At 50.2% G+C, this 568,290-nt stretch overlaps 6 protein-coding genes, 1 long non-coding RNA gene and 1 other non-coding gene across 24 annotated transcripts; 4 read left to right on the plus strand and 4 right to left on the minus strand.

Annotated features, from left to right (window-relative positions):
* The first annotated feature begins 86,976 nt into the window (after positions 1 to 86,976).
* On the plus strand, positions 86,977 to 277,138 carry LARS2 (leucyl-tRNA synthetase 2, mitochondrial). Of its 7 annotated transcripts, XM_047851020.1 has the most exons (23): positions 86,977 to 87,053; positions 87,588 to 87,719; positions 94,451 to 94,545; positions 114,643 to 114,897; positions 120,862 to 120,990; positions 135,505 to 135,596; positions 138,044 to 138,104; positions 165,474 to 165,563; positions 180,250 to 180,393; positions 202,551 to 202,658; positions 205,025 to 205,184; positions 214,174 to 214,278; positions 217,341 to 217,456; positions 220,782 to 221,065; positions 224,495 to 224,593; positions 228,334 to 228,471; positions 246,719 to 246,819; positions 250,343 to 250,525; positions 251,952 to 252,121; positions 253,855 to 253,932; positions 257,555 to 257,666; positions 269,535 to 269,662; positions 275,195 to 276,425. In XM_047851020.1, exons 4-23 carry the CDS (start codon positions 114,664 to 114,666, stop codon positions 275,372 to 275,374), a joined length of 2,712 nt encoding a protein of 903 aa, XP_047706976.1. In that variant the 5' UTR covers positions 86,977 to 87,053; positions 87,588 to 87,719; positions 94,451 to 94,545; positions 114,643 to 114,663; the 3' UTR covers positions 275,375 to 276,425. The 7 variants fall into 7 exon arrangements, with proteins under 7 accessions (XP_047706976.1, XP_047706975.1, XP_047706977.1 ...); XM_047851019.1 differs by lacking the exons at positions 86,977 to 87,053; positions 87,588 to 87,719 and adding an exon at positions 89,737 to 89,765; XM_047851016.1 differs by lacking the exons at positions 86,977 to 87,053; positions 87,588 to 87,719 and adding an exon at positions 277,067 to 277,138 and having other exon boundaries at positions 275,195 to 275,393.
* On the minus strand, positions 274,125 to 275,200 carry LOC125161277 (uncharacterized). 2 transcript variants are annotated; one of them, XR_007150522.1, is made up of 3 exons: positions 274,776 to 275,200; positions 274,401 to 274,478; positions 274,125 to 274,286 (listed from the first exon to the last, which is right to left on the minus strand). It is a non-coding gene; the product is annotated as an uncharacterized LOC125161277 (long non-coding RNA). The 2 variants fall into 2 exon arrangements; XR_007150523.1 differs by having other exon boundaries at positions 274,125 to 274,291.
* Positions 276,425 to 370,946, plus strand: LIMD1 (LIM domain containing 1). 4 transcript variants are annotated; one of them, XM_047851024.1, is made up of 9 exons: positions 276,425 to 276,563; positions 278,320 to 278,497; positions 332,348 to 332,451; positions 356,778 to 356,845; positions 358,513 to 358,575; positions 363,910 to 364,040; positions 364,626 to 364,677; positions 365,640 to 365,708; positions 367,112 to 370,946. In XM_047851024.1, exons 2-9 carry the CDS (start codon positions 278,378 to 278,380, stop codon positions 367,318 to 367,320), a joined length of 816 nt encoding a protein of 271 aa, XP_047706980.1. In that variant the 5' UTR covers positions 276,425 to 276,563; positions 278,320 to 278,377; the 3' UTR covers positions 367,321 to 370,946. The 4 variants fall into 4 exon arrangements, 3 of the variants coding, with proteins under 3 accessions (XP_047706980.1, XP_047706982.1, XP_047706981.1); XM_047851026.1 differs by lacking the exon at positions 276,425 to 276,563 and having other exon boundaries at positions 278,415 to 278,497; XM_047851025.1 differs by lacking the exons at positions 276,425 to 276,563; positions 278,320 to 278,497 and adding an exon at positions 302,454 to 302,576.
* A 5,461-nt stretch (positions 370,947 to 376,407) lies between these two features.
* On the plus strand, positions 376,408 to 435,405 carry SACM1L (SAC1 like phosphatidylinositide phosphatase). The gene is made up of 20 exons (XM_047841223.1): positions 376,408 to 376,691; positions 393,478 to 393,575; positions 396,496 to 396,570; positions 397,821 to 397,948; positions 400,597 to 400,746; positions 403,691 to 403,750; positions 404,657 to 404,690; positions 410,105 to 410,206; positions 412,253 to 412,338; positions 413,136 to 413,222; positions 413,718 to 413,786; positions 418,977 to 419,056; positions 423,228 to 423,326; positions 425,795 to 425,933; positions 428,025 to 428,094; positions 428,216 to 428,288; positions 429,296 to 429,389; positions 429,507 to 429,599; positions 430,229 to 430,286; positions 433,560 to 435,405. Exons 1-20 carry the CDS (start codon positions 376,609 to 376,611, stop codon positions 433,694 to 433,696), a joined length of 1,815 nt encoding a protein of 604 aa, XP_047697179.1. The 5' UTR covers positions 376,408 to 376,608; the 3' UTR covers positions 433,697 to 435,405.
* Positions 376,790 to 376,862, minus strand: TRNAR-ACG (transfer RNA arginine (anticodon ACG)). Its single transcript has one exon. It is a non-coding gene; the product is annotated as a tRNA-Arg (tRNA).
* Positions 435,406 to 441,886: 6,481 nt separating the features above from the next.
* On the minus strand, positions 441,887 to 478,353 carry SLC6A20 (solute carrier family 6 member 20). 2 transcript variants are annotated; one of them, XM_047849612.1, is made up of 11 exons: positions 478,218 to 478,353; positions 462,406 to 462,546; positions 460,861 to 460,952; positions 456,824 to 457,051; positions 453,333 to 453,443; positions 452,314 to 452,555; positions 451,049 to 451,211; positions 447,732 to 447,936; positions 446,197 to 446,356; positions 443,657 to 443,822; positions 441,887 to 442,046 (listed from the first exon to the last, which is right to left on the minus strand). In XM_047849612.1, exons 1-11 carry the CDS (start codon positions 478,336 to 478,338, stop codon positions 441,897 to 441,899), a joined length of 1,779 nt encoding a protein of 592 aa, XP_047705568.1. In that variant the 5' UTR covers positions 478,339 to 478,353; the 3' UTR covers positions 441,887 to 441,896. The 2 variants fall into 2 exon arrangements, with proteins under 2 accessions (XP_047705568.1, XP_047705569.1); XM_047849613.1 differs by lacking the exon at positions 453,333 to 453,443 and having other exon boundaries at positions 478,218 to 478,338.
* A 19,377-nt stretch (positions 478,354 to 497,730) lies between these two features.
* LZTFL1 (leucine zipper transcription factor like 1) lies at positions 497,731 to 512,717 on the minus strand. Of its 5 annotated transcripts, none has more exons than XM_047850549.1 (11): positions 512,584 to 512,717; positions 510,067 to 510,191; positions 507,626 to 507,820; positions 506,021 to 506,081; positions 504,649 to 504,717; positions 503,193 to 503,258; positions 503,029 to 503,106; positions 500,319 to 500,495; positions 499,187 to 499,290; positions 498,101 to 498,161; positions 497,731 to 498,001 (listed from the first exon to the last, which is right to left on the minus strand). In XM_047850549.1, the coding sequence occupies exons 1-10, from the start codon at positions 512,584 to 512,586 to the stop codon at positions 498,143 to 498,145; spliced, it is 897 nt and encodes a 298-aa protein (XP_047706505.1). In that variant the 5' UTR covers positions 512,587 to 512,717; the 3' UTR covers positions 497,731 to 498,001; positions 498,101 to 498,142. The 5 variants fall into 5 exon arrangements, with proteins under 5 accessions (XP_047706505.1, XP_047706506.1, XP_047706504.1 ...); XM_047850550.1 differs by having other exon boundaries at positions 497,731 to 498,021; XM_047850548.1 differs by having other exon boundaries at positions 497,731 to 498,161.
* A 34,641-nt stretch (positions 512,718 to 547,358) lies between these two features.
* On the plus strand, positions 547,359 to 563,221 carry CCR9 (C-C motif chemokine receptor 9). 2 transcript variants are annotated; one of them, XM_047826340.1, is made up of 3 exons: positions 547,359 to 547,486; positions 555,251 to 555,295; positions 561,015 to 563,221. In XM_047826340.1, exons 2-3 carry the CDS (start codon positions 555,275 to 555,277, stop codon positions 562,095 to 562,097), a joined length of 1,104 nt encoding a protein of 367 aa, XP_047682296.1. In that variant the 5' UTR covers positions 547,359 to 547,486; positions 555,251 to 555,274; the 3' UTR covers positions 562,098 to 563,221. The 2 variants fall into 2 exon arrangements, with proteins under 2 accessions (XP_047682296.1, XP_047682306.1); XM_047826350.1 differs by lacking the exons at positions 547,359 to 547,486; positions 555,251 to 555,295 and adding an exon at positions 557,940 to 558,001.
* Positions 563,222 to 568,290: the final 5,069 nt, after the last annotated feature.

The following is a 568,290-nucleotide window of genomic DNA, read 5'->3' on the forward strand; positions in this document are numbered from 1 at the left end:
ACTCGGTCACGCAAGGGTCTTGCCTGGCATTCCCTTTGCGTTGAGGTGGCTTCTTCTCCTGCTCTATCCATTCTTTTTATTTAGTTTTTAAAAATGTATTTATTTTGAGAGAGAAAGGGCAAGCGGGGGAGGGGCAGAGAGAGAGAGAGAGAGAGAGAATCTCAAGCAGGCTCCCCACTGCTAGTGTGGAGCCTGACGCAGGGCTCGATCCCACGAACTGTGAGCCGAAACCAAGAGTCCAACACTTAACCGACCGAGCCACCCAGGCGCCCCTATCTGTTCTTTTTCTACTGAGGTGTCTAGATTTTCTATTTGAGAACCTCGTGGCTGTGAACGTGGCTTTTGGAGACGGGCAGACCTGGCTTGGACACACTCCTCGACATTGCTGTGTCTCAGTTTTCTTGCCTGTGAAATGGGCCTAATATTTGTTCTCTGGTGCGGGTTAAATGTGGTCATCGTTGTAGAATGATCAGATCAGGGCCTGCGCAGGGTGAGTGTGCAGTGAGTGTGGTCAGCACTTTTGCTTTGGCTCCTCCTCTGTTCTTACGCTACTGTGAGAATTGTACGCCTGCACCTGTAGGGTCACACTGTGTGTGACGGGGGAGGGTCAGGTCCAGACTGAGAAGAAGCTAAGCTTCTGGCTACGTGGACCGTCCCCGGCAATGAAGCACAGCTGTAATCCAGTGACCACGAGGACAGGAAGGCATCCTGGAGGCCACCTAGTCCAAAATCTTCATAGATGGGGAAACCGAGGCCCAGAGTGGGGTGCTGGCCTGGCCAAAGATCACACACCAATTGGCCGCAAAACCAGGGCTGGAAGCCAAGCCTTGTGGCCTACTGGGCATCAGGCATGACACCTTTTTCTGGAAGGACAGCCCTCAGCAATGCTTTTAGAGCCGCACTTTACAAATGAGGGCCCGTTGCAAAGTGAGAGCAGAGAGCCTTTCTAATTTACTTAGAGAAGAAGAGGAAAATGATGGGCTTGATAATTGCTAGAGTCGCACTTCTAACTCTGTTTACAGGGTGGAAGATTGATTGGGGGGGCTAAGAACGTCGGCAGGCTCGGCAGGCTTCTGTTCTGATGCAATTAAGCTTTGCTCCTTCCAGCTCTGCCTAGGACCTGGGTCAGTCCCCTCGAGACCTGGGTGTGAGCTGGAAGCCCAGTCTGGACCTGCTCCAGCCTTGAGTCCTGAAGAAGTCCGTGGGAATAGGCAAGAACTTGGCGCCCATGGTCCAAGTAAGGCCGTCGGGGCCGTTGGGTCATGCTTCCTGGTACCTGGGCTGCTGGCCAGACCCTCACACGGTATCAGAATCCCCCTGCCACTACCTGCTTGAAGTTGGGCGGCTCCAGGACCGCCCCGAGCTGGCCGTGCTCCGTCCTCACCACCCAGGCTGGCCCCCTGAGTAGCAGCCGCCATCTTGATTGCGCCTGGGTTTCCTCTGCGCTTTGCACTTCGGCGATGTGGGCTGTGAACCTCTCCACGGAAGACCCCAGTGCTACTCTGGAGCTGGGCCTCTTTTCCCAACCCTGTCCACCCTAGCCAATCATGGCTCAGCCCATTTGTTTGCTTTTGTTGTTAATGAGAGTGGAAAATTGGAAACCAACCAAATGCCCCCAAATAAGGGATGGGTATGGAAATGCAGAAATGTTGACCACTATGGAAGGGTATGCAGCCATGGCAATTCTTTTTACGAAGAGTCTTCTGCTTAGCATGGCATTGAGACCGCCATGTTGAACTGAGCACCTCTCATGGCGTCCAAGGTGTGTGGAACTCCTGAGCCCTTATGGTTGTTCATAAGGCCTTTACCAACACTGTGTAGCTTGTGGGGGAGATCACAGTGCATAGGTCTTGTGAGTCCATGGACAGTCCCTTGATATCCTCCCTGGTATGGGGGTCTCACTCTTGGCTTTTCCCATGAGGCACCAAGCCTCACTGTCTTCACTCTCCTCCCCTCTAGATGTCCTCAGGGAACCTCAAAAGCCCTTCCCTTCTGTCCTGAAGAGCAATCCAGTTCTTTCCCAGCTCCTCCCTCCCAGTTCATCCTGGGACCCCCCTGACTAGAGCCATACAGGTAACCAGAACCTTCCTCTTTTTTTTTTTTAAAGACTCTTGTTAAAAAGTGTTTATTATTCATTTTTGAGAGACAGAGCGTGAGTGGGGGAGGGGCAGAGAGAGAGAGGGAGACACAGAATGCGAAGCAGGCTCCAGGCTCTGAGCTGTCAGCACAGAACCCGCAAATGGTGAGATCATGACCTGAGCTGAAGTCAGATGCTTAACTGACTGAGCCACCCCGGGCACTCCCAGACCCTTCCTCTTAATAAGGTGGTTGAGCCCTGGTTTTTGCCACTGGATCACGTCCCTCAGCTTCCATACCACAACCACAAATGGCTTCCCAGATCTTGACTGTGCCTGAATCTCCTGGAAGGCCCCATCCTAGCTTTTCTTGTTCAGCGGGGTGGGGGAGGAAGGAGGGAACCTGACAATCCACATCTCTAACAAGGTCTCAGGTGATTTCCAGATGATGGTGACGTCACTGGTCTGGGACCACACTCAGAAACACTAGACCGTTTCTTCTGAACATGCAGAAGATCCTCCCCGAGAGGAATTGTGGTGAACAGTGTTTCCTCCATCTTGTCATATATTATTATATCATTATTGGAGGTAGAAAGCATTACATAAAACGGTTTATGCCTGGGGCGTCTGCTTCCTGGTTTCTCCAGCGAAGCAGAGAAGGGGATCCCAGCCCACCCATCAGCTGGGCTTGCTTAACCAAAGATGGGGGCCTGTGGCTTGCAAAGATGATTCCCAGTAGCTGATCAGGGCAACTCCCATGGTTTCTGGACCAGAGAGGGTGGCAGCATTGGGAGCAACACTGGGGGCAGGGTTGAGTCAGCAGGGGCTGGAGACCCAGGGCCCCAGAAGCCAGGTCAAGGATCAGTCAATACCCTGGCGGCTGTAATTGGGTACCACTGTGCCAAGGGCATGTCAGAGATGGCCAAGGGCACAGTTGACCTAGCTGTTCCCGCTGCCAGGGCCCTTGCTCTCTGTTGGGTGAGGAGAGGGGACGCATGCAAATATGAAGACCTTAGGCTACGGTAGTGACTGGGGGAGAAGCTTCAGAGGACCTGGTTCGAGTCCCAGCTCTAGTATCCACTGATGAGGCTTTGACCTTGAGCACATGAAGGCACCTTCCTGAGTGCTATGGTGTCTCCTTGGTAGAACAAGTGGCCTGTACCAGATGTCCTCTGCTCCGTGAGATTCCCTGGGCAAACGGGTCCTTAGGGCTGGCATTTCACTTCCCCATTAGACTCGTTTTCTTTTTTGAAGTAGGGACAGAGGGCCAGCTCAGATGTTGCGAGTACTTGGACCAGCCAGGACACCTTGGTTTTTTGCAGCCCCCTTGGTCATGAAGGGTGATCAGACTGTGAGAGACCCAACACCCTGTCTTGGCCCCTGGGGTGCTCCTTTTACTCTGACAGGTGGAAGCAGGATGTTGGGGAGCACAGGCGTGGAGAGGGGTGGCACACCCAGAAGTTGGGGGCGCCCTGCCCAGCTGGGCCTCATTCGGCCCCAGCGGCTGCACGTCGTGGATCTGAAGGCGCAGGGATCAAAGCGCCAACAGTTCTGGCTCGGCCTCTCCGGACGCAGCCCTGACTGCTCACCACGGCTGTGGGGGCGCCTGGGGGGGCTCAGTCGGTTGAGCGTCTGACTTGGACTCAGGCCATGGTCTCACAGTTCGTGAGTTCGAGCCCCGCTTCGGGCTCTCTGCTCTCAGCGTAGAGGCTGCTTTGGATCCTCTGCCCCGCTCATGCTATCTCTCTCAAAAATAAATACACACTGAAAAATAAAACCAAACGGGTGTGGATTGTGAAAGGAAGGGAGGCTCTTGACTGGGAGGGCATGGAGGGCAGTGTGGGAGTACGTCTCCTTGGAATCAGCCCGGGGACTTGGCTTTGCCTGCTGTGGTATAAGGGGGTTGGGGGCCATTCCTGTGGTTGCCCCACATTCCATAATCAGACTGGTCCCAGGACTTGGGTCTCATCTGCCAACAGGCTGGTTGTGCCAACCTCAGGCTGGTCCCCTTCTCTGGCCATATAGGGCCACCCCTGTGACGTTGGGGCAGCCCCAGACTCAGGATTTGTTTCCCTCTCTCCCTTGCTCTGTCTTCCTTCCCGGGGGCCTTGGGATTCTCCGGGCCACAGCTAACTGAGCACTCCACACCCCATTGAAAAGTCACCACGATAATTACCAGATCATTAACAGGGGATTTTGAAAAGGCACTTCAAAGCATCTTTCCCGGAATTGCTAAGACAGGTGTAAAAGTCTATCTGGGCAGAGAACAGTCAGTTTAAAAGGATGTTGGGGACCAAAGGGCAGGTGTTAATTAAACTGGGCTGAGCAGCCGCAAGGCTAGGTAACTTCGGATCTGAGCATGGTGACAACCAGGCTGTGGGGGCAGGGGGGAGGGGCCTGAAAGTTTTAGACAAAACACAAAACGTACAGACTTTTTCCTCCATCCCTACTTTATTAAGGAATTTGGCCTTAAATCTGAGGTCTTCTTTCGAATGCCTGGTGCCTGCTTTGGCAAGGTTCGTATACAATAAATATAAATAAACCTGCCTGTGATGCAGCCTTCGTTGTTAATTTTCCTAATTAAAATTAATGAAAATCAAATGCCTAAATGGCTGGGAATACGGTGCACAGATCAGCTCTCCTTACGGTAAAACCCTATAGGCACACCTGGGTGGCTCAGTCGGCTGAGCATCTGACTTGGGCTCAGGTCTTGATCTCTCGGGTTCGTGAGTTCAAGCCCCACATTGGGCTCTGTGCTGTCAGCATGGAGCCCACTGCAGATCCTCTGTCCCTTCCCTCCTTCTTAAAAAAATGTTTTTTTTTTTTAAATGTTTATTTATTTTTGAGAAAGAGAGACAGACTGCAGGCAGGGGAGGAACAGAGAGAGAGGGAGACACAGAATCCGAAGCAGGCTCCGAGAGGTCTCGAACTCACAAACCGTGAGATCTTGACCTGAGCCCAAGTCAGACCCTAACCAACGGAACCACTCAGGCGCCCCTGTCCCCCTCTCTCTTTATCCCTCTCCCTCTCTCACTTGCATGCTCTCTCTCACTCTCTCAAAGAGAAATACACATCAAAAAAAAAAAAAAACAAAACCCTAAAGGAAGGAAGAGAACAAATGTTTGTGTCTCAAACGGGCGGGCTCTTAGGAATACCCACCTTAGCCACCCACTTTCCTGAAAGCTTAACACGAGCTCCTGCCTCATGACAAGCCTGAAGATTGTTCGGGTGGATATAGGACCCTTCCTTCCCCGGGAACTTTGTTATCAGAGACCCTTGCCCACTTCCCACCGATCTGTAATCTGTACCGCAGTGGCCTCAAGGGCAGGACTTCATGGTCTGAGTCAGCGAGCTTCGTTTCTGGCTGCCCATCTGAATCCTACTCACGCTGACGTTGGAACTCGCCCAACACATATGGAACCAGAATCTCTGGGGCTCCATATTTTCAAACGGCTCTCAAGGTAATTGTGGCACAACCTTTAAAGTCCCGGTGTTTGGGAACTTCAGGAGTCAAAAGTACTTTCCGTGGATTTTTTTTTTCTTTTTTGTATAGCCAAAGCTACTTCCCAGCGCAGCCGCCTCAAACCGTTGCCTTTGGGTCTTCAGCAACACGAGCTCCTTGAGAGGGCTGGTTTGCGAGACGCTATTTCCTAGACACCAGACAGAAAAATGTAAGCCAAGCACGGGAACGTCTGGGCTCGTGGTGACCATCTTCGGCGTCACGCGAGAGCGTCTGTCTGGCACCTCGTAGGCTGGGGAAACAGGCGTGAAGCAGCCAGCGCTGCTGGGGGTTTCGTATCTGGAGTGGAGCAAATGCTACCTAGGACATCGTGCTATCCGGGTGCGACTGGCTAAGGGGCAATTGTGTCCGTTTGTCCACAAGACCACTCGTGCTGTGTGGTCCTAAGTGTGCTGGTCGACCACACGCCCACCCCAGATACTCTGCCTGACTCCTGGACCTTTGGCTACAACCACAGTGGGAAAGGGAGGTACTGGGTGGCCCCGGAAGGGATGAATGAATGAAAGGGTAGAGCTAGGGAGGAGAGTGTCACCAGCTACGTGAGAATCAACAGCTTGGAGACCTTCTATAACTCCCAGATCACCCTGGGCCCGCCACCCCCCCCACCCCCAAATCCTTCAATGTGCTGTCATCAGTTTGTCATTTTGGATTTTATTCAAGTCACCTGGAAAACCTGGTCTTTTATCTGAGGCCAGCTGACGTCTCTGACGTGTCTCTGGGCGTTCTGGGGGCACTCGATTTTCTTGCCTGCCTGTGGCCCCGATTCCTGTTGGATACCCAGGTCTCTGTTCTGTGCTATTGTTCTTCCTGTAAGATGTCACCCCACCTCGTTTAGTCACCCGATCTCTTCTCACTCCAAAGTCCCGTCTTGGGCTCAAGGCTTGGGTGGCGCTGACTCCCAGACCCAGTTCAGCAGAGGCCAGAGACATCGAAAGCACGCCACTGCCTTCAGCCTGGTTGGGATCCTTTATACGCACGCTGCTCCCCGTGCTATAAAAGCAAAGCGTGCATCCTTTTCCTGGCCCTTTGCCTCTCATCTAGCATCTTCTCACCCCCCCAGCGGCCTCTGATGCCCCACTTGCCAGGGGCACCGCTGCCGGCCTGGGAGGGAGAGTGGAGAGATCATCTGAGAGAGAGGGGACAATTCTCCTGCGAGAATCAACACGATCTGGCTCCAGCATCAAATTCAAACGGCCAGAGATTAGATTCTGCAGGCATAAGCCAATTACATGCAAATTTTGGCAAATCATATGCAAACAACACACGTTGACTCTGCCCGGATTGCATCTGCTTAGAGCCGGCAAGTAGGGCTTGTTGGTGAAGTGCCTTCAAGATGCGGGGCCACAGGAGCCGGAGAGGAGAATGGCGGATTCTTCCACCCCACCTGCCTGCCGGGAAATCTTATGTGTGTCATCTGCTCAACTAACACTTCTGGAGTGGCTGCTGTGTGCCTGGCATGGTGATGGAGACCGTGAGATCAACGAGGAGCAGTGCACCCCTACCCCCAGAACTTCTAGATAAGCCAGGACACAAATAAGGGCGCTGAGGGGTTTTGCAATGGAAAGGCAAAGCTTTGGAAAGGCAATGATGGTGACGTGGACAGGATGCTTGGGGGGGGGGACGACACAGAACTGTCTGGCTTATCAGCCCGGGGGCATCAGAAAGCCTCCCGGAAGCAGTGATGCCCGAGGGGAGCTTTGATGGATGAATAGGAGATACTGAGGGAACCAGGGGATTGCACCGGGCCACCCACAGCAGTGGGCGGATGATGTGGCACCGGACGGGGTGGGGGTGGGGGGTGTCGCGCATGAGGTGGGGTTGGGGAGCGAAGGGAGGAGGCTGGTGAGATTCGGGAGCTGGATCATCAAGGGTGTCAGCACCGAGAAGGTGGAGGTCTAGCCCGAAAAGTGAGGGTTGAAGCAGGAGAAAAATGAGAAAAAGAGATGTTTCAAGAAGCTGTCAGACTGCAGTGTGGGGTGTGGACTGCAGCCAGACCAGATGGGGCACAGAGGCCGGGTGCGAGAGCTCAGACTGAGCCGTGGTTGGGAGACACAAGGAGATGGAAATAATCAGGTACATTATATAGGGGTCCAAAGTGGTAGGATTGTGTGACCAGTCCGTTGTGGAGGGTGGGGGTAGGGGAGCGAGCCTGTATGATTAGCAGGTCCGGGGCTTGGGTGATGGACCCAGACCGTGGGGGAAGACAATTCTGTCTCGGATATGCCCTGTGTGAGGAGCTGTAGGGGCCTCCAGAGACCACATCCAAGATGCAGGATGCCTCTCGCCATCTTGGGTCAGGCTTTCCAGAAGCAAGTGTTTCATCTGGGTGCAAGTCATTGCATCACAGAAGAGCTCCCAGGAGCAACTGTAGAGGCGCGGGGAAGGGTATGGGAGGGGACAAGGACTAACGGGACACCAGCCACACCCACGCGACAACTGCTTTGCCTCCACCCATCCCACGACCTATTTCCATTCCGAGTTTGCGGGTGAGAACGCACAGATGCCGAGAGAGACACCTGGCCAGGGCCACAGTGCTCATTTATTAGCCAAGGAACTCGGATTACCAGGCCCTTCTGACCCCCAACCCCCCTCCCTGGACATCCACAACCACCGCCCCAGGCCTTCTAAAGGAGGCGCCACCCCAGCAAATGCCACCACTGTCTTGGAAAATTTGCCGGGGCGAAGTCAGGGGGAGTATTTTAGGCTTGTTAGGGGGCCACTTAATTTCCTTTGGCAAGAAGGTGAAAACAGCCTGAACCCAGACTGTGCAGGACAGACTGTCCTGGCCTCCAAGCTACCCCAGTCAGCGGGAGAGAGGGCTGGGTTCTGGCAGTTCCCGTTGCTAGTGGTTCCTGAAAGGGTAATTTTGCAAACAATGCTGAGAAGCTGATTGTGGCAATAAATTACCATGCTAAAAGGAATTATTTTTATCGCAGTGTTCTGGGGCCCTGAAGAATGCAGCAAACAAAGATAGGTTGAGTAGAATATTCTGTTGGTGTGGGCCTAGAGTGGAGGCACAGATGTGGGAGTGTGTGCGTGTCTGCGCGTGTGTGCGTACGTGTGCGTGTTCACATTCCTGCCTGCTTCCTAGCTTGAAATGCGTTAGGCACATACCTGTTCAACTTGTAAACTTTTGACGAAAGCGAACGTACCCAGGGGCTCAGTCGGTGAAGCGTCCAACTTCGGCTCAGGTCATGATCTCACGGCTTATGAGTTCGAGCCCCGCGTCGGGCTCTGCGCTGACAGCTCGGAGCCTGCTTGGGATTCTCTTGCTCCCTCTCTCTCTCTGCCCCTCCCCCCTCCAAAATAAGTAAATAAAAATAAATTCAAAGCGAACATACTCAGAGCTGAGCAGGCCCATGCAAGGTGAAGACACGCAGGTGAAGACAAGAGAATGTGACCAGGTCCCCCGAGAGGGCCCTTCTGCCTCCTTCCCATCACTGCTCAGCTGGAGTAGCCTTCTCCAGACCTGTAACAGCATAGGTCTGCTTTGCCTTGTTTTTGTGCCTGGTAGAAAGGAATCCCACAGGTACATTCTGAAAGGAAGATGATAATCTTGAGTCCCGTAAAGCAAATGATAGGCTTACTGTCGGGGATGCTTGTAATTTAGGGAAATCTTCCAGTGAAGTCTTTTGTAATTGGATTAATTGTCCTTGGCCCTTAGCCTTGTGCGTGCTAAGGTTTCTTAATGCTGTAGGGTCCTGGAAAATGGCCCATGTTACAGACAGAGCATTAGGAAGGAATCACTAACTAGGTTTTGATGAAACAGGACCATCTTGCCTTTCCTTTTGTCTTAGATTACAGGTTCTCAACCCTGGCTGCACATTGGGACCACCTGGAGAGCTTTAAAAAATATTGACGCTGGAGTCCCACCCCAGAGGTTCTGATGGTTCCGTTTAGATCATTTTGGCCTTTTCTGCCCTCAGAGTTGACCTGGAGGGTGCGACAGAAAAAATTATTCTGACACTTGTTGAAGATGGTAAGGCAGACTTTATTCAGAGGGAGCAGTGCCAGGGGCTCTGGCAGTCGGGAAGAGAGAGACTGGGCTCCACTCTGAATACAACCAGGAGGAGCGGGGACTTACAGCCGAGGAGCAAGCTGGAGGGGGTCGGTGGGTGGAAAAATACTAAAAGTTTAGGGTAATTCCTTGCTACACTGGCCTAATGTGATCCTTGCTGAAGGCAGGTCAGGACGATCAGCTAACCCCTTATCAGACCAGGAATTTGCTCAAGGATCAAGGGCGGTCAGGAGTTGAGGATGGGGGGAGTCTGGCTAAAAGGACTTGATTGCATTCTTGCTCAAATTGGGTCATGCAATGATGGACACAAGAAGTCCAAAGTCAAGGTCTTGTTAGGAAGCGGATTCACAGGAGCCTGACTAAAATTTGGTCAAGGGTTATGATCTTAGTCGTGGGTTATGGATCTGGGTAGAGAAGGTCCTGGCTGACTCCACGTAGGAAACACATGATGCATTTGCTACAAGATGTTGAGTTAAGCCCAGACCCAGGGCAGAGGTCACTTCTCTAATCTCCTCCGGAGACATCCCAGGCCCCTCTTGACCAATATTGCTGTGATGGCAGGGGGTGGGGGTGAGGAGGGGAAGGAGGGCAAACAGGTGGCCTGGGGAAAGTGGCTTAGTATCTCTGACCCTCTTTTTGGATCTATAAAATGGGAGATGATATTAATAATACCAAACCCACCAGTTTCCTGGGAGCCGTAAACAACATAAGGCAGTTAAGCCATTTAGCATCGCAATGGGCACATGGCGATGGGTCAATGAAATGTCATCATTGTTAAAAATGAAAAACAAAAAGCGATCCAACCAAGTACATTTGATGAGCCAACTGGCTTTATTAAATGAGTCATGAACGGGGCAGCAGCCTATCTAGCAAGTAGAGGGGAGCTCCAGGAGAGGAAAAACTTTCGAAGGCAGAGAGAAACCATTAAAAACACAACAACAACACAGGATGCATTGTTTTGGCAAGGTTGACCTCCTAAGGGAGTAGGGGTCTCTCAGACGATTGCCTGCAAGAAATTCCAGTGTGTCTGGTAAAGGGTTGCATTCCTGAGGGCACAGAAACTGCAGTTAGGCTAGGTGGTAATTCTTGGTTTAGTGACACTGGGCTTTAACTTAAGTGGGTCCATCATGGCCCCATGGTTTTCTCTTTAACATCATCTTCAACACCATGATTGAAAGCTGCCACGGAAAGAGTATATGTGACTTTCACAAGCGTCAGTCAAAATGCGCCCATCTGAGCTTGGCCAGAGAAAAACAGTGACATCATCTAATATTCTATGGGCCAGCTGGGCCTCTCTTTTCTGGAAACTAGTCCGGGACCTTCAGAGGCCACAACCATGAAGATGAACCGCTGGGACCGATTGTCTAGGAGGTGCGACCACCCCCTGCAAGCGAGGGCTAGGCCGGCTTTAAAACATGGAGTGAGACAAGAGACGCGTCTGATGGCTCATTCTGGCCTGCGTGAGGCTTGCAAACTGGAGGCAGAGAAATGTTTCTCAAGAAAAATTAGTAATTCCCTTCTGAGAACACTGGGAAAGGTAATGGATTCAAGCCAGAACCCAGAATTTTGTGAAATCTCAAGAAGAAAAACTTTCCAACGGCTGAAAATTGAAATAGCCACAGCCTCCAAGGCTCTATATTCTTGGATTTCAATGAAATCAGGGCAAGGTGGACCCAAGGTGGAGACAGTTTAATAGGGAGCTCGAGGTCACCTACTCACATTCCATTCCAGTGACACAAAGGGGACATTTAAATCCAACCAAAAGGCAGGCTTCGGGCCAATGTCCAATCTTAGCGGGGTGACGTCCCCAGAGGGTCTCCTCTGGGCCTGTCATTGTTCATTCTCTAGCTTTTACTTCTACAGAGCTTTAAAAGAATAGTTAATCCTTTCGTTTGCTATTTACAAGTACCCTGTTTGTGATATCCTGGGCAATATTATTTCCATTTATTAGATGTGTTGTAGAAGATACATTCATTTTTACCTTCTTTTTTATTTTTTTTATTTTTAGAGAGAGAGAGAAGGTGAGCAGGGGAGAGGGGCAGAAGGAGAGAGAGAAAAAGAGAGAGAGGGAGAGAATTTTTTTTTTATATTTTAAAAAAATCTTTATTTTTGACAGAGACAGAGCATGAATGGGGGAGGGTCAGAGAGAGAGAGGGAGACACAGAATCTGAAACAGGCTCCAGGCTCCGAGCTGTCAGCACAGAGCCTGACGCGGGGCTCGAACTCACGGACCGTGAGATCATGACCTGAGATGAAGCTGCATGCTTAACCAACTGAGCCACCCAGGCGCCCCCTACCTTCTTCCTTCTTCTTCTTTTTTTTTTTAATGAAATTTATTGTCAAATTGGTTTCCATACAACACCCCGTGCTCATCCCGACAGGTGCCCTCCTCGATGCCCATCGCCCACTTTCCCCTCCCTCCCACCCCCCATCAACCCTCAGTTTATTCTCAGTTTTTAAGAGTCTCTTATGGCTTGGCTCCCTCCCTCTCTAACTTTGTTTTCCCCTCCCCCATGGTCTTCTGTTAAGTTTCTCAGGATCCACATAAAAGTGAAAACATATGGTATCTGTCTTTCTCTGTATGGCTTATTTCACTTAGCATAACACTCTCCAGTTCCATCCACGTTGCTACATGAAGATACCGTCTTCCCTTTCAACAAAACTTTATTTTTTTCTTAGTATCTACCTCTGCCTCACGTGACTCTGAAGAAGACGATCCTGTCTCCAGCTTCCAGGATAGATCCTCATTTGATAACTTGCATCCTTCCCAATGAGTGCTTAGTTAAAGACACATGACCCCCTTTTGGGCATTGGGAAGCGAGAGGAAGTTTGCTGGGTGTCTCCAGGAAAGTTGTCTTTGCTCTTAAGAAAGTGTCAGGCAATGGCGAGTTACGGTCCCTGCCCTGTAGCAGACAGAGCCATCCTGTCCTCACCGAAACCAAGCATGAGCTCACCTGGACAGATGCTGAGGTCCTGCCTCTCTGGTTTCCGTCCCTCTGTCATCTTTGCTGAGAGATGCCATACCATCCTCCAGCCCCACTGAAATATTCTGGTTTCCAGCTGCTCTAACCCAGCTGGAATTGACCCGCCTTTGCTTTGGACATCACGGTGGCATCTACATGCTCTTATCTTAGCCCCAAGGTACCTCATTGCACAGTGATTTTACACATCTGTTGTAGCACGTGCTTTCGTCTGCAAGAATTGTGACTTAAATAACGAAGGACTCTGTTGCCCTGCTTAATGAGACGCTTCATGGTTGGCAACTCCAGGGCCAGTTCAACCATTCCGTCCTGCATCAAGGACCCTGACCCTTTCTTCCCTTGTGTGTTCCTTACCATGCTTTGCATATTGGGCACGTTTCTTCCCATTGTCAAAAATGGCTGTCATCGCCCCAGACGCTGTGTCCTCGCACAGTGAGGTACAGAAACAGGAGAAGAAAGGGGACAGAAATCCTCACACCTTTCTCTCTCAGTGTTCAGAGAGGACAATCTCTTCTCACTCAAAGCTACCCAAGAATTTGCCCAAGGCCACAGAGCTGGTGATATAGTGGGGCAGGGATTTAAATGCGATCCTAGACTGCCCAGTAGAAGTATAATACAAGCCACACATGCAGTTTTAATGTTTTAGTCGCTGCAGTTAAAAAGTAAAAAGCAGGTGAAGTTAGTATATTTTATTTAACCCAATGTATCCAAAGGTTATCTCAACATGCCATCAATCTACGAATTACTTTTTTTTTCTTTTTTTCTTTTTTTTTTTTTTTTAAGATTTTGTATTTTAGGGGCGCCTGGGTGGCGCAGTCGGTTAAGCGTCCGACTTCAGCCAGGTCACGATCTCGCGGTCCGTGAGTTCGAGCCCCGCGTCGGGCTCTGGGCTGACGGCTCAGAGCCTGGAGCCTGTTTCCGATTCTGTGTCTCCCTCTCTCTCTGCCCCTCCCCCGTTCATGCTCTGTCTCTCTCTGTCCCAAAAATAAATAAACGTTGAAAAAAAAATTAAAAAAAAAAAAAGACTTTGTATTTTTAAGCAGTCTCTGCATCGAATGTGGGGCTTGAACCTACAACCCCGAGATCAAGAACCAGGCGCCCCTCAGTCTATGAATTACTAATGAGGTCTTTGACATTCTTTAATACTAAGTCTTTGAAAGCCAAGGTGACCTTTATACTTACAGCACGTCTCAATTCAATCACTATGATTTCCTTGGAAATACTTCATCTGCATTTATATTTCGTAAAATTTACATTGAAAAACTTAGATATAGATACCCAGGTTGTTCCAAATAGACCGAAAGTTTCCCAGCAGCAGAATCAAACAGCAGTTTTGACATTTATGATTAAATGGATCAAGTTCAGTAAAATTCAAAACCCAGTTCCTTAATCACACTAGCCACGATTCAAGCACATACGTATGGGCAGCACATTTCTAGAGCCTGTATACTTAAGCTCATGTTTATCAAATTCCCTGTGCCCTCGCACATGGCAATGTGTTAGTGGGTGTCCACTTACATTTAGGGGTGCGCAAGTTCTGTCACTAGAAGACTGGAGACCTGCCTTGTAGTTGTTGCTCTGTTTCTAATTAGCTGTGTGACCTCAGGTGAGTCCCTGTACTTCTCTGGTCTTCTATTAGCTCCCTTGTTAATGAGGGACTGTGATCTTAAGCATCTCTTCAGCTCTCAAATGATGCGTTGTTTCTCTCTTCTAGCAGGGAAGGAATGGGGACGTTCTGAAAGCCGTGGGCACCGAGGCTTACACGCATTCTCTGCAACGAAATATATGGAAATTGGTGTGGCCGGTCTCTGGCATCTGCTGAAATGCTGTGGGCAGGCGGGACTCACAGAGCAGCTCCTCGTCTCATCCAGGACCGAGAGTCCGCTAATTGTGTCTTTCTCCAGAATGCCCGGGATAAAAAACACTGACGCATTGTCTGGGCTCCAAATTCCAGGAAATATTGCTAGTTTGTTCCTTTTTATCCACCACCTTTTAAGGAAGAAAAATCCTATACGTGGACAGAACCCCCTGCATCGGTTTGTGCCATGGCTCTGAGTCACTGGGGTTCCTGGACCAGGCTCTGTCCTCTTATATATGAAAGAAGGCGCTTCCAGACTCACCTCCTGTTAGCCTGTTTATACTGTGTGCTCCTGGCTTGTTATCAGCAAGGGGCTTGAAGTGTATCAGATGGCACGAAACCCCGATTATCTTTTAACCCCAGAGCTACAAAAGGATGGTCAGGGGATTCAGGTCAAACCAAAGAGCAGCTATTGAAGCCTGAGGCTCCGCGCTCCACATCATGATTGGATTTAACCCGGCCCTTGCCTTTCCAATGGGGGATGTAGAGCTGTCAGTGGGATAAAACTTTAGGGCTCCGTGGGAAGCGTCCCAGCTCTCAAAAACAGTTCCCTTGGACTGGTGACTTTTTACTACTATTGGCTCATTTCTGGGGGGCCCGTAATGTGGACGTGTTGGAAATAGCCTCCTCGCCCACAAATGAGGGAGCCTAGCCTCAAGTTTGGGTAATAAACTGAGTGGGAGAAGAGGGCAGGAGGGGCCGGCAGGAACCCAGAGGGCCCTAGAGGGAGATGCTGCAGGGGGTCAGCCGTTTTACGTTAAGCTAATGCCACACGGGAGTTTATACGGACCGGGAAATACGTAAAGATCCTGTCTCAGGTTATGCTCTGCTTACGGGAGACAGGAGTGCGGGGTTCAGTTCCCTCCTTGCCTTAATGGGATGGATATGGGAAGGGACGGCTCATTTTCTCGTTCATCTTTCATCCATGTTAATTGTGGCAGATCACTTTCAAAGATGGACAGCACCAGTTGCCGCTGAGGGGTTCTGAAACCTCAACGTGTGGGAAAGGGGGCGATCCCCACACCCACAAGCAATTCCCCCGCACCCGCGAGGAGTCCCACAGTTCAAGTCTGGTCTGACACTATGTAGGCAGAGATTCCACAGGTGAGGGTTTGGTCCTCCCAGGCTGCCTCCACTGCAGGTGCCGACAGAAAGTCCAGGTTGGAGTTTCCCACGGCCCCTTCCTGGCTCGACTTGGGTTAATTTGCTAGGGCAGCTCCCAGAACTCAGGAGACCCGTCTGCTCACTAAATTACTGCCTTATTATAAAGGGCATTAAAGGATACGAATCGACAGGCAGATGAAGAGATAATCAGAGTGAGGTCCCAGACTAAGCAGTTTCTGCCCTTGTGGAGTCTGGGGCCCGGCAGGATGGCAAGTGCAATCTTTCTGGTTCGCCGGCCCGGAAGCTCCCTGAACCCTGTCCTTTGGGGGGTTTTATGGAGGCTTCACTGCATAGGCATGATTGATTACATCACTGGCCATTGATTCAGCCTCCAGCGTCTCTCCCCTCCCTGGAGGTGGGGGGTGGGGGTGGGGGAGGGTGGGGGCTGAAAGTGTCAACCTTCTAATCCTGCCTTTGTTTCTCCTGGCAACCAGCCCCCATTCTTGGGTGCGGTCCTAAGGTCACCTCATTAATATAACAAAAGACACCTTTGTAGCTCTCAGCACTTAGGAAATTCCAAGAGTTTTTGGTCTCTGGGCCAGAAACAAGGACAAAGACCAAATCTATCTTTTTCTTTCTTTTCTTTCTTTCTTTCTTTCTTTCTTTTCTTTCTTTTAATGCTTATTTATTTTGAAAAGGAGAGAGTGAACAGGGGAGGGGCAGAAAGAGAGAGAGGGAGAGAGAGAATCCTAAGCAGACTCCGTGCTGTCATCGCAGAGCTCCAAGCAGGGCTCAATCTCATGAACTGTGAGAACAGGACCTGAGCCGAAATCACGGGTTTGGATGCTTAACGGACTGAGCCGCCCCGGCGCCCCCCGCATGTATATTTCTTATTATAAATCACAATATCGCATCTGCGCGCCCCATACATACGTCCACCCTTTCCACCAAGCGCTAGGTTTATTTTCCCCTCCGCTTGACGCCGTGGAGAGGCTGGGACTTGCTTTGACCAAGGAAATGTGGCAGAAGTGACATTGTGCCGGCTCCGGGCCCCGTATTTAGGAGGCTGCGTCATGCTGTAAAGAGGCTCCAGATAGATGACTGAATGAGAAGCCACATGGGGAAGGACAAGCATGCAGAGGAGCCCGAGGTACCAGACTCCTTCAGAGTGAAGCCTTCTGGGACCTTCCTACCCCACCGAGCTACCATCTGGATGCGGGTGCGTGAGCGACCCCAGCTAGTGCAGAGCAGAAGAACAACAGACCGGCTTTGAACACTGCACATATTCACAGAACCCAGAGAATCATGAAAAGTCTACCCTCTTTGTGGTTGTAAGCCATGATGCTTTGGGGGAGTTTATCATCCAGCGGTATGTAACTGAACGTTTACTGTATGTTTTTGGCAGCTATATGTAAGGGGCTTCCCTTTTACCCCAATTTTCTAAAATGGATTTTTTTAAATAATTTTTTTAAGTTCATTTATTTCTTTTGAGAGAGAGAGAGAGAGAGCGGAGGAGGGGGCAGAGAGAGAGGGAGACACGGAATCCAAAGCAGGGGCCAGGCTCTGAGCTGTCAGCACAGAGCCCGATGTGGGGCTTGAACCCACGAACTGTTAAGATCATGACCTGAGCTGAAGTCAGATGCTTAACTGACTGAGCCACCCAGGCACTCCTAAAATAGATTTTTGATCATAAATAGGAGTTGAAATTTATTTATTAAGTCACTTGTTTCTGCCTTTATTGAAATGAGCATGTGATTCCTTTTCTCCTTTAGTCCAGTCGTCTTTCATTTGCTATGAATTTTTTTTTGTAGTTTTTTGGCAGAGGTCTCACACATCTTTCATTAAATTTATTCCTAAATATTTTATGTGTTTTTGATACTATTATAAATGCTGTCCTAAAATTATTTATTTTCCAGTTATTTGTGACAGCATATATAAGTACAATTTTTTTTAATGTCTATTTTTTTTTTTTAATTTTTTTTCAACGTTTTTTATTTATTTTTGGGACAGAGAGAGACAGAGCACGAACGGGGGAGGGGCAGAGAGAGAGGGAGACACAGAATCGGAAGCAGGCTCCAGACTCCGAGCCATCAGCCCAGAGCCTGACGCGGGGCTCGAACTCACGGACCTCGAGATCGTGACCTGGCTGAAGTCGGACGCTTAACCGACTGCGCCTCCCAGGCGCCCCTTTAATGTCTATTTTTGAGAGAGAGAGAGAGAGAGGTGGGCGCATAAGCACAGGAGAGGCAGACAGAGGACCCGAGGTAGGGTCTGTGCTGACAAGCAGAGAGACTGATGTGGGGCTCAAACTCACATATTGTGAGATGACGATCAGAGCCAAAGTTGGATGTTTTTTTTTTTTTTCAACATTTATTTATTTTGGGGACAGAGAGAGACAGAGCATGAACGGGGGAGGGGTAGAGAGAGAGGGAGACACAGAATCGGAAACAGGCTCCAGGCTCCGAGCCATCAGCCCAGAGCCCGACGCGGGGCTCGAACTCACGGACCTCGAGATCGTGACCTGGCTGAAGTCGGACGCTTAACCGACTGCGCCACCCAGGCGCCCCCAAAGTTGGATGTTTTATCCTACTGAGCCACCCAGCCGCCTCCAAATAAAATTGATTTTTATATATTGACCTTGCATTCTGTGGCTTTGCTAAACTCACTTATACATTTTAGTAATTTTTCAAAGATCCCTCAGGATTTTCTATATACACAATCATATTGTTGACACCTAGAGGTGGATTTACTTCTTCCTGTCCAGTGTTTATGCCTTTTGACTTTTCTTGCTTTATTGAAGTTGCTCTGACTTCTAAAACAGTGGTGAATAGAACTGGTAAAAGTTAATATCCTTGCCTCGTTCTTGCTCCTAGGGGGGAAAGTATTTGTTTTTCATCACTAAATACCATGTAAACTTTAGGTTTTGCATGGATGCCCGTTATCAAGTTGAGCAAGTTGCCTTCTAGTCATCATTTGCTGAAAGTCTTTATTATGAGTGGGTATTGAATTTTGTCAAATAGTTTTTCTTCATTAATGAGCCGATGGCGTATTTCCTCTCTTTTCTTCTGTTACTGGGGTGAATTACAATGTGATTGGTGGCTTCTAAGATGGCCCCCAGAAGCCCCCTCCTCTTGGTACTCATGCCTTTGTGTAATTCCCTCTCCAAGACTGGGGCTTCTATCTTGGGTGACCTCTCTCACGTATCGCTCTGAGGAAAGTCAGCTGCCATATCGTGAGCCAACTGTGGAGATGTCCACACGGCAGGGAACGGAGGGAGGCCTTAGGCCAATAACTGGAGAAGAACTGAGGGCTGGAGTCCAACAGCCCATAAGGAATGGAATCTTGCTAATAACCACATGCCGGTTAAAGAGCACCTGGATTCTGCACCCACAGACATAATGAGAAAATAAAGGTTCATTGCCAAATTTGGGGGGTGATCTCTTTATGCAGCAGTAGATAACTAATGTATGCATTGATTACTTCTTATTTTTTTTTCAACGTTTATTTATTTTTGAGGGACAGAGACAGAGCATGAGCAGGGGAGGGGCAGAGCGAGAGGGAGACACAGAATCCGAAGCAGGCGCCAGGCTCCGAGCTGTCAGCACAGCGCCCGACGCCGGGCTCGAACTCATGAGCCATGAGATCACGACCTGAGCCGAAGTCGGATGCCTAACCAACGGAGCCACCCAGGTGCCCCTGCATTGATTTCTTTTTGAATGTGAAATGAATCTTGCATTCCTGGGCTAAATAAACTCCACATGGCTGTGATATCTTTTCCTTTGATATTTTGTTGGATTTCATTTAGCAATATTTTGTTAAGGATTTTTGTGTCTAGGCTCATGAGGGATATTGGTCTGTATTTCTTTCATAATGTCCTTGGTCAGCTTTTGATATTAGAACCACGTTAGCCTCATGAAATGAAATCTCTCCTCCTCTATTTTTTGAAAGGCTTTATGTAAGGTTAATATTTCTTCCTTAAATGTTTGCTAGAATTCACCAGTAAGCCTGCAGTTTTCTCCTAATAAGGCATTTTTTGCCCCTTTAATTACAAGTTCAATGACCTTATAGATAGAGGACTCTACAGATTCCATTTTTTCTTAGGTTGTTTTTTCTCTTCTCCAGCTTTAAAGATCGAAAGCAAAAATATACGGGCTAGGGGCACCTGGGCGGCTCAGTCGGTTAACATCCGACTTCGGCTCAGGCCACGATCTCACAGCTCGAAGTCTCATGAGTTCGAGCCCCACGTCAGGCTCTGTGCTGACGGCTCGGAGCCTGGCGCCTGCTTCGGATTCTGTGTCTCCCTCTCTCTCTGCTCCTCCCCCACTCGCCCTCTATCTCTCTCTCTCTCTCCCCAAAATAAATAAACATTAAAAAAATTAAAAATACATGGGCCGATTATCAACAGAAAAGGAACCATGGCATCATAAGAATTCCAAAAGCTGCTGTGGCACCACGGGACTACACAATGGAAAAGGAGCATGTTGGGGGGAAATGCATTCGTAGAGAGGAGTTCAGGAGACCAAGATGGCGGGAGAGGGTAGCCTGGAGGAGAGAGTTCTGTTGGAGCAGAAGAGTGAGAAAGTTGCAGGAGTTTTAGGGTACTAGAGAGTGGAGAGCAGACACTTTGATGAGTTGTCAGGGCCTACGTTGGATTCTCTGGTATCTGTGAGAGAAACATCATTGAAATTAGACTTCGTGTCTGTACCAAGCTGAAGTTTGCTGGCCCTTTGGGACACCACCGTGAATGCTTGGGACATAGGGCCGGCGGGATGAATGCTTTGTGAGCATTACAAGTCCTTTGCTCTCTTTAACTTCCTGAACTTCGTTAGAATAACTTGTTCTCCTCTGAACTTCTTTAAATTTTTTTTTTTCAACGTTTATTTATTTTTGGGACAGAGAGAGACAGAGCATGAACGGGGGAGGGGCAGAGAGAGAGGGAGACGCAGAATCGGAAACAGGCTCCAGGCTCCGAGCCATCAGCCCAGAGCCCGACGCGGGGCTCGAACTCACGGACCGCGAGATCGTGACCTGGCTGAAGTCGGCCGCTTAACCGACTGCGCCACCCAGGCGCCCCTCCTCTGAACTTCTTTAAAATAACCTACATACTTTGCTCCCCTTGCTTCATAATATATTGCTCCAAAGCTGGGTGACACGCAAGAAGCACTTATTAGTATGCTCATGGGGTCTCTGGGTCAGGAATTTGAACAGGATGTAGTAAGGGCAATGGCCTCTGCTCCATTGGTCTCAAAGTCTCAGTTCTCTCCAGCACCCCCTTTTCCTCTGCCCTCTGTGCCTTCCAGGCTCAGTCGGTTGAAAGTCTTTTAACTTCTTTAACACACTCTGCACTTCTCTTGCCGAGGTCCTTCCTCCACACACGTGCTTCCCAGCCCCGAATGTTCTTCTCATAGCTCCTTGGCTGATCAGTTCCCACTTTCTTTCGGGGGCTGCTTAGATGGGGTCCTCCCGGACCTTCTGCACCTGTTCTGTGTGCCCATCCTCTGGGCTCCCGTCGTTCTCTGTACTTCTCCATCAGAGAACACATCACGTGTAACTTCCTGAGTCTAATGTCTGACTCCCCAACCAGGGTGCCAGCTCCGTGAAGCCAGAGATGGCCTCTGTCTGTTCAAGTGCTGTCCCCAGCACCTGGCACAGGGCTCAGTTATTTGTTGAATGCTTAATAGACAAGGCGGGCATTGTTACCTCCATTTTATAGAGGTGAACATTGGGTGGAAGAGAGCAAGAGCCAGCCCAAGTCACGGCCAGCTTCTTGACAAAGCTGAGTCTAAGCCACGCCACGTCACACCCAACCTCACGCATCCGAGAAACAGATCAACAAGCAGGTTTGTGGAGACCCGCCCACAGCTTGGGGGCTTGGTACTCTGCCAGCTGTGTCCATCGTCTTTCCAGCCTGGACGTGCCAGGCAGCTGGGGCCAACGTAGGAGAAGCCCTGGTTATTAACTTACCTTTATTCATTTGCCCATGAACCACCCAGCAGGAGATTGTGCCATGAACTTGACCTGGTAAACGCAGCCAGAGAGATGCAAGTTCTATTCCCATGATTAAGGCTCCTTTACAACTAAGATATTGATTGTAATTAGGAAATAATGCATAGGGAGGGTGTTGGGAAAAGTGACAGGATGTAGAGACAATAGGCTTTTGTGAGAAGAGGAGAGGGTGGCAATTCTGTCTACTCACCGTTGCCAGCATTCTTTTTTCCCCACAGAGAGCAGTGACAAATTGTTTTCTTTTTCTTTTTTTTTCAGTTTGGACGAAAGTACCCACAAAGTACTTAAATCAGGGGTGAGACAAGCCTGACAGCCAGACAACTGGGTCACCCTGTCTCTTTAGCAGCTGCCACTCATGGGTGTTGAATCAATACCATTGAACCCCCGGACTTCCCAGACTGGACACGTCCAGATGCCCAGCTCTGAGACAGGGGATGCTGGGAAGGGGGGCAGGGCTGGACCAGCCACGGCTGGACCGGTGAGACGGTAACCAAGCCATAGGGCACCCAGGGCCATGTGGCAGGATGGCAGGCAGAATTCAAAACGGCAGCCCCTCAAGGCAGAGTAAGAGCTAGGTCCTGAGACAGAGAGCTCAGTGGGCAGATAAATAGGAAGAAAAAAAGCACTAGGTTACTAGAGGTGAGAAATCCAGATGGGCATGGGAATTTCTGAATTCCATAGCAACCAAACAACGAACGATCCTCGATACAGAAGCCAGATAGATCCTAGCCCACAGAGGAGCTTTCCATACACTTCCTGTTAAGGATGAAACCGTTTTAATACTTCGTCAATGACACACAGGAGCCCTTAACAAACGAAGCTGTACAAGTGGCCATTAAGCATATGAAACGGGTCTCAAGTTTTTGAGTCATCAGGGAAATGAAACTGAAACCACCCAGAGAAACCATTTCATGCCACCTGAGGCTGGCTCACCTCAGAATGGTACCACCTGCTGGGGGGGAAGGCAAAATGGTAGAACCACTTTGGAAAATGGTTTGACAGGTTCTTATAAAGGTAAACGTATCTGCAAGTAGATCCAACGGTTCCATTCTCAGACATTTACCAATCCCCCCCCCCCACAAAAGAAAACGTCCACAAAACGATCTGCGTATGAATGTTTGTAAACAATTTTATTTATAAAGCCCCAGTCTGAAAACAACTCAAATGTCCATCAACGTGAGACTCTATAGAGAAAGAAATTTTCCGTGTCATGAAATACATTCAGCAAGTTACAAGAAACAACTAATGGTGTATGCAATAGCGAGAATGAACCTCCTAGGCATTACGCTAAGCAGAAGAATCCACGGTCGTCACTATGTAATTCAAGGGCACTCCAAAACTAATCTGTGGGGGTGGAAATCGACATGTGGCTGGGAGAAAGTTACTCGGGGGACATGAGGGAACTTGCCGGGCTGATGAAAATGTTCTGTATCTTGTTTTGGGTGCCGGTTCCAAGAGTATAGACAACTGTCAAAATCTATCGAGCCCAACACCTAAGATCATTGCCCCTTGCTGTGTGCCGATTACATCTCGTTAAAACAAAGTCATCGGCACATTGGAGTCTCCAGGTGGAGGATGACAGATACAGAGCCTACCTACGGCTACTTCTGCTTCTGCTCCCATGGCAGACATTATTAATCGATTTCAGCATTCTGTGCCTGGGGCGTCAGTGGCGCTTCAACATACGTCACGGCGTGGCTGTGCGAGCGCCACCATCAGTCCACCCACCTGGTAGGAGCCAAAGCCAAGGGAACGGTATTGCTGCTCCTGTGACCCTTGACTTGTTTCTCTGGTTTGGGGACGCTTGGGGACATGAAAAAAAATATTTTTTTGAATAAAAATGTAAATCCCATTACAGAGAAGGGTTACAGTAGTTCATATCCCACTTTCCTACTCCCACTGCTACTCCACTTGATCTTAGCCAGAAGGCCGAGAAGCGATTACTCCCACCGCTAGGGCCGTGGGGTGTATTTCCTTCTCTTCTGTTGTCCCAGGTACAAATCTAACATACAAGTGTGGATCCTGTTTCTCACTCTTCCGCGCATTTTTCTCGGTTACTAACGGCTTTCATCGCTTCCTATTTTTTTAAATGGTGGCCTCGTGCTCTGAGGTGCTGCACTGTCATTTGCTGACCCTTTCCTACGGTAGCAACCACCCCTCTTCCCTTTTCATTCGGACGTTTTTGGGGGTAGGTTTTGGGTTATGGGCTATAGTAAAACCTTCACCGAGTGCCTGCTATGTGTATCTTTATAACCACTGTTTGGGACAGGCACTAACTATGCTTTACAGATAGGGAAACTGAGGCACAGGGACATCAGGGTCACACAAGGCTACATCACCAGTATGTGGCAGAGTTTGGACTGAACGAGGTACCTGCTCTTTGAGAGTAGCAAGCAGGAAAGCCAATGCACTCCTCTCTGGAGAGCAGGGGGCCGCGGGGGGTGGGGGGGTGGGTTTGTCTGGAGGAAGCTGCTTCTCTTGGCCTACTGTCACCAGCCAGAGCAGCCCGTGCCCCCCTATCTGCTCCCAGCTGGCCCTCCTCAGCACCCAGAGGATGGCTTGATTTGTTATCGGGACGCATTCTATGCGAATTCACTCCAACGATTCCTATGGGCCACTGGGTGGCTCGAGGTTAACTCAACAATCCAGAAGCTTCCATCAAAGAAGTAGATGCCAGGAACATCCTGCCCTCAACGTCTTCCAGTCCATGGTTCTCCTCTGCTCAAGTCTCAGGGACAGAACTGTGGATGCTGTAAAGAATTATTTAATTATTGGGAGAGATTCAGGCTTGTTTTTTTGTTTGTTTGTTTGTTTTTAATTTTTTTTTCAACGTTTATTTATTTTTGGGACAGAGAGAGACAGAGCATGAACGGGGGAGGGGCAGAGAGAGAGGGAGACACAGAATCGGAAACAGGCTCCAGGCTCTGAGCCATCAGCCCAGAGCCCGACGTGGGGCTCGAACTCACAGACCGCGAGATCGTGACCTGGCTGAAGTCGGACGCTTAACCGACTGCGCCACCCAGGCGCCCCTTGTTTGTTTGTTTTTAACTAAGCCTGGGCATTGGTTGCTCATGGGTCCTCTTGTGGCCTCTTTCTTAGCAAAGAAAGCACTGTGAGTAGCCGGGTGGCTTATTCTGAGCCCTTCTCACCATATATGAAATGGGCTAATAATGCCCATCTCACGTGCCTGGCATGCGGGGAAATGACTTAGCTTATGCTAAGCCCTGAGCTGGTAACTGGCTGTTTCCTTGTTCTGCCCAGAGGAAAGGGCTGCTGCCCGACAAGCAGGCTCTTTTCTTTTCAGCAAAACTTCAACTTTTCCGTCAAAATGCTTGCTGGGGCACCTGGGTGGCTCAGTCGGTTGAGCATCCGACTTTGGCTCAGGTCGTGATCTCACGGTGGTTTGTGGGCTCGAGCCCCGCGTCGGGCTCTGTGCTCAGAGCCTGGAGCCTGCTTCAGATTCTGTGTGTGTGTGTGTCTCTCTCTCTCTGCCCCTCTCCCTGCTTGCATGTGCACGCTCTCTCTCTCTCTCTAAAATAAACAAACGGTAAAGAAAATGCTTGCTGATTACAGCTTCTAGATCACCTTTCCAGTTAGCAGTGGAAGATACTGGCCCACCAGACGCTTACAGTCAAACAATTTTCAGGGTATGGTGGAATTATTTAGGGGTATTTGCCCTACCTCTCCCCCTTCCCTAAAACCTGCTCCCAGCTCTCCTCCCGTGGGCTGGGCACCATGGACTCAGGTGTCCACACTCTGCCCCTGTCCCCTCTGGCCAGGGCTGCTGGGCCCCAAGGGTTACCCATATAGCCAAACGCTGTGACATCCAGTGGCTTAAACGACGATTTCTTATCACTCACTAGTCTGTGGGTTGAATTGGGCTCAGCTGAGCAGTTCCTACTTAGAGTCTCTCAAACCATTGCTGTCAGATGGTGACTGGGGTCTTCAAGATGGCTCATGCTCATGGCTGGTGGTTGGTTCAGGCTGCTGGCTGGGAGCTCGGCTGCGGCTGTCAATCTGCGTGCCCACACACGGCCTCTCCACGTGACTCGGGGGCTTCTGGTGGCAAGGGAGCCAGGTTCTGGGGGCAACTGTCTCCGAGGTAGACTTTCCAAGAGACTCAGTCATGGATGCTTCAAGGCTTCTTCCTCTGATCTAAGGGGATGTACACTGAGAGGCATGGCCATTGGTGGCAGGAGGGACATTTTGGGGAAACCAGCTACCTCATTTAAAGGTTCAATATTCCCCAATGACATTGTCATAAATGGTTCTCTGTGCCTGATAATGTACCACCTACTTACCTGTTTTCTCATTTCATCCTTATAACGATCTTTGGAACTCCCACTTTCGAGATGAAGAAAGCAGTCGCAGACAGGTTAAGTAAACTGGCCAGGGTCCCTTTAACTCCCCGGCCAGTTCTCGCTGCCTCGTGGTTTGTAAGAACCAGAGTGCTACCTATTGAAACCCTGCCCGCGTCCCTAGCATGAGGCCGGGTCCCCGGAGGAGGCTACACGTGAAACCCAGGTCTCTGAGAGCTCACCGAAAGAAAGGATTGCTTTGGGTCCACCTCCCCGGCGTGATTCACAGGACTTGAGAAATGCAAACACCTTCTCACTTACTGACGGTGCGCGAGACGGGCGAAATTCTCTCCTCCAGCAGCCAGCTTCGAGAAGGGAAGCGTGAGACCAGAGCACCCGGGAGCAGCTCCCCGGCGGCCCCCCCACTCCCGCTGCCAAAGGCGGTCGGCGTCCACGCTTTGCTGGCAGGCAGCGTGTTTGAGACTGTGCGGTCACAGAGTGGGATCTCGACGGCGGAGCAGGCCCGGAATTCATCTTTTCCACCATCAGCACGTAGATCGATTCCAGCCCATCTGAGCATGCAGCTGCCCACACCGAAACAGCATCAAACACCCCTAGACATTCCCTTCACGGGGGAGCTCGTGAGAACCAATTGCCATGACAAAAGTCCTTCCTCCCCCGACCCCCCCAGGATCTTCCTCTCCCAGGGCAGCGTGGAGGGAGTTTTCCCTGGCCTGCTGGTCATCCAGCCCTGCCTCGGTGGGGGAGGGAATCCTGGGGCCTGCCAGCTGCCTCTTTTAGTCACTCCCCTCACAGCTGCTGTTCCGCCCAGCACTTTACAGTTTATAAAGCCCCTTTTGCCTACTCCCCCCACTCCCGTGACACTCTCCAGAGACCCTGGGGGGCGGGCATTATTTTTATTTTACGGGAAAGGAAAAGCAAGTGGGAAGAGGAAGGGTATGTGGCTCGAGGAAATGTAATGAGTAAAGGTCAAAGCTAGGACCTGAATGATGGTCTTCAGACCCCCAGATGCCAGCCCTTTCTGTTCTCCTACGCATTTACCCTGGAGATGTTCCCTGCACTTTGAGCGCCCACGGTGACCCCCTTACCTCCCCCGCCCCCCCCCCCCCAGAACTGCATGGAGCCACCTGGTTTTTGTCCTCCACCTGCCCCGGGGTCTGCTGGTCTTCGACAACAGGAGCCACCCCAGCCAGGGCGCTCTGGCCCCCGGGGTTCCTGGCTCTGAGTTGCACAGCACACGCTGTAACCGTGAAACTGAATTTTTTTTTCTGCCCACCTTAATATTAAAAAAAAAAAGTCCCAGCTAAATATAACGATGATGCCCTTTGGCACATCTCGCCGATGCTGCAGGTGACTCATAGACCTCACTCAAGGTACCCAGGGAGACGGTAGGTGCCATGTAGTTAAAAATACTCACTGGAAGGTGCTGGAAGGCGTCGCAGATGGACCTAATGAGCTCACCCGGCTTCTCCAGACTTGCGGGAGAGTGGTCTGAGCGAGGCTGGCAGCGGGCGGGTTTACGCTGGATTTTCTCTGGGCCTTCGGCCTGGTTATCAAACCAGGTTACCAGTCTTCCCAAACACCCACAGAGCCGACCAGGCAGAAACGTGGACAAGAGGTCAGGGAGGCAGCTTATTTCCAGCCACAAGTTCTGTTCTGCAGAGTCCCCTGCATCTGACAGCCACAGAGACATTGCCTTAGACAGGGGTTTACTGGAGGCCATGAGGGGGCAGGGGAATCAGGATGGGGCAGGGAGGAAGCCGGGCAAACGTGAGGGTTCAGCTGAAGTCTTGTTTCAGTAGAACTTGGAGGCATGAATTTCTCCACCTTAAGGCCTTTGGCCTCTACACACGCATATTAGTCCCCACTAGCTGTGGGCTGCCCCTGGGAGGGCAGAGCCTCCCAGGCTTTCCTGGGGGAGGTGGCTCCCCGGGTCGGAGATGACTCTCTGGAGAAGGGAACGGCTGTGAGCCATCAGTCGCCCCCCACTCACAGCGCTGGGGGACAGGTGCACTGGCCTCTAACCGAGGCACCATTTCTCATCTGCCTTGAAAATCAAATTTGATCAAAGCATCTGAAGTCAAGCCCTTGGCTCCCAGCAAAGCTTATTTTCTATCTGCCCCAAGGGCAGGGGGAAGCCAGTTAATGGCGTCAACTCGTTTCTCTTTGTGACTGCCCTACCCCCTTACCTGCTCAGCTGCCACTATCCACACCCCGTCTCTCAGGGCTGGTGCCCGAGATGGCTCACTTGGTCCACACTGCAGGTTGACCTTGGCTGCCCCAGAGGTCTGCCCCACAGCATGAGTCTTCCCCGTGACCAGGCTACACATCCACCCCTGGCCGTCACCACTGGGAAGCCCCTCTTTGCACTGCAGCCCCCGCCGACCCCGTCCATGGCAGAGCTGACAGCAGTGACCACAACCCACCTTATACTAGGGTCCCCGGGGGAAGTTTGGGAGTGGGGAGGGCACACTGCCAAGCACTGTGCTAAGTAGAGCGTTTACAAGAACACGCTCTGTCTCCTTTCGCAGAGCACACGTGTATCAGCCGAAATGGGTTTGGTCTTGAGCAACGTTCTGAGCTTCAAGTAGCTTAAAGAGGAAGGGAGCATCAGGGGCGCCTGGGTGGCTCAGTGGGTTAAGCGTCCCCCTTTGGCTCAGGTCATGATCTCGGGGCTCGTGAGTTCGAGCCCCGGGTAGGGCTCTGGGCCGACAGCTCAGAGCCTGGAGGCTGCTTCAGATTCCGCGTCTCCCTCTTTCTCTGCCCCTCCCCTGCTCACGTGCCTGCTCTTCTCTCTCTCTCTCTCTCTCTCTCTCTCTCTCCCTCAAGCATAAATAAACATTAAAAAAGGAATAAGGAAGAATCATTCTCTATAGAACGAGAAATCTAGAGGTCAGGCAGTCAGTTCAAACCGACGCCAGCCACTGCATCCGGTTCCGGTTCCGCAGCCATATTCCTTCCGGGTAATACCTCTTCCTCCTCTGAGTCCCCTGAGAGTGCCATTCTGATCCTCCGTTACCCACGGAATAAGTGACAGGAACAGTAGCGGAATAGGTAAGGGGAAAAAAAAGAAGTGAGACACACGCACGGAAGGAAACGTGGGTGGCCGCTGCAGCCTTTGTTGTCGCCGACCACGTTCAGGCGCCTTCGTTGGTGTCTTTGCCGTCCTCCCTCTAGCGCCGATTCCACGCCGATGCCCTTTCTCTTTAGCGGCATCTCAACCGGACAGAGTTCTTGACCCCAGCGAGTGAGGTGCCCCAAACCGCGACTTTTGAGGAAGCGGGGTCCTTGTGGTCTTCCTTGGGTGGGGGTGTCGAAGCCTTCCATTACCTTTTTTTCTTTTAAATACTGGGCCTGACTTCACCAGGTGTTCCCCTCCCTGTCATGTAGGCAGTATTGCTCCCAGGCCTGTTATTTATTTATTTATTTTTTTTTTTTTTTTTTTAATTTTTTTTTCAACGTTTATTTATTTTGGGGACAGAGAGAGACAGAGCATGAACAGGGGAGGGGCAGAGAGAGAGGGAGACACAGAATCGGAAACAGGCTCCAGGCTCCGAGCCATCAGCCCAGAGCCTGACGCGGGGCTCGAACTCACGGACTGCAAGATCGTGACCTGGCTGAAGTCGGACGCTTAACCGACTGCGCCACCCAGGCGCCCCCCAGGCCTGTTATTTATATAACAGCACCTGTCACTGCAGCCTACTGCCAACCCTCTTTATGCCTGTTCACCAAGTGGCACGAAGGCATTGACATGGACAGGTGGCAGCCGCGGTCCTCAATACAATGGCACCATTCTCTCGTCTTCCTTCTTGGGCGTAAGCCCTCAAAGCCAACAGAGAGCAGTGGCAGAAATAATATATCCATCAGGACTCCAGCAGGAAACTGAGTTCAACTCCCTTGATTTAGAAAGGGAAGAGACTTTGGTGGGGAACCAGTTACAGAAGGAAGGTAGGGTTAGGGGGCCTGATGCAGGATGTCGAGGCGCACAGAGACTAACACAGAGCAGGAAGCAGGTACCACCCCTGGGCTTGAAGGGGTGAGGGGAGGAAAGGGTGTACCTGAGCCCAGGGAGCGTGGAGCTCAGGTGGGATCACCAGGCAACAGCCATATTGTGGGGAAAAGTAGCCCTGAGCAGATACAACACCAAAGCTTGGAGAGAGTGGGGAAGAAATACACTGCTCCCTCTTTCCTCTGGCTTCCACTGCTTGTGCTGTCCCTTGGCTGATCCAGAGACTATCCAGTGTGGGAGGCCCAGAGAGACAGTCTGAAGGGCTATAGCAGGGCAGGAAGTGGGAGGGTGGTCTGGGAAAATAAATACAGAACAACCAATACGTAGGAAATAAAAGCATTTGCAAGTGGGTGGTTAGGTGTCGTAACAAGAGATGCCATCCGACTACCCACCTGGATGCCTAGAGCCATGTGTTCTGCTTGTGCAACACCCAGCCCCGTATGCTGGTTTCTAGCGCAAAGCATAGACTCAATCAATAGATCAGCAGCCCAACCTTGCAAGGGGATTTCTCCAGCCAACACCGTCACTGAGTCTTTATTAAACGTTTTAACCTGTAAGACCAGCGAATGCCGTATTTTCCATCTTGCATCCTTATTTCTTTCACTCTAAAATAAATTCCTTGCTGGGATGCGGTGTGGTGTGGAACACCTCGCTGTGGGGGCATTCAGTAAGTCTACTGATGATGTCGCTGGGAGAAACATGGAAGGCAAATTCAAATCCAGAGTGGGCTTTTGTTACCTGAGGGCAAATCATTGTCCCCTTCAAGATGGAAGGGGGCCAGCGCAAACAACCTACCACGGGGCACCTGGCTATTCTGGTCGAGTAGGTGCCATATCAGGTGCCCAGCAATGGTTTTTGCTGCTGGCAAGTAGGGAAACAGTAGTGGCAGTAGCCAGGTTAGCTTGGTGAGAAGGAGTCTCTGTTGTCGAGCTCACGTATGATCTGTGTCGGCACCAATACGGTCCCTTTGTCTGAGAGCCCAGTAGGGTGGCAGAGGTGATTGATAGCCATAGTCAGATTAGCCGTCTTGCTTTTGAAAGCCTCCTCCCCAGAAGAGGCTTTTTCAACTATTCACATGAGACACAACATCACCACACACCTCACCCATTCTAAGAGGCCCATTCCAACACCTCCCCCCAACGAATTTGCTTGACACTGATCCTCTACTGTTGTCCCTTCTGAATTTCTGGCCAATTCGCCAAACCATTAGCCATAGACCAGGGATCGAGATGGATGCATTCCCCTGGCCGTCTTTCCTTCCAGGAAAAGTAGATAACTTGAAGTTCTTTCCCCTGGGCGTTTTTCCTTCTTATTGTCCTTCAAAAGCCACCACGTCTACTGTGCCTGCTTTTACAGCTTGGTATAACAGATAATATCCAATTATTCATGGGAAGTTCAGACATAATGATACTTGGTGCCATTCAGTCACGCGTTCGGTCTCTACTAAAGCTCAGAAGCAAGACAAGTATTGTTTCTCAAAAGGCAAATGGTTGTCTGGGAAGACGACTTGGTTCTTCTCTTAAGCTCTTGGGCTTGCACTAGAATGATCCTATTGGTTGATGCTTTACGTGGCATCGCGGTCCACCACACCCAGGGTGAGCAAGGTTGGATCTCCTGGGCCATTAGCTCTAAGAGACACCGAGCTTCTTACACACAGCTGGCATCAGCTGGAGAGCCGATTCTTGCCCTGGGCCTCACTCAAAGCTGGTAGCCTTTTGGGTCACTTGGTTAATAAGTTGGAGAAACGCATCCCATCGTAGCATATTTCCTCCTAAACAAAATGAAGCCCAATGAATATTATGCCTTGTTCTTAGTGTTGGGTACAACTACTTGCCTTTCACCTCAAAGGAGCTGTCGCATCATTTCCCAGATTACCGTATCCCCAGAAACTTCACCCAGGTGTCAGGATCTAGTACTCTCATGAGATTTCTCTCTCACCTTCTGGCATGCCTGTGTCAGCAAAGCCTCTGGAACACTATCTACCTCCTGCTTTTTTAGATTCTAGAAGCATGATCTTATTAGTGGAGCATATGATGTCTTGCGGGATGGCAAAACAAGCAAGATCCCTATAGACTAAATTATGTTCCAGAGCGAGAAAGTTGACACAGCCCTGAGGCAAATGATGAAGGTAGACTGCTGTCCCTGCCAAGTGAAAACAAACCACTTCTGGTTTTTCTCTGTTTATTAGGATAGGGAACATTTTCCCCCCACTAGATGAACAGCTACAGTTCCAGAAACTATGTTTATTGGCTGATTAAAGATCTCTGTTTGAACAGTAGTTACAGTTGGGGTCCTCTCCTAACTAAGCTTATGATAACTTGTCTTTATCCAAGACCCATTTTGAAATCTGTAAATTTGTTGTTAAGTTGGTGAGTTAAATGGGGGATACGATAGAATCAATACCCCTACATCTTCCACATATTTGAATTTTTTAATATTAATTTTTAATTCATATTAACTGATTTTGTTAATCCTCTCATAGACGTAGGCTTGTTTTGGGGTTCATAATTTTGGAAGGCGAGAGAAGCTCTGGGACCTCCCTCATGGCCCTTCTTACTACAATTACCTTGCATCGAAGGTCGGAGAGTCAGTGTGGGGATTCTTCTTCTTGATAAATATGTGTATTCCAACTATATACTCAGGAACTGGGAAATTAACCATTATGTGCCAAGATAGAAGTGTGTAAGATATCAGCAGGCTGACTGGGACGGACTGGTTCTTTCTGGTTCCGAAAAACCATCGTGGAGTCCTGGGTCCCTCAGAGTAGGTGTCCCATTCTCCTCAAATGGTCTGATGATTTCCCTTTTCCCAGAACATAGTCATTCTGGGGAATGACCACAGGTCCCTCTGGGAAGTGGTGATTGCAAAGCACGTGGGGGACTTGAGGTTTGGATTTTGGCATGAAAGTAACCTCTTTAGGTGACATCATCACAGGGCCTCAAGCAAGACAAGAAGAGCCTCTTCAAACTGGGGAAGAAGAGGTACTTTCTGGCAAGAGGGCATTAATGGAGCTTAGTACCTTTCTCACTAAACTGTCCAGTGCAACCGGAAGAAGACAGTAATAAGGTATAAAACATAATGTACATGCCTTTCTTTCTTTTATGTTTTAATGTTTATTTACATTAAATAATGTAAATATTTACAAAGTGTGAGTGTGAGCGGGGTAGAGAGAGACACACACACACAGAAACCGAAGCAGGCTCCAGGCTCTGAGCTGTGAGCAGAGAGCCTGACATGGGGCTCGAACCCACGAATCGTGAGATCATGACCTGAGCTGAAGTTGGTGCGTAACCGACTAAGCCACCAGGCGCCCCATATAATGCACATGCTTTTGATATTATCGCATTATCAAGGGGCCCTGAGTCTTCTAAATAACTCAGACCTGGGAACTTCTCCGGTGGCTCAAGTTAAGCTCCAGTTGGCCAAGCTAAAAGTTTGGGGTTATAATATCAAATAGGATCGTAGCTGCCAGCCTATTTGAATCCATAGACCCCACGATCGCTTGGCTACTCCAAAAATCTCTTTGGTCACACTACCCTGCGTGGTACCCCAGCCTCTCTGCTGACTGCTGTAACCCTGAAGCATCTTCTAGTAGCTGGTGCCAGCTCTGTATCCCTTCAACCCCCCTGACATTAGGGAGCCCATTTTAATGCAGTCTCTCCCACTAGCACATCCAATCTTACTCAGGTAAGAGCGACAGTGGCACCTTCCAAAGTCTCTGATTCTCTCCTTACGAGTGTAATTCTCAATACCTTGGCAAGGAGAGTATCTTCAGGGTGCTTTCAAGGTGCATAATTAGGGAATAAGTAAGCAGATCTTGTAGAATTAATCCAGTCCAACATTTATAGCTCTTTCCTCTACATCAGAGCTTCACAACCTTGGGTATACATTTTAATCAGCTGAGGAGCTCTGAAAAAATACTGATGGCTGGGCTGGATCCACGGGGATTCCGATTTAATTGGTCTGGGCGGCAACCATGGCCTCACTATTTTGAAAAGCACCTTGGGTGCTTCTAATGTGCAGCCAGGCTTAGGAGTTGTTGTCCGACATCATGCCATGGGATTTCTGGAACTCCGGCTTATGTTGGCTGTCAACGAATCCAGGATTAAGTCAACCGATCAATTACAAAGAGTGATTAGAACTGCAACCCATTGCTCAAGATAGCCCGTCAAACACAAAATCTCTGGTCAGAGCACTCCTATTGACAAATGCAGCCTATTCACATGATGGTCCTCCCTCCCTGGTCTTCCGAGTTAATTGCCACACACGCCTCCCTGCTTCTTTCTGGCATAAATTAGCAATTTCTTGCACTTCTTTTAATGTGGATGACTTTTCTTCCCAGGTTTGACTTTGTGGTTGGCCTTCTGTGACTGTTGGGGTCTGATTCTCCTTATAGGTCTTAAGACAATCTTCGGGGGTGGCAGAGGGTGAAGGGGACTTGGAGAGATTTGGAGTTCCCCAACAGAGTAACTTCGGTGGGTGGGGCATTCCAGGGCCTCAAAAGTAGGGCAGGGAGAGCGTCTCCATACGAGGAAGGAAGAGAACACTGTTCTAATAAGGGCAGGGTAGTAGGGTTTGGTGCTCCTCTTGTCAAGCTGTCCAGTGTAGCGAGAAGCAGACGGGTTATCCCCACTGGCCCCGAATTCCTCACACTTTTCCTACCATTTAATGGCAGCACAGTCAGATCCCTGTGAACTTTGTCTTCAGTGTGTTCTTCAGGGCAACCCCAGGAAATGACTGAGGTCACCGTTTTTAAGACTCGTGGCTTGGACCACCAGGTCTCATTCCTTCACGCTGGCTGGCTCTCCAGTGCCATTCCTGGGTCAGATAGTCAAAGTCACTTTCCTCCCCAAGGTTCTGTAGCTGGCAACAACTTCTGGTCCCAATGTCTGGATAAGTCAGGTGTCTGATGGTGAAAAGCTGACCCTGACTAAGTCGAAAAGGTGTTTATTAAAAACACATTACTGTAGCTCCCAACAGTGTCAGGAAGGCTAGAGAATCACGCTCAAGGTTAAACTTCCAGAATCACAATGCAGAATTGACCTGCTAAGGACATCACCGCCTCTGGCATTCAAGGAATCCCCACCCACCACCGAGGCAACTTCTTGGTGTACCCATGTACCCATGGCTCCCATGGTTACTGACCCTGAAAGCCAGATGCCCCCGCCACCATCCTGTGGATGGTTCTGGATGTAGCCTCCTTCTTTCTATGGCTCACTTCTGAAATCAAATCGCAGACAGATGAGTCCAAGAGTTGGCATAGAGGTTGTGTGCCTGTGCCTCAGCAGCAAAGGAGGCTGGGGAACTGAGATTTCTGAGTTTTACCCTCTATGGGCAGAATTCAGAAGCCTGGAATATGAGATTTATTGGAAAGCATTGGCTTATGTGATTGTGGGTGCTGGCAAGTCTGAAATCCTTGGGGCGGTCTAGCAGGCTGGAAACTTCCAGGCACGTGCTGGTACAGCAGTCTTGACGTAGAAGTTTTTCCTCCTCAGGGAAACTTCAGTTTTGCTTTTAAGGACTTTCCGTTGACTAGGTGAGGATCACTCATTCTATCAAAGATAATCTCCTTTACTTAAGGTCAACTGATTCTAGATGTTAAGCACGTCTGTAAAATACCTCCACAGTGATGCCTCGATAAGCGTTCGATTGAATAACTGAGTACCAGAGCCTAGCCAAGGTGACACGTAAAACTAACTGTCACCGTTGGTTATTTCCCCAAATTAGCAGTGGGGTTCAAAAGATACTGGGAAAAAATTAAAAGAAGTAAGATATAATAAAATCATGCCCCCCCACCCCAAATGTGCCGGGTAGCCAAAAGACATAGCAAGTGTTTAAAACATACCCCACACTCAGCACTACAGGGGAGATGGTGATGATGAGGATTTATCACCACGATAAACATTTGTTGGGCTTCTAGCATCTCACTGTCTCCTTTAATGCTTACAATAATTCTGTAAAGTGGTTATGATCATCTCCATGTTATCAATAAGGAGTCCGAGGCTCTGTAAGATCAGCTCACGGTCACAGTCAGACAGATAGAGGGAGAGAGGAGTGAGGTCCTCTCTGCTGGATTCCAGGGTCCATTGCTGTCCGCCCTACAAGCTGCCTCTCTGACTGTCATATGGAGCCACGTGGGCAATTTAACCAATCCTCAGTATTTGTACTCAGGAGGGGGAAGAGGGAAATTGGTGAAAGCAGTGATTTTCCCACTTTAACGCACACGAGAGTCCCCAGGAGTGGCTATGAAAACACAGATTCCTGGACCCCCCCCAACAGAGATTGTGGTCTAGTGGGTCGGAAGTAAGACCTGAGATTCTGCATTTTTAACAAATTCCCAGATGCCGCTGATGCTGCTGGTCTGGGACCAAACTCCCGAGTAGCAGTGGGATAAAGAAATTCACACATAAGGCAAGCATCTCTCTCCTGTGAGAACTTTAACAGCAACATCTATAAATAGCAAACTGGTGTGGCGTCTCTCCTCTCTTGCCTAGAGCTGACAGTGAAATGATCAGAAGTCAATGGGGTACCAAGGAAGAGAAGAGGCAACAAAGGACAGCCTGCTAATCTCTTGTCAAAAAAGAGCGGGCTGTGAGAGAGAGAAAACTGGATTTCAGTTTTGTGAGCCCTTCCATAAGCCTGCAAACACTCTGGGTTCTTGCTCTGACAGACCCCTGGGAAGAGTTGACGTGGCGCCATTTTTCCCATGGAGGAAATTCAAGGCTGAGGTTCAGATCTTGGAGCAGAAGAGAGGAAGGGCTCAGCACAGGTGGGGCCTGCGGCCATCTCACTTGTACCAAATTCTGCCCAAATTCTGGCCACAGGCAAGGAGACCCCCTTGCTCTCTCCCGGCAGCTTTCACTCGGTAGGGGATTTAAGACCTGGTCCCGAGAGGTACCAGAAGTGAATGAGAATTCAGAAAATGAGAAATGAGTTCCAGTTCCATCCCTTAAGTTCTGAAACATCTCTGAGTCTCAGTTTTGTCACCTGCGAAATGGGGTGATAATACTGCCTTACAGAGAAAGGTTTCAGTGAGTAGCTATAAGATTTTACATTGCTTTGCTGCCTCTTTTCCCTTTTTTTTTTTTTTTTTAGTTTTTTTAATTGTTTATCTATTTTTGAGAGAGAGAGAGTGCGAGCAGGCAAGGGGCAGAGAGAGAGAGGGAGACACAGAAGCCAAAGCAAGTTCCAGGCTCTGAGCTGTCAGCACAGAACCCGATGCGGGGCTAGAACTCAGGAACCGCGAGATCACGACCTGAGCTGAAGTCGAACACAACCTACTGAGCCACCCAGGCGCCCCTACCTCGTTTCCTTTTTTAAAAATTTTGTGTGACTGATACGAAAATTGAGTAGACGTTGTGGTCCTCCTTCCTCTGGGAAGAGGAAGAGGGAACACTTCCAGATCCCTTAAGGATTTGGAAAGTCGGGACTTGATCAAACACCTGACTAAATACCAAACGACGTAATGAAGAGGGTTTCCGGGTTCTCTGGAAAGCAAGGCTGGAGCAAAGATGAAATCATGGATGTTATTTGAGAAATGCCAAGGCTGGAGTGGTGAGAGCAAGGAGGAAGGGGGCAGTGGGGAAGAAAAGAGAGAAAACAACATGGCGCAACTCGTTATCACACCGGATACGACCTCTAGAGGTTGAGAAGGGACAGAGCAGGTAACCTAGTAGGCGCGTTTGTTCAGCACATGGGACTTCTCCAAAGAATTGCAGGGAAGAGCTACCATTTACAGTCACCCATGGAAGACAGGAAGGAGTGCAGGTTAGTCTATTTGGCTCTTCCAATTACTTGTTCCCTTGGTCAGAGTTCACCTCACAGGGACTTGTTCCCCCTGCCCCCCACCCCTGCCGTTCTGCAGTTCATCATCTGGCCCCATGGTGGCCACCCCGGGGACTCTGCAGTTCTAAGCCTGAAAGTGGAAGGTGACCCTGAATCAGTTAAGTGGCCGAGGGATGCAGGGCTCTCATGGGCCAGACTTGGGTCACATGGCCAACCCAGGATGAGTCCCGCTTAAGCCAATGATTAATAAGTATACGGGATGAGATTCCATAGGAAATGTGGAATGAGGATTCCAGAAGGAGGGCAATGGGATCAGGGCAACCTAAACAACAGGTTCATGTTTCAGTGGAGCTCAGAGCCATCCCCGGTGCTCTGACAAGGGTGGGTCACAACACACTGCGTGGAACCCAGACGTGCTGCACACAGATCCCGACCTGGAGAGTTCCAGTTCCGTCATGTGACCCCTACCATGTTTTACTCTCCTTGGTGATATATCTACCAAGCTTCTTGGTGATATATCTACCAAGCTATTCCCTCAGGATGCTTTCCATTCTCTCTGTGCCCTGTTCCTGATCTTCTCATGTTAAAGGTGAGGTCCAGGACACCCCTCCTCCCAAAGTTCCTGATCGTCGATTCCTGTCCACTTCTCCAGTTTATCCCAGAACCTTAGTAATAACGTAAAACGGACACCCTAAACCTTAGAACCGGAGTTCCCATCAAGATCAGGTTTGGTGTTGGGATGCCTGGGTGATGCAGTTGGTTAAGTGTCTGACTCTGGATTTCGGCTCAGGTCATGATCTCATGGTTCGTGGGATCGAGTCCTGCATTGGGCTCGCGCTGACAGCCCGGGGCCTGCTTGGGATTCTCTCTCTCCCTCTCTCTCTGCTCCTCCCTTGCTCACACTCCGTCTCTCTCAAAATAAGTAAACATTAAAAAAAGACTACATTTGGTGTCTAACTGGACTCTTTGCTGAGATCATCTAGAGACTACAAAATAATAATAATGCACCTGCCAAACCAGTGGAAGACAAGGAGCTTAACTCATTAACTTCTCAAAATAGACAGTTTCAATGTGGTTAGACTTACTGTTGTTGGTCTGTGAGAACACTCAAGGACTCAGAGAGAAGTCTCTTTAGATCTGAAAATTACAGGTGTTGCAGTATAAATATGGCAGAAAGAACGCAAATCAGCACGTAGCACAATTGCATGCTTTTGCTCTAAATACATATAAGGCCTAAGCTGCCTACTAGATATTTTGCAACAAACTCTGAATAATCCACCCACCTCCCTCATTCAAGAACCTCAGATACGTGCCGCTGCAGCTCTTGAAACTCATGTTTCATTGTCCTGGGGAAGAATCCAGGCAGGTTTTCCTGAGCCACATAATTCAACTCAGCTTACTAAACATACAAGTTCCTATGATGTGAGAAGCCCTGTGTTTGGTGCTTTAGGAGACAAAAAGAAGTGAGTTCCTGCTGTCTCTGCTCTCTGCATGTACACTCTAGCTCATCCATTGTCGCCAGCATTCTCTGGAGCTTAAGATGGGTTTTAGAAGCAGACACACTTGAGTGAAAATCCTTGAGCAGGTTAATCGTTACACACTGGTTTCTTGGTTTGTACGACGGGATAGAAATATCCCATTGAGTTTTGAGATTATTGTGAAAATGGAATATATGGAAGTTATTTAGTAGCACATGGGGCGTTCTTATTAGTCGTTGTGATTGTTACTGCCATAATCACCATCCCAGTCTCTGTGTAGTTCGAAGAACAATGAGGGGATAGGACTGGGGTGTATGAGGGTTTTTTTTTTTTTTTGTGGAGGAGGTGGGAAACTGGTGCAGGAGTGTATCAGAGAGCTGCTGGGTTCACAGCATCTAATAAGCATTAGAGCAAAAAGTCCTTCTGAAGGTGTGGTGAGGAATCCATGAACTTCAATGATTGCCTCCAGTAGATATCCACTGTTTGCATCCCATCTGCAAAGGCAGCAGGTTGTACAGGATAGGTTATGGATTTGAAGCTTAAAAAATGAAACAAACCAAAGAGACGCCTTGCATGGATCCATGACTAAAGCTGGCATATTGAACTTGATCAACTGAACTCTGAGTGCATGAGGTCCTAAAGAAACTAATGAGTAAGAGGTACATTTCGCACGTGGAATCTCTCTCTCCTCTTTTTTTCCTCTAAACCCTTCTTCACTTCACCCCCAAAGGCTTTCTTCCAAGCGTCCAGAGCCCCACCATTCCCCTCAAACAGTTCGCTCCTCTCACGGAGCCCTAGAACGCCGACAGTAGGAGATCAGAATGCAGCCAGGTCCATGGAAGGTAGGGAAACGGGGGCGAGGACGACGTGCTTGTTTCACAAATGTGTGGTTAGGACTGTATTCGGGGTGGTGTGGGCTGGTGTCAGTTACTTCCAGGCATGGCTCTTCTCCCTTGGTGCTGCCCCTGCATGCCAACGGGGAAAGGCTCCCTCCATCTCTTGTGTAAACGTGGGCACCTAGGGTTTGGCCGGGAGCTCACTGATGTTCTCTGGCCCCTTTGCTGAGGATGATGGTGGGGACTCTGATTCCATTCAACTTCCTACCCATGATAGCCACAGCTGATTCTCTCCCTGGGTTATCCAAGGAGCAAGCAACGTCACCAAGGCGAGCGTTGACCTTGTTCCCCCCAGAGGCAAGCCCCATCTCAATATGAGGAAAGTCTGTTCCCACCACAAGCATGATGACCGTACCCTGGCATAATTGTGACAAGGAGAATGTGACGTTTTCCGTCCCTACAAGAGTTGCCAATGTGGCTGCAAATGGCCTCTCTCTCTCTCAGCCACCTGCGTGGGTGGTATTAGCTTGGGTCAGAGTCTCCTTGATTGCAGTTCGCGGTGACCCAGTGGCTGATGCATAGGCCACGCACAACATGCATGCTTGCTCCCTTCAACCCTCCTCTTATTTAGGAGGACATTGGCATTGATCCCATCCCACAGCTATTTTTCCCATAAGCTTTTCCTCCCTCCCCTCTTCTTCTATTTCTGGCCCCATTTTTGTAGTTAGAACTCTTCTTTGTGATATTTGTATATCCCGTATAATTATGAAGTGGATGGGCTCTTTGGTGATAGATTCTTGAGAAATTCCTACCAGAGAAGAACAAGAAATTTCAAGTCTCCTCTCATCTTGACAAAGAGCTGTGGTTCTGTTTACATCAGTAGAGTTGCAATCAGAAAGTACTAAACAGCCCAGATTAATGCTCCAAAGAGCTTCTGTGTGGGTGGGAAAGGCAATTAAAAGCTAGGCATGTTCAAGTTTTTTAGAGGATGTCTAGGTGATAAAAATGCTGTCAACACATCCAAGGAGGATTCTGCCAGCTTTTGTCGGAACAAAATTCTCATGTCCACAAAGGAGACTCTCATCTTTTCATCAAGCCTTGTGTCAAACCGGAGAGGAGCATCAGTGGGGGTGGGGACACGGGGGCGAGAGCAGAGACAGCAGGTGGCTTTGTGTGTAGAGGACAGCCAGAGAGATGCTCAGGAGAATCAGGATTATGCTGCAGAGATTTGAAGACCAATCTCTGAATTTCTAGACGGAAAAAGAGATGAGTCGCTTTAGGATGTCTCTAAAGGCCTCCTTCAAAAAGTTTGAAGGATCCTCCAGCACTGTCTGGGTCTGAAGCTTGGGACTGCTCATTGCCATTGCCCTCAATTTTTGTTGATCCTCTTTTAGGTACCAGGAATGTTGCCACGGGCTTCATGCATACCATCTCACGGTTCCCAAGAGTAAGCATCATTATCCCTAAGTTTTAGGTAAAAAGACTGGGTCTCACATAAGCGAAGAAGCATAACAAAAGTTATTCAGTTTCCAGAGGCAGGGTTTAAATCTTAGGACTGAATACTACCTCTGAAGCCCACTGTGTTCCCACCCTACCACCTGTGGGTGTCTATTCTCCACAAAAGCACTTTAGATTCAAAGATACAAGTAGATGAAAAGTAAAAGAATGGAAAAGGCTATAGCATGCAAATGGCAACTGTAAGAGAGCTGGAGTGGTCCTACAAGTATCAGACTCAAACACACATGTTACTAGGGTTAAATATGGATATTTTACAATGATAAAAGGGTCAATCCATCAGGAAGACATAACAATGATCATTATATATGCACCTAACAACAGAGCCCTAAAATACTTGAAGCAAGAACCAACTAAATTGAAGGGAGAAATACAACATTCGACAGTAATGCTTCCAAATTTCAATACTCCACTTTCTTTCTTTTCTTTTCCTTCTTTCTTTTTCAGGTAGGCTCCACACCCAACATGGGGCTCAAATCCATGATTCTGAGGTCGAGAGTCGCATGTTCTACCAACTGAGCCAGCCAGGCGCCGCTCGATGCTCCACTTTCAATAATGGATGCAACGACTAGGCAGAAGACCAGCAAGGATAAAAAGACTTGAACAGCATCAGAAACCACCAGATCTAACAGGCATCTCCAGAATGCTCCACTCAGGATGTACGTTGTTCTCAAGCACAAATGGAACATCTCCCAGGATAGACCACATGCTGATTTACAAAGCAAGTCTTGATCAATTTAATTTTTTTGATGTTTGTTTATTTTTGAGAGAGAGAGAGAGAGACAGACAGACAAAGCGTGAGCAGGGGAGGGGCAGACAGAGGGGGAGACCCAGAATCCGAAGCAGGCTCCAGGCTCTGAGCTGTCAGCACAGAGCCCGATGCGGGGCTCAAACTCATGAACCATGAGATCATGACCTCAGCTGAAGTCAGATAGATGCTTAACCAACTGAGCCACCCAGGTGCCCCAAGTCTTGATCAATTTAAAAGCATGAAACCATACAAAGTACATTCTCCAGCCACAATGCAATCAAATTCAAAGTCAGTAAGAATGAAATCAACAGAAAGCAAGTTGAGAAGTTCCGAAACACAGGGAAATTAAACTTCCACATCGGTTTCCGAAGTAACCAATGGGGGAAAAAGAAGAACTCACAGGGGAAATGAGAAAATACTTTGAGTTGAATGAAAACAAAAACATGACATCCCCAGACTGATGAGATAAGCTAAAACAGTGCTCACAGGGATATTTACAGCTATAAATGTCCACATTAAAAGGAAGAAGAAGAAGAAGAAATCACAAATCAATAGCTTAACCTTCAATCTTAGGAAATTAGAAAAACTAAAGCAACCTGTATCAGAAGCAAGCCAAAGGAAGAAAACAAGGATTAGAACACAAATCAATACAACGGAAGGTAGAAAAACAAAACTCGCGTTTTATAAGTAATGAAGCATTTTAATGTTTATCAATTCTAGTTTTAGAAAGACAGTATGAGCCAGGGAGAGGGGCAGAGCATGAGAGAGAGAATCTCAAGCAGGCTCCACGCTCAGTGTGGAGCCCGATGCGGGGCTCGATCCCACGACCCTGGGACCATGACCTGAGCCGAAATCAAGAGTCGGATGCTGTAAACCGACTGAGCCACCCAGGCGCCCTGTGATAAAACATTTTGAAAGAAAAAACTTCATATGCCAGTACTTTCAACAACACTTCTCTCCTGCTTTTTGAACAAGGGGCCTCACGTTTTCACTTGTACTGAGACCTGCCCATGAAACAGGAATTGTTCTCAAATGCAAGTCATACCCTGAGCTTCAGCTACTTAAGACCCTTTACTCTTCCCTGCTTCTTCAGTGCCGTAGTGTAGCTTTTTTAAGTCTCCTCGCCACCCTTGCTAATCCTGTTTTCTGCCGTTCCTTGTATGTCCGAACCATAGATCTCCTGGTCATTGCCTGGACACCCCATGCTGCCTTTCCTGCCTCCGTGCCTTTGCACATGCTGCCCTCTCTGGGTGGTATGTCTTTTCCCTCCTCCTGTTCTGCTTTCTGCCCCAACTTTAGCGTTTGTAAACCTCCCCCGCCCCCAGCTCTCACCTCCTCCCTGAAGCTCTTGTCTGAAGCCCTAGTTAATCTAAGGTTCTTTTGTATTATTTCTGTACCTTGTTCGCACTCCCCACTGCATGGATCATGCTTTAACTGTCTGTCTATAGGTCTCCCTGATTGACCGCAGGCTCTTGCAGGGCAAGGACCTTTTCTTACTTGCCGCTACACTCCGTGAATCAGAGATCAGGACTGAACTACAAGGAGAGCCCAGCTCTGCTCCACCTGAACGAGGGAAAGCATAAAAAGGGAGGGAGGTATGTTACAGCCATGAGCAGGGGGCTGGCTTTCAGTAGTAAATCTGACACTAACAACTGACCTTTGGCAATTCATTTAATATCCCTGAACCTCAGCTTCCTAATTTTTAAACTCAGGATGACAAAACCGATCTCCAAAGCGATGTTGTTGTGATAACAAACACAGTGCAACAAATACAGCAACTCATGGATGCCCCGGCTGTGACTATTTATTACCACCAGCTCTTTTTTGGTATATAAGTTTATTTATTTCGAGAGAGACAGAGACAGCGTGAGTGGGCGAAGGGGCAGACAGAGAGGGAGACAGAGAATCCCACGCAGGCTCCGCGCTGCCAGCACAGAGCCCGATATGGGGCTTGAACTCACAAAACCAGGAGATTGTGACCTGAGCCAAAACCGAGAGGCGGACGCTCCACCGACTGAGCCACCCAGGCGCCCCTATCATCAGGCTCTTTGGCTCAGTAGCATTTGAGGAAAGGAAGGAGATGTTCAAGTGAGAGGTGAAGTCTGGAAAGTTTGGATGCCCACGTGGTGTCACTCTAGCAAATGCAATTACTCTTTGCATTTGAGTCATGAAGACCAGGACAGAGAGTGGGCTGGTAGTGCCTCGTGAACCAGGTACTTCGAAGCAATTACGAAGTCATCTAACACCCACAACGAGCCTGTAAGGTGCATGACCTATTGTAATTAGCCTAACCGTGTAAGCTGAGACACAGAGAGGGGAAGTAACTTGACACAGTAATAGTGGGGGAGAAGGGATTTGAACCCAGACTGCGTGGCTACAGAGTTTTGGCCCTTAACTATGCTATCTCTTGTTAAAATGTGTCGAGCGGCCCCAGAGGCTGCATTAATAAATGTTTTCCACGGAGGTATTGGCTCACTCGACACTTTTTCCGACCTCTTTCTCAAGTAACTTCTTATACTATAAAGACTAGAAAGCTAGACGTTTTCCAGACCACCGAACAGCTAGTTTCCAGACGTGATGTAAGTCCCGTGCACCAGATGATCTCGCGTGAGGCTTTGATCTGCAACTGAGTCACTTGAGCAGAGAGAGGGGCAGGGTCCAAGGCGTCTGTTTTCCTGGCACGGGCTGGGCTAGAGGTGGCATGGTTCTTGAGTCAGCTGCGTCTGGATCCTGCAGCTTCCCGATCGGGCAAAGGAACAGCCCTTTTGGTAGACCAGTTCGCTCAGCAGCGTGGTCCTGGTAGTTGTTGAAGGAAGCTTGGCTCAGAGCCAATTTCCTCAGCCCTCGTAATAAATAGTTCTGTAGATTTTCCAGTCTCCTTAATGCATTCCTTAGTTAGAACAGATTCTGTTGCCTGCAGCCAAAAGTCCTCATCGCTGTACTCGGACTGCCTCCCCATACGGTCAGTCGGTTGGTATCTTCACGGGCAAACCGAAGCTCGAAGAACTGAAAAGACTGGTCACAGACACGCAACTTTGCAAGTGGTAAAGTGGGAACTCAGGTTTAGTCCTGTCCCACTCCAAAGCCTGACATGCTACTACGGTGTTTTTCTTTTTCTTTCAATTTCTCTACCAGGCTCTGATGCAATCGTCACCCATTACATCCGAGAGATCGTTATTATCAGAGGCAACTGTGTTTCTCTCTTGCTCTCTGTTATCCCGAAATGTGGTTCTGAATCTCTGACACCTCCACCTTCTTATGTCTGAGCTCCACTGTCACGGAGCTAGCCCCACGCTGGGAGTTTCACACCGTCCTCTGTCCTCTAATGACCCCAGAGGTGGGTAATGTAATCCTCATCTTCAGAAGCAGAAGAGAGACTCTTGAGAGCTGTTGACCGAATACCCTGGTTGGCCAGTTAAGGTCATGGTAGCTGTCGGAACAAACGATCCGAACAACGTAGTGCGGGCTCGAACACGTTAGGAACTAATTTCCATCCATCAGAAGTCTAAAGGAAATGGTCCTGATGGGCAGGTGGTTCTTCTCCAAGTGGTGAAGGAAGACCAGGAGGCTGGCACGCCCAAGGACGGGGACAGGAAAGTCAGCTGGAGGGGTGGGGGCGGGGCGGAAGGGATGTACAGACCCTCACCGTCCCCAGCAGGGCAAAGTCTTTACTCAACAGGCAGTGGGTCACACAGGCAAGTGATGTGTTTAAGCAGAGGAGGGACACAGAGACGGGGGTGGGGTGGGGGGCTCACAGCTGGCCTCTGGCTGCCGAGTGGGGAGCCAGCCGGAGGGGGAGCAGGGGAAGCAGGGCTCGGAGGCCACACTTCACACCCGCACCGCATCCCCCGGTGTCCGTGACCTCTCTCTGCCATTTGTTTTCCCCCAAGTTTTGAGGTCCTTGGGCAAACTCTTCTGACGTTTGCCAATCAAGTTCTAGGGCTTGATCTTGAAACTGCACGTCCTTCTAACCACTGGTGAAAGATCTCATCGCGATGAAAAAAAAAAAGTGACCTCCTTCCTCGCAGCTGTAGAAAAGCAGACGCTCTTTTCCATCTTCCACCGTCTTCGCGGGGCCGCCTGGGTGGCGCCCAACTCTTGATTTTGGCTCAGGTCATGATCTTGGCGTTGATGAGTTCGAGCCCCGCATCCGACTCTGTGTTGACGAAGCCTGCTTGGGGTTCTCTCTCTCTCTCTCTCTCTCTCACTTCGTCTGCATAAATAAGTTAAATAAACTTAAAAAAACAAAAACAAACCTTAAAAAGCTATCTTCGCAAATGCTCTTTCTGACAAGGTCTTCTCTAAGCGGCCTGGGTTTTAGAGATGGAGTTGCAGCTTCAACCGTGACCTCCAACCTCTAACGCATCTCTGGTTCTAACCGGTTGCCCCGGTAATAAGATGTAAAATGGCATCCTTCTCACCGCCAGCGTCGCGTAACGTATGGAATTGCCAGAACGCTATGTTGTACACCCGAAGCGAGTATCTCACCGTAGGTCAGCTCTAAAGAAAGCAGAGACAAAACAAGACAAAAATAAAATGGCATCTTCGTTTTCTAAAAATAAGCACTTGCGGGGTGTCTTTGCGAAGCCCTGAGGCGAACCATTAATCATCCCCTCTCATCTCTTTGCAAGAAAAATATACTCCTGTGTAATTCTTTCTCAGACAGAGTTTGGTAGCTTGGGCTCACTGCCATTAACCCGGGAGCCTCGTAGGGACGTGCTGGCGTTAGGGTGGGGGCGGCGGGGGATGGGAGCGTTGGGATCTGGACAGAACTGAGGAAGATTCTGGAGGTTGCATTGAAAGGACTTGGGGAAGAGTTTGCACCGAGCATGGGCGGCGAGCAGGGAGTCACAAGGATGACTCCCAGCCTCTTTGCATGAGCAGCATGGAAGATGAAAAGGAAGCTGTGAAAAGGAGCCGGAAGGTAGGATGTCCCTTGGAAGTCTGTTTACTCCACAATTAGTGGCGTCAAGAGGGGTCCTTTGTGCAAAATCACCCTCCTCAGAGCCCCCAGAGTGAACATGTAAAGGTCATTGACTGTATCTGATCAGTGTTGGAGGAAATGGGGGTGGCAGGGGTTCCAGGTGACTCAGAGGGTGGATTTTCCTCCAACAGACATCTCGGACGACGGGTGGGGACACGAACGGGAGCAGAGCTCTTTTCTGGGGTCCCCCAAAGAGGCGGCAGTTTTTGCTCGAGCTCCGCTCAGCTGTGTCCTCTGGCTGCCGAGAGACCGGGGGAGGTGGGGGGAAGGCATATGTCACACGCCATGGAGACTGTGACATTGTTCTGCGGGACTGCGACCGTGGATTGTTCTGCGGGAAGTGAGGACAGGGCCGAACGGCAGGGAGAAATATGCTGGGACTTGAATTCTGTGTGTCACTAAATATACAAATGGATATGAGTGGACCATAGGTAAAAATAGAGACCCTGACCCCCAACATGCAGCCGGTACTAATCCAGGAAACGAACCCACAGCTCCTGTGTAATCAGTATCTGCCAGCTTCCCTACGTGGGTCCCCCTTCCAATGGAGGACCAAGGACAGGAGGCCAAATACGCTCCCCTAACCAATCACCTGGGATGTCTCCGCTTCCGGTTAGCCCGCCTCCGGCTCCCCGGGGCCCACGGCCTCCACTCGGGACACACCTGGGTCCTTCTCGTTCTCCCTACAAAGCTTCCCGTTCTGCCGCCTCCCGTGGGTCTGTGCCAAAGGCAGGTGGTGGTGGCCGACCCCCTTGCTACAGAAAACTCTGCATAAATAGCCTCTGCTTGTCCTCAGTTGGGTGGTTGTCCGTTACTTCCACCCCTGGCTCCTGCTGAGACCTCATCCAAGCCATCTCGCCGGGGACACGGGGAAGAGGCAGGCAGACTCGGAACTTGAGCTCTCTGTACGGCTCAGTGTCTGGGCAGGAGGCGATGCTTCACCGGGGCTGAGGCCGGTGACATCTGCGAGTTAGTCCAACATCTTCCCGATGCAGCACAGGAGTGGGGCTGAGTAGGAGGAGGGCCGTCCGCTGGCAGCGATTCCTCGAGCAACAGCTGTTTAATGTTTATTTATTTTGTGTGTGTGAGAGAGAAAGAGAGATGCGAGTGGGGGAGGCGCAGAGAGAGAGGGAGACGCAGACTCCGAAGCAGGCTCCGGGCTCCGAGCTGTCAGTACAGAGCCCGACGCGGGGCTCGAACTCACGGACTGCGAGATCATGACCTGAGCCGAAGTCGGCCGCTCAACCCACTGAGCCACCCAGGCGCCCCATTGAATGTTTATTTATTTTGTGAGAGAGAGAGAGAGAGAGAGAGAGAAAGAGAGAAATGCGAGTGGGGGAGGCACAGAGAGAGAGGGAGACACAGCATCCGAAGCAGGCTCCAGGCTCCGAGCTGTCAGCACAGAGCCCGACGCGGGGCTCGAACCCACGAACCGTGAGATCATGACCTGAGCTGAAGTCTGAGGCTTAACCGACCACCCAGATGTCCCGTGAAACAGCTGTTTAAACGTGCCTGCGTGCATGTGCTTGTGCGTGTTCGCATGTTTCCCCAAAATCATTGATCTTTACGGGAAGAAAGCCCACAGTGGCTAACGTCAGTGTTAGTAACACGTCAGAGTGGGGTTGTACAAGTGACCGGTATGTGGGTTCTCCTTCCCAGAGAATATGTACAGAGTATGTGCACAGTTTTCTGGAACAGGGTCTGAATCCTGGCTTTATCACTCTCCCTCCTCGTGACCTTGGGCAAGTCACTCGGCCCCACTTTCAGGGTCTGAAAGTCCCTCCTGTGTTTAGTGCGTGGACATGTCCAAGCTATCCGATTGGTCTCAGCACCGCCCACACCCTCCCTACATCTGAATACCCTGGGGTATTTGTTAAGCATACAGATTTCCGGGCCCCACCCCAGACCTGATGAATCAGAGTCTCGGGCAGTGGGCGCGGTCTGCAGGTGACCTCTGTGCTGTTGAATTTGGGAACCTCAAGGTCACTGCATCTCCGGTACTGGGGAGGTTACAGTGACCATCAAGGCCCAGTATTCTTCCGCACGGAGGGCTGGTGTGCAGATACATCCAAGGTGATGTAAATTGCAATAACCAGAGAACCGAGGAGCCAAGAGCTGTGGGAACAGAAAATGAATTCCAACCTGAGAAATAGGGGGCGGGGGGGGGGGAGCGGTTTGTAGGAAAGAAGTGCCTTGAGGGACAAGTAGAATTTCTTTCTTTTTTTTTTCTTTTTAATGTTTATTCATTTGTTTTGAGAGACCTAGAGAGCACGAGCAGGGGAGGGGCAGAGAGAGGGAGGAGAGAGAGAATCCCAGGCAGGCTTCGCCCTGTCAGTGGAGAGCCCGATGTGGGGCCTGAGCTCACGCCCCGTGAGATCACGACCAGAGCCGAAATCAAGAGTCGGACGCTCAGTCGACTGAGCCACCCAGGCGCCCCTAGAGAGGCAGAATTTCTTCATGCAGCCATGGCGAAAGGCACGGAGGTGACCAGCACGAGCAAAGACACTGTGTCCGTGGCTGCATAAAAAACCCACCCCAACGCTTAGGAGCTTCAAACACCAACGTTTATTATGGTGTCTGAATCCTCTGATCGGCCGGACGGTCGTAAGCATCTGGACCAGGCGTGGCCGATCTCGGCCCGGCTTGCTCGTGCCAGCGGACTGCAGACCGCTGGCAGGTGCTCTGGGGAGTGGCTGGTCTAGAATGGCCTCACTCCTGGCCCTGGCGTTGGCTGGCGGGGCTGGGGTGATGCGGGTGACAGAACCTTGCACGCGGTCACTAGCCTGGGCCCCGCCCCAGACTAGCCTGGGCTTTGGGTGGCACCGGGGCCCCGCGAGGGAGAGCAGAAGCTTGCCGGGACTCTCGACACCTAGTGGGAGCTTGCACACCATCACTCCCGCTGCGTTCTATTGGCCAAAGCAAGTCCCGCCCCAGCCCAGATTGAAGAAAGAATTAATGACTCTGTGACTTGACGGGCCAGGCTGCAAAAGTTGAAAATCTACCACAGATCCCAAGGCAGGAAAATGCTACGGATTTTCCCAGAACACCAGAGAGCAGGTGTCTGTCGGGGGCAACAAGAGACCCGAGGGGCCGTGATTGTGAGTGTCCAAAGCCTCCCTGTAACCAGGTCCCTCCCTTAACTGTTGAACACCCACAGTGGCCGGCTGCCAGCAGAGGCCTGCCACAGGGGAGGGGCGGTGGGAGCGTTTCCCCCATCTGAGAGGGGAGGAGTCTTTTATCACCGATGTTTCTTGGAATAATTGGCACAGGGTGATTTTTAAAAACAGACCGACTTGCAGTCGGTCTTCGCGTTCTTTTAAAATTCTCTCTTTTTCAAACATGTTCACTTATTTTTGAGAAAGGGAGAGAGTGAGGGGGAGGAGGGGCAAAGAGAGGGGGTGGGGAACAGAGGATCCCAAGCAGGCTCTATGCTGACAGCAGAGAGCCCGATGTGGGGTTTGAACTCACAGACGGTGAGATCATGACGTGAGTTGAAGTCGGACACTTAACCGACTGAGTCACCCAGTTGCCCTGTGGTTTTTTGTTTGTGTGTTTGTTTTTTAATTCTCTACAGATAATGCACTCCCTTATCGCGTGCTCCCAGGGCAGACCTCTCCCCCTGTCCCTCCCTTGATGGACTCCTCCCATAGACCCAGCGTCCACAGGGCAGAGCCCCACCTGAGGAGCTGGTGGTGAGGGAGGGGAAGACCTTTGCCCTCCACTGGAGAGAGGCAGAGAATCCACATGGTCCACGGGTCACTTATTATAGAGGCACAGGCCCATTCTAAAGCCCAGTGAGATGCCACTTGCCTAAGGGATGCATAGTACTGTCCCCGTTTCACGGGTGAGCGACCAGAGGGCCGCAGAAGCCCAGAGATTTGCCCCAAGACACACAGCTGGGAAGGACACCGGAGGCTTTGACTCTGGACGTAGTAGATCTGTAGAAGGAAGGGGGTTTTTGTGGAGCATTTCGGGGCAGGGCAGCCCCACTGATCTGGATTTTTGGAGAAGAGCCGTGGTGCCAGGGAAACCTGGCCTCAAGGCAGAGTGTGTTTAGCCACCAGCTCTGGGGAGAGGAGCCCTGGGTCATAGGGCTTGCCGAATGCTCTGGGATAATCACTCCCATCATGGCCAAGCTATGGACACGCTGTCCTGAGTGGAGTCTCGGGGAAGAGATGGTCTCGGGCGCCAGCAGAAGAGGCTCCCTCACACCGTGGCTGAGGGCGTGAATGAAGGAGAAGTGGGGGCCGGACTTCATCGCGGGAGTCAAGTGACGCTGTGGACTGGTCCGTGGGTCTCCGGCTGATTCCGAATGCCCCGTGCTGTCTTGGACGGGCTGTGGCATCCTTGTGGCTTCTTGGTCATGCCTTGTCCGAAGCATCTGAGCTTCAGAAATCTGCAGTGAAGGACCCCCGGCTGTGGGTGGCGGGGGTGGGGGGGGTTGAACACTACTCTTCCGTTCTCAAGGAGGGAAAGTATTCAAGACCTTCCCGAGAGCGGGGATTGCAAAACCACTCGTCTCAATGGTCGAAGAGGCTCTGTGGGCCCGGTGGATGAGCTAGAGGAGGATGAGGGCTTCCTGACCTCAAGGACACCAGAGGAGAGGAGCTGGGGAGCCGGTGAGAAATGAAGGGACCCCCCCCATCACCCCAACTAAGCCTGGCTTCACGGTGGGGAGGCGAAGCCGAAGGAAGGGGGAAAATTTATTATTGACAAACCTATGCAGAACAATGGCAACCAGATAAATGAGACGTTACTGTAATTTCAACATACGTAGACATTTTGTGCTTTGTGATTTTTTTTTAATATTTATTTATTTTTGAGACAGAGAGAGACAGAGCATGAATGGGGGAGGGTCAGAGAGAGAGGGAGACACAGAATCGGAAGCAGGCTCCAGGCTCTGAGCCATCAGCCCAGAGCCCGACGCAGGGCTCGAACTCACGAACCGTGAGATCGTGACCTGAGCTGAAGTCAGACGCTCAACCGACTGAGCCACCGAGGTGCCCCTGTGCTTTGTGATTTTTATTTGGAGTTACTTATAGGGAGGAGGCATGGGAGGCACGCCCAGGGCATTAAAGGGATTTATCCAGTCCCCCCCCCCCCCCCCCGCCTCCTGCCTCCTGAGCCTCGTCTGCCTCCTCCAGCTACGCAATCATTCACACCCAGCACCCGATTGAATCTCACGTTTGTAGTTGGGGTGGGGGGGGATGGTGTGTGTGCTGTGACTTCCCTCTGGATCGGAAGCCCAGCTGTCCCTCTCTGAGGGCATCTCAGTAACAAGAGGCCAAGTTGAGGCAGAACACACTTCATGAGGGCCCACACATGCCATCTGTGCAGAGAACGCCCACCAGCAAAGGGCGGGAACCAGAGAGAGACCAACCTGATCGTGGAAGACCTTCCGCGTTCCTGATTGTCTTCCCTGCTCCGGGACCCAAGGGCCCGGGGGAAGTTACTTGATATCGTTATTCCTATTCTCCAGTGGCATCTTATGGACCTCAGGACTAGGACGATGCCCGGCATGCGGCATCCACTCAGGCGTCTTATGGTCGGGTGGGCACCGAAGCAGGTGGGTACTTTTTGTGATGTGCTCTGTGGAGGACAGACTGGGCCAGACCTTCAGCGGGAAGGGAGGCCAGGAGAATGTGGCAGCAAAGAGCAAGATGTAATGATGGGGGGGGAGTCGCCTTCCCCCCATGCCCTTCCTCCCGGGAACTTATAGCCCCATCTGCACACGAGGAGACAACGTCCAACAATCCCAAGCCAAGGGACTTTCTTCAAGACTCCTGACTAGGGGCGCTTCGGTGGCTCCGTCGGTTAAGCGTCCGATTTCGGGCTCAAGTCGTGATCTCACGGTTCGCGGGTTTGAGTTCCACATCGGGCTCTCTGCTGTCAACAAGGAGCCTGCTTGGGATTCTGGGTCCCCCTCTCTCTCTGCACCTCCCCCACTCATACTGTCTCTCTCCCTCGCGCTCTCTCTCTCGCTCTCAAAAAAGCCCCAAAACCAAAAGACAATTACTGAATTGACCAAACTGTCGAGATCATCAAAAACAAGGAACTGTTTTTGAGGAACTGTTGTTTTTCAGAGGAGCCTAAGACAAGTGAATGTAATATGGCACCCGGGAGGGGGTCCTGAGACAGAAAAAGGACATTCAAGAAAAACTAATGAAAGCTGAAAGAGGACTGAAGTTTACTGTGCCCATGTTGGCTTCTTAGTGTTGACAAATGTACCATGGCAACATAAGATGTCAACGTAGGGGACCCCGGGTGTGGCATGTTATGGGAGCTCTCATCTACTGTCTTTGAACTTCCCTAGGAATCTAAAATGGTTCTAGAGTGAGAAGGCTATTTAAGGGGCGCCTGGGTGGCTGAGGTGGCGAAGCATCCGATTTCAGCTCGGGTCACGATCTCACGGTTTGAGTTCGAGCCCCGCGTCGGGCTCTGTGCTGACAGCTCGGAGCCTGGAGGCTGCTTCGGATGTTGTGTCTCCCTCTCTCTTGGCTCCTCCCCGCTTGCTCTCTGTCTCTCTCAACAATAAATAAAAGATTAAAAATGTATAAAAAAGAAGGCTATTTGCAAGGGAGTGAGGAGAAGAGACATTGTTTCCCAGTGGGGCGCTCAGGGACAGCTTTGTGGACAAGGTGTCGTCTGTGCTGTTGAACGGCATGCAGGTTTGGGTGGGGACTGGGTTTGCAGTGGGTGGGGGAGCCCCAGCAGGGACTCAAGAGACGGAGGAGGGGACCTCGTTGTCACTGGGGCGCTGTGGACAAATAGCACAATGATCTCAGCCAGTGTTGTTTGCTTTCGACTCAAGGATTCTCTGAATCGGGAGGCGATTCGGCAGCCCCAGGCCTAATGAGAGCACCTTCAGATTTCGTCTGCAGGGAGGGTGGTTCGGGGGGCTGTAATGCCCAGGAGCTCTGGGCCTGGGGCCAGGGCTGGGGGAGAGGGTCTCCGTCTCCCCGCTCTAGGGAAAAAAGAGTATGTTGGTCCCACACAAAAACCTGCGCACAGATGTTTACAGCAGCTCTATTCATAATTGCTAAAAGTTGAAAGCCCCCGAGGTGTCCTTCGGGAGGTGAATGGATGAGTAAACTGTGGTCCATCCAGACCGTGGAAGGTCAGTGCTAAAAGGACGTGGGCTATCAAGCTATGAAAAGACACCGGGGAAACTTACATGCATTTTACTCAGTGAAAGAAGCTGATCTGAAAAGCCGACACACCGTATGAGTCCAACTACATGACATTCAGGAAAAGACAAAGCCGTGGAGACAGTAAGATCCGTGGTCGCCAGGAGCTGGGGGGAGGAGGGACGAGCACGGGGGATTTTTAGGGCAGCGAGACTACTCTGGGCGATGCTGTGATGATGGACACGTGTCATCGTGCATTTGTCCAAACCCGCAGGAAGCAGAACAGCAAGGGCGAGCCCTGATGTGAACCGTGGCCTGCGGGGGACTGCGACGTGTCACTCTTGGGCCATTGGTTACTGCAACAAGTGTCGCCTTCTGGTGGGGGATGTTGATAAGGAGGCTGTGCGTGTACGGGGGGACGGGGGCAAGTGGGGAACCCCTGTACTTGCCTCTTGAGTTTACTGTGAACCCGGAACTGCCCTGGAAACAGAGGGTGGCCTACCAGCCAACCTTCACAGAAAACGAAATCCGAGTCTGTTGAGGGGGGAGCAGGGGTCCGGACGAACCGTCTCCACTGCGGCCTCGGCCGCGGAGCCCCCCTTTGAAGGCACCCAGCCCCGGGCCGTCTGGGAGGCTCTGCCTTTACTGGAGTCGTTCCAGGGCCCGGGGCGGGGGGGGGGGGGGGGGGGGTGGGAGCACAGCAGACGTTGGGCATTTACGGGAGTGCTTCCTGGAGGAGGCTCCGCGTGAGCGGGCATTTCATCGACTTCACCCTGCGGCCTAAGCCCCACCCTGGCCCTCCCCACTTTCTCAAAGGTCCTCCCTAACTGTCACGTCCACACACGCAGTGCTCCCTGTTCGTGGAAGATTCTTATTCTTCTCATTCCGTCCTGATTCCCAGATAATTGACTTGTAGGCAAAGACGAAAGCCCCAGACTACAGGACAGTCTGCCTTTTGAAAGGGGCCAGGCAATCGCTGAAGGACTGTGTGGCTGTTCCCCAGAGCGGATGACCGTGTGTCCTACGAGGAAGCCCGGTCCGGATTGTCCCCGGTGCAGATGGCAGCTGGCAGGACGGGACCCTAATTGGGAGAGGATCCTGCGACCTCCGCACCAATTAAATGTTTTCTCGGCAGCCGGGGACAGCTGCGTGAGGAACGCACTTGTAATCGCTCTGGGCAGCCGGTGAACGTTTTTCCGCCACCAGAAGTGGCCCTAGCGATCGTAGGAGGTATCGACTGTGCCTGCTGTACAGGCCTGGAAAATTGGACTCCGAAGCCAGAAGAGCGACATTAGCAACCTGGCTTTTTCAACAGAAGCTCTAACGAGGCAGAGCCGGGGGCCCTTGGGGAATAATTACTTCCAACCATCGGGAAAGTCGCCTGGGCCAGAAATAGGTGCTTGCAGACTCACAACTTTCAGAGGGGCAGAGAGTTTGGGGGTGAGGGTTTGGAACCTCTATCCCCAATCAGGCCCCTGGAACTGCATTCAAAATTGTCTCTCGAGACTGTTTCCTGGGGATAGAGTTTTTTTTTTTAATTTTTAATATTTTTATTTAATTTTTTAAATGTTTTATGTATTTATTTTTGAGAGAGAGAGAGAGAGAGAGAGCAGGGGAGGGGCAGAGAGAGAGGGAGAGAGAGGCTCCCAAGCCTCTCCATGCAGGCTCCAGTCTGTCAACACACAGCCTGATGTGGAGCTCGATCCCATGACCTTGGGATCATAACCTAGGCTGAAATCAAGAGTCAGATGCTCAACCGACTGAGCCACCAAGGCACCCCAGGGATAGAGCTTTCTATAACTTTCTTTTTTATTAAATTTTTTTAATGTTTATTTACTTTTGAGAGAGAGAGACAGACAGCGTGAGGGAGGGAGGAGCAGAGAGAGAGAGAGAGGGAGACACAGAATCTGAAGCGGGCTCCAGGCTCTGAGCTGTCAGCACAGATCCGGATGCAGAACTCGAACTCACCATCCGTGAGACCATAACTTGAGCTGAAGCTGGATGCTTAACCAACTGAGCCACCCAGGCGCCCTAGAACTTTCTATTTCTTGATTGTGGTTGATGGTCACAGGATTATAGGCATCCGTCAAAACGGTCATAAAGCTGTCAACTTCAAAGGGTCAATTCTACGATATGTAAATTATTCCCAAATTGAAGCACGCACAAAACACATCTGCCCCGTGTCCCTTGAGTCTGCTCCCCTCATCCAGACCTGGGTGGGCCTCTGCAGGGTCCGATGCTAACAGCATGTCCTGCCTACAAACCCCCAGGTTCCTTGTATGGTTCTTCAAAGGAGGGGAGATACCAGTACAGGATTTTTGAAAACTTGGACATCTCTAAAGCAGTGGCCTCCCATAGTGGTCACCCTCAGAACTCCCTGGGAGCTCTGACACCCCAGACCCAGGCCCCACCTGGCCAGCGGTGACAGAATCTCTAGGGTTGGGACCCAGCCTCAGGGCTTTTGAAGCCCTACCCTTGACCCCCCCATAACCCCTCCCCCGACCCCATGATAGTTCTGTGGTAACAGATTAGACCTACAGGTCTCAAGTCATGAGGAATGGGTCGTGTTTTCAATCTGTCTCTATTACATCTTTGGAGATAGTGTCAGAAGACTGCTTTTGAGGTCCTGTGCTCTCCCACCCCACACGCACCCCACAGGTGCTTGGAGCCCTCAGATTTCCATCTTGCTGCTTACGGTGGGGCCTCCACAGTCTCCTCCCTCCACCAGCCAAGGCTCAACTGGGAACGTTGACCCCTGGGTTCCCACTGCCTTCCCCACCACCTGCCGCTCCCACCTCTGCCCCTGGAGACAAACCGTTGCCCCAGAGGAAGGAGCCTGGATCCTGGAACTGAACTCTGGTTCCAAGTCCCTGTCGATGGTGAGATTCCCCCAGAGCCCCTCCCCCGGGTCGGGGCAAACCACCCTCCCCGGATTTCAGGTTTCCCATCAGCAAGATGAGGGAAAGGGGTATTTAAGGATCCATTTGGGAAACTCAAGCGTTCAAAGCCTAGCTATTTTTTTTTTTTTTTTGAGACAGCGTGAGGGGGGGGGAGGGGCAGAGAGAGGGAGACAGGATCTGAACAGGATTCTCCCCTGACAGCAGGGAGCCTGATGTGGGGCCTGAACTCACGAACTGTGAGATCATGACCTGAGCTGAAGTGGGAGGCTCAACCGACCGAGACACCCAGGCGCCCTTCAAAGCCCAGCTATTTCTCACCTACGGTTCCCTGGAGGGCAGGACCCCACGTCCTTTGTCTCTTGGTTCCCAGCAGGTGTCACTGCAGCGGATACCAAATTCATTATTTGCCAGATCCGTGATTGCTAAACCTTGTGTCTCACGGGGAAGAGGACCAAGCTATTTTCAGGCTGGCGGGTGCAGGTCTCTGAAACAGCTGCCGGCTCCTGTGGGGAGGCTTCTGACGTGACCCAGATTTCTAAGTGCGCCTGTGCTCGCAGACAGGCTGTCGCCGTGGCCATGCCCACCCGCCCGACCAGGAGGAGGACCCTGGGCTCTGCCCTTTCACGTGTTCTGTCCCTTTCCTGTGCAGCCCTGACCGGGCATGAGGCTGTCCCCTCCGGAGGGGAGAAGGGCGGGGAGGGGGGCACTGTGGGGAGTGGTGTTGCGTTTTGAATTCTCCAGAATTTTTTTTTTTAATTTTTTTTTTCAACGTTTATTTATTTTTGGGAGAGAGAGAGACAGAGCATGAACGGGGGAGGGGCAGAGAGAGAGGGAGACACAGAATCGGAAACAGGCTCCAGGCTCCGAGCCATCCGCCCAGAGCCCGACGCGGGGCTCGAACTCCCGGACCGCGAGATCGTGACCTGGCTGAAGTCGGATGCTTAACCAACTGCGCCACCCAGGCGCCCCTGTTTGTTTTTTTTTTTTAATTTTTAATGTTTATTTTTGAGAAAGAAAGAGAGACAGTGTGAGTGGGGGAGGGGCAGAGAGAGAGGGAGACACAGAATCAGAAGCAGGCTCCAGGCTCCGAGCCATCCGCCCAGAGCCCGACGCGGGGCTCGAACTCCCGGACCGCGAGATCGTGACCTGGCTGAAGTCGGACGCTTAACCGACTGCGCCACCCAGGCGCCCCTCACGCGTGTTTTTCAAATAATTTTTTTTTCGGATGATAAAACCGACTCAACATCATTGTAGAGAAAAAACGTTTTTAAAGAAGTACAGGGGCACCTGGGTGGCTCAGTCGGTTAAGCGTCTTGACTCTTGGTTTCGGCTCAGGTCATGATCTCGCGGTTCGTGAGCTCGAGCCTCGCGTCGGGCTCCATGCTAACAGCACGGAGCCTGCTTGGGATTCTGCCTCCCTCTCTCTCTGCCCCTCCCCTGCTCGCTCTCTCTCTCTCTCTGAAAAATAAATAAACATGAAAAAAATTAAAACAAATAAAAAGAAATAGAGCTAGCCCATAATGCTACCATCCCCCAAATAAATGTTTTGGTACATATCTTGCCATTCTTCTGTTCTCTGGATATACAGAAAGAGGGAACAGGAGTGAAAAGACGTAAGTATTATATTTAAAAACAAAATTAAGCTCACAGTCACTCTGTGTGGTGATGTGTGTACGTGTGTGTGTACGTGTGTGTGTACGTGTGTGTGTATGTGTGTGTGGGTGTATGTGGGGAGGTGGGGAGGGAGGTGGGTATGTGTGTGTGGGTGAAAGAGAGAGAGAGATTCATTATTTTTTTTTAATTTTTTTTTAAATGTTTTATTTATTTTTGAGACAGAGAGAGACAGAGCATGAACGGGGGAGGGGCAGAGAGAGGGGGAGACACAGAATGGAAGCAGGCTCCAGGCTCTGAGCCATCAGCCCAGAGCCCAACGCGGGGCTCGAACTCACGGACCGCGAGATCGTGACCTGAGCTGAAGTCGGACGCTCAACCGACTGAGCCACCCAGGTGCCCCAAGAGAGAGATTCATTATTTTATCAGTTTTCTTGTTGGGCATTTGGGGACTTTCCAACTTGCATCCTCTACGTATGGGATAAACATCCTCGTTCACAAATCCTCATGTGTCCTCCTCCGAAACGGAATTTACTGGACCAGTATTATCACAAGATTTTTTTTTGACACACATCGACAGGGTGCCGCAGTTAAATCGGTTTTACCTCTGCCAGTCAGGTACGAGCCTGCCCATTTTGCCAAAACAGCACCAAACCAGAATTTTCTTTAAAAGATATCTTGAGAGGGGAAAACACAAGGGTAACTCATTTTAGGTTTCATACCTGATTATTTCAGGAAGCCGAGCGTACATCCTCGTGCTCATTAGCCCGTTGGGTTTCTCTTTAGTAGAATTTTACCCGTCACTTCTTGTCTGAAGGGTTTTAAAAAAAATCTATCTTAAGAAGAATAAGCCTGTGTCATGTCTGGTGTTCTCATCTGGTTGTAAAATGAAAAGCCATCTCAGGGCTCACTCTCGGCCGCTCTCTCCGTGGGGCGGAGCCCACGACCTGCTGGGCAGAGCAGGGTCTGTGGTGCGGAGACAGAGCCTGACACAGCGCCTGGCACCCAGGAGGCCCGCAGCAAAGGCTGGGTGCGTGCTGTCTTGGCAGATGTGCACCCCCCAGGTGATCCCCGTAAGCCCTCAGGAGGCGTCGCCTTCCTGCGACCACAGGGGACCCTGTACGAAGCCACGAGGATGATGCGCAGCGCTCCTCCTGACCTTGCTTCCCCACCTCCCACTTCGTCCCTCTCTCTCCATCTGCTCCTGGTGAGTCCAGACCTGTTTGGATTTGCCTTTCGATTTTTCCCTTGGCCGAACTACAGACGCGCTCCCCAGTTTGCTGCGGCCTGATCTGCAAAAGCCCCACCCCCAGAATCACCGGCAGTCAGTCCCGGATGCCTGGCTTAGAGGGTCGCATCTCTGAAAGCTGCTGAGGGTGGGAGCTGCGATGCGTGCAGAGGCAGAGGCAGGCCTCCGAAGAAGGCTCAGTCCAGGCTGATCTGGGGCATGAGGACACCCCGGGCAGACCAATAACTTGGTGTCCTATCAGGTTGATTTTTTTTTAAGATTTTATTTTATTTTATTTTCTGCTTATTTATTTATTTTGAGAGAGAGAGAGAGAAAGTAAACGGGGGGGGGGGGGGCGGGGCAGAGAGAGAGAGAGAGAAAGAGAGAGAATCCCATGCAGGGCTGGATCTCATGAACTGTGAGATCATGACCTAAGCCAAAACCAAGAGTCGGACACTTACCGGCTGAGCCACCCAGGTGCCCCAAGCTTTTATTTTTAAGCAATCTCTACATGCAACGTGGGGCTCAAACTCGCAGCCCTGAGATCAACAGTCGCACGCTTTACCGACTGACCCAGCCAGGCTCCCCCCGGTGGATATTTTTAAAAAACTTCTTTAATGGGAAAGAAAGAGAAGGTAATTTTCTGTTTTAAAACATAGCGTGCAGAGAGAGCTCTTTTCCTCTATGTTCCCGGAGTGGCTTCTCTACACCTTGGTCCTGAGTTTTCTGTGTTGCGATCACCAGCGACTTGTCTCTCGCCTTCAGCGGGACTGTGAATACCGGGGAGGTGTGGGCTTGCCCCATTTGTCTGAGGTCCCCGGCACCTGCGGCCGTGTCTGCCCCATAGAAGGTACTGGAATGAATTGCTGACTCTTTTTCTGTAAAAGGCTGTGGCAGACACATGGGCTCAAAGGGAGGGGCAAGAAACCCACACATTGCTGGTCTCGGGACCCTTTGGATACCGAGGCCCAGCCCTCGATGGCTCGGAGCCACTATGGCTGGGCTGTGGAGGGAGGCTCAGAGGGGTGTCCCTTGCCCCCCCCACCCCCAGCTGTTCCTGGATTTTCCCGCCTCTGCATCCCAGCTCACATTCAGCTCACCTTGTCCTGGATTAACTTTAAAACGCAGCAGTTCGGCTTGGGAGAAGAGAGGCGGGCAAGCTGGAGGGGATCTGAATGAGGCCTAGGGGCTGGGAGGGTCACCGGCGCGTCGTGAACCCGAACAGCAGAAGCAGGAATTTTGATTAGAAACAGAGCAGCCCGAGGCAGAAGGGGCTCCAGAGGCCACCTTGAACGATTTACTGTTACTGTTCTTTCGCACTCACCTGCATGCTTTAAATCACTTAAGCTCTCTTTAAACATTTTTAAGAGAAAACAGCTCTGTTAGAAACCTGCTGTGGACAAAGCGAAAAAGAGGGAACACGGTTGTTTATTCTCCAGTTTTCTCCCTCCTGGTCCCAAAGTGGCAAGATGCTCTCTCTGAGCCATCCCCAGGACAGATGCAGCTTCTGGGAATAGGATTCGGGGACCAACACACTCACACACACACACACACACACACACACACACACACACCCTTCCTGGTCCCAGGCTAAGAGACCATCCCTCTAGGGCCCCTACACCCTGCCGTCACCTTTGCAAATAGCATCTGTACTGAACTCTCCACCAAGGATCTTATTTGCTTTTGCTGCCTTTTATTGTCGGGAACCCTGACTGATACTGTTTTGTTTGGAACTTTTCCAAGGGCTGGTCACCATCTGGGAAAACCATGTCACCAACAGCAATGTCATCGGTGGCATTTGAGTTGCCCATTCAACTCCCCTTGCTCAGTCTGCATTTCAGAACAGCCGCATTCACTTCTGGGTCAATGGTGTTTTCTAGAATAATCACGCTCAAGCAGTTACGCGTTGAAATGAACGCCCTGTGTTTCTTCTTTTCCTTCTCCTTCCCTTCCTCCTCCTCCTCCTCCTCCTCCTCGTGCTTCTTTTGCAATTGGGGCATTGTGTTTATTAAAAAAAAAAATCATGTGTCTGGGTAGATTACTAAATTCAGGAGAGCCTCCTAAAATACCTGTTACAAATGGAAGTCACTGGGGCTGAAAGGCTGGGGAACCACTGCTGTAATCCTGTTCCCAGCGATTTCTGCTTGTTTCTCCCATGCCAGAAGCCCGGACTCACACCACTATGCTGACCACAACCACAACAGGCACGTACAAATACAGCCAGTGCCGTTTGTCCACGTCTTCTGTGAACTCTCTGCTTCACATACGCTTTCTCCTTTTAGCTTTGTCCTGCTTCTGAGTTGCTACTTGATATATAATACCTGTCCTCACTTCCCTTTGCAGCTGTGATAAAAAAAACCAACAGGACAATAAAAAGCACTAAACTTGTATAATGAAAAAAACACTATGGATATGATATTAACAGCCCCTCCTGGAACAGGGCGCGGCTGTACTCGCTTCCGGGTTGTCACCGATGGGTTGGCCGCGAAGAAGTCACTGGATTCTGGCATCACATGGACGAGCCTTTCCCACTCCCTCGTCCCACCCCTGTTCATCAGAAGCAGTCCTGTCTCTTCAACGGCTCGTCTCCCCACGGCTGTCCCATCAGGACTCAACGCTTACTTTTGCATTCGTGTGTTATTTGCGTAATGTTCCCCCAGTTAAAGATACAGTTTGATGAGTCTGAGTGAGTGTATACGATCGCGTAATCACCATCACGAGCCAGACCAGAACCACCCTTCACCCTAAGAAATCCCTGTGCCCCTGTGCACGCGCTCCCACCCCGCCACCAGCGTCGAGCCACTGCTGGGCTGCTCTCTGTCACAGTTTTGCCGTTTCTAGAATTTCACGTAAATACTCTCACCTACAGTCTTCTGTGTTTGACTTTGGTTTCCCTTTCGCATGGTGGAGGGTGTTTTTGGTTTGTTTTTTAAGTTTATTTACTTATGTTGAGAGAGAGAGAGAGAGAGAAAGCATGAGTGGAGGAGGGCCAGAGAGAGGGGGGGAGAGAGAGAGAATCCCGAGCAGGCTCCCCACACTGTCAATGCAGAGCCGGATGCGGGGCTTGAACTCACAAACCGTGAAATTGTGCCCTGAGCCGAAGTCAGCCGCGTAACCAACTGAGCCACCCAGGTGCCCTCCCCCCGCATAGTGTTTTTGAGATCCACCTGTGTTGTTCCATGTGTTGCTATCTTGTTCCTTTTCATTGCTGACCAGCATCCCATCATACGTACCCTCTACAGTTCATTCCTCCGGTCACCAGCTGATGAACACTTGGCTGCTTCCCGTTTGGGGTGGTGATGAATAAAGCCGTTGTACGCATTCAGGCACACACATCTCTGTGCGGACATGTATTTTTTATTTCCCAGGTAGATATCTAGGAGCGGGATGGCTGGGCCATAAGGTCAATTTATGTTTACCTTAAAAAGACACAGCCATGGGGCGCCTGGGTGGCTCAGTCGGTTAAGCGTCCGACTTCGGCTCAGGTCACCATCTCGCGATCCGTGGGTTCGAGCCCCGCGTCGGGCTCTGTGCTGACAGCTCAGAGCCTGGAGCCTGTTTCGGATTCTATGTCTCCCTCTTCCTCTGATCCTCCCCTGTTCATGCTCTCTCTCTCTCTGTCTCAAAAATAAATAAATGTTAAAAAAAAAAAAAAAAAAAAAAGACGCCGCCATACAGTTTCCCAGAGCGGCCATGCCGGTCTGCGTTCCCGCCAGCAACGTGCAGGGGTTCAAATTGCTCCACATCCTTGTCAGCACTTGGCGCTCTCAGTGTTTGCTGTTGTTGTGTGCTTTACCCATTCTAACAGCCGTGTTGCCGTGTGTGGTTGTGGTTCTGCTTTGCGTTTTCCTGATGACTAATGACGAGTATCTTGTCATGTGCTTATTGGCCATTTGCTTATATATCTTCACTGGTGAAAAGTCTGTCCAAATCTTTTGCCTATTCTTGGATTGTGTGCTTTTTTTTTTTTTTTATCATTGAGTTGTACAATGTTATTTTTAATAGGTCAATTTTCCCTATGGCCCAGTCTGTGGAACGAAAGTCTGATTTCTGTCTCAGTGGCTGTATCTCATTTAGACAGATTGAATAATAGTGGAATTCAGAACCTGTCTCCATCCAAGTCATGCTGACCATCACAAAGTTCCTTTCATCCATTGTGCATTTTATTTTATTTTATTTTTTTAACGTCTATTTATTTTTGAGAGAGAGGGAGAGGGAGACACAGAACTCGAAGCAGGCTCCAGGCTCTGAGCTGTCAGCACAGAGCCTGATGCAGGGCTCGAACCCAGGAACCATGGGATCATTACCCAAGGCAAAGTCGAGCACTTAACTGACTGAGCCGCCCAGGCCCCCCCAATCCTTTGTGCCTTTAAAAAAATTTTTTTTAATGTTTTTATTTTATTTTTGAGACACAGAGAGACAGAGCATGAACAGGGGAGGGTCAGAGAGAGGGAGACACAGAATCTGAAACGGGCTCCAGGCTCTGAGCTGTCAGCACAGAGCCCGACGCGGGGCTCGAACCGACGGACTGTGAGATCATGACCTGAGCCGAAGTCGGATGCTTAACCGACTGAGCCACCCGGGCGCCCCTCCTTTGTGCCTTTTAAAACTAAAAACGTGTTTGGAATCTGAACCCTAAACATGGTTGCCATGACTTTTACTTCTCTTTCTCAGGAATATAAACAGGCAACAGTACTCGTGTAAGTCAACACCCACACATAAGCTGACACTTGCCTTTTCTTTTTCTGTGTCAACTGAAGTTCAGTAATCACAAACAGGACTTGTAGAAATCTGCTCTAGAGATATATTCCTTAGCTTCTTGATTCTCTGATGGGCCATTGCTCTGAGTAAGAAAACCCTTACATCGGGAAATTTATACTTTGGCTCAAATCCCTGGAGTTTCTGATTTTTCATAAAATGCCACACATGTCAGGGACCCTTACACACAGTTCATCCCCGCTTCTGTGTCTCACCCGATTCCCTACCACGACGGACACAGAATGAAACTAATAATTTAGATAATTTAATAATACTTACCATCTGTAGACTGCTCGCTGTGTGCCTGGCCCGAGGGACTTTGAATCCATTGTCTGACTTAATCCTCACATAAACCCTGAGAAATGGTGACTGTCATTATCCCCACTTACAGATGTGGAAGCCAAGGGTTACAGCGGAGGGGTAATTAACCAGCCCAAGGCCTCCGCACCAGCAGGGGCATGGCCAGGTTCAAGCCTGTTCCATTCTGTTCCAGCCAGAACCCCGTGGCGCGTGCACAGAGGCCCATGTTGGCCACTTAGGTGGGCCCCCTTCTGCACCCTTCACTCTATTTGGAGAAGTTGGAGGCTAACTCTGTTTTCTAGACTCCTCGGCTAGAGGTCTGAATGCAAACGAGGTTCTGCTAACGGGCTGCCCCTACGCACGCTTGGGGGGCTTTACAGGTCACATGGTGCTCCTCAAAAGACGCTGAAGGCCTAACCTCCAGCACCCGGCGAACGTGCCATCATTGGGAAATAGGGTCTTTGCAGATGTAATCGGGTGAAGATGACGTCACTAGGGTGGGCCCCGATCCAACGTGACAGGTGTCCTTGCCAGAAGAGGAAAATGCCGTGTGAAGACAAAGACACACGGGGAGACTCCGTGAGACGACAGAGGCAGAGATTGGAGCCATGCAGCTGGGAGCCAAGAAACACCAAGGGTCTGCAGCCACCACGGGGAGCTAGGGAGAGGCGGAGAGCTTCAGAGGGAGCAGGGCCCCACCAACATCCTGATTTCAGGCTTGAAGGCTCCATCACTGGGGGAGAATGAACGTCTGTTTTTAGGCCACTAGCTTGAGGCGCTTTGTCAGGGGAGCACAGGCAAACTGACACAGCGAGGTGGACACAGGGCAGAGGCCGTTGGCGGCTGACCCCGCGCTCACGGTGGCGGCATCTTCGTGGCTGCGGGCAGTCCCAGCAGTGTCCTGACTCCGGGTCTCAGCCGGGAGGCTGGACTCGAAGCCTATGGTTCAGGGGCGGCCCCGGGTCCCCACTTCCCCAGCCCTTCTTCGCTTTGTAGGCGCTCAGTTTCCCGTCTGACATCCTCTTCTGCCCGATTTCCTGTAACTGCCTTAAAAGAGGGGAAGGTTCTCGTGAGGCGATCAGGGCAGGCTCTGCTAGACTGATGGAGGGGCGCAGGGCTTCCAACCCGCCTTGGCCTCCTGATTTTCTCCCCCTGACCTCCAGATCGGGCGTTTTCCGGTCCTCCATCAGCCCGCATCTCTTTTGCAGAGCCCACATCCTACGGGTCACCCCCACAACCTGAGCCGGATTGTGACAACTCGTTGACTCCGAGAACTACATTTCCCTGCCCCCCCACCCCCCTTCCCCGTACGGTTCTGAGTTTGACTGGGGCCAGAACTGAGGCTCTGCCAGACCCGAAGGCAGACGTGAAAGCCACGGCTCAGAAGGAAGGTTGTCTATTAGAGGCGCGGAGCGGGGGCAGGGCCGCGGACGCTCGAGCGTGTCCACACCTTCCTTGCTCGAAATTCTCCCTCCTCCACCGGGATCACTGCCAGATGCTTCACCGTGACCCCGCAGAGCGGTGAGCCACCGCACCCTGGTTCGCACTTAGGATGGCCAATCCCTTCTCTGAACGTGCTGTTTCCCTTGTCCCAGGACCAGGGGCGTCGTGTTTCAGGGCTCTCTGTTCCTGTCCTCTGGGGATTACGGTGCAATCGGGTAGACTTAGTTCCAAGTCTTCCTCTCTCTCCTGTTTGCTTCCCTGATTAACGTAACTTTGACGCTCATTCTATCTGGAGGTCGGGTGCTGGGTCAGGACAAGCAGGGAGTTAAGGATCGTCGCTGGCAGTGGGATCCACTGGGGACTGTTAGGGGCTGACTGATGCCTGCTGTACATTTCAAAAGGCCAAACACCAAGGCGGATTGGAGGCTTGAGAAAACCCCCACCGAGAAATATCAAGCCTCTCATTCTGTCTTGATAGCTTCCCTTTTTCTTAGGGGATGAGGGTTGTTACGGTGATAGACTGAATAGAGAAGGGTTTGATTTTTATGTGATTATTTATAGGCGGGGCCATAGCTCGTGGGAACCCCTGTGAAAGTTTTCTTCCCTTAACTGTGCTGGAGTCATGTTCCCTTAACACCACGGACGCCACCAGCCAGGAGGAGGTGGTTTTCTATGATTCCCAGAGCCGGCTTGGTTTCGTCTTCTCGGCATTGCCCAAAGGCCCGCAGGGAGGCCACAGCTACTCAAGAAGCCAGGAACAGCCAGGGTAGATGACCCAGCGGCTGGGAATGGAAATGTTTTCTTGGTCATTTTTCCATCCGCTTATTTGGGCTTTAGAATGCGTACATCTTTTTTTTTTTTTTTTAAGTTTTTAAATTTATTTAGAGAGAGAGAGTGTGTGTGTGTGTGTTTGGGGGAGGGGAGGGGAGAGAGGGGGAGAGAGAGAGAATCCCAAGCAGACTTGTCACTGTCAGCACGGAACCCGACTCGGGGCTCCAACTCGTGGACCGTGAGATCGTGACCTGACCCAAAGTCGGACGCTCAACCGACGGAGCCACCCAGGCGCCCCGCGAATTTGCACATTTTGGAGTGAAGTGCGTGGCAAAGCTCCAGAACCAGTCACAACTCGTTGATGGGTACAAACTGCTTTTGCTTGCCAAAAGGACGCAGAACCTGGCTGGAAAAACCACTTGTCACACTTGAACGATCTGTCCCTAAGGACATTCCTGGACCCTAGGGATCCTTGTCACGTACCCCAGGTGACACTGCCTTTGCCCACAGACTGGAGAGTCCTAGGGAAACCCTCTCAGGAGCCATCCCAACCCTTCCATCTCCACCTGAGGTCTCCGGGCCACACAGACCCTCCCTCACCTTTGGCTTCCGTGGCGCAGGGACGCAATCACATCTCTACGAGCCCCGGGAAGACTCAGGCTTGCTTCGCACACGCTGCTCTTGACTGCTGGCATTATCCTTGCAGACGGAGGCTGTAATTATAGCAATCACTTTGCCGGATAGACCTGGAGTATCCCCGGTGATTAATGGAAGAGATTCACTCAAAACACAAGATGTCTCATTTTCTAGCTGGGTGTACAAGCACAATGCTGGGGAAATGTAGCCTGAGCTACACCAGATGAAATGTCTCCCCAGGTTCCTTTGAGTCCCGGGCAATTGGAAACAGCAGGGGTCTCTCCTTGTTTGCTTAGAATCCAAAATCATATGCAAGATGGGGGGTGGGGGGAGGTGTTAGAGGTCCCAGGTGATTTTAAAGCAAGTTTTTAGGATATCTAATTTCAAAAGCGATTCTCTGTAAGGTCACTATAAAAAAAAAAGTTGGAAAAGGCGCGCCTGGGTGGCTCAGTCGGTTAAGCACCCACCTTTGGCTCAGGTCATGATCTCAGGGTTTGTGAGCTCAAGCCACGCATTGGGCTCTGTGCTGACAGTACGGGGCCTGCTTGGGATTCTCTCTCTCTCCCTCTCTCTCTGTTCTTCCCCCACTTGTGCTCATGCTCTCTCTCTCTCTCAAAATAAATAAATAGGGGCGCCTGGGTGGCTCAGTCGGTTAAGTGTCCGACTTCAGCTCAGGTCACGATCTCGCGGTTTGTGAGTTTGAGCCCCGCGTCGAGCTCTGTGCTGACAGCTAGGAGCCTGGAGCCCACCTCGGATTCTGTGTCTCCCTGTCTCTGACCCTCCCCCACTCATGCTCTGCCTCCCTCTCTCGCAAGAATAAAAGTAAATACACATTTAAAAGTAAGTAAATAAACTTTTAAAAAGTTTGAACATTATAGGAAAAAAATGTGAAAGAAACCAAAAGGCATCCATAATCCCACCAGCCACAGGGAACCCTTCGTGGCATTTTAAAACATCTACTTCCAGGGGCGCCTGGGTGGCGCAGTCGGTTAAGCGTCCGACTTCAGCCGGGTCACGATCTCGCGGTCCGTGAGTTCGAGCCCCGCGTCGGGCTCTGGGCTGATGGCTCGGAGCCTGGAGCCTGTTTCCGATTCTGTGTCTCCCTCTCTCTCTGCCCCTCCCCCGTTCATGCTCTGTCTCTCTCTGTCCCAAAAATAAATAAACGTTGAAAAATAAATAAATAAATAAATAAAATAAAACATCTACTTCCATCCTTTTTCAGGGCATTCATATGATAATAGCTCTTATGAAATATTCTTTTTTTTTAAACTTTTTTTCTGCAGCATACCCAGATTATTAACTATCCCCAGTCAACACATATGGAGCACCAGCTCTGTACCGGGATGGTTTGGTCACTCTATTGGCATTATCTCATTTAATTCTCTCAAGTACCAGAAAGAAAGATAGTTTGATCTCTCCCATGTTACAGATGAGGAAATCGAGGCACAGAAGCGTGAAAACACTCGCGACCCCCGGGGCGCGCCTGGGTGGCTCGGTTGCTTAAACGTCTGACTTAGACTCAGGTCATGGTCTCATGGTCTCACGGTTGGTGGGGTCGAGCCCCGCATCGGGCTCTGTGCTGACAGCTCGGGGCTTGGAGCCTGCTTCGGATTCTGTGTCTCCCTCTCTCTCTGCCCCTCCCCCACTCATGTTTTCTCTCTCTCTCTCTCTCTCTCTCAAAAATAAATAAATAAAAAACAAAAACAGCAACAACACTTGCTCCGGGTCACGCAGCCGAGGCAGGATGCAAACCCGCTAGCCTGGCCCCGCCCACCTGCTTGGCTGCTCCCACCCCGAGCCCTGGCCTCCCGCGCGAGCGCCCCCCACCAGCGAGCTGTCCCCCTGCGGGAAGTGCCTGGCAAGAGGCGTGCTGGGCAAACCCTTCCTGAGCACCTGTTACGTGTAAGGTGTTGTGGCTACGGCGTTAACAAACGCAGGGTCCTGTCCTCAAGGACCAAAAGCGTGGCAGGGCTGGAGGGGACTCGGGGAAGGGCCTCCGGGGGGCCTCCGGCAGGCCACAGTGAGGGCAAAGACCCGCGGTTGGGGTGGCGCGGGTCCGCAGACCAGCTTGATCACCTGTAAAGGGGACGGGGCTTGCTCTGTGGATCCTGGTGAGGCCGACCCGGCCAGGGCAGTGCTCCCAGTCGGGTGGTGGGAGAGCCCTGGCCGCGGGAGGCGCCTTTGTTGCCACGGTGCTGATCGCAGGAGGGGACCTGTGAGAGAGTAGCCTCGGTGCAGGTGCCTTCTGCCGCTCAGCAGGGAGACGTTCGTGGTGGAAGGATAAACCCAGGCAGGAAGCAGAGCCAGGACCAGCCCCAGGGGGCCGGGAGGACATGCCGCCCACGGCCAGCTCTCACACTGCTGGGCTCTGGGAAGGCTGCGTTCGTCGCGGCGGGGAGGCTCAGGTCCGCCAATGCCACGCCGCCGGCCTTGGCCAGCTCATCCTCGGAGCCTACAACTGCGGGACACCGGGGGCAGGCTGGGCTGCCGCTCCTGCGTCCCTCCCTCCCTCGTCTGTCCTCCGGTGCCAAGGACAGGAAAGCGGAGGTGTGGAAACACTTTGAACAGCCCGAAGCAGCCAGCCGTGAGGTCTAGAGGGGCGCTTTCGCTTGCCAAAAAAGTAGGTTATCGTCATTAAAGCACATCTCTTGAAAATGGAGCCTGTCCCCTCTGGATTGGTGACTGGGCTGTGCCCCTCTGCTGTTAGAGATGGTGTCACCGTCTGGGAAGCATGCCCTGGCGACCTTCCCCGCCCACCCCCCCCTCATAATAGCCACGACCACGGCCCCAGGCATTTCCTCCCGGAGGTGCTGGGCCCAGAGTTCCTGATGGGCTCTTTCAGCAAATGCACAGCATCAGGCAGGTTCGAGGATTTCCCTCTTGCTGAACAGATAAGGACATGACCTTTGGAGAGGCCGAGGCCATGCCCAGACGCAGCCACTGAGAGGCAGAGTCCAATTTTAAGCCCAGAGTCACGTAATCACACATGGCCCGCTCGGCCACGTGGTGACTGCGTCCCTTTGTGACCCTTGAAGTTCCCATCGGCCTGGGAACCATACATTTAAATCCTCTAGGCTCATTGAGAGTAGTTTAAAAAAATCTTTTAAATGTTTATTTAATTTTGAGAGAGAGACAGAGACAGAGCATGAGCAGGGGAGGGGCAGAGAGAGAGGAAGACAGAATCCAAAAGGCTCTGAGCTGTCAGCACAGAGCTCGAGGTGGGGCTTGAACCCATGAGCTGTGGGATCATGACCTGAGCCAAAGTCGAAGGCTCAACCTCAACCGACTGAGCCATCCAGGAGCCCGTAGGGTCATTTGGTTCAGGCAAAGCCTTCCTGGGCGGGGGGAGCAGCCACCAGAGAGGCTCGTGGGCTGTTCTGTCTTTATCGCCACCTACTCCAGGTGCCTGGGTTCTGTCCTCGCTCCATCCCCAATGGGCGCTCCAAGGACAGCTCCAGGAGTGGGGGGGAGGGTTGGGCGGCACCTGCCAGCACCCAACGCTGCACCCTGAGCCTGAGGGAGGCGGGGAGGCTCAGGACACTGAGGCTGGAGGCAGAACTTCTGAGCCAGATGTCCCACTCCTGTTTCTCCAGCCGGCTTCCCCCCTCCCCCCCCCACCACCTGCTATTCTGATGGACATCATCTACACCCCACCCAGTCCTACCTCTTGGTTTTGCTCCTGACACCCTTCTTTCCAGGGACACACTACCCCCAGGTGCAAGGCCCAGCCCGTCTTCCTCCCTCCCGCACAAAACACCCCACTAGCCAATGCTCCCTCCTCTCCACTCCTGGCCCACGTGTCTCACCGGTGAACATGGGGGGGGACCCTCCAGAGAGTACCCCTCCTGCTCTGCTGCCCACCCCTCTCCTGTTCCCGCTTGCCCTTTCGTGGTCACCTTTTCTTTTTGGTAAGGGACTGTTGCATCAAAGCTACCATATTGTCACAGGAGGCAGGAAACGATAAAGATATAACATTTGTGGAAGGACGCTTGTAGAATAATATTAGCATTAGGCCTATTTCAGCTTTTTTTTTTTTTTTTTTTTGCTTATAAGACTATGCATAGCTTTTGAATTTTTTTTTTTTAAATTTTTTTTTTCAACGTTTATTTATTTTGGGGACAGAGAGAGACAGAGCATGAACAGGGGAGGGGCAGAGAGAGAGGGAGACAAGAATCGGAAACAGGCTCCAGGCTCTGAGCCATCAGCCCAGAGCCCGACGTGGGGCTCGAACTCACGGACCGCGAGATCGTGACCTGGCTGAAGTCGGACGCTTAACCGACTGCGCCACCCAGGCGCCCCTTGAATTTTTTTTTAACGTTCATTTTTGAGAGACAGAGAGAGACAGAGCATGAGCGGGGGAGGAGCAGGGAGAGAGAGGGAGACAAAGAATCCGAAGCAGGCTCCAGGCTCTGAGCTCTCAGCACAGAACCCAACATGGGGCTCGAACCCATAAGCCGTGAGAGCATGACCTGAGCCGAAGTCGGACGCCCACCTGACGGAGCCACCCAGGTGCCCCGACTATGCATAGTTTTAAATGCCCACTGAACGCCCGCATTGGCCGGTGGTCCTCACCACCACTGTCCCCACTTTCATTAAGAGCTCCGGCTCCTGCCACAGGGGTTTGTTCAGAGGACACACTGCCTTGTAGGGATCCGAACACAGGAACCCACCCCAGGCCCCCAAGAGTGGAGGTGCAGTGGTCGCGAGGGAAGGCCTCGTTGCAAAGGTGACCTTGGAGCAGCGGGCTGAAGGGGTGGATGGAACCAGTGGTGGGGCTCCAGGTGGAGGCATCAGCGAGAGCAAAGGCCCTGAGGGGGCCTGCCTGGCGCGGCAGAGGTGCTAGAGGGCAGCATGAGTGGCCCGTGCGAGTGGATGGGGGGGAGAGTCAGAGCCGAGGTCAGGGGCGGCACTGATCACCGAGGCCTCGCGGAAGGCCTTAAAGGGCTCTGGGTTTTGCCCGGGTGGGCTGGAGAGCCTTCGGAGGGTATTGACCTGTTTTGGACTCACGATTGGAAGCATTTCTCTGGCTGCTGGGTAGAGAACAGACTTGGGGGACAGGACAAAAGCGGATGCAGGGAAACCAGTGTGGAGGAGGTGGGTGGGTCTAGTGGCCGGATTCTAGGTACCTTCTGAAGGACAGGCTGGCGGGATTTCCTGACGTCTTGGATGTGGGATACCAGTGGGAGAAGAAGAGATCAATGATGCCACAGCTGATTCTATAGAGAAACAATTTCCAAAGCGCTCTTGTGCATAGTGTTCGCGTCTCCGCTGGCCCCTGGGAGGTGGGCAGGACTTCTCTTTATAGATGGGACCTCTTGAGGTCCGGAAGGAGAAGAAGCTGTCACTGATCACAGGACCGTTTCTCAGGCCCATGTCACTGCTGCTCATGAGGCATTTTATCTCATTTCTTGTTTTATGTTATGAGAAAGCCCCAGAAGGGGAGCTGTGAAGGGCAGGAGGGGGGCAGCTGGGCTGAGGTCTGAGGGGGTTGCTGCACCAAGGCCAGCGTGACAGGAGTGAGGGCACCGGAGGCAGGGCAGGGGGGCTGTGGTCAGAGTCTGTCCCTGCGGCCCCCACCCTGCACTGTGAATGTCCTTCACCATCAACAGAACGACCATGTAATTCGGCCAGATGATGCCAGGCTGCATCGCCTACCCTGTCAGCTCCCCTCTGGCACCGGACCGCAGACTAGACTATTCATTCTCCCGCTCCAGCACTTTCTCGTGGTGGGCACGGCATGACTTGTCCTTGACACCAGAAGCCCCACTGGCCTCAGAACAACTGGGAACCCAGATCCTTTGAGGTAATCTCGGGAGGAAATGGTAGAAATGCGATACCCGATCGAGTGCTCACTCCTATGAGCAGCTGTGAGCTCTAAAGAGGCATAAAATACCTTGTCACCCAGTTCATCAGGCAGGGTCCTGGCTGGAACAGAATCCAGCCCTTGTGGTGCCAGAGACTTCAGTGATGGGGCTATTATGGAGTTCGTGCAGGTGAAGGAAACATGGAGAACAGCCACAAAGGGGGGCTGTTGCTCCCTCTGGACCTGAAGGACCTGAGAAGGAAGAAAAGGTGCTCTGGGAGCATGGGGAGAGCTGGAGCTGTAAAGGAAGGGCCACCCCATAGAAGCTGTGGTCATGGGGCCATGGCCATGGCCATGGCCAAGGCAAAAGCGGGGCCCATCAGAGAAGACCTTCTCTGCCTCTCCTCCCCCCAGTGGAGATCTCTACCAGTGCCTTGCATTGGCCAACCCAACCAGAATTTGGAAGGTGAGGGAAACTCTGGTGACGTAGTCCTCAGGACCCGCCTCGTGGTGCACAGGGCAGGGTAGAGAACAGACGAGGGGGGAGGCAAAGAGAATAACCAACACACCCAGAGATGCCTTAACCCCGGGGGAGATGTGCGCTTAAACACCACATCGATTGTTCATTACTGCTCTCCATAGACCGGGCCTTAAGTTGCAGCTGGAGAAAATCAAGTTCTTGGGAAAGAACATCCTGGTAGGAATAGTGATGAGGTACTAAAAACCAGAGACTGAAATCCTGGCTCTTGAGGGTGTTCCAAAACAGACTGAAACAATCACTGACTTCAGATGTCAGAGATCTTCCAGAAGGCAGAGGGATAGACACAAGACCCTGGAAGTCATTCCTAGCTCTAGTATTAATCTATTTTCCAAAATGGCGTAGGTAACTTTGATATAATGGAAACAGAAGTCATTTGCAGGCTAACTATATACTAGCATCTAAACTCAGACTACTATTATGTAACTCTTTTCAGGGCAGACACATCATGGTAATTGGAATGGTGTCGATGGTTCTTAAAGTCCTCATAAATTCTAAACAATTAGAATACTTTGGAACCGAAAGGAATTCGTTGTAAACGATGACTAAACACGTTGCCGTCTTAATGTGAAATATTTTTTTAAGAATGACTGCTTTTTTACCTTTCTCTTTTCCTCCAACAAAAATCTAAGTTTCCACGGGAGAGCAGCTGGCCTTTTTGAATTGAGCAGAACTTGCAACTAATTATAAAGCCAAAGATCAATGCCTATCAAAAATCAAGTCAGCCTGGGAATCTATTTATTTTCCTGAGCTGTGTAGGCGGCTTTTTCTGATAACCTACACGCACTGTGGTGTCTGCATTTTGGAGACATTCTGTGTCTGAAAAGCACCCTACAATCCACCTTGCTTCCCAACACCCAGGTGAAGTCGGTGGCATTTTCCTATCAGTCCTCTCTAGTTGCCCCGCGGGACAAAGGTTGTGCCACAAAGCCCTGGGTTCATTACATCTATCCAGACATGGGAGCCTAGACCTGCAGTGGGGCCTGAAGGCTTTGCTGGGTGGTGCCATCTTCACCCCCGTGTCTTCCCCTGTGACTCTATGGCTGCCTCATGGTGTCTTTTGCCCATTTTGTTTCCCTTTCTTTTCTGGTGGGGATTTTTTTTAAGAGAGGACTTCAACTCAGAAGGGGTTGCGTTCCGCTCCTTCTAAGGGAGGGGGTATTTGGGGCTGCTGGGCCAGCACCCTTCATTTTGTAGAATCCAGGAAACAGGTAAAGAAGAAAGACTAACAATGAGATTTGGATGAATAGATATTAAAAACTAAGGCAGTCGGAGCGGCAGATTGATCTATATACGAGAGTCTGAGAGGAGAGGGAGGGAGGAAAGAAGAGAAGGTTGGGAAGAGAGATGGAGGAAAGACGAAGGAACCAGAACGAGACCAGATCCCAATGGTGTCTGTCTCAAAGAGGTCTGGGAATCTGAGAGGGAGGCATTGAAAGGTCTGGGGAAAGATCTGAAGGAATTTAGCAGGATGTTTTTCAATTATTTTCAACTGTTGGCTTGTTGTTTATTGGAATGCAACCCCACCCATGCCAGGGTCACGTGTGGCTCTTCTGGGTTTATTCGGGTTTGTTTCTTTTCTGTGGGTGGAGGTGGAAGTCGTCCAGCCTTGCAGACTCTTCTCCTCCCCACTTCCTCCAACACTTGGCTCTGTCAGCCTCCCGTGGCTGCCCTTCTCTCTCCCACTCCATTGACCCCTTCCCTTCCGCCCATAAACAAGCTCAGATCTCCGCGCTCGGAGACGGCTTCCTGCCCAGTCTTCTGCCCTACAACCTTCTTCCCTCTTCCTGGTTTCCTCTTCCTCCCACCCTAAATTAGGCTGCAGCGTCGGCTCTCAGGATCCCTTCCCACCACGGCCACGCGCGTCAGGACCTTAAGAACGATGGCAGCGGGCCTCTGGCCTGCTCCTCTCCCCCACACTTCTGCTTCCGGGGCAACGCCTCCCTCTGCCCTGCCTAACCCCTCAGCCTTTCCGGTTCCGGTTGGTACCCGCTCGTGGCCGCTGCTTCTACTAGGTCCTCCCCGCACCCCCCCAAACAGGTTACAGTCAAACCGCTGGGGCCCAGCCCGGCCTTCCTCCTCTGCCCCCCACTTCGGGCACAGCTGCTCCTAAACCTCGTCCAGGTCGCCCAGCCTCCGCCGTCAGCCTGTCCGCCTTTCTCCGTCCTCCTCTGGGTCCTCCTCAACCCTTTCCACCCCACTTGCTGCCATTCCCTTCTCCCCGGCGTCCTCGATTCCGCGTCTCTGCGGTCTCCAGCTGCGTTTCTCTCCCCGGAAGCCCCTCTTATAGTCCTTTCCCCCTGATTATAAATACGTCCCGAGTCTCAGCAACCGTCTCTCCGTTCTCGCTCCACATTGCCACCCAGTAGGGTCCCCTTTCTAGGGCTCCCGTGAAGGTTAAATAAGGGTGTGGGGAACAGCCTTAGCACGCGACTAGTCCTTAAAAACTGGTGTGATTCTTCTGAAGACGAGAAGGCAGTGTCCCCTGATGGTGGATTCGTGCCTCCCGCTGATGGGTGGCGCCTCCTTCGGTCACTCTCAGGCCCCTGGACACTTCAAAGGAAAAAGCCATTGGGTAGTTGCATACAGTCGAGCGGCTGTGATTTCCACCGTGTTCCCTCCTTTCCTTTTATCGTGCCTTTTCTTTTAGTTCTGACGGCAAGAAAAAGGACGCGAAAGGAATTCCAAGCGTATGAAAAGGCTTGTGCTGATGTATGAAACCAAAGCCTGTCATTCATGCGTTCAGTAATGTGAACAAGGTGGGGCGCCTGGGTGGCTCAGTCGCCCGGGTGTCACACTCCTGATTTCAGGTCACCATCTCAGGGTTTGTGGGATGGGGGACAGAGCGCCGTTTCCCAGGGCTCTGTGCTGATGGCTCAGAGCCTCCTCGGGATTCTCTCTCTCCCTCTCTGCCCCTCCCCCACCTGTGCACTCGCACGTGTTGGCCCTCTGTCAAAAATACATAAATCAACTTAAAAAAAGGGGCGCCTGGGTGGCCCAGTCGGTTAAGCGTCCGACTTCAGCCAGGTCACGATCTCGCGGTCTGTGAGTTCGAGCCCCGCGTCGGGCTCTGGGCTGATGGCTCAGAGCCTGGAGCCTGTTTCCGATTCTGTGTCTCCCTCTCTCTCTGCCCCTCGCCCGTTCATGCTCTTTCTCTCTCTGTCCCAAAAATAAATAAACGTTGAAAAAAAAAATTTAAAAAAAAAAAGAACATTAACAAGGGACACTCCTTGACTATTTCCTCTGTGCCAAACTGTGCTAAGAAGTTAAGATGATTATCTCATTCAATTACTATGAAATTCCTATAAAATTACTCCGTGGGATAACCGCTAATACGGTCACTCTTCCGCAAGTAGGACTTTTCTTCAGGAAATATTTGTTGTTCCAGGGCCCACGCTAAATGAGGAGGGACGGGGAAAAATTAATATATTGTCCTGGAATCAATAGGCAGAGGACTGTGGAGGCAGAGACAGATGCATAAACAGAAACATGCAGTAAAATATTAGGCGAACGACCAAAAGCAACTGTTTAGGGTCCAGATGGGCACAAAGGAGGGAATGGCCCCTTCTGGGTGTCATTCAGCTGGACAGAAGTCCTGGGGATTTCCAAAGGTTGGGAGAAAAATGGACCTAGGACCACCATCTCAACCAACACACGTTGTTGTTGTTGTTGTTGTTGCTGTTGTTGTCGCTAAACCAAGGCTCTCAGCTACCCTCCTTTCTCCCAGTCACCTCCCCTTGCAGGTTCCTCCCTGCACCCTCATTACCGCGTTATCCCCCCAGGCTCTTGGGTGTGCTCACTCCCACCTTAGAAAGAAAAGCCCAGGCCAGTTGTAAGTCATAAACCCTTTCTTGGCATCGCCAGCACATGCTCACACACGCTTACTTGAGAGAAGGCTACCACACTAACACCTTGACATCTTTGGGGGGGGACCCAAAAGGCTGACCCCAAAAGGGGGTGAGTGCCCGGTGGCATAGAGCCAGGGACCTAGGTGCAGAGGCAGATCCCAATTTCACGGTACCTGAAATTTCTACAGCTTGCGGGGGGGGGGGGGGGGGTGGAGATCCCCTTAAAGAAAAAGAATATAAAAATATCAAACTGTTGACAATTTTACCCAAGCACATGACCATGTGAACGCTGTGCTAGGGTCTCCCACGGGTGAGTGGCTCTCGAGTTTAAACTTCATCAGCTTCCTTATAAATCTCTCTCTGGGCAGATGTGGCCATGGGAAGACCAGACCCCACTTGAAAATCCGCGAGATCTTGGAGAGGGCGTGGGGTTCCACAGACCATGCAACGGGAGGGTCTGATCCGAATCTCAGGGGCTGGCCAGAGAGACTGACAGCTGGGTTATAATCTGGAGGGAGGAGAGGCCAGGGCGGCGGAGGTGCTAAAGGCAGCTGAGTTGATTCCGGAAAGGCCCGTCTGAGAACTCATGTTTATGGAGGGGTTGGGGAGGAGGGCCCCGGGCCTGCAGGGTGATATGAGCCGGCTCTTTAAAAGCTCTTAAAGCCTTAATTAGAAAATTATGATAGCGAGATCCCCTGCCCTCACCTCCCACCCAGGGCACATGGTAAGATCTTTCTTCCACTCTGATTAGCCTCATTTTGGAGCTTGGAAAGAAGCTAATCAGAGGGCTGACATTGTACGAGCCACTTCAAGTGCGATTCAGAATTCAGCATGATGAAGGGAGTCGTCGGGTGCGTGATTATAAAGAAGTGCTCCAGAGTAATTAAGGCACTGAAGGTACAGGGCTCTCTGTTTAGGGGAGGGTGGACAGGGGCGGTCGGAGGGAATGCGCACAGCTCGGCACCACCCTGGACAGCTCCCACCTCTGCACACGAACCAACTTCCCGCATTCCCTCACGTCAGGCAGCTTCTCTTAAAATCCTTACAACAACCCTTTGAGTTAGGTGGGTTAGTTTCGCTCAGCTGCTGTAACCGATCACCACAAATTTAATAGCTTAAAACAACACCCATTTCCATTTCCTTGAAGTTTTGGATGTCAGAAGTTCGAAAGGGGTCTCACTGGGCTAGAACCGGGGCGTCTGCCAGGCTGTGTTCTTTTCTGAAGGCTTTGCGGGGAATTAGTTTTTCTCGCCGGTTCTGGCTTCCAGGGGCTGCCTTTGTCCCACGGCTGGTGGCCTCTTCCATCTTCAAAGCCACCAATGCCAGGCAAGTCCTTCTCACGGTGACATTGACTTTCCTGCCTCCCTCTTCCACATTTAAGGGCCCTTGTGATTACATTGGGCCCCTCTGGGTAATCCAGAATACTCTCTTTATTTTAAAGGCAGCTGGTTACTTCCCCTTTGTAATATAATGTGACACATTCACAGATTCTAGGAATTAGGGGATTAGGATGTGAACACTTCGGGGGTCACTATTCTACCTACCATGGCCGGTAATATATTTTTTTAAATGTTTATTTATTTATTTTGAGAGAGAGAGAGCAAGAGCGAATGGGGGGAGGGGCAGAGAAGGAGAGAGAGAGAATCCCAGGCAGGCTCCACCCTGTCACTGCAGACCAGATGCGGGACTCGATCCCATGAACCACGAGATCATGACCTAAGCCAAAATCAAGAGTTGGACATGTAACCAACTGAGCCACCCAGCTGTCCCCCATGGTAGGTAATCTTATTATCTCCTATTTTCCAGGTGACGGAAATGAGGCACAGAGAGGTTATATCTGACCTGCCCAAAGCCACACAGCTCATGAGCAGTAGAGTTGGGATTTACCCAGGGCATCTGATGACAGACTCTCTATTCTTTTTTTTTTTTTTAACTTTTTAAAAAAGTGTTTATTCATTTTTAAGGGAGAGAGGGGGAGAGAGAGACAGAGCACGAGTGGGGAGGGGCAGAGAGAGAGGGAGCCGCAGAATCTGAAGCAGCCTCCAGGCTCTGAGCGGTCAGCGCAGAGCCCCACGTGGGGCTTAAACTCTCATGACCCGAGTGGAAGTCGGAGGCTTAACCGACTGAGCCACGCAGGCGCCCCATGGACCCTTTATTCTTCACCTTTAAACTGTACTCCTTTCATTTGTCCCTCGTTCTTTCATTCAGTACTTTAGGAAAGGCTAATGTGTTGACGGAAAGAGAAGGATTTAAGGTAAGATGAAGGGAGCAAAAGGCCTACAGACGAAAAAAAGAATGAGGGGCGGGGCAGGGATGGCTGGTGGCACGCATGCGCAGGGAGAGGCGCGCTGTGTACCCTAGGGCAGAGAGCCTTCTAGGTGCCTGTCTCCCTGCGTTAGGTCACAAGGCACCTGGATTCAAATCCCAGCTCCGCACCGATAGCTGTGTGCCTTCCAGCCAGTGTCTTAGCTTCTGAGTTTCCGCATCTGCAAACTCATAGGAGCGGAACCCACCTTGTGGGTTTGGCGTGTTAACGAAAACCTACGTGAATCTCCCTGCTGTGCCTGGAGCCCCGACGGTGCTCCCTAAGGGCTGCTGTTACTCCCCCTCTCTCCTGGCCCCGTCTTCCCCAGGCGACCCAACTTTCTCACATGGGAGTATTCACAGAGGAGGTGGCCGCTGAGATTTGTGGGTCTGAGGAGGCAGATCTGAGGGCAGGGGTGGCTCCGGGTATCCGTTCACCAGGCTAGATGGGGAATCTATTCAACCCCCTCGGTTGCTTTTCAGGAGGCAGAACCTGGTGGCCAGCGATAGGTTACAGGCTGGAGGAAGCTGAAAGAAACAAGGAGCCCTGTTTCCTCTGTCTCCGGTAAGCCACATTCGATTTAATCAGGGGGAAGTGCCTCTGTGGCCGAAACGAATCTTAAAAACACGAACATCATCCTGTCCTCTCTTTCATTTCCCTCCTCCCTTCCTCGCATTTTTGTTTTTAGAAGAAGTTGCAAAAGAGGGACATGAAGAAGACATGAAGTGCCCATGACAGTTAGAATCCCTTGATTGCAAGCAACAGAATCCAGAATCTGGCTAACTTAAATGGAAGTCGCATTGGGTGGAATGATGTGGGGTGACACAGAATTGAAGACAAAGCTGAACTTCTGGGTCTCAGGAAGACAGGAGCAGGGCAGTTGTGGGGATCTGGACAGGAGAGAGACATGGAGGGTCTCTCCGGGGCAGTGATGCCCTAAGGGGGCCCTTCCCACCGACCCCGGGCTGGCACCGGGCCCACTCTTTGTCTTTCCGGTAAGCAGTGTTGCTGGCCTCTCCCAGGACACTTGCTGGCCCTTTATCCCTCCAGAGCATCTGCAGAGGGGCAAGAGGGAGCTCTGCAAAAGAGAACCGGGCAGTGGAGAAGGAAGGAACGATGCCAGGAGGCGGACAGGTCGACCCACGAGGCACCTCCTACTGCGTCTGTCAGTGTATCTTTCATCCCCAGCCCCTCCCCTCCAGAACATTCTTTCACATCTTCATTCATTCCATTTATCCCGCAAAGTACTCTTTTAGTGGCCCACTGCCACACACACACACACACACACACGCAGAGGAACAAGAAAAGTGTCATGCTTCTTGGTGCATGGGGAGAGAAACATGCTTTCTCTGTGTTTCGTGATGGGGCCAACCGAGTTTGGTCAATACAGGACCCGGAGCCTAGTGATCTCTTGCTGTGTCAGCATCAGTCTGAAGAATATGGACCAGTGTGTCCAGTGTGGCACGGCCTCGTGTGTTACAGTCAGCCACAGGCTCAGCAACCTGCTCAAGGTCACAGGGCAATTTAGGGACAGACTGGCTCACTACTGGCTCCTTCCATGAAACAACCCAGGCTTTTGGGGGTCCGTTAAGAAGAACCCCTCTTATCTGTCAGGCACAGCATTGCCCCATCCTGGGTGAGGATGTCAGTGGTACCCCCTGAAAGGGCTGGAACCCAGCAATGGGGGGGCATATGATGGCTGTTCTTGGGTTGTGCTTCTGGGAGGGGTGGCGCCATGCTGGGAGTTCTGAGCAGACACAACTCTCTCAACAGTCGGTGCCCCTGGGGCTTCAAAAGGGAAAACAAAGAGAAAAAAAGAGAGAGACTCCTTCGATCTCTGATCTTCCAGAACAAGGCAAACTTCTCATTTTGAAAGAATCAAAACCCCAATCTGTCTCACCGAGAGACCAATGGAAGACACAAAGTTCAATAGATTATTTTTTTCTTCAACTGTGGGATCCCACTTGAAAGCAAAAGGGTTTCTTTCTTTAACAGAGAGGGACCAGTGCCATGGGAGTGGCCCCAGCTTGGGGAATCCAGAAACGTGGTGTGTCCAAATGCATCCAGAACCTGAGGGAGGGTAGGCTGTTTCAGGGTGTGCTTGGCAGGTCATTTGAGCAGGGGAGGGGGTGCCATACTGGAAGAGGAGTTCGGTTTCCAGAAGAACTGGGGAGGGGGGGGGGTCTCCTGCTGTCTAGTGACTTCCAAATCACATCCTTTTGTTTCAAGGAAGGCAGAGCTGAGCGAGCAACTCTAAGCAAGGTTGGCCCTGCAGTGGCCCCTGGGCCTAAGCGTTCTACTCTCAAGTCAGAGGAATCTAAACCCACACACCTCATTTTGCCTTTATTATGTGTCATTTCTAGGCTGTCCCCACACCCAGGCTTTTCTTCATGAACAGGCCACTTGAGTCAAAAACACAACATAACAGGGGGCGTCGGGGTGGCTCAGTCTGTTACGTGTCTGACTCTTGATTTTGGCTCAGGTCATGATCTCACAGTTCCTGAGTTTGAGCCCCACGCCGGGCTCTGCACTGAGAGCCTGGAGCCTGCTTGGGAATCTCTCTCTCCCCCTCTCTCTGCCCCTTTCCCGTTCTCTCTCTCTCTCTCTCTCTCCCTCAAAAATGAATAAAACAAAACAAGACACAATAACGTGAGACCAACCAACAACATGAAGCAAAACCAGTAAGGTATTTTGCCAGGATAAAATATCTTAAGCCCAGATGCGCATTGCTTTGGTATCACGTAGAGCCCATTCTATCTTTCTGATACCTTTAGCCATCAGCTGGTGGGAGGTTTTCAGAGTCATGCGCACACATCACCTCCTCGGAGGGGCTGGCCATCCTATTCCGAAGAAAACAGGGCTGAGCACCAGCAGAAGCGCCCCCACCCCGGCATATATTAGGTGTTCCAAAAATATTTGTTGACTAAATAAATGGCAAATGCGTTCGCGGGGGATGCACCCAGAGCCAGTCATTCCACAGCATTTCTCGGGTGTCCCCCCGAGGTGGGTACAGTAGGCACAGTGTGGGAAGAGCTAAAGGAAATAGGTACCTCATGTTGTTTCCCTGGAGGAAACTGCAGTTTCCCGAACTGTAGTTTTTGGGAGGCAAAAAATGTACTTGGAAGTTATAGGAGTTCGTGAACTTGTAGTAGAAACAGAGCAACAAGGGGACGCGTCTGCAAGTGATTGTATTCATCCGCCAGAAATGCTGTGAGTGCTCAGCCTCACCCCTGCCCTCCCAGAGCCCCGAGTCTGGAGGGGTGAGGGAGGGGGGAGGGGAATGCCCAGAGACAGAAGGCAATTTAGGTTTCAGACTTTATTTATTTATTTACTTTTTTAAAGTTTATTATTTTGGGGGGGAGAGAGAGAGCATGAGTGTGAGTGGGGGAGGGGCAGAGAGAGAGAGAGAGAGAGAGAGAGAGAGAGAGGGAGGGAGAGGATCCCAAGCGGCTCTGTGCTGTCAGCACGGAGCCCAGCGTGGGGCTCGAACTCACAAACTGTGAGATCATGACCTGAGCGGAAATCAAGAGTCGGATGCTTAACCAACTGAGCCACCCAGGAGCCCCTAGGTTTCAGACTTTAAAAGAAACCGATTTAATGTGGTTTAATTGCCTTAAAATCAAGATAGAAATTTGACCTCTAAGACTCAAAAAAATAAATTTTAAGTTAACAAAATTTATCTTATGGAATCGACTTTTGAAGCTGAGGCAGAGAGGTTGGAGATCATCCAGCCCCCCCTACATCTACATTATTATCAGACGTAGAAACCGAGGCGCGGATTAGCCAACGAATAACTTTCCAGATAAGAAAGAGGCTCATATCCCTGGGTGGGGAAGTCTCAATCTCTATAAGGTCGTGTATGGTGGGAAAAGCATCCAACACGATAGCTACTTTGTGATGCCAACCTTAAAGCTTCCAGTTATTTTGGGGCGCCTGGGTGGCTCACTCGGTTAAGCCTCCGACTTCGCTTCAGGTCATAATCGCACTGTTTGTGGGTTCCAGCTGCGCATTGGGTTCTGTGCCGACAGCTCAGAGCCCGGAGCCTGCTTCGGATTCTGTGTCTCACTCTCTCTCTCTGCCCCTCCGCCATTCATGCTCTGCCTCCCTCTGTCTCAAAAATCAATAAGCATTAAATAAATAAATAAATAACTAAATTAATTAATTAATAAATTTCATACAGCATTGAAGCACAATGTGAGAGTGGATGTTTATCGAAGTGAGAGTGCACACTTGACCCGGTTTTCTTCACAAGTAACATGACCACGAACGATACGGAAAGACCGAGAGACTGCACGGATCAGAAATTAAGGAGACGCTTGTGACTACATGCGCCGTAATAGACATCTCCCGGTTATGTAAGATGTCAACAACAGAGGGACCCGGACGGCGGGCATACGAAAATTTTTTGTACTACCTTTGCGACTCTTACACAATTCTAAAACTATTTGAAAATAATTTTTTTTTTTTTTTTAAACAGGAGAAAGCATGGCGTGGTGGACTGTGTTCCTAAAAACGGTTCCAACAACCGTTTGGTTCCATGTGCTGTTCTAAAAGTTTGCCGCTTCCTCAATGAGAGGTGGAGTCTGTGTCTTTCCTTTGAATGGGGACAGATTACTTAACTTCCCTGTGCCTTGCTCAGTCGCCTCTGTAAGACAGGAGAAACACTAACGTTGTTTCAGTGTGAGGGAACACGGGCCAGACACTCAGACAGTGCTTGGAAATGTTGGATGCCATTGTCGTTGCAGGGCACAAGTTAGGAACCCTGTCATCACACTGGGACACAAGGTCAGAGCTCAACTGGCAACCAGAGTAACTTGATAACTGGATCTCTGGAATTCCTTCAACTCCTGCTTCTGGGGACAATCCTTCCTGGGGGGTAGAGACGCTAAGTCTGGAGGTGGGTTGTGGTGGGGATGGGGTAGAGAAGACAAGTGCAGATTCCAGGAGTGGACAGTAATGGGTCGTGCATTTGTTCAAGGAAGGAGGAACTCCTTTACGGGGGGCGGTGTCAGGAGGGGGTGAGCTGGAGGGGGTGAGCTTGCACCTTGAAGGCCGGTTGAAGGTGCACTTGTGCAGACAGGCAGGGACGGGTGGCAGAGGTGGAACCAGGGCGTCATCAGGCGTGTTCTCATGATCTGCCTGAAAACAGACGGGGGGATGTGCTGATGAGCTCCAGGAGAGACGGTCAGAAAAGGAAGTTGGGGCCAGACCTTGAATGACATGATCAGGACTTGGGACCAAGACTCTCCTTTGCTTAGAAGGACCAGGCAAAGAATTAGTCACCAGATCGTCTGGCCCCCACTCAGCTTCCTTGTCAATTCCCACCCCCATCTGGTCTCCCTATTTCTGTTCTCTTTTCTCCCAACCAGCCCACCCATGGTCAGACCTAACTTCCCGAAACGTGGCTTCCACTTAAGGTGTTCCACGGAACAGAGTCTGTACTGACGACCGTGTAAGCCTTTAGCTGCCAAAGGTCGTATCTGCTGAGTAGAGAGAGGGAGAGAGCTTGCTTGAGAAAGGAGCTGACACAGAGCTGGCAATGAAAGGGTTGAGAGAAAGATCCAGCCCTCCCCAAAGATACCATTCCATCCCCTTGATGGAGCGGGCTCAAATCTCCCCTTCAACTTTTCAGTTCATAGAAGTCAATACATTCCTTAAAAAAAAAAGTCTTTAAAAAATATTTATTTATTTGGGGGGCGGGGGAGGTAAGAAGCAGAGAGTGAGGTGGGAGAGAGAAAATCCCAGGCAGGCGTGAAGCTGTCAGCACAGAGCCCGGCCCGGGGCTCGAGCCCACAAACCGTGAGGTCATGACCTGAGCCAGAGCCAGAAGCTCAAGCGACCTAGCCACCCAAGCGCCCTGGAGGGTAACTCGTTTTAAATCCAGGCTCGTTCTAAGTCGTCTGGCGCGGTGCCCCTGACCAATGATTGGCTCAGGAGCGGTCATGTGACCACGTTCCTCCAGTGAGATGTGAGAGGGGAGGTCTCTGGGCGGAGCCTTTGGGAATGAGGCTGCAGGAGAGGTAGGCCGTGTCTCTCTTGCCCCTGAGATGGCTTGGGCTGTGACACCTGAAATAGCTGCGTGGTCACAAGGTGCCACTACGCAGTGTGGCCAGCAGAGAAGAAACCTGGGCCTCTGACGACACCGAACGCGGACTGTCTCTTGCTTGAGGGTCACCCTCTTTTGCCTCTTGTTCCCTGAAGGAACAAATGACAAACGGGTTTGCGTTGGGGTTTTCAGCTACTTGCAACCTTGATCTTGCAGAGCCTGCAGGAGGCCAACCCACCACCATCTTATTTTACTGAGGGAAGAAAGAAGGCCCAGAGGGACAGCCACGTGTCCAGGTTTCAAAGCTAAGTCATGGCAGTGTGACTCAGGAGACCGGCCATCACTTCTAACACAGCCCTCCTCCTGTCATACCGCAGCTTCTAGAATCTTCAGCCTTGCCCTGCCCCGGCCAGCCCAGAGCCTTCTCTGTAGTCAGATGTGTCTATGGAAGCTCACCTGGTTGGAATCCAACAGGCAACATTCCATCTAATTAAGCAACTGTAAGCGGGAAGGCTGTATCTCCGGAGCCTATCTGTGTTTTGTGATGAGTCTTTATAAACCCTCGCTGGCTGTTGTGACGGGTGCCGGGGAGGTTGCTGAGACCTCGGTAAACAGGGTCCTGCTGGGCCACAGTGGGGGCTGTGGCAGTGTCTGTTTATAGAATCCAAAGTCTGCATTTGGATAATTACCTCCATGTAATTGTCAGATTAATGTCACCTGGGCCAGAAGGTCTGTGTTTTGATACTTAAGGAAAGAAAAAACAAAACCCTTTGGAGATGCCCAACGGCTGTGAACTTGAAACAGCCTGACTCCTAAAAATTGGGGAACCGGTGGCTCGGTGAGGCCAGAGCACAGCCAGCAGGGTGCTGAACAAGCAGGCTTGTGAATGAGGCAGAGGGGAGGCCGACAGAGAACATGTTGATTTTCCTGCTTTCCCCACCCACCCCCACACCCCCAAACACATGCACAAAAGTGTGCAAGTCCTCTGAGAAGCCGGCAGCAGTGGGCTTCTGATCTGGCCCCCTCTGTCATAGGCAAAGTGCACGCTGGAAAATTCAGGAAGAAGAAAGCTGGGAAAAAGCTGTGTCTGAAAAGAAGCGATTTCCTTCTCGAACACCCGAGCCGTCGCTCTTGTTACCCAAGGACAGTAATTTTGCCGCACTGAGGTAAATATCCTTCCCTCGAAGGGCTCCCCAAAGAAACTAAGGCTGGCGGGAGAGGTGCTGACTGACCCCTACCCACCGCCCAGCCAGACAGAGTGATGCTGATCTGTGCGTGGGGGGCTCCCCCAGCAGGTGCTCCAGGGCGGCATTTCCGTCCAGGTGTCAAGGTCGTTTGGAGGGGGTGAGGTCCTCAGGCAGATGCTCTGCGGACAGGTGTGGGGGGCTGTGTATCTTTATGGCCGCTGAGAGGCTCTGAGGGGTGAGTGGTGAGTGTTTGTGGGGAGGAGACAGTGCGATCAGTCCTGTCCACAAGAGGGATCGTGTGTGTGTGTGTGTGTGTGTGTGTGCATGGGCATGAGCACATGCGTTCTCGAACACAAGACTCTGCAGGGATTTATGGGTCCCTGATTTATGGGTCCCTGGTGCTGCGAGAGGGAGCACTAGACCAGGAGTCTAGAGTCATGCTCCCAGAAATATATTGTGAGCTAAACACCTAACTTATAATTTCCTCGTGGCCACTTTAGAAAAGAATGAAATTAATTTCAAGAATATATTTTATTTAACTCAGCCTGTCCCAAATATTATCATTTCAACATACGGTCAATGTAAAAATATATAAACAAGGGACGCCTGGGTGGCTCAGTCAGTTAAGTGTCCGACTTCGGCTCAGGTCATGATCTCACAGTTTGTGGGTTCAAGCCCTGCCTCGGGCTCCGTGCTGACAGCTCGGAGCCTGGAGCCAGCTTCAGATTCTGTGTTTCCCTCTCTCTTTCTCTGCCCCTCCCCACTCATGGTCTGTCTATCTCTCAAAAATAAATAAACGTTAACAAAAAATTTTTAAAAATGTGTATATATATGTGTGTGTGTATATACATATGTATACATGTGTATATATATATGTGTGTGTATGTATATATATGTATATATATATATATATATATATGCGATCCTTTACATTCTTCTTTCTTTTAACAAAGTCTTCGAAACCTGGTGTGTGTTTTACACTCTCAGCGGCATCTCGGCTTGGGCCAGTCACACATCTAGTGTTCAATAGTCACATGTGGCTCGTGGTTACCATACTGACCGGTGTGGGTTTAGAGACTCGAACTTGATTCCCTGCTCGCTTTCGTTCCAGCTCTGTAGCCCCGAGAAAATTATCTGTGTGGAGCCTCAGTGTTGTCATTGGTATAATGATATTAACAATAGTCCATCTCATGGCAGTTGCTTGGTTAGTGTCTTGTGTGTTGCTGGGGACCCAAGGGGCCAAGTCAGTGCTGCTGGACTGGCTGGTACAGTGGGGTGTTGGAGCCAGCTCATTCTGGTTTCCAAGAGTGCCTTGTTAAATACTCAGGAATTTTATAAATACTCAGGAGTTTCTCGAAATCAGCCAGGCTAAGAAAACATTTACACCATGGAAATGGGTGAATGCTTCCACATCAGTCCCTGCCCCTCCAGGGTGGATTGTTAAATGTGTGCACCCGCTGAACTTGGGTATATTTGCATGTGATTGAAGCGGTGAGTGTGGACCAGAGGCCGCTTCCCTGGCTGTTTTCCCCTTGCCGAGTCCTCATCGATCTCCACTGAGATGCCCCCGGCTGTGTGAGCCCCTTTCCCACTGCGAGAGGCAGCACCGAGCTGCAGCTGAGTCGGCACAGTCTGGAGTGAACCCTGGGTCCACTCTTTGCTCATCTTGTAACTGTGGGCAGGGTATTTAGCCTTTCTGTGTGTGCCTAAGTTTCCTCATCTGTAAAAATAATACAAGCTGAATTTCATAATGCATGTGATTGCCGAATCCCTAGGTAGCACACCTGAAACGAATTTAATAGTATATGTCAACTACAATTAAAAAAGAAAAATAATAGCATCCGAGAAATAGGTTGCTCCTGTTGAGGGGTAAATACCATCCATGGAAAGTGAGAGAAAAGCGCCCGGTACATAGTAAGTGGTCTATGACGGTGCCAATGAGTATCTGCGGATTCTATTGGTCGCTTCCGGCATTCCGGAAGGAGTGGGGCTTATGGCAGGTGGCGGCATCCGGAGGAGGTGCTGGTGAGATGGTGGGGCCGCTTTGGGCCTGGGGTGGTCTTTCCTTCCCTCCCATCCTCTCTCTTTCTCATCCTGCCGCAGGAATTGACCACCTACTGTGTGTGTGTTCAATGGCGAGCGGATGAGCCCACAAAGCTGAGCAAAGGCTGATCCCTGTCCCTGTCCTCTTGGAGTTTACAAAAGCTCTTCGGGGGCTTCAGTGATTTTTTAACAGTGTAAGGGGGTCCCGAGAACAAGAAGTTTGAGAACTGCCGCGCTAGGGTATAATGGACAGGCCATTAACGTGGAGGCCAGAGGGCTTGACCCAGGTTCTAGCTCTGTGACATTTATTGGGTTTCTAATCCGTGGCCTCGCTTCTTTCTCTGTGCAACGGGAGCGATAATGTGGATCACTGTCCCGGCCACCTCCGGGGCTATACAGCCTTTGTGATGCACATGGAATTCCATTCTTGCTCTTCTCACCAAAAGTGACATATTTTCCGTATTGATTAATAGTTCTTATATATATTTTTAATGTTCATTTATTTTTGAGAGAGAGAGAGAGAAAATGAGTGGGGGAGGGGCAGAGAGAGAGGGAGACATAGAATCCGAAGCAGGCTCCAGGCTCTGAGCTGTCAGCACAGAGCCTGATGCAGGGCTCGAACTCACGAACGGCGAGGTCATGACCTGAGCAGAAGTCGGACGCTTAACCGACTGAGCCCCCCCCCCCCGCCCCCGGACGCCCCTATAGTTCTTATCATTTTTAATGGCTGCTTGTTAGTTCTCCAAGTAGATGAAAATAAGCACATTTTGAAGATAGCGAATTTCTATACATTGTGGTACTTGCAAAATAGTGACAAGCCAGCCCACCAAGGTGACCTGTGAAGTGTCACTTTATACCTTCATGGCTTGGAAGAAGGGGCCACTTAACTCAAGTGGGTAGTGGGGAGGGTGTTGCTCTCTTTACCAAACACTTCCACTCCTATTTCAAGTACTTTTGGAAAACATGGGTGATTGGAAGTCAGGTGAAAAAAAAAAAACACCCTACTGACTTCAGGGTTCTTATTCAAAATCTATCCCTTTTCTTCCTCCCTGGTGGTAATATTTTTAGGATTGCTGGGGAACTCTGGATAAAGATGGGTTTAGGACTCCATTTGTCTCTTCACACTGATTCACTCAACAAATATTTATTGAGGAACTGCTACATGTCAGGTATGGCAGAAGGCTATTGGGATCCAGAGAAAAAAGGAACTTTGTTCTCAGGGCATCGAGGTGATGCAGGTGTATGAACAACCAAATATCATCAGTGCTGTGGTGGTAAGCGTGGGACATAGGAAGGAAAGTGGAGGTCTGACATTCACTCATTCACTGATTGTATTAGCTATCTATTGCTGGGTAACAAATTGCCCCAATAGTTGAATCTAAAACAACAATGATTATTATTACAAAGTTTTGGTAGGTCAGGAAATCAGAAGCAGTTTGGCTAGGTGGTTTTGGCTTGAGGTCTCTCAGGATGTTGATGTCAGGATGTCAGCCAGAACTTAGTCACCTGAAGCCTTGACTGGAACTCAAGGATCTGTTTCCAAAATGGCCCTCCTCACATGGCTGTTGGCAAGAGGTGTCCGTTTCTCATTATTGAACCTGGACTGCTCCAGTGTCCATGACTTTGGCAGCTGGCTGCCCCAGAGCAAGTGATCCTAGAAAAGGAGGTTGAGGCCACAATATCTTTTATGATCGAACCCTAGAAATCATAGACCATCTCTTCCACCATATTATATTGGTACCAAAGCATAGGAGGGGACTACCTGAGGGGTAAATAACAGGAAGGGAGATCATTGGGAGCCACCTTGGAGGCTAGCTGCCACATTGGTTCATTGAATCATGCAACTGCCATTTGTTAAACACCTTCCAGGAGTGATACTGTGCTCAGGACTGGGGATACCAACATGGTTTCAATTATATTCAGGGACTGAGTCTGCTCAGTTTTGTATCTCTGGTGCCTGGAACACAGAACGTCTCATTAAAGGCTCATTTGTTCGTCAGAAGGAAGCAAAATGTAGGAGTTGGACCTCCAGAGCCCATCTGTTTAGGTTCAAATCTAGCCTCTTCCTTCCAGCTCTGATTCTTTTCTGATAAATCTTGTTTAGCCGGAGTTGGTTTCTGTTGCCTGCAGCTAAGAATCCTAACTGATACACTTGGTTTTTCTGCTAATCGCCTTTGACTAGCTCAGAATCCAATCCAGAATCCCCATGTTGCATTTAGTTTTTGTTTCCTTAACCTCCTTTAATCTGGGAGAGGTTCTCAGTCTTGCCTTGTCTTTTATGACCTTGGCACTTCTGAAGAGTACTAGTCAAGCATTTTTGTAGAATGTCCCTCAATTTGCGTTTGTCTGAGGTTTTCTTGTGATTAGGTTGAGGTGATGCCTTTTGGACAAGAATACCAGAAGTGACATTGTGAATGCTATCAGGGATGCGTGATATCAACATGTCATTACTGGTAATGTTGACGTTGATCCCTTGGTTAAGGTGATGGGTGTCTGCTTGATTTCTATTTTCCCCTTTGTATTGAATAATTGTCTTGAGTCTATGGAAATATCCATTTCTCATTCATTGGCCCACAGATTTTAGCAGCCATTGATGATACTTTCGGACAACAGTTATTGCTGTGCTGTTTGCCTCTTGGTTTCCTGTTTCTGTCATTCCTTCTACATTTATTAATTGAAATTCTGCTCTGAAGTAGAACTGTCCCTTCCTATTTATTTATTCAGATATTTACTTAATCAGTGTGGACTTGTGGATGTTTTCTTTTTTCCTATGGGTTATAATCCATTACTATGATTATTCGTTGCTCAAATTATCTCAGATTTGGCCATTGGGAACTCTTTGTTTTAAAAAAAATTTTTTAACGTTTATTTATTTTTGAGAGAGAGAGCAAGAGAGACAGAATGCAATTAGGGGAGGGACAGACAGAGAGGGAGACACAGAATCCAAAGCATATTCCAGGCTCTGAGCTGTCAGCACAGAGCCCAACACGGGGCTCGAACTCACAAACCGGGAGATTATGACCTGAGCCGAAATCAGATGCTCAACTGACTGAGCCACCCAGGTGCCCCAGGAATTATTTGTTTTTTAAAAGTTTATTTATTTATTTTGAGAGAGAGAGAGAAAAAGGGAGAGAGAGCATGAGCAGGGGAGGGGCAATGAGAGAGGGAGAGACAGAATCCCAAATTGGCTCCTTGCTGACAGTACAGAGCCCAATGCAGGGCTTGATCTCACAAACCATGAGATCATGATCTGGGCTGAAATCAAGGGTTGGATGTTTAATTGACTGAGCCACCCATGACGCTCTGGCCATTGGGAGCTCTTAAGTTGGTTCTTATATATATGGGATAATTTTTAAAAATCTCTATTTTTTATTATAAAAGTAATACATGCCTGGGTGGAGGGTACGTGGGACCTTTCTGTACTATTTTTGCAACATCCTATAAATCTATAGTTATTTCAAAAAGAAAGTTAAAAATAGTAATATATGCTCATTGTAAAAAAAATGTTCAGGAAGTACAGAAAAATATAAAAATCGTTATCTCATCCCTTAGACATAATCTCTGTCTGTATTCTCTTTTTTTTTTCTCTCCAGACTTTTTCCTTATCGTTTTAAATGGTATCATAACACAATTATGGCAACTCTGAGACCAACATGTTCGTTTTGTAATGGAGAAAATACAGGCCAGGAAGACGGGAATTAATAAGACAGTAACACTACCAGCCTTGACTTCTGTGTCTGCCACCTGCTCCCAGGCCCTCCTGGTGCTCTGCCTCATCTAATTCCTGCCCCTGGGTGGGGTAGGGTGAACAATACTGATCAGACAGGGTATCAGAGGGTCTCGATCTATGAAGTCAGGGAGAAAAAGGTATCAATATTGGTTCATAGAAACAGAAGGAGGTAAAGCCAATAAATTCAGGAGAATGCACACAGGTCAGGCTGACTCTGCAGAGAGAGGAGAGGGGGAGAGAGAGAGAGAGAGAGAGAGAGAGAGAGACAGAGAGAAAGAGAGGTGGGGGAGAGACAGAGATTATTACAGGGAGAGAAAAAAAGGAGAAAAACAGAAAACGTCGAATTTTTACATTCTTGCTACTAGGAGACCAGGCAGCCAAGAACTCAGTGGGTGTTTAACCAAACAGACTTAAGGTTTAGGTCAAGGATGGACTTCCCACCTCCACTCCGGGTTGCCCTGACAACCTCCTCCTTCTGGTATTGACATTATTGCGAGAAAGAAGGAAAAAATAGGCAGATGAAGTCATTAGAGGCGGAACCAACTGTGATCTGGCTTGCTTCATCATGCGGGCAGGTCCAGGGGGAGCCCAGGAGAGGCACAGGGCTCTTGGGCTGGGGCTGCAGACAGCCAGACTTGAGCCTGTGGGCTGGACACTGAGGCTTCTCTGAAATTCTGGTGAAGCTGGTCAGTGTAAATTAAATCCCAGTGGTTGTGTATCCTCATTGTCTCTCCTGCTCTCGGAACTAGTCAAGGATGCTTAGAAGAAAACCTATGACCCCAACTTAGGAAATGGCCACCATTCCCTCTTCCAGATGGCCTCAGTTACCACATCAACCTGGACCTCAGAGCTCTCTCTTTGTTTCCAGCACCCAAGAAGGTTGGGACCATCAGAGGGATGGTCCTAACCAGTAGTTACTACTCTCTTCTCTTTCCAGAGAGGGAAACTGAGGCTGAGACAGTCAGTAACTTGCCGAAAATCACCAAGCTAAGAAGTGTTCAGGAATTCAAACCCAGATCCGATCAAGTCAAGGTACGTGCTTGGTAATTACCTCACCCTGTGGTACAGAGCAGTGGTTCTCAAACTGGAGCTTGTGGAAGGAATCCCCGACAGGGCTTGTTAAAGCACAGGGTGCTGGGCCCCCACCCCCGCTTCTGATTTGGTGGATGTGGGGTATGGCTGGACAATTTGCATTTCTCATAAATTTCCAGATGGTGTTGATGCTCGTGATCTGGGGACCGCATTTTGAGACGTGCTTACATAAAGCAAACCATTTAGCCCTTGAACCTCAAATACAGTCTTTATAGAATAAAGAGGACTAGATTTGCAGTCTTTGATTGTGTTCTCAGGTCTCTATGTGTTTCCAGAGGTGCTTTAGCCAGGGGGCAAGGATAAGAGGATTGAGGGAGTTTATTATTTATTTATTTATTTATTTATTTATTTATTTATTTATTTATTATTTTATGTTTTATTTATTTTTGAAAGAGAGAGAGAGGGAGAGAGAGAGAGAGAGAGAGAGAGAGAGAGAGAGAGAGAGAATGAGTGGGGGAGGGGCAGAGAGAGAGGGAGACACAGAATCAGAAGCAAGCTCCAGGCTCGGAGCTGTCAGCCCAGAGCCTGACCCGGGGCTCGAACTCATGAACAGCGAGATCGTGACCTGAGCTAAAGTCGGATGCTTAACCGACTGAGTTTAAATCATGGAGAGTTCGGGACCCCCATCCTTCCTTCAAGTAGCTCCCTCATACCTCTTCACATATTAGGGTTCTGTGTGAAATTTTATTAGAAAAGGGGTTCCTGTGATGAGACACAAAGGATTTATCAACTTCTGAACTAAAAAAGATGTCAAAATGCCATTTGTTCCTATTATCTATTGCTGTGGCTTAAAACAACAATTTTTTTTAATATATGATTCTGTGGGTCAGGAATCTGGGCAGACCTATTCCTCGGGGTGCCCACAAAGGTTACTCAGTGCCATACATCTGGTGTCCCGGCTGATCTGGAGGGCCCAAGATGGCGTCATTCACATGTCTGGAGCCTCATTGGGGGTGGCTGGAAGGCTGGGCTCAGTAGTCACTACAGACTGGAACACCTATCTACCTGTGGCTGCTCTAGCATTGGGGTCTCAGGGGTGTTGGACTTCACAATGGCTTAGGGCCCAGAGCAGGTGTTCCAAGAGGCAGAAAGCAGAAAGCACCAGTCTCTTTAAGGCCCAGGCCTAGCAGCCACCATGGCATTATTTTGCCATCTTCTGTTTACCAACAAGGTCAACGGAGCTCCCCAGCCCCAGATTCCCAGGGAGGGGACATCCACCCCACTTCCCCATGGGTGGAATGTTTTGTCGCTATCTTTGAACTGGACCTGACAAGCCTCATCCACACTTGAACGTTATTTGGCTGATGAGACCCTGGTCCTTGCGCCAGGTGTGGTAAAGGGATGTGAGTTGCAGGCGTGAAGGTATTTTGCATGGGGAAAAAAGTGATAATTGGAGGGTGGAGTTTAACACATCCTAGAACGCCTGCTTTCGAAGTCAGTCATCTTGCTGGAGGGAGAAGATGGGCTTCCAGCCTCATGGAAAAGCCCGTGGAGAGAGAAACCCGGTCCCCCATCTCCACCCCAACAGCCCAGCCGAGCTCCCAGCCCACAGCCAGCACTGACTCGCCGCTGTGTGAATGAGTCATCTAGGAAGATTTGGTTCCTCCAGCCCCAGGCGAGCTCCTTAGCCGACACCATATGGAGTGACACGACACCAAATCGGGCACTGTGTTGGTTAATGTTATGTGTCAACTTGGTTGGGTCATGGTGCCCAGGTATTTGGTCAGACGTTATTCTGGATGTTTCTGTGAAAGTGCTTTATGGTTGAAATCAACAATTAAATCAATGGACTTTCACTAAAGCAGATTCCCCTCCGTGATGTGGGTGGGTCTCGTCCAATCAGTTGAAGGCCTTTATAGAACAAAGACTGACCTCCCCGAGTGAGAAGGACTTCTGCCAACAGACAGCCTTTGGACTCAAACTGCATCTCAGCTCCATGGAACACCAGTGTTTGATGAATATTAATAAGTCCTCCGCGATTAAAATAATGGTTCCATGGTCAATAAGTTTTGGGGAAACCCTTTGCCAAATGATGCTGTAAGGTCTCTGCATCGTAGAACTTCTCGTAATTTGGCATGGATCTTTCTCTGTATAGCACCTCTGTAGCCTGGGGGGAGGCTGATGTGGGCTTGTTGTGAGATTTCTGACAGCAAATCTTTATTCTGTTTTGAAAGTGGGTCACCCTGGTCAGTTTCCCCTTCTTTCAGAGGGTCTCATTTATGGGAGAAAAAGGGGGTCTTCTTCTCGGGTGAAGGGAAAGTGGTGTGTTGCTTTGTTCTCTTCCATCAGAGTGGCGCTGTGGGCCCATGAGGGAAGACTTCTCAGTGTGAGAGCTGCTGCCCCAGTTCAGCCCTCCCCCAGCCCCTTAGGCCTGCCCCTTCTGCAAAGGAGTTTGGACCACTCCGTTAGATATTCTAGAGCAGAACCAATGAATTATTTACTGTTGTCAAAGGATGCTAATGAGATGCTAATGAATACATTAGTGTAATTTCAAGGCAATTCCTGGAGACTTCTTTCCACTCAGGGCTACTGGCTCTGCCCCCTACTGGCCTTGGGAGGTAGGAGTTGGCAAAAGAGTCAAGGAACTGAAGACTTCCCAGGCAGCTAGCTGTTCCTGACCATGGAGGCCAGAGGACTTCAGAAATTGCTTTTCTTGCCCTGCATCTTCCTAGATGTAGTTTTGAGGATGTGAAGAATGGATATCCAGAAGATTGTTTTACAACCACACAAGCAGGACAGCACTCAAATCACTTCCTCCAGGATGTCTTCCCTGATCTATCTCTATTTCCTGTACTCTCCTTCCTCTCCAGGCTGAAGGATATGTCCATCCTCTATGTGTTCCATACTCCCTATTCTTTTTTTTTTTAAGATTTTATTTTTAAGTAATCTCTATACCCAACATGGGGCTTGAACTCACAACTCCGAGATCAAGAATTGCACGCTCCATCGACTGAGCCAGCCAGGCACCCCCTTAGTCCCCATTCTTACTGCCATCACAGATTAAGGGGAAGGGGGAGGGTTCAATTGTCTGTCTCCACCATTACTCCTGAGCTCTTGAGAATGTGCATTTAGTGTCTTTAAAAAATTTTTTTTAATGTTTATTTTTGAGAGAGAGAGAGAGAGAGAGAGCACGAGCAGGGGAGGGGCAGAGAGAGAGGGAGACACAGAATCTGAAGCAGGCTCCAGGCTCTGAGCTGTCAGCACAGAGCCCAACGTGGGGCTCATACCCACGAACCATGAGCTCATGGCCTGAGCTGAAGTCGGACACTTAACTGACAGAGCCACCCAGGCTCCCAGTGTCTTTTTCTCTCCTTATCTGCAGGACAGAAGATGGTGCTTGGTATGTACAAGCTGTTCAGGCATTGATGGGTTGAATTGAATTGTTCATGTGTGGTTAGTTCGATTCAGAAGGAAACTTGGTTATTTTGAGAGGGATTTGTCTTTGCCTTCGGATCTGCTAAGCAAATTTAACATGTAAGCAAGACTCAGGTGGAGAGCTGTTAACATTCTTTAAAAAATCTTTCCCAAGCACTTTGGCAACCTCCGTTTGATGAACAGCTGGCTGATTTCATGTAATTTAAATGTATTTATAAGTAAGTCCAATAGGACCAATTTCTATTTGGCAAAATCTATTAGCTTGTCTCTTACGGTATGGCCTTAGAAGCCATTTGTTTTCATTTCATTTCACTTCTTTCCTCCCTCCCTCCCCTCTCACTTCTTTCTTGCCTTGTGTCCTTCCTCCCTCCTCCCTCCTCCCTCCCTTCCTTTCTTCTTCTTAAGGTATTATTATGCAAGCTTGCCACTCGTTCAGGTGGACTTTTGCTCCCAAATTTGACAGAATAAGCAAGTATTGGGAAGCGTATCAGTGGCCATGTTTCTTGTCTTTACTTCTGTATCGCTCTGATGTTATAACTGACTGTGTTACACCAGAGATATCAGTTAGCTCTTGGTACTCACAGGGCAGGCCATGGGCTGACAGCATCAGCATCTCCCGGGAGCCTGCTAGAAATGCAACATCCACCCTAAACTTTCTGATCCCTGGGTGATCCATACGCACATACATGTTTGACAAGCAGAGGTTCAACTAACCCTATCTCATACCTTCTGGATGATGTGGGGACTGAGCCAGGGGAAAAGTATTGAAAACATACTTCTTTGCGATTTGTCAGCACTAAGCAGCCTACACCTTTACTGGATCTACACACTGGCCACGTTGCCTTGCCTGCCCCGCCCTGAGCTCCTGGGAGGGGCAGCCTCACATACAGTACTAAGGGCTGCCATTACATTGTGCCAACGGCTTTCCATGCATTCTCTCGTTCAGTCCTTACAACAGACCTGTGAGGAAGGTGCCACACACCTGTCCCCCTTGACAGATGAAAAAGCTGGAGATTAGAGAGGTGAAATGGTTTGCTTTCGGCCACCCAGCTTGGTGCAGTACCAGGCCAGTAACAAGGATCCTGTAATTGAGAGCTCTTAGCATCCTCCTCCTCTTTCTGGGGCCAGGGTGGTCAAGATTTAAACAGCTACAGAACAGTCCAGTTGGCTGATAAACCACATCTTGGTGGTCATCCTGTCTTTTCAACCCTTTGTGCCCAAGAGAACGGCATTTCCCTACGTGAGGCTGAGGGCCAGGGATAATAAATATCTCATTGCCTGCCGCATCCCAAGACCACTCGCTCTTCCTCTTCTACATTCTTCTCCTTCTCATCCTTCTTCTCAGTCTTCTCCTCCTCTTTCTCCTTCTGGTCTTCTTCTGCTTCTCCTCTTCCTTCTGTGCCTCTTGTCAAGCACTTGAACATGGCTGAGCTTCTCTTTCTTTCCCCCTGCCCTCCTTTCACCCTGGGCTCCAGGTAGAGAATTCAGATGCTGCTGCTGCTGGTGATGGTGATGGTGATGCTCATTGATGATGATCATGGTGATGGTGTGGTGATGGGTGGCCGATGGTGATGTCGATGCTGATGGTAATGGTGATGCTGATGGGTGATGGATGATGGTGCTGATGGTGATGCTTATGGTGGTGGTGATTTTGTTGTTGTTGTTTTGCCAAACGGGATTTTCAGTCCCTCATCTCCCTCCAGCATTCTTATCTTCCACCCTGCTAGGAGAGAGGTCGTTCAGTAGAAGAACATGAAACTCTGCCACAAAAGGCAGTCAGTCTTAGGGAGAGAAAGGGTGGTTTGTCGTGTAGATTTAGAAACTCTGTGGGTGGGTGGAGGGTCACGAAGGGTAAAAAAAAGTCTACATGGAATGAGGAGGGAGGAGAGAGGGTGCTAGAAAGGAGGGACTCTAGGTCCTTCTCAGACACATATTCTGCTTGGTCTGAAAGGTGACTAGTAGGAAAAGGATAGATATGTTTGCCACTCTCTCTACTTGGGGTGTGTTTGTCAGCAGCCATTGGGAAGCCACTTCAGATGAAGGACCTGTCAACAAATCCTGCTAGCCACTGCAGGACATTGAGGGGCAACTGCATTATTGTTACCATTAATATCAGCCCACCAGTTCCCGGGCTCCCTGCGTGTGCGCAGCACTTGTTAATTCTTTACGTACAAGATCTGTACACCCCGTAAATTGGGCAGAGTGGGAAACTGAGGCCTATGCTGTCTCTTATTTGTCTGCTGTGTAACTTGGGCTGTAAAACACTAAGCTGGACCTTAGGGAGTAACACACAACTTGTGTTCTCTGTATATAAAACTATACTGCTGATCAACGATCAGAGGAGTATGATTGTTGGCTTAGTTAATTTATTGTCTACTTGGGAGGAAAAGACATAGGCACATAAATTCAAGGGCTAGTTAATTGTACAAGAATGCAAGAGATGCCAAAAGATGGTATGACTAAAGGCCACATTGAAGCCAGAGGTGTAGGTGCTATAAGAGCTTATTAACATTTATTGATTAAAATTGCAGAAACCACCAGAAGATGGGCAAGATACATTTCATGCATTTGCAAATAAATCCATGTCCCCTATAGCCCACTCTTAGACCAGCAATAACGAATTCGAGTATATTCCAGGCAAATTAAATTCAATACAGATCTTCCTGGACTTACTATGGGGTTATGTCTCAAGAAACCCATCACATGTTGAAAATGTTGTAAGTCGAAAAACGCATTTATTTATTTTTTAAAATATTTTTCAATGTTTATTTTTTTTTAATTTTTTTTAATGTTTATTTATTTTTGAGACAGAGAGAGACAGAGCATGAACGGGGGAGGGGAAGAGAAAGAGGGAGACACAGAATCGGAAACAGGCTCCAGGCTCTGAGCCATCAGCCCAGAGCCTGACGTGGGGCTCGAACTCACGAACCGTGAGATTGTGACCTGAGCTGAAGTCGGACGCTCAACCGACTGAGCCACCCAGGCGCCCCGAATGTTTATTTATTTTTGAGAGAGCGCGCAAAAGCACAAGTAGGGGAGGGGCAGGGAGAGAGAGACACACAAAATTTGAAGCAGGCTCCAGGCTCTGCATGGGGCTCCAACCCATGATCTGTGAGATCATGACCTGAGCCGAAGTCGGATGCCTGACCAACTGAGCCACCCGGGAGCCCCAAGTCAGAAATGCACGTAGCACACCTAACCCACTGAACATCACAGCTTAGGCTGGCCGAATTTAAACATGCTCAGAACACTTACATGAGCCTACAGTCCACTTGATAACATAGTGCTAAATAGCTCATGTGATTTATTGAATACTGTCCCAAAAGTGAAAAACAGGAAGGTTGTAGGGGTGCAGGATGCTTGTCAGTGTGGTGGTTGTTCACCCTCATGACCTCGGGGCTGACTGGGAGCTGTGGTCACTGCACCTGCCGGGCATCCTGTGAGAGGACCAGACTGCACAGCACTAGCCCGGGAAAATACCAACATTCAAAATTCAAAGTACACTTTCTACTGAATGCATATCGCTTTCTCACCATTGTCAAGTCAAAAAATCATAAGTAGAACCATCGTATGTCAGGGACCATCTGTACTGTTTTATACATTCAGTATTTCTTCAAATAGGATTATCTTTTTCTAGAAGCAATCACAAGGCCTAAGAAGATTTGCAGCAACAGAAAGGATTCTTTGTCTCCCCTGTAATGAACAGATTAAAAACTTAATCCCAAGGTCCGCTTCTGTGTCCAAGTATAATTGTGGCGTGAGTCACTCCAAATGGGTTTTCTCATGAACACACAAGCACTATTATAAATGGCACTTTTTTGATGGGGGGAAACCCCACATCTAAAAAGTCAACAAAAGAGGTCACTTTCAGCAGACTCTGTACCCTGGAAAGGATGACCAAAATGGGTGCTTTTTAATATCAAGCACCTAGGAAAATGTTGATTTTACTCCAGGCCCCTCAAGGTCAAGACTGCTTTGTGGCAACCTTCGGAAAGACATCGGATCTTAGTTTCCTAGTTTCCTATTTTCTCAGTTTCTTAGTTCCTGACCTCTCTGACGCTGGTTCTGGAAAGGTTATCATGAGTTCTTTGGCCCCTCAATGCTACGTTTGACTTTCATTCAGCTCAGCAAGAACTGTTAAAGAATTATCCATGACACTTGTTAAAATGATGAGGGGGACTTTGGTGAGAGATGTAGGGACCGCTGCAATGGGGTTTTGCAGTACAGATGGGGGACTAGGCTCAGCTGTGACTATAACAAGGAAAAGTGGGAATTTAGAGCCAAGGACAAGGGTGTGAGGGGTCATTGGATGAGCTGAGATATAATCAAGGAAGCCGGCTGGCCTCAGCAGGGCCAGGAAACTAAAACATTTACCCAAAGCCCCATGTGCCAGGCACCAAGGGAGGCATTTTACGTGGGTTGTTGTACTTAATAGTGACACCATCTGGGCAAAGCCAATGCCATTATTGTTGAAGGCGGGGAAAGCAAGGGTAGGGGATCTGTCCAAGGTCGCACAGCCAGCGAGTGACTACACTACGATTCTACCCCGGATCTGCCTCCCTCCTGAGCTTATTCCTTTGGCAAGGTGTCACTGAGGGTGTGCGCAAGCTTCAGTTCCGGTCCTGGGGTGCCTGGGTGCCTCAGTCGGATAAGCTCCTGACGTCGGTTCAGGTCGCGATCTCACAGTTCACGAGTTCGAGCCCCGCCTCGGGCTCTGCGCTGACAGCTCGGAGCCCGGAGCCTGCTTCGGATTCTGTGTCTCCCTCTCTGCTCCTCCTCCACTCCTACTCTGTCTCTCTCTCTCCAATAAATAAAACAAAAACAATTTTTGGTTTTTTTTTTAAAGATTCAGTTCCGGTCCTCAAGGAGCTTGCTCTCTGGTGGCAATATCACCGATGCACACGCATCCCATGCCATTTCCTCCTCGCCTGAAGGGGGCCCGTAATAGACAGGAGATCTATTTCTTTCCTGTACCATCTGGGCACTTAGCAGTGTGCATAGACCAACTCCTTACAGTCAATAAAAGTAACAAATGCCATTTGTTGATTGTATACTCTGTCTGGAACTTGGCAAAGCACTTTACATAATAATCTCATTAAAAGATTTTTCATCCTCCGAGCAACCTAACAGGTAGGCACAATAATGCTCATTTTACAGACTGAGCAGCTGAGGCTCAGGGGGGCTGAGGAGCTCCCCACAATCCTTCATCTTGAAAGCAGCGCAGGGCTGAGCTTCAAAGCCGGGCTGTCTCCGCCCCCCGGCACGTGCTCTTGGCCACTCACTATGACGTCACAAAGGCCGGGCCGCTCCCGTTTGCTCTCCATCTACCGTGGACTCATGTCGTTCACAGCAATTTTGTTCTAAGAAGTCACCCGAGGGGCGCCTGGGTGGCGCAGTCGGTCAAGCGTCCGACTTCAGCCAGGTCACGATCTCGCGGTCCGGGAGTTCGAGCCCCGCGTCGGGCTCTGGGCTGATGGCTCAGAGCCTGGAGCCTGTTTCCGATTCTGTGTCTCCCTCTCTCTCTCTGCCCCTCCCCCGTTCATGCTCTGTCTCTCTCTGTCCCAAAAATAAATAAACGTTGGAAAAAAAAATTAAAAAAAAAAAAAATAAAAAGTCACCCGAGCACCGTATGGGCCAAGACTGAAGTTTTGCTCCTAAGGAAGATACAGGGTTAGGTTCCTGAAAGCCTCTGGTCCTCGAGTTTTTGTCAGCTGATCAATTTCTCGTGTGTGGGTTTCTGCTTAGTGACACCTTGTTTCATATACGTTGTTGATTCATTGGCGCTGAACTCACCGCCCACAGCCCTGTAATTCGGCCGAAGGAAAGCTGCCTCACACACGTACTTTGTCCATGAGACACACATCCCAGATTTATTGTGCTCGGGGCCACTAGCCAGCACCTTAGCACTTACTGTCCAGAGCCATCGGAGACAGTGAACTCACCAGCGAAGAGCACAAAAATGCAAAAATCATGGCACGTAACATCCTGGGAAAAGGGCCCTGTGTATAGGACAAGAGCTGAAGCAGGGAGGTAGATTGTCACCTTGTTCCGCCTCAGCTGGGAACGTGCATGGGATTGGGAGGGGGCACTCAAATTTTTCACACCTCTGAGTATGTCTGTGAATAACACAAAAGTACCGTGAGTACTGATTTTGGGGGTTACACATAGATTTTAGGGAGATTTTGTTATTTTTTTCAAGTTTATTTATTTTTGAGAGAGAGAGAGCTAGAGCAAGGAAGGGCAGAGAGAGAGAGAGAGAGAGAATCCCAAGCAGGCTCCACACTGTCAGCACAGAGCCCCATGTGGGGCTCGAACTCACGAACCATGAGATAATGACCTGAGCTGAAGTTGGACGTTCAACCGACTGAGCCACCCAGGCGCCCCTGTACTTGCCAATTAAAAAAAAGAAATTCTTAATGTTTTTATTTATTTTTGAGACAGAGAGAGACGGAGCATGAGCAGGGGAGGGGCAGAGAGAAGGAGACCCAGAATCTGAAGCGGGCTCCAGGCTCTGAGCTGTCAGCACAGAACCCGACGTGGGGCTGGAACTCACGGGGGTGTGAGATCATGACCTGAGCTGAAGTCGGAGGCTTAACCAACTGAGCCACCCGGGTGCCTCCATGTACTTGCCAATTTTAAAAGATTGCATTTAAGGAGTGCCTGAGTGGCTCAGTCGGTTGAGTGTCTCACTCTTGATTTGGGCTCAGGTCATGATCTCATGATTTGTGTGATTGAGCCCCATGTCAGGCTCTGCACTGACGGTGTGGAGCCTCCTTGGGATTCTCTCTCTCCCTCTCTCTGCCCCTCCTATGCTTGCATGCTCACCCTCTCTCTCTCTCTCTTTCAAAGTAAGTAAATATATATATTTTTAAATTTAAAAAAGATTGCATTGAAAAGACATGTACTGAATACCCGCTGTGTGCTGTCCACAGTGGCAGATAGATAAATAGGACATGGTAAAGAGACTATTGCAACGGTCCAGGTGAAAGGGGAGGGGAGCCTCCGCTGGGGGGTTGTGCCGGGCAAAAGCGGAGAGCTGGGGAAATCTACCTGAGGGCAAAGGTAACAAAACCTGGAGACCGATTCCATGTGGAGGGAAGGAGAATGGGCCATGTCCTTGTCAGCTGGGTAGGTGGGTATCGCAGGATACTTTCTGTTACGATAAATAGAAAACCCCAGTTGAATGGGCATGAACAACGAAGGGCCTCCCAGGCTCCTGTGCATGGGAAGTTGAAAGGTGAGCGAGCCTCGGGCAGGGCTGGATCCGGCAGATCCTTCTGTGGCAACAGGACCCGTTACCTCTCCGCCTCCAGTCTTAGCAGGCTCTCCTTGTGTGCTTCTGGAACGGTTGAGGCAGCTCCTAAGGTTTTTATTCCCACACAGCAAGAAAGAGAATCCAGGTTCTAGTGTTCCCAGCAGAAGGCTTCTGTGCTGCCCTCTGAGAACTCTGGCTTAGGTCAAGTGCGCGCCTGAACTGTCTCCATGGTCAGGGGACGGAATGAACAGATTGGATTAAGCCAGACCTCAGACCTGAGGGATGAGAGGTCAAGCCCACAAGACTAAATGGCTCAGAATTGGGGCAAGGGATGGTTTTCTCGAGGGATGTCCAGGAGCCACGATCAGCAAAGAGGGAGGAACAGATGCCACGGGGAAGTGTAGGTGAGAAGCCTATCTATCTACACCGTAAGTGATTTAATTATCAGGGCTGGAGCATTTTTTTTTTTCTTTACCAAAAAACGATCCCTATAGTAGCAAGAATCTTGGGGTTTGCTTTAATCTCCATAATGGATGACCGAAAGCCATTCCCAGAAGACCTGAATCAATGTCTGCCACGTAACAGCTCAGGGAAGAATTTACACGGCTGTCCCAGCGATTTATTTTTGGAAAGGTCACAAAAGCGTGGAAATAAATGTCAAGCCGGAATTATTTATGACTCCTGCACTTCTAGGTCATTTCTAGTAAATTTGCCTTACCTCGTGAGGTAAGATAGAGGAATAGTCTTGTTTTTACACCAAGGGGAAGAAATGGTCAGAGAAATGGAGACTCCCCTTCCTGGAAATTCCTGACACGCAAGCTTTTGTATTAGACAAAGAGAAGGCAGAACAAGGTGGGGGGGGGGGGGCAAGGAAATGAACAGAGGGTACAGAAGGGAGGCTGCGCTGATGGAGCTCAGATCTCTTTATTTAACAAAAGATCTTGATTTTTTTCTGCGTACGAAGTCACAGAAGCTGAACTACGAAGCTCCCTCTGGCTGCTGTAACTGATCACCACAAACTTGGTGGCTTGAACATCAGTTTCACTGGGTCAAAGTCAAGTTGTCAGCAGGGAAGTACTCCCTCTGGAGGTTCTGGGAGAGGATCTGTTTTCTTTTTCTTTTTCGTTCTGGTAAAATATTCATAAAACATACCATTGGAAGCATTTTTAAGTGTCCGGATCAGTGGCATTCAGTTCATTCATGTTGTTACGTAACTATTTACCACCATCCATCCTTCTGGGACTTTTTCATCTTCCCAAACTGAAACTTTGTACCCATTAAATAGAAACTCTCCACTTCCCTACCCTCAGCAGCTGGCAACCACTACTTTCTGTCTCTGAATTTTACTACTCTAGGTACCTCATACGGTATCATATCATATATGGAATCATGTAACACTTGTCCTTCTGTGATTTATTTCTTATGTGTCCTTAAGTGGCTTGCTTCATTTAGCGTAATGTCTTCAAAGTTCAAACATATTGTAGCAGGTGTCAGAATCTGCTTCCTTTTCCAGGCTGAATAATATTCCACTGTATGTATATATCACATTTTATCTCGTCCATTCGTCACTCAAAAACACTTGGGTTGCTTCCACCTTTTGGCTACTGTGACTAATGCCTCTATGACCATGGATGTACAATGATCTCTTTAAGACCCTGCTTTCAATTCTTTGGGGGTATCTGCCCAGAAACACAGTTGCTGAATCCTATGGGAGAATCTATATTCTATGTTTCAGTGCTCACATCTCCTCTTCTGTCACAAACTTCCCTCTGCCTCTCTCTTATAAGCACACCTGTGATGGCATTTAGGGCTCCCCAGGATAATCCACGATAATCTTTTTCATCTCAAGACTCTTAATTTAATCACATCTGCAAAGTCTCTTTTGCCATATAAGGTGCCATTCCTAGGTTCCGGGGATTAGGACCTAGATATCTTTGGGAGTCATTATTCAGCCTCCCACACAAGCAAATAGAAAATGCAAAAGGAACACAGAAATCTATCATAAGAAGGAAGGCCCATAGAACCGTCCTGTCCCTAGAGATCATCACAGGAAATAGTTTACGACATATTTTTCTAGATTTCTTTCCATGCGTATACTAACAAATGTATTTCTTTTATTTCCTTTCCTCTTTAAAAAATAAAAAGTGGGGTAACTTTCTACACAGCCCAGCAAGTTGTCTCTTTCATTTAATAATGTATCTTTGCAGCAAGCTCTTTAAGAGCAAAAGGGATTTACTTTCATGCTACTGTCTTCTTTGATGTAAAAATAGCAACTTTCCAGTAAAGCAAATGACTTTTAGAAAAATTCTATTTGAAATAATCTCCTAGAAATGTCAATGTTCACTTTAATTCATAAGAGGAAAGAGAGATTTTGAACCAACATAAGGGTGGAGGCTACTTAGAATTTAGCATTTTGGGTAAATTAGAGAAAGGACACTCTGGTTACATATGGATACAACATGACCTACCTGAAGGCTAAATTGCTTTAAGTGTGGCATGTTAATGTGAGAGTCAACGCTTCCATGGTATCAGTTTAAATTAAGCATCTACTATCAGGGGTAGAGAGATCAGGAGATTTGGATTGGAATCCTGGCTCTGTCGTCAACTGGCTGTGTGGCTTTAGGCAGGCAAGCTGTAGCCAATCCCTGGGCCTCAGTGTCCTAATCTTTGGACTGGAAGCTGTCCAAACTCCTAATGACCTTCCATTCTGCAACGTGGGAAGGGCACTATTCTGGCAGGCTAGAGATCCAGGGGTGAATAGCAAACCTTCTACTAACTTGCTTATGACCTTGAGCTAGACTGTCAGTTCTGCAGGGTCTCCGTGGATTCATCTGTAAAGTGAGCAGGCTGGTCTAGAGAGTTCTCCAGATCCTTTCTAACTCTCACATTCTAAGGCAGTGAGTCTCAAACTTCAATGTGCCTAAAAATCCCCTGGGGGATCTTGTTAAAATGCAGCAGATTTGGGTGCCACCTGAGATTTGACATTTCTGGCAAGTTCTAAGGCGAGGCTGATGCTAGTCTGGAGACCACACTTTGAATAGCAAAGCATTTGGATTTTGAACTGTCAGGAAACGTTGCTAAAGACTTGGAAATGGGCAGAAGAGATTCCTGTGAATCCCTTGGCTGGAGTGCTGGTCTGGGGGGTATATATAGAATATGTACCTTTGCTGGTCCTCTGTTGCTCAGCTCTGTTAAGAGTAGAAGTTAAAATGTAGAATTACTATCCATTATGGATAGTAATGGGCTGAATCTTGTTTGAAAGAGGTGCACTTGATTTCAGCCCTGTAGAAAAAGATGGTTCTCAAAACATTACTTTTTTTTTTTGTCCTGTGGGATAACCACCAGTTTTGCGCGATTACCAAACTCATTTCAGTATTCCTGATTGCCCACATCTATACGGTTTTCAAAAATCTCCTTTATGTGGGTTTTACCCTTTTAAAAATCATATGTTAACACCACTGGTCCTTTACAATTCATTCGTGGATTCATCTTTGTAGCAAGAAACACTTGCGGGTGGGGGTGGGGGAGAGGTTGGGTTGGGGGTACAGAAAACTCTTCAAGGAAAGTGGTTGGTCAGGAATCCTGCCTTCCTGACTCCCAGCTCACCTATGCCCTAATCACGGTCAGATAATTCCCTTCCCAGGGCTATAAAGTCACGGAATATGGTGGGGAAAGCTCTTTAACCACCATTTAAGGATCAAGAGGTCAAACGACCTACCCAAGCCCAGCGGGCAATTTTAGCTAAGCTGGGATTCAAACCCTGGCATCAGAACTCTCCCAGTGCTCTTTACACCACCTGCCATCCAGTTTATTCTGGGGCCACTAAGCTGATGTCCCTCACTCCTCTGCAGCAACTGGAGTAATCTGAGCCCCCGGAATCTGGTTTTGGTGACGCCAGAGACGGGGTGCACTACTGAGCCGGAGGGCGGCGCTTGGAGTCAGGAGGCGGTGCCCGGGAGCGGGGGGGGCGGAGCCCGAGGCCGCCGGCGCCGACGCCTCCGCCCCACGGGCTGCCGGGAGTTCGGCCCCGGCCCCGCTCCGCTTCCCCCCGGCTCCGCCCCCGCCTGTCTGTGTCTGCGCCGGCCGCTACCGATAAAGTTGTTGTTCTGCCAACATGGCGGCGCCCGTGGTGACTGGCCGGCCCGTGTTCGCTTAAAGGTGGGAATTGAGGCGTGAGGAGCCGCAGGCCAGAGCCTGTGAGCAGGTAAAGTCCAGCCCCGGGCTCAGCGGGACGAGACACCTCGGGCGAGGAGGTCTCTGCCCTCGGATCTGGAGGTTCCGACTTGCTAGGGGCAGCAAGGGAAGGTGCGGGCTGGGTTAGGTGGTTCTGGAGCCGTGCAATTTCTGATCTGGGTAAGTCTCCGAGATCCCGGCCTTCAGACTCTTTGAGCCATGGGCCCTGATGATAGCTCTGGACCCTATCCCATTCCCAGATGAATACACGTGTACACGTAGATTTGTACTCAAGTTCCCTTGCTACTGCTCCCCTGCCCCGATTCATCTCTGGATCTTTGCTTCCTGGCCTGGGGATTTGGACTCAGCTAAAAGCCATCCGGTACATCTCCGTGGCCCAGAGGTTATTGTCCCTGCATGTTGAGGCTCGGAGGTTCTCAGAGATCTTGTGGGTCTTCCTCCTTATCTTAGAAGATGAGATTCCCGACAGGAGATAATTTGCCCGAGGCCCCACAGGGAATGGGTCCTTGCAGAAGCCACAATCGGTATTTTTGGTCACAAAATTTGTTTTCTTTAAGATGCACTTTCCCTGGTCTAATTTTGCACATTTTGGGAGGGGGGGGTGCACACAGATACCCTCCTGCCCTTCTTCCATGTGTTCTGTTCTTTGCTTGTACTGCTCTTCCCTTAGGTTTCTCTGGCCATATGTGATTGTCGTTTTGGGTCCAGTTCTCAGGCTTTTCCTCTGACCATCTGTTGGTGCCTCCATCATTCTCAGAAAACAGCCGTAAATGCCCCAAGTGAGGATGAGGTCAGGACCCACTCTAAAGAGGAGCAGAGGAGTGGGGATTGTTATTTTGGAAGGGTGTGGAAGAAGAGACAGGATTCCAAGCATCGAGGCAAGGAACTGGATGAAACAGAGCTAAGGAAGAAAAGGCCAAGTTGATTGAACATACAAGGCGTGAGCCACACCTTTCACATTGACGGACTGAACATAGTCCTCTAATGAAACGGCCGCACCTTGTCAGGAAGAGGCAGTGCCCTTTTTAGGACTTTGGTGGTGGAGCGGCGGAGAGCAGGGCCTGCTGAGCTCCGGGAAGTTCTGTAGTATATTGTCAAGGCAAATTGAACCAACGTTTTAGAATTTCTGAAAGAAAGGAAGTGAGTTTTATTCAAGGCCAAGTTAGGACAGCTGCTGGCACACACAAGCTTCACAAAGAGAGTGCTCCTGTGAAGGAACATTTGGTGTAGGGTTATATAAGCTCTAGCAAGGAACATTTGGTATTGGGTTATATACTTTTTTCTTTTTTTTTTACATAAAAAGTTACAAATCCTTAGACAAAGAACATGTTAGAAAGTTGCAGAACTTATCTTACGCCTCTAGCAAATGCAGGGCTGTATAACTTTAATCTTATGGGAACCAGGGAAGTTCTCCTTATGTTTGGAATGCTCCTTTTTGGTTCTTTCTTTTTTTTTTTTTTCAACGTTTATTTATTTTTGGGACAGAGAGAGACAGAGCATGAACGGGGGAGGGGCAGAGAGAGAGGGAGACACAGAATCGGAAACAGGCTCCAGGCTCTGAGCCATCAGCCCGGAGCCTGACGCGGGGCTCGAACTCATGGACCGCGAGATCGTGACCTGGCTGAAGTCGGACGCTTAACCGACTGCGCCACCCAGGCGCCCCTGGTTATTTCTTAAATAAAGCGGATGTGCGATGTGTGCTCAAGCAGAAATAGAGCCCATACTTTGAGGTTTCGCAGAATCACTTTGACCTTGGTATATGTTAGAGTATAGCTTTCCCCGGGAGCCCAGGAGCAGGGCCCACAAACATTAAAAGTAGAAAATTTCCTTTATTTTATCCATATCATAGCCCTGAGTATACTGTATGCTATGTCCCCCTGAGTCTAGGGGATTCCCCTAACTTGGGGCGTGAACTTTTCTGAAAGAGTCTTAGTGCGTTATTACCGCGCGTGCTCCCCAGAGAGGTGGAATCGGTTTATATTTTCAGCAGCAGTGTATAGAAATGCCCATTTTTCATTTAGCAGGGTTTTTGCCAGGCTGTTAAGCAAAAATATTTTCTTGCTGTTTTCATTTGCATTTTATGATTCGTTCTAAAGTTGAACTTTCTCATATGTTTATTAGACATTTACATCTCTTTCTGTTTTTCCTTTGCCCATTTTTTTAAATTAGGTTTTGAATGTTTCTCTTTTCATACGTAAACTCTTCATAGAGTAGGATAACCATTTGTTACTGCCGTTTTGGCAAAGATTTTGCATCAGCTCATTGCTTGATTTCTACTTTTGTTCACAGTGTTTTTGAGATACTGACATTGCACATTTTTAGAGTCAGATTTATTAACGTTTTTGTGAGTTCTTCCATTGCTTTCGTCCTCAGGACAGAACATCCTGCACCTTGTAAAGATGTGTTAGATACTCATCTATATTTTTGTCTTGTTTTATGATACTTAAAAAAGTTCTTTAATCTTTATGGGATTTACACTGGTTTGTGGTTTTGAGATGGGGTTCCAAGTTCTAATCTACTTGTGCTTTTTTCCTTATGAACTTTAAGTTCTTTAAATGCCCAGATCAGTTTCAGGATTCTCTAGTCTATACCACTGATTTATGTATAGAAGAGGTTGTCAGTGAGCCATGTGTTATGTAAACATATTTAAATTTTTTTTATGTTTATTTATTCTTGAGAGAGAGAAAGAGAGTGTGAAGGGGCAGAGAGCGAGCGAGACACAGAAACTGAAGCAGGCTCCAGGCTCTGAGGTGTCAGCACAGAGCCTGACATGGGGCTCGAACTCACGAACCATGAGATCACGACCTGAGCTGAAGTCGAATGCTTAACTGACTGAGCCACCCAGGCGCCCCTGTAAACATATTTAGAAAGCTTATTCTCATTGGGTAGACAGGGAGTGTTGTATGTGTTGTTTATGATTGGTGTATGATGAGTAAGTTACAGAGACAGGATTAGAATTTTCGGTGAAAGAATGACCTCCCTTCATATGGCTCATATGGGTGATCTGTCTTCTCTCTTTGGGATTTCATTTCTCACGATGGCTAACAAGCATTGAAACCAAAAACTTGTGAGACTGCGGTTCCGGTTAATTTGTATTTTTGTAGTGTTTACTTATTTATTTTGGGAGTGGGAGGGGCAGGGAGAGGGAGAGAGAGAATCCTGAGCAGGCTCTGTGCTGTGATCATGGAGCTGGACACGGGGCTCGATCCCATGAAAACCGTGAGATCATGACCTGAGTCAAAATCAAGAGTCAGACCCTTAACTGACTGAGCCACCCAGCCGCTCCAGATTCATTTGTATTTTTATAGTTTTGTTGTTTCCTCTTGTTTCTGTTGGGGAGAATAGTCCAGAACCCTTTCGTTATGAGTTGTTAGGGAATGCAGTCCAGGAGAGAAATGGCAGGCGTCTATCTATGCCTTCTGCTGATTGGGAAGTCTTCGGCTTGTTAAAGATATGGAAATGATACCTTAGCAAGGGAGCCGTAAAATCCATGACTCCTGTGGATACTTCTAATTATGTAGAAACCCAACCCCTAAAAATAAATGCAGTTACCCTAACTGTACAAAGCGTCTCTATATTAGGTCGGTCATATGGAGTTGCTGATACTCAACCACGTTCATACAGTTCACCCTAATATCTCTAGTCACATCTACGTATTTTAGAATAGCCAAGCCCAGGGGATAGGTTTTGTTTTGTTTTTGTTGTCTTTCTGCTTCGACCCCCAAGGAAGCAAGAGGTATTAAATACGGTGAGACTTGGTCTGTCAAGAGCTTTGGCAGACCATCTTGTAAAATGCCAACACTGGGATGCCATTTTATGGGGATGTGAAACCCACTTGTATAAGCCTATGATAGACTCTCTTGGCAACACTCGTGACCCAGTACCTGTGTGAAAACAGGCCAGACGCTCGTAACTGTGGAAAAAATGTTGAGAGAATCAAAGAATTAACACCAGCTTCAAGTGTCAGGTTCTTCCTTTATTTCTCTCCTGGTTTTACATTCGTGTCTTCAGTCTGGCGCTTTTTTTGCATGGTTATGTAAGAAGGCAGGCAGGTGAGGCTGTTGAGTCATAAATCTTCAATATTTGACGAACTGTCACCTCAACCTCTTAGGGATAAAACGTGAAAATGCCTCCATGAAGTCATTTTTGGAATTCACCCCCTTGGAGGAGACCAATGAAGCATTCCGGCTGAATTTTGAATTGCAGCCAGATGTCCTGGTGGACCCCAGCCTGTGGGTTGTATTCCAGAAACACCATAGCACTCACCGCTATTATCCATGTATATTTACTTGTTTTTCTCTTCTCTGCTGTTCTTTACTAGTATGTAAGTGCCATGGAAGAAGAGAGTTGGGTTTTGTTCACTGTTGTATCCCCCGTGCCTAGAACAGTGTGTGGACCTAGTGGCACTCGATAAATATTTAGTAAATGAATGAAGAACTAACTGAATAAGCACTCTTACAAATAATAGTTATTTCTTGGCTCAGCTTACGGGTGTCTATAACTTACAATACATATGAAAAATGTTAATAATAGCTGCGAGTCTCTGGACTCTGGAGCTAGAAGGTGGGTGTTCAGATCCCTTCTGACATTTGAGCCTAAGCCCAAGCCAAGATGTGCTCGGAGCTCTTCTGAAGCCTGGGTGATGGGACGGGAAGCCTGCTGGACAGACCCTGGGCTGGGCCTAAAGGAAAGGAGGGCGGGCACTCCTTGGCCTCCTGTGCACCCTGTGAGGCTGTGGCAGGAGCTGGCCCAGGAGGTAGTCTCCATTCGTTCCTGTGGGAGTTTTGTATGTTTGGTGTTGGGAATGTTGACCATGTTATATTTTCCATTTAAAAGTTTGTGTTTAGCTCAGTCGACGTTCTTTTCTTTTTTTAATATTTAATTTTTTTTGAGGGAGACAGCGTGATGGGAGAGGGACAGAGACAAAGAGGGACAGAGGATCCGAAGCGGGCTCTGTGCTGGTAGCAGCGAGCCCAGTGTGGGGCTCGAACCCACAAACCGTGAGATCATAACCTAAGCCAAAGTCAGACGCTCAACTGACTGAGCCACCCAGGCAGCCCAACTCAGTTGGAGTTCTAATGTGACATTTTCAGGGAAGGAAACCGTCAAGAGCCTAAGTTGAAAGCATGTGAATGTGCAGGGAATGCTGGGCTGTGCTGAACGGGAGAGAGTTCTGGGCAGTTCCTAAAAGAGCTTTCTGCCCCCTTTCTCAGGGCCTTCCCACCTTCTGGAGAATGGCTTCTGCTTGGCGGAGACTGGGTTTCTATGTCTATTTCCTGAAAAGCAAGCTAAATGGTGGGCCAGATATCATCAGCAGAGGAAGGAGAGTAATCCCGGGATGTGCCAGAGGTATTTACAGTGCCACAGGGACGTGGACGAAAGAGTACACGTTGCAGACGAGGAAGGATGTCGAGAATTGGTGGCATAAACGAATAAAAGAAGAAACCTGCAAGATATCAGAAGCTGATGTGAGTATTCTGAGGGATTTTGAGGGGGTAGAGAAGAGGAGCCAAGAACTTGGATTCTGAAGTCAGATCGCCCGAGTTCAAATAAGGTATTAAGTGTGTGACCTTGAACCAGCTGAATCTGTGCTTCAGGTTTCTTCTCAACCAGGGACAGTTTGAATAGTAGTGTCCTCCTGCTTCCTAGGATGGTTGTGAGGGCTGAGTGAGATCAGACGAGGATAGTGCTTAGAAGGCATTCTGTGTGGTGCTTACACACAAGGTGCATGCAGGCAGCACCACACTGGGCATTCTGGAGCAGCATTTGTTGGGGGGGGACTCATCAAGAGTGAGGCCCTAGCAGGTGTTAGGTTCTTCATGGTCCATTGTGGGCCAGCGCACCTGGTGATCCAGCAGGGTCAGATGTGAGGTTCCAGGAGTACCCCTGGACCCCTCACCTGTAGAATTTATTTAAAACATTTATTATTATTGTTATTTTTTTAAATATGAGAAGCATTCTTTAAAAAAAATTTTCTTTTAATGTTTATGTGTTTTGAGAGAGAGAGGGAGAGAGAGAGAAACAGAGAGACAGAACACAAGCAGTGGAGGGGCAGAGAGAGAGGGAGACACAGAATCCGAAGCAGGCTCCAGGCTCCGAGCTGTCGGCACAGAGCCTGATGTGATGCTCGAACTCACCGACCGTGCAGTCATGACCTGAGCCCAAGTTGGATGCTTAACCGACTGAGCCCCCCAGGCACCCCTCACCTGTGGAAGTTTAATCTGCATATTCTGGGAAGTACCTTCCTCTCCCCTGGCATGATGTTGGCCTCCAGCCATCATGGGTTGGGAGGTACCAGCCCTTCTCTGGTGTGATCTGGGGGGCTGGGACCCAGGCTTGCAGTGACAGATGTGCGAGGTAGTGAATCCTTGGCTTCCGCCCAGATGTATCAGCGCAGCACCGTACTTGAGTAATTGGGTCTAGTGTTTGGTTGTAGCCAGTTTCCAGGGGGCGCCATGTTGGAGGCTGGCTCCTTGTCTAGGAGTCCAGCCTCTCGGGGATTCCTCTTGGACGTGGTAACCCTCACCTCTTGCTGCTGTTCAAAATAACAAATGGGAGATGTCATTTGTTACATGAAATGGTGAATCTGATCAGAGCCAAGTGCCGTAAGGTCGTTTACTCTTAAATTGTGACCATCCCTTTGTAATAGTTACCGAACAATACAAACCTTCTACATGTAGTTAAAGAGATGGGGCCAAAGGCAAGCAGGTGAGTAAATATAACTGCGCCAAAGTGCTCTTGACTAGACTTGGCTGTTTCCCATCTCCTGATCCTCACTCTTTTTAGATTCATTCCTTCCGTGAGCGTGATCACTATGAAACATGCCGCGGGTAGTTAAACATGCCGGGGGTTATTTGTGTTAAAGCGAAGGATGGTTTCGGGCGTTGGTTAGAGAGAGGTGTGGTGGATAACAAGTGGAACGATAAAAAAGGTTTGAGTATAACGCGTGATTGTACCGTGAAAGCCCGACTTCCGCCTCGTCGGGACGCGAAGAACCTTCACATCAACACGACCAGACTCACGTGCCTAAATGTATCTTGGAAACGAACTAGGGAGCAGTTCGCTTCTGAACGAGGAGAGTAAAATTCGCTTTTCTTTTTGGTTTAGATTATCCTTTAGTGGCTTCCACACATTTTAAAGTTGGAGCTTACTGATTTTGTGGCGCCTCCTTCTTCTTAAGTACTGTGTGGTTTTGGGGCGCCTGGGTGGCGCAGTCGGTTAAGCGTCCGACTTCAGCCAGGTCACGATCTCGCGGTCCGGGAGTTCGGGCCCCGCGTCGGGCTCTGGGCTGACGGCTCGGAGCCTGGAGCCTGTTTCCGATTCTGTGTCTCCCTCTGTCTCTGCCCCTTCCCCGTTCATGCTCTGTCTCTCTCGGTCCCAAAAATAAATGAAAAAACGTTGAAAAAAAAAAAAAAAAAAAAAAGTACTGTGTGGTTTAAAAAAAAAAAAATTAGGTGGATCACAAGAAACTGTGTATCCCTAATTGCAGGAGTAGCTGAAGGGACATCGTGGGTGATCCCCTGGTGGCACCCTTTCAGGGTTTGGGTGGGGAGTGGGCAGGTGGAGAAGGTGCTGTATGGTCGATCTGGAACCCGGGCTCTGGAACCCGGGCAGTGTTACGGGCTCGGCCTCGAGACCTCCGCGTGCGCGCGGCCTTGTCCCGTAACCTCTCCGATCCTCAGACTCTTCGCATTGTTTATCTCTCAGAATTGTTTTGAAAATCAGATGAGCAGATGTGGCCGAACACATTTTACAAGCGGAAATGTTACATAAATAAAAGGCACAAGAAGGTAAAAACGTGTGGTGTCTCTGTCGGGAACAAAGAATGCAACCGGATATTGGTGGATTTAAGTTTATTTATTTATTTTGAGAGAGACAGAGACAGAGGGAGGGAGGGAGGGGCAGAGAGTGAGGGAGAGAGAGAGAGAGAGAGAGAGAGAGAGAAAGAGAGAGAGAGAGACTCTCAAGCAGGCTCTGCACTGCCAGTGCAGAGCCCGATGTGGGGCTCGAATTCACGAACCTGTGAGATCATGACCTGAGCTGAAAGCAAGAGTCAGGCACCTGACCGACTGAGCCACTAGGCGTCCCTGGATGTCAGTGGACTTTGAAGCTTAATTGTCCTCACTCTGGTCTTAGATATATTTGAGGGACACCTGGGTGGCTCAGTCGGTTAAACGCCCGACTCTTGGTTTCGGTTCAGGTCATGATCTCACAGTTCGTGGGTTTGAGCCCCGTGTCAGGCCCGGGTGCTGACAACTTGGAGCTTGCTTGAGATTCTCTCTCTCCCTCTCTCTCTCTCTGCCCCTCCCCTGCACACGTGAGCACGTGCGCACTCTCTCTCTCTCTGTATCTCTCGAAAATAAATAAACTTTTAAAAAAAGATCAAAAAAGATATGTTTGAAATACCCCCAGGTGAGTGTCTAAGAGACGAATGTCTTGCCATTATCGTCGGGATCTTCAGTATTAAAAGGAGTTCCACTTAATAAGGATTTTACTCCATGTCAGGCACTATCTTTCCATTCATTACCTCATTTAATCCTGAAACAACCCTGGGGATTTTTTGGAGGGTAAGAAAACAGGCTCACCTTTGATGCACAGAGTGCGAACTGAGCCCAGAGAGGCAGAGGAATTTGCCCAAGGTCTCACGGCTAGCAGAGAGGCCAGGGCCAGAACGAGGGCTCCCGGGTCCTTCTGTCCGCCCCCTCTGGGCTCAGCAACAGCTCTGGAACTTAATCTATAAAGAGGCAGAAGTTCTCTTTCTCCTGACGTCAGAAGCTGACAAAAATAATAGGTCCCACTTATAAAAACCATCCTCTTCCCATTGCTTGCGATCTTAATTTCTTTTACAGGCTTACATTCTTACACTTTTATATAATTACGAAAATTTCCCTTTCAGTCATATTCCTGCTTAGTTATACCGTACGCTCCCATAATTCCTTCTTGCCATCCCCAGAGGATAGAGAGCTCGTTTCATTATCACGGAGGAAAATGACTTAATTCACACAGAACAGCGAAAGGCAGGGTCACTGAATAAGCTGGATACCTTTTCTGCAATAAACAAAAATAGTCACAAATATCAAAGACTTTGGCGAGCACTGCTTTTCTATATACCTTCCGTAAGCTCAGTTTTGGGGTTTGGCTTCGTTGGTATGTAATGCATCGCTCAATTCTGCTATAAATTAAGTCTTTGTGGGACAGACCTCCAGAAAGGAGACGCTCAGGGAGAAGCTGTATGTGGAAAATGTTTGGGGCAAGATCGAGGGTTAAATAAACATAATATAAAAATAAATAAATATCACTAAAATGAAGACAAGGTGGTTATAATAGAAGAAAAATAGGCTTAATGTAAAAACTTAAAAGGAAAACTGAGAAATGGCTTATATCAAGGATCTTATTGATTTTTCAGATCCTCAAGAACTCTGTAATAGCTGTTTTCCCACGTCCCTAAATATTCCCAAAGAAAAGGCAATAAACCTAATCCATTGTGAGAAGCAGTGTGATTTGAATGGAGTGGACAGTTTGCTTACTTCTGTTTCTGCAACCAGTGACGGAGTAAGGCCTTGCACCTCCTTTGAGGGACTGGTTTACACTGAGAGGATTACCTGTCGCTTTCCTTCTTCTTCTTTTTTTTTTTTTTTTTAATGTATTTATTTTTGAGAGAGAGAGAGAGGGAGACAGAGCGCAAGCAGGGGAGGAGGAGAGAGAGAGGGAGACACAGAATCGGAAGCAGGCTCCAGGCTCTGAGCTGCCAGCACAGAGCCCAACGCGGGGCTGGAACTCACGAACTACAAGATCATGATCTGAGCTGAAGTCAGACGCCTCACCTCCTGAGCCACCCAGGCACCGCATGTCACTTTCCTTCTTAAAGACGGTCCAAACCGCAGGGCCCGTCTCCTGAGGTTTTCCTGAGGGTTACGGATCTGCGGTTTCCAGTTCAAGTCTGATCAGCGTGCAGCTTTCTGGAAATCAATTTCTGGAAAGCAGATTTATGGAAACCAATTGTGGTTGCCACTTGAGCATTCCATGATTAAAAATGCCCTTTAAAGTATTCTGTGGAGGCCAGATATTAAGCTCCTGCTGGGAGTGGAGGCGGGGGGGTGGAGGGGATAGAATGAGGGGAGGGGGGTTTAGGGAGAGGGAGATGACTGAAACCCAGCCCGTGCCCTTGAAACACGGACCCCTAACTAGGAACCGGTTAAGTGACTGGTGTTCACTCCGTTCAGATGCACGTAGGCTCTTTCTGTTTCTCGCGATGAAGCCGTGTCTTCAGCAGCTAGAAGGTTCTCTCACCCTGGCGTGAGGCTGGCTGTAGCTCGCCCCTGGGAAGACAGAAACTGCCTTGCCTTGTTGTCTGTGGTTTTCTCATCACTTTCTCACTTCAACTTTGTCTGTTGAAAGATGAGTTCACAGTACAGCAGAGAAACCCAGGACCCAAACTGGTGCCTCAGGAGTCCTGCTCTAACTGCTAACTCTGAGTCTGAATGCAACGACAGGGAATTTAGGAAGGGCTCCATTTTTTTTTTTTTTGAGATGTCACATCTGTGTGATTCAACTACCGTGTCCTTGAATTACATGGAAATGTGTCTTAGAGCTTCATTTGGAAAAACATAAGTTCTTTAAGACCTAGATAGAAACTGTCTTAAAAGAGAAGCTTTTAAAAGAGAGGGAAAAAAGGATTGAAAATATATATGGGTAATTAGCACTTTGGGGTTGTTTGGCATTATTTTGGACATTGTTTAGCTTAAACTTGGGCTTTGGGGGTGCCTGGGTGGCTCAGTCGGTTGAGCGTCCGACTTCAGCCCGGGTCACGATCTCGCGGTCCGTGAGTTCGAGCCCCGCGTCGGGCTCTGGGCTGATGGCTCAGAGCCTGGAGCCTGTTTCCGATTCTGTGTCTCCCTCTCTCTCTGCCCCTCCCCCGTTCATGCTCTGTCTCTCTCTGTCTCAAGAATAAATAAACGTTAAAAAAAAAAAAAGAATTATTAAACTTGGGCTTTGGATTTTGTTTTTTGACATGTTTGTCAGTTTATGGGAATATTAAAAAAAATTTTTTTTAATGTTTATTTTTGAGAGAGAGAGAGAGAGAGGGAGAGAGAGAGAGAGTGTGGGCACGTGCACGAGCTGGGGAGGGGCACAGAGAGAGGGAGACACACAACCCGAAGCAGGCTCCAGGTTCTGAGCTGTCAGCACAGAGCCCGATGCGGGGCTGGAACTCACAAACCACCAGATCATGACCCGAGCCGAAGTCGGACACTTAACTGACTGAGCCACCCAGGTGCCCCAGTTTTTGTTTTTGTTTTTGTTTTTTTTTTAAGGAAACTTTAAAAAATGTTAAATTATTTACCTTGAGTACAGTGCCAAAATACTGTGTGCACGCAGGGTCTCAGTAAATGCGTAAGATATACTCACTGTCATTCTTTGTCATTCTTTCCCAGAAATCAAAGCCCAAGTTTTACGTGCTTTCCATGTTCCCTTACCCTTCCGGAAAGTTGCACATGGGCCACGTGCGCGTATACACCATCAGCGACACCATTGCACGGTTCCAGAAGATGAGAGGGATGCAGGTAAGGAGAGATGCCTGCTGCAAGGCAGCCCCCCCCCCACCCCGTCCGCCCCACCGAGGACGGCAAGAACGTTGTCAGTGTGTTCGAGGCAAACGAAGAAAACCGATTTTGGTTAAGAAAACCGATTTTGGTTAAGATTACGACAGCTTCGAAGATAACCACAGAAGCTTAGCGTTTCCTTTTCTGCGTCAGAAGACATGATGAAGCATCTGGGTTAATGGGGCCGGTGGGGGGGGGGTTGGGGGCAGCCACGTGTCTGGTGTTGTGCAGGGATGAGGACGGAGGGGCGTGGGGGTGGGGCTAAATGTAGCTGCAAATGTTGGTAACACGGGACATTGTCTCAGAAGTTCACCGTCCCGTGAGAGTGAAACACATAACAGATAGTCACCGTGTAGGGGGCTGAATCCCCTAGAACAAATATGGATGAAATGCTGTGGGGAGGAAGTGGGGCCACAAGAGATTTTCCGCTTTCTATTTGATATTTGCTGTTCCCTTTGATATTCTTTAATGAGCATGGTTATCTTACAAGGGAAAACTTAAAATTTTTGCAAGGAAAAGCTATCTGGGGAGTCGTGCCTCTGGGACAGTTGGGAAAGGCTCCATTAAAGAGGAAACGTCTGGCATGGGTTTTGAAGGACAAGGTTAAACTTACCGGAAGAGGAAGAGAAAGGCCCTTCCTTGGCTGCTGCGAGTCAGTCCCTTTTACCCCATTGCCCGTTACCCCCAAAGCTTACTCTTTACTCTTTAGCAACGTGTCATCTGTGGAACGAGGTGGGGATGATCGCGATACCTTCTTTTAACCACTTACAGAGCGGCAGGGTTAAAGAGGGGTCGACAACATGGACCACTGAGCCAGATGGCCAGGATTCGAATGCCAGCTCTTAACGCTTGCCAGCTGTGTGCCCTTTGACTAGCTACCCAGCCTCTCTAAGACCTAGTTTTCTCTCATCTGTAAAATGAGAATAAAACGGTACCTGCCCATTGGCCCGTTACAAGGATTCAAAGAGGATAGCTGTGAAGCACTTAGCGCATGCCTGGCACATAGTACGTAACCCGTAAATATTGGCGATCGCGAGCGGCTGGCTGGACCCTGTTCACAACATCTCCTGAGAGCCCACTGTGCCCATCTCTGCCCAACTCTGTGTTTACTGGTCACCTCAGTAGCTTGAAATCCAGCCACGGCGGGAGTATTCATACCCCGGAAATCAGCAAGTGCTCCAAACCTGGGCTTGTTCCTCCAGAGAGGCAGTTGTTAAACATTCACTGGCACTCCCAGTGGCTGCTGCTGTGATTAACCTGCTGGGGCCCATACCTGCCACCTCCCAGTTCTTTGTCACGATTTCAGAGAGGTACGCGCGTCAGTTGTCACAATTGGTTTGAAAATTGATGCTGAACTGACTTTGGCAAGAGGTATTCCTAAAAAGGAAGTCAAGTTATGACGGCTCTTTGTCAATTGAAGAGTTCATAACTTTATGGTGTCAGATGCAGAGATCAGCGTTCCACTTTAATAGTCAAAACTATTCGTCTTCCTGGTTTCTGTCGGGTGTTATTTTCCCCAGATGTTGCTTTCCATCATCGCTGCTGTGTTTATTAGAAAGGGACGGTGCAGAGTGAGCTGGCTGTTTGCCTAAAGTATCATTCTCGCTGAATGATTCTTGCTGTGGTTCTTTAACTAGATTTATCTGACGGGTTTTTTACACGCCAACTTTTTTTGAACAATTAGCGAGTGCATGTAAATTGCCGAAGGTGTAAGCTTTTATGGCAAAATTGTACATTTATGGTAGGGTACAGGTGGTTGGGCGGGTGTAGGTGGGATTCTGATTCCCTTGGATGGGATGAGATGTTCCAGAGGAAGCCCAAGGCAGAGCTCCAGGCCCAGAGCTCCTCAGACCCAAGAGACAAAACAGAGACCCCTATAGTAACTGGAGGCCAAGTCAGGCTGGATCCAGGAGCTGGACAACCTGCATTTGAACCGCATTCCGCCGCCTTCTTGCTGAGTGACCTTGCACAAGTCATTTCATGGCTCTGAATCCTACTTTCCTCATTTTTAAAGTAGGGATAACAGCAATCCTTGCCTCATGGGGTTGTTGTGTGGGTTAGATGAGATGGTATGTGCGTGTGACATGACAATAATCCCTTCATAAGCGTTAGCTGTGATTATTATTTTATTTTATTAAAAAAATTTTTTTGGGGGGCGTCTGGGTGGCTCGGTCGGTTAAGCATCCGACTTCAGTTCAGGTCATGATCTCACAGTCCGTGAGTTCGAGCCCCGCGTCGGGCTCTGTGCTGACAGCTCGGATCCTGGAGCCTGCTTCGGATTCTGTGTCTCCCTCTCTCTCTCTGCCCCTCCCTTGCTCATGCTCTGTCTCTCTCTGTCTCAAAAATAAATAAAAACATTAAAAAAATTTAAAAGAAATTAAAAGAAAATTTCGTTTTTGCTTATTTTTGAGAGTGAGACAGAGTGTGAGCGGGGGAGGAGCAGAGAGAGAGGGAGACACAGAATTGGAAGGAGGCTCCAGGCTGTGAGCTGTCAGCTGAGATGTGAGATCATGACCTGAGCCAAAGTCAGACACTTAACTGACTGAGCCACCCAGGCGTCCCATGTGGTTATTATTTACATTGATTTGATTTACTCTGGGAGGTCAGTCACTGCCGTGTAATAAGTGAACCCTACTCTCTTTGGCCTGGAGCACACTGCACCCAGTTACATCTTCAGAAGCAGCTTAACTGCAAAAATTGCTTGCAGTTTGTATTACCCATCCTATGATTTGATGGCTGCCTAATACCACTTTTTTATTTTAAACTTAAAGTCTTTTCTTTTTATGTTTATTTTTACTTTTGAGAGAGAGAGAGAGAAAGTGGGGACAGAGGATCCCAAGCAGGCTCTGCACCGACAGCAGAGAGCCCGACACAGGGCTCGATCTCATGAACTGTGAGATCAAGACCCGACCCAAAGTGGACACTTAGCCGACAGAACCACCCAGGTCGCCCCTAAAACCACCCTTTGCTTTTTGGTTTACGGTGCATCTAGGGCTCGCTTTGTTTCTGACTTTCAGTTGTTCTGTTTAAGATGATGAGCTTTTTGGGGCATCGTCCAGGTTCTGCTGAAATTAACAAGGAGTTAATTTTCATAAGCCATATTTAAGTCAGATCATCCTGTCTAGCACTCCAAACTTGGTGAAAACGTGTCCAGCCGGTTTTTAAGTGATATGGCAAAAGAGAAACAAATCTCGCTGTAATTGTCAACAACATGAAAACCTGTTGAGCTTCCTGTTGTTTTAAAATCCATTCCCAGTGTCAGGACTAGTTCCAGAGATGGAGCAGGGGAGGATTCAGGTCAAGTTCAATGGTCCTCACTCTAGGGAGGGAAGGAATATCTAATCTGGAATAACAACAGGGTCTGACATATGTATTCATTCATTTATTCACTATATAGTCATTGAGTGCCAGCTTTATTCTTTTTTTTTTTAATTCTTTTTTTTTAATGTTTATTTATTTTTGAGAAAGAGAGAGACACAGAGCGTGAGCAGGGGAGGGGCGGGGAGAGAGGGAGACACAGAACCCGAAGCAGGCTCCGGGCTCCGAGCTGTCAGCACAGAGCCCGACGCGGGGCTCGAACCCATGAACCGTGAGATCATGACCTGAGCCGAAGTCAGATGCTTAACTGACTGAGCCACCCAGGTGCCCTGCCAGTTTTATTCTAAACCCTGGGATTTCTATCGTATTAAATAGACCTATCAGAGTCTTAGGTTCAGCATCAGTCAGTGGGCCTAAGGAAAGCCCAGTAAGCTCTGCCTTTTTCTGGAACTTGTTAACATGTTGATTATTTTGCTTTGTTCTTGAGTGGAAGTATGTGAAATAATTCTAAGGTACACGAAGAACAGCGTGGGAAGTAAAAGGCAGAGGGACCCGGGCGGCAGTTCTGCTCTCCACAAGGCCACCAGTGACCTCCACAGAAATGCCTCTGTCCTCAACTTTCTCCACCTCAGCCACATGCAATGCAGTAGAGCATTTCTCCTTCTGTAACACACTCTACTCCCGGCGCACGACCCCACATTCCAGACTCTCCTCCTGCATTTTGGCCTCCCCCTCCCAGTGTATTCCACAAATTTTCCTGCTCCACTCCGTCTTTTGCATACTCGTTATCAGGTTGAGAAAGTTCCCCTTTACTCCTAGCGTGCTGAGAATTTTTATCGTAACTGGGTGTTGGTTTTTGTGAAATGCCTTTTCTGCGTATATTGAGATGGAATATAGTTTTTCTCTTTTGTTCTGTTAATGTGATATGTCGATTGATTTTTTTTAAATCTTAAACCAGCCTTGTGTTCCTTGTGTTCCTGTGTTCGTTTGGTCATAATATTATTTTTTTAACGCATGTATTGCTGTATACAATTGGTTAATCTCCCTATGTTCATGAGAGTACTGCTCTGTAATTTTCTTCTTCTTAAAAATTTTTTAATGTTTATTTATTTTTGAGAGAGAGAGAGAGTGAGAGAGTGTGAGCACCACACAAGCGGGGGAGGGGCAGAGAGAGAAAGGTAGGGAGGACACAGAATCCGAAGCAGGCTCTAGGCTCTGAGCTATCAGCACAGAGCCCGACGGCTCAAACCCAAGGACCGTGAGATCATGACCTGAACTGACGTCTGGCTGTCAACCAACCGAACCACCCAGACGCCTCTGTAATTTTCTTCTCTAACGTCTTCATCTGGTTTTGCTATCGGGGTTATGCTGGCTCGTAAAACAAACTGGATGTTCCCTTCCTGTTTTCTGAAAGCGTTGTGTATTATTGGTATTCTTTCTTTCTTACTTTCTTACTGTTTAATACTATTTAATAGTTCAACGCGGGGCTTGAACTCATGAACCATGACCTGCGCGGAAGTTGGAAGTCTAACCAACTGAGTCCGCCAGGCGCCCCGCCTCACTCCATCTTTCTACATGACTTTCCCAACTGTTGAGGCCAGCAATGAATGCCGTTTTAGCCTGTGCTAATTTGTCATATGGGAAACGGCATCTAATTTTGTTTTTAATTTACATTTTCCAGAGTACTGTCCTAGTGAGGCGGGGATATTTTCATATGTTTGTTGTATTTAATTTTCTTCTTCTCCGAGTGGCTTGCTCGCGTTATTTGCCAAGTTCCTCTTGGGTTGTTGGTCTTTTTCCTGTTCCTCTGCAGAATGCTTTATACAGCCTGCATTATTGATTCTTTGTTGGTTAAACGCAGTGCAGATGTCTTCTCCCAGTCTGTGGTTTGTCCTTGATTTTGTGAGCCTGGCCAGACCACAAGTTGTAATTTGGGGGTGAGAATGGGTGAGAATGATGATTTGGAAAGTTCAAAATAGCTTTTTCTTTGGTTTCCTCTTATAGTAGCAAGTAAGTCGTGCATAGAGGGAAGAAGTGAGACAGGAGGTGAGACAGGTGGGTCGGTGTGACCCCCCCCATGCTCTCCCTCATTCATGGAGACGGGCCTAAAAGCCATGGCCATCACCTTTCTCTTGGGGAAAGCTAACGCCACAAAGAGCTAACCAGGCACGGACACTCCCAGGTTAGACGCGGACTTTGTAAATGGAGAGACGGGTGGTTTGGAGGTGAGGAATCGATCTAGAATGAGGGCTTTAGTCAATGCGGTGATGACACCCGCCCGTCCCACCTCACAGATTTGTGGCAGGGTTCCCGTGAGGTGATCGTGAGAAAAACAGTCGTGCAGTTTCCTCGTGTAACCCAATTAATGGTAGCGAGAATAAGTTAGTCCTGACGTTTGGATGTTTTAGCAGGGGCTTCTTGAAGCCAGAGATCAGTTCTTCTCTTTCAAAAATCAGAAAAGACTGCACTGCCAATTGGCTTCTTCTTAAACTCATATAACGTCTGATGACACGTTTAAAGCTTAGCACAGACGGCGATTTTGTCGTGTTTTCATATGTTGTATGCACAGAGGATTGGGAAAGAAAACGACCCAGCTCCCACCCCGGCTGGTCTCCTGGCACCCTCTGGGACAGAGGCAGAGTGATGAAGGCATCAGGATGCCCGGTCTCCCCCACAGGCCTGGGCTTGGACTCCTATGTCTCAGGCCAGAGGCCTCCAGGTGCTGCCCGCGTCGGGTTTCCTGCTTGGGCCTCTTTGCTGTTTGCTGTAGAGGAGGAGGAGGAGGAAAATGGAGGCTCTGGGCCTGACAGCTGCCTGATCCTAATGTGATGACCCGCAAATGCGAGGAGGCGAGGGGAGTTGTGAGCAAGGGCACAATTACACGTGTGTCATTGGTTTTCCGTCTGCCGGCCGGGCCGCGGGTGTTCACGAAGCGCCCCGAGGGGCATCGCGTGGCCTTCAGTTTTCAAATTTTCGAATCTCTGTAGCCTCTAAAGAAGTAGAGAGCGGATTTCCAGGGCTCGTCCCCTCCCGGGTAATTTGAAGGGAAGAATGATCGCTGGTCCAGTATCTTGATTAGAAAGTGGCCGATTCATCCGCCTTCCCGGGGCAGGTCTGCCCTGGGCCTCAGTACTGGTACCGTCGTTTGGATTTTTTTTTACTCTGGAGCATTCACTTGGTTTTGCTCCACAGGTGTGTAAAAATGGGGGGTTATTAACACCTGCTGAACAACATTAAATGGTATGTGTCTTCATTTCTTGGAAATAAAGTGTTGAATCTAGTCCAGGGAAACTATGACACTCTGAAAATAGCAATTTTTTGAGCAGCGGTAACCATGGTTGCTCTCAGTTAGAAGCTCGGTTGGTTTCAAATATGAAGTTTTGTTTCATGATGAAAAGGCCAGAAAGCTGGTCCTTCCGAGGGGATTGGCCGGCCCTTTTGTAGTAACAACTGTGCTAATTCTCTTGCTGTCCGGAAGGCAGGCGGCCAGCTGCCCCAGCTTCCTTCTGTTCCACCTTAAAAAGTTTCCTTACCTCGGTTGGATCTTACTTCCTGTGTCGGAGGAAGAACCGTTCCTTTGCCTGTTCTTGTTGTTTTTTTTTTTTCCTTCTTAAAAAATGTATTTTTAACTTGTACATACAATTCCATATTTCCACCCCCTTGAAAAAGAAGAAATACAGGGACGCCTGGGTGGTTCATTCGGTTGAGTGTCCAACTTCAGCTCAGGTCGTGATCTCACAGCTCGTGGGTTTGAGTCCCATGTTGGGCTCTGTGCTGGCAGCTTAGAGCCCAGAGCCTGCTTTGGATTCTGTGTCTCCCTCTCTCTCTCTGTCCCTCCCCGACTCACACTCTGTCTCTATCTCTGTCTCTCTCTCTCAAAAATAAATAAACATTAAAAAGAGAAGAAATCTAGCATAGACGAGGTTGTGGGCCCCTTTGACCACCCGCTCCTGACCAGGCCCTTCTGGGCCGTGATCTCTGGCATGTTCCAGGCTAAGTCCCTTGAGAGCCTTATGTGTCGCATGTAACTGTGCCCTCCCCTGTATGCCTTTCTGCTAGTCCTCTTGCCATCCATCCGGCCTGCCAACCCTGAGACGCCCACGGCTCCGTTCAGAGGGAGGCGGAAGGCCCTGTCACGGTGAGCCATGGGCATGTGGCCCCGTCCACACCAGAGGCTGGCCTAGCCCTGGCTCCCAGGCCCTGCCTTCTGGCCAGCTCTGGTCTGAGTTGCCAGGTCTCTGACCCCTGTGTTTCCTCCTCTTCAGTAGCTGTCCCTGACTCCCCTTTGATACCCCAAGTCATGGTAGGTTTGTGGCCTTGCTGGAGTTCCTGGGCGGCCCGTGGCCAGTTCGCTGTCAGCTCCAGCCCCTGCTTTGCTTTTCGCAGCACGATGACCCCTGCAGGCCACGTCCCCCAAGCCCTGGTGTCAGCTGGCCTCCAGCTGGTTGGGGACGAAAAGAAACTGGCAAGACTGGCACGCAGGAGGAAAGGAGAAGCCGGAGAATTTCTAGTGTCTTCTTCACCGATCTGGTTCCATCTGGGCAGACCCACCTGTTTCGGTTTCTATACCTGATCTCAGCCTTTCGGCTGTCACCCCCCCTTTCCGCCTTTGTTCCTTTGGTCTGGAGGTGGTGGTGGTGTCCTGCCCTTCCAAGTTTTGGGGATGTTGTGCTGTGCCTCTTGGCGTCAATTAAAAGTGAGAAGAGTTTAGAGTGTTTGTTAGGAGAACGGCAGGAAATGATGTTTTTTTTTCACACACTGGAAGTTTATTTTCTAGATTTCCAAGTTAGAGCTGCTAGGGCTTTGTCTCTATTCTTTTTTTTTTTTTTTTGCAGAAAGCACTCCATCCAGGGGCGCCTGGGAGGCTTCAGTCGGTTAAACATCCGACTTCGGCTCAGGTCATGATCTCTCGGCTTGTGGGTTTGAGCCCCGTGCCGGGTTCTGTGCTGACAGCTCAGAGCCTGGAGCCTGCTTCGGATTCTGTGTCTCTCTGTCTCTCTCTCTGACCCTCCCCGGCTCACACTCTGTCTCAAAAATAAATAAACATTAGAAACAAAATTAAGAAAAAAGAAAAGAAAGCACTCCTATCCAAGAAGAATTAACTCCCAGGGAACTGAGAGAGCCCAGGTGACCCTAACACATAAATCCAGATGTTGGCTTTGTTTTTTAGGCCAAATTGCCTAGTTGGCATGGGTGAGCTGTAGGTATAGTTACTTACTGGAACTGTGGGAGGATTAGACCAAGTTATGGGGCACCTGGGTTGCTCAGTCGGTGAAGCATCCGGCTCTTGATTTTGGCTTAGGTCATGATCTCACGGTTTGAGTTGGAGCCCTGCATTGGGCTCTGTGCTGACAGCTCTCATTGGAATTCTCTCTCCCTCTCTCTCTCTCTCTGCCCCTTCTGCTCACACTCTATCTCAAAAATAAATAAACATTTACAAAAATTTTTTAAAAAATAAATAAACCAAGTTACGGTGATAGAAAGGAATAGGAATTTCAGAACCAAAAAGGAGAGTTTAGAGTTCTCCCGGTGAACGTTGTAGATAGTCTCGGCCATAGGAAACCACAGGCGAGAAAGCGGGCATCCCATACCTGGAATGGAGGTATTTGATGTGGTGTCCAAGAGACCAAGAGGTGAACGAGGCTGGCATAGAAATCACCTGACACGTGTCTTTTTTTTTTTAATTAAAAAAAAAAAATTTTTTTTTTAACATTTATTTATTTTTGAGACAGAGAGAGACAGAGCATGAACGGGGGGAGGGCCAGAGAGAGAGGGAGACACAGAATCTGAAGCAGGCTCCAGGCTCTGAGCTGTCAGCACAGAGCCTGATGCGGGGCTCGAACTCACGGACCGTGAGATCGTGACCTGAGCGAAGTCAGACGCTCAACCGACTGAGCCACCCAGGTGCCCCCTGACACGTATCTTTTACATAGATGGGCTGTAACAATTTGACCAGCACGTAGAATCTGCTGCCTGGAAGGAGGGGACAGGCTCTGTTATTTCATGATCTTGTTCGAGGTCTCCCCTCGGTTTCCTCTTGACGGTAGTGAATCCTCTCTAGCACAAGAGTGAGCTCTGCACTTGGCCCCTGGGTCTCTGGAAACCCAGGTACCGGAGCGATGGGACCCTTTCCTCTTCCATAGAGAGTTGGCTCACGGAACCTTTATTCCAGTGATTGGCCCGTGGCGGAAGCAACTGTTCTGACTTCAAGATGCGGAAAGGCCCTCCCGCGGGCTGTATTCTAGGGCAGGCATTTGCTTTTTGTCAGGCTTTGGTAAGAATGAAATATTAAGAAGCTTTAAGATTTTCTAACTTTATTTTCATAGACAGCTTGGGTAACATGTGGGCTAAGACTCTTTTCATGCTAATTTCATCTGAAAACAAAAATAGAAAAATATTACGTAAATCCAGACTGGTTTTTGTGACTGTCTCTGTATTGACTTTATTTAAAAATACGGACAGCATCTAACAGAATGTTAATAGGCAGGAGCGTTGAACCAGTGCCATTTTGGCAGTTCCAACAAAGAAACCAAGTGGTAATTAAGTTTTCCCCTTTCTCGTGGAACAGTTACACAACAGTTCCATTTTTCTGCCAGTGAAGCAGCCTCAGGAGAATTGAAGCACAGCTGGAAGGTGCACTCCTGTCTCGACCGTGGAAGCATTGCAGAACTTTCTAGTAATCCAGCATAAAGCCCCAAAATGGGACTTCTTCCTTCCTTTCCTCCCTCCCTCCCTCCTTCCTTTCTTCTTTCCTTCCTTCCTCCCTCCCTCCCTCCCCCCTTCCTCCCTCCCTCCCTCCCTCCTTTCCTCCCTCCCTCCTTTCTTCTTTCCTTCCTCCCTCCCTCCCTCCCTCCCTTCCTCCCTTCCTTCCTTTTCCTTCCTTCCTTCCTTCCTTCCTTCTTTCCTTCCTTCCTTCCTTCTTTCCTTCCTTCCTTCCTTCCTTCCTCTCTCTCCCTCCCTCTCTCTGTCTCTCTCTTCTTTCTTTTCAAAAATTAAAGGAGAAGAGAGGAAAGGCTGTGATGCTTAACAGTTGTTACAAGGGAATCTTTTTCATCTATGGATTAAGCAGTGCTAAAGAGAAAGCTATATCCTCGCGAGTGTTTGTTTTACTTAGGATTCTTGGCCACCATGGACTGCAACCCGGGTCAGACCGGCTTAGCCAAAAACGGGGGGTGGGAGGGGGTGGGTGTGTTTTTACAGATCCTGATGTGTCTCACAGAATCAAAGGGAAATGTTGCAGGAAGAGGCCCATGGGGATGGGGACCAGGTCCTTGAAGGCTGCCTGTGTCACCAGTCTCAGTGTGCACACCAGCTGTGCTTTCTCAGACATCTCCTCCAGGCGGAAGGTGGGCTCACCAGGAGCCCTGGGCTCGTATCCTTGTTCCTCCTGGCCAAGGAGAAAGGAGTCAAGAGTGTGCTGTTGCCCTCCCCGTCTTTGTTCCCCCTACGCCCTACAGACCACAGACAAGCCCAGAGAAGGGTTCAGACACGGGTAACCGGAGGGACGGATTTTGCGACTGGCAGCCCCCAGCAGGACTGTGTGAAGTTAGAGGAGGAGCAGTTTCCAGAAGGGGAGGCCGCTGTGGGGGAGGATGAGGCATTTTGGGCCTGCCACATTTAGCAAGAGGAAGGGAGACCTCGGGTCTGGAAGATCAACGAGATTGGGTTGTGTCTGGCCGGGTTCCTAAAACTTCAAAGAACAGATACTCCTGGGGGAATGTCAGGATGTTTTCAAAAGCCATACACACGTGCTTACACGCACACACACACATACTTACGTATTTTGTACATGATATGTTAAACAAAAAAAAAAAAACGCAGGTCATAAAATAGTGTATATCAGGTTCTATTTCCGAAAAACATAACCCATCTGGCTCCCATATACGTGTGCACATATTTGTATATCTATGCTTGAGTGAGAATGACGTGGAAAGATTCAGAGGCTGGTGGTGGTCTCAGGTAAGTCAAAGAGTTGAGAATGGGGGTCGGGGCCACAGGGAGAGAGGGTCAGCTTTGCTTTTGATGTATCACGTGTTGTATCGTTGCATTTGTTAAAAAAAATTTTTTTTTTTTTTTACATTTATTTATTTTTGAGACACAGAGAGAGCACAAGTGGGGAGGGGAGGAGAGAGGAGACAGAATCCAAAGCAGGCTCCAGGCTCCGAGCTGTCAGCACAGAGCCTGACGCGGGGCTCGAACTCACAAACCGTGAGATCATGACCCGAGCTGAAGTCGGACGCTTAACCGCCTGAGCCCCCCGGGCGCCCCGATTGTTTCATTTGTCAAAACGAGCTCGTATTACGGTTGTACCTTGGGAAACATCCCGTTAAGGAGGAAGAAAGGACCCGGTTCAGACTTAGCTCAGGACAGGTGTGGACGGAGGCACCGAAGGTGGCGGTGGGGTCACCTCAGGCTGGAAATCCAGGGCTTCCCAGCGGGATGCCGCAAGAGCAGCCTCTCCCAGAATGATAGGAAGCTGAGGTGCCTGCAGGGCTACGTGTTCCCCGAGCCTGAATCTCTTCCAGAAAGCACACACGAGTGGGTCAGACTCACCACCACCCCCAGGGTGGCCAGGTCCACGAGGCAATGTGACCCTGCTGGGAGCAGTCAGAGGCAGGGCCCGGGTGGCCCGGCTACCCGGCGACTCCCCCGGCTTCGGCCCGCGTGGCAGGAACGCTTGGGCTACTTTCAAGCGAAGCACCTGATACGAGCCATTGATTTTGCAGGAATGACTTTTTCTTTTATGGAAAAGCAGGCCAAATAGATGACTGGCCCTCTGAACCTCACGGTCTGTTCGGTTCGGTTAAGAACTTCTAGTGCCCGACACCAGCGTGCTGCAGATGGTTGTCACAAGCAGCCCACGCTCAGGAAGGCACAGGGCTGAGGACGTGGGTGAGGTCAAGGCGTCTCCCCGCCTGCTATCACAGCCATCCAGATAAATGTGGCCAAAGAGACCAGCTGAGGTCTTGACGGGGGAGCCAGTGGTGGGCAGTGTTGTGGGTGCTGAAGACCAGGTGGCAGGTGGCCGATGGCCAGCGCTGCCACGTATGGGGTGCCCGTACTGGGCACCGTGCTGGGTGTGCCGCTGACACGGCACGGCACGTCCACGATGCGAGGTGGCCTCTCTCAGTCACGAGTGGAGTAAGTAAGGTGCCTCGGGTCCCACTGCCAGTGAACGGCAGGCTTGGGTTTGGGGCTGTCCCCCGCCGGCCACACAGCCTCCTGAAGAGCGAGCCTCTCCAGGCATTTCCCACTCACTAGCCAGAGGGGTTTGAGCGGCTCTGATTTGGGTTAGGTGCATGGTCTTTGTCTTTAGATGGGATGATTCCAGCAGACTCCTCAAACCCATTTAAAAAGTAATGTGCCCAGCAGAATGGGGACTCTAGGACAAGTGGCTCTACTCCCTGGAAGGGGCATGCCTGTTTTCTTCCTGCTTCCTGTTAAGTGGGGCTAGGGGGAGAACAGATCTGGCGGCTGGGAGGGGAGACGAGTCCAGTTTGGGACACTTCAAGTCATGGGTGCCTAAGGACCCGAGGCAGAGATGGTCATGGGCGATACTCATGTGCACTTCAGAGAGTTCTCGTGCCAGACAGAAAGATGGAAGAAAGCTCCAGGTGCATGGTGGGAAAGAAATAAGAGCTAAAACAAACAAACAAACAAACAAAAAACCCATACGTAAATAATATGATCCCGATCTCTAAAAATTGGATATAAATTTGCCAAATTTAACTGGTTATGTATGGCCATATGGTAGAGTTACAAGTGAGTTTTGTTTTCTCCTGAATATTTTTCTCTGCGTACCCAGTTATTTATGGTGAAAATGAATTACTCCAAATATCAGAGGGATACTTTTTTTTAACAAAAGAAAACCAGACCTGTTTCTCTCGTGGAAAATGTCCTGTTTTGATGCTCACGCGTGATGAGGTAGTGGCAGTAAATGCCTCTGAGTATTGGTCACTGTCCTGAGGAAATGTGTGTGAATAAAAGCTCAGGTCGTCTGTATGATTACAAGCGAGACTGTCCCTTGGTACCACAGTACGTGTGTCAAGCCATGGTTCCTGTTCACAGCATTTAAGTCAGGTTGACGGAACTTGGTGTGGAAGCTGCGAGCTGAGCTACGTAACAGGTTGTCCATTTGCCGAAATGGATGCTTTACTGGCCCATCCTGGCCTAAGGTAGTTAATCACTCCTGGTGTGATCTAGGGAGGCTGCTCACTCTCGCTGGGCCACAGTTACTTAAACTGTCAAAGTAAAGGGGGGTGGGGGTGGAGGACCTATCTCAGAAACCTTTTTGAGCTCTAAGATTTTAGGCCTCCCTGTTCTTCAGAGAATGGGAGCATCTCACAGGAAGTGATTCAAAGTGGCTGCTGCAGCCTTGAGAGGTGGCTAGTGCGACTGAGGAACTGAATTTTTCATTTTAATTAAGTTTAAATTTATACAATGGCATGTGGCTAGTGGCTACCATATCGGACAGCACAGCTCCTTAAGTGGAAGATACTAATATGAGGGGAGCATTTTAAAGGCCTGTACATTTTTATATGTACATACTTTTGAAATCACAAGAAACTCTAATTTCAGGAAAGCAGCTTGGTTTCATTAGAGACAGTACAGACCAGAAGAAGAAGGAAGTAAAGAGTAATCACAAAAAATAGTCCACTCAGAGAAAATTGCTGTTGGCACCACAGTGTATACCTTCTAATTTCTCTCCTCTGCATACCTCATAGTAGCCAACTGGCTTTCAAAAGCATCGTTTGGAATCATCCAGAAAGGGATATGTTAGTAGGAGAGAACGCCTATTTTTTGCCCAGAAGACACTGCTGATAGAGGTTTTATTTATTTATTTTTATTTATTTATTATTTTAAAAAAAAAAAAATTTTTTTTTCAACGTTTATTTATTTTTGGGACAGAGAGAGACAGAGCATGAACGGGGGAGGGGCAGAGAGAGAGGGAGACACAGAATCGGAAACAGGCTCCAGGCTCTGAGCCATCAGCCCAGAGCCTGACGCGGGGCTCGAACTCACGGACCGCGAGATCGTGACCTGGTTGAAGTTGGATGCTTAACCGACTGCGCCACCCAGGCGCCCCATTTATTTATTTATTTTTTGATAGAGGTTTTAGCAATCTGCCATGACCGATGTTTCTCTTCTGGGTGCTAGGTCATCAACCCCATGGGATGGGATGCGTTTGGACTGCCTGCCGAAAATGCAGCAATCGAGCGGAATCTACATCCAGAAAGTTGGACGCAAAGGTATGTATTTATAGGCGTATTCAAACACACACAGAAACCTTAAACATGTGTACTAATCTGGGTATGAGAAACAGAGAGCCAAGCAAACAAAACATTGCAGTCTGCCAGGCGATAAACAGCGTCATGTATATTGGCGTTTGGCTTTTAGCCTGCTGTATTCTTTGCTGAGAAATGACAAAGAAGGTTTTGGGTATTCATTGATGTGTTTCGTCTGATGCTTTGTTGTTCGCAAAGTTATTCTTCCCCTGAGGATTTGCATTTGGAAGGCAAAAGAAGGAGAGGGCTGCGTTTGTTCAATGTCTACAATGCTTCTCATCTTCTTGACCATAGTGTGAGCTGTATCTGAGTCCCACATTGTAATTTTCTCTGAAAATTCTGTTAATTTTTGCCTTCGCCGTGCTAGAGCAAGAGGAACTTAGGCATTCAATGTAGAAATATATGGCCAATATATTTTGGGTATGGCTTTCTCCAAGCGGGGGGGGGACACACTCCCAATTCCACCTGTGCCTCAGGCTTCCACATATGTGCGTACCGGCAGTGCCCATCCCTCGTACCAGAACGCAGTGGAATGTTCTGGGCTCACTCCATCAGCCTCTTTCACAAAGATCGGCGGCCCTTCCATACCCCATGCCTCTAGAGATGTACAAGGGCAGTCCCAGGGCCTGTGTCCACTGTCTTTCACCTCCCTTCACTTTATCTTGCCAACGCTACATTGTAAAAGCGTCCACTATACCTTTTTTTCCCTCTTTTTTCTCCTAACCCCCAGCTCCCACTTTTTCCGTTATGGTTAATTCCAGATTAAATGGGAATGATGAAAGAAGGAAGAAAAGGTAGTCAAATAAAGTGGATCAGATATGGCACCAAGTTGACGTAAACGAGACCAGTGATCGTTAAGTTATGATCCATGGGCCACATTTGGCCCTGCCTGATTTTATAAATAAAGCTTTATCGGAACACAGCCATACCCATTTGCTTACATATTGCCCGTGGCTGCTTTCATGATACAGGGGCAGAGTTGAGTAGTTGTGACAGACCATATGGCTCACAAAGCTGAACACATTTCCCATCTGCCCCTTTACAGAAGTTTACCAACTCCTCCACTAGAAAATAGCAGTTAAGAAGGTGGGGGTGCCTGGATGGCTCAGTTGGTTAAGCATCCGACTCTTGATCTTGGCTCAGGTCATGATCTCTCAGTTCATGGGATTAAGCCCCACGTTGGGCTCTGTGCTGACAGCACAGGGCCTGCTTGGGATTCTCTCTCCCTCTCTCTCTGCCCCTCCCCCATGCATATTCTCTCTCTCTCTCTCTCCCTCTCCCTCTCCCTCTCCTTCTCTCTCTCAATAAATAAACTTGAAACAAAGAAAAGAAGATGGGCGCTGAATCAGGCCACCTCAGTGCAAATCCTATCTTTCCTTCTTGTTAGCCAATCATCTTGAGGAAATTACTTAGCGTCTTTGTGCCTCAGTTTCTCTCTCTGTAAAAGAGCAATAGCCATAGCCCCTACCTCATCTGAATGGGTGAAGATTAAGTGCTCTCTTAGTCAGTTGGCTGCTTTAACAAAAATCCCATGGTCTGGGTGGCTTATACACAGCAGACGTTTATTTCTTGTAGTTGTGGAGGCTGGGAAGTCCAAGACCAAGGTGCCCGCAGATTTGGTGTCTGTGAGGACCCCCCTCCTGGTTCATAGATGGCTATCTTCTCTCTGTGTCCCCACATGACGGAAGGGGCAAAGAAGCTCTCTGGGGCCTCTTTCGTAAGGCACTGAGCCCACTCAGGGGGGCTCTGCCCACAAGACCCAATCACCGGCCAAAGGCCTCATCTCTAAATACCATCACCTTGGAGGTTAGGTTTCAACATATGAACTTCGGGGGGACACCAACGTTGTCCGTAGCAAGCACTTTCCTGCAAAATGTCTAGAACAAAATAAAATAAGCTATTGCTGGCTAAGCAGAGATCACCTAGAGAAAAGAAAGACATATTACCTTATTTCCTATTATATGAAAGTTGATGAGTTCACTTCTTTCCTTCTATCCGAATTATTGGACAGTTTTTGATTTTAGCTTTTGACTGATAAGCACTAAACCAGGTTTCTTTCGGATTCCCACAATTTGTACATTAGGGGGTTTTCTCTTCAGTCGATTTTAAACTAATTTAAAGATTTTTTTTTAATGTTTATTTACTTGGGGGGGATGCAAAGAGAGAGGGGGACAGAGGATCCAAAGCGAGCTCTGTGCTGAGAGCAGAGAGGCCGACGCGGGGCTCGAACTCACAGACCGTGAAATCGTGACCCGAGTTGAAGTCGGATGCTTGACCGACTGAGCCACCCAGGTGCCCCCTGGAAACCTTTCGAATAACCTAGACTTCTGCTGCTTCCTTTCACATTCCCAAAGTGCAGTTTGTGGCTTTCCCCCTTCTGAAAACCTAACCCTCTTCCCTTTGTTTCACAGCAATATTAAACACATGAGGAAGCAGCTTGATCGGCTGGGCCTGTGCTTCAGCTGGGATAGGGTAAGTCCACCCTTTCTCCTGGAAGTTTTTGTTTTAACGGAGGTCGTGGTTGCACAGGGGACGATGCACACTTACTTCATGTTCCTCCTCTTTGGGTTGGGAGAGGGCAAGGGAGGGAGGGAAGATTAGCACCCCACAAGTAAAAAATAGTATTCCCAGAGGATAATCTGCCTGCAAACAAGTAATTTTCTGTGGGATTAAACTAAGAGAGTTAACTTCTTATTTAAGGCCACAGCCGGCTGGAATTTATGTGTGTCAAAAGCTTTACGCAAGGATTTCTCCTCTTCTCTGCAATAATTGAAAAAGACTATTGGAATCTTTGTAAACATGATGAACTATCAACCCACTCGGGTTTTTTGAGGTGATTAGGTGTTAAGTTGATTAACCATTTATTTACCTTTGTTCCAAGTTTGAAATTGAGTCTCATAAGAAGCCGTAACAATCTGTCACAAACAGCATTTTGGTGTAAAATACTTTCAAACTGTATATGAAACCGATGGAGAATTCTAGATGTGGGAGGAGTTCATGAAGACCACCTGGATGTTAGGAACACCAGCTCTTAGTTAGGAACACCCAGGTCACTGGGAACTGAGGCCTTCAACCCTTTGGCCAAACGCCCACCCCTTAGACACGGATGGTCTATTAGGTAAGAGAGATTCCTGCCTGCCCCTTCCAATGTCACCGTCCCTTCACTAGGGACCCTTCCAATGTCACCGTCCCTTCACTAGGGACCCTTCCAATGTCACCGTCCCTTCACTAGGGACCCTTCCAATGTCACCGTCCCTCTTAGCATCTATTTGCTCCACAAAATGACTGAGGTTTGCATTTGCTGAGCCTGTCAAGTTCAAGTTCACACCCTCCTCTTCATGAGAAGTGCCTGGAACAAACCTGAATGCGATCTTTTCCTTCTCCTTCAACAATTTCTTAAATAATTGAGATTCGGTGAGTACAGTGAAAAAAAGCAAAAGTCAAACACATTTGAACAGTCCTTTTTAAATTTTTTATTTAATTTTTTATTTTTGGTAGCTTTAGATAAGGTGATGAGCCGAATCAAGTTCTAATGAGTCCTGCCCAGAGCTCTCCAGAGGTGAGATTCTAGATTCCTTGAGGGCAGAGATGTTAATCCTCTAGTCCTGCACAGGGACATCAGCCGTAAAGGGTTCAGTATAGTAGTGGATTGTTTTCCTGATTATCGTAGAAGATTAGAAAATACAGAAAAGGAAAAAAAAGGAAAAAAAGAAAATACAGAAAAGTCTAAAGAAGAACATAGAGTCAGTGCGGCTGATTTAACATCCTGGTATGGTTCCTGCATCTTTTATTCTAGAATTATAAACATCTATGTCATTTACTTTTGCAAAGTGGAATTCATGATGCATATTTTTATCTTGCCTTTTTTTTAACCTACTATTCATGAACATCTTCCCATTTTATGAAATATTCTTCGAAAAAGTGACTTTTTATAAGTGGTATGGTTTCCCGTCTTACAGCTATATAACTTATGCAACCTGTCCCTTATTATCATAACATTTAGATAGATTTTAATGTTTTTCTATCAGAAATATGGGTTCTCAATCCCTTTTGTCACATCTGAAGTCCAGAAAGCTCTAAAAACGGAAAAATTTTTAACTCATTTGATTGCAAAACGTGACCCGAACTGGTGTTTATCTCACTTAGAATGGATATCCCTGTGTTTTCCTGTAGAAATAGCAATATAGTTGATTACCAGGTACTCTCCTAGACCTTTTTTTTTTTTTTTTTTGATATCTCAAAAAGCCTTAATTCTGAGACATGTTTGACTGTGAGCATTTCAGATGAGGGATTTTGAACCGATCGTTCAGTGTTACAGATAAATACACCCCACCACTACCACTGTCTGATGGGCACCTTCCATGGGCCAGGCACCCATAATTATCTCTTTGGGTGCCTAAAAAAGCTCTAAAATGCAGATACTTTTATTGACATCATTTTGTTCTGGCCACTCAAGTGGCAGGGCTTGGCCAGTCCACTGACCCAATTTGACTGTTGTGTTCACCCCCTACTCCTGGGGCAGAAATCTTGGTACACACATTTTATTATTTCTTTAATGTGAATTCTCAAAAAAAAAAAAAAAAAAAAAAGAAAAGCATGGATAAGTTTCAAGACATATAGGTATTTAAACGGAAGCTTAAAAGGTATAATTTGGCTTGTGGTATTTGAAGGTTTGAAGACCATACAAATTTATACTCTCAAGTTAGTACATAGATGTTTTCATCTGTATTTCTTTCATTATTAATGATAGGGAGTTATGGTTTTTTGGGTTGTTTTTTTTTTTCCATGTGTTTAATGGATGTTTGAATGTGTATGTGTGTGTGTGTGTGTGAATGATATGATCGTGTCTTTTGCCCACACAGGTAAGGAGTGTTTGTTCTTTTCGTAATGATTTTTATTTTGTTACAGATATTTTTCCTCATTTGCCATTTGCCTTGCATTTTGTTTATAGTGAGATCATTATTAGCATACAGATATGTCCTTGGAAAGAACTTCTTTGAGGTAGATGAATACATTAATATTTTCTTCTTAGTCATTTATGGTTTAAGTTTTACACTGAACTCAGCTAGCTGTAATTGTGTTAGTATAGGATGTAAGATAAGGAATGAATATTTTTTTCTAAATAACCAACAATTGCTTCTATTTTATTTCTAAACAGTCCTTTTCTCATTAATTTAAAAGGCTACCTTTAGGGGCTCCTGGGTGGCTCAGTTAGTGAAGCATCCGACTTCGGCTCAGGTCGGGATCTCACAGTTTGTGGGTTTAAGCCCTGTGTCAGGCTCTGTGCTGACAGCTCCGAGGCCAGAGCCTGCTTCAGAGTCTGTGTCTCCCTCTCTCTGCCCCTCCCCTGCTCATACTCTGTCTCTCTGTCTCTCTCTCAAAAATAAATAAAAAAAAAATTAAAAGACATTAAAAAAAAAAAAGCTACCTTTAGGGGCACCTGGGCAACTCAGTAGGTTGAGCCTCCGACTCTTGATTTCAGCTCAGGTCATGATCCCAGGGTTGTGGGATCGAGCCCTGCCTCAGGCTCTGTCCTGAGCTTAGAGCCTGCTTGAGACTCCCTCTTTCCCTCTCCTCGGCTCGTATTGTCTTTCCCTCTCTCAAACAAAGGCTACCGTTATTATAACTTAGTTCTTTATTTTTTATTATTTTTTTTAACGTTTATTTCTTTTTGAGGGAAAGAGACAACACGAGCAAGAGAGGGCCAGAGAGAGAGGGAGACAGAATCAAACTCAGAGCCTGACGCGGGGCTTGAACTCATGAGTGGTGGGATCATGACCTGAGCTGGAGTCGGATGCCCAACCGACGAAGTCACCCAGAAACCCCTCCTATAACTTAGTTCTTTTATACTGTTATAATACTTAAGTCTGTTTCTGTTCTTTTGACTCATTTATGATATTTATTACTCAACTGTTTTTAAGTACAGTTGCTTTACGATTGGTTTTAATACTTGGTGGCAGAGGTTTCCTCTTATTGTCTGATGTAACAGTGCCATCTATACTGTCTTGTGTTTGTTTCTTTGATATGTTTTTTCCTTTTGTATTTTATTTTTTTTTTACTTTTAGCCCTTATTTGTTGAATTCTTTTGGTACATCCCTTGTAGATGCCGTTCAAACATAGTTTTAAGTGTCTTTTTTTTTTTTTTTTAATGGTGTCCTACAGTCGGGGTTTTGTTTCCTTTTTTTCCTCTAGAGATTTTTTAAAAATACGAATTCTTTTTTTTTTTTTATTCTGCCAGAAGGTAGCTGTAAGTTTTTATTATTTTATTTTTTAGAGAGAGTGAGCACGTGGGCACACTAGCAGAGGAGGGGGAGAGGGAGAGGGAGAGAGAGAATCTTAAGCAGACTCCAAGCTCATTGCAGAGCCCAATGTTGGGCTTGATCCTAGGACCCTGGGATCATAGCCTGAGCCCAAATCAAGGGTCAGACGCCATTTTTTCTTTTTTTTAAGTTTTTAATGTTTACTTTTGAGAGAGAGTTCGAGCAGGGGAGGGGGCAGAGAGCGAGGGAGACAGAGGATCTGAAGCTGGCCCTGTGCTGACAGCAGAGAACCCAACCCAGAGCTTGCTGTCACAAACCGTGAGATTGTGACCTGAGCCGAAATCAAGAGTCAGGTGCTTAACAGACTGAGCTACCCAGAGACCCCTAAGTTGTTTTTTGTTTTTGTTTTTTTTATGTTTAGTATCAACATAAAAAATAAAATGCTAAGGAACTTAGCAGGCAGTGACACTTCCTACTTTCTAAAACCTATTTTTCAGAGGGTTTTTTTTTTTTTGATATGAGATTTTAGGCCTAATTTATTCTTATATATTTTGTGATCGATCATATATTATTATTATTATTATTATTTTTTAGTTTATTTATTTTGAGAGAGAGAGAGTAGGACAAGGGCAGAAATAGAGGGAGAGAGAGAGAATCCCAAGCAGGCTCTGCACTGTCAGCACAGAGCCCGAAGCAGGGGCTCGAACTCACAAACCTCAAGATCATGACCTGAGCCCAAGTCAGACGCTTCATTGACCGAGCCACCCCGGCACCCTGATCGTGGATTATTTCTTAAACTTTATGTTTGATATTTGCTTCTAATTTCAAGATCACATTTATAATCATTATTCAAATTGAATTATTCAAATTTAACGGGTTTTAGTCCCTATCAGTAGCCCTTTCAGAGCATGTCTGCCCATTTGTAAAATTTGGATTTGGAAATTGTGGAAAATTCTGACTGGTGCTTTTTCTGACCTCATACATCGTCTTCATAACTTGAGAATGACTTTCCTTTTCTTTCATCTGGGAACAGCAATGTATTGGGGTATGGAATTTTTTTTTTCTTTCAAATTTCTGTAGTAGACCTTGATGCCGGATGTACTGTCTTTTTTTTTTTTTTTTTTAAATGATTATACACTTACAGGAAGTTCCCATGATAGTACAAAGAGAGCCTACGTACTGTTCACCCAGCTTCCCCCTGTGATAACAGTTGGTAGGACTACGATATAATATCAAAACCAGGGAACTGAAACTGGCATGAAACTTGTAACCAGAGTGCGAATCGTACTCAGATTTCACCAGGTTTCCTTGCAGTCCCTGGGGGGGGGGGGCGTGCAGTAGGAGCCGTTCTGTGCCGCTTGGTCCCGCGTGGAACTGAGGTCACCGCGACCACCTGACCCGCCGGCCTTTGGCGGGGAAGCCCGAGACCAGCCCGCACGGTGTGGTGGTACTTGTCGTCATCGTGGTGCTCTCATTTGATGCCTGTTGGATTCCTCCCGTCTCTGCCCCTGCTGTTTCCAGTTTTCACCAGAGTGTACCCCAGTTTTAGTCTTCTCACTTGAATTTGGTCCGGTGCTTCGTGACCCCTTTCGATCCGCAGCCGGGGGTCTTTCCCTGCGGCGGTCTTGTGGCCTCCGGTTCCCGAGAAGCCCGGCGGTCGCCGAGTGCTCTGCTCAGCGTCCTCTCTCGGTCGCCTCGTTCCCCTCATTTCCCTGGTCTCTTTGTCCTTCTCTGCCTTTTGGAAGAACTTCTCATGTTTGCTTTCCGCATCGCTGGTTTCGGTCTCTATCGAACCGGCGCCGCTTTGTGTGGTTTCTAATGCACATACCGATTTTGCTGTTGTGTTTTCGGATTCAGTCTTATTTTGTCTTATCTCCTTCCGTCCCCCATTCCCTTTCTGACGCCTCTTCTTCCTTGATTTATTTTCTTCTTCTTTTGCCATCTTATCTCCACAGACCACGTATGTTCAGAAATTTTGAGAATATAAGGAAGTGCTCTTAAAAAATTATGATGTGTGCTTCCTGTGCTGAATCTTTTTAACAAGTAGGAACGCTGTGTTTTCCTTGTCTGTTTCAGAGTCTCTTCATAGACACCTCACGGGTTTTCTCCTGTATTTCCTGAGTGACCTGGACTGATACATCAAGTTAGGGATCCATCAGCCTGAGGGGAGGGGGAGCGGAAGCTCTTTCCTAGTCCCTGCATCATCCATTTCTTTCCGGGCCTGGGGAGTCCACCCTTCCTGGTGCATCTTTCCCTTCCGTCTGATCTTTGCCACACTTGGGAGGAGTAAAACACATCCCAGATACCCCTGACCCTGACTTCTTTTAAAAAAAAAAATATTTTTTTTTAATGTTTATTTTTGACAGAGAGAGAGACACACACACAGAGCATGAGCAGGGGAGGGGCAGAGAGAGAGAGAGGGAGACACAGAATCCGAAGCAGGTTCCAGGCTCTGAGCTGTCAGCACAGAGCCTGACATGGGGCTCGAACTCACAGATATCGAGATCATGACCTGAGCCAAAGTCGGACGCTCAACCGACTGAGCCACCCAGGCGCCCCAGGACCTTGCCCTTTCAAGTAAGACGTGGCAGAGCCCTGCTTCTCAAGAACCCGGTCGGTTCTGAAGGATGGAGGGCGCTGTGCTGTTTGGCTTCTGGTACCTTTCTTCAGTTTGGTTCCTTCTGCCAAGAGTCCTTAACATTTTTGGCACAAGTCCGTGGCACCTTCTGTTGTCTCCAGTACTGATGCAGTCATCTTGTCCCCCATTTTTATATTCTGTTGGTCATTTTAATGGGAGTAATGGAAACACATTTAGATGCCTGTGTTCTTGATGCCCTCTTGCCCAGAAGCCCGCCAGTGCTTTTTTTTTTTAAGTGTATTTATTTATTTTGAGAGAGAGAGCACGAGAGAGCACGCGAGCAGGGGAGGGGCAGAGAGAGAGGGAGACAGAGACTCCCAGGGCTTGATCTCAGGAACCCCGACTTGAGTCCAACTCAAGAGTTGGATGCTTAACCGACTGAGCCACCCAGGCGCCCCCATGGCTTTTTGAGTAAATGTTACAATCCGTTTGGTTATATGGAGCAAAGTCAGGAAGGAGAGGAAGCGCGTATTTAATTGACTAGGCAAACCCGTGCCCTTTACGAGTAACATTCCCAAAGTCTCATAAAAACTGGATAATTCAGCAGATTACCAGGACATTTAACGGGACAAGTAAACAGGATATTTTAAAGATAAGATTGCTGGGAAATGTCACCTTCCACCGCCAGGTGGAGAAAGCCAACTTGAACTAGGGGCATGGTCTCCCTGGTGAGATGTCCTGGAGGAATGATCCTGAGTTGAATCCTCAGGATTCTTACATAAGACGCTTAATTCTCAGGATTAAAAAACAAAACAAAACAAAACATACATTTCTGGAATCAAGGCATGTCTGGTGAGCCAGAATGAGAATCAGGCTTTGCTGTTAACGTAGCACTGGGTTTCGCTTTTTCAGACGTTATTCCCGAAACAGCTTGGATCATCTTGAGAAAAAGGAAACTAAGAAACCGAAAGCCGGATTTGAATGGCTGAACAGCTACTTAGGGGAAGACTAGAGAGGAAATAAATTCCAAACTGTGCAATGAAAGGCAGGGATGTGCTTCTTTGTGGGGCGCGCTTTGTGGCCTGACTGGCAGCCATCTTGTGGAGAAGGTGTGGGCTGCATTCTCCTCTCGGGGGTTCAGGGGATGGCCTCGGTGGTCATGAACTGGTCCTAGGGGACGGCCCCGTGAGTTCCTTGTGACAAATAACCCAGTTAGAGGCGAGTGTGTCTCTGACTTCTGTGCCCTCCCTTCTCATGAGTGCCCTGAGGCCCCAGCTGGTTCTAGAGCAGTCCTTGGCCATACATCTTGATCGCAGTACACTCTGGGGCCCGAGTTTGATCTGGAATCACCTGGATAATTGTTTTTTTTTTTTTTTGCAACGTTTATTTATTTTTGGGACAGAGAGAGACAGAGCATGAACGGGGGAGGGGCAGAGAGAGAGGGAGACACAGAATCGGAAACAGGCTCCAGGCTCTGAGCCATCGGCCCAGAGCCCGACGCGGGGCTCGAACTCCCGGACCGCGAGATCATGACCTGGCTGAAGTCGGACGCTTAACCGACGGCGCCACCCAGGCGCCCCAAGCTTTTGCATGTTTTATCTGTCAGCGCTGCACAGCCTCCATAAAGTAGGGGGGCTGCTGGGGTTTCCATGGCATTTCCACCCCGCGCACTGGTCTCTCCATCTTTCTCCACTTTCACTGTCCTTTTTCCACTCCCTTGTTGGCTCTCACCTCTTCCTTTGACTTCCCTGCTTTCCTTTCCAATGCTGTCCTCCTCTCTTCTCTCTCTCCTCTTTTTTTTTTTTTTTTATATATTTTTTATTATGGAAAAATTCCAGCTTGCGCTCAGAGTGGCATAGAGAGCCCCGAGGCGTTCATCACTCAGCTTCAACAGTAGCTGTTTTGTGACCAGTCTTATTTCATCCTTCCCCTCCGCTCTGAATTACTTTGCAGCCAGCAAGAGGTCAGATAACTTTGTCTGTCAAGAATTCAGTATCTAGGGGCGCTTGGGCGGCTCGGTCAGTTGAGTGTCTGACTTCCACTGAGGTCACGATCTCACTTGTTCGGCCGTGTTTCTGCCCCACCCCCACGTGGTTATCGCGGCACCCTCTTTTCTGTGCAAAACACACCAGCCCTTTGGCCCATCCCTGCAGGAGTGTCCTTCCAAAGGCAGCGTGATTTGTATGATCACAAAGTGAAAATTATGTCTCCTTGCGGGCCCTTGACCATGGCATTTTGTTTACGTAGAGGACCCGGACATCTGATAGGGAGGAGTAAACTCCAGGAAATAATGAGCAGAAAGATAGATTTTTAACGTTTTTTTTTTTAAATTTTAGAAGAATTGAAAGAATAGCTTAAAACAAAAAGAACTTGGGGGCAAGTGAGCGTCTTGAAACCCTGGTTGGGAAGATTCCCGTTGCGAGAGCGGGAGCCTGGGAGCCGTGGTTGCCTTGACAACGTGTCGCAGGCGGCGTGCAAAGTGACTCTCCCAGTCTTTCCAGTCCTTCCAGAGGTGAAGCCGCTTGTCTGGCAGAGGGGGAAAATTCACCTTTTTCCAGGGGTTTTCCTCCGGGTGGGAGGGCAAAGGGGCTGGCTGCCTCTGCTTTAGCGGGGACGTTGGTGCTGGGGCCTGAGGGTTAGTGCTCAGGACTGCGGTCACCTCGAGGTTGGGAACCACATCTCTGTGTGACTACGGGGCACACGAGCCTCTGACCTCCTGCAGAGCCACGCTAGTCCGGCACTTACAAGTCTGTCTTCCTTGTGCGTCTTTGGACTCTCCAGCCCTGACTATAGATGGAGGTCTCCTGGGCCCCTCTGTCAATTTAGTTATTCAAGGAAGTCGCTTGTTTTATCGAGTCCCCACGGGTGGCCACGAGCCCAGGCAGGCCATCCCTGTCAGGGACGCACACTCTGGCCAATGGCAGTGGAATTGCCCACTGGTTTCAGAGGCCTGGATCTTGGTGACGGGTCTTGCCGTTCACATGTGGTGGGCATGATCTCTTGCCCCTCTGAGCCCCACCTTCTCTCCAAAGGAATGTTTCTTAAGGTTATTGAAGGGATGCCCCTTCGATCACTCTCTAAATGCCTTAGAAAACAAGAGTGCAAAACCTTTCTCTCCACAGGGGCGCCTGGGTAACTCAGTCGGTTAAGCATCCAGCTCTTGGTTTCAGCCCAGGTCATGATCTCGACAGTTCGTGAGATCCGAGCCGAGCCCCAAGCCCCTCGTTGGGCTATGCCCTCCCAGGACAGAGCCCGCTTGGGGTTCACTCTCTCTCGCTCTCTCTGCCCTTCCTCTGCTCACGCAGGCAAGCTCTCTCTCTCTCTCAAAATAAATAAACAAACAAAAAAACCGCCACAAAAAACCTTTCTCTCCACATCTGAATCAGGCCTCCCGATCAGCCTTGCACACCAGCCAGGTACAGCCTTTGATAGAATGAGTGCCTGTAGTTGCATGGACACACTGGACTTTTAAGCGTGTTGGGAAGCAATATCTAGAAGATCTTAAAGGTGAAATTGTTACTCCATGAAATAACAAGGATTATTTGTATGTGTACTTATCCAGTGGTTGTTCAACTCTGTGAGCCTCAGAATCACCAAGAGAGCTTGTTAAGCCCAGATTTCTGGGCCCCACTGCCAGGGTTTCTTATGTAGTAGATCTGTGATTTTGTTTTTCTGTTCAGAAAAAAAGGATCTTAGGCATGACCGTGCTCCCAAACCTTATTAGTTAGGAATCCAAATACACGCCTACCTTCAATTACTTCTGGCATAAAGTAGAGCGTAAGTGAATAATAAAAACAAACTATGGGAAAGCTGGCAATGTTTTTGCAAATACAGGAAGTATTTTTACAACTTCTTTAATCGTGCGATATTATACACGTATAGACTAGAGCATAAAACATGTTTGTCGAGCGACCACCTAGGTTACAGACTAAAAGTCTGCCAACACCCAGTTCTCTGTGTGCCCTTTTCTTTTTAAAAAAAAATTTTTTAAGTGTTTTATTCATTTTTTGAGAGAGAGAGAGAGAGAGAGCTGGGGGAGGGGCAGCGAGAGAGAGAGAGAGAGAGAGAGAGGAAGACACAGAGTCTGAAGCAGGCTCCACGTTGTCAGCACAGAGCTCCATGTGGTGCTTGAATTCACGAGCTGTGAGATCACGACCTGAGCCGTAGTCAGACGTTTCATTGACTGCGCCACCCAGGCGCCCCTACACAGGTGTTTTAAATAGTTACGTAAATGAACTCATGTAGTAGGGTTTCTTTTTTTTTTTAATTTATTTTTTATTTTTATTTTTTTAAGTTTCTTTAGAGAGAGAGACAGAGACAGAGACAGTGTGTGAGCAAGGGAGGGGCAGAGAGAGAGGGAGAGAGAGAATCCCAAGCAGGCTCCGTGCTGCCAGTGCAGAGCCCGACACGGGGCTCGATCCCGTGAACCACGAGATCGTGACCTGAGGTGAAATCAAGAGCCGGGTGCTCAACTGACTGAGCCACGCAGGTGCCCCCATTGCAATTTTTATCCCAGACAGTTCCCCTGTATTGGTTTTCTAGTGCTACCATGAAAATGACCACAAACTTAGCATCTTAAAACAACACGAATGTATTATCTCACAGTTACAGTGAGGCCAGCAGCGGGGAGTCTGCAGACCTGCGTTCCTTGTCAGGTGTGAGGAGGAATCTGCTTCCTACCTCATTCGGGGTGTTGACTGAATCCACTTCCTTGGTGGTCGTAGGACCAGGTATTCATGCGTGTGCTGGTGCTCAGCCGGGGACCAGGGTTTTCTTCTTTGAGGTTGCCCACACTCCTCCTGTTCCCTCCATGTGGCTCCCCCCGCAACGTGATTGGGTCCCTCTCATGCTTCCAGTCCCTCTGACTTCCCTTTTTGCTGTGTCTCTGACTCCAGCCAAAGAAAGATCTCTGCCTTTACCAGCCCATGTGATTCCATCGGGCTCACCTGCATAATTTAGGATACTCTTCCGATTTCAACTGCACCTGCAAAATTCTTTCAGCTACTAAGCTAACATGTTCACATGTTCAAGGGGTTAGGGAGTGGACATTCTACTGACCACATTACAAGTCTCAGTGGATTTTAAAACGTAGATATCACGCGAGGTGTTTTCTCCGGCCACAAGAGGAAATTAAACGACACATTCTTGAACAAGCAGTGAGTCAAAGAAACCACAGAGACATTAGAAAATACTTCAAGACAAATGCACAAGGGAACACAACCTACCGATACTTCTGGGATGCACCAAAAGCAGCGCCCAGGGGGACACTTATAGCTACACGTGCTTACATTGAAACATGAAAAAGATGGGGTGCCTGGGTGGCGCAGTCGGTTAAGCGTCCGACTTCAGCCAGGTCACGATCTCGCGGTCCGTGAGTTCGAGCCCCGCGTCGGGCTCTGAGCTGATGGCTCAGAGCCTGGAGCCTGTTTCCGATTCTGTGTTTCCCTCTCTCTCTGCCCCTCCCCCGTTCATGCTCTGTCTCTCTCTGTCCCCAAAATAAATAAACGTTGAAAAAAAAAAGAAACAAAAAAAAGAAACATCAAAAAGATGGCAGATCAGCAGTCGAACTTACAACCGAAGGAAGTAGACAAAGGAGAACAAACTAAATCCAAAGCTAGCGCAAGGAGGGAAATAATAAAGTTCAGAGCGGAGATCAATGAAATAGAGGATAGAAAAACAGGAGAGAAAACCAACAAAACCAGAAGTTGGGTCTTCCAAAAGGTTGACACAATTGACAAACCTTTGGTAAGAATTGGTTAAGAAAGAAAAAGAAAGACTCTGATTACTAAAGTTGGGCGATGCAGATGAAATGGATGAAGTCCTAGAAACAAAACCTATCAAAACTGAACACACACAAAAAGTAGGCAATCTCAACAGACCTCTGACTCTGAAGGCGATTGAATCAGTCATCAAAAGTCTCCACACTAAGAAAAGTCTGGATGGCTTCATTGCTGAATTCTGCCAGTGTGAGAGCAGAAGGGTCCAAGCCACAGGAGTTTCTGTCCTGATAGAACTGGAATGGGCATGTTTACCATCGCAGAAGCTCATCGGACCTCCTTGTTCAAGAGTTTTTATGGAGCTTAATCTCCAGCTCCCCCCATCCCTTCTCCTTTCCAGAGGTTGGTGGTGTGGCTGAAAGTCCTAGCCCTCTATCTTCCCCATCCTGAGGCTATCTAGGGTCCCCTCCCCCTCCCAGTCACCTCATTAGCATAAACTCCCTTATGCTACAAATGACAAAACAAAACAACGATCAGGAAATTCTAAGGATTTTTGGAGCTTTGTCCCAACAATGGGGACAGATATTTTACAAATATATTTCTTTTTTTTTTTTTCAAAAAAAATTTTTTTTTAACGTTTATTTATTTTTGAGACAGAGAGACACAGAGCATGAACGGGGGAGGGTCAGAGAGAGAGGAAGACACAGAATCGGAAACAGGCTCCAGGCTCTGAGCAGTCAGCACAGAGCCCGACGCGGGGCTCGAACTCACGGACCGCGAGATCGTGACCTGAGCTGAAGTCGGACGCTTAACCGACTGAGCCACCCAGGCGCCCCACAAATATATTTCTTATTATATCACAGATTTCAGTTCTAGAGGTTTGTTTTAGGGCCCAGAATATGATCTGTCTTAGCATCTGTTTTGATAATAATGTGGATTTGGCTATTGTTGGATAAAGTGTTCTGCAAATATCAATTAGGTTCTGTTGGATGATAATGAGTTCTTCCAGTTCCTGTTGAATTCTATCATTTGTTTTGAGAGGAGCACTGAAGTCTTCACCTATAATTGTGGATTTTTCCATTCTCCTCTCAGTTTTGGCAGTTCTTCACATATTTTACAGTTCTGCTGTTTGGTGCATATACATTTAGGATTGCTATGTCTTCTTGGTGATTTGCCCTTTTATCATTGTGTGACGCCCGTCTCTGTCACTGGTAATGTTCTTTGCTCTGAATTCCACTTTACATTTTACTTTGAAGTTCGTGAAATATACTGAAAATATAGTAACTCTTCTCTCTCTCTCTCTTTTTAGAGAGAAAGAGTGTGTGAGTGGGGGAAGGGCAGAGAGAGAGAATCTTAAGCAGGCTCCATGGTCAGCACAGAGCCCAGTGTGGGGCTTGAGCCCATGACCCTGGGATCATGACCTTGAGCCGAAATCAACAGTCAGACACTCAACTGACTGAGCCACCCATTTGCCCCTCGCCACTCGTCGTAGTCTATTTTATCTTACATTAATAAAGCCTTTCTTCCTTTCTTTTGGTTAATTTTTACATGGTATATCTTTTTCAATCCTTTGATTTTCATTGTACTTTTTAACAGAATACAGTTGTTTCGTTTTTAAAAACCAGTTCTGCCAAACTCTTTTAATTGGTGTGTTTGCGCCATTTATACTTAATGTAATTATTGGTACGTTGTGACTCAATTCTGACAGTTTATTTTCTGGTTTCTTCTATTTTTTTGTTTCTCTGTTTTCTTTTTCTGCCTTTCTATGAATTACTTGAGTGTTTTTTAGATTTCCACTTAGATTTATCTATAGTTTTTTGTTTGTCTTTAGTGTAGCGTGTATAGCTTTTTTTAGTTGTTGCTTTAGGTGTTATATAACATGTATAATGTATCACATTTCACTGGTATGATCATTTTACCAGTTTGAATGAAATGTGGAAACCTTACTTTCCTTTACTCTTCCCCATTTGTAATATATTCAGAAAACTCAAGAGAAAGTCTATTGTATTTGCCCATCTTTTTGCTTTTTTCTTTGTTCTTCATTCCTGATGTTTCAAGATTCCCTTTTTTATCATTTTCTTTCTACACAAAGAACTTCCTTCAACCATTCTTTAAGTGTAGTTTCGCTCATGACAAATTCTCTTAATTTTTCTTAATGTGAGCATGTCTTGATTTCCCGTTCGTTCTTCAAGGATAATTTCACTGGATATCCAATTCTAGGTTGACAGTTCTTTTGGCACTTGAAAAACGTGCCATTTCTTTTTGGCCTCTATGGTTTCAGATGAGAAATCTGCTGTCTTGTGTATTGTTTTCTCCATATAGGTAATGCAGTATTTCTGTCAGGCTGCTTTCAAGGTTTTCTTCCTTATCTTTAGTTCTCAGACATTTGATTATTATCTGTTTTGGAGTGGATTTCTTTTTTTTTTTTTTTTTTTTTTTGGAGTGGATTTCTTTGAATTTGTCTTGTTTGGAGTTTCATTCAGTTTCTTGAATATGGAGGTTTAAGTTGTTTTTCTAAATTTGAGAAGATCTCAACCATTATTTCCTAAAATACTTTTTCAGTTCCGTTTTCTTTCTTCTCTATTTGTGAGATGCCAATGACTTGAATATTAGATCTTTTGTTATCCTCCCACATGTCCCTCAGGCCCTGTTCATTCTGAGGGCTCGGGGAAGGGAGGCTCTGTTTATTTTTCTCCAGTCTGTTATTTCTCTTTTGTTCAGATTAGATAAGTTCTGTCTTCAACTTCACTGATTCTTTCCTATGTCCCCTCCATTCTGATGGTGAACCCATCCTTTGAGCTTTTTATTTCAGTTCTTTTATTTTCTAGTCCTAAAATTTCCATTTGGTAAATTATTTTTTTAATGTAATTTATTTTTTTTAATTTACATTCACGTTAGTTACCATATAGTGCAACAATGATTTCAGGAGTAGATTCCTTAATACCCCTTACCCATTTAGCCCATCCTGCCTCCCATAACCCCTCCAGCAACCCTCTGTTTGTTCTCCATATTTAAGAGTCTCTTATGTTTTGTCCCTCTCCCTGTTTTTATATTATTTTTGCTTCCCTTCCCTTATGTTCATATGTTCTGTGTCTTAAAGTCCTCATATGAGTGAAGTCATTTGATATTTGTCTTTCTCTGACTAATTTTCACTTAGCATAATACCCTCTAGTTCCATCCACGTAGTTGATATTGGCAAGATTTCATTCTTTTTGATTGCTGAGTAATACTCCGCTGTGTGTGTGTGTGTGTGTGTGTGTGTGTGTGTGTGTGTATGTATGTATGACATCTTCTTTACCCATTCATCCATCGATGGATATTTGGGCTCTTTCCATATTTTGGCCATTGTCAATAGCACTGCTATAAACATTGGGGTGCACGTGTCCCTTCGAAACAGCATACCTCTATCCCTTGGGTAAATACCTAGTAGTGCAATTGCTGGGTTGTAGGGTAGTTCTATTTTTAGTTTTTTGAGGAACCTCCATACGGTTTTCCAGAGTGGCTGCACCAGTTTGCATTCCCACGAGCAGTGCAAAAGAGATCCTCTTTCTCCGCATCCTCGCCAACATCTGTTGTTGCCTGAGTTGCTAATGTTAGCCATTCTGACAGGCGTGAGGTGGTATCTCATTGTGGTTTTGATTTGTGTTTCCCTGGTGATGAGTGATGTTGTGCATTTTTCCATGTGTCTGTTTGCCATCTGGATGTCTTCTTTGGAGAAGTGTCTGTTCATGTCTGTGCTGACAGCAGAGACCCTGATGTGGGGCTTGAAACCATGGACTGTGAGATCATGACCTGAGCCAAAGTCAGATGCTTAACCAACTGAGCCACCCAGGTGCCCCTGAAGAATTCCTTTAAGAGCCTGGATCTTATTTACCTTGTATATTAACAAGGATATTCTCTGGTACTGCTGCCGTGGGGAAAGGTGGGGCACTGCCTCTCTACTTCTAGCTAGATGTGGAAGTCTAGGATCTCCAGGTGGCCATCACTGACACTCTGGGGAAGGAGGACCTCCTCGTTCCAGCTAGGCAGGGTTAGGAGTATAGACTCCCCACTAGATCCCTGCTGATACCGCTCTGACTGGGAAAGGAGACATTGTTACTGTCCCATATGGACTCCATTGGCATCATGGAGGGGTGGCCTTGACACCACTGAGCGGGGATGGACTTCCTGACTCTCCAGGAGTCTTCCTGACTCCTCTGACACTCTGCCCTCAGGGAGAGGGAGGGATACTTCATTACTGCTGACTGGGGTAGAAGTCCAGACACCCTCTGTGGTCTCCACTGTCACCGCCAAGGAGGAACGTTCATTAATGTCCAGTAGGGGTAGAAGTCTCGGCTCTCTACTAACTTCCTCTGACACCACCCTGCCACAGAGTTTGGGGTGCCTTGCTGTAGCCCCCCAACATTGTAAGTCCAGGCTCCCCACTAAGCCTCTGCTGGTGCAGGTGGGGCTGCCATTTTTTTCTGTGGTGTTGGCTAGAGTAGGGCAGTTGTTGTCTCCATTTTCTTTCTTGCTGGGTGGTCTCTTCCTGGTATTCCAGCTGGGGAGAGCAGGCTTTTGTTTTTCCTCTGTTTCTTTTTTTAATTTTTAATTTTTTAAACTTTTGCTTGGCACTCCCCGACAGCTCTGGGTTACTGGTTTAGTCAGCTGCAATTCTGGGACTTACGAGGCATGAAGACAATCCACGGAGCTCCCCGCCGCGTCATTCCTCGGGTGCTAAGGTCTTTAACTGCTCTGCCTTCTCTTTTTCGGTTTTCAGAGTCTTATGTTTGTTTTATATATGTAATGAGCAGGGTGTTGTACCTCGTGAAAAGAAGAGGGAAAAGTACATCCGTGCCATCTTCCTACAAGAGGTGGCACATAGAGTGTTAAAAATCTCCCCACCTCCTGTGAGACTCTGATCTGTGCTTCCCTGCCCCTTACCCTTCCCTTAAAAATCATCGGACTAAAAGGTATTCAAGATAATTTGCTACACTGTTTTTTTCTAAGTTTATGGCTTTATTTCTTGGTCTGTGCCACATGTGACAGGTGTCAAGCTGTGACAGGCTTCTGCTCATTGCTTCTGGAGCTGGTGGGCAGCAGAACAGCTCATTTTGCACACTGCCCTCACTGTGCTGCATCCGTGGAATTGATGAATTGATATTTCCTCTTCCTCTGGACCCATGCCCGTGTCTAACAAATAGCCTTCCTACTATTCAGGAAACCTGGAGAAGCCACGTCTCAAAATACCTTTCAGATGAACTCTGTCCTGTGAATCCTGAAATTTTCAAAACCGTTGCAGATAAAATTAATGTTCTTTCGTCCCGGGGAAAATGGAACAGTTGTTGGGAGCCGGTTTGGCTCGGATGGTTGAAATTCTGGCAGCTGACCTAGCAGACGGATAACAAATTGCACTTCAAACCCATTAGTCTCATCTGCAGTTGAATGGAGGGCTTTCTGTCCCCAACTGGCTAGTTAGAAAAGCTGTCTGGTTTGTTAGACCGCCGCCGCGGAACCCTTGTCGGCTGGCAAAGAACAATTACCCAGAAGTTAAGCAAATTGTTGCTTCTTGTCCGCCCGACTGTGGGTAGTTGTCAGGACCTTGTGTGGTTTGTGTCGGGAGGCAGCATTCGGGTTCCCCATGAAAATGATAGCGCTCAGAAAATAATGGTCAAGAAAATAGCTAGAAGAGGAGCTCACTGAGCGAGCTGATTTCGGTTCGGAAAGACAGTGCGAGTTGTCTTTAAAACCGCAAAGACTGGGGCGCCTGGGTGGCGCAGTCGGTTAAGCGTCCGACTTCAGCCAGGTCACGATCTCGCGGTCCGGGAGTTCGAGCCCCGCGTCGGGCTCCGGGCTGATGGCTCGGAGCCTGGAGCCTGCTTCCGATTCTGTGTCTCCCTCTCTCTCTGCCCCTCCCCCGTTCACGCTCTGTCTCTCTCTGTCCCCAAAATAAATAAAAACGTTGGAAAAAAAAAATTTAAAACCGCAAAGACCATGATTTTGCTTCCGTTAATTCTCATTCCCTAAACTGGCCTCAAGAGCACGAAGAACGTGAGCCTTCCAGGTTACGTGAGACTTTAGCCGCAGCCCTCGATTTGAAAAGCACGACCTTTCCAAGTAAAACGCGTGTTCTGGAAAAGCACAGGGCCTGCCTAGCAGTTGCCATCTCCAGTGCTCGTGTGGTGCTCACTTCCAGTGTGAAGCGAGCCCTGCGACGAAGGAGCGTAATTACCCGAGAAATGAGCTCTTAGGCAAATGGTAGGTTCGTGATTAATTAATTACCCTGATATTAACACCTGTTCCCTCAACTCTGCACCAGAGAGGAGAACAGGGAAGGCAAGGGAGGCCAGAGGTGGAGGCTGGGCAAAGGTGGAATTGAACAGACGGTCGAAGGAAGAGGAACCAGAGGGAGTGGCCAGCGGGCGTCTTGGGGAATAACAGTCTGGCAAGGAGGAAGGGGCGGCCCTGCAGCCGAGGAGGGGGAGCCACCGGCCAGGCCTGTACACGACCCCCGGCCTTTCCCTGGTGATGGGAAACGGGCGAAGGAATGGAAATCAAGCAGAACCTGCTGGCAGGGACGGTGCGCCGGGAGTGAGGGTGGGTGGCGGACTGCCTCCCTTTCCCCCCACGCGAATGGGAATGAGCAGGGATGACGTATGAGAGACACTTTGTGTTGAGGGAGGACAGGCCATGAGGAGGCCCGCTGTAGGTGGCCCCCAGTCTTCTGAGCGACGGAGGAGAGGGCTCCGTGCCGCCAACCCAGTGCGGGTGGGTAGCCGGTGCCCGGTAAACGTCTGTGGAATAATTCAGCGAGTGAACGAACAAATGGGACCTCCGTGGGGTGGAAGATCCATCCCTTCTGTTCTCTGTGCCGCCATTTTCTCTCTGTCGCCCTGGCCGATTACCGAGTCCCTTAGGACAAGGGTCGGAGACCCTTAGCGAATGGGTTTTCACGGGTGGATCAAATGAGAAAAAAAACATAGAATTCAGAGCCAGCCTTATATACCAGGGAGCTGAGAAACCAATCTCAAAGGATTTTTTTGTTTTTAAATCGTCATTTGTTTGACATTGTGGATGTTGCTAATGGAAATAAACATGGTGTGTGTGTTTGTTTTGCCTTGGAAGTTGGAAGGTTCTGCATGCAGGTATCTTATTAGAGCACTTCGTGTGGTGGGAATTGGGGCATTTCTCATGTGAACCCATACTTAGCAAAACTTAGTATGAATAAACCAGACTGCTTCTAAGAATAAATATGCTACTCTTTTAGAAAGCCTATTATGTTTAAGAAAATTAGCAAGGGCTCTGTCTCAAGGCTTTCTTTCTTTCTTTTTTTTTTTTTTTTTAATATAGTGACACTTGACCACCTGAATTTTGTTATATTTGTTGCTTTAATGAAGATTTTTTTTTAAGTTTATTTATTTATTTATTTTGAGAGCATGAGAGAGCGCACGCATGTGTGCGTGGGTGGGAGAGGGGCACAGAGAGAGAGAGAGAGAGAGAGAGAGAGAGAGAGAATAGCTCAAGCAGGCCCCGAGCTGTCAGCGCACAGCCCAACACGGGGCTCTAACTCACGAACTGTGAGATCCTGACCTGAGCGGAGATCAAGAGTCAGATGCTTAACCACTTAACTGGTTGAGTCACCCAGGCGCCCTGCTGTAATGAAGGTTTACAGACTACCTGCTGGGCACCCATCCTGAGCCAGACAGTACTGGCAAGGCAAGCTGACCCTTTTCAGATAACCTTGATCCTCACAACAGTTTCCAGATGAGGAAAGTGAGACCCAGGGGGACGAGCCATTTGTCCAGGGTCACCAGCGAGTCCACAGCAGACCCATGGACAGAGCATGAGCAGGAGAGGGACAGAGAGAGAGGGAGACACAGAATCTGAAGCAGGCTCCAGTCTCTGAGCTGTCAGCACAGAGCCGGACGCGGGGCTTGAACTCACGAACCGCGAGATCATGACCTGAGCTGAAGTCAGATGCTTAACCGACTAAGCCACCGAGGCACCCTGAGTCCGACGTGTTTTTAAGCAGCTGACCATTGAGCACAGCTAGTTACCCAATCTGGTTGCCGTGCCTGTTGTCACAAAGGTGGGTTTCAGGTGGTCATTTCTTTTTTTTTTTTTTTTTTTAATTTTTTTTCAACGTTTTTATTTATTTTGGGGACAGAGAGAGACAGAGCATGAACGGGGGAGGGGCAGAGAGAGAGGGAGACACAGAATCGGAAACAGGCTCCAGGCTCTGAGCCATCAGCCCAGAGCCCGACGCGGGGCTCGAGCTCACGGACTGCGAGATCGTGACCTGGCTGAAGTCAGACGCTTAACTGACTGCGCCACCCAGGCACCCCGAGGTGGTCATTTCTTACTGTGTCCCGACTGTGTCTGTCTTGGGAAGGCAGAGAGGGCAAGGACTGACTGAGAACGGAGGGTATCTGCTGTGCGCAGGACGGGTATCCAGGCAGGCGGGTGGAGAGATCCCTCTTAGAAAAGGACACTGGAGACCTTGCTAGAAATCGCCTATCCAGGGGCACCTGGGTGTCTCAGCAGTCAGTTAAGCATCCGACTTCAGCTCAGGTCATGATCTCATAGTTTGTGGGTTCGAGCCCCACGTCGGGCTCTGTGCTGACAGCTTGGGGCCTGCCTGGGATTCCTTGTCTCCCTCTCTCACTCTGCCCCTCCTCTGCTCCCACTCTCTCTCTCTCTCTCAAAAATAAATAATAAACATTAAAAAAAAAAAAAAAAAAAGAAATCTCCTATTGACTCGATTGTGCCCTTGGCTCCCGTCGAAGCTTGATTAAATTCTGTGAAGACAGGAAGGCGGGACTGGATCCTGTCTCTCATGCAGCATTTTGGAGGGAGATGTGTTGGGGGTGGGGGGAACCTCTTTGCGGGGATTCTCAACTCCGGCTGCACGTGAAGTTTCCGGGGCAGGGGTGGGACCCAGGCACCAGGAGCTGCTACTGTTCCTTCCCACGGTGCCGCCAAGTTCAAGAACCAGTGCTAAGTTTGGTGGACTTAATCAGGGGTGGCTGTTAATGTCCCACTCGGGCAGATTTCCCCCCTCTTCCTTTTGCCAGCACGGCAGGTGCACGGAACTGTGGACTGGAGCCTTGAACCAGCACCAGTGAGGAACATCTAATACAGCCTGGATTTTTTTTTTTTTTTTTTTTTTTTCTTAAGCTGCACAATACAAATCCTGAGGCTGGCTTCTCTGGCCTTTGAGCTATGCTATACTTTCAGAACCCCTTCCCTCTAGAACTGGAGAAACAGAGAAGGAATAAAAAAGACGAGGTCATTACCATACATTTCCCTTGGCTCCGTTGCAATAAGGACCAGAGGACAAAAATGCCTGGTAGGAAAGATCAGTCTTTCGAAAGGGCCGTGGGCCCCTCTCTCCTCCATTTCCAGCCTTCATTGTTTTGAAGGCAGGAGGCCCACAGACCGGGGAGAGGTGGCAAATGCCTTGTCACTGGAAAGCGTGACGCGTGGTGGTTGCTTGCCTTTCTTACCAGCGTACGTGGCCTCCAAACGACCGACGAACATGCCGCCTTAGGTTTTTGTTTCATTTGTTGGATCCTGATAGCTACCCTGAATAAGGTGAGGTTGCAAGGCAGACAACGCGTGATGGCTTTGCGTGATGTCAGCTGTTCTGTGATCTGGGACCGATGTCTGTCAGGGACGCCAAGGGACCAAGGAACAGAGACCCAAGTACACCCTGCTGGAGCAGAGGGGCGTTGGGGAGGTGACCTCTCTGGCTCTCCCTGCCTGGGGTGGATGTGCCCTAGAGGTGACAGAACGGCCACGTGCAGAGTACTCCATCTGGTCATGTGTTGGCCCTTCCCCTCTTAAAGGCCACCTCTTTTTAGTCACAAGGCCGATATTTGGGAAGGGATAGCGATGGTGAGTGACAGTGACTTAGGTCCTCCGCTCTCCCTTTCGCCTTGTCCCAGCGGCCCCCGCCTCTGAGCGTGTGATAACGAGGCCAGTCTCACTGCTCCACGACACGCCCTGGGCCAAGCCAAGGGAAGCGGCATCGGCCACCTCACCCACGTGGCCAGCACGCGCTCCGCAAACATTACTGCGTGTGTCCTCTCAGGTGGGATCCGTTACCCCAGTGTTCTCGACGGGGACACCTGGCTAGAGTCACAAAGCTAATGTCGATATGAGGACTCGAACCCGAGTCGGTTGGCTTCCAAGTGGTACGTCTTTCCCGTAGATCAGGCTCTCTCAGACTCTACTTGTGGTGAGCAGCGTGAGCCTGAGGAGACCTTCCGTGAGGTACATGGAAGGTGACTGACTGCCCGGATTCTTCCTTTACAGACCAAAAGCTGGTGTATGTCACGAACAGACAGGAAAGTAGGCCCAGTCTTCTTAGGCTTCGTCATGGCTAAATCACTGTGTAACAGGAGCTCCTGGCAAGGCCAGTTTTGTTATTAACTCGTGCGCCTTGTGCGGTTTGGGACGCAGGCCTCAAAGGATGATGTTTGCTTTTTTTATTTTTTATTTTTTTTAATGTTTACTTACTTATTTATTTTTTTTTTCGAGAGAGAGAGAGAGAGAAAAAAAGAGAGACCGAGTGCGAGCAGGGGAGGGGCAGAGAGAGAGGGAGACACAGAATGGGAAGCAGGCTCCAGGCTCCGAGCTGTCAGCACAGAGCCCGACGCGGGCCTTGAACTCAGGAACCGTGAGATCTTGACCTGAGCTGAAGTCGGACACTTAACCGACTGAGCCACCCAGGCGCCCCAAAGGATGATGTTCGGAGCCTCACCTGTGTTCTGAGGGAGCACACCTCCTGCACTGGGCTCTCTGTTTTGCCGTGAAGGTGCAAAATACTTTAATGCTAAAAACCCGGTATCGTAAAATGGAAAATTGCAGCATGGAGGAATGAGTCCAGCTGAGATCCTAGATTCATAAATTTAGTCTCCTGACAGCTAGATTGTGCTTTCCGGAGTTCAGGGGGATATAAAAGTCAACACCTTTGTGTAGATCTATGTGGAGTACGGTTGAATTGCAGCTGTTTTTGGAGCTATAACTTTGAATTACTTGGTTTTGTTATAAAAACGAGTTTACAGCAACATGGGTGTTGGCTTGTTTGGAAAACAGGGCAGAGGAAAGCAGGGGAACGAAAAGGGGTTTGGAACACGGTGAACATCCTTCGCTTGACCTCTCCGGTGGTCTCACGGTGGGGGGAGTTTTTTACCAGGTTGGCACCGCCCCCCCAGCTTGCGGGCATCTATGGTTGACAGGCCCATGGACACAGGGCTCCCCCTTGGGGTCACTGGCAACGCTGGGCCTGGAGGGGGGCCAGATTCCAACAGACGTTTATTTAAACTCTTATTTATTCAGCAACTGTCTCGTGGGAGGGGGTAAACTGATGTTGTATCAAGAAAAACTGTCTGCCTCTCCGATTTCAAAAGAGGAAATTTATTACGTGAAGTCATTACGTGAGATTTGCCAAGTCAGAAAACTACTTGGAGGCATACCATGTGATTTCAAATTTAGATCGCAGAATCAATCACTCGTTTCCCGGTGAGTAGCACTTTGCATACAGAGCGGGGTTGCAGACTCGATAGGTCTCTCTGCCTGTTGGTCTTGGAGTTGGTAGAAGGGTGGGGAGTTGGGTCCCACCGCATAATTCCCGTGTACCTGCGAGGCGTACTTCACAGAGATGCGCTCCCACCAGCTGGAGAGGGCAAGCCAAGTTAATTTACTTGTGTTTCCACTTTTAGGGCTCTTTCTGGAATGCCCAGTAGAGAGCTGCTTTTGTTCACTGTCTCTTCATCTGCCTGCACAGGGTTTCTCCCCTTGGTACCGGTGACCTTCTGGGCTAAATAAGTTTTTGTTCTGGGGACCGTCTTGTGCATTGTAGGGTCCTGCCACCACACTAGAGTAGTGCCGGAGATGTTCCCAGGCATCATCAGATGTCCCTGGGGAGAGGATGGTCTGTGTTGACAACTCTTTTCTTAGGAAAAGGAAGGAAGCAAGGGCTGTTAACAACTGCAGTTCAGCCGTACTCCACATAGATCCACATAGATCTACATAAAGGTGTCGACTTTTATATCCCCTTGAACTCCAACCCCCCCCCGAAGACCTTTGTCTGCAGGAGTGGGATTTAAGTAAATAGTTCCCCAAACATGAAATTTCTAGCCAGTTGGCCAAAGTCAAAGTTTTTAAGGCGGTTTAATTCCATCAAGATGTCTTTGATAATTTTCACTGAGATGAGGCATCAGATACCCAGAAATAGTTATTGGGATTTGGGGGGGAGGGGGTCTTTTAAATTAGCAAATCAAGAAAGGTTCCAGAAGGGTTCTGTGACTTTTTTAGGAAATGCATTTCTCTTCTTTTTTTTTTTTTTTTCCTTCTTATATTTAGTTTTGAGAGAGAGACAGAGCACGAGTGAGGGAGGGGCAGAGAGAGAGGGAGACACAGAATCCCAAGCAGGCTCCAGGCTCTGAGCTGTGAACACAGAGCCCGACGTGGGCCTCGAACTCATGAACCGGGAGATCTTGACCTGAGCCGAAGTCGGACGCTTCACCGGCTGAGCCACCCCGGCGCCCCTCAGGAAATGTGTTTCTGAGCCGGGTTCAGCATGTTTGTGGTTCTCACGGGCCTGGCTCCTGGGGAAGCCTGGTGAGTGCTTGTTCTGGCGTCTCTTCACGAGCAGAGTGCATGCTATTGAAGGTGCCGGCTGGGCCCTGTGGGCAGCAGATGGGAGTAAACGGGCAGGAGGGCATATCCTGTCCTCAGGATCTCCTCTGGGCAGGCGACGCGGGGGGACAGTGGGAACGAGGTGAACACGCGTTGAAATCCAACTGTCGGGAGTGGATTATGGTCCTTGGAGCAGTGGTTTTCAAGCTGTACTCTTAGCAGCTGACTGTTACTTGTTTTTCAAACAATATGCGCGGAAACCCAATATAAACACAATGGATCAGAGCCAAGTTTGAGGCCATGGGCGCAAGAAGGGGGCCCAGAGTCCCTTATCCCTCGCCTCACCTCGCCTCACCTTCCCTCATTTCTGAGAACACGCCTTGCGTTACTCGTCTGACTGAAAGGCTAGTGCTTGGTTGGATAGTGATCTTTTTTTTTTTTTTTTTCCCCGACTGGATCTATTATCTTTTTTTCTAGTAAAAGTAATTTTCAAAACCATAAACCAAGATGAAGATAATAATGATGTTCCATTGCTGTTTAATTTTTCTCTCAACATGGAGGCAGATTCAGGGGCTGAGGACATAACACACGTACATACACATGTATATGTATATATATTCGTTTGAAGTATTTTGATATTCTATTATGAAAAACTTAAATGTATAGAAAAATAGAGGGGCGTCTGGGTAGTTTAGGCAGTTGAGTGTCCGACTTCGGCTCAGGTCATGATCTCACGGTTCATGAGTTTGGTCCCCACATCCGGCTCACTGCTGTCAGCCCAGAGCTGGGTTCGGATCTTCTGTCCCCCTCTTTCAGCCCCTCCCCTGCTTCCACTCTCCCCTAATTAATTAACTAATTAATTAATAGAGAAAAGAGAACTCTCTTTCCCTCAGTGTAACAGTTGTCATTATCTTGGTCACATTTGCTTTATGTCTTTCCTTAAACTAATGGATAAGAATTTTAAAAGACGTTCACAGTAACAAGGTCTGGGAGTATTTGTACCCAGTTCCCCCACCCCCCCACCCGCCCCCTGCCCCAGTTCATCTTGTGGACCATTGTGATTTGAATTTAATTTGTGAAACCTACATGAGGGATACAAATTTGATTCAGCACGCAAGCGTTCTTGGAGTCTGTGTAGTTTATTTTTCATTCAACAGTGCTTTGGGGATGCCTCAACCTGAGCAAAATGAAACGTACTAGAACATTGCTCCTGCCCTGGGTTTTGTTAGAAAATGGGAGTTCTTAGGTGGCTTGTCTGGAAAACTGAGGAAAATGGGTTGTGTGTGCCACGCTTGCAAGGTCTGGGGTGGGCAGGTGGCGGGGTGGACAAACGATAATAAAATATCAGATGAATTTGGAGGTTTGGGGGAACAAGCCCTCCCATAGTGTGCTGGTCCCATTCTGGAGTTGGCAGAGTGCTTTGTGCATGATGTCCCTGCAGACCTGGTGTCCTAGGGCCTCGGGACTGTATTGTGTGGGTCACAGCCTTGGCATGGCATGGGGCCAGCCCACCAGGGGACAGCTCAAGTGTGAGCAAAGCCGTTACACCAGTGGGTTATTCACTACCTGCCTTGCAACTGGGAGTGGAGGAGTGATCAGAGTTGAATTCCTTGTTTTCTCAGAGTTTACTGTGCTATTTTAGCACATAAAAGGACCCAGGAATCTTAATTAGAAAAAAATAGCCCATTGGGGGTCCCAGGAGATTAGTTGACACCTTGCCGGGCTCCTGTCACACTGGCCCTCCCATCCTGAGTTTTCAACTCTCTCTTCATTCATTCATTCAAAGAAAGATGGAGTTATATGCACTTTTGATAGAAGTATGCCTTGTATCAGTAGTCCATCCCAAATGGAACGATTTGGCCCTACCCTGCATTCATTTCTACGTTAGCTATTTTCTTGAAGTTCAAGAGCACTAGAAAAGAAACAATGTGGTATAGGGTAAGGGTTTTACGCTTACTTGAATTTATCAACGTAGAGCTTGGTTAATCAGTAACTTATTTTTAAAGATTCTACAGCAAATGTGTTCTCAGGGCAGAAAACAGATTTTTGGAACCTTGGATTTAGGCTTGGAAATACAAGCCAGGTGATTTCTCACTAAGTTTAATTTCTAATAATGATTTTAATGGGTCTTCCTAAACCAGGCAACAGCCTGAGTCACGCAATATAAATGAGTCTGAAGGAGCTTCCAGGTCCCAGTTATACGTAGAAACACAAGATTTGTTTTCAAATGAGCGTCCTACTGAAGCAGGCAGATATTCGTCTTGAATTCTGTGATTGCTTTTAAAATGAACTATGTTCACGAATTAGCATCACGATTCCCAAAATAGGTGCTGACAAAAATGGTGATACCCAATTTCATACAATGTAATTCATCTGTTACTTGCATGGATAGGGGGGAGAGGTGTGCAGAAGACTTTCAATTTCTTTTCATTAAACTGACCCTGGGAAAGGTAGGGGTGGCGTTTCAGCAACTCCTTTCTTTCCAGAATGAATTGCTTCTTCCCTCACTTTACCAATTGGTAGAAAATATGTAAGTTGGTAAATATTTTTGCGGTGTGATCGCTTTTCAAAATTGAATCGCGAGGCCAACGCATCTGTTGATACTGATGTGAGGGGGAATGTTTACAATGGCCTGTGACTGATTTTTCCTCCTCTTTGGCAGGAAATAACTACATGTTTGCCAGATTACTACAAGTGGACTCAGTACCTCTTTGTTAAACTCTATGAGGCTGGACTGGCCTATCAAAAGGAGGTAAGTTAAAGATAGCTGCATTTTATTTTATTTTATTTTATTTTATTTTAATTTTATTATTTATTTACTGTGAGAAAGAGAGCATAAGTGAGTAAGGAGGGGCAGAGAGAGAGAATCCCAGGAGGGACAGAGAGAAAGAGAGACAAACAGAGCTTGTGTTTTACCCAAAGTGGGGCTTGTGCTCTACCCGAGGTGGGACTCGAACTCACGAATTATGAGATCGTGACCTGAGCCGAAGTCAGTGCTTAACGACTGAGCCACCCAGGCACCCAAAGTTACCTGCATTAAAGAATTTTTGTATCTCCTCAGTCTTACTAGAGCACATCGTTGTTAATTAACATACAGACTCTGTTTGCATAGGAGCAATGAAAATGAGCACTACCTCAAGTTCATGAAATCATTTTTAGCAGACCCAGAGAGTAACTACTGCCTGGCTTAGCACGGTGCCTCCAGAACGGGGCTGGGGCTTCTTAATTCTACCACAGAGTATCTGGTGCCGATAATAACATCATGGAGGGAGCATCGGAAGAGCGGAAGTTTCTCTACTCTTAGCTCAGCTAGGAGTGCATGCTGGGCGACCTCACTCCAGGAATTGTGGTTTGTCATCTGCTAAAAAGGGGTGATAGCATCTCCCTCGCATGGCCTTGGGAAGATCAGAGGTGCTGTTGATTTTTTTTTATTTTTTTTAAAATTTTTAAACGTTTATTTATTTTTGAGACAGAGAGCATGAACAGGGGAGGGGCAGAGAGAGAGGGAGACACAGAATCGGAAGCAGGCTCCAGGCTCTGAGCCGTCAGCCCAGGGCCCGACGCGGGGCTCGAACTCACGGACCGCGAGATCGTGACCTGAGCCGAAGTCGGATGCCTAACCGACTGAGCCACCCAGGCGCCCCCAGAGATGCTGTTTAAAGAACAGCTATCATAGTGCCTGCACATCGTGGTCTCCCAAGAAACGGAGGGGCTTTTACTGCAGGGGCTCAGTAATGGTGGATAAGCCTCAGATGGTGAGAGAGAGGGAAACACTGCCATAGTGTGGCCGGGTGCTGTACTCTCCAGTATAGTAGTCGCTAGCAGCGTGTGGTTGTTGATATTTAAAGTAATTCAGATGGAATAATATTAATAACGGTCCTCAGTCACCAGCCACGTTCATGCGCTAGTAAGCTAGTATTGGACAGCACAGACACGGAACGTTTCCATCGAAACAGAATGACCTACCAGCTGCACCGGTCTAGCCAATTCAGAAGTAACAAGTAGAAAATCCATTGTCCCTTTACGCTTGAGTCCTTCTCCTCTGACCAGAGGGATTTCATGACATAGAATCACATTTGCTTTTCTGCGGTCACATCACACAGCTGGGTCTTGCGGTGAACAGAACTTACGTAAGTGTTCTGTTTGAAGTTGAACAGTTTTTAGGGTCGGTAGGGAGACCAAGGCAGAAGCCTCGTGGTGAAGTTCAGAATAAAACCAAAATGCCGTAAACCTCGACATCAACATCGTATGGCTGACCAAAATCAGGAGGTGAAACTGGGGAAGAGAAGTAGAAGCCAGCGTGAGGTGGTCCCTTTATGGTTCATAACAAGGAGGCATAGATCAGGAACTAGAGCTGTACGTCCGTTTTCTCATAGTTAGAAAGGTAGCTATGAAAGGTCAAGGTAGCAAAGACCCAAGAATGAGAAGAGGGGTTGGGGGTGGGAAGAGGGCTGAATGACCATGCGGAGTATCTCGTTTCATGGGTCAGTAGAACCGTCTAAAGATAATCTGTCAAAACTCAAGTGTAGTTTTATTAAAGTTACAATGGTAAACACCAGAAGAACTGAGTGGAAGCTGCTCAAAGTGGGGGAATATTTTAATACTCGTTTAAGATCATTACGCATGTTCTTTTTTGATACTCCGCCCAAACTCAACAAGCATTGGTTTCTTAAAGGTGAGTGGCGGTGTTAAATCTGAAACATCAGTGAACTTTTGTACTCTTCCATTATGATGCATCCGTCTGTCCTGCACGCTGGGTGGATTTTATTTTTTTACCCACACATACTCTTGTAACATCACACATTGGTCACTTGGAAAACACCGGTAGGTGTAGTGAGTGACGTAGATCTTCCAAATGTTGACATGTTTCACCCCCAGGAATATCATCAGAAGAGTTTTTAAGTGGTAGGAAGCTGTGAAGTTCATGGTGGCCGGATACAAGTTTTCTAAAATTCTGATTTTCACTTCATAGTTCAGATTTTATCATTGGCAGCAGAAACCATCCGTGGTTTTCCTTGGAGCAACAGGCTTGCTTTGTTTAATTTTGAGAAAACGTTTGCCAGACTCCTCCGTGTCAATAACCATAGTTTATCGTTAGTCATTCTTTCACATGGAAACACAAGTTATTGAAAAAACTGGCTACTCCTTCCTGTTCACCACTCAGACAGTTGTGGCTGTGCTTTTTCCCCGAGACAACTGTCACTCTGTGTGGCCGCGCTTCTTATGCCTGCGTCCCATTGCGTCGCAGAAAATACCAAGAGGACGTGTGTTCAAGTGTTAAAATGTAAGAATGTGAATACAGGGGGGCACCTGGGTGGCTCAGGCGGTTGGGCGTCCGACCTCGGCTCAGGTCATGATCTCACCGTTCATGAGTTTGAGCCCCGCGTCGGGCTCTGTGCTGACAGCTCAGGGCCTGGAGCCTGCTTCGGATTCTGCGTCTCCCTCTCTCTCTGCCGCTCCCCTGCTCATGCTGTGTCTCCATCTCAAAAAGAAACATTTAAAAATTAAAAACAAAAAGAATGTGAATACGTTTTGTGGCTTTGTCAAGCACAGTATTAGTGAAACCGACTTTCCCCCCTTTCTGCTGAGTGCACAGTAGGGAAGGATCCAGTGACTGCTGGCAGAGTCTGGTGCCACCACCTTGATTCATGCTGAGGGCCGAAGGTCTCAGCCACCATCACGCTTGCACCATTGTTGCAGATGTGAACACAAGGAGAAAGGCAAACAGGGTGTTACTCTTGTAATGAAAAGAGTTTTGATCTGCGGATCCCTGGCAAAGGGCCACGGGGACCCCCAGAGGTCACACTTGGAGAACCATTGTACAAAGTAAGCAGCCCCTACCCCGGCTCCCATCTTTAAGTTAAGAATATTAAAATGTTGATTATTTTAAAATACTATGTTGTTGAATCGATTGTACTTTTTCGGAGAAAGTGTTGAGTCCCCATTAACATTTGGGATGAATTGACTGAGAATTTTGTGCGACTGGGCCATCCTGATGTTCAACCACTGTGGACTCTCCTGGGTCCATTTGATTTCTTTTAAAGTAAAGACTTAAGAAAAGTTGTTTAATGTTTATTTATTTTAGAAAGATAGTGTTTTTGTTGCTGGTTGTGGACTGAAAGGCTTTTGGCGTATTGATTTTTTTTGTGTCCACTAAATTGTCATGATCTTAAGAAAAAATCATAAATAGAATACAAAAAACGCACACTTGCTGTATTGTTTGAAGATCAGTGTTAGCCCCAATCCAGGGTATTATTCCATGGGTCTCCTTTTATTGGAAAGCTATTTTCAAATTGGCTTTAACACCTAAAACATCTTGGTGTCCGTTGGCGTTCCATTCCTAGGGTTTATTTCAAAATACAAGCTTTTGAAATTAACATCAGAAAGCTAATTGACTTTAGAAAGCCTGCACATAGCATACTCTGTAAAGCATATTTAGCCAAAAACAACCCGCATATTAATACCTTTCCTCTAATGGCATTGTTGTAACTTTTTTTGAAATAGGAAATAGCCTTAACCCTTAAAGACAGTTCTGCTTAGAAGCTGCACAAATGAACTTAGATTTAGAGAAAGTGTTTCAGCAGAGCATTACTAAACATAACTGGAGTGTTGCAGTCTTTTGTTCTTGACTCACCCCATCCATCAAAATGCTCATTTCCTTTGCAAAAGGAATCTCTTCTTGCTCTTGCCAAACAAAAATATTTCCAGCCAAAAATATGAATATAAAGACCTCCGCTTGGCAGAACGTGAGTTTCACCTCTCTGGTTTAAAAAAAAAAAAAAAATGTGGTGGATGCAGTTAGCGGGGAGGGTGCTGTTTTATGCTTGGGCATTCTGGGGAATTATGGAGGCCACCTAATGTGTGGGTTTGTCATTGGCCTCCTCCGTGATTTCGGAGGCGGCTGGCGACAGTGCTGATGGCACCCACCTGCGCTGGGTTTGCCGTGTGGCCTCGCGTTGGGGGAGCTACTGAAGGAAACACTGTACCAACAGGCAGCCTGTCCCGCTCTGCCCCCTCGTGGCTTTGGAAGGTGGTGACGGTAAATAACCGGTAGCCTTAGAAACCGTCCTCTCCGGACTCTGTCCAAGCCCAGGCCCCTCCTGGACGGAATGGAGCGAGATGGATTTTGAGAGTTCAACCTTTTCATGCGATCTGGGTGGCGTTCCTTAATTACACATCGTTTTGTCAGGAAAAAAGCTAATGGACCTTAGAAAATCAATACCCTAAAACATCCTTCTGGAGCCTGAAGCTGCCTGAGAGCACACTCAGAAAAGGTTTTGGGGTAGTGTAAAAGCAGAGCCCGAGGAGAAAGAAGCAAGGGAAATGGTGGAGAGTAGCCAAGCGCCCGAGGAGTGATGTGTGGGTCAGGAGACGGAAGGGTGCTAATGGAGGATGTGATCTAGAAGGGACTGGCACCCTGTGTGAAGGGTAAGACCCAGGAGGGGCAAAGGGAAGGAGCATCCTAGTAAAGGGAAGGAGGAGATTAGAAAGCAGGAGGTTTGGAACAGGAGGCACATTGGGGCGGCAGGTATCACGCAGCTGCCGTGCCACAGAGAGGAGAAGTGATACGTGAGAATTCGAGGAGAAATTGCCCCAAGAATCTCCAGCGGAGCCCGTAGTTGCCCACACCTCTGAGAACCCACGGGCCAAGAAGGGGAGGTGGGAGGAGGCAAAAATGATGGGACACCCACCGTTATTGCACAGAATCGATCCTTGTGAACATGGCCGATTGATGTTTATGATTGGGTCACGGTATGCATTTTAAAGAAGTTGTCTTTAAGTGTGTTTATTTTGAGAGAGACAGAGACAGCACAGGTTGGGGAGGAGCAGAGAGAGGGAGAGAGAGAGAGAGAGAGAGAGAGAGAGAGAGAGAGAATCCCAAGCAGGCTCCACACTGCCAATGCAGAGCCCGACGCGGGGCTCAAACTCATGAAACCTCCAGATCATGACCTGAGCCACCCAGGTGCCCCACGTTGTGCATTTCTACAAGACATTCTGAAAGCTTCCCACAGATCACTCAAACAAACAAACGAGCAAAAAAATAGGAATTCTGGTATTTAACCCTTGATCAACTGGGGAAATTCTCTGATCTGGAACGGTTCCTTCTGTGACATTGTGAGATAATTTATTTTTTTTCAACGTTTATTTATTTTTTTTGTTTTGGGACAGAGAGAGACAGAGCATGAACGGGGGAGGGGCAGAGAGAGAGGGAGACACAGTATCGGAAACAGGCTCCAGGCTCTGAGCCATCAGCCCAGAGCCCGACGCGGGGCTCGAACTCACGGACCGCGAGATCGTGACCTGGCTGAAGTCGGACGCTTAACCGACTGCGCCACCCAGCAAGATCTGTTAGAGTTCAGCATGTTAGCAGATGTGTTAAGGATTTCATGTATCGATTTAATTACTTATTGATTTAAGGTTGATTTCAAAGTACAAGTACAGGCTGTATTTTACAAATAAAGCCAGTTAACTATAAAGGAACACAGAGTTGACTTTTAGGGGGTGATAGCAAGCAGAAGGGCCAACCGGAAAAGGGAAGGAAATGACGATAGTCAAGGAGGTTGTCCAGAAACAATAGTAATTGTAGCCAGACTGTGCTTGCTTACAAACCCGGATGTCCATCAAGTAAATGTTCAAGATGTGAAAATCAGGAATGCCGGATAAGAGAAGATCCTGGTTTCAAGGGAAGCTGTATGATAGAGACAGTTTATAAGAGTGGAGACCCAAGGGGCATCCGGGTGGCTCAGTCAGCTAAGCGTCTTAACTTCGGCCCAGGTCACGATCTCACGGTTCATGATTCTGAGCCCCGAGTTGGGCTCTGTGCTGACAGCACGGAGCCTGGGGCCCACTTGGAGTTCTGTGTCTCTCCCTCTCTCTCTCTGCCCGTCCCCCGCCCCTGCTCACACTCTATCTCTCTCCTTCTGTCTCTCAAAAATAAATAAACACTAGGGCCCCTGGGTGGCTCAGTGGTTGACACCTCTGACCTCAGCTCAGGCCGTGATCTCGCGGTTTGTGCGTTCGAGCCCCACATCAGGCTCTGTGCTGACAGCTCAGAGTCTGGAGCCTGCTTTGGATTTTGTGTCTCCCTTTTTCTCTGTTCCTCCCCTGCTTGCCCTCTGTCTCTCTCTCAAAAATAAATAAAGATTTTTAAAAATTAAAAAAAAAATAAACAAAAAAAGAACGGAGACCCAATAAAAGGGATTTGGGAAGTAGTTCCTGGGGGCTATGTTCTGTGCATCCAGGACCCCGGGGGCCCTGCATGTGGCCCACCCCTGGGTCGACCACCTGTGGAAAGGCCGAGCCTGAGCCCTGCAGGTCTGTGGGTGGGCTGGCTTGTGGTCCTGGGAAGAAATGCGAATGGGTTCTCCCAGCCGATGCCTCTTCGATTTCAGATCTTACTTCCTTTGGTGCTTCTGCTCTCCCCCCAAGACTTTCACTGGGGGAAAATTGGTTTTGCGTTTTGCCTGTATTTGTCTTTCATTCAACACCGGGGTTTTACGATAACGCGTACGCCTCTTCGGAGCACATCTCCCTTGTTGCATTTTGTAACCTAGACCCTGAGAGATGCCAGGCCATGTGGGAAATGTTGATAAGAAAATAAAAGTCCTGTTTGTTTTTGCAGTCTGTGGTACTGTTTGCTTCTCCCGTCTCCTTGGAGGATTGCTGGGGGCCGGAGGCAGAAGTGCTGCATGAAGGGCTTTTTTTCTTCTTTCTGTTTTTTAAGTAAAAAAAAAAATTAAGTTTATTTATTTTGAGAGAGAGTGAGAGGGAGCAGGGGAGGGGCAGAGAGAGAGGGAGAGAGCGAATCCCCAGCAGGCTCTGCACTGTCAGCACAGAGCCCGGATGCGGGGCTTGAACTCATGAACCGTGAGATCATGACCTGAACAGAAACCTAGAGTCAGATGCTTAACTGACTGAGCCACCCAGGTGCCCCGGGCTTTTTTCCTTTGTTCTCTATACAGTTTTAGCTGTGCCTCTTTTGCGGGTTGCGGGCGGTTCATGAAAGACTTGTCTATGTTCCTAAACAATACTTGGTCTTTTTGTTCGTTTGTTTTTTTGTCTTTTATTTTAAGTGGTACCCTTCTCTCTAGCCCCCAATACAGGAAATAATAGCTATGATACTCATCCTTTATCAGCCTAAAGTTTTTAGGTCTAAGGCACCTTTGTCCTCTGTTTTGTCTTTCTATATTTATGGATTCAAGATTTTTCCGGACCCTGAAATGAGAGGGACAAATCATTCCGTACAGATCTTTCCCATCCCGCCTCCACGCTTTGCAGGCTTATTAAGCTTTTCAACTGGACGCCCTACGTGTCAGTTGTCAAAGCACAGCCCACAGATGGGTCAGTCTGTCCTCCACTCCTAATTCTTAGACATATCTCTGGATCAGTCACGGTCGTGGTGGGAAATAGGGAATACACCGGAAAGCAGTTATTGAAGAAGATGTAATAAAAAGACTGTTTTTGTGTAGAGTTTAGGGAAACCAGCAAGGGGTGATCAAACACCGGACATTGGCACCAGAGGGAAGCCTTTGCCACCCCAGGCTGAGGGGGCCGATATTAGGACTGGAAGAACAGTAGCAGAGGCCTCTGTGATAGAGGGTGTGGCCTTTGGTACCGTGAGAGGAGGCCTGACTGCGAAGTCGCCCCGGGGGCACCTCCCACTGGTTGAGCGAAGCTGGAGGGCAAGGGTCCAAGTTAATGCCGCCGCAGAGGTCAACTTTCTGGGGTGCAGACCACGGCGGAAAGAGGATTTGGAGGGGGAAACGGACAATGCTCAGCATCATCTCGTCTTAGAATTGCTTAGTAAAATTTTATTTCTTTCAGAAATTTTTGAGGGCCCCCCCCCCCCCACCCCGGGTGGCCCAGTCGGTTAAGCGGCCGACTTCGGCTCAGGTCATGATCTCACGGTTCCTGAGTTCGAGCCCTGCGTCCAGCTCTGTGCTGACAGCTCAGAGCCTGGAGCCTGCTTTGGATTCTGTGTCTCCTTCTGTCTCTGCCCCTCCCCCACTCATTCTCTCTCTCTCTCTCTCTCTCTCTCTCTCTCTCTCTCTCTCTCTCTCTCAAAGATAAATAAACATTAAAAAAATTAAAAATAAAAAGTTTTTTGAAAACAATGTGTATCAAGTCAGGGTATTTCAGTGCCCAGACACATCTCCCCGTATTCATTGCCTTCTTGGTATTACGGTTTACCTTAATGTCATAAAGGAGTGAACTTTGATGGCAGAGGGATTTATTGTAAATGACAATAGGAACTAATCAGAAGTCTGGAGAGAAGCCTCATAGTGGCTAAGACTGCAGGTTCAGAGTGAGCCAGACATGTGTATGGGCATAGATCTTGGAATATTGTTACCTTTCAGGGGCAGATACTGACTTGGGAGAAGGCACCACGGAATTTTCTGGGATGCTGGGGATGTTCTTTATCTTGATAATGAGTGGTGGTAACAGCTTGTTGAGTTGTACACTTCAGATTTGTCCACACTGCTCTCTGTATGTTCTACTTGAACGTAAACAGGAGTTTTTAACGTTTATTTGTTTTTGAGACAGAGAGAGACAGAGCATGAACAGGGGAGGGTCAGAAAGAGGGAGACACAGAATCCGAAACAGGCTCCAGGCTCTGAGCTGTCAGCACAGAGCCCGACGCGGGGCTCGAACTCACGGACCTCGAGATCATGACCTGAGCCGAAGTCGGCCGCCCAACCGACTGAGCCACCCAGGCGCCCCAAACAGGAGTTTTTAAAAGTTGCAAAAAAGTTTTACAGTTTTGAGAGACCTGAGTTCCTGCCCTTTCTCTGTCACTGACTGCGTGACCTCAGGCAAGTTATTTAATCTCTCTGTTCCTCAGTTTCCACCTCTGCAATCAGGGGGGGAATAATATTCTTACCTCCACTGGCTGGTCTGTGAACTCACAAGTGTAGATAGTGTGCTGCATGAGGGGCAGGTTTTCTACTAACACCACAAAGGTCTCTCGCCCAGTGAGTGGCATTTGATAGTAATTCTTGCTGCAAGTAAAAATAATAAAGATAATATTCTTACCTCCAAATGTGGTTGTGCAGGATTGGAAGAGCCAACCTTACTTTGGCCCTTAAGCACAGCATCTAGCATACGGCAATCAGTCAGTAAATGTTAGCTATTTCCATTCAAATAAATATATTTGTTTCCCCTAAAACAAACCTGATTCTACGAAGTTCCAGGTACCATGTTTTTTTCTTTTCCTGTGTTTATTAAAATTTCCAATCACATAGGTTCATCTTTTGGCATAAGAAGATACCAAACTTGATTAGACAGATGCTCACAGGCTTCCTCCCAAACCTGTTTGTTTGTTTTTTTTTTTTTAAAGATATATTTTGGGGGGCACCCGGGTGGCTCAGTCGGTTAAGCGTCTGACTTTGGCTCAGGTCATGATCTCACGGTTCGTGGGTTCGAGCCCCACCGTTAGGTCCTGTGCTGACAGCTCCGAGCCTGGAGCCTGCTCCGGATTCTGCGTCTTCCTCTCTCTCTCTGCCCCTCCCCCACTCACAGTCTCTTTCTCTCTCAAGAATAAACATTAAAAAATAATAAAATGATAAAAAGGATACTGGTTTTAAATTTCAATTTTAGTTAACCTACAGTGCAGTATTGGTTTCAGGAGTGGAATTCCGTGATTCATCACTTACATACAACACCCAGTGCCCATCACAAGTATCCTCCTTAATACCCATCACCCATCCAGCCCGTCTCCCACCCACCTTCTTCCATCAACCCTCAGTTTGTTCTCTGTTGTTAAGAGTCTCTTGTGGTTTGTTTCCCTCTTTCCTCTTCCTTTTCCCTTCCCATATATTCATCTGTTTTGTTTCTTAAATTCTGCACGAGTGAAATCATACCGTATTTGTATTTCTGTGACTGACTTATTTCACTTAGCATAGTACATTCTAGCTTCATCTACATCATTGCAGGTGGCAGAATTTCATTCTTTTTTGATAGCTGGATAATATTCCATTATATACCACGTCTTCTTGATCCATTCATCAGTTGATGGACATTTGGGCTCTCTCCATAGTTTGGCTATTGTTGACAATGCTGCTATAAATATTGGGGTGCATGTACCCTTTTGTATCTGTATTTTTGTATCCTTTGGGTAAACACCTAATAGTGCAACTGCTGGGTCATAGGGTAGTTCTATTTTCAGTTTCTTGAGGAACCTCCATACTGTTCCCCAGAGTGGCTGCACCAGTTTGCATTCCCACCAATAGTGCGGGAAGGTTCCCTTTTCTCCTCATCCTCACCAACACCTGTTGTTTCTTGTGTTGTTAATTTTGGCTATTCTGATAAATGTGAGGTGGCATCGCACTGTGGTTTCGATTTGTACTTCCCTGATGGTGAGTGATGTTGAGCATCTTTTCATGTGTCTGCTGGCCATCTGGATGTCTTCTTTGGCAAAGTGTCTATTCATGTCTTCTGCCCATTTCTTAAACTGGGTTATTTGTTTTTTGCGTGTTGAGTCTGATAAGTTCTTCATAGATTTTGGATACTCACCCTGTATCATGTTGTTCGCAAATATCTTCTCCCATCCCGTAGGCTGCCTTTTAGTTTTGTTGATTGTTTCCTTTGCTGTGCAGAAGTTTTTTATCTTGATGAAGTCCCAATAGTTCATGTTTGCTTTTGTTTCCATTGCCTTCAGCAACGTGTCTAGTAAGAAGTTGCTGTGGCTGAGGTCAAAGAGGTTTTTGCCTGCTTTTTCCTCTAGGATTTTGATGGTTTCCTGTCTCACATTTAAGTCTGTCATCCATTTTGAGTTTATTTTTGTGTATGGTATAAGAAAGTGGCCCAGTTTCATTCTTCTGTATGTCGCTGTCCAGTTTTTCCAACACCATTTGTTGAAGAGACTGTCTTTTTTTCCATTGGATAGTCTTTCCTGCTTTGTCAGAGATTAGTTGGCCATATAGTTGTGGGTCCATTTTCGGGTTTTCTCTTCTGTCCCATTGATCTATGTGTCTGTTTTTATGCCAGTACCATACTCTCTGTATGACTGCAACTTTGTAGTATAGCTTGGAATCCGGAATCATGATGCCTCCAGTTTTGTTTTTCTTTTTCAGGATTGCTTTGGCTATTCAGGGTCTTTTGTGCTTCCATACAAATTTTAGGATTGTTTGTTCTAGCTCTGTGAAAAAGTCTGGTGGTATTTTGATAGGGATTGCATAAAATACGTACATTGCTTTGGGTAGTAATAATTTTGACAATGCTTGTTCTTCTAATCCATGAGCATGGAATGCTTTTCCATTTCTTTGTATCCTCTTTAATTTCTTTCATAAGGGTTCTATAGTTTTCAGAGTACATATCTTTTACTTCTTTGGTTAGGTTTATTCCTAGGTATCTTACCGTTTTTGGTGCAATTGCAAATGGGATTGATTCCTTGATTTCTTTTTCTGCTGCTTCGTTATTGGTATATAGAAATGCAACCGATTTCTGCACATTGATTTTATATCCTGCAACTTTGCTGAATTCATGTATTAGTTCTAGCAGTGTTTTGGTGGAGTCCTCTGGGTTTTCTACACAGAGTATCATGTTGTCTGCAAATAGCGAGAGTTTGACTTCTTCTTTTCCGATTTGGATGCCTTTTATTTCTTTTTGTTGTCTGATTGCTGAGGTTAAGATTTTCAGTACTATGTTAAATAGTAATGGTGAGAGGGGACATCCTTGGTCCCGGTCCTAACTGTAGGGGAAAGGCTCTCAGTTTTTCCCCATTGAGGATGATATTAGCTATGGGTCTTTCTTATATGGCCTTTATCATGTTGAGGTGTGTTCCATCTGTCCCTACTTTGTTGAGGTTTTAATCGAGAATGGATGTTGTATGGGGCACCTGGGTGGCTCAGTTGGTTAAGCATCTGACTTTGGCTCAGGTTATGATCTCATAGTTCATGGGTTCAAGCCCCACGTCGGACTCTGTGCTGACAACTCAGAGCCTAGAGCCCGCTTTGGATTCTGTGTCTCCCTCTCTGTGTGCCCCACCCTCCCGCTCATGCTCTATCTCTGTCTTTCAAAAATAAGTAAACATTAAAAACATTAAAAAAAAAAAGAAAGAATGGATGCTGTATTTTGTCAAATGCTCTTTCTATATACGATCTATTGACGGGATCGTATAGTTCTTGTCTTTTGTTTTATTAATGTGGTGTATCATGTTGATTGATTTGTGAATATTGAATAAGCCCTACAGCCCAGGAATAAATCCCACTTGATCATGGTGAATAATTCTTTTAATGTACTGTTGAATTCGATTTGCTAGTATCTTATTGAGAATTTTTACAACCATATTCCTCAGGGATATTGACCTGTAATTCTCCTTTTTTGTGGGGTCTTTGGTTTTGGAATCAAGGCTTTGTAGAATTTGTGACCTTCTAGTAATTTGTGGTAGTTTGTGACCTTCTAGTAATTTGTCGATTTCTTCTAGATTGCCCAGTTTGTTGGCATATAATTTTTCATAGTATTCTCTTATAGTTGTTTGTATTTCTGTGGTGTTGGTTGTGATGTCTCCTCTTTCATTCATGATTTGATCTATTTGGGTCCTTTCTCTTTTTGAGAAGTCTGACTAGAGGTTCATCAATTTGTTAATTGAAAGAACCAGCTCTTAGTTTCATTGATCTGTTCTACTGGTTTTGTTGTTGTTGTTTCTATATCATTTATTTCTGCTCTAATCTTTATTATTTCCCTTCTTCTGGCTTTAGGCTTTATTTGCTTTATTTGTTCCTTTTCTAGCTCCTTTAGGTGTAAGGTTAGGTTATTTGGGACCTTTCTTACTTCTTGAGATGTACCTGAATTGCAATATACTTCCCTCTTAGGACTGCCTTTGCTGCATCCCAAAGGGCTGGGACTGTCGTGTTTTCATTTTCATTTGCTTCCATGTATTTTTTTATTTCTTCTTTAATTTCTTGGTTAACCCATTTATTCTTTAGTAGGATGTTCTTTAACTTCCATGTATTTGAGAACTTTTCAAATTTTTTCTTGTGGTTGACTTCAAGTTTCAGAGCAATATGATCTGAAAACATGCATGGTATAATCTTGATCTTTTTTTGTACCTGTTGAGGGTTAATTTGTGACCCAGTATGTGGTCTGTTCTGGAGAATGTTCCATGTGTGCTCAAAAAGAATGTGTTTTCACGGGGTGCCTGGGTGGCTCAGTCAGTTGAGTGCCCACCTCTTGATTTTGGCTCAGGTCATGATCTTACCATCTATGGGATCGAGCCCTGCATTGAGCTCTGTGGCTAACAGTGCGGAGCCTGCTTGGGATTCTCTTCCTCTCTCTCTTTCTGCCCCTCCCCCCTCAAAATAAATAAATAAGCATTTAGAAAAAAAGAATGTTTATTCTGCTGCTTCAGGATGAAATGTTCTGAATCTATCTAAGTCCATGTGGTTCAGTGTGTCATTCAAAGCCATTGTTTCCTTATTGATTTTCCGCTTAGATGATCTGTCCGGGCTGTAAGTGGGATGTTAAATCCCCCTGCTATTATTATCAATTCTTTATGTTTGTTATTTTTTTTAATGTTTATTTTTGAGAGAGAGAGAGAGAGAGAGAGAGCAGGGGAGGGGCAGAGAGAGAGAGGGAAACAGAGGATGTAAGCAGGCTCTGTGCTGTCAGCGCAGAGCCCAATGTGGGGCTCTGTGCCTCTGAGAGAGGCTCTCACCACGCTTTTGCCAGCTTGTGTGAGGAAAGCGGCCGCAGGACCGCGCAGCAGTTCAGTTTACGTCAAAACAGCAGAAAGCCAGAACCCCTGCTTACTACCCCAAACAGCCTCAGCTCCCCACTCCTGTGCCTAGAAGCAGCATGGCATGTTGGTGCCACCCATCCCTCTTGTGACCAGGGGACCCTCAGACCTTGCTGTCACTCCTAGCATTCCTCCCGCTTTGCCACCCGAGCGCCTCTAAGCCAGGCACTTCCCCCACCGTAACGGACTTCTGCAAGTTAGAATTTTGTGTTCTGTTGCTTAAAATACTTTGCGGTAGCCTCCGTAACCAGGCTTCCTCCCTGCTGCCACACTTGTAGCTTTGTCTCCCCCAGATCAACTCTCCATACGCCGTACCTTCCACAAGGTGGTCGCTTTTTTACCTGCAGACTGGCAGTTTTTGTTCTCTCAGACCTCTGATTGATTCTCGGGTGGTCAGAACGATTCGCTAACCATCTAGCTGCATCCGAGGGACGAGACACGCTTAGGCTCTCCCTGCTCTTCTGCCGTCTCAACTCCCAGGCTCCGGAGCCTGTTCCAAGATGAAAGCATAGAGGTGCTCTTCCTTGTTGCAGGTTGCTAGGGGTTTCCTTGCCGAGCAGTACTCCAAGGAGATGCCCTCAAGCCTCAGAGCAGAGATACAGAGATACCGCACTTACGGATCTTCTCACGTGTAAGAAGCTGAAAATGACCCTCTTCAGGATGCTCACCAGATTTTACCATTTTGTTTTATGGGTTATAACAGGCCTTGGTCAACTGGGACCCAGTGGATCAAACGGTGCTTGCCAACGAGCAGGTGGATGAGCATGGCTGTTCGTGGCGTTCTGGAGCAAAGGTGGAACAGAAGTACCTCAGACAGTGGTTTATTAAGACAACTGCTTATGCAAAGGTGAGTGTCAGCCTGGAGGTGCCCCAGTTAGTGCCGCATGTGTTGGGAGGCAATGCCAAGGTCTTCTGGGTATTACAGAGACTCGCTGTTGAGGATGAACTCTGGCAAGGGCTCTTAGAGCCGCAGGTGTGGCACATGAGACTCAGGACCGCTCATTTAGAGGGTGATGGGTTTGAGTGTTTTAGGGGTACTTCCAGAATGGCCCCTGGAAGTCATCATTGGCTGTTATTTGCTGACCTTCCAACACTCAATCATTGTGTTGCCATACAGGCCAAAAAACATATGACTTTATTTGCAGTTGTAAAGCGAGAAAGGAAAAAAAAAAAGGCATCTTCGTTGGTATAGTACTAGTAAAACCTCCAGATAGAATGACATTTCAGAGGGTCCAGAGAAGACAGTCTAAAAGGCATGAAGAGATGGTCTCCAGGAAGCAAAGCCAGAGTGAAAATTAACTAAGCCGGGAGCCACAGCTCCGATTTTAACTCCTGTGTCCCTGATTAACAGTATAAACTGGTGTGAGTCGGGAGGCTCCGTTTTCTCATCATTAGAAGGATGCACTCTAAAGTGCCTTTTGGCTTTTCATGCGGTCGGGGATTCAAGGCAAAGCCAGCCATTGAAAGAGGGAGACTGCTTATTAAATCACCACTAGCCTGAGCAGAAGAACCCGTTCTGGGTATGCCAGAACCACTCCGTGCAAGATCCCCTCCAAGGTTACCAAGTTTCAGGATATGGGATTGAGGGATCACTCCCGGAAACTCCAGAGACAAGTGACTAGAGCATATCAGGGATGTTTCCCGTGGCAGTTAGATCATCTCCATATTTTTCAGCTTAAGACTGGACGTAAACAGGATTTAAAAAGTTAAAGACATCATGAGACGGATAGTTCTATCCATCCGTAGCAGCCCGTGAGGTGCTCTGTCGGAGACAGGATAGTGGGCTGAAATGGACTTTGGGTCAGATCCAATACTGTACTTCCTTTTTTTTTTTTTTTAAGTTTATTTATTTTGAGGAGGGGAGGGGCAGACAGAGAGAGGGAGAGAGAGAATCCCAAGCGGGCTCCGTGCTGTCAGCACAGAGCCCGACGCGGAGCTCGGTCCCACGAACCGAGATCGCGACCTGAGCTGAAATCAAGCGGCGGATGCTTAACCGACTGAACCATCCAGGCGCTCCCCCCCCCCCCAATACTGTACTTCTTATATGCAGAGAAAGCACAAAGTTAAAAATAACCCCCGATCGCTGCAAAACTTGGCTGAATTAGAACGTCAGCACACCAACTCACAATACCAGTGCCATATGGATATGTGACCTCCAGCTTTCTCACTCAAAAGACATGTCTCAAATGAGGCAGTTTTCCCATTATAATTAATCCGGAAGGTAGCAGAGAATAGCATATGGATTTGGAAAACTACCCATTAGAACTTGTTAACACAGTGCCTTGCTCCTTTTAAGCACACAGGAATATTGAGAGACAGAAAAACAAAGCTGAGGACCTTGCTTTGTATAACATCCCAGCCCGTGGGAGCCCCTGTCTACTCCACTGTGTTACTGGGAGGGAAGCCAGGTCACCCCAAGCTGACTCTGTACTAGGCATTGTGGGAAGGCCATCTAATTAGCTCTTTTTTTTTTTTTTTTTTTTTTGACCATTGCCTCCAGTTGAAAATGTTATAATCTCACTGAGGGACATTATTCTTGAACTCATCAGCTGTGAGTTTTCAACTGTTCAGCAGAAATTGTTAGTTACCATGGTGATTCACCTGGTTCTCGCTGAACTCCTGCACAGGTTTATTGAAAACGCTGTCTTTGGAGGTCAGCACTTCGTTTTCCCCGAAAATCGGGAGACCGGGGTGTGGTGTGAGAGTGGTGCGGGGGAGCAGAAACCTGTGTTCACCGCAGGGCCTCTGCTGAGGGCTGCATGTGCACAAAGCAGGACTCTATAAGGCCTAATAGAAAATGGTTATAACAAGATTGAGAGGAGACCAGAGACACGAGCAGACTGCACGGTGCTCAGAGATCTTGGGGTTATGGCCCAGCCAGCAGTATGGAGTTGAGAGTCCCAAAAGGCCATACCCCCTAGCACCAAAGACAAAATCAGAATAGCCTCAACTTAATAAAAAATAGAAGTAAGCCTGACAGTTTCAAAAGGAACTCTCAGAACAAAACTCAACACCTTTAGAGGAGACCATATGATCTCGACTCCCTACATGGTTGGTTTTTTACTTGTGTGTCCAACATGTAATAATAATTAAAAAAAAAAAAAAAGTACTAGCCCTGCAAAGAATCAGGAAACTGTGGTTCATAATCAAGAAAGAAAAAGGGGAGGGGAGAGGGGGCAGCCCAGTAGAAATAGATTCAGAGATGACCCAGATGTTGGAATTATGAGAGAAAGCCAGAGACATCTGTTACATAAATGGTCTGGGACTTAAAGGAAAAGATGGTCATAATGAGGGAACAGATGGTGAATCTCAGAAGAGAAATGGAAACTATTTAAAAAAAAAAAAAAAAAAGAACTGGAAATCTAGAACAGAAAAGCACAATATCTGAAACAGAAAGTCACTGTTTGGGCTCCAGAGGGATGAGGAAGGGTTAAAGCAAAGCCATAAAGCTGGAGGGGAGCTCTTTCAAAGGGGACATCATGCGTGGTGGCCCCAAAGTAGAAATGTATCTGATGACGTTGAGAAGCTGGGAAGAACGACAGTATTACCGGAACAGAGAGCCAGGAGGAAAGACTAACTAGGGCTGGAGAAGCTGGAGAGGGTTAGGGGCCAGATCAGGCGTGTCCTTTTAGGTCTTAAGGAGTTTGGACTTTATCATGGAGGCCATGGGAAACCGTGGAAGGACTCTAAGAAAGGGAATGACACGGTCAAATGTGTGGTTTTTATAAATTCACTGTGGACAGGGCAGTGTGGATGCAGGGAGGCCTGCTAAGAGGCTATGACAATAGTCCAGGTGTGTATGACTTAGGCTATGGGTGGGAGTAGTGAGGGGAGATGGGTAGGTTAGAAAAATACTCAGATGGTGAAATTTGCAGCACTTCCTCACCTATTGGATGACAGTGTGTAGGAGATAGTGTCATTAGGAAGGACCCTGACCTGGACACAAAGCAGATGACTGAGCTACTGACTGCGGTAGGGAGCCTGGAAGAGATGTAGTCCTGACCCTTTGAATCGGAGTGGCCCTGAGACTGTTGAGTGGAGGTGTACAAGTAATAATAGGTGCTCGGATAAGTGGGTTTGAAACTTCAAAGATGAGGGGCACCTGGATGGCTCAGTCAGTTAAGCATCCGACTCTTGATTTTGGCTCAGGTCATCATCTCACAGTTCGTGGGTTCGAGTCCTGCATCAGTCTCTGCACTAACAGTGTGCTCTGTCTCTCAAAAATAAACTTAAAAAAAAAAAAAAGAGAAAGAAAGAAACTTTAAGGATCAAATGATAAGACATCTACCTTAAAACCTGGTATGATAGAAATAGCGTTGAATCAGTAGGGAGATTATGCTATATAGATTAAGGATGAGGTCTCAGATCAACTGGTAATGCTTTTAGCTGCAAGTAACTGAAAACCTGAGCTATGGGTGTCTTAAACAGATGGGAGTTGATTTTTCCCATATAAAAAGGCCCAAGGTGCTGGGACTGAACCAGGATAGGGCTCTGAGTTGGCATCTTAGGGGTTCTCTCAGCCTTTTCCTTCCTGCCTTATCACCTCTTGGTGGCAAGATGGCTGCTGCAGCTCCAGATATCACATTTCCATGCAAGACAGAGAGAAGCAGAAGGGGGGCAGTGTGACTGTTTCTGTTACCTGGAAAGCAAGAACTTTCCCACAACTCCCCCGACAAAATCCCACTGAGGTTCTTTTCGCCCCAGTTATGTCATGTGGCTGCTCCCCAGCTTCAACGGAAGCTAAGGAAAGCAGGTTCAGTCTTTTTAGCTTCTTTGGTCAAGCTGCCTGAGGGAAGGGGATGGCCAGCGGGTGCTGGGATGGTCAGTGAGCTGTGCCTGACGTTGCCTTCTTTAGAATTTTGTGTGTGTGACTGGTTTTGCTGTGCTGGGGGCTGCCTCTGTGCCGAACAGCTGGCGGTCTGCATGGGAGCGTGGCTGTGAAGGGGCCCTCCTTTCATTCATGTAACTTCCGGATTGGAAAACGATGCCTGATGCGCAAATCACTGGGAACCCCGAGATGCCGAAGTCCTTTATTAAGGCTGTTCTGTGATGTTATTGGATTTTTCTCCCCTCCTCCCCTTGCCCCTACCCGGTCTTGCTAGGATGTTGAGAAATGTTGAGAAAACTGGCAGAAGGAGTATCCGAGGCACATGAATTAGTCTGGGCAGAGCTGTGTGGGCGGCGTCTCGTGGGCAGCGCCACGAGGGGAGAGCAGGGGGAGGAGGGAGGATTGCAGGCCTCCCCGCAGAAAGCAAAAGGGGTTCGGGGTCTGATGGAGCGATCGCCTCAGTTCCTGCCAGCAGGGTGACAATTGGGAGGCGAGACAAATCGAGAGCCGGCTTCCCACTGGAACTTGTCTAATAGATTTGTGGTTTTGATTTCTGCGGCTGCCTCCCGTAGCCCCCAGACGCTGCCTCCCGCAGGCCCGCGGCCGCTGGGGCGCTGTTCATCGGTTCCTCTTTGGACATGATCATGCCCTGATGGTGCTTAGCCAACCACCACATCACATTGGTGGGTATATTTTCCACATTTCCAGGCGATACCTGGCAGCTGCTAGAATATGAAGCAAGTCTGTGTGCCCCCTCCCGTGTCCTACCTGCTTTTGCCCCCGATCTGATCGGTGCTCAGGCTTTGACCTTCCCCATCTTACTTATCCCTCACATTGTTCCTTTAAGCGTCGGTGTGCCTGTTATCCCCATAATGGCCCTGGGATTCAAATTCGGGTGCTTGAGCTCTTAACCGGCAGTCTGTTCCACTTCTCAGGGAGCGTGAATTCATTTGTTCTTTCCCCCGATGTTCCTGAGCGCCTGGCCAGACCTGGGCTAGGTGCTAGCAGGGGGCGTGGAGGCCAGTGTGGGAGACAGTCTGAGACTGAGCCGGCACGGCTCCCTGGGATCACCGTGCCGACGCAGGAGAGCACATCGGGGCCAGGAGGAGGAGCCCCAGGTTGGCCCTGTGTGGTGAGGGAGGGTGGGAAGTGCAAAATGTCTCTTGGGGAACGTTTGATCGCTTTCCCGACGGGCAGGAAACTTGACGTCTCACAAGTATTTCCAAGTAGAATTTCTGCTGGTGAGAAGCGGCTGAGCAAGGACGAGCCGATGAGCCGTCATGAAATCAGGGGAAGTGGGAGGGACTGGCCCCACCTCCCTGTCCCCTTGTGCCCCTCCTCCCCCGATTTCACCTGTGAGCTTGCGGGTAAAGGTGGAGGTGCCTTTGCCAGAACGCACTGTTTGCGTTTAAGCCTGCAGAGAGTAAAAATATGGGGTCGGAGAGGCAAGGGGGTGAAGGAAGGGGGGGTGGGGTTTACAACAGGAACTTTGCGGGGAGCGGGGAGCAGACCCGAGCAGAAAGACCGCCCCAGAGAGGAGCCGAGGTGCAAAGCTCCAGTCTCCAGCACGTGCCCCTGGGTGCTTAAGGGTCCCCTGCCCTCTGGAATGGGGACCCCTGGGCACCCTTGTTCCAGTCCTGAGGCCTTGAGATGCTTGTGAAAGCACTTGGCTGTCCTCCGGAAACCGGGCCTGGTGCCTGGCTTTCTGCCCTCAGATCCGCCGTCAGCCCCAGAACAGAGGCTGGCTCACAGGTGACGCCAGAAGATGCCTCTCCGTGACACCGGCCAAGTCACCCCCGTGCTGCTCTGCCCCGGGAGCTCTGCAAAGGGGCTGGTCGGTGGGGTTTGGCACCTGGGCCGCACCCCGCTCCCTGCCCCCGAGAGGGACCCTCGGCACCAGGGCCGCCTCCTGTATGTGCGGCCTGGGCCTTCACGGCACGGGTGTAGACGCAGATTCGAGGCCGGCTGCAGAGGCGAAGTTTCCGGGAACCAGGAGGAACGAGTGAGAAAGATCTAATGAGCCGTCAGCTTCTCTGCAAGGCCGTTGGGATAAAAAGCTGAGAGGACACCAGCCGGGGCCACACTGAACGATGATGCTGGGGTTTATATACCGCCAGGGTTTTCTCTGAAGAGCCCCGTGGCTTTCAAGCTATTATTGGGTCATCCCACCGTGCTCCTCTGTGGCCAGCCAGGCCTGAGCGTGGCCTTATGCGTCCACCTCAAAAAAATGTTTTATCAGCTGCCAAGTGGTGGGTAGCAGTGTCTGAGCCGTGCAGGCTCTGGGCCCCGGAGCCTGGACAGCAGCACCCAGGACACCCTGAGCGCCAGCTTCCTGCTGGAGTCCTCCCCCAGACCCCGGCTGTCTCTTCTGGAAACCGCAGGCTCGGCTCTCGTCCCCAGGATCTGGCTTTGACACCCTGTCTCACAAAACCAATTCGTTGTTAAATCTGCTCCTCCTTACGTAACGTCTCTTACTTCTCTCTGTTCTCTGTATTCCCCGCCTCTCCAGGATCTTTCCTCTCCTAAGCTGTAAGGTGGACTCAAGTCCCCACCTTGCATGCTGTCCCGTCCGCACTCCGATCGGCGGCCTTCTTACAGGGAAAGCCACCCCCTGCGTCCCTCAGAAGTACTTCTGGGGACGGTGGTGGGCAGGGCTCGGGGCAGGTGGGGGAACAGAGGCAAAAGGAAGGCAGACGACTAGAGGCTGACAGTTCCCCAGCGGTCCCCGGGCAAGCCTCATGCTGTCTGGAGTGGATCAGGAGACTTGTGTCCCCACCACAGCCACAGCCAGGGGTGACAGTGAGACTTCTGGGGGGTGGGGTGGCTGGTTGGTTCTGTGCAGGCCTTGGAGGGAACTTGGGCTTGGAAGGGTTCCCCAGAGTCGGCGCAGCGCAGGGCCCCGGCTCAGATTCGCGAAGCCACAGTGTTTCTGGATCGTGCCGGGATGACACTGGCAGTTAGACTTCCTCCTAAACCCAGGGCCTTCGTATTCACCCCGAGAAGGCCCCCCGCCAGCGGCCGGTCACATCTGTATGTGCTCTCCATTAGCCCAGTACCCTGTGAGCTCCCATTTCCCCTGGCCGTGGGGCCTCGCGCCCACCCTGTGTCCCTCCCGTCCGGGACTTGAGGACACCCCTGCCTGCACAGCGTCTCCAAAGCACTTGTGAAGCAGACACACAGGCTTCCGGTTGGCACGCACGGTCGGCAAGCCAGGAGCTTCTGTGTTTGTGTTGTTTTTTGGGTTTTGTTTCTAAGCTAGAAGGAATGACTGCAAAGGGAGAATGAGAGAAATAATACCGTTGACCCTGGGACAAGGTGGCTCGAGGGTCAGTGCCTCTGACCCCTCCCCCATGCAGTTGAAAATTCACAGGTGACTTTGGAGTCCCTAAAAACTTTACTAATAGTCTACTGTTGACCGGAGGCCTAACAGATAACACAGTCAGTTGATGAACACATATTTTGTGTGTTGTCTGTGTTATATACAGTAGTCTTACAATAAAGTAAGCCAGAGAAGAGAAAATGTTAAGGAAGAAAGGAAAATCACAGGGAAGAGAAAATACGTTTTATGGTGCTGGGCTGTATGGACCAGTGCAGTTCAAACCCGTGTTCAGGGGTCAGCTGTAATATACTTCTTAGTGTATTGACAATGAAAGAAATTGTAAATCTGATTTGGAAACAATGAAGGCAGAATGAACATGATGTATTGCCCTTAAACCCTGAGTGGGCTTTCTGTGCTCCTGGCCAGGTGCTTTTGGGGGGGTAAAGACCTCCTTCCTTCTTGAAGTATTAGCCAGGACCCCGTGGGACTAAAGAGATTTATTAGCGCCTCATTGTGGGGGGGGGTCCCTGGGTGTGCCAGGGCGGGCTGGGGAGTTCACTGATCAACTCAGGGAGACATTTGGATTTTAAAGCTAGAAGAAACTTGAGCAAACAGTACACAGGTCCCCCACATTTAGCCCACGGTCTCCCATGCTTTTTAAATCCTTGCCCTAATGTGAAAAACAAAAATGCCAGCAAAAAACCCTCATGCTTTTGAAATTACAAAATCAATATGATACCTAGAGACAAATGAAAGGGATCAGGCGTTGCTTTCTCTTAAGCATTGTACATCCCGTCCTCCTCCCGCTCCCCCAGGGGACTCGTGGCCAGCTCGAGGTGTCCTGGAAGATTACAGACCCGGCCCATTCCTCATTTTATAACTGAGGCCCCCAAGCCCAAGAAAGCCAGGGCCCAACTTGAGCCTCCCGTGACCCGGGTCTGCCTGCTCTCCACCAGCTCTTAAGCGACGCGTTTCCAAGCACCCCGTACAGAAGGAGGGCACGTGTTGCGGGAAAGCCGGCCATGAGCACAGTAGGAACTGTAATGGGGACAGGGAGAGGGCACAGATGGCCAGGCGACGGAAAGCGCCGTGGTCGGCGGTTTTCTGGTTTGTTCTTGCTGGCATTGGCTTGCTGGCCTCTGAGCTGAAGCTGTGTCTTTTTTGTCACCATCTCTGTCTGCCCCAACGTCCTGTCCGTCCCCTGGACCTTCTGAGCCCAGCTGCTGGGAGAACAGGGACACTGATCCGTGACTGCCGCGGTCTGAAGGAAGCAGGCGTTGGCAGCCACATCTGTGGTCATACGGTATTGTTGTGTTAGTCAAAAGAAGGGTCCCTCTTATAGAAGGAGGCAGTTTTCCACAGTATCCTTCCGTTTCTCTCTGTATCTTGTTTACTATTCCAGCGTGGCTAATTTTGAGTGTCAGCTTGGCTCGAAATGAAGATTTAATCCTGTCGACAGCTGTAAGACGTTGCGAACTCTGATAAATTGCAAACTCTCCTAGTTCAAAAGGAGTTTACTAATGGCACGATCTTAACTGTGTGAAACGTATACAGGAGCACCCACACCCGCACTACGTTTTTTCAGCCGTCACGGCATTGGCACTACGTTTTATGTTCTGCTAACAAAGAAAAATGGTGTCAGAGGCACCTCTGGTTGTAAGATATGTCCCCACTGCAGAGTTTGTGGGGGAAAATGAGCTTCTTTGAATTAGTGGAAGATAGGGTATAAGTGGATGGGAAAGATATGGAATAAAATATTAACAGTGACCCTCCCTGGGTGTTTATATTGATTGTGGGAAACTGATATTTTTCTTCATCCGTCTCCATATTTTCCATAATGACTGTTATCATTTTGGTAGTCAGAAAACAGAACAGCCCGAGAGCAGGGTTATGTCAGCATTTATTTACATATCTTCTGTAGACCTGAGTGCCTTGGAAGGGATGGTCTTATCTTCCTGCAAGTTTTTAATTTATAGGCAGGCTTCCAACTTGAAGGTTATTTAATGGAATATTCCCTGGGACCGCTGTCCCCATTTTTTTCCCCCCTTATTAGACCAGTTAAAAGCTTTCAGGCTTGCTCCCAAGACTCTGCCTTCCCGGAACAAAACCGCCTTTTCAGGCAAGGGTATCCCAGGGCTGCAGATTGGGCCGAGTACGCTGCGATGTCTCCCTGCTTGCTCCCCCTCCCGTGGGGTACAAGGCAGCCTCTCTTTTGGCCCCTCGACCCAGGGGCAGTGAGGTCACCTGAGTGGCTCTGGGAATCAGAAGCAGCCTCGTCCAGACAGGTGACTGTCATTGGCGGAGTTTGTCCTCCGTCGTCTGCATTCTTAGGGGCGTGGTGGTGACATTTCAGAACCCGTAGTTACCAACCCTTGAAATTTCGTGGGATTAGAACTGCTTCGCTGTCAGAAAAGTGCATTGCTTGGGCCTGAAGCCGGGGGGAAAAAGACGGCTAGGTGTGGCCTGAGTTAATGTGAGGATACCTGGATAAGAAGAGACTAGCCAAATTGGTGGCCGCCACACCAGCTGATTTCCTTCCCCACGTCCTTTCCCACGTGGCCGTCTCTGGTGATTGTACCCGGAAGGCGCTTCCTTCTTTCCAGCCACTTGGAGGCTGTTTGATAGCACCTGGGGTGTCCCTCTTTCACTTGGCTCTGAGATGCACACGCGACGTATGCGTGGGCTGCTTGGGGCCTCTTTTCCTTTGACCCCTGTGGTCCCAGGTATGTACACCTTGTTGGCAAGTCACATACCATCAGCAGGATGTCTTGCTCAGAAATGATCGTCTCCCTTCTGGGTTAGCAACACCTTCGCTGGAATTGAGATTCCTGGATAGCAACACTGTTTTACCACGACAAATGGATCTTGCTAGAAATACAGATCACATTTCAGAAGAGAGGTTATAAAGTACAGCTATCAGAGGGAGGTGAACAAGGTAAATATTATGCCAAATGAGCTTTTTATGTATTTATTTTTTAAATGTTGATTTATTTGAGAGAAAGAGTGTGAGCAGGGGACGGGGAGAGGGACGCCCACGTGGCTTGATCCCACAAAAGGTGAGACCATGACCTAAGCTAAAATCAAGAGTCAAACGTAACCAATGGAGCCCCCAAGGCACCCCCAAATGAACTTTCAATGTAGAAATCCTCGTGTGCGACCTCATGCCAGAGTCAAAGCAGGAGAGGGGGGCTAGGCTGTGGGACCGTTTATTCCTCTAGAATATTCTAGAGTGGACATCTAGATTTTTTATGAACACCCTCCTGCCTTCAGAATCTATTTTCCTTTATTACAACTCATATATGCTGTGTCTTTGGAGGGACTACTTTGAAATGATTTCAGAAAAAGAATAAGGAAATCTTGGCAACAAGATTAAGTTTTAGAAAAAAATAAATACAAACTATAATTCAAACATAATTGCTATTCAGGTCACACTGATTTAGAAGTAGGCTGTGTTAAGACTATTAAAAAGTGTCTGTTTTAATTAAATCTCATTATTAAATCTTTCTCTTTCTTTCTCCCTCAAATCTGTGTCCAGCTCTCAGGGGTCTGGTTTCTGAACTCCCTCTTAGTAGCTAGTAAATGCACTTTATTTCTCATTCTGCCTAAACTTTTTTTTTACAAAGGTTTTATAAAATATCATGTTTTTATTTAAAAATTTTTTTTTATTATTACATGTATTTGTTTTGAGAGAGAGAGAGACAGAGCATGAGCAGGGGAGGAGCAGAGAGAGAGGGAGACACAGAATCCGAAGCAGGCTCCAGGCTCCGAGCTGTCAGCACAGATTCTGATGCGGGGCTCGAACTCAGGAACTGAAATCATGACCTGAGCCGAAGTCAGACGCTCAACTGACTGAGCCACCCAGGCGCCCCTAGTGTATCATGTTTTTAAAACAGTTTCTTCTGGAATTCTTATTTCTGGTCCTGTCGCACCTTGTGCTTAATGCTTTGGCTCGTGTACTGTCCTCTCTTGGGAAGTGTGGGTTTATTCCCAGCATTATTTCTGCTGCTTTGCAGAAGGAGTCCGATCAGACATGTCATATTTAATTCTCTTATCATCCCCAGCCCTTTCAGTTTAAGCTTTGTCTTTCTTATTTCCGATGGTGCTTTGTATCCTCGAAGCTTTTTTGATTGGATGTGCAGGTCAGCCCATCTCTTGTTGGTTCACGTTCTTCAACTCTGGATCCTATTCAGATTCACTAATGCACAGTCGTGTTTCAGCTTCTCAAAGCATCTTCATTCCGATGGTGTACCTACGGGGCAACGGTGGCTGTACATTCAGACCACCCTGGTGGAAATGATCATAAGGGCCCTTTGCAAATAACAGTGCTTATATGTATGCTACGTAGTAACCACAGGGAAATGTTACCATTTGACTTCAGGTGAGTATTAGTACAGTCATTGTTGATAAAAACTGAATGAGAAGCTCCTTCGTGTGGTTAATTCCTAGGTTTTGCAGCTGGAAGAAGCTGCCTTTTGTTTAATGAAATAAAGATACCTGAGGTGTGCCTGGGTAGCTCAGTAGGTTAAGCGGCCGACTTCAGCTCAGGTCATGATCTCACGGTGTGTGGGTTCAAGCCCTGCGTCGGGCTCTGTGCTGACAGCTCGGAGCCTGGAGCCTGCTTCGGATTCTGGCTCTGCCCCTGCCTCGTGCGTGCTCTTTCTCTCAAAAATAAAAATAAACATTAAAAAAATAAAAATAAAATAAAGATACCTGAAAAGAGTATAGGGGTCCCAGAACGATATCTGGATAATTCATGATTTTGGGTCTGCCATTGACTTAGTCGAATGAGCCATTTTTGTTTTCATTTATTAATGGGAGTTGAATAAATTAATGGTTGCCAAACTGTGCCAAAGCCTTGGTATTGATGGAGAGGGCTCGGAGGAGAGAGCAGGGCATCTCCTGGAATGGTTCAGCATTCGGCTCTTACATATATATCAGGTTTCCTCTGATTTCATTGGAAAGATGATATGGGGGCACCTGGGTGGCTCAGTCAGTTAAGCGTCTAACTTTTGGTTTGAGCTCAGGTCATGATCTCACAGTTTGTGGGTTCGAGCCCTGTGTCAGGCTCCACACTGGCAGTGCAGAGGCTGCATGGGCTTCTCTCCCTGCCCCTCCCTCACTCACTCCATCTCTCTCTCAAAATAAATAAACTTAAAAGTGATTTCACAGCACTTTTAAGAAGAGTCTCAAAACCTGCTAGTTCCCTAGGTTTGGGATTCTGTGAACCTGTAAGATTTCTACAAGTTGGGGTTGGCCAAGGTGGGGAAGGGAGGCACTGCCAGCTGTTTGCCAGATGTAAGGACAGGACACGAGATAAGATGAAGTCCAGCTACTGCCACCATAATTGCCCCCAAAAGAAGGAAGGGTACATGAACTCAACAAAAGACCCCAGAGAAACAAAAATAACCCTTTGGATTGAACAGCAGCATACTATAAAATCCTCCCCACATTGTCCCTGATCTGGTGGAGATGGGGCGGGGGGCAGGATGAAGGAGAGGTCCTTGGGGGTCGTTGGGCTGCGTTCTCTAAATCCCCGTTCATCAAAAATCAGTGACGTGTAACACACTTGTTTTCCAACGGGAACCAAACGGGGTTTGCTGGGTTGTTCTCAAGATGTTGATTTCATTTGGTTTATTTTTAAAATTTCTTCTGGTTTTTAAAAATATTCATAGATTTGGTAAGGTGTTAAGCAGGCGCCCCCCCCATAATTAGCATATCAAAACATTCATATTTCATTCTATTCAAACCTTTTGTCCTCACTGAGATTTGAATATTTCAAGCAAAGCACCTCTTCCAAAAGTATCTCAGCCTTGACAATTCAATCTAGAAGAAAAACACGATGAAAGGACTTACATCCTAGTGACTCAGTAATGCAGAGGAAGGCTGAGTGTCACGTGCAGTCACCACTGGAACCTGTCAACTCAGAACTTTCCGTGGCAGGAAGGAATAGAATGGGATACGGAGATGATCTTCAAATCATGTAATGTAGGTCTTACCACATGGAAAGACACCAGCTCCCATGAGACCACAGGTGCGTTTGCTTGGAAGTTAAATGGAATTTATTGATTATTGGAGAGCAAATGCCGTGGGTCGTTTTCAGAGTTTATCATGCACTGGCTACGTGCTTGCAGGCATTTAAGAACCCCCTCAATTGTTCCATAAATTAGAAAGCTTTCTAGAACATGCGGTTTCACCAGAAGATTGATTATTAGTTTATTAATATATTGTTTTATGATATGTGATTACTATATTCAAGATTTTATACTTTTGTTACGGTGATGTGTCAAGACAGTACAGTATCAGCTGGTAGAGATAACTATGGAGATATTGAAACTTTTTAAATCCACTGGTATTAGTTAGGAAACACAGTTGCAAACAACCTAAAGTTACTCGGGTTAATTTCAGCCACAAAGGAATTGATCAGAAGAGGATCAGGTTACTCACCTTTGGGTGGCAAGGCTGGAGACCCCGGCTTTGGCAGGAATCAGGGAGAAAAAGGGCAGGGCTGAGATTGTGCCCAGGAAAGGTCTGACCCCTATCAGTCCCAGAATCTCCGGCCTCTCCCTTCTAGTGCTCCTGTGCCTCTGGGTCCCCCCAAAGTGTTCCGAGACTGTGATAGGTTACAATCAATGTTTAGCTTGCACAGAGGGGGAGAGTGGGACTGGAAAAGCTTCCACAGTTGGTGGCACTCACCATCTCAGATTGTCCCCAAGAAAGAAGAGCCTGTGGGTGCTGGGCAGCTAATGCAATAGAAATTCACCGTGCCACTGGGGAGAACAGTTGAGGAAGAGGCTTCGTAGTTAAATGAGGGCCGAGTAATGTACTAAGGACCAGAATTTTTGTCCTGGCTGCAGTTAGCTAAGTGAGGATGGGCAGATTGCTAAGCCTCTGGAGGCCTCTGTGTCCTCATCTGTACAGAGAGGGAATTTTAGTGACATCCTCGGCCCTGTGACCCTATAACCAGAGACTTCTTTCCAGCAGTAAAATTTAAAAAATAAATGAGATAATAAAAGCAGGCAGAGTCGTAATAGGCATCTCTTCAAAGTTAGAGGATGGTAAGTGGACACTATGTGAAACCCGGACATGGGAGAGCTGCATTTAAGTGCGTTGATGGCCGGGTGGTCATTCCACAGCAGGTGTGGGAAGGCACGGACTTGCGGGGTGACCCAGGGAAGATCCTGGGGACTTGTATCCTCATCTGCGAGGTGGAGATACTACCACTGGACCTGCGCTGTTGTGAAGAGGGAATTCGGCATCGATCGTAGAAATGCCCGGCCTGTGGGAGGCTACTTGGAGGTTACTCCCCCCTGCCTGGTGGCCGGGGGCCTGGCCCTGCAGTGCCGCTCGCCCGCCTCTCCCTCCAGTGGAGGGAGTGACGTGGGAATTTAATGAGCACCTGTCCAGCACACGGCACAGTCCTGGGCTCTGGGCCCGGCCGTGTGGGGGTTGTAAAGAAAGCCCAGGGAGTCTGAAGTTGAGTCACGGGGCTTACAGGCCGGCGTTCCCCTGTGCCCTGCCCTCCGGGAGCCTCCTGGGGGTTACAGCTGCCACTTCTGCAGTGCCAGACTTAGTAACTTGTTGTTCTGCTGTTGCGTTTTCATTGCAACACGAAACGCAGATCACCATATAAAACAAGTATATAGCTTATCCATTTATTTTATTTTATTTTATTTTATTTTATTTTATTTTATTTATTTATTTTTTAAATTTTTTTTTCAACGTGTATTTATTTTTTGGGACAGAGAGAGACAGAGCATGAACGGGGGAGGGGCAGAGAGAGAGGGAGACACAGAATCGGAAACATGCTCCAGGCTCTGAGCCATCAGCCCAGAGCCCGACGCGGGGCTCGAACTCCCGGACCGCGAGATCGTGACCTGAGCCGAAGTCGGAGGCTCAACCGACTGTGCCACCCAGGCGCCCCAATTATCCATTTATTTTAAAGCAGCCTCCTTTGGAGGTCAAGATGCTGAATTTTGCCAGCACCCCAAAGACCTCCCCATACACCCCTTCCCAATAATAAATGTCCTTCTCTGCCTCCCAAGTAGCCACTGCCCTGACTTTTAGGATAGGCACTTCCTCGCCGTTTTCCCTAGTTGTGTCATCCACGTGTGCCTCCCTGTACTCTGTGGTTTATTCTTACCCTCCCTTTAAAAAAAATGTGTTCAAATAAAAAACATGGTTTTCAGTTTATTTATTTATTTTGAGAGAGACAGAGACAGCACGAGGGGGAGATGGGCAAAGAGAGAGGGAGAAAGAGAATCCCAAGCAGGCTCTGAGCTGTCAGCACAGAGCCTGATGTGGGGCTCCATCCCATGAGCCATGAGATCATGACTTGAGCCGAAACCAAGAGTCAGATGCTTAATGACTGAGCCACCCAGATGCCCCTCTCCCTTTTCTTTTCTTTTTTTTTTTTTTTTGATGCCTTTTTTTTTTTTTAATTTTTAAGCGTGTATTCATTTTTGAGAGACAGTGGGGGAGGGGCAGAGCGGGAGGGAGACCCAGATTCCAAAGCAGGCTCCAGGCTCCGAGCTGTCAACACAGAGCCCCATGCGGGGCTTGAACTCACAGACCATGAGCCAAAGTCAGACCTGACGTGAGCCAAAGTCAGAAGCTTACTGACTGAGCCACTCGGATGCCCCTGATGATGCCTTTTAAGTGTATTAATCTACAGGTTTGCCTCTTTATCCCTTTCTCTTTCTTATAATTTACCAGTTGAATAGCCAGGCTGTGTGGCCCATAGAGTTTCCTGGGTTTTGCTGATTGGACACTCATGGGGCAGTGTGACATGTTCCTGTGTCCTCTGGAGCCCCTGGCTCCTTTTATTGCACCAAACACAATGTCTTCCATAGAGGAAGGAGCTCGGTGACCATTTTGTAATTGAAGTTGATGGGTACGTGGAATCTTTGGTACATGATTCATTCATAATTGAGATACCGCATTCCATTTCCTAATTTCCAGAGCCGCTGGTTACTTTGAAACAACTGACTTCTGGGGCGCCTGGGTGGCTCAGTCGGTTAAGCGTCCGACTTCGGCTCGGATCACGATCTCGCGGTCCGTGAGTTCGAGCCCCGCGTCGGGCTCTGGGCTGACGGCTCAGAGCCTGGAGCCTGTCTCGGATTCTGTGTCTCCCTTTCTCTCTGCCCCTCCCCCGTTCATGCTCTGTCTCTCTCTGTCTCAAAAATAAGTAAACGTTAAAAAAAAAAAAAAATTAAAAAAAAAAAGAAAAAGAAAAAACTGACTTCTAGGAAAGCCTCATTTTTTTTTTTTCTTTAAAAAAATTTTTTTAAGTTTATTTATTTATCTTTGAGGGAGAGAGAATGAGCATGAGCAGGGGAGGGGCAAGAGAGAGGCAGGGAGAGAGAGAGAATCCCAAGCAGGCTCAGCACGGAGCCCGAGGCAGGGCTCGAACTCACGAGCCATGAGATCATGACCTGAGCTGAAATCAAGAGTCGGACGCTTAACCGACTTGGCCACCCAGGCGCCCCAGAGAACCTTGCTTTTAGATGGAGTATACACTGCAGTTCTAACCCACTTACTCGTTTTTGTCTCTCATGCTTCTTTAGGACCGTAGATCCAAGACCGAATCCTGGAATTCACCTTACTCTCTGGGTTATTCTAAAACTAGTCGTTCCGTGTCTCAAGCCTGTGCTGGCAGTAACAGAAACTCTTACGGGTTTCTAATACTTGCTTTTGAGCTTTCTCAAACCACGTGCACATACCTAGCTGTGCAAATTCGCGTTCCGTTTATGTCAGTCAGGAAAGGGAGAGGTGGGGAAACCGTTGTTTGTCTGAAAGAGTCAGGAAACAGGCCCTTTCCATCGGGTCAGTATTCCAGCCAGTGGAGCGTTCATCTGTGCCCGTGATGTGCATGGTTAATCAGTTCCCGAAGCATCCTTATCCAACTAGATACATGCACACTACACGTGGCCTATAATTGAACTTTGCTTTGATGAGTCAAGATCTTATACTTCCTCAAGCCATCACCATCAGTGATTTTTAGACACCCCAGAAGTCACATATAAAGCTGAATCTGGCATCAGGGGCACCTGGGTGGCTCAGTCAGTTAAGCATCCAACTTTGGCTCGGGTCATGACCTGCCTCATGGTTCGTGAGTTCGAGCCCCGCGTCGGGCTCTGTGCTGACAGCTCGGAGCCTGGAGCCTGCTTCGGATTCTGTGTCTCCCTCTCTCTCTCTCCCCCTCCCCCACTCACACTCTGTCCCTCTCTCACTCTGTCTCTCAAAAATAAACATTAAAAAAATTTTTTTAAAGATACATCTTGTATCAATTTTTTTTTTTTTTTTGTGGTCTTTTGTAACTTTCTCTTCGATTAGAACGCTTGCTGCGTGACAGTCATGGGATTGAGGCCTCTTGAGATCCCTAAGAGAGGAAAAGGGAGGGACACCAATGAAGTTGAAAGGCCGCCAAAGGGCCCCTTGAAGAGCCAGGCTCATGGTGCCAAGCCCCTGGGAGGATACGGCCACGTGTGCACTATCGGCCGCATGGCCACTGGGACGGGTCTCCTGAAAGCAGAGAGCCTTGGCTATTCCAGATTGTTAGAGACGGGCTTCCTCTTTACTCTCGGGGGGAGGGGGAACAGAGGAAAGGGGGCTGGTCTCTATATTACCTTGACAGGAGGCCCATATCTCAGTTATGCATATTTTTCATGGATTCAAAGGGTCCACTACCCGCCAGGAGCTGTGGGTGCTGCGTACCCGGTGGTGAACCCAAACGAGCCCGGTCCTTGCTCTCTGGGAGCTTACAATCCAGAGGACGGGCCCGACCGTCAAGGAATAAGCAAGCAGACCAAAGAAGAGATGGGCGATGAGGGAGGTGGCATAAGGAGAAATGAAGGGGTGCTTTAGACAGGGCGGCTGGGCCAGGCCGGGGCATTGCCCATGCCCAGGCTGTAGGGCAGGCTGGGTGGTTTTTGAGAAAACTGAAAGCATGTCCCCTTTTTTTTTTTTTTTTTAAGTTTATTTATTTATTTTGAGAGAGATAGAGAGAGTGGGGAAGGGGCAGAGACAGAGAGGGAGAGAGAGAGAGAGAGAGAGAGAGAGAATCACAAGCAGGCTCCACGCTGTCCGTGCAGAGCCTGATGCAGGGGTCAGACTCAACGAAACTGTGAGACCACGAACCTGAGCCCGAACCGAGAGTCAGACGCTCACGCGACTGAGCCACCCAGGTGCCCCTGAAAGCACGTCCCTTTAGTTGAAGCATAATGAACAGTCGGAGCCGGAGTTCTGCCACCTTCTCAAATGTTCACTCTTGATGCGGAACCATTAAGTATTTTAGATTTCCCCTGGAAACCTCCCCCCGGCTATGGTCACAAGAAGTTGGAATGTATGTATGCCATTTGAACATGGTTGATTTGCTCCTGATTCTACTTAAAACGAGCAGCTCCAGGTGCCCTTGATCGTGTCCCGGGATATCGGGCACGCGTTCCTAGTACAAGAGAGTGTCGTCAGCATCCTGTAGTGTCCCAGGCACAGATCACCGGGAACTCCCAAGTTCTAAAGCTTACCTTATCACACTTTTTCTGTATCTTCTTTATCAGCTATTTGGTTTTCACGGATCTCCTTTCCACATTACCAGGTGGGCGTTAAAATACGCACAGTTTCTGCTTGATTACATTTCATTATTAAAAGGTATTTTTTTCATCTTTCACGAGGAACAGTCCAGAGACGGGAGAAGCCTAGGAGCGGTCGTTGGAAACGACCTCCAAACACCAGCAGGGTGGTTGGGTCTCGGCGTTGAGGATCGTGCTGAGTGTCCCATCATCACTAGGTTCATTGGTGGCAGAAAGGAAGGGGGCCTGCCTCTATTAAGCCTTTGTGCGCTTGTCGTGTTCGAAGGACAGCTTGAACTCACCGAGGCTTTCCGGTGCTCTCCCCCTTCCGTGTGGCACGCACATGTCTGACTTCGGTTTTCATGTCAGTGTAGCCCTCTATTCCTCTTTCCCCTTCTTGTCACTCGAGACTGATGGCCCTGCCGCAGGAAGGCTCACCATGTCACTGAGCAGCCAGCAAGCCCTGTTCCAGAACAGCACTCGCTGTTCCTTGCGCCCTGCTGTGGGCACACACCCTGTCGCCCCACCCGCGGTAGGATTTGCTCGTCCCCAGCTTTCGTTCCTTCACCTGCTCCATTTTCCATTACCTGTCTGCTTTCAGATTCCCCTTCACTCTCCCTGTCTGTCCTTTTTGGAGCCTTGCTTTCCTCACTCACTCCTGTGACTTTCCTTCTCCTTCTCAGGGGGTTCATCCACCCACCTCTTCTCTTATCTGTCCCTGTTTCTCACTCTGCTCCTTCTCTTCCTTTCCTTCCCGCAATTTTTCTGCTTCCTGGCCTCACCTCCAGGACCCATGTCTCACCTTCCGTGATGCTAATTGCATCTGGCATTGAACTTTGATCAGTTACCCGACTACCAGCAGCAGGCTGTGTGCGTGCATCGTTTAGACTTCACGGTAGACTCTGGCACGTTCTGCCTTGCATGTGCGCAGGCCCCCAGCGCCTAGCTGGGGTCCCGGTGTAGAGGGGTGGGTGGCTAATACATTGTGGTGGAGTAGAGAAACGAACGAAAGCCTGGCTGGCCAGCTCGATGGGGTCCATTACATACAGTTTCTGGCTCAGAAGAAATGTCTGGATCTTGAAGCTTCCAGACTCTATCACATAGATGACACAGGATGGGTAGCCAGATGACGGGTATAGGAAATGCCCTGTGTTGTTTATCGCGTGACTGAGTGCGAATCTCTGTGCCGGAGGGGAAAGAATGTTAGTAAGTGTGGGTTGTAGTTCTGGCTCGTCTGCTCCTACAGCCTCGCGTCAGAAAGTATAAGCTCTCTGAGCGTAAGTTCGTTGATTTGAAAGTGAGCTACCCTACCCCCGAGTATGTGGGAAGAGATGTGTAGAGGCACCGTATGAATTACAAAACACTGGACAAGTAAAGCGTTGTTGTGTTGCCTTTATTAATCGTAATACAATTAAGAATTTAAACTTGGACTCTTTGCGGCACTTGTGTGTTTCAGTCGCTTAAGCGTCTGTTGATTTCAGCTCAGGTCATGTTTTCACAGTTTGTGAGTTCGAGCCCTGTGCCAGGCTCTGCACTGATGGTGTGGAGCCTGCTTGGGATTCTCTCTGCCTCTCTCTCTCTCTCTCTCTCTCTTCCTCTCAAAAATAAATACACATTTAAAAATAAAATAAAGGGGCGCCTGGGTGGCTCAGTCGGTTAAGCGGCCGACTTCGGCTCAGGTCATGATCTCGCCGTCTGTGAGTTCTAGCCCCACATCGGGCTCTGTGCTGGCAGCTAGGAGCCTGGAGCCTGCTTCGGATTCTGTGTCTCCCTCTCTCTGACCCTCCCCGTTCATGCTGTCTCTCCCTATCTCAAAAATAAATAAACGTTAAGAAAAAAACATTTTAAAAAAAGTAAATAAAAATAAAATAAAGTTAGACTCTTCACAGTGTAAGTATGTGATTTGCTTTTAAACCCATCTGTTGAAGGAATGTGTCTCATCATCAAACGCTGAGGGATGGCATGTAGTTGAAGCCATAGAGAGTAACTTATAGAAAAGCCTCCCTTTTATAGGCATTTAGGAGTAAAAGTAGACAAAACAAAAGACAGTGAAAATAGATACGCACTTCTTTAAAAAAATTTTTTTTAATGTTTGTTTATTTTTGAGAGAGAGAGTGAGTGTGAGCTGGGGGGGAGGGGGGCGGCAGAGAGAGAGGGAGACACAGAACCCGAAGCAGGCTCCAGGCTCCGAGCTGGCAGCACAGAGCCTGACGTGGGGCTCGAACCCACAAACCATGAGATCATGACCTGAGCCAAAGTTGGATGATTAACTGACTGAGCCACCCAGGCACCCCTATTTATTTATTTTTAATGTTTAGTTTTGAGAGAGAGAGAGAGAGAGAGAGAAAGAGAGAGAGAGAGACAGAGACAGAGTGCCAGCAGGGGAGAGGCAGAGAGAGAGGGAGATACAGAATCCGAAGCAGGCTCCAGGCTCTGAGCTGTCAGCACAGAACCCACTGCGGGGCTCGAACCCATGAACCATGAGATCATGACCTGAGCCAAAGTTGGATGATTGACTGAGCCACCCAGGCACCCCTGTTTATTTATTTTTAATGTTTAGATTTGAGAGAGAGAGAGAGAGAGAGAGAGAGAGAGAGAGAGAGCCAGCAGGGGAGAGGCAGAGAGAGAGGGAGACACAGAATCTGAAGCAGGCTCCAGGCTCCCAGCTGTCAGCACAGAGCCCAACGCGGGGTTCGAACTCACGGACTGCGAGATCGTGACCTGAGCCGAAGTCGGACGCTCAGCCGACTGAGCCACCCAGACGCCCCTAGATACACACTTCAGATAGCACATATTTACACAAATCAGTATGATGGTTTCCTTTATGCTGATACTTTTAATGCAGAGATGTAATATATAGTGTTCTATTTCTGATACAGGTGAGTTGTAGAATGCCCATCCCCATGAGCTGCTCATCTTAGAGTTTCAAAATTCACAAACTTGAACTTGCTTTGCGTACTTCCCAGACGGTGGGAGAGAAAAACGCACTCACTACATTCATCAAAGATGTTAATTAAGGTCTTTCTTCCTTAATTTCCTTCCTTCCTTGAAACCTTGGTCCCCTCCGAATAGCGAAAGCAGTCAAACCCATCTCACTGAGTTGAGTCGTGCTGAGTGCGTCTGTTTCCGACCCTTGCCGAGCTCCTCGAGCTCCTCGGATTGGCAGGCGGGCAAGAAGGGCCCTGCATCCGGGGCCTCTGTTGGTGTCGTGTTTTTCCTGCCTCAGCCAGACCCCCCCCATCGTGTGCTGTCTCTGAAGTAATCCTTCCTTCCTCCTGTCGCCCCTACAGGCCATGCAGGACGCGCTGGCAGACCTTCCAGAATGGTATGGAATAAAAGGCATGCAGGCCCACTGGATCGGGGACTGTGTGGGATGCCATCTGGACTTCACATTGAAGGTGATCAGGCAATAGCGTCCCCATCCATTGAAGCTCCCAGATGCCCTTCTGCGGTCTCAGAAGCCGCTGAGCCCATCAGCGGCTCGGGACAGCGCCACGGCCCTGTCGCGCGGAGAAACACTGCCGGGCGCACGCGGAATCCCAGGCTTCGTGGTGGCCGCATTTTTAAAGCGCAAAGAAACAGAAACTGACTCTGATCACATGCTTCTACTTAACCCACTGTGTGCCGAAAATTCTCACTTTAGGATGCGACCAGTAACACGTTTCTTGAGGGATTAAGTTTACATTCTGGTTTTGGTGCAAAGTCTTTGAGATCTGTGCTCTCACACTTTCAGTAATACTGGCCACTTCCCAGGTGCCCCGTGGCCTCATACTGCTAGTGGCCACCCTCCTGGACAGCGCAGATATACAGAGCTTTCTGCGGGTCCACGAGCTCCCGGAAATGACGTGTGCCATGTCGTGGGGGCATTTTCCCGAGCAGCGGGCCCAGGGCTCCAAGGGGTTCATGTCACAAAGCAGGTTAAAAGCCGACAGAGCCGAGGTTACCGCCATCTCGGAACTGGGCACCCTCGAAGCTGGTAAGGACTGGGGTTTACCCAGGGTTCCAGAGAGCTGGCCTGTGCGGAAATGCTGCTCAAAGGTCACCACTCAGGGCCCACCTACTCTGGAAGGTGCCCCTCAAACCTCTTCCTCGTGGTCCCTACAGACTAGATAGTTGTCGTGTGGTCGTGTCTCACCTGGTGGGTTCTGTGTTTGTTTTTTAATTCTTCTGATGTCTCTTTCCTGCTCAAGGCTTTTGTGCTTTTTCCTTTAGCTCCAAACTCATCCCTCACCTTAGGCCAGATCTGGAGGAGGGGACAGCAGCCAAGACGCAAAATTGACCTGCCTTTCTAGAGTCTTCCTACCAGCAGCCATAGTGGTGTCCCCGGGGTGGAGCTCACGCTGCCCTGTGCCATCTCCCCCACGGAAGTGGTCCCCCTCACCCCAGTGGCAGACATGAGAAGCCCCCCGTAAGAGAGCCGGGACTTTGAAAAACAAATCCTGAAACGACCAAATCCTCTTAGCACTCTTCAGAGAAGGTGGTCAGATTTCTGAATTTCAGTCCAGCTGCGACTTTTGTTCCAGCTCTCAGGGCCATCTCATTTGAGGGTCCCGTGCATTCGACTGGGTCTGGTCCCCGTGTCGAAGGCCTTTGCTCCTCAGCCAGGGTGAAGGCCGTGGGCCTCTGGCCGTTCGGCCGCCTTACATGGGACGTCTTCCGTATTCTCTCCCTTTCCCGGCATTTTTTTAATGAAAATGTTTCTGTCTCCATTCCTGGGCCCACCTAAAAATGAGATGTCTCAGGGGAGGGGACAGGCCTGGCTCCGTAGGTGACACCTGACTGGCACTCAGGCCATAGTGTCGACTTGCATGTCATTGGCGTGCAGTGAGCGCATTCGAAGGATCGTGTAAAGGGGGGAGCATCTGTCCCCTCTAGGTCATATAATTTGCATTCGGTTGATGCCTAATGTATGCCTCTTCCTTAAAAGGCATTTAAGCAGCCCTGGGAACACTCAGTCATGAGCTCAGCTGTCCTTTCTTTCCTTCTTCAAAATGGTATTAGCCTCAGTGACTGTTTTTTTGAGTAGAAAAGTAGATGCCTCGGGGCGCCTGGCTGGCTCAGTCGGTTAAGCAGGTGACTTCGCCGCACGTCGTGATCTCACGGTTCGTGGGTTCGAGCCCCGCGTCGGGCTCTGTGCTGACAGCTCAGCGCCTGAAGCCGCTTCAGATTCTGTGTGTGTGTCACTCTCTCTGCCCCTCCCCTACTTGTGCTTTCCCTCTCTCTCTCAAAAATAAGCAAACATTAAATAAATAAATAAATAAATAAATAAATAAAATTAAAAAAAAAAACCAACTAATCAGATCATAAAATGGGCATAGGACTTAAATAGATTAGAAAAAAAAAAAAAAGATGCCTTTAATTTTTTTCCTTTACCTTAAGTCCTGGAGGAAAGTATAGCCCCTTTGTCAGGACAGAAACAACATAGTGTTGATAGTTATTTTTGATTCGTGAGCAAAGGAGCCAGGGAACGGGGAGGGCCTCTTTCCCAGCATGCTTTGACCACCTGCGCTTGGGGGCCGCCGAGCATGCCTGGCAGGGGGCACCAGGGAGGGCTTCTCCAAGAGGAACTGGATCCTCCCCTCTCTTGCCGGTCTCTGCCCCTGCCAGGGGCCGTCACAGGGCCCCACGTGCCTGGGACTGCAGCCAAAAATTGGCCCCAGTGCTCGGGAGGGATAGGAGGGGAGGGAGAAGGGGATGTGGCCGGGGAGCACGGCAGCCCGGAAGGAGCGCTGAGGAATGGAATGACTCTGTTTTCACTTGCCAGGTGGACGGGCACGTCACGGGAGAAAAGCTGACGGCCTACACGGCGACCCCCGAGGCCATTTACGGCACCTCCCACGTCGCCATCTCTCCCAGCCACAGACTCCTGCACGGGCACAGCTCTCTGAAGGAAACCTTTCGGAAGGCACTCGTCCCTGGCCAAGGTGAGCTGGCAAGTTCAGGCCACCGCCGGGATTGCACCTTAGGGACAGCGCTTCCCAGGTTCACGGTCCTTTCACATACGTCGTCCTGTGTGATTTGTCCTTCACCTGGGCCTGACTTGGTACTATTTTATTTTATTTTAATGTAAAAAATTTTTAATTTTTTTAGGTTTATTTATTTTGAGAGAGAGAAGGGTAGGGGCAGAGAGACGGAGGAGAGAGAATCCCCCGTGGCAGGCTCCACACCATTAGCAGAGAACCCGATGTGGAGCTTGAACCCGCGAACCACAAAACCATAACTTGAGCTGAAATCAAGTTTGGATGCTTCATTGAGCCACCCAGGTGTCCCTAAAATTTTTTTTTTAATGTTTATTTATTTTTGAGAGAGGGGGGTACACGTGAGCAAGGGAGGGGCAGGAAGGGCGAGGGGAGGGAGATTGGGAGGGTCTCAAACAGGCTCCATCCTCCACGCGTAGCCCGATGCAGGGCTCGATCCCACCACCCTGGGATCATGACCTGAGCTGAAACTAAGAGTCGGACACTCAACCAACTGAGCCACCCGGGCGCCCCTGCTTCTTGAGTTTCTGACCAAAAGCTCAATTCTCTTTAAATATAATCTAGATTTAAAACCCTTTTCTGATAGGAATCGAATCTCCCGCTTAATGTATAATTCCATCCTCAAATACAACTCTCCTGATGACGGCGACAGGGAGGAAGCCAGTGAGAATCAGAGGAACCATTTTCAACAAGTTCATTTTAATATTTTAAAGAATTCCCACCGTAATCTGGGCAGATGAGCAGAGCGGTCCTCAGTACACGCCTTCAGTCCGTGGGTCAGGCTGCCCTGGAATCGGCCCAGAAGGTGCTATCGGTCAGTGGGGATTTGGGGAGTTTCTGTGTGTTAGTCCGGATTCTGTGGTTGCACGCAACAGAATCCATCCCTGGCCAACCCAGAGGACAGAGGGAACATGCTGGAGGCTGTGGGAAGCTTGCTGACCGGCAGGAACGAGTCGGGAAGAAGACTTGGCCCAGGGCAGCCGTGGGGTTTTGGCAGCTGGAGCTGACAGTCTGCCGAGCGTCACTGACTGAGTGAATCTGCTCCCACCTCGCCCTCAGTGCTGGGGCACTTGGTCCAAGATTCCTGTTGTGGGGAAAGGTGTCTGAGTGGTGTTAAGTGAGGCCCTTGGCCTTTTTCTCGGGCAAGGGAAGGGCGGACACATTCCTTGTTAGACCACCAAGACTATAACCAGTGAGGAGGGGTAGCTCCCCCTCAACAAACTCGGAGGCTCTTACCAGAGGAAGGCGGTACGGGCCCCGGGCAGGTGAAAGGAAGTCCCCCATCCGTTAGAAGTAGGTCTCCGGAGAAATGTAAATATTTCTGTAAAGATCTCATCCTTGTTCTCTTTTCATAGACTAAATTTCAACCCAGAGCACACAGTCTGAATTATCAGGGTCTAAATTATTTGACTACAGAAACGATAGTCATGGTGATGTCAAGTTTTTGTTTGTTCGTTTGTGTGTTTGTTTTCATTGCTATTCTTAAAATAAGCAGAATGAAAAATTTCCAGGCTGGAAAGATAGACAATGTCATCCCAACGTCCCTTCGCTTGAGATATAATTGCTGGGGCACCTGGCTAGCTCAGTCAGTAGAGCACACAACTCTTAATCTCAGGGCCATGAGTTTAAGCTCCATGCTGGGCATGGGGCCTACTTAAAAAATAAAAATGAATAGAGACTTAACTGGTTACTTCCAGTATAAAGCCAGGTTCAAATCAGTGAGCACTCAGGAAGAGCCTGCTCCACGCTAAGCACTCAGGGACGCGCAGAGGACCGCAGGTCCGCCTTCTTCCGCGGGGTCACGACAGGAGGGCCAGATGCACGTGCGATTCACTCTGGCACAAGACGGATCTCATCTGCTGTCATCTCTTGTTACATCAAAATGGAAGACATGACTTGTGTTAAGATTTCGGTCCAGTGTAGCTCTCTCTGGTTTACTTTCTACCTACTCAAAAGAAATACTGGGTTTTTTCAACTGTTTGTTTAAAGGGAAAACTCTGAGTTTTTAACTCTCAGGAGCATTTTGAGATTCTTTGTGGGCTGTGATGGTTGAATGATATCTAAAATCAAAAGACAAAAAAAAGGTAAAAATCTAGCTCTTGGGTTTTGTTTTCTTATGGTGAATCTAGTGACACAAATGAAAATGAGGTCATATTAACAGGGGCTTAATGAGATCATATATTCTAAAAGATGGAGACCCCTCCTGGGTGGCTCAGTCCACTAAGTGTCTGACTCTTGGTATCGGCTCAGGTCATGATCTCAGAGTCATGAGATCGAGTCCTGGGTTGGGCACTGAGCATGGACCCCCCCCTTAAGATTCTGTCTCCCTCTCTCTCTCTCTCTCTCTTTCCCTTTGTTCCTATCCCTGCTCATGCGTGCATGCTCTCTAAAATAAAAATTTTTGAAAAAACATATATATAGGAGATGGCGTTCCTGACACGAGAGGCACTGCATCAATTCCAGACATTTTAATGTGTAAGAAATTAAGAACTTATTTTAGCAGGTGCAAAGAGTGATGTTTTCGTGATCATTGTTTCATGATCGTCGTCGTATTTTAACCGCGAATGGTTCACTAGCTTCCTTCTCACCTCTTCTTAATAATCTCTGAAATAATTCCAAATGGAACATTCCGCCCAGCGCTCAATGTTCCAGTTCTAATTTCCAGCGTGGAAATAGCCTCTTTGCAGATATCAACGTATTCAAAGTCTCCAGGTTATTTTGCACGTCAAGTCTCCGGATTTTGACGCGTGGCGTTCACTAGTGATGTCAGGCCAGCGCGGTGCCTTGGGTATGAGGGTTTTTCCAAAACTCACACTTAAAGTCACCACATGAATATGGCTCTGTGCCTTCTTTGGCCTCTGAGGTTACATTCTAAACCCAAACATCACATCGCTGTTGTCATTTGCCATTGCCGGCCGGCTCAAATCAGGCGAGCGGCTTGTTTTTTCCATCCAGCGTCCGTCCGGTTTTGAGGGTGACTAGTGACCACTGAAAGTCAGGGCAGCACTCAGTTGGACGCACTGGATCTCCCTGCAGCCGCTAAGGGGGTCTCTGTCTGTCAGCTCCTACACTGGCACAGGATGGCCAAGGTTCTGGTCCCAGAGCCGTCCTGTGACTCAAGGAAGGACACTCGACCGTTGTGAGTTTGGCTTTCCCAGCGGAGCGGGCAGGGCGGTTGCGGAGGCCCTGCGGGTACAGAAGGAGCCCCGAGGGGCTCGGAGGAGGAGGGCGACACACGTGGATGGGGTGATGCTTGGGTGACAGAGGAGTGGCATGCCATGAGTTTAGGTAAGAGACGGTGAGGACAGGAGAAGAGCGGTGGTCAGAACGGAGGGGCCGGAGCAGCTCCCAGAAGTGTCTGGAGGGCAGCGAGGGCAGAGGCTCGGGGACGCCGCCCTGATTCCTGGCCGGGCCGACTGGGTTGCTGATGTCATTGACGAAAAGTACCGTGTTCCACTCAGCCTCCTATAATTTGGCATAGATTCCTTTAAGAGAGCAAAAAGTCAGGTGCTTCCCTCCAGAGTTCTTGAAATTGAGTTTATTTTCATCATTGACGTTGCCGCCTCCCCTCAGCTGACCGCCTCTGACTTAAGTCGTGTTATGTAAGCTCTGACTTGATGGAAGCCACAAACCATAAAAAGCATCAATAGGGAAACATCACCAGAGTTCTAGAAGCTGTTCTGTCTTTTCCTGGCGTCTTTTCTTACATTTCTAATATTAAAATATTCAAACCCTGAGGCTTTGGAACCAAACATTTCAGTGCTGAGTCACCAGTGGTCTACGTGATGCGTGTTTTTGCCCAAAGGGTAAATGAGGTCTCCCCAAAGGGTTCCTCAGAACGCTGTTGTTGTCAACAGCATCAGAGAGCAAGAGCCCCCCCCTCCCCGGGAGCCCCGGAGCATTCAATAATTGCTGTCGTCGTCCCCTCTTTCTGCTTAGTATCTGTGTGGGGACGGAACCTTTGCTCTACACCGTGACTGCCTAAGAGAGCAGAGCAGATGGCGTGTTTCACACTTACGTGACCACACAGCCCTGTTTTCCGCAGAGTATCCCTGCACGGAGCCCGCTTTGCTGAACACCGAAGGGAATCCATCTGCCTGTTTTTTCCCAGAGGGCACGAAAGACCTGCTGGCTTTAGCGGCGGGCCCCGGGGAGCAGTGGGCACCTTTTCTGCCCGGGACATTTCCTTTGCACTGATGTGTTTGGGAGTTAGGGAGCCACTGCAGGAAATGCTTCGGGGACTTGGGGTTTCTCCGTGGCTTCCTTGTCTTCCTGCTTTGCGTTGCCAGCGCCTGATCAAGGAGAAGGACGGAGAGCTCTAGACCTGGTTGAGAGCTTCAGATTTGATTTGATTTTGTTGTTTCTAAGAAATAGGTTTGGACCAGGGACAGCATGCAAGTTGCTGGTCTGTGATCATTACGGGTCTGCCAGTACGGGTCTGTGAACAAATCAGTTCACAGACTGATTTGTTTTTCCTCGTTGAGATATAATTCACATACCATGAAATTCACCCTGAATTTAATTTTTTTCATGTTTATTTTTGAGACAGAGTGTGAGCGGGGCAGGGGCAGAGAGAGAGAGAGAGAGAGAGAGAGAGGGAGACACAGGACCAAGCAGGCTCCAGGCCCTGAGCTGTCAGCACAGAGCCCGACGTGGGGCTCGAACTCACACACCACGAGATCATGACCTGAGCCGAAGTCGGACGCTTAACCGACAGAGCCACCCAGGCGCCCCTCCCTCCTTTTTTCATTGTTTCACCCTTCAAGTGCACAATCCCGTGGTTGTTGGTCTATCCACAGAATTACACAACTGTCCGTCAGTGTTAGAACATTTTCATCACCCCAGAGAGATCCCACAGCTCGTAGCAGCTGCCCCCAATCCTACAGTTTCCCCCCAGCCCTGGGCAGCCACTAGTCTACTCGCTTCATAGATTTGCCGATTCCGGACATTTCGTATAAATGGAATCGTGCGGTCTTTGTCCTTTTGTGACTGGTTTCTTTTCACTTAGTGTAATGTTTTCAAGCTCATCCATGTTGTAGCCTGTGTCCGTACGCCATTCCTTTTTCATTTCAGGATAATGTTATGCATTGTACTCATCTGTTCGTCGGTTGATGGGCATGTCGGTTCCACTTTCTAGCTGCTGTGAATGATGCCGCTGTGCACATAAGTACAGATTTCTGCGTGGACGTATGTTTTCATTTCCTCATATATGTATCCAGGAGTAGAATTACTGGCTCATATGGTAGTTCTGTGTTTCACTAGTCGAGGAAGTGTCAGACTTTCCCGCAACAGCCGCACTGTTTTACGTTCCGACCAGCAGCGTATGAGGGCTCCGATTGCCCCACGGCTTTGCCAGCACTTGTTACTGTCCTTCTTTTCGAGTATAATCATCCTAGTGGGTAGGAGTGGTGTCTCACTGTGGTTTTGATTTGCATCTACCCAGTGGCTGATGGTGCTGAGCATCTTTGCATGTGTTTATTGGCCATTTGTGTACCCTCTTTTTTAATGTTTTTTTTTTTTTTTTTGAGAGAGAGAGAGAGAGAGAGTGTGTGTGTGCATGCACACACGCACGTGGGCACGCAAGTTGGGGAGGGGCAGAGAGAGAGAGAGAGAGAGAGAGAGAGAGAGAGAGAGAATCCCAAGCAGGCTCCACGCTCAGCATGGAGCCCGATGCGGGGCTGGAACCCATGACCCTGGGATCAAGACCTGAGCCGAAATCAAGAGTCAGATGTTCAACCAGCCGAGCCACCCGGGCGCCCCCATTTGTGTATCTTCTTTGGAGAAATGTCTATTCAGATCCTCTGCCCGTTTTTTAATTGAGTTGTCTTTCTGTCGTTGAATTTTAACAGTTCTTTACATGTTTTAGGTACAAGTCCCTTATCAGATATATGATTTACAAAGATGCTCTCCAGTTCTGGGGGTTGTCTTTTCACTTCCTATCTTCCATGTAGGTCTTTAGTCCGTTTTTGAGCTAATTTGTGTATATGGCAAAAGTAAGGATCCACCTTCATTCTTTTGCATGTGGTCACGTTTTTGTAATATATGTATTTTTAACATTTATTCATTTTTGAGAGACAGAGAGCAAGCAGGGGTGGGGCAGAGAGAGAGGGAGACACAGAATCCAAAGCGGGCTCCAGGCTCTGAGCTGTCCGCACAGAGCCCGACGCGGGGCTCGAACTCACAAACTGTGAGATCATGACCTGAGCCAAAATCAAGAGTCGGATGCTTAACCGGCTAAGCCACCCCGGTGCCCCTCCATCTTTCTTTTTAAAAATTAATTAGTGTTTTGTAAGATCCAATTAATATATGTATATCACGTGAAAGTCAAAGTCAAAGAGTGTTAGCAACAGCAGGAGCTTCCTTCCCCAGCCCCGTGGAATCCTTTTAGGTGTGTTACTTAGGCTAGGAGTTTGGTGGTATGACAGAGTCCTGATGACACAGTGACTTAAAAAGACATAAGTTTGTTTCCTGCCCACATGAATCTCAGAGCGAGTATAACAGGTCTGCTTTATGAGTCAGTCACGGCCAAGGCTCTTTCGGCCGTCCCACTGTGCCCTTCAAGGCTCTTGGCCTTCCCTGTGTGCTCTGAGACGTTCAGCACATCGTCTGCATTGCGTTAAGTAACCAGCGGAGAATGAAGGGCGTGCTCCTTCCCTCTGAGAGCATGACCTAGAAGTCGCTTCTGCAGGTACCCCGTGGCCACACCGGCGGAAGGGAGGCGGAGCAGTGCTGTCGTGAGCTGTGCAGCCGAGCGTCCAGCTAAGTGTTTTGTTGCTGAGTCGGAGGGAGAGGCAGGTCCGGGGTCAGCCTGTGCCCCACGTGTTTCTCTGGTACAGCCCTCCCTGTGTCTGGATAATGGGCCTCCCCTGCTTCCCCTCAGCTCACCAGTTCTCGACATTACCTGGCGACTTTGACTGTCACACCTCGTCTCCCGTCCTTCTCCTCACGTTTTCTCGTGACCGCAGACTTCACGTGTGTGCACGTCTTCTTTGAGGAGGGGCAGTATGGAATCGGAAACCCGGGTCTCCCCTTTGGGAAATGGCAGCACTTAGGCGGCTCGGGCAGCAGGTGCCTCCCAGCTGTGGTACCGTGGGTGCTGAACCTCTGCCCTGGAGACCCGTTTGGGTTGCATGTCACTCTGTCCCCACCCTAGCCCACCCTTTGCTTCCTCACCCCCCCCCCCCACCTCCTGCCGCCAAGGTGAAAGGTGAGAAGAGCCGGTCTAGGTGCCTACAGAGCCTATCTTTCCCTCTTTGAAATGAATAAATCTAGGGGTGCCCGGGCGGCTCAGTCAGTGAAGCGTCCAGCTCTTCATTTCGGCCCAGGTCATGACTTCACGGTTTGTGAGTTCGAGCCCTGCATCGGTCTGTCTGCTATCAGCACAGAGCCCACTTCAGATCCGCTGTCCACGCCCCCCCCCCCCCCGCCCCTCCCCAGCTCGCACACATACACGCACTCTCTCTCCCTAAGATACAATAAACATCAAAAAATAAATAAATAAATCTTACTTCCTGGGCATATTCTAACTTTGGGGTTTGTAAAACATATTTCAGATAAATGATAGAAAGTCTTAAAACAAGGCAAATACAGGTAGTAAGAGTTCACAAATTATAACTGCGGTCAGTTGCTCATGTTGCTGTAAGCACAAGTGAGCTCGCTGATTGTTTACCACTCCTCATCCCTTCTTCCTTTGGGACTGCGTTTGTGTCTTCATGCTTCCATTCCTGCACATCGTCAGTGAAGATTCATCTATTAATGGCTCGTCTCCCTGCTGTGGTAGTTGTAACAAGCTTCATTTAAGATGGCACACTGTTTGGATAATTCCAAATTAAGCGTTTTGTTACGACCACGTAAATACCATTCACAACTGAGCCAAGGACACTATGGTTACTTTTTCCTTTTGGTAGTACTTTCTGTTTTGCCTGAAGTTAATGATGTCTTCTTTTTTTTTTTTTTTTTTTTTCATCTGCTTTGTGTTCTTTGAATTTCTAAGTCTTCCCACACCCTCCTAGAGGCTCTTTGAAACTCCTCTCAATACAAGTTTTCTACACACTCCAACCTGTCAGATCAAATGTATTGATCCCTCTTTTCCCCCCGGAAGATGCTTCTTGGGCCCTCTATCCTGCTCAGACCTGACCTGGTCACTCTCTAGGCCTCTGCTGCCCATCTGCTGCCTAGGGCTTCCCTCTCTCTTTGTTCTGAGAGTCTCCTGACCCTCTTTCCTTTGTTGGAGCCTCTGTTTCCTAGATCCCGTTTCTGTCTCTTTCTTAATTTACCCCTTTGTTTTGCTGGAACACATCCTCTGCTGTCGCCTGAGAAAGAGTAAGTGGGAAGAACTGTTCTGTCTTTATATGTCCGGATCTCTCCTGCTCTCTGCTTAGTTATTCTCTACTCTCTTATCCACTTGTAAGGATTTGGAATTCCAGACATCTCCTAGTCATCGTAGATGTTTGTGTTGCTTGTTCTTCTGTATATTTGAGGTATTTTTTTTTAATGTTTATTTATTTTTGAGAGAGAGAGAGCACATGAGCAGTGGAGGAGCAGAGAGAGAGGGAAAGAGGGGCTCAAACCCACCAACCGCAAGATCATACCTGCGCCAAAAATCAAGAGTTGGCCACTTAACCGACTGAGCCACCCAGGGGCCCCCTGAGGTACTTTTCAAAAGGAAAAAGGAGTGGCGGGAACGTCTTTTACCGCCTGGAAAGTAAACACGCCATTTCACTTCTTTGGTTGTGAGCATAGATGAACATTTTTGTGTATTTGCTTCACCTTTTGACTTTCTACTGCTGTGAATTATCCATTGATAACTTCGGAGAACAGATTTTTTTTGAACCGTTAGCACAAGACACAGAAGTCCCAGTGCTTATTTTTCTCACTTATCTCCTCTGAGACTCAGATGGTGAGTACCCCAGCTGTCACTTGCTCTCGTTTTCAGACTGCCTCACGCCCGTGACGGCCGTGAACATGCTCACCCAGCGGGAGGCCCCTGTCGTTATCTTGGCCAAAGCTGACTTTGAGGGCTCTCTGGATTCCAAAATAGGTGAGTAGCTATTAAAATAATATTTTGATATTAATTTATATTAACTTAATATTAATTTTAATATTTTAATATTAATATTAAAATAATATAGGATAATCAGGATAATATACTTAGCAGGCTTCCGATCAAAACCCCAGGCTGTCGGGGTCAACTGCAATTGCTCCCTGCTGACTCCATGGTCTGTTTTGCCTCTGGAAAAAAATGATATGCCCGTCATTTAAACACCCCTTATTTAATAACTACAGTTTGAAAATATACCCAGGAGTCCACACCTTGCTATTTGCTATTGAGAGTAATAAAAAGTATCCGGCCAGTAGAGCTAGTTGGTGAGACGCATACGTATGGTACGGGGAATAATACAACTCAGATGAAATCTGATTTCGGAGCTCCTAGAACCAACAGCAACTGTGGAGATGGGGGTTCTGAGCACGCATGATGGATTGGGCTGGGTTTTGGCAGAGGTCTGTGGGGGAGGTGAACTTGAGCCCTCCAGGGAAGGGACCGTGACACAGCAGTAGGGTTGGAGGTGCATTTAGAACTGAGCGTTGGATGTCCCCTGCGGCCTCGCTCATCCCTCGCTCATCCTCAGGTGTCGTCACCTAGCGGGGCTCGGGGGTGAACCAAAGGCTGAAAACTAAATGACAGTGCGTGCAAAATCCGCCCTTTGGATGGGCCCGAGCGCCCCTCTTCTCCAGTATTCTGGCTGCAGATCCCAGCCACTCTCAAAGTGCCAAGAATCTGCAGAGAAAGTTCCTTCCACTCTCGGTTTCGTGGCACCCGGAAGAAATAGCATTTCTTATCAACATCACGTTTTCCCTCCCAATTCCCAGATCGGTTTTTGGCAAAGAGATTTGAAGAACCGGCCAAACAGAAAATGGATATTAAGGCATTCAGGCCATTCCCTTCTGACCATTGGAACCTGGAAAATGTGTTGCTTGAGAGAAATAATTCCTTCTATTTACTCTTACGTATTTTATAATTAGTAAGATTCATTAATACAATCAGCCAAGATAAACAATAAAAGGACCTCTTGTTGATGTGGCTTTTTGCTTTTACAGGGGGTGAGGGGAGGGGTGTATTTTGAGTCAAATTACTGGCACAGTATTGAAAATTCTGGAAGAAAAAAAAAAAGTCTGATTTTTTTTTTTTTTTTTTTAGGATGTGCCTGGAAATAATTTTTCCTGTTGTCTTGAATTCCCACAGTTACATTATTAACATTTTCTAAGTTACTGCTTCTTGCCTTCCAAGAAGAGCAATAGAAATAAAAAAGAGATAAAGTGGTGTTTTTGCCATTTCACCTGCACTTTACAGAGTAGTTCATGTCCGGGGCACCTGGGTGGCTCAGTCGGTTAAGCGCCCGGCTTAGGCTCAGGTCATGATCTCACAGCTCATGAGTTCAAACCCCGCGTCAGGCTGTGTGCTGACAGCTCAGAGCCCGGAGCCTGTTTCAGATTCCGTGTCTCCCTCTCTCTCTGCCTCTCCCCTGTTCTCACTCTGTCTCTCTCTCTCTCAAAAATAAAGATTAAAAATAAAATAGTTCACATCCTGCTGAGCCCCACATAACCCACACTGTGGTCCAGGGCATTCTTTATGTGGTCACATGAATTTTTTGGCCACAGTGTCTCCTTTCGGACATTTCTCCTCATCACCCCAAACCATACGCTTTGGGAGGGTAACAAATGGACACTTTCCAGTAATATTTATTGCTTGCCATTTGTCCTCACCCTTCCTTCAAGTCCACTCTGAACATCTGTCTGCCTCGTTAGGTGCTTTTTGTCAGTAATCTCAGCCGGAACACCACAGAACTTTCCATCACACCACGGAGCGTTCCGTCTCGCCAGGGAGCTTTAGGACGTGTCTCCCAAACATTAAATCACCCTCGTAGGGCGGTGTTCCAAGGAGGTCGCCCGTGGAAATGTGACCGAAAGCACTGTATGCGTTGCCCTTAGTTTTCTCTCCCAGTGGCCACGTGACGCGTCGTGTCTGCAGGGACGTTAGCAGGTGTCACGGCTGACCCTCCAGCAGGAGCTCTCCACCAGGGGCGATTTGGCCACCAGGGGACGTTTGGCAGTTCTGCTGTCATTTTTCTGTCACACTCGGGGAATGCTACTGGCAGAGACCAGGGACGCTCCCCAACATCCTACAGTCCTCGGCACAGCCTCACAGCTAAGTCCAGGAGGCCAGCAGTGCCAGGACTGAGAACCCACGGGCAAGCTTGTGTGTATGAATAGCCGAAGCCGACAGTAGGCCTTGGCCCTCTGCACGAGTGATTTACTTATGCTCAACTCCGTCTCCAGGGCATATGTGGGTTGAAGAATAAATTTCTGTTCGGAATGAAGGTACCTTTGCCTTTGGGAACAGAGCCCAGCGTGCAGAAACACAGTTGTCAGCTTTCCACTTCCGGACCAAATGGATTTTTCCAGGGTGCCCGGAAATGCCAGGGTGCCCTGCATCTCAAGAGAATGCCACGGTCCTTGGTCACTGAGGGAACTCAGACAAGAGGCTTCTCCAGATGCTTGTGCTTCCCTGTCTCGGTGACACAAAGCACCCCGAGTCGTGTATTTCAGAATTACAACTCTTTTTGAAGCACAGAATGAAGACTTTAAGAAATAGGGGGGTGGGTTTCTCCAAGACGGTGCTCCTTTTTCCCGAGGAATGCGCCGTGGTTTTGTAACTTCTGTAGCTAAAAGAGGGTCTCCCTCGGGAAGCTAAAGCCGAGGGTGTTGGTGCTGTCGATATCTCTGACTTGAGCATTTGCAAAGAAGGTGTTCTAGGGGCGCCTGGGTGGCGCAGTCGGTTAAGCGTCCGACTTCAGCCAGGTCACGATCTCGCGGTCCGGGAGTTCGAGCCCCGCGTCGGGCTCTGGGCTGATGGCTCAGAGCCTGGAGCCTGCTTCCGATTCTGTGTCTCCCTCTCTCTCTGCCCCTCCCCCGTTCATGCTCTGTCTCTCTCTGTCCCAAAAATAAATAAACGTTGAAAACCACTCTTTAAAAAAAAAAAAAAAGAAAAAAAAAGAAAAGAAAAAAAAAGAAGGTGTTCTATGCTTCTCCCCTTCTGAATAGGAATTCCCAGCACCAGCCCAGAGGACGCCAGCTTAGCCCAAACCCTGGGCCTCCCCTACTCCGAAGTCATCGAGACTTTGCCGGATGGCACAGAGAGACTCCGCAGCTCTGCTGAGGTGGGTTCCCCATGGCGCGGGCCTGACAGCTTCTCAGATCATGACCTTGGCCTGGATCTGATGAGCTGTTTTCCTTCAGGTGCAGATTACAACCTGCCATTTCACTCATCCCTACACCTAATGGTCTTGCAGCCTCGTTTCTTAATCTTTGAAAACAAAACAGCATTCTTTTCTTCAAGATCTAGAAATTTGTCACCTCTAAATCAAGCCTAATCCTAGGTTCGTGGTTATCGTAGTCATTCTATTCTGGGAATCTCCTGCTGGAAAAAAAAAAAAAATCTCCCCTTCTGGGAAGACTGATTCCCTGGGAGAGTGACTGAAATTGGCTGTTCTCCCCAGATTATTGACTTGTTTCTACCTCAAGTTGAACTCGCCTATGGAAATGAACACTGAAGTTGAATCGCGTTTATTCATTTGGTCCAGGTTATGTCTTGGCAGGTGGTAGGTCTGGCAGGATTTGACCTCAGCCTTGCGGTTGCCCCAGGCCAGGGAGTATGATGGAGGAGGTAGGGTGAGGGCTAAGTGGGAAACAGCAGAGCTGGTGCTTCTCGAACTTGAGCGCACCCCAGAGTCGATGGGCGCCTCGTTCGGACCCAGAGTGCCTGGCAGATGCTGATTCAGCGGTCCCAGGTAGAACCCAAGAATTTGTACTTCTAGTAAGTTTCAGGTGCTTCTGTTGCTACTACTGATCCAGGATCCCTATTTTGAGGATCCCTGGCCCAGAACCTTGCTATTCAAAGTGTGGTCCCCGGACCGGCCGCACAGGCATCACTTGCTAGATGTGGAGCCTCTCAGAGCCCCCTGAGTCTAATAAGATCCCCCATGAGATCTGTGTGCTTATTGAGGTTTGACTCTTCTGGTTTAGAGCGCTGTTTCTTAAACTTGGCCGCCCTTCGGAAATACCTGGAAAGTGTTTTAAACTACTGATGCTTGAGTCCCACCCCAGAAATTCTGATTTGACGGTTACAGAGTGGGAGGCATGGATTGAACATCAAGCGTGTTCAGAGCTCCCCACGTGATTCTCTTGTGCAGCTGAGTCTGGGAACTGCCGGTGTCACCTAGTGAGTGCCTCCCTGGCCGTGTCTCTGAATCGCCCAGGAGATGCTTACTGGCCCCAGGCTGGGTGATCCTGATTCAGTTAGACCTGGAATTCTGGGATTTTCAGGTTTGGGAGTCCCTGGCTATGGGCTATTTTGTAGATATGTATACAGATAGACATATACAAAGAATAAGAGTGTGGCCAACTTTTTTTCCTTATGTGAGTGACGTTTTCTGAGTTCGTGTTTGTGCCTTCACTTCGTAAATGGTATCCCCAGATGTGAGTCATGCTCTCAGATACAGAACCTTAAACCTTCTCTTCGACCGTGTTGGGGCAGGCTCCCTGGAGGAGGTGCAGAGCCAAAACCAACGTGCCCGTAGCGGAGCCCTCGATGTCTCAGCAGGGCAAGAGAGGAGGCACTTGTGGCCAAAATTAGGCTCTCCAGGCTCTAGACTGAATATCTAGGACAACAAATGCTTTTTGGCAGGTGGAGGGGGAACAGGTGGTGAGAGGCTCCTGTCATCCGTGAGCCTCTGGGATGTAAAGACAGTGATACGTGGAGGAGGTAGACTTCCAAGAGAGCTTGTGATCGTTTGCCCCGTCATCGTGTGATGGCTGGGGTGTGGAGCATGGAGTGCGGGCCTTGCCGCGGTCGCGAGCACTGCGTGTTCTTCGGGAGACCCTGCAGACCCCAAGGACGGGGCTGCTGTTGATCAACAGCTGCACGTATTTCTGCATGTGCCTCATGCTCGTAAGCTCCTTGCGGGCGGGGGGCAGAGCATAATTATCTTCATGCCCCCAGTGCCCGGCAGGAGCCTGGCACATAGTAGGTATGCGGGCCGTCTTCAGTGAACCAATTCCGGGGTCCCCCGAGCCCCCCGTTGACATTCCATGCCGGTTCCATTCTTACCATTAGTTTGGTTCTGAGAAGGGCATCAGATGAAAAGAGAAATTCTATTTTCAACTTAGAAAAAAATTTTTTTCTTTTTTTTTCTTTTTTTAATTTTTAACGTTTATTTATGAGACAGAGAGAGACAGAGCGTGAACAGGGGAGGGGCAGAGAGAGAGGGAGACACAGAATCTGAAACAGGCTCCAGGCTCTGAGCAGTCAGCACAGAGCCCGATGCGGGGCTCGAACTCACGGACCATGAGATCATGACCTGAGCCGAAGTCGGACGCTTAACCGACCGAGCCACCCAGGTGCCCCAGAAAAATTTTTTTTTAATGTTTAATTTTGAGAGAGGGAGAGATAGAACATGAGGGGGGGGGGGTGCAGAGAGAGAGAGACAGACAGACAGACAGACAGACAGAATCCCAAGCAGGCTCCAGGCTCCGAGCCATCAGCCCAGAGCCCGACGCGGGGCTCGAACCCACGAACTGGGAGATCGTGAGCCGAGCCGAAGTCGGACGCTTAACCGACTGCGACCCCCGGGCGCCCCTCTCTTTTCTACTTGTGTTTCACTCCGCTGTCTCTAAATCGAGAGCATTTAAACAGAGAAGAAGTGGTTCTGGTCCTTCCAGCTGTGGCTCCAATTCGTTCCCCTGCTTTGCCTGAAATTCCTTCGGCTTCAGGATATTGAACCTTTTCTCTTCCAGATTATGTTTCCCCCAACAGGGGACTGGTCATTAGAAATGCATATCATGCAGTTCTTTGTTGGCAGCTCAAAGCCTTTGATGTCTGCAGTATCTCGGGGCTCAGGTGATGAGGAGAGCCGCGGAACTGGAGCCGGTTTCCCCGTTAGACACAGTGGACACAGGGCGTGGGGCTGACGGTGCTTTTAGGGGGTCCTCAACAAGGTTTGCACTTCTTTTAAAACCAGAGGGAAAAAAGTGAACTTGTAGGATTTCAAAATTTCATTCGTTTTCATTCCACACACTCCTAAAATACAATTTTAACAAATGTTTTTCAAGTTTGTTTATTTTGAGAGACCGAGCACAAGCAGGGGAGGGGCCGAGAGAAAGAGAGACAGACTCCCAAGCAGGCTCCACACCATCAGTGCAGAGCCCAGCGCGGGGCTTGAACTCACGAACCGTGAGATCGTGACCTGAGCCGAGGTCAAGAGTCAGACGCCTAACCCGATGTGCCACCCAGGTGCCCCATAAAATACAGTCTTTGGTATTATGCTAAGGAGGAAGGGGCCACAAAGATAGAGGCACCCGGGGCTCGTGAAAACACAACATGGCCCTGCACAGACCACACACGAAAATCGCAGTCTGGTGGCATGGGGGTGGTGACACCTTGTCCCTGGGGAGGGAAGACTAGGATTTCTCTCTTTCCCCTTGCAGTTCACAGGCATGAACCGGCAGGATGCGTTTCTAGCCTTGACCCAGAAAGCCCGGAGGAAGAGAGTCGGTGGAGACGTGACGAGTGACAAACTGAAGGACTGGCTGGTCTCGCGACAGCGGTACTGGGGCACGCCCATCCCCATGGTCCACTGCCCGGCCTGTGGCCCCGTGCCGGTGCCTCTGCAGGATTTGCCCGTGACCTTGCCCCACATCACAGCTTTTACCGGCAAGGGAGGCTCCCCCCTGGCCACGGCTTCGGACTGGGTGAACTGCGCCTGCCCGAGGTAAGGGGTCCCCAGCACCCTGCTGGAGTCTCAGACTCTCTGCTCCCTTGACCTGGCACTTCGACCAGACTGGAAAGAATATGCTAGGTCTTTCGGGACGTTGGAGAGAAGGGGCTGGAATCTGAGGCCTGGCCCCCGGGATGAGCACCCTCTCCTCTCCTCTCTGAGCCAGAAGCAGCAGCGGGTGTCCATGCACATCCTTGCCAGAAACACCTGGTCCCATTGATGGAAAGCCGCACGTGTTCAGCATGGCTTTGTAAAAGGCCACTTCCTCCCATTTCATGTTCCAGAGAGCTTCTTGGAAGCAGAGAAAATGGTGTCTCCTCTCTGCCTTGGTTTTCCCACCTAGAGGCTTGGTAACAATGGAGATTTTCTCATAAGTAGCAGCGTGGTAGCTACGAGGGTGTGTATGCTGAGGGGGTTCGCTCTTTAATATACTGAAACACCTGCTCGTTTTGGAAGTAGGGTTGTTTCACCGTCCGTTCCCCGGCGTATCTCAGATGTGATTCTTGTGATACCAGACCGGCTGATTAAACAACTAAGTAACGAGTACTGGCTGTGTATCTTCTGCTTCCTTCTGTGGAGAAGCCATTTTTTTCTGGGCCTTACAGATCGCGATGAGGGTGTTAAAATGTAGTCCTCTGCCAGTACAGAGCTGAATTACGAGGTTGGTAATCAGGGAACCATAGTGCAGTTGCAGGGCCCAAGCTAGGGAGTCAGACAGTAACAGGTCCAAGGCCTGGCCCTGCCTCCTAACTAGCCATGCGGCCTTGGGAAAGTCACTTAACTTCTCTGAGCTTCGGTTTTCTTATCAGAAACTAAACCCCCTCGAAGGGCCGCTCGGGAGACTAGAATTGAGACATGTAATCCTGCACAGTGACCCTTACCAGTCAGTGAATGGACGTGTTACCACTGTCCTCCTGGGTCCTCACCCAGCTGGTTTTAAGATAAGGCTTGTGGGCAGGAACATAGGGAGCTCTGGGTCTTTTGGGGATAGAAACGTGGGCTCCAGGAGAAGCCAGCACACCCTCCGTATTGATAAGCGGTGACAAAAGGGTCTCTCTGCCGGAGACACTGGTGGCCTTCAGCGCACCAGCTGCAGCAGCCCAGGGCCCTTGCGGTGGGGAGAAGGTTTCCTCCCCTGGTTGTGGCTTCCTGGAGGTCAGAGCTCAGGCCTTTGGTATTGGTCCAGGCTCCCTGGACGATTCTAGTGAGCATCTAGGGCTGACAGTCACGGAACCAGCGTGTCCAGTGGTAAGGACCGCAGGTGCCCGAGCCCAACAGGTGTGGAGTCCTTACTCCTGAGCTCCAAGACCGTGGGCAGATTGCTTAACCTGTCTGGACTTCGGTTACTCAGTTACTGCAGAATGGGGACTTGAGTAGTACCTACCTCGTAATCCCCGGGGTTCCCGGGATTAAATGAGAGAATGCCTGGGAAGCATTGGGCTCATTGCCTGCCACCCACCCCCGCCCTCGTTAGTACCGTTGGCGCTCCTAATGACAATACCATTGTCACCGTCACCAGCACCTGTCTCTCCCACTTACCAAGTAGCCTGGCCACATCACCAGCTTTTCGTGTCGGTCGTAAAATATGTTGGTGTCCTCAAGGCCCAACGTGACCACTAAAAAGAAAATCAACCTGGCAAGCTGTCGGCGGACATTCCGCCTTTGATCAGTTGAGCCCTGAATTTTCTGCCTGACCTGTACACCTGCACTAATAGTGCGGGAGAATAAGGAACTTTTGTGTTATAATTATTTCCCCAAATAGCGTCTACGTTCTGGTTGATTGCTTTCCAACTAAAAAGATCTGGCTTTAATTTAGAGATGTGCTGTTGAGGTCGGCGGCTTCTAGTAGCCCCGGGCGGTAGGAAACAGGATTCCCTCGGGCTCCCTCCCCTAAACATCTGCCCCCAGGGCCCACCGCTGTCCCCAGAAGGAGGCCCCTGTGAGTCCCAGAGCCCCGCCAGATCCGGGGCTTCTGTCTCTCTGCTCAGCTTCTATTTAATCAGCAGGAGCTTGGGGGGTAGGGGGGGGGGGTGGTGATGGCTGTCTCCTTCAGTATTATCTGTAAAGGCAGTATGAACTGCTTCACAGATGCAAGCTCTAAATGCAAGCCTTCTTTTATTTTTAAATTAAAAGCAGACTCATGCCCTTGCATGCAAAATGAGCAGAAGATTCATCAGACCCTCTTGAGGTTCCTCACGTCCCTCCTCAAAATCTCCAAGAACCCCCAAGGACTCCGACTGCCAAAAGGGCAGCTATTTTAGAAGGGTGGTTGGTCCTACATCTGTGTCTCAAAAGGCAGAGCCTGGAGTCAGAACTGTGTTCTCCAGCAGTCCTTCTCCCTGCCACAAAGGGCCCCTGTCCGCAGCTGGTGATAAATGGCGCGACCCATCACTGCTGATCCAAGCCTGGAGGAGTCTTCGGGGATGGGGGCAGGGAGGCTGAGCCCTTCCTAGGCTAGGCCGGACTAAGGGCGCCCTCTCTTGGGTTCCTGCAAGTTGTAGGATTTTTGCACCCGGTTTGTGTGGTTCCGTGGGCCCATCACACTGGGCACGTGCTTTGGAACTGGTTCAGCCGTTGGGCCCTTGTGGAACCTTAGTCCTCCCCAGGCATCCCCATCTCGAGGATTGCTTTTTCTTTTCAGCCCTTCACACTCCAAGGATCTCACTTCATTTGCTTTCTTGAATGGTAGGGCTATCTTTACCCTTCTGTATCCCATCCTTCAGCAGGGGGTGTGTTGGAGGGGAGCTTCTGATTTGTGGAGTTTGCCAATTTCTATAGTGTACGTACTTCTGCAAGGGCTAGGTTCGGGCTGCTGTCTCGACATGACTTGTCACCGAGCTGGGAAGACGTGTGAACTTTTGATTCTCACAAGCCGGTGTGAGAGGTGGCCCCAGCACGCCACTGCCTTTGGACCTCCAAGGTGACCTCTCTTCCCAAGGTTTTGAATTCTGCACCCCTGGCCCTAGTAGAGATAGGGAAAACCCAAGTTTATTCTTTAGCACATCTACATTTGGTTTTCAACTTCTCTTTATAAGTCGATTTCCTTCACAAGTATCATAAACTAGGCATTGGCTGAAGGCAATCTTGACACGCCTAAAATAGAAGTTAACGTGCAAAAGAGACCCCCCGGGCTTATCCTCTTAGGTTGTTAGATTTTCTACCAGGTAAAATTCAGACAAGTGGAGAATAACGCTTTTACTTGGTGAAGGTTTAAATTTTTATTTGTAAATTTCTTCAAAACATCATGTACCGAACAATACAAAAGGAGAGTATCCTCTGAATTACCAATCCGTGATGAAGCATTGTTCTTGGGACATTCTAAATTGATATTCAGTTGTCATCGCTTTCCCAAAAGCTGGTGGAAAAACTGCATTAAAATTTAAAAATTTTAAAAGAAACTGATGAACTTCCTTTACTTTTTAGGTGCAAGGGAGCCGCCAAGAGAGAGACAGACACAATGGATACCTTTGTTGATTCTGCTTGGTACTACTTTAGATATACCGACCCGCAGAATGCTCACAGGTAAAGCCTTGCTGAATCCTTTGAGCATGTGTCAGTTTGGGTCCTCCAAGAAGCAGACACCAAGATATAGAGTCATAGGTACAAGAGATTTACTGAGGGCAGTGCCTGAAAGGTTGGGGGGAAAGGGGAGCAGGAGCCGGTGGGGAGAGCCCTTATAGACCACAGTGCGGGTCCCCTGCCTGAGAGGGGAGTGGGAGGAAGGAAGGAGGGTTGCGTCGGAAGAGTCTCAGACCACAGTGCAGCTCTGAAAAAGTCTTAGCCAGGCTGCCAGGAAGCCCCGAGCAAAGGTTATCCAGTAGAAAGTCCCAAGTCCGTCAGTGAGAAGTAAGCCTACTGACCCAATCAAAGGAGGCACTCGGAGACTTGGAGCACCATGAAGCGAGGCTTTAATCAACATTCAGCATTCTTGCAAGAGCAGGTGTCTGATAGAAAGGCACGCTAGGGGGCAGTCACAGCAGACAATTTATCTCCTAGCCTGCAAGTCCCTCCCCTGGTTCCTCATTGGCTGAGCACTACAGAGGCAAGTCCCTCCCCTGGTTCCTCATTGGCTGAGTACTACAGAAGTTACCCCCTTACTGGGGGTGGGGCGTATGCCCATGTAAGGCAAAAAGTAGTTCTGATTGGAACAAACGTACTTTCTCTGAAGTGACACAGAGACTTTTAGTCCCTTCTTTGTTCTTTGGAGCATGCTTATTGCAAAGCCCGCAAAAATAAGCCTGAGAAACAGAGAGGAGGGGGAAGAAGAACCCGGAAGTGAAGTGTCCAAGAGTTTGGACTCCATTATGGTGTGGGAGTGGGGGGCTGATATATACTTGCAGTAGGTTGTAAACCTACTGTTAGCTAGACAGCACAGCTTTTATTTGGTATTGAATCCTCTCCCTTACTTCTTACATCCCCTCCCTCTGGGAGAGCAGGGGCTGTAGGGATACTGAATGGTCCCAAAGGCACAACGCCTGGAAGCTGCTAGTCAACTGCTCACCTTGACGGCGGCTCTCATAAGTGAGTGTGTCAGATTATTAAATTAGATTCGTCGCAGCCAAGCAAGCCCCAAGTACAAGAAAAATTAAAAAACAGACGAAGGAAGAAAATTCTGTCACAATACCCTTCTTGGCCCTGTGGTGAACTGCGTTGTAGGGTTATCAAGATGTAATGTTTTACTTAACCGGAAATAATGATGGGAGGGAAGGAAGTAGGGAGTGCGAGAGAGCTAGGGAGCATTGCCTCTGGTCACATACACTCGGTAATTTCTAAAATCGATAAATCAGTAAAGGGTGGAATTGCCGGAAGAAACGGCTACAAGAATTCCAAGTGGCTAAGGGCGAGGCGGGGTGGTGCTCACGAAGGCAGGGGGCCGGAGACCAGTGTTGAAATCGCAGACCTCTCGGTACTGCCTGAGTTTTCAGCCCTGTGCGTGTTTCTTAGGCAAAGAGAAATAAATGAATAAGGGAAAGAGCCGTAGGGAGAGAGGGTAAAGAGAATGAGCAAAGAAGGCTGTCGCAGAGCACTTAAGATCGCACCCACCATGCATCAAAGACCTTGGCAGCCTGCTGTCATCCTCAAGAGAACCATTGCTCTCCAGCCCCGTAGTCTGCATATCAGAACGCCCCCCCCCCCCACTCCTTTTCCTTCATCATTGAAAAAGAATACATTTCCAGTGAGGTGGGTGCTCTGGCCCTCCCCATGCCAGAGTCCCGCCCTGCGAGATGGCCAGTCTGTAATTTGAGTTCAGGCCATCCAGGAATGAGCGGACCCTGAGTAAACCATAGCCAGCTAAGCCACGATGCCCGGGGACTGCCGCGGCTGGGAAGAGGGCCCCTTTTCTGGCTCTTCCTTCTAGAAGGAGCTGTTGGCACCATCCGTCCGGTAGCAGCTGCTCAGAATGCCAGGGCCGTCAGGCTCTACCTGTCAGAATGGTTCAAGGAAAACCTTCTTACAGAGGATGAAAGCTCTACATCAGCGCGGACCCTTGACTGGCGAGAGACGCCTCTGGGGCCTTCACAGCCCCCCGATCTGGGAACACCCTTTAGCACATCATAAGAATGCAGCTGCTAGTTTTAGCACGGCTTGAGTGCTTACCGCCTGGCTTCCGGGGTAAATCCCGGGGCAATGGCTACTTTCCATGTCTTAATGCACCCCACACTCGTGTTCCCGAGGAGTCTCACCCTTGACCTCCCTTTCTCTTCTGGCACATGGATCGGCAGCTGGATTTTTCTGAGGAACCGTTACTCACAAAGAACAAAAATTGTTTGAGTTTTACCAGAATTCTGGCATGGTGACTGGAGAAAACCCGGCTGCATGAAGGCGCAAATGCGGGCGGTTGGCCAGGTTTACCTGCTGAGCGGCAGGCTCTGTCTTGTGGCCTGAGCCGAGTCCGTGCTGAGGGAAAATATTGTTTTGAGGTGTAGGGAAGAGAATTCACCCATATTTGAAACCACGGAGTACAGATCCTCCGAAGGCAGAGGCTTACTTCATTGGATGAGCTCAAGGAAGCACATTATCTTGGGGTTAAAGGTCCTCAGCCAGGGGTGCCTGGGTGGCTCCGGTCAGTTTAGCATCCGACCTCAGCTCAGGTCATGATCTCGTGGTTCGTGGGTCCGAGCCCTGTGTCTGGCTCTGTGCTGACAGCTCAGAGCCTGGAGCCTGCTTCGGATTCTGCGTCTCCCTTGCTCTCTGCCCCTTGCGCTCTGTGTGTGTCTCTCTCTCAAAGATAAATAAACATTCAAAAAAGGTAAAGGTCCTCAGCCAGCTCTGCTCCCCTCCCCACGACACAGGCACATGCACACCCGCACACACCTCTGCATACTCACAGACTCCCCCCTTCAGGGTCCCAGCCAGAAAATAGAGGGAAGTAGTACTTTCTTTACTCCCCAGGGAGTGTGAGGAGGCCTTTCTTGTAGGATCTCTGTCACTGATAGCATCCGTTAGGTGAGAGAGAGATGTTGGCCCGATTTTGTGATGGTTACCCTAACTATACTCCTTGCATGCAGGAGACCGTATGCAGGCTCTCGCTGACTATCTGTGTTTTAACGCTGCTTTGAAAAGTAAGATTGAATTCCCGTTTTAAAATGTACATGTAGTGTCTACCTGTTAATCTCCTCGTAAATGCCATATTGCCCCCTGTTGGTAAGAACTCACACATCCCAATTGCCTTATCGGAATAAAACCTACAACATAAATCCACATATTCAAATATGCGTTTTACAGAAATACCTCTTTCCCAGAAATACCTTTTTTTGCTGCTATGTTTTCCTCTTGTCTCCATTGTATATGGAAATCGGCATTTGTTAAATTGTCAGCAGCAACTTCTGAAACAGTTTTTATAAATTTCTGAATTTAACACGGACCTGACTTTCCTTTAGTAGATAAGTTTTTCTCTTACAATGTTTTTGAAAAGAAAACAAGTGTTTCTCTGACATAATCTGTTTCAGGGCGTATGCAGATTACAGTGGGTCTGTCTGATTTATGTAATTGAGGCAAAGTGGGTTTTTTTTTACGTTTATTTATTTTTGGGACAGAGAGAGACAGAGCATGAACGGGGGAGGGGCAGAGAGAGAGGGAGACACAGAATCGGAAACAGGCTCCAGGCTCTGAGCCATCAGCCTAGAGCCTGACGCGGGGCTCGAGCTCCCGGACCGCGAGATCGTGACCTGGCTGAAGTCGGACGCTTAACCGACTGCGCCACCCAGGCGCCCCGAGGCAAAGTGGGTTTTTAAAAAAACGACCGTTTCTCTTTCTTCCAGCCCTTTTAGCGCCGCCTTGGCAGATTACTGGATGCCTGTGGATTTGTACATCGGAGGGAAGGAACACGCTGTCATGCACTTGTTCTACGCGAGATTCTTCAGTCATTTTTGCCATGATCAAAAAATGGTCAAGCACAGGTGAGCATTTGTCCCCCTTTGCAAAAGAACTTGGTTCCGTGAACGACAACCGAAAGCAGGTGCCAGTTCTTCCGGGGACCAAGGTGAGTGGAGGTCGTGGCAGACTTCCGGTTTTCAAGTGTACTTCGGAGGTCACTGTCAGCCTTCGCCGCGTGAAGTGCCATTTCTGTTGCTTCGTTTCACTTCTAGCCTGTGAGATTGCAGGTTCGCACAGAATCTTGCCCTCAGCTCTTGTCTGTTTAGCGGAGTTAAGTAACTGAGCCGTTTACTTGTGAGGCAGAGACAAGCGCTCATAATGTTGCATGGCTTTTTACAGTGTCTCGTTTCAGGTGGTGTTTACCATCTGGCCACACTCGATGTAAGCTCTTTTTCTAAGCCTGACTGAATCGTGCCTGGATAGATGACTCTGGGAAAAGCAGATAATGGATTAAAGCCGGGGAATCCCATTGTAAATCCATTGATAAATTTTCTCCCTATTGGCCTATAACCTATTCCCCATTATGGTCAGCAAGGTATATGTGCGCTTTTTCCCCCCATGAAATACGTCATATATATATATATGTATATGTGTATACATATATATGTATATACATATATACGCATATACATATATATAATATTGCATGTACATATGATAAATATATATGTATATATTGTATATATGTATATGTACATACGTCTATGTGTGTATACATATATATGTATGTGTATACATATATACATATATATGTATTCATATATAATATTGCATGTACATATGATAAATATACATTTATATATTGTATATATGTATATGTACATACGTACATATGTATATACATATGTATATGTATATACATATGTATACTGTATATATGTATATGTGTATTCATATATATGTATATACATATACACATATATATGCATACACATATACATATATATGCATATACATATATATAGCATGTACATATGATAAATATATATTGTATATATGTATATGTACATACGTACATATGTATATACATATGTATATGTATATACATATGTATGTTGTATATATGTATATGTGTATACATATATATGTATGTGTATACATATATACATATATATGTATACATATATATAATATTGCATGTACATATGATAAATATATATGTATATATTGTATATATGTATATGTACATATGTATACACATATGTATATGTATATACATATGTATATTGTATATATGTATATGTGTATACATATATATATGTATGTGTATACATATATATATGTATGTGTATACATATATAATATTGCATGTACATATGATAAATATATATGTATATATTGTATAATGTCTTATACAATTCAAAGAATAAAGTGAACATCGCTGCACCCTCCTTCTCAGTTTGAGAAGGAGTACTCCAGTCCCTTAGAACACCCAGGGTCCCCTACCCGGTCTTACTCTGTCCCTAACTCACCGCCCCTTCCCTGGCCAACCCCTATCCTGCATTATTCACTTTCTTCTCCTTATAAATTTATCACCTCTGTATGTAGTTTTTTTTTTTTTTTTTTAAATTTTTTTTTTTCAACGTTTATTTATTTTTGGGACAGAGAGAGACAGAGCATGAACGGGGGAGGGGCAGAGAGAGAGGGAGACACAGAATCGGAAACAGGCTCCAGGCTCTGAGCCATCAGCCCAGAGCCTGACGCGGGGCTCGAACTCCCGGACCGCGAGATCGTGACCTGGCTGAAGTCGGACGCTTAACCGACTGCGCCACCCAGGCGCCCCTGTATGTAGTTTTGAAACAGTGTGTGTTTTTTGGTTTTCTTGTGTGTGAGCTTTATATGTGTAGAATCATATTTCGTGTATTCCCTCTCGCTGTCCTCGCTCAGCATTTTTGGGGGCGCATCGACACTGGTGCACAGAGTTACGCTGCGTTTCTGTTTCCCCGCTGTGTGGTATTCGCTCACGTGGCGTGGGATTTCCAGCGCAGAACACGGTTTATGTGTCCATCCGCCACTCGTGGCTGGTGGAGTGTTTTGTGCAACAATGCGCCAAGCCTGACGGTGAGTGTTCCGGTACGTATTTGCTGACATGCAGTGTCAGCACGTGTCTGGCGTGTGTCCCTAAGAGCTGAGCTCCTGAACCGCGGGGTATGCACGTGCCCGACCTCACTCAGGAACACCCCGCTTGTTTTCAGACTGCTCACATAAACCTGTGCTCATGCGAGCAGAGGTGAGGTCCCCATTACCGCGCGGCTGTGATGGATCCGTTTGTGGGTCACGGTTGAAATGAGAGACATTGCGCACTCAGTGAAGCTTAGCAGTTATCAACGTGTCTAGGGGACCGGTGTGTTTTCCCTTCCGGTAAATCCCTATCTGTGTCCTTTATGCGTTGCTGGGTTGTCTTCTATTGACTGTAGGAACTTTGAAAATATTCTGGATGCTAATCCTTTTCCAGCTATATGTATTGCAAGTATTTTTTCCCGGGTCTCAATTTCTCTAATTTTTATGGTGTCTTTTGACGAGCAGAAACTCTGAAGTTAATGCAGGAAATTTTAATGATTTTTTTCCTTTAGGGCTGTTTGTTGCTTTTAGTGTCTCAGTGCCCTCAGTGGACCCGTCCACGCATTGCCTTGCTGATCTTTAGTTGCCTCTCCATCAATGTCATGTTTCTGCGTATATATACAAGGGCCTGTTTATAGGATCTTTATTCTGTCTGTTGGTTCGTTTGCTTTTTGCTGTGCTCGTTATTTATTGGCTTTGTTATTTTAATTTTACGAGTCTTACTGTCTGGTAAGGGTAGTCCTACTTTGTTCTTTTTCTTTAGGAATAGCTTGGCTGTGATCAAATCTTTTGCCCTTCCATATGAATTTTAGATTCACCCTGTCACATTCCACAAAAATATCTGTTGGGAGTTTAATGCAATTGCACAGAGTCTGGATACTTACTGATAGCTTTTTTCTCACTCTTCCTTTTTTTCCTTTTAAATTTTTTAAGTGTTTATTTTTGAGCAAGAGAGAGAGAGAGAGACAGAGCATGAGCAGGAGAGGGACAGAGAGAGAGGGAGACACAGAATCTGAGGCAGGCTCCAGGCTCTGAGCTGTCAGCCCAGAGCCTGACGCGGGACTCGAACTCACGAACCGTGAGATCGTGACTTGAGCCGAAGTCAGATGCTCAACCGACTGAGCCACCCAAGTGCCCCCTCACTCTTCCTTTTTATGTCTTTGACCTTAACATCTGAAATTATTTCCCCTTTATCTGAAATATATATTTTAGAATATCTTTCATGCTCTTTAGTGAAGGTCCATCTATTAGCTTTCATTTGATATTTCAACCTCATTTCTTAGTTTACCAGCTCAGTGACACCTTTAAAACAATTCTTTTTTTATAACTTGTCTGGCTTTTTCACTTATTTATCAGCAGGACAATAATTTAGGTTATTTTGTCTGCCATACCATCAGGAGCATAATTCCTGGTTTTTTTTTCAATTATGGTTGTATTTTGTTTTTTGTATCTTTAATTCAGCATCTGTTACACTATTTGTTTTTAATGTTTATTTATTTATTTTGAGAGAGAGAGCACACTCATGCACGGGAGGGGCAGGGACAGAGGGAATCCTATGCGGGCTCCACGCTTACTCAGTGCAGAGGCCGACCTGGGGCTCGAACTCACAACCCGTGAGAGCACAGCCTGAGCTGAAATCAAGAGCCAGACGCTTAACTGACTAAGCCACCCAGGCACCCCCTAGACTATTTTTTAATTGCAGAGAAAAAAAGGGAAAAAAAAAAATCTGATGATCTCTTCGTCCAGATAACCCATGTTAACAACTTAAAAATACAAAATAATAAAGTAACGCATGTCTAAGGTCAAGAGTTTTTTTCTTAACTGCACAGAAACTGAACATCGAAGTCTCACTCCCTGCAGGCCACCCTCCCCCCGTCCCCCCCTCAACCTGTTAATGGCTTCTTTTGGTCTCTTCCAGAAAAACATTTTGCATTACCTCCATGTTTCTGTTGATAGACTTATTTTTAAAACATGGCATATATTACACACATGCCTTTTTGCTTTTTTGATTTAATAATGTATCCTAGTGATCTTTCTACATCAGCATGTGCCGACCCCCCATCCTTTGTAATTTACGCACAGTACCCCATCATAATGGATCTCCCGTGATTTATGTAAGCAATCACCTATTTTTCCAATTGCTGTTACAAAAAAAAAAAGAGTCAGGTGACTCTCACTGTCTGTGTTCTCAGCTGGTATTTGGGTTTATATCTGTAAGTCCAAGTCCCGACATGAAAATGCTGGGTCAAAGGATATGTGTTTTTAAAATTTTGATATATAAAAAATATATTACTTTAAAAATCTCAGGGGCTCCTGGGTGGCTCAGTTAAGCGTCCAACTTCGACTCACGTCATGATCTCGTGGTTCGTGAGTTCAAGCCCCGCGTCCAGCTCTGTCCTGCTTCAGATTTTGTGTCTCCCCCCTCTCCGCCCCTCCCCCGCTCATGCTCTGTCTCTCTCTCAAAAATAAACAAACACGAAAAGAAATTTTTTTAATCAAAAAATAAATAAAGAAAAAAGAGAAAGGAAAGAAATGTCTGAATAGACTCTAAGGGGAAAAAAAGACCAACTTATTTAAAATCTGTTAATAGAACTTTGTGCGTCGCCGCAAACCTTCTGTAGAGCGTGGCAATTGCCTTGTACAAATATCTGACCTACATCATATATCTTCTATCTTGATAGTCAAGAGCATGGCTATGTATAGATGTATGTGTGCGTGTGTATTTGAATGTGTAAAGGATATTTGACTTAAGCATATCTGTTTGTAGCGTGCCTGGGTGGGTCAGTCGGTTGAGTGTCCAACTTCGGTTCAGGTCGTGATCTCATGGTTCGTGGGTTCGAGCCCCGTATTGGGCTCTGGGCTGACAGCTCGGAGCCTGCAGCCTGCTTCATATTCTGGGTGTGTCTCTCTCTGTGCCCCTCCCCTGCTCATGCTCTGTCTCTCTCTCAAAAACAAGTAAACGTGAAAAATAAATAAATATCTCTAGTAACGCAGACTACAGTCTAGTTTCTGCAAAATGAAGCATTATGAAAGCCCCCTCTCTTCACCCCCCCTCAGACCTGCTCCCTCTCTCTGTGCACACACACACAGATTAAGAGTCTATGGTACAGAAAACGCATTTAGTTTATACATCAAATTAAATGCTGAAAATAATTTTCTTCTCATTAGTCCCAGAGCCCTTCATGTGTCAAAATAAACTGATTACATCGGAAGGACAGTGAATACATTAACAGCATTAAGCCTCAGTCGGAATGTTTGTGCCTTGAGACTTTTCCCATTCTGCCTTGAATTTCTTCTCTGTGGAAACCTCTTTACCTCATCAGCTAAAACTTCCCCGTGAGGATGGGAATTGTGTCCTGTTGCTGTGACAGTATCGTGGAGACTGTACATTCTCAGTGGATATTTGTTTAAATTGAGTTTAAGCCCTTGATATAAACAGATAAAAGTTTATGCTTTTCGGGGCTCCTGGCTGGCTCACTCGGTCGAGCGTGAGACTCTTGATCTCTGGGCCGTGAGTTCAAGCCCCATGTTGGGCGTGGAGCCTACTTAAAAGAAAAAAATGAAACGAAAGAAGTTTATGTTTCCACAAGGAAGTGTCCTCCTTGGGCTAGAGAGAAAATACACCATGAGAAACGTTTCCTACTGATGCAGGTCTAGAAACAGAGACCGTAAATGATTTCTGGCCCCAAGGCCCATTTGTGCTTCTGAAGTTATTTGCAGGAGCAGTGAACAAACCAATAAATGAGTCAATGGCTAACTATTTTAAACTATAAGACAAGGCCTGGCTACTTTTATGACTCCTGTACAGTGGTTTGAGAACTATATTCGAGGAGAAAAAATGTTTGCGGCGTTCGGATGTAATTGTCAAGTCCCGTTTGGGGTAGGACTTGGTGTCTGTTGAAATGAATTTCTAACCCACAGAGCCTCCAGACACCCCTGGAACTTGCTTTTCCATCAGCCTTAAGGGACAGCTGTCCGGTGTACTTCGAAATATATCTGTGCAGTATTTTGTGTGCCTTTTTAAAAGTTCTTTACGAGATAGTAAGATTCTATTCCGTGCCCTCCCTCCCCCCCAAAAAAGGAGACATTTATTTTAAGTACTCAAAATCTGACCTTGAAGAAGTTGCAGGAATTCCCCTTATCTCCGTGTCTCAACGCAGTTGTTAGGGTCACTCTCCTGTGAAATCACATCGGGGCCAGGACGGCCTCTGAACATGGCCTTTTCATCAGGGGTGTCTCCACAAACCAGTCAGCCGTAGACGAAATGAGAGTCACCCGCCTTCTGTGGTAAAATTCAGGATTCTCCAGTCAGAATGTTTGAAGACCTTCAAACAACTTTTTCAAGCTGGCCTAGGAGGAAAAACTGAGACCTGTCAACCACGTGTGTATTTATGTCTCTTTATTTATTAGCTGTTTTTGCTGACACGTATCTAAATCAGAACTTTATTTTTTCGTTCTTTCTTTTTTTAAAAATTTACTTATTGTTTATTTACATCCAAGTGAGTTAGCAGATAGTGCAACACTGATTTCAGGAGGAGATTCCTTAGTGCCCCTTCCCCATTTAGCCCATCCCCCCTCCCACACCCCCTCCAGGAACACTCTGTTTGTTCTCCGTATTTAAGAGTCTCTTCTGTTTTGACCCCTCCCTGTTTTTATATTCTTTTTGCTTCCCTTCGCTTATAGTCATCTGTTTAGTATCTTAAATTCCTCATATGAGTGAAGTCATATGATATTTGTCTTTCTCTAATTTCGCTTAGCATAATACCCTCCAGTTCCATCCACGTAGTTGCAAATGGCAAGATTTCATTCTTTTTGATTGCCGAGTAATACTCCATTGTATCTATATACCACATCTTCTTTATCCATTCATCCATTGGACATTCAGGCTCTTTCCATCCTTTGGTTGTTGTTGATAGTGCTGCTATAAACATCGGGGTGCATGTGTCCCTTCGAAACAGCACACCTGTATCCTGTGGATAAATGCCTAGTAGTGCCATTGCTGGGTTGTCGGGTAGTTCTATTTTTAATTTTTTGATGAACCTCCATACTGTTTTCCAGAGTAGGTGCACCAGTTTGCATTCCCACCAGCAAGGCAAGAGATCCTCTCTCTCCACATCCTCGCCAACATCTGTTGTTGCCTGAGTTATTAATATTAGCTATTCTGACACGTGTGAGGTGGTATCTCACTGTGGTTTTGATTTGAATTTCCCTGATGATGGGTGTTGTGGAGCATTTTTTCATGTGTCAGTTGGACATCTGGATGTCTTCTTTGGAGAAGCGTCTATTCATACCTTTTGCCCATTTCTTCACTGGATTATTTGGTTTTTTGCGTGTTGGGTTTGATAAGTTCTTTATAGATTTTGGATACTAACCCTTTATCTGTCATCTGCAAATATCTTCTCCCATTCCATCAGTTGGCTTTTAGTTTTGCTGATTGTTTCCTTTGCTGTGCAGAAGCTTTTTATCTTGATGAGGTCCCAATAGTTCATGTTTGCTTTTGTTTCCCTTGCCTCTGGAGACGTTTTGAGTAAGAAGTTGCTGCGGCCAAGGTCAAAGAGGTTTTTGCCTGCTTTCTCCTCGAGGATTTTAATGGCTTCCTGTCTTACATTGAGGTCTTTCATCCATTTTGAGTTTATTTTTGTGTCTGGTGTAAGAAAGTGGTCCAGGTTCGTTCTTCTGCATGTCGCTGTCCGGTTTTCCCAGCACCACTTGCTGAAGAGACTGTCTTTATTCCATTGGCTATTCTTTCCTGCTTTGTCAGAGATGAGTTGGCCATACGTTTGTGGGTCCATTTCTAGGTTCTCTATTCTGTTCCATTGATCTGAGTGTCTGTTTCTGTGCCGGTACCAAATACTGTCTTGATTACAGCTCTGTAATACGTCTTGAAGTCCAGAATTGTGATGCCTCCAGCTTTGGTTTTCTTTTTGAGGATCGCTTTGGCTATTCGGGGCCTTTTGTGGTTCCAGACACATTGTAGGATTGTTTGTTCTAGCTCTGGGAAGAATGCTGGTGTTTTTTTGACAGTGATTGCTACGTCTATTTCTGTATTACTCTTGGTTAGCGTTTGGTTAGCCCTGTCCTTCTGGGAGGGATTTGAGGCTACTGCCACTCCCTGTTGTTTTCATTTCTCACCCCCCTGGCCACCATCTAAGATAGTTATCTCTAGGAGCACCTGGCTGGCTCCATCGGTGGAGCGTGTGACTCTTGATCTTAGGGTCGCGAGTTTGAGCCCCGTGGTGGGTGTAAAGATTACTTTAAAAATAAACAAACAAGCAAATGAATGTAGTAATGATAGCCTGGGAGCCCGAGGCCTCTGTCCCATGTCCATGTGGGCCACTACCTCGCGTGTGGACGAGTAACCTGTTTGGTTCTCAGGGGCCTCACGTGCGAGGAATTCTGTCGACTCTAAGCACTGGATTCGCTCTGTAATTCTGGCTAAGTTTCACCAACTTACCACAAAGTCTTAGGTAGTTCTAATACTCTTTCCTGCTTTCTAAGTGAGTCCTGGCCCTCTTTCACACTTGCACATTTAGGTCTGTACTCTGAGCTTTTCATGGATCTCTTTACCCTCCACCAGAAGCTGGCCTCCGGGCTGGGTGTGCCCCCACATGGGACAGCACATGTGCTGTTGTGCATCAGAAATACCAGTTACTGGGGCGCCTGGGTGGCTCAGTGGGCTAAATGGCCGACTTCGGCTCAGGTCATGATCTCACAGCTCATGAGTTCGAGCCCCGCGTCGGGCTCTGTGCTGACAGCTTGGAGCCTGGAGCCTGCTTCAGATTCTGTGTCTCCCTCTCTCCCTGCCCCTCCTCTACTCATGCTCTGTCTCTCTCTGTCTCAAAAATAAATAAACATTAAAAAAAGAAAAAAAGAAAGAAAGAAATACCAGGTTACTGACCAAGCCAGAATTAACGTCCCCTGGAGAGTTGCCAAAGAAGATACGCAAATGATGAAGAGGCCTACCCTAAAATGCTTCCCTCGCTGGTAGTCAAAGAAATACAGTGAAACAGAAGTGAGGCACCATTTTCCGTATAGCAGAGAGGCTGGGATGAACAGCGTCCCCTGTGCTGCGGGGAGGCCGTTTGGAACAACCTTTACGAAAAGCAGTTTGATGATATACGGCGAGAGCCTTAGAAACATTCACACTTTTGGACACACTAATTGTACTTCTAGAAACCTAGCCCAAGGGAATAATCAGAAATGCAAACTTATGCACCCAACTGTACACGTGTTATTTCAAGTAGCTACACGTTTAGATATGCCCTATCGCCCCCACATTCTGAGAAAGAGTAAATAAAGTCTAGCCCCTGTACAACTCTTTAAAATTATATTACGTGCAATGTTTAGTAACACGGAGAAATGCATCTGAAGTACCTAGAACTGAAAAAAAAAAAAAAAGCATGATACAGAATCATAGATGCAATTTGGCTATATCTCTGTATTTAAATGTACACACGCATATATACACATACGCAGAGCAAGAGAAAAGACTAGAAAAAACTATGCCAGCATGTTAACACTAGTTTTCTCTGGAAGATGAACTTATTGGTGATTTTCTTACTTTTTAAGGCACTCCTGCTTTTTTTCCAGAGTTTTTACAGTGATCGTATAACCTTATAATAGGAAAAAAGAATGAAAAAAAAAAAAAAAAAGCAGTCATTTACAGCCTAGATTCAGAAGCAGGGAAGTACCCGGGAGGAAGTACCCAGGGGAGGGCTTTGGCTGTGGCTGGACGTCCCCGGGACGGAAGCCGCAGGGGCATGCTGCAGAGAGGGACGTACCCAGCTCATCCCTGAACTGCAGTAAGGAAGCCTGTCTCTCCCTCTGTAAGGGACAGTGGTGAGGGACGGCGGTAGGCCCAGGAATCCTGTCAGGTTTTGTTGCTCTTAACTACAACTCTGGGGAGACACGACATTCCCCGAAGTGACATTCTCCCTGTGGTTTGTTGTCAACCAAGAACAGTGGCCTGCTGATCACTGAGAACGCCACGGGCTCCAGTCCCCCAAGCTTTTATGTGTCTCTCTGATCACACCAGAAATGAGCCTTGGGGGCAAAGGAAGGGAAGAGAAACTTACCTTGGGTCTCACCGTATCCGTAAGGGCTCCTTCCATGCTGCTAGCTGGTTGCTAAGAAATAGAAATGGCAGTATTTTTTTAATGTTTATTTTTGAGAGAGAGAGAAAGAGAGACAGAGAGTACAGGCAGGGGAGGGGCAGAGCGAGCGGGACAGAGGATCTGAAGCGGACTCCATGCTGATAGCAGAGGGGGCCGGATGCGGGGGGAGATCATGTGTGACCTGAGCCCAAATCAGACGCTTCACTGACCAAGCCACCCAGGCGCCCCTAGAAATGGTAGTATTTTAAGAATGAGCTATTGCTGGGGCGCCTGGGTGGCGCAGTCGGTTAAGCGTCCGACTTCAGCCAGGTCACGATCTCGCGGTCCGTGAGTTCGAGCCCCGCGTCCGGCTCTGGGCTGATGGCTCAGAGCCTGGAACCTGTTTCCGATTCTGTGTCTCCCTCTCTCTCTGTCCCTCCCCTGTTCATGCTTTGTCTCTCTCTGTCCCAAAAATAAAATAAACATTGAAAATAAAAAATTTTTAAAAAAAAAAAGAATGAGCTATTGCTTAATGCTCAGACCCGGGCTAATTATGTGATTCTGACGGCCCTCAGCACAGGGCAAGGAAGAGGAAGTTTGCAAAATCAGTCTGAAAAGTTGTTAGAGATTGTTTTCAGAAATCCAGGGCTTTCTGTTTTCTTCTTTCCAGATCTATACAGGGGCCGGCTGACCAGGCCAGGGAGCGGGCAGCGGGCTGTCCAGGGCCTCCTGAGTACGTGAAATGTCATCTGCGGTGGCTAGTTGGGGCTCTGACGAATCCTGGGATTCTGTTAGCCACATCCCAGTTAGTACATTCCTTTGTATACAGTCATTTTTTTTTTTTTTTTTTTTTTATATAGGGGCACTTAAAATAGCCTATCAATCCATGTTCTGGAATTCCTTATTTATCCTAATAATTACTGACCCTCCCCACCCTGCCCTTCCACCTGCCCCCCCCCCCCTTCCCACCTTGGTGGCACAAAGGTGGCTTTCCATGACCAGCCGTCAAGGAAGTACCGAAGAGAACATCACTCCCCAACATTCTGTTCGCACATACCCGTGCTGCAGCAAACGCGGGGTGGTATTTTTTTTTTAATTCTTTTTTTTACTATATTATTTATTTAGAGAGAGAGAGAATGCAAGCAGGGGAGAGCGGGCAGAGGGGGAGACAGAGAATCTTAAGCAGGTTCCACGCTTAGCACGGAGCCTGACATGGGGCTCAATCCACGACCCTGGGGTCATGATCTGAGCCAAAATCAAGAGTCGGATGCTCAACCGACTGAGCCACCCAGGCGCCCCCTCTAGGGGTGGCATTAAGGGTGCAGCAGGAGAGCGGGGCCAGAGCAAAGAGCGCGGCGTTGCCTCCATGACAGTGAAACCAGCCGGGCCCCCGCAGGCAGAGACCCTGCGTGACGCCCACCGTTGATGCTTCTACGCCAAAGGGGTTTCGGGGTGGTTTCAGATCTTCCACTTCCTTATAAAGCCCTCGGCTGTACACGGTCACTGTGATGCGTGAGTAACTCAGTTGCTTCTGCAAGTTTGTCCCCGGTGCCATTTGTCGAGTGAATGAATGAGCACGTAGGGAATACGTTACACTGGCTGTGAATCTGAGTAATGAGCTTGGCGATGGTGTGAACGCTGCTCCCGCGGGACCGGGTTCCGAGCTCAGCGGGGGCCCTTGACGTCCTTGTCCCTCATTCCCATGCACCTCGCGCCTCCCTATCACACTAGAGCGTCCTCCTTATGGCGTTGATGGTTATTTCTGAGCATGTCTTGGCCCACCGTTTTACTGTGAGCCTTCTAACCGCAGAGTGCCCTGTACCCGTTTGTGGCTCAAATACACATTGAATGAATACACAAGTGTGGTTGCTCATTCCGAGCTACACTACTTGTGGGTGGATGTGACCAGCTTCAGCCACGAGAATGAGAACCGGATTCCCAAGGTCCTGTGGATCATTCCCTGGAGCCCTGAAGAGTGGGGGATGGGGGGGACCACTGGGGAATGAGCAGGGAAGTGCCCCTTCCGCCGTGAAATCCAGTGTTAACGCTCTTGGGCTCTTGGGACCCTACCCCCCCCCCCCCCCCCCGACTCGTCCCCTTGCTCCCACCCACCTTCCTGCGAGCTTAAGTGGATGGAGTCTGAAACCGCTCACCGCGCCTCTCCCTGCAGAAAAGTCACGGCCCCACCTGGGAGCCACAATGTCCCGTGCCTGCCCTTTATCGGCCTTTCTCCCTCCACCTCGTGTCCCTCTCCACGTTGTCCCCGCCTCTGCTGCTGGCAGCTTTATTTCTCCTCTCGTGGAAACGGCGTTCATTTAGCTCAAACCAGTGAACGATATCAAGCACCCACCATGAACCCAGCACGGGAAGGAGGCTCGCGGGAGGAGGGCAGAGGAGCAGCCTCCTTGAATACATAATAAAATTTAGTATCTGCCGGGCCCAGCTGCCAGGACCACACCGGACACACCGCCAACGGCCAGCCCTGGGGACAGCCTCCAGTGTGTACAGGCCCCTGGGATCCCTCACCCTCACCTGGAAAGGGTTAGAAGTGGTTTTCAAACAGGCAGAACTAATCGATGGTGTCAGCGGCCAGGCTGGTGGTGACCGCGGTGGGGAGGTGGGGCCTTTGGGAGGTTGGTCACGCTCTGTGGCCATCACAGGTGTGCTTATGTTGTGAAAATTCATCAGGTTTTACTCCCAGGATCCGTGTACTTTTCGATATGTGCGCGGCACTTGATTTCGAAGTTTACTTAAAAAAACAAGAAGAAGAAGAATGGGAACCCATGGGGCCCCGAAGAGCCTCTGGAAGTAGGGCCACGTGCTGGCAGGTGCAGTGCCGTCCGTTCCCAGAAGGTGGCAGCATCGAGCCACCTGATAACCTGCAGAGGCCAGAACAGGATTCCTGGGTTCTCACCAGCCCCCACCCGCCCGGCCCCCTCTGGAGGCTAAAAGCTCTGCGGATTTTCACCATACTGCTCATCTTTGTCTTTGGGATCCAGATTATTCCCTCCCTCCTTCCACCCTGATTTTTAATTTCCCCTAAGAGCTACCAAAGCCGTTGCACTCAGAGTGGGAAAGGAAAGGAAAAATCTCAAAACCTCGTGCAGACAGTAACAGAAATTCATCCCACTGGCACCAGGCACAGAGGAGAGAAAGCAACGGTCTGTTTGTTGTTGTTTCTGTTTCCTGTGAGGCTGCAGCATGAAAAATTAATCCGAGGAAGGTTCCAGCCTAAGAGGTGACCCGGTGCACCCTGAGTGCAGGCGCAGATCGGCCCCGTTGACCCCACCGATGCTCCGCGAAGCTTGGCGGGGGCAGCCCTTCCTTGGGGAATACTGGCTCCGTGTGCCTGGTGCTTTCGAATGTGTTTGTGTCCAGTCTGTTTCTTGACCTGCCCAATAAAAAGTGGCCATATGACTTGATTTTGTTTTAAAACTGTTGCCGCAGAGCAAATGGGATGGGGTTAAAATCCTGGAATCGGATGGAAGGCAAAGATGCCTTCAAGAGCCAGCAACAGCAGCCACCCGCGTCTTCCACCTGTGTCGCACCGTCCTTTTGTCTGAATGTGCATATTTATGCATTCATTCACCCGTCCACGTTTTCACCACATCTCCTTTTGTTGTTGTTGTTGTTGTTGTTGTTTTGAGCTTGCCTGTTGGGCACAGCACTCAGTGCCGGGGACAGAGGGAAGACCAAGGGAGCAAAAGTCCTTACCGTGATGGGCGCAGGGCCGGATGTGGACTGGTCTTTACGTTGTAATCACGGCACAGCCTGGACACGCTTCTCACGTGGTGTGTCCCAGACGCCGCGGGATACAAACGAGAGCCTGGGGACGTGTGCAGGGGACAGAAGCGGCCACCCAGAAAACGGAATGCCTGAGTTCAGAGGTGCAGGGCGAGTCCCGGCTTCCCCGGGAACGCAGGCTGAGACAGCATTCCTGCCAGGGGGCACCTGAACCTGGGGAGCGTGACCCGTTCTGGGGACAGCCAAGTGTGCGCGTGACCTCTGCGAGGAACAAGCAAGTGGGTTTAAAGTGTCAGAGACACCAGGCAGGTAAACAGGACTGATGGCAGAGGAAACCCCGCGCTCAGTCTGTGGGGTGCGGTTCTCTGAGCTTCCTGAGGAGAATGCAGACGTGGGTCCTTGGGCATCAGAACCCTGGCCTGCTCTGGATAAAGCCTGCGTAGCCCGAGGACACAGGTCCCTGTGGCATTTGTGCAGATGTTCCGGGAAGCCGCAGACACAACTGCTCTCCCTTCAAGGTGCTTAGTTATTCAAATGCAGTGTAAGATCCAAGGGCATTTGATTGTTAAGTAATTTGTCCTGTTTTTCTGTACAAAAGACTCCTATTTCCTAGGAGTGTTGATGGGACGTGAACTGTGGCACCAAAGGATGCCATTCTGCCAATGTGACTTTGCCGGTGGAATGTCATGAGCATGGTGGGAGGAAGGCAGCTTTCTGAGTCGAATGGGTCTATTATGAAGATGGGTTTTAGAGGCTGGACAATGATATGATGACTTCTGTGCACATGTGGGGTTTGTTCCAAATTCACATGGGAGCGTGCCGGATGGCCCCTGTGACGCTCAATAATAACACTGAATAATTTGCACAATTGTGTAACATTTGACTTGAATGTTATGCATAGTGGGTCTTTTCCACCGTGGAAAAAAACCTCAGGGAGCCTGGGTGGCTCGGTTGGTTGAGCGTCCGGCTGTTGATTCCGGGTCCGATCTCACCATTGTGCAACCGAGGCCCGCGTTGGGCCAAAAAAAAGGATAAGAAAATCCCTCACCGCCACCCCCACCCTCGCGTATGCCTGCGTGTATACACAATATACACTCCTAAGATTTTATTATTTTATTTTTTTTTTAAACGTTTATTTATTTTTGAGACTGAGAGAGACAGCATGAACGGGGGAGGGGCAGAGAGAGAGGGAGACGCAGAATGGGAAACAGGCTCCAGGCTCCGAGCCATCAGCCCAGAGCCCGACGCGGGGCTCGAACTCACGCGAGATCACTCGAGATCTCGCGAGATCGTGAACTCACGGACCGCGAGATCGTGACCTGGCTGAAGTCGGACGCTTAACCGACTGCGCCACCCAGGCGCCCCCACACTCCTAAGATTTTAAAATACGAAGGCTGAGAATCCCTTTTTCCCAACTCTTCCTCATCTCTTTTCCGGTCGGTCTATCCCATGCTACCCCCTGAGTCCCCGGCACGTTTCCCCTAAACCGCACCTGTCCGCACAGCCGTTGGACAAGGGCCACACAGATACAAACCAGGGGCCCCGCCCAGCAGCCTTACTCAGTATCACGGGTCCCCGAAATCCCACGGCCTTGTGTGAGAAACGAGGGTCCTGTTAACTTGACCGAGCCAGCTCCTGCCTACGACGCCGGAACAACACTTGTGGTCTGCTGGGCCTCTGAGGTCGTGTGGTTTTTTTTTTGAACTTCTAAATAGCGGCCGCCTCGCGTCAGTGACCTTGACGCAGCAACGGGTTTGTCTGTTGAAAGGTGCGTCGTGCTGCCGGCGATGCTTGGGAAGAACGGGGCTCCCGCCAAACGTTCCTACCTCTCAACAGACGCGAAAGGCGCACGCGTTACCAGCACTGGTCTCCGCAAATCATTCTTGGGGTTTGGAATAGCTCTCGCTCTCCTGCTTTACAACGGAATCAGGTGGATTCTTCAGAATAAACCGTTTCAAATCGGAAATCACGTCATTTCCCCGTCATTCCAGTGTAAGGGTCAGCCTCTCCTTGTCCCCTTCCGAGAAAAAGTTTATATTGCAGGATTCATCCAGTAAAAGTGACTGAAACCATTTTTTAGAAAACGGGCACTATAAACAAATTAGAACCCATGGGCACCGCAGACTACTAGAGAGCCGTTTAAAACCGAGATAGGTCTGGGGGCGCCTGCGTGGCTCAGTCGGTTGAGTGCCTGACTTCGGCCCAAGTCATGATCTCACGGTTTGGGAGTTCGAGCCCTGCATTGGGCTTGCTGCTGTTATCACAGAGCCTGCTTCGGATCCTCTGTCCCTCTCTCTCTCTCTCTGCCCCTCCCCTGCTCGCTCACACATGCCTCTTTCTCTCTCTCTCTCTCTCTCTCAAAAATAAACATTAAAAAAACTGAGCCTTGGGGCGCCTGGGTGGCGCAGTCGGTTAAGCGTCCGACTTCAGCCAGGTCACGATCTCGCGGTCCGTGAGTTCGAGCCCCGCGTCGGGCTCTGGGCTGATGGCTCGGAGCCTGGAGCCTGTTTCCGATGCTGTGTCTCCCTCTCTCTCTCTGCCCCTCCCCCGTTCATACTCTGTCTCTCTCTGTCCCAAAAATAAATAAACGTTGAAAAAAAACTGAGCCTCTTTCCATAATTTGACTATTGATGAAAGCTCTGCTATAAACATTGGGGTACATGTGCCCTAATGAATCCGCACTCCTGCATCCTTTGAATAAATTCCTAGTAGCGCTACTGCTGGGTCGTAGCAGTTCTATTTTTAATTTGTTGAGGAACCTCCAGACTGTTTTCCAGGGCGTTGATGGGGGTAGGGGGCGGTGAGATAGGTGATGGGCATCGAGGAGGGCACTTGTTGGGATGAGCGCTGGGTGTTGTATGTAAGCGATGAATCATGGGAATCTACCCCCCAAAACCTAGAGCATGCTGTATATACACTGTATGTTAGCCAACTTGACAATAAATTATATAAATAATAATAATAATAATAATAATAATAAATTTGAAAACAATTACAAAAGGAAAAAAAACTGAGATAGGTCTATATGGACTGTTGTGGAAAATCCATTCATATAGTTAAATGAAATACCAGAGTCATATATGTGAATTATGATCTATTTAAATCTGCCAAAATTATACAAAACTATATATATGTATATACACACATAGGCATTCAGAAAAGTTTCCAGACGTTTCCAGGTGTATTTACCATACTATTAATAACAACCACCTCCTCAGAGGGGGGTAGGCCTAAAAAGAGGAAGTTCATGTTTGAGTTTGAACAGAAAGTCTATATGCGTGGTTAATCTGTAGGAGTCAGTGTTTGTTTTTTTTTAAGAATGCAAGCAGTCACTGTGTACAAGGTTGATGGAAAAACAGCCTGCTTGAGCAGAGCCCCGACTTAAACCTCCCTGTGTCCTCTCGAGCCCCTCCTGACGCTGGACTCGGCCTGTAGCTGACATTAGTGTGGTTCTTTAAAATTTCCAAGTATCGGGGTACCTGGGTGGCTCAGTCAGTTAGGTGTCGGTCTTCGGCTCAGGTCACGATCTCACGGTTCGTGAGTTCGAGCTCCGTATCAGGCCCCTCTGCTCTCAGCACGGAACCTGCTTTGGATCTTCTGTTCTCGTCTCTCTCTGCCCCTCCCCTGCTTGCGTACTCTGCCTGTCTCAGAATAAATAAATAAACTTAAAAAAAAAAAAAAAAGCCGGGGGAGGGGGTGGGGCCCCTGGGTGGCTCCGTCGGTTGAGCGTCTGACTTCAGCTCAGGTCATGATCTCACAGCTCATGGGTTCGAGCCTCGTGTCGGGCTGTGTGCTGACAGCTCAGAGCCTTTTGGATTCTGTCTTCCTCTCTCTCTGCCCCTCCCCTGCTTGTGCTCTCTCTTTCTCTTTCTCTCTCTCAAATACAAATATACGTTAAAAAAAATTTTTAAAAAGAACTGCAGCAAATTTAAAAATAAAATAAAATTTACAAGTATTTTCATGCAATCATTTACTGTAATCTTACCAACAAGCCTTTGACAGATTTTTAGTGTTTCCACTTTTCAGATAAGCAAACTGATGTTAAGAACAAGTAAGGGACTTGCCTTGGCTCATAGAATTCATTGAGGAGGAAAGAGATTCAAATCCAGGCCTTCCGAATCTGAAGCCTAGTGTTCTTTCCACTTCGACAAGTAGAAAGTAGCTAACACCTGCCGATCTGACTTCATGTTCTCAGTCACTTCTTTATAAGGAGCTGTTTGCTCCAGTTGGATTTCCAAGTGGCATTGGCCAGACTACCTGCTTTTATGAAGAGCAGTTGTCTCTATCCATCAGCCGGAAAGGCTTCTATTGCTGTCTTCTGGATGCTTCAAATCCCCACCAATCGATTTCTTTTCCCTTTATCTTTTCTCAGAGAGCCTTTTCATAAGCTGCTGGCCCAAGGCCTTATCAAGGGGCAGACATTCCGCCTGCCGTCTGGACAATACCTACAGAGAGAGGAAGTAGATCTCACAGGTGAGAATGGCCCATCGGTCCCTTCTAGGTACTCGGGGAGAACGAGGCCAGGCCTGAGAGCCATTGACAAAGCAGGTGCTCGCCCGGGCCTCGGTGGAGTGGGAAATCCTGGAGAGGGCCCCGTGGGTCTCAGGTCTCCAGGCCTGCTGTGCCTGGTGGCCAGTGCCCTCTGAAGGCTGGGGCTGGGATGGCCACCTGCTCCTCAACCCCAGCTCCATCCACAGTCCGTTCGCTTCTGGAAGGGTTTTCATTTGTACACAACAGAGTCAGCCCGGGCATCACCTCATGCCCTTGCTTGTGTTTGACAGCCTGTCTCAGGGACAGAGTCCCCAGGTCCAAGAGACACTCTTCCAAGCCTGGGACACTCCCAGCGTTTCTCTCTAGGTGGTCTCTAGGCACGTGTCGGAACCCCGGAGCAGCCCCACCCAGCACTTCCTGTGGAGCACCTCTCCCCCATCGCTGGACCTCCCTCTTCTTCCAGTGCTCCCGAGGCTTTCCGCTGCCATCCGTGTTTTCACTCTTCCTCAGGGGTAGTTCCCCTTGCCAGATCTTTAGGTGGCATGGTGAGGATGTCGTGTGCACCCAGCATACCCTTGAAATCAATGACATGTTAGGAAATGGGGGGGGTGGGGAGACAGAGAGGCAACTGTGAGAAAACCCCAGAACTCTGGCCATTACGTTTAGAAAACCCAGTGCACAATGGATGAGATCATGTAAACCCAACAACCCCCTAATGGTAGGCAGCCTTCCAAACCAAACACTAGAGAGAAGGTTTAGGTGGAAGCCATCAACGGAATTACCTAATTATGCAGTAATTTATCAGGGTTTGGAATGGTCTGTGGGACGGAAAAAAAGCTTGAAAAGAAATTGGCAATATTTCTCCAACAGGGACCAGAGGAGAAAGAAGCCAAATCCAGGGGGCATATAAATTTCAGTTGTTAGTGAAGTGCTCTCTGTCTTATGGGCAGGGCTGCCGTTGTACGGCTGTGCAGTTCGTGCACTGCTCAAAGGCACCCAGCCTAGGGGGGGAGCAGGGCCCGAGATCCAGCCTCTTGCCAAACCATATACCTCAGGGCCACATTTGCCAAGAGAGGGCACCTTTTTCTAACTTCTCAACTGTTCTGCCCGGATAGATGCCTCTTTCGTAAGTTGCACAGTAGTGCTGGAAAGAGTAGCTAAGCCCGGAGGAGGCGTGCAGGGTTAACGGAGCAGTGGTTCCCTGAGCCTCACCGCAGCCTGGATACAGCGACTTCAGTCTCCCTCTGCTCTGATGTCATGGGGCCAGGCAGTGTTGTGAGCTCCCTTTCCCTTCCCACGTGGACTTGCCCCCTCGAAAAAACACTTGGGTCAGCGAGGCCAGCCTTCCCTCTCCTTAATGGACGTGCTTCTGCGGAGTTAGCTTTTGGGTACACACATCGGCCCCTTGGGACTTTGGTTGCGGTCAGAGTCTGGGAGTGCTTGTCTAGAAGGAACAGAAACACGCCCAAAGGCAGGTGGACACAGGACTTGGGATATCACCCGAAGCCAGCTGTAGGGGCTCCAGCCGGGCCTCGCCGCGTGCAGGCAGTCAGTCCCCAGGTGCCACCCAGATGCCGGGCCTAGAACTTTCTCTTCTCTCCTTCCCCGCCCCTGTTTGCTCTTCCTCCTCCTCTCTGTTCTTCTGCCCTGTTCTCCCTCCTCCTCCAGGCTGGGCTTCTGTTCCCCCTGACTTCAGGTTACAAGGTGACCTCGGGGACCCGTGTGATGCCACGTCCTGCCCCATCTCCTTAGGACTTTATGGTTCCAGCGCCCAACAACATTGAAACGGGAGCTTCTGTCTCTTAGTTGCGGTTCCTGGGAGAGCCCTTAGCCTTCCCAGATGTCCTTCCTTGTCCCAGCCCCCGGGGCTCGGCCACACGCTCACCTCATCCAAACGTAGCCATGTAAGGCCTTGTCTGGCCCGGTGGTGTGTGGGTGGGGAGGAGACGCTCCCGGGCCGCAGGCCGTGGCAGACGGGCACCACAGGGCACACCGCATACAACAAGAGCCCGGTGAGGTGAGCCCGCGGTCCTGATGGTGCGAGAGCATGTTTTCGGTGACTGACGTGACCTCTCGGGGCGCTTTGCTGCTCTTGAGACCCTGACCGGTCAGCTGCCGGCTTCCAGGGGAGACCCCGAATCCCTGAAGGAGACAGCAGAAAGTGCGGGCCTCTGTTTCCCTTCCCTTCCCTTCCCTTCCCTTCCCTTCCCTTCCCTTCCCTTCCCTTCCCTCCCCTCCCCCTCCCCCTCCCCTTCCCCCTCCCCCTCCCCTTCCCCTCCCCTCCCCTCCCCTTCCCTTCCCTCCCCTTCCCTCCCCTTCCCCTCCCCTTTTCCTTCCCCTTCCCCTCCCCTCCCCTTCCCTCCCCTTCCCCTCCCCTTCCCCTTCCCCTTCCCTCCCCTTCCCCTTCCCCTTCCCTCCGCTCCCCTCCCCTCCCCTTCCCCTTCCCCCTTCCCCTTCCCCCTTCCCCCTTCCCCCTTCCCTCCCCTCCCCTTCCCCTTCCCCCTTCCCTTCCCCCTTCCCCCTTCCCTCCCCTCCCCTCCCCTCCCCTCCCCTTCCCCTTCCCCCTTCCCTTCCCTCCCCTCCCCTCCCCCCTTCCCTTCCCTCCCCTCCCCTCCCTCCCCTTCCCCCTTCCCTTCCCTCCCCTCCCTCCCCTCCCCTTCCCCTTCCCCCTTCCCCTTCCCCCTTCCCCCTTCCCCCTTCCCTCCCCTCCCCTTCCCCTTCCCCCTTCCCTTCCCCCTTCCCCCTTCCCTCCCCTCCCCTCCCCTCCCCTCCCCTCCCCTTCCCCTTCCCCCTTCCCTCCCCTCCCCTCCCCCCTTCCCTTCCCTCCCCTCCCCTCCCTCCCCTTCCCCCTTCCCTTCCCTCCCCTCCCTCCCCTCCCTTCCCCTTCCCCTTCCCCCTCCCCTTCCCCTCCCCCTTCCCCTTCCCCTTCCCCTTCCCCCTCCCCTTCCCCTTCCCCTTCCCCTCCCTTCCCCTTCCCCTTCCCCTTCCCTTCCCCTTCCCCTTCCCCTTCCCCTTCCCTCCGCTCCCCTCCCCTCCCCTTCCCCCTCCCCTCCCCTTCCCCCTTCCCTCCCCTTCCCCTCCCCTTCCCCTTCCCTCCCCTTCCCCTTCCCCTTCCCTTCCCTTCCCCTTCCCCTTCCCCTTCCCCTTCCCCTCCCCTCCCCTCCCCTTCCCTCCCCTTCCCCTCCCCTTCCCCTCCCCTTCCCCTTCCCCTTCCCCTTCCCCTCCCCTCCCCTCCCCTTCCCTCCCCTTCCCCTCCCCTTCCCCTTCCCCTTCCCCTTCCCCTTCCCCTTCCCTCCCCTTCCCTCCCCTTCCCTTCCCTTCCCTTTTTCTACGATGTGTCACAGAGCGATGTGTCACAGAGCAAGAGAAAGAGGAGAAAGAGGCGTGTCGAGTGAATGAGTGGGATTCTTCAAGGGGACGCTTTTAATGGCTCTTAGTGGACGTGCTGTTGCGGAACCCGTTCCGAGCCGCACGTGCCGTCCCCGTGTGTGATTTTGGTGTCCAGGGTCTGTTCCTGTTCACGCAAACACGAAGGAGACGGTGGAGGTGACGTGGGAGAAGATGAGCAAGTCCAAACACAACGGGGTGGACCCCCAGGAGGTCGTAGGGCGTTACGGCATCGACACCATCCGGCTGTACATCCTCTTCGCCGCCCCTCCCGAGAAGGATATCTTGTGGGATGTGAAGTGTAAGTCCCCTGCCCCTTCCCGGCCCGCCTCCCGTGTCCTCGCCCTCCGTCACCCAAGGAGTTTCGAGGAAGGAAACGTCTTGGCCGAAGACAGCAGCGAGGGTTCTAGGAATCCGCCCCGTGAAGCGAGGAGCGGTCTGTCCGACATCCTGCACCGTCCTCAGGCCAGCGTCCCCGGAGGTGACGGGCCTCACAGTCACTGGAGGAGCTCGCAGCAAGTGCGGCTTCCCAGTCCTCGCCCCAGACCCGCTGACGGCGTCGGTGGGGTGGGGGTGGGGGGCGCCCAGGAACCCGCCTCCGCCAAGTCTGTGGCATTCTGACTCAGGTTCCTCCAGGACCCCTCCTGAGAACGCTGCCTGGGAGCCACGCTGGCTTCCAGGCAACCCCGAGGCCCTCTGTGGCCCACGGAGGTCAGTCCCCTCTCGACCCGCTCTGAAAGGTTTGTTCTGGCGGATGAGTCCAGAAAACCCTGCCCAGGGCCTGCTCCTGGGGTTACCTGGGACTTCCTCCACCGCCCACAGCCGCCGCCCCATCCCCCTCAGGGGAGATTCGTCTCTCCAGAGCTGTTTAGATCTGAAAAGTCATGAGGTAGAATCTTCTAGGGTATCTAGCTATCCCAGAATAAACGGTCCAGTGGTCACTCAGTTTTCTTCCTGTGGTCTGCCCCACGCGCTCTGGAAAGGAGAAATCAGAGGCGCTGGATCACTGTCTTTTTAAAATACATAGATATTTTTTTGGTGGGGAGAGAGAGAGAGAGAGAACGGGAGAACGAGTGGGGGAGGGGCAGAGAGAGAGGGAGACACAGAATCCAAAGCAGGCTCCAGCCTCAGGGCCGTCAGCCCAGAGCCCGATGCGGGGCTCAAACCCATGAACCTCAAGATCATGACCTGAGCTGAAGTCAGATGCTTAACCGACTGAGCCACCCAGGCGCCCCCATCACCGCCTTGCTCGGCGAGCCGTTTCCAGTGATACGTGTGGTCTGGAGCAGTAGTCACAGGTGCCGGTCCCGGAACTGGGTGCGTTGGAATCACCGGGGACCTACGAAGTGCAGGTGCCGAGGCTTAGGTTCTGTGGGGACACCTTTGTGACCGCAGGCCTTCTGAAGCGGGGCAGCTGGGCCCCGAGGCCCAGCCTGGCCCAGGTTTCTGAGCTTGTCGTGGGCCGGGGGCCGTCGGTGGCCACTCTGAGGGGCCCTGCCGTCCGGTGCTCTGAACGCCTGGGGCTCTGGGATGTGGCGGAGTCAGTGCCGGTCTGAGTTCCCGGACTCCGCGAGCCAGGGTGGCCCCTGCAACCTGCCCTCGGGTCACTCCGTCGGGGCGCCGCGAAGTGTGTGTTCAACGCACAAGTGCGACTCTGGGCTGGGGCACGACTAGATCGGTCACTCGTGCGTGTGTCTTTCCCGTTCTCGCTTCCCGGCTCGAAACAGCTGACGCCCTCCCCGGGGTGCTGAGATGGCAACAGCGTCTGTGGGCCTTGGTGACCCGCTTCATCGAGGCCAGGGCTTCTGGGACACTTCCCCGGCCCCGAGTGCTGAGTAAGGAGGAGAGAGCCGAGGGCAGGAAGCTCTGGGAGCACAAGAACTCGGTCATCTCTGAGGTGAGGAACTTTCCGGGGATGCTCGTTCGTTCTGGGCAGGAGCGCTGCTGATGCACTACACGCGAGGCAAACGGAAACAGAGGCTCAAGGTTGAAGGGGCCCGAAGAGACCGTTCTTCGGCCTCCTCACGCCACAGATGGAGGCAGAGCCGAGGCCCAGAGACCGGGCTCCTCCAGGCTAGACGCCCGGCAGAGGGGGGGACTTGGGCGCCCAGGCACTTTGTCACACGGCATCTGTGGGAGCTCTTGTGGCTTCACTTTTGCACACACGCGATTTGTTCGTGTTACCTTCTTAGAGAATAATATTTTATTGTCCAAGCCACCGTTATTTTATTTTTCCGTTTCTAGAGATTTTATTTGTGAGAAATCTCCACACCCAGCGTGGGGCTTGAACTCCCGACCCCGGGATCAAGAGCTGCGTGCTTTACTGACCGAGCCAGCCAGGCGCCCCTGAATTCATTTTAAAAGATGCTTCACTGATAACAAATCCCTTTAAATGTTTTATCTAGGAGTTTGCTACAACACCGTGGCATTTGCCTTTTTAAGAACTTTGTGGAAAGAAATGTCACATGTCTTTGAAAGAAGGCATTTAGGAGATCCAAAGGCATTTTTTAGTGGGTACGAGACACCCCAAATACTCCTTAGGCTGAAGTTTTCCTTTTCTTTTCTTTTCTTTTCTTTTCTTTCTTTCCTTTCCTTTCCTTTCCTTTCCTTTCCTTTCCTTCCTTCCCTCTTTCCCGTCCTCCCTCCCTCTTCTTTCTTTCTTTCTTTCTTTCTTTCTTTCTTTCTTTCTTTCTTTCTCTCTCTCTCTCTCTCCCTTTCTTTTCTCTCTTTATCTCTTTCTTTCTCCCTTTCTAGAATTGCTGATTTGAACTTATAAAGTCAGCCAAGGTCACTGGCTTTCCGGACTCTGGTAACTGATGACATTGAAGGCACAGGGTTTTCATGAGGCTCTGGGCCCAGCAGGGTCTCATCCGGTGACACTTCTTCAACTTTTTTCCCGTCCCCTCTTCTCTAGTGCAGAGAAACAGAGCTCACGGAATTGAATTCCATGATGTGAGTGGTGCCTGAACGATTGTTTTCATTCCAGAGATTTCCTCTCTGGATCTGGCTCATTCTTCGGTTCTGTCAGATCATAGAACTGGGTCACCTAAACAAGTTGGAAACTCTTAACATCCTTAGATGTGTTGTTTTTCTATATTCTTGGCCATGGTCAGAATTGAAAAACGCACCAACAGGAAGAAGCTGACAAGTCCTATTAGTGTTTCTATGTTGAGTCCACATTTGAAAATGCACGACTCACCTTCCCCTGTCCCCTAATAACCTTTATTGTGAATGAAAGTCACGGAGCCACAGAGGAGCGACATCCTTCACCCCATCTCCGGTCTGCTGTTGTTTTGAGGCCTCCTCGTCAGCGGGTCCTGCCTCCTGCTCGGCTCGTTAGCAGCGTTTAAAGTCCCCACTGCGAGGACCAGCACGGCCCAGATGTGGGGGAGCGGGACGTGCTGAGTAGTGGAAACGGCATTGACCCCGATTTAAAAAATCTTTGTGCCGATGAAACATTATCGTGATTATTCGAGACAGTGAATCCGTTTGTAAATACCTTTGCAAGCTTCATGCAGGTCACGTTTTTGGCGTCGTCCGTTTGTTTTGTCGTTGTCGTGTTGTGCTGGTTTTTGGTGGAAAGCTTAAAGAGATGTTGAAAAAAGTGTGTAATTCAACTTTTACCGATAGGTGACCGCCCATTTCACAGAGGACTTCTCACTGAACTCGGCAATCTCTCAGCTGATGGGATTCAGCAATGCCCTCCTGGTAAGTGGCCCTCTTGTCCTCATCTGATAGCACAGGAGGGCAGGTGGCTTCCCGCCACATGCTGAGGTGGCCTGCAGGGTGCCGGGTTGCGGACAGAGAGCAGCACCGTGGTATCACCCCCTCGGTGCGGCTCTCTTATCTTAAAGAAGCATTTTTTTTTTTTCCCATAGTCACAACCTAGTTTTAGAGCTGGAAGGTTCTTTTTTTTTTTAATTTTTTTTTTTTTTAACGTTTATTTTTGAGACGGAGACAGAGCATGAACAGGGGAGGGGCAGAGAGAGAGGGAGACACAGAATCTGAAACAGGCTCCAGACTCTGGGCTGTCAGCACAGAGCCCGACGCGGGGCTCGAACTCACGGACCGTGAGATCATGACCTGAGCCAAAGTCGGACGCTCAACCGACCAAGCCACCCAGGCGCCCCTAGAGCTGGAAGGTTCTTAAAGATGGGCCCAAAATAACTTTAAAAAAAGGGAGGGAGACGCCTGGGTGGCCCAGTCGGTTAAGCGGCTGACTTCGGCTCACGTCATGATCTCACGGTTTGTGGGTTCAAACCCTCCTGCATCAGGTTCAGGGCTGATGGTGCAGAGCCAGTTTGGGATCCTCTCTCTTCCTTTCCCTCTCTGCCCTTTACCCCACTTTCATGCTCTTTCTCTCTCTCTCTCTCTCTCTCTCTCTCTCTCTCTCTCTCAAAATAAATAAACTTAAAAAAAAAAAAATTCTCTCGCCCAACGACTCCCCTCCCTCCTGCCCCCCCTCCCCCTCCACCATGGTTTGCCTACGAGGACCTGACGCCCAGGGAGGTTAGATGACGTGTCTGGTCGTTTAGTGACAAATCCATGACTGCATAAAGCTTACCATTTTTATTGTGTTAAAACATGCCACGTTCAAAGGTAGATAAAAACTGGGGAAAACATTTTATAACAAAAATATCGGACATAAGGCTTAAGATTCTCAATATATAAAGAGCTCTTCACATACGAATATGAAATACCTAACCTAAAAGCGGTCAAAGGCTGTGAAAGGAGGTAATTCACAGAAGGTAAGATAGAAATAACCCGTAAACTTGGCAGAAAAAAGTATTTGCCTCACTAATTATCGTGAAATGCAAATTAAAAACGCGATGCTTTTTTTTTTTTTTTTTGCCTATCAAGTTTGCGGAGACTTTTTTTTTTTTAATTTTTTTTAACGTTTTATTTATTTTTGAGACAGAGAGAGACAGAGCATGAACGGGGGAGGGGCAGAGAGAGGGGGAAACACAGAATGGAAGCAGGCTCCAGGCTCTGAGCCGTCAGCCCAGAGCCCGACGCGGGGCTCGAACTCACGGACCGCGAGATCGTGACCTGAGCTGAAGTCGGACGCTCAACCGACTGAGCCACCCAGGCGCCCCTTGCGGAGACTTTTTAACATAAAGTCTGTGCTATTACAAAGGCAGTGAGACGGTGTCACACATCAGCAGTGGCCATGGTTGATGTAACTTCTCCAGGAAGCACTTTGACTTTGAGGTCAGTAGTCATGCAGTTGTTTATGTCCTTTGATTCAGGGGTGCCCACTGGCCAGTGACTCGCAATCATGGAGACATAGAACCCCAGCTGTCCTCAGAAGGGAAAATCGGGAAATGACTCCGGTCGTATCAATGAGAAGGAAATACACCACCGCCATTCACACTGTGCTTTCCAGGAATACTTAGTTTCAGAAACTGTTCCCGATACAACAGCAAGGAAGAACACACGATACAAAAGTGTCTATGTGATAAAAACTCCAGTCAAGCCAAAGGGTATATGGGCAGATGTGGAAAGTCCCGTATTTTTGCATTTTTGGAGACCGGGATAAAATACATCAGTTTTCTTCTAGGTTAGACAACGCATGAGTGATTTCGCGTTTCCAAAATTTTCTTTGCCGAGTGTGTGTGATTTTTTTAATTGGGAAAAAATGGCAAATATTATAGAAAAAAGAAATTAAAAATGAAATGTCTACTCGCTGACCATTCCATCTACAGCCCTTCTGGTTGACTCTCTCTGTACCCTCACCCGTGGAATTAGATTCCAATCTCTTAGGCTGTTTTGCAAAGATCATAGAGGCATTTTTTTTTTTTTTTAATGTATAGGGGCGCCTGGGTGGTTCATTCGGTTGAGCATCCAACTCTCGGTTTCAGCTCAGGTCATGATCTCGTGGTTTGTGGGATCGAGCACCGCATCGGGCTCTGTGCTGACAGCATGGAGCCTGCTTAGGATTCTCTCTCTCCCTCTCTGCCCCTCCCCGGCAGAAGCCCCCCCTCATATAAATATGTAAATATTTTTTTAAATGTACAGTATTTTGTGAGGGGCTTCTGGGTAGCTCAGTCAGTTAAGCATCCAACTTAGGCTCAGGTCATGATCTCTCGTCTCGTGGGTTCAGGCCCCACATCGGGCTCTGTGCTGACAGCTCAGAGCCTGGAGCCTGCTTCGGATTCTATGTCTCCCTCTCTCTCTCTGTCCCTCCCCCATTCGTGCTCTCTCTCTCTCTCTCTCAAAAATAAACTTAAAATTTTTTTTTAAATGTATAGTATTTTTGGCCTCTCTCTACCTAGCAAGATATATATCATGGGGGCTTCCTACTTTTGATTTTAGCAAACCTCATAAAATTAAACCAAAATTGTTTTTGTCACAATTGTTTTAGTGAACATAGACTGGAGTGCCACCATCTCGCCAGGCTGGTTTTTAGCGGGACTTGCCCAGCATGCCTCGACAACCGCCAGCCTCTGGGAAACTCAGTGATGTCCTTCCCACAGCCACGTTGGGATGGCCCCCCTCCTTCCCCGCCGTCCTTGGACCACACTCGCCAGTTCACACCCTGCTTTGCTCACCACCGTCCCTCCCCTGCACCCTGTGACACCCTTAAGTCCTCTGTCACTTGTCTCCCCAGTTGATAGTAAACCCCTTGAGGGCAGAGACTGTACCTTTCTGGACGTTTTATCCCCAAAGTCCAGCATAGGGTAGGTACCCCGTAAATTAGATGGGCGCATGGCTGGGTCACCTGGCTAGCTGCACCGCAGGAAGCAACTGGGTGTTTACAGTAACTGGCAAAGCTGTTTAATAGAAGGAGGACCCCTGAGACCCCCGAGGGGGCAGAGGGACCCCTGTGCCAGACATTTGCACGTTGCGAAACCCGTGAGCAAGCCCGTGTGCGTGTCTCACGGGCTCCGAAGCACCCGGGAAACCCAGCAGAGCCGCTAGGAGTTGCACTCTGATTTCAGACAAAGCTGGATGCTCGTGGGAGCTGCGTTGCTTGGTTAACCACCTACCTGGGGGCAGGTTACTCTCCCTCCGTGACCCTTAGCTGCTTCATCCACCAGGTGGGGGAAAGAACACTGCCCCCCAGCGGTAGCTGTAGGAATCACATGAGTCAGCCTCAGACTGAGGGCGTAGTACGTGCTCAGTTAAGAGTGGTGTCTTTGCTGTTGCTGCCCTCCTTGTCATACTAGAGTTAGATGGGGGACATTCTTCGTCCAGAGCAAACGGATGGCCAGGAGGGTTGCTGCTTGCCTGCCTGTGTCTCTGGACTTCAGATACATGGATGGCCTTCCTTCCCCAGGCTTATTCTGTGTGCCTCGGTGTTCTCACATTGTTCTTTTCTCTTCCCCAGCAAGCCTCGCAGAGAGTCGTTCTCCACAGCCCCGAGTTCGAGGACGCTGTGTGTGCCCTGACCGTGATGGCTGCCCCGATGGCCCCTCACATCACCTCGGAGCTCTGGGCAGGTAGGTGGGCGTGTCCTCGCCTGACCCGTTACTGCTAACCAGGACATGCTCCAGCCTCTTCTTGAACACGACCCGGGGCTCAGATGTCCTCAGGCGTGGGGTCCGACATTTGGCATCCGTACCTGGGACCCCTCTGTCTTGTAGTGGGAGTGGTGGGACTTCTGCGTGGTCACCCCCGCCAAAGGGGAGGACACTTCTCCGCTTCGGCACTCTGTGCCCAGACGAATGGGAATATTGGCGTCACCACGGAACACTCTCTCACAACTCAGTATCCTGCTCTCCCTATACCATGACCCCATGTCATCTTTTTAAGGTGGAAACTTGGGTTTAGTCCCACTTTATGGATGGAGAGCAGGGCACCTGGAATTATGGTTGCGGATCTAAACCTTAGTCGCTTAGACAGGGACTCAGTCTCTCCAGCGGCCCATTATTGCTGAACTGGGCACCGAACCGTGTCCCCCTGCCCGAGGCTCAGGTGAATCAGCTGCAGAAGCCTCTGCCCCTCCCATCCCCCTTGGAGGTCCTAGTTCTGGAGCCTTGGGGAGTGACTGGAGGGCCTGTTTTTAACCACCTGCTCGGTGATTCTGATGTGCGGGCAAGCGGGGGGACTGTGGCCCTCTGCTGTTAAGACCTGGCCCTCACATGAAGGCCTAAGGCAGGACCTCGTGCACTTTTCCTCTCGTAAGGCAGCCCCATGAGAACGTTTTTCAGGGCCCATTGGTCATTCTCAAAGGCTATCGCTAGAAACACTTATGTCCTCTCCTTTTAAGAAATAATTTAGGGGCACCTGGGTGGCTCAGTCGGTTAAACGGCCGACTTCCACTCAGGTCATGATCTTGCGGTCTGTGAGTTCAAGCCCCGCGTCGGGCTCTGTGCTGACAGCTCAGAGCCCGGAGCCTGTTTCAGATTCTGGGTCTCCCTCTCTCTGACCCCCGTTCATGCTCTGTCTCCCTGTCTCAAAAAAAACAAAAAAACAAAAAAAACGTTAAAAAGGAAATAATTTAAACATTCTTCACACTAAGCTGCCTTCAGTAGTTATTTCTTTCTTTTCCTTGTACTCATCTCTATTTTTTGTTAATTTTGATACGGGATTACCTCTTCAGGTGGTATATGAGGTTCATCGTGGGTTCCCATTTTCGATTTTTGGACACTCAGACCACTTATAATTATACAATATCGCTTTAAAAGTTGAACAGCTATGTTTGTGTCCACATGCAAAATCATTTCCTTACAACACATATCTAGACATAATGCTTGCTCCGAAGGGACGTAAAATACCCCTTGAGAGAGCGCAAGCGGGAGGGAGGCAGGGGATTGGAAGCGGGCCCTGTGCTGACAGCCGCGAGCCCGACGTGGGGCTCGAACCCATAAACCGTGAAATGGTGACCTGAGCCGGAGCCGGAAGCTCCACCGACTGAGCCCCCCGGGCGCCCCTAACTACTAAGGCTTTCGAGACGCATTTTCAGATCAGCTTCCAAAAATTCTCTGGAGCGCTGGCGAAGCTGCTCGGACGAGAGCATCCGTCACGATTCCCGGTGTTTTGCAAGGACTTTGCAGTGCCTCTGTGGTAAACTCATCCCACATGCTGGAACAGCCCCGCCTGGGCCCACTCCGTCCCCCGGAAATCCTGAGTGACACCCTCGCTGAGCCTTGGCTGCCGCGAGGGTGAGCGTCGGGGCCACACGCCTTCCGTGGCCAGTGTGGGTGGTTAAGTCTTAGAGGGGCTCGGGCCCCCGGGCCTCGGCCTCAGTGTCAGAGGCCTAGTGTGGCCTGCGGGGACGGACTCAAGAGGGAGTGTGTGGCACAGGTCGGCCACCCTCTACACGGGCTTCCTCCGATGAGGTTTCCCCGGGTGAGCAAAAAATTCACTTCCGAGTATTTCCAGTTTGAAAACGAGACACATCTGTCAACATTTTGATTTTTTTTTTTTTTTTAACCCGTAAACGGTTTTCATGACTGCATTAATTGTCCACAGGCATGACTTTGGTAACTGTTCCAGTCACGTGTCTAACACTCGTTCCCATCGTCCACTGTGGACAATTCTGTGCGTAAATCTGTGTGCCCGCTTCAGAGGATGTCCTTGAAGCGGGAGGGTTAGGAATGTTCTTAAGACTCTTGATGTATGTCGCCAGATTATTTTCCTGAAAAGTTATCCCCGTTTCCACTCCACGCCTGTTTTTCAAGCGTATGTTCTGTTTCACTGATTTAATTATTGGATTTTTCCATACGGTTTTAACATCTGGTGGGCTAGCCTCCCTTCATTCCTTTTTCATAATTTTTTTTAGCTCCTCTCACCTGTTTTTTCTTCTCAGTAGAACTCTGGTATAATTTTTTTTAACGTTTACTCATTGAACATTTTTAATTCATTAAACTATTTGAGTTTATTCATTAAACTCTTAATGTTTATTCATTAAAGTCTTTATTTGAGAAAGAGAGAGACAGAGCACTAGTGGGGTAGGGGCAGAGAGAGGGAGACACAGAATCCGAGGCGGGCTCCAGGCTCTGACCTGTCAGCACGGAGCCCGACGCAGGGCTCAAACCCACAAACCATGAGATCATGACCTGAGCTGAAGTTGGACGCTTAACTGACTGAGCCACCCAGGTGCCCCTGATTTTATTATTAAAATGCTTGGATCTTGATTGAAATTTGGCTAAACCTAGAATTAATTTGGGAAGGTCTCCCGTTTTTACCCCTTCCAGACTTCCATCTGGTCTGTCCCTCCCCTCCCCCGTTTTCTTTAAATTTTATTTTTAAGTAATGTCTCCACCCAACATGGGGCTCAAACTCACAACCCTGAGATCAAGAGTCTCACACTCTACCGACTGAGCCAGCCAGGCACCCCTGCCCTTGTCTGGCCCTTTATTCTAGATTGCCTTTGTGCTGAGTCAAGTTTTGTAGTTTTTTTCATGTAACTCCTATGCATTTTTTTTTTTAATGTTCATTTTTGAGAGAGCAGGAGAGGGGCAGAGAGAGGGCGGGGGGCGGGGTGGGGGGGAGGACAGAGGATCTGAGGTGAGCTATGCGCTGACAGCAGAGAGCCTGATGTAGGATGTGGGGCTTGAACTCACCAACCATGAGATCATCACCTGAGCTGAAGTCAGATGTTTAACCAACTGAGCCACCCAGGTGCCCAGTCCCATGCATTTCTTAAGATTATTCTCAAGTGGGTTTTTTGTTGTCGTTGTTCTTGTATTTTGTCTACGCTCTTGTGACTGGAATATTTTTTCTTTTACAATTTTTGACTGGTAATGGCTGGCATGTAATTTTTTAAAATTTATTTGCGTACTTATTCTCTGACCCAGATTCCCTTCCAATTTCTCATACGTTGTGTAAGGGCTAAAAATCCTCTTAGATTTTTTAGGATGCTGTGATCAGCAAATAAGGATAAGTATTGTCTTCCTTTCTAATGGTTAGAAAGGTCTCCGTGTGTGTGTACGTACTGCTTAGAAAACCCTACAGGTCATTCAAGAATGCTGGTGCCAGACAGCCCTGTCTCACTTCCGGAAGGAAAGGGAACTAATGCGGGGCGCCTGGGTGGCTCAATCAGCTAAACATCCGACTTCGACTCAGGTCATGATCTCACGGTCTGTGAGTTCGAGCCCCGCATCGGGTTCTGTGCCGACAGCTCAGAGCCTGGAGCCTGCTTGTGATGCTGTGTCTCCCTCTCCCTCTCTGCCCCTAACCCACTCGCATTCTGTCTCTGTCTCTCAAAAATAAATAAACATTAAAAAAAAAAATTTTTTTTTTTTAAGCAAGGAAACTCACGCTTCCCTGTTGGGCTTGATGTTGGCTGTGGGTTGAGGATAGATATTCCCTATAATGTTAAGGAAACAGCTTTCCGTCCTTGTTTTCCAGAACTGATATTAGGAGTGGGAGCTGTATTTTACTTAACATCCATTCTTCCAGTGTTAAGGTGTTTGTATCATTTGCTTTTAACTTCCCCACTCTGCTCCGTTGATATGACTTAGGTCCAGTTAATCGATTGCCTAATATTAAGCTCTCCTGGGATGGATTTCTCTTGACCGTGGTGTTGTGGACTTTTTTTTTTTTTTTTTTTAATTTTTTTTTTTTTCAACGTTTATTTATTTTTGGGACAGAGAGAGACAGAGCATGAACGGGGGAGGGGCAGGGAGAGAGGGAGACACAGAATCGGAAACAGGTTCCAGGCTCTGAGCCATCAGCCCAGAGCCCGACGCGGGGCTCGAACTCACGGAGCGCGAGATCGTGACCTGGCTGAAGTCGGACACCCAACCGACTGCGCCACCCAGGCGCCCCTGTTGTGGACTTTTAATGTACCGTTAAATTCTATCTGCTAGAGTTTTATTTAGAAATTGGCCGTTATTCTCCTGAGGAAGACAAGCCTTTCTCAGTAGGCGTGGTCAGGTTTAGAAATGAGGGTTTCACCGACTTCACCCGATGAAGTGTGTTGGTTTCCTTCTGTGTTTTGCCTTGTCTTAGACTATAAAGGATGAGTCGTTTGCCCGTTCTTTGCGGAATAGACAGAGTGCCCCAAAGGGAGTTTGGTACAGGCCCTGCTATGCTGTTGCCGTATTATGCAGCCTTTTCTTATCTCCTGGGGAAGGAAACCTGGCTCTTTCATTTAGCATTGGCGGCCACATTACGTTTTTTAAATGGCGTGCTGTTCACTCTTTCCTAGTCTTCCTTTGCTCTAAAGCAAACCAGTCTAACTTGCAATAAACTCCCTCTTATCCTGGAATATACATGTCTCTTTTATCTTCTTTGTCCCTCATTCTCTGTTTTCCTCCCTCATTTCATTTCTCCCACAAAAGAGTAAAGTCAGTGGGATTTGCTGAAACCCCCTCCTTGGCTGCCCCTTCAGTTGTATTGCAGGGTGGTGGGGGAGGGGGCAGGCCGGATCTACTCTCCCCAGGGCCCCCTCCCTGTCAGGTCTTAGGATACGAGTTTGCACTGTGGGCGTGGCCCTGCCAGTCTGTCCTTCAGCTATGCGACAGGATCCTCAACAGACCTATGCTAAAGTATTAGGATAGAAAGGCCTGTTCTAGACCTTGCTCCATGATTCTCCCTACACAGCACACGTGGCTTTTGTGAGCTGTGTGGCTTTTGTGAGCTGTGTTACAAGTACGTATAGCTTGAATCTTAGTTTTGCTACAGTGTTTCATTTAGTCGGTTTATAGAGCATGTATTATGTGCCACGCTCCATTCTGGGGCATCTGTGGGAGAGCTGGCGAGGGCCTTCTAGTTAAGGTCTTCCCTCACGCTTTACAAATTCATGGCAACTAATTGTGTTTTTGTTTTTGTTTTTAATGTTTGTTAATTTATTTCGAGAGAGAGAGCATGTGTGTGCACACAAGAGCAGGAGAAAGAGAGAGAGAGAGACTCCCAACTGGGACCCGTGCTGTCAGCACAGAGCTCCACGCGGGGCTCAAACCCACGAACTGTGAGATCATGACCGGAGCCGAAATCAAGAGTCAGACTCAACCGACTAAGCCACCCAGGTGCCCCCTAATTTTGTTTTTTTTTAATTCAAAGAAGTAATGGGAAGCCTTTGTCTCCGGGCTCTCCCCCTGTGTGTGTGTGGCCCCCTCTGAATGAGCAGCTGGGGCCATAACGTGGTCAAGTGAGGAGTCCCCGCACCTGGTGTGGCAGTCTGGTCATTGACTCACAGGCTTGGGTCAGGTGCCCTCAGGAGAGAATGGAGATGTGACCCCTCCCCGGCCCTCCCAGAACTAAAGAGGGCCAGTGTCTCCAGGTGTGGGAAGTCCTTTGCAGACAGAAGCCCTGTGTCGAGAGGAGCTTCATTATTGTCATCTCACACCGCCGGTCATTCTTGAGCCAAGGCTTTGCACAGTTTTCACACGCACGTGTCTGTTCTAGAAAACTCAGCTTTCACGTTGGCTTCAGGTTTCATTCCCGCATCTTTGGAAGGTAACTCAGAATGGCTATAAAAGGGAACGCGGCGAGGGGCGGGACGGTCAGAAATGGCCATTTCCCAGAGTTCCCTAGAGAAGCAGATTTTCACAGGACAGGTTCTCTCCCAGAGAGCAGCAGAATTGAGACCGGTCCCCTAGGGGAGGTCCGGAGCCCTGTGGGCTAAATGGCCGCCATCGCTGTGGATAAAAAGGAAACGTTTCAGAGGAGCTTGAATAGTCCCCTACCAGTCCCTTCAAGAGCCAGTGAAGACCTTCAGTAGGAAACAGAACCAATGTCTTGGCAGTGGGCGAAAGCTGTAACAGGATGAGGAAATCTTTTTTCCTTCCTGAAGTTTTGGATCTAAGAAGCTCAAGACACCACGTCTGAATTTACACAGTTCTCTTTTGTGCACCATAATAGGGTGTTGTCCTAATCCAGACAAGGGGTGGTGGCTGCTCGCTTAGGGCAATTTTGTGTATTTGGAGTACTGATACTGTTTCCAGACGAAGGACACAAGGTTTCCTTTGGTGGTGGACAGTAAAAAGGCAGAAAGTCACCCACCAGGGAGCTTCTTGGTGGTACTGTGGTTGGAGATCTAATTTCATCATCCTGAAAAATGACTTTTCTAACCGCCAACAGCGTGGATGGATCCCAAGGGGATTATGCTGGGTGAAAAAAGTCAGTCTCAAAAGGTTATATACTCTGAGTCCATTTATACATAACGTTCTCAAAATAACTAATTTATAGAGAGAGAAAACACAGTAGTGGTTGCCAGGGGGTTAGGGACTGGGCAGAGGGGGTGGTGGCCATGAAAAGGAGAACACAAGGGGGCACCTGCGTGGCTTAGTCGGTTGAGGTCAGGTCGCGATCTCACGGTTCATGAGTTCAAGCCCCACATGGGCTCTTTGCTGACAGTGCAGAGCCTGCTTGGGATTCTCTCTCTCTCTCTCTCTCTCTCTCTCTCTCTCTCTCTCTCTGTCTCGGCCCCTCCTCCACTCATGCTCTCTCTCAAAATAAATCAATAACCTTCAAAAAAAAAAGAATTTAATCTGACACTAGAACTCCATGCATGTAGTCCGTGAAATGTGTATCTGTTTCTATGCAGATGTTGGCATTCTGTATCGACACTTACGGGCGGGCGTACCCGTTCTTTTGTTTACCAGCCACATTGTGTCCCACCCTACGAAGGCTCTGTAATTGTGAGGTCACAGCAAGGTGACCCTGTGCCCCCCCCCCCTCCCCCGCTTAGGCGTTCCGAAGTAACTCGCAACCCTCAAAGCCCCAGGCTGCCGCCACGGATCCATTTTTCCTCGTAAAAGTGGCTGTAAAAAAGTGTAGTGTAGCATTTTGCCACACGTATGTGTTATGTTCCTCAATTTCAACAAAATTACAAACGTACAAATTGTGTGTGTGTGTGTGTGTGTGTGTGTCCATTGTAAAGGAGAGTAAGTTCTCACTGATGGTCTGAGGACATTTTACGTACGAATACGCATGTGCGTGTCAGTGTCGTTATTTCAAAAGAAAGTCAGCAGGACCCCGTCTGTGGGCAAAAGCCAAAATCTAGCAGCATCACATCCTGTCCATTTCCTTGGAATCGCCAGGGCTGGATGAGGCTCGGGGGGGATCAGAGGCCATGGAGTCCCCAAGCCCACCCTTACGTGTGTGTGAGAGCGCGGGGCCGGGGTGGCAGCCGGCCTGGTGACAGCCAGCAAGAGAGGCCGCCGGCCACAGACACCCTGACCGCCCCAGCACTTGCTCCTGGCTGCCACGGCGGCGTGGCGACCTTGCCAGTGCTCCGCGCACGAGAGGAGGCTCGGTTCAGCTGTTTCGGTCACTTGCCTGGAAGGTCAGTGACAACAGCTCTCCCAGAGGAGGGGTCGGAAGGGGGTGGGCCGTAGGCAACAGCCGGCCCCCGCATGGTAGCCTTGTGCTCCACGGCCTTGACACTTCCCAAAGTGTTCAGACTTTGTCCAGGTGCTAAACCCAGAGGCCAGCTCTCGACCCGGGCTGTGTCATGTAAAGAAACCATTGTTTTTGCTATGCAAATGTTGGGTATTTTTACCTCCCTAAAGAGTAGAGAGGCAAAAACAGGGCCTAGAACCCACCAGGAGTTTCTGTTCCTCCCCGCTGAGCAGGATGGCCCCACCCCTGTCTATAGGGAAACCCTGGCAGGGACCCAGGCTGCTATAAATAAGCATCCTGATCGCTCCAGGAAGGCCGGGCTTCCTCATTTTTTTTTATTGTGGAATTTGTAACAGCTTCTGCCCAGAACATTTGTGTCCGAGGCCCTTTCATCTCCCAGGCATCCTGTACAATTACCATGCGGAGGGTCTGGAATCCGTCCCGCTGCAGCTGGGTCACAGGACAAGGCAGACTGGGCCAGCCTGCTAAAATAAAGACGTGATTATCTCCCTCCTGTGACCTCTGTCTTGTATTTAGATAGGAGTCATAATAGCACCCCTTCTGAGGAACAAGCAGGAAGCTCCTTTCGGCTTCGGCCAAAACGCACATCTGTCAGGAGTGGAGTAGGTCCATTGGCAAGTGCTGGAACCCCGGGGCACAGGGGCCAGCTGGGCCCCAGGAATACATCTTTGATGCCGCTCGATTCTCAGACTCTGGCAGGCGTTCACTTCCCTCAGACCGACTGGCAGCACGGGGTTACAGCGAGAGTGCCAGAGAGTAAAACATACAATAAGCAACACATAAGTGCGCGATACCAGCACAAGAATCACGACAGAGGTGCCCGGAGTCGAATGGGTCAGCGCCGCTCCAGAGTGAGCCGTGGACCTGGGGCCGGTCTGGGAACCGGCTGTGACAACCCACGAGGAGATAAGCAGCCTGAGCTTCCAAGGTGGATCACCTCTGCCTCTACGCACACGTCGGGGGGTAGGCCGACCAGTTTCTTTGAGGAGCACGACCCTCTCGAGGAAGCCGCACGTTGGTCCACGCTCTGGCCGAGCTCTACCGAATCGCAGACGGCCACTTTGAGGAGCTACTTGTAAGAGCTTTGGAGAATCCAGAAACCATCCCGACTACAGGGTATTGTAAAAGAAAAATCACAAACCGACAGGGAAGAGGAGGTTGACTCTGCCAACCAGGTTTGGAAACTTGACCGTGTAATGTTCTTTCACGTCACCCACAAAAGGCACAGCTGATTCAACGGGGAACACAAAGAAACCCTACAAAGAAACCAGAAGAGGGGCACCTGGGTGGTTCAGCCAGTTAAGCGTCTGACTCTTGGTTTCAGCTCGGGTCACAATCTCAAAATTTCGAGAGTTCGAGCCCCGCGTCCGGCTCTGTGCTGGCAGTGCTGTGACTGCTTGGGTTCCTCTCTCTCTCTGCCCCTCCCCCACTTGTGCTGTCTGTGTCTCTCTCAAATAAGTAATAAATTTTAAAAGGTAAAAAAATTAAAAGACAGGGGCACCTGGGTGGCGCAGTCGGTTAAGCGTCCGACTTCAGCCAAGTCACGATCTCACGGTCTGTGAGTTCGAGCCCCGCGTCGGGCTCTGGGCTGATGGCTCGGAGCCTGGAGCCTGTTTCCGATTCTGTGTCTCCCTCTCTCTCTGCCCCTCCCCCGTTCATGCTCTGTCTCTCTCTGTCCCAAAAATAAATAAACGTTGAAAAAAAAAAATTAAAAAAAAAAAATAAAAAGACAAAAAAAATTAGAAAAAAACAGAAGAAAAATCTTGAACTGATCTCACAGTGTGGGAAACCTTGATTTCAAAATACCCTTTCAAATTACTGAAGTATTCAATGTTTTTGGTAGAGAATCTGTTAACACATTAAAAGAAAGAGGGCCCCTGGGGAGCTCAGTCGGTTAAGCATCCGACTTCGGCTCAGGTCATGATCCCGTGGTTCCTGAGTTCGAGCCCCGCATCGGGCTCTGTGCTGACATTTCGGAGCCTGGAGCCTGCTTCGGTTTCTGTGTCTCCCTCTCTCTCTCTGCCCCTCCCCCACTCACGCTCTGTCTCTGTCTCTCAAAAAATAAACAAATGTTAAGGAACAATTTTTCTTTTTTTTTTTTTTAATTTTTTTTTTGCAACGTTTATTTATTTTTGGGACAGAGAGAGACAGAGCATGAACGGGGGAGGGGCAGAGAGAGAGGGAGAACAGAATCGGAAACAGGCTCCAGGCTCCGAGCCCTCAGCCCAGAGCCCGACGCGGGGCTCGAACTCCCGGACCGCGAGATCGTGACCTGGCCGAAGTCGGACGCTTAACCGACTGCGCGCCACCCAGGCGCCCCAAGGAACAATTTTTCAAGAAAGAAAGATCACCTGTGCTCCCACCTCCCAGATACAGTCACTGCTGGTATTGTGTTCCATTCCCTGTGACCTTTTGTCCGTTCATATAAACATTTACTAAAACTGGAGTCGTGTTATGTGTGCTATTGTATATCATCCTTTCCCATGAAATTAATCACTATTTTATTTATTTATTCTTTAAATGTTTATTTACTTTTGAGAGTGAGAGAGAGGGAGCGCACACATGCGCAGGGGACGGGCAGAGACAGAGGGAGGGCAGGAGATCTTAAGGGGGCTCTGAGCTGTCAGCACAGAGCCTGACGCGGGCCTCCAACTCACAAGCCGTGAGACCATGACCTGAGCTGAAGTCGGACGCTTAATGGGCTGAGCCACCCAGGCTCCCTGATTAATTATGATGTTAAAGTAGTGAAACAAAAGGAATACAGAACTCCATATACAGCATGATCCTGACGGTAGTGGGTTGTTTTGGTGGGGTTGGTTTATATATATCCTAGCCATTAAATACATTACTATCTTCCCAAACAAGAAGCTTAAAACATGCTGTCCAGATGAACATGATTTTCTTCTTTATAGTCTGACCTTTTCTGCCAGGAGCGGGCATTACTTTTGCCATTGGGGAAAATAAAACGTCGTCGGTCCCAACACAGCGTCCCCGGCACACTGGTGTTGGTGGGATTCATTCCTTCTGCGTCGGAGCTGGCTTCAGACCATTCGCTGAGGCTTGGGCTCCTCCCTCAAACGCATCTTCTGGGCTCAAGGCTAATGACGAGGAGGAGGTGTGCAAGGGCCACCCCCGGAAAAGCCAATCACCGCGTGAGGAATGCCGCCACGTTCACGGCCATCCCCCGTCCAGGGCCCGCCTCCAGGAGGACGAGGAGGCGGTCAGGGTGCGGCCGCACTGGTAGTGCCCAGGGATCTGCTGTCTGACGCGTGTCTTTCCTGCACGTTTGGGGGCCTCTCTTGTGCTCATGAGATCGGCAGCGACTTTGCAGGCCAAGCCTTTCCTGCTCAGAAGCCCCCGGCTGAAGTCCCCGGGCAGCCCTGCAGGTGTGGAGCCCGCCTGTGCCTGCTTTGGATCCGCAGCATGACGCGCTCTGGGACACAGACTTGTGGGCTTTGATTCCTCGCCGCCTCCTCGGGTTCCACCCACCCGAGCCAAGGCCAGCTCTTTCCAGCTCAGCCCTTGGCAGGAGCCCCTCTCGAGAAGAGGTCGAGTGTGAAGGCTGAGATCCCTCTGAGAAGGTCAAGAAGGAACGCCGTGCTGTTCTCAGCATGTGGGCTCCAGTGATGATGAGTAAAAGGACCCGGCGGGAGGGCCTCGCGGACCACAAGTAAATCACAGGCAGAAAAAGAAGCGAGCACAGCTCGTTATTTTGGGATCCGCTCTCAGGAGCACAAAGGCATTCCTTCATCAACAGAACCGCAGAGACCAGATCAGCGGCCTTGTTGTTCCCAAAATGCACACTTTAGAACCACGTGTCCACCCATCTTTACAGCTCTGGGCGCTGTTGAAAATAGTTGGGGGGGCTACCCATAAACCCAGGCCAGAGTAAGTGGGGGGGCACCTGGCCGGCTGTGAAAAAGCCATAGTGCGGCCTCAGGCAGCTCCACGCCGGGCTGTGCCGGGGCGAAAGCGACTCCCCCTGCCCCCCCCCCCCCCCCCCCACCGTGAGCCCTGCGTGTTCAGTGACCCTCTGTGCCTTGGCATTGCAGGCCTGCAACAGGTCCCCGGGAAGCTGTGTGCCCACTATGCCTGGGACGCTGGCGTGCTGCTTCAGGCGTGGCCGACCGTGGACCCGCAGTTCCTTCAGCAGCCCGACGTCGTGGAGATGGCCGTCCTGGTGAGTCTGTCCCGCAGCCCCAGAGGCTGGGAGTCTCCCAGCCCCGCGCGAGACCCACAGCCACTGCCTGGGCCTTTCCAGCCTACCCCGCCCTCAGCCTGACAGTCCCACCCGTCTTTGCTTTGCACACTTCAGTTTTGAGGTCACCGCATACCAAAAGCTTGTGAGCATAAAATACTCAGGGCCCTCCAGGGATTAGAAAGTGGAAAATAGAACCCTGTCCTGCGTTACAGGTTCTGATCGTCTTGTTCTCCAGCCGTGTTCCAGTCTCCTCTTCCGTCTGTTTCGTTCAGCTGCTCTTGGTTCATTTAGGGAGGAGGGTGAGAGTGAGGAGGTGGGCAGAACAGGAGCACCTCACTGAAAAATCTCTTTCAGAAAGGCTACATCAAATTTCTTTTGCGGGGGGGGGACACCTCGGTGACTCAGTCAGTGGAGCTTCCAACTCTGGATCTCAGGGTCGCGGGTTTGAGCCCCGCATTGGGCTCCGTGCTGGGCATAGAGCCTACTTAAAAAAAAAAAAAAGAATTTTTTTTTGGTAAATTGCATCATTGTAGGTACATAAAAGACATTTTTTATTTCAACCTTTTATAGAGCAGATAACTCTAATAGTTTATCTTTTATATGATTGTTACATATGTAAGCTGATGTGGCTGAACTGGGGGACCTCTTAGCACACACGTCTCTGAACCACATACGGGGCCAGGTCATTCACATCCAAAATCAAAGTAAACTCTTCTCACTCAGTGAAGTAGGCGTTTCCATTCTCAGTGTTTGCAGTGGAGAAATCAGAGAAGTTGGTCGCCTTGTCCGGGTTTATTGATTCATCAGTAGTTCTCAAGTTACCATCAGGCACAGTGCTAGGCTCTGGGGATACAAATCAAACAGGACACACAGGGTCCCTAATACCTACAGAGCTGTAAGCCAAGTGGGAGAGACAGGAAAGAGAAAAAGGAAAGAAAAATATTACTGCAAATTGTGAAAAAGGCCATGAAGACATCACCCAGGGGCTGAGGGAGAGCACAGCCTCCCAGGGCCCCGGTCTGCCAGGCAGGTGCAAACCCTGCCCTTCTGTGTCTGTGCAAACCCTGGGCCCAGCAGGGGGGTGGACGTGTGGAGAAACGGCTTCATGCGGGAGGCTCAGCCCCTCAGAAGCCACTCTGTCTCCACGCCACCTCCCCTGATGCTTGGTTCCACGCTGACCCCGCTTTGCCTCCCCCACGGAGAGGAGGACATGGGCGTGGCCTGGAGGGCTTCTTCCAAAACTCTCAAAGTCAAAAACAGCTCTGTGGCACAGAGAAGCCATTTCTTCTTTACCTTAAGTAATGTCTGTAAGAAAGATCTCAGGGCACCTGGGTGGCTCAGTCAGTTAAGCGTCCAACTTCGGCTCAGGTCATGATCTCGCGGTCCGTGAGCTTGAGCCCTGCGTCGGGCTCTGTGCTGACAGCTCAGGGCCTGGAGCCTGCTTCGGATTCTTTGTCTCCCCCTCTCTCTGCCCCTCCCCCACGTATGCTCTCTCTTTCTCTCTCGAAAATAAATAAACATTAAAAAAAATTTTTTTTTAAATAAGAAAGATCTCGTGGGCCCCTGAGAACACATCCTCTGCACATGGAGAAATGCCAGCTTGAGGAACTGGAGGTTTAGCCTATGCAGTATCATTCCACTTTGATCACTGCAGAAAAGAAATTTCGTTTTGGTAATTGGCGAAATGGTTTCAGATTGTCGTTGAAATGAAAACTCAGAGTTTAAAATGTTTACAAATGGGACTCCCTGCGGGTCTACCCAACTTGAGCACCTCGGGCTCGGGGCACCGGGCCGTGTGACAGACCTCCTGTGGAGGCCTGCGTTCTGTGTCCCTGTGATCTTGACTGGCGCCCCGGCCGGAAATGGGAGCTGAGCACCATGCAGTGTAATTCAGCCTGATTCGGTCCGGCTCGAGTTCTCGGTGCCCACGGCATGCAGGGCCGTGCCCAACACTAGGGATACTGAGCCCAGGGGCACCGGCTTCTCTCCATGCAGCGTGGCGCCCACGAGGGACGGTCTAGGGGGCACACAAATGCCACACACACACACACACACACACACACACACACAGGGAGTTTCTGGAGACTCAAGGTTAACACGTGGAGCTTGGGAGCGAGACTCTCCTGCCCGTAAGTCTCCGTCTTACAAGATACTTCCATAAGCCTCAGTTTCCTCAACGGCGAAATGGGGGCCACACAGTGGCTGCTCTGTCTAGTTGTTCAAAGAATTAGATCGGATGACGCCAGGAGACTCTTAGCTTGCTTCTGGACACACTAGTGACAAAACCCACTAACAAGCAGTGAGCACCGACTACGGGCCGGGCACTGCCCGAAGAACTTTCGAGATCCTGACTCATTTACCCCCACACAGCTGCCCTGGAGCGGGCCCTGTTTTACCCATGTCACATAAATGACTAAATGACAGGCTCCTGCCGGTCCTGCTTGCTAGGTGCTCGTGTCGGGATCACCGCTTTGCACAGTCAGGGCATTGACGGAAGGGGACGTGGGACCTTGGCCGTAAAGAGGAGCAGCATTACCCTAGTGCAGAAGACGATGTCTGCTCGGCAGAAGCAAAGGGGGGAGCGCCCTCGGGGACATTGGGACGGTGAGCCACGGAGGGGGGCTAGAGCACGGGCACAAGCAGGGCATCAGGGCTGGGGGCTGGCAGGGGGCTGACCAGGGGGAGAGAGGATCCATGAGGTCATCCCGACTCCACTTGTGGGGTGGGGCCTCGGGCAGGTGACTTCACCTCTTGTGCCTCGGCTTTCCCATCCGTACGATGGGCACGCAGTGGTCCTGCATGTACCTTATGAGGCTGCAGGAGGATAAGCAGGTTTGCTCGGGTGGATTGCGTAGCCCAGCGCCTGGCACAGAGCGAGAGCTCGGTCGGTGGGGACTTTCCTTGTTCTTCGCTGTTGCGGGGCTGCCTCCGTGTCGGTGAGCGGCCGCGGGTGGGGCGAGGGCAGTGCTCATGGTTTCCAACTTTTCAGTTGGAAAAGTCCAAGAGAACAATGCCGAGGCCCCGGCCCGAGGCTGTGGGTGATGGGGGTGGCGGGGGGGGGGCAGTGGCAAAGATGGAAGGGCAGAAGCTTGTGAAGCCACCAAACAGAGACCAAAAGATTCTTCTAAAGTCAAAGAGAGCTTCTTCCCCTTTGGGCCCCTGAAGGCCAAGTCTGGGGGCATCTGTTGTCCATTTAACTGGTGCCTCATGCCAGGAGGTGGAGCATGATAGAGACCCACCCGCCGCGAAGGGACTGCCCTGGGTAGGGCGACTCAGGGGAGTCCCAGGGCTCCAGAAGCCATGAGAGGTGCCTGGGGCCGTGTGGGAAGGCCTGCTGGGTTCAGAGGAACGATTCAGCTCCCCGGACAGGCCTCACCAGAGGGGCCAGCCCCCAGGTCCCCAGGGAAGCCCTGGGTCTGGAAGTAGGGTCGTTGTGCCGAGCACATCCCACACCGGCCCCTTCCATCGTGGCCGGGAGTAAGGAGGCGTAAGGCTTAGTGAGCTGGTCCCTTCGGACAGGTGATCTTCCTCAACAGTCCGGAAGATTCCATCCTTAAAGAAGAGAAAACTGAAGGTCCCGCGGCTTGTGAGTCCAGGCCTGAGAGTCAAGCCTGAGTCTGTCTGCGCAAAAGCACTCGCTCTCTCGCTTGCCCCGGGCCCCTTTTCCCTGGGTAAGATCCGGAAGCAGAAGCTGGAGCTGTGTGACTCATTACCAAGTTCTGAGAAGGCCATGTCCGGGGCCCCCAGGACTTCACGGGGGGCACGGCTTTGGTGTGACAGGGTGGGAGGTCTCGGTCAAAGCAAGCACAGGGCGCTGGAAGAAGGTAGCTCCCGATGGCTTAGAAACGAGAAGGCGGGTGGTAGGGGGCACAGTCCTTTGAGCAGCAGCCCTAGCTCTGCCGTTTTAGGACACCAAAACCCTGCGTCCAGGAGACTCACACTTTTTCATTTTACTTTTATTTTTTAAGTTTATTTGTTTTGAGAGAAAGAGAGCGAGCGGGGGAGGGGCAGAGAGAGAGAGAGAGAGAGAGAATTCCAAGCAGGTGCCACACTGTCGGCACGGAGCCCGACGTAGAGCTCCAGCTCTTTGAAACACGAGATCACGACCGGAGCTGAAATCCAGAGGTGGACGCTTAACCCGGCTGAGCCACCCCCAACCCCGAGACTCACACTTTTTAGTTGTTCTTTTTTAATGTTTATTTATTTTTGAGATGGTGACAGACAGAGCATGAGTGGGGGAGGGGCAGAGAGAGAGAGAGAGGGAGACACGGAATCCGAAGCAGGTTCCAGGCTCCGAGCTGTCAGCACAGAGCCCGACGTGGGCTCAATCCCACGGACCGTGAGATCATGACCTGAGCTGAAGTCGGACGCTCAACCGACTGAGCCACCCAGGCGCCCCTAGACTCACACTTTTTTAAAAGAGCCACGTTTTTTTAATTAATTATTTGTTCGTTTATTTATTTATTTTTAAGTTTATTTATCTTGAGAGAGACAGAGACACTGCAAGTGGCGGGGGAAGGGCGGCGAGAGACTCCCAAGCAGGCTCCGCGCTGCGTGCAGGGCCCCATGCTGGCCTCGAACTCACAAGCCTCGAGGTTATGACCTGAGCTGAAACCAAGAGTTGGACGCTCAACCGACTGAGCCACTGGATGGAACCAATCCCAGGCACCCCCCCCCCCCAAAAAAGAACCATATTTTAGAACATTTCAGGACGTACTATTTTACCATATTTGGCTCCCGCGCAGTGATACAGGGTGATGCAACCAAGAAAAATGCCACCAAGTTCTACATAAATCTGAAAAAAATGAGGCAGGTGATTAGGGACACCTGATAGGCTTTGGTCGAAACTTCAGAGACTATTCCTGGTAACTTTTCATAATACAGTGACTGCATTTTCCCGGTAAAAAAAAAAAACCAGGAGCATCAGTGAAAGAAGCATTGAGTGTTCTTACGGGAGCAGTGGGCTTGGGGATTTGGAGCATGGCTGTTGAGAAGCCACCAGGGCCGTGAGAGCACTTCCCCCCCGTGCCCACATCAGTTCATACTTGCTGTGACGTTTGTCCGTATTGAAAAATCCTCAGCGAATACCCACCGACGTCTGCAACTGTACTGGCCCCTTCTCGGCAAGGAGAGTTAAAGTGATGTGGGCCCAGGTTCCCGGTCGCCGTGCCCGGGCGCCCCCTTTTCACAGGAGCCAGGCCCGTGACAGGGAGGTGGCCTGCCTTCCGCACGAGCCGGCCCACCCGCGGCCTGGGTAGAATCCTGGGTGACACAGCCCTTCCCCTCCCCCGGGGAGCAGCTGAGGGTGTGTGACCTAACTTCCTGCGCAGCTGGGACGGGGCCACGCTCGGGAAGCACAGGTGCACTGGCCGCAGGTGCCGGGGGCCCCCAGCCTCTCCCTGCCCGTCTGGGTGTGTTGGGAGGCCGGGCACGGACGCCACCCCTCCGCGGGGAAGGCGCCTGCCACTCTCAGGACTTTTCCTCATCGCTTGTCTCGGCTTCTCTCCTCAGATCAACAACAAAGCCTGCGGCACAATCCCCGTGCCCCAGCGGGTCTCGCGGGACCAGGACAAAGTCCACGAACTCGTCCTCCAAAGCGAGCTGGGTGTCAGGCTCTTGCAGGGGCGAAGCATCAAGAAAGCGTTCCTCTCCCCCAGAACGGCCCTCATCAACTTCCTGGTGCAGGACTGACGGCAGGGAGGAGGAAGGGGTAGGGGTAGGGGGGCGCTGGCCCAGGGTGGGGGAACGACGGACGTCTTGAACGCTCACCCTCGTCCTCTGACGGACGGGTATGGGTGGCGAGCCTCTGTGGCGGGGCCTGGTGCAGGGGTGGGGACGGGTGTGGGCAGAGCAGAAGGACTCTCGAAGGCGGAGGGGTGGGGCAGCCCCTGCAGGTGGAGGAAGCCATCTGACCCCGCGCGAAGCCACCAGAGGTACGGCCGGGTGTTTGCAGGAAGGCGAGAAGAGAAGTGAGAATGCACGTGTGCCTCTCGAGCAGCCTGGGAGCTTCTGACCCCCAGAAACCGCACGGCCTTCGACACACCCCGGGAGCGGGAGGGCGAACTGAGGACCCACGCACGGCATCTGGGTCGTGTCCAAATGCCCAGATTGTGGCGTGGACGCTGCGGTCTTCAGAAGCCGCTAGGAACCAGAAGGCAAGCGGGGCGGGTCCCTCTACAGGTGTCCCCGCCTCCTGGGGTGAAGCACCACTTCCTACCCTCTCTCGGGGTGTGACATTTGCTGCGCAGTGAGGCAGGACCACGCCGGGTGGGACCTCAGATGGAAGCAATCGCAGGGCCGACCGCAGCCCCGCGCGGTGTCTGCTCATGTGGGCCCCAGATGCCGCCACCGCCGTCGATGTGGCCCCCGGAGCCCATCGTGAGAAGCGCGAGCTCGCCGGGGAGGAGTGGCCCAGAGCCACCGGGTGTTGCCTTCTTGTTCAGGCCGCCATCGTCTGGAAGCCGGGGAGGCGGCTGGGGACGGACCCCTATCGTTGGTGTCATTAGGATAACCGGGTCCTATGTGATGTCAGCAATTGGGTGCCCTGAGCAGAAGCGGCCAAAGCCACTGATTAACATTTAATGGGGAAGTGGAGGAGAATCTCGCCATTTTGTGATGCTGAAAATCTGTATTTGTTTTCTGATGCCATTTTTCTGAGGTAACCTCAGATGAGGTAGCCTGCAGTTGAACAGCTAACAGATGACTTTTTTTTTTAACGTAATAAAATGTTTGTCATGTGCGACTTTGGGACATATGTGTGATCTTGGAATAGCCACCACATTCCAGTTCTAGGAGTTAATCAGGAACAGACTGAGGTATTCTATCATCGTCGGAAGCCTTGGCCGTATGCCTGACTCCACATGGAAAGTTCTAAAGTGAGGTACGTGTAGGACTTACAGACATGGGAGACAACACTGATTCAGAGATACGAGTAACAGCCGTTAAGTTACTGGTTCTTGAATGTGGCTCAACTGAATACCGTTTCTGGTCCCCGTTAAATCAGAAATTCTGATTTAAGTGGTCTAAGGTGCACTTGGGCATCAGGGAATCTTAAAAGCTGCACGGGTGATTCTTTTTTATTTTATTTTTTTAGTGTTTATTTATTTTTGAGACAGAGAGAGAGAGCAGGGGAGGGACAGAAAGAGAGGGAGACACAGAATCAGGCTCCAGGCTCTGAGATATCAGCAGAGAGCCCGACGCGGGGCTCGAACTCATGAACCACGAGATCATGACCTGGACCGAAGTCGGAGGCTTAACCGACTGAGCCACCCAGGTGCTTCTGCACGGGTGATTCTAATGGACAGCAAAGCCTGGGAACCACTGGATTAAGTCGGTGGATTTGAACCGTAATATTTAACTAGTTCCTCCTCTCCCCATCTTCAGCTTCGCTGGGATGAGTTTGGTGTAGGACCAAAACATCTGGAGGAGGACAGCTGGGAAAGAAGGGGAAGCAGGGGCCAGAACTCTCCAGCAGGTACTTGAGATGTTCCCGGAGCTGACTTGGGTAGACACAGCCCCATTCCACAGACTAGCACCTGTGGGTTAAATATAAGCGAGTCGATGAAGATATTTATTTGATCCAGGGAGGGAGGGAGGAGTGAGTGGTTTTGGTTGGTTGTCCTCTTTGGCCCCAAAGTGAGCTGAGTGGCCTTGAACAACAAGATACGGGTAGTGGGGGAAAGTCCTTTATCTGCATGTAATCTGGCCAGAGCAATGGGCCATTAAAGCCTCAGGGCTGCTGCACTAACCACTGTGGCTTTGGAGAACTTTTTCTCCAAGAGGATAAATCTTTTGAAAACAAGAGCTCCCTTGGTACTCCTTGAGATGGTTGGTATAGAGGAAGAAAGGAACGAAAGGCTAATCCCTGGGGGTAGGGAGGAGGGGTGGGGAAGCCTCTCAGGGCTCTCTTAACTGCCTCGATGCAGGGACAGGTAGTGGCTGACTGTCCGAGAGCACGGTGTGGGGTCCACGGGGCTGGAGGCAGAAGTTGTTGCCAAGCCAGTGGGAGATCCAGGCTCACGGGGCGATGGCAGGGTTTTATCTGTCAGGGGGCCGAGTGAAGAGAGTTTGCCCACAAGGAAAGCGGTGCCGGGAAGCCCCACGGCAGGTGCCACTACGGTAGGCGCCTAGGTTTGCCAAGGAAAACGAAACTGATCTCGGAGACCCTAAAGCAACAGATGAGCCGAGAAACGACTTAGACATGCTTTGTCCCAACCTAAGTACACCCCCCCCACCCGGAGCTGGTTAAGGAAAATTGGGTGCAGCCGGAGACAAAGCATGGTTTATAAAAGGACGTAAGGCCAAGGATGTTTCTAAAAAACATGTACGATGAAATTTTTCTCACGAATAAATCAGTATACTTCCACGGTGTGATCCTGACCGTGATGTTTTTAAATTCCCACCCTTACAAAGACCGAAGGAAATTTGCCCGCAAATCACTGGCTGAAGAGTCCTACACGCAATTTTTTTTCCTTCTGTTTCCTTTTTTTTTGCATTTTCTAACTTGTATTGGCTGTGGGGTTTTTCATTAATGGGGGGGGGGGATATCAAAATGGACAATTTTTGAAGATCCGGATGAGCTAAAGGCCTACCCCCCACCCCTTGATTTTTCTTTCTTTTTTTTCCTCCTCTCACAGTATCTAGTTGCCACTGGGGAGCACCCCAGTTAGGAAGACATTGGCCCTTTGTCGTGTGATGTGGAATCCAAAGCAAAAAGCAGCCCCCGTAAGGTTGCTGTTTGTAGTCAGTCGCTCCGCGTGGGCAGGTGTGGGAAGCTCCTTCTCGTCTCGCAGACTGAGGACAAAAGAACAGAAGGTAACATTCCCTTCACGGAACTCTCCTGTTCTCGGCGGATGAACTGCTGTGGCAGCCGAGGGCGTGGGCTCCGGAGCCAGCCAGACCAAGGTTCTGGGACTGTGTGTCCCAGCGACCAGGTCACCTGCCACCTCAGTGATCTAGGCAAGCCATGGGAATGTCTCTGAGCCTTTGTTTCTTCAACTATAAAACAGGGGTAAAAATAATGCCTTGGGGTATGAGGACAAAGGGAGATTGTGTAAAGCACGCGGCACATAATAAGCTCTCAATAAATGAGAGCGGCTTGTTATGAGTAATCTTGCCCGACTAAGAATAGGCTCATGGTCTAGAATGGGATTATCTTTGGTCAGAAAAAAAGGGAGCATTTAGAAAAAATAGGCAAGCCAGGCCTGTTGAGGAAAAAGGTTGAAGCAGTAAACTTGGAGGAATTTTAATCCTGTTGGCAGAATCAGCCTTTTATATGGTATTTTCACCTCGTGTCCGGAAACCTTAGTGTTACCTGCTTCCCTGATCCCATGCATGCTGGTTAGTTTCTTGGAGCTCCATCTGGGTGACAGTGATACCTCTTTGGGGCTGGACACCCTCTTTTCCTTAAGAGGTAGCTCAGGCCACAGTCTGACGAGGGTCCGGGAAGCTCCCAACCTTCTTCGGGCCCCACTGTGGCCATCCGCTTCTGTCCCAAGGCACACAGGACTGTGACATGGCAAGGAACGGAGCAAGGGACAAAAAGCCAAGAGCTGGAGACCGTACACGTGAGCCTCGCTTCAGCCCTTAGATCAAGTCTGATTTGGGCGGCCTGCCTGTGGTGCCCAGAGCGGCAGGTTACGAGCGGCCTCTGCAACTTTTCCTCAGTAGTAGTTATTGGAAGGGGAGCCTGTGACTTGCTAGGGGCGACCTCTTGACTCACTGGAGCAGCCGTCTTTCTTACTGAGTCAGCTTCCTTGGTTTGGGATTTACTGATCGGTGGCCTGAGGCTGCTGGGAGCAATGGCCCAGCGGTGTCAGATGGAGGAGGTCTGGGGCCACGTGGAGAAGTCCACCAGAGACCCTGGCAGGCCTTCCGTGGCCTAGGGGGCCTCTTGGCAGGCCAGCGCTCAGACGAGATGGCCTCCAGACCAAAAGCTGGGCGTCAGAAGTTTTCATTTACAGGCGGTTTGGCTCCTGAACTGAGTCGCAGAGGAGTTATGAGGCCACCAGGGCCCACAGACAGGCCACAGCGCGCAGCTGGCCTCCAACACTCCTGCTGGGCCAGCGTTGGCCACCACGGACCAAGGCCGAGTTAGGGCATGGCTCCCGCACCGGCGGTCGCCCTCAGCCTATCTCCTCCTGGGAGGGAAGGGAAGGGGCAGCCACGGCTACAGGGCTGTGCCCCAAACACCATTCCGGGGGCTTTGCGGGTGCTCTGGAATTTGGAATTCCCACCTGGGAGCCATGGTGTGGACATAATAACCCACCTCCTATAAATAAGAAGCCTAGAAAGGCACAGTGAACTACCTAAGTCGTACCCACTAGGACTGTTAGAGCCGGAGTCAGCCCCACATCTGCCTTTCTGTTCCCAGCTCACGCTCTCTCTACAGACCAACCTGCCTGCCTGGGAGGCAAGAAGGGGGATGTCTTGGAGGAGGTACAGCTCGTTCTTGCTCTGTCTATCTGGAGAATTCTGAACCGGAGCTCTTGCTCCTGTAGACTCGTCCTTCCTTGCACAAGGGGCTGGGCTTTTGTGCCTGAATCTGTCCGTCACTGGCTGCGGTCACTTCTGGGGGCTGTGTGTTGGTGGGAGGGGGATGCTAAATAACTTCCTGGGCACGTGGCGGGGGGGGGGGCTCCCGTCAGCTCAGGGAAATCTCTGGAGAAGGGCACAGCTGAGCAGCCCGCCAGCCTGGAAGAGGACTCATCAGGGTGTGGAGCACCCAAGGGGACCACCACGAGGAGAGGGGGCAACCGTCCAGGCCTGAGAAGCAGCGAGTCTGTGGGTGAGGACAGGCTCTAGACAGCAGCCGGCCTCACACAAGAGGAGTGGAATGCGGGCTGGAGTCTGAACAAGCCCAGCGGCCTCTGACCCGCCTCGTGCCAGTGTGCCAAGCGGCTCGGGGCAGTGCTGCCGGCCTCAAGGCCGAGGAGAAGACCAACCGGAAGGCGTTATCGTCCCCCTTCCGCTGACAAAACTGTGGCTCCAACAGGCCGGGACTTGTTTGAGGCCATGACCGTGAGCAGTGAAGACTCCGATCTGTGCCCATTCCGCTCAGAGCGCCCGCCCCTCCCTCGTAGGACTAGCCTGACGCTTCTGGCAGCCAGTTCAGCGCAGGACATAAATCGTCCCCATGGACCAGCCCCACCGCACCCTAGAATGTCAAGGGACGGCGCAGGGTAGACAAAATGGGAAGGGTTTGCTCTCCCCTTTCTCCCTGCAAGACAAAGGAGTGGAAAGAAGGAGCAGAAAACATCTGTTTCGTGGGCTGGGTCCCTGTCCGACCCTCCGAGGGTGGGCGGCCAAAGGCTCTCATCCAAGCCAGTGAGTCTGGAGATTGGAATCTGGGATGACCGGCAGTGAGCAAGCGGGGAGCCCCCCGAGGGTGGGTGGGTGGGCAGTGCTGGTGCCGGCGGGAAGGGGAAAGGCCAGTCCTGCGGGGCAGAGGCCCCAGATCCAAGGGTGGGGCCAAAGTCGTCCGGAAGGATCGACCCGGTCTCCCCCCGTCTCTGGACCGGCCCGCAGGAGGGAGGGGCGCAGGGATGGTGAGGCCCTGGGCGGGAGGTGGTGGCCGGGCCTGCTGAAGTCACCCAGCTGGCCTGCGACCCCACACTGATGACTCACCTCCCCCAGCCTCAAGCCCTGAGCTTGAATTTCAGTTCTTGTTCGGCCTCCGGAAGAGCATCGCCTGTCCAGACACCCAGTGCGTGGGACCCACGGCCTGTGATCCCTAGATTTCAGCACCAATAATGTTTACCTTGTACTGGGAACTAATCACGTGCCAGGCGCTGTTCTAAGTGCTTCACCACAGAAGGGGCCTTGCTCAATCTACGCAGAGCACACGGCAGAGCTGTGGTTCTGACCCTCTTCCACCAAATCGCTTCCCAACGCCCACGCACTTCCTGGATTTTCCAAGACGGTCCGGGTTTCTGTTTCCTCTCCAGTTGTCCCCCAAGCACCCTAGAACCTACCAAACCCGCACGTCCTGATCTGTGGCTAGGAAGGTCAGTTCGCTGCGGGTGCACACCTGGGTGAGGTCTGGGCTCTCTCTGAGCCTGGGACTGACCAGTCCCAGGGGGCCATCACCTCTGGGAGGCAGACAGAGCCTCCTTGGGGCGCCATCACTGGGACCTAGAAGTCAGGGAGCCAGCTTGGCTCAACGCCACATACTGCTGGGAAAATCTCACGGACGGGGATGAGGAGACTTGGCCTGGGCAGCCCTCATGGCAGCCGAGGACAGTGCCTTCCCCTGGTCATCCTTTCCACGCACGACAGAAGAGCCTCATCTGGGAGTACTGAGCTTGGCCAGCTGGCCCCATGCAGAGGAGAACTCACCCACCTCACCCCTGCAGCTGTACCCTCACGAGCTGCCTGCAAAGCCCAGAGAGAACGGCGTCCTGTGGAGGGATTCCCCTTCCTCGGACCGGAAGCCGAGGGGAGATCTGGAGAGGGTATAATGGACACTGTGCGGACATCTTCGTGAATATGGTAAATCTCCCAGTTCCCCTCTTGGAGAATGTACTAGACCACTTAGCTACCAGTTACTTCATTATTATCTGCAACACCTTCATGGTGCGCAAGTAAGTACCTTGACCGGCCGTTAGTATCTCAATTGTCTTGCCATTCATCTTTAGCAATGAAACATTTTAGTTGTCAGCTAACTGATAATGTAACTGTGACACCTAACCCCTAAACCCCCGTGGTCTCCCAGCAAACCGCCTTATTCCTCATTCCCATAAATCTAATCCTCTGCAGAAGGAGCAGGGGAGGAAGTTCTGTTCCATTCTGTTCCGTTCCGTTCCGGCTTGACAGAGGGACCCAGGTCGATGCGGGCTCCGTCCTGTTCAACTCCTGGCTTTCAAGGTTGCTCTGGACGTTGGCATCCAGCCTGCAGATGAGGAGAGAGAGGTTTGGCGTTTCACAGGAAGGGTTTTTGTTGTGGTTTACATTTATTTATTTATTTTGAGAGAGAGAGAGAGAGACAGAGTGGGGGGGGGGGGCAGAGGGAGAGGCATAGAGAGAATCCCAAGCAGGCTCTGCACTGTCAGCACAGAGCCCGACTTGGGGCTTGAAGTCACGAACCAGGAGATCAGGACCCAAATCAAGAGTCAGATGAGCCAAAGTCAGGTGCTTAACTGACTGAGCCACCCAGGCGCGCCCCTCCCAAGGAGATTTTTACGTGCCAGGTCTGGAAGGGGCATACATCTCTTCTGGCCTCTCTCTCCTGGCCAGAATGCGGTCACCTGGCCTCAGGGGATCTTGGAAGCATGGTCCCAGCTGCAGCCCCTTCCTGGCCATAACTCTGCACGAGGGAAGGGGAACCTGTGTGTGGAGGCAGCCAGCTGCCTCCGCCACTGTCTTCACGTCCAGACTCTCGGTCAAGTGTACATCTTCGAGATCTTCCCTGTCTGCTACCCCGTGCAGTCACAAGCATCTCCTGAGTGACCACCGTTTACCTTCTAAATCCGTGACAGCTGCTAGCCGTGGCTCCAAAACTGCTTGTAGTCACAGACCCGCTCCTCCCCTGCCCAGCCGATGCCCGCTCTGCCCTCTGTCGGGGCCTCACTCCACGGAAATGCATGAAATTGCAACCTGCCCGTGCCATCTCGTAAATGACTGTAAAGGTTGGTTGATTGGTTCCCAAGTCTCCCCTGTGAGTGTTTGGAGGATGTGGGACATTTTTAGTTTTTGTTTTTTTAATGTTTATTTATATTTGAGAGAGAGAGAGAGAGAGAGAGAGAGAGAGAGAGAGAACAAGTGGGGGAGGGGCAGAGAGAGAGGGAGACACAGAATCCGAAGCAGGCTTCAGGCTCCGAGCTGTCAGCACAGAGCCCGACACGGGGCTCAAACTCATGGACTGTGAGATCATGACCTGAGCCGAAGTCGGGCGCTTAACCGACTGAGCCACCCAGGCACCCCGAAGGATGTGGGACATTTTGAAAGGTAGAGAAAGGCAGGCTTTCCAGATGCCCTGCAGGAAACCAGGGAAATTCTTCAGATTCCTGCTTCTGAAGGGTCACATTTGTTCATTCAGAGTGGAAATGTGACACATCCCTGAATGTGTCGCTGTGTTGTGGTCCTGGAGATTTGCACTTCACCCCCCCGCCTCACCCCACCTACCACACACACACACACACACACACACACACACACACACCCCATACATATAGCACACACACGAAACACATAAGGCCATTTATCTTTGCCTGACAGAGGGCAGACTTCACAGCCACGTGACGAGGGGGCTGTGGGGAGGGCAGTTTAGTCTTGACAATGGATCAGAGTCACAGCTTTCGGTCAAGGAGGTGCCTGAGGCGGCTGCCACAGTGGACCATTACGCGTGAAGGCCCCCCATCCGCACCAGTGTTCAGGTGGGACCCCGTCACCCGAGACATCAAATGGCACAGGCTTCCCTCCTCCGACAGCACCCACCTAGGGTGGGAGGCGTCCGTGTTGGTGATAAGAGCCCAGTAACCGTAATCAGGACACCATTCCTAGTGGCCACTGCAGAATGACCATTGCCTTTGTGCCAGACACGGAGCTCGACAAACGGGCTGGCAGGTGAGACAAGACCCCTTGGTCAGAGTCCCAGCTCTGCCATTTCCTGACCCTGAGAACTGGGCAGGTTACTTAACCTCCCCGAGGCTCCGTTTCCTCGCCTGTGCCAATGCGGTGACAGTTCCAACCTTGGCATCGTCGTGAAGATTCTGGTGTGTATAAAAAGGCTCGGAGCTTAGCCAAGTACCCTTACAGTGATACGCTTGATCCCATTTAATCCTCACCCTGTGGGGGGCTTAACAAGCAGGACCCCACTTCACAGACGAGCAGACTGAGGCTGGGAGGTGTCAGGTAACCCGAGATCACCAGCTAGTAAGTGGCCGTAGGTGGGTGCTGTTGAGTTCTGTTTCATGATCTGGGTGCTGACTGCAGACTTTATGTGAGTTATTTGTGTTGTGCCCTCAGTACGTGTGCCTTTTCTGAATCTGTTTCCTCAGATGTTTCCTTTTTTGAAAACGTATAACACCAGATACAAAACCAAAACAAGCCAGTCGTGACCCACCCAGCGTGGCATCGGGTACCATCTACCTCCTCACAATTTTTCCCTTTCCACAGGGTACCACCAGGCTGAGGCAGGGAATGAATGGGCTCTGGTATACAGTAAGTGCTTAGCACACACTAGCTCCCTTCCTTCCTGCTCCCCACGTTCCTGGCAACATGTCCGTTCCACCGGGGTATGATTGCTAAAGTGGTTCGCAAGAGGGTCTCAGCCTGCACGGCCCATGGTCTGTGGGCAGTTTGGTAATGTCCTAACAATCCGTGCATTTGGGGGGCGGCATGCTCCTATAGACAAGCCACAAAGGTGCCTGCTTCCCTCCCCCCCACCCCAGGAGAGTGGAAAGAGTTTAAAATGCCTAGGCTGCCTCTTCTGTAAGGTTACAGGTATGGTTGTATAGGTTGCACACTGCACAAAGGTACCTCGTCAGGGGGGACAAGCCTTGTGCCCACAGGACTATAACTGCCCAGAGCAGGCAGTTTTTCTCATTCATATAAATATGTCACAGAGGTGATCAGTGGATTTGCCCTTCAGCCCCTAAGCAAATTCTTTCCTACAGTGCCTCTCGGCTTTGGTGTCCTCAGCATCAGGTCAGAATGAGCTCAAACACTGACCTTCAACATTGGTCCAAAGCGCTGATGTGATTCCCAGGGCGGAGAAGTGGTTTACAGACTTCTGGGTGAGGCTTGGGGGTGCAGTACAACTCTGCGTTCTGACTCAGGCCCTCCGCGGGCTCTTTGACCTTGAGCACGCTGGCTACAACACGGCCAAGACGTTTGTGTCCTTAATTACCAAACTGACCCGGCGACGCCAGCTGGTAGGTGAGATGGGCGCCCTGGGAGGGAAAACTGTTCAAAATAGCCTGGGGATGTCTTGTGAACTGAAAACTCATGTGCGGCCCTCGATGACAGCCTGGGGATTTCTTGGCAGCCTAACAAGTGGATCTCTGCAGCGTCTCCGCTGAGGCTTTGGTTCTGGCCCCTTGTGCCTGGGCCGCCACAGGATGGGTTTGGGGGGTCAGTCCCACGGCATTGGTGGGGCACAGCAGCCTATATGTTGCAAATATAGTTGGTGTGTGTTTCAAGTCTTGATAGGCAAGCACCAGGCTGATCCCAAGGGCTGGAAGCCTGCGGGGGAGGCAGCTTCAAGGCAAAAGGCCACGTGGAGAAAGCCGCCAGAGGAAGCACTATGGGTTTATTTTAAGTCTAGAAAGAAGGAAGGCTGAGGGAGCGTCATACGGTACAGAAATCAGGGCCCAGAAGTCCCTGGCCTTTGCTTGGATATCACCCCTGAGGCAGGAATGAAAAGGAACTAAGTGTTCTACTTACCCTAATGCTGGGGCCAGAACCCAAGAGAGTCAGGAAGGGGAGAGGGTTGGGGACAACCGTCTTGGCTCAAATACGACCCATTGGCTATGTCGGCGGTTCCAGACCCTAGCTGTGGATCAGAACGATCCTCTGTGGGCCAGAACTAAAGACCACTGGATGGTGGAATAATGCAGAGATTGCCCAACTGTGGCCCATTGGCCAAATCTGGCCCACCACCTGTTTTTATAGATAAAGTTTTATTGGAATACTGCCATGCTTAATCGTCTATATGTTTATCGGTGGCTGCTTTTGCACAGAGTTGAGAAGCTGTGGGAGAAACTCTGTGGCTCACGGAACCTAAAATATTCATTGTCTGGCACTGTACAGAGAAAGTTTCTTGACTCTTGGAACGATGGAAGAGTCTCAGAGGGTCTAAAAACTTGGGTTGAGTTTTGGGGCACCTTTCTCCTACCTGGCGACCTTGGGCAAAGCGTTAGACTCTCCAAGCCTGAGTATCTTTATCTTCCTTAAGTTGGATGGTAATGGTCTGCCCAGAATGGTTTACCCAGTTATCATGAGCATCCAATAGGTTATATATCTATTATATTTCTTTGTATTTTTTTTTTTACTTTTTTTTTCAATGTTTTTTATTTATCTTTGGGACAGAGAGAGACAGAGCATGAACCAGGGAGGGGCAGAGAGAGAGGGAGACACAGAATCGGAAACAGGCTCCAGGCTCTGAGCCATCAGCCCAGAGCCCGACGTGGGGCTCGAACCCACGGACCGCGAGATCGTGACCTGGCTGAAGTCGGACGCTTAACTGACTGCGCCACCCAGGCGCCCCTGTATTTCTTTGCATTTTTTAATGGTTATTTTAATGTTTATTTACTTTTGAGAGAGAGAGAGAGAGAGAGAGAGGGAGAGTACGAGCGGGGGAGGAACAGAGAGAGAGAGGAAGACACAGAATCCGAAGCAGGCTCCAGGCTCTAAACTGTCAACACAGAGCCTGACGCGGGGCTCAAACCCACAGACCATGAGATCATGACCTGAGCCGAAGTCGGACACTTCACCGACTGAGCCACCCAGGCGCCCCAAAGAATATTTTTTTCTAAGAAGAAATTGTCTTTTATTTTTACCCAAACACATACCAATTCTGGTGTTCTCGATTCTTCCTGCAGATCTGACCTTTCATCGGAGATAATTTCCCTTTAGCCTTAAAGCATTTTCTTTAGTGTTTCTTATTGTGGTTCTACTGGCAGTAAATTCTCAGGTTTTCTCAGCTTTTGTGTGAAGAAAATGTTTTTCCTGTACTTTTCACTAGAGACTTCTGGGTTGACACGTTTTCCCTTCAGCATTTTAGGCGCCATATTCCGTTGACTTCTGGTTCTTTGTTTCTAAGGAAAATCAGTCACCTTTGTTGTCCCACTGAAGATGCCCTTTGGCCTTTGGCTATTTTTTTTAGATTTTCTCTTTAACCCTGGGCCGCCTGGGTGGCTCAGTCTGTTAAGCGTCTGACTCTTGGCTTCAGCTCAGGACATGATCCCAGGGTTCTTGAGTTCGAGCCCCACGTCGAGCTCCACACATTCAGTGCAGAACCTGCTAGGGAGTCTCTCTCTCTCTCCCTCTCTCTCTGCCCCTGCCCCCCCACACACTTGCTCTCTCTCTCTCTCTCTCTCTCTCAGAGTAAATAAATAAACTTAAAAACAAGATTTTCGGGGCGCCTGGGTGGCGCAGTCGGTTGAGCATCCGACTTCAGCCAGGTCACGATCTCGCGGTCCGGGAGTTCGAGCCCCGCGTCAGGCTCTGGGCTGATGGCTCGGAGCCTGGAGCCTGTTTCCGATTCTGTGTCTCCCTCTCTCTCTGCCCCTCCCCCGTTCATGCTCTGTCTCTCTCTGTCCCAAAAATAAATAAAAATGTTGAAAAAAAAAATTTAAAAAAAAAAAAAAAAAACAAGATTTTCTCTTTAACCCTGTATTTCAGTGGTTTGAGCTGGACCTGCTTAGATGTGGTTTTCTTTGTATCTGCCCTGCTTGGGGTTCATGAAGAGTCACGGGTCGTCGCTGGGATGACCTGGGCTTTGCGTCGTCCTGCCCCTCCCCTGCCCTCCCCTCACCACCCCTTCCTGCCCCTTCCACCTTCCTCCCGGGCTCCCGCTGTCCGGACGAGGAAGAGACACCCACAGACACGAGCAACGGGTCTCTGAGACCCAGGGCAGCCCTGAGAGAGAGACGAGCCCCACAGAGGGTTTTTCCCTAAACACCTCCCCGGAGTCAGGCCCTCCGGGGTGTGTGGGCATCCACGCAGAGCCGCCGTGCCCCCCTCAGCGCCGACGTCTTGGGTTCGGATGCCTGCCCCCCCCCCCCCCCCGCTTTCCTTCCTTTTCCTCTCCATTTGGAATCCAGACGCGAGCCTGCTTTTCAGTACAGGCTTAGTGTGAGGTCTGTACGTACACGGGGGCGGGTGGGAGGGCACATTTTCAGCCCAAGTGACCCACTGCTCCCCGGGGGACGACAGTGCCTCACCAGGGCCTTATCCAGGCCCTCCCGCCTCCCCGTTTATTTATTTATTCATTTACTTATGTGTATGTATTTATTTTGAGAGAGAGAGAGGTGAGGGCGAGGGGCACAAAGAGAGGAAGAGAGAGAATCCCAAGCTGACCCCACGCTGGCAGCGCTGACCCCGACGAGGGACTTGATCCCACGAACGGTGAGATCAGGACCTGAGTGGAAATCAGGATTCAGATGGATGCTTAACCAGTGAACCACCCTGGCGCCCTGTGTCTCCGCATTTTGCGATCCATCTGTGAGAGGGGCGCCTGGCTGGCTCTGTCAGTAAAACATGTGGCTCTTTCTTTTTTTTTTTTTAATATGTTAATATTTATTTATTTCTGAGACAGAGAGAGAGAGACACAGAGTGCAAGTGGGGGAGGGGCAGACAGAGAGGGAGACACAGATTCCCAAGCAGGCTCCAGGCTCTGAGCCGTCAGCACAGAGCCCGACGCGGGGCCTGAACTCAGGGACCGCGAGATCATGACCTGAGCTGAAACCAAGAGTCAGACGCTCAGTGGGACTGAGTCACCCGGGCGCCCCCAAAACATGCCACTCTTGGTCTCAGGGATGTACGTCGGGGTCCTGTGTTGGGTGCAGTAATTACTTACAAATAAAATAAAATAAAATCCATTCGTGAGAATTACCAGCCGGGGTGAAGGTTTTACTGGCGGGGGTTCCTCCCTGAATCTGGAATAAGTCCAGAACCCCTGACCAGCCCTGGGGGGCTGCCTCCTGCACCCTCGGTCCTGCCCCCAGCGGCCACACGCTCCTTCAGTTCCTGCGGGGGGCGGGGGCACCTCCGTGCCCTTGCACCACAGCACCCTCCTGGGTTACTTTTTATTTTTTAATTGTATTTATTTATTTTGAGAGAGCGAGGGCACAGCGGGGGAGGGACAGAGAGAAAGAGAGGGAGACGGAGCCTTGTCCCTCCTGCCCTACAGCGCTCGCTCTCCAGCTGGCACTTCCTACCACCGGGAACCCTCAGTCCCCTCGCGTGACCGTCAGTGTGCCCCCGCCGCCCGTTAGGCCGAGTGCCACCCGGGGAGGGGGGGGGGGGCGCGGCGGGCCCGGCCGCCTTGTTTCCCGGGGCAGCCCCAGCGCTTGGCGCGGGGCCTGGCACCGAGTCGGCGCTCCGTAACTGTTGGTTGAGTGAATGAGCGGAATGCCATCGCGCCTTCTCCAGATCTGCGTCACCGTCCCCGGGGGATTCTGACCACTCCTGGGGGCGCTGGTTGGAGGGGAGCCACGCGGGCCGCCCGGGGCCGGGAAAGTACCGCAACCCAGCAGTGGCAGCCACGGAAGGTTCTTCTGTCGCCACTGTCACCATTCTGGAGACCAGAGGTCCCACCTCGAGGTGTGGGCGGGGCCCTGCTCCCTCCTGGAGGCTCCCGGGGCAGGGGAGGGGGAGAGGGAGGGGGAGGGGGGGAGAGGGAGGGGGAGGGGGGAGGGGGGAGGGGGGGCCCTTCCTTGCCTCTGCAGCCCCTGGGGACTCCGAGTTCTTCGTTCTTCTTGGCTTTTGCACCTGCCTTACACAGACCTCCGCCCAACGTCACGCGGCCTTCTCCCGCGTCTGTGTGTCTCTTTGTATCAAGACGCGGGTCCTGCGGGACCCTGGAGCCGCCCTACTCCCACGCGACCTCACCTTCACTAGTTATGGCCGCAGACAGCCCCGTTTCCAAACGAGGCCACCCTGTGCGGCTCCAGGAAGGGCGTGGCTTTTGGGGGGAACACTGCCACCCGGCCCGGGCCTCCCGCCCTTCTTTCCCGGCTGCTCTCTCTAACCTCCTGCCCGTTTTCCACTTCTGCGGCCCCCACGCCTCTCTTTGAGGAGGGGTCTGGCAGACACCCCCCTCCCCCCCCCCCCCAGCTGACAGGGACTTCACGACCCGTCGAGAAAAGGCAGCACCAGTTTCTCGGTAAATAGTAAAAATGACCCCGCTGCCCCCCACCCCTGCACCCTCCTTCCTCTCCCCCTTCCCTGCCCTCTGACCTCATGGCACCCAGAGTCCCTGGTTAGGGTCGGCAAGGTCAAGAGCAGGAACCGCCCGCTGCGCCCCAATGCTCTCGGTTTCTCCTTGTGAGGTATGGCGGTCGCCTCACGCTTGAACATGGGAACGGCCAGCCCGCCGAGGTACCCATAATGGGGACACACAGTCGCCCGGGGGGACGGGATTGAGACAGGCTGGGGCTCGCCGTGCACCTCTCGGGAGGGCGTCCGTGTCTCTTCAGAAGGGGACAGAGTGATGACCCCAGTTACAGCCGGGCACTGGCATGAGACTAGAAGACTGACCTCACCCTCCTGGCAGTGAACGCCCAGGCTGTTTGCTGCGCTCCCATCGATTTCTAGACGCTTCGGGTGTGTTCTTTTGGATTCTCGCAGACGCAAATACTGAGATGGGATGTGCGAGGGGCTTATGGGGGGAAATAGGAGGGAGATGAAGGAAGGCGGGAGAACCCCCAGACTGAGCCCTGCTGGAGACTGCCGTCCAGAGGGGTCCTCACGTCAAAGCACCTGTCGCAGGGGGAGGGTGGATCTCGCAGGAAAGGGCCTGGGAGCAGCGGGGATGGGTGGCCTCGGTGCACCTGCGTCCAGAGGGTGGCATCTGGGCACCAGGCTATTGCGCCCCCCACAGTAGGAGTGGGGAGGGCTCCCCAGAGGCTCCAGACGCCCGGTCCTCTCTTCACCCTGCTGTCAGCTTGCCGCCTATCCTGGGGCCTGCCGGGCACCCCAGGGTTCCCACCTAGACCAGTTCCCAAGTGGTTGGTGGGTGCAGGGGGGAGGCAGCCGTCCCCACCCGGGCCTGCAGGGCTGCCTAGGGTGGAGGTCACCCGAGGACAGCCAGCCCATGGCAGTGGGAGTTTCGATGAGGTGCTTTAACGTCAACGAGGGTCAGCTGTTCTCAGAGGAAACCAAACCATGAAATCTTTTTCAACACAAAAGGCCCATTTATTTTGACAAGGAAAAAAAAAAAAATAGTGGCTCCAAGCAGCCCTCAGATGTGGCCAGCACCCCGTGGACGCCCGCTATGCCTTGTGGTCCGTCCACAGCTCTCGGGCGGCATGGAGCAAAGCTTTCTCCATGTTTTTGGGTGGTTGTTTTAAGTCTATTTATTTTTGAGAGGGGTGGGGGGAGAAGGGCAGAGAGAGAGGGAGACACAGAATCCGAAGCAGGCTCCAGGCTCTGGGCTGTCGGCACAGAGCCCGATGCGGGGCCCGAACCCGTGAACTGTGGGATCATGACCTGAGCCGAAGTCGGATGCTTAACCGACGGAGTCACCCAGGCGCCCCTGAATTTTTTTTTTTTTTAATAGGCTTTGAGAATTGTGAGCATTTTGAATTTCCCAGTATTTCCCATGTTGAGTTCCGCATAGATTGCTTGTGCCAGATTGACCAAACATGACACAGGGCTTTGGCCTTGAGGCTACATTTTTGGCTGAAGCTTAAAGGAGGGGGCCGAGTGGGCATGAAGTCGGTGTGAAGTGACACAGGTGAAAATAAGCAGGGCATTCTTCCCTCCTGCGTCCAGGGCTCACATTCTCCGAGCGGCCGTCACCTCTCCCAGGTCCTCAGTCCAGTCCCCCTGGCAGCATCGAGGGGCCTCCCCGGGCCGCCCTCCAGCTGGGAGGTGCCTCGCATCCGACCACGCCGATGAATGAAGATGTCCCAGGCCCTTTTACCTTTTTTTTTTTTTTTTTAAGTTTATTTTTGAGAGAGAGAGCGAAAGCCCGAATGGGGGAGGGGCAGAGAGAAAGAGAAAGAGAATCCCACGCAGGCTCCACCCTGTCAGCACAGAGCCCGAAGTGGGGCTTGAACCCACGAACCAGGAGATCATGACCTGAGCCGAAGTTGGACGCTGATGTGACGGAACCACCCAGGCGCCCCAGCACTTTTTCCTTTTGGATGTAGCGCAAATGTCCCCACGTCCTCTGCCCGTCTGGAGTTTCCCACTCCTTTATTACCCACATAAAAGAGGTGCAGGCCCGGGCCAGGAGCCTGAAGCTGGCCCTGCCAATGACCTCCACGTGGCAAGGCCCGCGGGCACCTTTCCATCTTCCTGCTTCAATTTCCCAGACGTTCTCTCCTCGCTCCTCTTCCGGCCTCCCTCGCCGCTCACCTCACCCTCATTTTCTGGCTCTTCCGTCTCTCGGGATGGTTTTGGACTCGGTCTCGGGCCCTCTGCTTGCCCGCCGTGGGCACCTCTGTGTGCCTCTGTGTCTCCATGTGGAAAGTGGAAAGGATAATGGGATTTATCGCAGAGCCGTTGCAAAGATCAAATGAGGCCACTTGGGCACCTCTTAGAGCTCCATGGATGCAGCTCTTACTGGCATTGCCATCGCCTGGTACAATAGCCCTTCATCCAGTGCTTGAGTGGTGCGCAAGGTCCAAGGTGGACCCGAGGCAGACCCGATCTCCACCCTCACAGAGTTTGCAGTCCAGTCCGGCCTCTTTGTGGGCACACGGTGGTGTTGGAAACGGAAGGCGTGGTTCCCATTCGGACGTGGCGGGCGGCAGCCTCAGTTTCCCCTCCAGCACAAAGGGGTGGATAACGGAGCCTCTCTGATGAGCTGTCACAGCCGTAGATGGAGAGGGTGGTGCTGAGCGGGCACAGAGGAGGCGCCGTGACACGTGAGCGATCGCGGTTCTTGTCGTGGCTCGTGCGCGGCTCCCACACTGGCCCCAGCGTGGTGGCGACCGGGGGAGAGTGAGGCGGACCTCCCGGGATGTCAGCGAAGAAAGAGATCCGGGCAACCAGTCGTTTCCAGCAGCCCGGTGGAGTGTTTGAGAACGTGCCTGCCTCGTGGGTTTACCCCGCGGAGATGCTTGCACGGGTGGGAGATGGCTTGTGAGTCAGCCGTTGCTAAGTGTGAAAGCAGCCTGGAGGCCTGTGAATAAGGGATGGGTTAAAAAATCCGTGACCTCCCCAGAGAGTGAAATATCAGCCCTCAAAAAGAACAAGGCAGCTGCGAGTGACATGACGGGAAAAGATCTCCCAGAGGATCGTTAAGTGCAAAAAAGCGTTAAGTGCAAAAAAGTGCTTCGTGTGTTACCAAAAAGGCAAGCAAAAAAGAAATGGACATGCCCGTGTACTTTGGTGATGCGACAGTGGCTGTCTCCGGAGGGGGCCCCGGCCGGCTAGTGCTCTGTGGGGGGAGGACACAACACTTTTCACTCTGCGCTCATGGACACCTTTTGAATCTGAAGCGACGTGCGTGCGTCGCTTATTAAAAAATACGAAAGAGCAAGCAGAAATCAGAGCGGATTCGTAGAGAAGCACTTCGGTCCACTGTGTCCCGCTGAACATCTTTTTGGGGCTCTCAGAGCGGATGGCGCGGGGCGGGTTGGGCCGGGGCCAGCGGGCAGCCCCCCTCCCCTGTGGGTGTGTGGGAGCCACGTGGGGCCCTGTGCCCAGGCACATGCCTGCAGCTGGGCCTTCCTGTGTGGCGCAAGGCCCTGGGTGCGGGGCTGAGGCCAGTGGAGAGTGGGTTCCAGGAGCCTGGCGGAGGCCGCGCACGCACGGCAAGGTCACGGTCCAGATATCTGGGTCTGGCCTGGGCCGCTTTCCAGGGCAGACGGTCACGACACAAAGCACCAGGAGGAGGCCTCCGTCACATCTGTTTGTCTCCATCCACGGGCCAGTTCCACAGTGCAACTCCAGGCTGGAGCCGCCAGGGTTCCGGGAAGCGGACCGGGAGGGGCCAAGGTTTCCTGGCCTGTTCTGGGCCCCGGTGGGATGGAGAGAGCCCAGAGGAACCTGGGCTCTTAAGTCTTCATCCATCTGCTCAGCTGAAATATAAAGATTCTTTTCAGCGTTCTCCCTGAAGTGGCCCTCCAGCTTTGGGACACACACGGCATTGTGTGCAGGGACATTCCCTGTAGCCAAGCAAAAGCGACAGAAAGGCCCTTTCAGTTAACTGCAAAATAAGCAGGGCTCTGTCTAAAGAACAGGGGCCCTTTGCCTCATGGGCCCCTTGGTAATTCACAGGCTGGCCGGGCACCGTTTACAGCCTGCTGCAGTCTCCTGGATTCGGGTTTTTTGAATGCCTTTTTGTCAACAATTCTGTATGCACACCTATATAAGAAATATACATGTATGCATGCAAACACGTATTCTTTTTTAAATTTTTTTAAATTTATTTTTGAGAGAGAGAGAGAGAGAGAGAGAGAGAGAGAGAGAATGAGCAGGGGAGGGGCAGAGAGAGAGGGAGACACAGAATCCAAAGGAGGAGCTGTCAGCACAGAGCCCGATGCGGAGCTCGAACCCACGGACCGTGAGATCACGACTTGAACAGAAGTTGGGCACTCAGCCGACTGAGCCACCCAGGCACTCTGCAAACAGATACTCTTTTTAATTTTTTTTTAACGTTTATTTATTATTGAGGACAGAGAAAGAGCATGAGCAAGGGAGGGGCAGAGACACAGAATCCGAAGCACGCTCCAGGCTCTGAGCTGTCAGCACAGAGCCGGATGTGGGGCTCGAACCCACAAACCGTGAGACCGTGACCTGAGCCAAAGTCGGACACCCGAGTCGGCATCCTCGCAAATAGATATTATTAAATCAAATATCCTTTACACATTCAAATACACATGCACACATACATCTATATCTAGCCATACTCTTGACTAGCAAGATAGAGGATATATGATATTGATTAAATATTTGTACAAGGTGATCACCAAGCTCTACAGAAGGTTTGTAGTGACACACAAAGTCCCAAGAGTAATAACGTGGCCTCCTTTCTTTGTCTCTCCAAATCTAGGTCACCGTTAAGTCCAATCATTTTTTTCCACCTGTAGATGATAATGCCTGTACTCCCTTTTCTAATGTGACCCTTCCATTTATTTACCAAGCATTTTGAAGGGGTGCTACCATGTGCCAGGTGCTGTTCTAGGCTCCCGGGACATAACAATGAACAGAAGGGCCAATGACCCATAACCTGGGGAGGTTTGCATCCCAGTGAGGAGACAGACAGTCCCTGCCACGTCAGGTGGGGACAGGGATGGAGAAGAGTTGAGAAGGACTTCCTGGAGAAGGGACCGCTGGGTGCAGACCTGAGGGTTGTAAGCCAGGGGATCACACGGATATGGGACCTCGGGGGAGGGGGGCAGGGTCTAGGGCAACTGTCTTGCCCACTCTGGTTCCATTGCACTCACTTGGCAGACCCAGCGCTGGTTGGATCCAACTCTCCACCTACTTCATACCCACACGTGTGCAACTGAACTTGCCCAGAGAAAAGCATGCCACCATGCTGGCTGGCCTCGTTGAAATCCATGCCCCAGATCTCAGGGTGGGGGTTGGGAGCGAAGGGGAAGCCTCCGTGCTTCCATCACTCGGTGCTTCTCCGGGCCCTTTGCTCTCCCAGTCCCCCAGATGGCCAGTTCCCAACAGCAGCTCCCCTGGCCTCACTCTCAGCTAACTCTCCTTACTTCCTGTTTCACTGAGAAAACTAATCAGAAGAGCCTCCTACCACCCCAAGATTCCAGCCCCTTACGTACCTCCCTACCTGACTCTTGCCCACATCCTTCCTGTTTCCATGGATGAAATCTTCAGTGGAGCTTGGTCCTCTCTGCTGCTCAGGTGTGCCACTCCAAAAATCCCCCTCTCTCTCTCCTACAAGAGCGATTCTCCTGCCCCAACCCCCACCTCAGGGGGCCATTCCCATCAGCACAGACACGTGTACCATTTCCCATATTAAAAAAAGAAAAAAAAAAAGTCTAGGGATGCATGGGTGGCTCAGGCGGGTGAGCCTCTGACTCTTGATTTCAGCTCAGGTCATGATTCCAGGGTCATGGGATTGAGCCCTTGCCTGGCTCCAGGCTGAGCATGGAGGCTTTTTGAGATTCTCTCTCTCTCTCCCTCAGCCCCTCTCCCTAGCTCACACTCTCTTGCTCTGTGAAAGAAAGAAAGAAAGAAAGAAAGAAAGAAAGAAAGAAAGAAGAAGGAGAGAGGAAGGAAAGGGAGAAAGAAAGAAAGAAAGAAACAAAGAAAGAAACAAAGAAAGAAAAAGAAAATCTCAAAAAAAGCCTCTCTTGATGGCATTTCCCCCTCTATTCCACTTTATACCCTACAAAGCTCCTGAGAAGGGCTGTTTAGATGTCTGTCTCCAACATGGTTCCTTCCATTCGCTCTTCCTCAAGTCTGTGTTCAGTGAGGCCATCACTGGTGGTTGTATTCAAAATGGCGCCCCATCCTCTTCCTTATTTCATCTTTCACATGAGCTCCCCTCACTATCTAATGTCCTCCACAAGGCATGTATCTATTTTCTCTACTGACCACCCTGTCGCACTGGGATGGAGATCCAAACAGACAGCCACGTCTGCTTTGTTCACTGTCCTATCCTCAGCACCTGGAAAAGGGCCCAAGGCCTCCTAGGGGGGTTGGAGGGAAGTTAGGAGGTAGAGGTGGCCAGAGGCCCGGTCACATAGGGTCAAGGGGAGGGTCTTACTCTCCTCGTGGTTCAGGATGCTGCTCGAGGGTTTGGAGCTGGGCTGACGGTATATGATCTGATTGACGTTACTGAGATTCTGGGCAGGTCAAGTTGAAAATTCCGCATTTCACCAACGTGTTCACGGGCACATGCTTTTTCTACCCACGTGTTCATGAAAATAAGCTTCAAGACTCAGGGAAAGCTGTGTGTTGATTATGGCTTCTGTTATACAGGCAGGGCCGTGGGGGACGGTCGCTGCCGTGGAGTGGCTTTATTGGTCAACTAGAACGTGGGACATTTCTCATTCAACAAAATATCATCAGCAAACACTTAAACAAAACCATCCATGCTCTGCCTGCTTAGTGGTAAAAACATTTAGGTCTTTAGTATTTTGCTTTTTAAACAACTGATGTGCAAGTCTGAACACAATTTTTGAGATTCTAATCAACGGATGTTTCCGAGCACACAGAACAGACAAAACCGGCCTACGTTAAATAATCACGGCTCGGATTCTCAATGTTGGGCAGAGACTTGGAAAGCACCTCTGCCTCTGGAGCGTTAAACGGCAGCAGTAAAATACCCAGTGGCCTCCTGGCCGTGCCCGTCATTTCCGAGTACCCCTTCCCAGTGGTTTATGGCCCCTGGGATGCCATCTTTAAGAGCTGTTTTGTAAAGGTTTAAGGTACTCCACTGACCAGGAGGGGACAAGCCAGTCTGGTGAGGACATACGTAGATGGTGGGTTCAGGTGTGTGTCTTTATTTATTTTTTTTTTTTCAACGTTTTTTTTTTTTTTGGGACAGAGAGAGACAGAGCATGAACGGGGGAGGGGCAGAGAGAGAGGGAGACACAGAATCGGAAACAGCCTCCAGGCTCCGAGCCATCAGCCCAGAGCCCGACGCGGGGCTCGAACTCCCGGACCGCGAGATCGTGACCTGGCTGAAGTCGGACGCTTAACCGACTGCGCCACCCAGGCGCCCCCAGGTGTGTGTCTTTAGATGCTGGAGATGGCGTAGCGGTTTCTAGAACCGCAGGGGGGACGGGGAGTAAGACCCGTGACTTCTGAGCACTCCGGGCAAGGCGAAGCAGGGTGGGGGGAGCGGGTAGGGACCAAGGATTATGGGCTCAGGTGCTGCCAACTTAGCATGAAAAGAGAAAACTGATTTACAAGAGGCCCTGGCTGGTGTCTGTGGCTCTAGTGTGAGGCTTCCCGGTACTTTGTCAGCTACGTTCCCGGTACTCAGGGGTCAGGTATGCTGGGCCGCGGCTTTCTACTCTGATAGATGCCCTCACCTCTCTGTATACCAACGGCCACTGCCACAGTGCCCAGAGCAGAAGCCTGGGACTTGGGACTCTAGTGGTTCTCAAGTGTGGTCCCTGAACCTCCATCAGCATCACCTGGGAACTAGAGCTGCAGATTGTTAGGCCGCACTCTAGAACCGTCGAATCAGAAACTGGTGGTCCCAGCAACCAGTGTTTAATAAGCTCCCTAAGGAATTCTGATGGGTGTTCACGTTTGGGAACCACAGGTCTAGACGGGTTCCAGGTGCAGCTGCTGCTGCTGGGCCCAGGGCCATAGTTGGAGAATCACTGTTCTAAAAAGTTCACAAGCATATCACTCACCTTATGAGTAAACCCAGTGATCAATTAACAAGTCTTACTGAATACAAAAGGATTGTTTAACAATTCTCTCTGGTCCAGGGGATCATGGGCAACTTTTTAAAAGTTGACAGCGTCTTTGTATTGTTCGAAGTTGTGACCATAAACATGTATTACTTTTGTAGACAAAAAAAAGAAAGTTGAAAGACTTTGTAAAAGTAAAAATACCTCATTCTGTGTAGTTCTTCACAGCAGGGCTTCTCAAACTATTGTGCAAACAGAGCACTCAGGAGTCTTGTTAAAATGAAGATTCTAGGTTGGATGGTTGGATGGGGGCGGGGTCGTGAATTTCTACATTTTCAACAAGCTTCCTGGTGATTACAGCATACTGACTCACATGCAGTATACTGACTCGGGTAAACCACACTCTGGGTTTACAGAATACAGCGCACTTTTTACCTAGATTATCTGGTTTGTTCCCTGTCAGTTTTGGCAGACGGATCTGCTAATTCACACGTTCAACCATTAGATACTACTATGTACTACTATGGACTATGCACGGGGTATACAGATAGGGTCTCAATGAGGTGGAAAACCCACCGACCATGACCAAAAAAAAAAGCAAAAAAAAAAAAGCATGTGAACAGATACATAAATAGTGATCAGATCTGATGAGAAAAGAAAGAGGGTGCTGAAAAAGATAGGCCTCTAGGAGGGGGTGATTTCAGCAAAGATGGGAAGGACGAGCCACGGAAGTTCAAGGTCAGGCTCTGGGCGGACACCAGGAAGCTCCTGCCTCGGGAACACAGTGGCAGAGGGGCCGCCCAGTCAAGTGGGGGGCGGCAGGGTCCGCCAGGGCCGAAGGCCCTGATAGGGAGCGGATTTCAATCCAGGCTCCGGGGTTAAGCATTGAGAGTTTAAGCAGGGAAGTGACTGGTCTGGTATTCGCCTTAGGATCACTCTGGCTGTGGAAATGAATGACACCCAGGCAGGGTCGCCTCGGAGTTGGTGCCCCCGGAGCGCTGGGCCAGGCGGGGGCGCCCAGGAGTCAGGGCCGCCACCCCTGCAGTCGTGCGGACCCGGGTGTGGGGGGGGGGGGGGGGAGGTGGAGGGGTGGAGGGTTGGAGGTGGGGAGGGTCAGGAATCCCCTTAGGAATAAGGAGGCACCGGGGCACGTGTTTTTATTGCTGCACTGAGCCCCTTAAACGCGCGCGCTCCGGGGAACAACGTGACTTTTTTCTTTTCCTCCTTTCAGAGGACCTGGGCTCCCACGTTGGCGTCTGGGACACTTCCCCCCGAGTGCCCGAGTCTGCCCACCTGTTAAAGAGAACTTCGGACCAGCCCCGGGGGGACATCCCGGGCTTCCGGTCGCGCACCCCGGGCAAGCCTGGAGGCCGGCCCGGCCCGGACGGAGGCGGTCTCGGGCGGCACATGGGGTCGACTGCCCACCCGGGAGACTGAGGCACGGTGGGGCGAGGAGCGCGGGCCCTCGGGACTCCCGCAGACTCCGAGGCGCACGTCGCGGGCCCCCGCGGGCTGCCCAGGCCGCCCACCAGCGGTCTCGGCGCGGAGGCCCCCGCCCAGCGCGCCCAGGGGCGGGGCCGGCCCGGAGCCGGGGAGCGGGGCGCGGATCGCGGGGTGGGGGGAGCGCGGCGGCGGCCGGGGCAGCCCCCGCGCGGTGCCCGCTCCCGAGCCGGGACACAGCCCCGCGTCCCCCCACAACGCCCGGCCGGGGAGCGGGCGGCGGGGCCTCGCTGCGCGGCGCAGGCCTGCCCCGGGGCGCCCGCCGCCGCCGACCCCGCCCCTCGGCCGCCTCCCCCGCCTCCCCCGCCTCCGCCTCCTCGCGGCCCGGGACGCGCCCGGCCGGCCACCGAGCGGCGGGGACTGCGTCCGGCGCGCTCACTTCCGCGTCCCGCCGCCCTCCGGCCCGCGCGCGCCCGGTCGCCGCCGCCATCGGACAATAGGCCGCCCGCCGCGGCCGCCGTGGACTTCCTGCCCGGCCCGCGCCGGCCGGTGCGCCGCTCCCCGCGCCCCTCTCCGCGCCGGTCGGTCGGGGAGCCGCGAGCGCCCGGCGCCCGGGACGTGCCTGCGCCTCCGGCCGCCGCGCCTCTGCCGCGGCCGGTCCGGCGGCCTCCACCCTCTCCCGCCGAGCCGGCTTCACTCCGGCTCCCTCCAGAGGCTGCGCTCGTCGTCCCGTTTCGGACTTTGATTGCTTACGGAGGGGATTTGTCTTCTTCTATTTCTTTTTCCTTTTACGATTTGAAAAGGAGAAAAGAACGCACGGCAAGCTGGGACGGTGAAGCGCCACCAGCTGCCCCCACGTGGACACCTCCGAGGCGAAAGGGAGTTGGACGCACACTTGGGCCGGCCGGCCTTGAGGCCTCCACTTCGGCCGGACTCCCAGGCCTGGGGTCATGACTCTCAGGCCCGGCAGGTGGAAGGCGTTGACTGTCCTGGGCTGGACCTGAGCCCCGGCCCCCCGCTGCAACAACCCTCACCCCCGTCCCGCGCTCACGGACACACCGGCCACCTGGGCTAGGCTCTGACTCGCGCCTGCGACATGGATAAGTACGGCGACCTGGGCCTGGAGGCCAGCAAATTCATTGAGGACCTGAACATGTACGAGGCCTCCAAGGATGGACTCTTCCGAGTGGACAAGGGGGCAGGCAACAACCCTGAGTTTGAGGAAACGCGCAGGGTGTTTGCCACCAAGATGGCCAAGATCCACCGCCAGCAGCAGCAACAGCTTCTGCAGGAGGAGACCTTGCCCAGGGGGGGCAGAGGTCCGGTCAACGGCGGGGGCCCCCCAGGCCCACAGGTCCGACGGGATGCCGCTGTGGGCCACAAGCTGACCCCGGATGGTGCTACCAAGCCCCCTCTCGCTGCCTCGACAGCGGGTCCTGGGACGGCCAGCGCCGTCGCCTCTGGGCAGCCCTTGTATCCACCCCAGGACCAGAGGGCCAGGCCGTATGTCCGCAGCGGAAGCCACGGCAGCCAGGACTGTGGCTCCAGGGAGAGCCTGGCACGCTGGGAGATGTCTGCTTTCCGCCAGCCCGGCCCCTGCGAGGATCCTTCCTGCCTCACCCACGGAGACTATTATGACAACCTCTCTTTGGCGAGCCCAAAGTGGGCTGATGAACCGGGAGTGTCCCCCAGCATCAGGGTGGGCGTCGGGAGTGGGTGGCCTGGCACCCTAGGGACTACTGAAGCACCACTGTCCAAACCTTCCGGGGACCATCCCCTGTACCAGCCTCAGCTGGCCCCAAGCTCCAGCCAGTCGTCAGAGACCGGCCAGGATGGTGGTGTTGGTGGCCGCGGCTGTGAGAAGCCAGCCGGGCTTTGGACTACCGCCTCTTCCCAGCGGGTGAGCCCCGGCCTTTCTTCCCCCGGCCCAGAGAACGGGGCCCTCAGGGGGCCCACTCAGCCCAGGACCCCTTCTTTCTTGGCACCCTTGGCCCAGAGCTGCCCCAGCCAAGGAGCTCTTCCCAGAACAAACTTGGGCGGGGGGAGCGAGGTATCGGGCACCACGCCCAAACCCACTGTGGACCCTCAAGCCTGGTTCCAAGATGGACCCAAGTCTTACCTTTCTAGTTCCGCCCCATCAACCTCACTAGCCAGCGCGGACGGTTTGCCGTCGGGTGCGGCCCCTGGACTGGGTCCCAAGCCTGTCTGCACGGACCCTGGCGTTGGTCCCAAGCTCAGCCCCACCAGCCTTGTCCATCCGGTGATGTCCACACCGCCTGAGTTATCTTGTAAAGAAGGCCCCTCCGGCTGGTCATCTGATGGCAGCCTGGGGCCTGGGCTCCGGGAGAGCCCCAGTCCCCCCAGGGTGAAGCTGCCCTGCCAGACCCTCATCCCGGGCCCCGAGCTTGGGCCCTCAGCCGCCGAACTGAAATTAGAAGCCCTCACTCAGCGTCTGGAGCGTGAGATGGATGGTCACCCGAAGGCCGATTACTTTGGTGAGTGAGAGATCGGTGGCATTGCCCACCGTGGGTGATAAGGTCCCTGCGTTTGGGGGAGGGGCTCCCCGTTGGGGATGCCGTCGCTCTCCTTGAGTGGCACTCTTTTTTTTGGGGGGGTGTGGCTTCCTCTCTCAGCTGCATCTCCTGATTCAGAAACTTGAAAGCATCCCTGAACAGAAAGCGGATCTTGCAGCTGAGGCATTACGCACGTGCAAAAGGCGAAGCGGGGTGGGGTTGCCCACGACCGCTCTCAAAAAAGGGAAATGCCGGGACGTCGGATTTCAGGGGTTCTGGGTGCGCCCTCAGAGCCTCTTGGCAGTGACTGGCTCATGCAGGACTTGAATGGACAAGCGTCTGGGGGCCGGTGCTTCTGGGCCAGGCTGGTCTGGCTATTTGAAGACCAGTGGTTGGGCAGGGGCTCTCTCTGGCCGTGTGTGTGTGTGTGTGTGTGTGTGTGTGTGTGTGTGCACGCGCAGTTGCACTACTAACACAGAAGACTGTTCTCGAGCCGTGGTTCTCAACGTGTAGTCCCCGGACCAGCCGGACCCCTTCACTTGGGGACTGGTTAGAAATGCAAACGATACAGGGCCCCACCCCACACCTGCTGAAACTTGGAGGGGGGACGGGGCGTGGGGGAGAAGGGGCCGGACACCTGTGCGCTAGGTGTCTCCTAACTCAGCCCCCACCCGAAGTTCCAGCCCCGCAGCCAGGCGACATCCACAGCCACGGCGCCCAGTGGGGTGGAAGACGCTCCTTACTGGTTTTACTCACAGTTTCTGGTTTTGTTTTATTCTCTTTTTGGAATCTCAAACTCTCGGAGAGTGCGGGCTTCAGCTTTTTCTTTTTCTCTGTGCAGGGTTTGGAGGCAGCCGTCTTGCCCTGTGGGGTAACGACGTCGTGGTCTCATGGGAGAACTAACTAGAAAGCCTGTTTTTAGAAGAGTCTGAGGGTTGTTTTTGTCTTTTTTTTTCTTCCGTTTTTGAGCTCTGAATAATTGGGGTCTTGATTTCCCCATCTGAGGGCTGAGAGCCTTGGGAAGCTGAGTCCCGTGAGGGTGGCCGCTGTGCCCCACGGAGGAGGGCAGGGCACTGGGAAAGGCCTACCTGTTTTTAGCCTGTCCTGTTCTCCGTGAATGACCCGCTCTGGCCTAGGGTGCCTGGAGGGACGGGGTCCCAGGGGCCCATGGGTGCACTGTGCTCCTTATCCTCCTGAAGGCTCATGGGACCAGCTCTCATGACACAGTGGGTGCTCGGAAACTGGGGTGACTTCTTTGGTTTATGTTTCAGAGCGCATGGCACTTACTGCTCTCCCTTTTCCTTTGTAGATTCCCCCCTTGGGGAATAATACTTAGCTGGAAACACTGGTTTTTAAATGTAAACTTATGCTTAATTAGAAAAAAAATTGTTTTTAATCTTTATTTTTGAGAGAGGGAGAGAGACAGAGCGGGAGAGAGAGAGGGAGACACAGAATCCGAAGCAGGCTCCAGGCTCTGAGCTGTCAGCACAGAGCCCGACGTGGGGCTCGAACTCACCAACGCAAGATCATGACCTGAGCTGAAGTCGGATGCTCAACCGACTGAGCCATCCAGGCACCTCGCTTAGGTTTAATTTTTATTTTCAAGGTCGTTAGACAACAAAACAGCAGTTTTATTTTGTCAGGGAGACAGGCTTACACACCGGATCGGGACCAAGGTATTCGCTAACACCAGTCGTTCAACATGTATTTACTGATCACCTGCCTTGGGACGTGCTCTGTTCGAGGCCTTGGCCTGCATAGTGAACAGGACAGACGGTGCAGTGGAAGGAGACAGGAGATGGACCAAATAAGAAATCAAGCCCTGGGGAGAGACAGGGGTGGAGGAGGAGACGGAACCCTGGGGCGGGTGTTGGCAGGGCGGTTTCCGGTTTTAACTCAGGGGATCAAGGAACGCCCCATCAGGAAGGTGGCATTTGAGGAAAGGCCTGAAGGAGCAGCATTTGTCCCAGGAAAGGGTGTTCTCGGTGGGCAGATGGCAGGGGCAAAGGCCCTGGGGCCAGTCTGTGCTGCGCCCTGTGCTGGACGCTTACCTTCTACCATTTTATTTACTGGTTGAAAGCACCCTGGGAAGCAGGTTCTGTCATTACGCCTGTCTCACCAACTAGGACGGTAAAGCCCAGGGAAGTTAGATTACTTAACAGAGGCCTCCCAGGTGACGCCGGGTGGGGCTGGCAGTTGAGCCCTGCAGTTCGGCCGTGATGCCCATGCCTCTAACCAGCGTTGCCAAGCTGCCTCCCAAGCACAGATGCGGAAAACTGTTTTATGTCGGTACTTATTTACTCGTCTGCCCTTGTTTTTGTTTTTGTTTTTTTTAAATTGCAGCATATGTCACCGTAAAATTAACCATTTTAAAGTACACAGTTCAGGGGCGCCTGGGTGGCTTAGTCGGTTAAGTGTCCGACTTCAGCTCAGGTCACGATCTCGCGATCTCGCGGTCCGTGAGTTCGAGCCCCGTGTCGGGCTCTGGGCTGATGGCTCAGAGCCTGGAGCCTGCTTCCGATTCTGTGTCTCCCTCTCTCTCTGCTCCTCCCCCGTTCATGCTCTGTCTCTCTCTCTGTCTCAAAAATAAATAAACGTTAAAAAAAAAATTTTTTTTAAATAAAGTACACGGTTCAGCAGCATTTGGTACATTCACGGCGTTTTCCAAACACTAACTCTGATAGTTTTCAAAACCTTTTTGTCACCCCGAAAGGACACTCCATTCCCCCACGAAGCAATTAATTGCTCCTCACTCTCCGCCCCTCCCAGCCCCTGGCAACCACCAATATGCGTCCTGTGTCTATGGGTTTACCTATCCTGGATCATTCACATAAGCGGGATCATAGTTTCCTTTTGGACGAAGTGTCACATTTGTGTGTAGAAAATTCAAAAGACACAAAAACACGCACAGTGAAAAATTCGTATGCTTCCTACCTGGGCTTCTGGTTGAGCATCCTGGGTTTAATGAGTGTGTGTGTGTGTGTGTGTGTGTGTGTGTGTGTGTGTGAGAGAGAGAGAGTGAGCCATGGTTCTCCGTGCTGTCCATCTGCTCTCTGTCTTTGCCACTGAAACTGTGCATCGTGGCAGCTGTCATACATCGGCACGTGTGGAGTTGGCTCAGCATCACCACTGTAGAGACGTGCCCCGGGTCACGTAAACAGTCCCCTCTGGTGGAGCGTGAGACGGGCCCTTGTGTAGGACGCAGGCCCAGCTTTGGGATAAACTCCCTGGGGGTGGGGTTGCAGGGCTGGGGCCTTGGGCCCTTTCTGTGTTGCCTGGCTGCTGTCTGCAGAGATTGTGCGGGGACCACAGTGTCCCCCACCCGGGGGGAGGGGCCCCGCACTTGCTTTGACAACTGGGGTGCCACTCGCTCTTCCGTGACCAGCCGTGTGGCCGAGGAGGAAGTCTCTCACCGGAGCCTCTGGCAGTCAGTTCTTGGTCCAGCCCTGCCACGTGACCTTGAACAAACTCGGTTCCCTTCCAGGCCTCACCGCTTCATCCGTGGCGCGAAGTGTGTGGACCAGCTGAGGGGCTCACCACACGGATGCCTCCCCTTCCTCAGATCTGGCGTTATTTGGAAGATTGTGTCTGCCCCACATGCGGCATTTCTTACATTACGACGCACTTTTATTTGCAAACAGAAGAATATCTTTTGAGACGGGGCTCTCGCCAGAGAGTCAGGGTAATGTAACCATTACCATCAGAGTGGATGTGGTTCCAGCCGGAAGCCAAGCAAAGTAGATGTTTGGGTTGGTTACTTAGGCCGTTTCCTGGGTCTCACAAAGGCGTCCCTTTGGGCGTTTACACTGTGGGAAGGGCTTGTGAATCCCTGCTGTTGCCTTTGAGAACACTTAGGTCTGAAGACACCTCAGTTTCCAGTAATTGGTCAACTCCTCTCCAAGGACGCTTCTGGCGCTTTCCTTGGCCGTCTTTGTGGGCTTGGTACGACGTGGTCCTAGCCACTGCTTCTCCCTGCTCTTTCTTCTGTGTTCCTCGGTGGCCCCTTTGTGTCTTTCCGTCCGGGCGGAGAGAGGCAAGGACAGACGGACTCTCGATGCTGCTTGGAGAGTGTTAGTGGTTTGCCCGGTGCAGTGTGGCTCCCGTTTTAACACCGCTGTTTATACGGCAGAGGAAGAGAAGAGGTCACCGTCCCTTTTGTTGGCTCTTCCTGGCCTCTTCCTCCATGGTATCCACTGTCTTCCTCACACTGGTTCCCTCCCCACTTCCCAAGGAAAAAGGGTACAGATAAGCCACCTGTCACAGCCTGGGTTTCCCAGGAAGCTGACTCAGACAGTTTAGAGGACAGGGGGCTCCCCAGGGGGTGCCCTTGGAAGGACTCAGGCGTGGATAGAGGAGGGCTTCAGCTGCAGTGCGGGCCTGACAGGCCTGGGCCCACCCCGCAGGGAGCTCGGGAGCTGGAAAAGCCCTTCAGAGCTGTCCCGAGTTGGGGCAAGATCGCCAGGCCTTCACGCTCCCCCGTGGATCAGTCATCCATGGTGGGCCGCCCTGGGAAGCACTTGACCTTGGGCGAGGCGGCCCCTTGTGGCTGGGACAGAGCCCGAGGGGTGGACAGGCGAGGCCTCCCTCCGGCTGCACCCCCGGCAGCCAGGCCACAGCCCCTTCGGTGAAGGGGGATCTGGGCAGCCCATCAAAGGGGCCACCGCAGCCCCCGGCATCAGGCAGACCAGACCCCTTTTACAGTGACCTTTGGGCCCCGTGGTTCTAATCCTAGCGACCGTCCGTCGAGTGCCCGTGACATGGCTGGCGTTGGGTGTGCGCTCTGCGTTGACTTTCAAGGACGCCGGTAGTCTCTGTTCGCAGTTGGGAAACTGAGGCTCGGGACTTGCTCAGGACCACACAGGCGTCAGTGGTGGTGCTTCCACCCCGTTTGGGCTCTGACGGCTCCCCTGGTGGGACCGGGCCGTCTCTTAGCTCTGTGTTTGTCGCTCCGTCGGCCCCTCCAGATTCACTCCCCACCCAGCTGCTGCGGGGGCATCGGTTGCCTCTGGGCCTGTAGCCCCCCCCCCCCCCGCCGCCATGCTTTCCCTCCCGGTGGTGGGTCTGGGGGTCAGAGAGAAGCCCATTGAAGCCCTGCAGGGGAAGGGGCTCTGCCAGACTCGGTCGGGCACCAGGGGCTGCAGAGGCAAGAAGAGGTTCGTTGTAGGGTCTCCAACACCCAGTGAATGGATGGAGCCCCCCCCGCCCTGCCCCGCATGGACACAGAGAAGAGGCCGGCTCTGCCCTGAGTTTTCCAGTCTCCCCTGGACCCTCCTTTTCTTTTTTTATTGTTTTTTTTTTTTTAACGTTTATTTATTTTTGAGAGACAGAGAGCAGGAGCGGGGGAGGGAGACACAGAATCCGAAGCAGGCTCCAGGCTCCGAGCTGTCAGCACAGAGCCCAACGCGGGTCTTGAACTCACGAGCGGTGAGATCATGACCTGAGCCGAAGTCGGCCGCTCAACCGGCTGAGCCACCCAGGCGCCCCATCCCGTGGGCCTTCCTGACGCAGCGGCCGACCCGCCTTTGCCCAGGAGCCTATAACCAGCCTATAACCTCCTCCCGAGAATGGCCCTGCCTGGGTGCCTGGTCTTTAGTAGACCAGGTAACCTCCTCAAAATCAGGAAGGCACGTGTATTTTGAAAAAAATGTTTACTTATTTATTTTGAGGGAGAGAGAGAGAGCATGAGCAAGGTAGGGGCAGAGAGAGAGAGAGAGAGAGAGAGAGGATCCTTAGCAGCCTCCGACGTGGGGCTCGAACCCACGAACCTTGAGATCACGACCTGAGCCGAAATCAGGAGTCGGATACTTAACGGACTGAGCCTCCCAGGTGCCCCGGGAAGGCATATGTTTTGTAACTTTTTATGGACGTGTAGTATACACATAGGGTAGGTGCCCACAAAGTGAACGCACCCGCGTGAGCACCCGCGTGACAAGATGGAGGCGAGAACGTGAGTGGCGGTGACTGTACATGGCTTGCACTGTAGCCATTGGGCCCACACTCGGGCCCTCCCCTGCCGTACTGTGCTCACCAGCCCCTTCACACCGGCCTCGCTGCTGGTCCCCGAGTTCCTGGAACTCCTCCCTCACAGGGTCCCTGTCCTCAGGGACTTCCCCAGCCAGCGCCCTTGTGGCACATAGAGCTGCCTGCCCCTGTGACCCTACTCAGGGAGGGGGTCTCCAGCTGAGCCCTGATGAACCCTGACGAGCCCTGACCTTGGTTTCCCACAGCGTGTGCCGTGACCCTCTGCGGTCCTCCCTCTTTGGGATAGTATGTTTCTCCTCTATTCCTCTGTGGCCAGGAAGGAATGTCTTGTTTTTTCCATTAATAGTTGACAGCATGGGAGCACTTGGGTGGCTCAGTCGGTTGAGCGTCCAACTTCGGCTCAGGTCATGATCTTATGGTTCGTGAGTTCGAGCCCCGCGTCGGGCTCTGTGCTGACAACTGGGAGCCCGGAGCCTCCTTCGGATTCTGTGTCTCCCTCTCTCTCTCTGCCCCCTCCCTGGCTCGCTCGCTCTCTCTCTCTCTCTCTCTCTCAAAAATAAACATTAAAAAAAAAAAAAACTTAAAAAAAAAAAAGGAATCCACAGCATGAAATGGACCTTACGATGTGGCACTTCTTGCCGGAGTGTTTTGGTTTTTTTTTTTTTAAAGTTACATTTCTTTACGTTTTTTGGCTTATGACTCCCACCCAGGACGCAGAACTGGGCAAGAGAGGCCCAATCTGGGGAGTGAGGAAAGCGGGCGTCCCGCGCCTGATTTACCAGTGGCCCCGGGTGGGACACCGGGCACGCCACTCTCCCTCAGCGCGGAGACAAAGCTGACCTCGGAGGGCTCGTCCCGGCCCGAAGGGCTGTGGCTGTGGCTTTGGGGACCCTCGGGTGCCTGGATTTTAGCGGACCGAGTAACCGGGCACAGCACTGTCAGCGGTGGTGGGAGCCTGGCCAGCCTGGCGTGCCCCGCCCCGTCCGGACCTCTGCGGAAGCAGAGTGCTTCCGTGTCTTAAGTTACGCTTGCGTTTGCTACGGCGAATGGTAATCGTTTTCATTTTAGGGGATCTGGAAAATACATCCAGTGGAAACGGGAGCCGTAAATCCCTGCCATGCCGGCCACCCTTGGAATAATCGGCGTTACAATTTTCTGCAGAGGTTCCGGTGCACGGTCGTGGCCAGAGCCCGCTGCGATTCGGGGCGCGTCACGTGCTGTCATTCTTGGCTCCTGGGCCGGACGCAGAAGCCTTCGCTCGGCTGGAGGTCCCTTTGCTCCGCAGAGTGCGTCTGAGGAGAGTGAGATTCGGAAGGAAAGGTCTCTAGGAGGGCGAGCCACTGGTGTCACACCGGTCGCCCACCCTGAGGCCTTTAGAGGCTCTCACTCTAATTACACTCAGGGTCCTCAACTTAGGGGGACAGTCAGTAGCACTGGCTGCGGGGTTCGCTGACCTTGTTTTTGCTGGCGTGGCCCAGGCTTCCTCCCTGGACTCCTGTGGTGTCCTTGGTGGTGCTGGGTCATCGGACACCGGAGAGTGGCCTCAGGGCCCGGCACTGTCAGGGCCCCACAAAGTGGGTGCTCGGTGGCTGTCTGCTGGAGGAGTGGAGGGCCTTCCACTGCGGTGTGAAGGGAGTAGGGAAAGGATTTGTAGCTGGAGTTACGGCCCTGAGATGGTTTTGCTAAAGCGTATTGCCCTGTGCCAGGCACTTTTCCGTCATCTTACGTGCGTCGGCTTGTTAGACCCTTCCGATAACTGTATTTCACTAGCCCCATTTTATAGGTGGGCAGACTGAGGTCAGGTACCCTGCTGAATACATTTGTTGAGGAGCGTGGCTGACGGAGGGCTGGTTCACCTGCTTTAGGTGAGGTCGAGCCCCACTTTGGGTGAGCCCTGCTTCCCTCTCTCTCTGTCTCTCTCTCTGTGCCTCTTTCTCTCTCCCTCTGCCTCTCCTGGGATTCTGTCTCTCTTTGCCCCTTGCTCACTTGCACCCCCCCCCGTCAAAAAAATAATAAATAAAGAAGGATCAGTGTCAACCCCAGACTGTGTGTGATGCTTAGAAGCAAACGTTGGACGAAATGATGCTTCGGGCCCATCGGGCAAACTGAACAGAAACCTTTCCCGAAAACAAAGCAGGCCTCCAAAATTCCCAAGGCCCATCAATGGCGGGGGTAGTACTTGCCAGCAAATATTTATATCTGCTTCAGGTTTTGTTTTTCACTTGTCCCCTCCCAGGGAAGCCAGCTGGACACGGAATGTCAGGGTCACGTTGGAAGGCTGGAGACTTTCTGCTCGAGTGTTTCAAAGGGAATACTTTAGGGTCCACAGCCGGGCTATTTTTAAGTTTTGAGAGCCATGAGTTTAGACTTGGCCAAGTTCCCTCCTCATCTTTCTTGGTCTGTGACTCAACTCTGCGCGTCCCAGGAGAGCGAGGACTGGTTACTCCCGGTTACTGGAAGTCTGTTGGGAGCATATCAGGGACCTTCATCTTTTCTCCCCCACGCACGTATCCGCAGCATATAAAAGGTTCTGGAAGCCTGCCCTGCCGCTGTCACTGGAGAGGAGGGGCCTCGAGTTCAGTGTGCGTCTGCCCTTCAGCCAACCCTGGGAAATGTAAAGACCCAGGTAATTTGAGGATGGGTGGCTGAGGCAGCCCGCTAATAATGCAGGCCCTGAGTCTGGGGGCGCACACACATCCCAGCGGGCTTTGGCCCGGACAGCATGTGACGGTCATTTCGGCATGCACACGGTAGCACGCTTGCTTGCCTCTTGCTGACCAAAGTCCCTCTGACCATAAGAGCAGCCTCCCTGTTCTCTCGAGCCCCCCTTCCGGCAGGGTGGGACCAAGTTGTGGCCGTGTTTGCTCACACGATGGTCAGGGCTCGCCCAGGGCATCCGGGTGGAGCTCTCGCGTCTGCTGAAACATCGCCCGGCCCGTTCTCTCTCCCCCCTCTGTGCCTTGCATCGCTTCCTGATGAGGCGGGGAGGTGGCGAATTTGGAAAGATGGGCTCGGGGGGCAGCCCCGCTGACCGCTGGCCACGGTGGACTCCAGGGCGTCTGCTGACAGAGTCCCCATCACCGTCAACGTGCTGGCGGCCGGGCTGCCCGTGCCACTCACCGACGGTGTCAGTTTGGGCATCTGGCTTCTCGTTTTTTGCCCTCGGTTTCCTCACCTCATGGGGACTGGATGTCCTGTGCTCTTTATCATTCTGTTCCCCTCCCCGTGCCGCGAGCCAGTGACGGGTTCAGGGCTCTTGGCAGAGAAGCCCGGGATGGAGAGCGCGTGAAAAAAACGTGTGTGTGAGTGCACACTCCCTGGGCAGGAAACTCTTCGATTTGGCCCTGCCGGGTCCCTCCTTCAGGTCACTGTCCCCAACCAGGGGGACCCTGAAATGCCCTTCTGCCACTAATAATGCTCTTAACTGACTTCACTCATGAGATCAAAACCACATTCTTGGGGGAAAAACACTTAAGCTCATGTAAAGTGGCACTTGAGAATAATAAGGAAAATGAGGAAGTAAAATCCAACACCGAATTAATGGTAAGATTCGAAGTACAAAACACAGGGCCTGGTGTGTAGAAGAATAAAAAGTTAAGACGTCTCGGGGGCGCCTGGGTGGCTCAGCCGGTGAAGCGTCCGACTTCGGCTCAGGTCATGATCTCGAGGTCTTGGGTGCGAGCCCCGCGTCGGGCTCTGTGCTGACAGCTCGGAGCCTGGAGCCTGTTTCAGATTCTGTGTCTCCCTCTCTGTCTGCCCCTAACCCACTCGCTCGCATGTTTTCTCTCTCGATCTCTCTCTCTCTCTCAAAAATAAATAAAAACTTAGAGACGTTAAGATGTTTCAGTCACAAATCCACCGTTGGCTCAGCAGCAGTGGACTGGGAAACCGTGGAGGCCACAATGCCATTGCTCTGTCCCCTTGTGCCCGGCGGCGGTTGTGACGCTCTGACAGCCGATCAGGGCGGAAGGCTGAGCTGCTCGGGCCGGGACTTGGGTGCGCCACGCGGCTGAACCTTGGAGGTGCTGAACCCCCGGTGCCTTCTAAACTTGGGAGACGCTCTGGACCTTGGGGTGGACTTGACACTTGGCCACGTTTTGAGAAGGGAATTTCAGCGAGAGAGCACGAAACCGGGGTGAGTCTCTGGACCGCTCTTGCCTTAGCTTGGCCAGGTGGGGCTCTGGAGTCCTGAGGCTAGGCTTGTGGGCGTGACCCCCCAAGCGACCCGGTCACTGACTCTCCTGCTGGGTCCCCGGGGCTCTCGGCTGCCCCTCCCCCACCTCTGTCCGTCACCACATCCAGTTCCAGGCCCAGATGACATACTCCCTCCACGGTCATTAGGGAACACCTACTGTATACAGGAGGCAGAATTAGGATTTGCGGGGCTTGCTTTGTGCCCAGACCTGTTGCTTAGCTCCGCTTGCTGGGATGTGGGCTCCATGAGCGGGGGCGGGGCGCGTCCCTTCTGTTCGTCCTTGTGTGCCGAGGCCCAGGGCAGTGGCTGGCACCCAGCAGGCGTGCGGCAAAGACTTGCTGAATCAATGAATGAACACCGTGGCCAGCAGAGGGATGAGGAGAGTCCCCGACTCCCTCCCGAGTGCCGGCCCTTTGAGTGGGGACGTTCCTGCTGTGGTGCACGCACACCCCGGGGCCCCTCCACACCCCACGTGCACATGCCAGGGCGTGCGTGGGAGGCAGGCACACCTCACCCTGACCCGGAGGCACCCGGACGAGGTGCCGCCCGGGCGGAAGATGCTCCGGGTAGCCCAGGACCGGAGTGGCCGGAAGAGGCTGGGATGCCATGGTCTGGGTGGCAGAACTGCGGGGCCCAGAGTCCCGGGGAAGTTTGGACAGGAGCAGGGGGAGGTGCCGGCAGGCAGACGTGTGTGTTCTTATCTGAGAGGGCATTCATCTTGTCCTGAAGTCAGAATTTGCGGAACTGCTTGTGGGCTCTCGATCGGCCCCGGGCCGACTCTTCGACGGCCTTTTGTGCCTCAGTTTCCCCGTCAGGAAAACGCGGGCATGGCTGGTGGGAAGACTAAATTAATTAACGTAGATCTGCACTGTCCAGCAGCTGGGAAGGACTTCAGAGTGTGCCGGTCCCCGTGAGATGTGCTCTAAGGGTGATATCTCCTCTGGGCCAGACTTGATATGGCGAAAAAAATGTCAAACAGCTCATTAATATTTTTACATTAGTTCTGTGTTTAGTGTTTGTCACTTTGTTTGTTTATTTATATTTGAGAGTGCAAGCGGGGACAGGCAGAGGGAGGGGGGGACAGAGGATCCCAAGCAGGCTCTGCACTGACAGGAGAGAGCCCGATGCAGGGCTCCGACTCACGAACCGCGTGATCATGACCCGAGCCCAAGTCAGATGCTCAACCCACTGAACCACCCAGGCGCCCCAAGCCCACAGGTGCTTAAGATGTAGTCTGTCCGGTCGCCACCGCCCCGACACGAGCGCACTGAGGCTGTGTGCCCGCCGCAGAGGAGACGAGACGGCCCTCACAGCCCCTTGAAGCGTGTCTGTTCTGATGGAGGAAGCAGGTACTCTGTGATCTGAGCAGGTGGTCCTCGTAGCTGAGCCAACGTTCCAGGACCTTAAAAACACACTCAGTTTCGCGAGGACAGGAGGGACATCCAGGGGGACTGCACGTCCCCTCGCTGTCCTTCGAGAAAGGAAAGATGGTGTTTCTAGTAAGAGCGGTGGCGGAAGGCCCCCCGGGACTGGGCTCCTCTGGGCCCCGGCCAACGGGCCCGCACCCCGCGCCTCTGGCTGGGCTGTGGAGGCCTCGCCTGGGTGTAGGGAGGGAAGCCGAGATGGGTGGCTTTCCCAAGGAGCCTCCAAAGGCCCGATTGTCTGCGGCCCGTTCCGGCGTGGCCGATGCCGTCCTCTCTGGCGGTGGGGCTTAGACAGAGGCCCTTTGGGGGCTGGCCTCGGAGGTCAGTGCAGTGTTAGAGCCAGCCCTCCCTCCTCGGCCTGTGGCCCCCGGCTGCCACCCCTCGGTGTCAGTGGCTGTGTGGGTGTGGGGCGAGGCAGCCCTGCCCTGGTTTAGAGCCAGAGAGCAAAGGAAGGGAAGGGGGAGGGCAGCAGGAAGAAGGGATCCGATGCTAAGTAAGCCAGCGGGGCCTCAGCCCAGCTGTGTGCTTTGTTTGTGGGGTTTCAGTCTTCGCACTGGGTATTGGCGGGCAGGCCCGGGGCTGCTGCCGCGTGGCCTTTTCTGACCCAGCCGTGGTAGTGGCTTTGTGTCACTTCTGCTGCACACCGTTGGCAAAAGCAGTCACCTGTGCCTGAATGGGGGAGGGGTGGCACACTCCCCACCTGTGGATGGAAGGGGCATCGAGGAATTTGTGGCTGTGTTTTTATTTTATTTTATTTTAATTTTATATTTTAAAGTCCACTTATTTATTTTTGAGAGAGAGAGAGCATGCGCCTGAGTTGGGGAGGGGCAGAGGGAGAGGATCCCAAGCAGGCTCTGCACTGTCGGTGTGGAGCCCAACGTGGGGCTCAAACTCAAGAACCGCGAGGTCATGACCTGAGCCGAAACCAAGAGCCGGACGCTTAACCGGCTGAGCCACCCACGCGCCCCGGGTGGCTGTGATTTTAAAAAGTTACACGGAAGCCTGGAATGTGTCATTGGGTGAGTTGTAACAGATGCTGGCACCCGTGTAGCCCGCCCTCCTGTCAAGGTATAGTAGAGTTCCAGCCCCAGGAAGTTCCCTCCTGCCTCTTCCAGTCCGTGCCCACCCCCAGCCACGCACTGTTCTGATTTTTTTCATCGTTTGTTAGTTTCGCCTGCCCTAAAACACAGCATAAATGGGTTCGTGCGGTGTTCGTATTCAGCCAATATCCTCACTATTCACGGATTCTGTATTTGCGAGTTTGCCTAATTGCTAAGATTTATTTGTCACCCCAGAATCGACTCGTAGCGCTTTGGCGGTCATTTGGGGACACGTGCGGAGGGGTGAAAAATGTGAGTGGCCCCCCACACACATTCCCCGCTGAGGGTGAGCGGGGCGTTGCTCTGCCTGCTTGTTTTAGCTCTCACACTGTAAACAAGTGTCTTTTTTGTGGTGGTTTTAGTGCCATGGTTTTTGCATTTTTGTGCTCTTGGTGATTTTTCTGTATAAAATGTTCCTCAGGGACAGTGCTGAAGTGCTGGGTGATATTGGTAAACTCAAGAAGGCTGTGATGTGCTTTAACAGAGAAAATACCTGTGTTTGATAAGTTTCGCTCAGGCATATGTCCTGATGCTGTTGGCCATGAGTTCAGTGTTAATGAAGTCAACAATATATGTTAAATAAGTCATCTTTAGGGGCGCCTGGGTGGCTCAGTCAGTTGAGTGTCCGACTTTGGCTCAGGTCATGATCTCTTAGTTTGTGGGTTCGAGCCCCTCATCAGGCTCTGTGCTGACAGCTCAGAGCCTGGAGCCTGCTTCGGATTCTGTGTCTCCCTCTCTCTGTGTCCCTCCCCTGCTTGTTCGTGCATTGTCTCTCTCCTTCTCTTCCTCTTTCTCACTCTCTCTCAAAAATAAACATTAAACAATTTTAAATAAGGTGTCTTTAAACAGAAACACAGATAAAGCGAGGTTATGTACTGACTGGTTGATGCCAGTGTTACGACCAGAGGCTGGCGGGAACCTAACCCTGTATTTCCTCCAGGGGGGGGCGATGTTCACTATTCGATAATTCGGCATTTGCGGTGACTTCACGGAACATTATACCGCGAATATCGAGCATCGACTGTAGTCCTCTTTCGTCTGGCACCGTTCACGCAGAGAATGTCTGTGAAATTCATCTCTGTTGCTTCTGTGTGTCAGGTGTTTGTCTTTTTTTCTTTTGTTTTCTTTTTAACCAAGTAGCATTCCATTCGGTGAGTACACCACACTTTGTTTTTCCATTTCCCTATTGAGGAATGTTTGTCTTTCCTTCTGGGGCTGAAGGAGGAGTCGGCTATGGTCATTTGTGTCGAGATACGCTTTCACTTCTGCTGGGTAAATACCTAGGAGGGGAGTCGCTGGCTCATAGAGTAGGAGTGTGTTTAACTCTTTCAGCAGCTGCCAGAAAGTTTTCTGAAGGGACTGGGCCATTTAGCCTTCCCCCAAACAGTATGTGAGAGCCCCCACCCCCTTTCCTTCTTGATGCGCTGTCTCGGGGGTTTCTTTCGGCTCCGCTGGCTACTTTCTAAACTGGCTCCTCCGTGAGGAGGGCACTTGGCTGACACCCTTCTAATTCCTTCTGTTAAAATAACTGTCTTCACAGCCGATTTTTCAACCCTTTTTTGGTAGTTACTATGGTCTCAGAAGGGTTTGATTTTTTTTTTTTCCCCACCAGCTTTCACTAACGCGGAACACTTGCATGGTTTTGCCATTTCCAAAAACTCACGCGCAACTAACTGTGGGAAAGTCAGAAACTCTGTGCCGACAAAAATGATGTACAAGGGACCGATCGTTCCACTTGGGGGTAATCACTGTGAAGAGAGACTTTTGTTCTGACACACAGCTGTTTAATTTTTAGGCATCTGAGGGAACAAGAGTGAACTTTGTTGGAGCAGTGAGTCCCTGGTGAGAATTATCCTGGTGAAGGGCCCCAGGGGAGGACACACAGCTAGAACTCAGAAGCCAGCGAATGAAGCCTTTTCCTCTTGAGTTGCTTGTTTCTGGTTCTTGCTGGGAGACTTCGTGTCACCCTGGTGGCTTGATTTTTTTGAAGGCCGGCCAGAGTTTAATTTTTTGCAGGTGATCATAGGATCAGAATGGAGAGCTGGGGGCCCCTCCTCCCCCTGGGCCTCGGGAAGCTCTTCTCCGGACCCTCCGAACAACCCCTCTTCGTTCCTCTGGGGAACCAGCAGTGGGAGGGGGCTCTCTCTCAGGGGCAGCCAGAGTGGGAGATTGCTTCTGGTGGTTAGAGAGTCTTTCCTTCCGGGGGCACCTGAGTGGTCCGTCGGTTACGCGTCCAATTCTTGGTTTCGGCTCAGGTCATGAGCTCACGGTTCATGAGTTCCAGCCTCGCATCGTGCTCTGTGCTGACAGCGTGGAGCCTGCTTGGGGTTCTCTCGCTCCCTCTTTCTCTGCTTCTGCCCTGCTTTCTCTCACTCTCTCCCTCTCTTTTTCTCAAAATAAATAAAAAACCTAAAAGAAAAAAAAAAAGAATTTTCTTCTGTCTGGCCAGCAAGCAGTCTAATTTAGGATCTGATCCCGTCAGCAGCTGGGACGATCCCGTGAAAACAAAAATCCTCATGCCCTTCTTCCCGTTCCTCACTCAGCAAAATCACGTCTGTGTCTGTACTGCAGATGGCCGGCCTACTCTACAGATTCTAAACGACATATTCTCAGAAGCAATGATTGTGTCTTTGATCAGAAAGGGGAATCGACGATGTGCCCCGTCTTAGCCTCTCGGTCAAGCAGCAGACAGGTGCGAAGGCCCCTGGTTTGTGGCGGGGGCTCGGACCCAGTCCCCCCACGTTGTTCCCACGCAAGGCGTGGGTCCGGTTACGGAAGGAGGGCTGTGCCCGGCGCTTTACCAGCACCATCTCACGTTTCCGGCGGCCTGCAGAGCGCCCGGTATTGTTTTCTGATTCGAAGATGGGGACAGAGCAAGGAGGTCACTCATCCAAGGCCATGCATGGGGTTAGCTGCAGAATCGAGAGAAGTGTGCTTCCAGACTCTGTGTTTGTCCCAGGGGCAAAGTGTGGGTGGTGGTACCTCCCAGCTGGCATGGGAGGGGGAGACCCTCCCCAGCCCGCGGTCTCCTGCTCCTGACTCCCTGGGGCAGCGGGCGGAAGAGAAGGAGCCAGGGCTCTGGAAATTGGAGAGCACCGACATCCCTCCCAGCTTGAAGTTTCCAGCACCTTCGTGTTCTTTTCCTTCTCTGTGACACCCTTTTTCCTTCTTTGGTGAATGCGTATTTAAAGCATCTCTAAATTAGCCTTGTGTTCGTCTAAAATCTTTTTTTTTAAGTGTTTATTTATTTTAAAAATTTTTAATGTTTATTTATTTTTGAGAGAGACAGGGTGAGTGGGGGAGGGGCAGAGAGCGAAGGAGACACAGAATCCAAAGCAGGGTCCGGGCTCTGAGCTGTCGGCACAGAGCCCGACGTGGGGCTCGAACTCACGAACCGTGAGATCATGACCTGAGCCGAAGTCGGACACTCAATCGACTGAGCCACCCAGGCGCCCCCAGCCTTGTGTTATAATGAAAAAAGTTTAGGATTTTATTTTGCCTTAAAAAAAAAAACAAAAGGCTTTTCTTTCTGGTTCCACTTGGATAGCTGTGGCTGTGGCATTGGGCTGTTGTCTGAGGTGGGGGTGTCTCGCTCTGGAGTGAACTTACGTCAAAGCCTCTCTGTGCCTCAGTATCCCTTCTGAACCCAGTGTGCATCCTGCACTCAGCCTTGCTCTGTCATCTGTGGTTGGGGTGTGGGATGGGATCCTGGTCCAGATAAAAGGACATTAGTGGGACAGTTGGTAAAATTTGTAAGATTTGAATAAGGTCTGTAGATTAATACATATACACATATCCATATATGTGTATATGCATACATACATGTATATGCAGGTATAGGTTTTATCAGTGTTAATTTTCTGAATTTTGGTGATTGGAATCATGTAAATACTAACATTTGGGAAATCTGGATAAAGGGTATATAGGAAGCTTTTGCAGTACTTAAAAAAATTTTTTTTGTAAGTCTGAAATCACATGAGAAGACCCTGGAAGGTGAACAGTCTTGGGGGTGGCGGGGTGGGTGTGGGGTCAGCAACTCCATGCATAGGCTGGCTGTGAGGCCACAGGGTGCTCTGAGGACTTTGAACTCTTCCCGTAGGTGTCAGAGACTGAGCATTTTTGAGCAGGAATATGATGTGGTGAATACACATTAAATTTAAAACATTCTTTAAAGTCTTAAAAAAAAAATCCCACCACTATTTCTGAATATGAAGGTAACATATCTTCATTATAGAATGTTTTAAAAAATGCGTAAGAGCTTAGGAAAAAGGGGTGCGTGGTGGCTCAGTCGGTTAAGCATCCGACTCTTGATTGAGGCTCAGGTCATGATCTCACGGTTTGGGAGTTCGAGCCCCGCGTTGGGCTCTGTGCTGACAGCTCAGAGCCTGGAACCTGCTTCGGATTCTGTGTCTCCCTCTCTCTCTGCCCCTTCCCTGCTCATGCTCTGTCTCTCTCTGTCTCTCAAAATAAAACGTTTAAAAAAATTTTTTTAAATAAAATAAAATAAAAACCACTCATAACCGCTCTTCATAGCGTATCTGCATGTGTAAATATATTAAAGAAAAAGAAAAGAAAGCAACCTATTACGTACTGGGTGGTGGTCTCCTCTCCCTTTGTTTCATTTAACATTGTATGACGAACATTTTTCACGTCTTAAGATGAATTGGGCAGGACTGTGTTGTCCGCCACATGGGGCTATTTAAAATTAAGTTTAAGTTAATCAAGATTAAATGTAAATTAATTAAAATGAAATGAAATTGCAGATTCAGTTACTTATGTGTCCTAGCCACATTGCTCAGTAGCTGCCAGAGCTGACATCGTGGACAGTGCGGGTAGAACATTCTCACCACCGCAGAAAAGGCCCTATTGGACGGTGCTGCTCTCGAATAGTTAAAACTTCTAGAATACGTAAAAGTTGCCCAGCGTTTCTTTAGCTCTCCCTCTGCATTTGGGGTTTTATATTCTTTTCTGGTTGGCACGCTTCGGCGTCTTAATAACATTTTCGTGAGCTTGCTTGTTTCTTTCCTAACAGCTTCGTGGAGATGTAATTCACATCCCATAACCCACGCTTTGAAATTCGACAACTTAGCGGTTTTTAGGATGGTCAGAGTTGGGTGGCCGTCCCCAGTATCTGATTTTAGAACACCTTTATTGCCCCCAAAAGCAAGTCCCCACCATTAGCAGATGTCTCCCTGCTCCCACTCCCCCCATGCTAGGCAGCCGCTAAGCTACTCACCGCCCCTGTGCACGCCCATCTTTGGCCGCATGTTTTTTTTTTTTTTTTGCTTAGGAAAAATCGTCTTAAATTGCTGGGTCAAGTGGTGTGAAGGTTTTTTAAGGCTTTGGGTGCGTTGTGCCGCCCTGCCCTCCGGAAGGTGTTGTCCACATGCAGGCTTGCCCCAGCAGCGAACAGAGATGCCCTTCTCTCGGCATGCTGGGCGACCCCGTTGTTCTCATTGCTTTTCCTCTTCGCCGGTGGCCCAGTGCACGTGGCTCCTGACAAGGTAGAACACGGTTTCCTGTGCTGAGTGGCCGTTACGCGTCAGATCAGATTTGAAAGGTTGCTGGGGGGTGTGCCTTGAACCCTGTGTACCCCTGGGGAGCGGAGGGCAGGGAAGGTTGGAGGCCAGAGAGCGGGGGTGCCCTGGGGCAGGCGCGAACCTGCAGGCAGTCTGGCAAGGCTCGCTCTGGTCTGCAGTGATTGGGAAACTGATGGAAACTTCCTTCCCCACCGCGATGCGGCGAAGCCATCGATGGTTTTGAGCAGCTTTTGGAGTGAAGAAAGCGGACTGGCGCAATGACCCCGTAGCCCGGAGTGGCCTTAAATACTTCCTTTGTGGCTTGGGGGGAGTTCCCTCCGCCTGACCCTGGAGCTTTGGGGTGCATGGGAGAGAAGGCAGAGGCAGGAGAGGCCCGGGAGCCTGGTGGAATGCAGTTGGTTGTGTTACCTGCATCCATGGCTCTTGACCTTGGCTGTTCCCTTAGACTCCTCTGAGGTGCTTTGGCCACGCCCCCAGACTGGCACCAGAGTCTCAGAGGTCATGGTGGGCATCTGCACTGAGCGGCATAGCCAGACTAGAGAAGTGACCGTCTGCATGGGCCAGAGGACCCAGCACCCACTGCCTCTGGGGGTTTTTGTGAGCTTACGTGGGGCCAGGAGGGAGACTGTTGGCCGGGGTCATTGGTCCAGCTCTGCCCCAAAAGCTTGGCCCCTCTTCCAGAACCTGTTGACTCCCAGAGCCACCCAGGTCCACAGGCTGCAACCTTCGGCTGAAGACAAGACCTTGCTCGACTTGTGTCCAGAGTAACTTGTTCAGATGTGCCCCCAGGGAGTCCTGCCCCCTCCCTGCCAACCCCCAAGCTTTGATCGGATGCCCTGACCCTTGCCTGGATCCCTTTCCAGCACAGTAGGTGGTTCGTGGCTGTGCGATCCCACATGACACGCAGCATCCGGGTGGAGTAGAGAGGATGTCCTGTGATGGCCACAGCGGGGTCGGGCGGCTCCCAGACGCGTCCCTTCCTAACTGAGAGAGGGGTACTCACCGGGATGGGACGAGGCCCAGGTGTGAGCTGGGGGGGGTGCCTTCCCCATGGGCTAGCCCGGTGGAGCCTTCTTATTTCAAACCTTATCATAACAACAAAAGGTGCCAACCTGGTCATCACCCGGGTTGGCTGTGCGTTCAGGTAAGGGAAGGCTGCGGGGTCCTCTGTCTGGCTGTCCGTAGGAAGGAGGCAGGAATCCTGTGGCCAAACCTCACGCTAAGGCTGCTTTGCTGGCCTCCTTGTTTGTAAATCCAGCCTCTGCAAGGAGTGGGGAAGGTGCCGTGGCCCTAAACCTGGTTTGTCTTTGGCTGTGGGTGCGCGAGAGATCAGTCAATACCAGTTTGGAATAACCCACTTCGCGTGGAGCACTGCCCAGGCTGGGTGGTGTCTGTATTCGGTCAGTTATCCTGTGTAATTGGTTCTCAAATAGCCTTCCTGGAACTTGTGGACAGGGGCTGGAACGTTCCAGGAGGCAGAGGGAGAGTGGGCTCTGTCCCACCCAGACCAGAGTGGTTTTCCTAGTGTCTGTTATATGTAGTTGAGTTTCCACTGTGTTTTTGTGTTTTTTTGTTTGTTTCTTTTTTTTTTTTGAGAAAAGTTTCTCCTGCTTTAAGCATTTTGAGAACCACTGCTGTGCACACAGAGAAGCCAGCCTGAATTATGTTTCTCCAGTGCCGGTAACCTGCAGCCAAAACAATGGCAGTGGTGGTAATGGTAATAATAAAATGTCAAATTGCTGTAGTAGTAAAACTTGTTTGTTTCCTTCTGGAGAGTTGGAAAGCTCTTAGGAAGGCCTGTTTTATTGCTTTGGCTTCTTAAGGACATTACGATCCGTCATAGTGTTAGTAGGGGTTGTCGCTGGTGCCCGGTTTTTCCGCTAATCACCTGGAAGACCGGAGAGAAAGCTCTGGACGAGGGCTCAGTCGGTTAAGCATCTGATTCTCGGTTTCGGCTCAGGTCACCATCTCGTGGTTCGTGAGTTCAAGCCCCACGTCGGGCTCTGTGCTGGCAGCACGGAGCCTGCTGGGGATTCTCTCTTTCCCCTTCTCTCTCTGCCCCTCCCCCCCCCCAATAAATAAATAAATTTAAAAAATTAAAAAAAAAAGAGAGAAAGCTCTGGACAACCGCCCAAGGCCCTGGCCCGCCCACTATGGCCTCCCGGATGACAGCCGGGCTAGCCTGGGAGGGGCAGATCCTGTGTCGAGGTAGGGGCCCTGTCTTCCAGGAGGTTCTGGCGGGGGAGTGGCCCAGGACGTCTGAGCCACATGGGTCCGTGACCGTCTTGGAGCCTCCGTGGAGGAAACCTTGGCCCCTTGCAGCCCCTGGTGAATCCTGCCTCCTACCTTCGGTGTGCAGAGTATCCATCCTCCTTCTCCAACACCACACACACCTCCTGGGTCAGAACTTCACTTCCTGTCACTTCCCATGTCCCAGGGGGCCCTCCCGGGAGTTTCCCTGCGTCCTGTCCCCGCCTCCGGGCCCTGCTGGCTCGTTGCCGGCCCATTAATCATCCCACAGTTGTGCGCGTGTCTCTGGCTTTCCTGTCTCTGCGCCTTCTCTTCCCTTTTCCTGAACCTGGCTCACCCTCCCCTCCCCTCCCCTGCCTCTGCCGTTTGAATGCACTCAGCGTTTATCTGGCACCTGCCGTGTATGGGGCACTCTGCCGTCCTTGTGTTTGTGGGGATGCTAAAGTAGAAAGCCAGGCCTCTGCCCTCAGCAGGCTTATTTTCCAATAGGTAAGCCCTACCTGGGCCACAGGCCGCAACAGACGGGCGGATGAAGTGCTTGAATAATCCTCGGGGGCTCTTTGCCGCCCGTTGTACATCATTTAAAACAGGAAACTGTCCCTAGTCCTTGCCCTTTCCTGTGGGAATATTATGATCTTTAAAAGCATCCCATACAGCCACTTTGGAAGACAGTTGGATGGTTGTTTTGGTTTTTTTTTTTTAAACCAAACTAAACATACCCTTACCATACAACCCAACAGTCCTGCCCCGTGGTATTTCTCCAAATGAACTGAAACTTACGTCCACGCCAGCATCCGCTACGTGAATATCAATAGCAGCTGTATTCGTAATCGGCCAAGCTTGAAGGCGACCCAGATGTCCTTCAGGGGGTGAACGGACGGTCCATCCTTGGCCCTTGGAAGGATGGAGGTCCCTGGAACTGTGGTCCATCCAGACAATGGAATCTTATTCGGCGCTGAACAGAAATGAGCTATCAAACCGTGGGAAAACATGGAGGAACCGTAAATGCGTATTACCGAGCAAGAGATACCGATCTGAAAAGGCTACATACCGTACGATTCCACTCCCACGACGTTCTGGAGAAGTAAAACTATGGGGGCAGTGAGAAGATCGGTGGCTGCCAGGGGTTGGGGGAGGGAGGGAGCACTAGGTGGAACACGGAAGATGTTTAGGGCAGTGAGACTCTCCTGTATGATGCTGTAATGGTGGTTACGTGTCATTCTCCTTTTGTCCAAACCCACTGGGTGGTCAACACCTCCTGTAAACTACGGACTTTGGGTGATGATGTGTCAGCGTAGGTCCATCAGTTGGAACCAATGTAGCGCTGTGGTGGGGGGATGGTGATAGTGGGGGAGGCCGAGCATGCGCGTGGGGCAAGAAAATACGGAGACTCTCTGTACCTTCTGCTCAATTTTATTTTTATTTTTATTAAAAAAAAAAAGTTTCAATGTTTACTTATGTTTGAGAGAGAGAGACAGACAGAGCGTGAGCAGGGGAGGGGCAGAGAGGGAGACACAGAATCGGAAGCAGGCTCCAGGCCCTGAGCTGTCAGCACAGAGCCCAGTGCAGGGTTCGAACCCACGAATCGGGAGATCATGACCTGAGCCGAAGTCGGACGCTTAACCAACTGAGCCTCCCAGGTGCGCCCCCTTCTGCTCAATTTTTTTTTAATTTATTTTTTTTATTTAAATTTTTTTTTTCAACGTTTATTTATTTTTGGGACAGAGAGAGACAGAGCATGAACGGGGGAGGGGCAGAGAGAGAGGGAGACACAGAATCCGAAGCAGGCTCCAGGCTCTGAGCCATCAGCCCAGAGCCCGACGCGGGGCTCGAACTCCCGGACCGCGAGATCGTGACCTGGCTGAAGTCGGACGCTTAACCGACTGCGCCACCCAGGCTCAATTCTGCTCAATTTTAATGTGAACCTAAAACTGGTCTCACAAATAAATTCTATTAACAAAAGTGCCAGAAGCAAATAAGCCAAACTGACAAATGTCATGTTAAAAAAAAAATCACCCCGATCTATTGTTTTTTTTTTTTTTTAAGATTTGTTTTAGGTTTATTTATTTTGAGAGAGGGCAAGCATGAGCGGGGGAGGGGCAGAGAGAGAGGAGAGAGAGAGAGAAGAGAGAGAGAGAGAATCCCAAGCAGGCTCCATACTGCCAGCACAGAGCTGACTCTGGGCTTGAACCCACGAACTGTGAGACCATGACCTGAGATGAAACCAAGAGTCAGACGCTTAACCGACTGAGCCCCCCGGGCATCCCCAGGGTGGTGATTCTTGAGAGACGGGAAGGAAATGAGACGAGCCCTCTGGTTGTTGCAGCGTGCTAGCTTGAGAGAGTGTCCACACTGCACACAGGGAGGGAGAAGTTGAGGCAGAGCCCGGTGAACTCCGTGTGTTGAAATGCAGCTGACAGGGGCGCCTGGGTGGCGCAGTCGGTTAAGCATCCGACTTCAGCCAGGTCACGATCTCGTGGTCCGTGAGTTCAAGCCCCGCGTCGGGCTCTGGGCTGATGGCTCAGAGCCTGGAGCCTGTTTCCGATTCTGTGTCTCCCTCTCTCTCTGCCCCTCGCCCGTTCATGCTCTGTCTCTCTCTGTCCCAAAAATAAATAAACGTTGAAAAAAAAATTTTTTTAAAAAAAGAAATGCAGCTGACAGTCTGAGGAGACAAAGGCAGCGACAGTTCATAGGACTCTAGCAAAATCTTTACCAGGCGTGTGTCTGATAAAGGGCTCATAGCCCCATTATAAAGGGAATCCTCACAGCTCAACAAAAAGAAGAAAAATGGGCCAAAGATTGGGACAGAGCCTTCACCAGAGAAGGTGCAGGATGGTAAGTCAACACACGGGGAGGTGCTCAGGTACGACACCGTTAGTCAGTAGGAAAAAGAAACTGAAACCACAAGGAGACAGCACTATGGACCTCTTCGAATGGATGAAATTAAAAAGACTGTCATTCCAAGTGTTGGCAAGGATGCAGAGAAATTAGAACTCTAACAAGCTGCTGGTGGGGCTGTAAGATGTTAGAATTTCTCTGGAAAACAGTCTGGCGTCTTCTTAAGAGGTTAAACATACACTTATCGTAAGACCCAGCCGTTCCACTCCTAGGTCTTTCTTTACCCGAGAAAAAAAGGAAATACATTTCTATACAGACACTTGTATACAAGCAGCTTTTTTTGTTTTTTTGTTTTTTTTTTTAATTTTTTTTTTCAACGTTTTTATTTATTTTTGGGACAGAAAGAGACAGAGCATGAACAGGGGAGGGGCAGAGAGAGAGGGAGACACAGAATCGGAAACAGGCTCCAGGCTCTGAGCGGTCAGCACAGAGCCTGACGCGGGGCTCGAACTCACGGACCGCGAGATCGTGACCTGGCTGAAGTCGGACGCTTAACCGACTGCGCCACCCAGGCGCCCCTAAGCAGCTTTTTTTGTAACAGCCCCCAACTGGAGACGCCACAGACCTCTGTCATCAGGGGAGCGGATAAACAGGCCGTGGTATATCCAGGCAATGGAATACTGCTCAGTGCCGAGAAAGAATGAACTCTTCGTGTGACGACACGGGTGAATCTCAAAATAATTATGCCGAGTGAAGGAAACTGTATAAGAAGAGAGTACATATTCTAGAGTCCACTTGTAGAACCTCTAGAAAACACAAACTGAGGGGCGCCTGGGTGGCTCAGTCGGTTAAGTGTCCGACTTCGGCTCAGGTCATGATCTCGCGGTCCGTGAGTTCGAGCCCCGTGTCGGGCTCTGTGCTGACAGCTCGGAGCCTGGAGCCCGCTTCGGACTCTGTGTCTCCCTCTCTCTCTGCCCCCTCCCCACCCCCCACTCGCACTCAGTCTCTCTCTGTCTCTCAAAAAGAAACATTAAAAAATTTTTTATAAATCTTATCAACTTGTACACTTCAGATGTGTGACATTTATTATATGTAACCGCCACCTCCTGAAAGCTGTTTTCAAAGAGGTCCCTCCGGCCATGGTTTGGGGAACGGGTTTCAGGCAGTAAAGTCTAACTGCAGGGGGAGAAATGCATATCCCTTCCTCTCTTCTAAACATTTGGTTCCTTCTTTCCCTCCCTTTCTTCCTGGTTGACGCGCTCAGATGACGATAGTGACACGTGATGACATTTTCTTTTGTTGTTGTTGTTGGACATTTCTCTAAAATCCTATAGCTGAGGGGCCACGTGAAAGCAGAGGGGTCTGGTGGCCTTTCTTCTTGCTGAGCCCTGCTTTGTAAGAACTCACTTGCGTTTCTTCCCTCTACCTGCTGCCACTCATACTCGTGACGCCGGGACATCAGGTCTGGGGGCCCTTCCCACCCCGACCCGCTGGCCGTCGCAAGATTCCGTTCAATTCTGACACCATCTACCTGTCGGTAATAAATCCGAGTCCCCACGGCCCCTTCCTCAGGTTTGATCATTCGCTAGCACAGCTCACAGAACTCAGGGAAGCATGCCCGCCAGTTTATTTTATAATAACGTGCATGATAAAGGATACGGATGAACAGTGGGGTGAAGGGATACATAAGGCGGGGTCCGGGAGGGGCCCGAGCCCAGGAGCCCCTGCCCTGTGGAGTCAGCCCAGAAGCTCTCTGAACCCCGTGCTTTGGGGATTTTTATGGCAGCTTCATGTAGGCAGGATGGATCGTTAACTCGTTTTCCAGCCCCTCTCTCCTCTCTGAAGGATGGGGCTGGGGCAGAACGTTCCGAGCGTCTTATCACGGCTCGGTCTTTCCAGTGACCAGCCCCCATCCAGGAGCCCACCGAGAGTTGCCTGGTTAGAACAAAAGACGTTCCCACCGCCTAAGAAACTCCAAGGGATTTGGGAGCCCTGTGTCAGGAACTGGGGTCATAGACCCAATGTTAGAAGGAACGGGGACAGAGACCAGTATATATATATATATATATATATATATATATATATATATATATATATACACACACACACACACACACACATACACATATATATAAAATATATATACGTATATATATTATATATATGTGTATGTGTATATATATATGATTTATATATATGATTTATATATATGATTTATATATATATGATTTATATATATTATATATGTATATATGTGTATATATATATATGATATATATATATATATGATATATATGTATATCTGATTTCATGAGCTGGAGCCTGTCCCCAGCCCTGCGCACTTAGTGAACTCACAGTGCAGGACCGTAGGTGGGATTGGTCAGCTCAGCTATCAGAGGTGGCAGATTCTGGTTCCCCGCATCCTCCTGGGTGACGGGTCCCTGAGGACTGTCACCTTGCTCACTGTCATCTTGCCGGCAGTCTAGCGGGAGCCTGGTTCTGAGTGAGTGACAGAGAAAGTATCTGTGGGCTGAATGCCTTCGGTGGCAGTGTCCCCTCCAGGAGGGCAGGAGGAGCTAAGTGAGGGTCTGCATTGCAAAGGGAGGCGGGGCGGGGGGTGGGGGTGGGGGGGGCTGTGGCTGGGGTCCCAGGCGGGAAGACAGCCTGTGCACTTGGGGATAGGGCAGAGTGAGTGGTGGGCCAGGTGTGGTCAGTGGGAGCTCCGGGGGCCGGGCTGGGCTTGGGGCCGCATCCCTGAGCATGTGGTTTGTTGAGGTGTGAGGAAGGGAGCCCTCTTTTTTTCTGAGTGTGGCAGGAACCCCCACAGCCTCCAACGCGGCAGGGATAATGGGACCTTTGAGCTGTTAGAACGTGGGCTCGTGTGTCACATCTCCCAGACCGTGTGCTCTTCTGCAAGTTACAGCACTTTTCTAGAACTTGGCTTTGAGAAAGGGATGAAAACTCCCAGCGCAGGGGTCTGGTAGGTACATTATTCCCTAGAATATGAAATTTACTTTTTTTGCCCCTCGCGAAGGAAGACTAGATCTATTTCCTGCCCATGAAGTACTTTTTTATTTTCTTTTTTTTCTCCCCCTCTCTTTCTTTTTACATTTTCTTATTTTTGAGAGAGAGCGAGCAGGGAGAGGAACAGAGGGAGGGGGCAGAGGATCCAAAGCAGGCTCTGTGCTGACAGCAGTGAGCCCGATGTGGGGCTCCAACTCACCAACCGGGAGATCATGAGCTGAGCCGAGGTCGGCGCTCAACCCAGCTGAGCCACTCAGGCACCCCCGTGAAGTACTGTTTCTGTGCATTTACCACAAGGCACGAGGATGAAATGCTTTCCCACCTACCTGGCTTCTTATAGGCTCTTCCTCGCTCTGTGACCGACGGCTTGGAGCATCAACGCCTTCCTTCCTTGCTTTGTGTCGGTGCTGGATGATCCGAGTGGTGGGATCCGAGCCCGGAGGATGCGGGCTGCTGGAGTAAGAGAAAGTTCCCGGGAAGCAGAAGTCAGTAGGTCAGAGCCCTCGGGCGAAGAGGAAACCAGAGGAGAGCGTTTGCTGTGCCGGCTACGGGGAGCGAGAAAGACCCGAGCCGCCGTGCTAAAGTAGCAGGAAACCCCCGGTGGCCCGTGCACCTGTTCTTGTCCACTCGATGACGCTGTCCTCCTGCCATTGGCTTTACGAGCGGGGGTGGGAGAGGGCATCTGATCCCATTCCCCAGATCCAAACAAGATGAGCGCACGTCCTCGATGGGAGGCTGGCCTCTTCCCGCGTCCGCCCCGTGACAGATAGAAGGGCTGCCCACACCTCTGCGTCTCACCCTCCTCCGCTCTCTGCATCACTACGGCGGCTTAAGCCACGAGGTCACCGTGGTTAACGGGGAAGAAGTGATGCCGCCTCGGCTGTGGTTTTGTTCCGTGTTTGTGAACAGAGTTATAGTCCCGGGGCTTTGACCCTTCCATCCGGTCCGTGGATGGTCTGCTTTGATTGTGCTTTCGCGGCTGCTGACGCGCCAGCCTTTGTTGCTTGTCGTAGCGAGCTCCGGTCAGGTCGGTCAGCGGGCTTGGACACTTGTCTGGAAGTGGATCACGGGATCACCGAGTAGTATAGTTAATACCATCCCGTGGCCTGATATTTGATGGGTTTTTTTTTTAGAGAGTGTTTCTTCTTCAGGATCACATTTGCTGAAGATGGACGGGAAGGGCACTGGGGAGTTTGCGAGGGTGTTGGAAATATTCTGTATCTTGGCCGGGGCTTGCCTGATGTAGGTCATTTGTCAAAACTCATCGGATGGTAGACTTTCCGTTTGTGCATTTCGCCGTTTGTGAATTTTCTCTTAAAAAAAAAAAAAAAACAACTGTCAGCAAATAATGAAGTCTTCTCTTTTTTTTTTTCAACGTTTATTTATTTTTGGGACAGAGAGAGACAGAGCATGAACGGGGGAGGGGCAGAGAGAGAGGGAGACACAGAATCAGAAACAGGCTCCAGGCTCTGAGCCATCAGCCCAGAGCCTGACACGGGGCTCGAACTCACGGACCGTGAGATCGTGACCTGGCTGAAGTCGGACGCTTAACCGACTGCACCACCCAGGCACCCCCCAGATATGTTTTTTTTTTTTTTTTTTTAAATTTTTTTTTTCAACATTTATTTATTTTTGGGACAGAGAGAAGACAGAGCATGAACAGGGGAGGGGCAGAGAGAGAGGGAGACACACAATCAGAAACAGGCTCCAGACTTCGAGCCATCAGCCCAGAGCCTGACGCGGGGCTCGAACTCACGGACCGCGAGATCGTGACCTGGCTGAAGTCGGACGCCCAACCGACTGCGCGCCACCCAGGCGCCCCAAGCAACCCCTCTTTGTATTTTGGCATATTTACTCCCTGAATTTTTGTTTTAATTTCATGCATCATTTACATAACTGTGATGTTTTCTTCATTTGACTGCAATGAAGTTCTTTGAAAAGGAAGCCCCAGCGACTCCTTTATGTGGACTGGCCCAGAGCCTGGGCTACAGCCGCAGAGATTCTGGGTTGGTCTAGACAGAGAGACTTCCCGCTTACTCACAGAGTACGATCCTGGGACGACTGGAACTTCTTAAAGAGCCCGTTTGACGTGGAAGCAACTTTTTTGCTGAACACAGTAGCGTTATTGCATCCTTGTTACATGTGTGCCTGGCCATTGAACGTCTGCCAAGTGGAGGGTGCGTGTACCAGGTACTCTTGGCGTGTCCTCTCCCCGTAAACCTGCCAGGGGCTGCCATCATCCCACCCTACGGGTGAAACCCAGACGGTGGGGAGTTCAAATGATCTGCCCTAGTCACATAGTGCATGGATTGTGGGGTTCTAGTGCGGAGGAGCGGGGCTCGATAGACAGCTTTGTAGCTGAGTGCAGGACCAACTCCAGTGTGAACTTGGTGGTTTGCAGAACGGCCTTTACGGCCGTTGGCCACTCCTGGGAACATGCAGGTGTTCCTCATTGAGAAGTGATGCTCCCAGAAGTTTCGGGTTAACTCACGCCCCGTGGGAATCGAAGGGGCGGGGAGGCTAGAAGGTTAGAGGCTAATTTCTGTTTCATCACGTTGCCGTCAGAGCCGGAGAGGGGAGGAGGGAGGGAGGCCTGGGGACTTGAAGGGGCAAAGGGTGGGTGTAGGGTGCCCGGCAGGGGAGCCTGTGAGCAAAGGCTGAGAGCTGGGACCCTGGAGGGAGCTTTGTTTGGAGGTGAGGGGCAGGGAAGGGCTATGGCCTTGCAGCCTGCCAGACGTGGGGCTGGGGGCCTGATACGTCTGCAAAAAGTGAGGCTCATCAGGCACCTGGGTGGCTCAGTAGTGTCTGACTCATGATTTCAGCTCAGGTCATGATCTCACAGTTCGTAAGTTCGAGCCCCACGCCGGCCTCTGTGCCGGCAGAGCCTGCTTGGGATTCTCTGTCTCTTTCTCAAAATACATGAATATACTTAAAAAAAAAGTGAGGATTGTCAACCCTAGTTGGTTCCCATTGAGAATTGAAGGAAAGGATTTTGTTGAAATCGCCCCGACCCGCGTGCTTGGCAGGTTATGATCATGGTGCGGTGTTTTTGGATGCATCTGATAAACAGTGGGGGCCTTTGAAAGCTTTGGGCTGGGGCGTAGATCGGCAAGCAGAGATTTTTCTGAATATCAGCACGCCATTATGGAGGTCGGCATGGGGCTCGGGAGTGGGGGTTCTGAAGGCCAGCTCCTGGAGTTGAAAAGCTGATGGAGAGAGAGAGAGAGAGAGAGAGAGAGAGAGAGAGAGAGCGCGTGCGATCTCAAGGGAGTAATCCACTGGATTTGGTGATGGTCCGGTTATGGGGAGGGACAGGCATCTCGCTTTGTTCATTGGCTTTTCTATGACTCAGTTTACTCTGTCTCTCGCCCTGACTCACTGGCGTGTTCTTACTTTGCAGGAGCCCTGTGTGAAATGCAGCAAAGGGGTGTTCGGAGGCCGGCCAGGCCTGCCAGGCCATGGGAAACCTCTACCACGATGCGTGCTTCACCTGTGCGGCCTGCAGTAAGTGTGGGGGCACGTGGGGGGACAGGGACCGTGGGGACCAAGAAAGGGAGGACAGGGGAGAGCATCCATCCTTGAGACACTTGACCCAGGCCTTCCACAGTGCCACAGAAAGGCAGGTCGGGGGCCTCGGGAGCCCCCAGCCCAGGGCCCATCGGAGGGAGGAGACGTGCCAACGATTGCCCGGGGCCGGCCTTGGGGAAGCGATAAGTGGGTTCCAAGCAACCTGTGATAACGTCAGGTTTGTAACGCCTATCAGAGGTCTCAGAAGGGTTGGGGGGGGAAAGCGTTGGGATCCTCCATCATCTGCCCCATTGTCCGTCACCTCCCCCACCGTGGGACCAGCCCATCGAAAGTCCGTCAGTTACTCCAGTGGGAGGCGGGGCCCTTTTATAATGCTGGGACCCCACTCTTTGATTTGGAGGCTCCTCTGTGGGTGTGAAGTGTGAGCGTGTGCATGAATGCCCGTGTGTGCACCAAGGCGTCAGTGCCTGTGAGCGCACACGCCTAAAGGCCTCTCCACTCCGTACACGCAAATTAGGAGACCAGGCCTGTGCTCAGCCCCGCGGACCGCTCATTGGGTTGATGGCAAGCGCAGTGGAAGATTCTAGCCCATTCGGGATGTTTGCCAAGTCTGACCAGATCAGGAATTGTGCTTGTTTTATGGTCTCTACCGAAGGTTAATTTTGAGGAGGATTTTTTAGAAAACGCCCCGCTGATGTTCTCTGGTCCTGTGCTGAGGCTAGTGGCTATCAATGACAAGGAAACAGTACAATAAAGCCGGAGCGCCTGGGACAAAGGGGTCTTGTTATCTGGCCCAGTGGTTCTCAATCCTGGCTCTTCACTAGAATCCCCTAGGAGATTTTCTTTTTCTTTTTTTTTTTTTTTTTTTAATTTTTTTTTTTTTTTCAACGTTTATTTATTTTTGGGACAGAGAGAGACAGAGCATGAACGGGCGAGGGGCAGAGAGAGAGGGAGACACAGAATCGGAAACAGGCTCCAGGCTCCGAGCCATCAGCCCAGAGCCCGACGCGGGGCTCAAACTCACGGACCGCGAGATCGTGACCTGGCTGAAGTCGGACGCTTAACCGACTGCGCCACCCAGGCGCCCCTCTTTTTCTTTTTTTTAAAGTTTATTTATTTATTTTTGAGAGAGAGAGAAAGAGAGATAGCGAGCACACAGGGGAGGGGCAGGGAGAAAGAAGGAGAGAGAATCCCAAAAAAGGCTCCATGATGCCAGCCCAGAGCCTGATGGGGGGCTCAAACTCATGAACCATGAGATCATGACCTGACCTGAGATCAAGAGTTGGATTGAGCCACCCAGGTGCCCCTCCCCTAGGGGCTTAAAAAAAATTTTTTTTTTTTAATGTTTATTTGTTTTTGAGAGAAAGAGAGAAAGAGAATGAGCCAGGGAGGGGCAGAGAGAGGGGGAGACACAGAATCCAAAACAGGCTCCAGGCTCTGAGCTGTCAGCCCAGAGCCTGACGTGGGGCCCCGAACCCATGAACTGTGAGACCATGTCCTGAGTCGAGATCAAGAATCCGACACTTCACCGACTGAGGCACCCAGGCGCCCCTCCCCAGGGGATTTTAAAAGCCACTGATGCACCAGTCCCATGCTGACCAGCAAAATCAGGAGCCGTGGGGGTGGAGTTTCTAGAATGGGCAAGAGTGCTCTTCCTGTCTCCTCAGGCGACTCCAGGGTGTGGTCAGGCCTGAGTGTCTGGATTAGTGCCAGCCGAGAAAGGAGGGGGAGAGATTTGCTCTTGGCTGGTTTGTGGCACCCTGAGAGCCTCCTGCTTCCCAGCCTAAAGTCAGCCAGCTGGGTACGGACCCGGCTCCCAGCCTGCCAAGCTGTGATGATGGCTAGGCATACGCCCGGGTTCGAAACCTCGTACGTGCGTCCTCACTGCGATTTCCCATAAGACGCGTGCCGGAGAGGCCACGGTTTGTGTGTTGATGAGTATTCCCCTTTGCGGGGAAAACGTGAAAGCCTTGGAGGTGAGTCGGAATTCTGCGGAGCATCCGCAGTGGAAATGTGGGCGTCGTCCGGGGATCGGTTTCCCTGGGCCCCTGGCTTCTCCTTGTCTTTGAGCCACACCACACCGTGTAAGTTGTAGAATCCTGGTGGCGACTACGCTTCTTGTCCCTAACGATGCAGACTGTGTCTGGTGGAGGGTCCAATCGCCGGTCGCCCTGTGGAGGTTGGTTTCCCTTCTGCTGGAGCGAGTGTATTTCAGGACTTCTGATGGCCACGTAGCCCGAGTTCTCTGTGCTATCCCAGATGTAACGTCTTCCTGCTGCCTGCGTTAACTGATCAGTTAAATTAAATCTTTGGCCATGTGTTTGGGTCTTATCTGTACAAGAGTTGGGATCCTGCCTCTTGCTAAAAAAATTATCTTTGGGGCGCCTGAGTGACTCAGTCGGTTGAGCATCCGACTTCGGCTCGGGTCATGATCTCGCGGTTCATGGGTTCGAGCCCCGCGTCGGGCTCTGTGCTGACAGCTCGGAGCCTGGAGCCTGCTTCGGATTCTGTGCCTCCCTCTCTCTCTTTGCCAGTCCCCTGCTTGTGCACTCACTCACTCTCTCTCTCTCTCTCAAAAATAAATAAACATTAAAAAAAAATTATCTTTGCCTTTTGGCTCCTACAACTGGTTCTCAATATTTGCTGTTTTCCGGGGAAAAAAGAAAATATTAAGTGGAAGCTGTCTTTCATCTCAAGCAATTGCCATTTGAACAAAGAAAGGTTCTCGGGGGTCAGGGGTGGGCACCGAAAAGTCAGTGGGTGCCACTTGTGGCTGCCTGACCACCTGTCGGTTCCATGACGGGTTGAATTTATCGTCAAATGATGGCAGGAGCAAACACTTCAGGCAAACACAGCTGGTTGGGGATTTTCTTGGTGTAGCCTCTAAGGCCCTTGTGGTCTGCTCTCTGGCTTAATGCTTCCCGTAATTTATCACAAACTGAACTCTCTTTTCTACTTCCTTCTCCCTGATCACACTGCCCCCTAGGTCTGCTCTCCCCACTCACTTCATACATGTAAGTTCTGTCCAGCCGTTAGAGCAGCCAGCTCAAAGGCTGCCTCTTCCAGGAAGTCTTCCCCGTTCCCCTAGCAGGAAGAAACCGTCCTCCCCCCCACCCCCCTTGAACTTGAACTTGGCATGCCCTGCTTTCTGACTGGTGCTGTCCTGTAGACTGTGAGGTCACTCTCTGTGACTTTGGAGCCGGCAGGCCAGGCCCTGGAACAGAGTCGTTGAAGAGGTGAGGACAGGACTCCTTCAGAAAGCGAGTGCCACACATTCCTGTTGGCCAAGGGCCTGCACGCTCCTGTGGTGCGTGAACAGACAGCTTCCCCCGCGCCCGCCGGGAGCGGTTGGAGACCCAGGCACGCGTCTGAGCGGCGTCTCTTGGGCACTAGAGGTGATTTGCCCTTGTGCGGTTGACTTATTGCCGCCCTGTGACTATTTTCAGCAGCAGGAGGCATCTGGGTGCTCCGTTTCCTGGCCCTGCCGGTCCTCGGGTGCATCTCTGGGAACACCGGCCCTGCTCAGATGGCTCGGCTGGGGCCGGGGCCGGGCCCAGTCCCCCACCCCGTCGCTGGTAGAAGAGAACATGGGGGCCCAGAGAGGGGAAGAGAATTTCTCAAGATTGAAGACCTACCAACAGAGCTGGCACCGGAATCCAGGGCTCCTGGATCTAATGAGCTTTGCATATCCCACTTTCTCTGGTCGGTTAGTGTATATGTTAGTGAGTATATAGGTGTGTGTTTTCTGTCTTCCCATTCCATTATGAAGACGATCTAGCTTGGGGCGCCTGGGTGGCTCATTTGGGTAAGCATCCCACTCTTTTTTTTTTTTAATTTTGAGAGAGACAGACATTGTGAGTGGGGGAGGGGCAGAGAGCGAGAGCGAGAGAGTGAGCGAGCGAGAGAGGGAGAATTCCAAGCAGGCTCCATACTGTCAGCACAGAGCCCGATGCGGGGCTTGAACTCACGAAACCGTGAGATCATGATCTGAAACTGAGTCGGACGCTTAACTGACTGAGCCACCCAGGCACTCGCCCCGCCCCGCCCCCCCCCCCCCCCCCCCCGAGAATTTCAAGGGCAGAGACCTGGGTGTGTGATTCTAGCATAGGTGTTTTTACTCGTATGTTTTCCCTTCCAGGTTTTGCCCAGAGGTATACCCGGCTTGTAGACCTGTGATCATAGCATATAAGTCATGTTCTGTCCTTTGTGGTCGAACGTGCCGTGGACCCATCCGCGTCTCTGCAGTCTGGATCATGATGATTTTAACAGTCGCAGAGCAATCGGCTGCGTTGTGCCGGAGGTCTATGGCACTCAGCTCGTGTGGGGTTCGCCGGTTGTTCCGCAGAGCCCGCCCCCTGCCTGCACCCCCTTTTTCCTCTGCTGAATTGTTTCCTTGGTGTCCTGCCCAGAAGCAAGCATTCAGGGTGCGGCGTGTGGACCTTTGTGTGGTCTGCTCAAGTCCCTCCTTTCTCAACTGCTCCTCCGGGGGCAGGGCGGCCAGTGTGTGTGGTTGCCATGGCGATGTGGGGCGTCTCCCTTCTCCCCGCCTCGGGTCCTGCTCTCAAGTGGCTGTGCCCTCAGCGGGATGCCCTGAGAAAGCCATTGGCACAGCGTGGAGCAGGAGGAGGGTCAGCGCAGGGGGCAGGCATGGCCTTGGCCAGCGGCCACGCCGTGTCTGACGCCGGGTGTCGAGTGGCCCGAGGAGAAGCTGGCGCCTGGCTGTGGCTGAGAGGTAGAATGAGGCGGAAGGAGAGGTGTGGGTCTGGACGTGTGGGTCAAGAGGGGCTCTCCAGAGTGGGGCTCTGGCACCTTCCAGAACAGACGGTGAGGGAGAAGGAAGGCAAGGCTCTGTGTCCTTGCTGCAGGCAGTTTTAGATCTAAAACGTCAGCTTTTGTTGTTCCAAGACTAGACAGCCCCCATCCTGGAGTCCAGGTGAAGCCTGTTGGCCATGTGCAAGTTCATGGCTGCTCTGATGTTTCCTCTGTACCAGCTGGAAATGAGCGATCAGATAGGAGATTCCATGCGTGTTCTCTCCCTCCCTGAGGCCCAGAGAACACGAGGGCCCGGGCCTGGGCGTGGGATGGGGGGCAGGTCCAGGTGGACGGAAACTGTTGCCCGCATAGGTCTGGGCTCAGAGAAGGACCCCTGCGAGTCAACGGCGTCCACTCAGGGGACAGTGTTGGGATGTGCAAGTCACGGCCAGAACAGGTGGCTCTCAGTGCCGTACCTAGTGCTTCTACCCGGGGGGGGGGGGGGGGGGGGGGGCGTGCACGGTGACCTACCCATCATGCCTCGGGGAAAGCACACCATAAAGTGAGGACCGTATGCCGTTGCCCGTCCCACCTTCCAAAAACCAAACACTGGTGGAGGTGAAAGATGGCGAGTGAATTTCATAGTGAACTCTTACCTCTTTAGACCCAGTCATGGGAGTCTGAGTTACGAAAAATCTGTATCTAGAAGTCTAAAAAAAGCACCTCGTCATTACTGCAGGTAAGGAAAACAGCCAGAATTAAGCCCAGCGTCATGGAACAGGGGTTCTTGAGTAAGCCAGTGGTTGGTGATTGGTGGTCCACCATCCAGTAGGTTCTAGAATTGGGAGGGTGCTCGTCAGCTATTTAGTTTTCTTAGGAAGTTTAAATGCTGCCTCTGAGATCATGGGTACTTTCTTTTTTTGATGTTTGCATATTGCAGAGAGGAAGACAGAGGATCCAAAACGGGCTCTGTGCTATCAGCACAGAGCCCAACGTGGGGCTCGAACTCACGCTGTGAGATCATGACCTGAGCCAAAGTCGGACGCTCAACCGACTGAGCCACCCAGGCGCCCCATGTTTCCTTTTTTTGTTGACTTTGTATGCAACCTCATCCACCCAGCGTTTGAAAACGCTCACAGATTCTGAAATAGCGGAGCCAGCACTAGGGAGGTCTTGCTTTAATTCACAGCTGGACTGCTTCCTTAAACCGGTAATCACAATATTTATAAGTAGCTTGTAGATGAGCTGCCCAGCTTGCTGTTGACCTGCCCCCACACCAAGCCTTCCACCCACGGGAGCTCGCTAAATCTGGAACAGTCCGGTGAGTTCAGCCTTATTATCGGCCTCCTTTTATAGGCAGGCAGACAGGGGCTTGGGAGTGTAGTTTGCTTGTGGCTGGTGACCTTGCTGTTAAGTAGCGTGCTCCGCGCCCGAGCCCAGGACCGTGTGGACCCACAGCCTTTGCTCCCGCCACCGCGTTAGTGTCAGATTACCCCTTGCTCGGAGAGAACGCGTGTCAGAGACAGGACGCTGGCCGCGCATTGCACTCTTGTGTTGGGGCTGTGCGATGGCAAAAGCTGGGTTTTCAGAGATTCTCTGGTGGCGAACGCCGGGGAACAGCCTGAGGCTTGGAAGAGGGGAGATACGAGAGACCTGGATTAAAGGCTTTGATGCCTGAATTTCTGAGCCGTTGACTCACGCCAGTGTTTCTCGCCACATTCAGCAGTTGTGAGTAAGCCGCATGAGTCAGCTGGATCCAAGGAAAACGCCGGGGATCAAGAATGTGAGAAAGGAAGAGTAGGCACGGGCTCAAGGAAGCCAGTGGGCGAGGAAGAAATCAGGAAGCAGCCAAAATAGACGAGCCGGGCAAAGGGCTGTGTGGGTCGGCAGAGGGCAGAGGAGCAACATCGACTTGGTGCGTTGTTACAAGGGTCTCCTGTGTTCGTCTCTAGCAAAGCTGGTTCTGCCGAGGCCCCTGACTCGGGGCCAGACTTGGTTTCCCAGATCAGACTTTGTGGGTCCAGAGGCCGTGAGGTCCCTGACAGTGGGAAACATCAGATTCTTCGTGCCTGTGACATTAGCAGGGTCTGGGGTATTGGAGCCCTGTACTGTAGGGGGTGACTCCTGCGTAACCCACGCCTACTTGCGACACGTACGTTCCAGGTGCGTGACAGCACACACACATGGTTTGGGTGGGTGTTCCGGTACGTGGGGGGGGCACCGCGCCCTAATTAGCATGAAGACATTGTACCCGGTGCCTCATCTCTGAGCCAGAATTCTGGGTTTGGGGAATAAGGTCTTTTTTGGAGGTCTGAACTTTACTCTGGCACCATAGACGCTACTTGGGTCTCTGGCTCTCTTGCCAAGAGTGTCTGTTCTTTGCTTTCTTAAATGTTCTGTCTCTCAAATATTCTCTTAAATTTCTGTCCCCAACCCTGGCCCCGTGGTGGTGAATTCAGTGTGTCGGCTGGAATGGGTCACAGGTGCCCGGGCGTTTGGTCAAACATTATTCTGAGTATGTCTGTGAGGATGTTTCTGGAGGAGAGTAACAATTGGTAGGCCGAGTGAGTGAAACAGATTTTTTTTTTTCCCCCTGACACGGGTGGTCCTTGCCCAATCAGTTGAAGGCCCGCACGGAACCAGAAAAGCTGACCTTCCCACAAGTCAGGGATTTCTTCGTGCCTGACTGCCTTGAGCAGGGACATCCATTCTCCCTGCTTTCAGACTGGAATGACACTATCAGCTCTTCCAGGGCCTGTGGCTTGCCTATGGCTGATCTTGGTGCCCTTGTCAGCCTCCATAATCATGTGACCCAGTTCCTTTTTTTTTTTTTTTTAATTTTTTAAATGTTTATTTATATTTGAGAGAGAGAGAGAGAGAGAGACCAAAACAGAGCATGAGCAGGAAAGGGGCAGAGAGAGAGGGAGACACAGAATCCGAGGCAGGCTCCAGGCTCTGAGCTGTCAGCACAGAGCCCGATGTGGGGATCAAACTCACGAACCACGAGATCATGACCTGAGCCGAAGTCGGATGCTTAACCGACCGAGCCACCCAGACACCCCTGAACCAATTCCTTTTAATAAATCTCTCTGTTTCTGTCTGTACATATACACATGGGCACGTGCATACACGTGCATGCACACACATATGCATATACCCTCCAGGTTCCATGCCTCTGCAGACCCCTGGCTAATAAGGACCCTTTCGTATTTCCTCTGCATTGTCTTCTCTTCCCTCCCTACCTTCTCCCTCCTTTGTGTCCCCTCACTGACGATTTCTTTACACCCACAGCCTCCATCATGGAATCCATGGGGCTTCTGTGCTCCTGTACGATGCAGACCCCTGACTGCACCTGCACGGATCCTGCTTCCGAGGCCTGTGTGCATGTGCATGATGGACGTCCTGGGGGATCTGCCACAGTCACCTGGGAATGTGTCTGTGTTTGCCTCACCACCCACCCCCCTTTACCTTCCTTTGGCCTGTAGCTCCCTATTTCCTGAACTCTAGATTCGAAGCATCCACTGTGGCAGCCAATGGCCACACGTGACTTTTGAGCACTTGAAATGTGGCCAGTGTGACTGAGGAATCGAATATCGTATTTTATTTTGTTTTCTCTTGAGAACATTTTTTAATGTTTATTTATTTTTGGGAGAGAGAGAGAGGCCGATGCAAGGGGCGGGGAGGGGCAGAGAGAGAGGGAGACACAGAATCTGAAGCAGGCTTCACCAGCGCGGGGCTTGAACTCCCGGAGCCTGAGATCATGACCTGAGCTGAAGTCGGACGCTTAACCCACTGAGCCACCCAGGCGCCCCTACATCATACTTTGTTTTAATTGAAGTTTTAAATTTAAATAGCCACATGTGGCCAGTGGCTACCATATCGCACAGTGCAGGTAAAGTCTCTCGTTCCTAAACCTTATTAATTCCCTTATGGATATGAGATGGTCAGTGAAGCTTATTATGTTTCGTACTTTATACATCGCAAAGGTAACATAGTCACACGGAAAAAGAAAATACATACGGGAGAAGAAAGTTACCTATCGCCAAATACCAAAACAAGGCCAAAACACGTCTGCCGTGCCCGCAGAGCTGTGCCCGAGCTCGTTGCTGTCTCCCTGTGTTCACTCTGCTGCCCCGCTTTTTCCATTTAGAAGTATATACATCCTATGCCTTCTTCCTCATTGTTCTGCGTGCTGCATAAGATCCTGTTGCCTTTGATGAGTCAAAATCAGCGCAGCCTTCCTGCCCGTTGAGTTTAAAGGGGAGGAGAACCCTCACCACGTGGCTGCCGGACTCTGTTCGGAGAAGGCACCAAGGCTGGGTGGTGGTCCCGTGGCCCGGTTTTCAAGGACCGGATGCACCTCCAGGGCACCGACCGGCCTGGGAATCCGGCAGGTGCGGTGCTGGAGCAGAGGGTGCAGGCTTCCCTGTGATCAGGGCAGTGGGGACAGCTGTGCCCAAGCAGAGCAGCACAGCCACCATTGTTGGGTTGAACGATGCCAGCAGGGTCCCGGGAGGCCCCATTTGGGGAAGACCCTTCTGGTTCTTATGTGGATCCCTGCTGATCCCTCCCGACTGTCTTGGGTCCTGTTCGCTGGCCTGCCATCTCCATCCACACAGCCGGCCTTTGAGCACAGCTTTGTGGGGACCAGTCCCCGGCTCGGAGGCCTCCGCCACTTCTTGCCTTAACAGCACAGTCCAGTTCCTTCGCTTAGCATTGAACCCATTCCTTAAGCCAGCTCCGACTCCTTGCCTGTCTTCCGTCTCACCGCTGCCTCCTCCACCCGCCATCCCGCAGAGCCTCCTGGCCCCACGGAACACGCCCGCCCTTCCGGTGCCCGTCACCCTCACCTTTCATCCCCACCTTGGTGAATGCCGCTCTCCAAGGTGCTGTCCTCCTGTGTTTAATTTTTTGAGGAATTGTTTCGCAAAGTGGCTGCAGCATTTTCCATTCCTACCAGCAGTGTGTGAGGATTTCGGTATCCCCACATCCTTGCCAACACTTGTGATTATCTGACCCTTTGATTCTTAACCATCCTAATGTGAAGTTGAATCTCAGTGCGGTTTGGTTTGCGTTTCCCTGACTAATGATGTTGAGTACCTTTCTTTAAAACATTTATTTTTGGGGAGAGTGCAGGTAGAGGAGGGGCAGAGAGGGGGAGACAGAGGATCTGAAGCAGGCTCTGTGCTGACAGCAGCGAGCTGGTGCGGGGCTCGAACTCACAAACCGTGAGATCATGACCTGAGCCCAAGTCAGACGCTCAACTGAGCCACCCAGGTGCCCTGATGTTGAGCATCTTTTCATGGACTGATTTGCATGTCTTATTTGGAGAAATGTCTGTTCAGATCCTTTACCCATTTTTTCATTGGGTTTTTAATCTCTTTATTTTTGAGTTTTGACAGATTTTATATGTGTTGCATATGAGTCTCTAGTATGTGATTTGTAAATATTTTCTCTCCTTCTATGCACTATCATTTCCCTTTCTTGATGTTCTTATTTGCAGCACAAAAGTTTTAAATTTTGATGCCGTCTAATTTATCTATTTTTTTTCTTTTGTTTCTTGCGTTTTTGGTGCTTTGTGTAAGAAAACAGTGCCCAACCCAAGGTCATGAAGACTCATGCCCATATTTTCTTCTGAATGTTATAGTCTTAGCTCTTAAGTTGAAGTCTTTAATCTATTTTGAGTTGGTTTTTATATGGTTTGAGGTAGGGGTTCCACTTCATTCTTTTGCACATGGATATGAAGTGTTCCCAGCATTGTTTGTTGAAGAGACCACTATTGGGACATCGGGGTGACTCAGTCGGTTAAGCATCTGATTCTTGGTTTCAGCTTACGTCATGATCTTACAGTTCCATGAGATCAGTGCACAGCCTGCGTGGGGTTCTCTCTCTCCTCTGTCTCTCTGCCCCTCCCCACTTGTGTGCCCACCCTCGCGCTCTCTCTCTCTCAAAATAAATAAACATGAAAAAACAAAGAAAAAGAAAAGACTACTCTTTCTCCATTGGATTGTCTTGGCAAATGTGTCCAAAATGAATTGACCCTAAAAGTAAGCGTTAGTTTCTGGTCCCTCAATTGTTTTTTTTCCATTGCTCTAGTCAATTATCTTTGAAAGAGATTTAACTAATAAGAAAAAAATCTCATTTATCCATGCAGTTGTTGCTATTTCTGGTCTTTTTCATTTCTTATTTAGATCCAGATTTTCATCTGGTACCATTTTCCTTCTGCTTAAAGGCCTTCAACTTTTTTTTTTTTTTAACAGTGCAGATCTGCTGGTAATGAATCCTTTCAGCTTTTGTATGTCTGAATTCATCTTTATTTCATTTTTGAGTTTCTAGAACATTTTTTCTGGGGCTAGAGAATTCTAGGTTGATAATTTTTTCTTCTACTTCTTTAAAGATATTGTTCCAGGGGCGCCTGGGTGGCTCAGTCGGTTAAGCAGCCGACTTCGGCTCAGGTCATAATCTCACGGTCCGTGAGTTCGAGCCCCACGTCGGGCTCTGTGATGGCAGCTCGGAGCCTGGAGCCTGCTTCGAGTTCTGTGTCTCCCTCTCTTTCTGCCCCTCCCCTGCTCATGCTCTGTCTCTCTCACTCTCTCTCAAAAATAAATAAACGTTAAAAAAATTTTTTTTTTAATTTCTTAAGATATTGTTCCATGAGGCACCTAGGTGCTCAGTTGGTTAAGCGGCCGACTTCGGCTCAGGTCATGATCTCATGGTTCATGAGTTTGAGCCTCACATCGGGCTCTGTGCTGACAGCTCGGAGCCTGGAGCCTACTTCAGATTCTGTGTCTCCCTCTCTCTCTGCTCCTCCCCGGCTCACACTCTGTCTCTCTCTCAAAGGTAAATAAACATTGAAAAAAAATAAAATAAAGATATTGTTTCATTGTTTTCATCAGAAATCCGATGTCCACTTTATCTCTGTTTCTCCATAGGTAACATATCTTCTTTCTCTGTCTGCTTTTAAGTTTTCTATCATTGATTTTGAGAAATTTGATCATGATGTCTCTTGGTGTCTTTTGTATGTTTCCCATGCTAGGGGTTTGTTGAGCTTTTAGATAAACGTTTTTTGTATTCCTTTGAATCTTCTTGAGCTTTTCAGGGATGTAGATAAGTTATTTGGAGACAACGATGTTTCTGGAGCAGAGGGCTCCAGGACAAAACCTTCTTGAGCATTTCACTCAATACCCAGTACTCACGGATTACGAGTTTTCTCACTCTGGCTGGTGGGAATAGGCACTGTTTTCGGCCCTTGTGGGTGACTTTCTCCCCCGGGCTTGGTTAGTTTCTTCACAGGCATGTGCTGATCCAAGACCTGCTGAATACTCAAAGGAGACCCTCTGCAGGTCTCCAGGATTTTTTCTCTGTACAGCATTCTCTGATCCAGATGATCATTGTCTGGAGTAGTAGGAATGGAAAACAAAAGAGAGGTGGGTTTGTAAAACTGTAAGGAAAAAAAAAAAAGACTTGGGAGCAGCCAGTGAGAAGAGAATTGGGTTGTGGAGCGGGTCTACTCGTAGCGTGACAGTGTGGTCAGTAAGGCGGGAAGCGCAGAAATTGTGACCATTTAGAAACGTTTGCAACAATTTGACGGAGTAGATTGGAGCTTGGCTTTGATGTTTCATTGTCCCACACTGTTGTATTTTCCAAGAAAAGAAGTCTGACAGATGGAAATGAAAAACAAAACAAAAACCTGACCCTTTACCGCAGGTAAACTGAGAAAGAAGGGGCGACCGGAGGGTTTGGGCAGAGAGAGATGGGGGCGGATGAGATTTTTAGCTCATGTAGGTTTCCGGTGAGGAAACTGAAGGTCTTGATGGGATCCTGGCAACAGTGACTTCCGCTAAACACTTAGTATGAGCAAGCACCGCATTGGGCTCCCTACTGCGAACCCCCTGCTTTCTCCCTCTCCACAGCACTCTCTACCAAGGAACCCCCAGGGCCGGGTGACCGGCCAACCTCTGGTTTCTGGGAAAGTAGCAAAGCCAAGGACCCTCCCCTGTGTGCTTTTCTGTTTTCCACCTTCTGCCCGGTTCCTCGGCCCCCTGAGGCTGCGCGAGCCTAGGAAATCCAGGTTGATCGGTTCATTTGCACTGAACCAATTTGATTGGCTTTTCACTTGGTTGGTATTAGGAGTTCATTAAGGGCTAACCTGTTCTGGACGAAGCTGTTTGAAGAGGCAGATCGGGGAGAATTTTGTGCGATAAAGCAAAAATGTTCCCTAGCTGCCCTGGTCACAAGTGGCCACTGGCTACTTGAAATGTTCTCGTTCAAGTCCTTGAACTGAATGTTAAGTGTTATTTTATTTTTAGTTAACTTAGATTTACATAGGAATGGCCACCTAGGGCTGGGGACCAAGGCGACCAAGCTGGTAGAAGTGACCGTCTTGGGACAGCACGATAAAAATAAAATCTAAACAGTTGCTAATTTTTACAATAAAAACGGAATCTAAACCGTTGCTGATGTGTACTTCCTTTCTGCAGGGAACTCCTCTCATTGTCCGGAAAACCTTGCATTTTTACTTTTCTTCGGGAAGGTATTTTGGACACTGAAATTTGTGATGAAGTCTTCCAGCTAAGGGCCAATTCCTTTTCCAGAGTAGACAAGCCGTTTCTATTTCTAGAAGGAAAGGAGAACGTTAGGTTTTATTTGTCAGGTCAGACGGCCGCCCTCTCTTTGCGACACCTGTAACTGTTGTCACAGCTACGCTGGCTTCATCCACATTTTTCTCTTTTCAGCTGAAGGGGACCCTGAAGGCAAATATAAAATAGCCACTTGCTGTCCGTAGGAGGTGGCTTTTTGACGAGTTTGTACACTTGTTTGTCAATATTTTGTAAACTGTTGTTGTGATGGAAAAATAAATAGCAACTATGACTCTTCCAGAGCTCTGGGAAGACTGTTTATTTGGTATGGTTTTGGTGTGCACGTGACTAGGTGTTTGACCAGGAGGAATCACGTTAAACGGGAATGCTGGTTCAGAGAGCAGCCCGGGGCAGCCCCTATCGGAGCGGTTCTCAAAGTGTGGTCCGCGGACCAGCGCCTGCAGCATCACGTGGGAAGGGGCACGTTCTCAGGCCCCTCCCAGACCTGCTACGTCAGAGTCTCCGGGGATGGGGCTCAGCAGGTGGTTCTGAAGCATGGAACTAAGCCCCTCGACCCTTCTGTTTTGGCCTCTGTATGAGCACTGACACAGCCACGGCCGGCTCCCTGGTGTCGCGCCTCTAGGCGGGTGCCGCTGTAGGAAGTGAGTGAGGACCGCGGAGCTCGTCCCCATGGAGGGCAGTGGAGTGAGGAGGAGGTTTGGTCGGGAAGGCCAGGAGATCCGCCTTTCCCCTGCCTAGTTGACAGATACTCCTTTGGGTTTGTTTGTTTGATTGATTTAATTTAAAAAAATTCATTTATTTTTGAGAGAGAGAGAGACAGAATGAGTGGGGGGTGGGGGGGACAGACAGCGAGGGAAACACAGAATCCAAAGCAGGTTCCAGGCTCTGACCTATCAGCACGGAGCCCGACGCGGGGCTTGAACCCACAGACTATGAGATCATGATCTGAGCCACGCAGGTGCCCCACTTTTTAAATTTTTTTTAAACATTTACTTATTTTTGAGAGAGAGAGAGAGAGCGTGCACATAGGGGAGGGGCAGAGAGCGGGAGAAGGAGGATCCCAGGCAGGCTCTGAGGTGTGACCACGGCACTCGTGGGGCTCGAACTCACGAACCGTAAGATCATGACCTGAGCCTAAATCAAGACTCACCCAGGCCCCCCGAGAGATACTCCTTTGGGGACAAAGAGGGCCTAGTGTGGTGGGAAGTGTGCTTGCTGACTTCGCTCCAGAGAGCCGCGTTCAAGTCCCATCTCTCCTACCTCCTTGTAGCCACAGTAGGTGTTTGCCTGACTGACTTGGCTGTTGCATGAACAGGGTAGGTGGCGTTAAACTGCGTCAAGTACAGGTCACGTTGTTGCAGATGAGTGCGCGACAATGACCCGAGCCAGCTGGCTGCCTCCACGAGCCAGCCTGGAGTCCGTGCGCTGTGCTGTCCCGCCTGTGCTGGTGCTGGCTGTGGTTTGGTGCCACCTAGTGGTGGTTGGCTGCTCCCAGCGTGTACGTCCGTGGGTTCCGGATCCGGCACCTCAATGGAATTTTGAGGACGGTGAGGGATTCCAGGAATTCTCAGGTTAGTTGGTGTCTGTGTCATTGGCCAGATCTGGAGTGAACCAGCCTCAAGAATACTTTCCCTGCCTGGCCCCACCTTCCCCTCATTGTGCCTGCACTGGAAGATGGGAGCCAGTCACCAAACACATTACAGCCTCAGGAGGGCCGTCACAAGGGACTTTTATAGAATTGTCAAGCCAATGAAGTGAGATACAATGTAAAGTGCCCAGTACATAGAAAGTGCTTTAATATAAGGGTTTTTTTTTAATGCTTATTTTTGAGACAGAGAGAGAGAGAGAGAGAGAGAGAGAGAGAGAGAGAACATGAGTGGGGGAAGGGCAGAGAGAGAGGGAGACACAGAATCCGAAGCAGGCTCCAGGCTCTGAGCTGTCAGCACAGAGCCCAACCCGGGGCTTGAACTCATGAACCGTGAGATCATGGCCTGAACTGAAGTTGGACGCTTAACTGACTACGCCACCCAGGTGGTCCTGTACCACATTTTTATGAAGAGAAAAGGAGGGGCGCCTGGGTGGCTTAGTCAGTTAAGCGTCCGACTCTTGGTTTCGGCTCAGGTCATGATCTCACAGTTCGTGAGTTCAAGCCCCACATCTGGCTCCGTGCTGTTAGCTTGGAGCCTGCTTGGGATTTTCTCTCCTCCTCTCTCTCTGCCCCTCCCCTGCTTGTGCATGTGCGCATGCCCTCTCTCTCTCGCTCTCTCTCTCTCTCTCTCTCTCTCAAAATAATAAACGTTAAAAAAAAGGAAACCCAGGAAGTTGGGAGTGGTCCTGGGTGTCATTTCCAGCGATTCCCAAGGATAATTAATTCCTGTGTATGTGCCCTGCTCCATGATACTGACGCGGGAGTGTTATTTTTGCCTCATTCTGCGCAAATGCCTTCCATGCTTGCTGCAGCCTGCAGGGGGCGGTCGTGCACTTCTCCATAGAAGGCACATGGTAGGACAAGGACAGAAAGGGGGGTGATGATGCCGTGACATGTGGCAATGTTAACGTTTCTTAAACTTGTTAATATAGGAAAGTTCTAAATACGGTACTTGAAACCCAGAAGGCGATCAACAGATGTTAGGTTTGTTTGTGTTTTCTCCTACTGATAAAATACTACCAAATGTGGTGTGGGACGCAGTTTCTGAACTTAGATGGTCTTTTAAGACTGAGCTAGAAAGTGGAGTTTGAGTCCTTCAGAGCACGCCCACCGTTTTCCCGTGGGGAGCCCTCAGTTATTTTAAGATTGTTTTTTAAAGTTGATTTTGAGAGAGAGAGAAAGAGAGAGAGAGAGAATCCCAAGCAGGCTCTGTGCTGTCAGCACAGAGCCCGACGTGGGGTTCAAGCTCTCCCAAACCATGAGACCGTGACCAGAGAAGAAATCAAGAGTCAGACACTTAGGGGCGCCTGGGTGGTGCAGTCGGTTAAGCGTCCGACTTCAGCCAGGTCACGATCTCGCGGTCCGGGAGTTCGAGCCCCGCGTCAGGCTCTGAGCTGATGGCTCGGAACCTGGAGCCTGTTTCCGATTCTGTGTCTCCCTCTCTCTCTGCCCCTCCCCCGTTCATGCTCTGTCTCTCTCTGTCCCAAAAATAAATAAACGTTGAAAAAAAAAATTAAAAAAAAAAAATTTAAAAAAAAAAAGAGTCAGACACTTTGATGCTTAACTGACTGAGCCACCCAGGTGCCCCCTCAATAATAATAATATAAATTATGTATTATTAATAACATAATTGATATATAATTATTATTATATTAACAATATATTATATAATATATGTTAATATATAATTGATATATATTAATGTTAGTGTATATTAATAATATAATACATTACATATTAACAATATAATATATTATATATGTCTATATTATAATGTATTGTATTATAATATATATTTTATTATGTATTATGATTATTATTACTACTACTACTATTATTTTGGAATAAAGGAAAATCAGATGTAGCCTTTAAGCCCTTCCTTTGGCCCCTGGGGTCTGGACACAGGACTTCTCAGCTCTGGGGATTGGCAGCCACAGTATTTGTCTAGCCAGCTGGGCAGTTTTGTAAAGGATGATTAAAGTCCTACCCGCTCATTCTTAAAAGTTTGGGGAAGCACAGGAGAGTCTAAAGAAGCAAACAATTAGCAAATACCTTCCTCCTCCCCGCAACCATGCAGTTACCCGTATGTCCACCAGAGGCACTATTGGTCTTGGGCAGATTTTTTTTTTTTCCAGTCTTTTTTTTTTTCTTCTTTGAATTTCTTCTTTACGTAGTTGAAATACGCAGTTTTTATTTATTTATTTATTTTTTTTTTTTGGGACAGAGAGAGACAGAGCATGAACGGGGGAGGGGCAGAGAGAGAGGGAGACACAGAATCGGAAACAGGCTCCAGGCTCCGAGCCATCAGCCCAGAGCCTGACGCGGGGCTCGAACTCCCGGACCGCGAGATCGTGACCTGGCTGAAGTCGGACGCTTAACCGACTGCGCCACCCAGGCGCCCCAAAATACACAGTTTTTAGATCTTGCTTTCTTACTTTTCATGTTATTACTTCAGGGGTTTCTTTCAACAATTACAGTATTGTTTTTCAAATTCCTGAATACAGAATTCCAGAGAAACATGCTTTAAGAGCGTATAAAAGCAAACAGTGAAATTCTAATACCATCTACTGGTGTCCCTGATACTAGAAAAAACTTTTCAAATGTTGAAATGTCTAAAGCAGTAAGAGAAATTCCCCTTAATGCAACATACCAGTGCTGCATTTACTAGACACTTTTAAATAATTATCCTCTTGAAAGCACACGCGGGGGCGCCTGGGTGGCTCAGTCCACTGAACCACCAACTCTTGGTTTCGGCTCAGGTCATGGTCCCACAGTTTGTGGGTTTGAGCCCCACATCTGGCCCTGTGCTGGCAGCACAGAGCCTGCTTGGGATTCTCTGTCTCTCTGCCCCTCCCCTGCTTGTGCTGTCTCTGTCTGGTATTTTGAGTAACCTTGTATAGTGAAAGCATTTGCAGCATCACTATAGCAGTTATTTGAACGGTAATTTTATTTTATTTTATTTTTTTAATTTTTTTTTTAACGTTTATTTATTTTTGAGACAGGGAGAGACAGAGCATGAACGGGGGAGGGTCAGAGAGAGGGAGACACAGAATCCGAAACAGGATCCAGGCTCCGAGCTGTCCGCACAGAGCCCGACGCGGGGCTCCAACTCACGGACCGCGAGATCATGACCTGAGCTGAAGTCGGCCGCTCAACCGACTGAGCCACCCAGGCGCCCCATTGAATGGTATTTTAAATGAGACATAATATTGCATCATTTAGAGGTACTGTTTTATATAGTCATTTCTCCTCAGGTTTCCAATTTGGACCTAAGTAAATATTTATCCACATTTCTGATCCTTTCCTGAAGCGAAGTCCCAGACAGCCACAGTGAGTCAGAGAGAAACATTTTAGAGTTGCCTCCCCCGGGGGGGGGGGGCAGTTTATCATTTTACATGCTCATTAAGTAGCTTACAGAAATACGCAGGGCCAGCAGTCATAAATGACTGCGGTCATCTGAAAAAATCTTTGTTGATGTTATAAGTGGAAAAGCTCTCGTTTGATTTGCGCTTCTTAGACCACTAGAGCGCTCAGTGCTCTGGCGTGTTTAATAATCTTCCTCTATGATTTTGGAACAGAGGTAACATGCCCTCTATTAACACAAAAAGTTAATTCCCAGCTCAGGCTCCTTAGAACTTCCTGGACCCTATTCCTGGAATCAGAGCTCAGTGTTCTCAGCATTGGACCAGAGGCCTCATCTCTGTCTAGGAAGTCCTGTGCTGTTTCCAGATGGTCCACTGCTCTCTTCAGTGGCCGCGTTGGAAGCTGCAGCTTCCGCTCTTTTCCTCTCAGAATCCAGGGGCAGCAAAACAAGGGAGCCCCGCTCACCGGGCTGGACTTGGACTTTACTTGTGGTCAGACAGTGTGGGCATCGTCTTCCTCGGGTGGCTCTTTGGGCTCTTTGTGGTGGGCTCTTTGTGTCCTTGTCGCCTTGGTTGCCAGGGAGGGACTGGAGGCTCTCACCCAGGTGCCTAGTGGGGACAAAGAGTGGAGAGGGGATGCTCTAGTTGGTTATCATTTTCCTTTGTAAAACTTTGAATTCTCTAGAATGTTCCCATAGAGGGGAAAGTTATAAGTAAGTAAAATGATTAAAATGAACTTCCGTGGCTATAAAGGGGATTCTGTTAGTGAACCCTGAAATCACTTAGCTGTAAGTGCTCATTCTTATTACCCTAGTTTCGCAGAGTCAGGAAACACTTGGGAAGGTTCTAGAACCTTCTAGAAGTGAGGGTAACTAGCTTGAGGGAAGGACAGGAGAAAAGGTTTGGAGAACCAGAGACTTGCATTGTGGCCTTCTAGCGTATGTCCCATTGCTCTTTTCACACTCCCTCACCCCACTACAATTTGTTTCAGGCTATGAAAATTGATATATAGTCATTGTAGGAAAAAAACTAAAGATCACCCATTTTCTATACCCAGAGACAATGACTGTGAACATCTGGTATACATCGGACGTGTATGAACACATGTAACTTTGCCATCATATAGGTGTGTGAGCCTGTGTATCCATATCTGTATACACACGCACAAACACGCTTTTATACCCCCTTTTATTTATTTATTTAAAAAAATTTTTAATGTTTATTTCTGAGAGAGAGAGACAGAGAGTATGAGTGGGGGAGAAGCAGACAGAGAGAGAGACACAAAATCCGAAGCAGGCTCCAGGCTCTGAGCTGTCAGCACAGAGCCTGATGTGGGGCTCGAACCCACAAACCGTAAGATTATGACCGGAGCTGAAGTCAGATGAACAACTGAGCCACCCAGGCACCCCTATACCCCCTTCTAATGTATTTTAACTGTCTGTGTCATCAAGTCCGTTTTTGAAAACAATCTTCGTTTATGGCCCCATAATAGTATAGATGCTATAATTTATTTAATAGGAATTAGATATTTGCTTGATGTTCATTTTTTTACGCTGTTTTAAGTAATGTTGAGACGAAGGTCCTTTCAACAGTCCAGTTCTGATTATTTCCTTAGGATAGATTCCTGCAGTAGAATTTTTTGAGTCAAAATAATTGGAGCTTTTCTAAGTTACACTGATATTTAATAACCAAACTTTCTTTTAAAAGCTTGTTCTATTTCTCCTGTCACTCACAGGGTGGAGAGTGTCTTCAGTGTCATTACAAACGCTGAGCAGTATTTTTAACCTTTGCCAGTCTGACAGACAAAGCATTGTATATTCTTTTTCTCTTTTTAAGAAATTTTTTAATGTTTATTTATTTTTGAGAGAGAGAGAGACAGAGCATGGGCAGGGGAGGGGCAGAGAGAAAGGGAGACACAGAATCCGAAACAGGCTCCAGATTCTGAGCTGTCCGCACAGAGCCTGGTGCAGGGCTTGAACTCATGGACCAAGAGGTCATGACCTGAGCCGAAGTCAGACGCTTAACCGACTAAGCTGCCCAGGTGTCCCAAAGTGTGGTATAGTCTTTGAATTTGCAAACATTTTTTAATCACGAGAGAAGTTAAAGATTTTCTATTTGTTGTTCATTCAATCTCTCTTTCCCATTCTTTGTCTTTTTTATTTGTTTGTTTGTTTTTATATTGGACTCTTAATTGGGTTATTTGCATATTGGAGTGAGTTTTTTAAAAATTTTTTTTAAATTAGGTTCCTTTATTTTTGAGAGACGGTGAGAGACAAACCACATGTGGGGGAGGGGCGGAGAGAGAGGGAGACACAGATTCGGAAGCAGGCTTCAGGCTCCGAGCTGTCAGCACAGAGCCTGACGCGGGGCTCGAACTCACGAGCTGTGAGATCATGACCTGAGCTGAAGTCAGACGCTCAACCGACGGAGCCACCCAGGGGCCCCATGGAGTGAGTTGTTTTGTGTCCGACTATGCAGATGTTTTCTCTGGTTTGTCATTTGCCTTTTGGCTTATAGTATTTCACCTAAAGAAGGTGTGTGTGTGTGTGTGTGTGTGTGTGTGTGTGTGTGTGTGTGTGTTTGTATACAGTTTCAAAACTACAGTAGGAAATAACTTATATTTACCTACCATCCAGAATGCACGGACATTTCTGTGTTGTCGTTTTGGCTTATTTCTTATAAAGGAAGTAGGATATTACAGATGAATTGGAATCGTCCTGACTCCTCTTCCTGTATTCCATTTCCCCCTCCCCCAGGGCAGCTGCTGTCAAGAATGGAGCGTGTGGATCCTTCCGGTTCCAGTTTGTCTTCTGTTATCACACCTATCAATATCGTAAAGGGTCCACAGTACTAGTTTGTGGGTGCAAATGTGTGTTCATGCTTTAACTTGTATGTATATCATGTTCATGCGTCGTTGAGCAATCTGCCTTGTTTGCACAGCGGTGTGTTTAGTTCGATGCATAGTGATGTATACAAATCTAGTTCATTCATTTTGACTGCCGTGTGGTGTTGCATCCATTGACTATAACTTCCACAGTGTATTTTTTTTTTTAATGTTCACTTATTTTTGAGAGAGAGGAAGACAGAGCGGGTCATGGGCAGAGAGAGAGGGAGACACAGAATCCGAAGCAGGCTCCGGGCTCCGAGCTGTCAGCACAGACCCTGACGCGGGGCTTGAACCCATGAACTGCGAGATCATGACCTGAGCCGAAGTCAGACACTTAACCGACCGAGCCACCCACGTGCCCCTCTTCCTCAATGTGTTTTATCAGTTTTTCTATACGGGTGGACGGGGATGTGGATGGATGCTGCTGGCTGTCTAGGTTTTCACTGCAGTGCTGTAGTGAACAACTGTATGTGTCCCTTGGGACATCTTCTCGAGGGGCGTCCTTAGGAGTATGTGGCGGGTAACGTGGATTTTCAGCGATATGGGCTCTTGCCAAATTTTTGCCAAAGGGCTCATGCCAATTGGCACTCCCACCAGCAGCGTGAAAGGCTTTCTGTTGTCCCCACACCTTCATCAAGACTCTGTACTGTCAGGGGCGCCTGGGTCAGTTAAGCGTCCGACTCTTGATCTCCGCTCAGGTCATGATCTTGTGGTTTGTGGGTTCGAACCCTGCATCTGGCTCTGCGCTGATGGTGCAGAGCCTGCTTAGGATTTTCTCTGTCTCTCTCTCTCTCTCTCTGCCCCTCCCCCACTCGTATGCACGTGCGTGCTCTCTCTCAAAATAAACAAACATTAAAAAAAAAAAAGACTCAGGGGGCACCTGGGTGGCTCAGTCAGTTGAGCGTCAGACTTCGGCTCAGGTCATGATCTCGCGGCTCGTGAGATTGAGCCTCGCGTCGGGCTCTGGGCTGATGGCTCGGAGCCCGGAGCCTGCTTCGGATTCTGTGTCTCCCTCTCTCTCTGCCCCTCCCCTGCTCATGCTCTGTCTCTCTCTCCTTCAAAAATAAATAAACATTTAAAAAAAAAAAAGACTCAGTACTGTCAGGCTTAGTGATTTTAGCCCATCTGGGAATGAGATAGCATCTCATGGTTTTAATTTGCATATCCTGATTGCTGGTGGGCTTGAACATCTTTTAAAATAGTTACTGCCTAGAGTTTAACAGATTTTCTCTTCTCTGCACCTTCGCTGCTTCTTCTCTGCTCATTTTTTCCATTGGATTGTCTTGGTGGGTTGGTGTTCTTTATGTTTTAGATGCTAGTGCCTTGTTACGTGTATTGTAGCCATCTTCTGGCTTCCAGCCGGGCTTTCCTTTTCTCTCTTCAACGAAAGCATTCATTGCCTTCCGTTAGACCAGTTGGTAAACCCTCCTCATATGAGGCTCAGTTGAAACTACATTATATCCCCAAGAAGTGCAGCATTAAAATTCAGAGCATTAAAAAGTTCTTTAAAAAAATTTTTTTTTCAATGTTTATTTGTATTTGAGAGACAGAGACAGAACATAAGCGGGGGAGAGGCAGAGTGAGGGAGACAGAATCCGAAGCAGGCTCCAGGCTTCGAGCTGTCAGCACAGAGCCCGACGCAGGGCTCGAACCCACGGACTGTGAGATCATGACTTGAGCCGAAGTTGGACACTTAACCAACTGAGCCACCCAGGCGCCCCGCGTTTTCTTACGATACTTTTCCTTTTTTACGCTGAGGTCTGTAATCCATCTGGAGGTTTTTTTGCTTTTGTAGTTAAATGCATTTCCTTTTTTGTGACTTTGCCTCTGCACTGATACTCCCCAAGTCCTCTATAAGCTCCAACAGGTCGACATCACCAGGCTTTTCTCCGTCACCTGGTGCTCTTTGCTTGCTCTGGGAGTCCCAGGTGAGGCACTCAGTAGTTTGTCAAGGTCACGTCTCTGTCTCAAGCACTGTCAGTGTTTGTGACGTTGATGACTTTGCTTTCACGTTGTGGACCCTGGCTCCAAGGGGCGTCATTTCACCAGTGTAGACTTCATTCAGTTTTTGAAACTTCCACGTGTTTCAATGCCACTGGCCCTGGCAGTATTCTCAGATCTGAGAATGCTGCTTGCTGGGTCACAGCCCCAGGGTCTCCCGTAAAGACACTCCTGCTTCACCTTGAACATGTGACCCTGTATTTTTTCATAAGGGGTCAACGGAATTGATAAAGTATGCTGTTCTTGTCAGCGTCCTAGCTTTACGGAAACTATAAAGCGACATCCAAGGAGCCCAGGGTGCTTTGTATTTTTCCCACTCCTTTTTGCCCCATTTAGATCGGGAGGAAACAGGAAAAGTCATTATCCGTCCAACAATGTGTATTTTCCGTGGTTGAAAAGATTTGAAAAGATACACGAAAGTAAGGAGAATAAAGTTGAGCTGTTGGGGCGCCTGGGCGGCTCCGTCGGTTAAACATCCAACTTCAGCTCCAGTCATGATCTCGTGGTTCGTGAGTTCGAGGCCCGCGTCGGGCTCTCTGCCCCTCCCCCGCTCGTACTTTCTCTAACTCAAAAATATGTAAACGTTAAAAAAAAAAAAAAGTGACCAATTTACAGGACTTTCCTGATAGGTTGTCATTGCCAATGTCCCCTGGAGAACCTGTCAAAGATAACGTCCCAAATACCTGTGGGAAACGGCTCCCCAACGGACTATAGCCCGTACCCCCACTGCGTGCACCTCTGTCGTCCTGTCGCCAAATGTCTCACTGGTTTCCTTCTCAGCAGAGTGGCAGTGGGGGAAGAGGGTGTGGGATGAGTCCCAAGGCAGTGCTGGGGTCCCCTGCCACACGGCACCCGCCAGGGGCCTGGTCTCCCGGCCCCAGCCTGCCCATCGCCACGGCCACCGGCAGCTTTCAGCAATCACGGACCGTTATTGACAGTTGACATTAGTTTTGCACATTTGTTTCTGCTTAAAAACATTTTACCTTTGTTCCTCCTTTTTTCACCTCGTATCAACATTTTCTTCTTACGCCGCCTTTGCGTTTTCTCCTCAGGCCGGAAGCTGAGAGGAAAAGCCTTTTATTTTGTCAACGGCAAAGTGTTTTGCGAGGAGGACTTCCTGGTGAGTTCGTCCCCGGACTTGCCCTGCCCTGAGTCGGGACCGGAGTCAGGGGGAGACTGTGGGGAGGCCCAGGCCGGGTACAACAGTGTGGTTTCTCTCCGGGGTTTCCTGTGCTGGTGGAGAGCGGAGCGCTGCCGGAGAAAGGGGGTCCCGACTTTCCTTCTGAGGATGCCCGGGGTGGTGCTTGTCCCCGAAGCAGAGGACAGACCCCAGAGCTTTGTGCTTGGGAGGGACTCAGGCTCGCTTGGCCTGTCCTCCTGTGCTCTGCTCATTTCCACCTCTCCCACCGCTCTCTCTTAAACCTGTGCCCTGGGGTTCGGGCCTGCGTTACCTTGAACCCTGTCTGCGGGCATCCGGCCTCTGTCACGCTTCAGAAGTCCACCCACGGGCCAGGGACTCCCAGACCCGAGCTCCAGCCCGGCCAGCACCTGCCGGCCACCCCAGCCTTTCCATAGCCACTTGTCTGAAGCAGAAACACCAGGTTGCCTTGGGTCCTCATCCCTGAGATCTGTGTCCTAGGTTCGTCCTCGGCCCCTCCTCCTTCCCACCTCTCCCACAACGTGGCCAAGCATTGACCCTTGTGCCACCGCGGCCTCCCTGGGCCCCGCTTAGCTTCCCAAAGCCAGTGTGGCTCAGCCACGCTACCTGTGTGTCAAGCCAGCCCGCCCAGGCCCCACGTCTCCAGGGCTCGAAGCCTGTGCAGAAGCTGTCTGTGGTCCAGAGCCTACCTGGTGTCTCTCCCGTTCCACTGTTTGTAGTTGTGTGTGCCTGTGTGTTTTGGTAAAGTAAGGTAGAGAGTCTTTACCGTGTTTCTTTGAAACTGAAGGCATTGGCTAACCAGAGCCAGACTTGAATTTGAATCGTATCCTTACCCCTAATAGGCTGTGTGACCTTGTGCAGGTCGCTTACCCTCTCTGAGCTTCCCTTGTTTCCATCTGAGAAATAGTACGGTACATACCTTGTTTTAAGAATTGTCTTGAAGGGGCGCCTGGGTGGCTCAGCCAGTTAAGTGTTCGACTTCGGCTCAGGTCACGATCTCGCGGCTCGTGAGTTCGAGCCCCGCGTCGGGCCCTGTGCTGACAGCTCGGAGCCTGGAGCCCGCTTCGGATTCTGTGTCTCCCTCTCTCTGCCCCTCCTCCACTCACATTCAGTCTCTGTCTCTCTGTCCTTCTCAAAAATAAATAAAACATTAAAAACATAAAAAAATGGGTTTAAGGACTAGAGTGCTGGTGTCAGGCTTAAGCCTGCGTCAGAGTCCCCTGCAAGGCTTTGTGAACACGCGGATCACCGGGTCCCACCCCAGAGTTTCCCAGTCAGTAGGTCCGGGATGGAGCCCAAATGTGCATTTCTCACAAGTTCCCAGGTGATTCCGGGGGACCCCTCTTTGAGAACCACTGGCCTAGAGACAGAGCCTGGCATGTCGTGGGTGCCCAGACGCAGCTGTTGTCAGGGCGAGTGGCATCAGTGTGAGCAATGGCTCTGTGGCACAGGATATTTCATGATTCATCCCACAATCCACATCCCACAACCTGTGTTCTGAGAAATGAGAGATTCCGGCCTAGAGGGACACATCTCTCTGCGAAGGTGTCGTCCTCGTGACTGGCGGGCAAGTGGCCGGGCCATCTGTGCCCTGACGGGTTTACCTTTGCTCTCTTTCTCCTCCGCAGTACTCCGGGTTCCAGCAATCTGCCGACAGGTGTTTCCTTTGTGGACATCTGATCATGGATATGGTGAGTGAGTCGGGTCACCAAGCGAGATTATGGCAGCGGGGGGAGGGGGGAGGCGGTCACAGAAAAGAAGAAATCGGTAGTTGAGAACTGTGTTTCCTACCCTTGTTTGTGGTCGCATCTGGTTTTATTAAGAAAAGACCCTGTGTGACACAGGTCTGCTTGTCCTAGGAGAAACCCCGTTGTTGGCTTTGAGCGGCCTCCGCATCCTTATCCGTGTAGTCCCCACAATGCTGTGTTTCTGATGATGTTCTCTCCTCTGGGCTGTTGGGATCACACCAGCCTCCCTCTCGTTTTCTGTGGTCCTCGTGGTGTCCCGGGTGAGACGCCAGATGCCAGACGTCATCTACCTCGGAGTTGGGTACAGAAAGTCGGGTAAACACGGTTCTTGGTCCCCCACGGTCTGCCTGGCTCCGTCCGTTCCTAAGATGAGTTTGGGGGACAGGGGCGGCCGTCTTTAGTTCTGAGACAGCAGAGCAAGAAGCAGCTGGCTCTCTGAGCTTGTCTTGGGCCTCAGTGCGTTTATCTCTCCGGCGGGGACGGTTTTTCTTTCCTGGTCTCCTTATTGGGTAAGGTTGTGAGGTTAACAAACACAGAATACTTAGTCTGTCCGAGGGATCAAATTGTCCAGCACCGGAGATCAGGCCTTAAGAATGTCTTTAACGCACTGGTCGAAGAAAATCATTGTACGATATTCTTTTTAAAGTTTCTTTGATTTAAAACATTTTTTTTTTATTTGAGCAAGAGAGAGAGAATCTTAAGCAGGCTCCGTGGAGCCCGATGCTGGGCTCGATCCCAAGACCCTGGTATCATGATCTGAGGCGGAATCAAGAGTCAGACACTCAACCACTTAAGCCACCCGGGCAGCCCTACAATCTTCTTTTAGTTGGAAAGAATTCAATCTCTCTCTAAGCTGACCCATTCATCCCATTTTGGAGAAGGGAATTGCTCATCATTGCTGTTTTTTCCTTTTACCTTTTTGTTGAGAAACAGCTCACGGAATAAAGGGTGTATGTTTTAAGCGTACAGGTGAATGAAGTTTTACATGTGCATATACCTGTGTAACCACCACCCAGGTCAAAATACGGATGTTTCCCACATCGCACACCCCAGAAAGTTCCTTCTTGTCTTCCTCCCAGTCCAGACCCCCTCCTCCAAAGGTCCCCTCTCTCGCTCCAGATTCGTTTTGCTGGTCCTGGAACTTCATATAAATGGAATCATACAGTACCGAGTCCTTTGGGTCTGCGTTTTCTCCCTTAGAAAATGTTTTTGAGCGTGGGGAGGGGGGCAGGAGCCTGGGTGGCTCAGTCGGTTGAGCATCTGACTCTCGATTTCAGCTCAGGTCGCGATCTCATGGTTTGAGTTTGAGCCCCGCATTGGGCTCTGCACTGACAGTGTGGAGCCTGCTTGGGATTCTCTCTCTCGTGTGCGCGCGCGCGTTCTCGCTCTCTCTCTCTCTCTCTCTCTCTCTCTCTCTCTGCCCCTCCCTCACTTGTGCACACATACCTGCGCCCTCACTCTCTCAAAATAAATAAATACACTTAAAAAAAAAAAAAGAAAATGTTTTTGAGGTTCACGCATGTTGTTGCCTGTGTCCGTAGTTCATTTATTTTCATTGCTAGATAGACTCCCATTGTATGGAGACAGCAGTTTGGGGGCCTATTATCCAGCCGATGGGGATTTGGATGGTTTCCAGTTTGAAGGCTATTTATGAATAAAGCTACTGTGAACACTCTTGGGCGTATTGTTGGACACAAGCACTCATTTCTGCTGGCTCTGTGCTAACATGTGTAACACAGAGGTGAACTGAGCCCTCCCTGTTCACGAGGAGAAGCCTACCGTTGTCCCGGGTCTGGCACACGACAGTGGAGCTCAGCCCCTGTGAGAGCTGGGTCCTCGTTAGTAGCCAAGACCTCCCTGGGGAGCATGGCTCTCCACCCACTTCCCCAGGGGAGGCAGGCGGGAGCCCACACCCTCACCCCTACCTTCCACGGATGCCAGCCAGTCTCCATAGGGATCTATTTCGTTAGGAGAATTTGTCCTTGATTTTCGAGTCCTTCTAACAAACCTTCCACATACGAGGTCAACAGTGTCCAAAGTTATGAATGCGATTATACCCTATTCTTACTTCTGGGTATCCTAAGCCTTCTTTGGGCCTCAGAGCACCTCATTTACCTATTGCTACATAGTAAACCACCCCATGATGCGGTGGTTTCAAACAACAGTGATTTGGGGCGCTTGGGTGGCTCAGTTGGTTAAGTGTTGACTTCAGCTCAGGTCATGATCTCATGGTTTATGGGTTTGAGCCCCGCAGGGGGCTCTGTGCTGACAGCTCAGAGCCTGGAGCCTGCTTCGGATTCTGTGTCTCCCTCTCTCTCTGCCTCTCCCCCGCTCCCACGCACGCTCTCTCTCAAAAATAAACATTAAAAATTTTTTTTAAACTCCAGTGATTTATTTATCGTGATTCACGGAATTAAGTCAGGGCTCAGCGGGATGATTCTTCTGCTCCGTGTGGCGTCGGCTGGGGTCACTCACTCAGCTGCGTTCAGCTGGTGTCACAGTTGAGTGCCAGAGATGGCCTCTCCCCTCCAGGCCTTTTCTCTCCAAGGCTGCTGACCTCATTCAGTAGTCTAGCCTGGACAACTTCCCTTCTAGAGAGAGGAAGGGAAGCTGTCAGGCTTCTTAAGTCCTCAGCTCAGAAATTTCTGAACATCATTTCTTCCTCATTCTGTTAATCAAAGAACATCACAAGGCCAGTCTCAATTCACGAGATGGGAAGATCTCCTCCACTTTTTTTTTCTTTTTAAGTTTATTTATTTATTTTAAGAGAGGGGGAGGGAGAGAACAGGGGAGGGGCAGAGAGAGAAGAAAGAGAGAATCCCAAGCAGGCCGTCAGCACAGACAATGTGGGAGCTTGAACCCACGAACCTCGAGATCGTGACCTGAGCAGAAACCAAGAGTGGGACACTTCACCGACTGAGCCTCCCAGGCACCCCTCTTCAAAAATTTTTTAACATTTATTTTATTTTTGAGAGAGAGACAGAGTGTGAGCAGGGGAGGGGCAGAGAGAGAGAAAGAGAGACAGAATCTGAAATAGGTTCCAGGCTCCAAGCTGTCAGCACAGAGCCTGACGTGGGGCTCAAAGTCGGGAACGGTGAGATCATGACCTGAGTTGAAGTCGGATGCTTCACCGACTGAGCCACCCAGGCGCCCCTGTCCTCTTCCACTCCTTGAAGTGAGGGCCAGCCTTGCATACAGGAAGGGAAAGAACGAAGCTTTGGAACCATCTCTACCACACGAGGATAATGCAAAGTTGGACCTGGGCCCTTGCCGGTCTTCTCTAGGACTTGGAAACTTTTGGCAAATGCCTGCCTGGTAGTGACCCCCTCTTTTAAAACCAGAACCCTTCAGGCGTGCCTGGGTGGCTCAGTCGGTTGAGCGTCCGACTTCGGCTCAGGTCATGATCTCGCAGTTCGTGACTTCGAGCCCCGCATCGGGCTCTGTGCTGATGGCTCAGAGCCTGGAGCCTGCTTCCGATTCGGTGTCTCCCTCCCTCTCTGCCCCTCCCTGCTCGTGCTCTGTCTCTCTCTCTCTCAAAAATATATAAACAGTTAAAAAAAATTAAACCAGAACCCTTCACTGTTGCCAAGAGTTTTTACAATGCAGAGAAAGATCCCTTCAAAACCATTCTTGGTTCTCCAAGAGAACCAGTCAGTTGTCCAATTCTTTGTATAAACCATCTGTGCCCCTCACCTGCCCCCTTAGTAGAGTGGAATACTCCTAGCCTGCAGGCTGAAACTAGGCATTTTCCCACAGTAAAACAAAAGATCACAGTGAGTCAGAGTGCACTTTAGGCACATTGTGGGTTAAGTTAATTTAAGGGTCCCTTCTGCCAAGACAGCATTAGCCTGGGAGCAGAATGCATTCCAAGGTCCGGATTGCCAAATGGACTTTGGAAGCCCGGCTGGTGGTTCTTCCCACTTTGGCAGCTTCCTGCAGATTGAAAGGGGCCCCGAAGGTTAGTGCCACACCGGAGGGAATGAGGAAGGAAGCTGGAAAGCTGAGCCTTCAGAGCACACGAAGCCCCCAGCTCGCCCCCTTGGCTGCGGCGTGCGAGGTGTGGCGTTGGCCTTGGCGGGGGAAGCATCGGGCTCTGGAGCACACCCTTCCTGCAGGTGTCACATGCACCAACAAGGTTTTCCTCAGTCGCAAGCCCCCTTCCTGCTGCCTAGTTGAAAGCATTCTGTGTGGCCACCCCTCCGGGGCGCTGCTAACTGTCTGTGCGTTCCTCGCACCCGGGCATTTTAGCGACATCCTTGCGGGTGTTGACCCCGTAGTTCAGCTGTTCGTGCTACGTTTCGTGGCACGGGTGATCACAGAAGTGAATCTTCCTGTTGAGTCGGTGAAAATGCTTTCAGCTGCAAATTATAGAAAAACCCAGACTTGTTGGAACGCAGACCAGTGGCTCTCAGACTTTCACACGCATTGGAATCATGGTACGAACACACTACGTGCCAGGGTTTACCCTAGAACTTCTGATTCTGGAGAGCCGGGCTGGGGCCTGGGAATGGACATTTTTTGACACGTTCCCGGAGGGTGTGGATACTGCGGGTCCAGGGACCTCGCCATGAGATGCGCTGACTTGATAGGAAAGCTGTATTACGTCACCCAGCAACGGGCTTGGAGGCAGGCAGTTCCGCCGGGAGGTAATTTGCTCACCGGCTGACCTCACCACGGGTGTTCTTCACATCTCTTCTCTCCCCTACCTTGTGTCGGCTCTGTCCTGGTTCCAGGACTGCCTCTTACCTCTCCAGGCATCGCAACCAGATCAAATGGCACTAAGGCTTGTGGAGCCTTCTCTCCGTGTCGGGTTTAAAAACAAGAGCAACCAAAGAGGCTTTGCTCAGGCTTGGATCTGAAGTAATCCGTGGTCGAGTCACAGTTCGCGGATTATCCCGCTGCGTAGTGAAAGCCGCTTAGAAGGGGCACCTGGGAGGCAGACGCGAAGGGGCTCGGGATGGAGCCCTCCGTGGCCCTGCTTCGCATCCTTTCCTGCAGAGAACTGCGGAAGAGCCCCCTGAATTCTCCCCTGGAGGGTTATGCGCAGGAGAAGGATCCTGTCTGACTTCCTCCGGTGGATGCATTTACCTAGATTTGCCTTCCCCGCCCTGCCATCTCTTGACCTTGATCCAAGTGACTCTGGGATGGGCGTGTGCCGTGCAGCGTGATTGCGCCTGCGTCCCCCACCCCGGCCTGACGCGTTCCTCTCCTTCCCGCCGTGCACGCCTTCTCCAAAATCCCCGCCGAGCCCTGGCCTCTCTCGCCTTCTGCCCCCAGATCCTGCAGGCCCTCGGGAAGTCCTACCACCCCGGCTGCTTCCGCTGCGTCATCTGCAACGAGTGCCTGGACGGGGTGCCCTTCACCGTGGACTCCGAGAACAAGATCTACTGCGTCCGAGATTACCACAAGTGAGGAGGGGTGGGGCGGAGAGGGGCCGCGCGTGCGGGCCACGCCGATCTCACGGAGTGAGGGACGGACACCCGCCGGGGCGCCTCCGCAGGCCTGTACCTTAGTCCACAGTCGGGAGGTCGGCTGATGCCGGTGCAGACAGGAGGTGGTTACAGAACCACGCTTACTGGAAAACACAGAGCCCCAAAGCCCTGTGATCAGATCCCCTCGAGGCTCGGGAGGCATCTGTCAGGCCCGGTGGCTCCAGCTTTAACTTCCAAAGGCAGCGATTCGGCGCTGGGCGCCGCCACCCTCGATCTGCCTGGGCCTGTGCCGGGCACCCGGAGGGAAGCCAAGAGGGCCGTCTCCATCCCTAGTAGGTTGTGGGGAGAGGGTCCGGGTATGCTTGTTGCCGCCGGGGGAGCGATCCCGCGGCACGACTGAAACACCCCCCAGAGAATGAGCCGGGCTGCCTCGATGCGAGGGCTGGAGGGGCTCGCTTGACGAGCGATGGGTGGGAGGCCGGCCCTGAGGAAGGCTCCGGGGTCTTGCCTCCCAGAGACAGCACAACACTCCCTTTACTGCTTCTGCGCTTCTCTCGGCAGGGTGCTGGCCCCCAAGTGTGCAGCCTGTGGGCTTCCCATCCTTCCACCCGAGGTAAGGCGCTCTCTCACACCTGCTCCTGGCGGCTCCCTGACATGAATACGTCCCTCGGGTCGCTTACAGAGATCTGTGTCCTGTCCTTCTACCTTCTAGAAAGTCCCTCTGGGGCGCCCGGGTGGCTCCGTCAGCTCAGCGCGGTCGTGACCTCACAACCTCGGCTCAGGTCGTGATCTCCCAGTTCACGAGTTCGAGCCCCGCGTCGGGCTCTGTGCTGACAGCTCGGAGCCGGGAGCCCGCTTCGGATTCCGGGTCTCCCTCTCTCTCTCTCACCCTCTCAGAAATAAATAAACAGGGGCACGTGGGTGGCTCGGTCGGTTGAGCATCCGACTCTTGACTTCGTCTCAGGTCACGATCCCACAGGATCACGGGATCGAGCCCCAGGTCGGGTTTCACACGGAGCGTGGAGCCTGCTTGCGATTCTCTCTCTCCCTCTGCTCCTCCCTCTCTCTCTCTCTCTCTCTTTCGCTCTCTTTCTCCAAAGTAAATGAATAAATACAATATTTAAGTAAATAAATAAGTAAACATTAAAAAAAAAAAATCAGAAAATCCTTCTGCGGTCTCACCTCTGACCCTAATAGTGTCCTCACCAAGAAGGCCCTTTCGTATTAACTGGCTTCCCCAGCCCAGTGCCCTTCTTGTGGCCCATGCGTCCCTACAGTCGTCCAACTGCCTGACTGGATAGTGACTCCTAGATTAGAAGGTGAGCCGAAAGCCTGCCTTTCGTTCATTTTCTCTTTTAAAACCTCACCCTCCACGTAGGTGGTTTTTTCTCAGGGTTGACCCTGACGTTGCAGAAGGCGTGGCTGCTGTCCCTCCGACTTCCTCTCTCATCGGTTCAAGGTGTCCTTTTTCCAGCCGGTGGGGGACTTCACTACAGAGCTGTGCTCTTCCGAGTCGCCTTGGGAATCTCACGGGTCCCCCAACCGGCCTCTTGTTCTTACTTTCCTTCCGTCCAGGGCTCAGACGAGACCATCCGCGTCGTGTCCATGGACAGAGACTTCCACGTGGAGTGCTACCACTGCGAGGTAGGCGCCTCCCTGCCCAGACTCCCCAGGCCCGTTTCAACAGTACAAGAGGAAGGCATCCTGGGTTGACTGGGGGCCTGAGGTGGTCAGCAGGGTGTGGTCGAGGGCTGCCCTCCAGAGCTGCCCTCCAGGTCAAGGGGAGCAGCCTGATTTGTGGGGGAGGTTGGAGGAGATGCAGGTGTTGGGGACAGGGGGGTCTTTGCTGCCTTCCCCGCATTTGTTAACAGCCGAGTCCGGAAGCCACCGCAGCTGAGCGGTGGGGGGGGGGGCCGCGTGGGGGGCGTGGGGTTTCACGTGCCACATTGTCAGGCAGCTGAGTGACTTGGGGGAATAGACGCCCTCCCCTCCAGCTTGTAGGCTGGTCTGTCTGCCAAGAGCCCCTTTCTGAGCTGAGCCCTGGAGATCACGAAGAATCCCGCCCCTCCTTGGAAACAGGCACGTCCCTGGTTGGTGTGGAGTGCGTGCGTGTGGGGCCCATCTGCCCCCTCTCTTAGCTCGTGTCACGCCCGGGCTAAGGAAGCCACGGGCACCCCGTGACCGTCAGGCAGGCCAGGGCTCGCCCCCTCGCCAGCCCTTGTGAAGGGTGCAAACGCTTGAAGCGCCCGCGGAGGTTCAGCCAGGATTAAGCGGATTCGGCCATGGGAGGAGAGGAGAGTTAGCGTGTGACGCCGTGGGTGGGGTGAACGGGAAGCGGGTGAGGTGACAGCGGGAGGCTGCAGTTCACTGCCAGCCCTGGGGACATTTGCTCATCGTCCTCTCCACACGTTCAGCGCCATGCTGTCCCGTAGGAACCCGGGAGCCCCAAATTCAAGTCGTGTGTGTACTTTCGTTTCCTGGTAGCCGCCTTAAAAAAGTAAAAAGCGGGCGCCTGCGTGGCTCAGTCGGTTGAGCGTCTGACTCTTGATTTGGGGTCAGGCCCTGATCCCGGGGTCGTGGGATCGAGCCCCGCATCAGGCTCCGTGCTGAGCGTGTGGAGCCTGCTTGAGATTCCCTCCCTCTCCCTCTGCCCTACTCCCCCACTTTCTCTCTCTCTCAAATTAAAAAAAGAAGAAAAAAGAAACAGGTGGCATTCATTCTTGCAATATTGTATTCAACCAGTGTATCCAAAACGTTATTTCAATGTGTAATCGATACAAGGGTTTTTCATGAACTGCCTTACATTCATGTCCTGCCCTAAGTCTTGGGAGTGCGGGGTATGCATTTGCAGACGCCCTTCTTGGTTCTGACCGCCAGTTTCAAGTGCTCCATAGCGACCTGCCGCACCTCCCCTCTGCTGGACCGCACGCCCACGCAGCGCCCTCTGCTGGTTCCCCGGGGCCGCTGGCCTTGGGGTCGGTCTTGGCAATCCTTTTGTTCTGTTCTGCTACCCCCTGGACATTTTTGCCTCCCCCCCATCCCCCCAGGACTGCGGCCTGGAACTCAACGACGAAGACGGCCACCGCTGCTACCCCCTGGAAGACCACCTGTTCTGTCACTCCTGCCACGTCAAGAGACTGGAGAAGAGCCCCTCCCCTGCAGCTCTCCACCAGCACCGCTTCTAGCCGGAGCCTCTTCCAGACCTCGCGTTGGCGACCAGAAGCCAGCGTCGCAAAGCCAGACATCTGCCTGCTAATTCCAGTGGCCCCACGGGGTGGTCGCGGGGGTGGGGGGGTGGGGAGGGGGGCCAGGCAGGTAAGTTTCTGTATACGCGTAGGGCGCCGCTCCTTCAACCTCCCTGTCTGGTAGGTGTTACTTTCCAAGTGCCTTTCTCCACTGCCCCGCCCTCATCGGATTACTCAGGAAGATACTCTAGCAGGTGCATGGCGTGTGACACCCCATGGTGTCCCTCTGGGCCCCTCTGGGAACAGCTCGTGCTTTAGAGGGAAAAGTTTGCGCTGAGCGTACTTCTCGGTGTCCTCTGAGGAGGGCTCAGCTGCCGATACCTTCAGCCCCTCCCTGTCCCTTTAGGAAAGCACCCGCACCAGACATTACCCCTGGTGCCCCCCCCCCGCCCACGCACACGACATGATTTGAGACTGCACCCTCGACACGCACACGCAGCGTTATGGGAGATGTCTCTCCGCCCCAGAGACTCCGCTCTTCTGTCGGATGGCTGCAGATTTTAGCCGCATTGTGGCGAGAGGGGAGCTGTGCCCGTGCTCTGTGTCCGAGGAAGAACGGCTTGGGAAACCGGAGCCGAGTTGTGGACTGAGCGAGCCGGGGTTCCCTCCTCATACGCTGACAACGTCTTGCCTGCGCCTGCAAATCTTCACTCCCCGACAGGCAGCCGGGAGCCCGGGCGGAGGTTTGCCCCGTTCGATAGCGAGGCGTGTTTGGGACGAGAACTTGGGTGCGGGTACCAGGCGTCCTTTGCCCTCCTGTTTGCACCGTCCTCCTCTGGAGCTCTCAAGAGTCTGGGGCTTTGGGGTCGCTCCCACAGAGGCAAGTCTCAGGATCCCGTGTGGGGACATCTCTGTGCCTGTCGTAGCTTATCTAACCACGGGCTTTGGGGAGGCCTTGCCCATGTGCTGAGAGCTGGCGCATACACGAGGAGACTGTGTGTGTGTGTGTGTGTGTGTGTGTGTGCGCGCGTGTGTGTGTGACAGTGACATCTCCAGCCAGCATGAGACGGAGAGCCTCAGGAAAAATCACCATGTTCGTTTTCCACCGTGTCTCGTCTGTCTCTGGCCCAGTGCTTGGCTCGGGCGTGGCCTGCGAAGAAACCCGCAGAAGGTACACTGCTTCGGTCTGTTTCTTTTCTTGTTTTTCGTTGTTTCTCTCTGCTGGCGGTCTTCCACGCACACAAAAATACCTCACAGGTCGGGGCTTCACCAAATCGCACGTCGGGAGGAACTCGGCCGTCACGCTGAACTCAGAGATGCCTCCGTGGGTGCGTGAGGGGTCTCGGCCTCCACGCGGGCCAGACTCCCGCGGGTCAGGGCGCTGTGATCTCAGCTGAAGGTCAGCTGAGAGTGGATCCAGTTGAATGTGGGTGCTGTTGCCTGACGCGTTTCATCATGTCGGTTCCCCGGGGTGGCGAGGGGCTAAGGGAGGGCCGCACCCGGGCAGGATTTCAGGGCCACCTGTGCGCTGACGTGTCACACTCCTGAGGCCAGACGTCAGTACGCCCGGTATTTCAATGAAGAGGCGGTGTAAAAAACTTAAAAAAGGAGGTTGCCTGCCGTTCGCCCTCTCGGCCCGTGGGGAGGGCCCCCTGGCCTCGGTGTTGTTGCCGGAGGTCGGGGGTCACGTCACTGCTGCCAGCTGGTCTGGGAGTATTGCCCTGGCACCCGCTCACCACCGCCTCCCCGCCTCGCACCCAGGGCAGCAGGGGCCACGGAGGGCGGTCACCGGAGCCCGAGGCCCACGGGACTCGCAGACTTTACAGTGGGCCCGGCTCCAGTTCTGCGCCGTGTTTTGACCCGTTTCGGGGGCAGTTGCTACAGGAGGCACAGAATGGGCACCGTGAGTTGCCTCCTATGTTTATTCAGTTCGTTCTGCTAGAATCCTTTGGTCAGATGTCCCTTCAGCCCAGGCTGCGTGCTCTCATCGATCCCATCCCACAGGCCGAGCCTCCAGAAGCCTGGTGCCGCGTGGGGCCGGGGGTGGGGAGAGAACCCCTCTCTTCCCAGCTGGGCCCAGGAAGCCAGCCGATGTGCCTTGTCTTTGCCAACCGAGGAACGTCTCTGGCCTTGCTGACACCCCTTTGCTCTGATTGCAAGTCGGGCAGAAAGTGAAGAAAACTGCCTGAGAGCGACTGTCAAAAGCAGGGATGTGTGTGCAAAGTGGGTGACTAGGTTAGTTTAAAAAAAAAAAAGTCTCGGGATTAAATTTTTTAATTGGGATGTTTTAAGTGGCCTTGATGGACGTGATTGGGACATCTGCCAAAACGGGGTTTTATAGCGTTAAGGAAGGACAGTAAGAGAATTCTCAGGTACCCTAGAAGTCCGAGCAGCAAGTTCTCTTGTGGTCCGGGGCCCCGGGGGCGGGGGCGGGGGGGGCGCGGGTAGGAATCTCGCACCAGTTCTGCTTCTCGGGCTCTTGCGCGAGAGCCGTGAAGAGATGGTCGCCTGGGCGGTTATCTCTACGTGGTTCTGTAAGCTGTTAGCCAAACAGAGTTGTAATGGGGTTGTATTTATAGGCACCTAGAAAGAAGACACAAGCACCTGGTAAACCAGGATGAATCCATTTATTTGAACAGGTAGAGCGCGTAGCCCTTCCTGAGTTCCCTAGATAGCTCTTGGGCTTCAGATAAACCAGGAGAATTAAGGTTTGATCCCAGACCCCAAGGCCAGCCTCCGGCCTCCTCCCCTGCCTCATTTTGCCGTTAGTTGTTTTCTTCCCCACCCCCTGCCCCTTCCCCAGCGAGGGCCATTCAGAAACCGCCAGGGTGGTCCGAGAAAAGCCAAGAACGTAGTTTGGCCTGCTGTTCCCCCTCGCGGTTACTCTCCCACCTGTCGGTGGGTAAAGAGTGCTTTGTTCATCCCTCATCGCGGAAGCGCGTCTCATCCCGTCTGGGTAACCGCCTGTACGTGGCAGCGGGGTGTCCCCCTTTCTCCGAGGGCAGTGCTCCGGTGCAAACCTCGCTCAGCCGAATCGACCGAGGTTGTGCTGTTGAGTCCTGGGCGGCGAATGCCGTAGGGAGTTCTGATCGCCGTCACCCGCCGCCATCACCCTGTGGCCGTGGGCTGCAGCCACACTCACACGAGGAAAGATGTCAGGACCTGAGAGAATGACTTGGAACCCCCCACCCTTGGCAGGCTGGTTTGTGCGGGCCATTTCCCGCGCGTGGGGAAGTGTGGCAGCCGTGATGCCTGCCGGCTCCCTCGAAACCACGTGTGCGAGACTTGACCCCAAATCCGCCTTGTTGCTGGATGCACCTGTCACGGCTCTGTCCGCCTTTGTGCCAGGAATACGTTCTAACTCCCAGGTGACTTGAAGTCAGTCTTAAAAGTAATGGGCTAAAATGAGTAAAATACAGTAGCTATTTGTTCTGAGCCGGAGCTGGACAGGTGTGGGAAATTTCCGTGTAGTGTATGAAGATTTCACCGTGCGGGGAAATGATTTTCCGCTGTATCTCGTCTTCTACGATAAAAAAAAAAAAAATTCTTCAAAATTGTACCGTTGCTGTAAGAGGATTCAAAATATTGTTACTGCAGAGTCCTTCTTCAAAATTGTACCGTTGCTGTAAGATGATACCAAACATCATGACAATAAACTGCATCAATTTGTAGCCTATTAAAGTGCCCTCCAACATGATGGCGGTTAACGGGTTTTCTTTTGTGTGTGTGGAGTGTGCCGACAGTGCTTTTCGCAAACTGGGTTTGGTCTTCTTTTGGAGCTCTGGCTCCTTAAAGGAACGTGTGGGTCAAACCTATGAAAGAGGTCCAAGAGCTAATAAGGTAGCATGCGGTGATGTCATGGATCCTGCTGGAAGTTACGAGACTCCTAGGTCAGAGACAAAGGACAGGTTAATGCAGCACCAGCAGGAAGCGTTTTTTGTTTGTTTGTTTTGAGAGAGAGAGCGTAAGTGAACAGGGAAAAGGGTCAGAGAGAGAATCTTTTTTCATTTATTTATTTATTTATTTTAATTTTTTTTTTCAACGTTTATTTATTTTTGGGACAGAGAGAGACAGAGCATGAACGGGGGAGGGGCAGAGAGAGAGGGAGACACAGAATCCGAAACAGGCTCCAGGCTCTGAGCCATCAGCCCAGAGCCCGACGCGGGGCTCGAACTCACGGACCGTGAGATCGTGACCTGGCTGAAGTCGGGCGCTTAACCGACTACGCCACCCAGGCGCCCCTCATTTATTTATTTAGAGAGAGAGAGAGCATGAGCAGGGGAGGGACAGAGAGAGAGGGAGAGAGACACTTCAGCAGGCTCCGCACCTTCAGCACAGAGCCCAACGCGGGGCTTGAACTCACGAACTGTGAGATCATGACCTGAGCCGAAACCAAGAGTGAGACGTTTAACTGACTGAGCCACCCCAGGTGCCGAGAGAGAGAGAGAGAGAGAGAGAGAGAGAGAGAGAGAGAATCTTAAGCAGGCTCTATGCTCGGTGTGGAGCCCAACACAGGGCTGCATCCCAAGACCCTGGGATCATGACCTGAGCCGAAATCAAGAGTGAGACGCTTAACCAACTGAGCCACCCAGGTGCCCCAGTGGCATTTTACTTTATCGGCATTTACGCAGACTCCCTGGGCCCTCGTACCTCTAGGGCCCCATGAAGAGGGCCAGGTGGTCCCTGCACGGGCAGCAGGCTGCATTACAAGAGGAAACCCAGGCTCAGGAAACCTGAGTCTTACGATGACTGGTAAGCCTGCCTGACTTTGGCTCCAAAGAGAGACACTGTGTCTACCACCCAAGACCATTTACCACACCAGCATCCTTGAAAAGACATCTGGAATTGAGGGCGTGCCTAGCTCACAGGACGTACTGGAATCCAAGCGACCCTTGGAGAATGAAGAATTGGCAGTTTCTTTACCTGGGTCCTTAGTCTTGAGATTGGATGTCGTGGTGCAGTGGTGGTGACTTTGTCTCCTGTGAATGTTTCTTTCTGAGGAGGTACTGATCAAAGCAGCCCAGAGGTGAGTGGCCCTCTGGGTGTGAGGCAAGCTTGCACAGGAAGGCAGAGTGAAGGGCTGCGTGTGCGCCTGTAGTCCTTGGGGTGGGAGAGACGGCCCTGGACTCGCCTTTCATGGCTCAGTGCCCGGGCTGCTTCAGGCTTCGGGTGCGTTCTCGTGGCCACCAGGTCTGATGTGCCGGGGACACGGGGAGGCTGAGAACGAGTTGCTGACCGTCAGGGTGTCTTACTGGGAAATAAAACCCCTTTTTACGTGATGAGAGAGCACGTATACTGGTTTTACAAACACGGGCTGCCATTTTCTTATGACCCTGATGCTACAAGGGATGAAAGTATCATCAGGGAACGAGGTGGTTTGGGCCAAGGTGTGCCGGTGCCCCAGCCGTGGGGATTTGTGGTGTTTGATTTGTGGTGGTTGCTGGTTTCTGTGCTGTCCATACTCCCGTCACGGCCAAGTTCAGGCTGTCAACATGACATCCCTGCCTCTGGAGCTGGGAGGCGATGGCAAGGTCATGAACAAATGACTCCGGCCTCCTGGGCCACGTGGGGCTGAAGCGCTGGGGAAATCTGGCTCGGTTTTCGGTTCTGTGATCGAAGCAGTAACAACAGGAACGGCTGACATTTATCGTGTGCTCGCCATGTACTAGGTGCTGTTCCAAGGACCGTATGCTTTATAACCTTCCGTTTTATGGACAAGGCAATGGAGTCACGGAAGGGTGAGGTAACTCTCCAGACGTGAAGTACCCAGAAAACTGAGGCAAGACTTCACCCCAGGCCGAGTCTCACCCAGTGGGAGCTGTTGCATCACTGTGGCCGCTGGGAGCAAGAACGTGCCTTTCAGTGGCTTTGTTCAGGAGAGCCACTTGGCTGGAAGCACTCATTGCGAGGGGTAGGAGGGGCCTGCCGCTGCTCTCTGTTGGAGTCTGTATGGGTTTCTTATCGTTCTGGAATAACCAAACGTAGTGGCCTAAAACAACACAAATCTGGGGGCGTCTGGGTGGCCCAGTCGGTTAAGCGTCTGACTCTTGATCTCGGCTCGGGTCACAATCTCACGGTTGGTGAGGTCGAGCCCCGCATTGGGCTCTGCACTGACAGGGAGAAACCTGCTTGGGATTCTCTCTCTCTCTCTCTCTCTCTCTCTCTCTCTCTCTCTCTCTGCCCCTCTCCTGCTTGTGCGCACACACGCTCTTTCTCTCCCTTGAATGTAAGAAAACACACACACACACACACAAATCAGTCATTCTACGGTTCAGGAGAAATGGGCTCTATGGAGCTCAAATCAGGGTGTCAGCAGAGCCGAGTTCCTTCCAGAGGCGCTAGGGGAGAACCCGTCCCTGGCCCTTCTTCAGCTCCTAGAGGCCGCCCACACTCCTTGGCTTGTGGCTCCGTTCTCTGAAGTCTGTTGTCACACCTCCTCTCTCCCCACCCCTCCCTGCTTCTTTCTTGTTCGGCCCCATGCAGGATTACATTGGGCACGCCCATGGGGTGTAGGATAATCCCCTCGTCTGGAGACCCTTCACCACATCTGCAAAACTTCTTGTGCTTATAGGATAAACTATTCATAGGTTCTGGGGATTAGGCCATGGACATCTTGGTGGGGGAGCACTACTCAGCTTACTACAGAGCCCAACAAACTTTTCAGATGGAATGACAATATCAGGGGATCATTAGGTGCAGTTTCTTCAAGCATTGCTAAAAGTGGGCTTTGCATTTCCCCTGGATTGAAAACGGAAGTGCTTCATATGTAAAAACGACGTGGCCAGGGCGCCTGGGTGGCTCAGTCAGTTGAGCATCTGACTGCGGCTTAGGTCACGGTCTCGCAGTTTGTGAGTTCGAGCCCCGCGTCGGGCTCTGTGCTGACAGCTCGGAGCCTGGAGCCTGCTTCGGATTCCGGGTCTCCCTCTCTCTGCCCCTTCCCCACTCATCCTCTGTCTCTGTCTCTGAAAAATGAATAAACATTTAAAAAAAAAAAGTGACGTGGCCCACGGATCCTGGGTGTAGAAACACACCAGAATTGGTCGTACTCTGTGGGAGAAAAGTAAGTCAGTGGTCTGGGCCAGGAGAAGTCCCAGGTCTGTGACACTTGTAGGAGAGGCCCTGGTTACCTGGATGGTCCCGGCAGCCTGAGGCACTTCCGTCACTTGGTTATATTCATGCCCCTCCAACTGATCCCGGCCCTCGAGGACAGGCGGCTGTGGGCCCCAAGTTGCCCACGGGACCTTTGCATTTACGCATATAATTTCACTACAGGGAAAACTTAGCTGAAGACGTCAATTTATATTATTTATCCTTGCCTGATTTCTTATTCTGAACACGGTTCTCCCTAGAATCTGATTTGGGCTGGTTAGGCATTTAAAACCCCCAGAAGAAAGTGTTTCTGCCTGGATTCGTTTCCATTTTCCATCCTCGCGGAGTGTTCATAAAGGCCTTGGCTTGTCTTATACAACTGGCAAAGAAAGGCCGACCTTTGTGTCTGTGTTCTGTGGTGAACAGAACTTCCAACGATGACGCGTTTAGGGTCCAGGGAGGAGCTCTCTGCAGGGCGATGGCTGTTCCTTCTTTTCGTGGAGCCTTAAGAGGTAGGCTGCCGATAGGCTCACAGCTGGCGAGAGGAAGCGTCATCAGGATTAGAGACGAGATCTGATTGCTAACTAGCAAGGGAGAAAGGCTGGGGTGCATACGTGATCGCCATTTCATGCCCAGATAGGGAATGACCCTGAGTCCACGCATGTGGTAGTCCTCTGGTGCATAGTAAGCACAAGGCCAGGATGGCTTTGGGGTCAAGAGCCCAGACTCGAGTTCTAACTCAGGCTCCACCACTTAATTGCTCAATGACCTTAAGCAAAGTTTGTTCCTGCACACGTAAAAATGGGGATCACGACTGAACTTGCCTTATAGGCTTGTTGCAGGATTGATCGAATTAGTCCAAGTAAAGAGTTTAGAGCTCTTAGTTGCTAATAAGGGTGAGAGGCTTTAGGACTTAGTTGATCTTTCCACTGGGAAGAGCAAAAAATAAATTACAAATGGATTAAATGGAAAAAACAATACAAACATAAAAGAAGTTGAAAAGACCACGTATATAATAAAAAAACCATAAAGTAAAATATTGGTAAATTGGAATATACAGTAGTGGATTTACAGTTCTTTAGGTTCAAAAACAGTATAAAGAAAAGGTAAATGATAAGCTGGAAGTTTGCAATGTGTTTGAGAGCGAAAGAATATCCTTCATATATTAAAAAGTCTAAAAACACTGAATGCATACATCAAGAGAAAATAGATCTATCAAGTAATACATATAAAAGGAAGTTCTGTTTTTCTCTTACAAAGATTGCAAAGAAATCATAGTGAAATCTGTAATATTTAGTGTTGGTTAGCAAACAAGAAAACGTGCTGTTAATGGAAGTGTGTTGGTTTAATTTTTTTGGAGGCAATTTGAAAATATGTTCCAAGTATCATTCCACATCCAGAAACTTAGAAGACATGTGAGAAATAACACAGCATTATCTCTAAAAAGCGTTAAGGTGATAACCCAAATTCCCAACCAGAGAATAATGCTTAAAATTATCTAGTTCTTGGATGGGATAGCTTCCAAGTGTATTTACTGACCTTAAACCTCAGAAAGCTAAGGGGCCCAAACGGGAACACAAAGACATACCTAGTACACGCTCAAATTTGGAAAAATACATGGGTAGGTATATCCATATTAAAAAGCATGGGGAAAAAAAACATCAAAAAGGAAAAAATCATATTAACAGTAATGATCTCGGGATGGGAATTCTTTTTATCCCAAAATGGTTTTCTGTATTTCACAAATTTTCTGTAACTTCTTCAAAAGGGGGGAAAAAAAGTGATATTGGAGAGCTTTCATTGATCGATGTCCTCTGTCTTGGCCAGTCCACTGGTTCGGGTCCGCTTTCCTCCACAGAGATTCCAGACCTCAGGTCTTCGAGGCAGGCATAATAATGCACTCTGCTAGGTCACCTGGGGTCATCTCACTGTAAAAACACGCCTGCCTCGGGGCTTCCCGGGGAAATCTGATGGCAGGTGGCCTGTGCACGCGGACCGCTGCGTGGTCAGCGCGCTGCGCCCCGCGCGCAGCCGCACTACAAGCGTCCCGTCCCCGCGGCGTGTGAGCGCCGGAACCCAAGCGGGCCCGTTTCCCATGTCACTTCGGGGCTCTCCGCCCCGGGGAGACAGGCCAGAACCGTGCCTCGAATGCCCTTTGGTGTCATCAGGTGGCTAACCTCCGGCCACAGCGCGCCCCCCACTCCAAGCTGCCAACTTTCCAGGTGTATCTTCCTTTATGTACCCCTTTTCCAGGGGCTCCTGCATCATCAATGGGAAGCCGTGCAGTTTACGAACCACCTCGACCCCTGGTTCCCAACACAGCTGAAAAGATGACGTTTCGGGCAAAGTGGCGGTAAAAGTCAAGACATTTAACCCTCACACTCTAGCCAGGGACCTTTCTAGGGACACCCCGTAACTTGATCAAGCCCAGAAGGGGCAAAAAGTGCACCTCGAGCCAGCCAGGAGTCGAACCTAGAATCTTCTGATCCGTAGTCAGACGCGTTATCCATTGCGCCACTGGCCCTGTAGCAGCCCAACCCTCCCTGTGATGTAGATCACCCCTTGCGCAGCTTCCACAGGTTCCCCAGCACTGGCGCAGCATTGCCGCCCCCGGGGACGCGGCGCCCGCCCACGGCTCTCACCGCGCCTCCTTTCTCTAGCAAGCGCCCTCCGCCAATCCACAGCCGCAACGTCACGGCGCTCTGCGGCGCGCTCCAATCCGCGCGCCGTACAGCTTTTCTAGCGGGCGCGGGCGTGCGCACAAGTTTGTCCGCGGCCGCCTCCCGTCCGCTCGGGTCGAATGGGGCGGGGAAAGGGGTGGGGCGAGCCGGGCGCTGCGGCCGCGGAGCTGGGTGAACGGTAGCGCCGTGGAAGAGGCGGCGGCGCGGGGCGGAGCGGGCGGAAAGAGGAAGAAGGAGCTAGTGGTGCACGATGGCGGCGACGACCTACGAGCGGCTGAAGCTGTGAGTCCCGCGGACCGAAGGGGCCTGAGGGGTGGCGGGCGGGGCGGCAGGTGCGAGTCGCCGGCTCGGGCAGGGCTCCGGAGTCCCGGGGCTGCGGGCCGGGTGTGGGAGCCCCTGGAGCCCCTCGCCTTCCCTGCCCGGCGCGGCCCGTCCTGGAGCTTGTAGCTTGCGGCCGCCCGAAGGCCCCGCTGGAGTCGCCACAGGCCCGGGAGCCCGAGGATGACAGTCTCGCCGGCCTTTCTTCGCCCCGCTCGGCCTCAGCGCCCACGGCGGGAGGGCGAAGCTGCAGACCGGCTTCCAGCGAGCCCGGGTCGGCGTTGTGATGGCGACAAGCTCGGGGCGTGCTGCACCCCACCCACTTTGTTTGTTGGAGAGGTGGCGGCCAAATTTATCTTTATCGCTTAGTAGAGGAAGAGAGAAGTTTTTTGTGTTGTTGTTGTTTTTTTCTTGTTTAATGGACCCATGACAGCACGTTAGGGTCCACACGCAAATGGACAAACCTTTAACTGGGCATCAAAGCCCGCCTGACCAGCCTTCGGGATGCAGGAAAAAAAGAACCGTCAAATACTCTTGAGATCCTAAAGGGTTTACCTGGTTTCAGCTATTATGCAACTCAAGCACGAAGCAGGTTAAGTTCGTGTTGACAGCCAAAGGCTGTTCTCGAGAATTTTGGCAGTGCAGGTGGACTTTTCCGTAAAGCCAAGTTCTTGAGGCTTTGAGAAATAGGCTCTGGTTGTTAAGGTTGTGAATTAAGTGTTTGTAGGTTCCCTTAAATAAAATAAATAAAAACACATTTCCCTTAGCATTACCGTGAGCTCTTTGGTTCTCTTGCGTCTGAATAACTTTCTTCTACTTTGTGCTTCATGCTTTCCCTCTAGACTGAAAGTCCACTTATCCTAGTGTGAGAATGTCCTTGGCCTCAGAAGCTAATGCCATTTTGGGGAAGCTTACCTATCCCTAAATGAGTTAAAATACCTTGGGACTTAGGCAGAGGTATCACATTTCCTTTGGAGGGATAGGAAGACATCCAAATGTGGTTTGGGCACTTCCTCTGCTCCCTGGAACCTCAAACTCACATAACTTTCTGGAAGGTTCAATTTAAAGTTAGGGATACAAAAGTGGGAGTGAGGTCATCTACTCGACGTGAGGTATTTTGCAGAAAAGGTGATTCCTTTCTCCTCAGCCCGCTCCCTTTGCCCCTTTTGTGTACTGTAATTCTCTTTGAAAACCTCAGCTGCACACTTCCCTCCACATTCTCCTTGCCAGGTTTCCTTATTCTCTCCCAGTTGCCCCTTTGCAAGGTGATCACCTTGCTGGTGAATGAATCCAGCGAAATGTCTGAAATGTCTTTGACTCCGGTACTGGCTGGGCGGGTGTCACGTGTTCTCGGCTGGCTAACTGGGCTATTGTTGACTATCTGAAAGTCACTAAAGGTTTAATATGATCCTACGGCAGGTCTCAAATGTGTTCAAGCAATAGGGAGCCTTGGCTTGTTGCAGCTCAGGGTTAGGTCAGGGAATGCAGTTGAGTTTGTGGCAAAGATTGAATGGGACGGAGAACTGGAGAACTCTGATGATTGCTTATGTGTTGTCAAGGAGGCACTAAAGTCACCAGTACGATCTTTAAAAAAAAAAAAAAAAAAAGGCTCTATATCCATAAAAGAGAAAGGAAATTTGGCCCTTAAGTGGTGGGGATGGTGCTTTTGTATTGATTTTTATAGAAGTGGAAACTATGAATTTGAGTGAAAAAGTAAATCTGGGGTTATGTGAAAGTCACTCCTTGGTTTGTTGGACCTCAACATTATACCTCCCTCCCCCGCAACAAAAGTTTTGAGCGCTTGTGTCAGTGTGAGGCCACCATTTTGTGTGTGTGTGTTTTTTGCATTTCTTACCAAGAAGTTCGTGAGTTGGAGTCTTTGCTCTTAATCCTTCTTTTTGGCCCTTTCTGCTCCAAGGCATGCTGTTCAGGGTTTTTAAATGTGGCCTCTGACCTAAGGGATGGTTTTTTTAGATGCATTTGGGAGTGGCAGTAGTTTCTGACCCATGTAAGAATTAGTAGAACATAATAGCCATTTTTATTTAAAAATTATTTTAATTTTTTTAATGTTTATTAAAAATTTTTTTTCATATTTATTTATTTTCGAGACAGAGAGAGACAGAGCGTGAACAGGGGAGGGGCAGAGAGACAGGGAGACACAGAATCCGAAGCAGGCTCCAGGCTCTGAGCTGTCAGCACGGAGCCCGACGCGGGGCTCGAACTCACGGACCCGTGAGATCATGACCTGAGCTGAAGTCGGACACTTAACCGACAGAGCCACCCAGGAGCCCCTAATGTTTATTTATTTTTCAGAGAGTGAGAGAACACAAGCAGGGGAGGGGACAGAAAGAGGGAGGCACAGAATCCGAGGCAGGCTCCAGGCTCCAAGCTGTCAGCACAGAGCTGGACGCAGGGCTTGAACCCATGAACAGTGAGATCATGACCTGAGCCGAAGTCGCAGGCTTAACCGACTGAGCCACCCAGGCATCCCAGACATAATAGCCATTTTTAAAAACATACCTATAGATGTTTCAAGAAAGATCCATACAAGAGGTGGTTTGATTATTTATTACAAAACTGCTGTTACTGCTCAGTCTGTTACAGTATTGAAGTGCTGAGGATTTTAAATAATAATTTGTTCTGCAAGTATCTCACCCGTTTGCAGTCTGTCTCTGTCCTGCTGTGACGTTCACCTTGCCCTGATTTTGTCCTCTGCTCCCCTGCTTACAGTCTCCAGTTCCACCTTGCCTATAGGGCTGAGCCCACATTTCCTAGTCATCTGGGTCTGGTCTCTTCCCAAGCTGTCCCTTAACCTTATGTCCCCTAATGGCCCAATGCATTTTTCCCGCTTCCACCACACTTGGCCACCCTCGTTTAGCCTCAGGGTTGGGCTCGTTTATTTGGACCCTTCTACCCAAATGCCTTCTTCCTCTCTCCCCTCTTTCCATGCTGATCACATCCATGGGCCCATGGTAGGGCTGAGAGATGGCAGACGGTGTTAGTCAGAAGAGACTGAGAATCAAATGCTGACCTTGTTCCCATGCTCTATGTGATGGCCACGTTACTTAATCTCTGGATCAGTTTTTCATCTGTCAGATGAGCACAGAACTACCTCACAGGATTGTCAGAAAGACTGAAAGAGTGTAAATGTAATTAACGGAGACTCACTTTCTCCAAGAAGGCTTTCCCCGCGTCTTCCCCTTCACGGAGCTCCCATGACAGTCTGCTGTCATGGAGACCGGACGCCGAATGTGCATCTGGTTTGCACCTTCTCCCTGTTAGGATTGACAAGCGGTGTATTATGATCTCACGGACGGGAGGGCTGGAAGTAGCATAAGTCTGTCGCGCTGTTTGAACCTCTCACTGCCACCTGGAAATGATGAAATCACTATAGTGCATATTCTTTGTTGCAAATAGGTAGAACATATTAGAAATGCCTTAACGTTGATTCTTGGCTAGTCCTCGGTACCAAGCAGAAAGCCTTGTGCAGAGAGACCCTCCTTGAGTCACCTGAGTACATGAACTTGGCAGTGTAGAGCGTACATGTAAGAGTAGACGTACGATGTAAGAGGGGGACGTCACCAGCATTCAAAAAGAACCCAGCCTGGGGTAATTTGGGATGTGTTCTGTTGAAGTAGCAGCAGCTGAGGTCGTTCCGTGTATATGATTGTCTTTCCAGTGCCTCTGAAGTCATAGGTTGATGTGTATCCTCTGTCATCGTTGGAGATGGAGATCATTGCCCTTGGCGAGCCATGCCACGGCAGAACTGGCCTTGGAACGCAGCAGGCCCAGAGTCCAGAGATCTTTCCATTACACTGCATTATTCAAATTACCTTTTTTTCTTATCAGATTGCTCTCGCTTTAGTCCTTGGATGTGCCTGGTACAGAAGCGAGTCACTTAGGTTTGAAAACAGCTGACGTGTCCATTTGGATTTCTAATATAGAAAACAGAATGTTGATACATTCAGAATTTAAAATTCTTTTTTTAAATGTTATTATTTAAAACAAATTTTTTTAATGTTTATTTGCGAGAGAGAGAGAGAGAGAGAGAGCAAGCGGGGAAGGGACAAAGAGAGAGAGGGAGGTACAGAATTCAAAGCAGGCTCCAAGTTCTGAACTGTCAGCATAGAGCCCAACGCGGGGCTCAGACCCACAAACTGTGAGATCATGACCTGAGCCGAAGTTGGACACCCAACCGGCTGATCACCCAGGTGCCCCTTTTAATGTTATTTTTGAGAGAGAGAGAGAGACGGAGAGAGAGAGAGCGAGCGCAAGCCAGGGAGGAGCAGAGAGAGCAGGGGGCAGAGGATCTGAAGCAGGCTCCGTGCTGACAGCAGAGAGCTGGATGTGGGGCTTGAATTCTTGAACTGTGAGATCATGACCTGAGCCAAATTCGGGTACCCTTGACCTGAGCCAGATTAGGACCCTTAACCGACTGAGCCATCCAGGCACCCCTAAAATTCTTTTAAAACATCCAGGCCATTCTAAATAATCTACCTTGTGACTCCTTTTTCTTTTCAAGTTACTGGTGTGAGCATGAGTAACGTCGAACAATGAAAAATGTGAAATTACGACATGATTACAACAGAAATCCACTCTTGGAAACATTTAAGGCACTCCCTGCCCCCCCCCCCCCCCCCCCCCCCCCCCCGCCCTTTAAGAGGTCAACTGAAACAGGTGTAAGACAGGAAATCCTTTAGAAAGTGAATTCGGCTGCCGCTTGCCTCTGGAGAAACACTGTTGCCTTGGTTAGCAGGTCCCCTTTCTTCTGAAAAGTTGGCCACGGTTGTGAGGTCAGTGGGGCAGATGTGATGCAACCCTGAACAGATATGAACCAAGCTGCACGGCGACGAAGACACAGGCGGTCTGCACGATACAAGGAACCATCAGCATATTCACACATCTTTTTGTAAGGAGGGATGGAGGGAAGGGAAGGTTATAAATTTGGGCACGGGTAAGCGGAGTTTCTTTCCAAGGTATTAGTTGGGTTGGGCTTCAGGCTAGAGTGTCTAAGTTAGTGCTAGGCTGCATCAGATCACTTGCTGCTTGTTTTAACTGCGTATTCCAGAGCCTCACATCGAGCCTACTGAGTGAAAACTCTCTGAATGTGGGGTCTGGGAATCTGCGTGTTTAACTGGCTGTCCCAGTGGTTCTTACGCACACTACAGGACATTTTGGGGCCGTGTGAAGCAGAGTGAGAACTAAAGCATACCGGTTGGTGAGTAGAACAGCATTCTTTGGGAGGTTTGGGGCCCTGGAAGATTTTGCTGTAGATCAGAGCTTTGCAGTAGATTAGAGCTTCAGATTAGGCGGCAGTTAGACCTGGGCCTGTGAAGGAGTCCAGTTTGGGGAGATAATGGGTTTTAGGATGTGCAGAAAATAGGAGGGACCTCAAGGTTCTGAGGAAGAAGATGGAACTAAAATGAATTAGCTTCCCGGAAATGTCAACTCTTTGAGATCGTGTTGGGCTCCTGGGTTGTCTGGGATGAACCTGGGTTCTAAGAGAGGTCCTGAGCAGTGGCTCAGTGAGGAGGAAACCCCGGGGCCCAAAGGGCAGATGGATGAGGGGTGGTGGGAACACCTTCTGGGTGTATGTGTAGTGGGCTCAGAGGACCGACCCTCTTTACTGTCTGAGTTCTTACTTCTTGCCAGCCAGATCTAGTAAAATGTTACTCCTGTATGTTTGGAACGAGGGATGGGGTAATTTTGATTATGAGGGTTTTGATTTCTTTATATAAGATTGTTGAGAATATGTTTTTTGCTACAGTGTTGTGACATGACAGTTGACCTGCTTCTGCGCAAGTAGAAACGTTATTTTAAATTGTGCTAAAACATACGTAGGATTTATCGTCTTAACCATTTGTGGGTGTACACGGGTCAGTGGCATTCACGTCGCCCAACCGTTCCAGCCACCCATCTCCAGAACTCTTCATCTTGCAAACCTAAAGCTCTGCACTCATTAAACAGCTCTCCATTCCTCCTCCCCTGGGCTGTGGCAGCCACCATTCTACTTTGTATGTGTGTGAGTTTGGCCCCTGTAAGTACGGCGGAATCGTCCAGTGTTTGTCCCTTTGTGACTGGCTTATTTCCACTTGGCGTAACGTACTCAGCGTTCCTCCATGTTATAGTATGTGTCAGAATTCCCTTTCTGAGGCTCAACAACACTCCATTTTATGTATCTACTACGTTTTGCTTCCCACTCATCCGTGGACGGACGCTGGGGTTGCTTCCACCTTTTTGGCTGTTACGAATACTACTACTGGGAGCATGGGTGTATAAATATCTCTGCGAGACCTTGCTTTCAGTCCCTTTGACTGCACACCCAGCAGTGGAATTGCCGGGTCATAAGATACTTCTCTTTTTAATCTTTCCGAGAGATCGCCGTGCTGTTTTCCCACAGTGGCCACACCGCTTCATGTTCCCACCAGCAGCGCACACTGTTCCAGTTTCTCGACATCCTCACCAACGCTTGTTTTGTTTCTCGAACTAGCTATTGTAATGGGTGTGAGGTCAGCAATTGGTAATCTTTTGGAAGTGGGTTAATTTTGCCCTCTGGTTGTGACAGGATTTTGAAAAGGTTAGTCGTTGCCTGGAAATGTCACTGTTACGGGGGGGAAAGGGGGATGTTTTCAGACACGAGAAAATCTTATTGCCAACTCAAAAAAAAAATATTTTGTGTTTACATTATAATTAAATCTGTTGCTTTTAAAATTTGACAAGGGTAGTTTTTAAAAAGCACTCTTAAGAGCTCGTGAATCCCAGTTGGCGATAAGATTAAATGCATTTCTATTAAGTATAATAGAATTGCCTTCGTTGAGTTCAGCTTGTAGTCCTCTGAATTTTCTTTTTTATCTCATATGTGGGCAGCAATCTATGAAAGCAAAACGGTCAGCCAAATGAAAGTAGTCAAAAGAGGAAGTAATTATTATTTATAAAGTATTCTGCTTTTTCGATGTATCTTCCAGAATACGTATTCTCTTACTAGGGAGCAGAACTCAGGGTGGAAAGAACCGAGGTAGTTGCCTTGTTCAGTTAGAGTTTTTGGTTCATGCCGGTGGGATCCGGACCACCTCACCAGACAGCGTATATCGGACCAGAGCAATTTTGAGTGTATGATATTACTGTGAACTTCAGACATCTCATACCATCAGCATAGTTAATGACCAGATAGCCTTCTTGGAAGGAGTCTTCTGGCCTTGACTTGCAAAATCTAGTTCGTAGAAAAAGTAACGGGAGAGAGTTTAATGAAATGAGAGACTTCACAGCAATTGAGGGCCATTCTTTTGGCTGTAGAGAGAGGACCGTCTCCCAGATTTTCGGTTATCATGGAGTCTTCTGTCTCGGCGTCCATGTATTTATTAGCTTGAGAACTCAGTGTAGCCTGTCGACTGGTTAATTTTGAAAAGCTCCGGGCGAGATGGTCAGCGGCGACGCTTTGTGGACTTTCTGATCCGAGAGCCACCGCTTTTGCTCCTTCTTTGTCCTCCCGTTAGTGATACTGTGCCCTCCAATCCAGTTAACGTTTGACCTGTCAAGATCTTTCCTTAGCTAGGAGAAAGGAAAACAGTTTTTTAAATCCTTTTTACTTTCCCCCCGAGCCAAAGAAAACATGAGTTAAGCACCATAGAAAAAACCCCAACCTGATGTAGGTATTTGCTGACTAATTATGTTATATTCTCTAAGAATACCGAGGGAGCTTCTGCTGTCTTCTTGTGCGAAATACCACGGGGAATGGACAAACAGAGTCCTTGTCTGCAGAGACTTGGTGGTCTGTTTGGTGGAACTCTAAAAGGAAAAATGATAATGAAACCGCGCACGTCAGCAAAAATTGCCCACCGGATGCTTTACTCCAGTGTTTCTGGTGGTTAGTGCTGGAGAGCCGCAGTTAATTTCACCAGCTTTTGAAATGAAATCCCTGGAGCATAAAACTTACCAAATACAATTTACTGGGTAAAGCTCAGATACTTCAGGTCAGCGTCAAGGCCAGTCAGAGAAGGGCGGGAAGAGGCAAAGAAGAGGAAGACAGCAGAGGAACGTGTAGACGTCTCTGAGTTGAGACGACACCTGCTGGGATCCTCGGTGGGGTTCTGAGTTCCCACGCATCCTTACTCTTGGAAATGCCCACCAGCTGGCGGTCACTGTTCATACCTTCATCGCTGCAGTTCGTATGCCGTTCTCAAGAACATTGTCCGAGCAGGCTGGTGGCAGCACCGGCGGCTTGGATTCTAGCAGCATCCTCCGAGAGGCAAGATCCAGCAACGGTCCGAGCACCCTTGGGCCAGAACTCTCTGTCTTGATCCACATAACTCTTATTTTTGTTTTTGCTATTTTAACACATTTTTAAACTTAAATTTTAATTTTAATATAATACCTGTCAATGGCTCAAAAGTAAACAGTACGCAGAGCTTATCATAAAAAAGAGAGCACCCTTCTGCACTTCTAATTCCCACTGTCCCACAGACCTCGACTTTCAACGTTTTAATCTCTCTCTTTTGGTATTTTACTCCACATTTTTTTTTTTCAAGATTTTATTTTGGGGATGGGGAGAGGCAGAGGGCAAGAGAGAACCTCAGGCAGGTTCCATGTCCAGTGGGGAGCCTGGTGGGGGGCTCGATCTCCAAACCCCAAGATCGTGACCTGAGCCAATCAGGAGTCAGACACTTAACCGATGGAGCCACCCAGGCGTCCCACATGACTTTTTTTTTTTTTTTCATGTGCCTGTTGCTAATTAATCTTCACTCCCTGTGACAGCAATAAGATTCCTCTCAAACACACTGGGTAACTATGAACTCAGTTTCTTCTCTGAGATTTACCTCTGGGAGCCCAGTACCCTCTGCTGTAATCTGTGGACTAGTTTTTCTTTAGGCCCGTTGCATAGCTGTTGTTCTGGACAATACCTTTGTTCAGAGAACTTCTTTTGCTTCTTTCCTGTTTTGGATTCTCAGTCTAACTCATTCCATTTTGGCGAAACAAACTTTCCCTTCTTTCTAAGAGTGAATGAAAGGAATCTTTTGAGATGTTGCACATCAAAATGTTTTCATTCTATCCTCATGCTTCTTCGACAGTGTGGGTGAGTATAGAATTCTCAGTCAGAAATTATTACCCTGTAGGATTTTATTTTATTTTTTTAATGTTTATTTATTTATGAGAGAGAGACAAAGTTGTGAGCAGGGGAGGGGCAGAGAGAGGAAGACACGGAATCCAAAGCAGGCTCCAGGCTCCGAGCTGTCAGCACAGAGCCCGACGCGGGGCTTGAACCCACGGAGTGTGAGATCATGACCTGAGCCGAAGTTGGACGTTTAACCGACTGAGCCACCCAGGCGCCCCCTTTTTTTTTTTTTTTTAATTTTTTTTTTTTTTTAATGTTTATTTATTTATGAGAGAGAGACAAAGTGTGAGCAGGGGAGGGGCAGAGAGAGAGGACAGAATCTGAAGCAGGCTCCAGGCTCTGAGCCATCAGCACAGAGCCCATATCCTGTAGAATTTTATTTTAAAGACCTGCTGTTGAACAGTCCAGTGAGTGTGCTGTTGCTGGATAATCCAGTATTGTGGCTGTTGAATATTTCCATGCTTCTTTCTCTTAATTTTTTTTTTTTCTGGTAACTTTTGGATTGTCTCTATGGTGTTTAGAAGTTTGATGCTTACTGTGCCTTTGTGTGTGTGTGTGTGTGTTTCTGTTTGGGGTTTATTATTATTTTTTTTTTCTTTGAAATATTTTCTTGCTTCTTTTTCTTGTGTGCTCTTTTGGAATTCCTGCTGTGAATGTATGTTGGATATCCTGGATCAGGCTCGTCTTTCTCTCTTTCCCCTTCCCTCCCCCCCACCTTCCTCCCCCTTCCTCCCTCACCCCCTTCTTCCTTCCTGTGTTTTCCTGTTTTATAGCTCTTATCTTTTTATTCTGTTCTCATGGAGAGTTCTTCAGTTTTATCTTCTAGCCTTTCTGCTGAATACTCAAATTATTATTTCTGCTCTCAGTCCAAGAATATGTTCTTGCTTTTTTTATTTTTGAATAACAATTTATTTGGGCTTTTCTTTCTTTTTTTTTTTTTTAATGTTTATTTATTTATTTTGAGAGAAAGAGCATCAACAGGGGAGGGGCAGAGAGAGGGAGAGAGAGCTCCAAACTGTCGGCGCAGAACCCGACGCAGGGCTCCAACTCATGAACCGTGCGTTCATGAACTGAGCCCAAATCAAGAGTCGGATGCTTAACTGACTGAGCCACCCAGGTGCCCCTGTTCTCCCGTTCTGAACGTGCTTTTTTTTGGTCCCTCTGTCGTGAATGCGATGTCTTCTTTCTGAGGCTCTCGCCTATAAACGTGTTTTGAAGTTACAGTCTGTTCCCGGCAGAGTTTGTTTATCCAGTGTTACTTTTCTGTTTGTTTTGGACTCTGTCTTATGTGAGGGAAGCTTTTCCTAGTATCTGACGATCCTTGGTTGTCATTTCATGTTGAAGAAGGAAATTGATCGGAGGGTCTGCTTGTGGGTCAGGACATTTCAACTGGTGGCCTTCGCTGTAGAGTGATCGCACAGGAACTCAGCTCTTTGATGAAGCCACAGGTCGCAGCTGCTGGTCTGTGCTTTCGGGACAAGTTGATTTAGAGGTGGTGGCAAAGCTCCTGTGGAGGCTCAGGGAGAGGGGTGATGCGAACTGGTCCACCGGCTCTCTGGGAGTCTGACAGAGGAAGAGGGTTGGATGACGTTCCCAGTCTGTGGGTGGACCCTGTCCACGTCTCCTGGTTTCATCTGGCTGTCTCACCCTGGTCCTCAGCTGTGCCTGATGTGTGGAGGCCGGAGAGCATCTTCTGTTAACGGTTCTAAGCATTCAGTCCCAGGGTCGGGGAGGGCAGGCGCCTGCCGTAGGTTTGGGTGGAGGTCTGAGTGCTTCTTACACCCCCTAGGAACCACCTCACCCCCACCCTAGTCCTCACTGCCTTTTCCTTCCGGCGCTTGAGGCTTTTCAGCATTCTGCTGCTGGAGTCCGCCTGCTTTGTTGGCTCTCGGCCCATAGGTGATTGGACTCTGCCGATTGGTGAGTCAGGCCATTTCCAAGCGCTGTCTGTCTTCCAGACCTGCATTTGAAGGGCTAGTGTCTGCCCCACGGCCTGCACCCACCTGTTGGTACCCCTTAGACTCCGTGTTCTCAAAGAATATCTGGGCTTTTTTTTTTTTTTAATTTTTTTTTTTAACGTTTATTTATTTTTGAGACAGAGAGAGACAGAACATGAATGGGGGAGGGTCAGAGAGAGAGGGAGACACAGAATCCGAAGCAGGCTCCAGGCTCTGAGCCGTCAGCCCAGAGCCTGACGCGGGGCTCGAACTCACGGACCGCGAGATCCTGACCTGGCTGAAGTCGGACGCTCAACCGACTGCGCCACCCAGGCGCCCCTATCTGGGCTTTTTTTAATGGAGGGTTTTCACTCTTGGAAATTCATTTCACTGTACATCAGTTAAAATTTTAATTTGTTGATCTCATTTCAGATGTGTCTAGACTGGAAATGTTATATATATTTTTCATATTCTTATAAAAATTGTCAAGTAGCAAGGTGTAACCAGCACTTCATGCTATCTTAAAGCCAACGTTGTCTTTTGTACTGAGAGCTTTTTTCTTGTTATAGACTCATATCTACAAATAAGAAAGACATTCATAATTTTTATTCTCATTCTGTATTCTGGAATATTTGATAAATCAGAGGTCTGTTTTATGTGGTCTTCATATTTGGGGGTATATATTTAGTAGAATGTACTTTGATTCCAGCATCTACCTATCAAAGCTAAATTGTTCAGATGGGGTACATGTGGCAAAGATATCAGTACCTTCCGTTGTATTATGTCTTTAAGTGTGAATTGAATACCTTTTCTGGGCCTGTGTCACCATCCTGTCAAGAAAGTTTGCAACTTTTCTCCCTTCCCTCTTAAGGTGTTTTTGTTAATAGTAAAAAGTTGTCGTCTCTGTGAGTCAGCCCTTTTATTCTTTGCAAAGGTACTTCGCAAATGCCCGCTTAATTCTCGCTGTTCTGTGAGGTAGTGAGGGTCAGCGTTTGCGTCCCCAGGCTGGATGAAGGGTTGATGTCGCGGGGCGGCGATGGGTGGGGGCAGGGGACTGGCGGCATTCACCCCAGGCGGAACAGTGACGATGGGAGTTACTGAGACCCACGTGGGCAGGACAGCAGAGGAGAGGCCATCTGCCAGGAGGCGGTGGTGAGGGGCCATAGTTACAGGGCGACTTGGGGGCGTACGGGGATGTGTGGAATTTTCCCTTTTTCCGTGGCCTTAGGCACTGTGCCTGGTTGTAAGTAGCCCATCGGTTACTGAGGGCCTACGGCTCTTTCCAGGTGGGTGGCTTCATAAACCTGTTTGCACCACCCGTCCGCCTTCCGCTGCTGGTCTCTGTGGGCCCTTTTGCCCTGTCAGGTGCCCCTTGCTCAAGCCTGTGGCCTGAAAGCAGCCCGGCCCGGACGGAGATGTCCTGTTGACAGAGATCCCTTGTCTTTGTTCACAGCCGCCAGGAGCGTTTTCACGTTTCATTTAATCCTCAGGAGGATTGATCATCTGCCCCGCATCCCCACCTTGGCCAAGTCACCCTAGATTTATTAATTTATTTTTTATAGCAGTTCCCTCTCAAATCACCGAATTACTTCCTTGCGCACTGATTGTCTCCCATTAGAACGTAGGCTCTGTGAGTCAGGGACTCTGGACTGGTACCCAGAACAAGGGCTGGCAGGAGGTGGACACTCGGAACTTGGCCAGCATTACGTCGCTGGTAGCGGGCAGGGTCAGGGGCAGAACCGCTGTATTTTTGACTGCAGATCTTGAGGCCTTTTCAGTGCGATGCTCTTAACACAGTGCTCTTCTAAAGTGTTGAAGGTAGTGTTTCGATCAGAGGCTTATGGTCAGTTATGTGAGTGCTGGTTTTTGATTTCCCATCCCGACGAGGCCTCCATGTGTGTGTTGACTGACCATGCTTCTGGGGGGTTGCTTTGCCACTACTGGGACGCGAACAAGTCACAGGTAGTTCACTTGATGGGGAGGCAGCATTGGCAACAGACTGCTCCTTATCGGTGCTGGAATCATTGTTTTAAAAGTTAAGACCACAGGGGCGCCTGGGTGGCGCAGTCGGTTGGGCGTCCGACTTCAGCCAGGTCACGATCTCGCGGTCCGTGAGTTCGAGCCCCGCGTCAGGCTCTGGGCTGATGGCTCAGAGCCTGGAGCCTGTTTCCGATTCTGTGTCTCCCTCTCTCTCTGCCCCTCCCCCGTTCATGCTCTGTCTCTCTCTGTCCCAAAAAATAAATAAACGTTGAAAAAAAAAAATAAAAGTTAAGACCACAGAGGAGAGATTCTTTGTTGTTCCTCAGATACTGGAGGTGGGACAGGAGGTCTCAGGATAGCGCCAGCAATTGTATGAAAGTATTTCACCGGGCTCTCTCAGGTCCTAAGCCTGTTTAAGCCTCAAAGAATGCGGTAGAACACCCGTGCTGCACGGGCAATCACAGGGTTTAGTGGGTGGAGATTGGGGACTCTTAAGAGTGAGGCTACGCAGAAAGGCATCTGCTTTGGAGACAGAACTTTCTTTGAAAGCTTTTTTTCTTCTTTTTCTAATGTTTATTTATTTTTGAGAGAGAGAGAGAGAGAGTGAGAGAGAGAGAGAGAGAGCAGGGGAGGGACAGAGAGAGAGGGAGGAGACACAGAATCTGAAGCAGGCTCCAGGCTCTGATCTGTCAGCACAGAGCCCAATGCGGATTTCGAACTCGCGAACTGTGAGATCATGACCTGAGCCAAAGTTGGACGCTTAACCAACTGAGCCACCCAGGCGCCCCTCTTTGAGAGCTTTTATAAAGAAGTCTTGCTTTTGAGGTCTGTTTTTTTATTAATTTTTTTCCTATTTATTATTATTACTCTGTTACCCACATCCTAGTCACTCGTGCTTGTGTAATACCACACGGTTAGGTCTTCAGTAAAGTTCTTGAATTACTCTTAGAGGGCGACTTACATTTGCACAAAACATCTGCAGGTAACGACTGGTGTGTTGGTTTTGTTTGGTTTAGTTTCGATGATTTAAGACTAGGTGACTACCCTGTGAGTAGATTGTCCGGAACTTTGTCATAGTCCTGTTGGTTGGTTTCAGGACTCTCACTTTTGTTTTGTTTTGTTTTGTTTTTAATAGCTTTATTGGAAGTACAAAGTTTCCTGACATATAGAGTAAATTCCATATATTTCAGGAGTACAGTTTGATCCATTTGGACGTATTTTTACACCCACAAAACCACCCCCAGTCTGAAGATAACGGACACCTCCCTCACCCTGGAAAGTTTTCCTCGTGCAGGCTCCGCCTTCCTTTCCCCCTCCTTACGAGTCAAACCCACAACTCCCCTGAGACCCAGCCACATTCCACCTCTAGGCGGTCACCCAGGAGAAACGGAGGGGAGGATACGTCTGCCTTAGACTTGTAGTAGGATGTTCATGGAACCTTTGTTAATATCCCAAACTGGAAGCAGCTCAGATGTCCACCGGCAAGTGAATGGGTAAAGAAGCTGTGATGTGTCCATCCACTGGAACGCTCTTCAGCATCAGGCCAAGGAAGGAACTGCTGTATTTCGTTTGAGTTGAAGACTGCCGTTTTTAAGGCCGATTTGTCTTCTTTGTTGCATTTTGCTTAATTTGTATTGAAATTGATTGATTTCCATTCCCTTAGCAACTCCCCCCCCCCCCCCATCCAATGGAGGAAACTAGCCTAATATTAAAAAGTTGGTTATAGATGAAGTATAAAAGGATGTAAGTTGTGTTTGGCTACTTAAAGGTTGAGAACTTGTAGTCAGTAATGGTCAGTACAGTTTCTGTAATCCCACATAGCTTTTTTTTTTTATATATAAATTTTTTTTTTTTAATGTTTATTATTGAAAGTCAGAGAGAGTCAAAGCCGTGAGCAGGGGAGGGGCAGGGAGAGAGGGAGACACAGACTCCGAAGCAGGTTCCAGGCTCCAGGCTCCGAGCTGTCAGCACAGAGCCTGATGCGAGGCTCGAACTCACAAACCTCGAGATCATGACCTGAGCTGAAGTTGGATGCTTAACCGACTGAGCCACCCAGGCACCCCATTTAATGTTTATTTATTTTGAGAGAGGGAGCATGCGAACAGGGGAGATGCAGGGAGAGCGAGAGAGAGAATCACAGTCCAGTGCGGGGCGCAAACCCACAACCGCGAGATCATGACCTGAATTGCTATCAAGAGTTAGATGCTTTACCAACTGAACCACTGAGGCATTTCTGTAATCCCACATAGTTTACACACCATCTGTATATGAGAGACGATGTCAGTGATGGTTGCATGCATTTGTATAAGATTTTTCATGGGCAGGGCAAGTGGAATAGAGGAAGTAGAATTTAAAAGGAAAGGAAAAGGGGTGCCTGGGTGGCTCAGTCGGTTAGGCATCCGGCTTTGGCTCAGGTTGGGATCTCACGGTTCACGGGTTCGAACACAGAGCCCAATGTCGGGCTCTGTGCTGACGGCTCGGAGCCTGGAGCCTGCTTCGGATTCTGTGTCCCCCTCTCTCTCTGCGCCTCCCCCACTTATGCTGTGTCTCTCTCTCTGTCAAAAATAAACATTAAAAAAAATTTTTTTAATGTGTTTCTTAGTATTTTTAGCTAATACGTCTTGCTTGCTAGGTGTCAGATGTAATTCTAAGTGCCTCTCACAGAAGCTCATTTTATCCTCACCCCAGTGTTGTTTGCTGTCTGATACGATCCCTATTTTATGAATAAGGGAACCGAAGAACAGAGGGTGAGTAACTTGCCTGAGGTCCCACGGCACACAGTCCGGTTCTGTAGACTGGTCCTGACTGCCATGCTACTTTCTGCACCGTGTTGGATATAATGAATTAGAATTTATTATGATTTTCTTGTGGGAGTCAAGCGGGGGTCCCCCCCCCACCCCACAAACCTCCTGAGCGTAATACACAAGGGAAAAGAGTTACACCTTATGTGTGAGGACAGCAGAACTGTTCTTCGGTAGCCGGGAAATCAGTGTGATGTCGGATGTAAGCACTGCTGAAATTCTTACAATAAGTAGCTTTTTAAAAAGTATTCCTATTTTTAGAAGTCTCCATTTTGTCTGGTTTAGGTATTTATGGCTTTACGTTTCTTTTTAGGCACATCACACCCGAAAAATTTTACGTGGAAGCTTGTGATGACGGAGCGGATGACGTACTTGTCATCGATCGCGTGTCCACAGAAGTCACCCTGTCAGGTATTTCACAGCCAGGGGCAGAGGCGGCCCGCAGGACTTTGTACCGAAGTTGCCGGTGTGGTCATTAAAGTAAACGCCGCAGGGGTGTGGCTCCCGGAGCTGCAGCGTCGTCGTCTCACATTTTAACCCCTGCCACCTCGTTTGATTTTTATGCATTCATCTCGGGCTTCCTCCATTTCATGAAAAAGGAGGAATGGGCTTGAAAATTTTCCCATCTGTAAGGCTTTAAAAACATAATTATCTCTTGACCCGTTTCCTCTTCTGTGCTCTAACAGGATTGGTTTTGTTGGTGTCTTACTTCCTTTCTAGCTGTAAGATATAGGGTATTTGAGTGTAAGAAAGTTGTTTGAACATGAAGTGTGTCGAAATTTAACAGCTGCTTTTGATTTTGACAATATTCATGACTATGAGGATAATTCAATAAGTGGAAAATTATATATATATATATATATATATATATATATATATATATATATATACCTAGATACGTGTCACTGACTAAAACTCACATTTTAGGCAAGTAGTGTTCCTAAGCTGTATCTGTCTATATCTTGTCTGTGTCTCCAGTTATATTTTGGTTTTGGTTCTCTGGGGTGTTGAAAACAGGTTTTTTTCCCGATTGTATGGAACACTGATTTCTGATTACATGCGAAATAATTTTGGTGACTAACGTACCAGGTGATATCACGTTTAGAAGGTCATATTTCAGTTGTTTAAATATTCACCTCTAGACAGAGTCCTCTGTATGTTTTTTAAGTATGATCTTTGAGTAACCAAAGAGTAAGCGTTCAGTAAACAGTATATATCCTTTGAGTGGAGAAAGTGAAATATGAAAATACAGAGGATAGTAAAGTATAAGAAGGAGATGGCCATAAATTTCTATTTCCTTGGTTACCTGGTTATTGGGATAAGTACCATCCATAGTTTTTCTTTGACCAGATGGAATTAGAGGTCTGTTTTCGCTTGATAATTTGGCATTACCTATATCTATTAGCTGGTAGCTGCTTTCTTGAGAGAGTGTGAGCAGGGGAGAGAGGCAGAGGGGGAGAGGGAGGGAGGGAGGGAGGGAGGGAGGGAGAGAGAGAGAGAGAGAGAGAGAGAATCTTAAGCAGGCTCCACAGTCAGCATGGAGCCCGATGTGGGGCTCGATCCCATGACCCTGGCATCATGACCTGAGCTAAAACCAAGAGTGAGATACACAACTGACTGAGCCAGCCAGTCTCCCTTCAATTATTTTTTTTTTCAACTTTTTTTTTTTTTTTTTTTTTTTTAAATTTATTTTTGGGACAGAGAGAGACAGAGCATGAACGGGGGAGGGGCAGAGAGAGAGGGAGACACAGAATCAGAAACAGGCTCCAGGCTCCGAGCCATCAGCCCAGAGCCTGACGCGGGGCTCGAACTCACGGACCGCGAGATCGTGACCCGGCTGAAGTCGGATGCTTAACCGACTGCGCCACCCAGGCGCCCCTCCCTTCAATTATTTTTGACCTTTCAGTGACCTTTCTTTGTAGGTAGAGACCACAGACCCATTTGAGGGGTCAAAGCTGAAGGTCACGGATAGCTTGGACGTAGTAAGGACACCAAGCGGTCATCAGTAGACATGAGGAGATACTTGGACCTGAAGCCAGTGGTGATGAGGGGCTGACTCACTCACGCTCGCTCTGCTAGTTGTTTCCTGTTGTTTTGTTTTCTTTTTTTAACTTCTGGGAATCCAGACCATTGCCATGAAAAGAGGGGTTTGTTTGTTTTTTCCCTCCATGAAAAACTAACGTGTATTCTTGGGAATTACCTGTTTTATTGCTTTTGTACTCCAGTTAATGTGACTTAGAGCTCCATGAATCAATAGTACCTTAAGTTTATCAGATGATCTCTGTATATTCAGGATTTTCTCTAAGCTTTTCGGTGCACTGCCCCGTTTGTCATGTTTGGTCGTTGTGGCACTGCTGAGTAAATTGAATCACAGAGAAACAGAGGTGAATCTCAGACCTTATTCAGAATTACTTTGTTCAGGATAACGGGACGTGGATTGGCAGCGGTGTCTCAGAATGAGTTAGTTCTAGGATGGTAATTAAACTAGGACTGGGGGAAACATTGGGCAGCCCCCCCCCCCCCCCCCACGGCCGGCCCTGAAGGAAGCTGGGAACAGCTGTGTTTCCCTGTAGGCCTCGCCTCCTTTGTTCACCCCTGAGGTGTGAGTCTGGCAGAGGGAAGAGAGGTGGATGTGGCAAAGTCAGTCCTTTGATGGGGAGGCCCGGCCTTCCCCGCTTCGGGGGCATTGTTCCCTAGACTTCTACAGGTGTGTTTTGTGAAACACCCAGGCTGAAAGTTGAATAATCATGAAATGAACCTTATCATCGAAGATGCTCTTTTACTAATAAGGGCGTTATTGGTAAAGTCACGGTTAATGGTGGTACCTCCCTGTGCACCTGTGTTTCCTTCCTCTCTTGTCCCCTTGTCCCTTGGGTCTCGTCCACATTTGTAGAGGCGGATGGGCAGGTCTGTGCCTCCCATCAGTTTCATGTTGAGATTAACTTCATGCCCCCCCCCCCCCCATTAACTTTCTAACTCTCTTAAATAGACAGGGACTTAAGTTTCTGGCAAGAGGTTGAATAAATTTGGTCGAAAAATGACCGTAGAAGTATCCCACGATTTACCTGATGGGGATCCTGAAGCATGTTACTTTGGGCACCTGACTCTAGACAGCAGAGGCCTTTACATGTCACATGGACGTAAGATTTCATATATTGCCAACATGGAGGTCTAACACCGATGAAGGACTCCTGCTTCCTTAGCACAAATCATTGTGCTTAGGAATCCTTAGCACAGTATTGATTGTAAGGTAACTTCTGAAATCAGATTAAATTTCCTTTTCTATCAGTGAGCTTTTTCTATGTGATTTTTCTTTTTTTTTCTTTTAAAGTCAAGAAAGATATTCCTCCTTCAGCTGTCACAAGACCAATATTTGGTATCCTGGGCACAATCCATCTGGTGGCAGGTAAGAACATAAGCTAAGACGGGCGGAGAAGGTAATTAAACTGACACGGTAGAAGACGAAGGCACAGTCCTGTTGTGCTCTAGGCAATAATGTAGGTCAGGTATTTGTCATTAATTTCGAGAAGTGACATATTCCAAATGACAGGTGGTTACGTTTATCAGCCTGAGGTTCTGCTAAACAAAACAAAACAAAACAAAACAACCCACCGGTTTTGGTTTTGGTTTTATTTCAACTAGAGTTGAAATCCTTAGTCAACTAGACCTTTCCTCGTAAATTCTAAGAGTACTTAAATAAACATTTTCATGTGCTGATGGACCAGAGTATCCTATACCATCGGTCCCATCTCGAGGTTGAACATGACCTAGTGCATGTTGGAGAATATTACTTGGTTCTGAGTTACTAAGGAAAGTGATTTTGTTGATCTAAGTGTCGTTTCATTGAACTTAAAAAAAAAACTCCTATACTGTCAGGCAGCGTGCTAGAGGTTGAGTTAGAGAAGATGCTGGGCCCTTTTGTCCTGCAGTTTACAGTCTAGTGAGAGATGCATGTAAGTAGGGAATTACCACAGTACAGCGTGACTGGTTCTGGGAGAGAGTTGTACAAGGAAGACTTCAGGAAGGGCACTTGTGGGTAGAGCCTTGAACAGAGCTTCAAAATTCATTTGATGGTAAAAGCTTAGTTTGTTTTATTTGCGGGAGGAGGAGGTGGCCAGGATCACGGCTGGGGTTCACGGTGCTGCGATGGCTTCTGAATTCTGGACGGTTCACCTTTGTGATGTTGCAGTGACTGATTATATTGCCCCAGTACGTTTCTCTGCCATTTATAATGACTTCGAGGAGATAAGGGTGGTATAGACGGGACGTTATCTATCCTGCTGTGGTCAGATCTCATGACCCATGATGTTTAGCTACGGGCCGGGAAATGCATTAACAGAAGCCTCTATGCCTTGGGGATGGCGAGAGAGAGAAAGAAGTCTTTTACTCTCCATCTGTTAAGATCACTGCCTTTGCTTTTATTTTTTTGAGAAACAGTTTGACCTTTCAGTAGGAACTTTTCTAAATAATGTGCTGTTCTTTCTAGTCACAAATCATAAGGTCCCTTTTTAAAAAAGTATGGGCTTTTTTATCTGTATGGCACAGTGAGGTCTCGCCCTGCCAGCCTTTAGAGTTTAAACAGTAAGGGGTTAGGCTACTTTTGGCTTTAGAGTTGCCTATTTTATACTTCTGTGTGTTTGCCTCTGCTTTTTGCAGGTAATTATCTAATTGTCATTACCAAAAAGACAAAAATAGGTGAATTTTTCAGTCATGTAATCTGGAAAGCAACAGATTTTGACGTCCTTTCTTATAAGAAGACAATGTTGCACTTAACTGATATTCAGGTAAGAACTGGACTCACTTACTAATTGCAGAACCGGAAGCAGTACCATGGGGGGGGAGGGGAGGGGAGGGCAGAACAAAGGATTTTGATGGATTTCTGTTAAGCCTAATCATTTAAGCAGCGCAGAGAGCGAGGTTCCCCTACATACCTTTATACCTAGCCATAAAATATACTTTTTAAAAGTCCTTTGTATGTTTTATTGGTCTTTTTTTTTTTTTTTTTACTGACTCAGGCTCTTAAATTATGACCTTTCATATGTATAGAAAAGGACAAACAGAAAACGAATCTCTGTCCAACAGCCAGATTTAACTTCATATCCTTTCTGCCAAGAAATAAAATATGAGATGCCTTTGAAGTTCCGCTCACTCCATTTCATTCCCTCTTTGTCCGGAGAAAGCTTTCTTTGCTTTTAACACACGTGAATAGAAGTGTGTGTGTATATGCCCAAACAGCCCCCCTTTGCGCGATTCCCGTATGCCCGGATTGCAGTTACTGTGGTGTAGGAATACAGCCCCCCAACAGCGCGGTATACATTTCAGTTACCTTGGTATGTGAACGAACGAATTCGTCCGGCAAAGATGGGAGAGCAAAGAAACAAAAAACGGCAACTCTAGAGGTGAATTTCGGGTTGAACATAAGAGGGGTGGAGAGGATGTGGCTGACCCTGGGAACGCTGGCCCTTGAGGAGGCTCTCGGCGCTCGGCCAGAAGTCTTAGTGAACGTGAACTTCTCCATGTTCACGGGGAAGCTGTTGTGAAGAAAAGGTTGAGGATGACCCAGAGGAAGCGATGCCGGCGAGAAACTTCGCCCGGAAGGAACTCTCCGGGTGTCCCGTGACGTTGGGAGCGCAGGGATGAGGCGTGGGGAGCGGGCTCAGACTTGGAAAGGTGTGGGACGGTTGACCGGGGGTAGAGGAGAGACTCTGCATCATAGGTTTATGCGAGGAAGGTGAGCACCCTTCAAGCTACTCTTGATCAGTGGTTTACAAGAAGGAAAACGTTTTTAATTTGCATCGTTTCTAATGTTCTAAGTTACAGGGTAACTACCTCACCGTGTTGTGGCCCTGAAATTACTGTAACATTGTGTGTCCACTCTACTGGAAGTAAAACTAAAAAGTTAAAAATAAATAAATATTAGCTTCAATACTTTTTCATTTCCCTGTACATTTATAACTTAGAGAAAGAGAGTTTTTAATGTTTTGGTAAAAAATTTTTAAAGCTCATATCACAATTACAATTTTTCTCATTGATTATTAAGATGGTTAAGGTGATCAACTTTAAGATCCCATGGTCATTCACAGTCCCACCCTCTCATGCAAAATCAAGATCGCCTGTATTCATATTCAAACAGTATTTTTGCTTGAAGTCTTTTTTAAAAATTACATGAGTGGCATCACCCTGTTCTAGTTCTTGAAAATTACTTTTTTAAGTCAGTCCTATGTTTAGAGATTGACACTTACTGAGTGTTTGTCTTCTAACTGTGATTTTATTTACAGTGTTTACTTTTTCAAAATTTTAACTTGTATTTTTAGTCCCAAGATTACAAAAATATTGGCTTCCAAAAGAAAACGTAGGATCCTAAAACATGTGACACGTAACTCTCCCATAGTAGACGTTTCTAAAAATGAGCCCCAGCACTTGCTGCCTTGTTGACTAAATCAGACTGTAGGATATGCTCCTATACTGTAAACTTAAAATTTCTTTTTTACTAAATATGTTAATATATATTGACATATTCGTTTCCCGTAAGACATGGTATTTAAGGCAATAAAAATGGTTGTATTTATTTAATAGCCCAATACCATTGACTTGAGCAATTTTTTCTTGTTGTTGTACTTGGTTGTCAGGCTGTGCAACTAATTTTCACATTGTTCACTGCATATAATTGGCTTATAACTTTTGTTCTTAAAAAAAAAAAAAAAAAAAAAAAGGTGTGAGCCCAAATTAAAAATTCCGTAGTGTGTAGGTTTGTAACATGCACATTAACGCATTAATCGTTTGATAGTCCTCAAACACTACCAAACATCAGTTGTTTTATAAAACAAGGATAAAAATAAACGTCAATCTGGAATATTCATTGGGAAAGCCAGCTAAAATAATTATCAGAAAGTAAAGATCAGTATTATTTTTACTGGACATTTCTTTTTCAAATCTTTGCATTAAAAGAATTTCATTCCCTTCCAGCCCAGTGAAGTTTCATAGGAACGAGGACGGTATTATTCCCTTGTTATTTACTCGCTGTGTTATTTGGCCTCTCGTGAGTTTATGTTTTTCATTTGTCAGATGAGGGTAATAACACTAGCCCAGCTGGGGTGTTATGAAGAGGGAAGAATCTGTCTCCAAAAAGTCTGGCAGGAGGTCATAACCTGAGGCGGTGGTGTTGTGTTAAAATAACTTGTGCCCTTTAGAGTAAAGACTGAAGGATACCGAGGGCAGGAGTTCGACCCAGTCATCTAAGGTAACAACACCCTACGCTATTTATCGAACTTCCTCCGTGTCAGGAAGTGGCCTCAGTCCTGGGGGACGGTGAGCATCGTCCTCCCTGCCAGTCCTTATGCCGGTGACGGTTAACAGGGCCGCACTTAATGTTTCTGGCAGATTCCTTTTCAAGTGTGAGACAGACTGATATATTTCTCCCTTTTGTTTATAGTTACAAGATAATAAAACTTTCCTAGCGATGTTAAACCATGTCCTGAATGTGGATGGGTTTTACTTCTCAACGACATATGATTTGACCCACACCTTGCAGCGGCTGTCCAACACGAGCCCAGAATTCCAAGAAATGAGTCTTTTGGAAAGGGTAAGCTTTGTCTTCAGTTATTTTTACTTATTTTAGGGTTCTTAAAAATGTGTGTATTTTTATTTTTTGCGTTTTCTTTTTTAAAAAATGTTTGAGAGAGAGAAAGCACAAGTGGGGGAGGGGCAGAGAGCGAGAGATAGAAACTTCCAGCTAACAGTGCAGAGCCCCACAGAGGGCTAGGTCCCGTGATCCTGGGATCGTGGCCTGAGCCGAAATCAAGAGCCAGATGCTCAGCCAGCTGAGTCACTCAGGTGCCCCTTGGGGTGGTTTTTTTTTTTTTAAGGGGCATATCTCTATTTCATCCATAAAAATGTTTATCGATTTTTCTCAATCCTGGCTGTGTCAGGATCCTGTGTGGGGTTGAAAACCTACCACGTTCTCAGTATCCATCACAATAGCAAAGTCGGGCTCCCAGAATCTGACCGTGTTACGCAGACAGGATTGAGAACCACCGGTGTAAAGTATTCAGAAATCAAGTCTCAACAGACATGTTGGTAGTTTCCTGGCTCTCAGTGTTGGGCAGTAGAACGGTTGTTCATGTTAACAACATAATTATATTATAAAGTTAATGTTCCAGCAGGCAGCGTTCTTTCTGCAGTGGTGTCATTTGCAGTTTTTGCAACTAGAAAAGTAAGAACTTACTGATGTAAGAGCTTGAAAAATACCTTTTTAAGGTGGAGTTTTTTTGTTGTTTTGCCTTTTTAAAAAAAATTCTTTTTTAATGTTTGTTTTGAGAGTGCGTACATGGGGGGGACAGAGAGAGAGAGAGAGAGAGAGAGAGAGAGAGAGAGAATGAATCCCAGGCAGGCTCTGTGCTTTCCACATAGAGCCTGACGTGGGGCTTGATCCCACGAATCATGAGATCATGACCTGAGCCAGAATCAAGAGTCGGACACTTAACCGACTGAGCCACCCAGGCGCGCCCTGCCTTTAATTTTTTAACCTGAGTGTATCTTTAAAAGTAGGTCTCAAATGATATCAACCTAAAATTCCTGCTCTTCAGGAACCTGGATAATTGCTGCCTTGATTTTTTTTTTTTTTTTTTTTATTAATGAACCTTAGATGTGTTTAGGGAGCAGGCAGAATTTAAAAGGTTGCTGTCTTACCTGTTAGGTTAGACCATATGGAATTGCCAGTAATTGATCATTTTTGACCAATAAAAACGACAATTTCATATAGTTCAGCCTAAATCAGTATTTTAGTTGGCTCTTCTAAGATATTATATTCTGATCTAGTAAAATCGTATGTGGGCTTGGATGCAAATTTAGATGTAAGCTAAGCAATCGTGAAATTTGGCTTGTAACCACAGAGGCTGTTGCTTTTAGAAGGAGTTGCTCTGTCACATTCTCCATCTGTTTATCAAATGTCTTGCGATGCCTGCTGTGTACCAGGCACTGTACCAGCCAGTGGGGACACAGAGGGAAAAGGACGGCCCCTCGTGGGAGCCTGCAGTCTCCTGGGGAAGCACAAGTCCGGGCAGTCACAGAACAAGGAACCATAGCTGTCATGGAGCCACGTACCAAAATGGGGTGGCTTCCGAGGGAAACGTGGGTCTCCCTGGGTCTGGGGGAGTTGGGGATGACTGCAAAGGAAGGTACTCTTGAGCGGACGCTGAATTGCTGAATAGGCCTTGTTGGTCAGGGGACAGCGGGAGAGGGAGGGTTCCAGGCGGGGATGGTGGCGGTACTGTTGCGAAACTGAGAGGGAAGCCATCTCACGTGTTGGGAAGTGAACTTGTCAGCTACTCAGACTCCGTTAAAGTCAACGCAGGAAATCGTGAAAGTGACAGATGAACCATATAGACCTTAAACATTGTATCTAACTTAAAACATAAAATTTTACCCTGGTCGATTTTTTGATATAGAACTATAAGCTTTTCTTCATTTGGGGTTCCTCGATTCCCGCGTAAAGTATATCCTTAACACTTTCCAGTTTGAGTCTGTAAAGATTCGGACACGCGCAGAGTGATCTGTTGGCAGAATCCTGTAGATTCTGTTTCTCTACCTGCCGCTCCTCTGGATCCAACAGCAGCATTATTTTAGCAGCTTGCCTTTTACCACTTTCAATTCCATATCGTTCAGCCGTACATATGTAAAAAGTAGTTTGTTCTTAAGCCCTATTTCCTTGATGTGTAAGACATTTAGTTAATTTTGTAACGATGAATAACAGGTACAGCGGGCACACGGCGATTGGGGCACACGCCTGAACCTGGGAGGTGTGTGCTGAGCGAGGCTGGGTGCGGCTGACTGCCAGAGCCCCCCACCCCCACCCCCCACCTCCCGGGGACTTGGTTGTAGAGAGGCAGGGACAGTGCCAGCGCTGTGTTTTGTGAAGAGAATGGAGAGAATCAGTTAATCCACTGTGTGGCTGAGGGGACCTCTTCTGCATTTATCGTTTGAAAGAGTGGCCAGAGATGCCCTCAGGGAGTTGACGGAGGGGCTGGCAGAGGTTTGTTCTTCAGGGGACAGCGAGCCACTGAAGGATTCCCAGCAGCCAGGAGACGGGTCCCATTCGAGAGCTCCTGCCCGGCAGCATGCGGAGGGAAGGGTGGGGAGGGCAAGGCTGAGGCTGGAGGTGGGGTGGGGGAGGCTGTTGTGGTAGTTAGATTGGAGTCAAGTGTTGGCCAGGGCAGTGGGAGCAGAGATGCAGGAGATAGGGTGGATTTGGAAGATTTAGGAGGACTTGGCAGTTGACTACAGGTAAGAGAAGGCAGTTGACTACCAGCGGACGCATGGGTTTTTCTCTGGGCCCGCATCACTGGCCTGAGCTGGGGAGACCTGAGATACCCCGAGGAGGGGTGGATTTGAGGGGAGGTTCTGCTTGGCCGGTCAACGAGTCCTGCGTGTAGCCACCAGGTGGAGACATAGATCATTTCATAGTTTTCTCTCCGTAGAAACTCAGGTTGGCAGGAGACATTTTATTAATTTTAAATCTTCTCTCTCAGGCAGATCAGCGGTTTGTATGGAATGGTCATCTTCTAAGAGAACTTTCTGCGCAGCCAGAGGTGAGGTCTGCTAGATAAAACCTGCTTGTCGTAGTCCCAAGTTTTAATTGAATACGTATTACAAAATGGCGGCCTGATCACCAGGGATTTTGGTAAACACTTCTCATTGAACTCACTTTATGACTTACAACCTTTGACAGGTCTGCCCCCTCCCGTTTTCTGGTTTGAAGAAGCCCAGTTAATTTACTCTGATCTCCTACAGAAGCCTTAAAAGAGAAAAAATACTTGCATAAAAATGCATTGCTTTCTATGAGTAAGGGAGAGAGAGAGAGAGAATGGGCCTTGGTGGGTGAGTGATGGGAAGTGAGGGGCCCCAGGAGGTCCCTGGGAAAGTGAGAGCTCTGCGTTGGTCTTCGGTCATCCAGGAGAGACACGCACAGATGTCACCTTCCTCTGTCCTTCGTTCGTGCACATGCGGCGTGAACAGGGAAGCCCAGCCAGGAAGCGTAGCATATTGAATCTGGGTACGTAGGTTTGCCCAGTGTCTTTACTTCTTGGCATTTGCTGTGCTTTTTTGGAAGAGGCGTATGAGCTTCCAGCAGTTAGCCGGGGTGTCTCTTTTCCCTGGAGCAGTCGAGTCGTCCTCAGCAAAGAGGACGGGAAGGGGGATAAACCTCCTGCAGCTTCACGTAGCTTTGTTAGCGTTCCAGAATCTGAACACTTAGGCCCAGATGATCGTATCACGTTCTTAAACGTTTTTAATTGAAAAGACAAGGGGACATCAGAGACATTTTTTTTTTTCTTTAAATAGAAAGTTATCCATAAGCTTCATACCTGGTTGTATTTGCATGTTACCTCCGTGACGTGCAAATATTTTTGTATAGTATGAAAATTTTTTATGTAGCACCTTTTTGTTTATTTTGAAAGCGTATTTATTCCTAAATGTAACGTGTCTCTTCATTTCAGGTCCACCGGTTTGCTCTTCCTGTGTTACATGGCTGTATCCTTACGTAGCGTCGCTCCTCGGTTATCTGGCAGTCTTTATGTCAGTAGTTTTCATGGGGCAGATTTAGGAACAATCCCAGTTGTACGAGAAAAGCATCTTAGAATTAATCGAAATTGCTTTTGATAACAAAATCAAACCGCCATTAACATAAAAGAATCTTAGAATAGTGGTTGTACATGGGTCCCCTTCCTTTTTTTTTTTTTTTCTTTTTTTAATGAGCTCTTTCGACTGAATTATTCTCTCTGTTCAAGAATTCTGGGGCTGGCGGTTTAAAGAAGGAGTACGCACACTTTGTTGTGTCTTCATGCGATTTTGTCCCAATAAACGAAGTAGTTCAAAGAGTAGTTTGAGCCTGGCTATTAAAAGGAAGACTTCCCCTTCCCCTTAAAAAAGTTAGATTGAGGAACTAGGGTGACAAGCGATGTGGAGAGGAGAACGAACATGAAAAATTATATTGGTTATGCGAAATAACGAATCTGTGAGAGTAGATGCTACACATCTATGAGAATAATGCTCACCGGGGAAGGTCTGCGCACATGCAGAATTAATCATGAGTATCCAATTGTAAGTTCATTTTATATTTTTTTAATATTTACTTATTTTGAGAGAGAGCGAGTGTGTGCTCGCGGGGCAAGGGCAGAGAGAGAGAGAGAGAGGAGCCCAAGCAGGCCCCGCCCTGTCAGCGCAGAGCCCGATGTAGGGTTCAGTAGCAGGAAGAGCAAAATCATGCCCTGAGCCAAGATCAAGAGTCGGCTTAACTCTTAACCGACTGCGCCACCCGGACACCCTGTTGGTTCACTTTAAAAACTTACCAGCGACATCAGGATTAAAATAGGGAAGCAGAGTGAGCTGCCGTTAAAGGAGAAGTCTGCCACTGAGTGCCCGTAGTCAGCACTGTGATTTCCCTGCAGAAACGGAGGTGATCTTTGTATCAGGTACCCCCGAGAAGCTTACTAAGGAAACAGTCTGTGATTTATATGCTCATTACGTTAACATGAGGTCTTTAAATTATTCTTGTTATACTTAAAGCAGAAAAAGTTTGGAGGAAACACTTTTCACAGTTGTGGGAGAATAAAAATCAGAAACTCTGGGGATAAAAGCTCTTGTTTACTCGGTGTCTGTGCCCCCTCCCCTTCCCCGGAATATTTCTAAGTTCTCCTAAAACTAAAATAAACAACATATCTAGGTAGTGCTTTTAGGGGTTTGGGACAGTTGTGTGTGTTGTGTGTGTGTGTTTCTAAAATGAGATTGTGAACGGACAGATGGACAGCAATATCAGGTGAGATTACTTTTTCTGGGTGATTTTAGAAACAGCCTATCCGTTTGTTTAGCTTTAAATCTAAAGCCTTAAATTCGCCTTTGTTTAACGCAGTTTCAGTGTTTGACATGCATGGAGAGAGATAGGCGGGAACAGAGACCTGGAGGCACGAAAGGGGGAGGTGGGAGCCACTCGTGGGAGGAGCCGAGTCCAGGTTATGCCCGGCCTTGTGGGCTTTGTCTGCACTGTAACCGGGACAAGAAACTTGGGATTCGCCGAGAGGACTGGCATGGTGAGACGGTCACTGTGACGGAGACAGAGAACAGGCCAAAGGCGGCCATGGGAGGATACAGGGGATAATTGGGAGACAGTTGCAGTGATCCAGGTGTGAGAGGTCGTGGTACCCGGGACCAGGACGGTAGCAGTGACACTGGTGGAGGTGGCCAGGTTCTAGAACCTTCTGACAGATTGTACGTGGGGAATGCAAGAAGGGGGTTTAGCATGAATCCGAGGTCCATGGCCAGAGTAAGTGGAAGGGAGCCCTCCTCTGGAGTGTGGAAGAGCCTGGAGGCGGGACGGAGGCCAGAGGGTCCGGAGTCCCATTGGGACGCGCTGAGCTTGAGGTCTGTGTGGCTTCTAAGTAGGGGTGTCATGGAAGCGGATGGATTCAGGGACTGGCCTCTGTGAGGGAAGTTCACGTTGGAGATGTAAATTTGACAGTCCTCTGGGCACAGACGGCATTTAAAAAGCCACAAAGCTGATGAGCTCATCGAAGGAATACGCGTAGAGAAGAGAAAAGGTCTTGGAGAAACAGAGAAGGTGGCCTGGAGGGAGTTCTAGAGAGCGAGGAAATGCTAGAGCCACGGACTGTAGGCCTCAGTGAGGACAAAGGGCCTGTGGAGTGGGGGCGTCAGTGTGAGGGAGCGCGAAGGGCGGGAGAAATGAAAATGAAGCAGCCAAGGCCAGTGAGGAAGAGGGGACCACGCAAGTGAGCGCGAGGTCCCCGAAGCAAGTGAGGAGCCCGTCTGCAGGCACGGGGGTCGTCGGGTGCCGGTTGGTCAAATACGGGCATTTGAGAGGGACCTTACGTCCCTGCCTCCCCCACCCTCCTCCCCAGATGGGAGATGTTACCAGATGCCGACGAGAAGGATTTGGAGAAGGGGAAAACGGAAGAAGGTGAGAGCACAGTCACACGCTGCAGTGACGTCCGTGAGCGTGTGACGGGTCGAGGCTAGTGCCCGGGCCCTCTGCCATTGTGGATGGGAAGCAGACGTGTGTACGCGGATGCTAGTTGGCAGACAGGTGTGGTGGGAGCACGTGGGCCTGGCTCTCATGCCCCCAGAGGAACAGGAAACAGCGGTGTGAGTGGAACAAGAGAGGATTGTCGCAGGCTGAGAAAGTGTGGCCTGGGCACCCGAGTGGCAGTGGATGGCCCTGGGCGGAACTCACTGGCAAAGACCGGAAGGAAGTAAATGTACTCACGTGGTAGAAGTTACATCACGGTGATGAGATGCTGTGTGATTTTTACTTTCTCGTTTCTTCCGTGCTCTCTGGATTTTCTGAAGTGTATGTAGATTTGTCTTGTAATCGGAGGAAACGATTCGTAAAGCAGTCAGTCATATTCTATGCTACGCTTAGTTCTCTAAGGGCAGGCTCCTGTCTGACTCATCTTTGTGCCCTGGCCCGAAATAGGGAATGGGTGAATGAGGGAAAGAATAAATACTGCCTCGGATTCTTCTTCGGTGCTGTGGGTTCTAAGGAAAAGTGAATTGTTAGCTCAGGATGAGTCAGTGTTACGTCTGATGGTGTCAGGTCAAAGAGAGGGATGAATCATTAGGAATTCGTACCGCTCGTGTCCCTCAGTACCATCATTTTGAAAGTGACTTGGCATTCTCTTGTGAACTTACCAGAACTTCCCCTGTGCCTACCCAGTAGGTTTATACCAGGAGGTGTTTACGGGAGTGTTCACAGCACCACTTACTAACCTAACGTGAGTTCCGTCAAAGAAGAGTTTGGGCTTTCGCAGTGTGGTCCTTACAGATGGCACAGGGCACTGAGGAGGAGGGGACTACTGGCTCACGCGGTCCCAGCGTGAATCTTGGGAACCTACTGGTGGAAATAAGGGCTGAAGTTTATCAAGAATGTGGTGCTTTTTTATAAAACTCAAATATAAGCAGGCCGTGTGTTCTTAAGTCACGGTCGCGGGTGGTGAAATTAAAAGGCAGGATAAAGGGGTGCCTGGGTGTCTCAGGTTAAGTGTCCAACTCTTGATTTCGGCTCAGGTCGTGAGCTCGTGGTTTGTGAGATCAAGCCCCACGTCAGGCTCGACATGTCTCATGTCTGTGCTGACAGCGCGGAGGCTGCTTACTTCTGGGCAAGAAGATACTTGGATGCGTTGGAGAAGGAACAGATAATTAGACTCAGGGTTTCGGTACTGTTCTGAAGTTGGACAGTAAGTGCGTAGATAATTTATTGAGTCAAGTTACATGTTAAGAAAGTGTTACCTATAAAAAAGAAGCATGGGGCAAACCCAAATAAATGAGGAAGGAAGGAAGATAAGGCCGTTGAGACGATGAAAGAAGCCTTTCTGTTACCCGTGCAGACAGATGAAGCATTGGTAGAGACCAAGAGTCAGAGTCGTCCTTTAGAGAACTTGGCACTTCCTGATACAATCAGATGACAAGTATAGCCCGTGGCCTGGCAGTGCCGTCCCCACGTCCGGATGCAGGGACGTTTGCCGCCCTGCCGATGCCAGCTAGAACCGGAAGCAGCCTGGACAGTAGGACGGACAGGCCAGTGCGGCCAGTAGGCACGCGGTGGATAGAACACGGCCGTAGCAGCAAGCGAGCCGCACGCGTGTCCTGGAACAGATACGGCGAGCCCGGAGAGCATACACAGGAGAGTTCCTTTTATGTGAGAAGGGTTAAAAACGATCTGCCTCAACCACAGATTGCTCGGTGCAGAGCTAGAAAGACCAGCGAGGGAGGGATGGGCTGAGTGGGTGGTGGTCCTCACTTGGAGGGCGGGACGCAGGGGAGCTAGATGCAGGGGGGTGACTGACCGCTCTGGGTGCTTGGGGGTGCTGGGGGCACACGCGTGGGTGGGCGTATGGGTGTATGTGATGGTTTTTGTGACGCTCAGACATCCTTCACCGCGATCGGCCGTGTTGGCCAATTCTAAGCATACGGTTCAGTAAGTGGCATTTCATTCATAATGAGGCACGAAGAGCATCAGACCATCTCCTTCAGCCCAACCGCAAGTCCTCTGTCCCTGAAGCTTTGTAAATACTTCGATACACTGTGTATTTTTTTCTCTTTATTGTATCTCCTAATAACACCGTTTTAACGGAGGAGGTCCGCCCTCTCCAGAAGCTCCTTCACCCTGGCCATGAGGTGGAGAGGCCCGTGCCTTGGGAGTTTGCAGGGGTGGAGGCCTCTGCACGGCCGAGCGGGGGCGGGTGAGTGTCCAGCACGTGCCATTGCCGGGTCTGTTGGGGACACAGTTTTTATGTTAGGAAAAGCTTTTGAGGGAGCTGCTCTTTTTCCATCTTCAGTTTCACTTTTCCTGTTTCAAGGAAAAAGTAGAGTCAAAGTGTGTTGGTGGATAATCCTTAATTCACAGTTTGATCTGTAAATCTTCACGGGCTTACCGTTGTGGGTACTTTATATTCGTAATTAACGAATATGACGTATTTTTGTTTTTCTTTCAAATTGCAGTAGCCAGGTCCCCCCTCCCCCCCCCTTTTTTTTCCCCATTTCTTACTTGAAGGCAAAACTATTTTAAAGTTAGGTTTTTCATTCAGGGTAGGTTTTTTGGTGATGTGGGTAATACTTTACTTTTAGAAAGCGGCTGAGGCTAGCAGGGAAAGGAAATCATATTATTTAAATAGAAACAGTGTAATGAACCACTTAAACATACTGTCTGTATGTCCTTGTGTATAGGCTTGCTGACTTGACCAAACTTCACAATTGAATAGCACAGTGCTAAAGGCTCGTGAATGTTCACGAAGAACGCCAAAAGAATGCATATTTTTCACCCTTTTTCTCCCTAAAGATGGAGTCGTTCTGGCTGGGGTAAATGGACTCAAATGTCACCTGGAAATAATGCATACGATTTCTATAAATGTTATATTTTTCTTAATGGAGCTAAGTTATTACTATGCACTCGTGTTCTATTAACGGAAAATACTTTGATTGGATTCTCATCTCGAGGAGGAGTTGTTTCAGAGCTGGTGTGCGCTATTATGTAAGAGGTGAGGTTAACTTTGTCAGCGTGATTCAGTACCGGGTGGTCTCTATCCCTCATCCATGTTTTGTCCTACGGTGACTCGAATGTAACCTTTCGTATTCTGTTTCCATTATCATTTGATAGCCTCACTAAATATTTATCTCCTGCTTCAGTATAATAATTAGGTAGGTCTTCTGTGCTTTAACCCAGCTACTGTAGTTACAGCGGAGATGTTAATGAGACCCCGTAGGCTGCTTCTTACCGCTTTGAGAAGAATTGTTCATGTTATTTGCCGGATGTCTGAAAGCCAGCTGGACTCTGAGTAGTTCTCAGTAACCTAAACTCATGTCAGAAAGTATTTTCTCTTAACTGCTTTTGGCTCCTTTGCATGCATAAAGCTAGACCTTTGACCTTATGCCTGCAACTTTAAAGATTTACGTTTTGAGCATTTAGCCCCTAGGGTTTGTACTAGCAACATGCTAATTTGCTTAAACCAAGCTTTTAAAAGCTGCCTTGAAAATTAGGGACATTATGAAAAGGAGTTTCTCTGACTCGTCTTATTTATTTATTTTTTTTTATAGGCCAGGCTATATGGGAATGAAATCCTATGGACCGTTAGATAAATTGTAGAAGTTTTAGGCCAGGAAGTTGTCAAGGTTATTCCCTTATTACGGGTGAAATAGCAGAAGAAAGGCACTTAGTAAGTGACCTGGCCAAGATCGCAGAACCAGAATTGGAGTTAGCGACTCCTTCCTGAGTAGGTTGTTTTGGATGGAGACATATGTTGAATTAAAAATTTTGAGTAAGTAATGTATTCACATAGTTCAGGTATCAAAAAGTATACGCATATATGCAGCAAAAAACATTTCTCGTTTTTTGAGCCCATCCACTCGATATTCCTCCGCTACCAGCCAATCAGTTGTTAGTTCCTGTTTATCCTTCCAGATCATTTTTATGCTGTTACGGTTGTATGTTCTCCTTCTCCTCTTATAGACATTGATTTGTATGCTCTGCCCATTTTCTTGCGCCTTGTTTTTTTCTGTTTTTTAAATCCATATATCTTAGAAATCTTTTCATAAAGGTCTGCCTCCCTTTCTCTCTCCCTCCCTCCCTGCACCCTACCCCCTCCATGCACACCGACCTCACTCTCATTTCTAAAAATATTCCTTAATGGGAATTACGGAAAGAACCAAGTATACGATGCTTCTGACAAGTAATTTTAGCAGGTATTGAGTTCTTAAAAAAAAAAAAATTAAAAAGCCGGGAGGCACGCCTGGCTGGCTCATCGGTGGAGCAAGCGACTCTTAATCTTGGGGTCATGAGTTCGAGCCCTGTGTTGGGTGTAGAGATTACTGAAAAATAAAATCTTAAGAAAAAGAAAAAGTGTTGAGAAAGCATTTCGCGGCTAATTTGATTCAGTAATTTTGTCCCCATCAATATTAACAAAAACAGCTACCTCACCTCAAAACGTTGTTTGATAAATAGACCAAATAGAAAGGACATTAAGAAATATCTGAGGTGGTTAAAAATCTATTGATTTAAAAAAATTTTTTTTTTAATGTTTATTCATTATTCAGAGACAGAAACTGAGCATGAGCAGGGGAGGGGCAGAGAGAGGGGGAGACACAGAATCTGAAGCAGGCTCCAGGCTCTGAGCTGTCAGCACAGAGCCCGACGCGGGGCTCGAACTCACCAACCGTGAGATCATGACCTGAGCCGACGTCGGACACTCAACTGACTGAGCCACCCAGGTGCCCCAGAGAATTTGTTTTTTCTTGAAAATATTTCTCAAGTTTGAAGGACGCTGTTTTAGAGGAATTGTATGTACAAACAACTGACACATTAGTGACCCACTTCACCTGTTTATTGATCGGTCGTTAATACCCCCCTTAAGCCTGTTCAGAGGAGTGAGCCGCTGGTTAGCTTTCTGATCATGGACCATGTGTATGTCTGAAATTTATTTTTACAAGTACTTTCTCACTAACTACAGTCGACTTAATTCCTTCCAAGTTAAACTGGATGTGTTTCTTACGTCATAAATATCGTTAACTTTAACTTTTTTCCAATTCAGGAATTGATTCCGAAGGCCATGCAGCCAACTTTGTAGAAACAGAGCAAATTGTGCACTACAATGGGAGCAGGGCTTCTTTTGTGCAGGCAAGTGGCAAGTGGATGTGTCTGTGAGGCAGCCCGCCAGCTGCTGCTTTTGCTTGGGTCGTAATCTTCTGCGCTGTTGTTGAAATTGCCCTCCTCCTTGCTGCTTTTTAAAGCGGCACCGTCTACAATGTGGAAAAAGTTCACTCAGTGCAAGCTACTCCATTAACCTGGCACTCACCTGCCCGTGAATTGAATCCCGAAGGAGAGGGGAGGGGAGGAGATTCAAAGGTTACGGAAGGGGAGCCGCCTGTCTGCCCCACCCTCCAGACTTCAAGGCGCTGGTGAGGGGGCCCCTGCCGGTGTGATGGCTTTTCCCACCCTGCACTTCTTCGTGGGACAGCCTGTCTCTTGTTGTCTCCTTGTGGGGTCATGGGTCATTTGCTGCTCCAGAGGAACAGCAGTGGCTCAGGCTATTCACAGGTTCATGAACTACTCATTCGGGAATGAATAAAGCAGTTTTCTGGTTTTATCATAATACCGTATTCTGTAAGACATAACTTACTAAGTTTTACTTGTAGATAAATTGATTTATTTTAGAGTTTAGGGGAAACAGAACTGTTTGTTGCCCAGGGACCAGGTACATAAAACCAAGGAGAAAAAGTCCTTTCCGAATACATTCCTACAAAATAGGAACTTGGGGAGTAGGCAAGTTCACGGACTCTTTCATGGTTGTAGGTTGTATTTAATTTTTTTTCCTTTGTAGTCAGTGACACACACGCGCCCCTGACAGTAAGTTAGCTGAGACAGGTGTGTGTGTGTATTTTCATATTTTCATATTTCTCTCTCTTTTCTTTTAGACTCGAGGATCAATACCACTTTTCTGGTCTCAAAGACCAAATCTCAAGTACAAACCGCTGCCGCTGATCAACAAAGTAGCAAATCATGTGAGTATCTTCTGTGCTTTTTTCATTGGCTAAAAATAGGAGCTGAGTGGCATCATAGTTTGCATGTGGAGCACATATTTATTTCTTGCACGTCAGAATTCAGCATCTCTGCCGCCTCTTTCCTGGGTTCTGGCGCCCAGTGAACCTCTGACCCATGGGCTGTAGGGACGGCCTGTTGGAAATGCAGAGAACAAGCTGATCGAACGGGATGGCAAATTTAGATTTTTGAGCTCTCGTAACATTTGCCGCTTCGTGCTGTTCCGAGTACCTAGTGTATTCTGTTTGACGTTGTGCGCAGAACGAAAGTATAGTATTGCAGCTCAAAATTGAATGGCTTGGAGTTAGTTTATCACACGGTATTTAGGGGACCTGGTCTCAATCGTAGTGCCATTCTCTTGAATATACAAATAGGACGTTTAAGGAGATCCTTTAAAAATTGTATAAATGTTCTTATAGTATAATCTGGTAAAGTGTGTAACCCTTTTTTCTTTCTAGATGGATGGTTTCCAAAGGCATTTTGATTCACAAGTTATTATTTATGGAAAACAAGTAATAATCAATCTGGTATGTGTCTTACATGTTTCTTGGGGGAACAAAACAAAAAACGTCTTAAAATATGTAACATCTATCATTATAACTGTTTTTAGGTGTGCAGTTCAGTGGTATAATGTGTTTTACAGTGTTGTGCAACCATCACAATTGACCGTTGCCAGAAGTTTGCATCATACCAAGCAGAAACTCAGTCTCCATTAAACAGTAACTCCTCTCCCGTCAGCCCCTGATAACTGTTCTACTAGGTCTCTCTATATTTTCCTATTCTAGGTACCCCACGTAGGTGGATCATAGAATATTTATTCCTTTGGCTCTTGTTTCCTTTACCGACTTAATGTTTTTAAGGTCTGTCTGTCCATGTTACAGCACGTATCAAAATTTCATTCCTTTTCAAGACTGAATGACACTCCATTGTATGTCCCATATTTCATTTACCCATTTGTCTGTGGATGGACATGGGGTTGTTTCTGCATTTTAGGTGTTGTGAATAATGCTGCTCTGAACCCTGGTGTGCAAGTATGTAGTTGAGTTCCTGCTTTCAGTCCTTTTAGGGCTACACTTAGAAGTGGAATTGCCGGATTGTATGATAGTTCTAGGTTTAACGTTTTAAGGAACCGCCGTCCTGTTCTTGACCGTGGCTGTACATTTTACATTCCCACCGGCAGTGCACCCGCATTCCAGTTTCTCCACATCCTTGCCAACACTTGGATTTTTCAGGATTTGTTTTGTTTTTTGATTATAACCATCTTTATGGGGGTGGAGTGCTATGTCTTAGTGGTTTTGATTGGCATTTCTCTGGTGACTAATGACATTGAGCACCTTTTCATGTGCATTTTGGACATTTGTAGGTCTTAGGAGAAGCATCGTCTCGAGTACTTTGCTCACTTTTAATCAGGTTGTTGTTTTTGTTGTTTTGTTGAGTTACGGTAGTTCTTTATATATTCTGGAACGAATCCCTTCGTAGAGATGCTTTGCAAATATTTTCTCCCATTCTTTGGGTTGTTTTTGAGAACTGCTAGTTGTAGGTCTATTCAGATTTTGTTTTTCAAGATTAATGTTTTGGTAGATTGTTTCTAGAAATGTGTCCATTTCATGTAGTTGTCCAGTTCATTGACATACAAATGCTCATAGAATTCTCTTATAAACCTTTTTTATTTCTTCAGAATTGGTAGTAATGTACTAGAATCATTCCTGATTTTAGTAAGTTGAGTCTCTCTTTTTTGTCTTGGTCATCATAGCTAAAAGTTTGTCAATGTTGTTGATCTTTTCAAAGAACCAGATTTTGGTTTCAATGGTGTCTGTCTGGTTTTCTGTACTTTATTGTATTTATCTCTGTTCTAATCTTCATTTGCTTCCCTTTGCTAGCTTTGAGTTTCATTTGCTCATCTCTTTCTGGTTCTTTAAAGTGTAAGGTGAAGTCCTTGATTTAAGGTCTTATTTTTTTAACGTGTATGTTTATAGTTGTAAATTTCCTTTGGTGTACTGCTTTTGCTGTATTTCATAAGTTTTGGTATATTTTCAGTTGTCTCCAGTTATTTTTTAGTTTCTCTTGTGATTTCTTCCTTAACGTAGTGTTTAAGAGTGTGCTGTTTAATTTCCACGTATTTATGAAATTTCTGGTTTTCCTTGTTATGAGGGTTAGCTTCATTCCACCGTGATCAGAAAACATACTTTGTATGACAGTTATTTTAAACATAGTTAAGACTTGTTTTGTGGCCTAAACATAATCTATCTTGGAAACTGTTCATGCATGCACACTTGAGAAAAATGTATCTTCGGTGGTGTTTTGGGTGGAGTGTGTGTTTGCTGGGTCTGATTCGTCTGTGGTGTTTAGCTTCTCTGTTTTCTTGTCGATCTTCCGTCTGGTTGTGCTCTCCATTGTTGAAAGGGAGCTGTTGAAATCTCTAAATGTTATTGTAGACATGTTTATTTCTCTCTTCAGTTCTTTCAGTGTTCCTTCATGTTTTTGGGCTCTGATGTTTGGTGCATATATATCTCGCGTGTTTGAGCTTTTTGGTGAATTGACTCTTTTATCACTATATAGTGTTCTTCTTTGTCCTTATAACAGGTTTTGACTTAAAGTCTATTTCATCTGATGTTGATAGAGCCACCCCTGCCCTGTTTTGATTACTATTTGCACGGACTATCTTTCCATCCTCTCCTTTTCAACTAATTTGTGTCTTTTGATCTAAAGTGAGTGTCTTGTACAGCATATGGTTGGATCAAATTTTTTAATTCATTCTGTCTGTGCCTTTTGATTAGAGAGTTAACCCATTTATATTTAAAGTAATTACTTATTTGTAAAGACTTATTTCTGCCATTTTGCTCTCTGTTTTCTGTATGTCTTTTTTTATCCCTTGTCTCCCTCCATTACTGTCTTCTTTTGTGTTGAAATGTTTTGTACTTCTGTATTTCGATTACCTTCTCGTTTTCTTTTGTGTATATTCTACAGATACTTTCTTTTTGGTTACCGTGAGGATTACATATAATGTCATCTAGTTATAATATTTAATTTGAATTAAAGGTTCAGGTTGATACCAACCTGACTTCAGTTTGCTTACAAAACTCTACTCCTGTAAAGCTTTGTCCCTCCGCTTTATGTTATTAATGTCTCACATTACATCTGTTTCCTTTTTGTTCCCAGTAGCATAGATTTATACATTTCTTTTAACGCATTTGACTTCTGAGTTCTGTAGAATATAAAAAACAAAACAAAACCAGACATACAGACCATTAAGGCTGCCTTTTATATTTGTCTTTGTCTTTACCTTTGTGGGAAATCTAAATACCTTCCCGTGGCTTCCGGCCGCTCTGTACGTTTTTTTCATTTCAACCTGTAGGGGACGCCTTTAGCATTTCTTGAAGGACAGTTTTGCCACATGGAGAATTTTTGGTCTCTGGGTCTCTTCTTCCAGTACCGTATAAAAGTTTGTTTATTTATTTTGAGAGCGAGTACGTGAGCACAAGTGGTGGGGGAGGGGCAGAGAGAAAGGGAGAGAGAGAATCCCAAGCAAGCTCCACTCCGTCAGCGTGCTGTCAGTGTGGAGTCCTAGGAGGAGCTCAGACTCCCGGACCGTGAGCTCAAGACCTGAGCGGAGATCAAGAGTCGGACACTTAACCGACTGAGCCACCGGGAGCCCGTCTTTCAGTACTTTAAACATATCAATCCCCCTGCCTTGTGGCCCCCAGGGTTTCTGAAGAGAGACTGACCTGTAATCGTACTGAGAATCCCGTGTCTGGGATGCATCTCTTCCCTCTTGTTGCTTTCCAGGCCTCGCTCTGTGTTTCAGTAGTTTGATTATAATGTGCTTAGCGTGGGTTTCTTTGGGCTTAGCATACTTGGAATTGGGTGATCTTCTTGGATTTGAAGATTTATGTCTTTCATCAAATTTGGGAGATGTGGGGCCATTTTTTCTCTTTAAAAAAGATCTTTACTCCTTTCTCTCTGTCTTTTCCTTCTGGGACCCCCATAATGGGTGTGTTATCCCTGGTGGTCCCCAGACGTCTCCTGGGCACTGTTCACTTTTCCCCGTTCATTTCTCTGTCTGCAGCTCAGACTCGGTTATTCCATCCACGTCTCGTCTCCCAGTGTGCGATTTGATTTTCCTCCCGTGCAAATGTGCTCTTGAACTTCTCTCGTGAATGTTTGGTCTCCGTTTTGTACTTTTCAGCTCTAGACTTACTGTTTAGCTCCTTCAAAATTTTTGTTTCTTCACTGGTTATCTTATTTTATTCATATACTGTTTTCCTGGTTTCCTTTCATTCCCTGTTTTCCTTGAATTCTGAGCATATTTAAGACACTGGTTTTAACCTTTTTTCTGATAAGTCTTCTGCAGGGGTGATTTCTGTCACTTTATCCTTTTCCACTGACTAAGCCTTGTTTTTCTATTTTTTGTGTGTGCCTGGATATTTTTGTTGTTGAAAGTTGGGCCCCGGGTGGGTTGTAATGTGGTAACTCTGGAAGTCAGGTTCTCCTCTCCCGGGGTTTTACGGTGTTTTTGTTTTCGTTTTCCTTTCAGTTGTTGAAGGCTATAGCAATCCATTTGTTTTGAGACCTGTCCAAACCATTTTTGAAAAGACTATCCCCTTGTTGTGTGTGCTCACTGAAGCCTCTGTTCTTTTAGCTCGTGTTCAGCTAGTGTTTTGACAGAGATTGCTTTGAATGCCGGGAACTGAAACAAAGAATAAAACAAAAAAGAGAGAACAGCCCGTTTCCCGGACTGTGCAGACTGGTTCTGTGCTGGAACAGTTTTCCGCTGGCTGCCCAGGCTTGCTCGAGCGCAGGGGGGTCAGTCTGAGGGGAGGGCTGTCCCTAGGTCTTCTCGGGCCTTTGTGAGTGTGCATCTCACCTGGGTGTACACGTGGCTCTCTAAAATCCTCCCCCTACCTGGCTGCTTTGGAAGGTCCTAATTTCTCAAAAAGCGTCACCCCAGCTTCCTTCTCAGGCTGTAGATGGTCTCTTATGTTTCCCAAAACTCCCTGCTCGAGGCATCTGATGGCCCGTGGCGCTCTTGTAGCCTCCGCCTCCCTCCCGCTTGTGTTCCTGGTTACGTGAGACAGAGACAAACAGGCCAGTCCTTCAGGTGAGAACAAAACGCACAGGGCGATTTGCAAACAAGGGCTGGTCCTCTCTCCGGTTGGAGGAGGGGAACTAAGAAACTGGTTGCCGTTCTTTTGAAGTTTATTTATTTTTATTTATCTTGAAAGAGGCAGAGACAGTGCAGCAGGGGAGGGGCAGAGACAGGGAGAGAGAGAATCCCAAGCAGGCTTCACACCGTCAGTGCAGAGCCCGACGCAGGACTCGAACTCATGAACTGCGAGATCATGAGCAGAGTGGAAACCAAGAGCTGGCCGCTTAGCTGACTGAGCCGCCCAGGCGTCCCCTGGTTGCCATTTCTTAACACTTAAGACCGAGACCCTCACTGCCCCAGGGATGGGGTGGGGTGAGGGCAAGGAGAAATGGCACAAAACCGTCCCACAGTTTTGAAGAGAGCGTCTTTCTGATTGGGCATCTGCTCAGTTGCCTCTTAAACGTTTGGTTTTCCAGAGCTCCTACAAAGTTGGCTCAGACGGCTTCTGTTGTGTCAGCGTTTCTGTGAGAGTACGGAAGCTTGGAGCTTCCCGGTCCTCCATTTTGCCGATCTCACTCTCCCCTTTTAAAGGAACTTAAAAGAACGCTGTGGTGTTTTTGTTTTTTTACAGGTTAACCAGAAGGGCTCAGAGAAACCGCTGGAACAGGCATTTGCAACAATGGTGTCTTCCTTGGCGAGCGGAATGATCAGGTACCTCCCTAGAAATCTGTGCAGGTCTTTTCAGATCAGATGTGCACGTACATGGCCTGCAGCTCCCCCCCCCCCCCCCCCCCCCCCAGTAGATGCCTGAACCCGCACGCGGCACCGAAGCCAGTGGGTACTTACATATGCATACCTGTGATAAAGTTGGATACGTAACATAGCACGGTGGGAGATTAACTAAGAGCAGAAAATGCCGGTAACTAGTAATAGATCGTTAAAACAATATGCTGTCATAAAAGCTGCGTGAACGTGGCCTCTCTCAGAACATCTGGCTGTGCTGTGGTCATGCTCCTTGTGACGCCGTGAGATGCCAGGTGGCCACGTGATGAAGGGCGCTGAAGGTTGTGCCGACCTGACCAAGTGTCAGAAGGAGGGCCATCGGCTTTCGGGCCGAAGTTGGTTGCAGGGGACTAAACGCGTGGAAAGTGAAACCGTGGATGAGGGGAGACTACTGTATCCACGAGTTCGTAGCTCTCACTGGACACACGGGTGTCCCCCGCCCCCCAGAAGTTGGCTTTACACCATCTCGCTTTTACAAGAGCCCTGTTAGGACCTGTGCTCGCCAACAGAAAGAAATCCCAAGACGAGTTTTCCCTTTTACAAGGAAGTCACGACCGTGCTGATGAAAGTCTTCCGTAAAACAGCGTGGCCTGGGGCATAAGGCGAACTTCTGGAAAGCAGGGGCTGCCCTTTGCTACTTTAGGCTCCTTCATAGGAAGCCTTCTTCTGGATGGCAGGGGAAACCTGTATTCCATGTCTCTGCCTTTTTTTTTTCCGATGCTAGATCAAAGCATGATTACGTTGGCTTGAAATTTTCTCTGGCATAATTGACATTGCAGAGTAACTTCTTAACGGTCAGATTTTAATGTACTTCTGTGAAAGTTTAGTCCCTGATCACAATCCCCTCCTTGAGGCTTTGTGTTGCCTGGCCACGAGGTCGTGAATTTCAGTTCCTCGTGATTGCTTGGTGTGGTGTCTGTGGTCCTGAGCGCCACCCGAGTTGCAGAAACGTCCACTTGCATGGTGGCTTCGTCCGGAGCAGTGGCTTTGCCTCTGCAGGTCACCAGACAGCGGTTGCAGACTCTGTGCAGCCTTGTGCAAAGAGGGGGGTCCTGAAACATCAGCAGTTGCCCTGTGGGAAGGTGCAAGGTGGTGAGCCCATTTGGAGCTTTTCTGCAGCAAGAAACTGGGCCGGAGGGGGGGCGTGTACTGTGGTAGCAGATGGTCACAGGCATGGGGTGGGGGGGAGACTCCCCAAAGAAATGGAATTGGGTTATTTGGGGAGAAATGTCTTTAGCCTAAGAGAAATATTTTCCTAATTTTCGTCAATGTTTATTTTTTTTGAGGGAGAGAGCATGCGTGCATGAGTGGGGAAGGGGCGGGGGGGGAGGGGGGGTGAGACACAGAATCCGAAGCAGCTCCAGGCTCCGAGGGCCAGATGTGGGGCTCAAACTCACAAACTGCGAGATCATGACCTGAGCCAAAGTTGGACGCTTAACCGATTGAGCCACCCAGGCGCCCCTAACCTATGAGCAGTTTTCAACATGCACAAAAATAGAATGATACAGTGAACCTTTGGGGAAGATTTTCAGTGTATTTTGTCCAGCTCAAAAGCTCTGGCAAATTCATCAGACCTCCCTCCCCCCACCACACACACACTCCACGTACACTTCTGCCTTCTCACAGTAGAACTTCCTTAAACCCCCTTCAAAGGACTCCGAGGAGGGTTCCTAAGCAGGGTGTGCCTCAGAGCCCTCAGAGGAACTTACTCAAACGTACCTTAGACCTGGACAATTATAGTCTCTGGGTTTGGAGTCCAACGTGCATACTCTGGGAAAAGTTTGACTTCTGGCTCCTGGGCATACCCCTTGTTCGGGCCCTCTGCCCCAGAGGGCCTCCACAGGCCTGCTTGCCTCCGTGAGTTCGTAGCAGCGGCTAACTTGGGGAACTTGAGGCATAAGTCAGAGTCTTAGGTTATGCCCTTGGTGTTCTGGGGAACTTGCAGGGCACCTACTGCCCGCACCTGAAGAGGGAACTCCCAGAGCTATTGTCTTTTCCCTCCTGTGAGCTCTAAACACCACCAGACAGAGGAACATGTTAAAAAGTATATAATTTAGGAAACATAATTTTATAATATTTATGTATACACACACACACACACACACACACGCACATACACACACACACACACACACACACACACACACACACATACACACACATACATATGTATATTATAGATTCGTGGGTTCGAGTCCCACATTGGGCTCTGTGCTGACAGCTCAGAGCCTGGAGCCTGCTTTGGATTCTGTGTCTCCCTCTCTCTCTACCCCTTGCCTGCTCACATTCTCTCTCTCTCTCTCTCTCTCTCTCTCTCTCTCTCTCTCTCTCTGTCTCTCAAAAATAAACATTAAAGATTAAAAACCATATATGTATAGTTTTTATTTAGTAGGTAAGTATTCTGGCAGGGAGAGAAGAGCAGTCTGTTTGTTACAAAGTGAAATTAAATGGTAGACTTTCTGTCCCCTCTCATTTGTCTGTTGGACTTACTCACTTTTGAGTTGTTTAATGATTGTTGCTTCGAGTAAATTAAGTAAATTAAGTTGGTGGGCTTGTGAGTGACCCAAGGAGAAAGGTCATACAGTTGCCCTGCTGAGGAATGGTGGGCCTCGTTAGCAGTGGGAAGTTTTTCTTTCGGGAACCGGGTGGGAAAAAATGAGCCGTGCGAGGTGATGTGTCTCTAAGGGTTTCTTCCTAGAACTTTGAAAGAGGTAGAACCGCTGGACTGTCGGGGTCAGAAGCAAAACGATGTATTTAAAACCGTCCACTGTCCAACTACAACTGTGCAGCTCATTCTTAGAAGATATAAATGTGATTTTAGAAGGATAGAAGCTTAAGAATCCAAATGCATTGAGGTGCGGGCGAGCTGCTTCAGTCCTGGAAGCCGGTCCAGGGCCGTCGCTTGTGGGAGCAAGCACTGGGCGGGAGCACTCCAAAGGTGACTGTCACACTGCCGCTCTTGTGAGAGCTGCCTTCGGAAACACTCCACCCCCCCACCCCACCCCACCCTACCCCACCCCACCCCACCCCACCCCACCCCACCCCACCCCACCCCCAGTCTTCTCAGAGTGTGGCCTCTTGGCTTGCTAGCCCCTGTTACTGTACTGATTCCTAAGGATACCGTTCTCCGCTCGGTGGGAGAACCACTGAAGCAGTAAGAAACCACACCGCCCCGGGAGCCTCCCTGGATGTGTGGACAAGCCCACGCTCCGCCGACGCTCCTTTGGTCTGTTGGGACTTAGCGGGGGTCACATGAGAGCAGATATGCCTCGTCTGAATTTCATTCTCTGGACCAGAACATCATGCCTTTCCAGGCCTCTTGCTTTATGGCTTGACTTGATTCCTGGCTCCCTTGACTTTCAGGAACTAGTCCGTGATTTTTTGCCCCCTCTCAGTTGGCAACATTTTCCAGCTCGTGGTAGGACACCTTCGCTGTCAGAGTGTTCTGACTTTAAGAATTGTGCCTATTAAATATCAGAGACCCGTGACACATTGACAGAAGGTTTCTCTCTACCACATCTATGCGAGATGTATAGATACTGATAAAGGATGTGAATGGTTTGATTTGTTAAAGCGATGAACAGAAACTAACCAGCCTGGGGACCATGCTGCCTGTGTTCCTCTCACAACCCCTAGGGCAAGTCCGACACTCAGTCTGATCCTCCTTGGACAGAGGATTGAGCTGGACCATTTTGAACATTTTAATCTGTTTGAAAAATGATTAAAAAAGGACCCTATTCTTTGTACATCGGGGTAGAGAATGAGTATACACTGGGTACTCCATACTCATCTGGACAAGGCTCCCTTATACTATATACCCGATGCTGTGCCTGAGCTCACTTCTGCATTTGCAGGACTTCTATACTCCTGTCAGAGGGCCCCTAGAAGAACATGTGAAGATACGTGTGTGTGTGTGTGTGTGTGTGTGTGTGTGTGTGTGTGTGTGTGAGAGAGAGAGAGAGAGAGAGAGAGAGAGAGAGAGAAAAGGAGGAGCACTCTGCTCCGACAGAGAGAGGAAAGTCAGCTTATGAACACAGTAACGGCAGAAGGAAAAATGACTCCTCTTTGCTCATTACCTGCGGGTCTTTTCTTTCGGCAGATATGTTGCCTTCGACTTCCATAAAGAATGTAAAAATATGAGATGGGACCGACTGAGTATTCTGATGGACCAGGTAGCAGAAATGCAGGATGAGCTAAGGTAAGCTGTATCTTTTCCTGTGGAGGTCAAGGGAGGAGGTCCGCGTGTAGACGGAGCATAGTTATCACACATTGTCTAGTGGGCTCACGAACACAGCGTGCCGGGTTGACCGCGCTGGTTTGGACTCTTAGTTTTTAGTCCCTTTTTTATTGGAAAGATGAGACTTAGTGGCTTAAAAATATTTTTAGGTTCTTAAAAACAACCCAAGGCCAGGTATTTTCACATTTTTATGAATCCGCTTCCACATTTACAAAGTTTCCCTAATTGGAGCTAGCGTACTACTATTTTATATTCCGTTGTTTTGACTAAACATTCCATCACGGATACTTTGATATTTCGTCGTTACCCTGCCTGGTCTTCTTAATGATGGTGTTTAACGGCTTTTCTGTACTCCCCCGTGTCACCCTACAGGCTCAGCTAAGTGTTCTTTTTCATCCTGGCTTGTTTCCTTGTCTCTTCCCCCCACAAAACATGTGCTGCAGCGAATCACCCTGGGCGTGTCTATTCTCACTTCTGTTCGGTGATTCCCTAAAATGAAGTCTTGAGAGCAGGGCTAATAGTTCAAAGGGTCCGAATAACTTCATGGTACTTTCCAAACGTGTTTGGCAAGTTATTTGCCGTGTTGGCCTACGGGTTTACTGTCCTCTAAGCATAGGTCAATCTTTACTGATTCTAAAGACAGAAGAAGGGATCTCTAAGTCGCTCTGTCATTGTGTTCCACCTGGGCATATTTCTGACCCCGACAACCCCCATGCATTTTTTCGTGTTAGTTCCACAGTAACACAGTAAAACCTGTCGTGTAGGCATTTCTCAGTTTTTAAAAATGTTTCTTATGCCTATTAAGTAGTCGGCGACGGTTAGTTAAATCTGCTCTTTTTCTATGTGGTTTTGTCATGAGCAGCTAGTGAAGGGCAGTTGACGTGCGCCATTATTGGGCTGCAGTGACACTGACTGGACCTGGGACGCTATCGGAGGAGGTGGCTCCTGGGGTTCGCCCATGAATCACTGCCCCACAAGAGCGTGAGAAAAGACGCCAGAGTCTGTCCCCCACCGCGCTCTGTGTCCCACAGGGACAGTGGAACTTTCCCCAGTGCCCTGCACAGGGCCTCTCTGGACACTTTCTCCTGGGGTTTTGGGGAAGGTGGAAAGAATCTGGGCTTTGGGGTGTGACCTGTCTCGTTTTGAAATGTTTGCTTCTTATCAGCCATGTGACCAAGACAGTTGTCTTCAAACCTTGGTTTCTCCGTTTGTAAAGTGCAGATAATAATACCTACCTCATAGACTTAGTGTGTAGTTTAAGAAACGATATTTATCAAATACCCAGGACATACTCTGTAAGTACTAACAGCATGCTAACACCCACGTGCACTCATGCACACCTGTGTATATACACCAGCTCTAAACGAACCTCACCAAGTCTGCGTGATCTCATGCAGATTTTTAGCCTAAGCGCATTCTTTTAGGCCCTTATTTTTAAGGTCATAATTTTTATTTGGCCTGTGGTGAGTCTGTTGTGTTTCCCTGCTCCATTTCGATTTGGGGGGAGTAATTACAACGAGATTACTTCGTGGTGTTCATCGTTTGCTCGGTCCCACACGCTCCGTTCAGCGCTGCGTGTGTTACGCATTCCCGTGGGGACCGGGAGCGGCGAGACGGGTGCCGTCCCCTCCACCCTGTGGGTGAGAACGTTGGTTCTGAGAGATCAGGGCAATGACTTGAAGTTACACAGCCAGTGAGTGGCCTAAGCGGAGCTCGTTGCTCACTGCCAGAGTCCACGCTCTTCCCCACTACGCTGCGCGTTGTCCAGAGTTTGAGTTCAGAGCATTATCTGAGGAAATCGTTAAAAATGAATGAGACACAGGAACTGCGAACCGTGATTGGCTCCGGGGTGGACATGTGGGTGGTGAAGGGGAGAAAGGGAACCTCATTTTTCAGGTAACACCGTATTGAACTTTATAAACTCCGTGCTTTTGCATATTTAACCCAGGATTCTTAACGCACAGTTTCCAGCCTTTGCTTGAGAGATGCTGACTTGAGTTCATCTCGAGGCCAAGTGCGTTCGGTTTTAAAAAAAAAAACAGCTCAGGGAATTCCGATACAGACGGTGTAGGGACCGTGCTTTGAGAAGTCTGATCTACAGGACGGAGATGAACAGCTTTGTCGGAGGGGGCCTGCTCTGGCCTCCGGGACGCCCCTCGGCCCTGCCGGTTCGTGTCTCGGCGAACTGACCTCCAGTGCCGCGGTGCGTGTTTGGACAGGGGCTGTCTCGCCTCGGCTTTTCAGACGTGTTTTTGTTTTTTTTTTGCTCTGTACTAATCAAATACGCCCCCCCCCCCTCCCCGGGCCACACGTTGCCCTTCCGAACTTCTCATTTGCCAGTTGTCCACAATGTTGCAGACCATCAGCAGCAGGGCGCTCGTGCGTCGGACTGCCTTTGCTATGAGGGTGTTTATACAAATATGTTGTAGTTATTTTCTAGTGGACTCCGCCGGCATGGTGGTGGCAAGCCAGGAGGGCGTGTTCCGCAGCAACTGCATGGACTGTCTGGACAGGACCAACGTGATCCAGAGCCTGCTGGCCCGCCGCTCGCTCCAGGCCCAGCTCCAGGTGCAAACGCTTTTTTCCTTCTGTCAAGTCAACAGCGCAGCCCCGAAGTAGCGAAGCTACATTGACGAAATCGTTACCAGCCAAAACAAACAACAGAAAACATTTCACCTTGCTCCCTACCCTAAACCACCTGTTTTCGGTTTTGTGTCTTTCCACCTGTGGGCGTGCACATTTCTGTACCTGCGGTCGGTATGTGTGTACGTGGTGTCGTTTGTGCGTTCAGATTTTAGTTTTTTTTTTTTTTTTTCTTTAAATTTTTTTTTTTTTAACGTTTATTTATTTTTGAGACAGAGAGAGACAGAGATGAACGGGGGAGGGTCAGAGAGAGGGAGACACAGAATCTGAAACAGGCTCCAGGCTCTGAGCTGTCAGCACAGAGCCCGACGCGGGACTCGAACTCACGGACCGCGAGATCGTGACCTGGCTGAAGTCGGACGCTTAACCGACTGCGCCACCCAGGCACCCCCAGATTTTAGTTTTAAGTCAGCTCTACACCCGACCTGGGACTCGAACCCACAACCCGGAGGTCAAGAGTCGCAGCCTCCACCTGCTGAGCCAGCCAGGCGCCCCGTACAGTTTCTGATATTTGCTTTTCCTCCAGCGTTATACACAGCCATCATTTTTAAGAGTTGCACTTTTACTAGGTTGTTGCATTTTCGGCCTATAAGTAACACTGCAGAGAATATATCTTGGTGTGTTATTTTTAGCTCGAATGCTTCCCTTGGGGTTCATTCCTAGAAGTAGAATTTGCTGTGTCAAAGAATACGCTCTCTGAGAGGGTCATGGCACTTTACACTGGTAAACTGCTCAGCATGGTTGGTGAATCCGGTTCATGGAACTCTTGCCGGCCTTACGTGTTCTTATTTAAAACTTTGTTTTCTGTTTTAATAGTCAGAGTGGTGCCTCAAGGTTAAGTTTTCGTTTGCATCTCTTTTATTACTGAAGCTCAGAGTTCAGATAACATTGGCATTTATTATGAGGGGCAAACAGAACGCATGCCAGATGGCTTCCTGCCCCCGATGGTAAGCTTTGTTTATGACAGTCCAACTTCGTTTATGGTACTTTTACGATACCAGGAATTGTGGAAGCAAAACACCTCCTTTAAAACGAATTGTCCTTGACTCCTACTGGGTAACACAGGCCAGAGGAGCGGTTTCCCTGTTGGAGCATGATCTAGTTTGTGTTGTACCTTGTCCTCGTTAATCTGATGGATTTACTTCAGAGTGTATTTTTTGATGGAAACAATGGTAGCAAGGAAAGAAAAAGAAACAATAGTAACAGCGGTTGTTTCCAAGTCCGATAAACAAAACCTATTTAATAGGTTCTATAATCGGTACTTAACTGTTTCACATGCTAAATGCAGTACTAAACAACCTAAGCCACATTTCCAAGACTCTGTGCATCAGTTCGGCTCTGGTGGGGACTCCAGGCATACCTCCCCCCCCCCCCCCCCGCCCCCGCCCCCACCAGCAAAAGGTCACGGAGGGCAGGTGGAAAGGCCATTCTGGGGTAGAAATGGGGAGGTGTGGTCTCAGGTGAACAGTGAAGATGGGGGTTCTGAGAGGGCTGAGGTCCAAGACAAAGACCAGGGCAGGGGGTCCTGATCTGTGGTCAGTGACCCCTGAAGGGGGGTCCGCGGCAGGATTCGGGATGCCAGGGAATCCTCTGAGATCCTCTGAGTCTGTGGGGAGGAAAGGGAAGGCTGGAGGTGACGGGAACAGCAGGGAGGCTAGAGGGTGCAGGCGGTGGGAGGTGGGGGTTGGCAGGGAAGGACGAGGTGATGGCTGGGATGCTGCCGCTGCCTTCCCTTTCCCTCCCCCTTTCCCTCTGCCCCTCTTCCTGCAGGGGCGGGGGAGTGCTGGGGCCCGGGGTGAATGGGGGCCGCGGGACAAGGAGCCCTCAGAGGCCCTGTGGCCTGGCCTGGGGCACGGGTGGGGGGACGTGGGGAACTGGAGCACCCCCTGTGTGCAAGGACAGCATCTCTGCCTGCAGCCGGGAACCATGTGCAACCAGCCGGGACTGTCTGCTCTTCTTCCCGAGCTGTGTGTGCGAAACCCGTTACACTTGAGCACGGTGTGCTTCTTATTCCAGAGACTGGGAGTATTGCACGTGGGACAGAAGCTTGAAGAACAACACGATTTTGAGAAGATTTACAAAAACGGTAGGTAACTTCTTTAATAGGGGCCGGGTTACTCACGTTGTGAAATAGATTAAAAATTTGGATTTAGAGACTCTGGCTCTCACGTTCGTCATCGTCAGTTGACTTTTCCTTGTTCTCACAGCCTGGGCCGACAACGCAAATGCGTGTGCCAAGCAGTACGCGGGCACTGGCGCCTTGAAGACGGACTTCACCAGGCAAGCCGTGCTTTTCAGCTAGCACTTCAGACCCGCGGCTCTCGCGTCTGGTGCACACGTTAGGATCACCCGGCAGCTTTGGGACGGTGGCCAAAGCCCAGCGCCCGGGGCCTCGGTTCATAGCAGTCAAGTCGGGCTCGGTGGGGGGGTGAGGCCCAGGCGCCGGTGGCTTCCCGGCCTGCCTGTGGTTCTGCTGCGTGGAGAGCGAACGGCGGCCCCTCGGCCCTTCCCGAGCCCTGCGGAGCCCCTGGGTCAGTGGGGTCTGACTCGGCAGGGGCGGGGCGGGGCCTGAGGTTCTGTGCCTCAGGGAAGCGGCCGGGGATGCCGATGCCACGTTCAAGGGCCACGCTGCCAGTGAGAGGTTAAGACCTGGTGAGTTTGGTTTTCTGCCAGACGGATTCTCTGGGAACAAGTGAAGATTCCTAGACTCTGCTGTTCTAACCACCTCACCTGGGCCTCTCATCTCATTTTTTTCTTCTTTAATGTTTACTTATGTTGAAAGAGAGCATGAGCGGGGGAGGGGCAGAGAGACAGGGAGACACAGAACCCCAAGCAGGCTCTGCGCTGTCAGCACGGAGCCCGACACGGGACTCCGTCTCCCGAACCCTGAGATCATGACCTGAGCTGAAATCAAGAGTCGGACACTTAACGCATTGAGCCACCAGGGATGATTTTTTTTTCTTTAATGTTTTCATTTTTGAAGGAGAGAGAGACAGAGCATGAGAGGGGGAGGAGCAGAGAGAGAGGGAGACATAGAATTTTGAAGCAGGCTCCAGGGTCTGAGCTGTCAGCGCAGAGCCCGACGCGGGGCTCGAACCCACAGACTTCGAGATCATGATCTGAGCCGAAGTCAGACGCTTAACCGGCTGAACCACCCAGACGCCCCGGGATGATTTTTAAAATCTCTGTAATTCACTTTACGCCCGTACCACATACTTTCCAGCCATAAAACTGGGGAGGAACGTAATACACAAATCTGTAATTTGAGATTCACCTCTTTTGACCAGAACCGGGAAGAGAACGCAGCTGGGACTGGTCATGGACGGCTGGAACTCGCTGATACGCTATTACAAGAACAACTTCTCCGATGGCTTCAGGCAGGTAAGTCTGTATTTGCTGCTCGTCTTTGCTCATTCGGCCGCTGCGTCTTTGTACTGTCCCTGAGTAATGTAACTACATCCAAGTGGGGAGTTCTTAATCTCCTTTTTTCTGTTCTAGGATTCCATAGACTTATTTCTTGGGAACTACTCAGTGGACGAATTAGAATCTCATAGTCCTTTAAGTGTTCCACGGGATTTGAAATTCCTGGCTGTAAGAAACCTTTCTGTTTTTCAAGTTTGCAAAAGCACTGTGTCTGATTTGATTTGAAACCTAATGTGTGGTCCTAAAGGGCCTGTAGATACTCGGTTTCCCTGAGGAGAAGACGAGGGAGAGGAGTAAAATAACTTTGGTGTCTGTGTTCCTGCACACTCAACTGCCTTCCTGAGAGCACGCGAGCCCGAGGGAGGGTGGAGGGTCTCTCGTTCCAGGAAGATTCTACTCCCCTTTACGCTGGGGGGTTGCGGGAGGCACACCTGACATGTGGAAGGCAGGGTATGTTTTTGACGCTTGTCCCCTTTGTGACTCCTCTGTTCACCAGACTTAGCTGGGGCTTCCCTGGGGTCTCCTCCAGCGGGCAGAGGGTCCCGGAGTGGAGGGGGCTGGCGCCTCCCTCACCTGTCAGGGCCATCGCCTCGCTTCTTCAGCTCTTGTGACCTGACAGTTTGGCGACTTGGGCAGTTGGGGTCCCACCGCCTAAGTAATGATGTTTTGCTAGAGAAAGATACTTTGTGTGTTAGATTGCAGAAGAGTCTTACTTACCCTTTTTCAAGCGAAGACCCCCGCCGGTCGAGCAGAATTCTCACCTGATGGTCTCTCTCTCTCTCCGTTTGCCTTTCCAGTTGCCTATTATCATGGTGGTGGCCTTCTCGATGTGCATTATCTGTTTGCTGATGGCTGGTGAGTCTGCCCTTATTTCACATTCTTGCATTAACTTCTGAGAACGTGGGGCTTCCTTGTACGGCATCTTGAGACTGTGAGTCTGCTCAGCCCTTGATGTCCCCTGCTGGGTTCAGTGAGCCGAGCGAGCAGCTGTGACTGGTCCTTACATGTGACCGAGGAAAAACACATACTCACTTTTACTGATACTTGGTGTTGATTTATTTAAGATTTTAAAATATGTTTCTTTTTTTTTTAAGTTTATTTTGAGAGAGAGAGTGAGCAAGTGCACACACGTGTACGTGTGAGCGGGGGAGGGGCAGAGAGAGGGAGAGAGAATCCGAAGCAGCCTCCAGGCTCTGAGTGTCAGCACAGAGCCGGATGCAGGGCTTGAACTCACAAACTGTGAGATCATGACCTGAGCTCAAGTTGGACGCTTGATTGACTGATCCACCCGGGTGCCCCTGATGTTTTAATCTTCATAACTGTGTGTGATTTTTTTTCACAAGTGAAATATTATACATTTTTTGTAACCTTTTTTTTTTTTTTCACTGAGCAATGTAAACATTTCCCTGCATTCTCTATTTTTTTGTTGTTTTTTTATTTAAAAAAAAAATTTTTTTTTTAATGTTTATTTTTGAGACAGAGACAGAGCATGAACGGGGGAGGGGCAGAGAGAGAGGGAGACACAGAATCTGAAGCAGGCTCCAGGCTCTGAGCCATCAGCCCAGAGCCCGACGCGGGGCTCGAACTCACGGACCGCGAGATCGTGACCTGAGCTGAAGTCGGACGCTTAACCGACTGAGCCACCCAGGCGCCCCTGCATTCTTTATTTTTAATGGCTGCATTAAAATCCATTTATGAGGGCGCCCTGGCGGCTCAGCCAGTTGAGTGTCTGACTCTTGATTTTGGCTCAGGTCGTAATCCCAGCGTCGTGGGATCGAGCCCCACGTTGGGCTCAGCACGGGGCGTGGAGCCTGTGTAAGATTCTCTCCCTGCTCGCACTCTGTCTCTGCCTAAAATTAAAACAAAAGGGAGGGAGGAAGGAAGGAAAAGAAACCCATTTATGGGTATGTAGTTTATTTAAACAACTACCTATTAGTAGACAAATAAATGTTAATAATTAATACACTATCACTAAATTTTATCACATGGTGAGCAGAATTGCCCAAGAACTTGTGCTTAGGCATCTTTGCTGTTTTTCTCTTCTCTCATTATTTTCCTGTGTCACTGAAGCTGATGAGCACTTGGGACTAAAGTGTCTCCGTCGAGTGTGGTGCGGTGCTGTGGCAGTTGGAGGCCGGGACTCGGTTGCACTGGGCTCTGAGGGGCGGCCTCGGCAGCTCTGGAGGCGGGCCTCCTCCGGCCTTCCCCCTCCGTCCGGGTGTGCGGGCCGGCTTGTCGGGACGCCGCCTGGACGTCCCCTCCTCACCGCCGTCTCAGATCACGGCAGAAGTCTGTGAGCTGAGGACCCTTAACCGCCAGCCCCCTTACACGCACGCGCACGCCTTCTTGCTGGTGTGGTCCCTGTAATCCCCTCGGTGTTCGGCACCGTGGACGGTCCCGACGTGGGGGAGGGAGCCCCTCTTGTTACTCTAGGGCAGGGGTTAGCAAGCGTTTTCTGTAAGAGCAAGATAGTGAATAGTTTAGACTTCCCAAACTACATGGGGTCTCTTTAAAAATGTAAAAACCGTTCTCGTTCATGGCACGAAAACAGGCTGCGGGCTCCAGAGCGCAGGGAGTGCCGTGCGGCATAACTTGGCTCCCGCGTCGGGTTCGGGGGCAGGATGGACGAGGCCGGGGTCGGCCAGCACGTGCGTCCCACGAGTCCTCAGATACCCACACTCTTCACTCCCTACGTGCTGGCTTTAAAGCACCGCCTCGCGGATGCCCCTTTCCGGGAGCCAGTCAGTCCGCTGTTGAATTCGTTTTGTTGCTTTGATCTGTTCTGTGTCTTCTTGCCTCTACACCCGCGTGTCCCCGTAGAACCTCAGCGAGCTCGGCCTGCACAGACGGACAGGTCCTTTGGGGAATGTCCCGAGGCGGGCTCGGGAGGACCTGCCTTTCTTCTTTGTCCAAGAAGAATGTTCAAACTCAGAGGGGTGAAAATTAGCAAGTGTATCAGTTTGCGCGTGTTTTTGAGTAAAAAGAGACTGCCGCTACAGTTGGCAACGGCTCCAGGCAGTTCATCGCTATAAAATCGTGGGTTGGTGCACCTGGGTGGCTCGGTCGGTTAAGCGTCCGACTTCGGCTCAGGTCATGATCTCGCGGTCCGTGGGTTCGAGCCCCGTGTCGGGCTCTGTGCTGACAGCTCAGAGCCTGGAGCCTGTTTCGGATTCTGTGTCTCCCTCTCTCTGACCCTCTCCCGTTCATGCTCTGTCTCTCTCTGTCTCAAAAATAAATAAACGTTAAAAAAAAAAAATTTTTTTTAATCGTGGGCATTGTGTCTAGGTGGGACGGCGTCTGGTTTCTAGCCCATGAATGGGAAGTAAGTGAGCTGGACCCCTGACCGCTCACTAGGGGCCTGCGTTTCTTCCCTGGCGCCCTCTCCCCGTCCCTCAGCCTGCACCCGCGCCTCCCCGCCCGCAGGTGCCGACGGTCCTATTGCAGGGAAGAAACGACACCAGGTTCAGGTCCTCAAGTTGGAGAACACACAGTAGGTCTTTTCCCACTGCTGCCAACCTTCGTGAACTCTATGCGTTGTACCAGGAGAGTTGTGTGAAATATGTCCTTAACGTGATATTGCGGAGTTTTGCTTTATACGCTTTGACACGCAACTTTTCTGAAGCATGTATGTGTTTGTGAGGTTACTTTTCGTGCAGGTGTTTTGATTGTAGCGAATGTATTAGTAATGGCCTCTTGTGATATAAAGTATATAATCTAAAAGGGATAATTATTTGCGTGATGTAACACGGAATAGTTTAGCCAGGTGCTTCTTCTCAAGGTGTGGCTCCTGGACCAGCGGCATCGGTGTTATCTGGGAACTTGTTAGAAATGCAGATTCTTGGGCCCTGGCCCAGACCTGCTGAGTCGGAATCGAGGTTGGGCCCAGCAGCTGATGCCTTACGGGGCCCCGGCCGGGACTCTGATGCCAGCCAGAGTTCGAGAACCGCCGGTTCAAACCTTAGTTGAGAGGTTCTTGTATTTTTCCCGTAGATGTGCTCATAAACTTTAATGTTGTCGAGACTAAACTTTTAATGTTTAAGCATCAGACTTAAATGTTGCTAAACAGCTGAAACTAGATGTGCGATCAGTAACATGGCTTTTATTTATCAACTCTGTTTATATCAACAGGTGACACTTGGACAGAAACACTGGCCTATGTGCTCTTCTGGGGAGTCGCAAGCATTGGAACATTTTTTATTATTCTTTATAATGGCAAAGATTTTGTCGATGCTCCCAGATTGGTCCAGAAAGAAAAGATGGACTGAATTTGTGTCTGTGGAAAGCGGCTCGGCTTAGAAGATTCCATCATGCAGAACTGGAGTCTTTACTGACCCGCTTTCCACATCAGCCCGAGGTCCTTTTAAAGCCTCTCTCCAGAAGCACAGCTTGTGCTCCGTGTGGGGGGAGGGGGGGATGACCTAGAATCAGCCTGACGTTCCTGCCTCGGCGACCTCTTCACTACTGGGATGGCTCTGTTTATAATTTGAAGCTCTTCTGTAACTAAAGGGTGACCCGAATTCAGCTCCTGGAATGGAAGGAATCTATTCCTTGTCGATTCGATCAACTTTTGCAGGATAAGTAATATATTTAAGAAATCTAGCTTCTTGCGTTATTTAAAATGGTAAAATTATTTTTCTAGCTCAGTTTCCTTATGGTCGTTGTAGAGGCCGTCGCTGTTAGCAAGCGGACTTCGCCACACCTCTTTGGACTTTCTTAAGAGTTTGAGAATCCGCTAGCTCGACTGTTGGTGCAGAGCACGTCTTTCGCAGCCGTCGCGCAGTTTGACGGAACAGCCTGAGACTTCAAGGAGTCGGGTCTGGCGTTCTTCTGAAGTTTCAGTTGGGCTGTCCTCTGAGTTCAGCTTGAACTTGCGTATGAAGAAGAAGTCCAGATAGTACTTTATCTTTTGTTAAAGGTGTAAATGAAATCAAAGAATGTAAAGCCTGTGTCTTACGCTAAAGGTCCAAAGCCGCCTCTGTTTTCAGGATTTGCCTCCGTGTGGAGGATACCCCTCGACTGGCCAGCGGTCCCTGCCGGGCGTGCTGGTTTCTTTGGGGGTCGTTCGTCGAGACACGCAGGCCTCCGAGAGGCGCTCGTGCTGGACTCGGGGTTGCCCTTGGAGGCCGCAGCTGCTTCCCACGCATGGCACCACCCGCGCTCCCCTCTCCGTCAAGGTTTTGTTAGCTCCCGATCAATAAGTGTGTCTGCGGTGTTGCGCTTCTGGTAGTTAAGTTAGCGTTCTCCAAATCAAGGACCAACTTCAGTGTTAATTTTTTGTGCAAAAACAAACCTGAAAAATCTGCTTTAGAAGCTGTGCATAGTTCTAATTATCAGTTGGACTGTGTATTCAAACTGTAATTATGAGGTTTAAAATATTAGAAAAGTATGTAGGGTAGTATAATCGCCACTGTTTTAAGGCAGTTCAATTAAATACGGCTACGGTATTTGTGTTGTGCTTGAAAATATGTACAGTTTATTTCAGTTTCAATAGTAATACCTTATGTTGTCCTTAAATATCTCTCAAAGCGCCTTGATTTCAACATGACTTTTTTTCCCCCCGTTATCTTTTATAAACGTTAATAAGAGACGTTGCTTCTAGAAACTCTAAAAGAGATAATAGCTGGACACCCTCTGTAGCTTAAAACTCAGTCACTAAAATTCACAGTGGGGCAAGTCATTCTTAGAACTACCTATTCCTGACATGTACATAAGCGTAATCTGTTTCAAAGATGGAACGTGTGAAACTTGGTTCGTGTCTACTGTGCTCCATGACTCGAGTGCTACCGGGCATTTCACGGGAAGGACTTCCTCCCACGACCACAGCAGAGACCACCTGAGAGCCGCCGGTGCCCACGGACTGATGCTGGCGCGTCCGATCTGAAGGCGTCCGTGTTCCAGAAGCCTGCGGCGATTGCATTTCTGAATTCGTGTACTGTGCGCCCATACGTGAAAATAAACGTCCTATTCTTTTCTAGCCACCGTTGCTGTCGTTCCCACACTTGGTCTCGAAAGGGATGTTCTTTTTTACCGGAGAGTTTTTTTTTTTTAATATTTTTTATTTTAATGTTTATTTTTGAGAGAGAGAGAGAGAGAGAGAGAGAGAGACAGAACATGAACGGGGGAGGGGCAGAGAGAGAGGGAGACACAGAATCGGAAGCAGGCTCCAGGCTCCGAGCCATCAGCCCAGAGCCCGGCGCCGGGCTCGAACTCACGGACCGCGAGATCGTGACCCGGACTGAAGTCGGACGCTCAACCGACTGAGCCACCCAGGCGCCCCTACCGGAGAATTTTTAAATCGTGCCAGGCAGCGTGTGCTTGGGCTTCATAGAAAATCGGGACAATGCAAGTGAGCAAGAAAATTAATGGCTTCTGAAATCTGGCTTTTCAGTGATCGCTTGAGAAATTGTGCTCCTCATTTTTTAGTTACAGATAAAAACAGGGAAACATTGGGGCACCTGGGTGGTTCAGTCAGTCGAGCGTCTGATCTGGGCTCAGGTTATGAACCCGTGGCTGGTGAGTTCGAGCCCCACGTCGGGCTCTGTGCCGACAGCTCGGCGCCTGGAGCCTGCTTGGGATTCTGTGTCTCCCTCTCTCTCTGCCCCTCCCCCGCGTGTGCTGTGACTCCCAAAAATGAATAAATGTTAAGAAAAAAAAAAAAAAACAGGGAAATAATTTAGTAACGTATGATGTCCGTAAAAAGGTGTTCCCTGCCCGCCCCCCCACCTCTTGAGTTGTGGTCTGTTTTTCAAAATGATACAGGTCTCAGCTGGGAAGTAGTACTGTGTTGCTTATTAGAAAGTGGTCTCTGGGGCTGGGGATGTGTCTGAATGAGGCGGGAAACACCTCGGCGCCTAGGAGGCCCTTGCGCACCGGAGCGAGGCAGGAGTCCCTGGAGATGTTATGTGGGTACGCCGTCCCCCTCTGAACCGAGCAGAGCTGCCTCAGGCTGCGCCAGGCCGTCCCTGGGGTCGGCTCTCCGCGTGGGCTACTGCGGCCCCTGCCCCGCACATACGGATGAAGACAGCTGTCCCTGTGGCTTCCTGCCAAGGGGCTTTCAAGAATCTCTCCCACCCGTTCCCTGTGACCTTCTGTCCTCCCCTGATACCCCAGCCGGTGTTTCGAGCCTGGTAATCTCTAGCTCCTTCCTTCCGTGGGGCGAAGAAAAAGGGTGTGCTTCTGATTGTACTTACAGTACGAGAGAGATTTCGTAGTGTGTTACCCAAGGAATCTGTGCTCTGGCTTATTTGTAGCTACAGAATGACAAGCTTTGTCCCATTCGGGATTCAGGGACCACGGGTGCGGGTGGGGAGAGGCGGGGAAGGTCCCCAAAGTTATGTGATGCAGATTCCTCAGTCCTGATGGAATGGGAGTTACTTTTGGTATCAAGATTGGAATTGGAGGTGTGCCAAACCCAGAGCCTGGATAAGAGGGCAAGAAGAATGTAGGGGTGTGTGTACAGAGGGGCGGCTTAATAGCCTTTTTAAAAAATGTTTATCTATTTTTGAGAGAGAGACACAGAATCCAAAGCAGGCTCCAGGCTCTGAGCTGTCAGCACAGAGCCTGACGCGGGCCTCGAACCCACGAACCAGGAGATCATGACCCAAGCCGAAGCCAGAGGCTCAACCGACTGAGCCACCCAGGCGGCCTGGGGAAGCGACTTAAACAAATTAGGGTCTTGGGGTTTTATCATCCAAGGGTCCTGATGTCAGAAGAAAGCATCCTAATACAGATAAGTTATGGTAGGTTTTTAAAATCTGCTCCTTGCCTCGGGAGGCTCTCCCGACATGGCAGCCTGGCTCATCAAAGCCAGCAAGACCGAAGTGCCAGGCTTCCGTGACCTAATCTCGGACGTCACGTCTGCCGTATTCTCTGCAGCAGTTCTGGCAAGCTCATTCTGCAGAGCAGACCAGCGCCCTGAGTGGCACAGCACCCGGGTGACGTGGGCTTTGCTCACAAGACCCTGCGGTTTGGGCAGGGCCTCGTAGGCATCCCTCATCTCTGCTGGGTAGCCCCTGGGGCCCGCAGCTGGCTCTCACCTGGGAGGAGGGGAGGGGAGAGGGGAGCTAGGAGGTGGAGGGAGGAGGGTGCAAAGATGTCCCCGTCGTCCCTGCTCCCCGTAGCTCCCGTCCGCCTTCCCTCTGCCCGTAGGAGAATCACCAGCCGTGAAGGTACAAGATTAACACGGAGTTGTTCTCTAAACTGGCTGTGCCATTTAGAGGCCTAGTGGCTCCCGTGGCTACCAATGCTCGGGAAGCCAGACTTCCTGACTTTTTAATCCACCGGGTATAAAACGGCATCCCATTCCGGCATCTCTCCGATCGCTGGTGAGACGGGAGCATCTTTTCATAATTCTTCGTTGGGTCGTCGCTGTTCCTGTTCTGCGCCTCGTTGGGGTCTCTTGCCGGCTGCTGTTAGGTTGTTTGTCCTTACTGATTTGTGGACGTGCTTTATATTCTAGAGAGTAGTTCTTTGTTGGTTTTACGTGCTACACGCTTACGTCTTCTCCCGGCAGCTCATGCAGGGAGGGCCCCCGTGTTCACCCCTCAGTGGGGTTCCGGTGCTCTTTGAAAACCATCTAAGCTCCTTGCCTGGCCCACAAGGTCTTTCTGACCAGACCCTGCTCACTCCCACCCCCGATCACTCTCCCTCCCCATCACAACCACAGGCCTCCTTCCTGCCCTTTCCCACCTCCGGGCCTTTGCACATGCCGTTGCCTCCTCCCGGACAGACATTCGGTCCGCAAAGCTCCTCAACCACCGGACTGACGCACTGTCCCTGCCACACCACCACTTGACCCATGTATTGGCTTCTTCGAAACGGTCACCACCTGTAGTCATCTCGTTTGTTACCTTCACTGTGACTCTCCCCACCCCCACCCCCCAGAATGTAAGTGCCATAAAGTCCAGGGACCGTGTCTGTCCTGTTCAGCACTGTCCCCAGCACCTGCCTCCGGACTGACTTGTAAGATCTCAATAAAGGCTGATCCTGTCCACGTGGGCAATAGACGAGAAGTGATTCCCATGTCAGAGGCCGGTCGAGACATTCTGGTTAAGAATTTCCTATTTGTCGGGGCACCTGGGCAGCTCAGTCAGTTAGCATTCAACTCTTGATTTCGGCTCAGGCCATGATCTCACGGTCCACAGGCTTGAGGCCCACGAGGGGCTCTGAGCCGACAGTGCGGAGCCTGCGTGGGATTCTCTCTCTCCCTCTCTCTGCCCCTCCCCACTCACGAGCTTTCTCTCAAACTTAAAAAAAAAAAAAAAAAAAGAATTTCCCATTCGTCAATGATGTTTTTTTTCTGCAGCAATTTAGAAGGGCTCATACCCTGTTTTAAACCCATCGAATTAGACCTTTATGATTTTTCTCTTTTTTTTCTTAATTTTTTTTATAGTTTATTTTTTGAGAGGGGGGGGGGGTTGGGGAGAGAGAGAATCCCAAGCAGGCTCTACACTGTCAGCAAAGAGCCCAGTGTGGGGCTTGAATTCAGGAACCGTGAGGTCATGACCTGAGCCGAAACCAAGAGTCAGGCGCTTAACTGACTGAACCACCCAGGCGCCCTTTTCTGATTTTTCTTACGGACTCTAACCATCACCTCCCGTGAGGGTCACACTGCGTCAGTGTGGCTTCTCTGGCTGCCTGAGGAGGGAAACGTGGGGAAGGTGACAGAAACGAGAGACTGGGTGGATTCTCTTTTATTTGCCATGTTTTCAAAATTAGCTCATCTATTTACATAATGTGGGCATATCTCGTGTTACGAGAGGGGGCTCAAAACTGCAGCCAGTACGTGACACAAACCTACAGAGACACTTGTCAAAGGTTTTATCTATGACAACAATTGCTGAGCACCCAACCATCTCCCTCCCTGATTTCTTAGAGCTAAGTCAAGGACCGTGATGTCTCCAGCATAAATAGAAAACTCTCTGGAGTCCGTGATCTGGCCACGACGTCATGGTGACTGTTACGTGGATGAGGGTGGCACATCCCTTTCTCTCTCCAGCCTAATGGAGGAAGGTGGACAGGTGTCAGATGACCACTTTGGCCCAGCACCGAGAAAACAGTCAACAAAGAATTTTTTGGAGGCACGACTCATTCCTGGTTCAAGAGGACTATTGAAGAGTGCTCTGTTCTTCATGAAGCTCACAGAAACCAGAATAAAACTGAATGGGAAACCTGAGGCATTTTCACCTGGAGCACATTATTCTAGAACACCGTGACCTCATCCGTCCGACTTCCGTGAGCAAGCATTATTCTGTAGAAGTGGCTTTTCCATGCACTTGGAAGTGCACGAAAATGCTTTCAAACGTTTAAAGGTCACTTAAAAAAATTGTTAACATTTACTTATTGTTGAGAGAGAAAGAGTGTGAGCGGGGGAGGGGCGGAAAGAGAGGGAGACACAGAAGCCAAAGCAGGCTCCACGCTCCGAGCCGTCAGCGCACGGAGCCCGACGCGGGGCTTGAACTCGTGAACCGTGAGATCGTGACCTGAGGTGAAGTCAGACGCTTAACCGACTGAGCCACGCAGGTGCCCCTAAAGGTCACTTTGGACGTAAATGTTCCTACATGTGTGACACATTACGGAGCCCTGGTCCTCCGGGTGTGGCCCGGGTGGGGCGTTGGGAGTTATACATGCTCACAGGCTGTTCGAATGGGAGGCGAGGTGTGGAACCACAGAATAAAGGAACGATTTAGGACAACATTTGTCTCCACGGTCCTGAGGATACTTGGCATTTGGAGCTGAGACACCCTGCTGACGACGGACTCCAGGAGGGGCGGCCCGTGTTGTAAGACCGTGACCATGACTGGGGCCCGAGGGGGACCCGCTCCGCAAGGATTCAGGAACGGAGGGCTGTGTGTTTGCCACTGAGTGTACCTACTCTTCAAGCCTTGACATCTACAGTTTTTCAACGCTAGACCCTCTGCTGAGAAGTCCGAAGGCTGAGTACTTGTGCTTGATAAATGCTGGTGCATTTTGAAGGCTAGTGATGACCTCCTCATAAGTGGCCATCAGGTGCAACGGGGAAGCGGTGACAAGACGGCTTGTAAAAGCAGAAGACCTTTCTGGTGCCTATGTTTGTTATGTGGGCATTTATAAATACACGAAAAAGAAGTCAAAACAAAACACTCCAGCCGGCGTCCCAGGGGAGTGTTTCAGAGTCTTCGAAGATGTCTGTACAAATCTTACCCAAAGAAACTCGTGAATTCTCTATGTCGGTGAAGCACAGAAGGTTTGCGGGGGGGGCCCTCCCCCTCAGGAATAACCTTGACCTGCTGATTGCTGTGAAAAAAGACAGGAGACCCTAGCCTGGTAGACTAATGCCGCGTCATAAATACAGTGCCTTCAGTTACAAGATGCTCTGTTTGAGTTACATATACGCTTTAGAAAACTTCCGTACAGGGGCGCCTGGGTGGCTCAGTCGGTTAAGCATCTGACTCAGGTCATGATCCCACGGTTCCGAGGGTTCGGGCCCCGCATCGGTCTCTGCGCTGACAGTGTGGAGCCTGCTTGGGATTCTTTCTCTCCCTCTCTCTCTGCCCCTCCCCTGCTCATGTTCTGTCTCTCTCTTTCTCTCTCAAAATAAATGGATAAACTTTAAAAAATGTACAAATATGTTAAAATCGATTGTAAGTGATGCTCGTGGTCTTTGCTATAAAGAGTTGGCCACCGTGTCCAGGTATAACGTCATCTGTGGGAACGTTAGATTTACTTTCACCCTCAAAGCGGCTCTGGCGCCTTTCCTAACGCGTAAGGCACTGGGGCAGGGGCCGGCTGCACGGACTGCTCACGGGACCACGCCCGGGGCTTTGGGGTCGCATCCTGTGGTTGGGATGACGGGTCCTCGACCCGCTGTGAGAGACCTCAGATCACAGGAGCGACCCCAAACAAAGGCCTCCCTTCGTCGTGGCCAGCCAGTCCTCTTAGTGAGAAACACAGTCCTGGCGTATTCAGTATGGCTGAAAAAAGAACTGATTTTGCACCAGTGACATTCAGATGGCTCATCTCAGGGCGCTTAAAAAACCTCTCTTCACGCTGATCTAAAAGCACCTGCCCTCTGTTATGTTGGGATTTCTTCAGGGGGAAAAACATTGCTTAAATTTTATCCCATAAAAATTATAGTCGAATTTCAGCCCATGGTGTGCCTGGATTCTGGGCCTTCCCTAGAATCGAGAAAGCAGTGGTCTTCAAGACTGGCCTTGAAAAGCCCGTGTCTTTGGCGGAAAGGAGCCAGCTCGGTGCGACCTTGGGGGCAGGCAGAGGGGAGCAGGGGCCGCTCCGTGGATGGGCGTGGGTCCTCCCGAGGGAGCCTTCTTCCTCCACACCCTCCTAATTCTTCTTGATGGGCTCAGGAAGATGACGGGTTGAGTATTTCTGGAGTAAATATGCTTAAAGGCAGCCAAGGAGATTCCACCTATAAATACAGCCGCAGAACAGTGAGCGGCCGACCGGAGTCTCTGGGAAGCCCAGTCCTCAGGCCACGGGAGGCGTGTCTCCCCTCTTGAGGCAGCGCACGATGAAGGTCCCCAGGGCCACCAGGGGGATACACATGGTGGAAGAGGCCACGAGCAGGCCGATGATGGCCAGTGCGTAGAGGGGGTAATCCTTGGTCACAAGCTGACCCTGAAAGGAGAAGCCGAGGGTCAGCGGGAAGAGCCACCACAGGCAGAGCCCCGCTTGGTGGAGAGCATCTGGGGCTGGGCATCCTTACATCTGGGGCCACCTAAATGGAGGGGGCTTAACCTCAGCCCCGTGCTGCCCAACAGGACCTTGTATGATGATAGAAAGCTCCATCTGGGTGCTGTCCGACATGGTAGCTAACAGACACAGGTGGCTACTGAGCCCTTGAAATGTGGCCAGTGGACGTGAAACACGGAACTTCACCTTGTACTGAATATTCACGAATTGAAATATTAATCACCACATGTGGTTGGCCGCCATCTTGAACGGCACAGCCCTAGTCTTGGGAGGAGGCTTGGCGGACGTCTGGATTGAGTTGGGGGATGCTTCCCTGAATGCAGATGCATTAAAGCTGATGAGAAAGGAGGCCAAAAAGCCAATAAATGCCACCTTTCCACGAGGGGGCCGCGGAACAGCTACGGCCGAGGGATCACAGGCCAACCGCGCGTGGCTTGTAAACCGGAACGCGCTCGGAGTGTGGTGTGGGCACCAGCCCACAGACTTCCTGTTACTCGTCCTATGACTTGTTGTTCTGCACTGACCGGTACAGAAACCGGGGTAAGCGTTTAGAAGCTGTTTTAGCAATGTGACAGCTTCGTCTCGTATCTGTTGATACAAGAAATAATGGGAGCTTGTAGTCCATACGTGGTTTTGTGTGTACATTCTCCCTTTTCAAGGGATTCACTGCTACTGCTTTTGACAAAAGCGTCAGTCTGCTCCGGGTTGGAGAAGACACCCAGGTCTTTCTCCTGCCGGGAGGCAGGTGCGGGGGCGCCTCGCAGCCGCCATCAGTCACCTGCTCACTTGGAGCGGCGTCCTTCACAGCCACCATGCACGCTGGGTGCTAAGGGACAGCGTCTTCTACCCATCGGAAAGCAAATGCCAACTGGCCTGCAGGATTACTTTCCTCCCAGCGTAAATGTTCGCTGTGAGAGTCTGCCTATATGTAAGGGCAGCCAAGGCTGGCCCTCAGGCCAAGTGCACTGACACGGCCGCCCTGGTTGTCAAAATGCTGACACACGGCGCTTCTGGTCGGTGAACGGCAGTTGCCTGTGGCCTGAGTGAGCCTGTTGCGTCCCAGCCACACACACACCCAGAGCCAGACCCTCCCGGGATACGGTGACTCGAGCGCTAAGACGGGTCCTCTCGGGCGCCTGCCGGGGCTCAGGGACCATGCCCCGGAGGCTGGCTCTGCCTGTCCCCAGGAGGCTAAGTGGACAGAGGTCGGAGGGCCTGAGGCTGAGGAGGAGGGAGGAGGGCGCAGCCCCGGGGGCAGGAACCAGCGCCTCTGCAGGGGGCTTTCTCCCACCCCCCCCCCCCCCCCCCCGGAAAGGCCCCCTGGGAAGTTCTAGGAGGAATCTTACTCTTTAAGGAGCCCACGTCGCAAAACTCAAAGCCCAGGTCTGCTCTCCTGGGCTGTTTTTAAATACCCGGGTGGTGTTTCCATGCCGCGACAAATAACCTGCCCACACCGCGGAAGCGGATCTTTGGTTTCAGGAAACTTAAAGCCGCTTCTGGAGAGTGAGCCCGGGGGGCCCCGAGACAGGGGGTACCTGGGAAGCGTCCCAGGCTTGGTATTGCAGCGTCCCCGTGAGGATGTAGTCACTCAGGTAGAAGACAAAGAGGCTGATGATGAGGAGCGGGCTCACGCCGGCCCACATGGCCTTCCAGTACCAGTTCAGGGTGCGGCCAGTCATGGCCTTGAGGTCACTTTCAAATCTATTTGGGAAACGGGGAGAGAGTCTGGATTATGCACGCCGTCCACATCCCTGTTTGTTTAGGAAGATTCCGTTCTGAGTGCCACTGAGCCTTGGGCACGACCCCTCCGGGGTGTCTGACCCCTCCTGGGCAGAGGGGGTGTGGGGTGGGGCAGGGGGAGGAGCCGAGGCCACCACAGAGCAGGGGAGCAGAGCAGTCCCCCCAGAGTCAGGTGCACGTCAGGAGATAATCTTCCCCGGGGCCACCTCCAGATGAAGGCTGCCGGTGTGGACCAGAGGGCAGTTCCCGGAGATAGCAGAAGCCAGCAGCCTGGAGGGTCACTTATCAAGCCAGACCTCCACGCTCGGGGACCCCGAGGGGCAGCTCTGCCCCCACCCCTCCCATCCTGGTATCAGCGACTCTACTGCCCATGAAAACGCCCCTAAGAGAGGAATCTCTTTTGTACCCTGGAGCCACAGCAGGTTCTGGGACAGAGGGAGAGCCAAACCCGGGAACGCAGCACTCTGGCCAAGACCCGCCGGAGCGGGCGTAAGAGAAACCAGAGCAGTGCCCCCCAAAGGTGGCTGCTCTGGGATTTCGTAGTGTGCACACTACGTCTCCCCCCACCCCCACCTTTTAAAGAGCTAATCACGTTTCCTAACACAGACTCAAGTATGGAAAGTGTCTTCAGCACTTTGGGAAATACTGACCCAGCCATCGTCACCCCCATTTAACGGCAGCAGGCACCGAGGCCCGGGCCGTGAGGTCACTTGCCCCAGGGCACCCGGGTAGCGGCAGACCCAGGCCCAGACCCGGCTTGGCCTGCTGTCTCCCGTGCAGGGCCTTGAAACCGCACCCAAAGCAGAAGTGGCCCTGAAGAGGGGCGGGGGTGGGGTGGGGTGAGACGGTCACCAGCTGCAACCACAGCCACCTGTCGCACTGGGGCCTGGGGGTTGTCCTGAGCTCCCACCTGACATGGCGCTGTTGCTAGATGTTCACTAGATGGCGCTGTCTCCCTCCCCGTCACTCCCGGATCCTGCCATTTCCACACTCCATAGTATAGAGACGACTTTTTGGTTCTCCCTCCCTCCGGCCTCACCACTTAGCACCACCCCTTTGCATGGACTTGTGCCCTTTCTCCAGCACCTCCAGTGGGCCCTGGGTTCTGTTCCTCTTTCCTCCGCCTTCTCCCTTCCTGGGAAACACCTACCCTCTCAGGTGACCCATCTGTTTCTCCCTCTAGACTGGCGTTTCCCGGGGGACCAACTTGTCCCAGTGTACCCAGGACTTCCCCAGTGTTAGCACTGGACAGCCCGCACCCTGGGAAAGCCCTCGGTCCTGGGAAAGTAGAGTGGGTCACTCTAGCTCGAATGTCCCCAGTAGGTAGCAAATGGGAGGTAGGCTGAAAAAAGGCTTCCTTGACCAAAACGGTTTTGGCAAGGCTACCATTTATACCCCGTCTTTGAGATTCGCAATCGTCTTCATGGCTCCAGGAAGTCCTAGAGGAAAGAAATTCTGACTCTGTTTAACTTATGTCTTGCAAGTTATTTGATCATGGACGTCCTTCAGCATGGCACGGGACCCCAGTGCTTCTGGGGACACAGTGGGAAACGTGGCTCAAAGGGGTCTGGTTTCTAGAATGTCATGGCTGGTGCTGCTCCCTACCCCCACCCCCCTCCAAACCAACGTGGAGGGTGGGAAAAGACTGAGGGTGGGGGTGCACAACTTGGCTCACCTGTCTGATCGGCTCATATCTGAGCAGTGCTTCCCAAATGCTCATGTGGACCCCTCCCGTGTGAACGGGTAGGATCTGACTCACCGGGCCCGGGAGGGCCCGAGGGCCCGCATGTACGGTGAGGCTCCCTCCTGGGCCCACGCGGAGGAGCAAGTCTCTCTAAACCAGTGGCCTCAGCCCGGTGGCACAGCCCGTCACCCAGGGGGGGATCTACAACATTCCAGTGCCCGGCCGTGCTCCGGGATCGAGAGCCTGACATCCTGAATCGGCCACGTTTTTTTTTGGTTTTAAGTTATCAACTGGACTTTGGTCAGCGTGCCCGAAAAATACTGATGTTCACCGAGGGTCAGAGTATGTGGTGCCTGGAGGTAAGGGATCCCTGCCCCCACTAAGCCGCTGGGGCCCGGCACGATCAGCAGGCGAACGTCCTATAATAAAAAGTAAAACCACGGGAAATGGGGAGAGGAGGTGTTGGCGGCAGGTTGAGCGAGGGCGGGAGCGAGGCCGAGGATGAGCTGAGAGATGAGGGCAGAGGGAAAAGCCATGCCAAGTGGAAAGGGGAAGGCCAAGTGCACGTGGGAAGGGGCTGCTTTCCCGGTGGGGGCGTGGCCTTCGGGGCATCCCCACCCCCTGCAGGTGTTGGGGGCGGGGCCTCCTCACCGCCTCAGCCCGAACACGTAACACACGGCGACGATCTCCACCAGGACTATGAGCAGCAGGGGCAGCGTGGCAGCGTAGTCGTTGAATATGTCGAACCAGTAGTTGCCGGCCTCCATGGTGAACACCAAGCCGATGACGCAGTTGACGAGGCACACCAGACCTGGGGCCACGAGACCGCACGCTCACCTGCCTGCCACGCCGCCCCCCCCATCCAGTTTCCTGGGTGGCCGCAGAGCCGCCGACCCCGAGGGGACTCTGCCGGGGGCCGGCCTCTCTGCGCGCTTGCCACGGGCGTGTGTGTTCCGGGAGGGGTGGGGGACAGCAAAGGTGTCCCGGGGAATGTGTGTCAGATGTCACTGATGTTAATTCTCGGCGCTGTCCTGCAGGGGGGCCCTCAAACTCGAGGGGGAAAGAAAGTTGTGGGCACGGCTATCTGCGGGGTGGGGGGGCCCACCCAGCCTGTGGGTCTGGTGATTCTGTTTATCCCAACTCAGCCCCTGAGCTCCCGGGAGGTGAGTCGGGGCAGAGGGTTTGCCCTGTAGGGCATCCTGAGGACTCCCGTGGGGAAGCAAAGGGCTCAGAGATACGGAGTAAATTTCCCAACATCCCACAGCAGGTCAGTGACGGACTCTGGGCTCAGACACTGGCCCTTCTGCCTCCAGAACCTGGGCCCTTGTCCCGGTCTCCTTTGGCTGACTCCCTCGGGCACTCCACAAAGTACCTGACTCGCAAGTTCCCACCTCCCACCTGCCCGTCCCGCCATCATACCAAGTGCCGTCACTCACCAAACCCCAGTGCCATCTTGAGGGGACACACAAGGACAAGGGGCTACGTGCTGGCCGGGAGCTAACGGCACACAGGGTGCTGCTACAGAGACCAGGTGCAAGGGGAGATGCTAAGTGCTAGAAGGTTCCGACGAAGGGTGGGCAGCTCCGCCCAGGCGGTCAGGGCTTTAAGGCGATGGGGTGGGAACTGGATTGGATTTGGGCTGGGAGAGGGGATGTCCCGGATGCGGTGGGATGGTGCCATCGTGGGTAGGGTGGGGGCCTAGGCGGTGGGGGGAGGGGGGCAGCCACGTACTGATGGGAAGGGGTGGGAAGGGGCTCTCGGGGCAGGGGCGGGGGCTGGAAATGCTCTGTGTCTCGACCTAGGCGGTGGTTACTTGAGCGGGAACGTGTGAAAATGATGGAGTTTGTGTTTAAGAAATGTACACGTTCTGTTAACACGGCAGTGGGAACAAAGGCAGAAGCAGGTTCTCTCCTGGCCTGGAGAGTTCTGAGCGCCAGGTCGGTGAGTCCAACCTTTCCCGGCGCTGGGGCGGCCACTGCGCTGCCTGGTGAGGGAGAACCAGATGCGCGGGCGAGACGCACACGTGCCAGGTCACGACTGCCCGAGAGGCGGCGAGAGCCACGGCAGGACCGCTAGGAGGTCGCCACCTCCACCAGCACATGGCCCCGCGGCAGCTTGTCCGTCTGCTCGCGCCCCACGCCCCGCCCTCCCCGACCCCCATGTCCTCCGCGGATTGGCCCACTCACCGGAGATGGCCTCCTTGGGCAGGTGGCTGGAGATGACCTTGCTGTCGGTGAGGGGCGTGAGGATGGCCGCCGTGTTCCCCAGCATGCTCCCGATGCCCAGCATCAACAACATGAAGAAATAGAGGACCGACCACAGCTGGGATGCCGCCATGTTCTTAATGGCCTCGGTGTAGACGATGAAGGACAGGCCAGTGCCCTGGACCGCCTGCCCGTGTGAGAAGACACCAGTTAGACACCCCAGAGGACTTACGGCTCCTTGAGCACGCCCAGTGCTAAGCATCCTGGGGGCCCTGGGGACTGGCCACGAGAAGCCACATGCTGAGGCTGGGTTTTCCGTCTGCAGACCAGCCCCTCGGGCTTAGCTGGGCTGGATAGAAGCGTGAGTCGTCGGGGGTCCGTATTTGCAAAGCGCGAGGAGCATCGGGTTCCCGCACGTCTGTTCGGGATGAAATACGACAAAGATAATTTCTGCTCCCGGTATCATGACTGACTAGGTGCTCCGAGGCCTCGGTGGCTCGGAGCTGAGGTGGGAGGGGGGAGCCAGAGCAAGAGGAGCCCGTAAGGTGGGGAGCTGGCCTGGCCAGCAGGCAACCCGGAGGGCAGTTGCCCCGTGGCCAGATCCCCGCCGCGACAACACCGTTGTGGGGATACTGAACCGCGGAGACAGAACCTAGAGCTCCCTGCTTAAAGACAAACCCCAGGAAGGGGTCGAAAGAGGTCATGAGCTGGGGGTGCCCCCTGGCTACCGGCAGCAGAAGCAAACCCTCTCTGGGGGACAGCTCCCCCGATTTAGACCCGCAGGACCACCAGAGATGATCAAGCGGCGAGCTTGCAAACGGATTTGTAAACCCACGAGAAGACAAGCCACCATAAGTAAAGAGTCAGCGGGACTAAGGTTTAGAACACCCTTCCCCAAGAATGGCAGACGCTGGGGCAGCAGATTCAGAACATAGGTCAGCTCCATGGCAAACCAGTGAGCACAGTGGGATTCGCCAGCGCTGGGTGCAGACCAGAGGGGGTGATCGCTGGTAGGGAATTTACAAACAGTAACGAAATTACTCAGGTTGGCTTTTTATCATTACTATGAGCCAACACATTCTCAACAGTGATCAAACATTCCTCCCCTTGAGGACAGACTGCCTTCCACTCTCCTGTCCAAGGCCACCAGTGGATCAGCTATGTATGACGTGTTTTTCTCGGAGAGAGACAGAGAAAGAGCAGGGAAGGGGCAGAGAGACAAGGAGCGAGAGAGTATCCCCAGCAGGCTCCACGCTGTTAGTGCGGGGCCCGCCCTAGGGCCCCGTCCCACAAATCTTGAGATCGTGACCTGAGCCGAAATCAAGAGTTGGGCGCTCAACTGACTGACCCACCCGGGCACCCCTATGCATGACATTTTTAAAGAAACAGAAGATATAATGACCAAGATAAATGTATGACAAGAAACCATTGGAATGAAAAGCAAATTTGAGAGTAAATAGCATCTAAAAACATACTGGATGAAAAGACCACTGACAGCTAAGGACTGCTTGCACCTGAAGAGAAAATTAGTGGACTTGGAAATATATCCCAGGGAGGAATCCATAATGAAGGAAAAAAAAAAAAAAGATAAGAAGGTGGGAAAACATCAAAGAGTGGCCTCGCAGGGTGGGATGAGAAGGTCCAGCTGGAATTCCGAACGGGGAAGACAGGCGGAAGTCAAGGCGATGATTACGAGGACATAGGGATGAATGTTCCAGAACTGGTAAGACACACGGGTCCGTGGATCCAGGAAGCCCAACGTCACCCAAGCCCACGCTGGATAAATAGAAATGCATCCACGCTTGGATTGCGGAGGCCAGAGTCCCAGAGAAGATGACAGAGAAATCGGAGGGAAGCCGGGTCCTTTGGAGAAGGACTTTCAAAGGGCAATGATAGAATCCAGAACCACAAGGCAAAGATCTCCAATGAGTCAAGAGAAAAGAGCCGTACACCTGGAACTAATATAACACTATATGTTAATGAGGCTGAGATTAAAATTAAAAGCAAAAAAAAAAAAAGTTTATGTATTTTGACAGAGAGACAGAGCGAGCACGAGCGGGGAGGGGCAGAGAGGGAGGGAGACGCCAAATCCCAAGCAGGCTCCAGGCTCCGAACGGTCAGCACAGAGCCCAACATGGGGCTCGAACCCACGAAGGGCGAGATCATGACCTGAGCCAAAGTCAGATGCTTAACGACCGAGCCACCCAGGTGCCCCTAAAGGAAGGCATTTTAAGGGGCTGCTTGGAATTCTCTCTCTCCCTCTCTCCCTCTGCCCCTCCCCTGCTTGCTCTCTGTCTCTCAAACACGCACTGAAAAAAGTGTATTTTATTTATAAAAAAATAAATAAATAAAACTAGGTGGACAAGGTGAAAGCGTTCTAAAAATCCTTGTTCTTTCTGTTTGGGTGGGAAGTCACGATATTGTTCAATTTCAGATTTTGTTAAGTCAAATACGCACAGGAAGAATTCGGAAGGAGAAATACACCGTGTCCCTTCCAAACAGTAGAGAATAAAGCGGAACGAGGGGGAGAGACGAACAAGAACAAACACAGTCGGGGAAAAAAAAGCCCCAGGTTGAATAAAGGAATAACCACGTAATTCTTGGACGCTGAGCCAAGCTTAAAAGTAAGTCAGGAAAACCCCCAAGTGTCCAAAACAAAAAGGAAATTTGAAATGAGTTCACGGAACAGGAACCGAAGCCCACGGAACCGATCAAGGCCTTGAGGGCTGCGGCTTGAGGGCTGGGGCTGTGACACCCGCCCAGGAGGGGGTCAGGCCACAGGCCGGTGTGAGCAGGGAGCCGGGAAAGACTAAGCGTGGCCCCACCCGTGAAATGACCTGATAAGCGAACGTGATGCCACCAAATGCAGGTGTGGTGGGGACTGGCCTTTGAAGCTCCTGAGCCGTGGAAAAGTAGCTCTGGGGGCCTCATGACGAGCTGTTTAAGCTCTTTATCTACATCTTTGGTTGAGGAACCAGACATCGCGAGCCACGTCTTAAGAGAAGAATGCACATGATCCCGGCGTGAAGGCGATAGAAACCACTCTAGGCCCGGGATCCTCAAACAGGGCCCCGGTGGATGGACTTGGGTGGGGAGGAAAGTTAGTAACAAAGGCCTCTCGCTGGGTCAGAACCAGTAGGTCCTCGCCGCCCCCCCCACCCAGCCCCCCAGGGGGAGTGGCTGCCGAATCGAACAGGCGGCATCTGGGAGGCAACGCACAGGTCTGACACCAAAGGCTGACCGGAGAATCTTCCTTGGCTTCTCTCGGAGGAGAGAAGCGGGCCGAGATCCTGCCTTACCGTGGCCAGCTCTGATTCCAAGCTGCAGTTCCTAATTTGTGGGAGCACCTCGCTGTATTTGCCGGGGAAGGCCGAGGCTAGGTAGCCCTTCACCTGCTCCAGGTTGCTGGCTGTCAGAAAGCCATCTTCAAGGTCAAAGGAGTTGGTCAGCAGCAGAATCACCCTGCAGAGCGGAATGCCAGGTTGACCTTCACTGAGTAGAAAGGCCGCGGTCGCCAACCCCTCTCTCGGAAGCCGGGGTGCTGGGGTTCCCTCCCCTCGGATTGGGCAAGGTCTCTCCAACAAAGGGAATCTGTTGATGGGTGACCTTTTTTTCTTTTTTTTAATTTTTTGATGTTTTTAAAAAGTTTATTTAGTTTTGAGAAGAAGAGAGCAAGCAAGCAGGGGAGGGGCAGAGAGGGGGGGAGAGAGAGAGAATCCCAAGCAGGCTCGCACTGTCAGCATAGAGCCTGACGCTGGGCTCCATCCACAAACCGCGAGCCGAAATCAAGAGTCGGACCCCTGACCATGTCACCCAGACACCCCGGTTGGTGACCTTTTAAAGTCCGGGGTGACCTTGAATGGCTTTGAGGGAGCCTGAAAGAGGGCCAGAGATGAGAAACCAACCCACACAGCTAGGCCGCTTAAACCTCTGGGCCCGCATTGTCCGACGGAAATTTTGCGATGATGGGACCGTTCCGCGTCTGTGCCGTCCCACGTGGCGGCTGAAGCCTTGAATGCGGCGGGTGTGACGGAGAGACCGACTTAAATTCATGTACATTTCAGTGGAAACCGGTGTAAACAAAAGTGCAATGAACTGATTGGATGTAACTAACATTAATTAAACCAGTCCACATTTAAATCTGTAGGTGGCCCCTTGGGGCTAGTGACTGCCGTATGGGACAGCCTAGTCTGGATGATGTTTATTATACGTTGGATAAGGCGGGCGGGCGGGGGGGTGGGGGGCAGACAGGAGATTCTGTAATGGCCCTGGCTCACCCAGAGGGTTCTGGGTTACTTCCAAGGTCAGGGAGACGGGGCAGAAGAAACCGAGGTTTGGCTGTTCAGTGCCTCCCTGTGCTAAGAGCTTTGGATGTACAAAGCTGCCCTCAGCCCTCCGGCGGGGTGTCCGGGGTTGGGCCCGGGTGGAGAGCCGCAAAGCCGGTGTCCTCTGTCCCATGCCCCTTGACTTCCCTGTGCCATCTCTTCCCAGGGGGTTCTCAGAGCTTGGGGGACGGCGGGACGCACCCCCAACCCGAGGCCCCGGGGCTCACGGGGCGGCTTACTGGTTCAAGCAGCTCTCGTAGTTGAAGGTGGCCTTGAAGCCGTAGATGGAGAAGGTCACGACGCTGGCAAAGATGGAGGTCGAGCTGTTGATGAGGGACACGATGATGGCGTGCTTCTGGCAGTTGGTGGAGGGCTGGTTGTAGCTGGCAAAGGCGATCAGGCTGCCGAAGCCCAGGCCGAGGGAGAAGAAGATCTGCGTGGCCGCGTTGATCCAGGCCTTGGGGTTGGCCAGCTGCTCCAACTGCAAAGCCAGCAGAGACGGGGCTGGGGGACCCGGCCGGGTGGCGCTCCCCCGCCCCGTAACCCACCGACCGGCAGAGGGCGGGAGGCCCGGGGAGGGGGAGTGATATGTAAAAGGAACCTCTGATCCATGACCAGGCACTGTGCGGGCCCGCGCCCCCACGAGATGGAGGCGGTGTGGGCTGGGGCTGGAGCTCTAGGTCTGGGATGACGGTGGGGGGGCATTTGGAATGTGGGGGGCATTTGCGGGGGCGGGGGGGGGGCTACCACAGCCATCTTGTTTCCAGGAGCCAGATTTGCCAAATGAACTTGTCCCAAAGGCGATAGTGCCCCCCCCACCCTCTGGCGACTGATAAGCATTGGCTGTGGGGCGTCGGGGAGCGGGGCGGGGGGGCTAGGGAGGGATCACAGAAAACCCTGCGGGGTGTGGATTCACCTCTGTAAGGGAAGGGGTGCGGGCAGGTGTGCGGGAGGGAGAGAGGTGGCTGGGTGCTAAATCCGTAGACTGCCAGGAGGGTGTGGGGTGCGAGTGGGGGCCGGGAGGCCAGATGCGGGGCTGGGGTAGCAGTCACTAGGGGTGGGGGAGGCGCTGAGGAGGAGGAGGGTGGGCGGGCCAAAGACTCAGTGTCCCAGAATGAACAGGGCTTGGGGACGGCCTGGCTGAGGAGGTGACCCAGTGCCCGTAGGTAATCCACACCGCCCCCACCCACCTCCCTGGGTCTTCCCCTCTTTCCATCCATCCTGGAAGATCGAAGGTCCCCTTCCCCCCAGCCCGTACCTTGGGTGTGAACATGTACGCCAGGCCGTTGGTGGCTCCGTGGAGCGTGAGGCCCCTGACGAGGTAGATGATGAGCACACAGTAGGGCAGCAGCGCGGTAAAATACACCACCTGCGGGCACCAGAGGGCAGAGTCAGCGTCCTGGAGACACGGTGCCCACAGTGCCCCTCTTGTCCCTGCGACAGACCTGAAGTCCTCACGAAGCACCACACTATCACACGTCCAGCTGGCAGCTGGCAAGTGCAGAGGGGCTGGGTTTGAGTTTGGGCCGGCGGAGAAAGTGGGGAGGTGGGATGCATTTGCCCACCTCCGTAACTGCCGGGCAATCTGCTTCAGGAGAAACAGGAGACCTGTGCCTGCCACTCTCCCTTCAACCGGACGTTATTCCAGAGAGGATTTGAGGCCGGGGTGCTTGGGGGGTTCAGTTAAGCGTCCGACTTCGGCTCGGGTCATGATCTCACGGTCCGAGAGTTCGAGCCCCGCGTCGGGCTCTGGGCTGACAGCTCGGAGTCTGGAGCCTGCTTCAGATTCTGTGTCTCCCTCTCTCTCTGCTCCTCCCTCACTCATTCTCTCTCTCCCTCCAAATAAACATAAAAAGTTAAAACAGGAAAGAAAGGATTTGAGGCAGCCCACAAAAATATACCTAGCACATTAACATTAAAAAAATGTTATTTTTTTTAAGTTTATTTATTTATTTTGAGAGAGAGCGAGGGGAGGGGCAGAGAGAGAGACAGAGAGACAGAGAGAGAGTCCCAAGCAGGCTCCACTGTCAGCACAGAGCTCTCCCCGGGGCTCGAACTCACGAACCGGGAGATCATGACCTAAGCCGACCTAAGTCAGACGCTTAACCGACTGAGGCGCCCTGCTTTACAATGTCTTTAAAAGAAAGAACAAAACCAAGAGAAACCCCCAAAAAACCCGGGGGCTGGGAGCAAGGCACGTCTCTCCAGAACGGAGCCCCGAGAGAAACTTGGCCCTGAGAGGAGCTTGTAAGGGAAACGTGATGACGTGGGCGTGGGGAGCGTGTCCCCATCAGGAATATGACACAAATTCGATGAGCTGATGTTTTATGAGCGGCTTCGCTGTCGCGGGGTTGAACGCTGGACGTGAATGGCATTTCTGGTCGACCAAATCGTGATCCTGCGGACACGACACGTATCACGAGTCCGGTGGTGTTTGTGGTGGTTTGGGCGACCGCCTCACGCTCTGGTCCTGCTGACTCTTACACGGCTTCGAACAGGGATCTGCCGGTGCCCGGATGCCCGTCCGGGAACTGGCGCCTTTCCCCCCTATCGACTGCGTATGCGCCCCAGAGCCCCTTTACTTAAAGCCCAGAAGTACTTCGCGAAAAGAATCTTGCGAAGGCGGTTTTTGCTTAAGGTGTGGGTCCTCCGGTGAGAAATGTGCCTGGGGGCCCATGTCCAGATGGGCCCGGATCGCACTGGGCCCCCCCCTCCCGCTGAGGCATTGGCGCCACCTTCCCGGCCACTCCCGAGGCCACCAGAGGAACAGTTTGTTTTCCCTCACCCCAGGGGACGACAAGCAGAGGTGGGGCGTGTCTTTTATCACTGATCCCCGAGGTCATCGTGACTTGAGAAGTCATCAACCCAGCTGGGATGACGGGTATGGGGCGGAGACAGATGAGGGCGAGGGCATCGGCCAGCGCGCTGAAGGACATCAAGGTCAAGAGACGAGGGGTGACCGATGTCCACAGCCAGGGGACACTTTGAGGACACGGAAGGCAGGTCCCTGGAACTTCCCTCCTTCCCCTCAGGTAAACAAGTGTCCTGGGTGGGGGGGAGGGGCTCTCCGGGCTCCCTCCTCCCTCATCAGGGAAGCTGGGCATGTGGCCCAGCCTACACCACCGGGAGAAACCATTTCTGACCAGTCTGCAACAATTCATTGGAGGGGGAAAAAAGGAGATTCCAAGAGAAGAGGCCAGGAAATGGTACACGGTTTTTAACAGAATTAGTCCCCATAAATAAAGCTGTGGGGGCGCTCTGTCATGGAGACGGGGTGTGGCTTGAGCAGAGGCAATGGATTAAGTGTTCATGGCATGGCATGACCTCATACGGCACTTGTATAAATGATCTGGGAAAGAGTTGACAGATACTGCCCTCGGGTCTTCTGTATCACGCTCATAATCATCTGGCGGAGACACATGGCAAAACCCATGTTTTTATGAGCATAAAATACTAGCCAAGCTTCGAGATGGGACAGAGTGAGTAGCCGCGGGCTCTAAGTTCTTCCAGAGAAGGTTCACTAGTCTTTTAGCTTGGCTGTGGGACGGGGCGCTGTTGGGGCTACGATGCTGGCCGTCACGGAGTCTTGGAGACCAACAGAAGACGCCAGGCACAGTACTGGGCTCGTCGCAGGGTGCCTAAGATACTATGGGTCATTCTGGTCCTGCTGCCTCAAGAGAAACACGGTGGGGCTGGAGGAGGCGACGCAGGCGGTCAAGACGGTGAGGGCAGGTGGCCTCTTAGGAACTTCTGAAGGGAAAAGTTGGGATGGATCAAGTCACCAAAGGTATGGAGAGAGCAAACAGGAGGCGATTCACCGGACAAGAGGGTGGGGAGTCTTAGGGACAAAGCTGGGTGTGTCCCAGCTCTGCCCTCACTGGTTGGTGCCCCGGGGCTGGCTCCTTTGCCCCTCCACACCTCGGGTGAGTGGGATAAGGAAATCCACTCCGAAGGGCTTTTGCAAGACTGAGGCAAGGCGCACGCCCAGCCCGCAGGGGACCGGCTAGGAGTGAATGGGTATGAATGAGGCGGGTGTCACCGGGGGTCCAGGGCGCCTGCCGCAGCTTGAGAAAGATGGCAGGTGCTGGAAACACTGCAGGAAACACTTTCCACCTGGGGCAGATTAGAGTTCAAGAGCATCTCAGCCCCCTCCCGCGCCCCCGGAAGGAGTATAAAGCTGGGGGTGCACCAAGGAGAGAAGGTTTGGAAATCAGGCCTGACCAGCAGCTCAGAGCAAAGGTTCTCAGACTCAGCTGCAGATTAGAACCCTCCCGGGGGAAGCTTTTAACATCCCGAGGCTCAAGTCCCTCCCTGCCCTGATCACTCCAGGGCCTCTTGGGGGAGGACCTGAGATACCAGAGTTCTAGAAGCTCTCCAGGTGACCCGGATGTGCCGTCCAGTTTGAGAGCCAGCGGCCAGGGTGTCTGGGGGACGTGCGCAGTCACTTAAGGCTTTTAAAGAAGGGAAGACTCACTGTCGAGGTGTTCGGTGCCGCTCAGGTGGTGTGGCTTTGGGGACAGCTGCCTGGCACAGACATGCTCATCCGTGTAGGGACCGGGAGCGCCCCCACTTCAAGACCGCAACTTCAAGCACCTCCGGCCACGTTCACGGTCGCCTCGCAGGGGATTCGTGCCGGTGACGTCGCCGCTGCCCTCCCCCCCCCCCCCCAGCACGGCTTCTGCGCCCTCACGAGCACCGCCCAGGTCCCGGGCGGGGGGGGGGGGGAGGGGGGGCGCTGTGCGGACCCACCTTGCCGGTGGACTCGGTGCCCCGCAGGATGCAGAGGTACACCACGAGCCAGGCCAGGAGGAGGCAGAGCGCCTGCTCCCACTGCACGCCCCCGCTGTCCTGGATGGACGGCGAGATGTTGAGGGTCTTCCGGTACCAGAAGTACTGCGTCGAGGACGCCTTCTCACACTCCTCGTCGTAGCCTGTGCGGTTGCGGTTCAGCGGGCACACGGACCACGGCAGGGGGTCCTTGGGGATCAGAACAAGCACACGGCCAGGTGAGGGCTGGGGCCGAAGGGCAGAGCGGGGAAGGACGGGAATGGGCCTGACGGGAAGGGTGCCTGGTCCCCAAAGGCCAGGAGCATCCGAAGGCAGACAGGGACCAGGAGGGCCGGTCAGGGGCACAGACGGGCTTGCGGGGAGGAGAGAGGCGGGGAGAGGGCTTCGAGCACCGTGCAACCCCACGGAAGTTTGTTGAGGATCACCTGGCTCTGCCGTGGGTCCGAGACACCGGACCAGACAGACGACGGCCAGACCGTCTACGAGAATAGAACCCACAACCTCTGCAGCAATGAGCCCGCGGACTCCAGCCACAGCATCTTGCAGGGAGTGGCCTGGAGTGGGGTGGGCAGGACCTGGGCAGTGACAGCCAGTCACGTGCTCCCCGACCCCAGACCAACCGGAGAAAGCCCAATCTGCTCCCCTCACCGCACAGATAGCCCCCCCTACCCCAGTCCGGGCACACCGGAAGCCGTGCCTTTTTTCCCCACTGACACACCTTCCCCATTCCTCTGCCTGCCCTGGGGTCTCCGCCGAAGGCAACGATCGAAAGCTCTGGATAAATTGCTTCAGTCTGTTCTCATTTGGGTGGACTTGGCTGATTTTCACACATTCCTAGCAAGTCCTGGCTTGAATGAGACTCAGGTCCTTCCCTCACTAACAGGCGATGGGGACTGGCTTCTCCCAGGACAGACGCTGGGTTTAGAAGTCAGGCAGGGGTGAGGTTCAGCCTCCCTGACTTCAGTGGAGCCTGAGTCAAGCTATACCTGAAGCAGTTCCCCTCCTGGACTTTGTAGATAGAGTCAGTAAGAGCCTCTTCTGCTTCAGCCAGTTTGAACTGGGTTGTCTGTCACTTAGGAACAAAAGAGCCTAGAGATGCGTGCACAATGAACAGGATAGAAGTGGGAGCTGAGGAAGGGCGGGCGGTGGATTTAATTCTGGCTCTGGGGGCAGGGGGCAGGGGTTAGGAGTCCCACCTCCACTCTGCCAAGCCCCACATCCATCACTTTTGCTTGTTTCTGGGTCCCGTAAGCTCAGATGTCATTAGACAAAAGTTTTCCACTGACAGAAGCAAGTCCTGGCCCACTGGGTTCCATCTGTGTGTTTCAGGGGAAACAGACGTCACCTCATGGGCCAGGGCCACTCTACCGATGAGCAGCTGGAGCCCAGCTTTGTCCACCTGGAAAATGCTCGGGACCTGTGCAGGGGTCGGGGGTGGACCCCTGGCCTGTTGAAATTCGAGTCCGTTTCTAGCTTTGACCAGAATAGTTCTGAAGATGGTCCCCAGCAGTTGCTTCCATGGGAAGGCGGCATTTACGGCCCCTCCCCGTGAATCTGGGCTGGCCTGTGACAGAATGCAGTGACGTGACGCAGTGTCCCTTCCCAGCCCGGGCTTCCTGGGGCCTTGTAGCCCTCATTGCCACGCTCCTGGAAACCAGCTGATGTGTAAAGACCTTTGGCCATACCGCTGGGCAACAGAGACTCATGGAGAGAACGGCCACGTAGAGCCAACTGAGATGCTTGGCGGCAAACCGGCGCCGTACCCCAGGCGGGTGGGAGGGTCCCTCGTGGGCTTGGAGTCTGGTGGAGCTACCCAGCCCACAGCCCCCTTGGGCCACTGGTCCGTCCACTGGACCATTGCTGAGCCAGCCTGGGCTGGCGTGGTTCCCAGCCTCGGCTACATGACTGAATCCCGGGGAGAGGGGAGGCTTTAAAAAAAAATACCGTGCCCAGGCTGCACCCCCAGTGACTCTGACTGCATCGGTCTGGGTGGGGCCCGGGCCTCGGAGGTTTGAAAGCTCCCCCAGGGGGAGGAATTTAAGTGAGTGCAAGGACTTACGAAACTGACCATTTCCCAGCAGCCAGCCTCCCCTCCTCGGAATCAGTGGGTCAGGCTCGCATTTTGTATCTGGTTTCCTAACAGCCCCCGGTGCTCCTTGTGGGCAAGGTCCTAGACAGGAGGCTGGGAAGCCTGGTAGGGGGATGGCCAGGCTTCAGCCCCTGAGGCCAGGCTGCTGGCGTCCAGTCTCACAGCTACTCAGTTCCCCTCCGCTGATGCGGGGCACCCCACATCGCAGGGCTGTGGTGACGGTTCCTGCGTGATTACCTCTGAAGGGCTTGCGACTGTGCAGGGCCCTGAGCTGGCTTTGAGGGAGCGGCCGCTGCTTCGGGTACTATCATTACGTGACCACGGAGGAGGGCTCCAGAGTGGGGGAACTAAAGGAGAAGTCCCCGGGGCCTGGGAAGGACAGACCGAATGGATAGTCGAGTGATTTTCAGGAGTTGCTGGCCCTTGCACTTTCTTGAGACAACCTTATTTTCACCTTGGGAAGATGGTCAAATTTATTCCTGATTTTGTTAGAACACGACATGTTGCTTCTACCTTTGGAAAACTGTTTCTGTAAGTATACGGAGGCATAATGCTGGCAATGCATACGGCAACTCTTCAGTTGGAGTTCCATTGTGCAGTGCACCACCCGCCCAACTGTACATGATAGCTCTGCACAGAGGAGGAGGAGTGGCCACCGGGGGGGGAGAGTCAGAGGAGCTGCTGTTTCCACCCAGAAGCTAGAAGGGCTGTGGCCAGTCTTCATGGAGTCAGGGAGAAGATGGGGGCTGCAATTAAGCTCAGAGCAGAGAGCCCTTCCTGTCAGGGATGCACACGAGGCATTTCCCCATGGGGCGACCCGGGTAGGGTTGACCGGGTGGCCAGAGTGGGGCGTGGATGTAGCATCTTCCGAGTGTAGATGCCACGTTCTGACTACTGAAGTCATTCACCCGGGCATTCCTCGGGGCGCCAAAGGCTCACGGCTGTGCCCAAGTGCTCCACAGCGTGGCCCCACAAGTTGGGGTTAATCCACAGTCCCTGGTCGGCCCTGCCTTGCTTTTGGACCCTGGGGACAGTGTCTGTCCTGCAAAGACCGGGTTCAGTGGCAAAGGGCGTGACGTCTGCCCGGGGAGCTTCTGTCCGAGAGGGAGGAGGCTGCTGGAAGGCAAGCCGGGGGCAGCGGGGAGGGGGTCCCCGAGAGTGAAAGGCGGGTGCCGAGGAAGAGCCGTGAGCACAGACGGCAGAAGGGAAGACTCCTCTCGGCTTGGACACAAAGAGCACCTCTCAGTGAGGAGTTAGGGTTCTCGCTTCTCTACCATGTTCGGCCCCTTCCCATTTTCTGCCACGACCGTCAGCTATGGCCGTAAATCAGAAATACAGGTTCAAAGTGTTCATCTTTGGGAGGAGCCCCTGCTGTGTTACAGGGGTGCCGACGGTCGTTCTAGAAGAACTTTGGTCTGCAGGGAAATAAACGTGGGGGCTCCGCCTGGAGCCAGGAGGCTGGCAGGACAAGCGACCAGAGCCGGAAGGGGGAGGAGGAGGGGAAGGGGGCATGGGTGGGGGTGAGGGGCGTGGCAGGGCAAGGCCTCCTGCTCTTACTGGGTTGGTGGCTCTCTCCATCCACACATCCTCCCCTGGAGCATCTGGTGGTGCTTCATACTTTAGGGGGGGGGCGTCGTCACATCTTTCAGAACGTGACGCAAGCCAGAGACCCGCTCCCCAGAAACGCGCGCACACGCGCGCACACACACGCACACAACGGCAGGGTCCCGTGGATGGCTGGCTCGGGAGCCCTCCGCTCGCGTGGGGTGCTCAGCCTCCCCCAGCCCCTGAGGCCGCCGCCCCGCCCATCCTCACCCCTGTCCCCCCCCCCCCCCCCGCCTCGGGGCGTGGCCTTGCTCTCCTCTCCCTGCCCCGCTCCCCGCGCCCGCTCTGGCACGGGCTCGCTCACCTGGAAGGAGTGGAAGAGGTACCAGAAGGCCCAGGCGTTGATGATATTGTAGTACGTGGAGAGAAAGAAGGACACCACCACGCTGGCGAGGCCTGGGAGGGGGCAGACGCGCGCTGAGGACTCCCGCGTCCGCCTCTCTCTCTGCCCCTCCCCGGCTCGCCCTCTGTCTCTGTTTCTCTCTCTCTCTCTCTCTCTCAAAAATACATAATAAAAAAGCATTAAAAAAAGCAAACTTAGCACGAGAGGCAGGCTGTCTTTGACAAGCGCCACCCTGATGCCAGACGTCACAGGTGCTCCCCCCTTGGCTTCCCTGACGCTGAGTCACTTGTGCCAAACCCTGCCTCGCGGTGGCCAGGGACGGGGGTACGTGGAGGGGTGTCTGGAGTGGAGGGGCCTGGAGCCCCCCCCCCCCCCCGCCAACCCAGAGCCACCGTGCGCATCTCCGCCCACCCCCACCCTCGGGGACATGTGGTTGGCCGTCTGAAATTGGCCGGGGCGGAAGTGTTTACACCACGGGTATCAGGGGATGCCGCAAACAGGCCTCCCCTCCCCCGCCCACCCGGAGAGCTGGCCGTTAAACATTCACCAGCGCCCCTGCTTGGCACACACATCCGGTATCTTTCCTATTAGGCAGCAAATGCCACCTCTGAGAAGCCCTCTGTGATTGATTACTCGGGCGGATCGTAAAACCACACACCTCCTTGTTAAAAAGTAACAGCCCTTCGCGATGAGGAGGCAGTTCGGGTTCAGAGATGATGCCCGAGGCCACGGACACACTTCTTCTGCCTCTGAGACTACATGCCACGCCAAGCATACACCCTCCTTGCTCCTGAAACACCGCTCCGCTTCCCTGCCCACCTGGCTGGAGGCGGGAGGGCTGAGCAGAAGAGACCGTGGCCAAGGGCTGGCCAAAGTTCCTCCCGCCCACAGGCAGCCCTGGAACGTGAGGGTTGTGCAGGGCGGGTTAACTAACCATCGCCGAGAGGCGCCGGGGACGCACCAGCTCGGAGGAACTCAGGGGACACGGGAGGCACAGCGCGCCCAGCGCGCCACCCATGTCCCCCTCTGCTTCCCCGCACTGGAGACATTAACGGGCCACCCCACGGGCCCTCGGTGGTGCAACAAAGATATCACGAGCTCGTGTGCAGGTATCATACAGGCTGGCACCCGGCACGTAGTAGGTGCTCACGAGAAGGAGCCATTAGTAATCATTAGCAAGGAGCAGTTAGAGCTCCCAGAGCGGTAGCTGCTGGGAGACTGAGTTGCAGCTCCTTGGCTGGGCAGCTATTTCCTTTTACAGAAGAGCCAGCTGAGGCTCACGGAAGAGAAGCAGTGTGGTATCGGCCCCCCAGAGCGTGTGCCTCCCCCCCTTCTTCACCGACCTGCGGGTAAGGGATCCAGCCCCCGTCGGCCGACATCCCGCGGCACCCCCTCCGGGGCTCTCTCTTGGGCCTGGCGCTCGCCCCTTGCTCCGGCTGCCCTGCCAGCCAACGGGCTCCCACCCACACCCCCTGCTGTCCAGGATCCAGGAGAGTGCCCACTTACCAACACCACCAAGGTAGGGGCTGATGGTCCTCCAGGCACCGATGCTGCCCTGCCGCATGCGCTGGCCCACTGCCAGCTCCAGGTACAGGAGGGGCATGCCCTCTACAACAAGCATGATGATGTAGGGCACCAGGAAACTACCTGCGGGTGTCCAGAGACAACACCAGGCCATCACCGATGAGTTTAACTCCGGAGCCCACCTGACCTCCATGCACATCCACCCTCCCTCCCTCCCTTCCGTCTTTCCACTTGTCCATTCATCTTTCTACCTTTCCACCCACTCATCCTCCCACATCTCCACTCATCCTCCATCCTTCTGCCCGCACTCTCTCCCACCTTTCCCACAGCCCACTGTTCTTTCATTCCCCTCGCTCGTACATCACGTATCCATTTTCTTCTATTCATCCATCCACCCATCCAAGCATCCATCCATCCACCCACCCATCCACCCACCATCCAACCATCCATCCATCCACCCAGCCACTCATCCATCCAACCAACTATCCATCCATCCATCCACCCAGCCACCCATCCACCCACCCATCCAACCATCCACCCATCCAAGCATCCATCCACCCACCCATGCATCCACCCATTCACCCATCCATCCAGCCACCCATCCATCCATCCTCCCACCCACCCACCCGTCCATCTATCTACCTACCCACGCACCCATTCAACCACCCACCCACCATCCAACCATCCATCCATCCACCCACCATCCATCCATCCATCCAGCCAGCTATCCAAGTATCCATCTACCCATCCACTTACCCACCCATCTATCTACCCATTCACCCATCCAAGCATCCACCCATCCAAGCATCCATCCACCACCCAACCAACCATCCATCCATCCGCCCACCCATTCAACCACCCAGCCACCATCCATCCATCCGTCATCCACCCAGCCACCCATCCATCCAACCAACCATCCATCCATCCATCCACCACCCATCCAAGCATCCACCCATCCAAGCATCCATCCACCCACCTATACATCCACCCATTCACCCATCCATCCACCCACCCATCCATTCATCCACCCACCCACCCACCCACCCACCCAAGCATCCATCCATCCACCCACCCATCCATCTATCCACCTACCCATGCACCCATTCAACCACCCACCCACCATCCATCCATCCATCCATCCATCCATCCAGCTATCCAAGAATCCATCCACCCATCCACTTACCCACCCATCTATCTACCCATTCACCCATCCACCCACCCCCCACCCATCCATCCACCCATTCACCCATCCATCCAACCAAACATCCATCCATCCATCTACCCACCCACCCATCCATCCATCCACCCATCCAAGCATCCATCCACCACCCAGCCATCCACCCACCCACCCACCCACCCGCCCATTCAACCATCCACCCACCATCCAACCATCCATCCATCCATCTACCCACCCATCCACCCATTCACTCATCCACCCAACCAACCATTCATCCATCCATCTACCCACCCACCCATCCATCCATCCACCCATCCAAGCATCCATCCACCACCCAACCATCCATCCACCCACCCACCCACCATCCAACCATCCATCCATCCGTTCACCATCCAACCATCCATCCATCCATCTACCCATCCATCCACCCATCCATCCATCCATCCATCCATCCTTCTATCCTTTCTATCTTTCTCTTTCTCCATCCAGCCATTCATCCATCTGTGATAACATGCAGACTTGCTAGTTAAAAACTTTAAATACTTCCATCCTGGGTGGTAAACTGCCGTTGTCCCAAGCCCCTTGAGTGCCTCCCTCAATGCCTCAGCTGCCCCAGCCCCTCTGCCAGAAACCCTATTCCATCTTCTGTGGTAGCAACCAATGGCAGAGGCAGGGGCTTGGTGTCTATGCATGGGGAGACAAGCGGTCCTCAACAGACAGAGCCTAGGCCACCATCTCCTTTTACAGAGCACCTCCACTGTATGTGTATCTGTTTTACACAGTGGCCCTCAGCTTAACATTTTGTTTTAATAAAGAGTACTATGGCTAACGCAAATTTAAAACCCACCGGTTCCTCAGGGCCGTCTGCAGATAAGAGCCTGTGGAGATAGTACGGAGCCAGGGGGTGTGGATGGACTATGGAAGCCCTCCCCACTGCTGGCACCTGGACAGAGGCAGGCAGCCTGCTGGGGGCTCCCCACACCCCTGCCCTGCACAGCCCTGCCCAAAGCTTCTCCTGTGAGCCCCGCCCCTCCTTCCCTGAAGTCCTGCTAATCCCTCCCCCCTGCTCCCAGCAACTTGGCAGAGAACCCGGGAAAAGGTCCCAGAGGAGAAGAGGGCAGGACTCTTGATTAAAATAAAACCCTGACATTACAGCTGCAGGGATTAAGGGCAGGTTACAGAAGGAACTGGTTCCAAAAGTGTTCAGGTAAAGAATGAAATACGTATGCTTCCGTGAACATCGGATATTTACGAAAATGCCTCCGTCGTGCTTACGTGTTGCCCCAGAGCCTGGTTTCCTCCCCCGACCACAACACGACCATTTGTGTCACCCTCGTGTAGCTGTACGTCATCCCACTTGGAAAACACACCCAGATTCATTTCATTGGTCCTCGGACACTGGGCTGTAGCTAGGTCCCTGCTATCATGTAAAAAAATTTTTTTTAATGTTTTTATTTATTTTTGAAGGAGAGAGAGACAGAGCATGAGCGGGGAAAGACCAGAGAGAGAGGGAGACACAGAATCCGAAGCAGGCTCCAGGCTCCGAGCTGTCAGCACAGAGCCCGACGCGGGGCTTGAACTCATGAACCGTGAGATCATGACCTGAGCTGAAATCGGTCGCTTAACCGACTGAGCCACTCAGGTGCCCTGGGTCCCTGCCATCCTCAACAGAGCAGTGGGACCAAGCTTGGTCCACGTGTTCGGTTCTTTCCTCGGGACAGAGATCCCAGAAGGAGAGTGGCTGGCACCAGGGCCACGCAGAGATCAGGCAGAGTCAGCTCCCACCATGGAGAGAAAGCCACGGCCGTGCGCGTGGGACCACCGGGCCTCACATTCCCGGCCTCGTCCTCCCTGCTCACACGGGGGCCTACGACAAGCGCTACCCTCTCACTTCTGGACTCTGTTCTGATGACTGCCAGGCCCCGCCCCCTACCTGCCCCAGGGAAATGTGTTTGGACATCTTACCAGGTGCCTCTCAGCAGCAGAGAGTCCAAGAGGCCGGCTGCTCTTGGACTGGAAGGGGGCTGCCACTTACAAACCCAGCAACATTCAAACCCTCAGTGGTTCTAAGAAAAAGCTCATTTTCCCCCAAGGCGTTAAACAGTAACCACAGGAGGCCTGGCAAGGTCTTTGACAGGGCCGGGCTGATGGCCCAGTGCCCATGGGAAGCTGGAAATCCAAGGCCCGTGCCCAGGTGGTAGCATGGGGGCTCTTGAGGCCTGCCCATCGGTCATTTCCATTATCCTTCCTCCAAGTATCCAAACGCACGATCCCAGCGAATTTGCTCAGCCACTATTTTCTTTTTTTTTTTTTTAACGTTTATTTATTTTTGGGACAGAGAGACAGAGCATGAACTGGAGAGGGTCAGAGAGAGAGGGAGACACAGAATCGGAAGCAGGCTCCAGGCTCTGAACCATCAGCCCAGAGCCTGACTCGGGGCTCGAACTCACGGACCGTGAGATCATGACCTGAGCTGAAGTCGGACGCTTAACCGACTGAGCCACCCAGGTGCCCCAGCAACTATTTTCTTAACAGGTGATGTCAGAACAACTGAACGCCCACACGCAGAAAAAAACGAATCTCCACCCCCATCTCCCATTTTATACCTCCTCCCCCAAATCTCAAAATGGATCACAGACCTATGTGCACAGCTCAAAACTATAAAGCTTCTAGAAGATAGCCCAGGAGAACATCCCTCTGACCGTAAGGCGAGGCAAAGATCTCTTGGATACCACGTCGAAAGCACTGTCTATGAAAGAAAAGTATTGATGAGTTAGATCTCATTTGAAAACTGTGTTCCGTGAAAGGCACGGTTAAGAAAGTGAAAAAGGCAAGCTAAGAGGCTGGGAGGGACTTCTGCAAAACACGTGTCTGGAAACGACTCGGTGCCTAGAATTTATAAAGGACTCTCAAAACTCAACAATGATGAAAAAGAAAAAAAGAAACCCGTTCAAAAAAGGTACAAAAAAATACACACATGGCAAATTAGCCCACGAAAAGATGCTCAACACCAGCTTGTATTCTGAAAACGAGCAAATGTCAACCAAATGAGACGCCACCACATACCTCTTGGGATGAAACGGCTAAAGAAAGGCTGAAAGCACAAAGTGCTGGCGAGGCCCCGGGGGGAACCCACCCTCGCGTCGCTAGTGGAATGCAAAATGGTGTAGACACTCTGGGAAGCGGTTTGGCAGTTTCTTGTGAGGCTAAGCACTCACTCACCGACCCTACAGCTCAGTGAGTTGACTCCAGCGTGTTTATTCTAGAAAAAAGACAACGTACGCTCACACAAAAACCTGTATGTGAATGTTTACAGCAGCTCCCTTCAGAGTTGTCGGAAACCGGAAACAACTTAATTGGCATCCAGCGGGCCAGCGGATAAGTAAATTCTGGGACATCCACACGATGAAATACTACTCAGCCAGTACAAAAGAACAGACTACTAATTCCCGCAACAACATCGGAGACTCTGAGAAGCATGATGCCGTGTTAAAGATGCCAGATTCAAAAGGCTACAGACTGGGGCGCCTGGGAGGCTCAGTCGGTTAAGCGGCCGACCTCGGCTCAGGTCATGATCTCGAGGTCCGTGAGTTCGAGCCCCGCGTCGGGCTCTGTGCTGACAGCTCAGAGCCTGGAGCCTGTTTCGGATTCTGTGTCTCTCTGACCCTCCCCCATTCATGCTCTGTCTCTGTCCCAAAAATAAATAAATGTTAAAAAAAGAAAAAAAGGCTACAGGCTGTACGACTCCATTTATGTGACATTCTGGAAAAGGCAAGCCTGGGGGGACAGAAAACAGACCTGTGGCCGCGGGCCATTGGGAATGGGAGGGCTGACAGTAAGGGGTGTTACTTGGTGGTGGGAATACAACCATACATTCATCAAAATTCATAAAACTACACCAACAAAAGCGTATTTTTCCGCACGTAAATATATCTCACTAAGAGAAAAATCAGTTTTGTGATCAGTTGGAAAACGAACCCACTAACCGACCCTCTTCCCACTGGAGTGCTCCCCATGCTCCTTTGATGTAAGACCTCTGAGGGGCACCCGGGTGGCTCAGTCGGTTAAGCGTTCGACTCTTGATCTCAGGGTTGTGAGTTCAAGCCCTGTGTTGGGCTCTGCACTGGGTGTGAAGCTTACTACATTAAATTAAATTAAATTAAATTAAATTAAATTAAATTATATAAAATACAACCTCTGACACTGCCTTAGCATGAGGAGACCCTATCATCAGGGAGAGGCAAAGGCCTTCACTCCCGTGTGTCTGGATGGGGCACGTTGTGAGAGATTCAATATGGCCGCACATTCCCTGAAGCTGCTCCTGTGAACGGATTCCTGTCTCCCCCGCCCGTGAATCTGGGCTGCTCTTGGGACCAGTTCTGTCCAACAGGATGTGGGGGAAAGGACGCCATGATGGTTCCAGAGCTTGGGCCTCAGGACGCCCTACAGCCTCACCACCACCTCTTGGAGTGCGTGCCCTGAGGCTGACACGTTTGGAAGCCGGTCCAGGGGACCCGGGGATGAAAAGCCCCACTGGAGGAGAACCGAGGGCCCATCCAACTCAGCACCAAGCACGCACGTGTGAGGGCTTTCCAGCCGCCAGTGGATGCCACCATGAGAGCCAGGCCCGATGAAGCCGGCAGAGAACTTCCCAGGCACCCACAGAACTGTGAGAAAGAATTCACTGTTTCAGCCTCTACTCCCCCCCACCCCTATTGGAATTTGACCAACGACCCCACCCCTGCCCTCCCTCCTGTCTCACCATCACGCATGGCACCTAAGGTCACATCTCGTCTGTCAGCTTTGACGGGACGGCCTCCCAGGCTCTCTTTGTCTCTCATGACCTTGACCTGTTGGACGGTACTAGCCAGTTATTCTGTGGAACGTCCCTCGATTTGGGTCTTGGCAGGAACCCTGAAGCGATCTGGGTCTTTGTCCAGAGGCAGGTGAAGCTGCTTCGCCCCATTCCCGGCCAGGTTAACTTTGCTCACTTGGCCAAGGTGGGGTCTGCCAGGTATCTCGGGGGAAAGTTCCTGTGTGCCCCTTAGAAACGATTCCGTGTCTTGCCGGGAGATATTCTGAGATGAGGTAGCCATCCTATTGCCCACCAGACCTGTGCCCTCTAGATTTCGCTGGAATCTTGCCGGGAACAACAGTCCCACGTTGTTGGTTGCCGCTCGGCGACTTTCTAATTCCATCCTTCCTTCTAAGTCCTTAAGTTCTAGGGTGGCCTGTTGAGCCGAGATGGGTCACGACAAGCGGGTGGCCCGGCCCCGTGTGCGTCTGCATCACTCTGGGTGAGGTGGATGTTTACAGTCACTGAGGACACATATTCCGAGGATATAAAGACAGTTCTGAGCCTGGAGAACCCTTGCTCGCGGCCAACTCCCCAGCACCCGCCATGATGTCTCGGCCGCAGTCCTCTTGGTGGTTTTCTCGCGTCCGCTCTACAGCTGCCCACGACAGCTTATTGTCAGAGAAGCCCCCTGCCCTCCCACTTGGGCAAACCGTCTTTGGCTTCTCCTCACACCTAGAATAACACCCGCACTCCTGCCCCTGGCCTCTGCGGCACGGGGCTGGTGGCCTCCCTCACGCCGCTGCAGCCACAGGGCCCTTCCTGTGGGGCCGGCCTCTGCACGCTCGCCCTGGCTGTTCCCTCAGCCTGGACCGCTCTCTCCCTTCTCTCATTTCTCTGCCAAACCTGCCTTCCTCAGAGGGGCCTTCCCGGTCTGCCTCAGTGACAACAGTCCCCACGCCAGAGTGAGCCTTCAACCCCTCACCCCGCTGGACCTTCCTTCTGAGCAGTTACCCACGTGAAATTCTGCTGTGACTTTGACTAGTTGGTGTCTGTCTCCCCTTAGCACGGATGTTCTTGCTCCCTGGTCTGTGCAGAACAGAGCGAGAGGCACTGGGCAGAGAGCAGAGCCCCGGGAATATTTGTTGGAGGCAGGACAGAATCCTTCAGGCCTCACCAGACCTTCCACGCACATCACTTCCTCCAGAAACCTTTGCAGGTCACCCAAAGGTAAGTGGGGTGCCCCCCTCACAGTCCCTGCTCACTGTCTACCGCTCTCTCCGCCCCTACTTCCCTAAACAGCTTTCAAGTACAGAGACGGGGTCTCCAGCCCCTAACAGGGCCGGATATGGAGTAGGGGGTCAGTAAGTGTTTGCTGAGTGACTGCTTGATGGTAAGAGGCTCTCTGATGGTGGTTCTACTTGGGTGGGCAATATGGGAAGCTATTACCAGAGAGAGTTGACAGAGAGGCCTGGTACAGTTCATCATGTTGCTAAAATTTCATCCAAGATTCCTCTGAACTCTCGCTTTATTTTGTGGCTGTATTAATATACACCTTGGGCAAGTCTATATTGGCCTGCACCTCCCTCAGAAAGGCTGAGCCCTCAGAAGGAAGCCTTTGCACCTACGATAATACACCGTAGATCAAAATACAAGGGCCACTCTAAGGCATCAGAGCAACTGTCTTCCTCTGAAATTGATTTGTCATGAGAAACAGAAGAAATGTGTTAGCAAATTTCTAGTACCTTCTCTTAGGAGAGCCAAGAGGACCCCGTGTTTATGGAACAGCATTGGGCGATGATGAAGGATAATCTAAGAAGAAGAAGAAATGTCTGAAGATGAAAAACATACGGCAGGTGAATTTAAAGCCAATGGAGGCAATAAGCAGAAACAAACAAAAAACAAGCAAAAACAAAACAAAAAAACCTAACAAACAACAACAACAAAAAACCCTACAACCTTGAGAAATTACCCTGTAGCTCAAGGAGAAAGGAGAAAGTGGAAAGGACAGGCGATGAGGCACGGATGGCAAGCCCAAGCACTTCCTGTGTCTCTAGGGAGAACCAAGCAAGACAGAAGGCTGCCAAGACAGCATCCGGAACAGTAACAAATTCTACCAGACGCTTCCCTGGCTGCGTTCCTGAAAGGCCCCACTAGTCCCAGGTTAAAAAAAAAAAAAAATTAAGTTTTGTGAGCTCTCGTGTCCTATGCACCAGGGGGCAAAAACGGTGGGCTGTCTGGAGGTCTGGAGACACAGGTCTGAGTGTTCCAGCCTGGAAGATTCGCCCCACGGAACACGACGGTCGTTCAGCCCCACCTGCAGCTGAGAAGTTAGACCTGACAGAGTGGCCAACTGTGGGAAGTGTATGCCCATCTCCCAGAATCCGAGAGAAAATCGGGCAGGGGGAGGAGAGAGGCACCCTGAGAGGAGGAGGGCACCCCAGGGGACACAGCAGCCCTTTCTAGCAGGGTGGACGCCTGTCCCTCTCGCCAGGGAAGCCCACCCCCCTGAGGTGGGGGTTTCACCGCGTCGGGCAGCCCCAGCGGCCATTCACAAGGACAAGTTGGCTGATATCTACAAAAAGTACTTACTTCCCAGAGAGACCTCTGGTGCACCCTCCGGGGGGTCAAGAGCAGGCTCAAGACATTTGTAACCAGCAGAGGACATGGGGGAGGGTCTCTAGCTGGCCCTCTCCCCCTTCGTGCTAGGAGCCATACGGTCCCGAGGCACCACTGATGCAAATGTATTTCCCACCTAGACATACAGCTTGCAAGTTGTGCGAGATGAAGTTCCACACTGGAGAGTGGGTACATAAGCTGTTCCGTATGTCCACGGACCCTCACGGAGCCGTTTTAAGTTCATAGCTTCAAAGAGTATCGGACGGTTTTGGAAATGATGGTCAGAGGTGAGGTAAGAAATAGCAAGACACTAAATTACATACAAAACATGCTCTTAATTTTTTTTAAGCAAAAAAAAAAAAAAGTAACAGCATGACCTTGGGTATTGGAATTGGGGATGGTTTTGTATTTTCTTTCTTTGTATATTCTCTAGTTTTCCAAATGTTCTACCATGAACACGTATCACATTTGGGACCCCCCCCCCCAACACACACACGCGCGTATGTCCTTCTAAAACACGTTGCTGCTTATTTTTCTAATTATCACAGCCAGCGCCGTATCTGTTTGCTGCTCCCAAGAGGCTCACGACAAAGAGAAAATCCTCTCTCTGTATGACGTTTATGTCCGCGAATCTCGCTCTGGCCTTTGAGACCAACAAAGACCCAAACAATCAGATGCAGCCACTTTCAGGGGAAGGTTTGCTCGGACGCATGCTCCCTTCCTGCTTACACACCTTGGTCTCTACCAAACCACACGAGGACTTTTTAACCTGATTCTTTTTTCTTCTTGGGGTGTGTACGTGTTCAGTTTAAGGGGCACGGATCACACATCCCCAGGGGAGGCTGAAGCTGCTGGCGTGGGGACCACACTTTGAGGAGCGCTGTCCTATCCTCTGCGCCCCTCCACCCCAAGGCCTTCTCCTCCTCCTCATTTACCCCTCCCATCTTGGCTTTCCCCCAACAGTTTGTTATTTGGAGTCGACACCAGTCAACTTTTGGGAAACGGAGAAAGAAGACACAAGTAAGAAAAATGAAAAGTACCCACCCCCCGCCCCCCGCCCTTACCCTGCCTGACGCCTTGGTCTAAAACTTGCTCGTCTGCCCCCACCCCTCCTTGCCCACCCCCTGTGCCAGCATGGCCCCGGCCCCTGGCCCCGTCTCTGTCAACTATGGCTCTGAGGGTACCGCTCCCCACCTGAGATCCTGGTTCTGCTCCCCAAGGGAAGTTCTAACTTCCCAGCGAAGCTGTTGAGGGTTCTTTGGTTTGGGTTCATGCTGGAACCTTCCTCGCCTTCCTCCTCTCCCCTCCCGCCTTTGCCCCGGCGCCCACCCCATACGTCCGGGCCACGTAGAGTTTCCAGCCATTCCCCTCGGAGGCATACCCTTCTGTGTCTTTGGCACACGGGGGTTTCTTCTGCCTGGAAGGTTTTTGTCCCTAAATCTACCTGATGAGCTCGGACTCCTCTGTCAAGGCCTAGATGAAATGCCACCACGGCCGGGAGCCTTCCTGGGTTCTCTCGGGCAGTGAGTCCTTCCTCGAGTCATTTCAGTGAAGCCTCCCAAAGAACCGTCCGCGGAAGCTCTTGCTGCCCCCCGTGTGGAAGGGCCATTTCCGTGGTGCCGCCCCCTTAAGGGCGATGACCACCTTTGCCCCTGGCCTGCAGCAGATACTCAATACTTGTTGAAGGACTGAAATTAATTCCTAGGACGTTTATACCGCTGAGCGTGTACTTCTCTATTCTCCTTCCTGTTTGGAACAGGATACACGACGGCGGTTCTCATCCCCGTGTACAGTAGGATCCCCTGGGGAGCTTTAAAACTAATGTTCAGGCCACACATGAGACCGGCTCAATCAGGATCTGGGGAGGGACAGACGTCGGCGTGTTTCACAGCTCCCGGGTGATGCTAACGTGTAGACGGGTTTGAGGCTTCTCCACGGGCAGGTGCGCACTGTATCTTGGCTGTTCCTCCGCACCGTGGGGGACGGGGGTGAGCCGTGTCTGAGCCCACGGTGCTGTGCACGGTAAGACATGGCTTTAGAGTCCCTTTTAACTGAGGGAGGAGGAGGTCTCCTGGAGAGGATGAGGAGTACAGGGTACGCCCAGCAGAGGGAGGGCACCAGACATTTGGGGGCAGGGCAGAGGCGCAGAGGGGGTTGGCCTGACAGCCATAGGAAGGCTTCCCCTGGGGACACTGCAGACAGCAGGTGCTGGGCCAGGCCCCCTCCGTGGTTGAGCGTCACAGGAGACCGTGCGGGAAAGTAAAGTGCCCTGAGTCACGGCGAGTCCGGGCCTGGGACTCCCATCTACCGCAGTCACTCCTGGCCTGCTCGGATCAGAAGATGAGACCCCGACGTGGGGGGCCTAGAGAGAGCCCTGGCTCGGACGCAGGAGTGGCCTGAGCCCCAGCTACACCTCCAGGAGCCCCCTTTTCTTCTCTGGACTTGTCCCCCACCTCTAAGTGGGGGTGACAGCACCGACCGCCGGAAACGCTTCGCACGCTGCTGTCTCCCGGGGCACCGAGTCCCGAAACCCCAGCCCGGGCACCAGACGTGGCTCCTCAAGGGACTCGCTGACCACACTGCCTCACGGCCGGAACCCAGCCTCGGGAGCCGACCTTGGAACCTTCATGTGTTTGACAGACGACAAAGCCCTGAAACTCAGCTTCCCGCCCCACGCGGGCACCCACATGCGCGCACATACGTGTGGCTCGGTCCCAGGCCGGGCGCTGGCCTGGAGGGCTGCGGCTGCAGGGGCGCGTGGGGCCGCTGGGGCCAGCTCGCGCACGAGAGCCAGCTGCCCACATCTCTGCCACCGCCACCTGCTGGGACCTTACGTGGGGACATCACAGTGTGAAATCGGCCCTGGAGGGAGCGTTTGCACTGCGATTATCATCAAATGCTACACTTGAGGTCTTACTTCCTCCCCTCCCCTCCCCCCCCCACCCTGTCCCCGGCAGCTGATCAACATTTCCCAGCACCCCACTACCTGGCTCCCAGCAGCTGGTGGCCCTGGGGGGCACCGGAGCAACCCTGACCTTCGTCCAAGTTGTGCTCCGTGGCCCCGCAGCATCCGTACCCCTTAGGTGCTGGTTAGAAAGGCAGATCCCGTCCCTGCCTCACCGCAGGTCTGAGTCAGGGTCTCAGGGGGCAGGGGTCACAGACCTGCAGTTTATGGGGCTCCCCAGGGAGGCTACAGTTGGAGACGCACAGCTCTAAGGACCAGAGAGGAGGGAAGGGAGGTGCAGGGGGGGCTTCGGGGGGACGTGGGACATCCAGTCTGGGTGTCATCCAACCACAACACAGGCAGGTGTCCTCCGATTTCTTCCTCTTCACGGTTCAAATATAATAGAGAGAAGACTTAGGGGAAAAAAACGTCCACGTCGCCACCAGCCACACCACTGTTCTCAGGTGTCCCCGTTTCTTCCGCGACTCGAGCGCCTTTACGTACAAATCAGGCGCTGGGGTATCTAGTTTCCTCACGGGTGTGCGCAGCGCGTTCGTGTCCCGGCTCCGTTCTGGAACCACACGGTCTCCCACCCTGACACGGTCGCCGAGGCCAGGGGACTCGCTCAAGGTGGGGTTTTGTGCTGTCTTTTACGTCTGCCAAGCGCCAGGGCGCTGAACGGCGGGGGTTGGTACCCGGAATGTAATCTTCCGAATTAACATTCCTCGTGCTGGGCCTGGCTCGGAAGGGCAGGACGGGAACAAGCCACCGGGTCACAGGCACAGCCCCGTGGAAGGGCACACGGACCCCCTAATCCGTTTTATTCTGGGAAGTATTTCGGCACGGCCTGGCTCTGTAGTTTATAAACAAGCTCTTTGTTGGCGGGAGGTGGTGGGTCATTTAGAAGGTTAAACGCTCCTCTGGAGGCTCTCATGAGGTGCTTGGCTTCCCTTTTAGCTTTAGGGAAGACAGTGGGTCTGCAAACGGCCTAGATTTGGGGCCACATATGTCACCTATCAGCAGGTGACACTGCCGGGCAGGGCAAGGCTTGGGGAAAACCACCGGCAACCCCACCTCGCGTCTCCTGCACTTTTCCTAACAGAGCTTGCTCATCCGTCCAACAAATACCGGTGCCTCTTCTGACCCGGCTGCTTCACAGCGTGGGGCTGGGGGGAGACCGGGAAAGGGGGCTCCAGGCTAACGGCGGCTTCCCAGGGGGAGGAAATAACCTCGTGCAAAGTGTAGAGGCAGGGAATGCCCATTCTCTGGACAGAGAAGTGGTCCAGAATAGTTGGCGGGACTAGAAGATGAACGGATAGCAGACGATGGGGTGGAAATAGGGGCCGGTGTCAGGTGACGAAGTCCTAACTGTGCCTGGATAAGCTGTTTCGTCTTTTATTCTGTAGACACTTATGCTTAAGGGGGTGCCACCGGCCCAGCCTGTACCTGCCCACCTCGGACGCCTCCAGCCGGCCACCCACCCGTCCTCTCCTCCGTGCCCGCCCATCCATCAGCCAGCATTTCTCCATCCACCCATCCAGCCCAAGTATACACTATGTACCAGACCCGGGATTTCTTCTTCCCTTTTTTTTTTTAATTTATTCATTTATTTTGAAAGAAAGAGAGAGCGAGCGAGAGAGGGGCAGAGAGGGAGAGGGACACGCAGAGAATCCCAAGTAGGCTCTGCTCTGCACTGTCAGCACAGAGCCCAACACGGGGCTCGAACCCATGAACCGTGAGATCATGACCTGAGCCGAAATCAAGAGTCAGAGGCTCAACCGACTGAGCCACCCAGGCGCCCCTAGGGTTTCTTCTTCTCTCCTTTTCTGAGTCCCGGAGGGCTTGAGGTGTCTCCAGCAACTCCCTCCATATATTCTGTTCCAGAACGACTCCAGCCTACCTGTGTCACCTGGAGACGATTCAGGGGACGGTGTTGTTATTAACAAGGAATTAAACAGTCATGTGACAGCAAGGCTCACCTGGGCCGATGGTTGGAAAACACGCAGCCAGGAAAGAGGTCTCATGGCTGGGTGTGCCGAGCACAGCAGGACGAGGAAACCTCATGCTGACAATTCTTTGAAAAGTCAGTTATGAAGCTGTTACAACATATGGCAACACAGGCCCTTCGAAGAATTATAATGTATTTATGTCCTTCAAATGAATAAAGGAATCAGAGAAGGGCACCTGGGTGGCTCAGTCATTTGAGCGGCCGACTTCGGCTCAGGTCACGATCTCGGGGTCCGTGAGTTCGAGCCCCGCGTCGGGCTCTGTGCTGATGGCTCAGAGCCTGGAGCCTGCTTCGGATTCTGTGTCTCCCTCTCTCTCTGACCCTCCCCTGTTCACACTCTGTCTCCCTCTCTCTCTCAAAAATAAAAAGTAAATGTTAAAAATGTTTCAAAAGTTGTTTTAATTAAAAATAAATAAATAAGTAAACATTAAAAAATTTTAAAAAAGGAATCAGAGAGTTAAGACTCGCTATGTAAAAAAAAAAAAAACAAAAACAAAAACAAAAACCAAACAACTCCATGGATTGACTTTTTGTCAAGTTTTGGGTTTTTGTTTTGTTTTGTTTTTGAGCTGGTGGGGAAAGGGGAGGGGGAGCAGTGTTTTACGTCTTGGTCCTTCTTACACGGGTTACGTTTTGTGAATCCTTTGGTCTAACATCTCTTATTGTCCTTCATGGTGAAAAACATTTCTGATTATAGAAAGCATCTCACACACACACACACACACAGACACACACTCACATGCACACACACAGTACAAAGCAGAGAAAAATCACTCTGAGATAACTATTATTAATATTTTGGAGTGTTTTTTTCCTCGTCTCTTTTCTTGGCATATTTTTAAACATAATTGAGATCATCCCTTTTACACAGTTTTGATTCTGACTTCCCCTCCCTCCACTGAATATGACAGGAGAAAACTTACACGAAAGTTCTGAAAACTCCTTCTTAGTGGCTGCAAAGAACACCATTACATGGATGTTCCATAATTTACTGAACCAACCCCTTTAGTTGACAGCTCAGGAAGTTTCTTTTCTTCTTCTTCTTCTTTTTTTAAGTTTATTTATTTTTGAGTGAGAGAGAGAGAGAGAGAGAGAGAGAATCCCAAGCAGGCTCTGGGCTGTCAGCACAGAGCCCGATGCGGGGCTCAAACCCACAAACCGTGAGATCCTGACCTGAGCTGAAGTTGGCCGCTTAACCGACTGAGCCACCCAGGTGCCCCAAGGGCTTAGGAAGTTTCCAACATTTTACTCTTATTAAAAGATGGAGACCAGGGGCACGTGGGTGGCTCAGTCGGTTAAGCAACTGACCTCGGCTCAGGTCACGACCTTGCGATTCATGGGTTTGGGCCCCGCATCGGGCTCTGTGCTGACAGCTCGGAGCCTGGAGCTTGCTTCGGATTCTGTGTCTTCCTCTCTCTCTGCCCCTCCCCCACTTGTGCTCTGTCTCTGTCTCTCCGTCTCTCTGTCTCTCAAAAATAAATAAAATGTAAAAAAAAAAAAAAAAAAAAAGATCGAGACCATCCTTCCACCCTCGGTCAGAGCTCTGATCATTTCCTTCAGGTAGAATTCTAGAAATGGAACCAAGAAGGAAAAACTGTTCAATGCTGAGGCTTGAACCCCTCTTGCCACACTGCCTTCCAAAGCGACAACCGCATGCACAGAGGCTCTGTGGCATGTCACGAAGGTGTCCCCGGCGCTCTGTAACGTTAAGGGAAAATGAGGTGCGTGTGTTGGTCTAGCTGGTGAGTGTGCATGACGCGTCAGAGGAAGCACTTGTAAAATCAAACCAAACCCGAAACAACAGAATTGCAGTGACTTGCCTGTCCTGTCACCTGCGGTTCCAAACCCAAACCAATGCTGTAACAAAAAGATTTAAACAGCTGGCTCAAGACCCTTTGACCCGGAGTTTCAAATCGCGCTGCTGGGAATACGCTTCTGATTTGAAAACTGGTGTCAGGAGTTTCTGTCGAGCAAGCCAATTTCCTGCTCACTGTTCCCAGGTAAAGGGAAGGCTTGCTCAGAAGTCAGACTACTGCCCCAGGGAGAAAACGCTCCCCGGCCCTCCTAGGGCGCTCAGCAAGGATGTGAGGCGCTGGGCCGCCCCTGGGATGGGATTGGGGGGTTGCAGAGAGCGTCCCCCCCGCCACGAGGGCGGCTCTGGAGGAAGAGCTGGGCAGCGGCGCGCCTCAGTTTACCGGCCGGGAGCACGGGCCCAGCGCCGGCTGGCGCGCACCCCCTCCGGCGCACTCACCTCCGCCGTACATCTGGCACAGGTAGGGGAAGCGCCACACGTTGCCCAGGCCCACGGCGTACGAGATGCAGGCAAAGACGAACTGCAGCGGGTTGGCCCACAGCGGCCGCGCCTTCTCCATGGCCGCGGGCTCGGCGCGGGGCTGCTTCGGAGCGCGGCTGCCGCGCGCGTTCCGCCCGCTCGGCCCTGTGGTGGCCCCGCCGCCGCCGCCGCCGCCGCCGCCGCCGCCGCCGCCACAGGCTCGCTCGCTTTTTAATTGCTAATCTCATTAACGCGCGCCCGCCGAGGGGCGAGGCTGGTAAATGGATGACGGCGGGCCCCACCCCGCCCGGGGCCGCCGCGGCCGGGAAGGTGCCCGGGATTGCGCTGCACGGGGGCGGCGCCCGGGGTGTGTTGCTGCGCGGCGGCTCTTGGGAGCCCTCGGCTTCTCCCAGCCCACCTACCCGTCGTTTCTTGGGTGCCTGCCGGGTGCTGGGCTTGGGCTGCGGATGAGGCTGTGAACAACAGACATCCCCGACCCTCCCTCCGGGACGGGGTGTTGGGGCATTCCCCGCAGGGAAAGGGGACAGGATAAAATGTCCCATTTTCAACTACCGTTGAAATTGAAAGGACAATTTCATATGGTTCATTTTAGTCCATATAAAAGCCTGAGGCACGAAGAAGACAACTAAGGCAAAGAAAAAGGGTGAGCAGTACTGGGGTATAGGCTGGGGTGGTCAGGGAGGGCTTCCCAGAGTAGGAGATGTAACATTGCCCAGAAACTGGGAGGAAGGGAGCGAGGGAGGGAGGCACTTTCCACCCTCCTCCACTGTCCACAGACACGCACTTCTTGGAGGAAGAGCCATCCAGGCGGCCAGGTTTCCCTCCATCTGCAGACAGGCCCTACTTGCCTACTGTGTGCAGGGCGGGGAGTCCGGCTCTGTGATGCAGGGTGGGGCCAGGAATCCGGTTTTGAACAACCTCTGTGATTCTGATTCATGACACTGGCATTGAGGCCTAAGAGACCAGTCTGGAAAGGTTATTTGGTTCAGGGTGGTCACTAGACCTGTCTAAGCATGGTGCTTTGGAGAAATGCTTCTGTCACTGACTTAGCTGTGTGACCTTGGACAAGTCACTTAACCTCTCTGAGCCACTGTTGCCTCATTGAAACAATTGAAACAAACCTCTGCCTCTCCCAAGGGCCCACGTGAGAATTAATTGATAGCTTACTCAGTGGCATTATAGTAAGTGCTCGATACAGGGGCCACTGTTATAAGTCCCCAGGGGTCTGGATGAATGAATGCGTAACGCGCTAAATCAGTTCATTAATATTATACTTTGAACAGTGCCTGGTACACAGTGAGCGCTATGAAAATTCTTGATATATGATAAAAATTAAAAAGAGATGAAAGGTGGAGTCGCCAGTGGAAATCTTCCTTGAAGCCAAAATGAAATCATTACTCTGGTGTCCCCAGTGCTCCTGCCCGGCTGGTGGCTGACAAAGGGCAGTGTGGTCAGGCAGGTAGGGGCTTCTCGGACGTGCTACCTGTCCTTGAAGTTTTTGTCTCCAAAAGGCAGAGCAGGAAAAGTCCACAGTGCGGCAAGGGGCGGGGGACCATTTTGGTTGTCAAACTTTGGATTCTGGTGAGTGTTTTTTCTACAACTGGCCTCCTCCCCAGAGGGACCCACCAGCCCAGGCTAGTTTCCGCTAGTGCGGAATGCGCTCTATGGTGCCTGGCTTCCTTGTGGGATTCAGTCCGCTGCAGCGTGTGGTTCTAAGGCTGTTCTTTCTCACGGCTACATAGTATTCTATGCGGTCAACATACCCTAGTCAATGACCGCAGGACGTTTGGGGCTGCTGTGAATAAAGCAGTGAGGAACATTCTAGTACTTGCCCTCGGGCAGGCGAATATACGCAACGCTGGGAACTTCCGGGCCGGACGGCAAGTGTGCGCGCGGCCTTGGCAGGTGTTGCCAAACTCTTTTCTAGAGAGGTGGTACCAGTTTATACTCCCACGAGAGTTTCGGTTGTCCTGGGTCCTCACCAACGTCTGTCATTCTGTTCTCAAAGTGCTACCCGGCTTTGTGGGCGTGTGGTGATAGTTCACCGTGACTTTTAATTGTCACTTCCCGGATACTAATGAGGCTGCATACCTTTCCCTAGGCGAACTGGGTCGTCTGGAGAACCTCTTTCGCGAAGCGCACGTGCCTTTGCTGCTCTGCAATTCACTTGCCTGTCTTTTCCTTCTGACCCAGGGTTCCCTGCACATTCTGGATACGAGCCCCCTGTCAGTTTTATGCGGGACAGATTTCTTCCCTCCGTCTGCGAGCTGCCTTTTTCTTCCATCGGTGCTGTCTTCTGATGAACAGACGTCCTTGAATTTAACAAAGTGCAATTGGCCAATCCTCCCCTTTCGGGGTTCTCTGTTAGTTTTTTGGTTTTGGTTTTCTTTTGTTTTCTTTTAAACAAATGTCCTGTTTGAGACACGTCTCCCTTAGCAACTCCAAGGTCACGAAGGTATTCCTGAGAATTTAAATCTGTGGCAAGAGGAGTCGCGGCGGTCTGTAGACGGGGCCGCCTTTTTAGTGTTGCTGACTGGTTTAGACAGAAGGCACGTTGCCGCCTCCAGCTGTCTGCTTGGCGCGGTCTTGTCCTTGGAAAGGAGTTTTCCTTGGAGGGTGCCCGGCCGCACGGTGGCATTCAGGAACCGGGCACCCTGGAGAGACGCCCAGCACGGTCGCCTGCCACCTAGAATGTGAGGCTGTGCTGTTTGCGGGTTGTTGGCTTGACCAGGCAAGGCCCCTCTGCCATTTCCCGCTTCCAGGGCTCGGGCACTCACACTGCCAGATGCCCCAGGAGGCCGTCCGGGGTGTGAGGTCCTGGGTGGGGTTTGTGGGAAGCACGGGGAGATGCCCCACAGCAGGACCGAGTGACTCTTCAGGGGCGGACGCTCAGGACTCCCGCCAGGGTCCCCACACCTTCCTGACACCCACCTGCGAGCTAATCTGCCAAGAGTAGTTGTGTTTCTAGAAAGGTGAAGAACAGGCCTGAGGGGGGCGGGGTGTGCTTTCATGGGAGCCAGCAAAGGGGGGGGGGTGGACGTTAGTGGTGTAGCGATGGCAAATGCTTCACACCCAGCTCTCTGCGAACCCTGGCTCACGGCCCTCGCCGATCTCGCTGTTGTCAATACTCCCACCGGGGCCGATTCCAGGCTTCCCATGGGGGGGCCGCTGAACGTGGCGCTTCGCGGGGACGTGCAGGAGCGCACTGTTGGAGGGCTCTCCATTCTCCACACGCGGTGCACATGGCCTCACCGGCATGATGGAGGGGCAGTAGATCATTAGGAAGCGGGGGCGGGGGGGGGGGGGGTTGAGTATTTGTTATTTCTGTTTTAGATCATTTAACTGTAGTTTATATAACCTAAGTTTTAATAATGGCTCTGTGCTTTTTTTTTTTTTTTTTAATGTTTATTTATTTATTTGGAGAAAGAGACAGAGAGAGAGGCCCAGGCAGGCTCCCTGGCTTCAGTGCAGAGCCCGACGTGGGGCTCGAACCCACGAACCGTGAGATCATGACCTGAGCCAAGATCAAGAGTCAGATGCTTAACCAACTGAGCCACCCAGGCACCCCGACAAGGGTTCTGTTTGGCAATCAGCTCACGGTCTCGCAGTCCGCGGGTTCGAGCCCCGGGTCGGGCTCTGTGCTGACAGCTCCGGGCCTGGAGCCTGCTTCGGATTCTGTGTCTCCCTCTCTCTCTCTCTCTCTCTCTCTCTCTGCCCCTCCCCTGCTCGCACTCTGTCTCTGTCTCTCTCTGAAAAATAAGTAAACTTAAAAAAAAAAATCAGCTCATAAAATTCTGGAAAAGGTACCAGCTGGCACTTGCAAGCCCGTGGGACCTGGCTCCAGCACCCCATAGGGTCTTGGGGCTGGGGGGGGGCAACCTCTGTGTCACGGAGAGTGAGTTCAAGTGCCCAAGGGCAACAAGGTTCTAGGCTTGGTGACGCCCTGCCCTGAGTGCTCCCCAGTGCTCCCTGCCAGAATGGAAGAAATCTTCCCCTCTGACCAGAGGACCTGTCCCGTCTTAGCCTGCCATGTGTCAATGAGGACGCGGCTTCAGAAGGATAGAAGGCCAGCCTACCAGAATTATCTGGCTCAGGGAAGAGGGTGGAGAAGGAAGGGGCGGTCCTGACTCAGTTGCATAGGTGTGGTCACAGATTTCCAGGATTCCAGATTCTTACCCCACGGATCGCAGCCAGGCCACTTTCAATCATGTGCTCACCCCAGCGATAATGCTGTTACTTACCCCCACCAGTCCCTGGTTCCCCACGAGATAAAGTCCAAACTCCTCAGCCTGTTCTGTAAGGCCCTGAGGAATTTATTTTTTAATGGGGCCAAGAGGAATTTGATCCTTGCTCACCTAGGTTCCAGAGAAACTAGACTTTTCACCTTCTGGAATCTAATGTGCTTTTTTATACCCGTGGGCAGTTCCCTCGACCAGGAACACCTTCTCCCTTCTTGACCTGGGAAAAGCCTCCCCCTGCTTCCTGACCCAGATGGAACACTACCGTTTCTGGGAAGCCCAGCACCCCAGCCCTGGCCAGACTCTGTTGCTCTCTCTTTCCTGCTCCCAGCCTGGGGCGCACATCTGGTTTCTAATGCTCTCCGCGTGGCCCTGTCACGAAGAACGCAAGATATGTGTCCCCTCTGCTCCGTGGCTGGGTCACGTCTTACCCACCGTTTTCTCCCCAGCCCAGGGGCGTGCTTGAGTCTCAGTAAAGGTTCGCTGATACGTGAAAAGGCTGCCACAAAATCTGGGCACTTCGGTGTCAGTCCATGATCGACAGCCCGGGCGCCCACATTTCAGGAAGTTTCTTCAGACATTCGAGCTTTTATGGCTTGCCTATGGCGTGCCAGGAGCCCGCTCGGCTTGGGGACTGGAGGCACGGCTCTGGATGGGACGGCGCCCCCTCCCTGCTGCCCAAGGTACCTGCTCGTTGTCCCTGGGGCGGCACAGAGACACGCACCTCGAGATCTGGGGGAGCCCCTGCCTCTGGGCTGAGCGTGTGCATGCATGTGTATGTGTGTGCACATGCCTCTATGTGGGGGGGGGGGGGGAGTGTGTGTGTGTGCTTGTGTGTGTGCTTGTGTGTGTGCGCGTCATGTTGAAGAGGCAGGAATTCCCATGAGACCTGAGCCTTTCCTGGCTGCAAAGGGAGCTCCTGGGCTCGACCCCTGGACTCTCAGCGCAGCCAGCCCCTTCGACCGTGCTCTGCAAGCACCCATGTGCCCACAGATGCCCTGGGTTATCGTTAAAATGCAGGTCTTGGGGCGCCTGGGTGGCTCAGTCGGCTGAGCATCCGACTTCGGCTCAGGTTATGATCTCACAACTGGTGAGTTCGAGCCCCATGTCGGGCTCTGGGCTGACAGCTCGGAGCCTGGAGCCTGCTTTGGATTCCGTGTCTCCCTCCCTCTCTGCCCCTAACCCACTCGCATTCTGTCTCTGTCTCTCCCAAAAGTAAATAAACATTAAAAAAAATTTTTTTTAATGAAGCTTTATATCATTGCCCTACAGGCAAAGCAGGGGCTTTCCTCATGCATTTTGACAGAAGCTGATAATTAAGGTGGTAAAAGTCTTCGTGTCTTCCCAGTGCTATGTGTGCCATGGTGGTGGGGTGGGGGGGTGGGGGCGCCACGGACCTTGCCCACACTCTGTGCCCACACAGCCCCAGAACGCTGAGGACATGTGTCCAGGGCTTGGGAAGCAGGAGTGGGCCCCCGAATGGAGCGGCCCCGCCATGATGTTTCTATATATTGGGTGTTCGTGCAGAACTCTGGCAAAAGAGTTAGGGTCCGAAGAAAGTACTAGAGCCCCACTGCCAAGCCCATGCATTTAAAACACTTTTTTTTATTTAAATAATTTTTTTTTTAACGTCTACTGATTTTGAGAGCGAGCGAGCACGAGGCGGGGAGGAGCAGAGAGAGGCGGGGAGAGAGAGAGACAATCCGAAGCAGGTTTGACGCTCAGCCCGATGCGGGGCTCGATCCCAGAAGCCATGAGATCAAGACCTGAGCCGAAATCAAGAGTCGGACGCTGAACCGACCGAGCCCCCCAGGCGCCCCCCAAGCCCACGCCTCTGTTTTAGAGGAGGGGTACAGAGCCGGGCTGCCCAACGTGGCAGGTAGCTTTTCTCCTTCACCTCTTACAAAGGAATGATGTGCCACCTAAATTATACTGAGCCCACCGGGTCCATCCCTTCCGCCTTCCCCCTGTGATGATGGAGACCCCTCCTCCTCGCTAAGCCCCCTCCAGCGCCAGGACTGTGTGTGCGCCCAGCTCCCCCTGTGACCTCGCGTGCCCAGACCCACACCGAGGATACAGCAACTTTGAAGACTAGACGACTCAGTGAAAGGATGTCACCGTGGCAGTGAAAGCGGAGGTTTGGGAGATGATGGTGAGTGAGTAGAAAAAAAGCTACTGGGGCGCCTGGGTGGCTCAGTCGGTTGAGCATCCAACTTCGGCTCAGGTCATGATCTCACAGTCCGTGAGTTCGAGCCCCGCGTCGGGCTCTGTGCTGACAGCTCAGAGCCTGGAGCCTATTTCCGATTCTGTGTCTCCCTCTCTCTCTGACCCTCCCCCATTCATGCTCTGTCTCTCTCTGTCTCAAAAATAAATAAACATTAAAAAAGAAAAAAGAGCTACTGATGAACGATATTCCTTTTTCCCCCTCTTTTCACAGCAAAATATAATACCCATGCAGACAACTGCACGCGAAGATATACGGCTCAGAAATGACCGTCTCACCCAGGTCACGAAAGGGATGGCCAGCGCCCCAGCGGTCCCTTCACCGACCCTGCGCGTCGCTCCCGCGCCCTCCCTGCAGAAGTGACCCCGTGCTGACACCGTCTTGCTTTCCTGTATGGTTTTACGCCCCGGGCGTGAATCCGACTCCAGTTCTGTTTTGTCTGTGTTTAAACTTTGTATCAGGAAAAAATATAATGGCTATTCTTCGGTGTTTGATTTCTTTTCACATCACATTATTATTTTCAGTTTCCTCCAAGTTGGTATGTGTAGCTGTGCTTAATTCCTTTTTTTTTTCTGGCCACTCAGTTGTATTTTCTGTATGATTATAACTGCAGATCACTCATCCACGTTTGGATTATTTTTGGATTTGGCTCTTACGAAGAAGGCTGTTGGGCATTCAGGTACGTGTGTCCTACGGGCGTGTGGACAAGCGTTTCTGTGGGTGGGTTTGCTGAAACAGAGGCGTGTGTATTTTTAACTTTGGTAGATGAATCTTAGAATGGTTGCTGCCGATTCGTGTGTATGTGTCAAAACTCTACAGCAGCCTGGACTTCTGGTTGCTTTATATTCTCGCGTGGTCTGGTGAAAGTAAAAAACAAACGAACCAACAAACAAAAACAAAACAAAACAAAACAACGGGGGAGGGGGAGCATTAGTACCAATTCAGAACAAATGGCAAGCAAGAAGTCAAATGGGGAAAGACGTCCAAATGTGTCCGTAATTATCGTAAATATAAATGGAGTAAATGGACCGGGTGAAAGACGGGAGTAAAAAGTTCATTTATAAGACACACACTACACATAACAAAAACTTATAGTAAATGGGTGAAGGGGAGATACCAGGAAAACATCATTCAAAAGAAAGTCACGGAGAGCTGGGTTGCATCAGACAAAACAGACTCGAAACCAGAAAGTGTTATGAGTGACAGAAAGGACATCTATCACTGGTAACATGTGACATTTTCAAAGTTGAATACAGTGAATCAGCTAGCTTCAAAAAACGGGAAGCAAAACTTGGTAGGGCCACAGGGAGAAACTGACAGGTCTACTGTCAGGAGAGAGATTTCGGCCCTTGTCTGTCCATGATGGATTGTCAAAGCGGAAAATAGAAAGTGAGGAGCAGAGAATGGAAAATGATACAGATCATTGGAATAAAAACCAAGTGGAGCTTCTGAAACGAAAAATGCCATAAAAGTGAGACACCGGAAACCCGGTGGATGGGTTTAAAAGTGGGTGAGAATCCCCAAAGGCAAGGGAATTAAAAGCAAAAATGAATTACTGGGACCTTATGAAGATCCCAGCTGCACAGCAAAGGAAACAATCAAGTAAACTAAAAGGCAACTGACGGAATGGGAAAAGATATTTGCAAACGACCTATCGGACAAAGGGCTAGTATCCAAAATCTATAAAGCGCTCACCAAACTCCACACCCGAAAAACAAATGATCCAGTGAAGAAATGGGCAGAAAACATGAATAGACACTTCTCTAAAGAAGACATCCAGATGACCAACAGGCACATGAAAAGATGCTCAATGTCGCTCCTCATCAGGGAAATACAAATCAAAACCACACTCAGATATCACCTCACGCCAGTCAGAGTGGCCAAAATGAACAAATCAGGAGACTATAGATGCTGGAGAGGATGTGGAGAAACGGGAACCCTCTTGCACTGTTGGTGGGAATGCAAACTGGTGCAGCCGCTCTGGAAAACAGTGTGGAGGTTCCTCAGAAAATTAAAAATAGACCTACCCTATGACCCAGAAATAGCACTGCTAGGAATTTACCCAAGGGATACAGGAGTACCGATGCATAGGGGCACTTGTACCCCAATGTTTATAGCAGCACTCTCAACAATAGCCAAATTATGGAAAGAGCCTAAATGTCCATCAACTGATGAATGGATAAAGAAATTGTGGTTTATATACACAATGGAGTACTACGTGGCAATGAGAAAGAATGAAATATGGCCCTTTGTAGCAACGTGGATGGAACTGGAGAGTGTTATGCTAAGTGAAATAAGCCATACAGAGAAAGACAGATACCATATGGTTTCACTCTTATGTGGATCCTGAGAAACTTAACAGAAACCCATGGGGGAGGGGAAGGTAAAAAAAAAAAAAAGAGGTTAGAGTGGGAGAGAGCCAAAGCATAAGAGACTGTTAAAAACTGAGAACAAACTGAGGGTTGATGGGGGGTGGGAGGGAGGGGAGGGTGGGTGATGGGTATTGAGGAGGGCACCTTTTGGGATGAGCACTGGGTGTTGGATGGAAACCAATTTGACAATAAATTTCATATATTAAAAAAAAAAAGTGGGTGAGACGCAATCAGGGAGACATTCGCTGAACTCGAAGGTGTGTCAGAAAGAATTTTCTGGAACCCTGCTCAGAGAGACAAAGAGGTTAAAAGACTACGAGAAAGGTTAAGATATGTAGAACAATGAAGTAGTAACCTATGCCTCCTTAGTATTCTAGAAGGAGAGGGAGAAATTGAGGCAGAGCAGTATTTAAAGTACGAAGGGCTCAGCATTTCCCACTACAGATTCACGCAGCCTAACGAATCCTGTGTAGGGGTTAAAAAAAAGAAAAACGTGTCAAGATGCATCATGATGCCAGGACATCATGGTGAGCCCTGAATCCACGCCAAAGATCTCACTGCCGAGGAATGTTTACTGCGTGGGATTTTGAAAAAGTAAACAGGTAAAAGTTAAATCCTGGGCCGGCAGCTTGGCGCGACAAGAATTGAAATGTGCTGAGGAGGTAACTTCAGACTTGGTCGAAGCATGCAAAGTGACAATTTCAGGGAGTTGACCCCAAATGCCATTTTTTAGCCACCCAGGAGCCGGACAGGGTTCAGACATCGCGTTTAGTTGTTAACGCATACAGCTGCTTTTAGGACGGCCTCCCCACCTTTTTATTTTCATGACACAGACTTTCCGGAGAGACCGGGCCAATCGTTTTTTTTTTTTTTTAAATTTTTTTTTTTCAATGTTTATTTATTTTTGGGACAGAGAGAGAGCATGAACGGGGGAGGGGCAGAGAGAGAGGGAGACACAGAATCGGAAACAGGCTCCAGGCTCTGAGCCATCAGCCCAGAGCCCGACGCGGGGCTCGAACTCACGGACCGCGAGATCGTGACCTGGCTGAAGTCGGACGCTTAACCGACTGCGCCACCCAGGCGCCCCCGGGCCAATCGTTTTAATTGCAGAACAGCCTGCGCTCAGGATTTGTCGCATTGTTTCACTGGGGGTCATTCAAGACTGTTTTTTTCTCCCCCTCCCCGCCTAGCAGTGACATAGGGAAATGCCGAAGTGAACGGTGTGAATTCGTACACTTTAGAGTGTATACTGTTGAAAACAGTTGTAAATTAGTTGCTGACTTTCCGTGTCTAGAGTAGCTAATTTGCGTGAACACCACCAAGGGGGCGTCCTTTAGGAAAGGCCTGAGTGGAACCGACAGGATTTTTCAGGCCAGAGAAAACAGACGCGGAAACGAGTTTATGGGAACACGTTGCGGCCTCTCCCCGCGACGACTCGGCTGGTCACCCGTTGGGAGAGGCAGCCGCGTGCTCTGTAAACACCGGGCCCCGGGGAGCGGTGGAGAGGCCCCTCCGTCCTTTCTGTTGGTGTTGGCCAAGGTTATCTCTTCGCCCCACATATTTGTGCCGGGAACAAACAGCCGAGACCAGCAAGAAGGCGTGATCTGCTGAGGAAGAACAGACGGGGCATTGTGAAAATATTTTCCAGGGCCAGAACAGACCTGGGGCCACACTGTCCCGATCCGTGACCCCTTGAGGACCTGTCCTGTGTCCCGCTGTGTTGTTTTGTGCTTGTGCTTTCCTTTCATAGCAGGAGGTGGCCCTACGAATCGCACTCTGCCAGGAAACACACATGCTTCATTTCACAAGCTCAATAGTTCAGATTATATTGGATTTCTTTGGTCTGTTGATACTCAGAACGTGGTCTATGGACGAGCAGGGGCACCCCTGGGGAGCCTGTGAGAAAGGCAGACCCGTGGGTCCCTCTCCAGGCCTCTTAAGTCAAAACCCACATGCTCTCGTGGGACCCCTGGGGCGGGGGATGTGGGCACGTTAAAGTCTCCAGACCACATTGGTTCTTAAACCTAGCTGCCCATCAGGATCATTTGTGGAGCTTTTTATTTTTAATTAAAAAAATATTTTTTTTTTAGAGAGACAGTGTGTGAGCAAGTGGGGGTCGGGGGGGGGTGCAGTGGAGAGAAAGAGAGAGAATGAATCTCAAGCAGCCTCCATGCTAAATGCAGAGCCCGACTCGGGACTCGATTCCACGACCCTGGGATCATGACCTGCGCCGAATTCAAGAGTCAGATGCTCAGCAAACTGAGCCACCCCAGTGCCTCATCTGTGGAGCTTTAAAGCACAGATACCCCCTGGGGCGCCTGGGTGGCTCCGCTGGTTGAGCATCTGACTCTGGCCCAGGTCATGATCTCATGATTCATGAGTTCGAGCCCCATGTCGGGCTCTGCGCCGAACAGCTCAGAGCCTAGAGCCTGCCTCCGATTCTGTGTCTCCCTCCTTCTCTGCTCCTCCCCCGCTCACACTTGGTCTCTCTCTCCAAAATCAATAAATGTTTTTTAAAAAGTTGTTTTAGGGGCGCCTGGGTGGCGCAGTCGGTTAAGCGTCCGACTTCAGCCAGGTCACGATCTCGCGGTCCGGGAGTTCGAGCCCCGCGTCGGGCTCTGGGCTGATAATGGCTCAGAGCCTGGAGCCTGTTTCCGATTCTGTGTCTCCCTCTCTCTCTGCCCCTCCCCCGTTCATGCTGTGTCTCTCTCTGTCCCAAAAATAAATAAACGTTGAAAAAAAATTAAAAAAAATAAAATAAAATAAAGCTATTTCTAGACTGTATTTATGTTTGAGAAATTAGCTTTCATGTAATTTCAGGTCTCTTGAAGGGGAGAGCCAATCTCCTACAGATTTCCCCCCAGCAAAAGAGAGACTTGATAGGCATATGCTATTTATTTAAAAAAAAATTTTTTTTTCAACGTTTATTTATTTTTGGGACAGAGAGAGACAAAGCATGAACGGGCGAGGGGCAGAGAGAGAGGGAGACACAGAATCAGAAACAGGCTCCAGGCTCTGAGCCATCAGCCCAGAGCCCGACGCGGGGCTCGAACTCACGGACCGCGAGATCATGACCTGGCTGAAGTCGGACGCTTAACTGACTGCGCCACCCAGGTGCCCCATGTTTGTTCTTGTTTTTATATTGCCTCCTCGACAGCAAGACTCCTCAAGAGGCATCGATACTCCAGGTTTCTCCCCTCCCCGGACGCACCGCACTGTCACCTGCACCGGGCCTACCTCCCCCAGTCTAACGGAACTGTCTTCTCAAGGTCACCCGTGACCCCTTGTGGCTCAGGCCAAGGTCGGCTCTCAGCGTCCCCTTCTTGCCCTCTCTGCCGTGTCTGCCCGGGGTGATGACTGCTTCCTGGGGCGCATCTCCCCGGAGACCTCCTGGACGGCCCCGGCGTGGGCTCCCGGGTCCCTGCCGTGGCTGCTGGTCTCCTCTGCTGAGTCTTTCTATTCTCCGTGATCTCACAATCTCGCAGCGCCCTGGCTGCTCACCCACGCTCGCCTCTTCCGCGCAGCGATCTCGTGGCTTCAAGCCATCTACACACTTGTGACTCCCACGCTGTCTCTCCGGCCCCCGTCGGGCCTCAGATGTCTGTCTAGACGGACGTCTGCCGTCTTCCCATAGTCCTCATCGGGATGTCTGCGAGGCACAGACAGGCTTCCTGCACTTCACCTCCCCGGCACCTGCCAGGTGGTGAGTGAGCCGTGGAAGGTTCACGTGAGCAAACACCAGCTGGGGTGACAAGGACCGTCCACGCTCCAGGTGTGTGGGTGACGCACGCACGGTGTACACGCGGTGACTCCGTGTACGTGACGTTCAAGGGCAGCCACGGGAACCTTGGGTGCTGGAAGTCAGGAGAGTGGCGGCCTCTGGGCAGAGATGGGGCCACGGCGGAGGCGGGGGCACGGGAGGCCTCTCGGGGCAGAGAATGGGCGAGCCTTCATCTGGGTGCCGGTTAAACCAAGCGTTTCCCCCACGAATGTGCCCTGAGCTGGACACTAGGATCTGTGCACCTTTGCTCCAAGTTTGCCTTCGATTCAAAACACCCAGACTCAACTGCTCTTCACCGCTCCTCTCTCGATCGAAGCCCCGGGCTCTCACCTGGATGACTCCTAAGCTGCCCTCTGCTCCCAGTCTTGACCGAGGATGTCCGCTCTCAACGCAGCCACAGGCCGGTCGGGTTTCCTCCTTCCAAAGCTCACCCGTGCCACGTTTCCTTCCGAGGAAAGTCTCAGCTCTTCCCTGTCGCCCGCTCCTTGCCGCCCTTCCACAGGTCAGGCCCCTCCTGTCCCAGGCCCTTGTCGGCTCTTCCCTCGGCCTGGGGGTGCTCGTCGGCCAGGACCGACCCCTCGAGGAGGGAGCCGGCCTACTGAGCTTGCGCTCGACACCCCCAGCTCTCTTTTTCTTCCTTATTCGACTCTACTGTCGTTCCTTTACCCTAGCACCTTCTTTTCCAACACACCGCATGGTCTGAATGGCCGTCCCCCCCTCTCCCGCCCCAAAATGTCCACCCAGAACCCAGGGCTGTGACCTCCCTTGGAAAAGAGCCTTTGCAGGTGTAACCAGGTGTTTGGAGATGAGAGCATCCTGGGTAGGGAGGACGCTAACCCCGATGACAAGTGTCCAAGGGGATGTGAAGACGGGGGCAGAGATAGAGGTGATGGGTCTACCAGCAAGAGTTGCAGAGCGGAAGGAGCCAGATATAAGAGAGAGCATATGGTACGATACCATCTGAGCTATCACGAGAGAGAGCGGATCCGTGGGGGGCCCAGAGCCCAGGGCCCAGGAGGGTCCCCGTACGGGAAGCCGAGCAACTTTTGGGGGTCGATGAGAATGGCCTATGTCTTGGCTGTGGTGGTGCACACACGGGGTCCCCGCGTTTGTCCAGACGCGTCGAGCCGCGCGCGCCCTTAATACGGGGGCATGTTCTTGCATGTAAATTCTATCTCCAAAAGGGGGCAGAAAGGAGGTGGTTGCTTTGTCTAGAAAAAAACGTAATAATTATCTAAAGCCAATACCCACCGTGGACCCTGAGGCAGGTCTAAAGATGTGATTTTAGAATCTCAAAACATGTGGCAAGAATGTACAGTGCCAGGAGGCAGAAAATATAAAACCGAAGGGACTGAGAAACAGACGGCGCTGGCTGTTTGGAGCCCGACCCAGGACACGCCTGCGAGACGGCACCCCCGGCAGAGCCCACGTTTCAGACCACGCGCCTCCAGCCTCGCACCTGCCGCTTCAAGCCTCTGGACCGTGTCAGCAGCCGCAGCCAGGCCGGAGGACCTTTACTGAGTGAGCAGGGCAGCTGTCCTGGGGGACCCTGGAGGGGAGGGGGGGGGGGCTTATCAACCCCGCCCACTTCTCTATCTGTTCTCTCCTTGGGGGGCGGGGCCCAACTCCGATAACAGATCAGTGATTTTAGTTACAAAGTGAGTTAAGCACAGGTCAAAGGGTTCAAAGGTTTTGTTGAATACGAACCAGTGACCGGTTCGGAAACGCCGTTGGTGGCTTTCCAACAACAGCTGTTTTACAAGGAAGGAAAATCCCACCCCCGTCTCTGACGGGAATAGGGATGCAAACCCCCCAAATAAGATGTCGACTAATAGGAACCAGTAAGATATGAAAGGATAGTGCCTTGTGACCGCTGCGGGCCGGGCCCCTCGGGAAGCAGACTGAGACAGAGGTCGGTGTGCAGGACCCCAGTTGGGGAGGGTCCCGGGCAGGCCCGGTGGAAAGGCTCTTGACCCAGGGAGGGGGTGTTCCGAAGGGGGCGGGAGGGCCTGGCCTTTATGCTTTTGCACTGACTACTGTCAGATGCTGTCGCCCTGCCGGGCGTGTAAACCCAGGCCACGTGGTTCCCTTTAGTTGGGCAGTTTGCAAAGGGCAGACAGCTGAGGACCAGTGACATTGCCAGCAGCCGGGGTCATGGTCCTTTCTTTATCCTGAAGGGGATTACAAAGCACGCAGCAGCAGCCAAGGTGGGGCTGAGTCAGAGAGTGAAGATACAATTTAGAATCAGGCAGTGTAGGGGCGCCTGGGTGGCGCAGTCGGTTAAGCATCCGACTTCAGCCAGGTCACGATCTCGCGGTCCGTGAGTTCGAGCCCCGCGTCGGGCTCTGGGCTGATGGCTCGGAGCCTGGAGCCTGTTTCCGATTCTGTGTCTCCCTCTCTCTCTGCCCCTCCCCCGTTCATGCTCTGTCTCTCTCTGTCCCCAAAATAAACAAACGTAGAATCAGGCAGTAGACAGTGACAGGAAGAGAGCAACGCAAAGGTGCCGGCTCCCTGGGTCCTTCTCCCTCGGGTCCGAAGGGGCAGGATGGCCGCCCCACGAGCTGGGGGCCGCCGCGTCGCTAGACTGTTCATCTTGTGGGTCTATCCTGAGCTCATCCGAACCCTCCCAGGGGAGGTGGGCAGGCAAGGGGGAGGTGGCTTTAGAGTAGTTCCTCACTAGTCTCGCACCCCCTCTCCCCTCATCAACTGGGAGAATCAAAAGACGTCCTGCTAGGACTCAGATGAGCTGTGGTTCAAACTTGCCCGAGGGGCTGCTGTGCCAGTGTGCCTACAGCACCCATCAGTGACCAGGTGACATGGTTGCAGGACTCTGAGGACAGTTGAACACCAGAAAATTAAGTGCTGTACTTTGCAGTATTAACAGAAGAGAGAGAGAGAGAGAGAGGGAGAGAGAGAGAGAAAGTCCATCACCTCAATAGATGCAGAAAAGACATCTGGCCAACTTCAATACCCATTTGTAATTTGTATCAATGCTCTTAGCAAACTGGGAATAGAAAAGAATGTCTCTAATCTAATACGGAATATTACAAACGTTGTTCTTATTCATGAAGTTATTTAGAGTGTTGCCCCGGAGGCGGGGAACGAGGCAAGCATGGCCTCTGTTGCCTTCTATTCAACATTGTACTAGAGGTCCCGGCCAGTGCAATAAGGCAAGAGAAATAAATAAAAGACATAATTTCCTACTTATCCAGGCCTAACAAGGACGGGAATTATGCTCTGTATGAAAGTTTTTCTCGTGGCTGAGTTTTCAACAAGTTTGGTCACCGGTATGGGGGAAATTTTGGTATTAGAAAACTTATAGGTAACATCTAATATCTTGAACAGTCTACCCAAGGGTTTCCATGGCTTAAGCAATGCTTGTGCAGAAAGTGGAGGTTCAGTCTCACAAACATTGGGATTGAGCTCGTATAAGGGGCCCTCACGCTTCAGTCCCAATGGGGAGGTCTGGTCTGGTGCTCAGTCCGGGGATATCCTTTCTCTCAAGAGCTGTTACTATTTAAAGGCAGCTGTGGCCCGGCCACGTGAGCGCACTGGGCTGAAGAGGCCGAGCAGGGTGTGAGTTTGCCCTCTGATAAGGAAGGACTGACAGCATAGAACATCCATGGCGTCTACCCTTCGGTCTCCTCAGTTCATCGTGGGACCACATGCTATCAATGCCCCACACACATCCACTTCTCCTCGCCAGGAGGTGACCGGCGGAAGGTTCTTTGTGTCTCTTCACCTTTCTTGGACACCGGAGCCTGCTCAACCCAGGCACGAGAAGTGCCGGGAGTTGATGCCCCGGGAGCAAGGCGCAACCCGAGAAGCAGGGAGCTGGTGGGTGACGCCCTGACCCCGCACTCCGGAGAGGGATGGGGCTTGGCGGAGCACCGTGGCACCCTGCACGTGAGCACGCCCTTTCCCGCCTCGTGCCCCCGCGCCCTCACGTGCTTCCTGGGGTCCCCTCCCAAGTGAGTTGCCTGAACCAAAACTCTTGTCTTAGGGAAAGCCAACTACTGGACCTGGATGCCAGCCAGAGGACAACAGGATCCCAGGGCTGACGTTGAGTGCGGTGGTAAGACTCGAGCACGCTGCTGGGCCAGTCACCTAACTCCAACCGGGGCAGGACTAGGGTGAGGAAGACAGCAGCAGGCTCTGGTCGACCAACTGCCACCCCTGGAGGTGCCGTGACAATGAGGATGCCCTATGGCACATGCACAAGAACAGGCCGAGACTCAGGCCAAGGTGGGATCCCGGGTGGCAGGATCAGGAAGTGGACCATATTCAGAGGCCTGGAAAGTCCCCTTGGCTCAAGCCACGCCCTGATTAGGAAGGCAGGGGACTCTGGATGGGACATGGGCCCGTCTGGGCGGATGCCCTCAGGAGCCTTGACACCCCAGACCCCCCTGAATGCTTGGGTCTTAGCAAGTGGCTCATGGCCGTCATAGAGGGCAGCTCCCTGACCTGGAAATCGTTTGGAGGCCTCTCTCGAAGAGAAGAGCGGCCAGATAACCTCTGTCCCCCCAAGATCTGCCGTCACTTGCACTCAGTGCTCCTCGATCAGACCACAGGGGCGAGTATCAGCATGGCCTGTGGAGAATTACTGTCCTGCTTGGAAAGAAAGTGAATCCCCCAAAGCGCTGAAGCAGCTGGCTAGTGTGGACCGCCAGGGGCCGGAAGGGCATGTACGGGCACGGAACTCAAGGATGCTGGCCCAGTGGGCGATGGAACAGAAGCCGGCTAAGGAGAGCTATTGACAGAGGGCTTCTCCTCTGGGACTCGGTGTTCGGCACCTGGGCAAGGACCCGTGAATCCAGTCCTAAGGCACTGCTGAGTGGTTCCCGGGAGGCTGGAGACCGTGGCGCACTGAAGTGGGACACGAAGGCTTGGAGGGAAGGCCTCTCCCTCCTGGGACGGATAGCAGGTGGGCGAGCCCCCCTCCTGGAACAGCGAGGGCGGCAACATTAGTCCTGGCGAGGAGCTGGGCGGGCCGCTGTCCTCTGCTGGCCAGAGCACGCAGGGGACGCTGCTTACACCGGCTTCCCAGGACTTCTGATTCACACACAGCCTGACGTGGGGCTTGAACCCATGAACCGCAAGATCAAGACCTGAGCCGAAGTCGGACGCTTAACCGACTGAGCCACCCGGACACCCTCTTACCGTCTTTTGATTTTTTTTTTTTAAATATAATTTATTGTCAAATTGGTTTCCATACAACACCCAGCTATTGCCTTTTACTTTCAAAAGACTTGCTTACATGAGAGGAATTAGGCCTTGAACTTCTAATGGAAAAGCTTTAGAATATAAGCATTTCTACATCAGCGAAAGAATCATTAGTGTCCAATGTGTGCATGCCATTTAAAAATGTAAGCATCTCTACGGATCGTTTCAGTTCATAAGAATGGACATAACAAATAGCAAAGTTTTTATCAAATAGGATTACTCACTATAGACTCAGAATGTACCGCATACTGAGAAAAAACAAGCCCTTAAATGCTGAACAGCAGAAATTAGTAACAAAACCCCTTTATGCTTCTTGTCATCAAAAGGTCTGAGCCATAATTGAGCAGGAGCCTTGAATTTTTAGGCTGGGCCAAAGCTGCGTCCTGACAGCCAGGAATGCACCATCTAGACAGCTCAGCACCATCGAAAGTTCAGTCAAGGCTCGAGCCAACATTCTTAGGAACCCAGAATATATAGACCAAAGAGGCGTGCTTTCTTGGTCAAATGAGGGCAATCTCAAAACTAGGTAAATGTGCAAAAAATAAACGTTTAACACTTCGTTTTGCTAAAGGCCGGAGTTAAACAGACACGCGAAAAGTGGCAAAAGCAGGGCACGAAGTATTTGTATGTGGAAGAGTCGTCATGTTGGTTTATGTCAAAGAATATCGTATTTATCTATCTGCACGTGGGACAGTTAGGTTTTAAGGTTTCAAGGCTTCGGCAATGCTTTTGACTTTATCATTGATCTGGAACACACTACACAGAATATTTCAAAGTCGCTACCGAAAACCAAGTTGAAATCTTACTTAGCGGTACAGGATTCTCAACACCTCTTCCTTCCCTGTGGGCATCAAACTAAGGAAGATGCAGGGAGAACATGATTAAATGCCTTCTGACCAATAGACTAGCAAGTTCTGTTTCCAAACATCCCGGTCCTTGAGTAACGGAACAGATTTTCGGAAAGAGTATCAATTCTGGGCTGAAGAAATATGTGGGGACACTGGAATCCTCACGGAAAGCTCTAGAAGGAACAGAGATTGAGCGACGTCCATGGTGAGAGGTAGGTGCGGAAGGAACGCACTATGGAGGCTGGCCTGTCGGATTTGTCCCTCCCTTCTCTCACTCGTTTTTGTTTTTGGTTTTTTTTTTTTTACATTTACTTATTTTTGAGAGACAGAGAGACAGAGCATGAGCAGCGGAGGGGCAGAGAGAGAGAGAGGAAGACACAGAATCCGAAGCAGGCTCCAGGCTCCGAGCTGTCAGCACAGAGCCCGACGTGGGGCTCGAACTCACGAACTATGAGATCGTGACCTGAGCTGATGCTGGATGCTCAAGTGACTGAGCCCCCCAGGCGCCCCAGTGAGCCCAGAGACTTTAACTGGGCGGCACGGGATGGATCTGACTGCTCCATCAGTAATGCTCCCAGTAATCCAATGGTAGATTGGGTTGCAAAAAATGTCTGCCCTCCTCTGATAAACACAGCGTTTAGCTAGAGAGACGGATGTTAATCGAATCCTCATGTTTGCTGTTCATTTTCCTTTTAACTGGTAAAAATACTGCCTATAAAAGTTGATGGTCACATTTTCAGGGCATTTGTATCTTTTTTTTTTTACGATGAAACAGAGAAAATGAATTAGATTTTGAAAAACAAGGTTTATTTGTAGTAACTATCTTTAATAACTGTTTTTATTTTTAACATTTACTGAAATGGTATATGCTTTGTGCTAATGCGGAAGGAGAAGGCTCTTCTTCCCGCTCTAAAATCTCTTCTTTACCACAAAGAATTCTCACCGCGTCGGAACGGAGGCCCTGGAATGCTCGCAGAGGGGCCTGGGCCGGCCGGCTGGGATCGGGCAGCAGGCTCCCCTCTGCTCAATCAGGTAGCTGCAATAGGGAGTCTAGTTCTAAATAGTAGAAGCAAAGTCTATATATTAGAAAAATAAAGAGAGGGAATATAACAAACTGCTTCAAAATACGTGTCTGAGGTGAGAAACAGCTTGTACTTTTATGCTGTGGCAGCTTCCAGAAGAAATCTTCTTTGGGTTTTAATCTTCGGGTTCGTATCTGGAAAGAGATAAGAAAATTCAGGGAAGACCATAACGTCATGATACTTTGTGTCGTTGTCGTCGTCACCAAATGAGTTTACGCGAAACATCTCTGGTGACCAAACCAGCAACGTGGCGTTTTTCGCTCGAAGTCACTGCTCCGGTGGGAGCCGGGCCCGGTCAAGGCAGCGTGACAGTGACGCGGAGGCGGCTCTGGCAGCAGGTGGGAGAAAGGGGCAACCGAGCGTGAAGACGCTTCTGGACTCTAAGTCTCTACAGCTGGCGCTTAGACCCACGGCAGCTTAGCACAGCAGAAACTCAGTAACCACCCGAACTGTCAGATGGAGGCAGGGTGCTGATACGACCACGCGAGAAGGTTAACCAACCCCCTTCTCTAAAGAACTAGATCTTGGATTTACTTCCCAGCTCTGTTCCCCTGGAATCCAGGTAACATGTCAGCTGAGTTTCCAGGTGAACCCGCCGAGGACAGAAATGAGCCTGAAGAGCAGACCACGTCCGGACCGGGACGGCTGTGGGGGCACCGTGACCGCGTGGCGGGGGCCACGGCTGCAGGCGTCCCCCCACGTGGTGAGCTCCCGGAACCGGACACGGCCCTCGCTGGGTATCGCGCGGAACATGAACTCCTAGGCCACGCCGGCTACGGCGCCCATCTGCAGGGACCGCATTCTCTGGCACCTCAACTGTCACGGAGGGCACAGTGTGGCCGGGTCTTAGGCTCCTGTGAGAACACTCCTGAGGAGAAACGCCAAGGCCGCCCGTAAGCTGGCTGGGTTTCCTTTCTGATATCCTGCTTAAATGACCGTTGCCAAGAGCGGCCTATCGTAGCCGTGTGTCTGAAGTTCCAGCCCTGGCGGGCAGTACGGACAACGCTTTCCTCAGACGCAGGCTTCTGGACTAAATGACAGAGCAGCTAACTACCCACTGGCCCGACCTCTCCGGACACAGGCTGAGATTTCACGAAGAACAAACATCAACCCGGCAGTGATGCAAACCCGAGAGCCGCGCGGGATCAGCAAGGCTTACTTGGCCAGTCTTCTCCTCAGGTCTTTGATTTGGTCATTCTTCCTGGTGAGAATCTCTTTCATGTTTCGATAAGCTGCTGTCTGTTGGAATTTCTTGTCTAATTCCTGCGCGGTGAAAAAGGTCAGCCCGTTACTGAGAAACGGCGATGGAGAGAAAGAACCACCTGATAAAAACGTATATTTTGGCTTTATTTTTACTAATATTCTGCTTATGTTATTTTCTAATTTCTTTTTAAAATTTCCTTACGTACCATTAAGATTGTTCGAACTTAAAAATACATTCCTTCAAATGAGAAGTCAAAGAGCCACACTGTCAACCCATAACTGTGTACAATGTTAGCACAGGACTGAAGCATACTGTGCCCTAGACGTGCGACGTCTGTTTGAGACAGTAAACTCATTCTCAGGTGAAATAAACATGAGCTTTTCCCCAAATCCCCAAGTAGTGTCAGTATTCTGGGAGGAGGATTTTTCATTCAGTTACATTTTAGCCCCTGTATGCTTAAGAGTCTCATCCTTAAACTGAAGAACAGTTTTCTATGCATTTCATATAAGTTAAGAGCAAGGCATAGTATCCTTTAAAGTTTGTTTGTTTGCTTTTAGAGAGAGAGAGAGAGAGAGAGAGAGAGAGAGAGAGAGAGACAGAGCGAGCAAGGGAGGGGCAGAGAGGAGAGAGAGAATCCCAAGCAGGCTCTGCACTGTCAGCACGGAGCCTGATGCGGGGCTCGAACTCACAAACCGTGAGATCGTGACCTGAGCCGAATCCGAGAGTCGGACGCTTCACCAACTGAGCCCCCAGGTGCCCCGAGGCATAGAATCCTTTAAAGAGAAGTCACCTATCCCTTTGCCAGGCAACGCGGGGATGGGCATCGCAGGGCACAGGGCAGCACACGTAAGCCGTCCGTGCAGGAGTATTTTACCAAACCAGAGGAAGGGGTGGAGATTTTTTTATTTCCACAGATAGTTTAGTGCCAAAGACAGAAGACTCTCTCAATGCCCAGAAATGATTGATCTCTAACCCGCACTGGCTGACACCTTGAGAAAAAAACAAGGTAAATCCGCAGCTGTCCTCCAGCATCTCCCTCAGCTCCCCCTCCTCCCCACTTGGGCAGACACACGCGGACAAGTCTGACCTTTTCAGCCATGCTCAGCTGCTCCTGGACCCTGAGTAGGTCGTGCTTGGCTGTTGCGAGATTCTCCTCCAGGGACTTCTGGTTTTCTGTCTTGTCGTTAAGTGTCTTCTGAAACTCACTCTTTAAAGCAGCAACTGTGTTTTCCAGGTCGTTCAAGTCTTGGGCCTTTATAAAATCCTACGGAAAACACATGCACTGACATAATTTCATGTTGACATCCGAACCGGCAACTGTTCTACAACAGTCATTCAACCTCGTGACATGAGAGCAAATGTTTTGGGCATGCACGTCGGCCTCCCCGGCCGGCCTGGGTAAGCTCCAGATCCCTGAGGGTCGCCGGCGCGCCCAGTCACCCTCGGCCCTAGAGTACGCTGTCCTGCACACGGCAGACGCTCAGTGGCCGCTGATCTCCAAATCTGCGAATTGTCATGTATGCGTTGCTGGAACTCCACAGAGGGACAGGAGAGAGGTGAGATCTCAAATCTGACAAGGTTGTGTGCGCCCCGGGGTAGGGACGGGTTTCCGTTTTGAAAAGTCAACTTAGAAAACATCCTGAAGAAATGTTGAGTAACACAGATGGTAAAATAATCAACTTAATACAAAAACTTTACATCAAAAATTTAATAGACGTAGGTCTTAGTCATTATTTACATTAAAATATCATGAGAGCCTAATTAATGCTTACTGGTTATATGGTTTGCTAAATTTAGAAGATCTTAAGTTTTTGTTTTTTAAAGCAATATGCATGTTTGCACACCCTGTCGGCACAACAAAAAGCAGCTGGATCTTGTTTTTGACTGGATAAACTTATGATGGAAAAAGCTGTATTACTAGGCCAGGAAAATGGTCGATAATTGCTAAATACGAAGACGGAACAGAACTACCAACGACAAACTCCTCACTCACGTTTGAAGTCTGGTCCTTACGAAGGTTTTATTTCTGCACAGCTAGTGAAAGCGTGCACATATTTTCTTTTGCCCAGATCTTAAAAGTAGTTTTAAGAGAAATTCTTCATCCAAAAATGTCTGCAATTGTTTTGAGAAATTATGAAGCTGCTCTGGAGTGTTTAGCTCTGTTTTCTAAATCTACAGTCCTTGATACAGGATTGAAAATCATAGATCTCTCCTTTGTTATTTTTGTAGCCATCTAAGAATTATCCTATTTTATTTTTACCTCTTATTTTTTTATCATTTTGTAAGTGTTTATTTTTGAGAGAGACAGAGCACGAGGGGCGGGGAGGGGCAGAGACACAGAATCCGAAGCAGGCTCCAGGCTCCGAGCTGTCAGCACACAGACCCACCAGGGGCTCAAACTCATGAATCATGAGATCTTGACCTGAGCCGAAATCGGACGCTTAACCGACTGCCACCCAGGTGCCCCAGAATTATCCTCTTTTAAAGACGTCTCCAGATGAAATGACGTCATGGCTGAGACTTGCCTCAAAGAAACGTGAAGGGAGGGGCGACGGGGAGGAAGCGGGAAGGCAGCCTGGCCAACCCCAGGGGACCGGGAAGCCGAGTGACGGGCACCGGGGTGCATGACACCGTACCCTCTACTTCTGTATGAGTTCGAAGTTTTCCATAAGGAAACCATAGAAGTGCAATGAAGCAAGTCAGGGACTGTTTGGCGGACATCAGCAATGACGGTACAACCACTAGAAAAGCCAGGGCTACGCTGAAAACTCCCTCCAGCGGCCCCGCTGACAGGAAGTCTGTGGCAGCGTCTAGCGTCCACGGCAAGGCCACCTGTGCACGCGAGAACCTCCCGCGGGCAGAGCCATCCTCGGTCACGCCCCTCGGACGGGCCTGGAGAGCCACCACCGGATTTGGGTGCGTTACACGAGTGCCACCAGACGGAGGTGGCTTTGAAGACGCAGACCGAGTAAATTCACCCTATTCTGTCACACTCGCCAAAGGCCGACTTAATCAGAAGTTCTATGTAATAACGCCAAATACCAATCCAATGAACTAAAAACCCCTCCTTTCGTCATTTCCTTTCCCCCCATTGTAGTTGGAAGGTCAAGGTAAAAGGGAGAAGAGCTAAAAAAAAAAACAAAAAACCTTGAGAATATGTTGTATGCTGGCGGACTCTGGGGACCGTGAGGCGGGTGAGCGGCGGGCCTGTCCCTTCGGCCCTCTCCCGGCCTTCCCTGGACAGGGATGTCCCCCTGCAGGACCGTGGTGGCATCCCTCTCAGGGAGTGGCAGAGGAGGGGCAGAACGAACAGTAACTAAGGCTTCGCGTTAAGGTTGTACTTTTAGTCTATTTATTCTACTAGAAAACCACGACAAAGATAGCTAAACTTATTCCGCCTCTTCAAAAAATGGAAGGGTACGGGGCGCCTGGGTGGCGCAGTCGGTTAAGCGTCCGACTTCAGCCAGGTCACGATCTCGCGGTCCGTGGGTTCGAGCCCCGCGTCGGGCTCTGGGCCGAGGGCTCGGAGCCTGGAGCCTGTTTCCGATTCTGTGTCTCCCTCTCTCTCTGCCCCTCCCCCGTTCATGCTCTGTCTCTCTCTGTCCCCAAAATAAATAAACGTTGAAAAAAAAAAAAAATGGAAGGGTAACTGACGTGTAATATCCTATCAGCCTCAGGCAGACATCGTATTGATCCGAGATTTCTGTACCGCTCAAAGTGATCCTCGTGATAAGCGTGGTTACCAACTGTCACAAGATCATTACAGTGTCATCGACTGCGTTTCAAACGTCTTTCACCTTTTGATTTCCTTGGTCAAGCTGTAAGTCCTGCAGTGCTCTTTCCAGTTTTGACTTCTCATCTAATGCCTGTGTTGCCTGTAATCAGATTTAAACAAAACACCCTCAGTATTTACTCTGTAAGCAGCTCTTTCAAGAATTTTGGTGAAGTATTTCTCGGTTACCTGTATTTCAATGGTCTTCAGCCTCGACTTCAATTTCTCATTCTCTTCTTGAAGTCGTTCAATTTCCTTTGTGAGTAAATTCAAGGTTTATTATTTTAGCTACGGTCTTTTCAATACTTGAAGTTGTTTCGCTTCAAAGTTCAATTTCAAAACTAAATTTAAGTATTTGTCAGCTCAAACATCTGCGTGCCCTGGTTCCTGGTGACATCCAGTCCCAACCAGCCCATTGGCCTCCACAGCTGTGTGTCACTGGCGGTCTCTAAGCCTCTTTCACAGTCTCTCAGGCTCCCTTCAGGCCTCCGTTCTCAGCCTTCTTCCAAAGTCTCCCTCTCCTGCCACCTCTCACCTAGCTGATCCTGCAACTCTTGGGGCTTTTCACGGCCAACACCTGCACTTATCCTAGAAACACAGCCTTTTATTTTTTCTTTTAAAGTTTTAAAATTTTATTTATTTTGAGAGAGAGAGGGAGGGGAGGAGCAGAGAGAGAGGGAGAGAGAATCCCAAGCAGGCTCCACGCTGTCAGCAGAGAGCCTGATGCGGGGTCAATCTCACAAACGGTAAGATCATGACCTGAGCCAAAATTAAGAGTCGGACGCTTAACCGACTGAGCCCCCCCCCAGACACCCCCTAAAAACACAGTCTTTATCAGTGCAACGCTCTACACCCAAGCCGCTAGGCGCTTCTGATTGAACTTGGCCAGAGGCCTTGGCTCCAAGCAGCTCCATCCGAGGGTCGGCAGGGAGGCCAGTCCCTACACTCAACACACGCATCGGGCCCGAGAGCACCGCACTCTGTGCCTAATCACGCCGGCTCCCCTTCCGGCCCCCACTGCTGCCCACGCCCCCTTTTCTTCCCACAGACAATTTAATCTGCCTTTAACCTTCAGCCCAGCTCAGGAACCACCTTCCCCCAAATCTGTCCTCAACCACTTGGCTCCGGAACTGCCTTCTCTGCCACCCCGAGGCACAGACGTTAGCATTCTCCTGTTTCTAGACTGTTAATTCTCCCTTCTCAATGAGACCACAAGGTTTTAGAGGGAGACTAGGGACTACACTGCTTTTTATCTAACAGCATCCAGCATAATGTTGGGAACACAGGAGCCATGAAAATTGTTCGTAGATTAGTAATTAATTTTTATTAACCTTCCTAATAAAAAAATCCCATCGTTGTTATTGCAGACTGTAAACTTCAAATGTCCGTCAATAAACACTGTCCAAAACGCCATGCCCTTCGCTTCGCCATCAAAAGACACAATTAAGAGCTGCTTCAGACTTTCTGGAAGGTGAGTGCCCTCTCCCGGCCCACTGGAACCACGAAATAAAGTGACTACGGTGGACTGATTATCCTCCATGGACCCGAGCCCCAGTCAAACCCCCCTCCCTCAGGGTCTCCCCCCTACAGTTGTGCAGGCACCGAACGAGAGGGTTTGCCTTTCTCCAAGCGAGGGCAGCGTTACCTTGTTCAGGAGTTCTGTTCCGCCCTCATTTAGTGGAGCAAGCTTTGGCTTCAGGGTATCTAGGATGGGCTGACACAAAAGAAAGAAACCAAACCAAAATCACCACAGAAGAAATCACATGTAATCACTCAACATTTGCACTTTCTTTCCTTTTAAAAAAATTTTTAAGTTTATTTATTTATTTTTGAGAGAGAGAGTGGGAGGGGCAGAGAGAGAGAGAGAGAGAGAGAGAGAGAGAGGGAGAGGATCCCAAGCAGGCTCCACAGCATCAATCACGAGACCATGACCTGAGCCAAAGTCGGACGCTCAACTGACTGAGCCACCCAGGCGCCCCTCGACATTTGCACTAAGTGGAAAACACCGTGTAAACGTATCCACTGGATGTCGGCTCCACAGGGTGGGTAGGGGTTTTTGTTGGTTTGGTTCTCTGCTACATCCCGAGACTACGACAGTGCCTGGCCCACAGCGCCCAAACATCAGAAATGCACATGAAACCCACCCTCCCCAAATCCTTTAAAGAGCTACAGACGGAAGGGAAAGGCGGGAAGAAAGGAAGAAGGGAAGGTGCTCGAAGCCAGAGCGGATAGAGGTCCCAGCCTCTGCGGACAGGAATTTTCACCTGTTTCAGGGAGTTGAAACAGATGTGCGCGGGAGCCCGGGTCTGGGAAAAGTGCACGAGCGCAGCTACCCCACGGGCGAAGGAGAACTTGGCCCAAGTTCCCTGGCAGTTTGGCGATGCGCATTAGCAAGTGAATCCACGCCCTCTGACCCGGAAACGCGCTCCGGAGGAACAAGTGGCAAATTGTTTTGTAAGGAAGGGTATGGCGTATGTCCGTGGATTCAGCTCGGCGGTATCCTTCTATCGGGCGCCAGGGAGCGTTCGGGGCGCGGCTGGTTAAGGGCTCGTTGCAAATACCGAGAATGAGGGAAAACAGAAGTAGGTCACTGGTCACTACTAGGGTCGTCTCCACCGGGCCGAGGAGCACAGCAGGGCCCGGCTGCCTCAGGCAACCCGCTCAAGGTCACTCGGCGAGAGAGCCAGAGCCGGGACGAATGCCCGTGCTCTGCACCATCTGGGCGAAGAGCTTATATGGCAGGGAGCGGGGTGGACGGCAGGGATTCCACGTGTGAGTGTGAATGTGTGTGTGTGAGTGTGTGTGTGTGTGGTGGGGGGGAGACAGAAGCAAGTGTTCACAGTTACTTTTTCCAAAGCTCTCCTTCTTTGGCCTGAAAACAGGAATGTTTGAATTCTGCTCTTGAATTAAACGCGTTCCCTTGAGGGTTGGCACTTGCTCCTCTGAACCGCTCTGAGCACCTCGAGGATACTAAACGCCGGCCACTAGCGTGTGGGCTTAGGACGACGCCAAATTACCTTTTTATTCGAAGACGTAAATTCTGCTTTTTCGAATTCTGCAACTTGTTCTAATAATTCTCTGGAAGATACAAATGTGAAAAAAAAATCCATTTAAAATAGATCTGCATCCCAGACACAGAAGAATAAAGTCACTGGCACCGATCTCCCACAACACGCCGGAGAGAACAGAGCACCCTGTCGAAAATGATTCCTAGTTACCAATGGCCCAGAGCCCAACCCAGGGACCGGATTTGAATATTCCACGGCACCTAGGATCGTGCGCCTACTGAGCATACGCTCTAATCGCCAGAACGAAACTACAGTGTTAGTTCAAATCTGGCACAACTTGCCCTCAATTCCGTATTTCTGAGGTGTTAGAGGGAGACTGCTCTCAGACATGATTTACATCGAGCGTTAGCTAGTGAATGTTCAAGAAACGCAGACTGGCTCTCAGAGAGTAAGTAGCCTCGGAGACATGGGATTAGTTCCGTGATACCTACTGAAAAAGAGAGTATCACCCCTACTGGGAAGGAATATGCTGTACCTCTGAGGAAGAAAGCTGGTTCGGGAATGAACCAACCACCTGACTGCTCCCTTTCCCTGCCCCGGTGTGGTCCCAGTCTGGATCCCGGGGGTGGCCCACGCGGGCGCCTGGGAGGGGACGTGGTAACCACTCTCCCAAGCTTACTGTGGCGCTTTCTCCAAGTTTTCTCAGCAGCTCTTCCTGGCGGCCAGTGGACTGAACCGGTTTTCCTCCCCGGTTCAGGAAGGCCATCCCAGGGTGGTTCACCAATCTCTGCCGCCGTGCCTGGGGGCGGTCGGTCTTTCCTCATTTCTGGCCCGGCTTCTCTTAGACTAAGTTTGAATTTCATTTTACTTTTTTTTTTTTTTCTAGTTTTGAATTTTTTTTCACGTTTATTCATTTTTGAGAGACAGAGCAAGAGAGGAAGGGGCAGAAAGAGAGGGAGACACAGAATCCGAAGCAGGCTCCAGGCTCCGAGCTGTCAGCACAGAGCCCGACGCGGGGCTCGAACCCACGGACCGTGAGATCGTGACCTGAGCAGAAGTCGGATGCTTGACCGACTGAGTCACCCAGGCACCCTTCATTTTACCTTGTTTGAATTAATGAGCTCTTTGATACCTTCGAGATTACAAAACAGTTTTGTTTTTTGTTTACATGTCCTATTTTAAAGTAAGTGTATAACTTCAAACGTAATTATAGAAAACACTGCAATCCTCCCGATCTGAACTGACGGTGTTCGAGTGCATCTTTCAGTTGTTTCATAATCTTCATCCCCTCATCGACCTATTATGTCTAAAGACTCATTATAATACAATGCGACCAACAAAGAAATGGGCAGGGATCGTCAGGAACAGCCCGAAAAGCCATTCCATGAATCTCAAACGCCTCTAGAACACCCGGGATTCGGAGAAACAGAATCCTGGAGGGGACACCGAGCGGCACCTAAGAGATCACTCGGTGGGTACCCAGAGGCCGTCCTGCTGCCCACCCCACGCTTCCTCAGGCCCCGGCCCTGAGAGCAGAAGCGGCGCAGACGTTCGCTAACTTCTGAGACCGTGCCGGGGCCTCTACCGTCCTAGCCGCAGGGACGGACGTGTCACCTGTTTTCAAGTTCTGAGATGTCCGTCTGCAGTTTGAGGTACCACTTCTCGGCTTGGGAGAAGAGCTGCCGCAGGAGTAACACGTTGGTGTGCGCCGTGTTGATGAGCTCAGACTCCACCTCGCTGTAGACCACGGCCTGCAGCCCGCTCAGGACCTCGGACACCTCGTCCACGGTGAAGGTCTCCTCCACTAGCCTGCGGAACAACCACAGTCCCGGACTTCCGGATGAACGACCCAAACCGTTTACAAAACAAAACAAGGCTAAGAGACCCACGTTCGGGTCAACGGAGGGGGTGACGGGGTTACTGGGAAAATCTCTTCGGGAACGATCTTCTTTATGAATAAACCGTACTGAAGGTACCTGAAGCTCAGTTCACTTTTGGTGTCCGTCTGAACGACCCAATTGCGGGTGTACGTGCCCTCTAATACAAAGTAGGTGCTCAGAAACATTCCCCCAAACGTTTACTTTTTTCTTTACGTTCTCGGTTGAAACATTTTTTTATTTTAATCTCTGCCAAAATCAGTCTTCTCACATTTAGCAGTTTCAAGAGTCCCCTAGAAGGTAGTGTTTTTCCTTTCCTTTCCCTTTGTCTAGCATTTCAATAATTGTATGAACTACTCCAATGGTAGCAAATGATTATAAGAAAATAATTATGTGCTGCTTCTCTTGGCATTCCTTTTTTTTTTTTAAGTTTATTTATTTATTTTGAGAGAGCCAGAGACAGTGCGAGCAGGGGAGGGGCAGAGAGAGAGGCAGAGAGAATCCCAAGCAGGCTCCGCACTATCAGCACAGCCCCCGACCCTGGGCTTCAACTCACGAGACCTCGAGATCATGACCTGAGCCGAAGCCGAGAGTTGGATGCTTAACTGACTGAGCCACCCAGGCGCCCCTTTCTCTTGGCATTCTTGAGGCCCAAATGAAAAAACAACAAAAAACAACTAACTTATCTTAGGTGCAGCTCCTCTGAGCACTGACCATTCCCTAAAAAGGAAGTCATCATCAACAACAGCATTAAAACCCACTCTCCCACGGGGAAGGTTTAGGTTGGGAGGGACCTCAGAGCCATTTTCTTCAACCCCCTGGCGTTCCAGATGGGGGCGGGGGATGCAGGCTCAGAGGGCAGGGGTGACATGGCCCTGGTCCCACGGTGGGGGTGACTCAAGCCCACAATCATTTCCGGGAGTCTCAGCAACATGCCCAACAGCCGGATCCTGAAAAAGCTCCTAATTTAAAGGACAGTTTGACAGTAAGACCGTCTCTCCCCTCCTGGCCCCAACCCTCAGCCGCTCAGGGGACAGGAGTGATGGCGCCATCACTCCTCACTTCCAAAAGGACAGAATTAAGGAGCCCGCCAGTTTGACCAGAGTTATACTCAAGTTAGTAGTATTTGTTACCATTCTTCAATGTTTCATTTAGCCAGAATGAGCCAGTCTAAAAAAACCACAACTTCAACTATTTTGGGGGAACACCCTTATTCAATACATCAACCATCTTCCTCTATTCTTTAGTAGAACAAACCAAATCTGCTTCCACTTTTTTTTTTTTTTTTTTTTGGCAACCCAAGTTCATGGTTATGAACAGCAATTAAGGCACTCGCTGTATAAAGTGAGTGATGAAGTATCACAGCCGGGCCAGTGCAATTGTTGCTTTCATCTGCTGGGGGTCAGGAGACCAGCTGACCAGGTTACATCGGTGGGTCGAACACGTAACGGTCTACAGCTGGTGGCGTCCCCTATCGTGTGTCGCGCGTGGCTTTGCGACACGTGTCGCTCACGCGGAGGCCTTTCTCATTTCCATCTCATCTGACATTTAACCGTGCCAAAGTCTGATCCCTGAGTAATCTGGGGTCTCTTTACTACTTAGTCCTTTCCTTTCATTGGTTTCCCTATGTTTCTCCACATCAAATATGAATTTTCCACGGACTTTAATTACATCCCACGACAGGCTCAACCAAACTAATGATCATCTCTTGCCGTATAGCCACGAACAGTGTCAGTACCAGCGCAAGCTTTCTGTGGCTTCCTGCTGTCTTCCCCCCTCCCAGGTCTTCAGTATCAACGGCGTAGGTGTCTTCTTGCTAACTGCCACGCCTTAGGGCTCGAATCCTTTCCTTAATAGCTCAGGTAATCCAAGTTCTGGGATCTTTAATACAGCAAGGCAACCATTAACCTACAAGCACTTCACCATTTCCTGACGGCCCTTCCTAAACTTTGCAATCTCGTCATTAGCCTATGTGTACGTTTGGTAACAGATTGCTCCCACCACAACCCGGTTTCCCGAATTTCACCTATCCACGGGGCTTGGTGGAGTCACTCTCAGGGGGGACCCGATCATGAAAATCCCGGCAATGGTTCGTATGGCCTCCGCAGCCATATCCCCACACCGGCTACCGGAGAGGATCCGGGTTTCCCCTGGGGTTCCCTTTGAGTCCTCTGATACCTGCTCTCCTTGAGGTCTTGGAAGCAGGAATCGACAGTTTTGAGTCTCAAGCCTCTTCTGGAACGAGCAAAACGCATGTAGTTAATAACTTCGTTTTGATGGTGTTCATTTAGGCCCAACTCTGCCTAAAAAAGAGAAAAAAGCAGATGTTACTCTTGGAGGTGTGATGAAGGAACCAACGATGAAGATACGGAAGGGACCGCTACATGTCCACCAAATTCCATTCTTCCCTTCCTCCCGGGGAAACGGCTGCCCAACGGGAGGACGCTTCCCAGCCCTTCCTGCGGCCACTCGATTGCTGCTCAGTACTGGATGTGAGCGGAAGAGGTGAAGCCTACTCCAGAGCATGGGCCTTCCGACAGGGTCGGGTCTTTGCCGCACCTATTTCCCTGAGACCTGGAGCGGGGGGGTGGCTCAGCTGAACCTCACAGACATTGCTCTGGGGGTTGGGCAGACAGCACCATGAAAGGGACCCTTATCCCGACCCGATGTTGTGGAGCAGCACTGACCTACAGACCTAGATGAGCAGGGAAACGGCTGCTAAGTGAGAAACACACTTAGGTATTCTTGAAGCCACTGTTTTGTTTGTTTGTTTGTTTGTTTGTTTGTTTTGATATATATGATAGCGACTTAACCTTACCCTGGCTAATGCAGCTTTAAGAAATGTACTGGGTTTTTGAAATAGTCATGAAGTGGTCTTTATTTTAAACCAGCTGAGAGCTGGACAACTATGAGCTAGAAATTAGTGAAGTTTTTTGTTTTTGTTTTTTTCAGTTTATAGCCACGCTGAAAAGAAAAGGATACTACGCAATTGAAAATCTAATGTAGGGACTCTATGAGTCAGGAACGATCTTTATTTTAAGAACAATCATCTACCATGGCCTTCCTGTGGGAGACTAAGGTCTAACCTACGAGCCTCTGTCTCAGACTTGTCACCCTCTCCACAGTGTCGGAAGCAAACACCAAGGCCATCGGGCATGATCTCCTTCAGCCCCCAGTCCCTCACGGTGGCTTTTCTGCATCCACACGGCTCCCCTCTGCAGTCTCAAATTTCTTAGGACACGGGTCTCTGAAGGTCAGGACCTTGCCCACCTGGTTCCCTAAGGTACCGCCATCCCCGGTACTAAGCACGGGGCCTCACAAGCAACAGACAGGGGACAACAAATGAACTTAAAGAGCTTTCCTCCTTTTTTTTTTTTTTTTAATTTTTTTTTCAACGTTTATTTATTTTTGGGACAGAGAGAGACAGAGCATGAACGGGGAAGGGGCAGAGAGAGAGGGAGACACAGAATCGGAAACAGGCTCCAGGCTCCGAGCCATCAGCCCAGAGCCCGACGCGGGGCTCGAACTCCCGGACCGCGAGATCGTGACCTGGCTGAAGTCGGACCTTCACCGACTGCGCCACCCAGGCGCCCCAAGAGCTTTCCTCCTTTTGAAGGTCACTTCTTCATCGGGCCTTAATCGGTTCTTTCAAACTCCTGGAGGACTTTATTTAACCAATTATTCCCCCGTCTCAACATTCCATGGGTTTCTTCCCCCCTTCAGACTACAGGGAAGACTATACATATAAACCTTATTTTTTTTTTTTTTTTTTTTTTTTTTAGAATTACCGGGGGCTTTTATTTATTTATTTAGAAAACTTTTTAAATTTGGGGCGCCTAGGTGGCTCAGTCGGTTAAGCATCCGACATCGCCCCACGGTGGGCTCTGTGCTGACAGCTCGCGGCCTGGAGCCTCCTTCAGATTCTGTGTCTCCCTCCCTCCCTGCCCCTCCCCCAAGAGAGACTCTGTCTCTCAAAAATAAATAAAACATTAAAAAAATTTTTTTTTTTAATTTGAGTACAGCTGGCACACAATGTTACTCTCGTTTCACTGCCGAGGTATTTCAGTGGCCCATGGCAATGGTGCCCCCCAACTCTGGCATCATGCTTTCTTCCGAACCTAACTTTAGGACTGTGCATTGTTCTAAGCACGGCTGCCATGCCATACCCGCTGGAAAGAGGAATGGATCTGTTTCTGCATACAGGCCTGGCCTCTTCGGAACAAGTCAAAACAAAAGAAGTTACACCACCCCAGTTCCTTCAGCTGTACAATGGAGGGCTCGGACTCTTAAAGTCGCTCTCGCAACCGAAAGCTGGATTCCATCACGCTCTCGCTCCTCAACTCGTTAAAGTACACAACTGTTCCTGCCGTCAAAGGGGTGTGCGTGTGAAAACTTGGGACTTTTAGGACCGGAGCGAGAATCCCGCCCTGCGCCGTGGGCTGGCAGCCGTTCCCCGCAGCTCCCCCGACCTTGGAGATGTGACTGGGCCGGGCCCGCCCAGGTAGGGGTGAGGCCCGACCCGACGCGGGGGAGAGAGGCGGCCAGTACGCCGAAGGGGCTTGGGCCTTGGTTAACGGAGCCTCAGCGGCCGGGAGGCCCAGGGGCCGGACTGGGCCCGGCGGCAGCCACGCCCTCCCTCGGCCCCGGCTCGGCGTCTCCTCCGCGCGGGGCGGCGGCGCCCGGCCGGCTACTCACCATGGCGGCGGCGGGGGTCGCAGCCCGGAGGAGCGGGAGAGGCCAGGCGGAGCCCCGTCAAGCGCGGGGATCGCCGAGGGTGGCTGGGCCGCAGAAGATGCGGAGGGCGGGCAGCTTGTTTGGAAGCCTCCGGTTGCTAATGGGAACGGAGACACGTGACCCCAAGTGATGCACTTTTATTGGTCCTCGAGATCACGCGACAGGAAGTGCCGCGGGACCCGCCGACTGCCGCATGCGCATTGGCTTCCAGAGCTCGGAAGTCCCACCTACTCGCGCCACGCCGACTCCGGCGGCCTGTGCCGTTGCCAATGGTAACGGGAGCGGCGAGGTCGCCAGGACCCCCAAGGTCTGGCGCGCACCCCTCCGGTCCTCCCAGACCCCCGGCCACGGAGCCTCGGGTTGCAGGGAAGGGCTGGCGCGCTCTTCCCGGGCTTGGTGATGCCGAGGGCGGTGGCTTGGACGTCTGCCTCCCCACCTTTCAGTGGTCTCAGGGGGCCTGGCGTGGGCGCCCAGGACTGACTTCTTGTCTCTCCCGGGGAGCCTGCGTGGCTGGGATAGGCCGGCAGCCCCAGCGCTGCCAGGTGCCAGGATAGAGCTTTGAACGGCCGTCTCCCCGCCACGCTCATCCCCCCCCCACCCCCCCAGTCCTGGTGAAACTAATAGCACCTTTATCGTTAACAGATAAGCGCAGAAAGACTGATGACAGAGCAGCAAATTTCAAACTGTCGTGCCTAGAATCACCAGGGAAGCTTGCTGAACAAATGCTTCCCAGGTCTCACCGCCAGAAAGTGGGAGTCAGGAAGTCTAGCCTGGGGGGCTTGGAATCTGCAGTTTGTATCACATAGGAGTGGTCGGGCACCACGCTTTAAGAAACGCTGTCCTAAATCATCAAGGAAATGCAAATCAAAACCGCAAGGAGGTAACACCTCACAGCTGTCCGAGTGGCTAGTCCGGTGACAAATACCAAGCGTTGGCCAGGATGTGGAGAAAAAGAAACCCTCGTGCACTGTTGGTGGGAGCGTAAATTGGTACACGGTGCCCTGTGAAAAACAGTATGGGGGTTACTCAAAAATTAAAGACAAATATCCTATGAGCCAGTGATTCCACCGTTGGGTATTACCCAGAGAAAGCCAAAACATTAATTCCAAAAGATACACGCACTCCTATGTTTATTGCAGCATTATTTACGATAGCCAAGATATAGAAGCAACCCAGTGTCCGCCAACAGATGAATGGATAAAGATAATATGGCACACACATACATATGCGCACTGGAATATTACACAACCGTAAAAAATGACAAGATTTTGCCATTTGGGACAACATGGATGGACCGACAGGGTATTAGGTATGCTAAGTGAAATAAACCACGAGAGAAAGACATAATGCGTAGTATTACTTACATGGAGAATTGGGGAGAAAAAGTCAAACCCCTAGAAACAGTAGAAAAGTGCTTGGCGGGGGCTGGGAGGTGGGGGGAAATAAGGAGATGCTGGCAAAAGGGTACAAACTTTCATTTATAAAACAAGTAAGTTCCGAGGATCTAATGTATTACACGTTAACATGGGGACTATAGTTGATAACACTGCATTGGATCATTGGAATTTGCTAGAGTGGAGCTTCAGTGTTCTCACCAAGAAGAAAGGGAAGAAGAGAAAGAGGAAGAAGAAGAAGAAAAGAAAGAAAAATAAAGTACATGTGTGAGGTGACGAGGGGGTGGCCTTGTTGGTTAATTCAAAGAAGGGAATCCTTTTCAATGCGTATGTACAACAAATCATCAAGTTGCACACTAAACGTATTAGAATTTTCTTTGTCAATTTTACCTTAGAAAAGCTGAAAGAAAGAGAAAGAAAGGGAGAAAGGAAGAGAAAGAAAGGAAAGAGAGAGAGAAGGAGAGGGAGGGAAGGGAAGGGAGGGAGGGAAGAAATCTTAGGAGAGGCAAAGTTGCAAGGTGAAACAGATTATTACAGATACCAGGCGCTCGGGGCTGGGTGGCTGAAAGCAGTTGAGTGGGCACAGGCCACCGAGTGGGCGTTTCAGCAGGCTCAGAAGACAGAAGCGTGACCCAGATACACTAAGGAGGGAACGAACAAGCTAAAAAAGCCAGCTTAGCCTGGTAGACCCCGAAGAAGAAGGAGAACAGAGTGGGGACCTTCCTGAGAATCTGGGAGACTTAAAACAGAGGAGAGTCCAGAAAGGATTTGACACTCCTGCTTCTATCTGCTTCATCGATGGATACAGAGATGGAGAGCAAAGGCCACGCGTCCAAGTCCTCAGAGGGCTAGGTGGAGGCGTCTGAAGTGGGAGTCTGTGATAAAGCTAATACAAATATGTTTTCAGGAGAAAAACCAGAGGGCAGGTGTGAACTATTCTGGCCCGGGAGGTGTTAAATCATATTCTGGTTTTGAGCATCTCATTTTGCTTTTCATCTCTTGCCACCTTCCTTTGATTCAAAATACAGCACGTACCACATTATGCACGAGGCTTGGTTGTCCCGAGGAGGGAGCTCAGTGCTTTTAAAACTGAACTGGAAACTTCCATCGCTAGAACAGAGTGGTGGCGGATAGATTCTGTAGAATTTACAAAGGGATGTGAGCTTGAGAAAGAGAGGCAGGCCAATGAACACACATTTATCAAGTTAAATGGCCAACACGGCGAAGTGGCAATGACCTGAGTGGGTGAGTTTCAAGTCAGGCAAAACAAGAGTTAGGAGGAAACGGCATTTTCAGATGAGGAAAGACAGCTCAGAGAAGTAAAGGGTTTTGCCCAGGAGCAGAGGCAGCAGAGCTGGGACCGGAATCCAAACCTCATGAGCAGAGTGGTGAGAGTTTCTCAACCACTTTGACCCACCCAAATATAGGCGCCAGGGCTTTCTCTCGCAACTTTATCCCCACGCCTGCGACTGGAAGTTTCCTCACCCTCTATTTAGGGGAGCTTCTGAGTGTCCCATGGCTGTTGAAAAGCAGTGGAAGAAGGTGTGGTCTTCCAGTTTGGAGGAGCCTTGGCAAAGCCTTGGTGAGCGGCCAGGAGCCCTTCATGCACACGGTCAAGGGATGATATGCATGCAGTTGACCACGGAAGGACCGTGAACCTGAGGGACGAGAAGAACAGCTGGCAGGGCGCCCCTGTGTATAACCCGGAGCACTCCCAGGCACGGTGGAATGTTCTGGAGGCACCAGCTTGGCTGCCCCGCCTCACCATGGCCTCCTAGGGGCATCTGGACACGGACACGATCTCAGTCTCCCTGCAAGGCCCGTGAGGGCAGGTTCTCAACACCCACCCACTGCAGCGTGACCCCCTCCAAACTCAGTTCAACGTCCCCTGTATCAGGCCATCTCTCCCATTCCCGTTGAGTGAGTGTTTGCTGAATTTGACAACGGTGTCCATTTTTTAGTGCCAACTACGGGCTAGGCGTACTCCGGTCCAATAGTTCATCCTCACCATCTGGCTCTTTCTTGCTACCGTAGACATTCATGAGTTCACATACGGGGAAGGTCACTTTGCTGGGTGCTGTGGAGGCGAGATAAAGAATGGATATCATAACCACTTTTATGACATTTAAGTAAAGGTGTTCAGCACTGTGCGTATCTAAGGAAACTGAAGTGTGTTTTCATGCGATCTCCTGTGTTTGCTAAATGCTCGTTAACGCTGCGGGACAGAAAGAGTGGGTAGATAATGCACACGTGTCACCTGTGAGTATGTTTGTGGCTTGGGGATTTTTCGAGTTGTTCTGCGAAGCTGCGTCAGGTAGTCATTTTAATTGAAAATTCCATCTGACTCTAAAATCTTCGGCACCGAGGATGTTACAACGATCACGGTTAGCCCCTCTACCCAGCTGGGTTGATTGTTGTTACATAAGCTGTCCAAATAGTGTCAGCAAATGTGAACATGCGTTTTTGGCCCTAACTTGATGCATTTGGCTCACGAAGAGGCTGAGCTGGTTGTTTACAAGCTTGGGTTGATTACCAGAGCAAACAATTCGAGCTGCGGGGGAGAACTCCGCCCTACTTTGATAGCGAACTTCTTAGCCTCACCCTATTTTTTTTTCATTGCCGTGACCATTTAAAAAGTGTGTGTGTGTGTGTGTGTGTGTGTGTGTGTGTGTGAATCTGGAAGGAGTAGATAGGAGGCATCCAAACGAGGTCATTATATACTTTTCAGCAGAGTTCAACATAAATAAAATGAAGATCAGCTCTGTCTTTTTGGATTCTTAGAAAATGAGACCCTTTGTGAGTTCGCAGGTTACCAACCCAACACGCTGGCACCACCAATTTCGGGGCATTTGCAACCCACACTCGGAAAAGGAGGGCTGGGAAGATAATGGGGGGCTTCTTAGCGGTGTTGACAGATTCACTCATTCTGCCACTATTTACAGAGCTCCCTGCCCTCGTGGGTGCAAGATTCTGAGGTTGTGATGGTGAGGATGGGAGGGGAGAAATGGGGGATTCAGGAGGCCCCGGCTTTCCCTCCTCTATAGGTTTTTGCTGAAGCTCGGGATGGGGAGGGCGAGACCAAATAGTAGAAAAAAGGACTTGAATAAGGCAGAGTCTTTGGAAGAGGGCTTCTTGTACGTAACCGGTCCTCTCCAGTTTCCCCAACGTGATCCAGTTACGGCTGAGAAAGTACCCAAGACTTTGAAGAAGGGAAGAAGCCAGGATTGAAAGAGACTTTACGGGACTGATGGCCTCTGCGTGGGTCTCTTGCGGGCGAGAGATTATTTTTCAGTTCTTCCGCTTGTTTACTCCCTCAGTGGGTTGGTTTCAGAATGCTCTAGTGACTGGCCGAGGAGTGGAGGACACTGACAAAGTCGACCAGTGAAATCACTATCACATGCATTAAAAGAGGTCAGGCAAGGAAGTGGTTCACCATAAAATACTACAACTCGCTTTACGATTATGTAGATGACAGCAATTTCTTAGCCCAAAGGATAGATTTCTTTCAGCGATTATCTCCATGTACTGAAACACCCCACAGGAAACGAACACCCAAACCATCAAACAAGGAAAGCCTACCCAAAGAAAATGTTAGGAATTGGTTGTGGAGAATGCCTTCTCGGGAAGTCCAAGAGACATTGGTTGTAAACCTGGGGGCATGCCCCTAATCCTTATTCCACAGCCCCTCATGCACATATCCATTTGCGTTAGATCTCCAGGCTCACTTCAAAGCAATTGAGGTCACTTAAGTTCATTTAAGTACAGGTGGTGGTCACCTCCAGCAATTGTTCGTGGAAGACCATGAAATGCATTGTGGGGAAGGGAACAGTAAGCCAGACAGAGTTTGTCCCTTTCAGGTCTGGGTGGGTGGGGGAACGCGGTAGGGGCCGTTTATAAAATCCTCTACAAACCAACCTGTGTGTGTGGAGGGGGGCAGGACGGATGACTTTGAACATGGAACACAGGGAATGGATGCCCTTATGGTTAGATCGGAGATAAATGGTCTCGAATCGCCCTCAGCTGATAAAATTTGGTCTTTTCTTCACAACAGTGAGATGTGTGCGTAAACTGAATAATAGCACAAACTTTAGTATCTGTCTGCACAGTATAGAAACACGTGTGCATTTTAAGAAATTTAAAGTATGAATTTCTACGTGTGATTTTGCGCGACACACTGGGGAGATCACGGAGTTCGTTTTTTACTAGGGCCTCTACTTGTATCCAATAAGCAGGTTCTTCCGTCTGTGTGTTGAGAGACTGTCCATATGCTCAATGTGTCTTGTAAAGACTCAGAACTTATAATATTGTGAATATTTGCTTCTTTAAAATGGATATATATATATATATATATATATATTTAAACCCTCTGCGAAGGGAATCATAGCTGTCATTTGTTGCATACTTACTGTGTCCTAGTAACAAGCACTTCCTATCTAAAATGCAGTATTTTTTTAGGTTTATTTCTTTATTTGGAGAGAGACAGAGCACGAGCGGGAGAGGGGCAGAGAGAGAGAGAGAATCCCAAGCAGGCTCTGAGCGCAGTCAGTGCACAGAGCCTGACACGGGGCTCGAACCCATAAAATTGTGAGATCGTGACCTGAGCCAGAATCAAGAGTTGGATGCTCAACTGACTGAGCCACCCAGGCACCCCTTAAATGCAGTATTTAATGGAATCCTCAAAAGAACTCCATGAGATAGATACCATGATTCGTCTCCTTCTTGAAGGGACAAAATCGAGGCTGAGTGAGCATAGGTAACTTTTGCGGGGTCGAGCGGCTAGTTGACGGCGAGGCTGGGACCTGGATGGATCTGTGGAGGACAGCAGCCAGGAGCACGGTCTCCCAGCCCCTCCAGAACGTGTCACTGTCACACCTCCCGACGGCACGGCCACAGCGGGGCACCAGGGCACCTTCTCCCGGAAGCACCACGTGGACTATTCCTTCCTTCCATCCCTTTTCTGATGCTCTGATTCCCAAACCCCTTGATCCACATTTGATCCACAGTCAAGCATTTCAGGGCCCCTTACTTGCTTGTTATCTATCCTCATCAACACTTGCCTTCCTCAGCAGGCTCTGTGCCTTCTAGAATACGCTTTCCATTTCTTGGTGCCCCAAGAGCCAGCCCCAGCTCTTTCCTCAGATGCTCCTCGTCCAAGAGGGGGGGCTTCCTTCTTCCCACGGCTCCTCCCCTCAAGTCACATCAGGGCAGGACGGGTGGTCTGTGCCTCCTTTGCGGTCACTTACAGACCCTCAAACTGAGCTTCCCTCAACCGGCCTTTGTCTCCAGGGACCCCACTGCCACCTGTCTTCCGTCCACCGCCTTCCACCACCCCCCGGATCGTTCATTGGCTCGCACACACTCCTGGTGGCCTGTGACATCTGCCCCAGCCTGTCCTGCCGTCCCTGGTACTGCCTCTTCCGGGCTCTGCGAGCTGCAGCCCTGGGTCACGTTAGCACCCGCTCTGCTCCCGCACCCCCTCGGCACCGGCAGCTGTCCCAGCACGGCGCTCAAGGCTTGAACTCAGACACATCCCTCTGGGGTCCTCAGCGGCCATCTGAGCGCTGCTCCGTTCTGTCACTGCCCTCCAGCCCTTCTCCCCCGCCTGGTCGTTTCAACCTTCGCTTTTCTTCTTCTCTGTCCTCCTTTCTCCTTGACTCGCTTCTCTGGGTCCCGGCTCGGAAGGGCCGTGTCATCACCCGAGCACAAGAAGTTTCTGTTTCTCACCAGATGAGTCACTGTTAACAACCCCAACCTGAGCAATTCCAGCTTTAAATTCGTGTCGGCCCATAACCCACTGTATTGGCTTCATAAATGCTTTTTGACCTCCCCCCTCCCTGTCCCCAGTGTTCTGTGGGCCTTTCAGCTGCTTAAGACATTTTGGGTCAGCTCCCGTCCCCGCTTCACCCACGGGGCTGTCTCTTAAAGTTTTCCTGGTCCTCAAATATCCTTCTGTCTCTCCCTCTTCACTCCCAACGGACGATTCCCCTTCTGCGTTTCTGGAAGGGTAAGCTTCCTTGATGAACCTGCGTTTCCATTCAAAGTGAGTTCCCTCATCAACAAGGGTGGAAATACTTCCGGATCATGAAGGCTCAGTATGGCCTGGGGCATGAGGGGGAAAAAAAAAAAAAAAAAGAAAACCAAACAAACATTGAAAAAAAAAATTGACAGGTGGATAAACTAATATGGCTTCCTTTGGGGGGGCGGGGGGCAAACTGGAACTTCGTACCAAAACTGAAAATGCCCACGCCCTTTGACCCAGAGATTTGCCTTCACGTCTAAGCGCTTAAGAAAAAACAAGCGTGCAGAGATGTGTGTACGGAGATGTTTACTGTGGTTTTGATGTGGTTACGATCTTGAGGGGGTGTGAGTGTTTCTCCTTTGGGGGGATGCCTAAAGCATGCTGCAGACAAGAGGAATCTTCCGCCGCTGTCACAAAAGTATGAAGAAGAGTCCATGTGAGCTGCCGGGGAAAGGTGTCTGTAATACACAACAAGACGAAAACTGTCACGCTGGGGACCGGTGGTCACGGGGAGGTCTCGCTTACTTGGCTATTCATGCACGCACGCATTCGGAGAGGTAAAGCCAAAAAGTAACTACGCTCCAATCTGGGCTGGCTGATGGATTGGGGACAGGCGTGGGGGGGCGGGGGGATGGTTGGCCTCTGCTCTATTTGAATCGTGTTATTACGTGGGCATTCCTTATGTCATTCGATGATGTAAAGAGAAAATAAAATCGCAAGCCGGTGCAAAAACACCCTTTGTCACAGCCGCCATTGTGTTCATGCGCTCACCACGGTCAAGGCGCCTTCCTAGGGGCCAGGCTTCATTTCTGTTCCCTTTAAAGAAGCAACTTCAGGTCAGAGATTCCAGGGTAGAGACCACCCGAAGAACTACGTCCTTTTTTTTTTTTTTTTTTTTTTTTTTAAATTCTTCACTCCAAATGCTATTGCTAATGTTTTAGATGTTTTCGCTTTGGTTGGAGCCCTCTGCTGTCTGCTTGTTTCCTTTTTCTCCAGATGGCCTCGCAGACCCAGGCCTTCCACACTGGTCTGGTGGGGGGGCCAGGGGGGAGAGCCAACGGGAGGGCTCCACCTGCCCTGGACTGTTTCATAACCTTGTTCACGACCTCTCTGAGGAGGAATGTCAAATTTCTGTCCGATTTGAATTGGGTTCACCAGGCGCTTCCCATTCAGGTATCTTATAGCAAAATCAGAATCAAACAGGAAGCTCGCATACGTCTTTGGATACAAAGCTATACCTTATGTGAACAGTACAAGCATTAGGGTCATTTTCTTTACTGCCTTATGGGGAATGTCTTTGATGGGAAAGGTGTATTTCAATTTTGGTGTGACTTAACTTTGAGAACAATGATTACCAATCATGATTTATTATTGTTTATTTATTTTTTAAAAAAGTTTATTTATTTATTCATTTATTAGTGTTTATTTATTTTTGAGAAAGAGAGAGAGAGAGAGAGAGACAGAGCATGAACGGGGGAGGGGGCAGAGAGAGAGGGAGACACAGAAGCCAAAGCAGGCTCCAGGCTCTGAGCTGTCAGCACAGAGCCTGACGTGGGGCTCGAACCCACAAACCGTGAGATCATGACCTGAGCTGAAGTCCGACACTTAACCGACTGAGCCACCCAGGCGCCCCTATTTATTTATTCTTTGAGAGAGAGAGAAAGAGAGAGAGAGAGAGAGAACACAAGTGGGGAAGGGGTAGAGAGAGAGAGAGGGAGAGACAAAATCCCAAGCAGGCTCCGCACTGTCAGCGCAGAGCAGACGTGGGGCTCGAATTCACAAACCATGAGATCGTGACCTGAGCCGAAGTCAGACACTTAACCGAGTGAGCCACCCAGGTGCCCCATTATTGTCAGTCTTTTTCCAGAAATAGACGACACAATTATTCGATGTATGGCAAGTTAACACAGGGGCTACCCAGAGAATCCAGGCTCTCATCCAATCTTCTAGAACACCCATGTACTTCTCCTTGCCTCACTGGTTCTCAGAGGGACTCCCGTCCAGGGCTGCGATCCACTTCTGGCCCCTTTCAAGCCCTTCTGCTTCTGCAGGGACTCAACTCCACCAACTATCCTTAAAGATTTTTTTTTGCGTGAAAGTTCCTATGCTGTCATTTTCTTCCTCTCTGGCTCCTCCTCAGTTTAAAATCATGCTCATGTTCTCCTGCACAATAAAAATGGTCCGAAACAGGGGTGCCTGGCTCAGTTGGTTAAGACTCTGACTCTTGGTTTCGGCTCAGGTCGTGATCGCATGGTTCGTGGGTTCGAGGCCCGCATCGGGCTCCGTGCTGACAACATGGAGCCTGCTTGGGATCCTCCCTCTCCCTCTCCCTCGCTCTCTCTCTCTCTTTCCCTCTCAAAGTAAATAAATAAACTTTAAAAAAATGAACCAAAACAACGACAAACATTAACCCCAAACCCACCCTCCCTGTGTTCAAACGTTTCCTATCACTGGCTGCCCTCGCCTGTTCCTTCTGTGTATTGCTGAACCCCCGGAGAGAAGCTCCCCGGTGGCTGTTCACACCCCACCTGTCAGTCACCCGCAGCCTGGCTTTCCCCCTCGCCTCCCCCTGACACAGATTTCTCCCAAGCCCCACCCCAACGCCCGAGTGATCATGTGATCATTGAATGATCTCCTCGTTGCTGAATCTGATGTCTGGTGCCTCCACAGCCTTTCCGAGTTGAACCACCTCCTTCTTTACGCTTCCCTTGGCTTCCACTGCTCTCTCCTTTCTGTCCCTCCTCACCCTCAGGGTTGGGTCCCCCTCTGCTCACCTCTCACAACGGGGTCCCTTGGAAGTCTGTCCTCAGCGGCTCTGTGCGCCCACGGTGCCCTCCTGGTCCGTGTCATTCCACTTACGCTCAGGGTTCCGCGTGTCATATAGGGGCTTCTATCCCCCGGAGCGTGATCTGTGAACGACATGATACACCCGCTTTGACACTTTTACCTCGGGTCACGGAGGTAACCAATTTCTATCCCTAATTATCGTTTCTATCCTTTGTTAAAGTGGCAATCCCATGGCGTATTTCATTTCTGTTGTCGTTGTGGCTTACTAAAGTTTATCTTTTTATTTATTTTCGAGAGAGAGCGCGTGAGCAAGGGAGGGGCAGAGAGAGAGAGAGAGAGAGGGAGAGAGAGAATCCCAAGCAGGCTCTCTGAGCACAGAGCCTGACGCCGGGCTCGAACCCACAAACCGTGAGATCCTGACCTGAGCCAAAATCAAGAGACAGAGGCTCAAGTCACTGAGCCACCCAGGCGCCTCTCACACCTCATATTTTGTAAACTCAACATGTCTGCTATATAGTCTATAGAAACACACACACACACACACACACACACACAAGCCGCCTCAACTAAAAAGAAATAGAAACCTTGAGAGAATGAGGAGGTGTAGATGCTACTTCTCTGCAAGGGCCTTTGTTCAGATCCAAAGGAAAAGGGAATTGTGTTCAATTTGGATTCCTCTTTTGTCTCATCATCAAAAGGTTGAGTCAGTCTCTACTAAAGGAGCGAAGGCTTTTCTCATAATGCTATCATTAAAAAAATAGTTCTAAGAATGGTTTATCTGCACCTTGAGGTTGCATTTTTTAAATGGGATGTTGACTTCAGAGATCGGTGTTTGCTCACTTCACGTTATCAATTGTGGTTCTCAGAGAGGGTTGATTCACTTCATCATCGCTGAGATGAGCCCATCGACTATAGACAATGAGCCTCCAGGAAGCTCTCTGAGAAGTAGGGACAGAGGTGGAAATTTTGTTCCCCGTAAAAATTATTTCCAGGTGAACACAAACAGGGCTCTGACAGTCGAATTGAAAAACAAGATGCAGGAAAAACCCCCAACAAACCCAAAATGCAGGATCTTGCTTCATTGGACAGTAGAAGTTGACAATTCAGCCTACAGGTCAGAAATGGGAACTGATCTCTTCCTGTATTTTATTTTCTATTTTTTTCTGGTTTTATTTAAATTTCAGTTAGTTAACGTACAGTGTGATCTTAGTTTCGGGTGTGTGCCTGTATTTTAGAAGAGTTTGCTGTGCAGAAGTAATCGTGCATCTTGTGATTAACCTGCACGCCTGATCGAATTGTTTTACTCTGCTCACACCATATCTATCAGAAGGACCTGTGACCTGGGTCCCCTGTTTATGCTGACACTTGTATCTTTCACTGACAAAAGACACCACTGCACTAAGTTTTCATTTTCAAGTGGGAGAAGTTAATAAATGAAGGAATGTGGATCTTTCGCAGAACCTTACATGAAATACTCACTAAAAAGTGTAAAGGATTGAAATAAAGTTCACTCCTTTCTTGATAAGTAAGGAAAGAATGAAATCTTGCCATTTACAACGATGTGGATGCAGCTAGAGAGTATTTTGCGGAGCAAAGTAAGTCAGTCCAGGAAAGACAAATACCATATGATTTCAATCATGTGTGGAATTTAAGAAACAAAGCAAATGAATGTAGTTGGGGGTGGGGAAGAGAGGCAAACCAGGAAACAGACTCTTAATGGCAGAGAACAAACTAAGGGTTCCTGGAGGGGAGGGGGGAGGAGATGGGCCAAATGGGTGATGGGTTAAGGAGGACACTTGCTGTGATGAGCCCTGGGTGTCGTATGTAAGTGATGAATCACTAAAGGCTAGTCCTGAAACTAATATATTACACAGTATGTTAACTAACTGGAACTTATTTTTTTATTTTTTAAAAGTTTTATGTACTTATTTTGAGAGAAAGAGAGAGAGCATGAGCAGGGGAAGGGCAGAGAGAGAGAGAGAGAGAGCGCGCGCGAGCAGGGGAGGGACAGAGAGAGGGAGAGAGAGAGAATCTCAAGCAGCCAGACATACCGTCGGCGTGGAGCCGGACTCGGGGCTTGAACTCGCAAACCGTTGAGATCGTGACCTGAGCTGAAATCAGGAGTTAGACACTTAACTGACTGAGCCACCCAGGCGCCCCAGACACTGTTGTTTTAAAATTTTTTTTTTCAACGTTTATTTATTTTTGGGACAGAGAGAGACAGAGCATGAACAGGGGAGGGGCAGAGAGAGAGGGAGACACAGAATCGGAAGCAGGCTCCAGGCTCTGAGCCATCAGCCCAGAGCCTGACGCGGGGCTTGAACTCACGGACCGCGAGATCGTGACCTGGCTGAAGTCGGACGCTTAACCGACTGCGCCACCCAGGCGCCCCGACACTGTTGTTTTAGAGGGAGAAAATGAACATTAATGTGGACTTAAAACTTTGCACCTATGGGTAGTACTTTATTCAAGAAATTATACCAGGAGAACGAAAGAAGAGTGTGTGTCCCTGAGTGTGTGTGCGTGCACGCATGTGTGTGTATGTGTTGTGTGGGTGCGTCTAAGTGTGTGTGAATGTGTGCACGCATGTGTGTGTGTGTGCGTGCGCTGTGTGTGGATGTGTGTGGGGTGTGTTGTGTGGGGGTGTGCGCGTGTGTGTTGCATCCAGGCGTGTGTGTTACGGGCGCTTGTGTGAATGTGTGTGTATGCGTGTGCACGAGTGTATGGGGTGTGTGTACGTGTGTGTCAGCGGGGAAGAGGAGAAAAGAAGAGGAAAGGACTCCGGGGCCCTAAAATAAACCAGACGGGGGATGAGCATTTATCACAAACTTACGTTAATACGCGCTTTTTGCGGGGCGTGAGCGTAAGCGCATCGGCAACTGTGATGAATCTACTTATCTGGTGATAGAGTCATGGGGTTCTTCTCTCTGGCAGGCGAAGCCTTTCTTTGCCTGAAATTAACCTTTTATAGTTTTAGATGTTGGCAGTGTAGCCAGGCCAGGCTCATATTCTTCTGTAAAAAAGCCACCCTGCGCCTTTCTAAGCACGGGGAGCACACGAGCCATGTGAGAAGGGGCTCCTGGGGCCGGGGTGGGGGGAGTGGGGCACAGGGAAGGCTGGTCTCATCAGGGGCCTCGGCTCATGGGGTTTACACACTGAATATGGAGCAGGGGGGCCGGTTAGCAACACGCGAACCGGGTTCGTCTTTTCCCACCTTCCTGTTAAACGGCTTCAACCTCTCCGCTGATTTCTGGACCAATCCATTGCCAACCGTTGTTGTCGTCGTTGTTGTGTTGGTTTGTTTGGTTTTCCTTGGGCATATTTCTTCTGGGTCTGTTTTTAAAGTGTTTATTTTTGAGGGAGAGAGACAGAGCACAAGCAGGGGAGGAGAAGAGACAGAGCCCAAGCCCGACGCGGGGCTCGAACTCACGAACCGTGCGATCATGACCTGAGCCAAAGTGGGACGCTTAACTGACGGAGCCACCCAGGCGCCCCTCTTCTGGGTCTTTTATTGGGGATTATCTTTGGACCCTATTGAGCACAGGGTCCAAGCACGCTGGCCTTGCAGGAGTGCGCTGGGGCTGGAGAGGCAGACATCATTTCTGGGAAACCAGAGAGAGGGCCCAAGAGGAGTATTTCTTACAAACCGCTTAATCTCGGTACAGACACCACTTGTGGGTATTACAGTTATTTTGAAAGAATGCAGAGGAGCAGAAAGAAAAAAAAAACACCCTCCAGAGATCAAACCTACAGAGGGCAAAAGTTCAAGGCGGGGTGGGGGGGATTTATTTTTAATGTTAAAAGGGAAGATGGATGGTGAGTGAATTCGAGAACACTGATAAAAATGTGAAAGCTCAGAAAAGCCCCAAAGTGCTGTTTGGTTTGCTAAGTGTTTGTTTTTTCTGAGCCAGAAGCTAGCCCAACATATCTGCCTGATTCCTAAAAGGTTTTTTTCTAAGTGGCTGCTAGCCTCAGATGAAAACCATTTACTGAACAGCTTCAACCTGTACAGAAGTGTGTGTGTGTGTGTGTGTGTGTGTGTGTGATGCCTGTTTATTTGTCGACACAGGAACAGAATCACAGATGAGTAAGATCCTGGGCAAGACCACAAGCCTTATATGCTTTAACACAAGCTAAAGCATATAACCGATTTGAGGTCCATCACTTTCTTAGGCTTCCCCAGTCATCCCTCTCGGTGTAACGGACTGGAAGCCTTTCCTCACCCCTTCCTAAGCGAGACCTCTCCTTCCAGAAGCTGGAAGCCATGAGGCACATACATGTCATTTATTACGCACCTGTCTTGGGGGACGGCAGAGGGCTGAGACAGCCCCACGACATTCCTAAGGGGCCCCGTCACGGCCAGACGGTTTATTCCCCACTCGGTGGTTTTTACGATCATCACTGTTTTCTGGAGCTCACTTGTCGTGAGAAGGCAAAAATGATACATGGCCGGCTGTGGACTTTTGGACGCCAAGTTCATCGAGGTGTTCATCAAGTGTGTACTGAAACCCAGCATGTATGTCGGGCGCACCTTAGGTTGTGGGGTCGCAACACTAAGGAAAACAGACGCGCTCTCTGCTCTTGGGGGGCATAGCGGGTCTTAACGCCGTGTCGCACGAGGTGGGGAGGCTGGGATGCACGGCTTCTCTTCGCCAGGTGGATCTGCTCCCCAGGGAAGGGGCTGGTGGTGACCCAGGACAAAATGGAAAGGCAGACCGGCGAGGTCATGCTGGCTGTCAAGGAGAGATTGGTTCCACGATACCCCCTCCCCGGTGGTTCTTGCAACAAAAACCACGACGTCGCGTCCCCTCCTTGTTTCTTCCACAAACCCTGGTGGGGAGACCGGGACGTGGTGAGGATGGGCTCTGAACCTGTTGTTTCTACCATCTGTTACACGAGAAAGAAAAGAGCCTAGCCTGGGTGCAGGTGAAGAAAAAATTAGTGGCTCTTGTGGCTCGGAAGCATCTTAAAGTACGGCTCAGTCGATCGTCTCGAATAGGAGGGTGTCTGAGCTACAATGGTCACAGCTCACGCCTAGGTCGCCGACCGTCAGGAACGTGACACAAGTGTGCAGCCTCCCTTCAGGCGCACATTTGGATTCTCCCGCATCTTGGAGAGGAGGCGAGAATGTAAATACGAGTAAAAATGATAACGATAACGTATTAGGTTATCTCGCCACTGGTCTCTTAGAAAGTAGCGCTTCCTCTTTCCAGAATGTGTGAAGGTTATATTTGGACCCACGCTTGTTTTGAAACTTTGTCTTAAATTGAACTTAGTTTAGGCTGGGCTGGGTTCTGATGAGAATAGTCTTATCCTGGTGGCCAAGAATAGCTCAACAAAAACATGCCCAGTGAATACACGAAAATTCGCGAATCCATAATGATCCTCGAGAGGAAGCCAAAAGAAATCATCTGAGGCAGCCGGTACCGACTCCTTATTTGGAAACTACGTAACTAAGGGGAAGCACGTTTCACGTCTTCCCAGCAGGAGCTATATGTCAGGGTAACCCACCAGCTCCAGGTGACAAGATGCAACTATTTTATGGGCGAACGCCAGCCAACTGTGGAAGGATGCTAGACTTAGAAAATCATCATCTTGCAATCCCACTGAGAGTGTAGATCCTAGAAAGGACCATCAGCTTGTGTGAAGGACATTAGGTGGATAGCTGATGGCATCCGGGCATTTACACGGATCCAAAGTAACACCACGGCGATGAGGTTTGGATCATCAGGAGAGAAACACAATTGTACAACGCGTGGCTCAGACTGCCATCACCCAAACTAATGGCTGATCTTAGCATCAGAAATGGTGGCACAATCATATACTACACGTTCTCCTGGTGTCGTGTAGCTGAGGTCCCAGAATCACCTGGGATGCGGTCTAGCCAAAGAAATTTACCTGGGGTCTAATCACCCTGTCAATGTAACTTCTGGAAAGTACGGAGAAGAGAGGAAGAAGTTAAACGATGCTACAGGTTAAGCAAGCAGGTATGTGTGTTTGGGGGGGGGGTCTCTAATCTGGCCCACCGGCTGCAGTACGAAGATTCTATAATGGAAGAGACTAGTGCCTCGGTTAAATGACAGTGAGGGGAGCGCCTGCATGGCTCAGTCGGTCAAGCGTCCAGCTCTCGACTTCGGCTCAGATCATGACCTCACGGTTTCGTGGGACCAATCCCCGCGTCGGGCTCTGCGCTGACAGCATGGAGCCTGCTTGGGATTCTCTCTCTCTCCCTCTCTCTGTCCCTCCCCTGCTCATCTTCTGTCTTTCTCGAAATAAATAAATAAACATTAAAAAAAAAAAAAAGGACAACGAGAGCACGTAACAACCAGATGCAATATGTAGTTTGAGACTGGTTTCTGGTATGAACCAAAAGGCTATGAAGGATACTTGGAGGGACATTTGGGCAATTTGAAGATATATTGGCTATTAGGTGATGTTAAGAGTATGATTACTAATTTTAGGTGTATTGTTTTTTGTGACATGGGCAAGCATTACTAATTTATTAGAAATGCATTTTGAAATACTTAGGGGGTTACGTCATGATGCCTCTGATTTATTCTTCACACACACACACTGTTTGTCCTACACAGCGAGACACTCTGTGTGAAACTGTGACCCGCAGGTGCCCCATGGAATGGCTGAACATACACAGACTTTTAACCCACCACACTTGTCAGAGATCGGCAAGTAACGGGCCATTGTGAGTTGTTATCAAATAATGAGGAAGAGATTTTACAACATTTTCTGAAGATCAAAGTCTTTAAAGTGAGTCATGTGAAAATGGCTAGTGTGAATATTTATTCGAAATAATGAGGAAGGCATTATCCTAAGAAGATAAGTAACGAGGCGCCTGACTGGCTCAGTCAGGGGAGGGTGACTCTTGATCTCGGGGTTGTGAGTTTGAGCCCCACGTTGGCTGTAGAGATGACTTAAAACGACAACCTTTAAAAAATAAAAGAAGATAAGTAAAAAAGGAAAATGAAGACCCGATAACTAACTTAATTTTAGTGTTGCCACTAAAACCTAATTTCCCCTGGTTGCAATTAATGATTTTTTAAAAATAACTTTTATTCACTTAGCTGCTCAAAATGTTCACCTACTAGTAAAAATCCGTCAGTCGTAACGGAATGGTTAGATCAACTATGGCATGTCTATATCGGAAATATTGCGAAGTCATTACCAGTTAAGATTTGGATTTAACTCTTGGATTAATATTCAATAACATGAACATGTTTACGATACAACATCGAATGCAGGAGATACGACTACATCTCAAAGGAGTCATGATTTTATGGAAGTGTAAATGATTGAGCCCCACGTAATTGCTAAGAGAGGATAAAGAGTGGCATCTCATGTGGTCCCAGTAACATTGTGACCGTCACAAGAAAAAGAGGGGGGAAAAAAAGCCCACAGAGGAGACAGGACAAAACTGTAATGCTCACCAGGCATGGGTTACATCGTTGTCTGTTTCGAACAAGAAAGCATCTCTCACCACATTGGACAGATGTGGTAAATTTCCTGACATGAGAAAAAGAAACCCCTAATTGTACTCATCTCCAAAACTGAAAGTTGAAGAGGTGAAGCCCTTTTGCCCTTCAGAACAACTAAACTCAAGAGAGCCTCCTTGCCACCAGGCACAGGACCAGATGGTGGACTGGATAAGGCAATTCTGGTCTGACAAACACGGGAGAAGCAGGTGCCATGCACACGGCACACAGCAGAGCTGTTGAAACGTGTGGCCAAACCATCATCACGTTGTCAGTGAACATTCTCTCACTCTCCAGGAGGGTGGGCAAGCCGACGGTGCCACCAGGGTCAACCAAAAGAAATGGAATCCTTTCTGGGTGGGAAGAAAAACGAAATTCACCGAGTGTCACATCCATTTAGAATTTTGAGGAGACCTGCTTCTCTCATGGGATGCACATATAAAAGTCTGGCTCAGTGGGTTAAGCGTCCAACTGTTGGTCTCAGCTCAGATCTTGATCTCATGGTCATGAGTTCAAGCCCTGCGTTGGACTCCACACTGGGCATGAAACCTACTTAAAAAAAAAAAAGCCTAACCGTGTTAAACAACCCCATGTTAAATAATCCTAATTATTGAGGTAGGATTCTTAGCAACGATTCAAAAGATTGAGGTAGAGCTATGTGCATTAAGGAAAGATCTCTAGGCTTCACTGTGCATTGGGCGACCCCAGAACCAGAGTGGAAGATCTCACAGAATCCCACTTACACACCCAAATGCACATGCAAAGAAAAGCCTCTCAGTGAATGCACGCCAAATTTTTAATAATAAATATGTATGAAGAACTAGGAAAGGAAGGGAATAAAAGAGAAATTTACTTTTTCTTCCTCTATATATTTCTGAATTAAAAATTTTTTCTCTTTAGAGCAGTAGATACTTATTTCTTATGTACTTAAAAAAAAAGGTGGGGGGGTGTCTGCCTGGCTCAGTCGGAAGAGCATATGATCTTGATCAAATGTCCACCCACTGCTGAGTGGACAAGACTGTTATCTGCGTCGTTGAAAATGGTTCAGCAAGAATAAGAAACAACAATGTAGCCCCTTGGATGAATCTCAAAATAGTGACACTCAGTCCAAGAAGCCAGACAAAAAAGAATACGTGCCAATTTTGTATCCAAAATTCTAGAAATGCAGACCAAACTAGGGTGACAGAAAGCAGATTGATGGTTGACTGGGGAGGAGAGGCGGGGCGAGAATAGAGGAGGGAATTAATCACGAAGGATCACAAAGAAAGTTTCGAGAGTGATGGATGTGACCGCACCCTGCACTGGGCTGATGGTCTCACTGCTGTATATGGTACCAAAATTTATCCAAATGTACACTTTATTATTATTTTTTTTAATGTGTATTTATTTTTGAGACAGAGAGCGAGACAGGGCATGAGTGGGAGAGGGGCAGAGAGAGAAGGAGACAGAATCTGAAGCAGGCTCCAGGCTCTGAGCTGTCAGCACACAGCCCGACGTGGGGCTCAAACCCACGAACCGTGAGATCATGATCTGAGTGAAAGTCGGATGCTTAACCGACTGAGCCACGCAGGGGGCCCCCCAACTGCACACTTTAAATAGGTACAGTTAATAGTGTTCCAATTACACCTCAATGAATCTGTTTTTTAAAAAAAAAGTTGCACATGTTTAATATAGAAAATTTGGAAATAACCTAAGAGTGAAGAAGAAAACTAAATAGCACCCTTACTCCCATGAGAAGACAACGACTGACAGGAGGGGGCTTTTCCTTCTCAGCAATTTTCATACCAGACTGTTAGCCCCTCAAGGTCAGGTCCGCCCCATCCACTGGCTGTATTCCCAGCACGGTCCTGGCAAAGCAAATGTTTGACAACTATTGTGAGTAACTAAGTGAACAGGTAAATAACTTGCTCTATTTCAAATCCTCTCATTAGAGCTTCTTCATGTCACTAAAAAGTCTTTGAAAATGTATTTGTGGCTCCAAGTCCTTCCATTGTCTGGATATAGATTAGTTTTGATTTTACACTGGGTTGTTTACCAATTTTCAATGTAACCAATAGCGTGTTGTGATATCCCACTCCGTGTACACACCTTTGGGTGTATCATGGAAGGCTTGTCTATAGTAGGGACAACTCCCAAACAACGAACGGACCCAATTAAACAGGCTAACAGCTTAATTTACATCGCGCGTGAGGGCACCTGGGTGGGTCAATTAGTTAACGTCCAACTTAGGCTCAGGTCGTGATCTTGAGGTTCATGAATTCAAGCCCCGTGTTGGGCTCCGTGCTGACAGCTCGGAGCCTGGAGCCTGCTTCTGATTCTATGTCTCCCTTTCTCTCTGCCCCTCCCCTGCTCAGGCTCTGTCTCTCTTTCAAAAATAAATAAACTTTAAAAAAAATTTACATCACGCAGATACAAGTAAGGCAGTTAAGTTTTCTACCTTTTAAGTGCGCTTGTCGATTAACTTCTCCTTTCCTCAGTTTGCTCTTCTATAAAATGGAAGTCTAATCGTCTCCACCTGTCCAAGTGACTGAGGATTCAAGGCAAGGGTGCGACCCGGGCGCCCAAGACAATGTTGGCAGAGCACAGTTTAGGGCTGGCACATGCAGGCATTCTTGGGCCGCCGGCGCTGTCCATGGTTCCTGCTCAGTTCCCTCTATGCAAGTTCTTTTTCTTGGGATCTGCCAGTTGAAAAGCACCTGTCAGCCTGGCTGGAAGAGCCCTTTGGAGAGGTTGGAATTAAGTACTAAGCCCTGCAGTTTACATTGTTACCATTTAGCACCTCTTTAGATGAACATTGGCCCCAGTGGAATGGATTCCAAGTTCCAGAGAACTCTGGTGATGGGAAGGGTTCGGTGAAGCAATTCTCTTTTGAGTGGATTTCCCCAGCTTTCTGCTGAATTTCAGGGCTAAGTGACTCCGGACTGAAACCAGTAGCTTCATCAGGTTGTGGTGGCCACCTGTAAATCATTCTGGGTTTCTCGGGCTCTGTAAACCTTAGAAAACCAGATGACTCTTATCAGAGCTGTTGGATTTCACAGTTTTGGAGTGGATTTTTAGTCAACCTCTGGTTCCAGCTCCCCAGCATTTAGCAGAAACCTTTAGTGAGTTAAACACACACACAGATAAACACAGAGAAGATGAATATATAACTATATATTGACTCAGACTATCTATGACTGTGTCTTTACTGAAACAATACCCTCCCATCTTATAGCTAGTGAAACTGAGGCTTGATGAAATGGTGTGGCTTGCTCGAACTGCTACTTAGTAAGTGGCCAGAGGACTAAATCCAGCTCTCTCTGAAGCCAGGGTAAGCGAGTAATTTATATAGCAGAAAGCAATAGCAGTCAACATTTTCCTTGCCCACCACAGTTTGCAAACCCCTTTAGGTACACTGTTTGGACCCTGACACTGTTCTCTGCCAGGTGGCCACCGAGAGGCAGTGTGTCTTGCTCCAAATGTAGAAATAAGAAAAAGTAAGAGCGTTCTCCGACTTCGTGCCATGCCAAGCGTGGTCCTGGCCCAGCCGCATGGACATCGCCTGGAAGCTTAGAAGAAATGCAGGCTCTCAGCTCCCTCCAGACCTGCCAAGTCAGAATCTGCATTTTAACAAGATCCCCAGGTGACTTGTGGGCACGCGACCGCTTGCAAAGCCCTCTCATCAAGACAGCCATCGAAGCTACGCGTCCTGATCAGAGCAGAGACACACAGAGTCATGGAGACAGAGGGTCCCCCAGGCCAGCCGGTCTTGGGTGACGCTGGTCGAAAAGCTGAAGAAAGCATGTGTGCAAAGAAGATGCCATGCCCTGCCAGATAAGTTCCTCTTTGCTTACCAATCACGTTTCTTTCCTCTTTTATGTCTCTCTTGGAGAATGCTGCCAATGTCTCCAGTGACATGAGTGTCGGATATCCCCTTGCGCCCTGCCTGTGGTAAGGACACAGCCACAAGAGGGAGCGTACCTCCCGTGGCTTGCCTCTCCTTTTTAAGGGAATGTGTCCAACTCTGAGCTTACGATTTGCTCCTATCATCGATGATCTCCTCCTTGGGGACAGGTGGCGGGAGGCAGCGTGGGGAATGTCTGGAGGTGGTTTGGCCACTGCACTGGTAGAAAAAAACGAAGATCCCAAGAAGGCTTTGACGGGTCTCTTTTTGGTACCCTAAAATCCCCATCTCCTCAAAACAAAAAAAAATTTAGATATGTCAGATCCAGAGAGGGGAGGTCATCCCAAAGTCTCGTAGATCCCAAGATGACACTGAAGTCTTCTTCTTACCTCTTTTTTATTCTAAAAATTTCTTAAAGTTTATTTACTTTTGAGAAGAGAGAGACAGCATGAGCGGGGGAGGAGAGAGAAAGAGGGAGACACAGAATCTGAAACAGGCTCCGGGCTCTGAGCTGAGCACAGAGCCCACCGCGGGGTTCGAACTCACGGACCACGAGATCATGACCTGAGCCGAAGTTGGAAGCTCAACACACCGAGCCACCAAGGCGCCCCCTCTTCTTTGCCTCTTAAACCATTTCTTCAAGGCTTCTCTTTTGGCTTCTCGGGCGGGTCTGCCCGTGGAGTGCGGTTCCGCCCACAAAAGTACTCAAGTTTGTGTGACCTCTGGTCTTAGACATTTGCCCCCAAATATACAACTGCCTTCTGAAATGGGGTATAAATTGGAGTGTTGAAATGAGGATATTTCTGGATGACTTCTGCCAGACCAGTAACCCCGTAGGACTTCTGTTATCACCCCAGTGCCCCTTCTGAAGCCCAGGCTGTTGGGAGGGATGGGCTAGAATGTTACAAGGGATGCTCGCGAGGCCATGTGGGGAGTCATGTGGTTTGGGGTCAGGAAACCAGGTGCCTGCTGTCAGGCTACACCCACAAACATAGGCACCAAGCCGGGCGTCTCTTCAGTTCGCAGCTCAGAAATTACGAGCTGCCAGTCAGGTGGCCCGGAAATCTGTAAACAAAGTTATCAGCTAATCAGAGAAATCTGCTTGGATGTGGTTTTAGATATCCTGAAAGTTAGCCCAATGTGGCATAAGGGTGGAAATTGCTGTGCCCAGGGTGTGTGTGTGTGTGTGTGTGTGTGTGTGTGTTTGTGGTTGGACCCAGAGAACCAACCTCTGTTCTTAACTCCCAGCTGAGCGAAGGGAGATGCTGACAAATGGAATAGTTTGGTAATAACTTTCTGCAGAGAACTAATCATATATTTGCACCAATTCGAAGTCTACACTCAAGACAAGCTACAGAGGTTTTGGGCCCCCCAACAGATGGGAACACTTATTAGAATACTAAAATGTTTAATGTTAATTACATCATTATGCAGTCTGTTCCTAAATACACTGTCATAGGAAAATATTCAGTGATTATAGACAAAGCTGAACTCTTTCTTGGCCCCCCCACCCCCCACCCCGTAACTTCTTTCCGGAGGTAAGCAGTGCGATCATTTGGGCATGAAAGTCTTTTCCTTGCAGTGATAAAACATGTCTATGCTCCTAGACAGATAGTCATTTTGGTGTTTTGTTTTGTTCCCAACAGCAATACCATCACATGGAATCTATCATGTACGATTTGCTCTGTCCCTTCAGAGATCTCAACAACCTGGAGATCTCTCCATGCCAATATGTATATATACACCCGATTTTTTTCTTTTGAGAGAGAGAGAGAGAGAGCACAGAGCGCAAGCAGGGGAGGGGCAGAGAGAGAGAGAGAGGGAGGCACAGAATCGGAAGCAGGCTCCAGGCTCTGAGCGGTCAGCACGGAGCCAAACGTGGGGCTTGAACCCACAGACCACGAGATCATGATGTGAGCTGAAGTCGGACACTCAACCGACTGAACCACCCAGGCGCCCCTCGATCCACCCGATTCTTTTGTAACCTTTGCATCGAATTCCAGAGAATGAATAGACCATCCTTTACGCAATCAATGTCTTATTGATGGACAGGGAGGTTGTTTTCCATTTTCACCAACACAGGTACCTTTGTTGTGATTCAGCCTCGAGGGCATGCGTGGATGTTCTCTAAAGAGGCCACCATCCTGGAATGGCTGAGACACAGGGATGCAAACTTTGTACGTTAACACACCCTCCCATCATCTCCTTGCAATGGCTGAACCAACTCACACACGCTGGGAGTGTGAGAGCGCCTGGTGCCCTTCCCCCATGCTCAGTATTCAACTTGTAGAGCTCTGCCTTTTGAAGAGTGAAAATACTGCTGTTTAATGTGCACTTCCCCGGTTATGAGTTAGGGCATCTTTTCAGATGTTTTTCTTCCCTCGGTTGGGAAAAGCCTCTGCATATTTTTGCGCATTTTCAAATTGGGGTTATTTGTCTTTTTCATTTGGGTTTGTAGAAGCGATGCTTCTTTTCTAAGAGGTATTGCAAAAAGCAAGTAGTAACAGACAGTTTCTTTCTTTCGGAAAGTCATAAAAGCATCTGCTTGTGTAGAAACGGAGGGAAAAAAAAAAAGCCTGTGGTGTGTCTGTGCATGTGTTTTTTTCCATAGCGTGGCTTTAACACCCACACACCTTTGGTAAACGGAGTGAAGCCCCCCAAAGATTGCAGCGGCAAAGATGAAAAACAAAGAAAAGTAAGGTAGTCCCTACCAGACGCTTACTAACGAGAAGGGCAGTTTCCAGTTAACAGCTGAAATATGGCTCTCACGTTCTGCAGAAGGCTGGGTTTGCAATCCCGGGGCCAGCTCTTTCCCGTAGACATCTTTTCTCTAGCGGCGGCTTGGGATTTGGGTTTGCGCTCATCGGTTGCCCATCTGAGGAAGTGATGTAAGCCCGTGGCCCTTGTCTGGGTTATCTGAGGGGCTCATCGCTCCTGGTTGTGACAGAGGGGTGCCAGGTGATAGATAACAAGGAGTTAGCAGCCCAAGTTTCTTGACTTACCCTCAACCGCAAGGGAACTTATCTCCAGAGGGCATCTTCCTGGGTGAGAGCTGAAGTCTCGAGAAAGCAGGGCACATATGGGGCACAAAGGGGCTGGGGAGGGAGGGGGCAGGAGATCCGTCCTTTCTGTAGGCGGTTCTGGTATGTGTGTGGATGAAGCCAAGGAGCAGATTTAAAGATCATCTCCAAAGGTGGGGGAGGTGTGGAGTAGAGAGCTGGATAGGTGTGACGCAACCCTTCTAGCCTGCCCGTTTTATACAGCCTCCAAAAAGAGTCAGTCGGGGGAGGCTCTAGACATTTTACAAAAAACAGGCTTGAGGGTGGCAATGCTTCCAGCCTCTGTGAAAATGACTCGTGAAACAAAACCATCGCTGGGAACCCCAGGCAACGTGTGCAGCGAACAGACGTGGAAGCGGGGGCAGCTTGCGGGCAGCAGGATCCCCTGGACAGCCTGCTGAAACACAGATGGCCCCGCCAGGCCCCACAGTTTCTGACCCGGCGGGTGTGACGTGCCCCACAGCTGTAACGAATGTCTGGGCGCCGCTGCTGATCCAGGGAACACACTTTGACGACCACTGGGCAAGAGAGAAGTTGCCCTTTAAACAGGGAGAAAACAGATGCCAGGAGGTGCTTTAGACAGTTGCGTCTGTGGTCTCTCCTTAGGCTGCTGGGGGAGGGGAGTCAAGGAGAAAGATCAACGGAAACAAATGCTCTATGGCAAAGTCTGCAGGTGGTGGGTGAGGGACTGCGTCTGCCTGACAAGCTTCTAAAGGCAAGTGAGGTTCAAGTCCTTGGTGGTACCGGCTGTGGGGCTGTGATGCCTTAGAATGATCTCCCTAGGTGAAGGCCAGGGCCAGGATTAGATTAAGCCGGGATGGAGAATAAATATTAGTGAGAAAGAGACCACATTCTACCCAGGTATTTATTAATTTTTTTTAACGTTTATTCATTTTTTTTGATAGGGGAGGAGAGGCAGAGAGAGAGGGAGACACAGAATCCGAAGCAGGTTCCAGGCTCTGAGTGTCAGCACAGCACAGAGCCCGACGAGGGGCTTGAACTCACAAACTGTGAGATCATGATCTGAGCCGAAGTCGGACATTTAACCGACTGAACCACCCAGATGCCCCCATTTCGTTTCTTAAAAAGCCTTTTGGTTTTCCCAGAGTTTTGGATTGTCTTTCTTTTCTTCATACAACATCTTGCTCATAATCATCCTCTGTTTCTCTTCCAAAAGCTCACAGTAACAGACACTCTGTGAAGTCCGCTTTTCTCTTGAAGACGTCCCTACCTCCACTCACTTTAATTCTTCCCCAAACTCAAAAACAAATCCTTCCTACCTCTGAGCAGCCCTCAAGTCATTCATGCCTCCTAGAAAATCATCCCCCTGCCTACAGTCTCCCATGTGCAACTCATTGCTCAATCGTAACACAATCTTCCAAAGCCATTTAACTTTTTTACCCCTATCAGTAGAAATGTGTCTCTGTGCTTTTCTTTATCTCCCTTATTCCTCCATTGTGCATCTGAGTGTGTATGTGCTTAGGCACACACACAAGTATATTTGCATACATACATGTGTGTATACATATATGCGCATACCTCATGATGGTTTCCTATTCTGTCTTAGGTTAATTATTTGGCATCTGCTTTTTCTCATGCAGTAGACAGTGACCCCATCCATTCATGGATTCTTCAAGAATCTACCAACAGCTTACTGCATGTCAGGGTTGTTTCTACCCTTCTCCTTCTGGCTCTTCCCCCTTTCTTGTTATCATTCTCCCCTGTCTGCATTCTTCATGAAGGCACTTTTTTTGCTTCGTTCTTTCTTGCATGTCCCTATTTTAAGAGACATCTTTTTCTTTGGAACCAAAGCTAACTTATGAAAATAAAAGCCACTGAAAAAAACCTTCAGGCTTTCAGTAGCCAGGTGGCGGTGGAGGGAGGTGAAGGGAACGTGATGATGCCATGTTTATGCCATGCTGCTCACCTGCGATCCCGCTGTTCGGTCCTTCATCTAGTATATGTCTTCCCAGTAGATCTGTGTGCAGGATACGGACATTTGGCTGTAGGGATTGTATCTTTCATAATAACTTCTTAGAGGAAGGTCCTCCCTGCATCTTATTTTTTTAAAAAAAAATTTTTAACGTTTATTTATTTTTGAGACAGAGAGAGACAGAGCATGAACGGGGGAGGGACAGAGGGAGAGGGAGACACAGAATCGGAAGCAGGCTCCAGGCTCTGAGCCATCAGCCCAGAGCCCGACACGGGCCTTGAACTCATGGACCGCGAGATCGTGATCTGAGCTGAAGTCGGACGCTTAACCGACTGAGCCACCCAGGTGCCCCGTCCCTGCATCTTAGAATGGCTCTTGTTTTCATACTTCAGCATAAATATCATCACCTTGGAGAAGGCTTCTCTGTCCTGCCCTCTATCCCAAAGTAGCCCTGTCCTCTCCCTTTCCCATCAGCCAGCCACACTCTCGCACATCAGCCTGTGTGGTAGGTTAATTTCATCGATGTCCCCAATCAGTAGTGTCTCTTTATGCCTACCTGCCCTTTGGAATGGACTTTGCAGCTCTCTGCATCCAGAGGTAGAGTCTCCTTCCTCACTACTTGAATCTGGGCTAAACTTGTGACTTTGGCCATTAGGATGTGACAGAGGTGACAGTGGCCAGTTCTGAACCCAGACCTTGAGAGGCCTTGTGCACGTCTAACTCTTTCTCTTAGGACCTCATCATCAGCATGTGGACAGACCCAGGCTGGCCGGCCGCAGGACGGGGGACCACGTGGATGAGACCTCAGGCCATCCTGTACAGCCAGCCCTGGTCAGCTTGTTAGTGGACACAGACATATGAGCCGTCCTGGCTTTGGTTAGTTGAGGGTGGTTGAGACCAGAACTGTCCAGCTGAGCCCAGGTTTAAACTGTAACTTACAGAATCAAGAGCTAAATAATAAACATTGTGGTAAGCCCCTAAACTGCGGAGTGGTTTGTTATTCAGCAATAACCAACTGATACACCTTGTTTATTTCCTTTAGAGCACTCCTCAGGAAATTCAGCTAGCTGCTCAAAGACTCTGCGTCCTCATCTTTAAAAAGGACACACTCTTTCTTGTAGAATTGTTATGGGATTCTATGGGATGATGTTTGTAAAGCTCCTGCACAAACTAGGTGCCCAGGACATTTGTTTATTTTCTCTTTCCCTGGAAAAGAGCTGAGATCACAGGCAAGAGGAAGCCTGAGCCGTTCTCCCCCAAGAACAGGAGAGAAAGCCCCAAGAAAGCTCGAGAGACCTTGGAGCCACAGGAAGAAAGGTTGTTGGAAAGGGGAGGCCAGACAAACAAAAAGCAGAAAGAGGCCCATAAGTACAGAGAAAGGTGATGGTTGCCGGAAGGAAGGGGGTGGGGGGTTGGACATGATGGGTGAAAGAGAGCTGGGCGGGGGGGTGGGGCGGGGAGAAAGGAGAGCCCAAGACCTGCTAATTCCGTTGAATTTGCGTGATGTTCCTGTATTGTAATTTATGGGATTTCTCTGTAGTGTTTAGAAATGAAGTCTCTTAACAGAAAAACGGCCAGCACTATTGCTTTGACACCTGCAGAATGCCAGGAGCCCCCTATAGCAACCCTAGGGCATAGATACCAATGTCCTGTTTTACAAAAGAGTAAACTGCGGCTCTGAGACAAAGAACACGCTGTGAGTAAGCGCAGCGTGGGACAGACCCAGATATAACGGTAACGCTGTGACGACAGCGTTCAGCAGCAGTTACCGCTCACGGAGCATGGGCCAGGGGCCCCGGCTGGGCTCTTGCCCGAGTTAGCTCTTTTTGCCCTGACGGCAACCCTCCCAGGGGCTGCTAGTCCCACATTTTAGGGATAAGGAAAGTATTTCCCGGGGCACACGGTCCACGGCCGTCGCCCAGCACTGCTCTGCTAAGTGTGGACCTTTCACTCTCTTTCTGGGCCATCTGGGGGAAGGTTGGGGGTTGGTTCGAGAAACTAGGTAGGCAGTAGGAGCCTTAGAAAGGAACGAGAAATGAGCAAAGTCTTTGAAGGCAGCAGGAAGGAAGAACGGGTCGTCTCAGTGGTAGCGGCAGGACCGAGGGGGAGAAGGGGACCTGTCCCCCAGCCTCTCCTCAGAGCTCCCTGGTTGGTGGACAGCAGACGTCTCCCTCTCGTGTCGTCTGGCGTACAGGGGAAAAGGCTTCATCAATACACGTCAGAGAGGGAGACGAGACTAGGGGTCCCAAAGTCCTACAGCATGAGATACGCTGAAGAAACCACTCAACACTACTGAAAAACAAGTTCCGAGTTTAAAAACTGTCAAGCAGGTTTCTTTTCTGCAGGGCTCCTCCGAACCTTCAAAATGCTGCTTTGCCCGTGTTGCAAACCGTTTCACATTTTGCTGAGCACCTACCCACACTCTGGGCCGTCGGACTCCGATAGGTTGTTCTGGGACATACTTTTTCGAAATGTGGTTCGCATCAAACACTGGATGACTGTTTCTTAGATGGAAGCCTGCAAATACTCTGAGGCCCAGGATGGCGACTTAATTCGTGGTTCCCCGCCGGAGGCTCAGTAAGGGACTGCGTGCTTGACAGGTGTGCTGCGCCCCCCCCCCCCCCAAGAAGCTCTACTTTGGGCTCCGTTGTAGGGACCTGATCTTTTCATGTGGTTGTTTTGATGTGGCCATTTTGAAACTGAGGACATTTTGACACAGCTATTTTAATGCCCTGGAAATTTTCTGACTTTTAAAAAACACCAGCCATTTTGAACGTTCAAAAATGTATCACGTATCAGTGCATCACGGGGTCAGGGACAGGGCAAGAGTCGACATCATGGAGAAAACAGGGGACAGGATGAAGCTGTGGGATGGGGGGGGCCCACTTTTTAAAAAAAATTTTTTTTCCAACGTTTTTTATTTATTTTTGGGACAGAGAGAGACAGAGCATGAACGGGGGGGGGCAGAGAGAGAGGGAGACACAGAATCGGAAACAGGCTCCAGGCTCTGAGCCATCAGCCCAGAGCCCGACGCGGGGCTCGAACTCACGGACCGCGAGATCGTGACCTGGCTGAAGTCGGATGCCTAACCGACTGCGCCACCCAGGCGCCCCGGGGCCCACTTTTATTTACATTTCTTATAAGGAAAACACGTTAAAAGTTTAATGGTCTGATTTTTTTTAGGGTCACCCAAAAGCCCCCAAGTTTATAAGCCTGTCAGTAATCCAGACCGTGTGGTATTGGTGGGAAGAATAAATGAATAGATCAACGGAACACAGTAGAGAGCCCGGTGATGAGACCCCCATATATACAGTCAAATAGCAAATAATCATGGGTCGTCGGCAAAGTGTCAATAAAAACGACGCGGCATTACCACACGGCGACAGGAACGCTTGCTCGTGGCTGACGGGAATGCAAGATGGGTACAGCTGCTTTGGAAGACAGTTTGGGGGTTTCTTAAAAAGCCAAACGTGTTCTTAACGTCTCCTCCGGCCATCGAGCTCTTTGGTATTTACCCAGAGGAGCTGGAGATTGTGTCCACCCAGAACCCAGTGCATGGACGCTTACGACCGCTTTGCTCGTAACTGCCCAAACGTGGAAGGAACCACGATGTCCTTTGGTGTAGGTGAACGGGCAAACGAGCTGCGGTCCATCCAGATGGTGGAGTATTTTTCAGTGCTAAAGAGAAAGGAGCCGGGAAGCCTTGAAAAGACGGGTGGGGAACTTAAATATATTTTACTCAGCGAAAGAAGCCAATCTGCAAAGGCGACGCGAGGGAGGTTTCCAACTGTAGGACACTGTGGAAAAGGCACATTAGGGAGACCACGAAAGGATCAATGTTTGCCAGGGCTCGTGGGGAGGGAGGGATGAACAGGGGGAGCACAGAGGATTTTTAGGGCAGTGAGACTGTTCTGGACGATACCGTAAAGGCGCTTACGTATCATCACAGGGTTCATTTGTCCAAACCCATAGAGTGTACAACACCAGGGGGACCCTAAAGTAAACTACAGGTGTAGAAAGATCATGATATGTCCGTGTGGGTTCATTGACTGCAGTAAATGTACCCTCTGGGGCTCCTCTGTGGAAGAGGGGATACGTGGGGACTCTCTGTACCTTCCGTTCGATTTTGCCGTGAACTTAAAAGTGCTGTAAAAAATAGTCTTTTTATAAAAAAGAAAAAGCGCCTCCAGCACATCTGGCTGTAGAAGTTGTCATCGTTTATGGCACAGATCGGCCCTCCCTGCATCTGGGGTGTGGGGAGGGAGGGAGGAGGTGAGGACTCTGAATTCACCCAGATGCCTCCCCGGAGGCGGAAGTCGGTGGAGGGACGGTGGTGGCAGGGCCGGGGTTCTGGCTCCTGCAGTGGCCCAGCTAAGGGGAAGCTGTGATGCCTCTGGCCGGGGGTGCTCAGCCGACGGCCCACACACAAACCTGGTCTCGCCGTTTCTCCTGAGGTTTCCCACACAACAGCCTGTGATCTGTTAGAAGTGGAACTTGGGCCGCATCGTTGCCTACATGAATCCCTTCGGGGACTTTCCATCACCCCGGGCATCAGATCAAAACTACGGCCTCTTGGCCTCCAGTCCCCACAAGATCGGGCCCTTCCTGTTTCTCTGGCTGCAGGCACTTCCTGCCACCTGTTCCCCCCCGCTGGGAATGGCCAACCCAATCCCCACCTTCATGGGAATGCCCTGGGATTCGGGTCTTAAATGTCGCCTCCTTAGTGAGCCCTACCTCATCACCCCTCACCACTCCCGCATTTCTGCCATTTTCTACCCCACGCCATGTGCGTCGCTGTCTGCTCAAACCCATGTTTCCGCTCACGTGCCCTCTCCATCAGAGGCATCTGCGTGTTTCCAGGGCCTCCCCATGACCTTGCTCCCCCACCCCTGCAACATCCTATCGTTCGCCAGCTCCTGTGGGTCACACGTCTCTCCCTCCCTCTCATTCCTTCTGCTGCTGTGTGGTGTGGACCCCACACCTTCTCCCCCCCACTCCCTCTCCCCCTTCCTTCATCTCTCTCTCTCTGTCTCTCTCTCCAAACATGAGCAATTTAAAGAATCTACAGGTGTCCTGCAAAACCAATGGTGTGAAAGCCTGTGTTGGCTTTAAGGCTGCTGGGGCAGAAGGGACTCCCCTTCAAGCCCCTCTGTGCTCTAGGAGAGGAGAGTGGTCTGCCCTGGGCCGGCTGCCCCCGGCCTGTATCAGACTGAGCCATCCCAAGGTACAGATATTAGCTGCAGTGTCGACCTGTCCTGTCCTGGCCACTATGGTGGCCACTAGCCCTGTGGAGTTATTTGAATTTAAATTTAAACCCACGGCAATAAAGTAAATACAGTGCAATGCAACATATCAGTTTCTTAGGCACGCTGACTGCCGTTTAGACCCGCATCAGCCACCCGTGGCTGGCGGCTGCCCGCTGAACGGTAGAGATCTAGAACGTTCCCGCCACCGTGGAAAAGCTCGATCATTGGATGCCACTGTTCGACACCCCCAGCACTTCCGTGAGGTTTGTCTTTTCCATTAATGCAGTCAAAAGATGAGTAGTAAGCCCCTAGATGCGCCACGGGCAAGACGCCACGGGCCCCGTCCTCACGGAGTTAGCAGACAAAGAGAGAAATGCCCTCCGTGAAAGGGAGTCGGCAACCTCAGAAGCACCCAGCTCTGAATTCTGGCTGCACGTGGCGAAACAGGGAGAGGGAACAGAAAAGTCAGGGGTGCTCCCTGCAAGGAATACACCCACGCTGGGTGGCGGCCAAAAGAATCACGTTGGTCTTGGCTCCTTTGAGAAGTCGGCTGTCTCTTCTCCCTCTTCACGCCTCCCTGCCTTCCCAGCCTCGGGCCTCCTCTCGGCCGCGCCTTGGTGCTGCCCGAGCCTCCCCACCTCACCTGGACCACGAGGGTCCACACAGAGGAGGACGTCTCCCCACGACAGCACGTTTAGCCCTCTCTTCTTCCCTGAACCCCCTCCCCGACTTCCCTTCCTCTCGCCAGCCTCACCCCGCCCATCTGCCTGGTGGCCGGCCGTGTCTACCTGGGATGCCCTTACCTGGCGAAGAGACAGCTTGAGTCGGGAGGACGGGGAAACACGGCATCTTCTTCGCCCCGGGGGGCTCTTGCATCTATAGCAGTGTCTCAGCCTCCTGGGACTCCCCCAGGCCCCGGTCCCACCCTGGGGACAAGCAAGTGCCCTGCTCCGCCTGCCCGAAAGACAGCCAAAGATCAGCTCAGGGAGCATTTCCCCCTCTCCATTGCCCCTTCCTTTTCCATCAACAATTGCCACTGTAGACGTGAGAGAGCCAGAGCCCTTGGCTGGTCTACCCTTTTAGGCACGACGTTCAACGAATATGGGCCAAGAGCAGGGAACTCACGGCTCCCACGAGGCTGCTGAATCAACCATTGCTTTCGTTCTTACAGCTCATGGTCTGTAACTTTCGGACGTGCTGTTCATTGGCCTTTCCCATTTAGATAATCAGTCCAGATGCATCGAATGCGTCACTTTATTCTGCATGAATGGACGGTGATTGAGGGGCCACGCGTCCGGGGAGACCCACTCTGCCAGAGGGCACCGGTGGGTCCGCAGGACGACAAAAGTACCGTAAAGAGGAAATCGGTCTTCACTCGTGATTGTACCCCGCAACAAAAATGAGAGAGAGGCCTCTGTTGCAATAACGATGAGGAACGGACTGGGGTCTTTTCCTCTGTTACAGACAGTAGAAGTTATGGGCTGCGGCTTCTAGGCCATGATCATCCCCTAAACACCCTTCAACTACCAGGCACAGCACCTGACCCTGGGGCCCAGAAGGGGGTGTGACCGTGTTGTGACGGAGGGCCCTACCATAGCGGTGGGCCGGAAAACTTCACCTGTGAGCTTCATTAAGAGTATAACTTCGGGGCGCCTGGGTGGCGCAGTCGGTTAAGCGTCCGACTTCAGCCGGGTCACGATCTCGCGGTCCGTGAGTTCGAGCCCCGCGTCGGGCTCTGGGGCTGATGGCTCGGAGCCTGGAGCCTGTTTCCAATTCTGTGTCTCCCTCTCTCTCTGCCCCTCCCCCGTTCATGCTCTGTCTCTCTCTGTCCCAAAAATAAAATAAAAAACGTTGAAAAAAAAAAGAGTATAACTTCATGTATGCTTAGGCTTTTTTTTTAATGCTTTTTTTAATGTTTTTATTTTATTTTTGAGAGAGAGAGACAAGGTGCAAGTGGGAGAGGGGCAGAGCGAGAGGGAGACACGGAATCCGAAGCAGGCTCCGGGCTCCGAGCCATCCGCACAGAGCCTGACGCGGCGCTCGAACTCACGGACCGCGAGATCATGACTTGAGCTGCAGTCGGACGCTCCACCGACCGAGCCACCCGGCTGGCCCTGTGTATGCTTAGCTTTCTAAAAAAAATGTCATCGAAACACCCAACCTTAATCAGATGAAACGTGTTGTCAGGGTCTACGTACCTGATGTATGGTAGTTACGTGAAAATAAAATCTTACCGTATCTGACCCCAGTTTTAAGGTGTTTGTGACCCTCCAGCATTCCCCGTGTTCCTGGGTGTGTATCACATCCATGATTTTCTAAAGGAGTGCCACCGTTCAATAGGATTTTTTAGACATCTGTGCTGCCTGCCATGGAAGCCACCAGCTACGGGTGGCTGTCCAGATCTTATGATGTGGTTGGTGCGACTACGGGACCAGTTTCGTTTCAATTAGTTTGAACTGAAAAAGGCACACGTGGCCAGGAGCTACCGCGTCGGCTGGCCCAGCTCTGTGGGTTGAGGTCCACCTGTCAAGGCCCAAAGGGGGTTATGTGGTAGTAGATGCAGCTGGGGGTGACGGTCCCACATCGGCCTGTCCAGGCAACACCGCCCGAGGAAACCTTGCACGCCCACACCGGTAGCCTGGCAAGGCTTGTTTTTCCACAGCCCCTCCTTTCCCCTTTTCCCTGGAGTGGCTGTGCTGTCTAGGAAAAGACCTTTTTGTAGACCATGGGTCTGCGTGTGCGTCTTCAGAGAAGATGGTCTCCCTTAGCCCAGCACGTCTTGGCTTTTCACTTCTGGTTGCAAATCATCGATTCTGCTGATTGCTGAGGTTGCAGCTGGTGACTCCCTGCTCCCCACCCTCCCAGGCCACCCCACCAGTGACAACGCAGGTAGGGGTGGCCTGACTTCCTCTCTCTGGTGTTTTTACCGATATTGCCTGCACAACACTCGTAGAAGCCTTGCCCCTCATCCCAGGCAGAGAGCAGGCCAGCCCTTGCCCCCCGACGGAGCTGGTGGGGCCCACCTTCTCCCGGAGCATCTCCCGCTGCCCTCCACAGTGAGTATCACCCTTCTCGGTGTCTCCTGTGCCCCCCCGCTCTTGTGTTTCCTCGATGGCTTCTAAAACCCAGGCTCTCACTCATTTGTTCAGTGGTCGTGAGCCCCAGGCACTTTGCTAGAAGCTTCCAGGAAGGCAAAGGCGAGTCCGGTAGTGGCCTGCCCAGGTTTCCAGGGATGAGTCAGAAGACTCCCTCCCACCCACACGTGTGAAGTAAAGGTTCGAGGCAGTGAGTTCTGTGATTTGTGACTTACAGGAGGGAGAAGCAGGTGCTCGGGACAGGTGACAAGAAGGGGGTCAGGACTGGGAAAGCGAAGCCCCCAGGAGGTCCTCGGGTCCGAGAGGCAGCCCCGCGGGACGGATGTTTGGGGCAGCCTTCTCCGTAGCAGGGAAAAATCGGAAACAAGCAAACTCCGCTCTAGGCGGTGACTGGTTAAGTGAAGTGTGGCATCGCCAGACAACAGAACACCCCACAGCCATCCAGTCCGATGACAGCCCCGCGGTCACTGGCGTGAAACGTGGACCGGAAAGGGGGGCAATGAGAACGCAAGATAGAAAATGGGTCGTGTGGTCCGATTCCCTTCCCACTAAGGGTGCATGTGTGGGAAAAAGTGCAAAGAAAGTGAACAGAGGCTGACCCAAGCAAGGGGTGTTTATTTTCTTCCCCGTATACATTTGCTTTGGGTTTTTTGTTTTGTTTTGTTTTTCTGGTACATTACGAAACGTGCAAAATCTCCTTTATAATCGGGAGGAAAGCAAAGCTGCTTCGTTTTCAGCGACTCATCCGTGACTACGGCTGTGTCCTTCCAAACACCCCAACCCTCTCCAGTTCTCTGTTCGCTCTTGCTCGGCACCTGCCGTAGCTGCCGGGCCGGAAGGGCCACTGAGGAGCCCAGAGCTGGAAACGCGGGGCAACCACCAGCCCCCCAGGGCCCGTCTCCTCCTCCCCCCGCTGAGCAGGCCCAAGTCCATCTGCCCTTTCAGCCCCTGGAGCTCGACGCCTCTTTTCTCCATATCCGTCTATCTGCTCTGAAGGCTTCCTCCACACCAGCCCCCCCCCGCCCCCTCCCACCCCTCCCGGCCAAGTTCAAGGACTCCCCACGCACAGGCTGCAGCGTCTACTGGGGGGCAGGGAGGCGGGCGCCTGACCCAGGCTTGGCGAGCAGCAGGCCCGAGAGACGGCTCAGAGACCCCACTTTCGTGTGGGGGGTGGGGGGTGGGGTGGGGTGGCGGGCAGAGCTACCAACAAATAGATGATTCAGTCTCAGTGTAGCGAGTCGGACAGACGTGGAAGTGAGACCTGAATTCCTGACTCCCGTCAGTATCTGTATCCAATTCACTGGCTACAGGGAGCAGGGACGGGAAAATGCTGCAGCCGCAGACGCTCCGCGATGGTTTTGTTTTATTTATTTATTCACTTACGGAGAGCGAGCGAGCAGGGGAGGGGCAGAGAGAGAGAGAGAGAGAGAGAGACAGAGGATCCAAAGCGGGCTCTGCGTTGACAGGCTGACAGCAGTGAGCCCGATGCGGGACTCAAACTCACGAACTGTGAGATCATGACCCGAACCAGAGTCGGAGGCTCAACCCACGGAGCCAGCGAGGTGCCCCTCCGTGATGATCTTCGTGGTGATTACCTAAGGACGGCAGGGAGCAAAAACGCATGGCCGGGGGCAGTAATGGATGTCAGCCTAACTTTTCTCATAGGTTCTTTTTTTTAAAATGAAGTAGCAGCCCTCCCTTCCCCCCCACCCCCACCAAGGTTCCTGTACACGCTTCCTGTTTTCTGGCCTTCATGCCTTTGTTGATATGTTTCCCTGTCCTCGAGCAGGGTTCCCTCCCTTCATCGCATGTCTCCATGCTCTCCAGCCTTCAAGGGGTCAGCAAAAATGTCACCTCCTCAGGGAAGCCCTCCCGAGTTGCACTGGAGTCATGACTTCGGCCTCCTAATTCCCAAAGCGACTCGTAGCATTTAGCCTTGCTGGTATTTTGCAGCGATGAGGAGCTCATTACCCTTGAACGTGAGCTTCTGGACGACTTGGGTCATGTCTCATACAGAGTTCAAGCCAAGCAGGTGTTTCGGGTGTCAAGACACATTGCAGGGGTGAGCCGGGCGGGGGGGATGAAGCATGTTCCCTCTCCTTCCCACAGAGCTCTCTGCATTCCGCAAAGAGCATTGCACTTGACCTTGGCCACGGGGCCCTGCAGGAGGCTGGGCTCTCACCTCCATTTTACAGCTGAGGAAACTAGGCATGTCGCTTCTTGCCAAGGTCTCCCAGGCCCAAAGGGCTGGACCAAGGGACAGACGGGGGCTTTCAAACGGGGGTCCATCGTGCTCCCCCCACCTCAGCCCATTATGCTAGAGCACAGGGGCAGGCTTTGCAGGTCCCAGCGGTTGCAGAACCGTAATGGGGCCACCGGGAGCACCACCGGGGAGAGACTGGGGCCGCACTGAGCCAGACGCCAGAGAGCACTCCCAGCAGACCGGAGAGGGGCCTGCTTTCAGTACGCTTTGTTGTGTGTGGGTGTTTGCCTCCTTCTCAGGGCCGAAGAGAAAACGAAAGCGAGCTTGGAGACTTCGCAAGTGGTGCAATGAAATCTTTGGAAAGTATTCTGATGGAGGAGAGAGGGGATACGTGGAGAGCAGCGTCAGCAGCGTCTTTCTTTTAAAAAAAAAACTTTTTTTTTAACATCCATTTATTCTTGAGAGAGAGAGAGAGAGAGAGAGAGTACAAGCCGGGGAGGGGCACAGAGAGAGGGAGACACAGAATCTGAGGCAGGCTCCAGGCTCCGAGCTGTCAGCGCAGCTGACCCACGAACTACGAGATCATGACCTGAGCTGAAGTCGGACGCTTGACCGACTGAGCCACCCAGGGGCCCCTATTAGCAGTGTCTCCGTGAGCCAGAAACACATTTATCACAGCAGAAAAAGAAACCTTCACGGAAAGCTGATGGAGGCTCTCAAAGTTGCAAACCGAAGCGGCCGAGAATTTGATTACTAGTCCTGACTGCCTTCCAGTCCCTTCACTGGGGCAGCTGTGGGTACCTCCTGGGGATGAGATCTGCAAACAGGTGTACGGAAGGGAAGAGAACTGGGGCTTCTTAAAAAAAAAAAAAAAAGGTTGACAAGTTATTTTTATGATAGTTCTTAAAATAAAATTTCATGCACAAAGGAACATATTTAAATAGCTTACATAACCTAAAGGGAAAAAAACGAAAGTCTCACTTTCCACGGGTCATAATTGTTCGAGCTCCTTGCAGAAAATGTTTCAGTACTGATGAGCAGTGAAGTGTGTAACTTTTACATTTTTTGTTTCTTAAAGACCGTGCAACACAGTCTTCTACCTTGCCTTTCCACCTAATACTCTTGGTGACCTCCTTACATCAGCGTGAGGTCTATTTTATTCCATTTATGGGTGACTTCTGTACGTTTTTTTTTTTTTAATGTTCACTTATTTAGTTTGAGAGAGAGTGAGTGAGTAGGGGAGAAGCAGAGAGAGAGGGAGAGAGAGAAAATCCCAAGGAGGCTCCGCACCGTCAGCACAGAGCTCGAGGTGGGGCTCGAACTCACGAGCCGAGAGATCATGACCCGAGCTGAGATCGAGAGTCCGACGTTTAACTGACCGAGCCCCCCAGGCGCCCCCGGGCTCCTGGTGTTTTATTGAAAGCTGTATCAGAATATTGCCAATTGTTGGGTATTTAGGTTGTTTCCGGTTTTTTTTTTTTGTTCTGCAAAAAAATTGCCACATACATCTCCATATACGTATCTTTATTTAGGCTCTTTTGTGAAAACAGCAATAGAACATGTTCCCGGCAGATGAAGTGCTGAGTCAGGGCTGTTGTGCTTTGTAAATTTGACAGATGTAGCTTAATACTCCAAGAAGGTTGCACAGGGCAAGAGGGCAGGAGAGGTGCAGATATCAACCATCCTGTCCCCAGCATTGGGGAAACCCAAGAGGGCTTCATTAAGGAGGTGACTTTTTTTTTTTTTTTTTTTTTTTGCTGGCCCTTGAAGGCTGGAGAGCACGGGGACACGCAATTAATACTCCCCGCAGCAATGTGGAGGTCTCTTCCCCAAACCCTTACCAATATCATCATCATCAGTCTTTATTTTCAACCTAAAACTAACTAGCTATAACGAACCATAACCAAAGCCACTCTTTCTTCTTTATGTGGCTTCTTTCCTTGGGAGCTTGTTTCCGTTGATGTTATCCGGCGAATAGTCAAGTCTTTATTTAAATTTCTTTTTTAACGTTTATTCATTTTTGAGAGACCGAGAGACAGAGTATGAGCAGGGGAGGGGCGGAGAAAGAGGGAGACACAGAATCTGAAGCAGGCTCCAGGCTCCGAGCTGTCAGCACAGAGCCCGGACGCAGGGCTCAAACCCATGAACAGTGAGATCATGACCTGAGCCGAAGTTGGGTGCTCAACCGACTGAGCCCCCCAGGCTCCCGAATATTCAAGTCTTTTTATGCAGCTACTAGAAATATATGTGGTTTTTTCTGGCTAATTAATGTCTCGAAAACCAATCTCTCTGTTCCCCAAGCTGTAATAAAATTAAACGAGCTGAGTGAGGAAGATCCAAAGTTAACTGGGTATTTCAAAAAATGATTTATTGGTTCAGAGCACGATTCAGGGAGGAAAAAAAAGAGGATGGTAAAGTCAATGGGATCGCATGTAATTTGGGGAGTGGCCCTCTGAGAGGAGGGAAACACCCTTTCCTCATCAAACATCCACCCGCTAATTTCAGCAGCCATTGGCGAGTTTCTAATCCCAGGATTCCTTTATATATGTATTAGTTGGCACTTGCGAGAAGAGGTTTTTCACCTCTTTGTTCATGGTTTCATTTATTTTCATTAGTACGGACTCCTGGATCCTCACGTAGTTGGACGTGCTACGAGGATGGCCATCATGATTTAATTTGGTGCCCAAGTTGCCTCTGATTTGGCTGGAGGGAGCCCCATCGAGTTGGCAGCTGTGTCCCTTTGACGGGTCCTCCTGGTCCTTGGAACACCTGCTTGCTTCCTGATGCAAAAAATCAGTTCTGGGTGCATCTTGCAATTGCCCTAGCTGTGGAATCAGACATTTCTCCAGAGTCCTGCTTCCTTTCGGTGGAAGAAGGTATTTAGAGACCAAGATCAGGGCACTAGGTGCTTGTCTGCTGGGTCATTGTTTGGGGGCCCTCGGGGGACAGTGCCAGGAAATGTGTGTGAAACACAAATACATGTGCGTATACACATAAATTATCTGTCTCTATCATCTATCATCTATCAATCAGTCTATTTATCTCTAATCTATTATCTATCTATCCACCTATTATCTATCAATCACTCTATCATCTATCTATCTGTCATCTATCAATCTATCAATCAATCAATCTATGTATCTGTCTATAATATGTCTATTATCTATTATCTATCTGTATATCTATCTCATCTATCATCTATCAATCTATCAGTCTATCTATTTATCTATCTCTAATCTGTCTGTCTATTATCTATCTCTCCACCTATTATCTATCTATTTATCTATCATCTATGTATCTGTCATCTATAAATCTATCAATCTATCTGTCTACAATCTATTATCTATCTATTATCTATCTATGTATCTATCTATCTCATCTATCATCTATCTATCAATCATCTATCTGTCTGTCTATTATCTATTTATCATCTATGTGTCTATCATCTATCAATCTATCAGTCTATTTATTTATCTATCTCTAATCTATTATCTATCTATCCACCTATTATCTATCTATCTATCTATCTATCTATCTCATCTATCATCTATCAATCATTTATCTGTCTATTATCTATCTATCTATCTATCTATCATCTATGTGTCTATCATCTATCTATCTGTCTATCTCTCTAATCTAAGCTTGAAAACCCGAGTTCATCTTGAGCCCTCAGTTCCGTGAGAATGGCACAAGGCACTCCAAGGCATTTTCAAGAAGCAGCTGGCAAGAAGGTTTCAAGGAAGAAGTTCTGGCTGCCTTCCTCCCCACCTGCTAAAGGCCAGATAGGACTCTGAGGAGGGAAGTAAGCCAGAAAATTTCCATTAGCTCTCACTCACTTTCTTTTCTTTACTTGAATCATTTTACTGAGGTCCAACTACAAAAGACTACATTTATAGTGCAGACTACAAGCTCTGACATACGTATACCCGTGAAACTTGCACGTAATGAGTATCGTGAGTGTATGTGTCACCCCGAAGGCTTCCTTGTGAGCCTTTGTGCCCTCGCTCACCTCACACCCTCCCCCGCCTCTTCTCCCTCTCTCACCAGGAAATCACTGGTCTGTGTTCTCTCACGCTAGATTCGTTTGCATTTTCTAGAATTTTATGTAAGTGGAATCACGCTGTATGCGTGCTTTGGTCTGGCTTCTTTATGTAGCATAATTATTTTGAGACTCATTCGTATGACTGTGAGTATCAGTTGTTCATTCTGATTCCACTGTGTGGGTATGCCCACGGTCCATGTATCCCTTCCTGATAATGGATAGGGTATCCAGTATTTGGGTTATTTCCAGTTGCTATTGCAATAGAGCAGCTATGAACATTCCTGCATCAGTCTTTGCGTGGACAATGCTTGCCTTTTTCTTAGGGAAGGACATCGCAGGGGGATGGTTAGGTCACGTGCTGGGTGTATGTATAACTTTTTTTTTTTAATGTTTATTTACTTATTTTTGAGAGAGAGAGAGAACACAAGCAAGGGAGGGGCAGAGAGAGAGGGAGACACAGAATCCCAAGCAGGCTCCAAGCTCTGAGCTGTCAGCACACAGCCCGACGCGGGGCTCGAACTCATGGACCGCGAGATCGTGACCTGAGCTGAAGTCGGACGCTTAACCGACTGAGCCACCCAGGCGCCCTTATGTTTAACTTTTTAAGAAACTGACAAACGGTTTTCCAAAGTGGTTGTACCACCGTTAGGTGCTGAAAACCACCACACTCTCAGAAAAAGAGGATGAGTCACGATGTTGTGTTGTAGAAAGGAAACCAACGGGCGAGGGTTGAATCTATGAAGGAGAATTGTTTTATTCCGAAAACTTGGGGTGTGGTGCTAGATGCGTGTCTTGGGAACTTTTCCTTGCTAAAATGCCCGGCTCAGGCGGAGACACGTCCTCGAGTGAAGCAAGCTATTGTTCCCTTAGTCATACAGGGGTGGGTTTACAGAGATTCAAAACACACACGCACAACAGCCGAGATTTATGGAAGTCGGCTTGGAGGCCCTTCGCATTAGGGAACTACCTTTTTTTTTTTTTTTTTTTTTTTTTTTTTTTTTTGCTAAACCAAATCTGGGACTTCCAGGAAATAGGGCCCCTTTTCCCATCCTGGGCTTACAAATGAAGCATGTAGGTAGGTGCTGGGGCCCAGAGAGGTCTCAAGCCAACCTCTGTCCTGTGATCTTCAGGAGCCCCCTGGTTGGAAAAATAAGGAGGGGGCATTTAGCAAAACAGATCCTGAGAAGTGGAGTCGAGAGCAAATGAACTCAGGTAAAAAGAATGCTGGGAAAACATGAAGTCCCCAAAAGGGCTCTTAGGGGAGAGGTTTCTCTCGTTTCTGTGTTGACAACCAAGATCATTTTGGAATCTAGAGTATTTGGCTTGGTGTCGATGTAACATGGACTGTAACTCTCGCCTGGGATTTTTATATTTTTCGCACGAGGACAGACAGATATAACCTCCCGTCTCCATCGTTAGGCGTTTATTACTGTTCATTTATAAGACAGACCTCTTTTTGATTTTTGCCTTCTCTTCCTAGAAGCAAGCTTGCATCTGACCCATCATGGTGCCCACAGAACTCACAGTGAGTATCGCCATGTTCCTCAGGCTCCTCGAAATGCACTGTCAGAAAGTGGTCCAGGTTCGTTCTTCTGCGTGTCTCCGTCCAGTTTTCCCAGCACCACTTGCTGAAGAGACTGTCTTGATTCCATTGGATTTTCTTTCCTGCTTTGTCAGAGATGAGTTGGCCATACGTTTGTGGGTCCATGTCTGGGTTTCCTATTCTGTTCCATGGATCTGAGTGTCTGTTTTTGTGCCGATACCATACTGTCTTGATGATTACAACTTTGTAGCATAGCTTGAAGTCCGGGATTGTGATGCCTCCTGCTTTGGTTTTCTTTTTCAAGATTGCTTTGGCTCTTCGGGATCTTTTCTGATTCCATACAAATTGTAGGCTTATTTGTTCCAGCTCTGTGAAGAATGTTGGTGTTATTTTGATAGGGATTGCATTGAATGTGTAGATTGCTTTGGGTAGTATCGACATTTTAACAATATTTGTTCTTGTAATCAATGAGCATGGAATAGTTTCCCCCCACCTTTTTTTTTTTTGTGGAAATGCACTGTCATCTTGCCTGTTTTTTTTTGGGGGGGGGGTGGTGGTGTGGGAAGGAACCTGCTGTGGAGGAGAGATTTCTCTGTGTGGGTTCCCAGGGGTAAGGTCTCTGCCGAGCAGTGCCCCATATGGGCGGCCAATGCCAGCACAGAGGGCTTTACAAACTTGAAAAACCGGAAGAGCCTCAGGGTTTGTGGTGAAGTGAGGGGAACACACTATTTTAGATCTCATTAACAGGTAAGAGTTTTTATGATTGGATGTGTCTGTTCTGAAACTAAGACAAAGGAGGATATGGGACAACCCTGAATTTGTGGATTTTTTAAAATGTTTATTTATTTATTTTTGAGAGAGAGCATGAGTAGGGAAGGGGCAGAGAGAGAGAGAGGGAGGGAGAGGGAGAGAGAGAATCCCAGGCAGGCTCCTTGCTGTCGACACGGGGCTTGAACTCACAAACCGTGAGATCATGACCTGAGCCAAGATCAAGAGTCGGACGCTTAACCGACTGAGCCACCCGGGTGCCCTCATCATTTGTTTTGAATAAACCCGTGGTGAGCACATCAGTTCTGTCTCTTACACAACAGGACATAGGCTTTTCAAAAACCACATAAGAGCCTATATTTCTCTAAACGAGACAAAGAGGCTAACGAAAATACTGGGTAAAGCCATCATCCAGAGAGTCATTTGGGATTTTGTAGCCAAATGTAATCAAGGACAGAATCACATCAGATTGCTCCGTTTTTTGCCGTCCTCATAAACGCCTCACAGAAATATCTAACTGGTTTAATTTTGCTTTTCTCAAAGAGAAAGTCTGGGTTTTACAAGTCGGTGGTTGAAATCAAGCCTTCTTAGTGGGGCTAACAGACTGCCCTTCAAGGTACCCTGGTCTATGAGTTCCAAGGTCCACGGAGCTTGGTGGTCGCAATTGTTGACCTTAGACAAGTCGGCGATGCTACGCTAATGATGTTTAGTATTGCATGTGTATTGTTGCATATACCTAACAAAAAAAGAGACGATTAACTTGATCTGCTGAAGTAAACGAGGTAAGTCTACTTTTCTGACCAGAATCAGACCCTTCGTTTCTCCTGTAGTTAGAATTTGCCTTTCATCCCGGATGCGGTGGAAACAGCTAGGTTGGGGCAGCCGAGTCGGGGCTGTGTCTCAGTCCGATTCGGTTTTGTCGTCTGGGATCTTGGAAGCTATCTAGACTCTGCAAGGCAGGCCCAGAGAGGAAGAAAAATACACCCCGATGATGACCTCTTATGGTCAAGAGGTGCCCAGCAGCGCCTAAATGGGGAAAAGATGGGGCTCTCAATGGCTATTGGCAAACAGCCCATGACATCCCAGTGGCCACTCTTCCGAGGAAGGGCTGTGCGCTGGTCAGTACCCAGGACGCCGCCTTCCTTTGACCTCACAGTGAAGGCAGAGCCATGTTTGTGGATGAGGAAACCGAGGCTGGGAGGGGGGGGAGGGGTCAGGGTCATGGCGAATTGGAGGAGGAGACCCGCAGAATGCTCTCAGTGCCCACGGCATCCCCGGGGTGCTCCCTGTAGACAATTGTCAAAGGCGCTGAGATGCAGGTCTTACTGTTTGGAAGTCTTACTTCCTCAAGTGTGGGGACAGGGCGCCCTAGAGATGGAGGCCGGCCATTCCCGCTCCTCCTGACCAGCTCACATCCCTCCCTCCCTCCCTCCCTCCCTCCATCTTCCCTCCTGCACCCCTTCCCCCACGCAGGTGCCCACTTTGGTGCTGAGAAGAAAGAAGGGATGTGGCCTCGCAGGACACGGGCTTTGCCCTTGGCCCTGTTCTCTGCCTAGAGGTGCAGGCGACGGGCCTGGGGCTGATAGAAGCCTTCCAGCCTTCCGGAGATGACCTGAGTCAATGCAGGAGGCTCCTGAAAATCCGGAGGCCTTCTTCCTGCCCCAGAAGATGCTTAGCCCTTGATGTTTGGCCCTGCTTCTTCTTCCTCTTCTTCTTTTTAAAATTTTTTTTTTAACATTTATTTGTTGTTGAGAGACAGAGTGCAAGCAGGGGAGGGGCAGAGCGAGAGGGAGACCCAGAATCAGAAGCAGGCTCCAGGCTCTGAGCTGTGAGCACAGCCCCGATGTGGGGCTTGAACTCATGAACCGTGAGATCATGACCTGAGCCGAAGTTGGACGCTTAACTGACCGAGCCACCCAGGTGCCCCTCTTTTTGCTTCTTTAACCAAGCTTAGCCTGGGGTTTCTGTACGTTTCTACTGTGCAGAGCTGGCCTAAGGGGTCTTGTCTGGTGACTGTAATTGGGCTACAAGCTTGGCCGAGCTTCCCAATTAAAAAGGGGCCCTGATATGGTTCATGAGGGAAAAAGAGACCCTTCCTTATTCTTCAAGAGATACGAAAGCCTTTCTTCACATCTCCTTTGTATTTAAAGGCCTAACGTCTTGGGTAGGTCTTAGTGAGTAGGACACAGATGTCTGTGAAGCAGCCCCTGGAGGCCCTGCTCTCAGGGGAGAGAGTGGACCCCACGAGGGTTCCTTAGACACCACCGTGATGGAGACTTTAGGAAGGGTGCCCGGGAGAATGTGGGAAGTTGTTCTAGGCATTGCCCAAACTAGAAGGTTCTGGCATGGGCTCCTGGATGGGAAATAGACTGGAAACATGCAGATTAGCCTGTCATTCCACCGATTCTCTCCTGGGATCTCTTCCTGCTGTGCAAGGCTCTGAGAGCAGCCTGCCTAGGTAGCTTCTCCAGCAAGAACAGTGTCTCTAGGACCGCTCAGAGAGCAGGCGAGCTGGAAGGAAGGAATTCATTATCTCAGAGTCCTCATGGAAGCCTGAGCCTTCATCTGAGAGAGGTCTTCCTGCCCTGGAAATGTGAGGATTATGTCACACATGCATGTCACGGCATCGGCACTGGGTCTGGCATGCCCTAGGTACCCCAGCTATGGCGAATAAAATACGTTGGTAAATAGTGCCGTTTACGTCTGCTGGGAAGTTTTCGAAGGGTACCGTGTCTAACATCCAAAGGATATATACCCATCGCGCATGTGCAGAGCTAGAAGCGCGAGTCCCAGCATGGTGGGGGGACACGTTTGCCCAGGACTCCCCTAGCCTGGGAAGTGGACTCTTCCTCATAAAGGCAGCCAAACCTTTCATCTTGTATGGATGATGTAGCCCTACCTTGGTCTTCACAACAAATGTGGCCTCAACGACACGTGTACAAAGCTAGGGGTTTTTTTTGTGAGTCAAACCACTTTTAAAATACACCGGGGGGGGGGGGGGAGTCCCTAACTAAATATAGTTCTATGCTGGACCACCGGGCCCTCCACCCTCAGCCAACCGGAGAACACACGCCTTGAGCTTCAAGCGGGACACATTCTGGGGGTCAGCGCTGGGGAGTGGTGGTCGTGCCTGCTTACTGGGCAGTGGAGAAGGCTGGGTCTCCTGGGGCACTGGAAATGCTGAGGTCGCCCCCTTCCCCCCGCCACCCCCTGGAGCTGTATCTGTGGATGGGGACGCTGTTTCCCTCCCGGATTTATAGCTTGGGGCTCAGGTGCATGTGACAGTCTCTTAAAAGTATTTGATCACCCCCAAAAAACGTAAAAAAGAAATAAAAGAAAGAAGGAAGGAAGGAAGGAAAAAGAGGAAAGGGAAGGGAAGGGAAGAAAAGAAAAAAAAAGAAGAGAAAAGAAAAAAAGAAAAGAACCTCTACAAAAGCAGTTTCACGCTTACTCATCGTGTGGATTCACAGTTAACACCTGCTCATCTGCACGAGCAGATGACTTTTCCCCAAAATGTCACTGTGCCGACCCATTAAAGCTACACTGATCCCCATCTTGGGGTCTCTGTGTTCTTCATATTCTTCCTTCCTGCCCTAAAAGTTCTTTTTGCTCCAAGTCTACTCAAGCCCCACCTCTCAGGGGACAACCTCCCTGGGGGGCCACGACGATGCCAGGCTGCCAGGTTTGGCTTTGGGAGAAGTCTCCCGGCATCCTCACCAAAATATGTGTCTCCCAGGGAATCCGTCCTCCCAAGACACTGGGTTTCTGGGTAATGGCTGAAGCTGGAGGGAAATCTTTATTTTTTTTTTTATTAAAAAAATTTTTTTAATATTTATTTATTTTTGAGAGGGAGAGAGACAGAGTATGAGCAGGGGAGGGGCAAAGAGAGAGGGAGACACAGAATCTGAAGCAGGCTCCAGGCTCTGAGCTGTCAGCACAGAGCCCGACACGGGGCTCGAAGTCACAAACCGTGAGATCATGACCTGAGCTGAAGTCGGATGCTTAACCGACTGAGCCACCCAGGCGCCCCTTAGAATTCTTAACAAAGTTTGAATAAGGGATCCTGAAAGCTATATAACCTGTCCCAGTGCTTGTGCACGTATGTGAAAGGGTATGAATGAGTGTGTGCATGTGTGTGTGTGTGTGTGTGTGTGTGTGTGTGTTGCTGTTTCAGGAGCAGAGGATACATAGTTTGCAGAAGGCTCATAAGAATCTGGACCCAGAAAAGTTTAGGAGCCTCTGAGGACCTTTATGGAAGAATGGAATAGAGAGGAGAGGGGTGCCTGGGTGGCTCAGTCAGTTAAGCGTCCGACTTCGGCTCAGGTCATGATCTCACGTCTTGTGAGTTCGAGCTCCGCGTCAGGCTCTGTGCGGACAGCTCGGAGCCTGGAACCTGCTTTGGATTCTGTGTCTCCCTTTCTCTCTCTGCCCTTCCCCAGCTCGCACTCTGTCTCTCCCTCTCTCAAAAATAAATAAACATTTAAAAAATGTTTTAAAAACTTTAAAAAAATGGAATAGAGAGGAGAAATCAGAATCATTCAGAGTTCAATACAGGTTTGTGCCCATCATTGGTCCCAAGGGGGTCCTACCACATCCGATCACTCGTCATGTGTCCTGTAACTGTTCATGTGTGCCCTCCACCAGCAGGTGGGTTCCGCGAGAGCTGGAACCACATCTGACTTACCCACTACTGTGTTTTTGGCATGCACGTGGTACCTGACACGGAATAGGCGTGCGAGAGGTAGTCATGGACTGTATAAATCTGTTGTGATGTGGGCAGATGCCCTCAGAAATTCCTGCTTGCCCTGCATGCATTTCTCTGCCTCGTCGCAGATTTTGGGGGCTGGGAGGGTCACGGGGTCCGGGCCCCTGCCGTTCTGAGATCCTCCGAAGGATCGTCCTTGACCTGATGGTGTCTGGTGTCTCCTTGCAGGGTCTTGTCTCTAACATGTCTGACGATTACAGCTACCATCCCACGTCTCCTCTGGATGACTACCTAAACCTCCCTGAACTTTACTGTAAGAAAAACAACGTCCGGCAGTTTGCGAGCTACTTCCTCCCGCCCTTGTACTGGCTCGTGTTCATCGCGGGCGCCTTGGGCAACAGTCTGGTCGTCCTTGTCTACTGGTACTGCACGAGAGTGAAGACCATGACCGACATGTTCCTCCTGAATCTGGCAATTGCTGACCTCCTCTTTCTCGCCACACTTCCTTTCTGGGCCATTGCCACTGCGGACCAGTGGAGATTCCACACCTTCCTGTGCAAAGTGGTCAACAGCATGTACAAGATGAACTTCTACAGCTGCGTGCTGCTGATCATGTGCATCAGCGTGGACAGGTACATTGCCATCGCTCAGGCCATGAAAGCGCAGACCTGGAGGCAGAAAAGGCTCGTGTACAGCAAAATGGTCTGCTTTGCTGTCTGGGTGCTGGCGGCCATGCTCTGCATCCCCGAAATCCTGTATAGTCAACTCAAGAAGGAATCTGGCATTACCATTTGCACCATGGTTTACCCTAGTGACGAGAGCACCAAAGTGAAGTCGGTGGTCTTAACCTTGAAGGTCGTCCTGGGCTTTTTCCTTCCTTTCGTGGTCATGGCCTGCTGCTACACCATCATCATCCACACTCTGTTACAAGCCAAGAAGTCATCCAAGCACAAGGCCCTGAAGGTGACCGTCACCGTCCTTACTGTCTTCTTCCTATCTCAGTTCCCCTACAACTGCATTCTGTTGGTGCAGACCATCGATGCCTACGCCACGTTCATTTCCAACTGTGCCATTTCCACCAATATTGACATCTGCTTCCAGGTCACTCAAACCATCGCCTTCTTCCACAGTTGCCTGAACCCCGTGCTCTATGTTTTTGTGGGCGAGAGATTCCGCCGGGATCTTATGAAGACCCTGAAGAACTTGGGTTGCATCAGCCAGGCGCAGTGGGTCTCGTTCACGAGGAGAGAGGGAAGCGTGAAGCTGTCGTCCATGCTGCTGGAGACGACCTCGGGAGCGCTCTCCTACTGAGGGGTCTTGGCTCCGACGTGGATGGCCCTCTCGGAAGTAATGAGAAATACAGGTACAGCTTCTCCACTGATGGGACCAGAGGGAAACCAATGAAGAAAAAGAAAAAGGAAGTGGGGGGGTGGGGGGAGAAAAAGCCCAGAAAGGGATGAATTTGGACAATTACTTTAGTTAGAATTTCCAAGTCAGAGTTTTCCACATGGACTGGCCATCCCGTGAGACCATGGACTGGCTCTTGGCTGCAATGTGTACAATTTTCAGAGAAGGACCAACAGACAGCTCTTTAGACCACCCTGGCTTCGTCCCTCGTCTGAGCATTAATGCAACTGGAAGAGGCGTTCAATTTTCCCAGTATACTGCGGATGGCTGTGGCTTCAGTTCTGAAGCCACCCCTTCCAAAAGGAGACACGGACCCACTGGCCGCTGCCACCAGGAGTCCACAAAAGCACAAGGTTTCCTGAAAACTTCTATCTTGGGGGGGGAATTTCTACCGTGACTTTGGGGCCTGGTGCCCATGCCAGGTCTTCTAGATTCTTGATCAGAATCTTTTCAAACAACCTCAGATCGTCTCCTCTGGTCTCCTTGATCTGTTCTGGGCCAGGGAGGGACCCTGAGCCTCTTTTGAACTACCTGCTTGACTAGCCAGCAAGACCCTGGACTAGTAGCCATATCGGAACATCATCCCTATTCTCTCGGTGCTCCCGTGTCCATTTCTGGGTCCTTCTGGGGGGTTCTGTGACTCCACAGAGCCTGCACGAGGACTCCGCGTATCCACTCGTGTCACGGGGGCGGTCAGCCTGTGCGGGGACTCTGAGAACCCAAGCGCCCTGGCTCTGTTGTGGGCTCAGTCTGCCAGGTAGCTTTTGTGATGGTCCACTTTTCCACTTCCCATAAAACGGGTTGGTTTTACGGACCCTCTTGTTTCTCAGGCGGCTGGAAGGAGACCTGCGTGCATACCGCTCCTTTTCTTAATTGATAGTGCTCACATGTTCAAAAGCTTTCGATTTAGAGATTAGGCTGGAAAAAAGTAATAGAATTCACTTTTGCTTTGTTTCTTTTAACTATTTGGCTAGCACATTTGAAAACATTTTATAGGGGCTCCTGGGTGGCTCAGTCGGTTGAGCATCTGACTTCGGCTCAGGTCACGATCTCACAGTTTGTGGGTTCGAGCCCTTCATAGGGCTCTGTGCTGACAGCTCGGAGCTTGGAGCCTGCTTTGGGTTCTGTGTCTCCCTCTCTTTCCTGTTTGTGCTCTCTCTCTGTCAAAAATAAGTAAAAATTAAAAAAAATTTGTATATTAGAAAAGTGTTTTTTAATGATCATTACAAAAATACCCATACTTGTCACTTTCTTCACTGTCTCTGTATTTTAAATGTGTCCAACTGAAGATCCAAAAGCCATGTTAGAGGGTGAGGAATAAGGGTGAGATAAGGAAGTAAAATCTCCAAAATACTTTAAAGCCATCTTGGCTGCCTGGTCTTCCTCTCTCCTCTGGTCAAACTTATTTCCCAGGCTTGTCCCAGTTAGCCCAGTGGGATTTCCAAGGGGGGGCTATTCGAGCAGCCCACGAATCACCCTGGCTTTGCTACTTGCTCTAGAGGAAGCATCTGATTTTCTAGGTGTGCTATGAATTACTGTGGTTTCAGTCCCAAGACCATGGCTTCCAAAGGTGGCACCGAAGCCTGGACTCTGCCACCTCATCTTCCCCCTCCCTGTCCATGTCTCAAGTGTGCGTCAGTGAGAAATGAAGGGAGCAGAACATGGGCAGTGACACAAAGACCTTGCTAACCTACCCTGTGTGCAGGAGGCTGGAGGTAAACAAGCATTGGTCTGGGACCAGCCCAACGACGTGGGCCCCAGTGTAAGAAACACCACTTACGGTAGCGGGGAGGGTGATGTCCCCAAGGCCACTGTATGGACAGAGCCATCACTCGGCTACCATTTCCAGGAGACCCAGGCGGCTTTGAAGGAACCCAGGAGAATAAGCAACAAGTATGGGCCAAACCTAAATAACATTGCACAGTTAGGTGGAAAGAACACGACCTAGTTTGGCTTTGCCATTCAGCGCCCTTCTGATACTGTGCTTCTGATATGTGTCACGGGGGCCCTGGTGGAGCTGAGGAAGTGGGGAGAGATGGAGGGAGAAAGGGGTGAGCCATGATGTGCTTGCTGGGTCTACGCTGGCTCAGATTTACCTAAGAGACACTGTAATGGAGATTTAGTGAGAGTTGAGACATAATGTACATTTGGCCAATGCCCATGAGTTGGAAAAAAATGCCGGGGACTATACTTTTCCCCTCTCTGATTTTTAAGGAGGGGAATGTGGGACACCATGAGAATGTCAAACCCTGGGTCGCACTCGGACGCATGGTGGTCATGCTTGGTTCCAAGGGTTTCTTTTAGGACATGATTGTCACTATTGCATCATCCCAGACCTAGCAGCTCCAAAGGAGGATTAAAAACAGGCTGCAATTGAATCATATGGCAAAGACTGAAAGTATGTTTTGTGGCAAACTGTTTTCATTTTTAAATGATTGCATAAATAGGACCATTTTACATTCAAACTGATCTAGGTGTTGGCAGCAGATTTAAGCCACTCAACATTTCGAGAGAATACGCGGTGTGAGTACCTTTTGAAATAAAGATAAAAGAGGGTTATCATATATGATTACGTTTGACTAGATAGAACTTTATAAAGGAGAACAACCAAGAAACTGAACGAAATGTGATGTGTTTTCATTGCCAAAAGAGAGATTGTCTTTTTTACCAAAATTTTTTTTTAGAAAACTAATTTTAAGTACATACATCACAACGTGTACATCCAAGTGGGGTTGTTGTTTTGATGTAGTCGACTTGGATGACTGGAGATTTGGTGTCTTGGGCTGTCTTTCAGGCCTGCAGAATGCTAATTCACTCAGCAAACATTTGTGTCTATACTAGGAGCCAGACCCTCTCTACTCACCCAACAGGGTTACAATATGCTTTCCCTCAAGATGCTTACACTCTGGCAATGTGGAAAAGCCAAGTGCCATGTGGCCTCCAACATGGAAGATAGTATGGAAGGCTCTATCAGGTGATATCCCTTGGCTGACAAACATGAGTTGTCCTTGTATGGCTTAAAGACTGGTGTGTAGATAGTTCCCAGGACAAGTTGCATATGGCGACCTCGTTAGGTTGCCCAAGAGCAAGGATGTTATGTCCTTAGGGTAGTAATGCAGTCCTGTTGTCTACGGGCAGCCTGAGAGGAGCCAGTGGTCAAGGGTGGGCGGGCTGAGCAGGACTGGACACAGTGCTTTCCCACGGCCTGGTGAGTGGCCTGGGTTGCTGCCTGTTGGCTTTTGCAAGACAGGTGTGCGGTTATAATGTCTTCCATTTGCCCATAGCAGTTGTTACAAATAGTCCTGCTCAAGGAAGCCACCAGCTCCAGTGGGCTCCTTCCCTGGATCTGGTCCCCCTTCTCTGGAGGCCATCACCAATGCAGTGTGGTGGTGATGGGTAGTGGCTCCACGATGGGCTTAAATACCCAGCAAAGGCTGTCACGAAGCATGAAACCTTTGGACATCATCGACTTTTGGCTCCAAGAAATGAAAAGCTGTCACACGTGTCCACACGGCCCTTTTGTGTTTATAATCTTTGAATGCTGTGCTTGGTTCTCTAATTCTGATTTGGCTTCATAAGTTGGAGCTTCCCATGGGGTCCAGGGCAAAGGAAGGGCAAAAGTATCCCCCACCTCCCCTGGCTCGGTGCCTGAGGATTTCTGTCCCACACTGGACTTGACCTCTCTCCATTGGAGCGTCTCCTCCTTCTCCGACACTCTGGTCAAGGGGCTCCAGCACACTCACCTTATTTATTTATTTATTTATTTATTTATTTATTTAGAGAGGTCACAAGCAACAGAGGGGCAGAGAGAGAGGGAGAGAATCCCAAGCAGACTCCAAGCCCAGCATGGAGTCTGATGCAGGGCCTGATCCCATGAACCATGAGAGATCATGACCTGAGCTGAAATCAAGAGTCAGATGCTCAAGTGGCTGAGCCACCCAGGTGCCCCAACCTTATGCATGTTAGATGCTCAAGAGAAATCTCTTTATTCAAGCTGTTTACTGTGCATGATCAGTAAGCACCGTGGCTGTAGAGTGCGGTTGCCATCACAACCAAGAGGCAACGGTGCTTCTGCCATACCATCCTTTCTCCCCCATCCCGTCGGCCCCTCCCGTTGCAGTTGAGTGTGGTCTGAGCCTGCATCCTCCCGGACCGGGACTGTTTCTCTAATCAGGTCTATTTTATGGGTACAGGTGCCCCAAGAGCCAATGTCCCATTCCATGTCTTTCTTTGCTTTTATAGCATTAAAACCTACAAAAGATATGCAAATGTATCTCTCCAACATTAGACTCTCGATGAGCTCTCTTCCACCCTTAACGTGCTTACTTGTTACACTCGATTGTGGTACCAGGGGCGAAGTAAGAAGTCCCTCTGGTTGGGTGGAGGTTCCCCATCAACTGAATTTCCCCTCAAGGGCTTGCAGCGAATGTGGTCCGCACATAATCGCCAGCTGGCAGCTCCTCCAGGGTCCGCCTGTGCTCACCTGTGCTGCAGAGAGCAGCTCTGGCCAGAGCCGTGTCACCCCAGGCCACTGCAGCCAGTGCCTGAGAGGCGGGGGATAGAGGGCGTCAGGCTGCCGGGCGCTCTGATAGGCGCAGCTGCTCCAGAGCTCCCTGCCTGCCTGGCCCGCTGGCGGAGGATCGTCAGCCTCGCATCGCCGTTGAGCCTCCTGCTCAATCCCGTCTCTTCCCACCTCCTTCCGTGGGTGTTGATCCCTGATCAACATCTTGCACCTTGAACTCCAGCTCAGTGTCTGCTTCTAGAGAAGTCAGCCCGTAACAATCTTTCACCGGGGGCTACCCATCCTGAGAGCCCATCTAAGACCTGATGGGTGCACAGCACGGGGCGTCCAAGAGCTACGGGCGGTGAGCACCTGTCACAGAACCCATCTCAGAAGGCTGGGGGCTCAGGCTGTGTCTGATCTTAATTGAGTCGTCAGAGATCTTGTGCACCGACGGCAGGTCAGGGTCTCGGTGTGCAGGACAGGCACGGTCTTCCCCCAGCCCGGGACCTTTCAGCCATTGTCCCCTGCTCACTCTCTCCAGGCCTGGTAGGTACTGTGATTAACCTCATTTTACAGACGAAGGGACTGAGTCTCAGATGTGTTAGTACCTCGCCCAAGGTCACGCAGTTCACGACAGGGTATGCCAGGCTCTCAAGCCTTGGCTTCTGCCCCATGTTGCCATCCCGCCTTGCCTGCCATGGTCAGACAAACCAGCCATTGCTTTGGAGCGTTGACCAACACTTGGCCAAATACCAGGCCGAGTTCCAGGGAGCACAAGGACAGATGGACAGATACCATCGCACGCAATCTCTAACTGATGCCGTGCGACCGCTGAGGCCCAGCTGACACCTCCCTCAAAACATGGTCCGGGGGGTGAACCAGCAACAGACGATGTCATCAGCCTCACAGAATCGAAAAAGGTTCCCACCTGCTCCCTCTCTTCAGGCGCCACTCCACACACATACAGCTGTGGACCCTCAAACTCTGCCGGAGGGGTGTGTGTGTGTGTGTGTGTGTGTGTGTGCGCGCACAGGTGCAAGAGCACTGTACCCAAGCCCGGGCAGACACCTGGAACACAGAGCACCTGGTGGTGGCTTGTCCTCCCTCCCCTGACCCCGGCTTTCCTGACTACTTCCTCCCAAATAGACCTGCCCATCTGCCCCCTGAATACCACTGAGCGGCCTCCATCAAGACCACATGGAACGGAGGAATCACCCAGCTGAGCCCTGCTCACACTCCTGATCCACAGAATCCTGGGATGTAATAAAATCGTTACCATTTTTTTAAGCCATTGAGTTTTGGGGTAATTAATTTTGTAATATTTAAAAATTTTGTAAGTTTATTTATTTATTTTGAGAGAGACAGAGACCACATGAGTGAGGGAAGGGGGCAGAGAAGGAGAGAGAGAGAATCCCAAGCAGGCTCCTCGTGCGGAGCTCGAACTCACCAACTGTGAGATCATGACCTGAGCCGAAGCCAAGAGTTGGACGCTTAACCGACTGGGCCACCCAGGTGCCCCATGACTTCCTAATATTTCTTTGGCATAAAATTCTCTTTGGCTCACTCACAAGTCTGTGAAGTGATTTTACAAAT

The sequence above is a fragment of the Prionailurus viverrinus genome, chromosome A2, assembly GCF_022837055.1.
Source record: "Prionailurus viverrinus isolate Anna chromosome A2, UM_Priviv_1.0, whole genome shotgun sequence".
Classification (NCBI taxonomy): Eukaryota; Metazoa; Chordata; class Mammalia; order Carnivora; family Felidae; genus Prionailurus; species Prionailurus viverrinus.

Excerpts from the sequence above, each read along its gene's own strand:
- LARS2 (XM_047851020.1), top strand. The coding sequence starts at position 114,664 with ATGGCTTCTGCTTGGCGGAGACTGGGTTTCTATGTCTATTTCCTGAAA. Across the intron at positions 180,394-202,550 it reads AGACAACTGCTTATGCAAAG|GCCATGCAGGACGCGCTGGC; the intron begins GTGAGTGTCAGC and ends TCGCCCCTACAG. Across the intron at positions 257,667-269,534 it reads CACCTCGGAGCTCTGGGCAG|GCCTGCAACAGGTCCCCGGG; the intron begins GTAGGTGGGCGT and ends TTGGCATTGCAG.
- LIMD1 (XM_047851024.1), top strand. The coding sequence starts at position 278,378 with ATGTGGAATCCAAAGCAAAAAGCAGCCCCCGTAAGGTTGCTGTTTGTA. Across the intron at positions 332,452-356,777 it reads CTTCACCTGTGCGGCCTGCA|GCCGGAAGCTGAGAGGAAAA; the intron begins GTAAGTGTGGGG and ends TTTTCTCCTCAG. Across the intron at positions 365,709-367,111 it reads TGGAGTGCTACCACTGCGAG|GACTGCGGCCTGGAACTCAA; the intron begins GTAGGCGCCTCC and ends CCATCCCCCCAG.
- SACM1L (XM_047841223.1), top strand. The coding sequence starts at position 376,609 with ATGGGAAGCCGTGCAGTTTACGAACCACCTCGACCCCTGGTTCCCAAC. Across the intron at positions 412,339-413,135 it reads GCAGGGCTTCTTTTGTGCAG|ACTCGAGGATCAATACCACT; the intron begins GCAAGTGGCAAG and ends CTTTTCTTTTAG. Across the intron at positions 428,289-429,295 it reads TTGAAGACGGACTTCACCAG|AACCGGGAAGAGAACGCAGC; the intron begins GCAAGCCGTGCT and ends TCTTTTGACCAG.
- SLC6A20 (XM_047849612.1), bottom strand. The coding sequence starts at position 478,338 with ATGGAGAAGGCGCGGCCGCTGTGGGCCAACCCGCTGCAGTTCGTCTTT. Across the intron at positions 462,547-478,217 it reads GTGCCAGATGTACGGCGGAG|GTAGTTTCCTGGTGCCCTAC; the intron begins GTGAGTGCGCCG and ends GGACACCCGCAG. Across the intron at positions 453,444-456,823 it reads GCACCGAGTCCACCGGCAAG|GTGGTGTATTTTACCGCGCT; the intron begins GTGGGTCCGCAC and ends TGGTGCCCGCAG.
- LZTFL1 (XM_047850549.1), bottom strand. Across the intron at positions 507,821-510,066 it reads CAAGACCTCAAGGAGAGCAG|GCTAGTGGAGGAGACCTTCA; the intron begins GTATCAGAGGAC and ends GTTGTTCCGCAG. Across the intron at positions 506,082-507,625 it reads ATCTCAGAACTTGAAAACAG|AGAATTATTAGAACAAGTTG; the intron begins GTGACACGTCCG and ends TGTATCTTCCAG.
- CCR9 (XM_047826340.1), top strand. The coding sequence starts at position 555,275 with ATGGTGCCCACAGAACTCACA. Across the intron at positions 555,296-561,014 it reads TGGTGCCCACAGAACTCACA|GGTCTTGTCTCTAACATGTC; the intron begins GTGAGTATCGCC and ends GTCTCCTTGCAG.